A 576,716-nucleotide genomic window follows, 5' to 3' on the forward strand; every position below is an offset into this window, starting at 1 on the left:
GAGAACAGCGTGGGGCCCTTTGCATCTGGAGTGCGTGTGTACGCCAGCATCATTGGTTGTTGCTCTGTGCGTGGACCTCCGCACACTAATGTTGCAGAGAGTGAAAGTGAGAGTGAGACCACAGCACAGTGTGACGATGCTGGCAGCCACACCACAGACGGCATGAGGTTGGGCAGTCTGCCGGGTTCATGCAGCCATGATGCTGCCATACCACTGTTTTACAAACGAGTATGTGAGCTCTCAGTGAGGTGTGCACCCACAAGCTCAGGCTTAGGAAGGCAGAGGCAGGAGGAATGGCCAGCTAGTCCTGCAGAATCAATGAACTCCAGGTTCAGGAAGAGACTCTGCTCCAGAATTAAGGTGGAGAATGATAGAAGGAAGACACCTGACATTGATCTCTGACCACATGCAGGCGTGCTTGCATGCACACATATATACACACATATACACTCATAGATCTCTTTTCTGCCCACCCCCAGAGAGAGAGAGAGAGAGAGAGAGAGAGAGAGAGAGAGGAGAAATCCTAGCAAATGTAACCATGTTTAAGAACATTTGGGATGTTTGTCTTAAGGATGCATTATCATGGGTGTGTGTGGCCAGTGTGTGGTGGCTAAGGACATCTGCTGTGTGCATCTGATTTGGTGGCAGGGAACCAGAACAGGACAAAGGAGCCCTTGGCTTCCATACCTAGGCTGTACACGTCCAAGCTTCTGTCCCTTCTCCTTGGCCAGTAGCTCTGTCCCTAGGCAGATTTAAATTGTAAGAAAAGTAATACCCTGCTGGCTTTTATAAGAAGGCTGAACCCAGAAACTCAATTCTCCCAGGCGGTGGGGTCTCCCTAGTGACACTGTGGCCATGTGCCTATGCCAGCCACTTCCTTGAAGGTTCCCCGAAGGTAGCTGTGGGGTCTCCTTGTCACACATCGATCATTGAGCTCTGCTGATTTGTAGGTGGAATTTTCGAGTGTAAAAGGGCCCCGCACTGTTTGTTTCCCAGGCACGGTTTCAAAAGAAAATAGCATTTTACAGCCTGCATTAATGGGAAATTACTTTCCATTAGGATTCCGAATGATTTGCCTATAATGTTTATAAAGGAAAGGAAAAATGTCAAGCATTGCACTAACAATTTTAAGCAAAGCTCTGAAGACTTGGCCAGAAACAGATTCCAAGAACATTTTCTTCATCATTTCTTCTTTCCAGAGAAGGAAAAAGAGCAGAGCCTGCTGAAAGGATGTAGGTCAATTAGGCAGACTACGGTGGGGCTGCGATGGAGCCCCTGATAATGTCATTGCTAGGTAGTTGAGGGAGCGAAGGAAGTGAGCCAGCTTGGAGGAGGGGACTCGCCACAGAATGAGGGAGTACAGACAGAGGCCAGGAGAAACGAGCGTCTGTCCAAGCAAGCCCCTGTGCACAGGGTCATGAGGCCTCACCAGCTCAAGCTGCCCCTTTGTCCCGAAAGAGGAAAGGAAGCCAAGGAAAGTCCTTGAGATGAACTCTGTGCCTGGGCAGTTCTCAGAAAACAGTGTGGCACTTGAGACCTGTGTCCCCGCCAAACCTTCCTCACCCCTGGGATCTTATGTGAGGCTCTGATCTGTCACTTACTCTACAGTAAAATCTAGGGCAGGCTGTATTTACCTTTTCACTGTCTGTATACTTTAGCAGTGCTGGTGTTCTTGGGGACGGCTTTAATATAGAATCAAGGACAGGCGGGCATTTTGAAGAGTCCACACCCCAGCCCTGGCTCAGGCATCTCTGTCACAGCCTCAGATACCTGTTATTCGGTGGCATCTGTTTGTGAAGCTTTCTTTTTTTTTCTCCACTGAGATTTCTGAAGGTCCTAATTAATATTGTGACAGCTAAGGGTTCACAGGCCCCAGGCTGAGATCCACTTCACTGTGTAGAGAAGAGTGAGGGGGGCCTGTCAGAGCAGGCAAAGTAAATCTCTCCAGTGCCTTGCGTTAAGACAGTCCACCTTTCGCAAGGCATAAAAGAGACTTTATAAACTTCTTGACCCTTTGCAGGCTGCTCAGCAATAGTCCATCCAAGTCCTTCCTCTTGTGGGTGCCAATCTCCAGGGATCACATTGGAAAATAAACACGTGCTCAAGAGGGAAAGGCAGGGCTCACACGTTCTTAAAAGAAAAGACACACTTTGCAATAGGAGTATATACATTTATTGACCTAAGTTTCCGAAGAGGAAATTAAAATTTCACAGAGTCCCGGGGGTGGAGTTGATTCAGTCAGCAGGTTTGTCCTCTCTCCCACCCCCACGTCTTCCTCCCTCCACATACTTTCCTGTAACTTTCAGTAGCAGGTCTGACTTGAATCATTGCAAGGGTGAGGTGACCAGTGGGACAGGAGTCCCGCATCCGTTCAGATGCTGGCAGTCAGGGCTAGCTTCGGGTACATCTCTTAGGCTCTCCAGAGACTGAGTGAAGGCCCTGGGCTCCTGCTCTCAGGTGCTCTGACCTTCCAATGCTGTCTGTCAGGCTTGTGTCTTTGAGTACGTGTCATCCTTAACATCTTAAAAGTGGACAGCATGAGCATTTAATATTTCCTCTACTGAAAGGTCATTATGAGAACAAAGATGGTAAACTGTTTTTTCCCAGTCTGTAGCTGCTGGCATGGGGAGTATCTGAGCCCTTTGCTGTTGTCCAAGCTGAAGGAGGCTTTGGAAGAGAGAGGCTTTTGCACTGTAGGGAATGGTTTCCTGGAATTCATCTACAAGCTTGGCCATGGGAATTTCTGAGAGCCATAAGACATGGCCTCTCACCCAGCTTTGGGAGTCACAATAGAACTTGGTGGAAATGGCCGTGTGATGGATAATATTAGCTCAAATGCAGAATATCTTATATGTGTATGTATTTTATAACAACATGACTAAGCTCTAAGCTAATATTTCAAACATCATAGTCCAAATATTAATATAGATATTAATTTTAAAAAATATTATAGAAGTCCATTGTCTCTGGGGATAATGAACAGGGGGCAGCTGTGTAGCATAGTTCCAGGAAACTGTATGAACACACACACACACACACACACACACACACACACACACACACACACCCCTGAAGCGCTGGTCGATGGCACTTTCCTTTGTTGGGGAATAAGAGTGGGATAGCCAGTAATGATTCTTAGAGGGACTTGAAGCCCTATACTTATGCAGACTCTCTTGATTTTCTGCTGTTAGTGACTAACCCGTGCCATACAAAGCATGGACCGGGTTATACTGGAAGGGGTCACCAGTCAGGGAATTTGGGTAAATAAATGAGCCACAGCTTCTGCAGTGCCTGCATTAGTCATCCTGATAGACAACGCTGAGCATTGTCAGGATAGGGCACAAATTTTATTTGTTAAACCCAAGTGACACACCTGTGTGGATGGTGCAGGGTTGGTATAAGGTTAAAGCAAATCACAGGGCTTATTTCTGTAGATGAGGATCATGAGTAAACCGGATTTCCCTGACAAGTCATTTCAATAAATCACTCAGCAGTTTACAGTGTTACCCATCATGGATGAAGATGTAAAATCTATGTCATATAATCCCAGCACTTGGGAGGAAGAGTCAGTCCAGAGGCACAGCCTAGGAGGCAAGCTGGGGTGGAGACAAGCCAGAAGTGGGGATGGAGGTGGTTCAAGGAAATTGAGATGATGGTGATCTAATCTAGAGCTTGGACCTAGGGACTGCTAGCTTCTGTCTAGTCTAATGGAGGTACACATTGTAATTTAGATATGGTAAAACAAAATTTTGTGAGTATCAGGATTATACAACAGTCTTGTATCTTAGTCTGCAGTGGAGAAAATATTAGCTTCAAAAGAATTTAGAACTAAACCTTGAGATTATAAATTTTGGAGAGGGAGCCTTTCTAAGCACTTTCTAACTCAAAAGAAATAGTTTGGTATAGGTTGAGCGTGGTTCCTGGCCTATAGCGGACACTTGATGGTTGTGCATGCGCCTGAGTTAGAAATGCTCTTGAGCTGGGTGTGTGGCTCAATTGACAGAGTGCATACCTAGCGTGCATGAAGACCTGGGTCAGAGCCCCAGTGCTGCATAGGCGGGGCCTAGTGAAATGCTGCTCTAATCCCAGCATTTGGGAGGTAGAGTCCAGAGGATCAGAAGTTCAAGGTCACCCTCAGCTACATAGGGTGTTTGAGGCCAGCCTGGGCTGGAAACAAAACGGGAGAGGACGTGGGTAAGAAGAATGAGGGGAGACGGTGATGGGAGGAGAGGAGAGAGGAGAAGAAGAAAATGCTGAATGATGTCTGCCCCAACATGTTTAGGAGACAGATTGAGTCAAACTCTTCAGGTGTAGTCAAATCCTAGGGTGACTGTCTTGTGGAAACCAGGTTTCCAGGAAGACACTTGGGATCCATTCCTGACTGGAGTACTGCTCCTCTCTACCTGCCAGGCACCGTCTCCAAGCTTTAGTGACCCTGGGTGTAGCTTAAGCACTAAGGGGCGACTGCTGAGCATTTGGACTTGAGACAAGGAAGCGAGTGGGAAACAGGTCATCCCCACCCCTAGGCTCAGCCAAGAAGGATAAAGGGAGTTTGGGGGTCAGAGGGCACTAAGTCCCATCTCTGTCACTGAGTCCTTCAGGTCCTGAGGAGCAGGGATCATAGCTTCCCACTGGGTAGAACTATTCTAAGGATAAAGGCAAGGCCTGTAAATTAGAGGTGCTGGGCACATGTAAGAGCCCACAACGCAGCCACAGATGATGCTACATAATCGGTTATCTGCTTTCCCATGCCTACTGCAGACTGAGAGCAGCAGATTAGAAGGGCCCGAGGGACTGCTTTGGGAAGGTCCACTGGCAGCAGGAAAAGGGACAGGTCGCAGCCCGGCTACAAGGGAGGCAAGAACAAAGCTATATATGTATATATTTTTAAAAAACAAACATTTTTTCTTTTCAAAAGACACAACACTTTGGGGCGTTTACTAAAAGACAAAGTGTTCTCTGCAGGTCGGTGGCTTCCTGGAGACCCCACCCTTTGTCCTTCCATAGGACTGACAGTAGGCGGTATGAGTTCTCTCTCCATCCCACTGACTTCCAGAAAGTAGGTGTGTGTGTATGTGAAGGGGTTCAAGTGTGCCTTTCATTGGTAGTGCTCAGACTGAGTGTTTTCTGAGTCTTGCAATCCATAGAGTCAAAGCCAGAGGAGGAGAGGAGGAAGCCCCAGGAAGGTAGCTCAAGATCCGGTGTGTTGGAAGATCTTCAACTTTTCACACCTGAGAAGAGAGCTCACCACTTCCCTAATTTCTACCCCTTCTACATCACCCCCTCAGTGTCGAGTGTGCATTCAGAGCATCTGAGAACAGTGCCCAGCCTGAGGGAGGGGAATGAGAAGAGGGAGTCGGGAAAGGAGAACCAGCCAGGTCATGCCATTCCAGCGGTCTCCATGCTGGCGACTAGGGAGAGGATGCTGTTTCCAGACTGCAGGCTCCAGGCACAGGCAGGGAGGGCAGAAGCCCCGTTAGGGAATGCTGTTCCTCAGGGTGGGTAAGATCCAGGCAGAGGATGCTCTCCGCTTTCCTAGGCTGGGGAGCTCAGCTGAAGGACAGGGATTAGCTCAGATACAGAGAGGGCTTGAGGGTGGCTTCGGCATGGAGGGGATAAACCTTACTCAGGGCTGTGCAAGTTAATGTGGTCCACACAGCAGGCTGCACCCAGGCAAGGGTCAGAGCCTTCCCTGTCCCTTACATTGAGGGAAAATGATAGTAACTAATCGTTAAATTAAATCCACTGTCTCTGGGGCTGAGGCATGGCTTGATTCACTAACACCTGAGAGGGTTGGATGGATAAGATGAGAGATTATGGGATGGGACGGCTACTACATGAGAAGGAAAGTGGTCAGAGTTTGGATATGCCAGTGACACTTCAGAAGGAGCTTGGCAAACAGGGTTGAGGTGGAGCGAAGGGCAGTGGAAAGAATTCTCCCGGGGCTGAGATGGGACCTTCTGTTGTTAGAAAGTGGACCACATCACTGCCAAGAGGGAAGTGAAGTTTGTTTTAGGAAGAATATGGTTTCCATCTCTATTGTATGTGACAGAGAAAATACTCCTGCTTCTCTCTCACTCCTAATGGTGTGCAGCCGAACTAGAATAATAAATGTTTAAGAGGGATGCTCTCTTTTTGTCCGCTAAAATAATCTTTGATCCATTACATTCATAAAGACAGATTGTGTTTCCCAGCTCCCCTGCATGCTACATTAAGGCCTGGTCTCAGCAGGAGTCAGAGAAAATAACAGGGGTCTCCAGAGGGTGGGCAGGAGGGTCTGTGGCCCTCCATGGCGTCCTGGGTGTCTGCTTCCTGTTCCATAGAGCACACAGATCCGTGCTCCAGAGACAAACTCCTGTGCACGCTTTCTCCACACTTCTGGGGACCAACAACTGCATGCACATCAGCAGGGGCGGAGGCTGCTCAGGGCTCTAAGACCACAGATGCTGGTTGGGAACCGTGCTTTCTTACCAGTTTTGTAGGGAGGTGTTATGTCTGGCAGTGGGAAACCAGGCACCTTCCATAGGAGAATTTCAAACACTGAGAAAGCAGAGGTCGTCTTCACTGGCTGCATGTTCCATCTTCTGGGGCATGAATTTTGTGTCCTGGAAGGCCCCAGCCTCTGTGTCTTAGGTAGACAGAACTGTTATTCCTCTACTTGGGCTTGCTATGAGTCTCCATTTAGACCAGCAGCGGAAACGGCTTGATCTTTTTTCCGTTTCCACTATTTGCCAAAAATGGAATGAGAAAAAAATTAATCTTTTTTCCATTTCTTTTAATGGAAAAAAATAATCTTGCCATTTCAAGGTAACTCGGTCTCCTCCAATGAAAAGCATAGATGGCCTAGTCATTATTCACTGGATTCAGGAAATCACTGTAGTGGTCAAAGATGAACCCCCTTCTTGGAGCTGGTGGCTTTCCTTAATTGTCCTCTCATCCTCAGTCACCCCGAGGTCCTGTCCAAATGTATGGGGAGCTGATGGAGGTTGGGGGTTGCATATGTGAGGCTCCCGTCCACAGCGAGGTCTCCAGTCACAGAGCTCCATCTGATGTCTCCTGCCCCAGTCCCACCTCTGAGAGGCCAGGTCTGTGTATGTTGAACATCTATCACGCTGTGCTGGCGGCCTGTGGACCCTCAGTGCTGCCACACTCTGGGGAGTAAGCAGTGCTTGCCTCAAGCCCCTCTTTGGTTTCATGACACCACACTTCCCTAGCTCAGAGCACTTCTGGAGCCGCCTTGACCCAGAGTTCCAGTGGGAAGTGGGACAGACATCATCCTCTGGGTGTAAGCGAGGAAACCTTTCCATGCTGTAGGCCACTATCCCCTCTCTCCAGGTCTCCCCCTGTCTAGGAAGAACTTCTCTACCTCTTTTCTAAGTAGCAGGAAACAGCCTCCCCATCTCCACAGGTTGGAATAACATCTCTAGGATCTGAGGTCTTCAAGCTTTGGTTCTTTTGAACCAGAGTCTGCCTCTTTCTTACATCTTACAAAATATGCCCGGCCCCTGGCATGAAACCCTGAATGCCTCGACTCCTGCAGCATTTCACAACTGAACTTTGCAAGCTACCCATGGACTGTGTGGTTCATGCCCAGGCTCTATGCTCTCTTTGTTGAAGGGAGGCTTACTTGGTTGACTGCCCTGGTTAACAAAAATGACCCAGAATGAAAAATGTATCAGGAGGCATTTCAGAATGTTGTGCTGCCTCAGGTGTGGTTCGGGCCAGCTAGCCCAAGTTCTGAGCAGTGTGTAGTACACGTGTCTGTTCACCTGGGGGTTGTGCTGGGTATTGGGGCAGCACAGGAAAGGTGTGGAGGTCCCCAGGTGCATGACTCAGGGAAGTCCCTAGGGAGTCTTTCTTCCCAGTGGTTTCATGAGAGGCACCCTGTCCAGGTTTTATTCGCTGGTACAGTGCCTCTCTTGGCATATCAATGTGGGCAACATGGCGCCGGCCTTTGCCTGTAAGGAATAAATTGAGAAGTGAGCCATGTGTCTGTCTCCTGATTAGTTCAGCGTGTTAAAGTGTGTGTGTGTGTGTGTGTGTGTGTGTGTGTGTAAGAGAGAGAGAGAGAGAGAGAGAGAGAGAGAGAGAGAGAGAGAGAGAGAGAGAGTATGAACTTACAGGTTGGCTTGGACAACTGTCTCCTACTTAGAATGTGTTTTGGTCATCGCAGGTTGCTGATTAAGGAAAACTAGATAGCAAGCCGCACAATCAGTGAGATAGCCCACACAGTGCCTCAGCAGCATCATAGAGTGAGCCTCACAATCAGTGAGATAGCCCACACAGTGCCTTAGTAGCATCTGAGATTGTGTAGAAGGTGGCCTTGAGTGAGGTAGGGTAGGCCATGGTTTGGGGTCTGGAATCCTGGTTTCTTTCTGACTTGATATCAGGCCATTGTGACCTCTTCAAACAGGGGAGGGTTTGTGCAAAACTCCCAGATTGCCTTCTGCCTAAATGGTGTGTGTTAGAGGAGATGCATTTTGAGCCAACCATGGCATAGCTGTTCTGCCTGCTTCCTCTTCAGGTCCATCTGCTTGTGGCAGAAATGTGGCAAGAACCTGATTGTTTCACATGCCACATGGAACACCGTTGTACATCAGCAACACTAATTTTGACCCACAACTCCAGGTTTTCAGGATCCAGTCCTACCCACCGTCATTACACATGGAACACCGTTGTACATCAGCAACACTAATTTTGACCCACAACTCCAGGTTTTCAGGATCCAGTCCTACCCACCGTCATTACGTACTATTTGACCAAAGGGGGAAAAAAAAAGAAAATTCTCTTCTGGAAACTCAGTTTCCTAGTGTTTTGAAATCATTGAATGTTATTCTATCCAAATAGAAAATAGTGGAACTAAGCCCCAGTATTTAAATTTGTCTCCCTGTCCTTCATCATTACAACAAAAGGAGTTTACACTAAGGCTGGGGTAAATTCTCTCCTGGAAGGAGCCGTCCAAATGCCACAAACATCTAGGTGGTCCCCGATCATTGTGTAGATAGATGCAGAGGCTGGTCAGTCTACAGGTGACCTGAAGGGAGGGAGCTGCCTCTCAGAAGGAGAGGCCTTGCTACAACTGCTTCCTCTTTCCTCAGCAGCTCCATACTGTGGATGCAAGAGAGGCCGTGATGCTGAGGGTTCTCAGTCCCCCTCCCCTCGGTTGGAAAGATCTGGGAATTTTAAAAAGATAACTTACATCGTTGGAGCATCTGTCTGCTCCAACAGGTCTGGGAGTCATCCTTGACCAACTGCAGAAATACTCAGATCCAGTCTCAACCTTTCTCTCTTGTTAACCTTGGGTGAGCCCTGAAGCTTTGGTGAGGAAGGGACACAATCTCCTAACTTCATCTCTCACGTGAAGTCTAAAGGTGGGAAGGGAGGCCTTGTCTTAGTACTGTTCTAAATGCTGTGAAAAGACACAACGACCTAAGGCAACGTGTAAAAGCATTTGGGGCCTGCTTACAGTCTCAGAAAGTTAGTTCATGACCATCGTGGCAGGGAACATGGTGACAGGCAAACAGGTATGGCACTGGAGCAGTATCTGAGGGGTTACATCATGACCTGCAGCAGATGACAGAGAGAGCAGAACCAGGCCTGGTGGGCACTTTTGAAACCAGAGTTCACCCTCAGTGACACACTCCCTGTAATAAGGACATAGCCCTTAATCTTTCCTAAACAGTCAACCAACTGGAAACTAAACTTTCAAAAATGTGAGCCTCATTCAAACCACTACTGGCCTAATAGCAATAGAGAAAAAGAAATAAGACAAAATGGAACCCATAAAACTGAGTGGCAGAAGAAAAAGCATGTCAGATATTCAGTTAGAATACTGGAAATTGGTTTTGCTCTGGGAGCCCCCACTCCCTTTCTAGACGTACGGCGGTGGCTCTGGAGCGGGCTAATGACTATGGCCTTCCTCTGTGTGCATAGTCTGGGTTGGGTTTAGCTTTCTTCCATCCCTTCCTTAGAGACAAGCTTGGGCTTACCAGTGGTCCATGCGCCTAGCCTTCCTCTAACGAATGTATCATCACCTTGGCCAAGGTTCCTAAGCTCTTGTCTGTTATTTCAACTTCAGTTGCTTCACAGAGGACTGTGGGAACCTCTGAGCTTCTGAAGAGGCTACTGAGAGCCAGAGCAGGACGCCAGGCCTAACCCCAGGCATGCAAAGTCATTATCTTAAGTTAGCCCGGAGACTGCCCTATATTCATGAGCTTATATGGTCTATATGGTTGGGAAATCTGTGGAAAATCTCCAAAATATCTCAAAAACAAAGAAGAAATATTTACCTTTAAAAAATAAAATCAACTAATTGTGCTTCCGAAGCCTACTTGGGTCATTTCACTTTTAAGTTATAGACATAAAAACTTTAACATAGTAGCCAAGTCAGAGTCAACGCATGGCACTTGAATTACTGTGGCCTTTTCAAATGGTTAGTGATTTGCAAAGTCTCATAAAACTTATTTTCCTAATACTTAGAGGAAAAAAATACCAAGTATAATCTAGTCAAAATGGAAATTCTACAGTGGCTCTCAAGTTTATCCAAACGTTTATGGGAAGGTCCAGGAAATTCTCAACGAAACAGTGTCCAGGAACTTGCCTTACTGGTTATCACCATTTACGTTAAAGCTGTAATATAAAAAGAGATACGGCACTGTTACCAAATGGATCAACTGAACTGAATTGAAAAATCTCGAAATAGACCACAGGGCTCATGGTAATTAAATGGTAAAGCCAGATATGATGGCGCCTGTCATCCTAACCCTTGGGAAGTGGAGGCAGGAGGGGCCCTTTGAGTTCAAGGCCAGCCTGGGCTGTATTGGAAGAGATCCTCAACAAAAAAAAATATAAAAGCAATATTTGAAGTCAGTGAGGAAAAAGGATCATCTTAAAAATGCTTCAGCATCATTAAAACGCAAATTCTTTTTGTCAAAATCTAAATGTGTTAAAAATAAAAATTGTAACCTGAAAAAAGATGTAAAATTCTGAAATAAAATTCTGTATAGTAACCATACATAGCCATGGAGGATAGAGAATGAATAAAAAGCCTCATTTACCCCCTCTACTGTCCCAGAGTTATATATCCCATAGCAAAATAGAACACCTACTATGTGCCCAGTTACCAGCACAAGCTGCAATCAATCAATCAATCAATCAATAAAATATAACATACAAATTAACAGGGAATAGTTTGTACCAAACTTGGTAGATAGAGGTCCGGTGCTTGGAGCGCATAAGGGCTTCTGATTTTTAAATATAAGGGTACAATATTAAATTGATAACATGTTTTAAGCATCTTAGCACACTTCATATTCTATGATGATCGAATCCTGTTCTGGGCAGTTACTATGAGGGGGAAATGCACATATTTGTGTATATGCATGTCAAGAAATGCACACACTGCTTTCTTTAGATTTATCTATGAAAGCTGAGAAAGTCTAAAGGAGAAAGGAAGAGGAAAGAGGGTGTGAGGAAAAAATAAGGGAGGGAACAAGGAAGAGGAGATATGAGAAAAGAGAGGGAGAGACAGGGCAAGGAGACAAGAAGAAGAAGGGAGGGAGGAAGAGGAGATATGAGAAAAGGGGGGAGAGACAGGGCAAGGAGACAAGAGGAAGAAGGGAGGAAGGGAGAGAGGAGGAAGGGATAGAGAAAGGAAGGAAGGAAAGAAGAAAGGAAGAAAAAGGAAAGAAGGGAGAAAGGAAGGGAAGGAAGGAAGGAAAGGAAGGGAGGGAGAGAAGAGAAGAAAGGAAGGGAGGGAGGGAGGAAAGGAAGGAAGAGAGGGAGGGAGGAAGGAAGGGAGGGTTAAAATGTTCAGTTATAGATCTGATAGGTCCAGGAGTGCTCAGAGTGACTGCTGTAAGAGAGGGCAGCGATAAAGGAAATTGGTACAGGTGGCAGCTGGCCAGTGGCTGATAGTTGTGTATGGGGTTAGTTTCACAGTACTAAGTGCAAGAACATTATTTAATGAAAACAAACATATGGAAATATAGTCACAGATATATTCATACAGACACCTGGTCTTCCCAGGCCTCACACGGTTATCTGAGTTAATAAGTTAGAGTTGACATGTCCCAGATCTGCACACACATTTTCTCACAGTGGCATGTTTCAGTCTTTTAGAGGAAACTCATTGTGAGAACTCTAGGCTTGACCCCATTAGCCAGCTCTGTGAACATTTGTGTTCCTGTTGTGGTTCCTCTCTTCTTGTTCTCACGTTACCACCTCAGCACTTCTTGACATGTGTAACCTCAGCTTTGTCCGTTAGCGCTCCCAAGTTCCATCCAGTCACCACGAAGAAAGTCTGAGCATTCATTCTAGTGTCAAGACCGGGGCCTTGTGATTTGCCTTTCTCCTTGAGCTCCTGTGCCCAGGAGAGATGGGTTGGACATATGTCCTCCTCAGAGGGCTTAAAAGACAGGCACTGTGTGCAGGGGTGGGGGTGGGGAAGGGGTGGGGGTTGGCTAAGGCAGCTGGAGAGCTGAGGAGGCTGGAGGCGGCCAGGGACCACAGATCACAATGGAAGCAAATAAGCAGTGGAAGGAAGGCAGCCTTGGGGTAGGCAGGAGCAAGCACAAGCTTGTCCACCATCGTTCCTTTTCTGAGTGATCTGTCTGTTAACTGCTCTTTTTGTCTCCATATCACATGGACAGGTACTGACACTCCCTCGGACCAGCCCTGCTGTCGTGGTCTCTATGACTTTGAGCCAGAAAATGAAGGAGAATTAGGATTTAAAGAAGGGGACATCATTACATTAACCAATCAGATAGATGAAAACTGGTATGAAGGGATGCTTCGTGGGGAATCCGGCTTCTTCCCCATTAATTACGTGGAAGTCATTGTGCCTTTACCTCCGTAAATGTGTCTTTTGGACCTAACTTCAGAACTGAAATGAATTGGCACCAGTGCTCTCTCAGTGTGGTGTTCTGTGACATCCTCGCTCTCTGGCCCACTTAATCACTTTTGTATGTGTGTTTTCTTTATAATGTATTTTGTATCAATTTAATTTGTATAACTGATTTCTTTGTCCTAACTCATAAAAATAGTTTTCTTCTTGTTCTAAAAAGTCATTGGTTAAATGTATTTGCTTCCTGTTGCTAAAACGAGTAAATTGCGCCCATTCGAATGGCCTGGGTAGTCCTTGACTGCAGTGGGAACGCACCCTTTGCAGCCATGAAAGCTAAAGGTTTTGTTTCCTGACATTATTGATGGCCTCTGGTCTTTTCCTGTTTTAAGCTTACCTGTGAACAGCCCAATAAACATGACACACTGTATTCATAAAAGACTGGTTATTTTCAATGTCAAATTTCTTTTTTAAGCTTGGACTTCAGGGCAAATCCTTGGCTGGCCTGGGGTCCCAGCTGTGGTCCTTAGATGATGGCTGCAGATCAATGCCAGCAGGTGGAGTGTGGCCCTTTAGTAGCTACCGATCTACACACAGTACATCCCCTTCTCAGTCCGAGATTAGGAAAGCTTCCTGCCTGCTGGTAAGTTCACTCAACGGCCCAACTCGAGCTTTGCTATCATGATGAGCAGGTAGGTTTTCAAACAGTACCATTGTGGATGCTAAAGGCTGGCATGGTCTGCTGGGCTGAGTGTGCAAGAGCCTACATCTACAGAACTAGCCCTGGCCTTTCCTCGAGAATGACCTTGTCATGTGCTGTGGCTCAGGGGAGTTAAACAGCAATCCCACCACACAGAGAAGGCAGTTAAGTAGAGTCACGAATGTCTTGTCCAGGATCAGACAACCAGGTAGCAGCAGAAACAAGAGTCTGAGCTCTGATAGAGTGACAGACGCTGGCACACAGTGTTCACCAGTCACTGGAACCTGCCCTGTTGATCACTGGCATTTGTAACAAAAGCCCAGAGGCCAGATTGGTCATCAGAAAAGGTGACTGAAGTTGGGTTTTCTAGACATCGGAGCTGGCTTTCTTGTGTGTGTGTGTGTGTGTGTGTGTGTGTGTGTGTGTGTGTGTGTGTGAGATGGTGATTCTTAGCATTTACCAGATATTATGTGCCAGGTACTGCTCTAAGCATCTTCCATGAAACCCTCCAAGACCATCCTGTGCGATGTCCATTCTCCAGACACCAGGATGCTGCCACAGAAATGCCAAGTAACTTTTCCAGTCACAGTTAAATATCAGAGCTGGAATTTTAATCTCCAGCCTTCCCCCAGCCCACGGTGGTCACCTTTCTAGATTAGCTCTTTTCTCCATGTAAATTCACAAACTAGCCTCTGTTTACACCCAGCTTTTATTCTTCATTTGCTGTAGTAGAAAACCCAGGACTCCCGATGCTTATAATTTACTCTGATAACTTGTTTAGGGGAAATATGCAGTAATTGAAGTTGATTGACAGCTACGGATTAACCTCTAACAATATCAAAACATCCAGCAATTTGCATCAGATCACTTGAAAGCAATTAGAAACAGGACTTGGTACAACGCCAGGCAGCTGCTGAGGAGAGAGCATAGCAGCCACGTCCTGCTGATGACTCTGCTTGTGCCACTTTGTGTCTCCCATGGGCTTGTGGCTCAGCTGTCTTGAAGGGTTCCACTTCCACATGATGTTTGTGGAGAAGGCTGTCAGATAACATTTGGCCCCTGGTATAGGCTTGGGACCAACTGCTTCTAACCAGCTGTTGGAGGGAACATTTCATTGTGAGTTCCTGCCTCAAGGCTCTCATAGTTTTTAGAAATTCACGTCTTCTAGGTTTGCTTTCTACTGTTGCAATAAACACAATGAGCAAAAGCAACTTGGGAGGGAAGGGTTTATTTTTTCTTATAGACCACGGTAGTAGTCCGTTGTGGAGAGAAGTCAGAGCAGGAACTCAAGGCAGGAACCTGGGCAGGACCTGAAGCAGAGGTCTGGAGGAGTGCTGCTTGCTGGCTTGCTCAGCTCAGCCTGTTGGATTGTGTATCCCAGGACTGTCAACCCTGCGACATTGCCTGGAGTGGGCTTTAGATGGGCTCTTGAATATCACAAGGCTTGCCTATAGGTTACCTGATGGGTCATTTTCTCAGCTGAGGTTCCCTCTTTCCCGATGGCCGGCCCTAGTTGGTGTCAAGTTGATGAATAACCATGGAACACATCTCCCAGTCTGCGTCGAGTTTGCTTTTTTCATCTTGAAGAAGGTCATGTAAAGTTTCTTTTATTGGAAAAAGTATCCATGACCTTTCAGATGTCAAAACGATTTTTAACTTTTAAATAGCTTTATTTTTCTAATTTTAAAGGTAATACAGATATATAATAGAAAAATTCAGGATGTTTGTGAAGTTGTAAAGGAGATTGGAATTCACCTCTTAGTCCACAACTCCAAAAGAATTACTGTTGTGCCGTTTTCCCCTTCCATCTTGCGAGTGCATACTTGTGTATTCACATGTGAACACCAACAGGAGTGTATATTGTGATCCTGGCTTTACATGCTAGTTACATGCTAATACAGCCTAAGTCCTTGAGCTAACTATGACATACTTTATTGTGGGTGCATAAGTTATAGCCAGGTTTCTTCTCTTATACATTTCCAGTTTTCTGGCCAATAAGTATGATACACATTTTAAAGTTATTTTACATGGAAATGGGTAAAAAATGATAAGCAGATTGGACTTGGGTTTATGCAAATTTGGTGTATTAATTAACCTCCCATAAAGTACCTTGTGTCCTGAAGGTTGCTTATTTGTGCTTTAGGTTGCATTTCCATACTGTTTTCTATGATCTCTATATCGGGTCACACTATCACCAAGAGTTGTAACATCTCTCTTCTCCAAACCCGACTTGTTAGCCTTCTCTGGTGGTATCAGGTGGCACTCATATCTCCTTACTGCAGGGGACCCAGAGTATGTGTGTCTGAGACTAAGTACTCAGTAATTTACACACACACACACACACACACACACACACACACAGACACGAGCCAGAGACATACATACAGAAATATACATTCAGAGAAAGAGACAAACAGATACAAATACACACAGAGACAGAGATACACATGTGCAGAGAGAGAGATGGAGACAGATACACAGACGTGTTTGAGGGAGACAGAGATAGACATAGACAGGGAGAGCAGAGAGACACGCACATATATGCAGAGAGACAGAGGTACACATACTCACATAGAAACATACACATACACACATAGAAACAGAGACTGATACACACATATACAGACACAGATACACAGATTCTGCGTATGTGTGTGTAAACACACTTAACACCTTTCCACTGTAACTAAGCATCTTCCATGGCCTGTGACCCTCACTTCTGTAGTCTGTGGTGGTAAAACTAACACAAGGTGCCTTTTTGTGTTCATAATTTCATAGATATTTTTTACCACACATTTTTATCAACCTTGATTGTTTTGTCTCTTGAGAAGTTCATAATTTTTGCTTACATGAAACATCTTTACAGCATTCCCTTGGCGTATTCCAAGCTGTTCCCATCACCATCCCTGTACTGACCATACTCAATAAAAGAAATATTGCTTACACACAAGTGTTGCCATACCACAGCAGTAGATGTGACAGCAGGCATTCCGCTAAGTGATTGCTGAGCACGTATACAGTGAGGCGATACTGGACAGCGAGGCAGTCCATGTCCTAGGCACGGTGGAGCAAGACACAAGATTTCAGTCCATCACTCAGAGTGGTCTGTAAGTTACAGCAGGGAACTGTTCATCTACGGAATTTTCCATTTAATATTCTCAGATTGCAGTTACTCACTAGAAACTGTGGAGAGTGAAGGATATGCAAAAGCACTATGTCCTCCTGTGCTTTCAATTTGCATTTTCCTAATTAGTGCTATTGATCTCCTTTTTATCACCTGGTCATTATCTGGGCTCCTTGCTAATTTTAATATTAGGTTTTTTCATTTTATTTTTTTTGCCACTGAATTGCAAGAATTCCACATATACTTTATGTATTAACTCCTTGCCAGATGTATGTTTTACAAATATATTGTTGCAATCTAAAGATTGATTTTTTTCCTTTGCTATGCAGAAGACCCTCATTTGATGCTATTCTGCATGGTTCTAGAGAATGATCTATGGTAGCTATACTTTGAGTTTTGAATGAGTGCATTCACTAAATATATAGCAGGTAAAAAAGAAAAAAAAACAAGTAGCAAGTGTCAGAGAGAAGCAGCAGACAGACAGCAAAATATTAAACCAGGAGCTTGGAACCCCCAGTAGAGTTGATTGGTGTTGCCTGACTGAGAGAGCAAAGACCACCACCACCATCTACTCAGGCTCACAAGCATCCCGCAGATGTTGACGGGAGAGGCTGCTTAAGCTTTTTCACCATGAGTGTTTCTGGGTTCTCATTCTAGCTGTAGGCACCTTCACATTGAGTTAAGCAATAGCAATGACTGTTGGAAATGGCTAACTGTGGTGTTCTCAAGGACCGTGTTCATGATACCCTTAGCTGCCTGCTGATTTGTCCTCTCCATTATAGAGTTAGGGGCACAGGCCTGCTATGGAGTAGGGGGCTAGAAGAAGCAGTGGCAGCTCTCTCCATCCCAGGGTGTGTTTTCAAGAAGATTAAGCAGCACCTGACAATTCACCAATATGATTTGGAGGTGATCCTGCCTGCTTGGCTTTTGTAATCTGCATTTTTGGTGTTCGATCAAGAATGTTCTAGTCTTACATTTTGATGTTTGTCTATGGAAAGTAAGATGCTAAACGATGGTTAGGCCTTGAATATGTATGGGCAGATGGGATATAGCTAAAGATGTGTGTGTAGACAGCTGCAAAGCAAGAGCTGAAGCATGCTGTAGCCCACCCTTCCACAGGGATCAACCTTGGATGCAGCGCGAGGTTGTGGGTGGTGGATCTGCTTGTGGTCACATGTCCAGTAGCTGTGCTTCCTGGGTTAAACACTGCAGAGGCAGCAACTAGATAGCTCTTGGGAGTTGGGGGGGGGGGGCTGGATGGAATGATAGTTGAAGGACCTAGAGACTTCCAAGGCTACTAGAATGTGATTGTAGGCTGGGAAGACTGGCAGGGTTAGCTCAGTTTTGCTTTGGACTGTGTTGTAAGACTGGATAACTACGGCTGCACCAGTCTGTGTGGGTGACTGTGTCAAGGCCAGCTCCAGCCACTTCCTGGAGAGGAGCAAGGAAGACTGTTAGGGCTAATTGGCTGAATCTTTTGATTGGAGCGACAGCAGCAATGTATGATATATCATATTTATTTGCATACATTGAACCATCCTCATGTTTCTGGTATAGAATCCTCTGATCATGGTGTGTAGTCCATTTAATACACCATTCAGCTCAGGGAGCGGGGCTTTACTGGAGAGTTCTACATTTATGCACATTAAGGATCCTGGCAAGTAATCTGTTCATATTGTGCCCACATTTGGCTTTAGTATCAAGGCGATGCAAGAGTTGTTAAAGTGAGTTTGCAAGTGTTCCCTGGCCTTCAATTTGGAGGGAAGAAATGGAGAAATATTATCAGTTCTTTCTGTGTGGTGACAGTGAAGTGGTTTGGCCCCAGGTTTTTCTTTTTCAGGAGATTTTTTTTTTGTTCTTTTTAATTACGTTTTTACTGATTCTTTGTGAATTTCACATCATGCACCCCAATCCCGCCCATCTCCCTGACCCTCCATATCCGCCCCCACAGAAGAAAAAACAAACAAGCAAACAAAAAACCAAACCTCATTGTGGAAGCCGTACTGCATGACAGTGCCGCATGCAGTGCACCCTCTGTCCACACATCTTTACTTGCAAATGTTCACTGCCATGAGTCACCAGTCTGGTTTGAGGCCTCTGGCTTCTGCTGCCCTATCAGTAATAGATCCTCATGGGGACTCCTGGGATATCCTGTTGTTGTAAGGTGTCATGAAGATCCTGCAGCTTTGAATCTCTGGGACTGGCCCCTTCACACACTCCAGCAGTTCACAAATAGGGTGGATGTTGGGCTGGGCCAACTCAAAGCCCTGGATCTGGGCTTGGGTGGTAGCTGAGCTGGTCAGCCTACCAGCTTTCACACCCACACCAGAAGGGCAAGCTCCGGCTAACTCATCAAATGCTGCAGCTGGCAAGGAGCAGGGTCAGCTCTTCTGCTCTGCCAGCTCAGTCATGGCTTTGCGCCTGGGCCAGCTCTACTGTGCTTCCTGGCTGAGGTGTAGGGCCCACTCTCCCAAGTGCTGCAGCTGGCGAGGGACAGGGGACCCCTCTCCTGCTAGCACACCTTCCTGACCAGTTCTCCCACACTGCCCAGGTGAGGGGTGGGGCCAGTTCTACATAGCACCCAGACAGCAACATGGCCCCAGGTGCCAGCCCAGCCCAGAGATGCTTGTCTGGCTTTTGGTTGTAACAGGCTCACATTGCTGCAGGGCCATGCACCCAGACATGGCCCTTGGTGGCAGCGTGGGCCAGGACTTCACCATGGCCTTGGGTGATGACATCAAGGGCTACTCACATCAGGCTGTTTCTCACCACCCTCAGTTATCCAGCTCTGCCTCTCTTCATTGTACACACATCCTTCTGCTCCTCTTTCTCATCTATCTCTCTACCACTTTCTTGCTCAGGAGTACTATGCCCCGCCCATGTCTTATGGCACTGAGCAGGGGTCATTTCAGGCATGGTCTGGCCTGTGTTTGTTTTGTGATTGAGTTTAAATACTGGTTATTGATCACTTCAGATTTTTCTCTTGAAGGTTCAGTCTTGATAGGCGTACATTGGAGTATTTCTAGAACTTTAGTTCATTTTCTGTGCAGTTAGTTGGTTAACTATTCATGACAGTCTCTTGCCCTTTTATGTTTCCCTGGTGCCAACTGCATTATGTCCCTTTTTGTTTATAATTATATTTCTGCCTTTTCTTGATCTAGCTAAAGCTAATCGTTTTTTATTTTAAACCAAAACCATAAAACACAAACTCTTGTTTTTTCTACAGTTACACAAAACATTATTGTAGTCCATTACGTTGATGATGTAATTTTTAGTTTTGAGTGCACCCATTCAAAGTCTGTGCAATTCTACACGTCTCCCTCATTTTGTTATTAAAGTCACAATTTCCATGTTCTTATAATGTATATATAGCCACCAGCAAATTCTTCTCTCAATAGCTATTTTTAATTCTTTAGCATTTAACCTTTATTCTAGCATTCAAGATAGTTTACACAGTGTTTTGAATTTGACTAAGTAGCTGCAGCTTCCCAGGTGTTTTAAACTTTCTTACGTGTGTTAATGTTTTAGGTCCATGCCTTTAGTATTCCGTATGGGGCACATCTGTTAACAGCCGGCTCCCTCTGCCTTGGTTTTGGAAAGTGTCTCTTCTCCATTCCTGAAGGACCGCTTTTGCAATCTGGGCAGCTGTATCTTGCATCACTTTGAAAACGTCATCCCATTCCTACCTAGTTTCTGCCAGCGATCTTATCGATTCCTTGGTACATGAGGGGCTTTGGAAATACTTTTTTGAAATGACTTGAATGATGGATTTTTTTTTTTTTTTTTTGGTCACAGACTTCAGGGAAGACATCCTGATGAATTCTCTCACTTGGGAATTTTTCTGACATTATTTTCCTAAGTTGAGCAAGCCTTTTGCACAAAGGCACTGGTTTATTTTCTGCTGTTCCCTGCATCCCATAGCCTCCTCAGTCTTTCACTTCTGATTGGATAATTGCAAATAACTTTCTGTGTTTTCTCAGCCTTTCGTTTGGCTAGGTCTGCTATTGAAGCCATCTACTGAAATGAATTCTTCAGACGTTTTGTTCTTCAGCTGCAGACCTTTCTTCTGTTTTCCACTTCTTTATTTGACATGTCATTTCATTCACATGCTGTTTTCCACCTGTGTACTCTTGTAATGTGCTAGCTAAAGTGATTGCTTTAAATTATTCGTAAGGAAAATACTAGATTTCCATTTCCCCTCATCCACTGGTGTCATATTTTCTTTGATTCTTTGAGTTCTTTTCAGCTCTTGGGGCTGCCTTCATGTTTAAAGAAAAGATCAACTAGTGGTTACTGACTAACTTCAGCAGAGAAGGGCCTTCCCATATAATAATTAAGCCCTGCTAGACATTTTGAAATCTCTCTGGCCTTTGCTACAGAGTTCTCACTTGTTCCATCTTATAGGATAAAGACTGGAATTACAGTGTTTTCTCTTGGCACTTCAGTGCCAGACATGGTATTGATGGTGTCCTACTTGTTTTCCCTAGATAATAACCTGAAATATGTCCTACCTTCTAAATCATCAGTCTAGGCAAGCACTTAAGATCTGTGGTTGCTGCTGAGATCTTGGTGCTGAGCAGGGAGTGTGTTGCAGGCTCTAACTGGGGATGGACATGGTACCATGCACAGGTGGAGGTATATGGTGTTGATGCGTGTGTTGGATGGCTGGAGGTTCTTGCATGGATAGTCCTATAGGTCCCTGATAGGGACTCTTGGTGGAGTCTGTATGCTGTTTAGCAAACTCTGTGGCTTTAGATGGAAAATTCCATGCACATTGTTCTGTGTTCCTTTCCTCTCTTCTTGATCCTGACTGCCATGATGTTTGTGTTAGTTCTATACTGCTGTGACAAATACTCAAGAAAAACAATTCAAAAGAAGGAAATGTTTACTTTGGGATACAAGTTTAGAGGTCTCATTCTGTGGTTACTTTGTCCCCTCTGCTGTGGGCCTGTGGTTGGGCAGATTATCTCACAAGAGAAAGAATGCGTAGATAATATGTTGGCTTTGTGTAATTCAGAAAACAGGGAGAGACAGTGTGTCTGGGGACATGATTAGACATTTGAAGGCATGCCTCCATCAGACTACTTCCTCTAGCTTAGCCCACCTTCTAAAGTTTCTACCTTCTCCCTAAATGGCACCATCACCAGAAGACCCAGTCTTCAGTGTGTGTGTGTGTGTGTGTGTGTGTGTGTGTGTGTGTGTGTGTGTGTGTAGGGGGGCCATTTCATTCCAAGCCATACATTCTGTCCACTGTTCTCCCAAACTTCATAAAAAACTCATAATGCAATGTGCATTTAGTCTATCTCTAGTAGTCATCAATTTTAGCAGTTCCAAGAAAGAATATAATTAGAGCATATTATATGAAAAATTAAATAAATACCCTAAGTCCAAACTCACAAGGCAAACTCTTAGTTATTAGGCCCTGTAAAAATCCACAACTTATTTACTTCCAATGAAAACGGCAAACTATCTTGTTTCATAGGGCTGGGAGTACAGCTCAGTGGCAGAGCGCTTGCTTAGTGTGTTTGACACAATAGGTTTAATCCTCAGTACTGGAATTAGGTACTTATGGATTGTGGGAGAGGACTAGACATTGTCTTCAGTAGGTACCCACGGATGGACCATGGGGCTTCAAAGGGTAGCTCAAATCCATTGAGCCAGATGGCCCTGGTTAAACTCAGCCAAAAAACCAAAACAAAAAGATATGATTTGGAGAAAGAGACTTGTAGGGAGGAGGTAGGTAAGGGCGATTGGGGAAGTGGGGCTGGTCATTTTTGAAGTCTCATATAATCATTTTTTCAAAGAACAAGCTTAGTAAAGTTACTTTTAAAAAAAAAGGAAGAATGGGGCAGAGAAAGAAGGGATAGAATTATAGCAATAACAAAATTCAGCAGGGAAGACATTAAGTTCTGTAGCTACATGCCCAGTAGCATCCAGGGCACATGATGCTCAGGTAAGCAACAGTGGCTTTGCTTCTGCTGCCTTGTTGGCTACAGTCCACATGCCATTCTCTTTGGGTGACCTGATTTTCTGTGGCTTTCCTCAGCATACACCTGATGTTTCTGGCATTCCCCAGAACCCTGGGGTCTGGCATCTCCAGCACCCTGGAGTCCAGCATCTCCAGCATCCTGGGGTTCTTACTGCATCCTTGACTTCCCTTTCATGGTTTCACAAATTACTCTTTTAGGGGCTGGTCACAGGTAGGCCAAATCTGCGCTGCATTGCTTGGCTACAGGCTTTTCAGTAACATCTGGGTAAAAGTTTCCATGACCCCATAATCCTTTCATTTCGCCTGCCTAGAAAACCAAAATAACTTGGATTATACTGAGGTCTGTCACAAGCTTGCGTGGTAGCAAGCTCTCTTGGACCATGGATGAAGTGGCCTCTGAACACCTGGATGACAGCATATGGTGGAATTAATCCTGAAGAAGCAAGTTTGTGTGTGGCCTTGTGACAACAGGAAGCCCCTGCAGTGTGTGTGTCTTAAGGAAAAAAATCTTTGAAATGAGCTTACTTTTACACCCTTGATCCTGCAACACATGGGGGCTTCATGAGTGCCGAGATTAAAGACATCCTTTCTACTGTCCCCATGTGAAATATGTATATGGACGAGACAGCTGGAATCTGCTATCCTTCTATCTCACTGACATCACTCTAAGTCCTTTGAAGACCTCCTTTTTACTCCCCCAAGGCCTTACCAGAGCCACTGTTCACGGAACCTCTTGACCCTTCAAGCTCCCACTCACCCAGCTGCTTTTATCTTTGTCAGTCCCCTGAGTCCTTTCTTCTCTGAGGAGCTCCACACAATGTTGAGTTATGCGTTTCAAATTTTTAGGAATCCTTATTCAGTCTAGGCTCAAGAGAGGAATCACAGCAGACTAAGCATGGGCCATTTGTTTGTTATAGAATTGCATGAATGCTGTAGGGTATCTGTTACTGACAGATACTAGCAGAGCCCTGGATGAGTCTTGATTCTTGTAGTTATGCATGTATATATGGCATAGGCAATGCTGTGTGCGGCTCCTTGCCCTGATGCACCTCCTTCCAGGATCCTCCCAGACTCTGGCAATTCCCAGCTTTTTTGCACTTAGGCAAAGCCTTGGTACTTATTGTTGTCATCGGTAAGAGGGTAAGAATGCAGTGTAACTTCCTGGGGCTGGTGACGAACAGCTCCTGAAGATTTCCCAGTCACACAGTTCTCTGTCCACACTCCCACGGTTAACACAGATGCTGCCTGTTGACGGACAGATCTGCAAGATCAAAGGATGCTGGTTCTCTGAAGTACCCCATTAAAGAAAGTTAGCTTACCCCTGAGAATTATTCAGATTTTGCCAAGTTTGACATGAACAAGAAATAACTTTAGCTGCTAGACAGTGCCGCTATGTGTAGAGCTGGTCTGTGCTGACTCCTATACTTGGACCAAGTGAAAATGAAACTGGCTAGGAAATGAAATTGGTAAATGCATGTCGCTAGCTGGGGAATTAAGACATATAAGCCGTGTGATGGGGTTTTACCCCGAGAGCAATGAATACCTTAATATCTGGCTGAATGATGGCATATGATTGGCTCTTGGGTGTGATTTCTGTGGCTATAGTCCCAGTAACAGAAGAGCTCATGACGGCCTCACTTAGCATAGCTGATCGGAGGGGAGGGAAAGAGACTTGTGATGGGATGGAGCAGTGGAGTTGATGAGATGGGTGAGTGATTTAAGGGCAGTGTCCTGACCTGTGGGTGACAAAGCCTGGTGGCAGTCACGCAAGTGAATGTAGACAGTTTGGCAACAGTTTCTTGGCTATAGAACCACTGAACATTAAAGTCAACTGCACACTGAGCTGAGGTGGTTCTGGCGGTGCTCACTCACGATGCGTCACACAGCTGCACTGAAGCCTTGGATATTAGTTCACGCTACGCACACTTCCTGCTGTAGATCCCACCACACCGTGCACGTGTGCACGCTGCCTGAAGCACCTCCGTTCAGATTGCAGATTGTTTTGCTAAGACTTGCAGTGTGTCTACTGTATGTGCAAAGATTTCTGCTTTCCCAGAAACATGGTGGTTTAATTACAGAAAGCAAACACTTCTCGTGTTTTCCCACCAGCATTGCCCGGCATGTAAATATCAGATTAGCATGTCTCTGGCTTGTATTACGTTACAATGCTTGATTCTTAAAACTGCTGTTTTGAGTTCCTGACCCAAGTTTAATTTTTTTTTAGATGTATTTATTTATTATATGTAAGTACACTGTAGCTGTCTTTAGACACTCCAGAAGAGGGAGTCAGATCTTGTTACAGATGGTTGTGAGCCACCATGTGGTTGCTGGGATTTGAACTCCGGACCTTCGGAAGAGCAGTCGGGTGCTCTTATCCACTGAGCCATCTCACCAGCCCCCTAATTTTTTTTTAAAATAAAATGGTTCAATGAATTTTGACTTGGGAATAGGACCAAATTTCCAACAATTTTTGAAGTGTATCTATATACTTCTGCCATTTTATACTGCATATATGTGCAACGTGTCCCAGCACTGATGATTATAAAATCAAAATATCAACCACCTTTGCAGAATATTGATGGTACTCCATGTCTGGGAATATCAGACTTATAGCCATGTTAATATAAAGCAAGCCCATCTCAAATTTATTTTCACTTCTAACAGTATAGTTACACCTGTGCCAGAGAACTGTTAAGAGTTGTCATTATTATCAATTTGCTCTTGTACACCCATTTTATACACCTGTAGTATACCCAGGGTTACCTAAACATTTCTACATCAAAAGGGGTCTTAGAAGGAAAAGTTTGAGAAACCCTGGTTTAGCATGTGCTATTGGGGAGGGGTGACTCAAAGTGACTCAAGCTTAGGTGACAAGGTTAATGTTGTGTCATCCATTGATGTGGGGCACAAAGGAGAAGAGTGTGCTGAGTGAGAAAGGGTGACAGGGACTAAAGCTTTGTCTGGGAGAACCTACCCTGGAAATGGCACTGGATCCAGAATAAGGTGCACAACCTGGCATGGAGGTTTCTGTTGGGGACAGCAATATATGGCAGATAGTTAAAGACACAGAACCTGATGGGTTAAATACTGTCCCATCATCATCTACCCGTATCTGTTTATCAGGAAAGATATTACTAGTTGTTCCACAATATACATATTGTTAACTCCACGTAACACATATAATTAACTTCAAGCTGTGCAAAGATGAAAACCATTATTTTTTTTTACTGAGCAAGAATTCTGTTTAATTATCTCCTTCAATCCAAATATAAAATAAAAGGTCTATTGCTTACATCTTAGGCAGAAATATTTCCAATAGACAATTGTATGCATTCCTCATATTGGTGGAATAGTTATTATGCTTAACCCAGGGACCAAAATATTACTTGTTTGCATACTATAATATGTATCTTCTTTATATTTAGGCAATTGAAAACCATTTTCTTAAAAAAGATTCATTGTATTTTTAATAATGTGTGTACGTTTGCATGAGGATATGCCCATGTGTGAGAGCAGGTGGCTTCAAAGTACAGAAGAGGGCATTGGATCCCTCTAAGCAGGAGTTACAGGCAGTTGTGAACTCAGGTCCTCTGCAAGAGTCCTATTTTGCTATTATAAAAATTACTCAATTTTTTTTCTCTTCAATTCAACTACTGAGCCATCTGTCCAGCACCAAAAAATTTGTTTCTTATTAAAAATACAATCTGCTCAGACTGTACTTTATTACTGTATGTATGTATGTATGTATGTATGTATGTATGTATGTATGTATGTTTTCAGGACTGACCACTTGGTAATAGATAATCGATTTAGGATTCTTCCCTCGGGAAGACTTCCTCCCACTCCCAGCATTCCTTGGTTACCTACAGTGTGTTTGTCCAGGGTTGAGGGCCCATGGGACTTCCCCCTTCCCTGAGAGCAATCTATTGGCATTGCACTGGTTCATGTCTTGTTTAGGCAGCCATGTTAATGAGACTTGATGGGTTTCCAGTATCAGACATGATTTTCTTCTTGTTGAGAAGATCTTAAGTCCAATTAGTGAGCTGTTGGTTATCACTAAGGTATGTGTGCCACTACTGCACCCTTAGGGTACTGTCCCAGGCTGGTCACTGTGTGGGTCACAGGCATCATGGCCATAGCTGGGCAGGGAGGACTATGGGTAGCTTCCCTCCCTCGGACACTCACGTAGCACCTCCTTGTACCATGAAAGCTAGTTCTCAGGAGGAGCCTTTCAGGTCAGATCCAGTATGAATCTTTCAGGTTCTGTGTCTTCAGCAACAGGGACTTTAACCTCTGGGAGGCACCCGGCAGCAATAGCCTATATTTTTGGAGTCTCTTGGAAAGCCCTGACCAAAACTCGAAAAGAAGTTTTCTCATGCCAGCCAGTGAAGTTTTTGTGTTTAGGGAGCATTGCCAGCCCAGGTGGGAAATTGTTATTTAAGCTACATATGCATATATGAACATAGACTTATGTATTTTAGGCAGATGTTAATACTTAAGACGTTAAAAGACATCCTTGCTGTTATTTTACTCCCCTCCGCCTCTGTATTAGTTTCCATCCCTTCTAATTAAATCCCTCCATATTGTATCCATTTCCCCACTTCAATCCACTTGTGCCCAACTATTCCCTTTTCTATTGCTTCCTCCCTGTGGTCCCTTTTTACTTTCTGGTTTTTGCAGTTACTTTGGGATACATCCTTCCATCTGGAGACTTGGAGCTAGGAACCTCAGATGAGAAAGAACATGTGACATTTGTCTTTCTGGGTCTGGGTTACCTCACTCAATATGATTTTTTTCTGGTTCCATCCATTTACTTCAAAAGTTCATGACTTCCTCTTTCTTTACATCTGAATAGTATTCCACCGTGTATGTGTACCACATTTTCATCCTCACCCTCTGGAGGATATGTAAGTTCCCACTCCCTAGCTATTGCAAACAGAGCAGCGGCGAGCACAGTGAGCATGGATGAGCATGGCGAGCACGCTGAGCAGGTCTGTGGGGTGGAGCTCCAGTCCTTCGGGCACATGCCCAGGAATGCTTTAGCTGGCTGGATTTGTTTGTAGCCTTTTGAGGGTCTTCATACTGATTTTCAGAGTAGGCAGAGTAGCAGCTGAGAGCCCCCTTCTCCCTACACCTGCTCTGACATTTGGTGTTGGTCGTTTTGTAGATCTTTGCCATTCTAACTGGAGTGAATCGCAGAGATGTTTTAATTTGCATTTACCTAACTTCTAGAATGATGAACACCTTTTGAGATATTTCTTAGTTATTTTTATTCCTTTTGAGAACTCTCTTTTCAGATCCCAGGTCCATTTTTATTTCAATTTTCTATTTTTTATTGTTTTCTGGGTTCTTTCTTTCTCTTTCTCCCTTTCTCCCTTTCTCTCTTTCTTTCTTTCTTTCTTTCTTTCTTTCTTTCTCTCTCTTTCTTTCTTTTCTTCCTTTCTTTTTTCCTTTCTCCTTTCTTTCCTTCCTTTCTTCCTTCCTTCCTTCCTTCCTTCCTTCCTTCCTTTCTTTCTTTCTTTCTTTCTTTCTTTCTTTCTTTCTTTCTTTCTTTCTTTCTTTCTCTTTTTTCCTTCCCTTCCTTCTGTCCTTCTTCCTCCATTCCTTTCTCTGTCTCTCTCTCCTTTCAAGATTTATTTTGTGTACAGAGGTTTTACTTTCATATATATTCCTGGTATCTGTTTAAGTCAAAAGTTGGCTTTGGATCCTCTCAGACTGGAGTTACAGATGGTTATTCAGTACCATGTGAGTGCTGGGAATTAAATCACGTGTCCCCACGCAAGAGCAACAAGTGCTCCTAACTGCTGAGCAAACCCTGCAGCCCCTCAAGTTCTTCCTGTATTCTGGATGGCAATCCTCTGCTCTGGGGTGCAGCCGGCAGCGCCCCTCTCCCATTCTGTGGGCTTCCTCCTTACTTGGTTGTTTCATTATCTGTGCAAAGGCTTTTGAGTTCTGTAAGGTCCCATTTTCCAACTGTTGGCCTCAATTCCTGGGCAAATGGGGTCCTATTCAGAAAGCTTACAGCTATATTACATACTGTGCTGCCCGTGCTTCTACAGTTTTAGTGTTTCAGGTTTCACAGTTAGGTCTTTGATCCATTTGCAGTTAGTTTTTGTGTAGGGGGATAGATGTGGATATAATTTTAATTTTCTACAAGTGGACACCCTGTTTTCGCAGCACTATTTGTTGAAAAAAATTAAATGAAAATGTAGTTACATCATTTTCCTCTGTCCTTTTCTTCCTCCAGCCCCCCCCCCCATGCCACCCGTTGCTCCTTCTCGAATTCATGGCCTCTTTGAAAAAAATTATTGTTACACAGTCACACACACATATACACGTATATCTCCTGTTGAGTCCACTTAGTGTTGCTTGTATGTGTATGATTTCAAGGCTGACCTTGGTTCTGTATAACCAGCTAGGAAGCTCTTCCCTGGGGAAGACTAGTTTTCCTTCTCTCAGTCTGTAGTTCTCTGTCTGGGATGAGCCCTGGAGAGATGTCCTCTGTCCACATTGACCGTTATTGGTGTTCTCCTTGTTCATGTAATCCGGTGGTTCCCTGTCATTTCTGGAAGACAAAGCATCATGGCAGATTTCTTGGTCCTTTGGCTGTTACAATCTTCCTCCTCCCTTGTCTACCATGTTCCCTGGGATTAGGTATGGGAGTTATGTTGTGGGTGTACCGATCGGGTCTGGGCATGAGTTATGTTGTAGATATACCAGTAGGGTCTGAGCACCGGTGATCAGTTATTCTCTGCATTTTGGCCAACTGAGATTTTCTTTAGTGGTCTCCATCTTTGGAAAAACAAATTTAAGAGGCAATCATACTAATCCACTTAAGACTTTTATCTGGGGTTTCACTATTGGGTCATGTGGCCCAGTGAGTGTGGCTGGAAAGATGTTTTCTTAGCTCATGAACTTGACAGATACACTCAGAAATGCTGGAGTCCTCCAAGGCAACTTTGATAATTCTTCTTGTAGCCTGATCTCTGGTTAGTCATCAAACGAAGTGTGGGTCTCACTCTGTCATTCACACAAAATCTCTAAATGTCATTCTATTAAGTGTGCACCTGTGCAGTGTATTATTGCTGTTGCTTAACAACCAAAGCGGGGCTAAAGAGACTACATGAAATTAGCATCCCCTGAATGACACACGGATCAAGAAAATTGAGGACAGAGTGTCCAGTGTTCTGTAACACTCAAAAACAGAAAACAGAGAGGAACTTTTGAAAACTGGTATTCATAAGAAATTCCAGATCGGGCAGAAACTTCTTATTTCAAAAGCTGTTTTAAGTTCGGATGTTTTACTCATACTGGCCATTCTCCCCCATGGAGATTATTAAATAGACAGATTACTGATATTATTAATATTCTCTGTCAGCACTGGAAAGTGGGGACAGGAGTCACTGCGTAGCTGAGGCTCCTGGTTTGGTGTCAGCGGCCCTTAGGCTGAGTGAAGAGAGTTGTGGGTTAGGCACATGCTCTTATTGTGCTGGAGAGGTCAGACGACCACCCAGGAAATGATGGATAGAGAGTAGAGAAAGCAGCAAGTGCAACCATGAAACTTTGCTTCCCTCATTTGCTGCCAAAAATAGGCCTTGCTCTAGAACATGCCAGGAAGTTATTCATTGGGACAGATACCCTACAGCCAGTTATATTACTCGTGTTGTAAGTTGTATGGAAGAGTAAAATATAAAAGACAAGCTTCGCTGTGTTGCTCCTACTCCCTTTGACCTGGCCTCCCAGTCCTCCTTCCTCAGTTTTTAGTAGCCAGGACCACAGGTACATGCCACCACGCCCAGCTTATACTGTTATAAAACACACATTTGTTTTGTACTAGAGAATACAGGGTGAGCAAGATATTGAATTGATTTTATTTAGCAAGATCTGGTACTTGCGCTTAAACTTGTTTGCCCAAACTGACCCAAATATAGCTTCTAATAATCCCAAGACTGAATTAGTTACTGTCTGACATGATTATAGTATCCCATTCTTTTACTTCTGGGCATATTTATCACACTGTACCTCACTTGCTTCTGCAAGACATGCGTGGTGAACACTGTGTTCCTAAGTCTGTGTGGGGGTCTGGCAAGAGGTAGTTGTCAATGAGTGTGCATTGCCTACTGCTGCACAGCACTGACCGGACCCTTGCTTCCAAAGCCGACCAGACGCAGAATCTGGGGTCTGAAAGAAACTGGCTCTTCACACAACAACCACACAGCATTTCTGTCCAAGTCTGTGTTAAGAAGGGAAATGTTTAATTGGCTAACAAAGTCCTCCCAAAGTTAATGTGCTCGGCAAACCTTAATACATAGAAATGTTTTTATTGAACTTATTTTTTTTGGGAAAAAAAAGACTTTCAACTAATCCTTTGCTGGGCTTCCAATACAAATATTGCCTCACTGAGAGAGCGAGGAGCATGTAAGGGGCACACAAGGGAGCAGTAAGCAGACAGCCCTGTCTCGGGGTGCACGGCCAGTGGAAGCAACACAGTGTCAGGACTAAGATGGTTTTGTTTGTGACTCTTCATGACCCTCGAGAGTAAAACATCAAGTGCTGTGGGGTGCTGGAGAAATGTGATGTTTTATACTCCTCTCCTTCTAGCTAATCATTCGTGGAGTAAATGTAGGCGTTCCCAAGTTGTCAAGGATGGGGTTCCAGACAGGATTCTTTTAGAAAGCGAAGGATGAATAATGAAGTAATTGAGATGAATAAATAGCTCCCTTTCTTGGGGAGAAAATAGTATTTTAAGTGAGAAAGGTTAAGCAGAGCACAGGATCTTACTGAAAAGATTATTATTATTTTTTTAACCCTCTGTTGTATTCTTCAGTATAAAACAACGTGCATTCTAAAGCAGTGTGAACAGGGGGTGGTGGTGTGTGCCTGTGGCCCCAGGAGAGTCTGAGCAACATAGCAAACCTCATCAAATAAGTTCCTGGATAACCTGGACTTATAAACACAGACACAATATGATACAATGCCCTAATGTTGCTTTCAGGCCCCAGGGAAGTGACTGAAGGGTTTTAAATTTCTCCCGTGACTTTTCCGGCTTTTGAGCATCACTTTTGTGTGGTCAATATGCCTCTTCTAGGATATCCTGTCCCTTCATAACCTCCAATTTGTTCTGTAAATATCAGTCTGACAGGTGCTAGGACTAAGGGCAAAGTTCAGGTAATCTTGAGCAGGACTCGTGTGCTTGCTGATGTGTGATATTTAAGTCTGCTGCCGCTTTGATGCCATGCCTGTTATTGGTTGGGCTGTGGTAGAGTCCTTCCTAAATGGATAACCTTATAAAAATGAGATTTATTTAGACCACAGTTCTGTAGGAACTAGGGCAGGTTCTCAACCTGTGAGTTGCACCCCTTCACGTGAGTCGAATGACCCTTTCACAGGGGTCACCTAAGACCATCCTGCATATCACCTATTTACATCATGATTCATAGCAGTCAGTAGAAAAATTACAGTTATGGAGTAGCGATGAGAATAATTGTATGGTTGGGGATTGCCACAACATGAGGATCTGTATTAAAGGGTCACAGCATTAGGAAGGTTGAGAACCATACCCCTAACATCAGCTCAGCTCAGCTCAGGGTCTCATAGTGAGTCACAATCAGGGGCTAGGGTTGGAATCTCTATTGCCAGGAAGCTAAGGAAAATGATTAAGCCTTGCTAGTTCTTTTTCCTTTTTAAACGAAAACAATTTCATACACTCTATTTTGCTCATGTTTCTCTCCTCAACTAATTCCTCCCGAACTCTCCCCACCTCCCAGACCCTCTCCACCTCTGGATCCTCCCCACTTCCCTAATTACCCCATGGCATGTTCTCTTTAAAAAACAAACAAACAAACAAACAAACAAAAAACAACTAACTAAACAACCACTCTCAGAGAAAACTAAACAAAATGTCCACAAAACAGAGCTTCTTGTCCAGGAGTGAGATCTCATGTCCACTTCCCCCTCTCTGCTCTGGGACCCTGTCTGGCTTGACCCTGTGCAGGTCTTGGGCATGCTGCCACAGTCTCTGTGAGTTCATATGTGCACCAGTCCTGTTGTAGCTAGCAGACACTGTTTCTTTAAAGTCACCACTCATGTCTGTCACTACAATCTCGATGTCTCCTCTTCTGCACAGAGCTGAGCTTTAAGGAGAGGACTTTGATAAAGATACCCCATTCAGGGCTGAGGACCCCAACTGCATATTGTCCAGCTGTGGGCCTCTGTGTTCCTTCCTATCTCCTCTAAGAAGAAGCTTCTGATGGGGGTCAAGTGAGGCAAGGAACTGTGGGTATAGCTCATTCTGACAGTGCAGCAGCCTACAGAAAGGGAATATATATATCCGATAAAGGGTTAGTATCTAGAATATATAAAGAACATCAAGAAAACAACCACATTTAAATGGGGTACAGAATGAAATAGCTCTCAAAAGATGAAGCACAAATCTCTTGAGAAACCCTTAAAACATGTTTACCATTCCTAGCCATTGAGAAATGAACATTAAAACTACTCTGAGATTCCATTTTATACCAGTCAGAATGGCCAGGACCAATAAAACGAACGACAGACGACAGCCTGTGCTGGTGAGGAGGTGGGGGAAGGGGAACACTCATTCACTGCCAGTGGGAGGGCAAACTGGTACAGCCACAATGCAAACCAGTGTGCCAGTTCCCCAGAAAGCTGGGAATAGAGCTACCTCAAAATCCAGCTCTCAAAATCAATCTTGAGCATATACACCGAGGGAGGGCTGTCCATCCCACTACATCCCACTCACTGGACACTGGAAACAACCTAGATGTTTGTCAACTAACAAATGGATAATGAAAATGCGATACACTTACACGATAGGTTATTATTCAGCTGTTAAAAATTATGAAAATATCTGGTAAGTGGATGGAGCACACAAAAAAAAATCATTCCAAGTGAGGTAACCCATAGCTAAAAAGAAAAATATTGTATGTACTCTCTTATATGCGAGTGTTAGCTTTGAAGCTTCTGATGTGGGTAGGCACAATTTTAAAAGCTATTTTATTATGTTCTTATTCCTTTACTTCCCTTCCAACCTTTATTCCTTCCTAATCCCTCCCACTACCTCTCTAACACTAGGTAGGAGAGGAAGAAAGAGGGGAAAGGCGCCATGGATCTCTTTAGGGCTACTTCCTGCTGATTAGGGTCTGTGGGTTCCTTGGGGACAAGTCCAGTCTTCGTCGTCAGGCTATCTCCAGCTTCTTCTCATCTCTTTGCTCTCGATCACTTGGCAACAGAAACAGCAGCAGCCAGGAGCAGCAGTGGGGAGCAGTGGGGAGCAGCTGCTGCTGCCTTCTTTCTGGAACACCCCTCCCAGTCCTTCTCAGGGCTCTGGCATTCATTCCCTCTCAAGAGTCCCCAGAATTAAACAATCTGCAGCTGACAAAGGCCATGGCCTTCCTAGAGCTTGAGACAATCATAGTTAATGGTTGTGGACAAACTGAGGCATCCTCGTGCCCCACACCTGGGATTAAAACAAAGACATATCCACATAACATAACTGGGTTTATAAAAGAAACCAAATTTTTTTTATTATGTATTTTCCTCAATTACATTTCCAATGCTATCCCAAAAATCCCCCATACCCTCCCCCCCACTCCCCTACCCACCCATTCCCAATTTTTGGCCCTGGCGTTCCCCTGTACTGGGGCATATAAAGTTTGCGTGTCCAATGGGCCTCTCAAGAAACCAAATTTAATCACTCTATATAGATGTGTGTGCTACAGTCCAAATAACCACAGAGGTTAGATGCCTAGGTAAGGGAGGAGGAGAGAATACATTGCTATGGATAGACTTGCTATTGTAACAAGTTTTAGTTATGGTCTTAATTGGATCCCACATGAAGTGCCTTAGCCTGTCTGAGGGTAGTGCTCAATGACATGAGAACCTTCTAACAACACTACCACACTGAGGATCAAGCTACCAACATATGGATCCTTCGGGAACAAACTGCACACAAACTGTAGTGACAATTATGGTTTCTTTAAAGGACACACACATAAGAATATGTTTTTGTTTTAATTCTAGGTGTGGAAAATGGCGATGCTTCTTATTGTCCACACCAGATGGCTATGATTTGACTCATGCTTTAGTGGGGGTGTGATTTTGCCAGCTGCAGGTAGTTTCTGTAGTGGTGTGGCATTTGAAATTCATAGGAACTTTTTAGGGAGTATATAAATGCTTGAGCGCCAAGAGGCAGTTGGCTGGTTATTGATGGGTTGTTGGTTGTTGGTTGTTGGTTGTGGTTTGTTAAGCAGCCATGTAAAAAGAAGAAACAACAGCCAGATGGCAAAGATCAAACTTGTCCAAAAGAATTCAATGTCCTCCCGCCCCCCATTAGCAGGAAGTAGTCAATGACAATGTTGCCTTTCCCAACCCTCGACTTACTCAGAGATCTCTTTCCTTTACTCTCCATCCTTTCTTCTTTCTTTTTTTTAACAGTTGAACCATGAAATATATGACCCCACGAATTCTCCTGATAGAATCTTTTTTTTTTGTTTTTTGTTTTTTGTTTTTTGTTTTTTTTCCTTTTTCATTTTTTATTAGGTATTTAGCTCATTTACATTTCCAATGCTATACCAAAAGTCCCCCATACCCACCCACCCCCCTTCCCCTACCCACCCACTCCCCCTTTTTGGCCATGGCGTTCCCCTGTACTGGGGCATATAAAGTTTGCGTGTCCAATGGGCCACTCTTTCCAGTGATGGCCGACTAGGCCATCTTTTGATACATATTCAGCTATTTCTTCTTTCTTATCTAGAGTTAGAGGTTGAAAGGGTGGGAGAATGGTGGAAGAAAGAAGAACCCACAAAGTAGTAAAATGACAACAACCATTGAAATGAGTATTACTCTAGTCCACAAGAAAGGTGAGAAAATTGTTCACAGGCAGGAACTATTTTAACTTTCTAACTTGTGGACTTTGAAGGTTCACCTTCAGATAGTGAAATGACTTTCCTTGAATCTCCCAATCTGTGGCCACGGTCAGATCAGCACTGGATTTCCTGACCAGTACTTCTTGTAGGTAGCCTTGTGCATCCTGGGGGTAGGACAGGATCAGCTCAGGGGCTGTGAGAGTTCTGAGGTGCTGGTGAAGACACTGCCAGGTGCCTGTGCTTTGTTCGCAGGCCACAACAGTCTCTAGGGACTTGTACTGGATACACATAGGATTTTCAAGGTGCAAGGTGCAGATACCCTGAACCAGGCCAGCACCTTCCTAACCCCAGAAGTCAGCAGGAGCCAGCCTTTGGGGGTGTGGCTTGCAGGATCTGCTGGTCGGTTTAGAACTGTCTGGGTAGAGCAGCCACCATCTCCCTCAGCTTCTTGACAGGGGCTCTGATGATCTCATATCTCCCATGCCACCGCCCTGCCTGAGTCCTAAGCTTCTGACTCAGAATTGTGAACGTGGTGCCTTTAAGACCCCAGAGGGGACTCCATCAGGCTAGAGTGCAGGCAGAGGGTAGAGGTTTTTTTTTTTTTTTGCTGTTGTGGTGAACCCCACAACCAAAAAAGTTTTTTTCAGTCTACTATTCCAGAGGGATGGAGTCCGTAATAGTGGGGAAGGCATGACAGAGCTGCAGGAGCAGAAATTTGGCTGATCACATGTTTTTACATACACACAGAAAGGAAAGAGAGGGAGAGGAGGAGGGGGAGAGGGAGAGAGGGAGGGGCGGAGGGAGAGAGAGAGAGAGAGAGAGAGAGAGAGAGAGAGAGAGAGAGAGAGAGACACAGACACAGACAGAGTCAGAGAATGAGAGTCAGCTGAGGTGAAGTTATAGATGCTCAAAGCCAGCTGCCAGTGATGTACTTCTAGCAAGGCTGTATCTCTTACAAGTTCCACAACACCACTCACTAACAGTACCACCAACTGGGGACCAAGTGTTCAAACATAGGAGCCCACGGGGGACATTTCTCATTTAAACTACTGCATTTAGCTCCTTGGCCCCCATAGGCTCATGGCAAGTTCATGATGCTAAACACATTTAATACAATTGCAAAAGTTCCAACAGTCTTATAATCTCAACACTGTTCCAAGGTCCAAAGTCTCTTAAGCAATCTCTTAACTGACCTGATGCAAATGGCACAGAGTATAAATTTCTATTCTAAAAGAAAAGAGCAGAACAAGTCCCACACCCGCAGGTAAATAACCAAACCCTGCAGCTCCACGTCTAGTATCTGAGGCTTCAGCTTTAAATGACTTAGACGGCTCCACCCCTCCAGTTTTGTTGCTCGTAAGCCCTCACTCTATCTGGTTTCACTTCCTGTTTGTAGCTTTCCTTGCCAAATGACTCAAGATCCTGGTGTGTTCAAGATCTTGGGATCACCACATCAACCCAGGATTCACCGTAGCTTGCCATAATGGCTTCTTCATGGGAACTCTGTATTAGGTACTCGATTGCTGTGATAAAACACCATGACCAACAGAAACTTAGAGTCATTTTGGCTTACAGTTCCAGGGGAACAGACCCTACAGTGGCTGGGAAGTCACAGCATGGTGGGAAGAGCAGGAAGCTGCCTGCTCCCTTTATCAGCAAGTGTGGGATGTGGGGAGATGTTACCATCCTGCCCACCTCATGTCTACAGCTCCTAAAGACTTCATCATATTTCCAGACAGGAGGAGTAGGAAAGTATGAAATTCCTGCAGGCAGAAGCAGACCTTGGGACAGGTGGCAGAGACCAGGAAGCTAAGAAGGTGTATTTTAGTAGTAAACAGAGCTTGATTTCCCAGAGCTTTCAGGGAAGTCAGCTTGTAACTCCTTGTCCGCAGGTAGTGTGGCTTCTCAAGAGAAGAAAGTCTAGGAGATAGAAGAAAAAGGCTGACCTAGAAACTAATGATGGATCAGGTGCGGAGTTCACACGATGGTCAGGTCATTCAGATTCCCTCAGGATTCCCTAATTTCTGTCCTTCCCACACTCCTATCTCCCCAACCCATGCCTTTGACAACATCTTCCTTAAACATGTGGGTCAGGTACCAAGGGAGGACTTGAAGCCTGAGAGGGAAGCGTGTGACTGAGGGAAGGTACCGTCTGCATGTGCTCAGAGTAACAAGAAGGGCTAATGAATGGCCCAGCCCATCAATCTGACACAGCAATTCCTTTTATGTAGCTGTGTCCAGATATAGGGACAAGAGTAGAGGAGATTTATTCTGACTCATAGTCTGAGGGATGTCATTCCATCATGGTGGCAAGGGTGTGAGAAAACAGAGCAGTTTCACACCACAGCAGCCAGGAAGCCAAGAAAAGGGGATACAGGAATAGGGCCCAGGGAAAGATATAGCCCAGTAACCTATGTTCTCTAGGTAGGTCCACCTTCTGCCTTTCAACATATCCCAATTATGCCTTTGTGTTATGACTCCATCAAGGGATTAATGCATTCTTCAGGTTAGACTCATCAGAATTTAGCCACCTCTGTAGATACCATGACGGACATTTGCTTGATAATATCCTAGGTGGTTTTGAATCCGGTCAAGTTGACCATTAAGATCATTCCATGGGACATCTCTGAGGTACAGATAGCCTATTGGGGGGGGGGGCACTTGTCCTTTATAATGTATCGCCATTCCCATTCACAGCACCCTAGCCGCCCACATGAGATGGGTCGACATTCCGGAATTCTCAGAGTAGCAGACCTTCCGTAAGAGGGTGGGAGGCATTTCCCTTTCTAATGTCTCACCCTCAGCGAGCTCTTTGTAGGAACAGCCTGACTCTAGATGGAACCTGAAGAAATAAAGACTCTCTTCTGGCCCCTGTTTACAGTGTGAGGCATTCCTTGGAGGCTGGCTCAGGAATCAAAAGTGCCTAAAGGAAAATGAGACAGGAAGTTCTGTGGAGACATTAATACCTAAGAGTAGAGCCACTTAAAAATTCCCAGCAATGTCCCCAACTCCAGAGGCATCTTGCTCAAGGCCTTCCTCTGTTGCACACAGGGGGAGCTGAGGCTGACGCAGCTGCCAAGGCACAAACACAATAGTTCTTTGAATTCTCCATTTCTTCTTGAATATTCATGCAAGTTTTCCAATCGATTTTACGATGCTATAAGGCTAGGTTTAGAATGTGAATGATTTGAGACATCAGTCTAGTGGCTGAGAACATATGGGGCTTAAATCTTTCTACTTATGTGTCTCATTTGTAACACAGGAATATAAAAACACGTACTTGTTATGGTTTGGATGTGAAGTGTCTCCCAGAGCTTCATGCCTGGGGTGCGTGCTGCCCAGCCCACGGTGCTATTTTGGTAGGTGCTAGAAACTTTGGAAAGTGGAATCTACCTGGACGCGGTAGGTCACTGAGGCTGTAACTTTGAGGATTATTTAGCAGGTCTCAGATGCTTTTTCCTTTCTCTGCTTTCCGGCCACCAAGATGTGAACTGCTCTCTGATTTACCATGTCTGCCCTGCTGCAATGAACTGACACACTTGAAATTGTGAGCCAAAAGAAATCTTTTCTCCTCTTAAGTGTTTTATGTCAGGTCAAACCAATATGCCATCCAATAAGCTGTGCTGAAGGCTGAATTAGCAATTCCTAAGAAATGCCTAGAATAGATTCTGGTGCTGTGTCCTAGTTACTGTTTAATTGCTCTGAAGAGACACCAAGGTCAAGGCAACTCTTACAAAGGAAAGCATTGAATTGTGGACTGGCTTACAGTTTCAGAGGGTTAGCTCATTATCATCATGGTGGGTAACATGGCAGTACGCAGGCAGACACAGTGCTAGAGAAAGAGCTGAGAGTTCTACATCTGAATCCACAGGCAGCAGCAGGAGAGAGCCATGGGAGATCACTTGTGTTTTTGAAAACCTCAAACCCCCTTCCAGTGACGCTGTTCCTCCAACATGGCCGCCTCTCCTCGTCCTCAAACAGTTTACCAACTGAGGACTAGGGATTCAACATGACCGTATGGCAACATTCTCGTTCAAAGTACCACATGGTGTGTTCTGAAGTGTTAGCATGGCTGTTTCTCTCCTAATGCACTGATGTAGACACACACACCACGGATCCTTCTCATCTGTCATATCATCATATAATCATCACCTGTCACCATACCATCAAAGCACAGGACGCTTTCGAAGTCATCTGAAGGCCAGTGAACATTTGGAGTCAGTTAGTGCCCACACTCACTGCTAAGGTCCCACAAGACTTCCTTGCTCTTCTTGGGTCTGTTCAGTTCTTATTCGGTAAACCATTATCCTAAATGTCCTCTATGCAACATTTTGTTGTTGATTACATTGTTTGAGGCAACCCTTGAGCACAGTGCTGGCTCTGTCTCCCCAAGGACCAAGAGGCTGGGATGTGTATGTGAACAGCTAGAGAGCAGTCCCTTGTTAGGAGAGTTGACAGGTGCTGGTGCCAGGAGCTCAGGGAGAATGAATGAACATGTGTTAGACAAGGTGCTTTTACACGGAAAGGCATACAAAATAAGGCAGTGTGCCAAGTGGCTGTCAAAACATAACCAGAGGCTCATGGGAACCTAATCCTGCATAATCCCCATCAGAGTAATAGCCCAGTATCCATATGTGTATTATCTGCCCCACTTTCCAGAGCTAAACTAGGGTGAACAGAGAGACTCAGTGGTCTGCAGGTGAGCTAGTCATGGTCTAGCTCTGTCCTCCCTTCTTGGTTCCTCCTGAATCTCTTCCCATGCACCACCTGCTCATTTTCCATAGGTTTCCAGCCGTTTCCCTCTCTGGAGTGGAGAGACAGTCTTGACAAGGCCCTTTTCCTGGTCAGAGGAGGCCATCTGATCAGGGAAGGAGAGAATAGGAAAACACGTGGGGGGAACTCTTGGCAATGCCATAAAAGAATCTGGAACATACCAGCCTTCAGTTCACTAGGCAAGAGAGCAACTTTGGATGCAAATGTTTCAGACTCTAGCGAGAAATAGGTACCTAGGAACCAGTTCCAGACCTGGCCTCTCTGATCATCATGAAAAGCTACTCCCCGAGGACTTAAGATAACTCTAGGAACGACTGCTTTTGGGAAGGCTGGCTACACATACCACTTGACAAAGTGGCATCACTCAAGGGAGCAGCAATACGGGAGGCACAATGGTGCCTTAAATGGAACACCTGGCCCTTGACTCCTATTGCTGAGATGAAGCCAAGCCCCCATGTCTCTTCCATGGCTTTTCTTTCCTTCAGAAGTGCTCAAGGTGCCCTCAACCCTCCTCCATTCATGACTGGGACACCTCTCTTCCAAACCTCTAGGCCCCGGGGCTGTAGCTGTATTTATTTCCTGACAGGTCTGGACTTCTGTGGGACCCAAACCTGTTTCCTACCAGGGACTCTAGGTCTCAGGTTTAGGTGTCCCTGCTGGGTCATCCATGGTCCCCAATTATACCAAGACCGCAGGGGCTGTTTGAATGGGTGATGGTCAAGCTCCTAAGGCTACCAGCAGGAGTGGGTAGACTCTGGGCAGCCTCTGCAGGGTATTACTTAACAGCTGAGGTCCCCGGGGTCTGGCGGTGGTGCTGGGAGAGGGTGGCATCCTCGCACTGGTCTGGCTGGCCTGGCTGGCCCGTGGCGCAGCGGACGCCTCCCCAGAGCGCGCTGCCGCCGGCGGCAGCCGGAGCTCCTGGCACCAGGCCTGGCTGCAGGCCCAGGGCAAGGAGTGGCTTCCAGGAAGCGGGCGGAGAAGCGTTCCAGCGGAGTCTCGCCGTGGCCGCGGCGGCCCCGAGCGCTCCGAGCCGCCTGGCTGCGGCTCGGTGGCCCGCTTGTCCCCGCGTTCCCAGCGCCCCTGGGTTAGGGCAGAGGACGCAGGGCGGGAGGGACTGACGGTACCCTAGACGCGGCGCGCACTTGCGGGACGGGCGGCGCAGGTGGCGGCGCGCGCCCTCCGCCCCTGGGTCGGGGCCAGCACTGCGCTCCGCGCGCCCGGAGGGGCGGGACAGGCGGGGCGGCCGCGTCCCAGCCCCATTTAACTTTGGCGGCGGCGCGAGCTGGAGGCCGGCGTCGGGGACCGTCGGGATCCCGCGCTCCGCACGAGGTGTCGCCGAGTCGGCGCTGCTCGCCACTGTCTCGCAGCGCGCATCCCTCCTTGCACCGTCAGACGCTGCTGCGACTCCGGATTGGAAACACCCGCGGGGGATCCAGGGATTCATCTCTCTGAGGATGGTAAGGTGGAGCAAGTTGATGGGAACGCTACTGGAAAATAAGGTCTTGGTTGAGCACTGCCCTATGGGGCTTAGACAGCTCCAGGCAGGCGCGCTACAGGATCCGGGAATGTTGGACAGAACCTTTCCTGGTCCTCTGCGAGCGAGGGGTGCTCTGGATGATGGGGGATACCCTGCGGGGTCAGCGGACTACGGGCTGATCTTAGCTTGCAGTGTTTGAAGGTCCGGAGGTTTGGCTACTGAGTGAGGTTCGCATGCTTGAAGCGCAGAGAAACGAGAGGAGACGCACGCCAGGGAAAGGAGGCGTGAGGGTGGCGGGCGCTGAAGTGTGCGAGCCAGCGGAGAGGGGCGCGTGGTCCTGGGGCCCAGCCCTGGCCGCCTCCCTTCGTCCCAGAGTCGCCGCCTCAGGTCGGAAACAGCAGCACATTTGCGGATCGCATTAAGCCAGGCCTTAATGCTTTCTCCAGATGGAGAGAAGCCACCGACCCGCCCCCGGACACCGACACCGCCAAGGCGCCCGCGAGGCGAAGCGGGAGTCGAGTGTGACCTCGGCTTTTCCAGTCTCCGCTCAAACTGAGTTCCCTGTAAACTGACAGGAAAACACATTGGGGAAAACGGTCCTCGTAGCCCTCCTGGGCTTACTTCTTCCTCACCTTTAAGAGATTACACTCCGCAAGACTGTGGCCCCCAGAATTCTCTTAAAGGCAGGTCTGGAAGCAGAAGGCATTCTATCATCTAGTGAGAAATTCCTCTAACTATCCAATCTGCGTTCCTATCCTAGACTCTGTTTAGCTGTGTGCCCTTAGGCAGGGTTCTTCCCTCTCTGGTCTAGTTTAATTGGCTTCAGACTCATTTTTGCCTCAAGGAATTAAAGCTGGCAGGTGCCCTAACTCTTGGCTTTAGGCTGGTCCTCCCCACAACCCCCAGCCCCCCCCCCGCCCCCAAAAGCCACACTCTGGTGCTGACAAACAGGCTAGGAGGTGTCTGGGGCAGGGTTGTCCCTACTGCTGGAGCACTGGAGGGATGGGTGAATTGCTGACTGGAGGCAGTCTCCGTTCCCCTTTTTGATCTTGGGGGACTCATCCTAAAGGGAGCCCCATATTGCCTTCATTCTGCAGCAGACAATCCCATCCTGGGCCAACACAAACGTTTCTAAGACACTGCTTGGGCTTCAGGGTCCCTGCCTTCTGATTGGCTCCTTAGCTTACAGATTCTGCCTCTGGAGCCAGAGCTAGTTGCAAACGAGGCATTTTCTTTTTGTCTTTTCTTTCGTAGGCTGTGAGGGAGACTCCTATGATATTGGACCCCATGGCTTCCTGGACAGGATCCTGGTGGCTGCTGACACGAATGATCTTTACGGTCTCTGGTCTTCTGCAGGTAATAGAATGGGCCACCGAGAATGCTGGGTATGCCTGTCTTTGCATAGGAATAGTATTCTAGTCCATGTAAGATGTAGGATCAGTGTTAATGCTGCACTAGAGAATCTTATACAGATGGTATTGTGGTTGGCTTCTCTGTAAGGAAAGCTCAAAGATCTGGGATCCTCTCTGGATCTAGAGCAGGAACTTGATACCGTGTGGGCCCGTTCACTACTGGTGACTTGGGGGCTTGGGTGGACCCTGTCTTTCCCGACTAGAGTGGCTGTCCAGGAGAAGCTATATGTTAGAACTCAGGAAGAGTCTGATTCCCACACTAGCTTAACTAAATAACTATTCTGGATTCACTGTTAACACACCCCGCTATTGTGTGGATCTCTCTCTAGAGAAGTGTCCTGTCCTAATGCTGTGACGCTTTAATACTCTTCCTCATGTTGTGGAGACCCCCAACCATAAAATTATTTCATTGCTATGTCATAACTAAGCTTACTACTGTTATGAATCATGATGTCAATACCTGTGTTTTCTGATGGCCTTAGGAGACCCATGTGACCCAAAGTGATCACAACCCATAGATTGGGAACCATTTCTCTAGGCTCTTGTCTTTTCCATCCAACCTGAGAAGCTGAGCTCATGGATTGCACTCTTACTTGTCTATTGTTTACAGCTAAGGGAGTTTGCTGGGTTTGCCAAGGAAACGATGGGGAGTGGTACAGAGGGCAACAAGGTGGACCCTCGATTTCCCTCCACTAAGAACAGTTCCTGCCTGACTCCAGTTTGTCACTGCTAAATGGAAATGCAAGTCCTGGATTGCTGGGCCTTCTTGTATTTCAAGATAGCTGGGGCGTCCAGATTTCTTCCACAACCCTTTGGTTTATAACAAAGTGAGATCCAGACAAATATGTTTGCGGTTGGATTCAGCCAAGAAGTGTGTGGGCCCCCGACCTAAAAATGCAGGGAACATTTCAGTTAATACCGTGTCCTGAGGGTGGCTGCTAATCCCGTGCAACGTCTTATGTGACTTAGAACAAGACAACACTTCCCTGAGGATTTCACTTCTGGCTGTGGTCTGTGCACCCTCACGATCTTAGCAGACAGCCTAGTACTTAAAGGCTTAAGTCGGTTAAACAAGCATGCAGGCATGGATGAAAATCTATACTCTGGGTAAATGAAGCGGGGGTGTGTGCTCCTCTTGCTGTAGTCTCTTGGATTTACTGCCTTTAAGCCTTTTTCAGTACCCCATCAATTCTGTGGCTCACACACAACTGATTAGTGAGGGACATCATCCCCTTTATCCCGTTTTACAGTGTTCTTCTGTGGCCATATTTTAATGGTTATGTTTTGTTAGAAGAAAGGCTAAAAGGATGGAGAGAAAGAAGTTTAGTGGTTTAAAACATCTGCTGCCTGCACGTGGTGGGTAACAGCCAGCTCCCAAGGATCTGACGCCCTCTGCTGGTGTCCATGGTCAACTGCAGTTATGTGCATACACCCACCCTATAGACACATACAGAAATACTCATAATTTAAAATAAAATATGTCTTCTAAAAAGTTATGGTTGAGGGTGTGGTTTAGGGTTTCTCTGGAGAGCACGGTGCAGTGCTGTGAAAGCAGATGACTTGCTTTTCCATGTCATCAAAGGATCTGAAGTAGGACACACGAAATGTCATTCCTAGTCAGGTGGGACAGAGCCCCTTAGGCAGAGTATTTCCCATTGCCCTGTCCCCTCTGTACCACCTTGGTGTGGTTTAAGTATGTCCCGAGGGGGCATTTACCCGGGTTGAATCATTCAGCGACCTCTTTGGATTTTCCCATATCTGTGCGCCTGTGGCAGTGCGGTTTCCATGCGTTAGGATAATGGTCTAAGTCGTCCGTGCCACCCACTGCTGGGATAGCCAGCAGCACACCGTGTGTATGGCTGGGTCACACATCTGTGCATGGCATCTATTTCCACACTTGTAGAGAGGGACTCAGAATAGTGCACACTCTGTAACATTGTTTGCAAGAGGAAATGCACTGTGAGGTGATAAAAGGTGAAGTAAAACAAGGATGTGGGCAATGAATGTCAACTTCTATTGCTGCGGGAGTTGAGGTTAGCATTGTACCTGCATATTCTGCTATGGAGCTGTAGGGGGCGCTCAAGAGACATGAGCTGAGGAGAGAAGATGCACCTCTTCTAGGTAGGGGCTATCTTCTCAAAGCAGGTTCTTACAGAAGTGGACAGGACTGTCTCTGGTATTCCCCCACCCCCCAGGCTCATTTGAGCGTTGCAAGAAGTTTTCCATCAGTCTTATGATTTTAATGTTGGGATTGTGCTCAAGGTCTTGTTCCCCTTGTCTCCAGATGGGCTATAAGGTACTTAGTTGGTGGAAGACATTCAGGTGTGTGAAGCAGAGCTGTAAGAAGTCTGGGGCATCCTATTTAACTATTTAAAATGAGATTCTTATTACTAAATCTCGGAAAGTGTAAACTCTTGTGATTTCTGGTTACAAGTTGTGACAGGCTCAGGGTTTGACCTGGTGAAGCTGAAGGCTCCTCCCACCCAGGCGTAGGAAAGGTCTCTCTCCTTGCCTACTGGGCCCTGGCAGCTTGCTGTTTGTTGCTTTGGATCTTTCCTTAGGACCTGATGTTCCTAGTGAAGACAGCAGTTGCTCCCCTGCCCTGCCAAGCTTCTATTGTTTTGACCGCTGTGGTATTGACAGAGCCACTGCATCTAAGGAACAGAAGCCTCTGGAAAGTGTGGAAGGCTGAATAATGGCTCCCACATATGTCCATACGTCCTAATCCCTAGAAGACATCCTTGCTCTTTATGTGACAAAAGAGACTTTGGCATGTGAGTGTGGATGCTGGGGTTGGGGAAGTTAGCCCAGCACTTCTCGTAGTGGGTGAGGCTCAGGATGAAGTAGAGGTAGAGGAAGTAGAAGAGGTCGCCAAGGACACTGGAAGAGTAATGCAGCCAGGAGCTAAGGGATGCTGGAAAACTCTAGAAGGTGGGAGGCAAGGAGTGATTTCTCCCATGCAGTCTTCACAGGTATAACTGGCCCTGGTGAACCTGGACTTCAGTTCACAAAACTCATCTAAGATTTCTAATTAATAAAACTATATAAACATATTTATGTATATATACACACATATGTTTTATTTTGATTCTCTCTCTCGATCTGCCTCTCATCCCCATCTCTCTGTAAGTGTTGTGTGTATGTGCATGTGTGTACATGTTCGTGTGTGTGTGCATATGTGTATATGTATGTGCACATGCATATGTTTTGTGTGTGCATGTGTGTATGTGTTTATATAGGTGTGTGTGTGTGTGTGTGTGTGTGTGTGTGTGTGCATCCTGGAGTTTGACATTGTTTGACACTGGGTATCTTCCACTATCCTTCTTCTTTTGTGACAGAGACAGAGTCTTTTACTGAACTCAGAGCTCTCTGATTGGTCAACTGTGTGGCCAGTAAGCTCCAAATGTCTGCATTTCTTCCACAGCACTAGGGTTGTGGACATGAACAGTTGCACCTGCCCTACTGCTCATGGTGTGTAGTGAACATCTATGTAACTCACATCCTTGCTTACTGTTTGGCCATTTCCCTAGAGTCGTTCTTCCTTAGGCTCATGTGCTTCACTGGACATTTAATTTTCTTTCTGCCTTTCCTTCGCTCCATTTTGTTTTGGTTCTAAGTAGTTTTCCCATTACTCCAGGTTTCGTGTCATGAATGTACTTTCTGTGTGATTTTTGAATAAATATTCCAAGCTGTGTTGATGGAGTCTGAGCAGAAAAGACACACACTCATTCTGAATGCAAATTATGGTGTGTGTGTGTGTGTGTCCGTCCAGAGGTTGTATCTTTAACGACTTTACACCTTATTTTCTGAGACAGAGTCTCCCACTGTATCTGGAGTTTGTTGATTGGGTAGACAGGCTGACCAGGGCCCCTCCTGTCTCTACTCCCTCAGGAATGGGGTTATAAGCACACAGTGCTGGGAGCAGCTTCCTTCATGGTGCTAAGGATCTGAAGGCAGATCATGATTGTGCAGGACGCACTTCACTCAGTGAGCTGTCTCCTCAGTCCCAGATTTTCCTACTCTTTCTCTCTCTTCCTGGCTCACTATGGACTAGCCACAGATCCCAGGATATTCAAATGTCCCTCCTGCCGTCTTTGCCCTATACCCTCTTTGTCAGAGTTGCCAGCCCAGAAATGCCTCTCAACTCTGTTTCCTCCTCTGGATTTCCAGACGTCATGCATTTGAAACCAGGCAGGAAGCGTTAGGAGGAGGTAAAGATGAACGGGGTCAGTCTGTGCCTGCCTTGGGGAGGAGCCTGAAGAACATTCTACGAACTCTGTAGGCAGCACAGGGTCTCTGGAGACTCGATCAGGTGGCAGGAAGCATGTCAGGACTGTGCACTCCTGGGAGCTCACTGGAGCAGCTGTTGCTTGGGAGGCTGCTGGCACTAGCCCCACCTGGAAATGGCGAGTCTTGGATTGCAGAGGTAGTGAGAGGCTAATTGTGAACAAGATTCGATGACTGCAGGGGCCCTTAAGAACACACTTAGACGGGGACAGAGCTTGGTAAGGGTTCAGGTGGAAATGAGAAAAAATAAGAAAAACTGTAAAATTCCTTTAGGTTTTGAATTAGGCTTAGGGGAAGAAGTCAACAGTTTCACCTTGATCCTGGGACATGTTTGGTCACTTTGAAGGACTAGGTTTGAGGGGCTTTGGGGGAATCAAAGAAAGTTGAGACACTGAAGAGGGACGTGCATAGCTTTTGGGAGATTAAATGGAATGACAAGATTTTTCTCCATGAACTGCTCGCCAGCATATCTGAGTCTATACAGGCTGCTTCTAAGAGAAAGCAAGAGATTAACACTACAAGGGGAAGAAGTGAGCCACAATGACATGTAACTGTTTCATAAGAGCAGCATTCTCACACTGCATCGCTAATGGTCTGCGAGCCCAAGCGAGCATCCTGGAGGCTACATTTCAGGGTTTACGATTGTGATCCCTCTTGCTTTATTTTTACAAAGATGCTAATTTCCATAAATAGCATGGAAGCATAAAGCAATTTCCTCTCCAAGTATTTTATGCAATTACTTCCTGGAATTTGTCAGTGCTGAAGAGCCCCAGCCAATATATGCTATAAATTACTGTGGCCAAATTCGCAGAAACCCATTGCTCTCCAAGCAGCCATTTAGACACTTAAGAGAATTCTCCTCTGAAAGCACTTTTAGAATTAGGAAGCCTAGCTATCGTAACAATAAAAGTAATTGACAATGTAGTGAAGTCCTCTCTTTTGAATTTAACTTCGAGTTAAAACCAACAGTGGCAGAACTCAGGATGGAAGCGTGAGAAGCCCAGGAAAGGACAAAGGTTTAGCTGAACAATATCATCCCAAATTCTTCCAACCTCTAAGCATCCCTGTACACAGTTCTGACCTTGGAATATTAGCATGCCTGCTTATTTAAAGAAGTAACGGCATGGCTTAGTTGGCAAACTGTTTGATATCCACAGCAAGCATGAGGATCTGAGTGCAGCCATCAGAACCCACATAAACTTGTCAGCCATAATGGCACATGCCTGTGATCCCAGCACTGGGTGTGGGGGGGGGGGCGGGCAGATCTCTTGGGGGTGGGGCCTGCTGCCAGCCTAGACTATTTGGCCAGTCCTAGGTCAATGATAGACCCTTTTTAAAAAAGTAGGCGTGTGAACAATGCCTGAGTAACAATACTCTAGGTTGGCCTCTGGCTTCCACATGCATGAACATGTGTTCATTCACACACACACACACACACGCACACACAAACACATGCGCATGCACGCATGTACAAACATACACATACTTTTAAACACATGAAAAGAGGACATAATACTCACTTTGATAGTTTAAATAATATTAAGCAATGTGAGGAGTATTTGACTCTGATAATATTTATTGTATTTATAACATTGCATCATTTGAATGTATCAGACTTCAATAATTAGTTTTTTGATGCTGAGCATTAATTAGACAATCTCTCAGGTCCTCTTTTCTATTACAAAGGTCTTCTGTAACTACGCCTGGGGACTCATCTTTGTGTATATTTGTGATTACTTGATTGAAAAATGTTCTTGATTGGACATCATTTTGGGGTCAAGTCTATGTTAAAATTTAAGGGTTTTGATTTATATTATCAAATTACCTCCCTAAAAGTATCCAGACTGGCCTTGAATTTTCTGTATAGTGCAGACTGGTCTTGAACATGTATCCATCCTCTTTCTTCAGCTTCCCAAGTGCTGGGATTACAGGCATGAGTCACTCTGCTTGGCTTAGTGAGATATAGACTTCTAGACCACTAATATTACTGCTTTTATGTGTTTTATCCCTAATGCATTAGTGATAAAGGACCAGGGAGATGGCTCAATGGATAAATGGCATAAGAACTGAGTTCAGGTTCCCAGCTCACACATGTAAGGATGAGCACGGAGATGCACATCTGTAATCTCAGCACTGAGGAGGATGAGTAGAGACACAAAGATCCCTGAAATTTGCTGGTTGGTGATTGCAGGATTAGTGAGAGACCCTGTCTCAAACCTTAACGTGAAGAATGACTGAGGAAGACAATAATATTGAGCCCTGGCGCTCTCTCTCTCTCTCTCACACACACACACACACAGATATTTATATACAGTGTACTCACAAGACATTAGAAGTAGAAAAATTTAATCCCCACATTCTCTTTTTCTATTTCTTGTCAACTTGTAAGTATTCGTAATGAATGAAGAACATGAACCCTTTGTTACTGACACATTGCAAATAATTTCCCAATTATTTGTGATTTGTATTATATTTTTATATGTGGATTTGATGTATCAGCATTGAAACTTTTTAAGTAGTCTGCTCCAAGAATCTCTTTTTTTCTATCTGTCTTTGTATCATATTTAGAAATAATATCCTATTGAGAGGAAATACATGCACACCTAAGCTGTCTTCTGGTCTTATTTTTTTTTGAAATATTGAAATATTCCAGAATTTGTGCAACCTATTTAATCTCTCAGCTTCCTTCTGTGCTAACATATACTTAGAAAGTGGTGGCTCCTTTGTAGCATGCTTAGTCTACTGTGGCAAGGGAGTCCCTTCCTTCTTGTAGATTTGATAAATCCAGGTATTTCAGGTATTTGGTGAAATTGGGCACCCAGAGTGGTTTTTGGAAGAAGGCCTCCAGAGAGGCTCCAGACTGAAGGCAAAAAATGACAAGGTTCATGAACCAGGAGGGGACACCTTGGAGCGGTTTCTTTTGGCTAAGAGCACAGTATAGCCTGCCACAGAGGGATACTGCTGGAAGCTAGGAATGGGTGCAAGAAAGAGGGAGAGTCGCCTTTTTATAATAGGTTAGCTTAGGGACTGCTTTTAGGCCATCTTTTTTTGCTGAAAGTGAGGAGAAAATGTAAATGGAGAGAAAAGAAATTCAACTGAAAAGAGGAGTGGCATGTACTGACTCGTGTTCCACTGTCAGAGGCTTTGGTTCAGGGTCAGATGGCTCTGTTGCTCTGAGCCTGAGGTGAAGCAGAATACCCAGTGTGGTGGGAACAGGTGGTGACCAGGAAACTGGGTGGGGTGGGATAAACTGGGTGGGGATGTGCTTCCAGGACATGTCCCCACCTCCCAGTGACCTATGTCCTTCCATTAGGCTCCACTTCCTAGAGATTCATTAACTCCCAATGATGGTACCAAATTACAGATCTATTGATGTATTAACCCGCTGTTGCACTCAGAGACCCCATGATCCAATCACCTTTAGTAAGCCCCACCACCACTGTGTGGCAAACAAAAACTTCAGCACATGAGCCTTAGGGAATGTGTCGTACACAAATCACAATGCTGTTCTTTGACTACGTTTTTCTTTTGTTTCTGTTTTTAAACATCTGTGCATGTTGATTTTGCCAGTGTTCTGTTCTGATAGCTAATGATGATCATCATCTTCTTCTTCCTCTTCCTCCTCCTGTCCTCCTGTTCTTCCTTCTCCTCCTCCTTTTCCTCCCTCTCCTCCTGCTTTTGCTCCTCCTTCTCCTGCTCCTCCTTCTTCCCCTGATTTTGCTCCTCCTTCTGCTCCTCCCTCTTGTTCTCCTGCTCCTCCTTTTCCTAATGGAGCTTTTCCTCTTAGTACTAGGATGCTAACCAGAGAATGTTCACTTCTTGATAACCAGAACACAGGCAGGTCTATTAGGTTTGTGCAAATGCAGTTTCTGCGGATGTCACATAACTGGCAGGAAAGGTGGGACGAGGGAAGTGCCCTGACCTGCTGTCCTAGCTTGCTTTATGTTGCTGTGATGAAACACTGACAAAAACAACTTGGGTGTGAAAGCTTTCACTTCGTTTTCCACTTCTAGATAACAGTAGCTCATCACTGAGGGAGACCAGAGCAGGAACTCAAGGCAGGAATCTAGAAGCCAGACTTGAAGCAGAGACCATAGAGGAACACTGACTACTGGCTGGCTCAGTTACCTTTTTTGTATAACACAGGGCCCACCTGAGCAGGGATGGTGCCTCCCAACAGTAGGCTGGCTCCTACCTCAATTAGCAGTCAAGAAACTGGCTCAGAGATATGGCCACAGGCCAACTGGATATAGATGATTCCTCAATTGAGGGCCCCTCTTCCCAGGTGTGTCAAGCTACAACTGAATCTAGGACACCTTCCTTGAGCTCAGAGCTAGTCCTGTGATCTAGCTTAATTCAGCACGCTCCTCTCTCAACAGTGCAGGAGGCAAAGGGCAGAAGTATATATTAGACTATTTCTGGAGCTAGTCTAATATCGTTCTGTGGCAGGGTGGGATTTTCTCTGAGCTCTAGGGTGCATTGTTTTTTGTTTTGTTTTGTTTTTGTTTTGAGACAGGTTTTCTCTGTGTAGCTCTGGCTGTCTGTGAACTCACTCTATAAACCAGGCTGGCTTCAAACTCACAAAGATCCACCTGCCTCTGCCTCCCAAGTGATGGGATTATAGGTTTCTGCCACCACTGCCCAGCTAGGGAGCATCATTTAATGACTACATTTTCAAGACTATCAGAAATCACTTCTGGGTTTGGAAAGAGTAGACAACAGTTATAGGTAGGGCTCACTTTGTGATCCACCTTAGCTTTAGTTCCTGAGACTGATTGCCATACAATAATGTGGAAGCTTTGGTTCTTTCTCCTGTCTCACATGTGAGCCCAGTGCTGATCTTAAACCAATGTGCTGCTCACTTAGACTGTTCACTATCACCCAGGGCAAGGCAATGCCTGTGACCTCAGGACTAAATAAATAATTTTTCGTATTACTTGAAGTGTTTCAGAAAAAAAGACTATCATTTTTATAAAATTTACCATGATATTTACTGTTCTTTTCAATTCTATTTGGTTCCAGTCCAAATGATTTCATGAAAAAAAAAATGGTTAAGCCCTGACCAGTTAATCAAGGCATGCACTTGGACTCTGTTGTCATTGTGTTCATTAATTGATGCTGTTCTGTGTTTACACATGTATGTGCCATGATCAACAGCTGGTAAGGGGATTCTAGGACAGCTCCTGATTTTGACAGGCCACTACTTGGTTGTAAGAGAACCACCTGTCACTAGCAGTGACTAGGGTTTGGGTTCAGGTTCGGGTTCGGGTTAGGGTATGTGAAGCTGGAATTCCCAGCCTGCCTGCTCAGCAGAGTTCTTCAAGGTTTAGATAACCATGCCCCCTTTGTTGCTGTTTTAAACTCAGAATCATACTAATAGGTTTTAAAACATTTCTTGTGTTCCTGGCATTAGCTGTACTTGGCCATGGGGTATTGTGGGTTTAATGTTTGGCTGGATTTGGTTTGAAAATATTTTATTGGGAATTGCTAAGTGTGAATCCATAAGAGCTGTTAGTTCACACGGCAGCTTTCAGGTTTTACTAACGTCATAAAATGAGCAGGGGCACAGGCCTTATCAGTTTCTCTCATTTTTAGTCAGCTTTAAGATCAGAGAAACAAAAACAAAACAAACAAAAACCAAACAAACAAAGGAGCAGAGAGACAACCAATTACTCATAAGTTTGAAAGTATTTGCCAGTGAAGTAAAAGAAGCACAGAATGTTTCTGGAAAGTATTTCTTTGATGACTGCTTTAATAGTAGTAGTAGTAATAGTAATAATAATAATAATAATAATAATATACTACTAGTAACAACAATAATAATTTACCAACCATCAATAATTATCAATATTAGTAGCAAATATAATTAATAATAAATTAAATAAATTAATATAAAATGATAATAATATTATTATTATTAGCTCTCTATGTGTGTATGCGTGTCCCTGCAGGTCCTCACAGGGCCCAGACGGCAGTGTCAGATCCCCAGGAACTGGAGTTACAGTCAAGTTATGGTTCTCTCAACCTGGGTGCTGGGAACTGATCCTCTGAAAGAGCAGCAACACTCGTAACACAGAGCCATCTCTGCAGCCTTTTGAGAGAGCAAACTATCTTTTTCATAGTTATTAATTTACTTGGGATTTCTTGGGCCTCATAGATCAAGTTGGGCAATTTTTGTGTCCTATAGACTTTCATTGACCAGAAATTAAGCAGCTGACAGGACAGCGGAAAGGAGAATATTTCCTAATTTTTTCAAAACAGTAAGTTATCTTGCTATGGGTTTCTGATTTTTTTCTCTCTTTTGATAATATGATCTTCATGTTTTAATTTTTGGAATGTATGAAAAGGCTTAATTTCATTTGTACCCTGAAGGTATTTGGAAATTTAACATTTTTATAAATTATTGTATTGGACGATTAGTTACATTCCTCTGAATTAGAGAATGGATTTCTCCTCACTGCTTCTTCAAAGTGCCCTCCCTTCCCCTCCCTCCCTCCCTTCTCCTCCCTCCCTCCCTCCCTCCCTCCCTCCCTCCCTCCCTCCCTCCCTCCCTCCCTCCCTCCCTCCTTTTCCCTCCCTCCCTCCTTTTCCCTCCCTCCTTCTTCCTTCCTCCTTCCTTCCTCCTTCCTCCCTCCTTCCCTCCTTCCTTCCCTCCTTCCTTCCCTCCGTGTTCTCTCACACTGAGGAGTGATCTGTCTTCTACTTCCTTGTCTCCTTGTTGGCTCCACCATTTGCTGGCCCAGCTATTGTTACAAAGACAAAAGTCCGCTAAGAGGAATGGTAGTCCTAGCTGTTAGGAAAGACTGAATTCCATTTCCCCTGCTGATCTTGTCGTTGCAATGTTGTTCGTTGTTCCAGCATTTCTAGTAATTGACTATCAGACATCTTTATTCCGGAGAATCTCTTCTCATTACCAGATTGTCCATTAGTAGCTTGGGGAGCCTTATTATCATGTGTCGTGTGTAGCTTTTTCTCTATATGCCTTGGCTCAGGGAAGTGACCACGCTACCAGCCCCCTCCCAGCTTCCCTTGAATCTGAAGATAAATACACACACACACACACACACACACACACACACACACACACACACACACAGAGTTGTTCATTTTCAACTTGCCTTCTTGGCACAATTGCTGGGCGCTACTATCTCCTTGCCTGGAAAAGCGTGCCCTTACGTTTCTTATCTCTGCCTTTCCCACCTGCCTTAAACTTTATTGGCTCAGTCGCATCTAGCCCCTGCTAAATGCCCTGACTACCTGTCTATGGGAGTGGCCTGTGTGTTATGAGATCTCACATGGCTGGTCAACTTCCTTCATCAGATGCATCACGAACCCGTCTCTTCCCTCGAGTCTCAGCTTGCCTCCAGGGACCCGGAAGTCCCGCCTATCTTTTCTGCTACCGACAGATCAAGAACCAATTGGGATACAGGATCTCAGCATCAAAACTGCCCATACAATCTTGCTCTTAGAGCTGTTGTGTGGTGTGGAAATCCAAACAGAATCGACTGCCGTGGTCATCAGAGGAAGGAGGATTTGGTTGTTTTGCATGTGTATGATGCTTATGTGTGTATGCTGGGTGTGTGTTTTGTACATGTATTTGGTGTCTTGTGTTACAATGCATGTGTGGGTGTTAGAGGAGGACAACTTCCCACACAGTTTTCACCTTGTATCTTGTGTGAAGGAGGGTCTCTTTGCTGTTCCCTGTTTTCTCCAGGCAACCTGTCCAGAGATATGTCCTTTCTCTGTGCCTCCTACCTTGCTGTAGGGCCTTTGGAATTACAGACTGTGCACCTGGTTTTGGGTGAGCTCCGGGGGTTCAAATTAAGGGCCCCATGCTTCACCCACTTTCTCCTTCTTAGGGTGTGAAATTCTGAGGGCTGATTCGGCTCACAGAGAAGTGTATATGAAACTGTGTTATACAATGGATCTTCTGAAGCTGTAATTTATGAAAGAGAGACTAATACAAATTCCTTCTTTCTTCTTGGAAACTCGCTTTTCTTTTCCTGGTCAACGGGTGACCCACTCATTTGCTGGGCCTGACAACAGAAGAAGGGGTGGTGGAAAACGTCAGCCTGGGTGAGATCGGCCTGGGCTGTCCTGGAGGAAAGATGGCCTATTTGCTGACTACTGTTTGCTTACATTGAGAGAGATTGAGGCGTATGGGAAGGGCAGAGCAAAGTAAATTCAATACCCTGTGGACACTCAAGCCAAATTCCTTCCAGAGGAAACACTTCACACGGAGAAGGCAGAGGATCCTTCCCATGAAGGCCTGGTTAGGGGCTCAACCAAGTAACCTTCCCTCCAGCCGTGGCTCTGTCATGGTCACAGACCCTCTTGGACCCCGCTGTGTATGTGGGGGTCTGCACAAGTGGCAGCACTTCTCAGGCCAGGTTCTGTGGCCTTTGCCTCTGGTAACAGCCTGATGGCTTTGGGCTGACCCTGGAGCCTCCCTTCGTATTCCCGGCATGTGGCAGACATCACCGTTCACAACCCTGGAGGCAAGCACTTGTGCTGAACGTTCTATAAACACTTTCTGGGATGAATTAACAGCTTTTAGCAGCAGAGCCAGGAGAGCATTTCCATGCCCTGAGCAGGGAAGGGAACCATGGAGTGGCTGGTGGCCACACTCTAGCAGGTTTGGTTCAGTCCTGTCAGGTAGAGGGGCAATTTTCCTTGGTGTTTCCCACTGTGCAACGGGCCTAAGATTGCTGATGTCTGATGGGTCCTTATCAATATACTTAAAACCAAGGCACTTCAAAGATTCCTGAACACTTTTACAAAGAGGACAGCGAGCCCACGCTACACTGTGGGATGGATTCTTCTCGGCTATGTATTATGTAGTTCTAATGATAAACATAGTGAATAGAACTCAAGCTCTTTTGTGCACATGCAGTGTAGCACTGATAATGTGCTAAGACAACCACGAGTTCCTCCCCAGTACATCACTGGGAGTCCCTTGAGTGGAGCAGGCCAGGGAGGTGGCCCTCTTGGCCTCATTTATTGGGTTTTCTCTGTGTTGTCAGATGATCCTCTGTGTTGTCCATCCCAGGACTCAGAGAATATATTGAGTAACCCTTGGCTCCCAAGAAAGTTCTTTAGCCAGCACCAGAGTGATGTCCTAGATAGCTTTAACAGGGTTTTTCCACTCTAGGAATAACTAAGGGAGGCTTGTCCTTCAAAAGACACATGGCATAGAGCGCACAGGCACTTAACAAAAGTGCCATGTGGAAGTACTCATTGTATTTAGACCTCTGTTTTGCTGTATAAGACTGGGATTAGCACGTAATTTTGAAGCTCAATTAGCAAACACATTGTTTGACAATCTCTGATTTAAAAGTTGTGCCACACAGAAGAGCTAACGAGAGAATGAAAATCCAAGCTACAGGCCCAGAGCACATATTTAACACATCCTATAAAGGGAATCCTAGCACACCAAGGAAGCTAAACCTCCTTTGTGCAACCCCACCTTGTGGTCGAGGAGAATTCAGAGAAGAGTCCATGACTTCTAAAGCTAAGCACACAGGAGGACCCCACTGGCTCTGTTTCTGCCAACTCCAGTATCGAATTCACTTCTTTTAAGATCGCTCGCTTCCTTGGCCATGTCAGAGATTGTCAACCAGTTTCTGTGAGAGCCATTGAACTCTCTCATTATGACACTACAGTATAAGTCTGTTTTTTGTTTTTTGTTTTTTGTTTTTTTAAAATATCAACTTCAGCTTTAAGTGTTTTGAGTTCTGCTGCTTGGCACATACATGCTGAATTCTTTCCTGTTCTTGATGGGATTATTCTCCATAACATCCATAATTTTCTTTGCTCTGAAGTTTTTGCTCTGGAGTTTTTGCTGTCAAATATGCTATTATCTTAGTACATGTATTTTATCATGTTGCTTTCATTCTGCCATTATTATTATTATTATTATTATTATTATTATTTGAAGTGAGCTTCCTATAGATAATATATAATTGAGACTTTAATGAACAATCCACCCTGCCAGGTCCTTTGTGTTTGTTGATGTATTTGTTGTATTTCGATTGTGCTAAAGGTAGTTATTGGTATCTTAGGGCTGTAGTTGGACATTTTATTATTTATGTTATTTTCATTTCTGCTGTTTCTTGCCCCATGTTTCTCCTTCCTTCATGTGAGTCGTCAGAATCTTTCCCAGCTTTCCATGTTGGCGTATCTATAGGGTTTGCCTCCCTGTCTTGATCATTCTATTTTATCACTGTCTGTGGATGCTAATATCTTACTCCTTGAAGGGAAATGCATGACGTTATCTCCATTTAGATTTTTTAACCCTTTTCCCTATCTTAAATATATTGAACATCATTATCACATGATTCAGTTTTTATTTTAACCATAGAACATCTATAAAGGATATCATTAGAAGGATATTACTCTCACCCCTATTTTTGTCCACGTGTTATTTTTCCTTCCTTTCTGGAGTTTGAAGCTCTCTTCGGTTACAGTTTCTCCCTTTCCCTTTCCCTTTCCCTTTCCCTTTCCCTTTCCCTTTCCCTTCCCCTTCCCCTTCCCCTTCTTCCCCTTCTTCCCCTTCTTCCCCTTCTTCTTCCCCTTCTTCTTCCCCTTCTTCTTCCCCTTCTTCTTCCCCTTCTTCTTCCCCTTCTTCTTCCCCTTCTTCTTCCCCTTCTTCTTCCCCTTCTTCTTCTTCCCCTTCTTCTTCTTCCCCTTCTTCTTCTTCCCCTTCTTCTTCTTCCCCTTCTTCTTCTTCCCCTTCTTCTTCTTCCCCTTCTTCTTCTTCCCCTTCTTCTTCTTCCCCTTCTTCTTCTTCCCCTCCCCCTCCCCTCCCCTCCCCTCCCCTTCCTCTCCCCTCCCCTCCCCTCCCCTCCCCTTCCCCTCCCCTCCCCTTCCCCTCCCTCCCCTCCCCTTCCCTTCCCTTCCCTTCCCTTCCCTTCCCTTCCCTTCCCTTCCCTTCCCTTCCCCCTCTCCTTTCCTTCCTCCCTTCCTTTCCCTTTCCTTCCCTCCCTCTCTCCCTACCTTCCTTCCTTTTTTATTATACTTATTTTGCCTTTTTTGATGGTAGATTTTTTGGACAAATTGTCTTGGCTCCTGTGAGACTGGCCTGTGCTAAGCAGACACTGTGCTAGTTAGTGGCCCTTCCTTTGGGCATTTGGAGTATTCTGTCCCACTTCCCTCTCTGGCTTCCATGGCTTCAGACAAGAGCTCTATTGCTCACTATCTTCCAAGTTGTTTTCCAAATATGTGGAAGATGATTTCTCTCTTGCTCATTTTTTTGATCTTTCTTAGTCTTTAGATTTCATGTATTTGTCATGTGTCTTCTTGTGTTTCTTTTGTTTTAGACATTTCTCCCCAAACCATAAACATCCAGCATTTAGATTTTTGCTATTCTCATCCCTACACTGCTTCTCTTCCCTCTTTGAACTTTGGGAAGTTCCACTGGTTGTTATGGTCCTGAAGGTCCCTCCATTGTCCCTGGAGTGTCCCATCAATTTTATCTTTCAGTTTGTTTTCTGTTGTTTAGATTGGGTAATCCTTAGAGTTTCCTCATCAGCCAACTCAATGTGACAGAAAGAAAAATCAACCTAGAAGGGTTTTTTTTTAAGTACTATGTTTTCAATTTTATTATTTCCATTTAGTTCACTATGTCTTCTCTTTTTCTTCCTTGTATTTAAAAAATTTTTTTCTTCATTTATTTCAAGAGCAGTTTCTATTGTCATGGTAGTTAATTAAAAATCTTTGTCAGATATTGACACCTGGTAATTAACTTTTTTTCATTTACATTAGGAGTTTCCTTTTTCATCATATAGCAAGTGATTATTTATGCCCAATATATTTTAGGAATTATGTTATGATTCTCTGGCTTCTGTTTGATTGCATTTAAAGTGACCTTCTCTTTTAACAGCCATCAGCTCTGCTTAGATTTAGTATCTGCTAGCTCTGTCTCCATAGCCAGGGACCCCATCTAGATTTAATGTGCAGGCTTTTGCTGCACTGGTGGGTCATAATTATAACCCACACAGTGGATTCCACACAGGACTTTTCTAGTCTGTCCCTCCTTGTGCAGTGCTGTCCCACACTGCAGTTCACTCCAGTGACCTTTGGCCACTGTTTATTCTCCAGCTCCATTGCTAGGAGATCTGTCTGGGAATTTCATGAAAGTTTAAAGATTTCTTTCTGCAGTATCCTCCTAAGCTCCGCCCTTTCCAAATTCTACTTGGAAAGGAAAGGAAAGGCTCACCCACCTCTAGGCAGGGGCAAACCTAGCCATTTAACCGAATCTCTACCAAGCAGATATGTTGCCAGACCAACAGCCATGGAATTGTGCCTTAGGCTGTCCCCTCTCTCTCACTGGGAAACCAAATCCAGGCTTTCTATTCTTTGCTGGTCCTGCTGCTAGTGACAATGGTTTCTCTCTGGCCAGGAAGTTTTGGGCATAAAATATTTCTATTTTGCTGGGCTACCTCTGAGGACTCTTCCACTAGAGAAAGCAGCCTTACCGGTCTCTCCTCTCCTGTCTTGTGCTTGTTTATATCTGTGAGTAGCACTCAGCTCTGAATATAAGGAGTATAAAATTCTTTAATTCCAGAATTTGGGAGGCAGAGTTAGTGTATCTCTTTGAGTTCAAGACCAACCCAAACTACATAATGAGACCCTGTCTCACAAAAAACCCAACCCCAAACAAAACAAAACAAAACAAAACAAAACCAGCAACAAGACAAACAAGCAAACAAAGAACAAAACCAAAACCAACAACCACAAAAAGGAAAACTGAAAGTACCACAACACTATTCCTCCAAAATTTGAGGTTTCTATTAAGTCTGTCCTCTTTCTTCTTCTATTTTTCTGAAAGCCTTCTTGTGACTGCTAGCTGTGCTGCCCTGCCTTGCCCTGCCATGCCTTGCCCTACCCTACCCTGCCCTGCCCTGAGCTGTGCTATGTTGTGTGCTGTGTGCTGTATGCTGTGCTGTTTGCTTTGCTGTGTTGTGCTGTGCTGTGCTGTGTGCTGTGCTGTGTGCTGTATGCTGTGCTGTGCTGTGCTGTATGCTGTTTGCTGTGCTCTGTGCTGTGTGCTATGTGCTGTGCTGTGCTATGGTGTTCAGAGTTGTACTTAGAGAGAAGTTCATTGATTGTGTCCATAACCCAACATACCTTTCCCAATCTCTTGGAGATGTTGTGTACCTTCACCAGGATATGACTAGACTCTGGTTTTGATCTGCATACATAGATAGGTGGTTTGAACAGAAGTTACAGACTTTTCTCTAGATAACATGTGGCATCAGTGCCCGTGTGAGCAGCAGAGTGACTCCCCCTGCCCCTTCCACACCTCTTCTTTTATTCTTGTCTCTCTCTTTCTCACCACCCCATCACACTTTTTTCTCCCTTTCTGCTCTCTTTCACTGATAAATGTCAACTCTGTCAAAGGGCAGTTAAATACTTCATAGGCAACCTCCCCACACCCACAAAGAATTCATCCCAATATGTGATGGATGCCCCAAAACTGTAGACAATGTCAAACACATTGCATACTAAGTTCCCCCATCTCCCATGCAGTGCATGTATGCTGATGATAAGGTTCAACTGGTGGAGTGCACAGTTATAAGGTAACAGTGATCAGTGACAAAGCAGACAGCTTTACCAAGATACGGTTATAAAAGTTATATGAATTTGGCTTTGCCTCTCAAAATAATGGTACTTGTGATGACCTGAGTTGCTACAAAGGCCACATAGATGAAGCAAGAATAGTGACATAGGCTTTGACACAGCACTGGGCTCCTAGAGAAGGGTCAGTTGAGACAGCACAGTTTCTAAAATACTCACCTGATACTGGAGAGGGATGCTACACGACTACTGGGCAGGAAGTGCATACAAATATATGTACTCTGGGCAGGGGGATGACTCATTTGGGGTAATAGAGAGCCGAGGACAGTGTGAGAGTCTATCGGACTTCTCGGAACGGCACAGCGTTTAAACTTAGAGGTCGTTTACTTCTGGAGCTTCACTTTTGAACTTATTCACACTGAATCTGAGCAGAGGTCATGGGAGCCCAGAAGTCCCTGAGAAGTCCCTGAGCCAAGTGACTGGCTACTGAACTGACCGCTATACTGGAAGAAGAAAGAACTTGGTGTGGTTTTTGAGCATCAGTGTTAAATGGGAGAGGGATTTTTGCATTTGTTTATTGTACAGGGGAGTATGGCAGTGTGGTAGTCTAAATAATACTAATTGGTGTTTCCCTTGGCTTGGCCCAAAACATGCCGTTTACCTCAAATTTTCCATAAGTGAACAGATGCCGTCTAATGACTTTTGTACAAATGTTGGCTTTCTTGGAAGTGGTCTATTTTCACTTCTTCAGTTACAAAAACATTGCTTCTAACTAATAAAGAGACGACATTTGCTTCTCATTCACTCTTCCTCCAGGTCACTCTACAGCAGTGGTTCTCAGCCTGTGGGTCTCGACCCCTTTGGTGATCCAAATGACCCTTTCACAGGGGGTCACATATCAGGTATCTTCCATATCAGATGTTTACATTATAATTCATAACAGAAGCAAACTTATAGTTGGGAAGTAGCAACTGAAGTAATTTTATGGATAGAATTGGCACATGAGGAGCTGCTCTAAAGAGCAGTGTTAGAAAGGTCGAGAAATAGTGCTCTACAGTCTGGCGTCAGGTGGGCCCATTGCATCATGGTGGGGGAAAAATGCCTTCAAAACAGGTCTGATCTTTCCTGGGAGTTAACAAGGACTAGGATACTGACTTGGAAATATTCGGAATTTGAACACATACTTGATTTAAGGCTCAGGAATCTAACATTACAGGAAAGACCGAGAGGAGGCACTTCCTCGGACCTGTGTTTGTAACAGTTGGGGGGGCCTCTCCCCAAGTTCCTACTCAGTCCTTGAGCAGGAATTACTCTTTCCTGCCAACAGTGTGGAGGGTAGAGAAACCACACTGGAGTCACAATGAGCTCATGCTCCCCATGGGTCCTTCCCATGCCCTCTTCCTTTGATCCTTGATATTCTTCAAGAATCAAGCCATCTGACAAAGTCTTTCCCGATCTTCTCACTCCCATGAATTTCCCTCTCATTGTATATGCCTTACTTCTTTTCCTGTTATGGTGACTGAACACCCAGATGAAAGCAACTTGCAGAAAGAATGAGTTAATTTTGGCTCACAGTTCAAGGCTGCAGTCCACCATAGTAAGGAAGCCAAGTGACAGGATCTTGAAGGAGCTGGCCACATTGCAGTTGCAGCCAAGAGGTGGAGAGCAATGAATACGTGCTAATGCTCAGCTCATCCTCCCATGTTATACAGCCCAGCATCCCTGCCCACAGTGAAGGCCAAGACGACGGCCCATATCATTTAACCTGGTCTCTAAGACAAGGCATCACAGGCTTTTGTGCCTAGGGATGCAGAGGAATGCTGCGAGGTGAGCCTTCCAGGTGATTCCACATCCTGTCAAGTTGATAACTCTCATCTCACAGTGTGCAACTGAGCTCTTTCTGTACTCAAGATTTTCTTCTCCTCACTGGACTTATCTGACTTTCCTTCTCACTCCTTGGCCTTGCTCTCTCCTCTCAGTCCAGCACGAGTCCTGGGCACAGTAAGGATTCTTCGGTGACACATTGTTTTCTTGGAGGATTTTCAGGTTGAGGTGGCAGTCTGTCCTTGTGTCTTGTTCAGCTGGCCATCTCCTGCTCCTTCCACATCTATGCCATATGTTCAAAACTCAAGACTTCCCTGAGTGGGCAGCTCCATAGGAGATTATGGAGGCAGATCTGGATTTTGACCCAAGGTAGCCCAAAGGCCCGGATTATCCTTTGGCTGCCCAGTTTACTTTGATTTCAGGGCTTCTTACTCTGTTTTTAGGAAAACTACACAAAATTCCTCTATCGTCTAGTAGTATCTCATGGTGTACAAGTTCTGGGCTATAAAGTTCACGTTAATAGTCTACCTCAGAGCTTCATATTATATTTGCAATCCAAAGCAATAATTGCTAAGTTGCGCATTACCAAGGAGGGCATTACTTTATGTTTTGAGAATCATTGCTTATGCTATTCTATATTTTTGAAATATTCCTTTAGTTTACTGAATTTTCTTACTATGGAAATGATGTAAACATCTTATTATGAAGAGAATAATTATGCAATTATTCTAAGAATTAGAGCAGGCCCTGGAGAGAACTCTGAGCTGTTATGAACATCTGCTGCTCTGGCAGAGGACCTGGGTTCAGATTCTCAGTGCCCTTACGGTGAGTTGCAGCCACCCAGTTCCAGGAACTGTGATGCACCCGTATGGCCTGTGTGGGCCCTACACACATGTAGTGTACTCTCTCTCTCTCTTCCTCTCTCTCTCTCTCTCACACACACACTGATTGATCCATCAATTGTCTGTCTGTCTATCTATCTATCTATCTATCTATCTATCTATCTATCTATCTATCTATCCATCCATCCATCCATCCATCCATCCATCCATCCATCTATCTATCTATCTATCTATCTATCTATCTATCTATCTATCTATCTATATCTAAGCTCATATATAGAGAGACCACTGAAGGAGATTAAGTAGCAGTACACATGCCCTGGCTTTCTGCTTCTCAGCCAAGCACTAAAGCACTCTCAGCACAAAGCCCTTCCTCTCCATTGTTTCCTTTTCCTTATCTTGGTCCACAGAGGATTTGATTATCTTAAATTTTGAGTTTCTAATTGTCCTCTTTAATTTTAAACATTTGCTATATGGCCAAGCAAAACATGTACAACTAGTTTGTACTTTAAAAATCTTACAGAAATAGAATATATGTGGAATATAGGTGAATATTCTGCAACTTGATTTCATCTTTGCTCAGCAATAGTGAGATTCACCCATGTTATTATTATTATTATTATTATTTTTTGAGACAAGGTTTCTCTGTGTAGCCCTGGCTGGCCTGGAACTCCCTTTGTAGACTAGGCTGGCCTTGAACTCAGAAATCCTCCTGCCTCTGCCTTCCGAGTGCTGGGATTAAAGGTGTGAGCCACCACGCCCGGCTTCATCCATGTTATTATACATAGCTTTAGTTAATCTCTTTTCATGGCAGCACAATATTTTGCAGCACAAGAACATTTAAACTTACTGGGTTAGATTCTTTGCTATTTACTTTTGCAAACAATTCTGTGCACCTTCCTGTGCTTAATCTCAGATCTATTCCAAGGAGTGGAATTGGCAGGCAAAATGATTCAACGTTACTAGTTATCACAAAAACAAAGACACAATGCTGTGATGCCAGTGTGTGGCCTACGTATAGAATAAAGGGTCCCAATGTCATGGCCATTTGGTCTCTGATGGCACCATCGGATCTCAGGCTCCCATTTCATGGTTCTAAGATGGCATCCTGATGTTATTATCTGTATTTCCAACCACTATTGTAGTTTCGGTCATTCGACATTTCTGCTCTAGGCCTTTTGACTTCTATATTCTATGAAGGCTCTTTTTGCCTTCTTATCCATAGTCAACATTAATAAACTAACATGTTCCTGGTTATTTATCTTTTCTCATATTACAGCCTATATTTGAACATTTTCATGGTCTATAAAAACATCCACTTAGATTTTAGTGCAGTTTCTCTCCACAGTGTTGTCAGAGATTTTGTATCCCCGTTGTCTATTGATGTATCCAAGTGCCTAACGTGTGGTATGTGGCACACATTCAAAAATGTTTGCTGGGTGCATGGATGCCTGAGTCACCCATCTTGTCTTTCATAGTTGGCTCCTCAGTGTGTTGTTTAAAAAAAATCTCTTCTTAACTTATGCCACACCGATTCCCCAATATTTCATTATAAATGTTTAGTCTTTTCTTTTTCCCCAGCAAATCCATTCTGCACCCTGTGCGGCTTTGCGGAAAAAGGAAGTGACTGAGCTTCCCAGCAGCCTCTGTTTCTTATTAGATAGTAGTCAGGTCTCATTACCTCTGGGACCTCACGTTTTCTGCCTTCTTTTTAAAAGTATCAGAGATGGTTTCCAAAACTGTTCAGGGCTGCTGGATCTGTTCAGATGAGCTGCGGTGCCTGTCCAGTTATGAGCCAGGCGTGTGGTGGGCTCTGATAATGTAGGCTTTACCTCCTCTGTTTCCTCACAATGAGCCCCAGGAATAGGACTCCTCTTTTCTCTGTGATCTCTCCAAGTGCGTAGACACACCCCACTGTGGGCTCCTTTCAGCTTCTCTCATTTCCCCTCCCAGTCTGTTTTTTCCTTCATAGTCTGGGTTTCTGGCTAAGCCAGGCAGCAGATGCCTCTTGCACAACCTGTCACAGACCTCTGAGTGGATGCAGGCAAGCCTTCGAGCAGTGAGCAGTGACACTGTTTCTCTTTTGGAACACTTAAAAAATGCTTTCCTTCAGAGCAGATCTGCCTTTAAGTAGGGCCAGGGACTGGTTTCCTCCAAACGAGGCTTGTGATTCGCTCACACTGCAGCTTCTCCTGTCCCCAGCCGATGGCTCTAGTGGCTCTTCACTGTGAGTAGTGGCCTGCTAGGCACAGGGACAGGTTGTGTCATTTAGGCATATAGTTTAGATATAATCACACTGCTTGAATTACACTGGGCTAGCAACTACCAAATGGAGGAACATGCATGTTACAGGCTGCATCCAACATCTTGATCTGACTGCGTGTGCCACCTTCTGACATCCTGTTCAGAGGATGGGAATACTTGTTCAGGTTCGTTGTGAGCTTGGGATGTGCTATTTTTGCAGCGCCATGTCTTGCAGTAAGCCTCCCACGCTGTTTTGTGGTTGACCATCATTATTAATCTGATCTGGTGGTTGCTATGTGGCAGGACCATGCCTTCCTTGGTCAGGGTATCTAAGTCAGGAGCTTGTAGTCAAGCTTGTTCCTGGCCACTTGTTCAGTCTCTCTTCATTAGTTACTTTTTTAAGGTATTTACTTCATTTACATTTCCAATGCTATCCCAAAAGCCCCCCACATGTTCCCCCACCCACCCTCTCCCACTTCTTGACCCTGGCGTTCCCCTGTACTGAGACATATAAAGTTTGCACGAACAATGGGCCTCTCTTTCCACTGATGGCTGACTAGGCTATCTTCTGATACATATGCAGCTAGAGGCATGAGCTCTGGGGGTACTGGTTAGTTCATATTGTTGTTCCACCTATAGGAACTTTAACTTTAGCTCCTTGGGTACTTTCTCTAGCTCCTCCTTTGTGGGCCCTGTGATCCATCCAATAGATGACTGTGAGCATCCATTTCTGTGTTTGCCAGGCCCTGGCATAGTCTCACAAGAGACAGCTATATCAGGGTCCTTTCAGCAAAATCTTACTAGGGTATGCAATGGTGTCAGCGTTTGGAGGCTGATTATGGGATGGATCCCTGGGTATGGCAGTCTCTAGATGGTCCATCCTTTAGTCTCAGCTCCAAACTTTGTCTCTGTAACTCCTTCCATGGGTGTTTTGTTCCCAATTCTAAGAAGGGGCAAAGTGTCCACACTTTGGTCTTCGTTCTTCTTGAGTTTTAAAGTGTTTTTTTTATTGTTTGAAAAATTTATACAGGCATAGCATGTGCTTTTGAATGAAATCTGCCCCATTTCCTCGCCTCTAGTTCTTCCCTGCCCCCTGCCAGTCATTTTTAAACCCACTGCTGTGACTAAATTCATGGCAAGCAACACGTCGGGGGAGAACAGGGTTACTTCGGTTTACAGTTGGAGGAGAAAGTCAGTTGTGGTGGGGTGGCATGGCAGCAGTGGGTAGTGCTGCCCAATCACATCCGGTGTAACAGGAAGCAGAGGAAGGGACATCTGGTATGCAGCTGGCTCCCCCTCCCCTTCATTTGTTCCAGAACCTCTGTCTACAGGATGGTGCCTCTTGGATTCAGGGGAGGTCTTCTCTTAGTGAATGCTCTTTGGAAACACCTTTACTAACACACTCAGAGGTGATTCACTAATGTTTTAAGTGTTTCTTATGAACGGTGTGCGTGTGCATGTGTGTGTGTGTGTATGTACATATACGTGGAGTTTGGAGGTCAATGTAGATGTCTTTTCTATCCATTCTCAGCATCATCATTATCATCATCATCATCATCATTTTAAGATAGCATCTCTCACTGGACTAGAAGCCCACTAATTTTCTAGATTGGCTGGTTCATAAGCCCCAGGAATCCTCCTGCCTCTGCTTCCCTAGAGCTAGGATTACTTCTTACCATGCCAGCATTTACACAGGTCATGTTTGTGTGTCAAGTATGTTACATCCAAATCTATTCCCACCCTCACACTAAGTGCCTTAAGCCAACAAAACTGACAATCCAAATTAATTATCAGTCTTGAACCCCAAACCTCAATTTGCAAAGTGGAGTATTGCAATACTCAAAAGGCTCACTGGGCACACCCACAGCCAGGATTGGAGAGATGTGTATGAGACCCATAGGCAGGAGTGAAGGTCTGTGTACTGAGACACACAGTCAGGAATGAAGAGGTGTGTGCTGAGGCACACAGTCAGGAATGAAGGTCTGTGTACTGAGACACACAGTCAGGAATGAAGAGGTGTGTACTGAGGCACACAGTCAGGAATGAAGAGGTGTGTACTGAGGCACACAGTCAGGAATGAAGAGGTGTGTACTGAGGCACACAGTCAGGAATGAAGAGGGGTGTATTGAGGCACACAGGCTGGATGGAGAGGAGTAAGTGTCTAGAGCTATTGTGCCACATTTTTAAAAATTCTGGATTCAACAAAACCTTATGGGCAGGAGCACACTTCAAAACTGTGGCCCTCACACATGTGAAAAGAAACCATTCAACAGAACCTCTCATTGAGGTTGTCTGGTGTCAGGGTATCAGGTAAATACCTTAAATTAGTGATTACAACTATGTTTAAAAATTCCAGATGAAATTAAAGCAACCTTCCGTAGAAAAACATTTTAGATCAGTGGCAGACTCTTTCTTCACAGTTCTTGATTCTAGAAAATGGTGAAATTATTACATATATATTACATATTCATGTTATACACACACACACACACACACACACACACACACACACACACATTATCCACATGGAATTTATTTTGATGCGTTGATATAGGATGCATCTGTATTTTCCCATTTTCCTCCTGATTTTTTTTTTTTTACCTATTTTGCTAAAGAATTTATTGACTAACCTACCATTTCCTCATAAAGGGCTTTGCTTATATAATATTAAATCTACAGGTACACACATAATACACATATAAAATCTTAGTTAAAACTGATTTTACTAGGCATATGTATATTCACAAAAACATATGTGATATGATGTTTAAGGGAAGACAATGGTTACTACTTTTCTGTTGCTGTGGCAAAACACTTCAGCAAGAGGAGCTTAAGGGAAGAGGGTTTCTTCTGGCTCACAGTTCCAGAGCTGAGATAATTCACGGTGGTGGGGAAGGCGTAGCAGCAGGAGTGTGAGGCTAGCTTGACACATTGCACCCATAGTCTGGAAGTGGAAAGAGACCAACCAGTGGCTGGGACAGGGGCTGGGACCAGGCTATGAGACCTCAAATCCCACCTCCAGTGACATACTTCCTCCATCAAGGCTCCACCTCAAAAGAAGTTTGTAGACAAACTTCCCAAACAGCCCCATTACCTGGGGACGAAGTATTCAAACAAAGGAGCCTATGGGGAACACTGCTTATCGAAAACACAGTACGGTGGCCCGGGAGCCATGATCTAATGCTCACTCATGTACCCACCATTGCTCATTGGTCATTCGATGGAGCTTTGTCAGCCCAGCCGCTTGGTGTGCTGTTTTCTTACCACATCCTTTTCTGTTTTGAAGTTACCATAGCAAAAGCAAAGGCTGGGTCATAGCTCCTTTGCTTGTCGTTAGAGTTTAGCCACTTGTGTGTGTTTATAATAATCTATTATTTGGTGTTATCCTGTTTTGGATTCTATACAAATGAAGTCATACCTTATCCTCCCTGCTCCGTGTCGTGGGTTTAAATTTTATCTTGAGTGACGCGTGAAGCTGAGCTCATCGGCTTACCCTGCTCTGTTGTCCTCTCGTTATGAATACAGCAAGGAACATTGATCTACCCTACTATTGTGGTTTCTTTCTGTACTGTTTGATTCATTTTAGTCAGGAGTTCTTTTTAAGGAAATGATAGATATATGACTTTCATTCTTATGCCACTTGTGTCTGGTTTTGTTAGCAAGATTTTGATAATGTTATAAAATGAATAGCTATGTGTTCTTTGTTTTTCACTCTGATCTGAGAGGATTTATTTTGAAGATGGGAATTACTCATATTTTGGAGGCTTTGTGGTGCTCAACCTAAAATCCTCATGACTGCTATTTTCTTCATGGGAAGAATGTTAGATATTCTTTCCTTCCTTCCTTTCTTCCCTCCCTCCCTCCCTTCCTTTCTTCTCTCCCTTCCTCCCTCCCTCCCTCCCTCCCTCCCTCCCTCCCTCCCTCCCTCCCTCCCTCCCTCGTCAGTTTTTAATGACAGTTTCCCAGTGTTTCCATACCCTGTGTTTGGAGACAGTATTTTGGTTTAGCTCATTTCCCTCTCTCAACGGTTGGCATCATGATTTCACCTCTGAAGTGTTACTGGTCCCTGTGCTGATCTCCCTGCCTCTGTCACTTACCCCTCCTTCCACCTATTCTCCAGAGGAATCCTTTCATCCCTTAATGTCCCCCAGTCTTCTGAAGGAGAACGTGATTTCATGACCTGTCTTCTGCTCCCCTTCTAGATCCTGATGGTTCCTTACGTTCTCTTCTTTCCATTCCTCTTAAACTCTGTGCTCCAGCCATATGTGCCCGTGCTCCAGCTATGTGGGCCCAAGCTCCAGCCATGTGGGCCTGTGCTCCTCCATTCTTCCAGCTTGCCCTAGTCTCTCCAGCCTCCTACCTTTGCCCATGCTTTCTCGAAGGTTCTGTTTCTCCATTTGTCTTGCTTTCCTTAGTGATATCTACTTGCCCTTTACATTCCACTTTGGTGGCCACTGCCTCTGTGACATCCTTATGTGAGGCTGAATTGTCCTGTCTTTACCTCTATGGTTTGACTTGTGTCACATGGCTTCCCAATGTCTTGCTTGCTTGGCTGTCAGTCTACACTCAGATCCAGATGGTGAGCAGTCTGAGCGCATGGTGTGTGATGTTTGGTCTCATGGCTAGCACAGCATCTGTGATGGAAAATACTCGCTGCATGCTTGCATTAACTTGCAAATTAAAAACTTGCTTTTGGAACTCCAGGATCACAACAAGCATAGCATTGATCATCTGTGGGGCCCCACTCAGTTTAAGGAGCTCTCCCATGTGCACTAGAGAGGCCCAGCAACTGTGGGAAGTGAAATGGCTTTCATTCCAGTTTACAAATAAGAGGCCAGCGATCTTAAGAGGCCATGTACCTTTGCAAAACTATGCAAGATGCCTCCTTGGGAACACAGAACCATCCTGGAGACAGTGAGGGCAAGCAACCCAGGAGCTCTTCCACCTCGCCTCCTTGTCTAGAAGTTAACTTTATCTTTTCTGTCTCTGAGCCAGTGTGGCTGTATCACAGGGAAGAGCTTTATGCATTTCTGTCTTGGGCCTGATTTTGGTTAAAGAAAATATAGTAACTCATGACAAAAGACACTATGGGCTTTCCTTCTGTCACTTTTGTTTGTTTTTATCAATTTTTAAAATTGTGGCAACATTATTATTGTAATAACTTAAATAGTAAATAAACAAAAATATTCCACGTCCACTTCTTACCTGGCCGCCTGCCTGCCTGGGTGTTGTTGAGCTTGCCTGGCTTTGTCTTTCTTGTTTAGCCACGTTGGAAAAAGTCCTGGGGCTATTAAGGGATCTAGCAAAACATATGCTCACTTTCTTCTGGAGGTGGATTGGGCTCGAAGGCTCCCAGCTGAAAATCTGGCCCTTTGTGAACCCAAGTTTCCATCACTAATTGCAACAGGTGTCTAGTATCTCCTCACTGGTCTAGTTTATGAATATGGTTTTCCATATATTTGGACAATAGACTGAAATGTACATAATGTTTCTTTGGACTTTAAAACTAAGTGACAATTTCACATCAAACAGATTCAGCACTGTCATAGTATAATTCCATTTATAAGACCCAAAAGAAATTTACTTCTAATTTCATATATTATTAAAAATTATACTTTAAAAGTATAAAAGTATACCAACTTAAATCCATAAATGTATATCACCTTTAACATATGATTTGATCAATAACTATAATTAGAATACTTCATTTTTTTTGTGAAGCAGAATATATAATGTTTGTAACATAGTTCTCTTTTAGCCAAGCATATAATTATAAAACATTGCTGGTTTAGAGCCCCAGTGTGGCTCTGTAGTCATTTGGCTACTGAGGTCGGTGTTATCATGAAAGTATCTCATTTTATCTTTAGGAAGTCCTTTATATTTTATGCTAAACTTCAAGATTTTTGAGGTCTGTGGGAATTAGAGAGCTGTTGTTTATACCTGGAGTACAGAGACCCCTAAGCCAAACCATTATCCCACCCCCACTGTCTTGCTGTCCTAAGAATGCCTGGGAGGCCTGAGCATCCAGTTTTGGCGGTTCCTCTGCACACTTCCTGCCCTGAAAACTTAGACAAACAAACCAGCATGTGATGAATATAAGTGATTCTAAGAGTGTGTGCAAACAGCCGGTTTGTGTCTTCTTCTTGGGGGAGGTGTCTCTTTGAAAGTTTGCATGGTTTCAGCCACACAGGCGTGTTGTTTCCTGAAACCAATAAAGCTGTAAGACTGAGAAAGGCCCAGAATAAACATGAGTACATCCCCAGTGGTTTCTCCATGTTGTCTGGTTAGGTGGTATCTCGCTGCCAAGGACAGCAGCTATAATGCTTTTTTTTTTTTTTTTTTTTTTGCTACTGAATTAACAGATTCATGCATGAGAGTTATGTGCATGTTTGCACGACACTCCGTAACGGTCACCCATGTTGCAACAAAGAACATCATGTGTGGGTGATGACTCAGTTGTCAAGGAACTGGCTGGCATGCCTTGCACACATGTTGTGTCCCATGTGCTCCAATTGTCCCTTGATGGTGTGACCAGCACGAGGTACACTGGGCAGAACAACAGGAGGTGTGGCAGATGGCAGAGGGTAGGAGGCAGGAGGCTTGAAGAACAGGGAACTAAGCCTGGCCAGGATGCCCCAGTGCTTGGACAATGGAGCACAGGGCCCTGCTCCTGTACCTGGTTCGTTTGTGGGATCTATAGGATCCTAGCCAGGTTCCCATAGAGCATAGACATGCTGGGATCTCCTAGGAAAATGGAAAGATTCACTTATTAGTTTAGAGACTCAGAAAAAAATGGTGATTCCCTAGCAAACTTCAACCTCCCTTGGCCTTGACTACTCTACGGACAACTGCCACTGTCTTTCTGACCCCAACACTTCCTTTCCCGTACGACATCACATACATTTGCCTTTTCTGTTCTGGTTACTTCCTGTTCTGTGGAGTTAGACTCTGAAGTCCTTAGGACTCCCATTCTTGTCTGCTTTGCTGATTGCCTAGATGTCAGCGTTAGGAACCCTGCTGGGCACATGGAAGGCACTTGATGAATCTTTATTGACTTATGTCTTTTTGAGAGACAAAGTCTCACTCTGTAGCTCATATTCAGATTCATTCCTATCGTCCTGCCTCAGCCTCCCAAGTGCTGGAATTGCAGGTGTGAGCCACTCACTGCATTGAGGTTATGCTGAAGACATGTCGATTGACTGACATAATGGGACATATAACCCTCAAGATCTATTTAGATGCTCGGGTCATCCCTTTGCCATTTCCCCTCTCATCCCTTTGATAAAACAAAATAGTTATTTGTAATTCATTTAAATGGTGGAGCTGCTTCTCCTCTGCCAGACAGACAGTGGGAGTGTCTGTGGTAAAGAGGCTGTGGGAAAATACAAGTTTCACTTTGGGATCAAAGTGCAGACTCCAAAAGAAGTGTTTTCCCCTCAGCATGGAATTCCAGTCAGGACTTACATACTGTTCTTCCTCAGTCCAGCATGCCTTCCAGGGCCTATCGAGCGTTCCCCTCCAGCATGGGTTTCTTCCAAGACCTATAGGGTGGTCTCCTGACACATACTATCCCTCCCAGGACCTATAGAGTGGTCTCTTTAAACAGAATTCTTGCAGGTCTTGTAGAGTAGTTGCTCTATACATATCACCTGCTGGGGCCTATAGAGTGGTTTCCTTCAGCCTGCACAGGGAATTTCTGCTCAGATCCATATAGTTTTACCTCAGCACAGAATTCTTGTCTCTTGTCAGGATGCTGTAGAGATTCTAGGGCTAGAACAAAAAAGTCCCCCCAACTTCTGCATAGCACCCTTCTCAAGTAGTTTTCTCCTACCAACCCACATCCTTCCTATAAAATAGCATTCCCTTCTCCACTGACTTCCTTGGCAGGGTCTGTTGGCCTAACTCAGGTGACTAGAGCAGGAAGGGGGAGAATAGAGAGAAGAAGAGTGGAGCCATAGGTTTAGGTGTCCAGATCAAGGAGCCCTGTTCAGAGAAGCCCATGTTCAGGGTTTTCCTGAGGTGTTTTAAGGTAGACTCAGTTCCTTGTGGCATTTTGCTAATCACTGCTGTTTCCAATTAACTGTTTATTAAGGTTGTGGAGGGCAGACGTCAGGAAAAGAGGGCTGGTGTCATGTATCCACAGAGAGGCTTACACTCTGCTTTCCTGTTGGAGTAGCAGGCAGGTTTTAAAAGGATCCTCATGCCATTCCAGGCCTCTGCTCAGGCAGAGCCTCCTGTAGCTGAGGGAGTTTGAAGACACTGACTGCCCGAGGAGCTCTGTGCTGGGGCAGCTGCAGCTTGGGTTAACTTCTAAGAAAGATGTGCATTATTAGAGAAGTGTGTGTGAAGCCTTGGTGCTGAGCACTGAAGGCGAGAAGAAGTCGAAGAGTAAGAAGACTCCATTCTCAATGTTTCTCCTCTCAGGAAACCGAGAGCTAGCTGCCAAGTGTTCCAGCAAGATCTTCTCATTGGCTGCTCCAAGCCTTGATTGTCAGGGCTGACAAAGGGTGTGTGTGTGTGTGTGTGTGTGTGTGGGTGTGGGTGAGAGAGAGAGAGAGAGAGAGAGAGAGAGAGAGAGAGAGAGAGAGAAAGAGAGAGAGAGAGAAGGAATGTATGTGTAGAATGTGTGTGTGAGAGAGAATGTATGAGAATGTGTGTATATGTGAGAGAGTGAGTGTGCATTTGTATGAGTATGTATGTATAAGAAAGTATGTATGTTTATGTGTGAATGTGTATGTGTTAGTGTGTGTTAGTATGTGTGAGTATATGAGTGTCAGAAAAAGAGATGGATAAATAGATAGACAAACAGATATAGAGACAGTAGGTGGGTGTGGGGTGGATGATGAGCAATGATCTATATACTGGTTTGCTAGAGTCCTAATGTAAAGTATTTACGTTTCTGGAACCTTCTCTCTGGAACACCTGCCTGGCCCTTCTCTACCTGGTTTGACGTTCACATCTCTTTTAAGCATGTGACCCAGAAAGAAGCTAAAGTATCAAACTAGTATTTTGGCTGAGGTTGGACCTAGAACTAGTTTAAGATCAGGCCCTTATACCGTCTTCTCTGTATCAGGAGACACAATTTCTTGATGGTAAATGGATTAAATAATAAATACATTCCTGATTGATTTTTATTTTGGAGACAGGATTTTGCTGTGTAACCCACGATGGCCTCAGACTCAGGTCCTCCTTCCTCAGCCTCTCCAGTGCTAGGGTATCAGCCCGTGTCACCATGCCTGGCCCTGGGGTTAATTTTTAAAAACTCATGGAAAACATGTAAGAACTCCCTTGTTTCAGCCTCCACATCCTAACCTTGCCAAAGTGAATGTGTTTCATATTTCATCAGGAAGTCCCAGACACCAAATACTCAAATGTCTCAAAATGATGAAATCCTGCTTAGAAATAAAAATTATCTGGAAGGTTTCTTGTTTAACCTTCATTTCAGGTTCCAGAAACAAAACGCACATTGTGGTTTCTGGAGCAGAGGTGTGCTGGTACTGAGTTTAAGTACTATTAGTCATCTTAATTTTTCCTTCTGGGCCTTAAAAGGTATAGACTGTAAAGTCCCATGTGCCATCCCGGCCAGGAAGATTCACGGCCAGGTGTCAACAGAAAGTATGGTGCTTTCTGACTTGGTGCTGGCTATGAGTCTGGGATTCTCTGTGCTGCTCCTAGGAAGCACAGTTCTGGATTTGTGGGACGCCATCCTTTAGGGGACACTGCAGCAATGTCCCCTCTATCTAGACAAAGATGTCTACCCTGGAGAGTGTGGATGCCATGGCTAGGAACTGGCCCGTGTGTGCATACTGTTCCTGACTTTGACAGATCTCCTCAGATCCCGGGCACCACAGGCAGAGTGCAGTAGCCGTGGCTCAGGCTTGGCCTTCTTGGCGTCTAGCCTTGTTCCAGTCATACCCGGGAACGATGGAATCTCAGTTCTTCCACCCAGCATCATACCCACCCACCCCCACCCCTGCCATATCGTTGTCTCCAGATGTGACCACTGGATGGTCAATCTCTCGATACACTGATGACCAGCATAGAGGCATCTGAAATGAGGAGACTATACCGGAGTCGACTCTTTTGTGGGCCTGGAAACAGGCTGCAGCCTGTATCTGCTCAGGGTGTGGATTGCTGACAAGGATGCTGATGGAGACCATGCCTCACATTTGGGCGGAAGGGGAATGAGGAGAAAGCAATGCATATACACAGATGGAGCTGGGATTCAAAACAACCCTGACAGGCTAGAAGGACGAGCCAGATGGAAAGAGGATGCGAACAACAGGAAGTTGGAGAGTCCAGTCTCAGCCCAGAGTGCAGGGACGCGGTTTAACATGGTTGAACAGTATCCCATGGGAAGAGGCTTGGGGGCCTTTCCTGACTGGCCATGGTTCTGTAAGTTTGTGAGGTGGTGCTTGGCTGAGCTCACACTCTGGAGAGAGATGAGTATCCCACCTACAGGGCTCAGACTAAGGCTGCAGTGTTGAAGCTGGCTTGTTACAGCTCAGTGGAAATCACATTGTATTCTCATTGACTGGTAACTGCTTGATTTTTGAGGTGCCTTAGGTCCCGTTTTCTGTGATAGGAATATCCTATTAGTTCTCTCTTCTTAGGATGTCATTTTGAAAGACAGAAAATAAAAATCCACTCAGAGTGATTTTTTTAACCTACTCTACCTTCCAATCAGCACAATATTGCTGGTGTAAAAAGCACTGGGGGTCTAAGTCCTACACACTGGTTGTCCAGCTGGCACCAACTGTTTAATTCTGAAACTGTAATGGGTCTGAAGGTATCATCAGACCCATCAATTTAAAGGTTCAGTTCTACAAGACTGCTCTCCAACTTTAGATTGGATTACCAGTGACTAGTGTCACATGTCCATACTGGTAGTACACCAGGCTCATTCTAATAGAATACTCCTTGTTAATTGGATGGAGTGGACATCGTTAATGACATCTCTGGCATCAGCTCTACCTTCAGGTCCTCCCCATTCCTCAGTGGCTGGATGGAAGGTTCAATCATCCTATCAATGGCTGGCCCTAACCAACTTCCACTTGGGGTTTTCCAAGAGCCCACCTAGAGTGAGGGCATCAGAAGACACAGCCTCTATAACCCAAGAATTTACAACAGTCTTAGGAGCCTTGTGTTAGAAATTCTGGTCAAATACCAAATGCATAGTCTATCACAATTTTACAACAATCAAAACCTATCTTTGTCCTTTTCAGGGTGTCGGTGGAGACCTACAGTGGCAATCTGGTTCTTGTTGGGCTGTATGTGTTCCCTCCTGTAAGAGTTACAGTATTCTGTGGAGGTGGGGTGGAGGACCCAGCTGTATTCCCAAGTCCCACATTTATCGTCCCTGAAGCTCATCTGGATTCCTCCTGCCTCTGTCCCTGGTGACTCGGCAGCTGTGGACAGTGGCTGGTGTGGATGACACATTTTGGCAGCTTCTTTCCCTGGCCCTGGCTCTATGCCCTGGGAAGATCTCACACTTCCTATCTGGCCTCTCTCCCTGGCCTTGCCTCCAGTTCTTGCTGCTTGGATGCCCTGACCTCTTTGGTCACCTCATCCCACAAGAAGCCACATGCTTAGAGTTTCTCTGACAGTTAAGTAGTCACCTCCCTTCTGGGTGGAAATGTTAGGGACACGAGATTTCTGAAGCCATGAGTGAATCAAGACATCTTTCCTAAAAAATGACCCAACTTTTCTGAGAGCCTTATCACATATAGGCAGTGATGCAGCTCTACTGGTGCAGGATGCTGAGCAACCCACTCCTGGATCTCTGGGGCAGAAGCATAGGAACTTTTTGCTGAGGCACGAAGACCTTCTTTTTTGCTGTCACCATGATGTGAATGACAGTGTCCTTACCTCTTCTGGAACCACAATGGAGAAAGTCTTGCAACCTTAGTTTAAAAAACAAGACTTTGTCTCTAGCTGATATTTCAGCAGCAGCTCAGTTCTTGTTAATGAAGTCAATCTAAGCTAGCGAGGAAGCAAGATGAAATAGAGGTGATGTTTCCTGAGGCTCTGGGGTCTTTATGTTCCTTGCTAATGACACTTTTTCCTATGATACACAAGGCAAATGACACCCACTCACAGGGTAGTTTTGAGGACAAAACCAAGACCTTTTGCTTTTTGAAGCTGGAGACAGTGTTTCTCTGTGTAGCTCTGAATGTCCCGGAACTCTGTAGACCAGGCTGGTCTTGAATTCACAGAGATCTGACTGCTTCCCAAGTACTGGGATTAAAGGCATGTGCTGTCATGATGTACAGAACCTTCCTGTATCCACCATAAAACTGACCACTAACTCCCAGACTAACCTGACACAGTAGAGATAATTTTCTGCCATGAACAAGAAAGTAATATACTTGAAAGTCAAAACAGTTGTTGCCTAGATTCTGAAAGTCAATGGAGGTTTGCTGAGTTGATGATGATTGTTGTCTAGAGAATATACTAAGGGTTTGACAATTCAGTTTGAGATTTATGCAGTATAATTTGCTGTATATTAAAATTTTACTCTTTTTAATAAAGTGTATGTGTGTGCATTATGCACACATGCATATATACACATATGTGCATGTATCATGTATGTATGTATGTATGTATGATTATGTATGTGTGCTGGAGAAGAGCTTCAAGTATCATCTTCATGAATGCTTTGGGACATGCTCTGTCCCTGTCCTCAGATCTTAAAGTAGATCTCTAAAACACACCACCAAGATGGGCCTTGGAAGGGAGAGGAAGCCTCAGAAATCTTCCTGATTGGAGTCAAAGAAGACACAGAAAAGGCCTATTGGAGCTTGGAAGGTTTTCTGTTGATTTTCTAATATGATAAGATACAGAGGGCAGATAAATCCTCCGGCTGAAGAAGAGAGTGGGATTAGAGACTGTAGGAGATTTTATTCAGGCTAGGGACAGTCTCTTTCATGGAGCCCAGGAGTGGACCTGTGCTCAGGGGTAAGACAGTTGCACAGGAGGGAGTGGTGGGGACAGATGAATGGCCCTGGAGGCAGGCATCTTTTCGATGTGATGTAGTAGCAAGTGTCTGGTGTCCGAGAAGCTAGTGGGTGTTCCAACTCAAGCCCTGTTTCCTTCTGTGAACTAAAGTTCTTAGAAAAATTAAAGCCCCACATATGCTAAAGTTTCCGCAAGGCTGATTGACTGATTAGAATTTCCTGATTGTGGAGAGCTAGAATGTTGACCATCTAGAGCCAAATTACCTTGGGCTATTGTTAGTCTCTTAACTGTCACTTTGTTGTCTGCCTGCATATGGCCTAACTTCTCTAACATCTAGCATCAAAGGGAGTCATCAGCTGTCTTCATTGTCACTAAGAAGCTGAGAAAGACAAGGTTTACTAGGTAAACCTTCCGCCAGCCCCAAAGCTAGGAATGTCATCAGAATGTTGTCTGAAATATATGGCAGAGATTCCCCATTTTGGGGTACTCTACCCACCTGGTATTCCTATCACCAGTTTGGAAACATGTCTTGATTTGTATATACTTGGGCTGTCATTATATTCAAAATTGGCCTAGAATAAATTATCTCTTATTCTCTTTGAGGTAAACACACATGTTTTTAAAGTGTATCTGTGTGTACACGTGTGTGGTTGTGGAAGTTAGGAAAGCATATTTGGTGTTCTGCCCTATTGTCTCCACTTTATTACTTTGAGACAAGATTTTTCACTAAACCTAGAACCTGGAGCTAGGCTGGGTGGCCACCAACTCTCTACCTGGCTCCACACTAGGCTTATACGCATACATGTGGCTGTGAGTTGATGTGGATTCTGATATCGAAGCTTGGGTACTCCTGCATGCTCAGCAAGTGCTCTGACCAGTGAGCACTCTCTGCAGCCCATCTGTGTATCCATGGGTGGATACTTCCGAATGTCTTCACTTTTGCAATCACCTCTTGTTTCTAGGGTTTCCTTCTTAGTCCTGGTTTATTCCAAAAAGCAAGCAAGCATGCTCCTGAATCTCCAGTCTTTAAAAACTCTGCATGCTATGCCATATTCCCCTCCCTGTGCCCCATCTAAGTCTCTATGGTATCCGTTTCCTCTAATTCAGGTCACTTCTTAAACCCATTGCAAATTTCCCTAGCATGCAATAACTGCTCTTGTCAAGTCAACTGTGACCTCCGTGGTTCCATATCCCTTGGGAATTTCTCCAGGCTTGTCTTTCTCAGCTTCTTAGTGACAATGAAGACAGGTGATGACTCCCTTTGATGCTTAATCCTTCCATGATCCAGAATTGTTTTTTTCTTTTCTACTCTAATTGCTGAATAATTTAAATCTCTCTCTCTCTCTCTCTCTCTCTCTCTCTCTCTCTCTCTGTCTCTCTCTCTCTCTCTCTCTCCCTCCCCCCCTTGCTCTCCATTTTAGCAATGATTTCCAAATTTCTTTCCTGAGTTCCATTTTTGCATATGCAGTAGCTGTCTCAGGCTCTCCTCCTGAGCATTTCAGACTTAACCATGACTCAAAACAGCACTGCCCATGTGTTATTCTTTCTGAAAGATGTTCCTACTTCAGGACCACCCAGCACTGAGTTCCTTTACAGGTAGCTGCTCAAGCCAACCCCCAGAGTAGTGATAAGGGGGAGGGAAAGGGAAAGAGTGGAGATCCTGGGCTAGCTACTCACACCATGATCTCTTTGAAAGGAGATTCCAGCCCAAGGAAACAAAGTTTCTTGCCAGGATTTGTACCCACAGCTTCTAGCTAGTCTTTGTGAGTCTATTTTGCCTCCTCTATCCAAATCTCCAATTTGAACCAGTCAGTGTTCAAATTCTCCCCTATGGTTCCGTATCCCTTTGCCTGTGGCCCTATGAGACTTTGGATGGCCTGCATCTATCTTCCTTCCTTCCTTCCTTCCTTCCTTCCTTCCTTCCTTCCTTCCTTCCTTCCTTCCTTCCTTCCTTCCTTCCTTCCTTCCCCTTCCTTCCCTTTCCTTCCTTCCTTCCTTCCTTCCTTCCTTCCTTCCCCTTCCTTCCCCTCCCTCCCTTCCTTCCTTCCTTCCTTCCTTCCTTCCTTCCTTCCTTCCTTCCTTCCTTCTTCCCCTTCCTTCCCCTCCCTTCCTTCCTTCCTTCCTTCCTTCCTTCCTTCCTTCCTTCCTTCCTTCCTTCCTCCCTTCCTTCCTATCTCCATTGAATGCCCATTTTCTTCTGGTCCACCCTGAGTCTAGCCTCACTCTTCTCTCTGTACCTCAAGCCCACTGACATCCTTTCCAAGTGAGGGCTTTGAGGATTGCTCTTTATCTGACCAAAATACACATCCTTGCCTTTTTGCATGCTGCTCATCTCTCTGCTTTAGGAAGTAGACAAATGCCATCTTTTCAGGCATGCTTAGCTGGACCTCATCTTTATAATCCTGTTCCCTTTTCTTTGCTGTCATATCACCCAGGGCATTTCTTTTATAACATGTATAACTTCAGTTTTTCTTGTTTGCTTACTTAGTTTTTTTTGATGGATCTTCTCCACCACAAAGGTAACTTCCATAATTATAGGGACCTTACTGTTCATGTTTCTCATGGTGTTCATAGCACTGAGACCTGTGCTAGGCATTAAAGGGTCTTTGTATATTGAATCAATGATCAACAAAATGGATTTCTTCATGTTTTGTCCAAGGCTGAGATGTTCCAATGCAAGTATAGGCTTGGGTTGGTAAGGACGTAATGCAAACCCATATTATATCCATTTGTAAAGTAAAGGTTTAGGCCTTGGTGATTTCTAAGGGATCTTCAAACTTTCAGAATTATGCTTTCATGAACTCTGAAGGTAATAGAAACAAATGAGAATACAGGATTGGAGGGAGGGCTCAGTGGTTAGCAATGCTTGTTGTCAAGGCTGACAACCAAGTTAGATTCCTAAGACTCAAGAGAGTCCTGACTCTAAGGTGTTCCACATTTCTGTTATGGCACATGAATGCTCACACATATATGCATATTTAATAATAAAGACTAGTTATTATTGTGTTACTTGATCTTTTGATTTTTGGTCTTTAACTTGACATAAGCTGGAGTTATTCGGGAAAGGGGCCTCAGCTCAGGAATTGGCTCCCGAGTAGGTCTTTGGGAAATTTTCTTGATTGGTTGATTGTGTGCATGCGCATGTGTGTTGGGGGGGGGTGTCAGCCCACTGTGGGTAGTACCATATCTGGGAATGAGTCCTGCGGTGTATAAGAAGGTAAACTGGGCAAGCCATGCAGAACAAGCCAGCAAGGAGCTATGCCCTCTGCTTCAGTTCCTGCCTTCGGGCTTCTGTCTTGACTTCCTTTCATGATAGGCTCTGACTTGGATGTTTAAGCTAATTAAATATTTTCCTCCCCAAATTGATTTTTGTCAGAATGTTTTCTCATGGCAGTAGAAAGTGAACGAGGACTGTGGTGTTAAGTATCTAATAACAGTTTAACTCTAACCTAAAATGAAATTTATAAAGAAAACCTCATAATTCTTTATGTCTGGTGCTATCCAGTTTAGTAGAGTTCGGTATACCTTGAGTGAACTATTGTGTGCTGACTTTTCTATTCAAAGTTTATTATTCAAACAAATGCAATTGATTGATTGATTGATTGATTGATTTAGACAAGATATATAGCCAAGGATGTTCTTGAATTTTGATCCTCATGCCCCCAGTTCCCAAATCCTGGGATTACAGGTATTCGCCACCAAGCCCAGTTTATGCATGGCTGGAGATCAAATCCAGGGTGTTATGCAAAGTAGGCACAATTTTACCAACAGAGCTCAACCCCTAGCTCCTGGTTCTGCTGTAACCAAAGCTTGTGTTACACCATGGGAAGGTGTCTTAGTCAGGGGTTCTAAACCTGGAGAAAACATTATGACCAAGAAGCAAGTTGAAGATGAAAGGGTTTATTCAGCTTACACTTCCATGTTGCTGTTCATCACCAAAGGAAGTCAGGACTGGAACTCAAGCAGGTCAGAAAGCAGGAGCTGATGCAGAGGCCATGGAGGGATGTTACTCTGCTAGATTGCTTCCCCTGGCTTGCTCAGACTGCTCTCTTATAGAACCAAGACTACTAGCCCAGAGATGGCACCACCCACAAGGGGCCTTTCCCTCTTGATCTCTAATTGAGAAAATGCCTTACAGCTGGATCTCGTGAAGGCATTTCCCCAACTGAAGCTCCTTTTTCTGTGATAACTCCAGCTGTGTCAAGTTGACACAAAACTAGCCAGTACAATTGACCCCTTGTCAGCTTGACACACAAACACATAACTAGAAGCCTCAAACCTTAGTTTCTAATTCATCCCCAAGATCTAAACAACTAAGAACATCCCTCCATGGCCTCTACATCAGCTCCTGCTTTTTGACCTGCTTGAGTTCCAGTCCCAACTTCCTTTAGTGATGAACAGCAATGTGGGAATGTAAGCTGAATAAACCCTTTCCTCCCCAACTTGCTTCTTGGTCATGATGTTTGTGCAGGAATAGAAACCCTGGCTAAGACAGAAGGTGACACCTGGGACAACAGAGCTGTCAGGAGTTCTTTGCATCCTACTCTTTTCTGGTCCAGAAGGCAGCTTCCTTGGAGTGATTCTTCTCATCTCCTATTTCTTTTTTTTTTAAGTAATTAAATTTTATTATTAGATATTTTCTTTATTTACAATTCAAATGTTATTCCCTTTCCTGGTTTCCACTCCAAAAACCCCCTATCCTTTTCCTCTCCCCCTGCTCACCAACTCACCCACTCTTGCTTCCTTGACCTGGCAGTCCCCTATACTGGGGCATAGAACCTTCACAGGATCAAGGGCCTCTCCTCCCATTGATGACCGACTAGGCCATCCTCTGCTACATATGCAGCTAGAGCCATGAGTCCCACCATGTTTTGTTTTTTTGTTTTTGTTTTGTTGTTGTTGTTGTTGGTGGTGGTAGTGGTGGTGGTGGTGATTTAGTCCCAGGGAGCTCTGGGGGTACTGGTTAGTTCATATTGTTCCTTCTATGGGGCTGCAAACCCCTTCAGCTCCTTGGGTACTTTCTCTACCTCCTTCATTGGGGACCCTGTGCTCCGGCCAATGGATGACTGTGAGCATCCACTCTGTATTTGTCAGGCACTGGCAGAGCCTCTCAGGCTCCTGTCAGCAAGCTCTTGTTGGCATCTGCAATAGTGTCTGTTTTTGGGATTGTTTATGAGACGGATCTCCAGGTGGGGCAGTCTTTGGATGTCCATTCATTCAGTCTCTGCTTCAGGACCTTTGGAAGAGCAGTCAGTGCTCTTAACCCTTGAGCCATCTCTCCAGCCCCTCATCTCCTATTTCATAGTTACTCCTTCCCAAGCAGGGGGAGGGGTCGCTGTCAGGATATGTACAGCCATTGTTGACCAAATAAGACTAAACTTGTGGGTGTCACTTCCTTTGCCAATTCCCTTCTTGGCAGAATCAAGGCAGAGATTCTGGAAAGCATCCCACACCCTCAGCTTCTCTTGGCCACCTATGACAGGGTCATGCTGGATGGCATATGGGAGTGAATCCAGGCTTGTTTACCTGAGGCATATTCCACAGCCATTGGTGCTTCAGACCAGTGATCTACATGCACATGTTTGAGTTTCCCAAGGACACAATGAAGCCTTTCTGTGAAACAGGCCTATATGAGCACGGGTCTGTATGAAAACATACAAAGTGTTGTGAGGAAAGAAAAAGGAACCTCAAAGGATATTTGATAAAATAATTAAAAGTTGTTATTATGGATTGCAGGGGGTGTGGGGGACTTCTCATTGGCTTTTACAGCAGTCTGCATTTTCTAAAGTTCCTGTAATGAACAGAAATTTTGTTTGCGGTGTGGGAATAAACCTTCCCTAATCTTTCACATAAAGAAGAAAAAGATGGAACAAAGGAAGGCAAGGAAGAAGGAAGGAGTGAGAGAAAATGAATTCTATGGGGTTGGAGAGATGAGCAGCATAGGCTGTTCTCCTAGGGACCAGAGCCCAGCTCCACACGAGGAACAGGACTGAACAACTCCAGGGGATCTGACGCCCTCTTCTGGCCTCCTGGGGCACCAACATATATGTGGCATACAGACAGACAGACAAGAAGCGTGAACATAAAAATAAGACAAATCTTTCTTAAAGAAAAAAAAATCCTAAAAGCAATGGGTTTGCAGCAATGAAAGTTGAGCAAGTAGTTGTTACATGGTTTTAATTGCTGGAAGTTGGAGCAGGGAGGAAGAGAGAAAAAAAAGGGCCAGATGTGCCAGGTTGGGATATCCTGGTCTAAAGTGTCCCTGCATCAATGTCTTATGTGCCTCACCTTGCCCCTGGCTCAGAGGACACTTTTCTCTTTATGTCATGAGAGTGGTCCTAGTGGGATCTTTTGGATTCTGCCTCCTAGAGGGACTTTCCTGGTGTCTTATTTGTGACTATGTGACCTTGCCTTTCAGGCTACAGCAGAGAAGTCTCCTGGAGCCTACTTCCTTCCTGAGTTTGCGCTCTCTCCTCAGGGAAGCTTCCTAGAAGACACCACAGGGGAGCAGTTCCTCACATACCGCTATGATGACCAGGTAGGAGGACTGCAAAGACTCTCATCTCCGGCTTTGCCTTCTCTTCCTCAGAAATGCCGGTAAAGGACTGGGGAGGGTCCCAGTGCTTAAGAATCCTTGCTTGTTCTGCAAGCATAAGAACTCGAGTCTGGATCTGAGGCACCTACAGCAAAAAGCCTTGGGTGGTGACTTGTGTTTGGAAGCCCAGTGCAGGACAGTCAGGTCAGTGAGGCCTGTTGGCTGTCAGCCTAGAAGATAAACACTCAGCTCTAGCTTCAGAGAGAGGCTGTCTCATGGGAATAAGATAGAAAGTGATACAGGGGACAAGCAGTCTCCTCCGGCCTTCCCACGAGCACAGGTGCACACATAGATACACATTTACACATGTGCACTGTGCACGCGCACACACAGAGTCTACACAATAGAACATTGTGTTCCTCTGGCCAGTATTAATATAACAGATCCTTGACACCCCGCAGGAACCTGAAGCTGCTGGCTGCAGTGACTTCCTGCCCTGTAGGCAGTTCGGCTCTGCCTGGAACACTGGCTCAGGAATGACTCTCGTTTCTCTCACAAGAGATGATGTTTTAGATATCACTAAATGTATTCTCCCAGAGAGAGTTATCAGAGGATTCTGACCGGGTAGTCGTTGCTTCTTCGTCCTCTCAACTTTCACTTCACTTCTTGGGGTGGGGGGCGGTGTCTCTGCAAAAGTCAGGGCCAGCAGAGTGATGCTTCACATGTGGCGAGAAGGAAATCCGTTTCAGCACAACTCAACCTATGCTGGTTTAAACTTCTAGAGTCTGACATCAGTAGTTTATTGTAAGGGTATTTGAATACATTACATTTTGTAAAAATAAATAAATAAGTAAATAAAATAAAATAAAAAAGTTTCCTGGCATAACACAATCCTCTGCACACAAGGAGGCATAATTACATCAAAACTTTTCTTAAAGTATGTGTCATTTCTTCTGTGAAGGGGGTTTCTAGAGATAGGCTCATGTGTTATCTTAAGGGCCTAGAGGATGACCTGGTGTGGTCACAGTCATATGGTCAGTGTAGAGGTCATCTGGCTGTTAGCCACCTCTGGTCCTGGCTATGGGAGCTGGGGGAAACCCCTGGCTATACAGATAATGCAAAGGTCACCTAAAGCATTAGCCACCTCCCATCCTGCTTGTGGAAGCTTGGTATGGACTGGCCCTACAAATAAGACATATTTTACCAGGCTTGGACCACCTCCATTTCCAGCCTTCTGGATGGAAACACAGGTTATGCATGTCTTCATTGAAGAGATAATCCTGCATGTTTAACAATCCTGTGTTTAACAGTCCCGGTTTCCCAAGTGCTTATCTATGAGTTCATGGACCTTTGTGCTCCCAACAGCTTCCTTCAGGAGCAACAGCATTTCTAAGGCCATTTCTTAGACTGAAGCAGACTATGTATGCAGGTGTGTGTGTGTGTGTGTGTGTGTGTGTGTGTGTGTGAGAGAGAGAGAGAGAGAGAGAGAGAGACTTCATAAAGGCTAACGATGCTTGCTGTATTGTAGGAATCTGGGCATTTAGAGTGATGGTTCTTTTTTGATCTCAATTCACAGTGTTCACATTTAAGATTAGACAGGCCTTTCACATCACCTCAAATTGTGAACTAGAACACCAGCTCTGCCAAATGTCAGTTTCTAGCTGAATACCTGAAGTCCAGGGCCAGTGGCAGAGAACAGAAAGTAGAGATTTAAACCCATATGGGACCTGTGTGGCCCTGGTACCTAAAGGCCCCAGTAGAGATGAAGAGCCAGGCATGGTCACCTTGTCATGGAACACAGTGGCATTGAGGGGGACTGATGATGATTTGGGACCAGCTGTCTTGTCTTTAGCTGTGTGGTCAAAGGCCAGCATCTTGTGGTTGGTTTAGGTGGACCTAGGAAGACAGCCCTCAGGAGGAGCAACTCTGAGAGGCTTAATCTATTGACGTGTGAGATGAAACTACAGAGAGCAGGATCAGCTCTAACGTTGGCTGGAACTGGCCTGGGCTGTGGGTTAGAATGAGTACTGAAGTCTCACTTAGTGTGAAAGGCTGGTACTGATGAAAACCTGGACCAGAGGCCCAGATGGGGAAGCTTGGTGCCCAGGACTCTATTTCCTCCAGTCCTCGGGGCTATGACTGAATTAGCTACCCTTGGTATGCATAGTTCTACATCTGGGGTTGGTAATGAGGGGCAAGGCTGTGGCCTAGAAAACTTCCTGTTGACACAGAGCTTCACATGATGAGACAAGATTATACTTTTTAACTGTCGAGTTCAACATTCGATCACTTCTCCAAGTTCCTGGAATCAATATAATGATGGAAGCTGGACTGAGTCAGGTTAATTGTCCACATCATTAGCCCAATCATTTGGAGCTGGTCCCCAGTAAGACCCAAAGATCATTAAGCTGTGTTCTCCCTTTCTATTCTATGGGTCTTCAGAAGGTTTGTAACTTATAGCTCTCTCTAAGCCAGAAATCAATGCACCAACAGTTTTCAAATGAGAACTTTAGAGAAACCAAGAAAGAAACTGTAAGGGTGTTATTTACTCCAGACACAAACAGGTTAGAAACATGCCCTGCTCTTGCACAGGGCCTGAGTTTGGTTCTCAGTGTCCACACACAATGGCACACCATCACCTGTAACTACAGCTCCAGGAGGACCGGTGCACTCTTATGGCCTCCAGAGGCACCTACGTGCATAAGCTCATGCTCCTCACCCCACATAGACACAATTAAAACTGAAGAGAAATCTTAAATTAATATTTATTGATATCTAACTGCACGTGGAACAAAGACAGATCTGAATTCTAGGACTTGGTAGATTTCAGTATTTTTTTTCACGCGTGGAACAAGATGAAGAGAGAGAATGTTGAGCTCCGTTGGGGGTCTCTGCAGTCTTTCCTAGTCAGTATCCACTACCCACGAAGGACACATGCCCCTGACTCTGTCCTTGGTACAGGCTGGTTCTGTCTACCCTTCTTCAGTTTTTATACAGGTAGGATATACAGCACGTGCTCATCTGTGTCTGGCTTCTCTCACACATCACTGTGTCTGAAAGTTTTGAACAAGTCTTCGGATCCAATCTCATACAAGATTTAGTGTTTAGCCATCAGTCGAAGTGCTTTAACAGACTGTCTCAGATGAGACAGTCTACAACACTCTGGGTGGCATTCCAACATTTTTGCTTCCCAGGAATTCTCAGAGTGTTCCTAAATGTTTTGCAGGGCAGTTGATGCAAAGATTCCTTACCTGGGGAAGGGGTGGGGCAGTGTTCGTTATATAACAGCCAGAATGTGGTGGCTGTGGCTCTTAACCAGGACAGCTCTGTCCTGCCAGGGGTCTTGGGTACCTACCTGCCAAGTAGGAGTGTTTATACTAGCAGTTGGTGGTTTGTTCTCACAGTGGCCTGGAGCCAGACTCACAAAGTGCTTGTGCAAATGAGGCCACAACCTGGACTGTAAAGTGGTCGGGGCAGAGGTTGGTTTGCTGGGCTCTTCCTCCCTACAAAACACTCATTTTATAAAATAGGAAGCAGGTGGTAGGTGTGTAGACATTGGCTTTTTAGAACAACTCCCACAGGACTCTTGAAAGTATTCTATCCTGGGCACATTTTCACGAAGACCTTTAGGTCACTTTCCAAATGTCTCCTGGATTAGGTGCCTGGAAAACTAATAACCCCTAGGCCTGTAAAGCACAGCTAAGGTGCAGGCTATGCTTAATGAGACACATAAAAGCCACATCGTGGCTTATGTGGGAGTGGAAGCAGCTTCTAGGGAGAGCAGAGCCTGAGGCCAGCCAGCTGCCCACTGGGCTACAAGCAGGACTGGTCAGGCAGTCTTCATGTTACTCCATCTAATGAGCCTCTAACAGTGATGTGACATCTGTGAACCTCAGATCCTTCAACTGATTTCCAAAGCAGAATGGGTGGGTTTCATGACCTTCCCTCATTCCACTGCTTAAAAAAAAGTATAGTTTGAGACCACAGATGGAGTATTCCAGCTGCCGTGTTAATTGGTTCACTCTGATTACCCAGGCAGTCTGGCCAGCAAAGCAATGAACTGTTACTTCGAGATTTAGAGAGTTGTACAGCTGGTGGAGACTTCAGTTCCAACACCTCGTCCTGCAACTCAGGAAAGCAGAGACTCTTAAGTGTGCAAATGACTTAGTCAAGGACATCCAGATGGCTGTTTGAAAACTGAAGACCACTGCCCTCCACACCCCAGACCCTGCTGTCCCAGACCGTCTCCATCTCATTCACTCAGACTTAGGGGCGAGTTTGTTCCTTTGTTCCTTTCCAAAGACCTCGATCCCATGGCTATGGCCATGGAGAGCTTTGGGGACCATAGGAAACCGCAGGGAATGCTTTGATATTAACAGGTCACTTTGCGGATTCAGACTCAGCAAATGCTATCCCCTTTCCTAGTTTCCTCTCCGAAAGTCCCCTATACCCTCCCCCCCCCTTCAACCCTCCCACTCCCGCTTCCTGGCCCCGGGGCATATAATCTTCATAAGACCAAGGGCCTCTCCTCCCATTGATTGCTGACTAGGCCATCCTCTGCTACATATGCATCTAGAGACATGAGCTCTGGGGGTGCTGGTTAGTTCATATTGTTGTTCCTCCTATAGGGTTGCAGACTCCTTCAGTTCCTTAGGTACTTTCTCTAGCTCTTTCATTGGAGGCTCTGTGTTCCATCCAATAGATGACTGTGAGCATCCACTTCTGTATTTTCCAGGCACTAGTATAGCCTCATAAGAGACAGCTATATCAGGGTCCTGTCAGCAAAATCTTGTTGGCATATGCAATAGTGTCTGCATTTGGTGGCTGATTATGGTATGGATTCCTGAGTGAGGCAGTCTCTGGGTGGTCGTTCCTTCAGTCTCAGCTCCAAACTTTGCCTCTGTAACTCCTTCCATGTATATCTTATCTACTTGTACAAAGCTCAAGTCTAAGTGGATCAAGGAACTCCACATAAAACCAGAGACACTGAAACTTATAGAGGAGAAAGTGGAGGAAAGCCTTGAAGATATGGGCACAGGGGAAAAATTCCTGAACAGAACAGCAATGGCTTGTGCTGTAAATTCAAGAATCAACAAATGGGACCTCATAAAAGTACAAAGCTTCTGTAAGACAAAAAACATTGTCAATAAGACAAAAAGACCCCCAACAGATTGGGAAAAGATCTTTACCAAATCCTAAATCCGATAGGGGAATAATATCCAATATAAATAAAGAACTCAAGAAGTTGGACTCCAGAAAACCAAATAACCCTATTAAAAATGGGGTACAGAGCTAAACAAAGAATTCTCAACCGAGGAATACCGAACGGCTGAGAAGCACCTGAAAAAATGTTCAACATCCTTAATCATCAGGGAAATGCAAATCAAAACAACCCTGAGATTCCATCTCACACCAGTCAGAATGGCTAAGATCAAAAATTCAGGTGACAGCAGATGCTGGCGAGGATGTGGAGAAAGAGGGACACTCCTCCATTGCTGGTGGGATTGCAAGCTGGTACAACCACTCTGGAAATCAGTCTGGTGATTCTTCAGAAAATTGGACATAGTACTACCGGAAGATCCAGCAATACCACTCCTGGGCATATACCCAGAAGATGTTCCAACTGGTAATAAGGACACATGCTCCACTATGTTCATAGCAGCCTTATTTATAATAGTCAGCTTTGTTTTTTTTTTAATTAGGTATTTTCCTCGTTTACATTTCCAATGCTATCCCCAAAAGTCCCCCATACCCCCCCACCACTCCCCTACCCACCCACTCCCCCTTTTTGGCCCTGGCGTTCCCCTGTACTGGGGCATATAAAGTTTGCAAGTCCAAAGGGCTTCTCTTTCCAGTGATGGCTGACTAGGCCATCTTTTGATACATATGCAGCTAGAGACAAGAGCTCCGGGGTACTGGTTAGTTCATATTGTTGTTCCACATATAGGGTTGCAGTTCCCTTTAGCTCCTTGGGTACTTTCTCTAGCTCCTCCATTGGGGGCCCTGTGGTCCATCCAATAGCTGACTGTGAGCATCCACTTTCCGGCATAGTCAGAAGCTGGAAAAAACCCAGATGTCCCTCAACAGAGGAATGGATACAGAAAGTGTGGTACATTTACACAATGGAGTACTACTCAGCCATTAAAAACAATGAATTCGTGAAATTCTTAGGCAAATGGATGGATCTGGAGGATGTCATCCTGAGTGAGGTAACCCAATCACAAAAGAACACACACGATATGTACTCACTGATAAGTGGATATTAGCCCAGAAAGTTAGAATACCCAAGATACAGTTTGCAAAACACATGAAACTCAAGAAGAAGGAAGACCAAAGTGTGGATACTTCATTCCTTCTTAGAATCACAGTGTTTTCAAAGTCAAAATCAAATAGTGCTGCCTCCCGTTGGGTAGCTCATCTCCCGAGTGAGAGCCTTTAGACACTTGGATGTAGTAAGCATACAGAGCAATTACATAGAACTTGTCTCTGATACTTGTAAACCTTAAATCTAACTTCTAGAATTGTTGTCAGCCCTTTTTCCATACCACCTTGAATAGCCATCTTTAATTTTAAAATTTCAACAGTTTCCTTGAAGTCACATTGGTTCTTTTGCACATGATTCTACAGTTGGGGGGAAAAAAAACCAGATCTGTGTTTGTGACATCTGTGATGGCTAATCTTGGTTGGCAATTTGACATATCTGGCAAGAGGTATGCTCATTAGAAGAATTTATCGGACTGGCCTACGGGCAGTTCTGTAGGACATTTCTTGACTGATAATTGGTATAGAGGGGCTTAGCCACTGTGGGACATATACCCCTGCACAAATGGTGGCCTAGGCGCTATAAAATAGCTAGCTGAGAAAATCAGAGTGAACAAACCACTAAGTAGTGTTTCTCTGTGGTTCTGCTTTGAGTGCCTGCCTTGTGTTCCTGCCTTGGCTTTCCTAGATGGTGGGATATAAAATATAAGATGAAATGCACTGTTTACTCTCCAAGTTGCTTTAGGTAATAACAACTGAAACACACACACACACACACACACACACACACACACACACCCAGGACAACATCCCCATCCACCACAGTACCTTAGGTACCACCCTAGGTGATTCTTCTCTCTTTCCCTGCGTGCCCCTGACAGCCCACATGTGTGATGTCTTCATTCCTGATGCATGGGCCAGTTTGCATTTCTTATGTTTCCTTTGCTGGGGACCCAGAGGACTGGATGTGTGGCTCTGACAGGCCCTTGGAAAAATGCTTATCAGAGTTGAAAGGAAGCCCAGTGGCCTGGCTCTTCAGGTGAGGAATCCCGAGCTCTAGGGAGAAATGCTGTCCTGTCCATGCTCTTGCAGCCGGGCACAGAAAAGCCAGATGCCTGTTCTCTGCCCTTAAGCACAGTTAGGACTTTTTTTTTCCCTCTCTTACATCTAATCTGTGGGCAGGGAAAGTATGAGAGAAATGTTTGAATGAATTTTTAAAACTAGCAATAACAACAGTATATCAATAATGAAGTCTTTGTGTAGGCTTACCCCTCAACCTCTCTCAAATGACATCTTTCTGATACCATTATGCCAAACCTAAGTTTCCCTTTTCCTTATTTAACTATTGATTTATGCATTCTTTCTCAGGAGAAGAAGTCCTTTTGCTACAAGTACATCTTTCTCAGAGTAACTCCCTCCCAACTTTTCATGGACATCTTGGCCAGGAGCTGTGTTGTGGTTAAGCTGCTGGCAGGCCTCAGGGCCATCACTTGGGATTTTCAAGTTATTTCTGGAATAATTTTTTTTAAGCTTGGAAAGCTTATAGCAACTCCTGAAGTTTCTGGTAAAGGAAGATGAACCCAGCCCTTGGATCTGCGGGGTTCTGTCTGTCGTCTTTTTCGCTGACCAAAGTGAGTCACCTACATGTTCTCCACACAGGAGCCTTTCCGTGTCCTTCCTGGCCATTGAGTGTTAGGTTTTTAAGGACCAAGCCATTAGAGTTTGGATGGCTCATTCTTTTGTTAGTGAGTAATCCTGATTGAATGGAGCCATGCTCCTTAAATATTCTAAAGATTTAGCCACCCAATGTGAAAGCAAGCTTATGGTCTGCTAGGAAATTAGAAGAATATACCAGTTGGGATGATGTTTATTCTGACCTAACTCAGACACACAGCAAACCCACAAACCTTGCATGTGCAGCCTTGCATGTGCAACCTTGTATGTGCAGCCTTGCATGTGCAACCTTGCATGTGCAACCTTGCATGTGCAGCCTTGCATGTGCAGCCTTGCATGTGCTATTGAGGCTGACTTTGGCCCATGTGAACTCCGAATTTCATTCTCTCTGAGGTTTTCACAAATCAGATCATTCTCCAGGATGGAGGAGTTCATCTGTTCTGTTCCTTGAAGTTCAATATCCAGCTCTTGAATTACACAGACATTGTTCTCTTTTTATACTGTTCTTCCTAGACTCATTCAGGGGTCGGGGGGCTGTGCTGTTTTTTTTATATACCTTTGCTGTGCAGATTAAATGGTAGATACAGGAGAGGGGGACATTCAAGACAAATTCAACTGCCCCCCTCCCCACTATAGCTGCAGATGCTGGGAAACATGCTCCCCTCCCCCCATCATCCCTCTTCTCTGAGATCAAGCCACATCTTATTGGAAGATTCACAAAAATTTTCAAACACTTTGAGACTAGGACATTTGGAGCAACATAGGTCCTTCCTTTATAGTCTGATGAATGTGTCCCCTCTTCTCCACTGTCCCCTCTCTTCCACAGTCTTCAGGCCTTGTTCTGAGTTCTCCTGTTTTCTGCTTTGACATTGACTTTGCACTCCCACTACCTCCCACTGTCCTCTCATGACCTAATTTCCTACCTTCTGCTTCAGGTGCTGACAAGGCCCACCTCCTATGACTTCCGTTCCTCAGTCATCAGACATCATGAGGCTGAAATGGGAGTTTGCCCGGCCCCAAGTCCCTGCCACTGCTTCCTGATCAGACTTTTGTCCTCTCAGTGATTTTCTCTCTTGGAGATGGATGCCATCCATCCAGATCACTGAACTGAGCACTCACCAAAGTGTTTACAAAGGGCCATTCCCTCATCTCTTTCCTCCCTGCTATCCTATCATGATACCTATCATGATATCATGGATCATGATATATAGGATATCATGATATCCTATCAGCCTGGTCCAGGATTGTAGACATCCCAAAATTTCATTGACACAGTCATATCTAGTCCTCTCTAGCTCCAGTGGTCCTCATTCACCTTCTATCGTATCTACGCTCCATGTTGCACCTTGTCATGCTTCACACAACCAGCTCTCTAACTTCAATCCCCTCCCTTCAGAGCCTCCAATGGACACTCTTATTACCCACATACTTTTAACATCAAAGAGAGGTCCATGTCTCTTATCCTTCAGTTCGTCTGAGATGGTCAGGGCTCTCCTATTTATCAGTGCCATTTCTGCCCTTATATTCATAGATTTTCTGTTGTGTCGGCTGAGTGGATCAGTACTGTACAGATCCACTTGCTGGACCTATTCTTTTCTTTTATTCAGGTAGCCTACTGAGCTCTGCTGTACAAAGTCGCCCAATGGTGAAGGACAACCTCTATTAGAGGTGGATGCTTTACTATGGCCTTTGATTGTCTCTGGTTCTTTACTTTGGCCCCTTCCGTCATCTCCTAGTAAGCAACATTCCTGCTACTTAGTCTATTAGTGTCTCAAATGAGCGCCAACCTTACATACTGCCGTGCTTTATTCTCAGGCATAGCCAAGCGAGTGGGTTTTAGAGATCAATGGAGACACAAAACAAAGATCTGTTGCTTTGCTGCCCAGGCCAGAGGGAGCCATGCCAGGCAAGAAAAGCCATCTTTGATTCTCTCCAAACTGAACTTGGAAGGACTAGGTGTAGAAGCAATAATGGAATTTTCCCCATCACAAGGGATTTGAGGAATTGTTTTCATTGGCTTATTTGAAGTTTAGAAACATTTCCTTTGCTATGGCCAATTCTGGTCTACATCTCAAAAATACAAGCAGAGTTTGCAAAGAGGCTCCTGGTAGCTAAGTCTCCAGGAGATCAGATCACCCAGTGGGTGCTTCAGTCTGCTCATTCTTTGAGTTTTAACATGCTGGACTGTGTTTCCTTGGATGTGGATTTTAGGGAGCTTTGGAGTATCCTGAGGGCTCCTCCGGTGGTAGGGAAACTGTCTCTACCCACATATGCTGACAGGTCATTGCTTTGCTCTCTGCTTTATTTACCCTTTGGAATGCTCCTAATCTCAGGCTTATGTGAACTGCTAGATGGTGGCCCGTGTCTTGTTTTCCTAGACTAAGACAACCCCAGCTTCTATGCGGCTTTCTGGCCTGGACTTTACTGTCCTCTCTTCAGCTGGGCTCCTTTAGTGGGATAGGTGTTCCGAGGTCTGGCTGTGGAGCTTAGTAGGACATCCCAAGGTCACACACGGCACAGTCGTGTGGCTGTTGAAGACACCTCATTGTCTTCTGTGGTTGGACACTCTCTTTGCAGTGTCAACCAGTCCATTTCTAGGTCAGGTGTGGGCGATTAAGTTGCTGTGTTTTCTCTCTGGTCTGTCCTCTACTGCAGACCCAGCACAACTTGCTTCAGAGACTTTTCTCTTGTCTCTTATACTCAGCTCCAGTCCCTTGAGCAGGATGATATTTGTTTATTTTCCTGATCAATTATTTCTTCTTCAGGGAACTCTGTAGATATAAAATTTTTGCAACCTACTTTTAATAAGGTTTCAACCTCTCCTCTAGACTACCACCCAGCAGAGGTAGTGGAAGAGAAAAGTTATTAGGATGTGGGGGAAGTGGACCTGCTCAGCAATAGTTCTTTGGGGGCAAACTTGATCGTCTTTCTCAGCAGTTCAGTCCTGTAGCAAAAACCAAATACGACTCAGCAGTTGCAGACCAGTCCTCTAGGCGGGCAGATACCACACAGTAACCAGCACCTACAGTCCAGGCCTCTCAGCAGGCAGATACTAGGCAGGAACCTGCAGCTGTAGTTCAATCCTGAAGGAACTGCAAGGCTCACCAACTGGCTTGAGGTGAGTCTTCAGAAGTGGCAAGCTGCTGCAGGAACCTCACGAGCAGTTCTTGGGTGAGTTTCTCTCAATGGTGGGGTTATCACAAGTTGAGCTCAGTAACACTATGTAAGGCGAACCAATACACGTGTGTCATTAGTGAAGGATAGCGAGGCTAAGCAACCCAAACCAATGCTCAGTGCTAGTCTCCCACTGTCTGTGGAGTCATTGATACTCCTTCATCAAGCGTTCTTTCCTGTGTTTGCCAAACACCCTTTCACCTGTGTCTGCTTCAGGAAAACTTTCTTTTACGTGTTTGCATTAGCAAAACTTCCTTTCATCTGTGTGCCCCAGCAAACCATCATTTGACATAACTAACTTTTCCACTTCAGATCTCTTCCCTGACTCTATCCTCACCTTCACTTCCCACCTCTGGAGGTGACTTCTACTCACAAGTGAGTCAAGACCCTTCTTCTCATTTTTTTTCCTCCCTCCTTGTCTCTCCCTCCCTTCTCTTAGCTTTCTTGCCTTAACTCCATCTTCCCTTACTTCTTCTATTCACCCCACCTCATTCTGGGATTTCTTTTTCATACAGCATTTTTACCTCCTGGTCTTATAATTTATGGATAGTGGATGCAGGGAGTGAGAAGAGAGAAAATGAGGTCTTTTGCGTGCCTGGATGAGCCTGGAGGACTTCTTCATCCAAGCTGCAAACTCTGTAGGGATCTTCATCAGGCACTGTCTATCTAGCAAACACAACCAGGCTTTGAGTTTGGATGACTTTCTGTTGAGCTTCCTACACCCAGAGTCAGCAGTGACAGCTCTGGGCAGTGACTGGTGACTCTACATGGGCTCTTCCCTGAGAGCGCTTAGCTTACGCCCATCATTCTGCATAGGCACACACAGACAGTTGTGCTCTACAGGTTTTCATTTTCAGTTCATCATGGGCACTGCTGCATGAACACATTTGAGTGGTGTGGAAATTAGCATCCGTAACCAACACCTCTCTCCCTTGAGCTGCAGTCGTTTGATCAAAAATTTCTCTCCCAAGTTTTCCATTGTTCCCCCCCTCCCCGAAATTCTCATGTTGTGTCCTTCTCCTCTGGTCCCAGCACAGTGGTTATCTCTTCTGCCTCTTTCATTAGGCTTTGAGCCTTGAAGGGAGAGAGGCTGCATTTTCCATGAACGTTTGTTTGTTGATGATTACACCCCTTGTCTACGGGTAAAAACAGGGATCTTATCTGGATCCCATTTCCTCCTCTCAAAGACTGAATCCAAGCCTCAGATGTCTCAGGGTTGGGGTTAGAGTTGCTTTTCTTCATGTCCTCTCTTTTTATCTCCTTCTGCCTAGTGCTGTGTCCAAACTGAGCTTCGCATCTTATGCCTTCCCACCTCGGGTGTACCAGGCCATTGGCTTCCAACACTCTTCTTTGAAAGTCTATGTTTCCTACCGTGCATGGCCGAGGCTCCCTCGTCTCCAGAAGCTGCTTCCCTGGCATTTATTTATGACGACCTTGTTGCTTAGCTACACTACTAGTAGGGTCAGGGCATGAGCTTGCCTGTCTGACTGCTATGATTGTTCCTGAGACTCGGAGTAGCCAGTGATGAGACCAGAAGTCATTCTTAAGACAGAAAACCATTTCTGAGTTCTCTTTAAAGAATAAATACAAATTTCAGAAGTTTTACTCATCTTTGTCATAATAAAGAGGCTTTCTTATGGGCATATATTTGGTTCCACTTCTAAATCTCTGCATGCAAAAGTGAAGAATTTATATCCTTTTCTCCAAACACTTAGCACAGAGGTGTGGCTTTGTCTCAGCATGCTGGCTGCTCTGCCTCCAAGCCTCAACTCTTTTCATGTGAAAAACCTGAAGGAGAGAACCCTCCTCCACTTGGATGAGTCCTCTGATCTCTTCCATCTGGGATTTAATGTAAACTTACTTTTAATTCTACAGAGTTCAAAGTTGCTATATGAACTTTCCCTCCTACGAAGAAAGATAAGATTTTAAAAACTTAGCTTTTGCCTTTTTTTATTAGACCCAGGGTGTACTGAGATATATGTACATTGATTAATATTCTTTTAAACATTTAATTAATTAATTAATTAATTAATTAATATGTGTATGGGTGTCTTGCACACATATGTGTACTATGCACTATGTGTCTGCTGAAGCCAATAGAGGCCAGAATAGAGCATCATATTCCCTGAGCCTGGAGCTGCAGATGATTGTGAGCTAGCGTGGAGGTGCTGAGCATTGACCCTGTGTTGTTTAGAAAAGCAATCAGTGCTCTTAACCATCTATCCAGCCTTGATATTTGTATGTTGAATGGAGCTATGCTGCTCTAAAGGATGCATTAAACGAAACTGTGCTGTATTTGAGAACCAAGTTCTAAGCACACTCCTCAGGAAAGCTCAGAGTATAATGAACCGAGTCCTTTTGTACTTGGGGTCTGTTTGATAGCACAGGAAGTTTGAGGACCAGTCATTTTCCCCATCAATGCCTCAGTAGGTGTTGATAGGATCTTTGTAGGATAGAATCTTTGTAGGATGCTAGATATTGACCTGGATGTGGGCTACAGTGGTGTGCCTTGGTGCTGCCTCAACATCCATTCTTGCAACCAGAGAAGGCCTTTGCTTAGTTAGGACTAAGATCAGGCAATCTTCATGCATGAGGAACATGTGCAATGGTGCCTGTGGATGCTAATTACAGTTTCCTCCTCTGAATGACCTGTGTTTTCTTCAGCAGCACATACACTAAAGTTACTGTTGTAAGCAGATATTAGTATGGCCTGTGTATGAGGGTGGCATGCAGTATGGAGATAATGGAAATCAACAGAAAAGGCTGTCTGTAAAAGGCATGAGACAAGAAGGTGGCGCAGAAGTTAACAGTAGAGCCTGGCTTTTCTGTGTGCACCTGTACACATGTCTTGTACATTTAATTTTGGGGTCATGCAGACTTAAATATTTGTACAACAAGGTTAGGCTTGAAAATCAAAGCTATAGGAACAGAAATGAGAGGCTCATTTGCATTCTACTCTGGCGGCATTAACCACACATAGAGGAGAATCAGTCCAGCTGGCTTTAATGTGGCCATTCGATGGAGATGGTCGTAGTGAAGGAAAGGTGTCAAGTAAAAGACTAGACTTCTTACCAGGATCTTGTCAGAGCTGGCGGCGCTGTCAGGCTGCACTGAGACTGCTGTGTGCATAACGTCAGATAAAAGAACAGCACAGAGGAGATGGATTGCTTCTTCCAATTCCTGGGATGTCTGAGGGCCCATATTCTTAGTGTAGGGGGAAGGCAATGCCAATATAAAACAGGAAATTAAGTAAAATTCTGTGGTGCTCAATTGGATTGTAAGTACCTGTATAGACCCTGCAATGTCTGTCTTATCCAAACAACAAGGCACTCTTTCCAGGGAAGGCCTTAAAATGTGGGTAAACAGAAATCTAAAACCTGGCAACAACCCTGTTCCTGGATCCTGATCTCTTACTACCATGTCTATAGAGTGATTTGGAAGAACCAGGACTCTGCAGAGTAGCATAGTCCAGGTCTAAGGTGGAAGCATGCAAGCCTTACCTGCACCATCATGTAATTACTGAGTAACAAAGAAACGATTAAAACTGCTAGAATCTCATCAGTAGGATTCAGGAGCCAAAGTGTAAGAAGTTAGGAGCACGCTTTAGACAATTTGAGCATCAATACAGTAAACAGCCGGTCCTGGGTTGAAGCATGTATAGTGCGTTAAAATCACTACATTAATAATGACACTAAAGTGAGTTAGTCAGTGCTGGTGGCTGCTTGAGAATCAACTCATTATCTTGAAACCCAAAAGAAAATTCACAAAGATTTATATATCATGGTGGTTAATCTTGCTTGTCAATCTGACATGCCTGGGAAGAGGGAACATCAATTAATGAATTTCATTCATCAGATTAGCCTGTCAGCACGCCTGTGGGTGCATTTTCTTGATTGCTAATTGGAGTCAGGTGGCGGGGCTGGATAAAAAAAGGTAGCTGAATGTGAGCCAGAGAGCAAGCACCACTTCCCCCAGTGATGGACTGTAGCCTGCCATTGTGCAACGATAGAAACCCTTTTCTCTCTAAGTTGTTCTTGTGGTAATTGTGTTTACCAAAACAACAGAGAAAGTAACTAGGATGGGTGTGTGCATACATGCGCCCACAGATGGACAGACAGACAGACAGACAGACACACACACACACACACACACACACACACCACTCACTCCTATCCATGGTTTTGTTAACAAGGGATGGTATGACAGTGTCTTCACTTTGTAGCTCTATGGACTGATGGATGGATTGAGTCATTGACACTCAGCACCTGCTCACGCCACACATTCTGGGTCTCGTGATGGGAGAGAGCAATGATCCATTGTGGTATCTTGCTCTCTATACTGGTGACCCCTCCAAAAGTTGACACATTAGATGACATTCTCATTTCAAAAAAAAAAAAAAAAAAGATTGAACTAAGATGTGTGTTGAGCATCAGTGACATTCATTCAGGGTGGAACTGTACAAACAGGCTGAATCACAGCTCATTAAACTGAAGGTTGCAATTCCATAAGGGATTGTGTCACCAAACATGAGAGTTGTAAAAGAAAAACAAATGACAACAGGTTTCTGAACTCACAGTGACCAAAGTATAATTCAGAAGCAATCCCCTAGTGAACCTGAAGTGTTTCTGAGGGGCGCACCATGTCGCATCATGTGACCTCGCCTTGGGCCTGGACACACAGCATGTGCGCTTGGCACTCGTATGCTATCACGCCATTCAGCACCGACCATCGCTGCCTCAAACGCCTCGGCTCAGAAGTGAAGGTGCTGTGTAGTGAACTGCAGTGCTACCATACCAATTTGTCTGCTCTGATAGAAACGTTCTGGTTTAGTTATAGAAAACAAACTTGAGTGCTTTCTAACGATTTCTCAGCATGTATGGAATCCAAACTAGTGTATCTTCAGATTCTACTGTGTCATAACTCTTGATTTTAGAAACACATATTGGAGTTGCTGTGTTTTTATAAAACAAACAAACAAAAAACAACATTAAGTGAATTTTGGCTTGGGATTAGAACAATTTCAAACAATAGCTAAAGAAAGCTGTAAACCTATATTTTGTACTATGGTTTATGTGAAGCAAAGTTCTGAGCATTCATCACTGTAGAATGAAAATATTAATCAGTTCTGAAAAATGTTGAAAATGATCTGTGTCTCACAGTATCAAACGTTAAGCCAAGACTTAATTCTTTATGATGAATGAATAAACACATTCATTAGCATGCATCTCATTGGTATGCATCTCATTAGCGTGTATCTAATTAGCATGCATCTCATTAGCATGCAAATCTGCTCTGATCTGTAGTAAATGGAAATTTTATGTGTATACTAAGCGATTGTTTTAAAATAAATTTCCTCACAATGCATTATCAATAACTGTTTTATTTATGCATCAATTTTGTATGCCCACACTCTCAGCTGTGTAATCTTTAGAGCGAGGATTCGTGAGTGAAGAAAGCTTGAGATGCTTAGGGCTTAATAACACAGTTTCTTTTTATTGTCCCATTAATTATTTTCTTTTATTTATTTATTCACTTTACATTCTGGTTGTAGTCCTGCTCCCTCCTCTCCTCCTAGTCCCATCTATACACTGAGACCCAACCATGCAGTCCATTTAGGGGAAGGGGAGCCAATGGTGGGAAACAGAGTTAGAGACAGCCCCCTCAAATTGTTAGGGGACCCACATGAAGACCAAGCTGCACATTGCTCCAAATATAACATAACTTCCTGATCACATATGTTGAAAAGCAAAACGTAACAATGAGGAGTTATAACTGCCAAGCCAATAAAATGAGATTTGAAGACGTGCTGTCAATTGCTGTGTTGAGGTCTTGTTTAAATATTGGTTTAAACAAGCAGAGAGAGGGAGGAAAAAAAAATCAACTGCCATGCTGTTACAGTAAAGAAAGCTGAAGAAATGTTGGGTAAGTTGCCTTTAAGCATTGTGAAGGTGTTCAGAAAGTACCTCTTTACACAAGTACAGGTAAATATTTACTGGTGGAATTGTATTTTTTTTCCATTTGCTTCAAAGTAGTGTGGGGAGGTGGGCAATGGACAATGCAAGATGACTCTTGATGGTTGATGGTGGGGCTCGGTCCTGGACACGAGGTTCATTTCACTATTCTGTGTACTTTTGTGTATATTAAAAAAAACCTTATATCAGCAGAAGTAATAAGATTTAAACAGCACTAGCATGGAAACTGAAGAAAAGGCAATGCAAATTTTCCTGTGAAGAGGACTGGGTTCTCCCCGAGGATTCATAAGGAAGCTGCTCCTGGCAGCGGGGGGGGGGGGGCTGAGCTCTCCCAGGACACAAGAGAGGCCAGTGATTAGCCATTCTGTCAGGCTCTGAAAAGCCTGGGGGGCACATCCTACGTTCTGACAGGAGCATTGGTTCAGAGGCTGGTGACAAAGGCTCTTTGCACTTCCAGTGCATACGAAGTTAGAATCTGTCCATGGCCATTGCAATCTGAATAGCCATGTCAAACACCCAAATATTTTTATGACAGAAATATGCCCGAGTGTTGGCAGTGAGAATGTTACCACTAGCATATTTTACAAGTTGGGTCTATTTTGTTCTCTAGCGTGAAGCAGTTTCATTTCCTGCCCTATTATAGGGCACTGGCTCCTAGAATATAACACGTGTGTCCCCGGTTCAACTCACTTTAACACAGAGGTTTATAATGTCATGAGTTTGGTACAAACCTTTAATGGAAATACTTTAAACCAGCATTTTAAAACTTTAACACAGAAACTATTCCACTGATAGTTTTTGAGGTAAAAAAAAAAAATAGCACACAAGCCAGATTTCATTGTAAAATATTATAACAAATCGCAATCAACAATCCCGGGTTCGGACGATGGTGTCGGAAGTCTCTTTTGGTTCCTGTGCAGGTTTAGTTAACCATTTTTATGTTTTCCTTTGTCTCCTTGTATTTTGTTAAGAAGCAGCAGCTATGCTTTCTCAGGGAGTGGGGCTGCCCTTACCTGGGATCAGGGCCGCTTGGCAGAGCTGTAGGAAGTGCCCCGAGTTTCCATGTAGTCTGCCAGGTGTGAGCCTGTCATGGCTGCGTTCCACAGCTCTCCATTAGCCCCAGCCCTTACCACACAGCACAGGAAACCTTGCTGGAAACAGGCGCATTCATCAGCGGTATCATTCAACACCTGGAGTGAGCAGTCGCTGTTGCTGGAGTGTGCAGTGCTGTTGTTCTGGCTCCACCTGGGAAGGGTTCTGACAGTTTCACACTTAGAGGCCCTCGGTGAAGGGTTTGGGTGCATCGGGTATTTTCCCCAAGACCCTTGTTCAGCTCCTACTCAAGAATAATTCTACTCTAGGCATTTTAACTTTATGGAAGTATGAACATCATGGAGCCTATAAAATGTTCTCGAGTTTGAAAACTCCCTAAACACTCTTAGATGTTGCCTCTTTCCAACATAAATTTACACCCAGTAATGTAAGAAACACACAGCAACAGCCGATTACAATTTAAGAGGACACTGGCTTAGCCTCAGGGGGAAGCTCAGGGCAGGTGACCAGCAACTAAAAGACACGAAGCTGCAGATTCCAAGGTAAATCAAGACACAGAAGGTGCTGGAGCACTCTAGATTTCCCTGGGGAACTGAATTAGGCAGAATGTACCTCTGATGGTTTGGGTATAGAGGAAAATGCAGTAAAAATAAAAACGACGAGCAGATGACTGAGGCTGTCTGATAGGTAAATCTCGCAGACCTGACCTGTGTATGTGTGCGAGAGAGGTGAGAGCAGGTGGGAGACAAGTGGAAATTAAATAAGCCTGGAAAGATGGCTTCAGCTTGCTAAAGGCTTCTGCGAAAGAGAGCCTATCACTAAGCATCCATATCAGTTACAAGATTTGGTTTCTCTCCTGATTTCACGATAATTAGAAAGTAGAAGTGGAAACAAGTGAGCTGTATACAGATCTCTATATTCTGAATCTGAGTAACCCAAATAGTCATTAAGAGATCTTAAGCAAAATATTATAAGCCCTTGGAAAATATAGGACATTCTGCAATTTTTGACAGAAGAGGAAGCAAAGGTGCAATTACATCTATGGAAGAAAAAGAAAGATAAGAACACTTATATAAAATTATGTAGCTTAAAATAAAATCATAGTGAGACATGAAACTGTAATTCAGGGCCTGGAGTGATGGCCCAACTGTTGAGAGCATCTTGCTCTTGCTGAGGACCTATGGTGGGTTTCCAGCACTTACGGGGCAGCTCCCATCTGTCTGTAGCTTCAGCCGCCCTGGTTCTGTTGTCTCTTCTGGCCTCCTCAGGCGCATTGTACACCTGGTGCACACATGCAGGCAAAACACTCGTCCACATTAAAAACCAACCCTGCAGCCCCCAATACTTTCAAGAAGCATTTAATAAGCACACTACGTTTCACTTACTATTACTGTAACAAGTCGTTGACTGGTTAGAAAAGTAAATTTAACTCCTTACCAGGTTCCAGAATAAATCCCAGATGAGCTGAAGAGTTAAACAAAAATTAAACTGTTCTTTTTACAAGACCTTAAAAGTGTCTCAAATTTCTAGTGAAGAAGTTTAGAATACGTAGAAAGCATTGATGGCTGTTTCTTCTTATGATACTTAGAATGAGAATTTGTCAAAAGGACATTTACATCAGTGGTTCTCAGCCATCCTAACGCCGTGACCCTTTCATATAGTTTCTCATGTTGTGGTGATTCCCCCCACCACAAAATTATTTTTGTTGCTACTTCATAACTGTAATTTTGCTACTGTTATGAATCATAATGCAAGTATTATTGGAGCTTGAGGTTTGCCAAAGTGCCGAGACCCCAACACACACACACACACACACACACACACACACACACACACACACGTTGAGAGCCACTGATTTAAATAAAAGGCTGAAGCCATAAAGCATACAACCCAAAATGTAGGTTTGGAAACTCAAATTTGCAAACAGACAGAAAATACAAAAATACCTACTTAACGAGTAGGTAAAGGGATGCAATTTAATGTTCCAAGAGGAATTCAAGTGCCTGGTGATCAATCATAGAGGGCACTCAGCTTCCTTTATAACCAATGAAGCCCAAGTCTAAGCAATGGCCAAGAGCATTCTCTGTTATGGTATTGCTCCACAAGAATGAGAGGAACTGCTAATCTAATGTTAGTGATTGTGTTGGGAAAGACCAGGCTTATAAGGAGCTGTGGCTGCCAGGTCTTACTAGGTAGCCTTGGTGGCCTTGGAGTCAGCTGTATAGAGCAGATTGGTCTTGAACTCGCAGAGACCTCCCTCTCTGTGCTGGGATTAAAGGCATGTGCCACCATGACACTGACTAGCCGCATACTTTTTGATCAAATATCTTTACTTTTTGGCCTAGAAAACACCTATTCTGAGAACTCTTAAAAGCAATGGTTTTAAGTAAAACATGCTTATAATTTTTGATATAATTATTTATATTACTCAAATTATATTACTCAGGAACAGTATAAATATTAAATCATGAGAAATAGCTAGTTATGAAATTTCTGCCATGGGATATTACAAACTTTTATATTTATATATTTAAAATAATAGGAGGTGCTAATGTGAAGTCTTTCAGGTTAAGGATCGGTTCACAAAATAATATAACAAATCTCAGTTTCATTCTTATGAAGCTAGAAAGAAAGGCCATGGTGCTAACAATGGGTCACCTCAAGTTGTGTCATTGTTGGTGTTTAGAGATTTCTAAGGCATTTTCCACCCATGGCTTGAATTTTCTTTTATTGATTATAAGTGAGATAGACTCTTTCCATGTAATTATTAAATAAGAGTACTTTTCATTTTAGAGCAAACAGCCATACAATGCTATATTAAGTAAAGCTTGATTAATATTACCTTTAAACAGTGGTGAAGAGCATTCAGGGAGGTGATTAATGATGCTGGGATACTTGGAAAGTTAGAGGTCACTTTAGCAAACAGAAAGAATCAGAGTATAAAGACTCACACTTTGCTTAATATGACCCCACTTGTCCTTACTTTTATTTTTAATTTTTCTTAATTACTTTTTATGAAATAATTTCACTAAGAGATGGGAGAGCTTGTGTTTTCATTTTTAGTCTATAGAGACACTGCATCGCTGTGGTAGTTCTCCTTGTCTGCCTTGAACAGCTCTGAGCTTCTCTTCAGAGCACATACATCCAGAATTCACCCTTGGGAGAAGCCCATGTTTGGTTTCACCTACAGAGACCCACACATATCCATTCTTTATCGACATTTGGTTGAAACTGTATTGTAAGTTGAACAGGAATGTCCATCTATTAATAAAATCCAGGAAGCCATAATAATTGGTTTGAGATAACCATCAACTTTCCTACTTAAAATTGCTGATATCAAATAATTCAATAGAACACTTTCACGAATGGAGATTGTGTAATGTTTTTAAGTTGGATACAGTTGTCCTGGGCAACCTAGAAATGTTCCTTTGCCATGCTGCCCAAGCATGAGAGCTTACACCCCAGTTCCACAATGATGCCATTAAAAAACAAAACACAGTCATGTGCTGAGCCCTCAACACAAATTCAAAGAGAACACGGGACATCATAGTTCATGAGGGGCTAGTGATGGGTGATTGTGCTTGCCAACTCATCTGGATTGGAAGACACTAGGAGATGAGTAACACACAGACAGTGTGCCTGTGCAGGCATTGCCAGAGAGCATGAGGTCATGAGGCTCATACCTAATGGATGGAGTACACATTTGGACAGACTGTAGGCAAGTGGTGGGACTTTGGAAGATGGGTCCTAGTTGGAAGTGTGTCTGGAGACATTCCTGTGAAGGATTTATTTGGCCCTGGCTGCTTTCTGTCACTCCTCTTTGCTTCCTGGTCACCTCGAGGTAAGCAGCTTTCTTCTGCCGTGCCCTTCTGCCATGATGGTCCTCCCTAACATATGCCTAAAAGCAATGGAGCCAGCAGGGCCCGCTTAAATAATGAGACAAAATAAATATTTCTCCCTTTAAATTGTTTCTCTCAGGTATTTGTTATAGAAATAGGAAATACTATATTAATAAGCAATGGTTTTAAGTAAAAAGTGCTTATATTTTTGATATAATTATTTATATTACTCAAATTATATTACTCAGGGATAGTATAAATATTAAATCATGAGAAATAGCTAGTTATGAGATTTCTGCCATGGGATATTACAAGCATTTTATACTTAAAACCATTGCTTATTAATATGATGTCACCACTCAAATAAGTCACAGAATACTTACATGAAAAAGTCAGCATTGAAAATTCCACTCGGAAGCTAGACTTAGTGGCGACTTTAATCCCAGCACTTGTGATGTCGAGGCACAGATCTCTGTGAGTTTGAGGCCAGCATGGTCTATGTGGTGAGTTCCAGGATAGCCAGGGCTGTCCTGTAGAGATACCCCCATCTCTAACTAACTAACTAACTAACTAACTAACTAACTACACAAGTGAATAAATTCTGTATCTTTTTAGACCTCAACTTAAAAAGATTACCAGGAGCTATGTCTTTCTGCTTTAACATCTGAGAGACAGAATAGTCCCTAAATAGATAGTTAAGTGAAATGGCATCTGGCACACAGGCCCTGAGATTTTCTTTCAGAGATGTGTAATGTCTAAATATGATTTAATAAATCAGATGCTTTTGAAAACACACAGAATATAATAAACGATCAGCCCCAGTACTGATGGTCCAGGAACAGTGATACACTAGTGGACAAGAGCTTTTTGTATTTTTCTTTCTGTTTATGTGTGTGTGGACACCTGTGTGAGTGCCTGTCATATATGTGCCAGGGCCCAGGGAGGGCAGAGATAGCATCAGACCTTCTGGAGCTAGAGCTAAGAGGTGCTTGGGAGCTGCCCAGCATGGGTGGTGGGAATGGAACTTGGGTTCGCTGGAAGAGCAGAAAGAGCATTAACTGCTGACCTATCTCTCCAGCCTGGCCAGTGAAGACGACTGGGGGCACTGGCCGTGAGGGTGGACTAAGCCAGTGGATTTTGCAAGCTGGAGTTAATGGAATAAAGGGAGGGAATGAATTTTAACCAAGTTCAAGGCCCGTGATGCTGAACCAAGAAAGTGTGAGTTTAGAGGTTCCTCAGAGTGTGTCCAGTCCCCTCTGTGCACGAAGGGGCAGAGAATAGGGACAAGGGAGGGAGACAGTGGGATGGAGACCTGGGTCAAAGCAGCCACAGCATATCTTATAGCAAAGGAAACCTATCCCAAAAGGGCCTGAAAGCTTAGCAGTTTGAGTATTTAGAATCACAAGAGATGGGTTTTGTGCTAGTGAGCCATTGTCAGCTCCTTATACATTTTGGTTGTCTCCTCCTTACCCCACGTGTAGCTTCCAGATGTTCTCTCTCATCTGAGCTTCCTTTTCAGCTCCCTGACTGTTTTCTCTGCTGGGCAGAGGCTTTTGAGTGTGATGTGACCCACTTGTTTTGCATGCCCAAGATCTTGGTACCATATTTGAAAAATCACCATCAGTGAGTTCTTCCTCACATTTTCTTCTAAGCATCTTTGATGGTTTAAGGCCTTATAGTTATAGATTTTGAGTTGACTTTGGTGACTAGCCTAAGATTTCAATTTTACCCTGTTGTGTTTGGTTATCCAGTTTCTCCACCTTAACCCTTTGTTATTATTATGTATTCTTGGTGCCCTTGTCAAGAGTTAATTGACTATATATTTGAATTTATTTCTGGGCAGTCTGTTCAGTTCTATGGTTTTACATACCTGTTTTCATGCCAGGATCATCATGTTTTGATTAATGTAGGTTTGCCAAAATAATAGGAAACTAGGAAGTGTGATGTTTCCAAGTAATATAATTTTAAAAACTGGGGGAAAGAACATTTCTCAGGAGAAGACATATAAATGGTTAATAGGTATATAAAAATAATAAAAATTGCAAGCTAACTAGAAAATAGTAATAAAGCCATGGTGAGCCATGCCTTATCTGTTCTGGTATCTACCATGCTTATCTGTTATGGTGTCTACCATGCAGATGTCATGAATCAATAAGGACAAAGAGCAAAGAAAATCTTAGCACAACATTGAAGGGAATGCAAATGTGTCTAGCCACCATGAAAATGGTATTGAGCCTCTTGGAAATACTATAATCAGAACTACCATACAATCCAACAATTCTTCTGTGACCCTTGTCTATTGAAGTACTGCCTGAAATAGTTAAGATATAAAATAAAGATAACCTGTGTCTACTGATGGAGACAATACAACATGCATAGTGACAATACAAGGAAACAATATAATCACATAGTGAAATACTATTTAGCCTTGAAAAGGGAAGTTTTGTCATGTGCTGAAATATGGATGTAACTTGAGGGGACTGTCCCAACTGAAGTAAGTCAGATACAAACAAACAAACAAAAAAGTGAATTCATAGCACAAATTCACTTACATGTGGAATCTAAAGAGTGGTCAGTGACATAGGATGAGGTGAAGGGCTGGGGCAGGGGCAGATGCCAGTCAAAGTACAAATGGTCATAGTGGCACAGGACGAAAAGGTCCAATGTTGAGCACACCAAGTTGGTTTGCATTACTGTGGAGATATGCTGTAGACTTCCTGTAGAATGGCTTGCAGCTACTGCCACTGCCTTCCAGCCAGCCAGTGACTGCGTGTGGAGATGGGCGTATTCATTAGCATGATTGTAGTCATCATTTCATGATGTATATGTATGTCAAAGCCTTATGTTCGGCATCTTAAATATATTTAACTTTTGTGTAAAACACAAAAAACAAGACCCACGGTAAACTGGGGCTGAGAGTCCTGATCACTAAATGCCTTGTGAATTGTTGTCAGACTTTCTTCTCTAGAGGCTGATACGTGGGATTCCTATTTTAAAGGAGTCAAACTAAAAATGGTGCTCTGAGAGGCAGCCTTCATCACCTGGAAAATATGAATTTCCATAATAATGTCAGATGGGTGAGTCATCTCTGTTTTCTCATTAACAGAGGTTTCCTTTGTCAGGTCAACAGGCATTTGTAGAGCTGACAGTTGAAGCAACATATTGGGGTGGCTATTTATTTATGACTTTCTAGAGTTTTAATTTTCCTAGAAAAATTATGTTCTGTTGGAATAATGAAGGGTCATAAATTATGCCAGGATTTTGTTGCCACATTTCTTAATGAATTAGGATTATAAGAAGTCTCTACAGCTGTGCCAAGAGCTGCAAGACCACGTTTACCTTGATTAATCAGGTTGCTCTATCCCTCAAAACCATTATTTGTGCTCCTTAAACATTCCGTGGAAATATAATTTATTGAATTTTCTTTGTTTTTGACAGATTAACTTTCTCCTTAGATAGTATTGAATTATTATCAAAATATCCTAAGTGCATGGCCCTGTTTCTCTGCCTTAAAGGGAAGGTTTGTTCAATCTGTCCACTTAGGACAGAGTGTCACTTTGACATCTTTCATGGGTAATGGATATTGTTCTAAAGCACTTGGTTCACAGACTCTGTCAAGATGCAGTGAATTGTGGCCCCTGGAAAGAGCACAGTACTGCGTTGTATTGGACGGACTGACTTTTAAGGAATTCATGCGATGCATTTATTACGACCCACCACCTCATTTCCACTTTCTGTGTTTTATTAAGTTTACCGTCTGGGTGTAATCACAAGAACAAGATGGGAAATGTAATGTAAAACATCATCTCTAGTGTCTAAGCAGAAAGTGAACAGAATCATTCATTCAGTTAGGACAAGTCGAGAGCCTACCACAGAGCAACCCTCAAGGGTGAAGTGAGTAACCAGACAGTTTCAGTTTACAAACTATTCACAGCTTAGCCAGGAAGACAATGGACATAGGGAACCTCAACACGATGCCATCTGATGCCGACCCAGAGGCACTGATGGAGTCAACAGACGCAGAGAGGAGGGCTCTCTCCATGGGGTGAGACTTAGTCATGGGTGTCTACAATTTAGGTACTGAGCCTGCTGAGGGGAGACAGTGACTCATAGTCTTCAAGAGTGACTGGAATTCTGGGGCTAATTGTTCTTGGGCATTTTTGTGGCTGTGCACATTACATGGATGGAACTTAACATCATTTAAATTCACCAGAGAAAGTTTGCGGGTCTAGAGGTTTGGGAAATAGCTCTCTCTGTAATGTGCTCACTACACGGGAGGGCAGCGTTTTCAAGTGATTGCGCCATGCTAGCTAAGCCTTGTCTGATGGAAGAGATTTTGCTGTCTGCAGGAACTAGTGTTGATTAAATTTACAGGGGAAATGACTTTATATTAGAACCTTCTCTAGTTTGTTGACAGCACTCGTACTTCATAAAACAAGGCACACGACCCTGAATTTCAAATGAATAAAAATTATTAATTTTGATGTCTATTTTGAATGCTTTAGTTCATTTTCTTGGCTTAGTTCCCAGTAAAGCATAAAGTGACTTGGATATCAACCACAGAGTGGGCCTGGGACCCCCTTCCCGTTGGGTAGACATCTGGAACGGTACATGAGAAGTAGACATCGCTGGCGGACATTTAATTAAAGGTTGGTCCTTTCACTGGAGGTAAGGGTGGTGAGCCTCTGAGCAAAAGGGGAAGAGAGAGGCTCTGCATCAAAGCTATTACTGCTGTGTGTGTGTGGTGGTTGTTATATGCTGAGGCTTGACAGCTTCAAATATATTAACTGTAAAATATAGACTATGAACTCAGCCCAAAATCCAGATAGAAATTTTTATGACAATAGTTTAAGATGTATCTGTGTGGGTTCTCTAAAAGGGAGAAGTCATTGCACTATTTTTTTTTTAATCTTAAGTCTTTGGCATCTGAATGAATGTAGCAATTGTAAGGATTTTATTGATTTGCCTGTTATGCTCATTGGGATTTGTAGACGCTATTCCACATTTAAAGATGGTGGGAAGAATTTGTGACCAAAAATATTGATTTAAGAAACAGTCATCTGATTTCTGTCCCCAACCTGGTATTGGCTAAACCAGGGAAAGTCAGGCTCCCAGCCAGGGCTACACATCGAGGTTCCTGGTGCCTGGCAAGAGTTCCTTCTCTGAAAGGACAATGCATCCCTTTCAGAAGATGACAGTGCCAGATTCAGGTTCCTAACTCTTCCTTGGTTCTGCTTGCCAGACCTAACCAATGTCAAAAGTTTCTGTGATCAAAGACGAAGGCCACAAGTCTCAGGGATTTGGAGCAACACTTCTCTGTAGATGAAGTAAAGAAGTGGAACCACATCTCAGGCATTTCCAGGAGTGTCGTCGTCTTCCCAAGAAGGTTCTCATTCCTTCTAGAGAAACCCTGGTGTCCTGGGAAAATTACCCAGCTTCTTGATAGAGCTGGAGATTTACAAGGAAATGAAGATATTTTCAGAATCCACTTAAGATTTACCCATGCTCCTCCTCTTCCTGGGACATGCTGACAGTCCTAGGCCTGATACCAGCTTGTGCAAGAAGGGATCTTGAGAAATGCATTGCTGTCCTGACATTTAAGACCAAGACCCCTGGACTTGGTCTAGAGAGACCCTCAAGGCAGGCAGTAATTGTACTGGTGAACCATAGAACCTCTTCTGGAAGAGGCTCAATGTACTTTTCCAATGAGAGTAGTGGTGGTCAAATCCATTATTTCACAGTGTGGTTTAAACCTAGTGGTGTGTAAAATTATTATTTCAGAGTCCTTTCTAAGTCAGAGGCCAACCCTTCCATGCCGTGTCAGTTATTTTGACACGAAATTTGACAACTCACTTATAACATTTTGAGAATGGCTCAAGTATGGCAACATTAAGGCTGACTGGATTTTGACCTACCTTAGACTTCAAGAGACTGAATCTGAAGAGTGCACTAGTCAAGGAGCTGAGCTGCAAAAACCAAGAGTCACTGAGTTCAGTGCTTGTGTTAAGCAGAAGCCAGGCTCCCATTCCTCTCTTCCTAGTGGCTTCACAAGCACTTCAAATACTTCCCTTGACTCCCAGAAAACAAGCAGTGCTATTTTGTTCTAAAGATGACAAACTGTATTTTATCATTTATCATGCTATCGGATATATTTAGCATGAACCTTTGCATGAAAGCCTATGAACTATTTCTGTTGTCCACATATACAATTGCACCTCTCAAAAATATAACAACAATCCACAACATACTCAGGAAAATTCTGTGGTAGGAGCCATGATGAGAAGGAGGAGGTGTGTATTCATCAGGCTCTTTGGAAGAACAGAATCAAGAGAAAGAACACATATAATAAAGAAGGATTCATTAGACTGACTTACAAGATACAATAGGAGGTTCAATAATGACTATCTTCATGTTGGTGAGCCCAAGGACTCAGCTTACAAGGCCAGATGCTTCAGTGAGTACTTCCACCTTGATCCCAAAAGCCTGTAGGATTCCTGGAGGATCACTGTTCTCCAGGCCATGGTGGATGCCTAAAGAGGCTGGGTTCTGGTATGAGCAAAGCAGCAGTGGTTGTGGCCAGTGGTGTGGGCAGCAGCAGCAGGATGGGCGGGTTTTCCAGTGAAATGAAAAGCATTGAGGCAAAGATCTCCCCTCCCCCGCACCGCCTTTGATTTCGTGACACCCACGTTGAGTTTGGTCTTGGCACTTCAAACAGCCTGATCAAGAAAAGCCCTTCTGTTGTGCCCAGAAACTTATCTTTTAGTTGGTTCCAGATTCAGCAAAGTTGACAAGCAAGATTAAACATCACAGATAGGATCTGGGCCAGGGTGAGCTCAGCAGGATGTGGCAGGGTACTTTCTCCCACATAGCAACGGTAAGCAGTGGTGTGACACTGGGACCAAGGAGCTGGACTGGTATTCCAGACACCTAGCCACCTTTAAGAAAGACAGGCAAGCTTCCATCTAGGAGATAAACTACTCACGGCTTCCACTTAACTACATACCTGCTCTCCCTTCCAGACAGCCAGCAGAGGCAGGCTACAAGGTATAAATGCTTTTTCTGTACATTAACCTTTTTCAAAAGTCAATCTTGACAGATATTGTGTATATTTATCAATTAAAATGTTATAAAATATGTAGAGTAAAATGTTATAAAAACTCCTTGTTGGAGTAGGGTATGGCTTTGTTTGAGGAAGTGTGTCACTGTGGCAGTAGGCTTTGAGACTCTTCTCCTAGTCAGGTGGGAGACAGTCTTCTCCTGTTCGCCTTCAGAACAAGATGTAGAACTGTCATCTCCTCCTGCACCATGCCTGCCTGGATACTGCCATGCTTCCTGCCTCGATGATAATGGACTGAACCTCGGAACCTGTAAGCCAGCCCCAATTAAATGTCCTTTATAAGAGTTACCTTGGTCATGGTGTCTCTTCACAGCAATGGGAACCTTAAGCCTAACACACTGGCTTACCTTGACCATAGCTTTAACATTCAATCACTGGTTTGTTAGCAAGACTCTGGTGTTGGAAATTCCCTCCTTTTTACTATAATTCTAAAGCAACGTGTTTATGGTATGAGGCTATCTGCATTAACAATATGAAACAAACCGTGCATAAAGCAATTCTTGAATTAACTAGTGTCACTAGGAAAATAATCTCATTAATAAATACAATCATGTATGCCACTTATTGTCAAGGAAGGAGGGTCAGGCTCAAGAGCCAGATAAAGCTAAGATGTACAAGCCACAAGTGACTTGAGGTCTAAGGAAGGAGAAAAGGGCCCGTGATTGCATACATTCTATTAATCAAGAACTTGATGCTCCGGCCTGGGGAAGTCGTTCTGTAGGTAAAGTACTTAGCATGCAAGCATGAGGCCCTGAGTTCAGCCCTTAGAACCATGTATAAAAGGTGGGTGTTGTGGTTCGTGTTTGCTACTTCAGCACTGCAGGCAGGGAGGGAGAATTCTGGGACTTGGTGGGCAGCCAATCTAGCTACCTTGATGAACTCCCGGCCAGTGAGAGATCCTGCCTCAAAAACACAAGGTGGATGGTTACTGAGTAGCAGCACCCAGGGTTGACCCTACACATGTATACTTGCACATACCTGCGTGCACAAACAGGCACAAGTGGGTGTGGGTGTGTGTGGAGGGGCTGTACTGTTTGCCCAGAAGCAGCCACTGCAGCTGCTCCCTTCTGTGTCACCGAGAACCCTTAAATCATAGGACACTCAGATTGCAAGAAAGGCTGAGGAAGCAAGAATCCTATTGTGTGTTGAATTTCAATTCACTTTCTCAGGGGTTCTGTTATTAAAACAAGGAAAGGGTCAGTCATTGGTGTCTACCACAAACTCAGTGCCAAATTTGCCTTGCCCACCAAAAAATTTCAGATGGAGAAGGGCCATCTAAAAGACCCAAGTCACCAGCTCTTTGGGAGTTGGTAGAGGAGCCGAGATCCACTGCTCATGCTCCTGACTTGTAAGCAGCAAACCCTGACCATTTTATAAGGACGTTGGGCAATGTAGATGATATTTATGACAGTGCCACGCTGAAGCTAGTGTCATATGAAAACAGTGTATTTCAGGTTTGAAGGGAGGTCTGTATTTTTAAAAATACAGCAGAATATGAATGTTCTGTCCTTGTGGAATGAGCTTCTGTCATCCATAATGTAAGGTAAAAGCTTGCTATGGATTGTTATGGGAGGCAGTCAAAGGACTAAGCAGCCTTCCAGCTTCCTTTATGTGGAAACCAAATAAAACAGCGATGCTATCAGAAACTAGAGTAGATGGGGCTGAAGAGGAAGCTACTGAGAACATGTGGTATAGGTGCTTTGGAAAGGAAGCTTTGTCAGGGAAGCACCTGGCTGCTCTCTGGCTGCAAGTCCCTGAACGTCCGTCCCTCAGCTGACAGCCAGTTGGGTTCATTCCTGACATTTCCGGTTTCCTGGGTCCGCTGAGCCCTCTCCTTTCTAATTTGCCTTCCTCTGCTGCTCATCCTGAGATTCTTCCTTCCTTGCTTCAACAAGTGCTGAGGAAACTTCCTGTTATTTGGCATCACAAGAAAGCCATGGTGTCCCTGCTCCTGAATGTTTGCTCCTTGGTGGAGAGATGGCTTCTGTAAGTTTTTTCCATTTCCCATTCATTAGATTTCCTGTCAGGTACCTGGCTGGGTCCGAGACTGCAGGAGGGGAAAGGATGCTATACTTCTTGCCTTTTCAGAAAAGACCCCGGCTGAGGGATGTCCTCCGAGGCTAACTTTTCAGCTCTTTTCCTGGAGCCTGGAAAGACTTCTATTCCTGTTCATAGTGTGTTCACGTGTCACGAAATTTAAAACTTGGCTTACACAGATCATGGTGTATTTTTGTTTGCTTTTTATTGTAAAAGTCAATGTGGCCCTCTTTTGTTTTAATTAAGGTAAACCTAGGTCACCCAAACATGTACTGCTGTCTGTGAGAAAGAAACAAAAGCAGGCAGTTGTGTTCGTTGGCTCTGTGAGGATGGTGAAGGGGCTCTGATTTCAGAACATGGGTCATCCTAGATGGAAGAAGGCAGCTTGGGTGGAGCCATCACCGGATCTGGCAGGTCCAGACTCCCTGGCACCAGTGTGGCTCTCAGCAAGTGTCTACTTGGCGCCTTCTCTAGTCTTTTTGGCATGAAAGAAAGACCTTGTACAGCACTCCTCATATGTCATTCCCCTTAAACAAAACCTTTCTTCTGTTTTCCTTGCTCTCTTTGCTTCCTCTCCTATGTCTGAGCATACAAAAGCAAACATGCTCTCCTTCCTTCTGAAGGCGATAGCACATCAAAGGTGTACCGGCCATTAATCTAATGTCTGCCTTGTGGAACCTTTGAGAGTAGAGTGCTCTGTGCTTAGGGAACAACTGCCTAGCTAGTTGGAGAAAGAGAATGCAGTGTGAGCTGACAGAGAATTGAGTCACAGATTGTTTCCCATTCACTGTCAGTCTTAGTAGAAGTGTGGACACATTGGGTGATGGTAATTTCATGTAACTGAGTAACTGATGTGACAAGGTCATTCATGCTAATAGAACTCGAAGAAATTGATCTATGTGTAATATAGACCTTCCAAACAGGAGTAGCCTGGAGTGAAGACTCTAAAAGACAATGAGAACAGTTCTCTTGTAGGCAGGGAGGATTGTGTATTGGGTTTTTCTGGAAGGATGCTCAGGAATTTAGATGCAAATGCTAGTGTTCCTCTGAAATTGATGTTAGTAGAGAGATGGGAAGGAAGTAGGTTGGGCAGAGGGAGATGTTAAGCCACTGTTCAGAGCCTATGAAGACAGACTTGGCCTATATACAAGGATCTTTAGGCCAGTGGCCAGTAGAGTTGCCCTTACCTAGACCAACATGGCCAGGTACTTAGAGCTCCATGTTGAGTTCTTACTGAACGTAGCTTCAGTATAAGAGAAGGGTCAGTCACTATACATGCTATTGTTTCTTGGTGGTTGCTGAAATGGCACTGAATGGAGGGACATTGAATCTTAGGTTTTCTATTGGACAAGAATGTAATCTTAAGAGAAATGCCTCTAGGGACAGACTTAACCCCAGCAGAGGGAAGACTGCTGAAGGCTTTTGATAGCACACTTTGCAGCCAAGCCAATAAGAATGCTCTTCAAGAGGATTCTAGGCTATGCCACAGGGAGCATAAGATGAGCAAATGCATGCACAGCCATCAGGATGAGCATCAAGGGGCAGGACAGCTGAGATACTATGGCTTCAATGTTTTAGGTACAGCAAGGGTAATGTCAGTGTGGATATAAAGCAGAAGGTAGAGGGTCTTGACTGCCAAGCAAAGGACTTTGAACTTTATCCTGTGGACATTAGAACATACTAAGTAGTTGGAACATCTTGTAGGTGTGATGTGTTTGAATTGTGTTCTATAGGGAAGCACTTGGCTTAGATGTGTGGAACAGGAAGTACAAGAAGTTCAAGAGAAGGCAACTTGTAGAGACTAATAAAACTGAGTATTGGAGCCAGGCCCAGTGAGCAGGCCTGTTAACCCAGCTACTTAGGAGGCCAAGGGAGAAAGATCACAGGTTCAAGACCTGCTTGGACTATAGGTGGGTTGTAGGTCAGCCTGGTGGTCAACTCTGCCTGTAAATGAAAGATGTAAAGTGGCCAGAGATGTAGCATAGTGGCAAGGCCTTTTTTCAATCCCCAGTACTAGGAAAAGGAAAAAAAAAGATGAGAGAGAAGGAAAGAGAGGGAGAGGGAGAGGGAGAGGGAGAGGGAGAGGGAGAGGGAGAGGGAGAGGGAGAGGGAGAGGGGAGAGGGAGAGGGAGGGAAACAGAGGGAGGGAGGTAATTACTTTGGTTTTTTGATAGAAAGAGCCCTGGACTGCATGTTGAAATAACCAAGGTCCACCCAAGCTCTTCTTCTTCTTGGACCTGATTTACCATCTGTAAAAAGGATTAACTAAAAGTCCCTATCCTGTTCTAATAATTTGTGATTTTATGTTAAAGTTATCTGCTCATTTGCATTCCTTGAATTGTGTCCTCAGAAAAGATGTTGAAGGCTAGTTTAGTGTAAAACCAGACTTCTGGAAACTTTGGTTTGGATATTTGTACGTTAATTGATTCCTCCACTCTCATGGTCTTCCAAATTCCCATATTTCCACATAAAGTTTGTAGCCAATGGATTATAGATTCAAGCTGAACGAGAATCATGTATCAGCTATTACAAGCCTGAGGGTTTTGTTTCTTAATCAATTACAACATATCCGGTAACTCAACCCAGCTACAAGGAAGACAAAATTAGCTTTTCTTATTGCTCAAAGATGGAATGTCTTCACCTAAGCTTCTGCTTAAATAGTAATGAAAAGAGGATTAACCCTGGCAATGAAGAAAGGAACCAGTGTGAGGCCAGACTTGGTAAAGACTGAAGTAAGGTACACTTTTTCTCTTACGTGAATTCTGTGCCATCGGGTGATGGCAAACCCATAACCAAAACCTGATATGGGACCAAAAACAAAAGAGGGACAAAAATAAGAGAGATAAGCTGATTTCTCAGAACTCTGGTTATTTTTCTGTTTAAAAATGACTTTATATAATCTCAGGGCTGATGGCTCTGCATTGGATAACCAATAAGGGGCTTACCCTGAGGGGGCTAACTCCCCCCCCCCCCCGCAGTCATTAGTTGGTGGTAGCTCTTTGTTCAGAGTTAGGGTCTAGAGACATTTTCCCTGCTTTACATCGGCATGACTACTGATGCTGCTGTTGTTCCATATGTATCCATTTCTAGGGAAGAGTTTCACAGCAGATTTCCTGGTGTTCTGATTCTCATCTTACAATCTTTCTATCGCCTCTTCCTTGATGTTTTCTGAGTCTTAGATACAGGACTTCTGATGTAGATGTAGTTTTGGGGATATAAACACAAACCACAAAGGACTCAGCAAGTTATATTTATATATTTGTGAATGAACATACATTATGTATGTATATATGTGTATATGTATATGCACATGCTTATATGTATATACACTTATGCATATATAGTGATGTGTGTAAATATTATAAGGAAAAAGAGGCTTGGGGAAAAGGGGCTTGGGAGAGGTTCAAAGTGGGTAGGTGGGGGAAGCTGGAGGAATGAGAGGGAGGAGAGAGAGTGATGTAATTTTATTTCAATTAAAGACATACTAACAAACTAAAATGATTCATAGAGAAATTTTTCTGTATCAGAGAAGTTTTAAATCCTTGTTCCATTGACCATTCTACTTATTTTTGAAAGTGTCTAACTATATTTGTGTTTATTTATTACATAATAGATTCATGTCTCCATTTATAAATATTCTCACCAGATGCTTCCTATGGCAGCCACTGTGGTACATCTTGGAAATGTCCTAGCAAGTAAAACCAGACAAAGCCCAAACTTCATTAAGCTTTTGGGAAGTCAACCGGAAAGACAGGGACCAGATGGTTACGGTTTTGTTGTTGTTGTTGTTTTTCTCTAAAGGAGATGAGGTTTCTCAGAGGAAATGACAATGGAGATGAGACTTTCAGGATGAGGCCTTAGTGGACTGTGTTAGCTAGGTGATCTTGGATTGTAGCTTCAAGGTATTGACGAATAGAATTTTAAAGCTTCTAGAAATTTGATAACTGTTTTATGATGGACAAAGAGAAGCCCAAACACGTGGACTTATCCAAGTGTTGGAGTCATATACAGATTAGAAGCAAGGCCAAACACACTGATCTTGAAATGGGATCTCAGTGACAGAGATGGACATGGTTCAATTTGGAGCGTTGCTGGCTAATGTGAGCTAGAATTGGAAGCCAGTGGTCTAGGTAAATCAGTCATGGGGGACATGATCACACATACCCTGTGGACATTGTGCTTTACTCTTCTGTGGATCTCTGCCAGAGTGCTTGGATTTTTTTCCATGAAGGTGGATGGTTGCTGGGGAAAATGACCATACAAGGTGTGGAGACTTTGGTCAACAGATAGCTATATGCAGAAACCTTGTGTATTAGGGCAGCATTGGCAATAAACATAAAGGAGAATTTGCAGAGGTGATCCATCTCGATTCAACACGTATTCCTGATTAGCCACTCCTCCTGGGTATAAAGAAATTGCTGAGGGTTCCTGGGTGATAGGCTTCCAGCCTCTCAGTAAAAAATACCTGGAGGACAAATAAAATCCCAGAATAGATTTTTCTTTCTGTGGGGGAGTGAAATTCATTAATAATAATAGTAGTAGTAGAACTGTTAAGATATTCTGCATTCTATTAAAAAAAAAAAAAACCATAGCCAAGGAGATAAAGCTTAGGAGGGGATAGAACATTCTAATTGACATTTGTTTGGGCTACCAATGAAATCAGAAACACTGAGTGTCCAAAACAACAAAGTGGGAGAATACATTTCAAAATGACCAGAAGAGTGTAGAATTCATAACCCATAAAAATGATTAATTATTGGAGGGTTGCGGATGTCTCTAGGCTTGATTTGGTCATTCCACGTTGTATGTATATATTGGATTACCATAATGTACCTCATAAAGATGGACCAATAGTATGTCCCAATAAATAAAGGAGATAAAGTTAAGGAGAGGTTGTACACAAACGATGCAGTAAAGGGCTTAGCCCCCACCAGAAGCAAGGCAGAGAATTATGTTGTAGAAAACTGAGCCAGTGGCACGGAGCACAAGGCTATAAAAATTCTGAAAAGAGCCTATGCCCTGTTGTATTTATGTTTCTTTTAATTTTCTTAATTTTTAATCCTTGTTTATTATGTTCATATTTTTTATCTAGCCATATCATTTTATTTATATTTGATACTTTGTTGTATAGAAAACATTGTATCTTAATTTATTCTCTGGTGTCTTTGAAACTGTTAAAGTTCCTTTAAAAAAATCTGTACTGGGTATTTTCAAAGTTTACCAAATGTATAATTTGATTAATTTAATGTACAGTTGTAGTGTATGTCCACGTTTTGTTCTTATGTAAACACGCACATATACATTCATGTAAACCCTCTTTTCTTGACTTTACTTTCAACTTTGTGAAAGTTTTTCATTTTTCCAACAGTGACTTATGCCATTGGTCCAATAGAACTTGCATTAATCATAGATTTGCTTTGCCTACTACAGTGGCCATTGGTACAGTCGCCGTTGGTACAGTGGCCATGACCACAAAGCTTAACAAGTGCTTCAGATGTGGCTAGTGTAACTCCAAATTTTGAAGATAGATACAGTCAACCTTACCAGAGACCAGTGTCCAGTCTATACATTTTTGATGACTATATCCAATCTGTGGATGCTTATACAAACATTTTCTCTTTGCCTTCCTACACTATACACGGTTTGCTCATCTACATCCTGGTTAGCTTTGCCAAAGTTTGACTCATCTATCAAGACTCACAGATCTGCCTTCTTCCCCCAAGTGCCCAGGCTAAGGATGGTTGTCCTTCCCTTTTCTCTAACACTCAGTGCATGATCCCTGCCTTCCAATTATTTAACCAGATATTTGAGGGCGATGACTAGATGGGGTCTGGGGAATGTCACTGAAGGGAACGTGAACTTCAGCTTTGCTTCACTCAAAGGCCCTGGCAGAAGCCTTGATGGTTCTGAATCTCCACCTGGCAGTCATCTACACAGGCTGTTGTCATCTAATCTGGGACACTCATGGGACACTGTTGGTTAAAGAACTGGGGTCTTGCTGTTAGATCTTCCTGTCTTTGCACTCTGGTCTCGGGAATGCAGAATTCCCTGTGCCAGCTTTTCCTCTTCACCTGAAGTCACACTCTGCCCAGCAGTGGCCCGGCATGCTCCGAAGGAGGGAAGGAGGGGCCAGGGATGGAAAGAGCATGCTGGCTTCTTTCATGACTCACTTTAGTAACTGTCAAATAGTATTTCTTGAGGGAATTTGTTTAAAGCCGATGCCCCTCGAATGTGGTCTGGGTAATATTCTTGATGAGTTGTTGGCACGAATCCTGTGTTTTTCTATGTGAAAATGGCTAACCATGAAAAATCATGAAGAAAAATCAAAAAAAAGAATCTTTTTCTAAAAAACTTGGTATCATGAAACTTGAAAGACTATGCCTGTATTTCCACCCCCTTCCTCAACTCCTTGGAAAGAAAAGCCCACTGTGGATTGTCAAATATGAGTGGTTTGAGTGTGGTTTGAGGTATGTTGGAATTAAGAGCTTCGTAAGATGGTTTTGTGGTTGTTAATGGGCAAGAGTGCATAGAAAGAATTCTAAGGAGTCTGCTTAAGAAAGGGAGAAGTGTCCGGTTTCTTTCTGCAGGCATCCTCTTTGCATACGTGGTGACTTGGTGACAAGCAGGGCAAAGCAAAGCAGCTTGCCTTGTCTTAACTCCATCTGAAGGCTGAAATTCTCATGATGTGTGGCTATTATATCGGGTTAGAGAGGAACTGTCTTCACATTAATTGTTATAGATCATTATGAGAGTAGAGTGGATTGGTCATATCCATGCCAGCCTCATTCTAGAATGATTGGCTTTCCTGACCTGGGCACTCTTTGGATTAGATACTTCTTGGCTGCCCAGGCTACTCTGGGAGCTGGACCATGTTAACATTTTAGTAGCAGTCTCCCTTGCCCTCGTTGCAAAGCTCCAAAATCTCTCCAGACATTCCCAAGTACTCCACAAGGGCTGAAATGTCCAGCTGAGAAGCAACGTTCTAGAACATTGTGGATGTGTATCGGCCTGAAGTTAACAATCTGCAACATCTGGCTGAAGACCTTGTCCCACCAGGGTTGAGATGTCCCTAAGGCAGTTTCCATAAATGCTCCTGAGTCCTCCAAACCACCAGGGCCAAATTCTTGACCAATGTTTGCCAGAGAGATCCTGCATTCCTCCGGGGTTTGAAGGCATCATGGGGCTATTTCTTGGCCACAAGCTAGATTGATTTATATGTCAGAATAATTAAGTTTGAAAGTGTCACACTTATTTAATAAATCCAGCAGTTCAGAAAGGGTAAAATAAAAACCACAAGCCCACCCATCATCCAATTCTAGAAAAAAAAAAACAGAATTTATACAGCAACATTATGAACATTTTCATGCATGCTTGTGTATAGGATTTTTAAACAGGATAAGTACACAGACCCAGTGCCATAAAAATGCTTTCAGATTATGTGCACCGTCTTAATGGAAAAGTATTTAATTTTATGTGAATTACGAAGCAATGATGTACATGCATGGTTGTCTGTGTGTGGACATGCACTTGACTGCAGGCATCCTCAGAAGCTAGAAGAGGGCTTTGGATACCCCAGAGCTGGAGTTATAAATGGTTATGAGCCACCTAATAGAGGCGCTAAGAATCAAACCTGCATCTTCTGGAAGAGCAGCCAGTGCTTTTAACCACCGAGCCATCTGTCCAGTCCTAGTTTATGTGACATTAATAAGGAAATAAAGAGAAACTGAGGAGCATGCAGGACTTTAACCACAGCAAAGCATACCATATCCCCAGTGGTATCTCTATATGTATGACTAAAGGCCATACCGCGTTAGTAGTCTGGAGTTATTATGTTCTAAATTTTATGTTTAAATCTTAGTTAATATAGCATGACTTCCTTACAGTTTTTCCATTCTCCATACCATGTTTATCGGTCACACTATCAGAGCTAATTTCATGTAGGGTATATTCTCTTCTACCAACTCACACAGCCCTGTGGTTTTGGGGGGTGGGGTTGGGCTGTACCAGAATGTCACCACCATTACTTCTCCTTGACTTTTATAATCCTGATTGATTTTTTTAAAGTTTTGCTCTTTTCACTCTGCTGTTCACTCTGCTCTCTGGCCTTGCCCATTTCCTACCCACAGTGTGCTGTTCTCCAGTAGTCACCCTGCATAGATGAGAGGTAGTAACTGGTGGTTTTCACTGTACACTGTGTGGCTGGGGAGACCCTGCATTGCCCATTATAATGGAGAGGCCACACTTGAATTTCATTTTGTGTCATGTGATAATGTGAATACTGTTTAGATCTTGTTCTTTCATTTTCAACAGAAGTCAGCAATTTAGATTTATAGATGAAGTCTTTATATGTTTAAATATTGGCCAAATAATTATTTTGTCAAAATTCTCCTGGGGCTGGGGAGATGGCTCAGTCTTGCCTTGCAAACAAATTACCTGCTTGGGGAAAAAAGATATGTCTGTGCCCAACTCCCCTCTGGCTGTAGTTTCTTAACAAAAATACTCAGGTCAGTGAGAGACCCTATCTAAAACAACAGGGTAGACTGTACCTTAAAGAATGACACCTGAAGTTGGCTTTTGACCTCCACATACATTCACCCACACATGCACTTATGCACACATGAACTCCCCACCCCCAACACAAACATATGTACTCAATCATCTTTGATGGAAATTACCATTATAATTAAGTAAAGGGGAGCTGTGAGGCATTGGCCATTTGTGTTCCTTTTAGGCATTATGACATAGGCACTTTCATTTTGTACAGAAGAGCACTAGAATCCTACCACAGGGGTGGGCTTGAGAATGGTTCTGAAGCCTCAATGAGATTGGCATGCACCACGTACCACAGGTACCCAGGGGTCAGTTGGATTGGCACTTCCTTTCCTTGCATATGGAAAGTTGTCAGATCCTGTCGATCCCAGTGCCTTCAGGTGTCACATCTGTGACCTCCTCTTTGGGATAAATGTTTCGATGCACATTGTGGGCTCTGGACTCTTGCATGCATATTTCAACAGAGGTTTGATTTCTTGAGGTCCTTCCTCAATGCTCCTGCTTGCCAGAAGAACTTTTCCAAAACACAGAAATCATGCCTCTGCTTTCAGATTTTCTAGTGAACTGATAAATGAGTATTCTAGAAGCTTCCCTAAGCCCTGCAGATCCATTTTGCACCCTTCCCCATCCAGGATTGCCTCCTACCCTCTGTCTTCTGGTTAGCTTTGGCCAGTGAGGAACACTACAGGAATAGGAGAGAGGGAAAGAGAGGTATGTCTGTGTGGTCCCCACCCCCCAAGGCTGTATTTTCTCACCAAAAGCAGTAGCTTTCACTAGTAGCTCTTAACACAGAAAGAGAAGGATGAAAATCCTGGGATTCATAGGGTCTGGATTAAACCAGTCCGGGGTACTTCCTAATTCTCAGACTTTCCCTGTACCTTGTCCATTCAATGGTGTGCTTTAAACATGTCCCTCAGGGGCTATGGGCATTATTCAGTGGCAAAGCACTTGTCTCCCATGCCCAAGACTGTGAGCCCAATATCTAGAGTTGCAAAAGCAAATCCTAGTGCTCTGAAATAAATTAATAGATAAATATTAAATACCTCTCAAGGGGCTCCAAAGATTCCTCAGTAAATAAAGTGCCTGTCACTCAAGCATGAGGACATCTGCTGGTTCCTTAGTCATGCACATTGGCTCATACTCACAGAACAAGTACACACATGCACACACACACACACACACACACACACACACACACACACACACACACAGACAGGCACATGCACACATACACAGGCAGGCACATGCATGCACACACACACAGGCAGGCACATGCACACATACACAGGCAGGCACATGCATGCACACGTATACACACACACACACACACACACAGAGAGAGAGAGAGAGAGAGAGAGAGAGAGAGGGAGAGGGAGAGGGAGAGGGAGAGGGAGAGGGAGAGGGAGAGGGAGAGAGAGAGAGAGAGAGAGAGAGAGAGAGAGAGAGAGAGAGAGAGAGAATTTGACTGACATGCTATTGGGGAAATAATGAGGAACTCATTTATGTCTGAAGTATGAGATGAAGCACGAACAGGTGCTGTGAGCTGTGGAGCTGCAGTGTGGAGCTGCAGACTAGGGTTGTGTCTGCCAGGGAGATGCTTGTTAGTGTGGAACGAGTAGCAGTAGAATCAGTGAGGCTGACGTTCTCTTATGATGGTAACATGACCAGGGACAACGACTGTCTAGGAAAGGGCCTTCCAAATTCCACAGGCTGTCCATTCTCCAGCCAGTGAACTTTAGCAGAATTTTAGTAGTATGAACCGGAGAAGGAGAGGTGAGTTTCAGAGTCCAGAGTCAGTGGTGCCTGGCACCTGCATTCATGCTTCATACAACCTGGCTGAATGGAATTGTTGATCCATGTGACGACTTGAGTGACATTTTTATGACATCCGCCCAATTCATAATTTAAAAGTTTTGTTGCTTAAGACCTTAAGGTAGTATTAACCTGAAAGAATGTATCTACTGTTAACAGAAACCGAGTGGTTTGAGATCTCCTCAAATAACCTTTGTGGGAACACTGGAATGCACCTTTATTTGATGTCTGGGAAGTAGTATCCCACTGGAACTCAGTTCATTTGGAGTTGTTGTTAATGTGGAGCTGTTAATATGGCATTTCCAATAAGTGACCTTAGATGTGAAATCTGTGTTTAATTACTAATGTTTTAGTAAGGCCAGCAGAGCAGCCCTATTCTGTGTAACTCAGAGATTTAAGAACTTGTCAGGGAAATGGTTTATGATTTGATTTATGCCTGGGGATCCGAGAAGAGCAAGCAAGACTGGAGCCTTTATGAGGCCGTGAACATACTCACTCCTACCCTATTCTGGGCTTTTGCCAAGTGTGATTATATAATGAGTAAACAATATCTTTGGGGGATTTTTTCATCTAATATTTTTCCAAGCTAGAATTTTACTTGGGAAAATATGATTTCCTAAGCAATCATTAAGCCTGATAGACTACAGCAAATGACACAAAACGCACACAGCTTCTTTGGCTGTGTTCTCACAGGTTTCCCTTCGGTGTTTTTCTTTTCTTTTAAAAAATTATGTTTCATTAAATACACACGCACACACATGCTTACATATGTACACACACATACATGGGCACACTCACAAATATACACATACACACAGACACATAAATGAGTGCATGCACACACACACTGAATGATGCAAAATGCAGCAAATTGAAACGTGTTCATAACTCATAACCAGTTAGAAAATAGAGACAAGCAAAATAAGGGCTTACTGAGCCACCAACCAGGCAGCACACAGGAGCTGGTCTGAGGCCCTCGACACATATACGGCAGAGGACTGCCTGGTCTCCCCTCAGTGGGAGAAGACCTGCCTAACCCTTGAGACTTGAGGCTCCAGGGAGTGGGGAGGCCTGGTGGGAGTCACAGGGGACATCTTCTTGGAGACAGGGAGAGGAGGAATGGAATGAGGAACTGTGAGAGGGCAGACCGGGAGGGGGCAATGACTGGATTATAAAAAATAAAAGTCATAAAAAAATAACGGCTTACATGCAACCCAAAGTATTCTATGTGAGGGGCATGTGGTTCCCGCAGAGTTGATTTGTTCTGTGGAAAAGAGCTGACCTTGCTCTGAGCTCTGCTAAGGTGGGCTATGGAAACACAACTTATGTATGTATCTGTTCCTCTTGACAATTGAGGATTAATGTCACCTCACAGTGTCCCTTGACCGCTCTTCCTCCTGGCTCAGTGAAAGCTGCTTGGGGGATTAGGTCCATGCCTGCCTTCTCAGGGTGCCTAGTGCAGAGTCTTGACCATAGGTATCTGTTTGGATAAGGGAACCAGCAGATGCTTGGGAGCCCACAAATGCCAGCCAGGAACGTGCATTCCTCACTAAATACCCCAGATAAAATGGCAGACTGTTGAAAACCAGAAGTGTAGTTCCATTTGCAATAAAGATGGGGGTGGGGTGGAGGATAACGTAAAAGGCTTCATTGAGATATCAGAAGAATGTTGTGGTCAAGTGGATCCCAGCAGCAGTGGAGGGGATCCAAGACTTGGAATGCTAACTGTGAGTGACGATAGCTCAGCTGCCTGCATTTGACTGGATTCCTGGTCACAAAGGAAATGAGTATTAGAGGAGAAATTGCACAGAGGAAAACAGAATTTGCCCAGGGGAAGTGATAAAGGTTTTTTGCCTTGGCCCCATCATTCTCTGGACACATATGGTTGTGAAAGTGTGGCTCACCTGAACATGATAATGGGAGTATCCATCAGAGGTGCTGTGGTGTTTAGAGAGGACATAAGTCAAGCCAAGGACTGGCCCGCAGCACTGTCTGCCTGAACATCAGCTGCCCTAGGAAGGTCATGGTTCTTCAGGTCTTTGTCTAGGTCTTACCACATGGGCACAGATTTGATGTTGGTTGAATTAAACTTTGATTGGGTTCATTTAATAATTTACCTTATAGTGCAGTGTCCACATGGAATATAAATAATCACATAAGGAAGTTTTAAATTGGTGCCCGTAAAGTAAAGAGAATTGGGAAAAGCAGTACTCACTGGTAAGCAGAAGTTGTCTGTTCTGGGTTACCATGAAGCCAGCTCTGTCTTTGTAGCCACTGGGCTTTAGGATTGGGCTGGTCAAAGTGAGGCTACCACATAACTCTTCTCTCAGGAGGCTTGGTAGTTACCACGGCAGAGGAAGGTTTTACCCTGTTCCCAGGATGGCTGTCCCTCCATCCTCCACAACTCTCTTCTGCATCCCAATATTTGATAATGGTGACTGATACCGTTTCCTATTTTTTCGGTAACATTAAGCTCTATTCACAGGCCTTCTCTCTCATCAGTGGGCCACCCTCCTGGCATTGTGGTCTACTTACAACTGTAAAGAAGCAGACACATGCATTAGAGGAATTCTGATTAGGAAGCTATGTCTAGCATGGTTTTTGGTGACTCAGGGGACACATGGAGGCTGCAAAGTCAAGCAGCATGCTTTACAGATGGGTGCTAGGATCAGGGTCCAAGCAGACCTCAGCAGGCTGACTCCCTGAGCCAAAAGCAACAAGGGAGGTTTATTGGTGATTAATTTTAAGTCTTGCATAAGCAGCAACTGGAGAGCTGGCTTTGCTATCATTACTCTGAAGATGTTATTTTTAAGAACAACAACTGCTGGCATTTGTGACGCACTCACCGGCTACATGGAGATGCTGTTTGACTTACTTCTTATGTGTATTTTAAATATTGCATGAGTGATGGTGACCATTGTGGTTTAATGTGAGTTTGATAAGGTTAAAAGCTTATTGTAACAGCTTTAATCATTATATAATACTGCCTCCATACAGAGTTCCAATAGATGATGTTGCCTGAAAATAATAAGAAAGAGAGTGCAGGAGTGGGGAGGGAGGGAAGAAAAAACTAAATGGAAAGAAGGAGAGGGGAGAAAAAGAGAGGGAAACTTTATCAAAAGAGATTTTTCATGGGTTGAGGTGATAGCTTAGTTTAGTCTCTAGAACCTATACAAAAAAAAAAAAAAGCCAGCCATGATAGCATGTTTGTAGTCTCAGGGCTGGGAAGGCTGAGACAGATTTCTTGGACTGGTTAGCCAGCTCACTCAAAGAAGTGAGCCCCAGCCAATAAAAGACCCTGCTTCAGAATAAAATACTCAAGGTGGACTGCCCCTGAGAAATAACACCCAAGGTTAGTCTCTGGTCTCCACACCCATGTGTACACATGCACTATACACACATATGCATATGCACACAGGTGGGAATCTGGGTCATGGGGCAATGCATGGCCTCTTTCTCTTTAGATATAATGCTGTAGTCTAGACACTACATTTTGAGATTTAAAATTTACATCCTTAATTGTGTGCAGAGATTGAACATAGTCACGAAAGGGCAGGGAGAGCAGAAAGTGTTTGGGGTGATAGCCAGACACTAGAGGCTTGGGAAAACTCAGGAAGGTTGTCTTCTTTTTTTTCTTTTTCCAGAGAAAAGGATTGGGGCTCATGGTCAGTTTTTCTGGAGAGATGAGAATTCCAGAAAAGGAAGCACAGGAGAGAGAAGTGGGTAAAATCAGGGACATCGTAGCCAGGGAGAATGCATGACAGGGTCAGGGGCTGGCAGAAAATGGTGCTGGGGTCTAAGGAGCCCAGCCATCCTAAGAGAGAAGAAAAATACCACTGGGCCTCCTTGAGATGCCGTTTGCTTTCTGTTTTCTTAAGGGGAAAAAAATCTGACGTATCCAATCAGAGAAACCAGATGTTTTCATTTTATAATGTGCCCGTTTTAATTATTTTAGAATCAAGATGTTTTCTGTAAGTGAAGGTGGAGGAGTTATGGAAAGAAACCCGATTCTAACTATAAATGGAACAGATGGGACGGTGGGAATAAAAACAAATTAAAACAATATTGCAGGGAGCTCTCAACTTTCGTTTAAAAAATATATGATGATATTTTTCAACTTTTCACATTCGACCAATTCATATATCAAGTGACAAGAAGAAAAACCAATCTCAGCTGTGTACAGTTTAAAATTTGCCTAAACGATCTGGACGCACCCCATCTAAAAGTCTAGATGAGGGCATTAAACTGCTAATTGTATTTTTCTATGAACTGGAATTTTATATTTTACACTATATGATGATAGACAGGGTATAGTTATGTTTGGTGACATTCAGGGCAGAAAATCGAACCGAACAGTGTCTTAATTAGAACAGTAAATAGTATGGGTTTCATTTAGCTCCCATTCCCGATGACAGATTTGATCGGCTGCCAAATATTTATCCTTTCTGTTTCTGCTCAGGCTGAAGCTCTATAAGGCTGTTCGCTGTGCTATAAATAGAAGCTGTCGGACCGACCACTGGTGGAACTTGACTCGACATTATTGGAAAACCTTCATTTTTGCTTCCCGTCACGATTTTTTCCATTTCAGCTTTGAAGGTCTTCCCTACCAATCCCCCTCCCAATTTAACTTTCTGGTGGAGGGGGCGCTGGTGTAATTTGCCCAAAGGCTTAGGGGAACCTGGGCAATAGCTAATGCAGGCACATGCTGTCATTCATTATTGCTTCATGGTTCTCGTCTATCTTTACATTCTCTAACTTACAACTTACCCATTTAATTCTGTCGACTTGAACATTTCTATAGTCCAAGAAGATATAGATTATTTTTTGTTTGTGTGCTTGCTAGATTTAACTGAGACATTGTGTGTTTTAACTTGTAAAATATGGTGCAGGGGTCTGGAGAGATGGGTCAACACTTAAGAGCCCTTCACTGTTTTGTCCGGAGGACTGGAGTTCACTTCTCAGCATCCACTCCGGAGGACCACAGACACCTATAACACTGCTCCAGGGGATCTGAGGACCACTCCTGGCCTCCAAAGTAGCTTACACTCAGTCACATACCACTCCACTCCACACACATGAATACACAGGATTAAACATAACATAAAAATAAGCCCTGTTAAAAAATGCTACAAAGCATGGAGACACCACACAAAATGTTGCTAAAGCCATTCAAAGTCACCTGACCCACCGTAGCATTTTATTTATCTGAGCATGTCTCCCTCTGTTCGTGTGCAGACTTACCTGTGTTAAACAGGATGCAGACTTGTAGCCAGGTAGGGTATTGCCATCCAATGATGATATTTTAGCCTAAAACACTTTAAAAAAAAGAAATTTCAGAATCTACCCAAGTTCAGAAAGTAAGAGAAATATCACCCATGATAACCCACCTGGCTTAAGGCTGATTTTAAAGCTTGTGCATTGGTTGCTGTCGATGTATTTACAAGTGATAAAGAAAAATAAAGTATCCTCATCCTTCCTGTGACTCCTTCCAGGGACAGCGAGGACGAGTCCCACCTCCTCTGCTTAGAACCAACTGGATGTGTGTTCTTATAGCTCAGAGGCTGTGTTTCCTGGGTGTGTTCATTAAGCTGTCTATATGAAGACAGAGAGAAAATGCTTTGTATTTTTATTTTAAAGAAATTAAACTATACCAGCCTCTCCCTCCCTCCCTCCCTCCCTCCCTCCCTCCCTCCCTCCCTCCCTCCCTCTTCCTTCCTTCCTTCCTTCCTTCCTTCCTTCCTTCCTTCCTTCCTTTCTTTCTTTCTTTCTTTCTTTCTTTCTTTCTTTCTTTCTTTCTTTCTTTCTTTCCATTGGTTATTTTATTTATTTACATTTCAAATGTTATCCCCCTTCCTGGTTTCCCTTCCACAAACCCCTATCCCCTGCCTTCCTCCACTCCTATGAGGGAGTTCCCCACCAACCCTGTTAATAACTATGACAGCCTTTCCTAGGTTAACCATATGACTGTCAATGTCTGTATAGCATGTGCTTTTTCTGGTACTTTATGGTTCCAGTACCTTAATATAAATTTCTAATGGATCTGGATTCCATTTTGACATATTTTAAGAATTTATAGATTAAAAACCATTTTTATTACATGTATTCATTTTGTTTTATGTGTGGGCGTTTTACTCTCATGTACGTTTATAGACCGTTTGTGTGCTTGGTGGCTGCTGAGGTCAGAAGAGGGCATTGGGTTCCCTGGAAATGAAGTTATGAACAGTTATGAATCACCACGTGTTTGCTGGAAATCAAACTTGGGTTCTTTTCGAGAGCAACAAGTGCTCCTTGCTGCTGAGCAGTTTCTCCAGACCAAGGATTTATCTATTTTTAAAAGAGTATTAAAATACTAGTATTTAGGAGACTAAGGCAAGAGGGTCATGAGGTAGAAGCCAGGTTTGGGTGCACAGTAAATTCAGTGCTCACTTGAGCTATGCTGTGAGATACTATCTCAAAATTTAAAATATTTAAAAATTATTTTTAGTAGATATGATGAAAGTGCTTCATATGCATCTACAAAATGTCATAATACAACACATTTTGTGCAGTTAATATGCAGTAATAAGGCATCATGAGGAAATTAATATATATGATTGATTATTATAATAATACATATGGTCAATACATATGATTACTTACCGTTATGTCAATTCTATATTTTTCTCATTCTTTCACTTCTATTTTTTGACATTTTATTTTTCAATTTATTTTTATTTTATGTTATTTATTTTTATGTGTATTTTTATTCTGTGGGTGGTTTGCTAGCTTGTATGTCTGTGCACCATGTGTGTTCTAAATTGAACTCCCTGGGACTGGAGTTACATACAGTTGTGGAGTTATGGATAACTGTCTCATGGGTGCTGGGAATCGAGCCTGGTCTTCTGGAAGAGCGACTACTACGCTAACTGCTGAGTCTTCCCTCCAGTTCTACTTTCCCTCTTTGTAAATGGAAACATGGAAGATGATATCTAACTCCCTTACCAGCTTAAGCGTGTGATACAGTACTGCTAACTATAAGCCCAATGTCCTGTGTCACATGCCACGAACTTTTTCACTGTGCATGGCAGGAACTTTACACTCACTGAACAGTCTCTTCCCTTCAGTGTCCTGGGAGTCTTTGGCAGTCAGCACTGCTATCCCATTCATGGAACTGGACTAGTGTGGATATTTCCTGCGTATAGAATTAGGTGACACTTGACCTTCTATAACCGTCTGCATCCCCCCCCCCCATCCAGACTTCAAGAAATGCTCATTCAGAAGAAGACAAGGATGGCAACTGGGACGCCTGGGGAGACTGGAGTGACTGCTCCCGGACCTGTGGCGGAGGAGCCTCCTATTCTTTGCGGAGATGTCTGACTGGAAGGTAAGTGGTGACTTGGCTGCTGTGTGGAGTGTGTCAGTGACTGTGAGTGAGAAGGGGAGAAGGTGTGTCCTGATGTTTTCCATCTGGTGTCTTATGGTCTACCACAACATGAGCTATCTCACGTTAACATGTTTCAATGGGAATGGTGCTTCTTCCAGGTATGTCCATCTCTATCTGTAGATGCATCTATCCTATCTACATGATGGTCACAGGGTTAAAAAAAAAAAAAACAGGCACTTTGGTCCTAAGAAAGTGAAGGCATGTTAAGTTCAGTTGCTGGCTTGATAGTCTCAGGATTTAGGGGAGGGTTATGTTATCTTGGTGGCAGTCCTTGAGAGGCTGTGACTATAATTCCTTCTTGCATTTTTGGTGAACCTAGCATGGATTGAGAAGGTAATGCAAAAACTGGGGAGCTGGCACAGTGGGTGAAATGCTTGATGCACAGGCTTAAGGACCTGATCTCAGATCCTTAGGATCCATATAAAAGCCAGGTGTGGCGGTGCACATCCATAACCCACTATAGGATGGACACAGACAAGTGGGTCACGAGGGCTTGCTGGAGAGCTGGTCCAATCAAAATGGTGAGCCTCCTATATTCAATGAGAGATCCTTCCTTGAAAAATAAGATGGAGAGCTATGAGGAAGAGGCTGGACATTGATATCTAGCCTCCACATACACACACTCAGATGAGTGTACTCGGCTATTCAAAAGCATAACACACACACACACACACACACACACACTCCACATACCTGTGGAGAAGGGAATGGCCATGACTTCTTAGGTAAAGGGTAAGTTCCTCTGCAGTGCTGCTCAGTCACTGGGGCTGGGGGGAAAGCAATCAGCATGAAAATTGAGAGGGGAGGTCATGCCTTTGGATGTCTATGTGTAATCCCCAAAGCTCAAGAATATGAATAACTTGAAATGAACAATAGCTATAATGGCAAAAAGTGACATTTGCTCTATTGTCTTCTTTAAACAATATTCCCTACACTTATGGTTGTTAAAAAGAATTTGGAAGAATACACTAAGACCCACGGATGATAATTTTTTATCTCCTCATCATAGAACCAAAATATTTACAGCTCTCAATTTATTTAAAATTACTTTGATCTTGCTTGGACCGTATCTGGCCTTATGATGCATGTCAGGATGCTGGTGGTTTGTGGCTCCTTTACCCGAAGTGGGTTGTGTGTAGATAAGGAGAGCTTCCGTCTTCCCTGCTCCTGCTCAGGAGGGAAGTGTTGGGCAGGAAAGGAAAGGGTTCCTACTGTTGTGAGCAGAGGATCCTGTTCACTAGCTTGGAGGTGTTTAACACTAGCTCCCAGGGGCACTCTGGAAAACTTTCCTGAGCCACAGCCCAGCTCTGACTCAGTTCCTTGGGCTCTTCTGCCTTTTGTTCCCTTGATTTGTGCTATTCAGGATACCTTGACCCTCATGTAAGTACAGGTGAACAAATGCTCAACGTTGTCTCTAACAGGCTGCTGGTCTCTCAGCCGTTCAGTTCCTTAGCTTTGACTTACACATTAACCGACAGTATTTGACATGATGTACGGGACACGATGCATGGGACAGGGGGTGTCCCGGAGAACTCTCCTGTGGCTCTAAACTCTCTAACCCTATCAAGATCCTGTCCTCCCCGCCACTCCCTTTCTCTGGCTCAAAGCTTTTGGTTTTGTTCTGTGACATGTTTAGTTTAGCAGGACCATCTGTGTGAGCACTGGATCAGAGCTAACACTAGAGTTCACTGGGGTGACCAGTGAGCTTCAAACTGAAGGTGGTAACTCCCTGTCATCCGAATTTCTCAGTAGCAAATATTTGGGCCATGCCAGGTAGGGCTGCTTAGAGTCTCCTCTTCTGGGCCAACTCCTATGCTAGCTCAGTGCCACAGCCATCTCTCTCATTTTTATGGAATACTTTTTCCTTCAAGAGATTCCCAGGTACCTAAAGCTGTCTTTATTTTCAAACTTGAATGATAAGTTTTACCCTGGTATATGACGGTATACACGGAATTTCCCCCAAGAAATTTGTGTTCAGTTATCTCACAGTCCAGGTACTAACTCTGGAGATAAAGACATAATCTTTATTGTGATTATTTATTAAAAATTTAATTTGTTATTAATTTGTGCAATGAGTGTGTGTGTGTGTGTGTCTGTGTGTGTGTACAGATGCCCTCAGAAGACAGACAAGGGTGCCAGATCCCCTAAAGCTAGAGCTATGGGTGGCAGTGAGCTGGGTGCTGGGATTTGAACTCTGGTCCTCTGAAAGAGCAGCAAGTACTCTTAATTACTGAGTCATCTCTCAAGCACCCACAATCATTTTTCATTGTCTGAAAATTTCATCATGAATACAGTATGTTTTAATCAAATGCACTTACACTTCCCCCTTCATCTTCTCCCATTGGTTACTACTTTTACCTCACAACTTAATGAAGTCTCTTTGAGCCCACAAAGTCTACTTAATGCTACTGAACTTTGGGAGTGCGATGGGGGTGGATATGTGCATAGAATGAGCCATCTATGACTTGTCTACTAGAGTGTGGGCCAGCCTATCATGGGCTACATCCATAGAAAACTTATTTCCCAGAGACAAAGTTCGGAGCTGAGACGAAAGGAAGGACCATCCGAGACTGCCCCACTCGGCGATCCATCCCATATACAACCACCAAACCCAGACACTATTGCATATGCTAGAAAGATTTTGCTGGCAGGACCATGATTTAATTCTCTCTTGTGAGGCTGTTCCAGTGCCTAGCAAATACAGAAGTAGATGCTCACAGTCATCTATTGGATGAAACACAGGACCCCTAATGAAGGAGCTAAAGAAAGTACCCAAGCAGCTAAAGGGGTCTGCAACCCTATAGGAAGAACAACAATATAAACTAACCAGTATTCCCCAGAGCTGTGTCTCTAGTTACATATGTAGCAGAAGATGGCCTAGTCAGCCATCAATGGGAGGAGAGGCCCTTCGTCTTGCAAAAATCATATGCCCCAGTACAAGGGAATGCCAGGGCCAGGAAGCAGGAGTGGGTGGGTTGGGGAGCAGGGCAGGGAGAGGGTATGGGGGGCTTTGGGGATAGCATTTGAAATGTAAGTGAAGAAAATATCTAATGAAAAAAAAAGAAAACTTATTTCTGAGGATCTGTGGTCTAGCAGTGGTTTCTGGAGGAGGAAAGACTTTCTCCAGGGTTGCAGCTGCTAGTAAGGGAAGGTAACCATGCTCCTGCAAGCCACACTGACACTCACGTGCCTGTGTGAAATTCCAGAAGTAAGCTCATAGTTATATATGCCTAATAGCTGCCAAAATAAACATTTAGAACAAAGAACAGGGATGTCACACCCTGGAATAGTTAGACTCTTGCCTCTCTTCCTTACTGCAGCCAAAGGCTGTGTTCTTTGAAGGGAGATAACTAACAGGAAAAGGCCTCTGAAAAGGCCGCATGGAAATCTACCATTGAGAAGCTTCCCAACACACACACACACACACACACACACACACACACACACACACACACACACACTAAAGCATATGTGTGTGTTTCAATGGAGTTTCCCTATGGGAGGTGGCAGGGATAACTCTTAGAAAAATAGGGCTAAAAAGGGACTTCCTCAATTTAATAAAGCAAAGCAGAATAGCTATTGTAGACGTAGTGAAGCTGGCTCCTTCCACCTAACATGGGGAATGAGCTAAGTGAGGCTGATCTTCTCACCATCAGGCAGCAGAATGCTGGACTTCCCTGCAGCCACTATAGCAAGGAAAGAAAACAGGCACCTTTGCTTGAAGAGGACATTGCTGTCTACATAGAAAATATCAAGGAATTTATTTATTTATTTTTCCATTTTTTATTAGGTATTTAGCTCATTTACATTTTCAATGTTATACCAAAAGTCCCCCATATCCACCCACCCCCACTCCCCTGCCCACCCACTCCCCCTTTTTGGCCCTGGTGTTCCCCTGTACTGGGGCATATAAAGTTTGCAAGTCCAATGGGCCTCTCTTTCCAGTGATGGCCGACTAGGCCATCTTTTGATATATATGCAGCTAGAGTCAAGAGCTCCGGGGTACTGGTTAGTTCATAATGTTGTTCCACCTATAACTTATACAACTAAAAAGTGACTTTATCAGGGCCCAGGATGCAGAATAAACATATAAAAATCTATAGTATTTTTCTTACTAATGGTAAATGGACAGTCACTGAAATCTAAACCAGAATATCATATAGTCACCCAAAGCTAAGCATAAAATCTCTCTGAACATACAGAGGATGGCAGAACACAGACAGCAGAAGTGAAAATGAGGGTGGGGTGAGGGACGGCCCAGTGGCCAAGAGTATCTGCTTCTTTTTCGGAGCACCCAAGTCCCCAGCGCACATAGCAAAGGGTTTATAATTGCCTGACTTCAGGGGATCCAACAACCTTTCTGACTCCTGCAAGCATTCCTCCTCCCATATACATGAGTAAATAAAATATGTATGTATGTATGTATGTATATATATATGTATATGTATGTATGTGTATGTGTATGTGTATGTGTATGTGTATATGTATGTATGTATGTGTATGTGTATATGTGTATGTGTATGTGTATATGTATATGTATACGTATACGTATACGTATATGTATATGTATGTATGTATGTGTATGTGTATGTGTATGTGTATAGAAACATAGTACTCATTATCTTAACTATTTATCCCAAGAATGAAAAAACCTTGACCAACAAACTGTACATAACTGATTATAGAAGCTTTATTCACCATAATCAAGTGTGGGATAAACCTAGTGCCCTTTGTTGTGTGAATGCAGACTATGGCACATGTAAACCATGGAATACTACACAGAAGTAAGAAGAAATAAACCAACAATAGACAGACAAACTTGGTGACTCTCTGGGAATTCACATGGCATTGTAAAAAGCTATACTCCAACGACCGCCAGTTGCATCATTCCACAGATGCAATGTTTAGAAATGAAGAGCAGATTAGTCATTTCCAAGTGGTGGAATAGAGGGGAGGGAGGGGGCACAACTACCAAGGGAAGCTTGCAGGATCCCTGTGATGACAGAAGTGTCCCATACTTTAGCTGTACAAATGGCAACATCCTGGGTATCCCTCTGTGTGTCCCTAGGTGAGTCCCTGTGCTAGACTTTCTTAAGATATCACCCTTAAGAGAAACATACACTAGCAAGATTTTGCTGAAAGGACCCAGATATAGCTATCTCTTGTGACACTATGCCGGGGCCTAGCAAACACAGAAGTGGATGCTCACAGTCAGCTATTGGATGGATCACAGGGCTCCCAATGGAGGAGCCAGAGAAAGTAACCAAGGAGCTAAAGGGATCTGCAACCCTATAGGTGGAACAACAATATGAACTACCCAGTACTCCCCAGAGCTCGTGTCTCTAGCTGCATATGTATCAGAAGATGGCTTAGTCGGCCATCAGTGGAAAGAGAGGCCCATTGGTCGTGCAAACTTTATCTGCCTCAGTACAGGGGAATGCCAGGGCCAAGAAGTGGGAGTGGGTGGGTGGGGGAGTATGTGGGGGACTTTGGGGATAGCATTGGAAATGTAAATGAAATAAATACCTAATTTTAAAAAAAGAAATAAAAAAAGAGAAACTGAATGAGCAGTAGACAAAATCCCTGAAATATTTCTAAGAAAAGCATGTGATTCACAGAAATTTTATTCTAAGTTTTATTTGACCACTCCCTCAGAAATTCCAGGTAAATTAGACATGCATCCTTTTAAAGTTAAATCTGAACCAATAAGAAATCAAGGGGATTCAGAGGGAAAACTGAAGACCATAACTAAGTGTGTGGCTGATCCTTTGTCTATCCTGGTGGTGGAAGTGGGAACCCAGCTTACAGAAATGAATTCCACAATAAGTAATCCCATGCCAGGAGAATCCTAAAGGAAGAAACTTTATGGTTCATACCCCTCCCAAGCAGGTTTTCTATACCAGCCTAAGGAGTTAAATATATTGGTTTCAATTATGACCGGGAAAAATTTTCCACTGTAGAACATGGCTACTGCTGTTCTCCTACAAGTTTCAGGTGGACATATATTTGTCCACTTACACTGTGTAAAGTAAGGAGGCAGAATGCATACAGCCTGCAGACTGTGGAATCTTGTGATGGAAAGTTAGTACAAACGTGGCCTTGTTATTTAACCATGGTTAAGCTATAAAACCTATTTGTCAAGAGAGGCATGGATAATGTGACACACACACAAACATATGAATGACATACATTTGAGTGATAGAATTTTATTCAGTCCTAAAGAACAAAATTATGTCATATTTCAGGAATATAACTACAATTGGAGTTTATCATATTAATGGAATTAAGTTGGGTTCAAAAGGCAAATATCATGTGTTTCCTCTCATGTGTGTATTCTAGATTTTACACTGATACATGAATCACGTATGCATACATGGCGTGAACGAAACCGTCTAGGGAAATGAAGGACACACGCGGGGCTGTGATGGATGGGGAAAGGAGAGTCTGGAGTATAGGGATGGACATGTTCAAAGTACATTATGTACTTGTATAAAAATGTCCTTTTGGAATCCGGTACCATGCACAGTGAGTACATGCCAACTGGCAGTGTTAAGGGATCTGGAGAGAGATTCCTATCAATAGAGTACTTGTAGCTCAACTTTGCAATGTTAGTACAGAACCCAGGAGGCAGCATTAAGAGCAGCAGGCAGGCACAACAGCCAAGATGTAAGGAGGAAAGCCATGCACTTATTTGGTGCTTGAAGGCCCCCAAATCCTAGGAGAAGTAGACATTCACACCTCAGTACACACACCTCACGCCTCATCCCTAAATGAAGCCGTGTGGTCTTTCAGAATGGGTGTGAGGTAAGACTCTCTGATGACACTGTTTATATTCAGTGTAGTCGAAGTAGTAAGACAAGAATACTCACCGTCTGAGGACTAGAGGTGAAGATGTAACTCTCATGACTCACAGCTCAGATAGAAAATAGATCCCAGAGCACCTATACACAAATAAGGGGACTAATTGTGGGGTTCACTGGAGAATTCTCTGCAAGACTAATGCATAAAAAAACCGGGCTCTTACTCTGTGGAAGAAGCTAGAAAGCAACATTCCAAAAGGCAATATTTGAACTATTAAGAAAATATAAAAATGTTTTGCAATAAACAGGCAGTCTCAATATCATGAAAATGACAATGTCTCCTTAATTTGCAAAATTAAGAAGTGAACAGGCACTAAGCTGTTTGTTTTTGTTTTGAGATAAGAGTTTCTCTGCATATCCCTGGCTGTCCTAGAAGTAGCTCTGTAGACCAGGCTGGCCCCAAACTGAGAGATCTGCTTGACTCTGCCTCCTGAGTGCTGGAATTAAAGGTATATGCCATCACTGCCTAGCAAATTTCCCCCACTTTTAAAAACTTATGTATATGCATCAGCATAACTGTATGCTACGTGTGGGGTGCCCATGAAGGCCAGAAGATGGTGTCAGATCTCCTGGAGCTGGAGTTACACTTGTATGATACCTGATGTGGAAGCTGGGAATCAGACTCTGGCCCTCTGGAAAATAGTGTTGTTCTTCTCTGTTGCTGGGTTTTATCTTACATTGCCAGCTCAGGGTACAACAGTGAGGAAAATGAGGGCAGGAACTCAAACATAAGTAGAGGCAGAAAGAATGTGGGAACACTGCTCACTGGCTCGTTTCCAGACTCACATTCAGTTATCTTTCTTACATCTCTCAGGACCAACTGTCCATGAATGGCACTGGTCAAGTTGGCTGGGTCTTCTCACATCAATCAACAATCAAAAAATAGATAGGTGTATGGTAGCTTGACATATGCTGAATTTACTATGATAAACCAGAAGAGAGAGGCCGATCATCCAGTCACAGGACTCAGCTAATTTTCTGCCTGTTGATGACTGAAGGCTGTGCAGAGCTGGCCTCACCCCTGGCCTAAGCATCTTGCTAGAGCTGGCCCTGCCCCTTGCCATCTGCAGCACTAGGGAAATCAGGCCTTGTACCTAACCCACGAAACACAGTAGAGTTGGGGGCAGAGGGAATAGGTTTGCAGGGGAGCTGGCCTTGACACTTGTCTGCTGTACTGTGAGAGGGAGAGATGTGCTCCTTGCCCCTCACCAACTGTAGCAGTCAGGAGAGCCCTGCTGTCCCTGCTGTCCATGCTGTCTGTGCTGTTCCTGCTAGTCCTGCTGGCCCTGCTAGTAAGCCAGCCATGAGGGCATGAGAGTGGGAGAGCTAGTGGGCTGACAAGCTCAGCTACCACCCAGGCCCAGATCCAAGGGTTTGAGTTGGTCCACCCCAACATCTACCCCATCTATGAACTGCTAGAGGTTGTGAAGGTGCCATTCCTCAAGACCCAAAGTTTCAGGATCTTCATGAAACAGGGCAATAACATGATATCCTAGAGGAGCCCCGGCTAGGATCTGGCATAGCAGAAGCCAGAGTCCTCAAACCAGACCAGTGTCTCATTGCAATGAACATTTGTAAGTAAAGTAAGAAGTGTGCACTGTGGGGCAGACTGACACTGAGTAGCTTCTACAACGAGAGCTTTTCCTTTTTCTTTTGGGGGCAGGGTGCAAGGGTAGAGGGCAGGTATAAAGGGATGGGGAGATGAGTATGATTGGGGCACAAGATTCACAAAGGATCAATAAACAGTTAAATAAGTGGCTCGAGATGAACCATCTCATGTTCTCTAGATTGGGAAATTTTGTAAAGTTTTAAAATGCTGAATTATTTACCTGGATGTCTGAAGATAAGAACCACCCCCTGACATACCCCTCAAACAGTAATGGGGAGATGACATGCCACCCTAGAGGGCAATCTGCTGTATCTGGTAGAAAACGCCCACAGTCCATGCTGATGTCTCTCACAGACACTGAAGGCTAGTCTGTGGTGATAGGATTTCTCACTGAAGGCTACAGATGCTCTTCAAAATTCAGAATCACCTGAGATCATGAATATTAAGGAAAACTAGTTGATTCATATAAAAATAATCCATAAATTGTAGTAAAACTTTTAATTGAGAGGACAGTATTCAATGAAAAAGCATTTGGGTGTATCTATCAGTCCACATGAAAGATAAATTTCAAGTGGAAAACAGTCCATCTATGAAGTGTAAAATTTGAAATAATGTGCATGAATACCATTATGTTTTCTAGGTAGTGGAAATCCTTTAGCAGAGTTATAAAAGCTGGAGCTCTAAAGAAAATGTTGGCATTTATTAATAGTTACAGGTTAAATTACTATCGTGTCATGACAATGGGTTGAACTACATTTATGAACATACAAACTCCAAAATAATGCCCAGGTTCTCTGAAATGGCTTAGTGGTCAAAGTGCTTGCAGAGCAAGTTGGAGGTCAGAAGTTCAGATCACCAGAACTCCTGTAGTGCTGGGTGGCTGTGGTGGTCCACCTTTAATTCCAACTCATTTTTTTAAATTATTCTTTTCTCATACAATACATCCCAACTGCAGTTTCCACTCCTTCTACTGCCCCAAGCCCTCTCCTGCCCCTGGGGGTGTGTGGAAGCCATCCATTGTGTTTTTCTGAAATGTTCTGTGAAACTTATAAACCTCCAGATTTGTGGTCTCCCTGAATTCATCTGACTTAAACAGGTATATGAGCTTACAAAATATCCTAAACTTTGTATACATATGTGTATATATGATATGTGCATACATACATCTACACAGGATTGTGTATTACATATGTGTATTGTATGTAAGGTCAGCTGAGATAACAACTTGCTGTCTGGTGTCGACAATAGATAAATGGATGACGGAATATTTTTGTCCCTCCATCTTGGCTCTAGGCCTGTGACACATCTGCCTAATCCATGCTCAAACAAGGGACAGTAATGTCATCTTCTTCCAACAATTTAGATCAGATTCATGAGAGAAGGGTAGTCGGTTTTTATTTATTTACTTATTTTTATTTATTTAAGGTTTTTATTATTTAAATTTCTTCTTGCATATAATACATCCTGACCGTAGCCTCCCCTCCTTCCACTGCTCCCACACTCATCACCTCCTCTCTCCTCCAGATTTACTGATCCTCCATTTCCCTTCAGAAAAGAGCAGGCCTCCCAGGGATACCAACTGAACACAGCATAACAGGATGCAGTAAGGCACAAATCCTCCTATCAAGAATGAGCGATGCAACCGAGTAGGAGGAAAAGGGTACCAAAAGCAGGTGAAAGAGTCAGAGACACCCCCATTTCCACTGTCAGGAGTCCCACAAAGACTCCAAGCTAAGCAGCCATAGCAAATAAAAAGGACCTTGCAGATGCAAGCCCCTTGCTCCCCGTCACCGGTCCTCACACGCAAGCCCCCTGTTCTCCAGCACCAACGCAATCCCCTTGCTCTCCAGCACCGGTACTCACACGCAAGCCCCCTTGCTCCCCGTCACCGGTCCTCACATGCAAACCCCTTGCTCCCCATCATTGGTCCTCACACACAAGCCCCTTGCTTTCCATCACGGGTCCTCACACGTCTGATTCGTTCTTCACTCGGGATTCCAATCTCTCACAGTGACCCTGGAGTTACTCTGAGATTTTAAGGAGGAAACCGACTTCCCTTGGAAGGCTTGACATCTTGCCTTGAAGTGCCACAGAGACTGATATGACATCATGAATTTTGAGCACTTGTGGTCAGCTTTTCTTGGAAGGGGAGAAAGGAGGTGATTCCACACAAAGCTTTCCCCAGACTTTGAGACCATCTCAGTGGTTTCCCTTGTCAGCGAACTCCTTCAGATGAAGGACCCGAGAAGAGGGGAGTGCTGCCATTCCCCTTATCTGTTTCTCTGAGGATTGAGCTCAGTTCCATTTAAATATTTCAGTTGGTTATTATGCACTACAAACCCAGCACCAGCCAGACCTTCTTTTTTTCTACAGAAACCTGTGACTTGATCCTCTGGCCACGTGCCAGCCACAGGGACCCCAGGTTCAGCTTGACTACCATTTTAAAATTAATATATTTTTATTCTTCAAAACGTATGCTTCTCAGCCTTTATGACACTAGCGTTTGAGTCAATATAATGCCAAGTGAATACAATAAATTATAGTACTATTAACTCCAGGGAAATTTTATTAATGTTTTTAATGTATTCTCATGTGACATCAACATGTTTTCTAGATTTTCATAAATTTCGACTTTAAATATCTTCATTGCTAGGGTGCTGTGAATGTTGTAATGGGTAGAGAATCCATAACTGTGGATTGCATTTTCATATACTCCTGATAACCATCATCTCTTTCATATGCTAATTATAGTGGTATTAAAAACACACAAAGTAATATTTTTTTGCAGCTCTATTGCTTTGGGCCAAAGGAATTATTTCCAGAATAAGCTGGCAGGTTCCTGCTTGGGGAATTAGGACTCTCATGTCCTTAACTTTAAAATAACTTGCATTTCATTTTATGCTTGCTTCATAAAGTAGTCATTCATTTTCTGACTAAATTGTAACCGAAGCAGGCCACATCAATAGAGGCCGGCCTGTGGGCTGAGTGTGTGTTAGGCTGGAGAATGTGAAGTAGAGTGTTAAAAATGGCAGCCAGAGGGCTGATTTATAAAACAAACTGAGCAGCAATGCCCTTGTAGCTTTATATCTATACCCAGGCCCACAGTAAGTTCACCACAGGATTTGTGGAAGAAAGAGGATGTCCAATATCATGATTTATATTTTGAGAATTCATGGGATGAAATGTCTTGTCTTTTGTTGTCACTTTGAAGCCCTTGAAGTGGCATTATTGGGAGGGATGCTCTTGGTTTTTAGGTCTAGAGTTTTGGGTTCAATGCTCACACAGATGACTTCTGGACACCCTGGCTGACAAATGGGTGTGGACTTTGGCTATGGAGCCTACAGAGCAGACTTGAAGCAAAGCCATAAGACAACTCTTTTCTTTTAGTTTAAATTTCTGCTTGAAAATCATTTTTTTTTTACATTCTAAGTAGGTAAAATTAAATAATTATTAAAATTCACGTGAAAAGTATTTTAAAAAATTTAAATCACTTTTAAAGAAACTGCTGTCCCATGTGTGCTTCCAGAGTTTTTATTTCTCAGTATTTCTATCAATTCTATTTTTCTAACAAACCATTTCCCTTTACTTTTTTTCTCCTTGAAACTGGGAAAAAATGATTGAGTAAAATAAAAATGTAGTAAAAATGTTTTTTAAATGAAATAAATAGCCAATGGAAAAATATTAGGATATTATCCATATAGGAAATAAATTCCAAGTGCATTAAAATTCTTAGGTTTATAAATTGGCCTGACACAAAGTGTTCAGATGTTCCTCCCTCGTCTAGTAGTTACCATCTTCCTAAAATTAACAGAGTGATTTTGAAATCGCCCATTCACTCTCTTGTTTGTTTTCCTTTGTCATTCACATAAAAAGAAAAGTGACACATGCCTGGCAGGCAGCTGTGGGTCCCAGGAGAATGTGTCTTCCAGCCCAGCATGGCTCTCCTGCCAGCCTCCCAGCTTGGTGCTTCCTGGGACTTTAAAATGTGGTGCCCTGTTGTCTTAGTAAGGGTTTCTATTGCTGTGAAGAGACACCCTGACCTGAGCAACTCTTATAAATGATGACATTTAATTGGGGCTGGCTTACAGTTCAGAGGTTTAGTCCATTAATGTCTTGGTGAGAAGCATGGGGACGTGTAGGCAGACATAATGCTGGAGAAGGAGCTAAGAGTTCTAAATTTTGACCCACATGCAGCAGAAGTGACTATGTTCTACACTGGGCATAGCTTGAGCATATGAGACCTTAAATCCCACCCCCACAGTGACACACTCCTTCCAATTAGGCCACACCTCCTATGGGCTAAGCACTCACATGCATGGATTCTTGGGAACCATTCCTATTCAAACCACCACACCTCTCATGAAGATTGTAGCAAACCTCAATAGTAGACTCATTACAAGCCACAAGATGAGGAGCTGTAGCCATGGAGCATGAAGACTTAGCCAGCCCACGACTGCAATGTGGGAAGACATTTTGAACCACACATTCAGAAGGAACAACTAGTGGGTTCATGGTCTGTGTTCAAAGCTGAGTATTTAGAAAGATTAGGGGTGACACTTTTGGAGGCAGCCATAACCCTTGTTTTACTCCAAAACTTGGTTTTCACAAAGCCTTCAAAATCCAACCAAGAAAGGCACCTCCCAGAGAAGTGCCATTTCTAAAAGAACTTAGGGGGTCCAGTCAGTAGAGGAACAAAAAGTTTAAAGCTAGCTAGGCATGGCTAATGTAGCCCTGCCGATGACTAACTAACTAAATAAGTGACCAAATGAATAAACAAAGTACGGGTGGTATGGGGTGTGTAAGTGGAAAGGTGTGAGTTTAAGGGGAACAAAGAAGGAAAAGTGAGAATCAGAATTAAAGAGAGCACCAGTGAGCTAGACATGGTGGCACATGCCTCTAATTACAGGACTTGGTGACCTAGAGCATGAACTGGAACCTATAACTAGTTCCAGGCCAGGGCTAAATGGCAAAGACACTTTTCAAAAGACAAAACAAACAAGCAACAACAAAACGCAAGAAGTGTATCAGATCCAATAATATACAAAATAATCATTACAATGGAAACCATGTAGAGAAACATTTGTAGATTTCTTTGGAACACACACACACACACACACACACACACACACACACACACACACACACTCCAACCATACATGCACACCATCTCCCCCCTCAAACACACTACATAATTTCAGAGATTATGTAGAGATTATGCAGGGTAAGAAAAAGCTAGTTGATGTCATTTCCTAAAGAATTGACCCTGGATTTATGGATGCCTTCTTGAGATGTTTTTGGTCTCTTAGGCTTAGAAGTTTGAGTCTTCAGAGTTTAAACCTTTAATCTTTGCAACAGCACATACTACTAAAATTTTTATAGGAAACTAGTACCTCGTCTTTGCATCATCACCTCCATAAAACCTATCATTTTCTTCCTCCTTTAGGAACTGCGAAGGACAGAACATCAGATACAAGACTTGCAGCAATCACGTAAGTCTGAAGAAAATGCAATCCAGTTAAACCCTGGAGTGTTTGGCATGTACCATGAGAAGTGTCTTGAGACTCCCTCTATTGATTTTAAATACTTGTGTGAGTGATGAGAGCCTTTGTGTAGAAGTATCTTCCACTCCACCAGCTTTCATGTTTATGATGGAACTTGTAAATATGTCACTATGCGTCCACTCACAGTAGTGATATACACAATAGCTTCAGGGTCCTTCAAGGCTCCAAGTGCTTCTGTGTCAGCCTCTTTATCCAGTCTCCTCCACAAGATCTGAAAACTCACAGGCATGTGAAGTGGAACTGAGGCTGGGAGGGGGGTAAAATTATTTTCTGAGAGCCTCAAAGGAAGACTACAGATGGGAACGGGTCTAATGGTGTTTTGGCCACTGCAGACTGCCTGTTGTGCCTACTGCAGACAGGGATGAGTGACACAGAAGGTCACGCAAAAGGAAGGACTTATACAAGCCTTACTGTTTGTTTGTTACATTAATCAATGCTAAGAATTAGAATATTTTCTTTTGCAATTATAAAAAGCAAAATTATGAGCTGGGGAAGTATTTCATCTGGTAAAGAGTTTGCCTTGCAAACATGAAGACCTGAGTTCAAGGCCCAGAACCCATGTGAAAATTCCAAACTTGGTGGTGGGCACTAGGGAGGCAGAGACCTGGGCTTACTGGCTAGCCATCTTTGTCTAGCTTGGTGGACTCTAGGCTACTGAGGGACCCCATCTCAAAGGAGTTCGATTGCATTCTTTAGGATGAGGGCTAAGGCTGTCCTTTAGCCTTCAGGCACACATGTGCACACAGGCATGTGCACTTGCTCTTTGGGATGCACATGTGCACGGTATACACATCAAGCGTGAAAAACTGATAAAAAGCATCCAATCATTTTCATTCCAGTCTTTTTCCTCTTTAGCAACATATACTCAAATTGAAATGACAGGGCTCAAGATGAAGTTCTGTGGCATTGGGAAACTTCTGCAAGAGATGCAGTTTTGTTAGGCGATGAAATGAAGCTTGAGACAGCAGGAACGAAGAACACAGTAGCTGGTAACACCCCACGAGCCCAGTGGTTGCTACAGGACAAGCCCTGGGCGAGCTGCACACAACGTGAATATTCAGTGAACCAAGGCCAAGGAAAAACAGGGGAAGAAATGGAGAAACAACTGAAGCCAAGTCAGAGACATGAAGTCCTTTGTGCCCATCTGAATTCTGCTACTTGTTCGAGTGACTGTTGAGGAAGGCATCCCCACAGTTGTGTTTTGTCATTCTGCCCACCACAGAAAAGCTTACCAAACATCACTGGCTAAGGAAACACCAGACAGTCTTTTGTTGAATAGCATGGGGCTGTAGGAAATGCACTGAGAACCCACAGATGAAGAATTCTCCCCTCTCGAGCTGAAAAGCACCCCTGCTTCAAATGGCAGGAGAGGGAGACATGAGCAGGGTATGGACTCACCGTGTTCTCTCCAAGAATTGAGGCTGTGGTTTAGGGGCTCCTGGGTTCTCCCTCAAAAGAGATGGGGCCTTCTTCTGAAAGATTGGGGAACAACAAGACATGTCTGTGGGCAGCATGGTGACTCCTGAGTGACTTCAGGCTTCAGACATAAGATTTCTTTTTTACATCTTACTTAATTCACTTTACATCCTGCTCACTGCCCCCCTCCCACTCACCCCCTCACAATCCTTTTCTCCCTTCCCCCTCCTCTTTTCCTCTGAGCAGGTGAGGGCCCTCTGGGCATCCCCCGACTGACACATCAAGGTTTTCAGACATAATAAGCTTTGATTACCATCCAGCACAGATCCTTACAGCCAGGGCCTAGACTCCTGGACTTGGGGGAGAATTATCTTTATCAGGAGTCTATCAGAGCAAATGTGCAGAAGTCATGCATATCAGTCATGAATCCCAATAGCTGGTTTCATTGACCTCATGTTTTCTTAGTCCAGAGTTTATGGGACTAATGGCAATGCTGGAAGGAGCAAAGGCAGTATCTTCAAAACTGTGCAATGCATTACAACTTGGCAGGAACAGTTTTGCAACATGGACAATTTTTTTTTTTATGAGCACTGTTAGCTCTCCACAGTGGGCTTCCTGATGGCTTCCAGTAAAGGTGCTATTAGACGTGGCCCTTGCAGGGTCCTTCCTTCGCGCCATAGGGCCCACAAGTGGCTAGTTTTTGACAGTGTTTCTCTTGGAGGTGTTCTTTTCTTTCCATTGCTGTTGCTTCTGCTTTGCGTAAGAGCCATGTCCTGGGGCTCAATGGCTCAGTGGCAGAGGAAATGCACTGTTCTTTCAGAGGACTGGAGCATATGTTCCTAGACCTTAGGTTGAGAAGCTCACAATTGCTTGCAACTCTAGCCCCAGGGACTGTAACACCCACCTCTGACCTCTGTGAACACACTTATATACACATACCCCCAAATAAATAATAAACCTTTAAAGAAAGAGGTGTGTCCTTTCATATCTGTCTTGAGACTATAGAGACTAGACTAGGTTATTTCAAGACAATAATCTCTACAGTATCTTGAGCTGCACCTAGCTAAATCAGACAACTCTAAACTGGACAGACTTAGAGTTGATGCTAGAAGACTGTAAAGCAAATAAAAGCAATGAGCTGAGTTGCCACTGGCCCCTCCCTACACTTCTTAGAAAGTGGTAGCCATGAAATAGTTCAGCTACTATTAGAAAAATTGAATGTTCAGAGTGCTTCTAAGTTCCTACTTCTGAGCTCAAGAGAGCACATGTTTACTGAACATACTTTATGAACTCTTTGCCCTGTGTCATATGTTTACTGTCCCTCAATATAAATATGTGGGATGTAATGATATTTAAGCATAAACAGGTTTTGAGATCCTGAGCCCCAAAAGTGAGGAACATGGGTGACTTTCTTCTTCTACTGACGTACATAGCGTGCCAGTTGTTTCTTCTCCTTTAATATCTTAGCCATTCTCTGCTGTAATGAAAACTGCTTGGCTCTGCTTGGGCACACATGTCATAAAAGGGACGGCCAGCCCAGCCCAGCCCTTCATGTGACTTCTCATCTCTGATCCTGTGTGTGTGTGCGTGTGTGCGTGTAATTTCAAATTCCTGGGAAAGTTTGACCTGGCAAAGACCAGTTTGCCTCTGGATAGTCAGTTCTGGCCAAGGATTGCAAATGTGGCCACCCATTGGGTAACGACTAGGCTTAGGCAGACATGCTAAACTTATGCTAACTAGCACTCATTATGATTTTTTTAAACTTTATTGGCTTATAGCAATCAGGCAGGCAGAATATTCAGGCCCTAAAGAGCATTTGCCACACCTGTGAGCTCACTGTAAGGGGCAGAGTGTCTGCTCCCAGCTTTCATACACGATTTTCTTTGGTTTAAAAGAATTTGAAAGAAAACATGACCATGGCTTATGGGGAAGTAGATGATGGCGTTTTGTTATCAGTCACATAGAAGACAAAGACAGAGTCCCCATTTCTTCTCTTCTCTTCTCTTCTCTTCTCTTCTCTTCTCTTCTCTTCTCTTCTCTTCTCTTCTCTTCTCTTCTCTTCTTCCCCTGCCCCTTCCCCTTCCCCTTCCCCTTCCCCTTCCCCTTCCCCTTCCTTTCTCTTTTCTTTTCTTTTCTTTTCTTTTCTTTTCTTTTCTTTTCTTTTCTTTTCTTTTCTTTTCCTTTCCTTTCCTTTCCTTTCTTTTTTCCTTTCCTTTCTTTTCTTTCTTTTGTTCTTCCTTCCTTTCTTCCTTTATTTCTTTTCTCTCTTTCTCTCTCTCTTTCTTTCTTTTTACATATTTTCTTTATTTACATTTCAAATGTTATCTCCTTTCCTAGTTTCCCCTCTGAAAATCCCCTATCCCCTCCCCCCTCCCTTGTGCTTCCCAACCCACCCACTCCTGCTTCCTGGCCCTGGCATTCCCTATATTGGGGCATAGTACCTTCACAGGACCAAGGGCCTCTCCTCCCATTGATGACCGATTAGGCCATCCTCTATTATATATGCATCTAGAGCCATGAGTCCTACTATGTGTTTTCTTTGATTTGTGGTTTAGTCCCAGGGAACTCTGGAGGTACTGGTTAGTTCATATTGTTGTTCTTTCTAGGGGGCTGCAAACCCCTTCAACTCCTTGGGTACTTTCTCCAGCTCTTTCATTGGGGACCCTGTGCTCAGTCCAATGGATGACTGTGAGCATCCACTTCTGTATTTGTCAGGCACTGGCAGAGCCTCTCAGGAGACAGCTATATCAGGCTCCTGTCAGCAAGCTCTTGTTGGCATCTGCAATAGTGTCTGGGTTTGGTGGTTGTTTATGAGATGGATCCCCAGGTAGGGCGAAGTCTCTGGATGGTCATTAGTTAAGTCTCTGTTCTGAACTTTGTCTCTGTAACTCCTTCCATGGGTATTTTGTGGATTTCAAGCTGGTACAACCACTCTGGAAATCAGTTTGGCAGTTCCTCAGAAAATTAGACATAGTACTACCAGAAGATCCAGCAATATCACTCCTGGGCATATACTCAGAAGATGCTCCAACTTGTAATAAGGGCACACGCTCCACTATGTTCATAGCAGTCTTATTTATAAGACCAGAAGCGAATGGATACAGAAAATGTGGTAGATTTACACAATGGAGTACTACACAGCTATTAAAAACAATGAATTTATGAAATTCTTAGACAAATGGATGGATCTGGAGGATATCATCCTAAGTGAGGTAACTCAATCACAAAAGAACACACATGATATATACTCACTGATAAATAGATATTAGCCCAGAAGCTCAGAATACCCAAGATACAATTTGTAAAACACATGAAACTCAAGAAGAAGGAAGACCAAAGTCTGGATAATTCGATCCTTCTTAGAGTCCCCATTTCTACAGAGTTATCCAACTTCAGTCTACTTTTATTGGATTTGCCTCATTTGTCATAAGTAGGGTTCAGATTTTATCTAGCTAAGACAAGAAAAATGAGTGCACTGGATTTTGGACTGCTTTACAAGAACGTGGTACAAATGAGCCCACGGGAAAGTTTGCTAGGTATGGTCTACGCATTCTCTAATTTCAAAGGATTTGAGGATGCTTGCAAAGACTGAAAGCACATGTATAGTTGTTGCATAACATCTGGAGGGGCAGTACAAAGTGAACAGTTGTCCCTAAACTGAGGCAACATCAACAGCCTAAAGACTGACTCATTCGAGTTCAGCGAGTTTAATAGGGGTTACTTACGTATGATTATGGAAAGGGCCATTCTCCTAGAAGTCCCCATGCCTGTCATTTTATGTGGCTCTAAGCTATAGTAGAATTGGTGCAGATCTGGTTAGAGGGCTTCTATTGGGGCAGTGGATGTGATTGCAGACTCACAGACCAAGTGAGGCTCTGGGAAACTTATGTTGATATATGCTCTGTCCTTGTCCTTTCAAAGATTCCAATGGTCTAGACTAATGTAATCCAACTCTGGTAATGAGGGCTTGTTCTTCTGCTGCCTAAATGACAGATTTACCTAATCTACGAGGTCTTTTTAGGACCTGCAGGACTGAGGTCTTATTGTAACAATAAAACACAGGTTTGATATGGGTTAAAAAAACATAGACTATATTTTAGAGACATGAAAGAAACTATATTTTAGAAGCAATGTTGAAAAAACATTCACTATTTTTCAGGAAAAATAGGATGAGGTGAGATTTTTACCTTACAGTATTTATTTGAATAACTCCAGCTATAAGAAAGAGTTAAGCTGGTCACAGTTGCACATGGGTGAGGCAGAGCAAAACCAACTGCAGGTTCAAAGTACAAGTGTAGCCAGTCTGGGCTATGGAGACCCAACCTCCGAAGTAAGATTGGAAAAAGCCAGAACAACAATGACCCACAAAACCCAAAGCCCAAACTCAAAAGAGTCAGATGCCATTGCCAACCTATAAAGTAACAAGACTAATGCATTCAATGTTTATTTGTCCTTGGGGCAGGGTAAGGAAAGAATTTGTAGCCCATTAAAATAGGAAGAAATCTTTCGGGCTAAGAATTGTTAACAGAGAGGCTGCATAATCATTTAAGCCTTCTGGACTTCACAAGGCGTCCAGAGCAAAATTAAATAGTGAAAAGATTTCCAATACAACTGACCATATTTGATGCCTTCACTATAAATTGTAGTAAGTTTATCTGCTAAAAAAATAGTGCAAAGGCAGAATAGAGGACATAAAAAAGGAATTTTCAAAGATTTTGGTATAAAAAGCAAACTTATGAGACTACCTATGAATCCTAAATAATAAGAAGAAAATGGAATTCCATTATACACTTCTGATTAGAAAATTATAATATCCTACTGAGGAAGAAGGATTCAGAAAGGCCGCCTGTGTAGCCCATAGGTAACAATAATACACTTCTGGATGACCGTTTAGCAATGCTGGAGTGGCCCATAAACAGACACACTCTTGCACTCAAAAGTTTATTTCCAGAAACAAACCCTTGGGAAAGAATCAAGATTGGTTTAAATATTTAAGTATCGGGATCTTTGTAACTTACTCATTTTAATAGAAACTTTCTGCAGTGTTCTTAGAACGAACATTAATTATCTTCATAACAGGGAGAGTATAAAGTTATAGAAACAAGAGTATTAGTGTGTGCACACTTGTCTCATCCAGCATCTTGCCTCGGAACTATCTAGAAGGAAGAATTCATAACTTAAAAAGGCTTTCCCAGGTCATCAACACTTGTGTGATTACTGTTAGTACGAGGGTGCCCCAGGGTGTCAGGTTTCATTTGCTTTGTCACGGATACAATTTTGAACTAGCTTGGTGAAGACATGTTTGGTACAAGTGGAGGCACAGCCAGCAAACACAGAGGTTTGGACAAGGCTGCATCTCTTCCTGGAGATTTAGATGCAGTTAATAGTTGCTAGCAGTGGGTGTGGGGTATCTGGGGACACAAAATAAGACATGAAAGTAGAATGACAATTGGGAAGAGGAAGGTGGTCAGTGGGATAGGAACAGGGGAGAGTAATAGGGTGAATATAATCAAAACATCATATACGTTATGAAAATATGTTAATACAGCCCATTATTATATATAATTAAATACTTTAATAAAGAACACAGTGGTTTGGGACTAAAACGGGGCAATGGATTCCCCTGAAATAGCCCCCGAGGGGCAGAACTACTGCTGTTCCTATGAAGACCTTGAATCATCTTGGAAATATAAAGGTCTTTGAGTTCTCCTTGATTCAAATACATTTGGAAGTTTACACACAAGATGGCTAAACTAGGGCAAAATTAGCTCCTACATATCATAGGCCTTAATTAGCTGGGGGAAACACCTGGATGGAAGAGAGACCAGATTAATTACATGATCCCCTAAGTAGGTCCACATTGCAGAGACCCCTGTGGAATCCCACAAGTAGAACTGCAGATTCGGTTTGTAATCTCAGAGGTGGGGGTATGGGGGAAAGACGGAGGGAGAAACTGGGGTGAGGAAGTGAGGTGTGTCTCATTAGAGGCAGTTGGGGTCTGGCTCAACCTTCTGTTGACCCCATGGCTGGTTACCCTGCACATGCACATGGTTCCTTCTGTTTACTTGTAGGACTGCCCAGCAGATGCAGAAGACTTCAGAGCCCAGCAGTGCTCAGCCTACAATGACGTGCAGTACCAGGGTCATTATTATGAATGGATTCCACTATACAATGACCCTGCTGCCCCATGTGCACTCAAGTGTCACGCTCGGGGACAGAGTTTGGTGGTAGAGCTGGCACCCAAAGTGTTGGATGGAACTCGCTGCAATGCTGACTCTCTGGATATGTGCATAAGTGGCATCTGCCAGGTAAGTCACACCTGCCACACTTGTCCTGGGTTTGGGGATGTGCCGTGCCTATTCTCGATAAAGAGGTTTTGACCATTTCAGTGTAAATGTATTCCCCAGTAGAGAATGTGTTGGCTTTAGGGAAATGATAGAATTCTCCCTCTGTTTTGATTGCTGAGAAAGGTTTTTCAAAACCCTGGATATCTGGCATTCCAATCAGGTTTTCTTTATTTAATATGATTTTTGCCTGTGCAGAATCAAAATATACGACTCTTAATAGTTTCCTGGGATCAGGAACTCTCCAAGTAGGATGTGCCAAGCAGACTCCCAGTGAAGGGTTTGAGGTAGTGTAACTTGCTACTCCCTCCCAGAATTTCTGACACAGCGTGGGGAGGAGTGATGCCCAGCTCTCTGCATTTCTCAATAGAAAATGAGGCTACCAAAGCTTTGCTGAGATCTCTCAGACCACGCTCTTTTGAGAGTGCTGCTTTGAAAGAGCAATGTGGATCTCTGGGGTCAAGGGCAGTCCAGCAAATGTGTCAGGTTATTTTGCAAAGACGAAATGAATGAGACCAAGGTGTGAACTCCAGTGTACTGTAATGAGTGAGGATTTAGACAGGTTCCAGAGGCAGCATGAGGACTACAGGGCCATCACAGAATCATTGTCTTCTCTGAAGGATGTTCATTTCCCCCCCCCCGCCCCCCTCCCCCGCCTCTCTCTGTCAGGCTGCGGGTGCAGGTAAATAAAGGGGGTGGGAGAGAACCTTTGTCCCTCCAGAGCTCTAGTGCTCTGGGCAAGCATACACGGGGGACTGCTGTGTGCTCTCTATGTGTCGCCGGTGGGCATCCTGCTGTGGAAAGCCATGGAACCCTAGTCTGTGGTGGTATAGAGGGAGCAGTCCAGGGTCTCTGGGCCTCACAGAGACCAGAGACAACAGGTTCTCAGTCTTGGATATCTCAGATGTCATTGTGTATTGTATGTTGTAGAAGAGCTGAGAACAAAGTGAGGGCCCCAGGGGCAGCTTGGTCAGCCCCAGAGCCGAAGGGGAGAAGGGGTTAGAGGAAGAGGCGCTGGGTGGCTTCCACTCAGGTGAGAGTCTTTGGTCCAGTCCAGCCTGGTGGCTGGAAACAGTGGGAGGCCTTCTCATGGGAGATTAGACATGGCTCTTTAGGGGAAGGCCTATTCCATCGTTCAAGAACGGGGGGTTGTGATGAGCAGAGAAGGTCCATGGTTTTAGAGTTTTATTGTATAAAGGCAGAGAGAAAGAGAGAAGGTAGAAAAGGAGAGGCCAGCCATGGCCATGCGGGGAGAGGGGAAAGGGGTGGGGTAAGAAGAGCTAGAGATGAGAATGATAGGTAAGAGCTTAAGAGAGCCCCTTTTATAGTGGGCTGGGCTATTGGTTAGCTGTGAGGGTGGAGTCTAGCCAGAATGCTAGGAGCTTGGGACATTGTCTGCATTACTGATAGCCACAAGATTATGGAGGTGGGGGCTCCATGGTGTCAGGCGCCTATGTCTGGGATGTGGCTCACTGTTCCAGCCCTTGTAGAGTTTTCTACTGGGTCTCCAGAGTAAGCTTCACTCAACTAAAACATAGGCTGTCTTTCATGGTCCCACATCTCTCCTATCTCTCTCTCTTTCTCCCTCCCTCTCTTCCTCCCTCCCTTCCCCCTCTCTTTCGTGTGTGTGTGTGTGTGTGTGTGTGTGTGTGTGTGTGTGTGTGTGTGTGAGTGTGTGTGTGCGTGTGTGTGTTAGCTCATATGAGAAGGTGTGGAGACTTAGAGGTCGACATTGACATCTTCCTCAATGATTTTTCACCTCACATTTTGAGACAGTCTCTCACTAAACCCAGAGTGTCCTCACCATCACCAGTTCTGGTATTATAGGCATGCGTCACATGTCCAAGATTTCTGAACTGATGTTTATACAATAAACATTTTACCAATGGAGCCATCTCCCAGCCTCTGAAGAATGCCTTTGTAAAGAAGGAAAATGATAGAGTTGATCCCTGAGGTTTGAGGAAGGCTTGGGGGTGGAAACGGGATAGTGCAGGAGGCTAATAGAGCAGCAGGACAAGGTAATAGGGGATTGAAGATGATCAAAGAGTAGTGTATACATGCATGGGATGTCATAATGAAACCCACCAATTTATACAACAAATAAATGTTACTAAAAATAGAAAGGGGGCATTTTTAGCATTCCACCTCCTCTAGGAGGCTTGGGGGGAGAACAGCAAGTGATCCATCTGCACGTGAGAGGAAACTGGATATTTATCTTTCTTTTCCCCATTGTGTTTCATGTCCCTTCTTCCTCCATCCTTCACTTCCCTCCCCTTTACCAAGTAGATCCCTTCTACTTTCAGGTCATTTCCTTTTTAAAATTGTTATTACTTTGTAATCATTGTGTGTGTTTAACATACAAATGCCATCGTTGTGTTAACAGCCTCCTCAATGGTTCGTGATGAGTTGTCAAAAAATTCAGGAGCCCTGCCAGGTTGTCCAGGCTCTTTCTACACATATTTCTGCTACTCCACTTAAGTCTGTTTTTAATATAATATTAAAGGAGGTTTATAGATACCCAGGAAAATTAGTGTGATACATAATTCCCTCTCTTCTTCCTCCTCCTCTTCCTTCTAGTCTTCTTTTTCTTCTTTTTACTCTTTCTTTACTTTCTCTTCTTCCTCTTCCTCTTCTTCCCTTTCTCTTCTCCTCTTCCTCTTCTCGATTTCATTGTCATCATCTTCCTTTTTCTTCTCTACCTCTTCCTCCTCTTCTTCCTCTTCCTCCTCTTCATTGTAATTGTTTTTCTTCTTCCTCTTCCCTCTTCCTCCTCTTCTTCCTCCTCCTCTTCCTTCTCTTTAAACTCCTTTTTCTTTCTTTTTTCTTTTTATTTTTGAGACAGGGCTTCTCTGTGTAGCCCTGGCTATCCTGGAACTCTCTCTGTAGACCAGACTGGCCTCAAGTTCATAGATCCACCTGCCTCTGCCTCCTGAGTGATGGGATTACAGGCATGTGTCACCATGCCCAGCTTTCCATACCTCTTCTGACTCCTATGCACGCCCATCCTCTCAACTCCACAATTTTCCCATCCAAATTCTATAGATTTACAATCAATGAGCCCACATTAAACAGCACACTATTGCCCACATCAGGACTTACAGGTACCATTTGCTCTCCTGGGGATTTATTTTCTTTTTGAGGGAGAGTCTTGTCATATACCTCACACTGTTCTCAAAATAACTATGTAGCTCAGGCTAGCACCAAGCCTGTTGTCCTTCTAGCCTGGACTCTTGAGCGCTAGGATTGCAGACCTATGCCATATCCACCAGCGTCATCCTAAGGCTTCCCACTGACACAGAACTCTCTGAGCTTTGTCTTTGTATTCCTCTGCCAGCCCCTCCTCCCCACCAACCTCTGGTAACCATTGGAAAATTTCAAAATACTTAGAGACCCTGTATTTCTAAATAACACATGGACAAAGGAAAAAAGTCTCACAAGAAAGGAAAAATTATTTTGAGCTTAGTGAACACGGAAATACAACGTGGTAAAAATATGTGCAATACAACAGAAGCTGTGCTCTAAGGAACATTTCCAACCCTGACGACGGCTCTGAGAGGAAGCCTGAGGAACCTGGGAATGCAGCACCATCCCATCCAAGTCAACCCGAAGAAAATAACCAATGCAAGTGAGAGAAAAGTCCCAAGGAAAAGACTTGGAAATAGCTCACTGAGAGTCAGACTAAGAAAATAATGAGGCAGAAACAAAATGGTCCAGCAGTGAGAGTGGAGACATTCCTCTGATCAGAGCCATTTCTTTAATCATTGCATCATTTCCCCCTTCCCCCACCTCCTTTTAGACTTTCCCATAGACTACTTCTTGATCTCTTTGAAATTCATGGCCTCTTTTTTCATTAATTGGTATATAAATACTATATATATACACATACATACATACATGCATCTTTATGTGGACATTAAAGGATGCCAATGAATTAGAGCAGCCCTGTGCCCACAGATCAGACTACATGAGCCACTCCTTCAAAGGCAAGGTCTGCCAAACCTCCTGTAATTAGAAATAGACAGGCCATGTCAATAATGATTAAAGAACTCAAATCATGACCACAAACTTTCCAAAACAGTAAGTCTTCTGCCACAGTTATATTCAAACAAATACTTCAGGAAATAATTTTATCAATTTTTTATTTATAGTTTTACATTTTTCTTTAATTTTTGCATCATTTCTTTAATCATTGCATCATTTCCCCCTTCCCCCACCTCCTTTTAGACTTTCCCATAGACTACTTCTTGATCTCTTTGAAATTCATGGCCTCTTTTTTCATTAATTGGTATATATATATATATATATATATATATATATATATACACACACACATACATACATACATGCATCTTTATACATACATACATACATACATACATACATACATACATACACACACACACACACACACACACACACACACATTTCTAAATGCAACCTTCTCAGTCTGTACAATATTACTTCTATGCATGTTTTTAGGGCTGGCCAGATGGTACCAATGACTAGTTTGTATAATCTTCCCTGGAGAAGACTATGTCTCCAGCTCTGCCATGCCTTAGTGGCCTGTAGCTCTTTGTGTAGGGAGAAGATTTCATGGGATTTTCCTGTCCATGTTAGTATCTCTATTGCTGTTGTCCTTGTTCAGCTCATGTTTAGGCAGTCATGTTAGTGACACTTCATGGGGTAGATCTAACATTGCTAAGAGACACAATGCCACAGCCAACTCTCTCTCTTATACCCATTCTGTATGATCTCTTTCATAGTGGGAGAGATCTAAATTCATTCTTCCAAGAGCACATATACAAAAGTCTCAACAAATATTAGTAAACTAAACTCAACAATGTCCGGAAACTCAGCCAATGACTTTTATCCCAGATATGCAAAGCCAATTCAGCATTCAAAAATCAATTAATATAATCCATCTTATCCACATGCTAGAGAAGAACCATGATAATAAGAGCAGCTGTAGGAAAAAAAATTAATGAAATCTAACACTCATTCATGATGAGAAAGGTTAAAGAAGAACCTTCAAGAAACTAAGAGAATTTCCATCACTTGATAATGTATATTTTAAAAAATTATATTTAAAAAATTATTTAAAAAATTATATTTTAAAAATTATATTTAAAAAAGTACAGCATATTTTAAAGACAGGATATCTCTGTTTGGCCTTGACTAGTTTGGAACTCACTCTGTAGATCAAGATGGCCTTGAACTCATAAAAATTTGCTTGCTTCTGCCTCCTGGGTCCTGGGATTAAAGTGTGTGCCACCACAATTGGCTTAATGTTGTTCTTAATGGTAAGAAACTAGACACTTACTTGATAAGATCAGGAAAAAGGCAAAGATGTCTTTCAACCCTGTCACTGCTTTTCAACATACTGGGAATAAAAGATGAGAAAAGGTATACTTACTGATTGAGAAAAACTAAAATTATCTTTGTTTATACATGATTTGATTGTATATGTCAAATAATAAAGGAAAAAAAACCTCCTGGAACTAATAATTGATTACAAGTAATCCAGTATATTGAACAGGTTTGCTATATACAAGTCAGTGACTTCAGTGATAAATAGCAGAAGGATGGAATTTGATATTGAAAATATAATCCCATTTACATTAACATCCTCAAAATGATATGGAGCTAACAAAGTTGGAGGACTGACGTTATACAATTTGAAGACTCAACATAAAGTGACAGTAATTGAGGCAATAAGTACACGGCTAGACAAATGGACCAGTGGACCAAGTAGAAAGCCTATGAATTAGTCCACAGCAAGCTACGTGATCTCTGAGAAAGGAGCAATGAAGAAAAGACAGCCAACAGATTGTACTAGGAGAACTGGATATTTACATACAAGAATTCTAGGTAAAGATTGGTATCCTTCAAAAACAAATACATCACAAATGTAAATGTAAACTGAAGAATCTTTTTGAAGTCAACACTACGGTATCTAGCATCCCTTCACTGCCTGCCAATCTCTTTGTTCAGTGCCTGCCCTGTTCCATCATATCTAACACTTTCTGTCAACAAATCTTCCCATGGTCAAGGCTTACAGCTTCATTTTTCTGCATCACACACTGGCTATGATTTCCCTCCTTTGCAGCCAGTCCATCCTGGGACTTGTTTGCTGAACCATCATCATTAACACCATCAGTCTGAGGGATTACATTTGCTTTCTTCCAACTTTTGCCAATAGCATGATTACTTTTTTACTCAAAATGAGCTTGTTATTATTAAAGATGACTTAGAGGTCTGGAATTGAGCTCCATAGTATAGCACTTTCCAAATATACAAGACCCTAAGCATAAGCAACAGAATAAAAGATTAGACTGGGCTTCAGGAGAACTCTGTAGGTGAGGTAATATCAGAAACTGAGGTTTTGAAAAGTTGATAACAAGTTAAATAGACAAAGATAAGCAGCGGGCTTATGACATACAGAACAAATATGCAGTATCAGGTTGTATAAAGGATATCTGATTGCTCTACTATAGGGCTGACATTAGGTATTCTATACAATACTGCTAGAAGATGGGGCTGTGAAAGTGTGTGGAAAGAAACCACTTGTTAACCTTTCCTGAGAGCTGTGAGAAGAGCCACTGAGGAATTGTCTTAAGAAATAGTTCAGATAGGCTTGGCTTTAGGGAGGTCACTTCGATGGTAGTGTGCCAGAATATTTGGAGGGCGTGGGATCTGGGAACACAATGGAAGGTCAAGTTTGGACTCAGGAGGGATGCAAAGTCAAACAGTGGGTAGAATGAATGAAGAGGGGGAGGAAACTTCAGAGATGAACAAACATCTTTTAGGATGGATGTTAGAATGGATGTGGGGAGTAAAAGGGGGTCACTGGGTAGACAGTGAGGTCACTGGGGGAAGAGAAAGTATCAGGTGAGAATGAGATATGTAGGTCAAAGATGAGCTGAGCTGGGTACACCTGTGGATATAGAAGTTGGCACAGAATTTGAGGCCTTAGGGGCAATTGTAAGATCATAACATCTGACCTAATGTCTGTGAGTACTGAGAAAGGCAGAGCCACTGACGGGGGAGACACTGGCCTTGTCCCTGAAGGAAACACATAAGAAAAAGCACTCAAATATACTTCTATTTAGTGTAAAGACCACAAGGAAGGGAAGAAAGGGTGGGAGAGTGTTATGCAAGGAGGTTAACAGTGCCAAGTATTTCTGTGGATTCAAGAGGAACAAGGAGAGATATTGATAAAAGATACTTGGTGGTGTTGGTTTGAGTAAAGCCTGTGACATGTTTAGAAAAGGCACTGGTGGATACAGGCTTTGTCAGTTTCTCATGGGTACTATAACAAATTGCTGCAAAGTTGATAGCTTAAAACAATAGAAATGCATTCTCACACAGTCTAGAAGCCAGCAGCCCCAAATCAAGTCATCAACGTTGTTTGCTATTTCCAGAGGGAAAATTCACCACACGCTTTTCTCTCCCTGTGGCTCTATCATGACAGTCCTCGCCTCTGTTTTTCATCTTAGCTTCTCATCTATCTCCCTGTCTTCCCTTAAAATAAGAAACAAAACAAAACCAGGAGATGTACTATTATTCCCAGAATGCTTTAATCCCAGGATTGGTAGTTGAAGTTATATAGACTTTAGGTCACTTTAGATGACTTTAGGTCACTTCTTGTGATGCAGGAAAAGCATCTGTGCTGGCCTAGGACCCTGTGACTGCTCCCTTAGTGACACTGTGATCTGATCTTTTCAGTGGGTAGAAATGAGATGCCACCTTCCTTATCAGCCCCTTTTTAAAAGTTCAGTTCCAAACAACATCCCAGATAGCCTTCACCCAGGGGGCCTTCAGTCAGTCTGACTTCATTTTCCCTGGTCTCTAGTGGTACTTGCTGTCCAAAACCCTCGCCTTTATTACTTAACTCAAGCTTCCTTGTTTGCTTCAGCAACTCAGCATTTGAAGAGGTTTGCAGCATAATAGCGGTCTCCAGTTCTGAATTATCCCATTTTAAATGAGTGCTTCCTGGTTGTGCTTTTGTTAATCCAGGAGAGCAAGCCAGTCTTTTGCTGCACTAAGAGATAATGTCTATTTTTATTTTTCAAGGTGAGTGCAGGCCAGCTAAGTAAAAAGAAAGATGCAGGCGCTTCCCAGTTGAAGTCAGTATCTTTCCTTCCACAGGATAACATTCACATCAATGCCCTTTTTGTTCAGTGTGGTGGTGGATATCAGTCAGCAGTTGTCAGGGGAAGAGAGTGCACTGTATGATTCATTCTGCTGGCCTCAGGACCAGGGAAGTGAGCCCTGATGAGCATTTGGCACAGACGATAACTTTTGCAAGTGTGTTTACAATTTTCTCATTTAAAGGAACTTGTCACAATGCTCTTGGGGACAACTTCCCATTAGCTGGGAAAGCAGACAGCATGAGACAGTCACAGGTCTCACCATGGGTCTTGCTGAATGAAATTTGCTTCTGCTTCTGATATTTGCCAGGCAACTCTGCAGATGAAGTCCTCCTCCTCCTCCTCCTCCTCCTCCTCCTCCTCCTCCTCCTCTTCCTCCTCCTCCTCTTCCTCCTCCTCTTCTTCTCTTCCTCCTCTTTCTCTTTGCGTGTGTGTGTGTGTGTGTGTATGCATGCGCATGCACATGCACATGCACATGCACATGTGCATGCCCTCAAAGGCCTGCACAAGACACTGGACCTTCTGGAACTAGTCTTGCAGGCAGTTGTGAGTGGCCTGCCAATGGTCTGAGTGATCAAATTTGGATCCTTTGAAAAAGCACGCCTGCTTTTACCTGCTGAGGCACCACTTTAGCACCATGCTTGATTTCTTATTTATGTTTAACACATTTGCTGGCACCGAGGTAGATTGAGTCATTTAGAATCTGTGATAAAATAATTTATGAGGGGCTAGAGAGATGGCTCAGCAGTTAAAAGCACTGGCTGCTCTTCCAGAGCATCTGGGTTCAAGTCCCAGCTAACAACTATCTGTAACTCTAGCTTTAGCAGATCTGATACCCTCTTCTAAGCCCCCCCCAGGCATTGTACATGTGTGGTGCACAGATATACATGCAGACAAAACACCCACACAAAATAATTTTTAATTAAAAATTTTGTTCTAAAATGTATAATAAAATTTATGATAAAAATAAAATTGATGCTGGGTGCTTTCTGGAGATTGGGCATTATCTAGGCACCTTGCTCATTAGTTCATCATCATCTGAGGAAGTCATGCAGTGCCCTTCCTATCCAAATGGGGGCCATATACTTTGTTTATAAGGACAATGGGCATTCAGGGGGAGGTGATTTCCCAGAGTGCCTCAGTCTGTGTGATATAACAGTGCTTCAGAGTGGATTTCATAAACAACAGAAATGTCCTTTTCACCATTTGAAAGGCTGGAAGTTCTAAATCGAGCACTGGGAACTCTATTCTTCAATGAGAGACTATTTCCCAGTTTTTGGATAGCTCAGACTTCATGTGTTGTAAGAGACAAGAGGGGTCTCCCAGGCCTGTCTTCTAGGGTCACTAATCCACTCTAGTGTGTTCCTCCCTCATGATTTATTCACTTCCTGGAGGCAACCACCCCAAATGCTATCACTTTGGGGATGGAGGCCCCATCCTAAATGCTATCATTATGGGGATCAAGGCTTCAAAACACTTTCAATTTTAAGGGAATACAAACACTCAGATGAGTGTACAGAGCTAGAAGACGACAGAGCATGCTCAGTGTAAGGTTATATTTCAAGACAGAAAGATGATAGACACATTTCTGGTCATGCTCAGTTTGCAATCATAGCATACATGTCCAGAAAAGATGGCAGACAGGAATGTTTTGAGGCATGGCCAGTTCAGTATTATAATAGGCTGAGTTGACTCTAGGTTGCATGAACAAGTTGGAGTGGCTCGGTGATCTTGCTTCATTCTCTGTGAGTTTTTCTACATTCTGAGATAAAACAAAAAGACAAGAAAGTGGAGGAATTGCTTAATGCAGACTTTTTTTTTTACCCAAAGGTGCCTGCCTGCTCTAGCTCAGCAGCTAATGATATATGTCTCTGACTATTTGTAAAGCTAAGGTTTAATTGAAAATGGAAGGTGATCCAGTCAGTACTTGGCTCAGTAGCATAGATTCAAACTCAAAGACATACACACACACACACACACACACACACACACACACACACACACACACATACACACACACACACACACACACACACACTCCTGTATGGAGACTGTTCAGGTCTGGTCAGAGTGTGCAGTAGGCACTGTTGTGAACTAGAAAATACAAGCTCAGGGTAAAAGGTCACCGAATTCACTGGATTTCAATCCTCCTGCAATAATTTAACACCTACACTTTTCCCACCATGATTTCATTGGCTTTTCAAACTTTTTGGTGTTGAACCTAATTATGCATACATAGCCTTGTAGCTTTTGCCATTTTTGATTACACTGAAAGCAGAAAAAGAAATAGAAGCTTTGTTGAGTTTGTATTCATTTCTTTGTTTTTCTTGAAAAACAAAAAGTTAGAGATCTGGACTTTAACATGAAACTTCCAGCTCTTAAAAATTCTTCTGCCACCAAAGTGGCTTTTGAATATCTGTATTATACTCCCATGTGATATAAGCTAGGTTTTCCTGCAGAAACCAACAACCCTCCCAGGCCAGTGGCTTAAAGTAACATAATGCTGCCGTCTGCTATTGTCACGTGCCAATGTATGTCATCAGGATTTCTGTTCTTGGAATGTTGTAGGGACCTAGGCTGAGAGGGGCTTTATCGTAACGTATACTTGTTCGCTTAACCACAGTAGATAGAGAGACCATGAAACTCTCCTGTTGACACTTAAGCCTTCTTAACAGAACTGACACAGGTCAGTTGGGCTCATATTTCCCTGGTCAAAGACAGTGACAATGGGTCACTTCTAATGAAACTGAGGAACTGAAGTCCTTGTGTGGACTGAGAGGATTGAAGTGCTTTAGAGTGTCTGTCTCCAAAGACCAGCACAACTTGCCTGCTTTTCTTCAGCTTTTTATAATCTTAAAAAAATTCATACATTTTTTATCATATTTCCCCTCCCTTGCCCTTCCCAGATCCTTCCCACCTCCTTACCCAACCCATATTCATGTTCTTTCTCCTCTCTTCCTTCAAATGAAAACAAAATAAACCAAGAAGACAAAAAAGAATGAAACAAAAGGCTCACCACAAACATAGTCCACTTTGTGTTGGCCAACTGAGGGCTGCCCTGGAGTGCTGTTGACATCTGCAGGGACACTCCACTGGAGAAAATGGATTTACCCTTCCCCTGCAAGTATCAATTGCACGTAGCATCTTGGTTAGGGGTGGGACATTGTGTCTACTTTCCCTTCTCCGTGCTGGGATTTTGTCTGATTTGAACCGGTTCAGGACTTACATATGCTACTACAGTCTCTATGAGTTCCTATGTGCGTCAGTCCATTGGTTCTGGGTGATGCTGTTTTCTTGAAGTCATCCAGCAACTCCGGCTCCTACAACCTTTCTCCCTCCTATTCTCCATAGACCCTGGAGCCTTGAGGGAAGGTTTGATGAGGATGTTCCATTTAGGATTGAGGGCTACAAAGTTTGTCATGACAAAGATCCGGGTATGGGTCTCTGTGTTCATTTCCATGCAAGACAAAGCTTCTCTGACAAGGGTTGGGCGAGTCACTGACCTAGGGGTACAGCAGTATGTTATCAGGAGCCATCTTAGTGCCGGGTCTCTTTAGTAGAATAATATTAATAGGTTTTCCACGAGGATCCATGATCTGTCTAGTCCCAGGCTCTTGACCACTTTAGCATTTTTAGATATGGGTTCCACCTCATGGCGCATTTAACTTGAAAAGCTGATTGATTGACATTTGCGACACTATTGTGCCAGTATTTCTTGCAAGCAGGTCACTGTTGCAGGTCACAGGGTTTGTAGCTGCGTGATATTGGTGATTGCTTTTCTTTTCCAATAGTGTGCATACTACATGGAAAGTTTCAGGACCATGAACATTGGTCAGTAGGGGTAAAGCTTCCAGTTAGGTACTAGCTCAATTTCAAAGTTTCTCTAAAGTAAAAAGGTTCATTCAAAATTGCTTTAGTTCTTGAAGGATTAAACTTGATCTGTCTGGAAATTTTATATTTTACTTAATTTGGATTAATGGCACTTATTTAAACTCCATCTGCCTGAACTTTGAAATAATCTCTGCTCAAATTCTGCTTATAAATGATTATGTCTTCCAAAAATCACTGCTCATATATTTAAAGTATGTGTTTATGTTATCCCGTGTCTTATAACTTTTAACTTGTCTCATTAACTACTCTACAAGATAAGAATCTTGTCTTATTGATTTATACTTTTATGCTTGGCATTATATAGAAAAGGATAATTTAATTGGTGCTAATATGCTTGATGCGTTTATCAGTTAGTAGTTTATAAATCATGGTAATTAGGTATCTTGACATTAGGAGATGTCACAGAAGTCCGAGAACACTTCAGATAATATTTTAGAGGTTGCTTAGTGTGCACCGTGGAAGATGTAGCGAGTCAGAGTTCAGTCTGCCTCAGTTTCAGGTCAGCTCTGGCTTGCACTTGATGAATCACAGGACAATCAGACTTTCTTTTCAAATATCATTTTTCTGTGATGTTTTCACATGCTTTGTTTGGCTGTAAGATTTGGATGAATTTTAACTTTAAAAAAAATTAGGAAGCAAATACAAGTGCTTGGGAGGGATTCGATTGCCCAAGATTTTGCAAAGCCCCAAGCACTCTTCAAAATAAGTTCGCCCTAACTCTTCAGCACACACCCTTCCTGGATGAACAGAGAAAGAGTGACTCTCACCCTCACGAAATGCTAAGCGCTCAGGGACAGCGACTTGTGAGGACAGTGCTTGGCCCGGGAAGACGATGTCTATAATTTTATGGCAGAATTATTTCCCCTGGGGAAAGTTTCATGAACACAGTTACTCACTGGTCCAATCCCAACCATGCAAGTATGTTTCCAGAATCAATCGCCCTTAAGCTGTCCCACATGTGCTTGTAAATATTCATATAAAGTCCTCTGTAACAGGGACCCTCCTTGTCTTTCTGCTGAGAGCAAAGGTACATGAAGGAATGGCACCCTGTTGGGTTTCTGCTTAGAGGACCAGGGGTTTAAAACTATTACTGGCACTGTGTGCAGTCTCTGCCATGGGGGCAAGTCATTTTAGCTTCCGCCGTGTGCAGACAGACTCCTGTGTTGTAAGATGTAGATAAAAGGTCTCACCTGTATCATAAGGTTGTTGTGGAGAAGAAATGAAAGACCACAGGCAGCATTTGTGACACAATGCCAGGCATATGGTAAGCATCCAGCAAAAATCACACAGTATTATAAGGCCGCTGGGAGGAGTGGTTGCTGTGTAAGCACAAGGCCCTGAGTTCGAATCCTTAGGGTCCACATAAAGCTGTATACAGGAACATGTATCTATAATCCCAGCTCGGGGGAGGCAGGAATAGGAGGATTCCTGGAAGTTCATGGGCCAGCTGGCCTCTGACCACCACATGTGTTCCCTGATATGTGTGCTCCTGGACTAACACACGAACATACATGTACACATACAAATTAAAAACATGTCACCAATATTATCTTTAAAGTCATACTATCAAAATAAAGGAATATAAATTGCCTCCAGCTGCTCATGCAATAATTTAATACCCATTGCAGTGTTCCCAACAAGAAGTCTGGCTTCTGAGACTTTCTCCCATTGAGCTAAATGCTGAAGGCTGTAGCTTTCACCATTTGTGATTCCACAGAGCAAGTGTAGACCCCTTTACTCCTGGCATCCCGGGGTGAAACTGAGAACATCTCAAAGCACAACTATTCCCTCATTTCCTTGGAACGTATCCCACCTCTCTCTGAAGCCCCCCTTCTATCTTCCCCCTGCCTTTCAACACCGACATTTTGGAAAGACTCCCCCCTATAGATGTGGCTTGAACTGCGTCCAGTTCCTCTTTTCTCTTCAGCACCTGGAGAACACAGTAATTTGACAGCTCTGCCCACTGCAGTGTCCTGGCTCCTGGAGTCCAAAGCTGACAACAGAGAGAAACAGTCAAACTGACCTGCGCCCTTTAGAACTCTGTAGAATTGTCTGATTGTTGTGCCACTTTTTGTTTCCCCTTTAACTCTTGGTAGACCTTTGGTGAAATACACATTGGCATCTTTATCTCTCCTTACTGTTGAGGAAAACGAGTCTCTCTGAGTCTGACTACTTGTCCAGCATCCTGTATTTTAAAGGATGTGGTAGATGAGTCAGGATTTGTCATGACTGTCTTCACAGTCCCTGAATTTCATTGCCAGACTTGTGAATAACATCAGGAAGTAGAGATAAACTATTAGACTAGTAAAGATCACTGGGCACACTTTATATGAAAGTCTCATTTGTGAAAATGAAAAGAAATACAAAACATAGCTATTCTCCTGTCAGGACAGTTTTAATATCACACACACAGGCATAGTGACACAATAAACTGAAAGATAACAGCACTCCATGTTTTGTATGGGACAGAACTCCTAGTTTTCCTCTTTACAAGCATCTGTAGGCACATGGATATAATTATATGGAGGCGGCAACCTAGGGGTAAGAACAGCTAGTGATAAAGAAATGCAGATGTAACCAAGATGGAAGACGTGTCTGTAGATTTTTCTGCATCGAAGCAAATGTATTAACATATTGTGGGCCTGAGGCATAGACATCGGGTGCAAGAAACAAGAATCTGGGGCAAAAGTAGGAGTGGAGAGAAAGAAGGGGCAGGAAGAGGGGCTGGGGATGTAGTCCAGTTGGTACAGTGCTTATCCAGCAACATAGAGTCCCGAGTTTGGTCCTTGCACCACACAAACCAGATGAGATGAGACAAACCTTCACTCTTCCACTCTGAGGTGGAAGTTGATGGATCAGACAATGTTAATGTCATCCCACACTACACAGCAAGTTCAAGACTGTCTGGGCTACAAAAGACCTCATGGGAAGGTGAGGGTGGGTCAGAGAGAAAGGTGGAAAAGAAATATTCTTTTTTAGGCATACGGATAATTGAAATAAATATAGCTAGAGGAGAGTAAGGTTGCAGGGAGATAGCTTCGGTGTTTGCAATTCTGAGGGTCTTGCATAAGAATAACAGAAATTGTCTTAGACGCTGAAATGTCCCATCAGTTCACAAATACAAAATGGTGTCCTCATGAAGACCGCCAGCCCATAAACTAAAGCAAGAGAGCATCCTAAATGAGATGTCTTTTGTTCGTTTTCTGCACAGATTGTGGGCTGTGATAGACAGCTGGGAAGTAATGCCAAGGAGGACAATTGTGGCGTCTGTGCTGGGGACGGCTCCACCTGCAGGCTGGTGCGGGGTCAGACCAAGATGCACCTGTCTCCTGAGAAGAGTAAGTGTTGAACCCTAGCCCTGTAGTACCATAAGCAAGCTGTGTTTTCCACTCTGACCAGAACAATATATTCCTAATGCTGAACTCATCTGAATGGAATTAACATTGGCCAGTTTTCAGAAAGTCATTTCTTTTTTTTAAGTTATTATTTTTCAAAAAAAAAATTTAAAAGAGCACATCAAATCTTGTTCTTCCAACTCTTTGATGGTTCCCCATTTTTTATTTTTTTTTAACAATAGCTAGTACAAAATCTTACTATTTTTTAAAAAATATCTGGTAGTCAAATTTTAAATTGCCTAAAATATTCTTCAGGTAAACTGGGGTTATAATTTCATTTTATTTGTCTTCTTTTCATTGCTGACAAGATGGAAAATGACATCATACTTGTCTTATTTTCAGTTAGTCAGTTGAAGCCATTTTTCTGCTATGCCATTTCTTAACTTTTATTTCTGTAAACTCTGTGTACCAGGAATGCTGGTCTTCAGTCTATCACACCTATTTCAAATGCAGCTTCAGGCTCTTACTTGTCTTTACTTTTGCTTGTATGTTTTTATTTGCCCAGTTCAGCAATGTATCTCTTAATTCAGAGGCTAACTGTATGTGTTAATGGCCAGCTAGTGACTATTTTAAACTTTTCAGGATATAATGTCTGTGTTGGGGCCTCTCAAAATCTTTGTCCTATCAGAGCACCCATGGGCAAGCACATGTAGCTATCCATTTTGTTTTCTTTTGTTCTCTACCATCCTAGTTTTGTAATGTTTACTTACATTTTATGCACATATGTGCCTGTATGTAGATACATTTAACCCGTGTCTATGTATCAGAAGAAGATAGAAGATCGTCTACGTGATAGAAGTCACGGGGGTCGGAGGAGAGAAGAGCATGAGATCCTCTGAAGCTAGAATTACAAACATCCATGGGCTGTTGTGTGGACACTGGGAACTGAGTACAGGTCCACTGTTAGGGCAGTAAGGGATCTTAGCCACCCAGCAACTTCTCTGGCCCCAATTTTCTTGTTTCTTGTTTTCTACCCTTAAATTTTCTATTTAAATTTTCGTTTTCATGCCTGGCTGTTATATGAAGTTAGGATCTTATTTATTCCTAGGTTGAGGAGACCATTATGGGAATGGAAGGGAGGAGGGAATGAAGGGATAAAGGAAGGAGAGACTAGGAAGCAGGGAGGACAGGAAGCAGAAACTACAGGATTCGATCATGCAAGAAGAGGAAACAGAAACGAAGGTGCGATGTAACACTAGAGGGGAACCTGCCATTTTGTGTGTGTGTGTGTGTGTGTGTGTGTGTGTGTGTGTGTGTGCACGTGTGTGCGTGTGCCATACAGCCCAGGCTGACCCATTTGAAGCCTCCTGAGTGCTGGAATTCTAGGCATGCTCCATCACACCAAATAAGCTGGGCTTTATCGGGGTTCTACTCATTTGCTGCTCAAAGCTGAAAAGTCCATTGAAAAGTAGGAGATAAGACAGAATGGTATTCAGTTGTCAACCATAAAAACTGTCACCAGCCTGTTTTATATTCTGGGTTAGATGGAGTCATCAAAACATTTTAGCAGTGGTGTGACATGGGAAAACCTGCAGATCACTGCCAAGAATATTCTGGAAGCAGGGGGTTCAAATAGGAAACTATGTTTACATACCAAATGGCCTTGGTGTGAGGGAATGTGGCAGGAGATGGTGAGGATGGGATACTTGGAAAGGTATTTAGGAGGAAGAATTCCTGAAAAGAGGTTGCAGTCCTTGGAGTAAATACTACAGTGAGAGACATGGGGCAAAGCAACATTTTGAGCTGAAGCAGCTGGCTCTGTTTGTTTTTTTCTTCTGAGATTTGGCATCCACAGAAAGAAGACATCTATCAAAGGTAGGAGCCCACCTCCCTGGACTTTTCTTCTCTCAGGAATACTGGCTCTCTGGATATTCATTCCTTCCCACCATTCTGAAGCTTTCCAACAGCTTCTGAGTGTATGTTGATTGTAGCTGCCTGTTTGTAGGTTAGAAACATACTGGCCCATCATGGCTGATGGAAAGATGTCCTGACTTATAGGATTTAGTCATGGATATAGTAGCCCACCTAAGGGAATAGAACAGGGAGCAGCCATGGGTTGCATCCTGAGGAACGGCAACATTTAATCAGAGAAAAAGAGTAGGTAGGTAAACACAGGATTTAGGGAGAGCAGAGTCATAGAAGCCAACGGAATCAGTCATCTTGAGAAAGTCATGTGAGCTCTGCCAAATGCTCTTGTGAAGACGACTGCAATCCAGGACACACACACACACACACACACACACACACACACACACACACACACATTTAATTTTAGCAGTATGAAGATGATCTGTAATATCATAAGAGTGGCATTGAGTCTGAACAGGTGAGAGGGTGCGCCAGAGAACCTGACAGCTTCTGGAACAGGCAGAAGCACAGAGGCGCTGAGGCAGCACCCTGTGTGGGCCGGGGACAGCCGGCCACCTTCCGGACCGGAGGACAGGTGCCCGCCCGGCTGGGGAGGCGGCCTAAGCCACAGCAGCAGCGGTCGCCATCTTGGTCCCGGGACTCCAAGGAACTTAGGAATTTAGTCTGCTTAGGTGAGAGTCTGTACCACCTGGGAACTGCCAAAGCAACACAGTGTCTGAGAAAGGTCCTGTTTTGGGCCTTCTTCTTCGGCCAGGAGGAGGTCCAAATACAAGATATCTGCGCACCTTCCCTGTAAGAGAGCTTGCCAGCAGAGAGTGCTCTGAGCACTGAAACTCAGAGGAGAGAATCTGTCTCCCAGGTCTGCTGATAGACGGTAACAGAATCACCAGAAGAACAATCTCTAAACAGAGTCAACTATAACTACTAACTCCAGAGATTACCAGATGGCGAAAGGTAAACGGAGGAATCTTACTAACAGGAACCAAGACCACTCACCATCACCAGAACCCAGCACACCCACTTCGCCCAGTCCAGGGAACCCCAACACACCTGAGAACCTAGACCTAGATTTAAAAGCATATCTCATGATGATGGTAGAGGACATCAAGAAGGACTTTAATAAATCACTTAAAGAAATACAGGAGAACACTGCTAAAGAGTTACAAGTCCTTAAAGAAAAACAGGAAAACACAATCAAACAGGTAGAAGTCCTTACAGAAAAAGAGGAAAAAACATACAAACAGGTGATGGAAATGAACAAAACGATACTAGACCTCAAAAGGGAAGTAGACACAATAAAGAAAACTCAAAGCGAGGCAACACTAGAGATAGAAACCCTAGGAAAGAAATCTGGAACCATAGATTTGAGCATCAGCAACAGAATACAAGAGATGGAAGAGAGAATCTCAGGTGCAGAAGATTCCATAGAGAACATCGGCACAACAATCAAAGAAAATGGAAAATGCAAAAAGATCCTAACTCAAAATATCCAGGAAATCCAGGACACAATAAGAAGACCAAACGTACGGATAATAGGAGTGGATGAGAATGAAGATTTTCAACTCAAAGGTCCAGCAAACATCTTCAACAAAATTATTGAAGAAAACTTCCCAAATCTAAAGAATGAGATGCATATGAACATACAAGAAGCCTACAGAACTCCAAATAGACTGGACCAGAAAAGAAATTCCTCCCGACACATAATAATCAGAACATCAAATGCACTAAATAAAGATAGAATACTAAAAGCAGTAAGGGAAAAAGGTCAAGTAACATATAAAGGCAAGCCTATCAGAATTACACCAGATTTTTCACCAGAGACTATGAAAGCCAGAAGAGCCTGGACAGATGTTATACAGACACTAAGAGAACACAAACTGCAGCCCAGGCTACTATACCCAGCCAAACTCTCAATTATCATAGAGGGAGAAACCAAAGTATTCCACGACAAAACCAAATTCACGCATTATCTCTCCACGAATCCAGCCCTTCAAAGGATAATAACAGAAAAAAACCAATACAAGAACGGGAACAACGCCCTAGAAAAAACAAGAAGGTAATCCCTCAACAAACCTAAAAGAAGACAGCCACAAGAACAGAATGCCACCTTTAACAACTAAAATAACAGGAAGCAACAATTACTTTTCCTTAATATCTCTTAACATCAATGGTCTCAACTCGCCAATAAAAAGACATTGACTAACAAACTGGCTACACAAACAAGACCCAACATTTTGCTGCTTACAGGAAACTCATCTCAGAGAAAAAGATAGACACTACCTCAGAATGAAAGGCTGGAAAACAATTTTCCAAGCAAATGGTATGAAGAAACAATCAGGAGTAGCCATCCTAATATCTGATAAGATTGACTTCCAACCCAAAGTCATCAAAAAAGACAAGGAGGGACACTTCATTCTCATCAAAGGTAAAATCCTCCAAGAGGAACTCTCAATTCTGAATATCTATGCTCCAAATACAAGAGCAGCCACATTCACTAAAGAAACTTTAGTAAAGCTCAAAGCACACATTGCGCCTCACACAATAATAGTGGGAGACTTCAACACACCACTTTCACCAATGGACAGATCATGGAAACAGAAACTAAACAGGGACACACTGAAACTAACAGAAGTGATGAAACAAATGGATCTGACAGATATCTACAGAACATTTTATCCTAAAACAAAAGGATATACCTTCTTCTCAGCACCTCATGGTACCTTCTCCAAAATTGACCACATAATAGGTCACAAATCAGGCCTCAACAGATTCAAAAATATTGAAATTGTCCCATGTATCCTATCAGATCACCATGCACTAAGGCTGATCTTCAATAACAAAATAAATAACAGAAAGCCAACATTCACATGGAAACTGAACAACACTCTTCTCAATGATACCTTGGTCAAGGAAGGAATAAAGAAAGAAATTAAAGACTTTTTAGAGTTTAATGAAAATGAAGCCACAACGTACCAAACCTTTGGGACACAATGAAAGCATTTCTAAGAGGGAAACTCATAGCTATGAGTGCCTTCAAGAAAAAACGGGAGAGAGCACATACTAGCAGCTTGACAACACATCTAAAAGCTCTAGAAAAAAAGGAAGCAAATTCACCCAAGAGGAGTAGACGGCAGGAAATAATCAAACTCAGGGGTGAAATCAACCAAGTGGAAACAAGAAGAACTATTCGAAGAATTAACCAAACGAGGAGTTGGTTCTTTGAGAAAATCAACAAGATAGATAAACCCTTAGCTAGACTCACTAAAGGGCACAGGGACAAAATCCTAATTAACAAAATCAGAAATGAAAAGGGAGACATAACAACAGATCCTGAAGAAATCCAAAACACCATCAGATCCTTCTACAAAAGGCTATACTCAACAAAACTGGAAAACCTGGACGAAATGGACAAATTTCTGGACAGATACCAGGTACCAAAGTTGAATCAGGATCAAGTTGACCTTCTAAACAGTCCCATATCCCCTAAAGAAATAGAAGCAGTTATTAATAGTCTCCCAGCCAAAAAAAGCCCAGGACCAGACGGGTTTAGTGCAGAGTTCTATCAGACCTTCAAAGAAGATCTAACTCCAGTTCTGCACAAACTTTTTCACAAGATAGAAGTAGAAGGTATTCTACCCAACTCATTTTATGAAGCCACTATTACTCTGATACCTAAACCACAGAAAGATCCAACAAAGATAGAGAACTTCAGACCAATTTCTCTTATGAACATCGATGCAAAAATCCTTAATAAAATTCTCGCTAACCGAATCCAAGAACACATTAAAGCAATCATCCATCCTGACCAAGTAGGTTTTATTCCAGGGATGCAGGGATGGTTTAATATACGAAAATCCATCAATGTAATCCATTATATAAACAAACTCAAAGACAAAAACCACATGATCATCTCGTTAGATGCAGAAAAAGCATTTGACAAGATCCAACACCCATTCATGATAAAAGTTCTGGAAAGATCAGGAATTCAAGGCCAATACCTAAACATGATAAAAGCAATCTACAGCAAACCAGTAGCCAACATCAAAGTAAATGGAGAGAAGCTGGAAGCAATCCCACTAAAATCAGGGACTAGACAAGGCTGCCCACTTTCTCCCTACCTTTTCAACATAGTACTTGAAGTATTAGCCAGAGCAATTCGACAACAAAAGGAGATCAAGGGGATACAAATTGGAAAAGAGGAAGTCAAAATATCACTTTTTGCAGATGATATGATAGTATATATAAGTGACCCTAAAAATTCCAACAGAGAACTCCTAAACCTGATAAACAGCTTCGGTGAAGTAGCTGGATATAAAATTAACTCAAACAAGTCAATGGCCTTTCTCTACACAAAGAATAAACAGGCTGAGAAAGAAATTAGGGAAACAACACCCTTCTCAATAGCCACAAATAATATAAAATATCTCGGCGTGACTCTAACGAAGGAAGTGAAAGATCTGTATGATAAAAACTTCAAGTCCCTGAAGAAAGAAATTAAAGAAGATCTCAGAAGATGGAAAGATCTCCCATGCTCATGGATTGGCAGGACCAACATTGTAAAAATGGCTATCTTGCCAAAAGCAATCTACAGATTCAATGCAATCCCCATTAAAATTCCAACTCAATTCTTCAACGAATTAGAAGGAGCAATTTGCAAATTCATCTGGAATAACAAAAAACCGAGGATAGCAAAAACTCTTCTCAAGGATAAAAGAACCTCTGGTGGAATCACCATGCCTGACCTAAAGCTTTACTACAGAGCAATTGTGATAAAAACTGCATGGTACTGGTATAGAGACAGACAAGTGGACCAATGGAATAGAATTGAAGACCCAGAAATGAACCCACACACCTATGGTCACTTGATCTTCGACAAGGGAGCCAAAACCATCCAGTGGAAGAAAGACAGCATTTTCAACAATTGGTGCTGGCACAACTGGTTGTTATCATGTAGAAGAATGCGAATCGATCCATACTTATCTCCTTGTACTAAGGTCAAATCTAAGTGGATCAAGGAACTTCACATAAAACCAGAGACACTGAAACTTATAGAGGAGAAAGTGGGGAAAAGCCTTGAAGATATGGGCACAGGGGAAAAATTCCTGAACAGAACAGCAATGGCTTGTGCTGTAAGATCGAGAATTGACAAATGGGACCTAATGAAACTCCAAAGTTTCTGCAAGGCAAAAGACACTGTCTATAAGACAAAAAGACCACCAACAGACTGGGAAAGGATCTTTACCTATCCTAAATCAGATAGGGGACTAATATCCAACATATATAAAGAACTCAAGAAGGTGGACCTCAGAAAATCAAATAACCCCCTTAAAAAATGGGGCTCAGAACTGAACAAAGAATTCTCACCTGAGGAATACCGAATGGCAGAGAAGCACCTGAAAAAATGTTCAACATCCTTAATCATCAGGGAAATGCAAATCAAAACAACCCTGAGATTCCACCTCACACCAGTGAGAATGGCTAAGATCAAAAATTCAGGTGACAGCAGATGCTGGCGAGGATGTGGAGAAAGAGGAACACTCCTCCATTGTTGGTGGGATTGCAGGCTTGTACAACCACTCTGGAAATCAGTCTGGCGGTTCCTCAGAAAATTGGACATAGTACTACCGGAGGATCCAGCAATACCTCTCCTGGGCATATATCCAGAAGAAGCCCCAACTGGTAAGAAGGACACATGCTCCACTATGTTCATAGCAGCCTTATTTATAATAGCCAGAAACTGGAAAGAACCCAGATGCCCCTCAACAGAGGAATGGATACAGAAAATGTGGTACATCTACACAATGGAGTACTACTCAGCTATTAAAAAGAATGAATTTATGAAATTCCTAGCCAAATGGATGGACCTGGAGAGCATCATCCTGAGTGAGGTAACACAATCACAAAGGAACTCACACAATATGTACTCACTGATAAGTGGATACTAGCCCAAAACCTAGGATACCCACGATATAAGATACAATTTCCTAAACACATGAAACTCAAGAAAAATGAAGACTGAAGTGTGGACACTATGCCCCTCCTTAGAAGTGGGAACAAAACACCCATGGAAGGAGTTACAGAAACAAAGTATGGAGCTGAGATGAAAGGATGGACCATGTAGAGACTGCCATATCCAGGGATCCACCCCATAATCAGCTTCCAAATGCTGACACCATTGCATACACTAGCAAGATTTTACTGAAAGGACCCAGATGTAGCTGTCTCTTGTGAGACTATGCTGGGGCCTAGCAAACACAGAAGTGGATGCTCACAGTCAGCTAATGGATGGATCACAGGGCTCCCAATGGAGGAGCTAGAGAAAGTACCCAAGGAGCTAAAGGGATCTTCAACCCTATAGGTGGAACAACATAATGAACTATCCAGTACCCCGGAGCTCTTGACTCTAGCTGCATATGTATCAAAAGATGGCCTAGTCGGCCATCACTGGAAAGAGAGGCCCATAGGACACGCAGACTTTGTGTGCCCCGGTACAGGGGAATGCCAGGGCCAAAGGGGGGGAGTGGGTGGGTAGGGGAGTGGGGGTGGGTGGGTAAGGGGGACTTTTGGTATAGCATTGGAAATGTAAATGAGCTAAATACCTAATAAAAAATGGAAAAAAAAAAAAAAGAGTGGCATTGGTGAATTTCAGATGCATAAGCCTGATCACAGTGAGTCGATGAGGGACGAGAAGATGAGAATGGATGGAGGGATTTTTCAAGAGTAAGGAGGGAATAAATTCAGGGCACAACTGGAGAACCTGGTGGAAAATGACATATGTTCTATCCCTTGGAACTGATGGGCTCTTCTTTGGTGGTCCCAGAGAATAAGGAGAGTGATGTGCTCACTAGGTGGAAAGGAGATGGAACTCACTAATGACAGTAAAAAGACAGAGGGATCATGGGGAGGGGTAGCTAAGACTGGAAACGAATTCATGGAGGTTCCCCTTCATAGACTTCATGAAGTAGGTGACCCTGACGGCTGGTGTGCCAAGAGAAATGCACATATCCCAAATCCACTGAAACCCAGATAATAAACTTTAGAGTTCTACGTGTCCTCTGAGAAGAAGCGCCAACTTCTCGGAGTCTCCAAGGACTTCTCAAGCTGAGGGAGCTTCTGCCCTGCCATGTGCCGTCTTCCAGGACTCCAGCTCTTCTCGCTCCACACCCTGAGACCATGCGTTTATCTTTGTGGCTATAGAGTTGAACAGTTAGACGTCACATCTGCCACCTGGTTCAGAAGAGATGGCACTGAGGACTTTCAATTCTGTGTCCTTTATTCAGAAAGCAAAGTCATCCCCTGGGACTTCTGTGTCACTGAGCCGAACTGTAGCATGTGACACGATTGCTTTCTGAGGAGGTAAACACCAAGTGCTAAGCCTCCCACCCAATGTTATCACTGATACCAAGAGGACATAGTACTTTATTCATATCAGAGTTCTCCTCAGATGTCTGATGTTGTTTCATTCCACTCGATCTCTTGCACTCCAGCTTTGATATTGTCAACCCTATTTTGCAGGGTGTGTGTGTGGGGGGGAGGGGGAGATATTAAACACCCAGAGATGTTAAGAAATGTCTCAAAATTAATTTTAGAAAATAGCTTGAGAAAGGGCTTTAAGAGAGCTGCTGTAAGAGAGCTACTGATGAGTGCAGGGAAAGGATCACAGAACGGACTGAAGGAGAAAGCAAAATTGGAGGAAGAACACGTATCAGGTAGTCTGAAGAGACAGGCGGGACTCTGACAGGTGGCTTCAGGAAGGCACCCGGGGGAGAACACTAACACAACAAAACAAGTAGTTCTCTCACTGTGACAGGAAGCAGCTAGAGGGAGGGTTGGCTTTTAGGTCTGAAGATTCATCAGAGAAGACTTCATTTTTATCAGAGACCAAAAGGAATTAGATACCAAGACCACTCTAATTGTACCAAAACAGAAACCCATGGAACTGTTTCCTAAAGCCATTTATTGGATTTGTGTGTGTTTGTGTGTGCTTAAGGGGCCTGTCTACCAGTGCACCGTTCTTTGTATGAGTATGCAGCAGGGGTACATGTTCCAGTGAGTGTGCATATCCAACTATATGCACATGCATATGGAGGCCACAGGTTGTCATCAAGTGTCTTAACTGCTTTCAGTATTTGAGACAGGGTCTTTCACCGAACCTGGAGCTCACAAATTCATCTAGGCTGGCTGGTCAATGAACCAAGCCCAGAATGTTCCTGTCTGAATCTCCTAAATGCTAAGGTTACTGCCATGGGTCACTATGCCAGGTTTGGATGCTGAGGATCTGAACTAGAGCTCTTTATACTTGTGTGGCAAGTATTTTGCAGACAGCCATCCACAGCCCTAGTTTCCTGCTTGTGATGAAGGCCCTTCCTCCTTTTCTCTCCCTCTATGTCTAGATCTAGATTTTCTTGCATTTCATCCCTCCCTCCCTCCCTCCTTTCCTTCTTTCCTCCCTCCCTTCCTTCTTTCCTCCCTCCCTCCCTCCCTCCCTCCCTCCCTCCCTCCCTCCCTTCCTTCCTTCCTTCCTTCCTTCCTATCTTCTTTCTCTCTCCTCTCCTTTTATCAGCTATCAATCCTTATGAGATTCTATTAAAATATTTAATTGCTTTAAAAGAAATGAGGATACAAATTTGGCTGGGTGTTGAGTATGGATCTGGGAGGAGTTGGTAGAGAACTGAATGTGACCAAAATAGGAGATATGGAATTCTCAGAGTACTAATGAAATGTTTTCTCTAAGTTAAATCTTTTTCTCTAGGGAAATTCATGTGTGTCTATAAAGCCCCAGATTTGTCATTCTGGCTTTCTCTTCTTCTCCTTTTCTTTTGTTTGTGTATGGTATGTACGTGTGCTTGTACATGTATGTGCAGGTACAAACACCCACCTGGACATATGTATGCTGAGGCCAAAGGAAGACTTTAGAAGTCGTGACTTGTCATTATCTACCTCATTCCCTTATGACAGGGTCTCTCACTGTGTTTGGAGCTTGCCATTAGGCTGGCTGACCGGCAAGCCCCAGAGATCTTTCTGTCCACTTGGGATGCTGCTGGTTAATAATCCTGAAAGTATCTAGTGTTTTGGCCTAGTTTCTGTCCAGGAAGGAGATGATCCGGAGTGCTCAGGCAGATCGTTTGCAATAAGGTATGAGTGACGTGGTAAACACTGGCATTTCATAGCTCCCATGCCAAGGTTAAGGCTATGTAGCCTGCGTCCATAAAAGCATGGTGCTTTCCGTTCTTCATTCTTTCTCTTGGTGGCCCTATCCTGTCTGCTGTGGCTCTGAAACTGGCCAGCTGAAGCCAGTTTGGCTGGGAGTTCCCTCAACCATATGGAAACACTTCCCTATAATCATACTTTGTGCGAAAGAAATGTGGGAACTGAAGCCATGGCTCCCCTGAGCGTGTATCACTGAGCCTTACAGGGTCCACGTCGCTCCTAAGCCAGTGTCTTGCCAAGCAATCATTCCTGCGTTCCTCGGGACTCTCCTTGAGTCAAGACATGGTTATGAGAGGCTATTGGCACCGCCTTGCACTGGATAAAGTAGAAGGCTGCATACAGGATATCAGTTCTTTGTGCAGCGAGGCAGATACAAGGTGTAAGAGCCTGGAGCCAAAGCCTTAGCTATGAGAAAAATCAGAAATGAATCCAGATACAACACACCAATTTCCTGTTCAGAGTCAGGCAGAGACTGCACTAACAACCAGCATAAATAGATTTGCATGTTGGAAAAGAAGCTGGAAGCCACTCAAGTTCCAAGGGATAAAACTCTGGTGGTCTTTAGTATAAAACAATAATTATGTACAATATTTTAAATAGTGAGCTTGGAGAGTTGCTCAACGGTTAGAAGCACTTGCCACTCTTGCAGAGGACCTGAGTTTGGTTTCCAGCACCCACATCTGGAAGGTCATAACTGTTTGTAACTCCGGATCCATGGGATCTAAAGCCCTATTCTGGCCTCTGAGGAAGACATTGACATACATACAAGTACACACAAAATAACATAAAATCAACCTTGAAAATACAAATGAGTAGTATTTTAATTGACTTATAATTGTTCAGAGTATAAATGTTCAGAGTAAAATGTAATTTTTTGGTTTTGTTTGTTTTTAAATAATGTGTTATTTTAAAAATTTTAAAAATTTATATATATATGGGATTTAAAAATAATTTTTATTTTGTACTGACTGTCTGAATTACATGTATATCTGTGCATCACATACATGCAGTTCCCACAGAGGCTAGAGAAGAATGTCAGATCCCTTGGACTGGTGTTAGAGGATTGTGAGTGGCCATGTGGGTGCTGGGAATCAAACCCAGTCAACTCACGATGAGCAGCCCGTGCTCCTAATCACTGAGCCATCTTACCAGTCTAGTGTAATGCTTTGACGTATGTATATGATGCAGAATAAGTCAAGGTTATTCACATAAAAACAGCAGTAAAGAAGCAAACACATCTATCAGGAGTCTTGACATGTGCTTAGGGACGGACTTCCACGCTTGCCCCTTACTGTGGTCTCATCGACTGCAGGCACAATGAGGCGAGTAAAGAAGCCCTGCTTGTCTGCTCTGGGATCTTCATCCATTTTGCCTAAGCTTGTTGGTACTGCGGCACCTACGGCCCAGTGGCAATGCCAGTTCCTCACTCAGGCTTGGACACTGTGGTGATAACTATGCTCTCAGCACCATGATGCTCATGGTCTGGGCTGGGTGGACCATGAGGCTGCCTCACAGTGTAATTAATATACATGAGTTTTCCACACCACACACTGCTTATTGCAACTTTGCCAGGCACTCCTGAAGGTAACATACAAATTCAATATGGCCCATGGGAGGGATGACTGAATCTGAGATAAAGAATTTGCTAACAGGTAAACAGATTGGTTTATTCTTGCCTCTTTGTAACACGTTTTTGCCTCCCCATGATAGTCCTCTGACACTGGAATAATCAAACACAAGTGGTTGTTACTTAATTTATTTATTTTATGTGTATGTGTGTTTTTCCTGCCTGCATGTATGTGTGCACCACGTGTGTGCCTAGTGCCTGGGGAGGTCAAGAGAGGGTGTTGGATCTCCTGGAACTAAGTTGTGGGTGGTTTATGGGTGCAGAGAACTGAATCCCAGCTCTCTGGGAAAGCAACAGTGTTTAGGACTGAGTCCTCTCTCCAGCCATTGCTACATTTAATGGATGGCTCCTCCCATTCATAGAACCTACATGTGATACAAAGCAAATAGCTTGGAACTCGCAATTCAGAATTAGTACCTGCCTGGCTCATTTGCATGTTTCTGCATATCTTCTAGCTTTCTGTTGAGAGAAAGTAAAATGGCATGTGGACCTTGTTCAGGAGGATTGTCATAGCTTATGTTTCCACAGCAAAGGAGGTAGACCCTGAACTTCCCACTTCTCTTGTGGAAACAATGTTGTACTTCTGGTAAAATGCACGGCCCTTCTCCAAGCCTGTATCACCAGACCTCCACAGGGTGCCCTGTTGCCATCTGCCCTGTCACATTAAGGTACAACCACACAGGGTTTCTGAACGATTCTAGAAAGCAAAGGGTCCTTTCTATTTTGGTGTGCTCTCTCTTTCACCAGCCCCTTCATGTCCTGGAATATGCTTCTTCAGCCTCTTAGCATGGCCATCAGGTTCTCAGTCTTCCATTCAACCTGCATCTCAGACCATCGTTTAGATATCTGCCTGAAGCCAGCCAGCCCTTTTTCGTTAATTTCTGCTTAGCCTTTGCTGCAGAAAGCACCTGCGTTACCATGGGTTTAGCTTGCATCTCGCACTAGTAAGGCTTTACAAGAGTCAGCGCCACATGTGCTGTGATGTCCATTTTATTCCTAATGCTGGGCCAGTGTCAAGCACACCATCAGAGGTCAATTAACATGGAACTAATGAGTGTACACACTTAGCCAGGCGTGGTGCTGCTTCCTGCTATGATGTCAGTGGTGCTGGATAGAGTTATGCAATAGGCTTTGCCTAGATTCCAAAGGCCATTGTAATAATCCCGGCTTGGCTGCCAGCAGTTACGAGCACAGGCAAGATGCTTCCCTGCCTGAGACCTTGGTTTTTTCATCTTCACAGTCAGAGTGTCAGCACAGGGGAGTTCTGAGACCTTTTCTAGGGCTAGGGCTCTAAAAAAGGTACTTATGCCTTGTTTTTAAAAATAAACTTTGGGATTGAATAGGGGTTGGAAAAATGAGACTTAGAATCTTATATGAAATAGGTTTCCAAATTTTTCCTGAAAAGATTTCAAGAGCCCAGGGAAGGTTATATGCCTCACAAAAACGAGTTGGTGTGGTTACCTTTTTTTTTTTGTCCTGAAATCTCCTTGGTTACTTTTGTACTCTACATGTCACTGCCAGTACCTTTTTATTAATATACTGAGCTCCTGTTTTGGTGTGTCAGGCCGCTTCACACTTAGTTCAGCCCCTGGCACATGGTATGTTCTCTGTGAAATGGTGTCGTCTTGACCTGAAGAGCCCACTTGGTCCAACAACTCCACAGCAGCAATTTGTAGGAACACTGAATAAAGTGAAAACCCACAACAGCTTCCAGTGTCACCCAGGAGACATGACATCCACCACCCAGATGTAAATTCTGAGTCTAATTAGTGTTAATAGTTGTCAGGGCACTGCTGCTGCTGCTGCTGCTACTTTATCCTCCCACTGAATGCATGTTTATTTTGTGCTGGGCACAATTTTTTTCTCTGACTGATCTGACTTACTCCTATCAGGTACATACTTTCTTGCCTCCCCATTTGACAAATGGAGAAATAATCTTAAGAAAATGGAGTACTTTGATTTAGGTTTTACAGCTCATGAGTAGCTAGAATGGTTTGGCTTCAGGTCTGTGTGCTCAGACACCCTCCCAAAGTATCCTGAAAAGACAGCTAAGAAAGCATGAGGTGAAATGTACCCAAGATGTAGAGCGATGGGCTAGAACAGAAACAGAAACAGAGTTTGGTAAGGCTGCCTCAACCAACATGCCCCTATTTCTCCTTGGTGGAACCCAGCTTAATGGTTTCTAATCCAGCATTCAAATCAAGATCACCTAGACAGTTTGTCCCACCTTAGAATCCTGAGCTCTGCCCTACAATTTCCTGGTGGGGGAGGGGTCAAAGGATCTGTGGATCAGGGGATCGGGTATACCATTAGATTTCCCAGGCGATTTTTATACATACTCTGGGCAACACTTACACTTTTCAGCCTCAGTCAAGACAATTGACGAAGTAGCTTTTGCCAGACTCTTAATTTCTTAGATGCCACATTCAGGCAGAAAGGAAGAGGCACCATAGACTTTTATGGACCATCTGAGCAGAACTTTTCTAGCTGAGATTGTGTATCGGACCTCCTTCCTGGTATTCTCCATTGAACAGTGAGCGTGGGGCTAAGCAGCATCGCGTATCTGACTACACACACTACTGGTTGCCTCCATCTTTTGAGGTAAAGGCATTGTAAGCCAGTAAATGAATGTCTCCAGGTTCAGAGCACACAGAGGCCAGGCACTTAGCAGTGCTTGACTTCCATGATGTAGCCTTATGGCTCAGGGTGTGGGCGGGGTGAGGATGTGCTCCTCTAGGCATGGTAGAGAGAGGAATCCATTTCCAGCTTGTAGCATGTTGCTCTCATCAGATCAGATCCTTGCTGTATTCCTACCCGCTTTGATGCTCTCTGCTTCTTGCTATTCCTTTTCCTGCTTTAGCTCCTTGGCTTCTTTCATCTAACCTACCTCCATTTGTGGAATTCAGCCTGGACACCTCCTGCGGCTTTTGAGTCTGGGTGATGACACCCTGACTCTGCACTGCCAGCCACTGCACCATGGAGTGACAGCTGAGCTCAAACAGATTTTATTACTGTAGTTTTAGAAAGCTGTCAGCCTCTGCTTGTCATGATGTGACAGACGGTGCTTCCTTTAGTCTAAGTCATGCCAAATGGTTGCAGTTATGTCAGAGGAGTAACCAGCCACCATGGTCTTCCTGATAACAAACACTTTCATGCCTGTTAGTTCTATGCAGAGGCAAGCATATTGTTTGTGGTTTGGGGTCTATTGTGAACACTAGTTTCTGTGCAGACCCTTTTCTTCAAGAAAATAAACTCATATATTCTGTTGAATGATGCATACATGTGTGTGCAAACTGTATGGATATGTGTGTGTATTTAAATAATAGGAAGAGAGTATAGATGAGGGGTAACTCAGGGTTTCCATTGCTGGGATAAAACACCATTACTTGTGGCAACTCATAGAGGAAAGTGTTTATTTCATCGTACAATGCTCAAATCACACTCCACTGCTGAGGGACGGGAGGGCAGGAACCTGGAGCAGGAGCTTGTACAAAGGCCATGGATGGATGCTTTGTACTGGCCTGATCCTCATGGCTTGCTGGGCCTGCTTTCTTAAACAACACAGGACCATCTGCTCAGCGATGGCACCACACAAAGTGAGCTGGGCCCTCATTAATCATTTAGAAGGAAAATGCCCTATAGATTCTCCTATAGCCAACCTTGTAGAGGCATTTTCTCAATTAAGATTCCCTCTTCCAAGATATGTCTAGGTTTCTATCAAGCTGACAAAACCAACCAGCACAAGGGGTAAAGAAAAGTAACATGAAAGTATCTGAACAAAAGAGCATTTAACAAAAAACAACTCCAACCAACAAAAAAGATCACACAGACACACAAAACATACAAAAACGCATACAAATAAACACATGCAGACACACACACACACACACACAGAGGAAAGTGGAGTTGTTGTTGATATCAGGGTCCCTGGAATACATTTTCCTTGTGTTATCATGAAATATATATTACAAAAACAAAATATTAAAAATATAAACGTTGGCAAACTTCTACTTGGACTTACTAGTAAAAATAAGTATTTTGATATAGATTACAGTTCCTGGGTGGGTCTGCAGTTGATGCTTGTTGAATCCTTACTATTGTGAGAACAACATTTTCCTAGACACCTTTTTATTTGAAATGAGGTCTCACGTAGCTAAGAATGACTGACACTGCTGACCCTATTGCCTCTACCTCCATAATGCTGAGATAGTATGTGTGCACCATCACACCGAGGTCTATTTCCTAGGTATCTTGTGACTTAGCAAAGCCATGATTCATTACATGAAACTAGAGATTGAAATATAATAATAATAAGGAACAGCTGGGTTTGAACAGTGTGTGTGTGTGTGTGTGTGTGTGTGTGTGTGTGTGTGTGCGTGTAAGCCAGTGGCTTCAAACTCAGTCATCTGGTGTGGTGATTGTAAATAGAATAGTGGTGCCATGGAGAACATATATGGTGAACCCACTGAGGTACAAGATAAGCCAGGCTCTCAGAAGGAGAGCTAAGTGTGGAGATTTTTGGTTCAGACCTTGGATGTCTGGCTTAGGAGCTCATGACCCTGGGCAAGTCACTGAAACATGAACAAGTACAGTGTTCCTCATTTCAGAGATGGCTTTCCACTAGTACAAAATGGCAGTTTACCTCAAGTTACTTAGCATCGTGCTCAGCCTCCTCCTAACCTCTAGTGCCACCATGTTTGATTTCCAGTCACCACAGAGAATGATTGAGTTTGTAGCCACTCGTTTACAAGCACACACACACACACACACACACACACACACACACGTTCTTTGATGAGCCTTTTGCAAATATTGCTCACTAAGCCCTGAAGGCAGCTTCTCAGAGCAAATGTTCTCAGTATCATTTCGCAGGCAAGCTTGATGTAGAGAAGGCAAGGAACTTCCCTGGGCCACAGGCTACTTTTAGACCAAGCGCTGATCCAGTCCATATTGCCAGGCTCAGAGTCTGGGATCTTAAACCTCTATTTGACATTGCTCCTCTCTGTTGTAGAGTAAAAATGATAGTTATTCCACCTAATGAGTGAGAAGAAAGGCCTTGGAAGATGGTGCTGCCATTGGCAGGATCAAGGATATCACAGGACAAATTTTCAATGAGAAGGTTTGGGAAGAATTCCAAAACTATCAGTGTCCCGCAGGAACCATTGGCTGCCATCACCACCTCCAAATCTGAGTGTTCCCAGATGTGGGCCTCTTGCCATCAATGGGATGGTGTGGAACACAGAAGAAGCCTCTGATCGGTGGGACACACTGCAGCCACAGGTCGTGGATTCTGCCACAGTGGAATGTGTGAGATCTGAGGGTACCTTAAAAAAGCATGCACCTTCATCTGTGTACCCACAGTGGGAGGTTCCCAGAGGCCTCTCTGAGCCTGCTCTTATTCTAGTCCTTACCCCACCTGATCCACAACTCTAGACGAGCTCCAGACCCAGGGAGAGTTTGCCAGAAGGCCTAGAAGTTACCCATTCTTATAGGAAGGACAAATAAACCAGGGGAAACAAGACTTATACCAGAGGAACAGCATTTGGAGCAAAAACAAATACTTTCTATCAGTGGTATAAAATTTGTGAATCAAGAGCCACCACATCTGTCTGTCTGACCAGCAGTCTACCAAACCTTAGTATTAGGGTTTGAATCTCAACTCCCCCCACCCCTAGGGTACACCTGGCTTAGTCACCAGCCTCTGGGAGATAGTGGCCTCTTTAGGAAGTGGGGCCTAGTGGGAAGAGGTTAGGTGTGAGGTCTTCAGTCTTGCTTTTTTTCCTTTTGTCTTCCTTTCTTGAGACAGGATCTCACTGTGTAGCCTAGGCTGGTCTCAAACTGTTATCAGTCACCCTGCCTTAGATTCTCCAGTGCTGAGATTACAGGGACATACCACCATGCTTCATACTGGGTCCTGCTACTGAAAGGATTACTGAGGCCCTGGGATCTTCTCTCACTTTCTACTTCCCAGCTGCCAGGAGTGAGAAGTCTTATTCCACTGTGTATCCAACCCTCTGACATACCTCCCCACAGATTCAAAAGCAGCATCAGCTGGAACCTCCAAATCCATGAGCCAAAACACAGCTTTTCTGCCTACAGGTATTCCCGGCAGAGACAGAAAGCTAGCATATGCAAGCCTATGTGAAGAACTGCACTTTATGTATGGCATAAGCATAAAAACCCAGTTGGGGAGCTAGACCTGATGACATGGCCCAATAATCTGTGGTATTTAGGAGGCTAAGGCAGGAGGATTGCAAGTTCTAAGCTAGTCCTGGATACAGCATGAGTTCAAAGCCAGCTCTCATATCTTAGTGAGAACTAAGAAAGGAACTGGGGCTATAGCTCAGTGGTAGGCAAGAATGCTTTCCCCAAATGCAGAAGACCCTCGGTTCAATTTACAGTACTGAAAAGAAGATATAAGTAAATAAAATAAGTAAAAAGGGATTATGTTCTAGGTTCCAAAAAGTATTGAAAAAAATCCCAATAAAAACAGAAAGGACCAGAAGAGGCCGCACCCTGCAGCTGCGCCCTCTCCTCCCCCTCCTGCTGCACAGGCACAAGGCTGCCTTGCCTTCCAAAGCTAATTAATCCCTCCATCTGGGCTCTGGACTCCAGCCCCTCTGCTTCCTCAGAGACCTCACTCCGCCCATCAGCCCCTCTCCTTTATCTTCCCTCCCTTTCCCATCAGGGCTTTGTGTGATCAGGTCTCTCCCGTCTTTAAAGTCTAATTTTTAATATGTGTGTGTATATTCATGTCTAAAGGTACATATGTGCATATCAAAATATATGAGCACATAATTTGAGGTTTAAAATAGACGGAACGTGTTTTCATCATTTATTTCTTTTACAACTACATCAAGAAAATTCTCTTAAACACACCGGTCTCTATTCCTGCCCAAATCCTTGCCGACCTCTGCTGCCAAGTGTTTGAGAGATTGTTTACATAGGCTGTCTCTACTTTTTCATCATCCGTCATCCCACGGCTCAGAACCTCTGCTACAGCCTGCTCCTCGGCTTGCAAAGCCTTTTCTGAAACCCATCAACAATCTCCTTGCATCCCCACCGGAAGGCACCTCAACGCTGTCCTCCAGGTGCTCCAGGAATACCTCAGGCTTCTGCCCATCACCTCAATGCTTCCACCTCACAGGGGTCACACTTGGTCACCCCTCAGAGTTAGACTGTGACACTCAGACAAGTCAGTGAAGGCCCACTGCTGAAAAGCATTTGTGATTGTGTCAGGCCTCCCCTTCTGCTCAGTATGACCTTGACTTTGTTCTTGCTATAGGTCCTGTGGGGTCATATGGTACAGCATACTCAGCAGCACTTGGGCTGCCAGATAAGCAGGCACTCTGGTTCCGACCTGCACTGATGGGGCAGGGTCCCTGGGGGTGAGCAGGAATCAGCTGCAGCAGGTTTCCTAGTGATCCATACCTAGGATGGGATGGTGTGTGTGTGTGTGTGTGTGTGTGTGTGTGTGTGTGTGTGTATGCATATGTGGTATGAGAAGGTACATGTCGTCATCCAGTTTTCCCAGAACCATTTCTTGAAGATGCTTTTTACCAATGTATATTTTTGTTAAACAAACAAATAAACAAACAGGAAAACCCAGGCAGCTGTGGCAGTGTGAGTTTAATTCTGATTTTTCTGTTCCCTTAATCCATGTGTCTGTGTGCTTGAATGTATCAGAGACTGAGACAAATCGGTGGCTGAAACAAAGGATTCTGGTGCAGAAGAAGCACTTGGATTGCAGACTGTAAATTACCTTCCCCAGAATCTGAAGACATTAAGCTCTACAGAAGAGCCTCCTTATAGATGACCCCAGTTCCAAACCTCTCCTGTTGGCTTTGCAACCCACTCTAAGAGGAATACAATGGGAGGCCTGGGTTCTGCTTTACTCTGCCAAAGATACAGTGTCAGGGACTCTGGCCTTTGTGGTTTCACATGAAACTGTGGCAGTGGGGAACACACACACACACACACACACACACACACTTCTTAAAGATATACAGTCTACATTTGTAGTGATATTGTTCAGTCCAATTGATCTGCTCAGATAGCTCTTTATTAATTCAAGGAAAGTTTTGCATGTTCAAAAAATACATTTTAAAAATGTTTTTATTCCACCCAATACCAGATAAGGCTCCTCTCTTCCCCCCTCTCCCTTCCCATTCACTTTCCCTCCCAGGTCTCTCCCTCCCTCCCCACTGTGATTGCTTTGAGGGCCTGCAGAAAGAATGAAAACAGGCAACTTCAGGAAATAGGAGGTTGGGAAATAGGAGAATGCACCAGAGACCTGGGAGGTAAGAGACTCTCAGGAATCAAAGGGAGGGACCTTAGATAAAATGCCTAACAGTAGGGAGAGGGAACTTATAGAGCCCACCTCCAGCAGGAAGACAGGGCATCAAATGAGGGAGGGGGTTGCCATCCCAAAGTCACATTTCTGACCCATAATTGTTCCTGTCTGAAAGAATTATAGGGATGGAAATGGAGAGAAGCCTGAGGAAAAGAAGGTCCAGCTATAAGGCCCAAAGTGGGATCCAGCTCAAGGGGAGGTCCCAAGGCCTGACACTATTACTGAGGCTATGGAGCACTCACGAAAAGGGACCTATCATGAATGACCTCAGAAAGACCCAACAAGCAGCTGAAAGAGTCAGAGGCAGATATTTGCACCCAACCAATAGACAGAAGCAGCTGATCCCTATTGTTGAATTAGGGAAAGGTGAAAAGAAGCTGAGGAGAAGGGTGATCCTGTAGGAGGACCAGCAGTCTCAACTAATCTGGACCCCTGAGATCTCTCAAACACTGGACCACCAAACAGACAGCATACACCAACTGTTATGAGGCCCCCAACACACATACAGTAGAGGACTTCCGGGTCTGTATTTATTCAGAGATGATGCACCTAACCCTCAAGAGACTGGAGGCCCCAGGGAGTTTAGAGGTTAGGTAGGGTTGGGGGTGAGGGCATCCACGTGGAGAAAGGGGCGTGGGGAGGAGGTGTGGGATGTGGAGTACCCGGAGGGTGGATGGAGGGGCAGGGAATGGAATAAAGAATGTAAAAAATAAATTAATTAAAAAAATTTAAAAAGAAATGAAAAAAATCTTTTTATTACATATGATTTGCTATATGCTTGTTATAAAAAGTCCAGATTATCCTGGCAAAGAAAACCAAAATGAGCAGCAGGCAATGTGATCAATCATAGTCTAAGCAACTAAGCAGTTATCACATTGGTGGGCCCTTCTTGGCAGAGGTGAAGTGGTTGAGTATGTAGTATATTTTCAATAATTTACATTATAAAGTTGGCATGTTTTCATCCACAAATTCTAACCAGGTCTGTTCTGTAACAGTATAAATACTGTTGATAGTTGCCTATATCCCAGGGGTTACTATGTATGTGTGTTCAACATTTGCATGATATATTGTGAGATTTCCATATAACAAGTACTTCCAAGAAGGGCACACACAATCAGGTGATATAACAATTTTTCTTGGGCTGGGGAGATGGCTCAACACATAAGTGTTTGCCCTGCCTGCAATCAAAAAGACTAGGTCTTGGATCCCCAAACCTCTTGTCAGTATCAAGTTGGTATGGTCACTCATCTATAATTTCATCATCATAGGGCCGGAAAGGGGATCCCTGGAGCAAACTAGCTAGCAAGCTTTGGGCTGGATTGAGAGACCCTGCCTCAAAGAAGAGTCACCTAGGAAGATTCCAGATAACAACCTTGACTCTCCATGTGCACATGCACACATGGGTGTGTCCCTATACCTGCAGAGATGAGTATACACATTCACACATATCACACACACACACATACACACACACACACACGAATAGGAAAAAAATAATCATACCTTGCTTTTATTTGCCAAGTTTTTTTTCCCAATTTTTGTTAGGTATTTTCTTCATTTACATTTCAAATCCTATCCCAAATCCCCTATACCCTCCCCACCCCCGCTCCCCTACCCACCCATTCCCACTTCTTGGCCCTGGTGTTCCCCTGTACTAGGGCATATAAAGTTTGCAAGACCAAGGGGCCTCTCTTCCCAATGATGGCCGACTAGGCCATCTTCTGCTACATATGCAGCTAGAGACACGAGCTCTGGGAGGTACTGGTTAGTTCATATTATTGTTCCACCTATAGGGTTGCAGACCCCATTAGCTCCTTGGGTACTTTCTCCTCCACTGGGGGCCCTGTGTTCTATCCAATAGCTGATTGTGAGCATCCACTTCTGTGTTTGCCAGGCACTGGCATAGCCTCACAAGGGACAGCTATATCAGGGTCCTTTCAGCAAAATCTTGCTGGCGTATGCAATAGTGTCTGGGTTTGGTGGCTGATTATGGGATGGATCCGCAGGTGGGGCAGTCTCTGGATGGTCCATCCTTTCGTCTCAACTCCAAACTTTGTCTCTGTACCTCTTTCCATGGGTGTTTTGTTCCCAATTCTAAGAAGGTATTTGCCGAGTTTTAATGTGTTGATTTTCTTAATTTTTCAGTACAAGTAGACTTTTCTAACTAATATGCTTAGTTCCTATAGATCTTGTACCTGGGTTCAATATTTATGCTGTGTTTGCACTGATGCCTCATTTATCCACTTATTATCCATTTATTTATTATTATTTATTATCCATTTAGATGTACCTACAGACCCTAAGCTGCACACATCACATTTTGACTCATAGACCAGTCTTTTCCTTCACTGTATTTAGTTTTTAAAATCTCTTATTCTTTTTATGTAGAAAACATTTTCTATGGTATTGAAGAGTTCATTTGAGTTGTCTTACAAAATCTTCAATGTTCTAGATGTGTCTGATTATTTTCTCTATTGTGATATACGTTGAAATTGTGTGTACATGTGTACATATTTGTGCTTGTATGTGAGTGTGTGCATGTATTTGTGTATGTATGTGTTAGTGTGTGTATGTGTATGTGCACATGTGTGAATATATGTGTGTTTGGTGTGTGTGTGAGTGTGTGCATGTATGTATGGGTATATGTGTGTTTGAGTGTATATGCCTGTGGTGTATGTGTGTGTGTGTGTGTTGGGATATATTTCCAACAGGCAACCAGGTAGCTGGCAGTTTTGTTCTCACCAACACACTCTACTTCAGCATAAAGAGACGAGAGCTCAAGGTCTTTGTCGGTCTTTCTCCGTAAGCACACAGCCATACATACATACCACCACCAACTCCCAGGAGTGCTCTGCACGTGGTTTCCCAGCTCTTCCATGGAAGGTTTTTGATAGTTGCTGAAGACCTCATGTAGCCTTGACATTAAACAAAGACTTCTGATTGTTTTGGTTAAACTCCCATGAGGAGGCTGTTTTCCCTGGGCAAGCTCAGGGTCAGATTCAGGCAGCTTAGTGAGTGGGCTCTTCCAGGAAACAACCACACAAGCCAAGTAATGCCCACTGGGAATTGGACTTTTGGGTGCTCCAAGCCCATTTCCACTCCTGCAGAGTCTGGCAAGTTGGTGGCCTCCACTAGGGCTATGAGGTTTTTTCTAAGGTTACTATGGGGGTTGAAAACAGGAAGATAGAAGTAAACAAGTTGATATCCTATTGTCTGTCCTTTCTTACCCCATGTTCTCTTAGAGCAATTACTGCCCAGACTTTTGGAAGCCCTGGGTTAATTTCCAGAGTTTTAGAAATGCTGATGGCTACAATTTTTACTCATAATCGCAATTGCTTTCATAAATCCTTACTTGTTGTTTGTTTGCTTTGTTGTTGTTTTATTTCTTCAAATTACTTGTCAAACAAGGCCAGGAGTTTCCTTCAGTCTCTTTGGAACCTTTTTTTGTTTTGTTTTTGTTTTTTGAGACAGGATCTCACTATGTTGGCCTGCCTGTCCTGGACCTTGCTCTGTAGACCAGACTGGCCTTGAGCTCACAGAGATCCACTTGCCTCTTCGTCCCCTAGTGCTGGGATTAAAAGGTGTGCATTACACTGTCTGGCTTCTTTGCAACCTTGTAAGGAGTAAGCACTCGCTCTGTTCTCCTTTCCTCTTGACAGTTGCCTGTTGAAGAAACTCGTCACTTATTGTCTGCTCTCGGTTCTTCACATTGCTTTTCAACCCTGTCTCCAAATAGCCTGTGCTTCCTTTGTTTTGTATCCAATTTGTGTGAAACAGGCGACTCCATCTGAAGATCTATGCTCAGGTCTACCAGAAAGAGTACCTTAGAGCTCACGCCTGTAGTTCCTACTGAATCATGCCAGGAAGGTCGCTGTGAGCATCATCTGTCTTGTCATATCCCACCTACTCTCACTTAGGAGCCCACATACTTCCTGTGAGAAAGGCACCCACTTCCAATCAGGCATCTGGCTCCCCTGCCTGGTGGTTTATATGGAAAGGCCCAACACGTGCGTTGCCCTTTTCTCTGTTTGCCAATGTTAGAACCGTAAACTGCTTCCCAGCATCCTCTACGTGTGGGAACTGGATTTTTCCAGCATTATTTCGCCTTGCTGCTTTCAGTGTATTTTGCATGACTAACTTTACTGTAATTGTCATTCTTCCTAATGTTCAGATTGTCAATGTTATTGCCTACCTGGGAACCCTTCTTGTTAACTCCAATTCCTTTCAACCCAACTCCAGAGCTTGCCTATAAGAGCTTCCTTGGGTTCTCCAAAAGACATTGCTGTGCTGTGATGGCATAGCGTTTATTTTCAGATTCAAACTGTAATTGGTCTTCTAAAAAGCCTCTTTTTCTGTAGTGGGTAGTGGTGTCTTCAGGCACAGCTTGATGGCCAGCAGGCTCACTGCTACTGGGTTAGCTTATGTTAGGTTTGTGTGTACTTATACCAATGCTTAATGCCAGCAATTAACATAATATGTGCTATATTTGCATAATACATGTCAAATAGCATTAAAATACATAAATATATTTAAATATATAATTAGATAACAAAATTCTAAAGCATTTTGTGTACTGTCAAAATACCCCTTGGACATAATTTTTCCTTTTATAACTGCAATATTTAAAGTTTTTTTCCCCAGAATATATTTGCATGTGCTATTATTTTCAAATTCCATGGTCAAGAACCTACAGGGAAAATTATGGTGATGATGATGTTTGCTTTGTCCCAACAGGAACAATTTTAGTGGCTCATCATTGAGCCTGCCCATGGCCTCGAATGCTCTTTATCAAATTAAGGATGATTCTTCTATTCCCGGTGTTAATAAGACTGGAATAAGCACCGTATGCTGAATTTTAGAAAATGCTTTTTATCTATAGGTATGATTAAAACCAAGCCTTTGAACCTCTGGTTTCCCAATTAATACATAAATCTCCCAGTCCTGAATCAACCATTCACTTGAGAACATCATTTCTTTTGTTCTTTTGAGAGAGTTCAGAACCAATTTGTTTTCTATTATTCAGTGTTTTTATCTATAACCTTTATCAAATGGGCTCATAGGCATCTGTTTTCCGGGTTGCCTCTTTTTAGTGAGGGTTTCAGAGTTACGTTGATCCTGAACGCATCCCTGAAAGCCGACATTCTTTCTGTCGTCTGGAACAGAGCTGTTTGCTTATGGGTTTTCAAAAACCTTCATAGCAAAAGTCTTTCACCCTCACTTTTTTTTTTTTTTTTGCTATTAACAGTTATTTCAGCTTTAGTCTTCCCAATTTAAATGTCAAGTTTAAGCAAAAGTGAATATCATACTGTGTATTATTTTAAAAGCACATTTTATTACAGAAAACTCAGAATGTATGAATCACATTCTCTACTCCCTAGCTTTCGGTCTCTCTCTGAGATGACTGTCACCAGTGGCTCAGTGGGAGCTCCCCTTCACATCTGAAGGACAGTGGGACTGAAGGGCCTTGCTGTTACTCACTCGTGAGCAGCCACACAGTCCTCTGCCTCACACTCTTATGGGTACACTCTTTGTCTTCCCATTCATACATAATATAGTGTAGCATATGCATGAAATAGAGTGTTGTATGTATTGCTGTGACTTACACACAATACTGAAAAACATTTCTAGTATAATATTATGAGATTATATCATAAGTAATATATATGCATACACATATATATATATATATATATATATATATATATATATATATATATGGCTACATGTGCATGTGTGCATAGGCATGTAGAGACCAGAGATAACTTCAAGTGCCATATACCTCTTTTGAGGCAGGCTCTCGTTGATCTAGAGCTCACCAATTAGGTTATACTACCTAACCACTGAGCCCCAGGCAGCCTCCCGTTCCTGCCTCCCCAGCTCTGGGATTATGAGCATGTCCTACCATGCCATACCTGGTATTTTTATGTGAGTGTTGAGGATTGAACCTAGGTCCTCATACTTGCAAGACAATCCTTTTCCTATGATTGAACCATTCCTCAAAGCCACCATCACCACTGTTTTAGTCATTTTTAAGCGTGAGGTTCAGGGAAGCCATCATCATTACCTATCTCTAGAACGTCCTATTACGTTTACAACACAAGTTCTCTACCCACTTAGCAAAACCTCTTGATTTCCCTCTTCTCCCAACACCCGAGTGGTAATGGTCCGACTTTGTGTTTGTGTGAACTTGGCTCTGTGTCCTTCTACAGTTGATTTCACTTGGTACAGTTTCCCCCTGGTCGGTCCATGAGAGCTTGTGTCAGAATGCCTTACCTGCAGGGACAGCATAGGTGCGGTTGTGTGGGTGCCACTTGCTGGCTACCGTGACAGTGCTGCTGAGAGTGTGGATGTGTAAATGCCCGTGTGAGTCCCTGCTCCCCGGTCTCGCAGGCATCCACCCAGAAGCAGAACCACTGCTCACCTGGTTGTTTCTAAGAGCAACTGCTGAGGTTTTAACCCGCGTGCTCACATGCCTCCGTCTTTCTTCAGCGCTCCAGCTTTCATTACGTTTGTCTTGCGTTCTTTTCTAGAGGAAGAAAATGTGATTGCCGTTCCCTTGGGAAGTCGAAGTGTGAGGATTACGGTGAAAGGACCTGCCCTGATCTGTAAGTAGAATTTCACCTTAGCATGTTACACAATTCCCTGACAGCAACGTCAGACAAACAAATGAAAATCCCCTTTACTAGTTCATGGTAGGGATTTCTGTCCACCATACTCAGAGTCCAGGAATATACAGTATGCTGTAGGAACTGTTTTTAATTGAAATGGAATTTTATCACTTCATCCCTCCCTCTCTTTTATACATTCAGTCCCTCCCAGATGTTCTCCCTCACCCCCAACTCTTCTTCTTTAATGTGTGTGTGTGTGTGTGAGTCCAGGTGGGCACACGTGCGTGAGCATACATGAATTATGAATTCATGAATTATGAACTATAAATTGTTCTGCTCCCCTAGTTTAGGGTGAAAAGGATACCAATTTGAGTTTAATGTCCTCATTAAAGAGAAAATCAAATTGTATGTCAAATATCTGTACAAGGATTAAAGAATCTTCAGAAGTTTGGGACTAAAAGAAAAAACAAATGAAATATTGACCTTTGACCTGGAAGGATAAGTTTTGCTGCTGATATATTATGGCTTCCAGCCCAGGTGTCAGTGAGAGCTAGTGAAGGTTTTGTGGGCTACAGAGAGTATCTATCAAAGAGCAAGGGAGTTGTTTCTTTGCCAATGTCAGATGACATTACCTTGGAGTTGTTGCTTAGGGTCTACAGAAGCTGGAGGTGTCCTGGTTTTCTTGCTCTGTGCCAAGGTACCCTTGTAGCCTCAGGCATACTTCCTTAGTTGTATACAGAAGACAGTAGGTCTCAGTCAGACTGGGCTGTGAGTTTGAAAAAGCTTACGGGGTTTAGAGGCTTATTTTTATTATTTTACATTCTGTGCATGTGAGGGGGTGTGTGCATGAGTTCCTAGGGGGGGGAGCGGCATCCAAGCCCCTGGAGCAGGACTTGCAGGCAGTTGTGAGCTGCCCAACAGGGCTTCTGGGAATGGAACTCAGGTCCTTAGCAAGAGCAGTACGTTCTCTTAACCACTGAGCCCTCTCTCTACCCTGATTGGTTGAATTTGGTTAGCTCTGCACATCCAGAACAATAGACACTACCAAGAAACCACACACAGTTAAGGTGGCTGAGTCAAATACTCTGCAGTTGAGTTTTTTCTAGGCCACCACTATAGATTTCTTTTTTAAAACCATAAGAATTTCTCAGGGCCAGAAGTGTCTCACATTTTTGATAATGTGTGGGTGGGTGTGTGGGTGTGCACATGTGTGTGTGTATGAATGTGTATGTATATGTTTGTATGTTTGTGTATATGTGTGTATATGCATATGTGTATATTTGTGTGTGGGTGTGTTTGTATGTGTGTGTATGTGTGACTATATGCATATATGTGAGTATGTGTATATGTGTGCATATGTGTGTGTGTATATATATATATATATATATATATATATATATATATGGGCATATGTGCATGTTTGTATGTGGGCATATGTGTATGTTTGTATGTGTGCATATGTGTGTGTGATGTGTATATATGGGTATTTTTGTATGTGTGTATATATATGTATGTGTAATGTATGTATATGTATATGTATATGTATATGTATATGTATATGTATATGTATATGTATATGTATGTGTGCACATGTGCATATTTGTATGTGTGTATATGTGTTTGTACGTGTATGTGTGCATGTGTGTGTGTTTGTGTGTGTGCATGCACACATGTGCACAGGAGTGGAAGTGCATGTTGAATCCAAAGGTGGATATCAGGTATCTTCCTTAATCACTCTGCACCTTACTCCTTGAGACAAGATCCCTCACTAAACCTGAAGATCATCAGATGGCTGCCTGGCTGCCCAGCAAGCCCCACAGATCTGCCTCTGTGCCTTGTCAGTGCTGGGATTGCAGGCACTTGCTGCTGCATCTGTTTTGTTTTTTAATTTTTTTATGGGGTCCAACTCAGGTCCTTATGCTTATGTGACAGGCAGTTTACTGCCTGAGCCACCACACCATACTTAACTCTGGAGGGGGAGAAATTCTCTATCCCTTATGATTTGCTTTAGTGACACAAGACTTTCTTTGAAATGCAGTATCAAAATGTTTTAGAACTCTGTTTTCTAAATGGTTTGAAAATCTTTAGTACTCTGTGGGGTCAGTTTTTCCTCCTTGTAAATTCAAATGTAACATCTAGAAACTAGCAAAAATCATTCTCATTAAATTCCATGACTCATCTCAGTATAAAATTGTGAGATATCATTTGAACTAAAGATCATAAAAGCATCAGGCATGGTGGTGCATGCCTGTAATCCCTAAGCACTTAGGAGATGGAGTCAGGAAGGTTGGGTGTTCAAGCCAGCCTTGCCTTTGCTGCAGGTTCCAGGACAGTTGGGTTATGTGAGACTCTGTCTCAAAAGAATCTCCTTACTTCATATATAGTTACATCAATAAATAACAAATAGGGAAAATGCTAAATATCCTTTATTTATATAAATATATAAGTATATTTATATAAATTTATATAAATATATATACATATCCTTTATCCATTATTCCCGCTAGCCTTCAAATGAAAATAGCAGCGATATCTATCAATAGTTAAACTAACAATAACATAATCAGGACATGTGGGATACTATTGACGCATGCCTTTAATCCCAGCACTCAGGAGGCAGAGGCAGGCAGATTTCTGAGTTCAAGGCCAGCCTGGTCTACAAAGTGAGTTCCAGGACAGCCAGGGCTACACAGAGAAACCCTGTTTCGAAAAACAAAAAAACAAACAAACAAAAAAAAAAAACAAAAAAACAAAAACAAAAAAAAAGGGAAGGAATTCTGATGGGTGCTACATTGTGGATGATCCTTGAAAATATTGACCCAGTGAAAGATGCCAGCTACAAAAAGCCCCATGTTACCTGAAATACCTAGACAAAGACAGCTACAGAGATGAAAAATAGATGGATTATTTCCTGGCAAACAGACCATAAAGAAAGAAACTGGGTGGGCTCTACATGTTAGCTAGAAATTAACAATTGTTTATTATTTATTTATGTAAAATGCATGGTTTGAGGGATTATTTTGAGACAGTCTCACATAGCCCAGACTGGCCCAGAACAATTGGTTTAATGTGTTGCCCTAACGAAACTGAAGGTGGTTCCCCAAGTTCAGTTTTGGAAGGCTGTAGTGTTGTTTTGAGATAAGGTCTTGCTCTGTGGTCCTGGAACTCATCATGTACCTGAGACTGGCTTTGAACTTGTGCTAAACTTCCTGCCTCAGTGTCCTGAGGCCTGGGTTTGCCAGTGTCAGCCACCATGTCCAGATTTAAGGGACTTTTTAAGTTATAAAAACAGAACACACAAGCAGTAAACAGAATAAGTACAGGCAGTGCCCTGGGGAAGCCTCACTTTCACGAGCGTGTGCTGGTGGATGAAGCCTGGCTTTGGGTTGGAAACTGGCACTCTTCTGGAGTTCAGAGTTCAGAAGTTCCCCCACTTCTCCAAGTGACAGATCTATTGCTTGGAGTTTTTCCTCTCTGAACAGCCCCACAGGCGGCTCTGGAAGCCTTTCTGAAAAACCACCCTTCTCTACTGGCTGCCTTGCAAAGGATTTAGTTTACATGTCTGAATTTTACAGTATAGAAGGGGTTTTGTTTTCTTGTTTTATGTAACCATTTTTTATAAAAAGCTTTATTTCTGAAATCAAGCTTATTTTTCACTATTAAATCACGCTTTAAAGGTCCATATTAACTGTAACCTTCCAAGTGGCTGCAGGATTGAAAACTGAGAATGCTTGGTGCTATTAGTTTCAAGTCCCTTTGTTGTGGGACGGAATTTAATTATAGAATGTCCATCTCACAATCTGCCTAGAGCTCTTTAGATCCTGAATTTCTAATATGTTCTAATCCTAGCCACATTACTATAGGGAACACACAGCCCTAGATTTTCCAGTCATGCGTTCCTCCCCAAATGGAAGCAATAAGAAAGTCCCTGCAAAAGCAGTGTAATTGTTTTTGTAATTATAGCAAATGTAATTATAGCAAAACTATGGCTTTAACTAAGTTTGGCTCAGCTGGTGAGGTGACTCGGCAGCTGAAGGCACTTGCTGCCAGGTCTGGCTACCTGAGTTCAATCCCCCAGAGCTATGTGATAGGACAAAAGAGCTACCACTAATGTGGTGGCACACACACACACACAAATAAGTAAATGTAATTTTAAAAAATAGTAAAATCCTGGAAAGATGGCTCAGTGTTCAAGAGTACTGACTGCTTTTGCACGGGAAGTTTGGTTCCGATCACCCACATGGTGGCTCACGTCTACATGTAAGTCCAGCTCCAGGGCATACATATATCCACTGCCCTCCTCTTGCCACTGTGAGAACTGTATTCACGTAGTGGACACACACCTTAAAAAATCTTTAAAATTCAAAGTATTAGTAAACTCTAATAATAATAAAATTATTAATAACCATAAAGTTCTAATAACCATAACCTAAAAGGGCAATTTGTCATAGGCTAGAACCTCCACCAACTGCCAAGATACAATTTTCTTCCATGTTCTGTCTTCTGAGCTCGACTAGACCTATGGCACTATACATAATAGCCCAAGGAAAGCAATGCCGAGCAGGTACCAGCAGCTAACCGACATGCATTTGCTGTGGGCACACATTTAGTGTAAGGGCTAGCTGTAAGTTCTCATGCACAGCCACCTAAGAATGTTTTCCTAACCTCCACAGTCAAAACAGTGGGTCTCAATCTTCCTAATGCTGCCACCTTTTGATACAGTCCCCCATATTGTGGTGACCCCCAACCATGACATTTTTTCATTGCTATTTTATAACTGTAATTGTGTTATGAAGTTTTTTATACTGTTATGAATCATAATGTAAATATCTGAGGTTTTTGGTGGTTTTAGGTGAACCTCGTGAAAAGATCATTTGACCCCCAAAGGGGTTGCAACACACAGGATGAGAAACTCTGTTCTAAACAAATCTCTCGTTCACCTGGGTTTGCCTCTTTCCAAAGGAGCGACAGTGTAAATTCTTTTGTCAGAGACAGCCACAGCATTCATTATCTTTAAAGCCACCTTTTTTTCTTAAGTACACATTAAAATATTTAAAGTTGCCCTTTCAGGGGCTGGAGAGATGGGTCCACAGGTATTCTTTCAGAAGGCCTGAATTCAGTTTAGCACCCTCACTGCATCTCTCACTCACCTGTAACTCCAGTTCCAAGGGAGCTGATGTTCTCTAATTTCATGGACTCCTGCATGCAAGTGTATAATTATAAACAGGTTACAAAGATATGGGTATAGAAGAAGGCATTGGGTCATAATGGCACTTTCCACTGTGAGAGGCTACTGGTCCTACTTGCTCACTTCTCTCTCCTCACTAAGAAGGCAGGAGGGGAGAAACTACTTGGGCAGTAGACAATAGAACACAGATGCATATTCACTTCCTTAATAGTGGTGGGATGATCATAGATGCTTGGGGTCTCCCACCAGCTACCTGCTTTAGATGCCACAGAGGACTCATGGGAACTCAGAACTAAAGCATTCGCTTCTGTAGCTCTTCCAGGTACCCAAATCAAACCAATGGAAATAAACTCTACCCTGTGACTTAGTGGATGAATGTCTTGGCAACTGGTTTTCCTTTGCTCCAGACCACTCTCTAGATTCCCACACACTCCTTGCTGAGGTCCTGGGAAATGTGGAAAGTTATTCTTCGGCATCGTGGCAAAGCAACAGTTGCTTTAATAAAATACACATCTTAGCATCAATTCCCGGTTGGCTCTGGTGCCGTAGATTCACAGCCCATGGACAAGATAAGAGAAGACTGCATAGGGCGTCTCTGTGCTAATTTCTGTGAATTTATACCTACTTAAAAAAAAATAAAATTTTAAATCAAAATTGAGATTCTTTCTTCTGAATGGGTAATAAAAGACTTAGCTTCACTCAGTCTGTGATATTAGGTACATCATGAAAAAGCATAAACTAAGAAAATATTCCTCTTTATTCTGTATTGGAAATGGTTCTGAGAACTTAAGTAGATTTGGAGCAAAAGCTCTTGTTAGCACTGCAAAGCCTCACATGTCTGCTCTGCCAATATCAATCAGTGTCCATCAGGTGAGGAGACAGCACTATATCTGTTGTATTTGTACCTAGTGATGCTGCACTTAGCCATTGTATCGTTTTAAATCAAATGTCTTTAGGGTAGTTCCCATATTTACATTTTATTTTCAAATTTTCAGTTATTGAGTCCAAAACACTTCAAGGAAGCAGAGGAGAGCACAGCTTCAACAGTCCTGGGGTTTTCACTGTAGAAAACACGACGATTGAGTTTCAGAAGGGTGCGGACAGACAAACCTTCAAGATTGCGGGACCCCTGATGGCTGATTTCATCTTCAAGGTAGATGGACCGTCTTCGGAGCATCCTGTTTAGGCATAGCAAGGGAAACACAGTGGGTCTTCCTGGGTTTCCATCTGAACAGGCCATTCCCAAAAACTGTTCCCCTCTCTCAAGTAGAGTCTCTAAGAATTAAGAATTAATTTTCATTCTTCCAGGGGGAGATAACTTCATATTCATCACCCCCACGTGCCATGCTCAGTTTAAGTCCATATGGAGGTTGGTGGAGATGGGGATTAGCTAAGCATGCCATCCTGGGGAAGAAAAGGAGAGGACAGAGGGCTATTCTTTGACTTCCTTTGACAGGAGCTGTCCCTCCCATCCTCAGCCCTGCCAGTGTGTTGTACTGCAGCCGCTGATTCAAAATCAGGGTCACAGGTGATGACAATCTCTGCACTAGCATCTGCTCAAACTGTTTCTTCCTGAGCCCTGAGCCTGCTTCTCTCTCTAGGTAGAGTTGAGCCATCTTTCCTTGTACAAAGGAACGAAGTGTAGATATAGAAGAAAATGAACAAGGAATGAAAAAAAAAAAAAGAAAGATCATTCAGTGAGAGTCTTCCCTCCATTTCCAGAAAAATCATTCAGAATATAGTAGAAGAATGAAAATTACCTTGACAGTCAATTATACCTTTATGAAGGAAAATGATGCTCATTACTCTTCTGGTTGCTATAACAACAAAATCCCGGACACAGAGGAATGTAAGGGAGGGGAGAAGGAAGGCTTTGCTTTGGCTCACAGATGAAGGGTCTAGCCTATCATGGTGGCCAAACCATGGTGGTGGGAGCATGTTGTAGCTGGCCACCTCTGCAGTCAGGAAGTAGAGAGAGAGTCAGGACCCAGAGAGGCTGACATCCAGATGGGTCAACCCAGACTAGACACTCCTTCACAAACACATCCAGAGGCTTTCCTCTGGGATGGTTTTAGAGCTTTTCCATATTAAGCATCACAAAAGACCCCTGAAACCTTAAAAATAAAACCAACTATTTTTTATGTGTTTTTATTTAATATGTGTTTAACATATTAAATTGACAAGGAATGCTCTATTGAGACATTGGTTGTACTTGCTACCAGAGAGACATGGGGCACTTTGACTAAATCTGTGAGCTCATCTGAATCCCTCGGGTCCAACTTCAGCCTGCAGTGTGACCAGGCAAGGCTTTTAACTAGTGTGTGATTGGTTAGTGCTAATTGACAGAATCACTTGGTGGTGGGCTCCTGGGCTGGCCTATGTGAGGTTGCATTGATTATGTTAACTGAGGTAGGAGGACTGACCTACCCACCCAAGGTGTTCCTTGCCTGGGGTCCTGGACTGTGTGCATTGGGGAGTGAGCTGAGCAGACAGGCGCATTCCTTCACCCCTCTGCTTCCTGGCTGCGAATGTGATGCGAGCAAGCTTCGTGAAGCTGCAGCCTCCATGTCTTGCCCACTGTGACAGCTATGACAGACAGGTGGCACTCTGGAAGTGTGAGTCAAAGCAAACCCTTCCTCCCTTAAGTCACCTTTGCCCACGTTTCATCACAGCAGCAGGAACAGAAACGAATCTACAGTGATCAGTGCTGAAGAGACTTTTTAAAATATAAAAATATTACTTGTTGTGGTTTTTTTTTTTCTGCTGTAAAAATGGACGCGATTCGACAAGTAGCTGGCCTGCTCTATGCCAAGGAGGTTGACATCACTCTCTGGTTTGCCGTAGCCCACACCTTCTCCAGTTGCCACCCTCACGTTGCATTAAAGGAACAGGCATCTGCTGCTGTTCGTGCTGCTCCTGGTGTCTGCCATCTGCCTGGCTTCCATAGGCTTCTCTGAGTTCTGTGTGGGATCCAGAAGGAAATATACTTAGCTCTTTGGTCTGTTATTATAGAGTGATTTCTATGTTTCCCTTGCAGGGTTTCTGTGTGATTCTCTCTCATACACATGGACTCTGTATTTCCTCCTTTTAATTGCTAAGAATACCTGTAATCTCCTTTAATCAGTATAGGTATAATATGGGTAAGTATGGGATTGCCTGGAGAAGCGACCTACAAAGATTAGTATTCCAAGATATTGGTTACAGTATCGGCATGACTAGAACTTGAAGAGATCCTGTTGCTTCTCTGAACCAGATCATGCACACTCGGAAACTGTGGATTTCTTAGTGTGTGGGTACACGTGTGTGCTCATGTGTGCTTGGTGGGTCCACATGTGTGCTCAGGCTTGTGGCAGCCAGAAGTCCATGTCAGCCATTACTCCTTAGGAACTGTCTTTGTGTTTTGAAGACAGTCTCTCATTGCAACCCAGGACTCATTGATTAGGCTAGGCTGACTGTCCTGTGAATCTTGAGATTCTCCTGTCTTGTCTCGGGGGTGGGGGGGCTGGAATCACAAGTGTGTGCCAGTAGCCCCAGTTTTGCTTTAAATTCAGTCACTGGATTTCAGACTCGGGTCCATACATGGCAAGCACTCTACCAACTGAGCTGTCTTCCCAGCCAACAAACCAGTTCTGTGAGTTGTCTGTGTGTGTGTGTGTGTGTGTGTGTGTGTGTGTGTGTGTGTGCATTACTGGAGAGTATGTCAGAGAGGGAAACCACAGTCACCATTGCAGAGGAGACATGTGTTTTGGGAAGTGGCCTTAGGTTCATTTATAATATATGATTCTTAAAATAATTTTAATACTATGTATTCACATATCATTTGCACAAATAAAGATTATTTCCAACCTTCTTACCCAAATATGCACTCACCTTTTAGTAGACTGTCATGACAACATACCCCCCCCACACACACTCTGATTTAGCAATCCCCTGTCTCCTGCCTCTGAATCCTGGCTCTCTCAGACTGAATAAATAAACAGCTCTGGACTTCAGCTTCAGTGTCTGGAAAGCTTTCAGGCTCTGGAGACTGAAGGGGTTGTTTAAAAACATATTTATCAAAGAGGGCGTTACACACAACTAACTGTGTATAAACAGAGTGTCATTTCCATGCCTACAGCCGTGTTCCTCTGTGGCTGCGGTGTGCTCGGTAGAAGAGAATCTGGCAAAGTTGGAGACACTTGAAATGAAGCAAGAGTGACTCTGGGGTTGTTTCTCTCTGACTCAGGAGCTTGTCCAGATTATGTGTGTTTCTAGGAAATATTCTTTTCCATCGGTTATTTCTTTTTTTCTTCCAATTCTGGTTCAGAACATTGTAGTGTTGCCCAGCTGTGCTGTGGCTTGAGGTGAAGGATTCTGCTTACAACCGTCTTTTCTGGGATCACTACACAATCAAGCAACACTCCTTTGCTTAGAGGGAGGGGTAATGCTATGTGGGGTGACTGATGACTACCCCTCCCCCATGTCCCTACACCCCTCTAGTCGCTCTCCACAGAGGACATCTGGAATAAAGATGGCTTCCACCTAAGACTGAGCTCTGTGGCAGCAGGGCCCAGGGGCCACCTACTCTATGCTACTGCCAGCACAGTTATGGGGATACTGGGCTGTGCTTGTCTTCATCATTTATGTCATAGCTTTTATAAAGAGCAGGGCTTTTGGTAAGGGAAATGTTGGAAACTACTGTATTCTTACATTCTTACAGAAAAAAATCTGTTTTCTACTCTTTAAGAAACTTTTTCTTCATAGCTAGGTTGGTCCAGGAAGCCTTGCCTTTTTTCTTTCCGTGGGCTTCTTCTCACTCTATAATCTTGTTCTCCTGAATAATAGTTTCTCATGGTGGCTCCTGCCCCATCTCTGTTGCAATAGGGTGGTTTACCCTGGAGTATGAGGATTTTGCTCCTGCAATATGTGTACCTGGCCACCAGGCACAGTAGAGACTCTTGACCAAATCACTGCTGTTTCAGGCAATTGCTGACTGGTGAGCCAGGGCAATCGCTCTCAACCTTCCTAATGCTGTGACCCCTTAATACATGGCGACGCCCCACCATAAAAGTTTTCTCATTCCTACTTTGTAATTATACTTTTACACTGTTATGAATTGTAATGTAAATGTCTGTGTTTTCTGATGGTCTCAGGCAACCCTGTGAAAGGGGTCACAACACACAGGTTGAGAACTGCTGAGCTATAAGCTGAGCTCACTCAGAGGGAATTTACCTACCCTTGGCATCTTGACCTCTGTGCATAAATGTTTAGGACTATCGAGTCGGAGTATATTTCACTGAGATTACCTTATGAAATAAAATTTAACTACTTTAATGAAGATACGTGTTTCTGTGGTAGAAACCTCTCTGGGAGACATACGGAGAGAAAGGCACATTTGTCTTCTTTGTGGCCTGATGTTTTCCCTCTACAACCGGTTGTTGAGGCAGTCACTTTCATTCAGTTTAGATACTTTATGCTCCCGTGGGCGTATGTTTTCTGGTTGCTTTCCCCTAGCTTTCAAGCATGCAACCTGTCTTCAGGTTTCCCTGACCCAGCTCTGATAGTTTGTATGCCCTCTTCCCAGAGTCTTGCTAGAGAATTATGCTAGCTCCTCTGACTGCCTGGATTCCTTTCTGCTAGAGAACATACCATGGTCTCACCACACGGGGGCAGCAGAAGTGAAAGCCACAAATTCCCAAGTGCTTTAGGAACACAGGCAGGAGGCAGGGATGAGGGATGAGAGTTGGGGAGTGGCTTAGAGTCAGGACCTGCCTAGGGTTCCAGAGGTTGTATTAACAGAGTACGCAGAGATAGAATGTGCGGGAAAGAGAGGGACTCTCTTATCATTCTGGAGGCTTAATATGCAAAACTAAGGTGTTAGCGGGATTGGCTCTGTCTGAGGGCTGTGAGGGAGGACCTGCTTTGCGTCCCTCTCTCCTCCTTTATCATAGCTAAAGAATTCCTATTATCTTCCCTTCGTTCATGTCTGCCTCTGTAGCCAACCCTATTTCCATAAGAACACAAGCATATTGGGCCAGGGCCCAGCCAATTACTTTCATCTCAGCAACATGACATTTGCACAGACCCTGTGTCCAAGTCAGACCATATTCTGATGTTCTGCAGGCTAGGGCTTTAGTGTAGTTTCTTTTTCTTTGTTTGTTTCTATTTTATTTATTTGTTGTTGTTTTTCAAGACAGGGTTTCTCTGTTGTAGCTCTGGCTGTCCTAGAACTTGCTCTGTAGATGAGACTGGCCTCAAACTCACAGAGATCAACCTGCCTGTGCCTCTGCCTGTGCCTGTGCCTTGTGTCTCTGCCTCTACCCCTGCCCCTGCCCCTGCCCCTGCCCCTGTCTCCTGAGTGCTGGAGTTAAAGGCATATGTCAGCACTGCAAGGCCCCAGTGTTGTTTCTTATGGGACACAAGTCAATCCGAAATAGTGGTGACAGGAAAGGAATTTCAGTTTTTCTTCACTGCCCTCCATCCAAATCCCGTCCCCTCTTGAGTGTTTTCTGCTGATCATAAAGGTAGAGCTTTGTGAGAATCTGACATGCTCCTGTAATGTGGCCCCTGAGGGCCATTTCTTCATGCATTTCAAGCAGAGAGTGCTAATTCATTTCTGTAATCAGGCAACTGAGGCAGGAAGATAGCAAATTTGAGGCAAGCCTTGGCTATACAGTGAGATTTTTTTCCCCCAAATTAGTAAATCTGGGGCTAGTAAGATGGCTGGGCAGGTGCTTGCTTGCTACCAAGCCTGACAACCTGAATCCAATCTTTGGAACCTGCCATCTCCTTTGATCTTCACACAAGTGCTGTGGAACGAGTGCACACACACACACACACACACACACACACACACACACACGCACACACACAGAGGAGTAAATAGACAAGTGTCAAATAAATCTGCTTGAAAATCTTCTCATTGATATCAAAACTCATAGCTAAGTAATATATGTAAATATACACAACTATGAATGTTTTATATTAATAATTTTAGAAATTATTTCAAAGTGGCCAAGTCAGTAGCTGAACTTGAGTTTATTTCCCTAAAAAGCATGGGACACACTGCTGTAAGTGATCCTGAACCTTGCTCCCTTGTCATTCTCTATGTACTTGATTGTTGAAGTTGTCAGAGGTCATGTCTGCCCCTGGGGACTTGTTCAGGTGAGCGAGTGGCCAGGCTATTGTCGACAGAAGTACAGAGAGAACGCATTAACATTAGAACCATGACTGCTAAAGGTTATTGTTATTAATTTTTGTTAGTTTACTTTGAGCTTTTGTCTTTATAGTTAGGATTGATGGAGAGAGATGGTTCTAAATGGATTTAATTCTCAGAGCATTTCAGCATCAGAGCCAAAGACCATAGCTCTTCCTCTGTGGAATGATGAGAACACATCTTCTGCAGGTTAGGCTTAGATGTGAGCTGTGCAGAGCCTGTTCCCTATGCCTCTATGGGTGTAGGAAGGAGTTTTACAGAGGGTCAGATGGGAGGGGTGGACAGGGAGATTGTGATAACAAGCAGATGACAAGGAGAACCAATGGTGGGAAAAGGACTTTTACTATATTTCCCATGTAGAACCTCAAAATGAAAATGTTCATTTGGGTGGCTGCCTCCATCAGCACCAACCTGGGACTGCCACATCAGAACAAGACATCAGCTCATGAAGTGTTCAGTCTCAGACAGAGCCCAGGTAGAGCCCTGAGTCTCAGTTCACGGTGCTTTGGACAATGTCTAGAAAACGTCTACCCCACCATCCCCTCTTGAGTGTTTGCTGCTGATCATAAAGGCACTCAGCTCCACTAATGTCCAAGTCTTTTCTGTGGCATTTGCAGATTTCTTCTGCATCCCTTCCCAGGTACCTTAACCTATATCTGCAGCATGTATATCACTTCCCAGGTACCTTAACCTATATCTGCAGCATGTATATCCCCTCCCAGGTACCTTAACCTATATCTGAAGCATGTATATCCCCTCCCAGGCACCTTAACCTATATCTGCAGCATGTATATACCTTCCCAGGCACCTTAACCTATATCTGCAGCATGTATAGCCCTTCCCAGGTACCTTAACCTATATCTGCAGCATGTATATCCCTTCCCAGGCACCTTAACCTATATCTGCAGCATGTATATCCCTTCCCAGGCACCTTAACCTATATCTGCAGCATGTATATCCCTTCCCAGGCACCTTAACCTATATCTGCAGCATGTATAGCCCTTCCCAGGTACCTTAACTTATATCTGCAGCATGTATATCCCTTCCCAGGCACCTTAACCTATATCTGCAGCATGTATAGCCCTTCCCAGGCACCTTAACCTATATCTGCAGCATGTATATCCCTTCCCAGGCACCTTAACCTATATCTGCAGCATGTATATCCCTTCCCAGGCACCTTAACCTATATCTGCAGCATGTACCCAAACCTCACACTTGTTGTTGGAAAACAGATGGACTGGGTAATTTATAGGATCTAGTTTACTTAATAGAGTTTTGTCAAAGCTTATTACTAAAACAATTTTTTTAAATGAAGTGTATGTCTACAATGAAACATTGTTCATTTTTATTGTTTCTCTTTGACATATGAAGTAGGTTTTAATAATCACAGTTTATCAAGTTGGTATTTTTTGACTTAGTGATAAATTCATGGGGTCACTTGAGTTTCTTTTTTATCTTTATTACACTTTAATGTATTTATTGTCTGTGAAGAGAGGGCATGGTGGTTACATGTGTGTGCCATAGGGCAAGGGGAGGCCCAAGGACAATGTGCAGGGGTTATTTCTTTCCTTCTACCTGTGAGTCCCAGGGAGAGAACTCAGGCCTCCAGGCTTGCCACTTGCCACTTGCCTGCTGATCCATCGCTTTACCCCCATTTGAACTTCTTAAGTGAAGGGGCATGCTTTTTGTCCACTCTTTGCTTGTTTCTTTTGCTTTTTGTACCTGGGGGTGTTCTCAGGTTTGCTATGTAGCTATGAATAACCTCGACCTCCTCACCCTTCTGTGTCTACCTTTCAGCTGCCACCATAGCCTTTTGAGTCTCAGCCCCAAGAGCTCCTGAGTTCCACAGACACCTAAGAGACTGGCTAATATTTTCTCCCCGGTAGGTTCACGCTTTCAGTTTGAAGTGCAGTGAGGCAGAGGATTGGAATGGAAACCCCAGGGAACCGTATCCCCAAGAGCATTCTTTTATTATTATTATTACAATGCTTCTCAAGATACAAGACTAACCTTCTCTGCTAGTTACAACAATAGCCAAAACAAAATCAAGAAACTAACAGTGTTGCACAAAGTTCATCTTAGGCATGTTAATCTGCTTCTCCTTCAGTGCCACGGGTTAGGCAGATCTAGCTACTTAGAATGGAAGCGGGCATATGACTGTGAACAAGGAAGGTGGCAGCATCAAGTGCATTTGCATATACAGTGCTTGTTAGTTTTGTCCTTGGGCCCAGTTGGCAGTAAGTGATACCTGGTATATTTCTTGGGGCGATCTTCTCACCCCTATGGATGGGAAGAGTTTCTGGATTAAGGAGAAAAGCAGTTTATGAGGAGCAGATTAAAGGGAGGCAGATGGAGAGGTGTCCTTCTGTCCTATATTCATCTTCTCCTGAAACGGGATGCAGGGTATCAGATATGAGTGAATGACCTTGCCAAAAGAGTCGTAAGTCGGTAGACTGAGGAAGAAGCACAAACTGTTTTCTTGGAGAGTTGAAGAGTAACAGGCTATGGAAAAAAATAGTGCGGTTCCTGGCAGCCCTTGGCATCTCTTGGAGGCTACTAGAACTGGATTTTTTAAGTGTGCATGAGCCTACTGCAATCCTACTACTTAAAAGGAGGAGGTAGGAGGATTGTTAATTCGAGACTGACTTGGACCATAGCGTAAGTTCCAGGGGAGTCTGGGCTATAGATAGAATAAGACCTCTCAAAAACAGGATAGAGGAGGGGAGGGGAGGGGAGGGGAGGGGAGGGGAGGGGGAGGGGAGGGGAGGGGAGGAGAGGAGAGGGTTATTTATTGGTTTATTGTCTTGTTTTGGGGGTTTTGTTTCTAATCACCCTAAAAATGTCTCTGACATGTCTAAATACTAAATTTTAGTTGTGTGGATTATTTTTTTCTTAGTTTCACTTTTCTTTCTGTTCATATATGTTTTTACCTTTGTTTCCTTTTCTTCTCTGGGTTTACTTTGATGTTGCATCTTGAGTTTCTAGATTCACTTCAAGTTTTCTCCACTGTCAGTTTTCATATAGAAAGTTTCTCATCTGTTTGCAGTGTGGCTTAGCCTTTTTTACTGTCTGCTTGCAATGTGGGAGATCCATACTTACCAACTGTTTGCAGTGCGGCATGCCATCTCTATTGCCCATTTGAAATGTGGCATGTCCATCTTTATTGCCTGTGGTATGGAATGCCCGTGGTTCTGTCAGTGTCCTGGACAAGAAATGTTTGCCTCATCCAAGTTGTGGGCACACTTCTGTGCTTGTTTCATCTTTCACCTGCCCTTAGTTGTGTATATGTTGTGAAGTTCAGTTAGTATTGCTTTCCACATGGCCACCCCATTGGCAGGAGCCCGCCTAATCAAGTACCCTTGTGGTTTATCTACTGCTGTGTTAAAGTAACGTCTTCACCTTGCCGAGGGCTTTTAGCTGTGTTCTTAAAGAGGATCCTCACTCTCCTGGATTCTGCACTTCTCTGTCAATCTTAAAGTCAGCTTGTCAGTTTTAATAAAACTTCTCAGAGGAGTTGGAGGTAGGGAGTAAGGTGGACATGGCCTAAAATGCATGGTATTCATGTATGAAAGTCTCTAGAATAAATTTTAAGATTGAATATAAGTAAATAAACTCAGGTGATATTTTTCCAAACAAACAGACAGAACTCTTTGAATCTGTTAATCAGGGAAATCAGAAGTTTCCCAGTACCATCCCTGCTAATCTATAAGTTTCCACACATTTGTTTGGATAATTAAAATTACTCTCAGTGTTTGTAATTCCCACATGTGTGTCTTACATGTCATGTATTAGACTCACCTCCAGTGTTTGTTTTTGAATGTTTTTATAATATCTCTTTCCCCATTTTCTGTATACTCATATCTATTGAGTGAAAATCAAATAGGCTTTCATACCTGATTATGCTCCCCCTAGAGTTACACTGCCCTGCTAGCCATTTGTGTCTACATTTTGAAGTGTCCACACATAGTTGGGGTATCTGTATAATGGCTGTTGTAGTTTTCTTTCCTGTCACTTTGTGTTTTCTTCTTATCTTGCACTATATGGGGACCTGTGTTACAACGTTGAGCAGAAATGAAGACAGCAGCCCCCCTTTCTAATGCCTGTCATTTTGGGGCAAAGCTCTCTCATATGCAACCTTTATGTGAAGTTTGTTGTAGAATCTTCTGAAGTTCTCTTACCTGATGGAAGATAATCATTTCATGATTTGAGTTTATCAAGGTGTAGAGTGTAGCAAAGCTTGCTGTGTCTCCTCTTCATCTGGTTCAAATGTTAAACCATTCATGCTTTCTCTTAGAAGCCCCATTTTGGCATCGGTGCTATTATTTTATAATTTATTATTTTATTATCCATAAAACTACATATCATCTTATATCTCACTTGGATAGAACTGTGTATTACTTTAGATTTTGTTTTTATTTCCAGGTCAGTTTTTTTTGAATTAAATTAACTAATGAATTAATTTAACATCCCGAATGCTGCTGCCCCTCCTGGACCCTCCCTCACAGAGTCCCTCCCCCAGACCCCCTCCCCCAGACCCCCTTCTCCTCTGAGAGGGTGGGGGCCCCTGGCTACCCCGCCTCTTGCACATCAAGCCTTTGCCAGATTGGGCATCCTCTTCCACTGAGGCCAGACAAGGCGGGCGGGAAGTCAGAGCTGCTCCTTCCGGTGTTCCTGCCCGTGCATGTCCCGTGGTTGGTGGCCAGACCCTGAGCTCTCCTAGGGATTGAGGATTGTTGACTCTGTTGGTCAACGTTCCCTCATTTCCTTCAGGGCCTTCAGTCCTTCCCCTCATCACTTCCATAAGTCTAATGTTTGGCTGTGGGTATCTGCATCTATTTCGGTCTGTGGCTGTCTCGACTCCTCTCAGAGGACAGTTATGCTAGGCTCCTATGTGCAAGCCTAACAGAGTATCAGTCAGGGACTGGTGCTTGCCCATGGGATGGGATGGTTATTGTTTGGCCTTTCCTTCTGTCTCTGCTCCACCTCTGTATTTCTTTTAGCCAGGATACTGTTTTGGTTTGAAAACTTTGTGGATGGGTTTGTGTCCCTATCCTTCCACTGGGAGTTCTGCCTGGCTACAGGAGGTGTCCTCTTCAGGTTTCACACCCCCACTGTTAGGCATATTAACTCCTGGGAGCCTCCCCTACCCCAGGTCTCTAGGTGTCATGGAGATTCTCCCCTCCCACCTTTCCACCATCTACTCCCCACCCAGGCAACTACAGATTTCCTTTCCTTCTCCAGGCCCTCTGGGCCTCTCTCCTGTCTCTCCCAACACCTGATCCTGCTTCCCAATTTCCTTCCCACTCCCATTTCCCACCCAGTTCCCTCCCTCTGCCTCCTATGACTATTTTTCCCCTTCTAAGTGTGATTCAAACATTCTCCCTTAGGCCTTCCTTCTGGTTTAACTTCATTGGGTCTGTGGGGTATATCATGAATATTCTGTACTTTATGGCTAATATCCACTTATCAGTGAGTGCATAGCATGCATATCCTTTTGGGTTTGGGTTACCACATTCAGGATGATATTTTCTAGTTTTACCCATTTGCCTGAAAAATAATGATATCCTTGTTTTTAATAGCTGAGTAGTATTCCATTGTGTAAAGGAGCCACATTTTCTGTATCCATTCTTTGGTTGAGGAAAATCTGGGTTGTTTCTAGTTTTTGACTATTACAAAAAAAGCTGCTATGAGCATGGTGGAGCACATGCCCTTGTGGTATGATGGGATGTCTTTCAGGTTTATGCCCAGGAGTGGTTATAGATGGGTCTTCAGGTAGACCTATTTCCAGTTTTCTGAGAAACTACCAGAAACTTCCAGAGTCATTGTACAAATTTGAAATCCCACTAGTAATAGAGGAGTATCCTCCCTTCTCCTCATCCTCTCCAGCATTTGCTGTCCCTTGAGTTTTTTCTCTTAACCATGCTGATTGGTGTAAGATGGAATCTCAGGGTCATTTTGATTTGCATTTCCCTGATGACTAAGGAAGGACTTTGAACATTTCTATAGTGCTTCTCAGCCATTCAAGATTCCTCTGTTGAAAATCCTGTTCAGTTCTGTACCCCATTTTTAAATTGTGTTATTTGGTTTTTTGAGTTTAACTTATTGAGTTCTTTATATATTTGGGAAATTAGTCCTCTGTCAGATGTAGGGTTAATAAAGATCTTTTCCCAGTCTTTGCCATTTTGCCCTGTTGAAAGGATCCTTTGCTTTACAGAAGCTTTTCAGTTTTATGAGGTCCTATTTATCTATTGTTGATCTTAGAGCCTGAGCCAAAGGTGTTGTGTCCAGGGAATTGTCTCCTGTACTAATACATTCAAGGCTGTTTTCTACTTTCTCTTATATTATATTTAATATACTGGATTTTATGTTGAAGTCCTTGATCCACTTGGACTTGAGTTTGGTGCAGGGTAATGAATATGGATCTAGTGGCATTCTTCTACATGCAGACATCCAGTTACACCAGCACTATTTTTGGAAGGTGCTTTCTTTTTCCATTGAATGGTTGTAGTAATAGCCAATTAACACTATTCAAATCAACCTGGTGGCAGTAGCACATTCCTTGCTCTGCCCCAATGTTCTGGGCTCCTGAATGAGACACACACGTGCAGCCTTATATTTTAATATGCCTTAAACAGCTCAATGGCTGGGCCACTTCCAAACCTCCACATGGCTGATGTATTTTCAGATAATCCCAACTGATCACTTTCTAAAATAAATATTCCATCTTTGCTGCCTTGGACCCAGACCTTCAGCCTTCCTGGTCCACAATCCCCAACTCTTACATGATGGCCATGCGCTCTCTTCTGCAGCTCTCAGGCTTTGTCTTTATTCCTTTCCAGGCATGGCAGCTCTCTCCTTCCTCCTCCCTGGGTCCCTTGCCTGGGAACCCTAAAAGTTCCAACTCTGTCTCCTTGCCCAGCCTTTAGCCGCTGGCAACTTTATTTACCAATCAAAACCACCTCAGGCCAGGGAACCTCAGTGTTTTACATGTGGATTCTTGTGCAATTTGGGGGACACAATAAACATAATACAAGCATCAGACAAAATCACAGCATATGGTTTTGGCTTCTTTGTCAAAAATCAAGTATCCATAGGTATGTGGATTTATTTCTGGGTCTTTGATTATATTCCATTAATCAACATGTCTCTTTCTGCACCAATACCATGCAGTTTTATCACTATTGCTTTATAGTATAGCTTGAGGTCAGGAATGGTGATTTCTCCAAAAGTCCTTTTATTGGCTCTCTTAGGTTTTGTTTTTTCCATATGAAATCAAGAATTGCTCTTTCAAGATCTGTAAAAAGTTGTGTTGGGATTTTGAGGGAGATTGCATTAAACCTGTAGATTACTTTTGATAAGATAGTCATTTTCACATGTTAAATTCTACCAATTCATGAGCATGGGAGATTTTTCCATCTTCAGATACCCTCTTCAATTCCTTTCTTGGGGGACTTGAAGTTCTTGTCATACAGATCTTTTACTTGTTAGGTTAGAGTTACACCAAGATATTTTATATTATTTATGATTATTGTGAAAGGTGCCATTTCCCTAATTTCTTTCTGTGCTTGCTTATAGTTTTTATAAAGTAGAGCTACTGACTGAGTTAATTTGATATCCAACCACTTCACTAAATTATTTATCAGCTGTAGGAGTTTTTCTGGTAGACTTTTGGGGTTGATAATATATACTTCCATATCTTCCACAAGTAGTGAAATCTTGACTTCTTCCTTTCCAATTTATATCCCCTTTCTCTACTTTTGTTGTCTTATTGCTCCAGCTAGATCTTCCAGTACTATATTGAATAGATACAGAAGAGTTGGCAGCCTTGTCTTGCCCTGATTTTAGTGGAATTGCTTAAATTTCTCTCCATTTAATTTGATGTTGAACATTGGCTTTGTATATATTGTTTTTATTATGTTTAGCTATGTGCCTTGAATCACTGCTCTCTCTCCAAGACTTTTAACATGAAGGGGTGTTGGATTTTGTCAAAGGCTTTTTCAACATCTAATGAGATGATCGTGTGATTTTTGTCTTTCAGTTTGTTTATATGTAGATTACATTGATGAATTTTTGTACACTGAACCATACCTACATCCCTTGGATGAAGACTACCTGATCATGTCGAATGACATTTTTTTTTATGTGTTCTTGGATTCTGTTTGTAAGGATTTTATTTATTTTTTCATTGATGTTCATGAGTGAAATTGAAGTTCTCTTCCTTTGTTGAGTCTTTGTGTGGTTTAGGTGTCAGAGTAACTGTGACCTCATAGAATGAATTATTTCCTTCTCTTTCAGGTATGTGAAATAGTTTGCCAAGTATTGATATAACTCTCTTTAAATGTCTGGTAGAATTCTGCACTAAAACCATCTGGCCCTGGGCTCTTTTTGTTGTTGTTGAGAGACTTTTTTTGACTACTTCAATTTCCTTAGGAGTTATAGAACTGTTTCGATAGTTTACCTGATCTTGATGTAACTTTGGTATATGGTATCTATCTGGAAATTCATCCATTTCATTCAGATTTTCCAGTTTTGTGGAGTACAGGCTATTGAAACAAGACCTAGTTATTTTCTCATTTTTGGTTAAGTCTTCCTTTACAGTTCTGATTTTGTTTATTCAGATACTGTCTCTGTACCTTTTTGCTAGTTTAGCTGAGAGTTTGTCTATTTTGTTGATTTTTCTCAAAGAACCAGCTCTTGGTTTTGTTGATTCTTTGTATTATTTTCTTTGTTTGTAATTGATTGATTTCAGCCCTGGAAAATTAAATACTATTTGTGTAGCATCAAAGCAAAATCAGTAACCTTAGAGTTAGAGTCCCAGTTACATATTATGTTATAAGCAAGCCCAACCCTAATTAAATCTGTTTCTGGTGTCATGGAAATGGGACCTAGCATTTCAGGAAGGAAAAACACCAAATAAGTAAGCAAACAAGTTCACATACTTCTGTGAGTCCATTCACAGGCATAGAGTTATATGGAAATGGGAGACTTGTTAACAATCGCCTGAATCCCCATTTGGGGCAAGTCTGAGTGACAGGCTATCCTATCTAAAGCCCTCATAGTCCTCCTATAGCTTATGGCATTGTCATACTTGTGGGTGTTGCCTAAGTGGGTGAAGAAGGCAGGATCTGAGGCTCACTGTGTGGAATGTGCCAGGCCATCACTGCTCTCTCTGTCCAGACCAGGTACACCGTGGCCAAAGGCAGCGTGGTCCAGTTCTTCTTTTACCAGCCCATCAGCCATCAGTGGAGACAGACTGACTTCTTTCCCTGCACCGTGACATGTGGAGGAGGTGAGGCATAGACTTCATTCTTGGATACCCAGAGCTGTGCATCAGGGTGTACAAACACCTGGTTGAGATGGACTTTAAGACTGGGATAGAAGATAGTGTCTTGTGTGTGCTGAGTTCAAGGTCTTAATAGACAGGTGAAAAAGGTTTGGGGTCAAGTATAATCCAAGTGCAACACATAAGCAAAGTAAAGGACTTCAGTAGGCACTGGTCTGTTTACTGTGGAGACACAATAGCCTGGAGTCCATGGGGAGGCAGCCACAGCCAATGCCAAAGTAATGAGCTCAACTTTTAAGTAAGAGAGTTAGGGATTCTAAGCTAGTGCCAGCCCAAGACACTCAAATTTCCAAGGTTCCCAGAGCACTAGGAGGCGTTTCCCTAGGAGGACCAGGCGGTGATACCTGACCAGCTATGTGCTGAGGGTTGTTTGCCACACCCTCCTTGGCCTCAGAACGTTTGTGCAGTGTTTAATTTATGCAAAGCTGAGATAAAAACTTAGCAAGAGTCCCAGTGCATCAGAAGACAAGGTCAGGCTCTAATTATACTGTCCTTTTATGCCTCATGAATGGTCTTCTGTCCCTGCGAGAGGAATGCATCATGGGCAGGGTTTTGTTTGAAAAGTTAGACTATGTCATCTCAGCCCCAAATAATTTCTTCCTTTAAAGATTACAGAATAACGTCCATTCAGAACATCAGGACAAAAGCAGAGGTTCGGCCTATATCATCCTAACTACAGGGGCATTGAGGAAGACTCCTTGGGCAGTGCCAGGTTCTCATAAACATGCAGGTCAGATCTGGGATTTAAGCTTCCTCTGAAAGATGATGTTGACTCTTCTGTCAGGAAGCCCAGGGTATTCCAGAGCCTGGTGGGAACCTGTGTCCTAGCAAACTAAGAGTAATAACTCGAGGATGGGTCAAGGCTATAGAATGAGGAAAAGGTGAATTTTTCTGAGTACCAGCCAGTTTGTTTAGATGCAGGGTGATGGAGCAGTTAATTATAATCCTATAGGCTTCTGTCTTAGGTAGAGTTAGGTAAGTATTGCTATACTGAAATACCATGACCAAAAGCAACTTGGAGATTAAAGGGTTTATTTTGCTAGTTCTTCCACATCATAGTTCCTCATGGAAGTAGTCTGGGTGGGAACTCAAACAAGGTAGGAACTCAGAGGCAGGAGCTGATGCAGAGGCCGTGGAACAGTGTTGCTTACTGGCTTTCTTCTCATGGCTTGTTCAGCCTGCTTTCTTTTAGAACCCAGGACCACTAACCAAGTAGTATCCTCCCTACTGACAATGGGCTGGGCTCTCTCGTCAATCACTACTTAAGAAAATACCCTACAGGCTTGCCCACAGCCTAGCCTCATGGAGACAGTTTTTCAACTAAGGCCCCCTCCTCTCAGATGACTCCAGCTGGTGTCAAGTTCACATATAACTAGCCAGGAAAGCATCCTTCTGAAACTCCTATATCAGCAATACTAACATGCACATTCATGGCCTCCAACTCCCTGATTCAGAACTCTGAGGATGGGTCTATTGTGTTTCACAGGCATCCCAAGGACTCATGGTACATTCTGTAGTTTGAGGATCACTCTGTAAAGCAACAGCTCTGGCTAACTATTAGAGCCATGGTAACATCACCATGTTTGCCTTGTCTGTGTTACCATCACATTATTAGTGACTCAAGGAGCTTTCTTTAAATGGGTATTTTTTCTAAAAAACAACAACAACAACAACAAAAAAAACTTCAACATGTTTAGGAAAATAACTTAATCACAACACCTGATGTAGGAAATAATTGTCCCTAACCACACAGAACACAACCACAAAGACAAACACAACAAAAACAAAACTGTGATAGAAAACAAAAAACTAACTTCCTGCCAGCTAGAACCTACTCTGGGTTTATTGTTAATTTCTGAATTTTGTCAAACATGATACACAGCTCTTGTCTGGGTAAAGCTCACTTCAAACTTGCTATGTAGCCAGGGACCTTGAACTTCAGGTCTTTCTACCATTACATATCAAGCGCTGGTTTATAGGCATGTACTACAATGACCAAGTTTTGCAGGACTGGGAATTGAACCTAGGTCCTTGTGCATACTATATAAACACCTTACCAATATCTCCTACCCTGAGACAAGCAATTATATGTGACACAAATTCCATTAGATCCTCCAGTTAGTGACTCTGCACCAGGCTTCAAGGAAACCTGAGATCCCCAAAAGCTGACTGGGGAGAAACCACATGTGGAATGGAAACTCTGAGCTGGACAAACCTGGGCCTCAGTGAGCCATTCCTGTTCTCTGACATTTGCATGCCAAGTTCACAGGAAAGGGTCGGCCAGTGTTGGGGCTGGTGATGTGGCTCAGTGGTAGAATATTTGTCCAGTATGAAAGGCTCTAGTCCTATCTCAACCACCACAAAAAGGGCCTCCTGGCCTAGTGGGCTAGGCAGAATGTTGGAATGTGAGGATCAGGGCTCACTCATCTGTCTCGTCTTAGCTAGACCTCTTTGAACCTCAGTTTCTCGTCTATTGGTAGGATGCTTGTCTCCTGATGGCACCCTGTGTAGCATCATGCAATGGTACATGTTGAGGGATGTAGTGTAACACCTAGCACCTAGTTAGCACTTCAAACTTATCTGCTGTGTCCAAAGCTAAAATGATCCTGGGTGCCCCTCTCTTCCCTGCAGTCTTGAGCACACTGGTGCTGGGCTGGGCTTGGCTTAGTGGACACTGATGAGAGCTCTGGAGAGAGTGGGACAGTGTAGCATGCTGAGTCCCACATCCTTAGATAGGTAGTCACAGGTCCAGGGAAGACAACAGTACATCAAAGGTCCCAAAATGATGGATTACAAAGAAATGGTGGGGACTTTTTCTTCTCACTCTGCAGTGAAACAGACTTCCCTTTCTTCTTATTCATTTCTGGCCTCTCACACATAGTTCTTTAGAGAGACCTCTTTGGACTCATACAACCAAAGAGAAGCTCTTCTGTATAGGGAAGGCATTTTACAAGAGGATTCAGTGAAATCCCATTGATTAAGTTCTTGGGAGCCAAAGAGGAGCTTCTCCTCCTCCTCCTCATCCCCCCTCCTCCTTCACCTCCTCCTCCACCTCCTCCTCTTCCTCCTCCTCCTTCTCCTCCCTCTTCTTCTTTTTCTTCTTCCTCTTCTTCTTCTTCCTCTTCTTCCTCCTCCTCCCTCTTCTTCTTCTTTTTCTTCTTCCTCTCCTTCTTCCTCTTCTTCCTCTTCCTCTTCTTCCTCTTCTTCCTCTTCCTCTTCTTCCTCTTTCTCCTTCTTCTTCTTCCTCTTCCTCTTCATCTTCTTCTCCTTCTTCTCCTTCTTCTCCTTCTTCTCCTTCTTCTCCTTCTTCTCCTCCTTCTCCTCCTCCTCCTCCTCCTCCTTCTTCTTCTCCTCACTTTGATATGCACAGAAAGACACTGTGTCCTTCGGAATCATGAGTGTGCACAGTGGCACCTCCCAGTGAGACCAATCCCACAGGGAAGGGAGGACACAATGTGGAAGAACACAGAGAGGCCACAGGGGCTGCCCAGCCTCTCCCACACACTGGCAGGATTTCAATGCATTTGTTCACAATACTGAAAGACAATCTGCCTTCTTTCTTTACTCTTGGTAATCTCTAAACTGCAATAAAATTAAACAAGAAAATGAATTCTCTCTCTCTCAAATTATAAACACCTGTACGTCCCCTATCGAGTCCCTTTATAAGAATGTTTCCACTTAGGACATGGATTTTTCTCGGACTTGAGGAAGGGTAGGTAAACTTAGTCTGTACTTATTCAAGGGAAATAAAATTATACACCTCAGATCCATACAGGACGCACTGCCAAATTTTAATTATATTACTAATCAAACCTATGTAATTGTATGAATGACATGCCAGAGATTTTTGGGTAATGAAGAAGATTAGTTGGTGGGTCTCAGAGGTACCAAGGGCGCTGGAAGGACTGCTTGCTTTCAGCTGTAATTATGTACACGGGGCACTCGAGTTTGTCTGGGGTTGCCGTGGCCATTTGATAGTGTAGCCTTTCTCACTGATGCTGACTGCCAAGCACTATTCTATTGATGCCATCTGTATCTGCAATCTTGCAGTTTCAACCTTGCTTTTGGTAATATGTACCAGTCCATCCTCTGCTCCTCTGAGCTCAGTTTACTTTCAAGCCATGTCTTGTAGAAATCTGCCTGCTGGTTATAAAGCCAGACCCCTCTCAGCAATCAGGACTTGAAATATATTTTTAGACCTTTAGACCGATTGGCAGGCATTGAGAGATTAGCTTCAGTTTTGTTTTGTTTTGTTTTAATTTTGAAAGCTCATTTTTGCTTTGAAAAAATTACCTTATTTTTAAAAACGACAACAGTTAATGTGACATTTATGCAATGGCAGGAAAGCTGGCATCAAAGCTCTCAAGAAAGGAAAGGGTCATGTTGTGAGTTGTTTTTGAAAATTTGCTGTGCTCAGTATCTTGGAATGTTTACTTTCCTCAAAGAAAATGGTCCAAATTGGATTTACTAAAGTCAGGAGTGAGTCTTCCCTCCCCTTTGAAAGCCTGTGTGGTAGAGGAAGTAGAGAGATGGATTTTGCTCCTGCCTCTACTGACTTTGCCAATCCCACAGTCAGTATGGTTATTGACATTGAAGGTGCCCTGGCTACCTCGGGGAGCAGATGAGTAAACAGAGCAGAGGCAAACAGAAGAGTATTGTTAAAGAAATAGTCGGAGCTGGCTCTCAAAGCATACTGTAGAGTAAAAAACCTTAATGAGTGGAAAATAGACCATGATTTAAAACATCAGCACCAGGGTCCAGGTCAAGGGCAGTGAGCTTACTTTGGCATGGCCAAGGCCCCAAGTTTGAGTCCTTGGCCCACAGATATGTTTGCTAACTTAATTGTGTTTACACATTTAATTACACTCATAATATATATGTACATATGTATGTATATGTACACATACAGGTATACACTACACACACACAGGTATATATATAAATTGAGTTCAAAACACTCACCCCAAACAATGTTATACAAGACAGTTTCATACTTAACGATATATAAACAATAAATCTGGATGAGTATGTGGGGAGAGGAAGAAAATTGGAATAGACACTTCCAAAATAAGGGGGAAACAAGGAAACAGGAGGGAAGGATAAAAGGAAGGAGGGGGAGGAAGGGAGGGAAGGCGGGAAGGAGGGAGGGAGGGAGAAAGGGAGGGGCTGCTACAGGGACCTAGAACAGACGGGCAGTAACTAGAAAACAGAGCTAACCTGTACCCACGGTCCAGACAGTCCCTTAAAGGAGTCAATTGTAATGTGTGCCAGTAGACCACAATCAGTTCGAGTATTGTGCTTGGCCCTGGGTTTTAGCCATTTCATAGGAATCTGAGACTCCTTTGCAGAAAGTCCCCATATCCTGGGCTCAGTGGCAGTGCTTCTGGACTAATTACCATGAAGAACCCTGGAACCCATGTTTGGTAATTCTCCTTTGTGCTTCTGTTAGTCTCTGAGCTAAATCCCATAGATAGCTCTGGGCTGGGTTGTCCATAGAGGAAAGCATGAACCATGCACCCTTGCTGTGCAGATGCAGAAATAATTCAGCGTTCCTGCCTCCCTCTCACATACCTTTAGGTTATCAGCTCAACTCTGCTGAGTGCATGGACATCCGCTTGAAAAGGGTAGTGCCTGACCACTATTGCCATTACTACCCAGAAAATGTGAAGCCTAAACCAAAGCTGAAGGAATGCAGTATGGATCCTTGCCCATCCAGGTTGGTCCACCTGCTCATGCTTTTCAAAGAAACAAGTCAAGCCCAATTGGGATACAGCGATACTTTTGGGGCCATATGCTTCCAGTTCCTAACTTTTGAGCCCATCCTGGTGACAGATCACATTTATAACCACAGTTAATAGGAACTAAAAGATATTTACTGATCTGTTCCCTTGGGCTAGCTCTCTCTTGTCATGGAATTGTACATACATAAGATCTTTACAATTAAGCTTTTTGGGCAATTCTTGCACATGCATACATATGTGGATCTGCCAGGATTCCATGCATAGTCTATCAGTCACAAATATCTCCCACTCACTATTTTAGGCTTTAAACTGGGTCACCCATTACTATATATTGGCTTTTGAAGTATCTACATTTAACTCCATATAAATAATGCATTGTGCAAAGAAGCAAGCAGTTTCCATGCCAAAGCTGTGCAGAAATTGCCCTGACACATAATTTAGTACCTGCTGACTTGGATTGTCTGGGTAAGTTTCCTGGCTTGCCTACAGCATCTTAAAATTTCAGCCCAATATCAATTCCCCTGAATCCTCCAGCTGCCTTCCAGCTGGCCACAGCCACAGTGGGCAAGTGTGCCTTGTCCGAAGGTCGCATTTCCTGTCACTATGGTACTCATTTCCTGTAATCCTGGTTGGACATCACTATTCACAGAGACCTTGTAAAGGACAGATTCTGGGAAGCAGAGTAGTTCTCTGAAGAGTGGGCCAACAAAATGGTGTGCTCACGGCACTAATATATTCTATTAGCATAAAGACACTTAAAATGAAATAATAGACTTGTCTAGATGAAGAGAATTTTTCCTTTGATTAATATGCCATTAGTTATCTTCATATTTTTATATTCAACTGGAAATGGCTTGCATGAGTGTTTCTCTTGAAAACTGAAGAGATGCTGTCTGGATTTTGGTTCAGTGGCCTATGAACCACTTGGCATTTTTGATTTTCAATGTGAAAGACTCTTGTCTTCTGAGATATCAAATATGTGTTAGTCAATTGACAAATGTGTTCATTGAGTTAGAAATGATATTTTTATGATAAACCTGTATTAGTGAATGGCCATGCATGTGGACAGATTTAGAAAGTTTTTTTCACTATGGTTTCGTTTGCAGTGATGGATTTAAAGAGATTATGCCCTACGACCACTTCCAACCTCTCCCTCGGTGAGTTAAATATTCTCTCCCTTTTATAAGGGATTCTAAGTATTTTGAAGGAACATTTTTGTTTCCTTTATAAAGTTAAAAGGCAACAGGCTCAGTGATGAGAAAGATGTTTCTAAGAATTAAATGGAACAAGCTAGCATTGGAAGGTTGTATGTAGAGTGCTGTTGCCCATCACCAAAGACTTCAAACTCATCTTGAACATTGGGTATCAAAAAAAGAACTAGAGCAGTGTTCCTCAACCTTCCCAATCCTATGACCCTTTAATATAGTCCATTGGGTTGTGCTGACTCACAACCATAAAATTATTATTGTTGCTACTTAATAACTGATTTTTGCTACTATTATAAATCTAATGTAAATACCTGATATGTGGGATATCTGATATGCTACCTCTGTGAAAAGGGTCTCTATCCACAGGTTGAGAAACACTGATCTAGAGCCATTGATTAGAAATGTGAATCCTTTCTGATAGCTAGATGACTAGTATCCCTTCCCTCCCTCCCTCCCTCCCTTCCCTCCACACTCCCTCCCTCCCTCCCTCTCTCTCTCTCTCTCCCTCCTTCCTCTTCTTCCTTTCTTCCTTGCTATTTCATTTGAAACAGGATCTCCTGTGGTTCAAACTGGCCTCAGACTCTACATAGCTGAGATTTGCCTCAAATTCTTGATCCTCCTGCCTTTACCTCTCAAATACTAAAATTATAAGCATGTGACACCATGCCCAGATAGTGTGGTTCTTATTGACTTTGACTTTCTATGATGCTCAGTAATATAGTCCATTAATTATAGTTGAAGACAGTTTGAAGACCTGTTCACATTCTATATTCTAATTAATTTTATCCTTATAACAGCCCTTTGAAGGCTAACTGAGGTGGGTATATTATTGCTACCATATAGAAAATTCATGTTCGGAGAAGGTGAAGTCTTTGTAACCATAGTTAAGATTAAAGCCCTAGGAGACTCAAGTCTTGTGTTCATTCAATGGAACCACACCTTGATACAAAAACATCACCCTTTTGAAACCCCTTGCATACTTGAAAAAAAACAAGCATACATCAAATAAATAATGTACTTTTCTTTGTTTGCTTTTGAGCTGGGAACATAATCCCTGGACTGCATGTTCGGTGTCCTGTGGAGGAGGGATTCAGAGACGGAGTTTTGTGTGTGTGGAGGAATCTATGCATGCAGAGATTCTACAAGTGGAAGAATGGAAGTGCATGTATGCACCCAAGCCCACGGTGATGCAGGCTTGCAACCTCTTTGATTGCCCCAAGTGGGTTGCCATGGAGTGGTCTCAGGTGAGACTTGAGAATATGACACTTGTATTCAATCTGAGCTTTGCATGACTCACTGAGTAAAATACTTGTCATGCCAGCATGAGGACCAGAATTCAGGTCCCCAGAACCCACTTTTAAAAAGCTAGGCTGTCCTGATGGCCATCTGCAATCTACGCACTTAAGAAGGGAGAGGTAATCCCTGAGCCATGCTAGATAGATAGATTAGCCTGAACCAGTGAGCTCTGGATTCAGTGAGAGGCCCTGCCTCAGTAAATGAAATAGAAAATGCTCAAAGACAATACTCCAGGTAAAACTTCATGTTTCTACAAACATATATGTGTATATGCACACCCATGAGCCTTCACACATGCAAACATGCATGCATACATTTGTATCACACACAGAGAACAAACAAATATATGAATAAACATAGTCCCTACATCCAAAGAGCTCTAGAAGATAGGACAGGAGAAGAGAGGGCACAGGATGAGAAGTCACCTCAATGCAGGTAAGGATTAGGACTATTACAGACTGTAGTACATGTGGAAGGAGCAAATCTCAAAGCCATTAGTCTGGGACTCATTGTTGCTGTTGTAATGCTTAACCCTTTTTGAGGATAATAGATTCTGAGTGGGCGAGAGCTTAGAGAGAATGCAGCAGCGGCAGGTGGCTAAGAAGATAGTGTCAAGCAAAGGCAAGTATGGAACAGAGCAACTAGAAGTTGGAAAGGGCACTTCGGTGTGTGGGAAACACTGGTTGTAATCATCCACCATCTCTAGCATCTTCTGCTCCCTCTTCCACAGTTGATCCCTGAGCCTTGGGGCAAGGGTACGGTATGTTGCAGATGTCTTCTTTGGGCACGGTATGTTGCAGATGTCTTCTTTGGGCTACGCACTCCATAGCGCCTTGTATCTGTGCCTTGGCCAGTTGTGGATGTCTGTGTTAATCATCATATACTATAGAAAGAAGCTCCTCTGATGAGGATAGAGAGATCCACTGATTTATGGGAGCAATGATAAGTCATTAAGCCACAACAGGACTAGCCAGGCAGTGGTAGTTCACGCCTTTAATGCTAGCACTGAGAAGCAGAGGCAGGCTGATCTTTGGGTGTGAGGCCAATGTGGTCTACAGAGTGAGTTCCAGGACAGCCAAGGCTATGCAGAGAAATTTTGTCTCAAAAAACAAAACCAAAATAAAACAAACAGATGCCACAGGGCAGGTGCACATACATATGAACTCATGTGTCACAGCCATATGACAGCATGGACCTTTGTAAGCTCAAGCCAGACAAAATGCCAGTGTAAAGAGAAGAGGTGGTCATGGAGAGTTGTTTATTTTAAGGGTGTGGCTACTGGTAGGACTGACATGCTCCAGGGGATGGTCACACACCCAAGAACAAGGGCAGCACCAATTGTACTTGGTGAGTGTTTTTAAGACACGAGGACACAGAGTTGGGTTGGTATAGAGTGTGGAGAGTGGATTGGGCAGGAGTTGGTGGAAGAGAGAGAATATACTCAAACTGAAATACAAATTTGTTTTAAGTTGGGCATGATTTCTGTGGATTAAAGAGAGAACGTGCTTCTAGGAACTGGTAAATGAAGGTGGAAACACTGACCTGACCAGGAACTGTGTCCTGATCCTGAGAGTTTAAAAGCTGCATGCCTTTTTTTTTTTTTTTTTAGTTTTTATTTTTTTTATTACGTATTTTCCTCAATTACATTTCCAATGCTAGCCCAAAAGTCCCCCATGCCCTCCCCCCCACTCCCCTACCCACCCTTTCCCACTTTTTGGCCCTGGCGTTCCCCTGTACTGGGGCATATAAAGTTTGCAAGTCCAATGGGCCCCTCTTTGCAGTGATGGCCGACTAGGCCATCTTTTGATACATATGCAGCTAGAGACAAGAGCTCCGGGTACTGGTTAGTTCATAATGTTGTTAATACAATTTGCCACATGCCTTTTTAAGGGAAATCATAGAGTTGCAGAGAGCCAGACCGTTAGAGGCAAGTGGCTTCTTAGAAAACATGAAGAGGGCAGGAGGCAGAAAAGAAGAGGGATAACATCCTAGAGGTTTGAAAAGATGTAATGTCTGATTAGCTCTCTGAATCGAGGAGAGAACTGACTTCTAGAACAAATAGCAGATGCTTAGCTGAGGTTAGCTGAGATTAGCTGAGGTTAGCTTAGGTTAGCTGAGGTTAGCTGAGATTAGCTGAGGTTAGCTGAGGTTAGCTGAGGTTAGCTGAGATTAGCTGAGGTTAGCTTAGGTTAGCTGAGGTTAGCTGAGATTAGCTGAGGTTAGCTGAGGTTAGCTGAGGTTAGCTGAGATTAGCTGAGGTTAGCTGAGGTTAGCTTAGGTTAGCTGAGGTTAGATTAGTTCAAGGTAAAGAACCCAGGCATCTGTGCTGAATGTTAATCTTAGTCTCTTACATTTCTAGAGACAAATGGATAATGGATTTAAGTTTCTATAGCTCTTCTAATGGAAACTATGCTATGCATGCCTTGATATAGATACGTGACTGTTTAGTGTGTCAGCTAGCATGCTGGAGATAGAGAAAGTGAGCCTTGGCTTCCTGAAGGCCTAGAACTTAGCTGCAGGGCCATGCATGCAGATAGTTGTAACACAGTGGGCCTCTGTGATTGGGCATAAGTGGTGTGGGTTGTGCATATGGTACTCAGGGCCACAAGATGAAGAGGCACACCTGCCTTGAAGACTCCAGGCATGCTGTGGAAAGGAGGCTGCACTTCCTTGGAATTGGAAGGAATGTGCACTGGCTGGGTAGAGAGCCACTCAGCCTGCTTTGGCTATCACACTAAATGTTAGCCTGGAGAACTTCGTCTGCACACTTAGGGCATTGACTCTGTTTGAATGCATGTTCCCTCTACAAGGAGTTCGAAAATTGACTAACCCCTTCTCCTGTATTTAGGTTGACATACTCATTTTCATGGTAAGCCTAAATGCAAAGAATATCATTTCCAATGTGTGCTGAGTGCTGGCATTTTAAAATAAAACTGTTACAGCATTAAAAAAAAAAAAAAAAACAACTTTGCCCAGTGGAATCTAAATGTCATGACCATTTCTGTCCCTTCCATCTTTTATAAAGAGCAGGAAGGAGGTCCTTACCGACTTGATTTATGTAATTCTTTTGAGTTTGCTTTTCAACCTACTCTCCTACGAATCTCTATCCTACAATAATGTATCTTTTTAAGCCTCTTATAGATCACAGTGTTCTATTCTCCAAGAAAATATGCACAGTAAATAAAACCATTTCTGTTGCTTTGGCCAGAGGGCTCTGAATGTCAGTGTTCTCCAAATTCCAGTTATTGTTAAATTCCAGTCTAGCATCTAATCAAATAGCATAAATATGCTTTAAATTATGGTAGAATATTGTGCATAAGAAGTAAGTTTTCTTTTGAAATCAGCCTTTCTGGAAGGTGGAACGAGGCTCAAAGAGTTGGGCATGTATTCACTGCTGGGATGAGATGCAGGCTCCGCAATTATTTTGCTATTCATTTTATAGGACAGGATATAAAGAGTTTTTCAATATCACGTACATACATATATATTCTATATTGATAAGTTCAAGAGTGAGTGAGTCAGTTTTTCAGAAACAGGATCAACGTCTAATCATTCATTTCATTGTGGCATTCTTTTGGTACTTTCATGAATGGCCTGATGGAGTAAGGATGCAGCTCGGGGCAGAGTGCTTGCCTAGCACGCATGAGGGCCTGGGTTTGATTCTTCATACTGAAAAAGAGAGTGCCATGATATAGTAAGAGATTTCCATAGTACTGGTCTTTATGGTGATGTGCATGTTGTGAAGGGGCTCCAGAGGGATAGCCAGGACTCAGCAGGGCTGGGTGAAAAACTCTGGGAAACAAGAAGAAAATACCTGAGCTCTGGAGCAGTGGCTGGGGCGTGGCAGCAGGGAGTGCTGAGAAGGAATTCTTGGCCTTTTAAAAACTGTGGAACCTGAACAGAGCTTCAAGTAGTCGCCTCACACATATGCTCATGCATGCACACACAGGTATGCACCCCCAAACACATGCATGTGTATGATACACACACATGTATGCACCCACATATAAAGTAGTCAGAGGATTATTTACAAAAAGGAAGGAGTCTAGTGGGTGGGACATTGGGGAGGGTAATGCCAGTGAATGTGGCCCATACATGGTATACTTTGAATGAAGATGTCTTCATGCTCCCTACCACTTTGTACAGTGAGCATGTGCTAGTAAAACACTTTAGAGCATAACCATTTAAAGAGGCACATAGGCTCACATACATGCTATCAAAGAGCCACATAGGCTCATATATATATATATATATATATATATATATATATATGCAAATAAACTCAAAGTCTTTACTAGATTTTCACATGACTTGAAAACACTTGATTTATAGGCCAGAGTACCTATCAAATTATAAATGAGTTTTAATAGTACATTGAATAAAATGCTAACAACACAAACTTCATGGCAAGTCAGGGGAAAAAAATAATGTTTCATGACTTTTAACTGTTCTATACACTTATGCCTGTGTGTGTGTGTGTGTGTGTGTGTGTGTGTGTGTGTGTATGTGTGTGTGTGTGTGTGTGTGTGTGTGTGTGTGTGTGTGTGTTAGGTGTCTTCTTCAGTCACTCTTCGGAGGTCTTATTTTCTGATGGAGTTTCTCTTACTGAACCTGGAACTCACCGATTCAATGAAGCTGTGTGGACAGCAAGCCTCAGGAATCTTCCTGTGTCTGCCTGATTTTACAGATGTGCCCTGATGCCCCAACTATTTACTTGGATGGCGAGGACTCAGAACCTGATCCTAATGCTTACCTGAGGGCTTCACTGCCTGAGCCGTCTCCTCCTCCTCCATTGTAGTTCTGTCATACTGTATGGCTGAACAATCCCAATGGTCTCTTTATATGACAAAAACTAGGCAAGATCACTGTGGACAGACCAGACAATTTAGTCCTCTGGAGTGCTTGATGGACATTAATTTTCTTAGAGTCATTGTTTAGAATTGCTTTCAATTTCACAAATTGCTTTCAGCAATGTCTTATGAGAAGTGTAAGCTTTAGAAAGCCTGCATCAAGTTTCTATCATATTTGATTTGGAACACAGGAAATGTAGAACATTTACTCTTCTTGCACTGTGTGCTCGTCTTAAATGCCTTTGAACTGAAAATTAAGTGAAACTGGACAGATGGCTCAGTGGATAAGAGCACCATTTGCTCTTCCAGAGGACCTGGGTTCAATTCTCAGGACCCACACAGTGACTAGAATCTTTCAGGGGATTGAATACCCTTTTCTGTCCCCCATAGGCACCAGATACATGCAGAAAAAGTATCTATATACATAAAATAAAATGAAAATTAAATTAAATCAAAGAAAGTTAGTACCAGCATCCCAGAAAATCAGTCTTTGTCTTCTTCACACAACATATTATGTGGAGGTCTTTGTGTTTAATAGTCATGTAGTTCCATAGACCCAGGTAAACCTACTCACTGGCTTCTCCCGCCTGTCTGAAAGTGCACAGTGACTTGTGGCCGAGGGTTGCGCTACCGAGTGGTTCTGTGTATCAACCATCGTGGGCAACATGTTGGAGGCTGCAACCCACAGATGAAGCTGCACATCAAAGAGGAGTGTGTCATCCCCATCCCGTGCTATAAGCCCAGAGGTAAGCGCAAGGTGATGTTGTACTGAAGTCAAACAGGGTTTTCCAGGTCTTGTTCAATACTGGGCCACTCCCATCCCCTTATGTAGTCCTTGCCGTCAAGAGAAAGGAAGATGAGGAGGAGGAGAAAAAAGTGAAGAAGGCAAAGAGGATCAATAAAGGAGGAAGAGAGAAGACATCTACTATTCTCATGCCCAGAATAGCTCTTCTTTTCCTTCTTTCTTCCTTCTCAGAATGTGTGGGTACCTGTCCACTGCACTACCCCCTGACAGAGGCATGATGGCTTTATCATGTGTCACAGTGCATGGGATATGCAAAGACGTGGTTGCCACTCTGGGTCTGTGAGTGTCTTTAGAATTTCTCATTGGTCCATGAGGATAAATAGACATTCATGACTAGCAAGTCTTGGGATCACCACTTGAGCTCCCTATGACCATTTCCCTGTGCCTATCCTTGTGACAAGTATATTCTTAACATAGCTGACAAAAAGATAGCTAGAGAACTGGCTCAGCAGGTAAAGGTACATGCTGCCAACCCTGACAACCTGGTTCCAATCTTGGAACCCATGTGGTAGAAGCAGAAACCCATAACTCCTACAAATTGTCCTCTGACCTATGCACGTGTACTGTGACATGATATATGCTCATGCACATGCATGCACACATGCACACACACAGACATATACACACAGACACACACACCATAAACAAACAAACAAACAAACAAACAAATATAAATGTGGTAAAAGCAAATAGGAAAAGATTGTTCTCAACTCTTTCTAGAGACTCTTCCTTAGTATTTTAGTGCCAATGATAAAGTTCTTCCTTATGACTTTTGTTTCTCGTTTATACAGATAGCCCTACGTGCACACATCTTTGTATAGAAAGATCATTGTTGCCATGGCAAACATACATAGTTCTGGATCCTCATTTCAGAGCCTTTGCTTACTGCCTCTGTCTTTGATGGGCTTCCATTGACATTTTCTCTGTGTCTCTAATCTCCCTGGAGCATCTCCAAATTTTCCATTTCACACCTGGATCAGTTCCCTCCTCCTGCCATGGAAGCCTCAAAGGACTGGGTGGGGGGAGTAGCAACTGTCCCTTCTGTGCCCATGTAGATGGTTTTCATTTCCCATGTTAACAGTGGAATTTGAGTAAGCCACACACAGAATCTCATCTTTCCACTTCACTGGCCTCTGCTATATTTGCTTTTCTCTACTAATTTATTAATTCAAGAGACAAGAAGAATTTATGGCAAACCAAAAAGACTCTGATATTGTTGGAATAGTAGTGTCAGTGCACAAAGAGCAGAAAAGGGTGCTGAGTTACGTAAGGCATTTGTGTGTTTAACTTTTGCCTGTTCAGCCACATTCAGCTATACCACGGGGATCGATTTGGTTGCATTTTGTAATGTGCTAATTAAAAAAAATAGCAGGAATTGTATTCATTCCAGAAGCAAATGTACTGTGCATTTGAAATGTATAACCCAATGTCCAGTCAATAGCAAGCACGTATCAAAGTCCTTAATGACTGATAATAATTACATTCACTGTTTATTTTCCATTTTTTCCTCAGAAAAAAGTCCAGTGGAAGCTAAATTACCTTGGCTGAAACAAGCACAAGAGCTAGAAGAGACCAGAATAGCCACAGAAGAACCAAAGTGAGTCCAGGGCCTTTTATGGGTGTAATCGGGGCACAGCCAGTTTACATGATATATGTCATGTTTGTACTCATTGGAGTTCAACGATACATTTAGTATCCAAATGACCTGGATTTACGGACTCTAGAGAGCCTGAGCTGGCTAGGAATTTTCTTTATTTCACAATTCAGCAGTCCTGCTTTGGCAGTGTGTGTGAGAAGCATGGAAAAGATCGTGTTCTCTAACTCAAAGCAGACCCCTGCTCTCTTGCAGGGACAAGTGGGGATAGTTCCTGGATGTGCACATGTGGTTTAACCGAAGACTATCATAGTATTGTACAAATAAACCAATTGTCCTGAGCTTAAATCATGGCCAATCTCAGTAAAACTAATGATGTTGAAACACACCAGGGTGGCCTGAGATGAAGTCCCAGGGCTGGTGGGACACGGAGAAAGAGAATGAGCGTATATTGTGTGGACTAGAGCTATAAACCATCACTATGCACTACGTGACCTCACTGTTTAGTGTTGGCATCTCATTCTCCTTTGTATAAAATGGTCAGGTTAGGCTTCACTCTCGAGAGCCCATCCTAACCCAGAAATCAGCAGCTACTGGCTGCAGGCTATGTGGCGAGGCCCCACTTACAATGGTGTCAACCGACTTACAGAATCAAGAGCAAATCAAAGAAGCATTCTTGAGGCTGAGAGAGAGACCCAAAGAGAAAAAGGGAGCAAAGGGACTCTGAGGTGTCTAGCCCAGGAGTCCATCAGAACAGCAGCACCCGTGGCAGACTGGAGTAATTGAACAGGACAGCTGATCCCACAGTGGGCAGTTGAGTCTGGAGTGCTGACAAGCTAGCTGCAAAGAGAGCAATTCACAGATGGGACAGGAAGGAGGATCTCAACAGCCATCTGGCTCATTTCCCCGAGATGTCAACTCCAACCTGCATCTTTTACAAATAAAGAGAACTGAATAGAGAGGCGAAGTCTTGTGCAAGGCCTGTAGTTCATAATGGTGGTTTTCGCTCCAATTCTCATAGTACCATAGGCCTGTTTCCCATTCCACAGCACCATGGGACTCTGCTTTATAACCACTCAACGCCTTCTGCAGTGGGCGGAGGTCACCGCATTGAGACACAGCTCATTGTGGTTGAACAACACAAGCACTTTGTTGTAGCTCAAGTTGCTTCTAGCTCCATCCCCACTACCACACTTGGGCAGATATTTTCTCCTCTTGATCCAAAATATTTCTCCTTCTAACGTCCACTTTCTGAAACAGACATGCCTGTGCTATATCCCTAGCATCCCTCACTTTGGAGAAAGCTGTCCCAAGTCCTGAGACCTTGGTTTATTTTCTAAGTCCACCATTCTTAGCATCTTACCATTTGTCATTTGCCCTTGTTTTCAGGTCCCTTACCAACCTGTTCCACTTATCTGAACACTCCCATTTGTCACCATCCCTGAGCCCTAGAAGAGTATGGATACCTTAACTTCCTTCAGTGATGCAGGCTAAGAGCCCTGCATGTCATAGCTCAGTCTTGGTTTGATGCTTCTCCCAAAGGCACATTTGACTACCACTGCAGACGAAACCGTGGATGCTTCGGGGTTTCTGAGTTAAAGAGTCGAGTGTCTGCATGGGATCCTCAGCCACAGTGACTCACATACAGCAGCCTGGCACTGCCCTTCACCACGTCTCTCAGCCTCCCTTTCCCAATAGAGCCACACTGCTTGAATCTTTTTTTGAAAGTGTTTTTATTATGGAAAGTTTCAAACTGTTACAGAAGGGCAGCACAGTGAACAAACCCTCGGTGTGTGCACAGTGAGCCCCTCAAGGCTGCACTCGAGTTCACTACACCTCGTACTGTGCCTGCCCCATGAGCACTGCCCCATCCCACCGACTAAACACAGTGCATCACATCAGAGCATGTCTGCATCCTTCAGTTTTTCTCTCTCTAAAAGAGAAACAAACTTTAGTTTTTAAAAATGTGGTCCTCAGATCACTTCGATCAAGCTCATTTGGGTTGTTTCTATCGTGTAATGAACTGGGATCTGGTGCCTCACATCTACAATTGTAGCACTCAAGAAGTTGAAGCAGGAGGATTGCCACAAGTTTAAAGACAGCCTGGGCTACAGAGTGAGTTCCAAGGTCATTCTGAGCTACACTGTGAGACTCAGTTTCAAAAATCTAAAAACAAGCAAAAATGAACCAAAGTTGTAATAAACTCCGAGTCAGGGATATTGGAAGTGGAGTGTTGCCATTTTTTTTTGTTCCTTTTGCAACAGTAATCCAGTTTTTCTACTTCCTGTGGTATTACATTCATAATGCAAGGCTTGGCTCTTTAACCATTTGAAAGCACTCAGCTCATCGGCACTAAGAATATTCACACTCCTGTCTTACCTGTCCAGAGTGTTTCCATCATTCTCAGTGTGAACTGTGTCTATCAAACAGGCCCAGTTCTCTACCTGGCCCCAGACTCCAGTGATTTCCTTCCTGCTTTTTGTCCATGAATTCAGTCAGGAGAATCCTGTTACTCCTGCTGGCCTAGAACTTGTGGTCCTCTGCTTCCCAAGTGTCGCCATAGAACATCACCTGCAGGCTCCTCCAAGGGGGTAGGGGGGAATGTGCTGGTTAGGTTTTTGTCAACTGGACACACATTAGAGCCATCTGGGAAAAAGGAAGGTCGATTGAGAAAATACCCCTATCAGATAAGCATGTGGGCAAGCTTGTGTGACATTTTCTTGATTTTTAATTGATACGGGAGAGCTCAGCCCACTAGAGGGCAGTGCTAACCCTGGACAGGTAGTTCTGGGTTGTATAAAAACACAAGCAGAGTAAACTATGAAGAGCAAGCCAGTAAGCAGCATTCCTTCATGGTCACTGCCACAGCTCCTGACTCCCAAGTTCCTGCCCTGCTTTGTCCCTCAGTGACGAAACATATGAGATACAGAAATATAAACCCTTTCCTTTAGTTGGTTTTCATCTTGGTATGTTGTCACAGCAATGGAAAACAAATTAGGACAGGCTGTGAATACAAATTTTGTGATAGTAGTCCACCGGGTCCCTTGAAAGTTCAGAAAGCACTGTTGTATTAATGAATTAGTAGAGAGCAGTAATGGATAGTCTATAGTGGGTCCCATCCACGTCTTCTCCAAGCCTGAATTTCTGCCAGCCCGATCTGACTTAGATGGGGGTCTCCTTCCCTCAAACACAGAGCAGAGCTAATATGCTCGCTGCACCTGAAGGGCCTCTGTGTTTTCCCCACTGTGTGGAACCCGAGTGCCTGCACCTGTTGCTTGGCCTCTACCCCACCCCTGCCTTCTCCTGTTTGGAGATCTCCATGCAGTCCTCCTGGACGATGCTCATTGCTTGGCATTTGCTGGCCCACTCTGGCTGGCTGGTGTGAAGTTTTTAGTTTCCTGCCACTTTTGATTCTATTCATCCCCTCCACTTCCAAACAAAACCGCAACATATCTCGGCTTCCAGCTCACTCTTTTACGGCCACTGTCTTTTGTGGTCTGGGATGCTTGCTTGTTGACAGTGAAGGAGAGGATGATCCCAGCTGTATTTCACATCCCTCAAGGAAAGTCTGCCAAGCCGGCCAGGAAAAGATAAATACTCCCACCACTGCGGTTTACCAAGGGCGAGCTCTGAATTTACATAGAGAGTGGATGTACAAAGGCTTTTGTTTTAATTAGAAAAAGAAAAAAAAATAGAGTTTATAAAGGGAAGCCAAGGGAACTGCTGATCTGACCTCCCTGGCTGTCAGCCATGGAATGTGTTCTCAGTCAGTATGGCTGTCACTTTGTCATTTGTCATCCCGCTTTTAAGTTCCTCCCTGGAGCCTTCTGTGCTTCTATGGGATTCCCAACATTTCAGTGGTTTTGGTAACCCAGCTCCCATTTTTCATATATGAAAAGGAATGAAATAGCACAGACCGAGTCACAGTGTGCATGTTCTCTTCACTGCTTATTTGGCTTCTGCGTGAGTAGAAATTGTATTTGCTAAAATCCAAGACAGGCTGTGTTTCAGGAGTCTGCTTTTCTAACCACCTCTAACCCCAAGGACTTCTTTTTAAGGGAAGATCACATTCTAAGTGTACTGTGGGGATATTTAATTCTTGCAAATGTCCTAGGAGGGTGCTATTATCCTTATCACTTGGGGAGGACTGTCCCAATATCTCAGGGCTAGTCAGTGGTGGACAGAGAGCAGGGAGGTGGGGGTTGATGGCCTGTCCCATCATCTGGGCAACTCTAGTTCAAATCTACAAATTACAAAATAATCCAAAGTCTGAAAACATATAAGTACCAAGATGACACCTGATGACATACGATGGGCTACAGCTAAAATTCAGACATATTTAATGCTACATAATATTACCTTTGGGTTTCACATAGAAGACATCTAATAAACCAGTGGATTTTGTGTTCAGACTTGAGCCTATCCTCAGGTCTGCATAATATATTCTATGCATAATTGTATCTACATAATATATATACATATATTTGAAATTTAAAAAATATTCAAAATCTGAGTAGCATTTTGGGTAGGGAGGCTCAGCCTGCACTAGAGGAGGTTCAGGTTCCTGTCAGCTGACAATTCAGGTTTCTTCCATTCTAAGCGATTACACTGTGGAACTCAAAGGTATTATGGTCTGTTCGTGTTATCAGATGGCATTAGGGGACTGTTAGATATCAGGGATGACTTCCTGGGAAGGATGGTTTGGTGACTTGAGATCTTGATGTCCCAAAGGTGTCAGAAGCACTTGTGTGACTGGTACATGGGATGTGGATGTGTGTGTCAGTTAAGGTGGAATGCAGCAGATGCTCGTGGTAACCCAGGTTCACAACAGAGCTTGGACTTCATCTGACGGCAGTAGCAGTTGAAGGATATTAACCAGGAAAACAGCATAACCAATATTGTTCTACATTGTAAAGATCTCTAGTTGCCTGCAGTTTGCCTCTAGTTAAATCACCATGGTAAACCAAACTGCAGCCAATCTCAAGTAACACGCCTCTCATTATCCTGTTAGGATATCCCTGCTGGGGTGAGATTTCTGGACCAAAAAGATAGGTTCATTAAAGTCACCATGTGGTTGCTGGGAACTAAACGCAGGTCCTCTGCCTGTAAAGAGCTAGAGATACAATAGGATTAGATAAAGTTGCAGGGCAGAGAGGGACTCAACTGATCAGAGCACTGGCTTCTCTTCTAAATGTTCCAGGTTCAATTCCCAACACCCCCATGCCAGCTCACAACTGTTGGTATCTCCAGTACCAGGGGATTTGATACCTTTTTCTGGCCTCTGTGGGCACTACACATGTATGATACTCAGATATATGTGTCGGCAAAACACCATACTTGTAACATCAAAACAAAGGTAGATTTGGTTTTATAGAGCAGCAAGTGCACTTAACTGTTTAATCACGTCTCCAGTTCCCAATTCTAACCTTTTAGCTCTCGTTTTTCTATCAGGTTAAGCAATTACTCTATAATTGCTCCTTCTTTTTAAGATATTCTTGGTTGTTGTCAATCTCCCATAAATTTTTAGTGTTGTTTTATGTCTTTTTTGGCCCCTAACTCTAATAACCTCAGAAATTTAGATCCAAATTTTACCGATTGGGGGGGAGGGGCGAAATAAGAGTCATTGCAGTTCTGAGTCTTGTGCTCTGGGGGAAAGGGTATCTTTTCAATTTGTTCAGATCACTGGAATTAGAAGCTGTTCAGCATTTCAATTTTTAAAATGTTAAGTAGTATTTGTTTGTTAGTATGCATGCATGGGCATATATGTGCCATAGCATATCATCAGAAGAGAACCCCCAGGAGTCCACCATATGGGTCCTAGGAATTGAGCTTGGGTTGAGTTAGGCTTGGCAGCAAGCATTCTTTACCTGCTATGCCAGCTTACTGACCCTTTGCCCAACATTTCATAGTTTTAGCTATATGAGAATAGCATATTGCACATACAATTTTCATTTATATGCTCACAGAATTATGAATACTTTCTTATATTCCTAAGGCTTGTTTTTTTCTCACTTATAAAATTAAGGAGGTAATTTAACAATTAAGTAATACATGTATATACTTAGTATAGGATCTGTCAGCTAACATTGTGTTAGCTGAATTCTGTAAAAATTGGTCATTATACATGTCCATGTTTCATATTTGTGCATGGATATATTTGTAAATTATCTTATCAAATTACTTTTTCCCCAAAATTTTCAGTTAACTTTATGTTTTGCAGCCATCAGATAAAGTTTAAACCATGATACCTTGTCTATTTGGTTTACTATTTGGAAGGAGAACAGTTTGTTTGTTTGTTGAGGCAAGGTGTCAGCTGGCCAACTAAATGTACTGTAAAGCCCAGGCTGGTGTCAAACTCACCATTTTCCTGTCTCCAACTCTCAAACATTGGTATTACAGATGTGCAACACCATGCCCGCCCGCTGTTGCTTTTTCCTGATAGCTACACCTTCCCTCTTGACCTTCTATACTAAATTACCTTTTCTCCCTTTATTGGCTGCTATTCTTTTATTGTTTAGGTATTTGCATATTTGGATATTTTCCCATATATTAAAATCAGAGTACGTCTCTGAGACAAATCCAGGTATTACTTGTGTTTCAATAATATTGATAAATAATGAAGGCTTGACTTGTTATCATTCCTGTGTGTATGTGTGGGTGGGTAGGTGAGTGTGGGTGTGGGTGTGTTTATGCATGTGCCTGCATGAGTGTGGAGGTCAGAGGACAACTAGCAAGATTGATTCTCTCTTTGCACCACATGGGTCCCAGAGGTTGAACTCAGGTCCTCAAGCTTGGCAGCGGGCACCTTTACCCACAGAACCATCTTGCCAGGGATGCCATCATCCAAGTCGGCGTTATTTTGGAACATAGATCCAGATTTCTGGAGTTTATGAAAATTTTTTCTACTATACTTTTCTTTTTATTCTATTTATTTTCCTTGTTGTACCATAAAGTTGTAGAGTGGAAATTCCCATTTCCTTGTTGCTTGTGGGCAGGGGGAGTATCCTCCACTACTAGAGACCGCCTGCATTCTGTAGTATGTGGCCTCTTCCACCTTTGGGCCAGCAGCAGGAGCTGAGTGCTTCCCAGGTTTTCAGACTGGGCCCCTCAGCTCCGGGCCTGCCACACCTCTGACTTCAACCTGAGACGTTCCTATTTCTGAAGAACCATGTGATGAGGCTGGGTCCAGAATGATAACACAGGGTTATCATTAAATTTATAACTTTAAGAACATTAGGCGGATCCTTCTTGCTGCAGGCTATGACATAGTCATGTACTTCAGGGGTAAAAATATAGGGATATGTGGGGGGTTACCACTCTGCCTAGAAGTTTAGGCTTCAATGTTAGAATTTTTCTCACATTTTTCTGGAAGACAGTATGCTTTCATTATTTTATTTTTGAAAATGTTTTCTGTTTCATGTTTCTGTCTCAATTATCATCAATATCAGGTCACCTAAGTTCCTTTCACTGTGACCCTAAAAATAGCAGTTTTAATGGTCAGTGTTGCAGGCCATAGTATACACACGAGTCTTATCTGTTTAAAGTGCACTACTGATGACTTTCGACAGATGCTCACGTCTGTGCCAGTGGGGTGGGAGGCAGAGGCGGCAACTATCTTTAGGCATGGCTCCTCAAGTGAGGTGAGTTTCTTTATGTCACAGCAGAAAAGAGTTTCAGGACAACCTAGTATGAAGTGGAGTCAGAGATTATTGAGAAGAGCGTTTAAGGTAGATGGAAGCCTGGCGGTTATCAGGCTGAGAGGTTAATCCTCGCAAGGACAGAGCAATTGGCACCCCAGCGTGTGGGTTCCCAGGGAAGAGACCCTCAAGCATCTTAGCCTTACATACAGGATTCGGAAAGCTTTTAGAAGTTCTCTGTTCAGGGGCTTGGTAAGGTCGAAACGTTAATATTGAAACCTGCAACTCCACATCTCAGCATCAGCTCCTGACTTCCCATGCTATCTAGTAGCTGGACACTCTTCTCCTGCCTATAAAGTGATTTACAGTGTGTTGATCTCACTTACTGTAATGAGAAGTTAAATACTCATAGTCTTGGGGGGAGTGTTGCAGTAAATGAACCTGTTGACAGACATCACTTAAACCAGAGTTTTCCAAACATAATCTGTCACTTGATTCTTACACCTTTATTTTATTTCACTTTAGATTTTTTATTAATTTATTTGGGGGTATGTGTGTGTGTGTGTGTGTGTGTGTGTGTGTGTGCGCGCGCGCGCGCGCGCGCGCGCATGTGTGCACACGTGTGTGTATGTGTGGTAAGTATGGGCATTCATGTCACAGAGCACCTGTGAAGCTCAGAGGATAACCTTTAGAGGTCAAGAAGGAGTCACTTCTACCTCGTTTGAGGAAGTCTCTCAGGTCCCTGCCACTGTGCTGCATATTTTAGGTTAGCTGCCCAGTGAGCATCTGGGCGATTCTCCTTTCTCCACTTTGCCATGGGAATGCTGGGATTACAGAAGCCTGCTACCACATCCAGCCTCATACATGGGCTCTGGGAATCAAGCTTGGGTTGTAAGGCTCACACTGGTATCCACTAAGCCATCTCCCTATCTTTATCCTATCAATTTATTAATATCCTGTGATGCACAGTATTGCTTCAGAGCATCTTATAGATAATGTCTCTACTGAACCTGGTTTCATGCTGTCTGAATACATACAAGGCTTAGAAATAATTCTGCAGAAGGCCAGAGGGTAAATATTTCAGGTTATGCAGTATAAACAATCTGTTATAAACACCCAGTTCTACCCAGTAACAGAAAAACATCCATAAATGATAGGTTGTCAAATGAGTGTAGCTGTGCCCTGGGTACAGTTTTTGTCAGGCACTAAGATGTGGATTTTATTTTATTATTGTGTGTCATAAGATAGTATCCTCTTTCGTCACCAACAGTATCAAACTATAAGAATTATTTGTAGCTGGCGGGTGGCGCACGCCTTTAATTCCAGCACTTGGGAGGCAGAGGCAGGCGAATCTCTGAGTTCAAGGCCAGACTGGTCTACAGAGTGATTTCCAGGACAGCCAGGGCTATACAGAGAAACTCTTGTCTCGAAAAACCAAAATATATACATTTTTTTAGCTGATGGGCTCTTACAAGAACAGTTATGGATGAGATTTGGTTTGAGGGGCTCAGTCTAACAACCTTTATGACTTGGGCAATAATTCAAGATAAGGAATAAATGTTTTACTCCAAGATGCACTCCTACCTATGATTGAGAACATTCAAACGCCCAGGAGTTTGTTAAACAGAAAGAACATTACAGCTTCATCCTCTGCAAACATATCTGCCTTATCCTGCAGTTTAGCTGTTAAAGCTAGAGAATGTTCAACACTCTCCCCATTACAAACAAAAAGCCCACCAAGATTGGCTGAATAAAGATTGGCAAAAATATCCATCTGGTAAATAAAAATCACATAGTTATCTTTAAATGATTGTTTATTTATTGTATCTTAAGAAATTCTGGAATGTGTCACACTGGTCTTAGCATGGAACTTTTTGTGTAGAGGCAAAAGAAGCCTGTCTTTAATGAAAAAGTCTCTTTGTTGGTTGTAAGATCTCAAAACATGGTAACTACATAAAAAACAGTTCTCAGAACCATAGAATTCCTCTTACGGCCCACATGTGACCCCTTTTTTTGGCTTCCGGTATCCCTCAGGTTCATCCCAGAGCCCTGGTCAGCCTGCAGCACCACGTGCGGGCCTGGCATTCAGGTTCGTGAGGTGCGGTGTCGGGTGCTCCTCACGTTCACACAGACGGAGGCTGAGCTCCCTGAGGAGGAGTGTGAAGGCCCCAAGCCACCCACTGACCGACCCTGCCTCCGTCAAGCCTGTGACCAGAGCCCTGTGTCTCGAGAACTGGGTGGCCGTCTCCAAGAGAAGGACAGTGAGATGACTTACGACTGGGAGTACGCTGGCTTTACCCCCTGCACTGCAACATGTTTGGGAGGTATTCAGACTCCATCCTAAGGGATAGATATGTGGTCCATTGCTAAGGGTGTGACCTTGATAAGCCAGATATGCAAATTAGCAATAGTCCCAAAAGGGATGAATTCATTCAATAGCAAAATGATGCCTTTTCTTTCTTTTATATTTGGGAGAAATTATTATCGGCTTCCCTGAGAGGGGAAGAGGTCCATCGGTTAATATGGAATAAGTTAGAAAATGCAGAATGGATATATTGAAGCAATCTTATGTAGAAATCAGAGTTACAGAATGAGGCACCCTGGGATTGCATATAGCTGCTGCAATGATCAGTAAGATGCATCCTGAGAAAATGTTTCTTTTCATTCCTGCAGACCAGCCAGCAACCAGTATAGAGCACGCTCACCCTGTCCCCATGATGGATGGCTGTGTGTGTGCATAGGTGATATGCAGTGCAAAACACATTTAATCCAACTTCAGAGTTCTCCATAGTCTATAGCAGTCTAAACAATGTTGAAAGTCCAAAGTTCAAAGTCTCTTCTGAGATTCATCTAATCATTTAGCTGTAATCCCAAAGCAAGACAGAAAACCAGTTGGGCAAACTCCAAACTGCATCTGCATGTCTGATGTCAAAGCGCTCTTCAGATCTCCAACTCTTTTTTTCATCCTTGTTGACTGCAACAAATTTCTTTCTCCTGAGCTGTTTCTACTTCCTGTTAGCAGCTTTCCTCAGTAGATATCCCATGGCTCTGGTATCTCGAACATCTTGAGGTCTCCAAGGCAACTTCAATGTTACAGCTTCTTGCTCCAGTGTCTGGGATCCACACATGATCTTCTGGGCTCCTCCAAAGGGCTTGGGTCACTTCTCCAACTCTGCTCTCTATAGGCTCTGGTTGACTCCATACCACTGCTACTGCTGTTCTTGGTGATTGTACAATAGTACTGGCATCTCCAATACACTGGGGTCTTCCACTGCAACGAGGCTTCACCAATAGTCTCTCATAGGCTCCCTTCATGGTGCCAAGCCTCAACTTCTTTGCGTGACACCTTCAGACCTGAGCTGTCAACTGCAACCAAGGCTGCACCTTCACCAATGGCCTCTCCTGGTCTCACAGAGCTGAGTCTCAGCTGCTTGATTCACCTCAGCTGGGTGACTCTGACCCATTACCAAGTTCAGCTGCAGCATGAGGTACAACCTTGACTACCTCTGGATCACAGCTTCTTGGTGATTTCAGAAAACACTTCCTCAGTGATTTTGGTCTCTTCTTAATCACCACTAATTTCTTAGCTCTAGCTAACCAGATCAGCTGTCCCAGAGTCCCTTCTATTCTTGACCCTAAAGCAAGAGCCACATGCCAAGTTCTGCTGCTTGCTGAGGCTAGAACATGGCCTCACTTATTCTATTACCAACTTTCTATTTTCCAACTGCCTAAGCTTGGCAGTCCTAAAGTGTGCTCTGTAGATTGACCTTGAACTCAGAAGTCTGCACAGCTCTGTCTTCTGAAAGTCTAGATGAATGGTGTGTACCACCATGCCTGAACTTAAGCTTTTCTCTACTTGGAACTTTCTCTGACCTTGAACTCAAAGATCTGCTTGCCACTGTCTCCTGGGATTAGAGGTGAGTAGCACCATGCTTGAACTTGTTTTGAGGTCACCAGCCCTTTAATCTTTATCTCCTTGAAAACAGGATTCAGCTCCATTTTACTTCCTAGAGTCCTTTTATTACTTGAACCATACTATTTATATTTTTCCTTTCTAAGCTTGCTACACTTGCTCAAAATGCTCTTCATGAGACTTAGCCAGAGAACAGAGTCACTGTTGGATTTTCTTGAGACTTCCTTTGTCAATGCAATTAGTATAAATCTCTTTACATTCGCCTCAGATAGACTCCTGAGACAAGGGCAAGAAAGCAGCCACATTCTTCTCCAAAATATTGAAAGAACGGTCTTTTGGCCACATATTAAAATTCTTCTCTGAAACCTCTAGAGCCAGGCTTCCACATTTAAATTCATCCTCGGCAACAAAGTCTTCCATATTCCTCCTAGGATGGGCATTAAAGCCCCCTTAAAAGTATTCCACTGTCTTCCAAATCCAAAGTCCCAAAATCCACATTCTGCCAAACAAGAGCATAGTCAGGCTTTTCACAGCAATGCCCCAGTTTCTGGTACCAACTTCTGTCTTTAATTAGAGTGTTACTGCTGTGAACAGACACCATGACCAAGGTAACTCTTATAAAGACAACATTTAACTAGGGCTTGCTTAAAGTTTGGAGATTCAGTCCATTCTCATCAAGGTGGGAGCAGGGCAGCATCCAGGCAGGCATGGTACAGGAGGAGCTGAGAGTTCTACCTCTTGTTCTGAAGGCAGCTAGAAGACTGGCTTCCATGTAGCTAGTGTAAGGGTCTTATAGCCCACTCCCACAGTGACACAATTCCTCCAACAAGGCCACACCTCCAAATAGTGTCACTTCCTGGGCCAAGCATATTCAAACCACCACAGTGGGTCTTTGGATTATTTAAGGATTATAGAAAACTTTAAAAGGGAAATAGATGAGGAGGTAGAGCTCCTAAGAGCTGCTTTCTAGCTTTCGGCGTAAAGTGGAAAAATGGAAATAAACGGGAAGGGACTGGGAGTATGGCTTAGTCAGTAAAGTACTGGCTACACAAGCATGAGGACCTAAGTTTTTTACCAGTGCTGGTGGAAAAAGCCAGGCATGGTGGTATGGTGGTGAAGACTGGTGGATTCCACCAACTCAGTGACCAAATAACCCAATTAGTGAGTTGTGTTTCAGAAACAAAGTGGATGGCTCCTAAGGGAACACCAAGGTTGATATCTGTCCTTCACAGGCATTTATGTCTACACACACACACACACACACACACACACACACACACACCACATATGCACACACATAATCAATTGGTGTAAAAGAAAGCATAGCCACCAGGAAAGCTAGATCATTACTAACAAGAGAGAGCCCTAGTTTCCCAAATTATCCAGAACCCCTGAATCCTGTCCTTTGACCCTTGACTCATTTGCCTAGCCAGTTACTAGGCAGTGGGCTCACTCCCTGAGCACCCTGCATAGCAAGGTATCAGTTCCTGAAGTAGGTCAGAAAACAAAAGAAGCATCTAGCTAGGTGCCAATAGCTCAGGAGCGTGTTCCACTCTTCCTGGCAGTCTTGAGATGGTTACCTAGAACACCCTAGTAGCTCAGAGAACTTAAGGCCAACCATTGTCCCACAAATCCTCACTCTTGAGAATGAATTGTCAATCCTTGCCCTCTGGTATCCCTGACTGTCTTTCCCTTCCCTGTCTATCAGTCTCTAAACACACCCATCCTTGAGCCCTGCTTTGTAACATTGGCACTGATCCTAGCTAGAGTGGCATATATCTTACTCCAGGCTACAGCAAAGCTACTGTTTTGAGTATGGGGCTGGCCGTGTGTAATTTAGAAAAAGAATCCTTACCTGAGTCGGGTGCAGTGAGGCATGCCTGCAAGCCCAGCACTTGGGAAGTTGAGGCAAGGAGATCAGGAGTTGCAAGATATTCCTCCCTTACTGAGTTTGAACTACATGAGATGTTAGGCCAGTCTGAACTACATGAGAGCCCTTAGCCGCCTCCATTTCTTTCCCTCTCCTGCTTGCTTCTCCCTCATTCCTTGAAGTCCATTTCACCTCACTAGAAAATTATCCTTTCTGGTTTACTTGGGCCTGAAACATAAACCCGCCTCTCTTACTTCCAGATCACGTGGCCTCAATGTCTGCCAAAATGGTCACATGTTTGCCCCGAACTTAACTTCTCTCCCTCTAAGTTCAGGACCCTGGATACCTCTTCTTACGCACCTTGGACACCTAAGCACCGGCTCGCTCTTGGCATATAGAAAGTGGCTCTTTCTCTTGATGAGTCCTGCAAGCAGTTGGAGAGAATAAAAATTGAATCATTTTCACATGCTCCCTGTGGAGATGTGTTCTCGACACGGTACATTAGCTGTCACTGATTTGTTCTCTCCAAATCCCCTTCAAATCTTGACAGGCCTCAAGCTGTAGGTTTTTTCCCAGCTACTCTTGATGTAATTGGTTACTTCCTGTCAGGCTCCAGTGATGTTTATGATGCCCTCCATAAGGCCAAATAGCCTTCAACAGTCCTTAATCCTTACCAGCTGTGTCATCACAGGTTCCTGAGAAGAATTCACTGGTGTGGGACACTGAGCCATGTGCACACTTGCTAAGGAGTGGCACGGCACTGTTCTCTGGAAACATGCCATAGTTTGTTTTCTTCCTTCTCATTACCTGAAAGTTTGTAGTAGTCTGCCCTTAATCACACTAGTTAATCTTTTCAACATGATCCCAGGTGCACGTGTGTGCACACACATATATCACATACAAATATTACATGCATACATGCACATAGAACATAAAGCATATGTCACAATGTAGCATACCACACACATACCCACACACACATAGCACGCACACACACAACCAACACCACCACCACCACCATCACCATCCCCTTATATGTAAGGGTGTGATATGAACTTGTCAATACCCCAACTCAAAGTGATCTAAACTAACAAAAGAAATGTATTTGGTCTTTGTTTTGCTATTTTGAGATGGGGCATTACAATGTAGCTCTGGTTGGTTTTGTACTCACTGTGTAGACCAGACTGGCTTCAAACTCACAAAGAGCTGCCTGCTTCTGCTTCCCAAAACTTGGGATTAAATGAGTGAGCCACCATGCCTGGCTATATCTAATCATCTGTTTATTTCTTGCTAAAGACTTTGAATGTTTATTTGTATACACATGTACACATAGATGTGACCATGCACCATCATATATATGATGAAGGTCCCATACTGTGATATTCTGTAGAACTGTCACTCTGTGTTGTTTGTGCAAAGACACTGTATGTTTGCACAATGAAAGATTATTCAATAACATATTTCTTTAAATGTTTCCTTGACATTAGCATATGATGTGTATGTGTGTGCATGTGTATGCATGTTTTGTGTGTGTGTGTGTGTGTGTGTGTGTGTGTGTATGTGTGTAACTAAGAGATGACACTTTTATTAAAACATTGTGGAAGTCAATTATGAGGGATATAGTCTCATGCAACAAGAAGAATTTATTATAAAAATTTCACTGAACACACTCATTAATGTATTCTAAGTGCATTAATATAGTGACATGCATTTTGTTAGGAATAAGATGAATTTATTTTGATAAAATTTACCTTTTTCTTTCTTAAAAATAACTATTCGATCAAACCTCCTCCAACATAAGAAGGTCAAAATTACATTTTTGGATCGGCATGTGGTCTGTGAAATATTTTGTGGCCACCTTTGGAAAATATATTCTTCATTAATAAGCATTCCACATTATGTAGTAGATTTTAATGTTTTTTCTGTTGATGAAAAAGTATATCATGGGTGCTTTATCCAAATGATTTCAAGTGTATCTCTAAGACCCTTCTGGAGTCAGTCTCCATAAAAGGTTCTAAAATAGTCTGAATACATTCTCTAAAGAATTTATTTGTTACAAATTGAAGTGTATTTGAAATATGACTGCGTTTTCTTAGATTAAAAAAGTGAATAAAATCTATCAGGAAATGAACATCCATTCTCCTATGAGGATGCGAGGAAATTTGATGTTTGAAACAAAAGTCGTATTTCACCTTGATCAGTGCTTGTTTGAAACACTCAAAGAAGATGCCTGCCAGTTGCATCCCGTTGTCTTGGTGAGCATACGATGCAGATGAAGACAGTAGAAGGAGATCTATTACAAAGAATTGCAGAAGAAAAATATCTGTTGGAGAAGTATTTTGGCCTAGACTACATTTTGCAAAATGCTGTAATGGTTGAATTGAAACATGGCATTCAGAAAAAGGGCCACAAGCTTGTAACATAACGGAATGTGCATCTGACATGAAAGCAAATATGTTTGCACATTTCAAATAACAGTCAGACACTTCTGGCGTTTCCGTTAGAAATTTTTCATCAAAAATTTAGAGTTATATTTCACACAATTCCAGTTTCCAATCATTTTTCATTTTTTGTCTCAGCAGACAAAGAATACTGATCGAGAACATAGGCTTTAGGAGCCCCATAGATTGTTAGTCTGGCCTCCACGGGAAACTATGAATGTGAATGTTCACATTTATACAAGGGGGTATTGCTGCATGTGAAGGCCATGTGACATTCTGGGATCCCCAAGCTAGGATACAGATTACTAAAACCAGAGGCAGGGAGCTCATTCTTCAAGGGTTTTTTTTCCCATTTATTTAACTATTTTTATCTTTCTGTTTTCATGTGTGTGCATGTGTGTGTGTGTGTGTGTGTGTGTGTGTATGTGTGTATTCGTGTGTTTCTGTCTGTCTGTCTGTCTGTCTGTCTGTGTTGTGTATATGTATACGTTGTTTGCACATATCTGTGTACACATGGGTGGAAGTGAATGTAGAGCCTCTCTAAGTGATGTCAGGAGTTATCCCTAATCAGACATCCACTTTATCCTCCGAAGCAGAGGCTCTTAATCAAACCCAGAGCTCATGGATATGAATTTGGCTAGTCTTCCCCAGCAGCTTGTGTGAGGATCCCAGCTTGCTGCCTTCTGAGGCTGGAGTTCAGATGAGTGGCCATACCCACTGAGCTTTTACCTGGGCTTGGGGATATAAACTCTGGCTCTCACCCTTGCGCAGCAAGCACATTAGCTAATGAGCCATCTCCTTAGGCCAAATCTTCAGTTTTTAACCTACCCCCATTTCAGTCTTAACTTCTCTCTGAATTTCAAATTCCTTATTGCTAAATAAATAAAACAGAGGTGTGGGTTGCTGTAGACTTAGATGAAGGCGCATCACATACTTGTGCTATGGGAGGCACTTCTGCTAATAAAGGAGGCATCTCTAATTGCAGAAGCAGTGCAGAGGAGCTTCAGTCACAGTGGGACGATTCAGAGCACAACAGATTTATTGATGCGTGGTGATCTAGGAAAAATTGGTATTCTTTAGCAGATGTAGTTTTCCCTTAGGAAACCTTAAAGAAACACTTCAACTGCAGGGACACCCCTAGCTATGAATGCCCTAGGAAGCAGCTGATTCTGAGTGTAGGCTGCTACTAAATGTTTCCAGGTACTAGATTTTGGACGAGAGACTGGTTAGAGGTGAATGAAGTGATACTAAGGGGTAGAGACCTAGGCTTCCGATGCAGTCAAAGGACAATGTGCTGGTGATGTAAAGACCCCAGATTCCAGTTTCTTTGCATGGTAAGTTATTCTGTGCGTGTGCTGTTTCTCTTTTTGCCTTCCAGGCCATCAAGAAGCCATTGCTGTGTGTTTACACACCCAGACTCATCAGACCGTCAATGACAGCCTGTGTGACACAGTTCACCGTCCTCCACCAATGAGTCAGGCCTGTAACATGGAGCCCTGCCCGCCCAGGTATGTGCTGTCTTATACAGCTCAGGAAGAAATGATATCTGCAAGGAGCACCCTCTTTCAAAGAGAAACCCACCATACATAGGACTCACAAACTTATAAAAAAAGGTCAGGCAAACCCATTCAGAATTCCCATCTGCTCTACTTATGCTGGGACCCCAGTTTCTTTGGGGTCCATTCAAGGGCAACTAAACTGGGCAGAATTCCTCTTAAGCCTGACTTTAGTTTGCATTAAACATCAGTGGGCATAAACTGGCCTGCTATTGTGCAAATCAGTCAGGATGTTCCTTTCTTCCTCCTAGTCTCAAAGGAACTTCTCCCTCTGATGACCTGGCATCTGAGGGAGAGGTGGCCTGGACCCACAGCAGGCGCTTCATCATCTGTAATTGTGGAAGGTCAACCTTGTTACCTGAAACTCTCACAATATGCTACTACCTTCCTATGATGGTTAGCCTTTGTCAACTTGACACAAATTCGAGTCTCATGGGAGGAGGGGACCTCAAATTAGGGACTGCCTCCATCAGATTGGCCTGTGAGCATGTTTGTGGTGCATTTCCTTGATTAACAACTAATGTAGCCCACTGTGGGCAGGACAACCCCTGGGCAGATGGTCCTGGCTTGTATAAGAAAGCAGGCTGAGCAAGCTACGGTGGGTAAGCCAGCTCCTCCGTGGCCTCTGCTTCAGTTCATCCTTCAACAATGGGCTTGAAAGAAAAACCAACCAAACAACCCCTCCTCCCCATCACTTTCATTCAATATCCTGTCACAACAACCATGAAGCACACACAGACATCTTTACTTCTAGCTTGCCTTGGGGCTCACATTGTGGGGTATGAAATGCCAGAATCTCCAAAAAACAGGTAAGGGCTCTTTTATTGTAAAATGACTGTAACCTGCTTCCTGCCCAGGTCCTTGTAAGAACCTGGGATTTTGGCCCTCTGTTTCTGGATGTCACTGGCTATCGATGATTATAGCTCAGCATCATTGGCTTGTCACACATGCCTTCCCAGTGTAGCCTCAGCTGGTCTTTTCCTGTGTCTACCTTTATTATGTCAGCCACTGTTCGGCAATAAATTAGATGCCAACAAATTAGAGAACCCATTCCATTACCTCTCTTCTTCTCTGCTGCAATCTTAGCAGTTATGCTGTCCACTTGCTAAACTGCCATCACCCACTAAAGGCAGGTTTTGTGATGTCTAGGAGTCAAAGTGATGGAGAAAGGTTATGGTGTCCTCTGACTGTCATGCCGAGAGAATGTAAGTGTGTTTTATGAGCATCCAGGAAATAAGTTGGAGATGTGCATCTTCCCTTCATGAGCCTTGCCCTCAGAGAGCAGGCTAGCTCAGATGCCTCATGCTTGGTAAAAGCTTACCTGCAATGAGAAGAAACAGTGCTTTTGCCCATCTCTACATTTCTGACCTTGTTACTATCTACCAGAAATACCAGGATCTTCTTGGCTGCTCTCAGAGCCATCTTTCTGGTCTCGGATGGGATAATGCAAGGCCCATGACTTCATGCTGCCAGGCAAGGTGAGGCCCAGAAGTAGCACAGGGAAGTCTCTTCCCATTGCTTTACATTCACATCTCGGTGACTGCAGTCCAAGGTAATCCACACTAGAACGCTCATTCCACAACAGGCAAGAAAAATGAAAGGGAGGGGAAGTTTGGTCTTACTGCCAACCAGGACACCCACTGTGTGAGCGGCATCCAGAGCTTTTCATGAATATCAAGCACAGTCAGTTCTTCATGTCCAAGAGTTCATTGTTCAAAGCAATCGTGATCAAAAGTACTGTTTTAGTGGCCCAGGCGTATGGCTCAGTATAAAGGGTTATGTAGCATCTATGAATATCTAACATATATAAGGCCTTATTTCTGATCTCTAGCCCTGTGGAAATTTGCATTACTTATCCCACACATATCCAAGTGCGTTGGCTAATCTTGGTTGTCATTTAGACCCACCTGGGAAAGGGGGACATGCATTGGGAAGTTGCCTCCATCAGATTAGCCTGGGAGTATGTCTGTGGAGCATTTTCACAATTGCTGACTGAGGTAGGAAGACACTTTCTACTGTGGGCAGCATTATCCCTAGGCAGGCAAGCTTTGACCCTCTAAGAAATGGGTAGCTGATCTAGGTGATCTTGAGCTTGGAAGCAAGCTAGTGAGTAAACAGTACTCCACAGTCTCGGCTTCAGTTTATGCTTCCAGGTTCCTGCCTTGAGCTCCTGCTCTGGCTTCCCTCTATGAGGGACTAAGTGTTAAGACAAAATAAACCCTTTCCTTGCCATGTTGCTATTGGCCATGGTGTTTATCATAGCAACAAATAGCAAATCAAAGCATCAGACTCCTTACTTCTTGTCATTATTTCCCAAGTAATGTAACAGAGCAGCTCTTTACACAGTGTTCACATTGTACCAAGGACTATGGGTAACCTAGAGATAACTTAAAGTACACCATTTTATCTAAGGGACTTGGGAAATCGTGGATTTCAGTGTCTTCTAGGGAAGGAGGTTGTCTTGGAATACTTGTTGCAGATACAAAGGATGACTTGACTTGGGGTATCGTGGAGTGTGGATCAGATGGGAAAAAGCCATTCATGGGAATAGTGCTCGGTACTAAGTGGGCATACCTTAGTGAACCAAGTGAGTGACTTTTCCAGGGCTTTTGCTTTTCTTCTCATTCTAATATTAAAGTCCGAATCAAATATTTTTGAAAAAGCTGTTATTTTCTGTGAACCCACAGGGACATCATTACCCTTTTACTGTGTATAGACAAAAATGTATTCTTCATGAATACAGTTGACTGTGCTTCTGTAACTATAGCCATAAAGATAATTTCATCTCTGTAGTGTTTTCCAGAAATGCTCAGAGCATAGCCCTACTTTCTACAGTGTGTTCACCTGTACATCAGAGCTCAGTAGAGGGGTCCTGGGGGTCTCACAACACATACAGATGTCTTCTATGGGCTTTAGACATACCAAGCAGTGGCATGAATTTGTAGCTACTCTATGTGCTATATCATAAATTTCTCTGCTAGTTTAGTCAATAACTTCACATCCATTTAAAGATGTAGTAAGAATATGTAACATATAAATAACCTTGGTTTCTGAGTATGAGAACAGAATTATGGGTTCCTAAGATGTTGGCAATTTGCCCAAGAACACACAGTAAACAAATTGCATGATACAAAGTCAAACACAGGAATGGAGATTTCCCATTAAGTAGTATCTAGTCCAGACTCTGCCCTTTCCAAACCACAAAAAGGAAGCTGCTCCTAGCAGAATCAATCTCTTGGTTTCCAACCCTCGCTGCCTGCCATTGTTTCTCTCTACATCAGCCAGCGTACAGTTTCTCTCTGTGGAAATATGGCTATAAAGGAAGTGGTCTAGATTTGTGCAGATTTTAAATGGTGACTACAGAATGATGAACCATGAAGTTCTCGTAGCCATTAACTAAGACAAGTCAAAAGAAAAGAAGACAAGACAAGACAACCCAAAAGTACTGGAGTACTTTCTCTCTCTATGTCACTTCATAGTGCCATGAAGCTAGTTTTCACCAGAGCTCTGCTCACTGTTTCTTGTCAATGACACTGAAAGGGAAGAAGTGAGAAAAGTAGCCTAGGCACCAATAAGACCAAGAAAAACAGAATGTCCCATAGCTTGAGACACATCCCACGAGAGCAATTGCATTACCACAGGGTGAAAGGATGCCTCAGAACATTGACAAAAATCTTCACTTTATTCTTAAAAACCGATATGTATGTTTATAGGTATGTAGATTATTGAGTGCAGGTGCCCTGAGAGATCAGAAGAGGGTGTCAGATCCCCTGTAAGTGGAGGGCAGATAGTTATATGGTGACTGATACGCGTTTTAGGAACTAAAGTCAGTGCTGGGAACTGAACTCAGGTCCTCAGCAAGAACAGAAGGGTTGAGAGAGTTCTCTCTTTCTAACTTGTAGGGCGACTACAGTGTGACTTCCTCATATGGAGCTTGCTGGTTGACTTTCTTTTACCTGGGCACTTAAGTCTACTTTCTTTACTTGGCATAGGCTTAGATTCCTGGGGTTGCCTTAACCAAGTGCAGTAGACTAAGTGGCTAGAAGAACAGAAATTTATCATCTCTCAGATCTTGAGACGTGAAGTTCAAAACCACAGAGTCAGCAGGGTTGGGTCCTTCTGAGGACTGGGAAGGAGAATTGTTTCCAGGCCTCTCTCCTTGCTTACAGCCTCCAGCAGTCTGTGGCTCATGAAGAACATTCTTCCTGTGGTTTTGTATCTCCTTTCCTCAGCATGTCTGTGTCCAGAATTCTCCCTCCCAGAAGACACCACTCAGGTTGTTTCAGGCCTACTCTAATGACCACCCCTTACTTAACCATCTGCAAAAACTATTTGCAAATAAATTCTCCATGGCAGATGCTAGAAATTATGTAATTTCAGCATCTTTGGGGGACACAGGGCAACTCGGTACCATAAAAATTTTTGTGACCCTCACTCTAACCCTTGAATCACATCTTCTATGACCACTGTCCTAAACACACACACACATACACACACACACACACACACACACACACACACACACACACTCACTCACATGTACCCTGAGGAATATGCTTTGGAGCTACACTCTGTTATTCACTATATGACCCATGCTAGCTCATGCTCCCTCATGGGTTCTGAACCTTTGTTCATACTAAGTCTTTCTCTACCCAGGACATCAGTTAATTCTCTCCCTAGAAGGAATCACTGACTCATTTCTCATTGGCCAAGAGAAGGTCAACAGAATGTGAATAGGAAACTGACCTCAGACACTTCAGAAAGAGGAGCTATTGATGGTCCCAAGAAAAATGGAAATGGGTGGGTACATAGGGGACAGAGGGTGGATCTTCACACCAGTGTTTCTCCCTCTTAGGGATTTGAATGAAAGAGTCTTTGAAATGAAAACAGTATTAGATTTTGGGATTATCAAAGACTCTTGATCTCCAATATTCTTTTCTTTTCCCTCTGTGTTCCTGGGGATGGAACTTAGAACCTCACAAGTGCTAGGCAAGACTCTTACCCAAAAGTATACCCTCAGTTCCATGCAACCTTTTGAGGGGCTGATGGTTTCAAGTTGCATTTTGCTCACATCTTACACTGATTCGTGACTTCCTATGAGGGGTGTGTTTTTCTTTTCTCCTCAGCTTAAAGTGTGGTTAATTCCTTTGAAACCCTCATTCAATAAGTTAAAAACATCCTAACTGGAAGCTGCTAGACATCAGGACCCATCTGTGATCATGGGACTCAAGGAGCTGCAGCTCAGAATCACCCCACCCCCACACACACACTCATGCACACACATGTACATGTACACACAAACACACACATGCACACACATGCTCAGCATCAAAAGTGTCAGACTGTCTCTCACTGGCCTAAAGAGTCATTCAAATTTGGGAAATACAGGATGTGCTGACTGTGAATCACATTCTCACCATGGTCAAGTAATTCACTGAATTAAGCCATCTGTCTTAGTTAGGGTTTTACTGTTGTGAAGAGACACCTTGACCAAAGCAAGTCTTATAAAAAACAACATTTAATTGGGGCTGGCTTACAGGGTCAGAGGTTCAGTCCATTATCATCAAGGCAGGAACATGGAAGCATCCAGGCAGGCATGGTACAGGAAGAGCTGAGAGTTCTACATCTTCATCTGAAGGCTGCTAGTGGAAGATTAACTTCCAGGCAGCTAGGGTGAGGATTTTAAGCCCACACCCACAGTGACACACCTACTCTAAGTTGGCCACACCTCCTACTGGTGCCACTCCCTGGGCTGAGCACATACAAACCATCACACAATCCAAAGCTGGGCACTGTCTGTGTGGTGACAGAGTCAGATTTGGTAAAGAAGGACAACCTTTGATAGAACCATTCATGAAATGAAAGCAGGATGACTTTAGTTTATGGCATCCTTCTTCATTAGACCATCAAACCACAGAAGACTTGACAGCTAATCTGGAAGATGATTTTTAAGGCTGCTGAGGGATGCTTGCTGGTTTGTTCCTGCATCTGTCCCCCATGCACAGCAGGCCTCACTGTCTTAGCCAGCATTCTTACTCACCCCATCCTCAGCAACACAGGCCACGGAGCTGCCATGCTAGAAAGAATGGAGCATACAATATGCTTTGGCAAACCTGCAAAATTAAGAGTCTGTTTTTATAAAAAGGGAAATATTGTCCCTCACTTCAGAGTTGTGACTTTAATAACCTTTTCAAAGATTGAGAGTTATGTTGGAGAAAGCCCAGGGGAGGCAAAGGTTCTATGCCAAAATAAAGGTAAGTTTACAAAAATGTTTTAGGTTCTAGAAACCAGTGGTGTAGGAATAACAGGAACAGAGGGTTGCATAATATTTTCCATATAAATATTTACAGACTCCAAGGGCAATAGCAGTAAAATATCACCCCAGGGTGAAACTTACCACTGAGATTGGGGCGGACAGTCAGTGGACCTTTATTTACCCAAAGGCAAATGCACTTGATGTATTAGCCAGAGGTGTCCAGGGGGCGGCTGTGGGATGCTTACTTGCTCTTGTGAAGTTGCTTCCCCTGCCCTGTCCTGTAGCTGCTGCATGATTGCTATTTCACAGAGTTTGCTTTTTCCAGGAGAGAGCCAGAAGTTTGTAGCAAAACTCAGGGTCACAGACTGGTTGGAAGACAGCCTTTTCTTCTGACAAGAGTCAGCAACTCAGGAGAGGCCAAAGTGATGTGGTTTTGCACCAATCTGTTACTCATTTCTCACATTAAAATATGCACGAGTGTGCATACACACACACACACACACACAATCCTGTTGCTCCCTTTCTGGATAAAAGCAGTTCCATCTCCTGCCTACTGGGGCTAGGCTATAATTGATTTTTCTAATTGCATACTTTTGAAAGATACTCATACTGAAGTCATCACTTCCTGTCCACCGTGATTGAGCAGCTCCTGCTGCCATAGAGTTCACCAGCCCAGAAACAATGGCACCAAACCCCATGAGCTCAAACCACTGAAACTGTGAGTGAGAATGTACCCTGAAGACTGTGCTCCTGAAGTCTCAGATGGAGGATGTTGGCAACAGAAAGAGAGGATGGGGGCTGAAGTCCCACCACCCCTCTAAAGACCTGTCCCAGTGACTCCATCCCTTAAAGGTTCATGACCTGTTCATAGTGCCAAGCTGGGGACCAAACCTTTAACACACGGGCATTCCAACCTGCTTCTTATTCTACTTCTATGCTTGAATTATTAGTTCTTCACTAACAAACTTCTTTTCATAATAAAACTTTTTGTCCTTTGTATCATGTCACAGATACCATTGTTTTATTTTTCATTCCAACCTCCCCAAAAAGGAAAATGTTTACTATAGAAAATTAGAAATGAAAAAAAATTACTTTTAACTATTTTTTTTGAGTGAACTCCTTTTCCTCTCGTTATAAACACCTATATGATGAATGAGTATAATAAAAGTCAAAAAAAAAAAAACAGAAATATTGTTACTCAGAGCTCAATGGTTGTGTGCTTCTCTGACACATGGGAGATCTTAGGTTCACTGCAATGATTCACACATGTCCTGTGTGTCATTACTGTATGTCCACTTCAGCTGCTGCTGCATTGAGTGGTGAGCAGGCTTGTCCCTCAATGATTAAAACTTTATTATCTTATTTCGCCTCGTGAAATTCATTATTTTTCTTTTTTGCATTGCAAAACACCCTAGAGGGGCATGGTTTTACGGTATGTTTGGAGCATTTTAAAATTTCTCATTCTTGAGTATCTCTGTGGTAACTAGTTAAGAATTCTCGTTCCCTAAAGACAAAAAAAATCAAACACCCACAAGTAAAATAACCATAATGTCCAACATCTCTCTAAGAAGATGGAGCAAAGACTTTTAAAAATGGTATTTTCCAGCACTTCAGGAAATGGGGCGTGTAAGCTTCGGGTGGGGGTGCAAGCAAGCTGCAGGAATCTCCACTGAAGTGACTTGGAAATATGAGTCAAATGCTGCTGCTGCGGTTTTCATTTTTCCAGCTGCTTCCCTAGGAAACTTGATTTTCCTTATTAGAAAGGAATCACATTATATATGTACTGTAAATCCAACCCTACCATAAAGGAATTTTTCTCAAGGATATTACAAATAATGAGTCCAGGTGCCCCGAAGACTTCTTGAAATGTGTTTGTAAGCATTTTAAAAATCTCCTTTTGGTGCCTCTGTAAATTATCTTTGCCGTGAGACTCAAAACCGAGTCAAGATTTTAGTTTTGATGGATGGTGTTAGGGCAGGACGGGGGAAAGCAATCTACTCCCTGTCACTCAGGGTCGCACCAAACAAGTGAGATCTTTAACCTCTTCCCTGGCATGCCTTCCCTTTAAATGTCATGTTTCTCTGGGTTAATCATATATATTCATGGAGATACCATAGTTTGGAGCCTATACACAGTAATAAGGTCGAGAGCGTTGGTTCTCAGCCTTCCCAATGCTGCGATGCTTTAATAAAGTTCCTCATGGTGTAGTGACCTCTCCCCCCACCAAAAATTATTTCGTTGCTACTTCACAGCTGTACTGTTGGTATTATTGTGAATCGTAATGTAACTATCCGATATGTGATCCCAGGGGGGTCGTGACCCACAGGTTGAGAACCATTGGCCGAGGGTCCCGCTAGAAGCTTGGGATCGTTTGTGTTTGTTGTGTTTTGCCTTTTTGGGGATGTTCACCTCTCCTCAGTTGCTTTTTGCCTTTTCCCCACTTGGTTTTTGATACAGATGGCACATGGGCTCTTGGGGAGCCTGTTCAGCTACCTGTGGTGTTGGAATCCAGACACGAGATGTATACTGCCTCCATCCTGAGGAATTCCCAGCCCCTCCGGAGGAATGCAGAGAGGAAAAGCCGCATGCCTTACGAGCGTGCAATCAGTTTGATTGCCCTCCCAGCTGGCACATCGAAGAGTGGCAGCAGGTACAGCAGCGTGGCAAACTATGGCCCGTTCTGCCTGTGATGAAAGTGGTGGCCCCGCTTTGCGTTAACAGAAAGTAAGCCCCCCTGCTTCCCTGTCTCTTAGTGTTCCAGGACATGCGGTGGGGGAACTCAGAACCGGAGAGTCACCTGTCGACAGCTGTTAACTGATGGCAGCTTTTTGAATTTGTCGGATGAGCTGTGCCAAGGACCCAAGGCATCGTCTCATAAGTCCTGTGCCAGGACAGACTGCCCCCCACAGCTGGCTGCCGGAGACTGGTCGAAGGTAAGAGCCACACACGACATCTCTTGCTCTGCTCCTTCTTTGTTTCAGCTGCTAAATATTTCCCGAAGAGCTCAAACCAGCACGTGTGAGAAACGGGCCCAGAGCCAAGGCATGCTCACTCAGAAGCTGTCTGTGAACGTGGGAAGTACATGAAAGGTGTTCACTCCCTCAATCTCAGTCACTCACCCCCACTGTGTGTATGTACGTCTTTGTGTGTGTTGATACTTCTTTCATATGTATATGTATGCAATCTTACGGTAAAAGCCTTCAGCTCATACTTAAAATAGACTTGACCTCAAGAAGTTTCAATTTCAGAATTCTTTTATTATTTCAACATTTTTTCAAAGATTAAATAACAATTTAAGTGTATGTGATGTGTGTGCGCGCGTGCGCACGCGCAGGTACACGTGCAAGTATGTATGAAGCGAGAGATGTCATTATGCCCTGGATTAGAGTTACTGGCATCAGTGAACTACCTAAAATTCGAGCTGGAAATGGAACGTGTGCCCTCAACAAGAGCACTATGCACTCGTAAGCACTGAGCTTTGTCTCGCCCTGCCCCAGACTTCTTGATTCTTTATTACAAAGACTAAAAACCTTGGTTGGGCTTCTCCTTTACATTTTTAATCTTTACCTTTATAATTCGTATTTGGTAGAGCCAGGGAAATACATGATACCTGGATTCAGATCATCCTACCTGTGTTATTCTACGGATATGTTGGCCTTGACCCACATCTGTTAACTATTTATACTATGATAAGTATTAGCTTATAATTGCTCATTCTAAGTTGAATAGTTGCATTCCCATAGCCTTACATGTTTGGTCCCTCAAACAACAGACATTTACTGAATGCTATTGTATTGATCGCTCGAAGCACCCAGAATGAGAGACAACCAAGAACACAGCCTTAAGTGAACTCACTTTAAGAAGGCACATAGATGAAATACTGCCCATAGCCACGTAGGGGGCTCAATATAGTTATCCTATGTATATAACCATGGTGAATGGAAAAAACCTCTCTTCCCACTTCAGCCCTAGGAAAGTATGTAGAAGATATGGCTTTAATATTTAGTTTGAGGAAATGGGGGCAACTCTGTGGAAATGAGACCAAAGGGTATTGTAGGTAGTGTGTGACACTTTCGAGATCATGAGTCTCACGGGGATTGAGAACTGAATGCATTAAGGAAGTGATGAGACATGAGAGGGAAAGTCGAGGCTGTAACAGATAAGAAAGGATTTAGATTATTCATATGTATCCCTGTGGTCCTCTAAAGTTTGGCAGAAGTATTTGAATATTCAGAAGCTAAAATATAACGTGACAGCCTAGATCATGTGTTAGAGCAAGAAGACATGGGAGACAGAGAAGCTATAGAAGCTAGAAGTTGGATCTGGACAACTAGGAAATAGTGAAGCTGTTGGCATAGAGAAGAGTAGCCAGTGCTTTTCTCATTAATAAGAAATGATTTGCTTCTATGTGAATAGCTAATTCTGTGTACAGCTCGAATACACATAAAACTAGTATAACTGGAAATGCCTATGTAAATGCCACAGTAATGTCAAGTGAAATATGAAGTGACAGTTTTAGGCTGGGAGGAGTTAATGGGAAGATTGGGTGTGCACATGGTTAAAATATATTGAATAAAATTATCAACAAATTAATGAAAATATTTTAAGTAGAGTTTTGAAAGGATCTAGGGAAACATAACTGACACATTTGATCATTAACTTGACAGTGAATGAGCAAAAATAGAGAAAAGTTCTATATATCTGTCCTAGGCGAGCTAATGGATAGTGTGGCACTGATCTTAAAGTTAGCTAGAGAAAGAAAAGAAAGACTCAGGGGGTGACATAAAAGTAAGACAAAATAGACCTTATTGAAACACACACAGCTTGAGGGTCCTTAAAGGCCTTGAAAAAAATTGCAGCCTAGAAGGGATTTGTGCCACCGTTGTGACTGTAGGAGTCATCAACCTATAAATGGTAGTTTCAGTCATAGATGGTGGGTACCAAGGTGTCTAAATGTATATTTTTAACAGTTCCTTTAAAGTAATTAATAATAGGCTTCTAAAGAAGCAAGTTTGTGGTGGCAGCACTGATCTTTAATGTCCTCTAATCCCTCATTTTAAAAAAAGAACATGAAATAAAAATAAAACCATTAGGATGGCAAAGGGAAAAGGACAGAGGTAATTTTCACATAAACAGCATAAGGAGCAAAGGCCAAACCAAACTAAATAGCAGAAACTACAAATCCAGGCACCAGGTGGTGAGAAGGAAGAGGTGTAGGGCCAAGAGCCACTGAGCATGGAAACCAAAAACACATACCCAGCCAAAGAAATGATTCTACTCTGATTGGAACCCTGAGTAAAGTGAGCAAAGTGGAGGCCAGTGAACCCAAAAGAAGTGTGTGAATGAAGAATGACCACACAGACCTTCAAAGAATGTGCTAGAAACTGACATCTGGAAGGAGGATGACATGGGGTGAAGGAAAAGTGAATGTTCATTTCCTTGGGAGCATCTAGAGAAAACAACCTCAAAATTGTGGTTAAACTGTGGACTACATTTTAACACCAGAGGCCAGAAGGAGTCCTCACCATAAAGATAACATTCTGAAATACTCTACTGCCTTATACTTGTATTCCCTAAAAGCACAGAGGGCTAGTGATGTATATGGGAGCATCAGAAAATTGCAAGAATCACTAAAAGGCAATTAGCACACCAGCATAATACAATTTTCGTCCTTGAATCATATGAAAATATAACAATGCTACAAAATGAGATGAAAGAAACTAAGAAAACTACAGAAATAAATTAAAATATAAAATTTAATGAAGTATATAAATAGAAATAGAGTAGTATACAAATATAGCAAGCAGGCTTCAGGAAAGAATTAGAAAACTAAAGGTGAGTTTCAAAATTTTTACTTAACTAGAAAGAACTCAGGAATGACTAGATATAGATAATATAATTAACAATATGTGCAAAGACTCAAACAAATAAAAGTGATAAATATGAAAAGTAAATGGAAAATAATCTAATGAATATAAATCACCACCTAAGAAAATCACCTACTAGGATAGAACAGAATAAAAGGCTTAATTGTCACACTGAAGGAGTACTCCCTATACCTGGGAAACCTGGGTGTAATGACAAAAACTGGAAATAATAATTTTTAAAACAGATCTTACTAAAATGACTCCATTTTAAAGATCAAAAAATGATATGTGGGTTTTTTGCACCTGGACAAGAAAACCAAGTTGCTTATTAGAGAAAGAAAACTGTACTAGCATCAGATATCTCAGCATCAGATATCTCAGCAATACTACTCTGTACTGGAAAACAAAAGAGTAGCATAATTAAGATGAATGTGGGTGAACAATTTTATACCCTGCCCAACTGACCTTCAAATTCAAAGACCTTAGACTAACATTTGCAGAGATGCAAGAATTTAGGGCATGTTATTATTGAAAGGTTTTCCTGGGAATCTGCCAAATATCTTCAGTGAGATCATCGATGTTTCATCACAAGGTTAAGGCCTTATCAGTGAAATTGAGGGTCCAAAATATGTCACCTCTCCTACAGTTCTGAACGTTCTGTAAGTCTTCTATCCAATAAAGGGAATTACAAATGATTCTGCCATACAAAAGGGGGGTGTGAGGTGCATCAAAAATACCCCCATCATTAGAGATGCCTAATGAAAAGAAAGTTTGACAGTTGTTTTACCACCATGTTATGTGAACAAAATTGGTTCAGTGGTAATTAAGAAAAAGTTGATGTTTACATTTATTATATGAAAATTTTAGGTGTATATTTTCTGTTAAACATGACAGTAATGGCATTTAAAAAATCACTCCTCTTTGAAATTCAAAAACAACAAATCAGAAGGAGAATAATAAGATAGAATCTCTGTCGTCGATGAACAGTGAAATGGCTGCAATTCTAAACTATACATCCCAAAATACACCTGCAAGACGCCATAAAAATGTGGGTCAAAGTGAGAAGGAAAGTTGAGTGATGACAAATATTTCCTTGGGTACTAAGAGGGATACAGATTTTCACAGGACTAAGTGTGGCAGACCTCGAAGGCCTGTTCTTTAATTACAGAGATAGTGACTTAAGGACCATGTGTTAACCACAGGAGTTGGGACTGTCCCTGAAGAACTATGGAGAATCAAGAGCTGGAGTACAGACCACATTTATATACCTCCTTGTGGAGGAAAGATGCCAAAGATGAAATGGTGTGAAGGGAGAAATGGAAGCAGCAATAGCTGAATTATTACCGCATTACATAATTTAAAACCTCCTTTCCTAGTCCCAGCAACCAATCAAATTCTGTCAACTCAAACAGAGTTGTGGATAAAGGAAATAAATGATTTGATGATAGGGTCTTGATGACAATCCATGGGAAGTGTATTAGCTCATCCTCTATGTATGTCTGTCCATCTATAGATGGATGCTTTCAGAGCAGCAGCATGAATGTGTGCATTAATGCAACCACAAAGATTGGAAGTGGGAAGATTCAGGGTGCAGGGAGCCATCCCAAGCAAAGTCACACAAGCCACTGGATAAGGCACTTTCCAGAGAGAAGGACAAGCAGGTTCTGTATTCCCAAAGAAGTCGCCATCTTTAGGTCCAGGGGAAAATGGCTTAAAAGTGAGGTCTGAGACTTTATGGTGATTAGAAGAGACTAGAAAGAGATGGAAAGACAACAGGAACAGACAAGGAGGAGCCAAGAACAAAAATAAAACCTATTTTGAAAATGCTTGTTAATTTACTTTTTACTTAAAATATTTTATACAACATATTGATTGTATTATTTCCCTCCCCCTTCCCTTCCTAGATCCTACCTCCTCCCTAACATCATATTCTCTCTCTCTCTCTCTCCCTCTCCCTCTCCCCCTCCCCCCTCTCTCCCTCTCTCCCTCTCTCCCTCTCTCTTTCTCTCTCTCTTCCAAAACAAAAACAAAAATCAAAACAACAACACAAAATAAAAAGTTAACAAAACCCATGGAGTTTGTTTTGTGTATGCTATCTAATACATACATGAAAGAAATTAAAGTGAAATCAGCATATCCTGGGTAAGTCAATGCCCAGACTAGAGATCCTGTATCACCACATGAAAACTCCAGTGCCAAAGGGATCTCCAAGACCCCTCCCCAAGCATCACAGGCTATTGCCAAGGCTATTGGCTACTCTCCAAAATCTCATGATAAGTCCTACAGCTGAAGATAAACTTAGTTATGTCATTGAACATGGAGAAATTGAGCTGGTACCCAGCTAGAAGCTTCACCCCTACTGGCTAGCATTCATGATGCTGGAAGGTACATTGTCTGCTACTAAAGAACAACTGTGATCATTGATATCATCCAGCTACAAACCCTGTGACTTACACCAGAGACCTGCTGGCAAGGTATAGTGGTACAAATAGTCGGACAAACCTCTGTTTGGATTTAAGGCCCAGTCCATGAGATGAAGCTCATACTTGTTACTACTAAAGCGGCCAAGAAACTGAGAATAGGTAGTCATGGGCCTTAGTGAAAAACCTACTACTGTTATTCTGCTAAAGAAACATAAGATGGCCTATTGTTATAGCCACAGATCAGCGCCTCCCTCAACCCTTGTTAGAGAAGCTTCTTCCTGCAGTAGATGGAAACTAACACAGAGACTCACAATGTTCAGAGAGACCCTTTGGAGTATTCGGCCCTAAACTCTCTCTCTCTCTCTCTCTCTCTCTCTCTCTCTCTCTCTCTCTCTCTCTCTCTGTGTGTGTGTGTGTGTGTGTTGATGATAAGTATACATAATAAAAATTGTGCCATAACACAAGCAAAGATTGATTCATAAGCAATAACAACAAAATAAGAAGTTGTGATCAGAGAGATGGTACACACAATAGTAGAGATGCAGTGAAATGACTGAAAAAGGAGCCACCAAGCTGGATGGACACTGTTTTTAGAAGCACTAAAGGCTGTGGGAGCAGGCAAGCACACTGCCTCACCAGTGCTTGTTTTAAAGGAACACTCAGTATTGAGATCAAATAGGAACCATTGACCTCCTTTAATAAAAGCTCATGAGCAATTCATGGACTACTATATGCTAAGAAAATACAAACTGGAAGACAGCCTACCTGGGTGTTATCTTAACTAAAGAGCCCACAGGTCTAAGAGCAGAAGAGGTAAACAGAACAATAAGGAAAGGCCCTTTGTTTGCCATGAGTGTTCAACGCAAGGAGACAAAGGAGCAGGATCTGAGTATGGAAGGCTTGGCAGAGTAGTCACTCCAGAACGGTTGCTCTTCATGTGAACAGGCAACAAAAGTAGGTCAGAGAACTGTCTGATATGCCTTCCTGATGAACCCAGAGGACCAAAATATTGTAAAGTTGACTCAAATCACAGACCCTACGAAGTCAATTACATTGTTTGTTTGTTTGTTTGTTTGTTTGTCTTTAAGGAAAATAGGTGGTGAAACATTAAAGTATAAAATTAAAATTAATAAACCAGCAATTGATAGAGCAGAGCAGAATGTAAATACCAGAAGCCTTGACATCACCTGGTTAACATAGTGGACAGACTGGGAATTTGGAAGGAAGTTATGTCATAACCAAAGTGGGCTTACTTCTCTTGCCTTGCTTAGCAGAAGGCCCTTGTTATTCTCTCAAGTCAAAACAATGCCATTAAAATAACTGTCCAAGTTTCATGTTTTTTAAATCTTCTATAGTGACTTCAGAGTATTCCTTTTGAAATTAATTGTGGTTTAAAAAAAATACCAAACCTACAACAGCTTGTTTTGTTGTTTTTTTTTTTTCCCAGTTTCCCCTTATGCACTTAATAAGGCTGCATGAATGCCTTAGATTAAAACTGTGTGTGCCCGAGGTGATTTCTGAGTATTAATGTGATTTTGGGAATCGAAGTTTGGGTCATTCTTGAATGGCGTCTTTCTGTATTGGTCTGCGTTGCATTAACACAGCAATACACCAATTAACTCATGAAGAGAAAAGGTTCATGTAGCTCACACTTTAGTAGCCTTAAAGCCACTAGGGCTTGCATCATTCACCTTTGGAGAGTGTAGTGGACGTAGCAGGTATGAGTGAGTGGTCAGATCTCAATCTAGGAGCTGGAAGCATAGATGAGAAGGGTCTGCAGATCTCTTTTAAGGGTGTACTCCCAGGGGCCTAAGGATCCCTTCAGATCCCATCCCTTTAAGGTACAGCTCTTCCCATTAGCACCACTCTAGGGACCATGTCTCCAGATATGGATCTTAGAAGACTTTCAAAAATACCCAATGATACATTTCCCCCCATTTTATTTTGCTCACCGATATAGAAAATGTGAAGTGTGTATTGGGCTGGGGGAGGACTACTGTTTAAGACAGGGTAAACATGTCTATCTCCTCAAATGTATATCACTTCTTTAAGACAAAAACCAAAAAAAAAAAATCCTTCTAATTTTATTAAATGTACAATCCATTATTGCTGTGTGTAATCATCCTGCTGGATGATAGCACACCAGAATGTCCTGCTCCTACCTACCTGTAACTTCGCACCTAGTTATCAACCTGTCCCCATCCTCTGCCCCCTGCCCTGACTCCCCAGGCTACAGAATTCTTATATTGGCACTTGTCATTCTGTGCTGGTTCATTTTGCTTAACATAATGACCCCCAGTTTCCATCCATGTCGTCACAGGTGACAGGGTTCTGTTCCTGTGTCAGAATATGTATTCCATGATATAAATGCGCCATGGTTTTTTTTTATCTGTTTATTGCTGATGCTCTTCATCTTTCAGCTGCTGTGAAGTGCACACACGTGGGAAGGCAGATTCCTTCTCAGCATACTGATTTCATTTCCTCCAGATAAATATCCACTGGTGGGATTGACCGAACATGTGCTGCTTCTCTTGTAATTTTTTTTTTTTTAGAAAATTCCATACTGTTTCCCATAATGGGTACATTAAGTGACATTCCTGTGGACCAATGGAATGGCAGGGCCCCTTTACTTCACACCCTCACCAGAACTTGTTACCTTTGATCTTTTTGATGAAATTAGTCCTACAAGAGTAAGGTAATATCTCATTGTGGCTCATTGTGGTATAGTGAGATCATTCATGTGCCCCTTGGTCATATGAATGCCTTCTCTTAAAAAGTGTCTATTTAGGTGATTTGCCCATTTATTAATGGTACTGCTTGGATTTGCTCACTGAGATTTATGCATCACACGTATGTTCTGAGTTACACCCTCTTCTCAAAGGCATAGGGTACAAAGCTTTTCTCTCCTTTTGTGGCTCATCTCTTCGTTCTGAAAATCGTTCCCTTTTTTTTTGTGGTGCAGAAGCTTCGTAGTGAGATGAAGTCCCATTTGACTGTGAAGTTGCTTCCTGTACCATTAGGGGCACATCCAAAAGTTCTTGTCTGTTCCACTGCACAAACATGTGTGTTCCTCTGCCTTCTCTGGTCGCTTTCAGGTCTTAGGTTTTCCTCTTTCCCCTGTTTTGAGAAATGGGGATCGATCGTGCATTCCCCTGTATGCCGGTCCCCAACAGTGCTTATTGAAGAAACCATTGTTTCTCTAGTGCACGTCCTTAGCACCTTTACTGAAAATCAGTTGATTACAGATGCACACGGGTTTAGTTCTATTCTGTGCCCTTACTCTAGATGTTTATGTTTATATTAATTCTGCCCTGGTTTGACTAACAAAGCTTTGTGGTTTATATTAAAGCCAGGCTGGGTACTGCAGGGCCTCTTCCCTTCCATTTTCTCAAGATTGATTTGACTATTATTATTTTATTTGTTTGTTTGTTACAAACTTTAGGATTTCTCATAGTCCTGTGAAGGCATTTTGAACGGGGGGGGGGGGGGTTAGGTTTGTATTCTGAAGGGATGACTTCAGCTATGCAGATTGCTTGGGGTGATGTGCATATTCTACAACATTCATTCTTCTGATCTGTCATCATAGGTTCTCTTTCTGGTTTTTGCATAACTATCTCAATGATTACCATCAATGTTTTATAATTTTCATCATGCCAATCTTACCTTTTGGCTAAATGTATTGTTAACTACTTAATTTCTGTAGCTACTATGAACATATGCAGCAATATTGATTTTACATATCTGTTTTACACTTTCCATTTATTACTGTTTTACCTCATCATACAGAGAAAACGGGTATTAGAGGGCTGAGGAGGGCTCAGTAGATAAAGGATTTGCAATGCAAGCATGAAGACCTAGGTTGATCTCCAGAAACTACAAAAGAGCCAAATGTGGTGCATACACGAGTGTACATACACACACACACACACACACACTATACACACACACAAAAAAAAATAAAGTAAGCATCACTTCTAACATCAGAAATGAAATCACAAATTCTACAATAGATTACTGTCAGTTAATCTCAGAAAGAAGGGACTGAAGAAAGAAAGAAAATAAGGACGGGGGAAATTAACAGAGAGAGAGAGAGAGAGAGAGAGAGAGAGAGAGAGAGAGAGAGAGAGAGAGAGAGAGAGAGAGAGAAGGAGAGAAGTTGAGATGAGAAGCTATACAGTGAAAATGGTCCTTGGAGACTGAGCTGCCCTCCGCAGGCTAGCCTATGCTGCCCCACCCCCACCCCCACCCCCGCAGGCTGGCCTGTGCTGCCCCCTGCAGGCTGGTATGTGTGAGCTTTGTCTAACTATCAACTCTAATTGCAGTGCTCTGTCACCTGCGGGGTTGGATTCCAGAGAAGAAAGCAGGTGTGTCAAAAACTGACTGCCAAAGGCCGAAGAGTCTCCGTAGCTGAGACGCTGTGCAGGGACCTGCCAGGGCTCCCCCTCGTGAGACCATGCCAGATGCCTATATGCAGCAGTAAGTGTGCCACGTCATCCATGCTTCAGTTTCTTCATCCTCAGCCTATCTCAACTGTGTGGGTAAAGCAGTCCAAGGAAAACTCCAACTTGCTTTTAGTGGTGAAAGGTAGAATGGGGGAGAGCTAGATTTCAGGACAGTCCGTTATGAGGAATGTCTGCTCATGAGTGTGCCTTGTAGGGATTAAGCTGAATCGCTTCTTGGCTTTCTTTGCCAGGAATGTATCTGTATTCACAATATTAAGAGTAGAAGAGCTGAGTATTTGATAAAAGGCCCTTTTAGGGTTTTTTCCCTGTATAATACAATATCAGCATAAAAACATGCTTTTAATAAATGGCAGTTTGGGTATATTGCCAATTAACTATAAATCCCAAGCTTGCTATGACGTCAATAGCATACTTTCATTCTATTCAAAGTTAATCTGCATGAAGCATATTAGTGTATGTAAGAGGATGCATATCTACGCATTCACATGTATGTGTCATGTAGGAAAGACACAACCACTGAAATTAGGGCTGTCACAGCTTCGTAAGAAGGGAGTGGGGACCTGGAGGTGACAGCTTCTGTTTTATTATTATTATTATTATTATTATTGTCTTCATTACCTATAAAATAGTATATGTTGCATCAGGTAGCCTGTAGTGAGGAAAAATCAGAAATGAACTATTGTTATTTTGCTGTTGGTTGTATGTGTGGCCTTAGTTTATTGACGTCTTTCCTAGAGAAATGAACAAAACAAAGCAATCCAAGCATTAAGTTCAACTGAAAAGTAATGAGACTTGTTGACAGCCTTCAACAGGAAGCACCTTTCCTTTTCATCTCATTAAGTCTCCCTGGCAAAGCTGAGAGTCAGACATTACCCTCATTTAAAGACAAGGCATGCAAGGCTGAAGCAAGACCTGAGTTTTACCCTAGACTCCATGACTGCCAATTGGCCCCTTCGGCCTGTTTGACCACAAGTCTGTCTGACTCTTGAGCCCACGCTCTTAGCTGCTGCTCTCTGCTGATTCATGGATACTAACATTTTTTTTCTGGGAATAGTTTGAGAACATATTTTCAGAATCTTGACATCCTAAAACCCTGAGACTCTGGGCTTTAAAGCCTCTTGGAAATCAGGAATGTCTGCGGCAAATGGCACGGCATGGTGTTTGTTTTAGTCTCTTACCTACCTGATTTTTATCAGGGCGACTAGGCTATAAAGTGCCTTAGAGGAAAGGGAAATCAATGTCATAACCAGCAGACTCCTTAAAAATAGACAAAATACCATGTGGAGAATACATCGTTGTCATTAGGACACACGATAGACAGGATTGGATTTTAAATCATGGCATTTACGGGAGAGAAGAATTTCATAAGCATTCGGGAGGAAAACAAAACAAGAAAAATAAAGCATTTTTCTTTACCCCCAATATAGTCCATAGTCTGTTGACCATATAGGCTGTAGAAGCAACAGGAGACAGGATGCTCCTAACAAGAGCCAGCCAGCCTGAGCCACTCTCTGGTCTCCGGCTACCACCTCTGAAAAATGGCACTTGCTTGGCCATGCTGTGATCAGCTCTCTCTAACGTTTATAGATCATTCTTTCTCTCCAGCACTGCATCTTAGGGCCAGGTGATGAACAGGGTACTTTCCTAACCTCCTGTCTTCATTGCTTCTGTGTTCTCCCTTCCTATGTATGCCATTTTAACCTTTCTTCTTAGACATTATAAGGCTCAATAGGTAAGTCTCCAAGATACTTTCTATTTTACTGGAGGTCACAGCACCAGGCCTATCTTCCTTACCAACATTTGCCAATACATGGGGCAATCGAGTTCCTTATTGATGACCCCGCTGATACCTAATAGCTACACTTCCTAACTCAACAATTCATCACTATGGTGGGGTGACTCCCAAGCTTTCTGTTCTTGTGCCTTTTTTGCTTAATGCCTCACTGTGGCCTCTGGACCTTCTGTATATATCCCTATTACTTCCCAACCTCTGCTCTTGAGCTAGAAAACCAGGCTACTTAGCTGGCTTTTCTGGTGATCCACTTAATCAACCCTGTTTCCAGATGGGCTTGGCTTCTCTTGTCCATAGACCTCAATTATAGAGAGGCTAAGCATATGCAAGACCTTTTTTTTTTTCCAGTTTGAGGAAGGATCAGGGCAGATTTGGCGTGAAAGTCCCTGGTTATCTTTAACCTTAGAGAATTATGTTCAAGTGATTTTCTGGTCTGCTTTTTGTTCTCTGACTTGAGTTACTGGGATTTGTAAGAATAAATAATGTGATCCTGCCAGGGAGACAGGAATGTTTATGCTGTCTAAAATAAGCTGGACAATAGTGTGGTACACCCACTCTTACTAAGAAGTCACACTAAAATTCCCAGAGCAGCTGTTTTCCCATGACCATGCTGCCATTTTATTGTGAGTGATCTCATCTTTTATCTGCTGGTAACAATAAGGCTGTGTTGGCACTATGTCCTTTTGACTTTCCTCTTTCCTCTCACCTCAAATCTGCCCCAATCCTTCCTCAAACCAAAAGATATGGTCTTCCATTCAGTTAGCCTCTCTGTAATTGAAGTCTATGGATGAGGAAGGCCAAGCCCAGCTATGCCATGGCTCCTCATAAGACATCATTTTAGAATAGACACCATGTTTAGGACCTGAACAATGTCCTGGGTGTAGATAAAATGGATGTTCTTGAAGATGCTTTTTCTTGGTCTTTATTTGGATCATTTAGGGGTTTAGTAGAGTTGGAGGCAGGTAGGAAGGATGTCCCATGCTCCACCTAAAGGCCTGTAGCTCCCCATAGAGTCCAGCTGCACTGGAGCTGCTCGCCCGGAAACATTCCCTGCCAGGCACCAGCTCAAGTGTGGCTCTTTAAAAGCTCAAATTCTTCATTCTGTTGTGTCTATCAACTGGTGTTTTTTTTTTTCAGTTTAGGACAACCCAAACCCTTAGATAGTATTTTTGAGTTTGTAGTTTGTGCCTAGCCCTGTCTGTAAACTTATTATAGACAGTCATTCATGATTTTCAGGACAATCTTGTGAGGCAGGTACAACCATTATTTCTTCAAGAAAGAGTAAAATCAGATATCTTATTGGTGTCACGTAGTGAAGCACAAGGAGACCTGGGCTCTGAACTCAAGTGAGTGACTCAGGCCCAATGTAAGACACAAACACAACTGAGAATAGCTTCTTAGGGAAGGAAGGATCTTGGTAAGAATCCAAAAGGGAGAGTAATGAGCTATCACTAGGGGGTCGCTGGTGGCCTGTTCCTGGGAGCCTCAATATGGTGATAGGAGCAGAAGTCAAGCTGAAGTTAATTGAAAAATAAAACAGAAGCAAGTAATTTGAGGCTGTTCTTCCAAGCTGACCTGGGCCACACCATAGTTATGGAGTCTCAGGGGCATCTTAGTACATTCAGCAAGTCCTACTCAAAACATCTTTATGGCCTCTGATCAGTAACCTTCAAAAATCCTGATGAGAATCTAGAAACTAACTCTCCACATTCTTGACATAGCTTCAAATGAACTTGTCTTACTGGATCCCATGTCAACTGAAAGAAGAGGGACCCAGTGCCACCCAAATGGCCAAATGGAGAGCCAGAGTCTGACAGGGTTCCAGCAGGGTAATAGGATGACTTTAAGGGCTGGATCATGGCCAAGCCCATCAAATGCTGGTGGAACCAAATGTAGATTGCAGTTAAGATGGCACAGGGCAGAAGTCTTGTATGCTTCCAGGTCTTAGAGTCATGGAAGGGATACAACAAACAGAGAGACAGGACAGGTGTATGAGGTAGTGGGGAATATGCTGTAAATATCATCCAGCACCTGGATTTGGCCTTATGTCAGGCTCAAAGACCCAAAAGGAAGACATGTAGAAGAAAGGGCTTCACTTTCTAGAAAAGTCATGGATGTTGTACCTCTCATGCCATGCAGTAATAGAAGAGGTATCATGATGTACCATCATCACACAGCCCAGGAGCCCCTCCAAAAAGATGTTGTCTGTGTCTGACCTCTCTATAGAGTGGATGATGATGATGCCCTGGTCTCATCAGGCTTGGCCAGTGTAACAGTGTTGGAATAGTTCCATATGTGAGACAGACAGAAAACCCAAATCAGATCAACTTTTTTCCTCCAAGATCTGGTCCAGTGACATCACACTCTAGGGGCCTCTCTAAAAGGACTCAGGAGAACCAAAGGACTCAGGAGAACCAAAGGGGAAACTGGCTATGGGGTTTCCAAATAAAAGTTTTCATATATGGAACCTGACAGCTTTTCAAGTCTCATGAGTGTCTGCCTCCAGGATAATCTTGCTCTACTCCCTGGGCCTCTGCTACCTAAACTGCTATCTACCCACGGTGTGAGCAACTGCCAAAGCAGGGCTGGAAAGGGGAAAAGTGTGACCATAGCGCTTCTATAAATGGTCACACAACCAGAGGAACATGCAGGTTTCATGCTTCATTGGTCATGTGTCAGGTGTTCTACCCAAAGCTGAGCCCTGCCTACCATATGCAGGCTTCATGGCCTGCCTTAGGAATCAGGTGCTCTCAACTCCAAGATTGCAATAAGGGACATCTTGAAGGCCATTGGTATGTCCATGTCCATGTTGAGTCATTGAGTCCCAGGAATCAAAATACTAGGTGGGCCTCACATCATCCCTGTATTGTCCCCAACCTGAAGCATTCAACTAGATGGTTTCCCTTGAGCAGTTCTGTAGCCATACTAGGCAATATTCACTCTTTATGGAGAGGACTCTACTGTCCTATAAAAAATCTTCTCTGTACTTTGGATCATTACATGAATTCCAGTGTTAGAACTCAGAATTATTCTAGAAGACTGAGTTTCAAAGCTATCCATTGGCCATGTTTCTGAGAAACCTGCTTACACACAAGTATGACTTATATATAATGGTTCATGATGGTAAGACCAGATAGAAGTGCTTCCTCCACCATCTTAGGAAAAGACGTGACTGTGGCAGTGACTTGAGCAGGATGCTCACAGACAATATGATGCTCTTTTTTATCCCCTTCCTGCCTAACTAGTAGCAGCTCATCAACTGTCACTGAATAGAAGAAACTGGGCCAAGAGCACCCTTTTCTCCCATGTTGGTTTAACCAGTGGTACTCCAGGATGGCTGTCCTCAAGCTAGTTGAGCTTTTTAGTGAGCTAAAGAGCTTCGTAAAACCATGATGCCTTAAGTGCACCCCATAAATGAGAATGTCTGGGGGTATCAACAAGAGCATTGTGATGAGTAAATAGCCAGTATCTGTTTATTTATTGGTCCCCTACTGTGCTCACTTTGTCCTTCAATCCATCACTGTCGGTAGTGATGAGGGACTATGAATTCATCAAGGAATGGTCTGTACTTCTGTTTGCTTGCTTGCTTGCTTTTTCTTTCCATCATTGTTAAGTGGCAGTTAGTTAAAAATCTTATGTTGTCAATCAAAAACAAATAAACAAAAACCTATGTTCTTAGTTTGGCAGTGGCCAGGGTGACATCTTCTGTGGACACTGCCTCATCCCTGTGATGAAGCAGATAAGCATGTGTATGTGACATTGTACAAAGATGAGCTGAGGGTACTTGAACAAAACCAAAGGCCATCTTGAGATCAATAGGCCTGAATTCTTAACTGGCTCTGAATGGACTCTAGGTCAGTTCACTGTACTTGTTCCTCACCAACAAGCTTCTTTACTACAAAAATACTGTTTCCAAACCCAATGGCCACCCACAGGACTCTGGAAGTTGTTCTTATGAACCAACATTCCCATACGCACTTTGCAGTTATTTCCAAGGATCTGAGAAGGCCATATGTTTGGGTCTCAATGTGTTTTGGTTTTCTCCCACAGTGACTTTTCCAGGGCTGGTAATAGAGTAAGATCTTTAAGTAAATCAATGTCATGATCTTCTGACTCTAGCAATGCCTCACTTCCATCACTTGCCAGTGCCTACTAGCCTTCAGTCCCACACCCTGTGATCTGCCCAGGGACCAGCACATATTATCAAAGAGTAATCAGACTTCTTCCCACAGCACCCCATGAGCTTCCCTTCAGTAAAACAAGTGTGAAAGCTGTCACCATAGGGGACAGATTGGGCTTGCATTCCCTTTGGTCTCGACCCATTAACTAGAGTCCATGTCTGAGAGCAAATGAGGCTCTGTTCCAACTCTGATTTCCTCTTAGTCTGTCCTGTGGCTTCTGGGCTTCCTTTGCCATCTGGCTGGTGGTTGAAGGCATCAAATATGAGAGCCCCTTGTGTGCCTACTACAGCAAGGGGCATGTGATCTAAGTAAATGGACTTAACTCTCACACTCTTCTGATGAGATTCCTAACATCATTTTCATTTTGCAGACAAGAGCTGGGATTCTTAGCTATTACATACAAGCAACATAAAATAAACACATACAAATAATGTGCTCAAACTTGCATTCATTCTTGCTAAAGTACTAGACAGTTGTGAGGCTACCCCAAGATATGGATGTAAGATATTTTTTGTGTTTTAATTCTCATATTTTTAAAGAATTAGAGAGAGAAAGAGGCATACAGACAGACATTAGTAGGCCTAGCTCAATTGGCCTCAGACATTTTCAGTCAGTAACTTTTACTTGTGAGTGATTTCTTTCCTTTCCTTTTTCCCCTGCAGAAGCGAAACTGGGAACGAAGACAAAACTTGGAGAGAGGGGCCCCCAGATTCTTGGTGTCCGCAGAGTCTATATCCAGACGAGGGAAGAGAAGAGGATCAACCTGACTGTTGGCAGTAGAGCCTACTTGCTGCTCAATACATCTGTGATCATCAAATGCCCAGTGCGACGCTTCCAGAAGTCTCTAATCCAGTGGGAGAAGGATGGCCATTGTCTGAAGAACTCTAAGCAGCTTGGCATCACCAAGTCAGGTTCACTGAAAATCCATAGCCTTGCTGCCCCTGACATTGGTGTATACAGATGCATCGCAGGCTCTGCACAGGAGACGGTCGTTCTCAAGCTCATTGGGACTGACAACCGACTCATCGCACACCCGTCCCTACGAGAGCACGTGAGGGGTCACCCTGGGGTGGACCATAATGAAGCCAATAGTTTGGGAGCCACATGGCATAAAATGCGCCAGATGTGGAATAACAAAAATGATCTTTATCTGCACGGTGGTGAAATGAATAAGCAGCCTTTCTTAAGAGCCCTGTTCGGGCCGTGCCGGACCTCTGAAGGAAATGATAACTCCTGGGAGTTTAAGAACAAGCAGTTTGAAGCAGCCATGAAACAGGGAGCATACAGCATGGACACAGCCCAATTTGATGAGCTTATAAGAAACATGAGCCAGCTTATGGAGATGGGAGAGGCCAGCGACGATCTCGCATCCCAGATGATATATCAGCTGGTAGCTGAGTTGGCCAAGGCTCAGCCAACGCCTGTGCAGTGGAGGGGCATCCGTGAGGAAGTTGCACCTGAGGCTCAGCTCAGAGGGAAGACAGAAAGAGTTCCTAAAAACCCCACCGTGAAAAACTCAGGCAAGCTGACTTTTAAGCCAAAAGGACCTGTTCTCATGAGGCAAATTCTACCCCCTTCGGTTTCATTTAACAAAACAATAAATGCAAGGATTGGGAATACAGTGTACATTACAAAAAGCACGGAGATCATCAATATACTTTGCAGCCTCATTACTCCCAGCAAGGAGGCCACATACACATGGACCAAGGATGGAGCGCTGCTGCAACCCTCTGTCAAGTGAGTACCAAGAGTCCCCTGGTAGGACCGTAGTGATGCCCAGTGTAGTTTTCTTGGAAACATCTTCAAGTCTCCTAAGAAGAAATGCTGTGTGTGTGTGTGTGTGTGTGTGTGTGTGTGTGTGTGCGCGTGTGTGCGTGTGTGCGTGTGTGTGTGATGTTTATGTATCTAGACAAAATCTAGAAACAACAAATGAAAAAAAAAACCCAGGATATTTGGCTTTCTGGGACTGGTTTAATTTGTTTAGTATTGTTAAAGAGTGATTAAGGCCCATTAAGGGAAAATACGTGGTCAAGAGAATAGAGTCACTGGCCTAGGTGGAGACCTGACATTAAAATTGGGCAAGGCAATCACATCATATCACTCAAGGAGGAGACTTGCCCCTAGGAGAGCAGGCCCGCCTTAGGCCATGCTATAGACAGGCAGATGAACTATTGCCTAAGGAAGGTTCTTGACTTTTCTTTCCCAGAAGTCTTGTACTCTAGGCCACTTTCTGCAAATCACAGTGTGGTTGTCCTGGGCTCCTGGGTCTGACTCAGAACCATGGAACTCTTTTTTCTCATCCTGTGTCTATCCAGAACCTAGCTGCTGCTGCTGCTGCTGCTTCTTCTTCTTCTTCTTCTTCTTCTTCTTCTTCTTCTTCTTCTTCTTCTTCTTCTTCTTCTTCTTCTTCTTCTTCTTCTTCTTCATCTCCTCCTCTTCCTCCTTCTCCTCCTTCTCCTCCCTCTCCTCCTTCCTCTTCCCCTTACCCTCCTCCTCCTCCTTCTTCTTTTCTTTGATAGCTTATACTTCTTTACTCTTTCTCTGAATCTGCCTCCTTGCCATGTGACTACATTGTCCACAATGTATCTGACATTTGTATCTGCACAACTTAGATGGCATGGCTTTTTCCTTCTCTCTACCACTCCTTTTCCCGGCAGCTGCTTAGATGTACAGCTTGCCTAATTTTTTTTCCTATAAACTATACTAAAATCAAGATGGAAGAGAGTATGTACGTCCAAACCCATCCTGCTGAAAGCACACTTTAATCTAAGGCAAGAAGGAAGCCTCTCTCTCTTCCAGATACAGTTTCTTCCTCTAGGCTGAGAACTGGACATGATCACCATTAGGACTCCATGCTTCTCTCTAACCTGCAATGGCCCTACAGCAATCATGTATGTTACTTGTATATAGTCTCACTGTAATTCTTTACAGGATCATTTTGGATGAAACTGGGAAGATGCAAATACGAAATCCTACAAGGAAAGAGCAAGGGATATATGAATGTTCTGTAGCCAGTCATCTGGGTTCCGATGTGGAAAGCTCACTAGTGCTATATGCAGGTAATGCCTCTGGGTGATACCTACAGCATTCGGTGGTCTTGTGGTTGCTGTTTCGTCTATGGCCAGAAATGCTAGAACTCTAAAACTTGACTGTGTCACAATAGTGGTAGGACTTGTCTAAACACAGGTTGCTGGATTAACCTAGAATGCTGCCTTAGTAGATTTGGAATGAGTTTGACGCTTGGCCTTTAAACATGTTCCTAGGTCTCTGGAAACAGTATCTGTAAGGCTTAGTTTCAACAAATTTGGGATTAGTGAAATGGAGGTTAATTGGCAACGTGGATGTTATAGACTTTTAAAAGTTCCATCAGGCGAAGAAGGAGAATCATTAAAGCTGGCCCTTTCCTCTCAATGGCACACGGGCTAATCCTTAGCTAGCACTGCATACCCATGGGTTATGACTTTGTACCAGACTATATCTTCACAGGCACTGAGCATTGACATTTTGTATCAAAGTGCATCTTACAAGAGAAGATCACTTTTACCTGTTTGAGTTATAGGCAGCAATTCCTTGTGGCAAGATCCTATTCTGGGGCTGGAGACAGGAAACAGGAGAGCCACTCCCTTGCTCACTACTCTCTCTTCCTCTGTTTTGTCAATTACATGGACCAAGGTTAGAATAGAGACAATATCAGGGGTTAGAATGCAGTTTGGTCACCTAGATGCTGAGCTATGTGGCAGGCCCTTGTCATCCACAAACTGAGAAAGTTGGACCCGTTGGTGTAGAAAGGTTCTTGAGTCTGGACAACCAGAGATGAGCTGTCTTTCCAAGGTAGAACCTACAGGCCTTTAGTTTCTCCTGGAGGCTGTGCCCTGTACTCATTAGCTCCTTTAAAACAAGCACGGCACCATGTAGTTCATGTCGCCAATAGGAGACGCCTCCTCTACCAGTGCTCCTAAGTCCATCCTCAGATAACCTAGACTTCTGATAGAGCTGATTGAGGTCCTTATGAGCCAGAGAATGCCCTGTGACAACCAAAGACCTCTTGCAGCCAAAGAAGTCCCATTATTTTTATTTCAGGATAATCTTCTGCTGCCCCTGGGCATTCTGAGAAAGAATGGAAATTTCCATAGCCCAGGCTTCTTGAGATCAAGAGCACATGTGTTCTTATTTTACATTTTCCTTGTCTGCCTCACATAAATATGCACATAGGTAGACAAAGCATGTGTCCTGACCGAGTTAATGAGTGAGTTCATTAATTAAGTATGGAATTTCAAGGAGTGAAAGTCCTTGAATGAATTCCTGACCCCATGGCTTTCTCTTTATTATGTTTTCTGTGCAGGTTTTATGTGGATATTTTTTCATGTTAATTAAAATGCTAAATTCTGACTTCTCCAAATGGTGCTAACCAACTTGAGATAGCCTTATTTGAGTTCATAAATGAAGAATTTTTGCAGTATAGAGAGGTGTCTTAAAGAGGTACCCCAGCAACTTCCTCTCAATAAAAACAGCAACAAACAAAACAAAACAGAAACCTGTTGTTTTAAGTGTACATGCATTTATTTAGATACTATGAGAAGGAGTGTCTGTCAGCTACATACTGTGAGGTGAATGGCTATGAGACCACTGAGCACTTTTACTGGGACTCCTATGAAATCCCAGAAGGCAGAAAGTTTGCATGTGTACATGGTTAGGAGAAGGTCTACAGGAGTTGTGAGCTCCTGCCTACCTGGTCTTTCCCAGTACAACTTCAAATAAGCCTTGAACATTTATTCTACAATTGGTAACCTGTCTCTGGCCCTAAAAGAAAACCGTATTTTAGGAAGTATATTGTTGCTGAAGTGTCTGCCTGTACCACCTTGTGCACCCGCAAGCTTTGCTTTTATTAAAAAATAGCTCTGCTAACTGAATTTGGCTTACTCTTACCTTAGTGGGAAGGGTCTTGAAGAGCCTTCTCTATCCTGAAAAACAATCACCAAGGGCAACAAGATTGATCAGAATCCACTGCCCTACCCCACATCCCTCCTCCCATAAAGTGTCAGATGGTCACAATCCCTGGTGTTTTGGGCTTGTATCAACTCAACCAAGGCTATATGTGACAGAGTCTAATCTGATCTGCCATGGGATTTTGCATCTTGAGAACTAAGGTTTTTTTGTGAAATTATCAGAGGTGTTAATTTTAATTTTGGTTATGAAGCTAAGACATCTTCACTTTTTACACAATTATTACAAAGTACCTTTGAATGCCCTTATCATCTAACCGTCCGTCTGTCCATCCATCCGTTATTTGCCTATCCATCATCTCTGGACTAAGTACCTGTAGTTCTGTGTGTGCAATCTGTGTGATTCACCACAGAGGATAAAGAAGCCAGCAGTCTTCCCTGCTTTCAAAAAAATCAATGATGCTTGTCATTGAACAAGAGCTTAAACCTAACACAGTTTCTTCTCCTTTTGATTTAAGAGGCACCTGTCATCTTGTCTATTGAAAGAAATGTCACCAAACCAGAACACAATCATCTGTCTGTTGTTGTGGGAGGCACTGTGGAGGCAGCCCTTCAAGCAAATGTGACAATCCACTGTCCTGTAAAAGGTAAGTATTATCATTTCCAATGTGAAGGTATTTGGCCAACCAATCACCAGAAAGCGGCAGCTAGCATTTCAGTGTTCTCCACACCAGCCTGATGGACATGACATTATGATTTCTAATACACTCACAGACATCTAATTCTCAAGAGTGAGCTCATGCCAGGACTGGGGAGATGACTTCGTCAGCAAAATCTTTCTTTGGTCCACAAGCACTCGGGCCTACGTTCAGATCTGAAGCATGCACGGAAAAAAACAGCTGGTCCACAGTAGCTTGTGTCTGTAATCCAAGCTCTGTGGGATAGGATGCAGAGATGGATATATTCCTAGAGTTTGCTAGGCAGTCAGTCCAGCTAGTCAGTGAATTCTAGATGTAGTGAGAGACCCTGTCTCAAAGATAAGGTAAAGAGTGATTGAAGGAAGTAGGCAGTGTTGTCCTTGGGCTTCCACATACTTAACCATGCATACGTACAAAGTATCTCTCTCTCTCGTGTGTGTGTGTGTGTGTGTGTGTGTGTGTGTGTGTGTGTGTGTGTGTTTGTGTGTGTATAAACAAGCTAGGGCTATATTGCCATTCCAATCCAGGCATTCTGAAGTCTTAATCTTCATACTTTAGTCCCCAGAACATAGACAAAACAATATATTCTCCATATGTCTATAGGTGTAGAAGGGGCAGGTTGTTGTGTTAGTAACTTTAGATCACTTCCTTAGAGAGACATAAAACATTGAGACATACTAATTCAGAATAAACTTTCTATATGCCCTTAATTTATGTGCATTGACTTAGTTGTCTGAACAATTATATCCCTCAGTATCCAAGGATTAGCCAGACACCCCGTGTTTGCAGCCATCTTTGATGTTCTCTGATGATGAACAGAGAACCATCCACTGGGGAGTTGTGGAAAAGTGTTTATTCATCCCCTATAGGCCACCAATAGTAACAACAACAACATTATTCCACTCAAATCTAGTGTGAGTTTAAAGCATTGAGTTTACTGGGGTGACTTGCAGGAGCCTGAAAGCTGAAAACATTTGCATCACCTAACAGCCCATCCCAGCATGACTGACGTTCCCCAAAGCTGCAGCTCTGCTGCTCTCTGCACAGGCAGCTCTAGCACAGATTCTCCACTGCTCTAACAGTTTCCTGCTTATGTGACCTGTGTGTTGGGGAAGGGGGGGGGGGCGGGGGACGACTTTGCTTCTTTTAATCTTTTGTGTGTGCAGGAGCTTGTAGGTCTAGTTAACATCCTGAGTTATATAAACCCCCATCCCTCTTCTTTGCCGGAGGTAATGTTTCAATTCAAGAGAACCAATTTTACAATGCAGTGTGACCACAGGGACGTCTCTGAGGCTCCCAGTAGCATGATGGGTGTCATGAAAGAACCTGGGTCACACTCCTCCACCTTCTTTCTCTCCCTTTACTTGCCTGACTCCTAGGCAAGGCATACCTTTGGCTCCATGCACACTGGAAATTTGCTAACCTCTGAGGTATTAGTTTTCAACCCCTGGCAGTCCTTGCAGTGTTTGGCCTATGCAGACTTTTGACAGATCTCCCAGCCTCCCAACTGACTCCACCCACAAATATGTGAATTTTTTCTGGCAAAATGGACCCACCATTACAGAACAGGCCAGCGTTCTCTAGCCAGGGCAAGGAGAAAAGCGGAACAGAACTGTTCAGATGCCAAGCCACAGGCGTCTCCAATTTCTGTAGCCCTCCACCTGCAGAGGATTCTAAAAACTGGATATGACTTCCATTAAGAGAAGCCTCAGCTTTTAGTGTTTCTTTTTAAATTTTAACTTCCTGATCATTTAAAATCAAACTCTGAAGGGGCCATCAAAAGGCTTGTGGCCTGCTATTTGCTGTCCTGAGTCAGGGACTAGATGTAGTAGAAGCTGTTTTCATAAACAAAGTCTCAGAGAACCATTAAACTTAGCTCAGGTCTGATCTCTTATTCACTCAGGCAAAATATGAACTGTCTGATCCTTTCCTGACTCTAGCAGTCCTGTCTGCCCTATTATATGGGTGGTAAGCATTTTCTTCCTGCTCCTTTTTTTCCTCCTCCTCCTCCTCCTCCCCCTCCTCTTCCTCTTCCTCCTCCCCTCCTCTTCCTCTTCCTCCTCCTCCTCCTCCTCCCCCCCCTCCTCCTCCTCCCCCTCCTCTTCCTCTTCCTCTTCTCCAGTGAAGCTCAGAGTTGGGGGTATTCATCTTTTCCTGCCATTTGATCTTTAGTGCCCAGCCTCCACACTCTGTGGACACAGACCCCAGAATTCCCTCAGAGCTTCTTTCCTCTCAAAGTGGACCTGACACTGAAGCTAGCATGATCACTTCAAGTTATGCTCGACTTTAAACAAACCTTGAGTGAGCTTGTGCTTCCTCACAGGCAGAAACTACAGCCAGCTCAGCTCTCTATGGGGAGCCATTATTTTAAAGGCAGATGGTGAAGCTGATAAAAAGTGAGAAAATGTGAATTGACAGACAACTGTGTAACAAGCCAGGGTACAATCATGTATTAGTCATATATCTGCATCAGTCTCATCTCCAAAACAGAACATAGACTCTAGGAGTAGACCGGACTTTGTCATCATCTACTTTAGTCTTTCATTTTATAGATGAGTATATAGCATGATTCGCAAAATCAAACACTTCCTTCTAAATTACATTTTTCACATAACAAACTGAGAAGTTTGTAATTTGGTAGGACATATCCCTTTTTAAAAACATAGTTGCTCTTGAACTGTTTTCTCGTAGGTTTGTTATTGTTGTTATTGTTATTGTTATATTTTTTATCCCAAAGCACATACCTAGAACTTCTAGACAAATTCATAATTTTTGTCATAGACAACTTACATGGTATAGATATCAATAGTATTTATCTCTAACCACCCTTAAAGATTCTTTTTATTAATTCTACTAAATGATAGAATTTAAAAAAAAACAGCATTTCTAAAGGTAAAATGCTTTGTCCTTAAAAGGTTGTTTGTTTTGCTTGTTATTAAAAACTTCCTTGTAAAATGGGGGGGTTGGGGAGTGGGCTTGATCTCCTCTGCCACCTCCTGTTAAGGATCAGAAAGCAAAGGACAGCAAATACCATTGCTATCTAATTGTTTCTTCCATACTAGCACACGCTGTTTACCATATGTTTCTATTGCAGTTTTTGGGGGTGCATGACTTGACACACATGTGGAGGTCAGAAGACAAGTTCAGGAGTCAGCTCTTCCATTCTACAGTGTGGGTCCAGGATAGAATTCAGGGCAAGCATCTTTAGAGACAGAAGCATATCACCAGCCCATCCCCTGTTATTTTCTGTTCTGTGTGTACCCTTGTGTCTGTGAATTGTTCTCTGAGCTCACCAGACGCAGCCGATGAGAGCCCCTGGTGGAGACGTTTCACTGTGTGTCAGTTCCTCTTTGGTTTCTAAGCTCTCTGGATGCGCAGACAAATGGGCTTGAGCTAGGAAAATGATGGTTCCCCGAAAGGATGGAACTCTCAAAGCTCTATGGCCCAGTCACCTAAAGTAGAAAGCCTCTAAAGTAAGAGGCACACTTGACACTTGTTCCTCAGAGAAAGTAAAACCCCACAAATGGTTGGGATTACTGAAGAATACAAACAGCATAGTACACTAGTCAGAACATACAGTATAGACTTCTGCTTCAAAACAGCTCTGAAGCAGGGAGCAGCATCTGGCCTCAGCAGGAAACTCTCCATGTAGGACATAGAGGACTCTAGCAAAGGGCTTAAGAGCAAGTGCGTAGATTTAAGCTGCTTCTAAGCTAAACGCAGTCACGTGTGTAAGTAAGGAGAATTTTCATCAATAATATAAAGGTTTTTGCTACGCTTACAAATAGTTAATTTATTGAAGTTGGATTTCTTTGGTATTGGTTCAGACAAAGTCTCAGTTTGCTCAGGCAGGCCTTGAACTCACTATACAGTCAAGGATGAGCTTTGAACTCTCAATATTACTGTTTCCTCCCCCCAGGAGCCCTAGGGTTACCAGCATGTGCCACCGTGCCTAACTTGCAAGTATCTACTTTAAGTCATGCTGAGTCAGCTTACGATAGTCACGGTATTTACTAGTTGTCATTGCATGTAAGAAGGAAGCAAGCAAGAAAGGACTGGAGACAGAGGGAGACTGGTGTGATGCAGCAAAGCTCTGTGGTTCCCGGAGAGCTTCAAGGTAGAGCTGACTCATCAGGTTGCTGTGCTATGTTCCACAGTGACCAGGGCTTCATTCACCTGCCTCCCTCAGTTACAGAGATTTCTTCTAAAGCCAGAGGACTAAGAGCTGTGTGCTATTGAAAAGGGACAGACAAGAAATGGGACAGAATGTAGATCCCACAGTGGATTCAAGTATACAGAAAAACCCGGGAGCTAGGAGTGGCCGAATGAAAAGGCAAAAGGCAGATTTCTAAGTGGGTGGTGATATGGATAATGGGTTATAAATACAAAAAATAATCTCTACCCAAAATGATCCTGATTAAATGTCTAAAATATAAAGAACTTCATTTTTCAGTTATTAAGAGATACACTTGTTATTTGGGAATGATGGAAATTTGCACTAGAATTGCAAATCATAAATAAAATGTCTAGTGCATCATGCTAATTAGAGAGACCTCTGTGAATGCACTTGAACTGCTGTATCAGATGATCGTAAAGGTTGAGTTTCATAATAGATGAATAATATTTTGATCAGTTTTGCTGTTAGCATTTCAAGACATTGTCAACAGATTTTTAAAAGCTACATTTCTGGGAGAAAATATTCATCACACAGTAACCATGATATATAAATGATTGCTGTGAATCAAATTATGCACACACTGCCAAATGTGACAGTAAGCCAGCCGTAGGAACCAGCAGTTGTTGGAACTGAAGCCCTATGACAGGAAGATCTGCAGTGTTTCTGTTCTCATTGGTAATATGATTATGGTAGAGATGATGCCCCTCTTGGACTGTTATATTGGAGAACTTTGAGAGTTTCGCACTACTAGGGGTTAGCAAGAATGTGGAAAAATACAGTTGCAGGTACAGCCAGCCTGAGTATATGCTGGAAAAACAAATTTAGAGCAACTAGATGATAAGAACCAGAATTTTTTTTTCATGAGATTTGTCACCTTGAGGCCAAGGAGGAACTGTCAGGATGTGCTCCGCCATTCATTTGTGGCCTCGGGAAAGAGTGCAGATTCACCCTTCCTCAGAGAGAGGAGGAGGAAGGTTTGTGGTTAGAACCTTGACTCTAGCTATAATGCTTTCTTATTGTTTGAAAAATGTCCCCTAATCTGGGGTCACCCATGTTTCTCCCAGCTCTGCCTGGCTGTCTCCTGTGTCTCTGCCGCACTGTTTCCCTGGCCATTTGTTTTCTGTTATGGAATGAGTCTGTGGGGTGGGATGTCCTGGAGGAAATTCTACCCTGAGCCTTAGGTCCCTGGCAGGAATGTGGGACAAAATGATAACAAAAGAAAGGAGCGTGCTGAGGGTACCTGGCCAGCTGGAACCTGAAGCTGGGGATCTTTAGTTCTTACCTACTATTGATAATGTCTGAAGAAAGAACCCACAAGTGTGCAGCGAATGCTTACAAAATAGAAGACACAATGTCCTTCACAAAGACAGTGTGTGTGGCCAAACTACTAGCCCATGAAAAACCCAATTATCTGTGTTATGATTTGGAAAACCTGGTTGTAATACAAAGAAAAGAAGCGAATCATGTAAGAATCTGTAATTTAGTGAAGCCAGAATTTGATCTATTTGACAAAGGAGTCTTTCATTTACGTGAATGCTGCTGTTTAAGACAAAGTAACATACGAGAGGGAAATAAGTCAGAGTGAAAGGGGAGGTTTGGGTGGTGTGGCTAGCCCTTGGGAAAAGTGTGTCATGTCTCGGTTATGTTCTCATGTCCTCTGAATGCACAATTCTTTCTACGTGTCCAGATGTCCACATGTAGTAGTGCTGTGTTAAACAGCCTGGATCTGGCCCCATTTTGCCTTATAAATGGATGAAGTCAAAATATGCATATAAACCTCTCTTGAGAAATAGTAAGATGTGATTGATATTTTTTTAAATGTATAGTTAAATATGGCAAGGTCTTGGAGGTCTGTGAGCCCAGCCCTCCTCTCTTGTGAGCCAGGCTTATTAGCTTTATGAAAGTCATGTCTCCAACATTCAATGCGTTTATTTAAAATAGTTATATCTTTTTATGCATTCTTTTTATTGATATGTAGTGGCCTTCTTAATGTCTTCTAATCTGGCTTTGGATTCTATTCCCCAGGGATCAGGATACTGATTCCAGCCTCTCTGGGGTTCCCATTCAATTCATAAGTTGACTTTCATGAGTGAGCTGTTTCTTAGAGGTAACAGATAATTGGGGACGGTAAAATAAATTTATAATCCTAGCGAGTCCATATAAAAGAAACAATCCAGAGATTCTATGTACGGTCTCTAAGCCTAGGTTGGGTAGGTTTGGAGTTATGCTGACTTACTCTCCAGCTATAAAGTCCCCTGTTAATTGCTGTTTCTCCTGGTCACTCACTCATGTCTTCTCTCATGGCTGCCTTCTCCACCTCTGCCTCCTTTCTTCCCCTCCCTTCCTCTACCTGAAACCCCCTCACTTGATCCTCAAGTGCTTCCTTTCTCCTCCACTTCCCAATCACAGGCTCTAGACTTCTATAACCACTTAAGTTGGGGTGCAAGGTTCACGTAGCATCTCTTTCTGTATGAGGTTCTGCTTTAGCATGAGAAAACAAGCAGCATCAGACCAACCCTTTACAGGGGCCAGAGTTGTTGATGTTGTTTTAAGAATTATTTTTCTTGGGTTGGTGAGACGGCTCAGTGGGTAAGAGCACTGACTGTTCTTCCACAGGTCCTGAATTCAAATCCTAGCAACCACATGGTGGCTCACAGCTACTGGTAATGAGATCTGACGCCCGATGCATCTGAAGACAGCTACACAATGTACTTATGTATATAATCAGCCACCAACCCAGACACTATTGCGTATGCCAAAAAGATTTTGCTGAAGGGACCCTGGTATAGCTGTCTCGTGTGAGGCTATGCCAGTGCCTGGCAGATACATAAGTGAATGCTCACAGTCATCTATGAGATGGAACACAGGGCCCCCAATGGAGAAGCTAGAGAAAGCACCCAAGGAGCTAAAGGGGTCTGCAACCCTATAGGTGGAACAACAATATGAACTAACCAGTACCCCAGAGCTCTTGACTCTAGCTGCATATGTATCAAAAGATGGCCTAGTTGGCCATCACTGGAAAGAGAGGCCCATTGGACTTGCAAACTTTATATGCCCCAGTACAGGGGAATGCCAAGGCCAAGAAGCAGGAGTGGGTGGGTAGGGGAGCATGGCAGGGGGAGGGTATAGGGGAGTTTCGGGATAGCATTTGAAATGTATATAAAGAAAATATCTAATATAAATAAATAAATTGTAAAAAGAATTATTTTTCTTTTCTTTTTTTTTTTATGTGAATATGTATGTGTCCATGTGGTTGAGTGCTATGTGTGTGCAGGTCCCCACAAAGACCAGAAGAGGGTGTCTTGTCCTCTGGAGCTAGATATCCTTTGTAAGATACTGAGAACCAAGTTTGGGTTCTCTGAAAGAGCAGCTAGTGCTTTAAACTACAGAGCTATCTCTCCAGCTACAAGGGTCAAGAAATGTTGTCTGCTTGGTTTTTTTGTTGTGGTCTTGTTTTAAATGTAATCAGTTGTCTCTTTCTCTTTACTGGTGAGAGTTGAAGCTTTTACAAGTAAGGTTATTACTGAGAGATGGTTAGAAATTCTTACAGCTTTCCTTGGCTTTTCTGGTTTGTTAATATTTGTTGTCTTCTTTTTCCATGTTAGTCTGAGGAGCTTATACTGGCTTACTGTGTTAGACATGAGAGATTCCCATCTTCTTCTTTGCTCATCTTTTCCTGGACTACATTCATTCCTGTATGCTCAAGACGGTCTTTTTTATTTTAATCTCATTCTGTGTACTAACCCTTTAACTGTCTTCTTCCCGGCTGGCTTGGAAGTCATGAGCCACTTGCCTTGAAGTGCTTTTCTTTCTCCACCAGTTTTCAATGTGTCTTTGCTGGATAAAGCAATAATCTTTGTTGAAAGTTGTTTCCTTTTAGGACTTGAACTGTACAGTCCCATGCCGACCTGGCTTTTGTTAAGAGGTCTAATGCTATTCCGATGTGTTCTCTTTGCTCTTTGTATATACATTGGTATCACCCACCCCACCCACCCTAATATGGACAGGGACACAGATGTGCATGCAACACAAGCATGCATGCACACATGAGCACAGGCAAACACACACACACACACACACACACACAGAGAGAGAGAGAGAGAGAGAGAGAGAGAGAGAGAGAGAGAGAGAGATTGAGAAATGCTTTTCTGTATGTCTGTTTGGGGTTCTAAATGCTTCTGGGTTTAAATGTCTATTTCTTTCTCTAGAAATTTGTGCTATGATTTCACTGAGCAGAATTTCTATGCCTTCATTGCCCCAACTTGTGCTTCTATACTAATTTGGTCTTTGCCTTAGTTAGAGATTCTATTGCTGAGATTAAACACCATAACCAAAAGCAACGTGAAAAAGAAAGAGTTTGTTCTTCTACTTCACATCACTGTTCACCACCAAAGGAAATCAGGGCAGGAACTCAAACATGGCAGGAACCTGACTGTACAAATTGATAGAGAGACTGTGGAGAAACTGCTTACGGGCTTGCTTTCCATGGCTTGCTTAGCCTGCTTTCTTTATAGTACGCAGTACCACCAGTCCAGGGATGCCACTGCCCACAATGGGCTGGGCTCTTTTGAACAATCACTAATTAAGAAAAAGTCTTAGAGAATCACTTCCAGGCAAACTCTTAATTAAGCTTCTTTCTTTTCTGATGGCTTTAGCTTGTGTCAGGTTGATGTAAAACCAGCCAGGACAGTCTCTTGATCTCATTGCAGGGCTCAGGCACAGTGGTTGGTGCTGCTCGTTTCTGAAAATTGATATTTGAACCTTGATCTTGCTCTTCTTCGCTGGTTACTTTATTGATGAGCTTTTCATTCCCAGTTCTTATATGACTTTTTAAAAATATTAATTTCCAGCCTGAGTTTTCCTTCCATGTTGTAGATTTGCCTGTCCATTTTTCTGACATCCTCCCCTTTGTTGTTCTTTCTGCAGACTCTAGACTGATTTCATTTGCTTCTTCAGATATCATCTATTATTACTGACAATTTTCATTAGTGAACTTTTGAAATCTTCATCCAGCACTTTGCCCATTTCAGTAATTTAGTATGCATTAGTTGAGTAGTTTGATTATTTTAAAGGCATGTGGCTTTGGTTTTTTTTCATTATTTTTGTGCTTTGTCTCATTATTTGCATATCTATTGATCTGACTCTCTCTTCTGGATTTAGTTGGAAATCTTACTGACCAGCCTCCTCTTATAGGCTCAGGCTTCAGTGCCATCGCTCCATTAATGTCTGTATGGGTAGTTGCTGTATGAGTGCCTTAGTTAGGGTTTTACTGCTGTGAACAGACACCATGACCAAGGCAACTCTTCTAAGGACAACATTTAATTGGGTCTGGCTTACAAGTTTAGAGGTTCAGTCCCTTATCGTCAAGATGGGAGCATGGAAGCATCCAGGCAGACATGATGCCGGAGGAGTTGAGAGTTCTACATCTTCATCTGAAGGCTACTAGGAGAAGACTGGCTTTCAGGAAGATAGGATAAGGGTCTTAAAGTCCATACCCACAGTGACACTCCTACTCCAAGAAGTCCACACCTCCTAATAGTGCCACTCCCTGGACCAAGCATATACAAACCATCACAGCGAGTATAGATTAAGTAAAACAATCTCTTAATTTTGGAAACCATTTTTGCTTGTTTAACATTATATATAGCAATAAAAGAAACATCTTTTTGCACAGAACTTTCTACATTTTGATGGTATTTTCTTATAAAACACAAGCAAACCACAACAAAACTCAGCCAAATAGGTCATGAGAAAGTCAGTGGTTTTGTAGCTTTATAGGGTGTTAGAATATGTACAATGTTTAATGCAGCACTTCTAAAATGCATGTCTGGAAAGTGTAAGCTTATCGGCGGTGTGGGGTTAAGCCCTATACTTCTATTACCTTTGCTACCTATTTTTTAAAAAGGTTAGAAAAACAGTACATAGAGGTTACATACATACTACTTAACCATCCATCCAGTGTGTGCAAGCAATTGGTAGGAAATGTGGGCCTCATTTGGACTGAATTTCCATGCTTGGTGTCCCGGGTGGTGAGTGAGGATAGGGTGGGCCCTTCATGGATGGGCTCATAGTTCAGAAGATTCATATTATAAAATGAAAAGGTATTTCTTCATTCCAGTCTTTTCTGCCGAGGTTAAAATATTTTGGCATATACTGAGGAATTTTGTTGTTAGCTTGCCAAATTATTAGCTTTCTTTACTGGATTGAATAATGCCTCTTTTAGAAAAGGACCTTGAGAAAATATTTGTGGTGATGCAGGATTATATGGATAAATTCCTAAGATGGTCTCATCACCCCATTGACTCCCATTGTTCCCATTGCCTACTGGATTATATTAAACATGATGATTCTGAGATGTCTCTAAGTTACAGATCACTGTGATCAAAGAAAGAGTTGGGGTGGGGGAGAAAGGAAAGGAAGGAAAGGGAAGGGGGAAAAACCATCTTTACCAAAATAAATTTACCTACACATTTTTATATGTGATTTTCAGAAGATTTAAAAACAAAATTTGGGGGCTGGAGAGATGGCTCAATGGTTAAGAACACTGACTGTTCTTCCAAAGACCCTGAGTTCAAATCCCAGCAACCACATGGTGGCTCACAACCATCCATAATGAGATCTGACACCCTCTTCTGTGGTGTCTGAAGACAGCTACAGTGTACTTATATAATAAATAAATAAATAAATCTAAAAATAATCTTTAAAAACAAAATTTGAGGACTATCTGGTTATTCCTATTTTATGAACAGGATACATTGGTTCAAGATAAGTTAAGGATAATTGCTTTTTCATCACTTATAAATTTGAAATATATACTGTTGTTGTATTTTAGTTATCAATTTAGAAAGCCATTTACAATCCTCAAAATATCTAAAAGTATAGATGCAGGTAAAGTCTGTTTAAAATGACACTTCCACTCAAAAATCTTCCTCCCACTGATTTTTTGTTGTTGTCATTGTTGTTGTTTGTGTTTTGGGTGTTTTGTTTTGCTTTGGCATATTGGCCAGACTCCCCCTGTAGATCATAACATATATCCTCTGGATAAATATTCTTTTTTAAGGCAGCTTCTAAAAACTGGATAATAGTTTGTCTACCTACAGGCCAGTGTTAGGTGAATAAGTTACCACAATGCTGTTCATGTGACTGAGCCTTTGAATACCCACTGTTTTCCGTGTAGGATTCTCCTCCCCATGCTCGACACTTGGAGTCAGTGGACTATGCAGTGTGTGCAGTCGCACATGTTCAATGTCATGTGTGCGCTACAACATGCTCAGCAAGAGCTCACTTAATTGAGTCCTGTTGGCACAAGCCCTGGACTTTGCATGTAATTCTTCAAAGAACTACTGGAGGGATCTAACCTTGAGACCATACATGGAAGAGTTGCCATGAACACATTGTAGCCTGTAGATGAGACCCTGGAGCATAGTATCTAGCAGCTCATAGACTACGCCCAGCGATGCTGGCAGTTGGGAAGAACTGACCAGTCCTTGAAGCAGAAGCCGAGTGTCCCGAGAGGTCAGGGCTGACCATTCCATGCAGAGAACTTGGTGGCATCTTCCTCCATGACACAAGAAAACTTTGGGTAGACTTTTACTTACAGAGTTGGAGGATGGATGCCATGGCCCAAATGATTTCCAAAGCCTCACCAGTCTGTTGGCATCATTTCTAGAAAAGGAATGCTCATCAATAGATATTCAAGAGAGTTCCACAAATGGTGAGAGCCATAGCTTTGTATTTGGAGTTCTGAGTGTAGCCTCCTTGATAACCAGGTCTTTCATTTCCTGAAAGGACAAACAAGCACGCAATTAGCTCTAAAGGATATTCCTCAAACTTCTGTTGCCCGATTGGTCCTGCAATTGAAAACTTCCTCGTTGTAGTCACTTTAATGTCTTGTCTCAGATGCCAATGCTGTGTGTTCTTGTTTATCATTGCATTCGCTGGTGACAGCTCCCTTTGTTGTTGGCTATGCTGTATTCCGTAAATCTCTTACCTTATATATTGACAGTGTCATTTCTTCATGAGTCGCTAGGGCAGACAATATTAGCTTAGGCCTTCATTTGTTCCAGAGGACGGGGGTAAAAAGACTCACAGAATATTGTGAAATCACTGGAAGAAACAACAGATAGCAGAAATGCTCAGCGATGCTATGTGTTTACGTAAAGGGCTGGCATTGTAGAACGGTCTGCTTAAGCCAAGGATTTTATAGTGTGGAGTAGCTCATGACCTTTCAAGGATGGAGGAAATTTGTTTTTTAAACACCGACTACTTTAAAGACACCCTTGAGGTGCAGACTCTGTGCAGTACATGTTTCACAGCCTCTAAAGGGCTGAACTTTTCCCACAACATTCACCTTCCAAAAGCGATTTCAAAGTTATGGAAACAGACTGCCAGATATTTCAGAGCTGTGAGTCTTGTGGGAACGCCTGTCTTGGAGGTTAGACAAGTAAGTTTAAGTCAGTTCTGACATGTCAGAGCTATCTACACAGAGTAGACATTTGTAGTTTTGAAAGCCTGCAAAGTGTGGTAGTGTGAGGAATCCTGCCTGCTTCCTCTGGTCCTTTGAAAACATTGGCAAATATCATGATGTGTTTAGGTGCTAAGTCCCTGTATTGTCTTCTTAGCAATTGGGCTTTTTTTTTAATTAGGTATTTTCCTCATTTACATTTCCAATGCTATCCCAAAAGTCCCCCAGCCCCCCCCCCCCACTTCCCTACTCACCCACTCCCACTTTTTGGCCCTGGCGTTCCCCTGTACTGGGGCATATAAAGTTTGCAAGTCCAATGGGCCTCTCTTTCCAGTGATGGCCGACTAGTCCATCTTTTGGTACATATGCAGCTAGAGTCAAGAGCTCTGGGGTACTGGTTAGTTCATAATGTTGTTCCACCTATAGGGTTGAAGATCCCTTTAGCTCCTTGGGTACTTTCTCTAGCTCCTCCATTGGGGGCCCTGTGATCCATCCAAAAAACTGGAGAGCCTGGATGAAATGGACAAGTTTCTAGACAGATACCAGGTACCAAAGTTAAATCAAGATCAGGTTAATGATCTAAACAGTCCTATATCCCCTAAAGAAATAGAAGCAGTCATTAATAGTCTCCCAACCAAAAAAAAGCCCAGGACCAGATGGGCTTAGTGCAGAGTTCTATCAGACCTTCAAAGAAGATCTAATCCCAGTTCTTCACAAACTATTCCACAAAATAGAAACAGAAGGTACTCTACCCAACTCATTCTATGAAGCCACAATTACTCTGATACCTAAACCACAAAAAGACCCAACAAAGATAGAGAACTTCAGGCCAATTTCCCTTATGAATATCGATGCAAAAATTCTCAATAAAGTTCTTGCTAACCGAATCCAAGAACACATCAAAACAATCATCCATCCTGACCAAGTAGGTTTCATCCCAGGGATGCAGGGATGGTTCAATATACAGAAATCCATCAACGTAATACAGTATATAAACAAACTCAAAGACAAAAACCACATGATCATCTCGTTAGATGCTGAGAAAGCATTTGACAAAATCCAACACCCATTCATGATAAAAGTCTTGGCAAGATCAGGAATTCAAGGCCCATACCTAACCATGATAAAAGCAATCTACAGCAAACCAGTAGCCAACTTCAAAGTAAATGGTGAGAAGCTGGAAGCAATCCCACTAAAATCAGGGACTAGGCAAGGCTATCCACTCTCTCCCTACCTATTCAACATTGTACTTGAAGTCCTAGCCAGAGCAATTAGACAACAAAAGGAGATCAAGGGGATACAAATTGGAAAGGAAGAAGTCAAAATATCACTTTTTGCAGATGGTATGATAGTATATATAAGTGACCCTAAAAATTCCACCAGAGAACTCCTAAGCCTGATAAACAGCTTCAATGAAGTAGCTGGATATAAAATTAAATCAAACAAGTCAATGGCCTTTCTGTACACAAAGGATAAACAGGCTCATAAAGAAATTAGGGAAACAACACCCTTCTCAATAGTCACAAATAATATAAAATACCTAGGTGTGACTCTAACTAAGGAAGTGAAAGATCTGTATGATTGTAACATTTATTGATGTATTGATGAATTGCTGCTACAACAGATTCCTATAAACTAATAAGCTGAAGACAACCCTAATTTATTATTGTGCAGTTCTATAGGTCAGTCAGTGGAGTGTGGCTGAACTGGCTGCACTGCCTAGAGGGGCAAAGGTCAGATGAAGGTGTTGTTGAGGGCTAATTACTATCTTGAGACTCAGAGGATATACCTCCCTCCTTTTGGGCAGAAATTAGCTTCTACTCATTGCCAGACTCAAGAGCCCACTTGCTCATTACTGTCAGTTGGAAGTAACTCCCAGATTTTAGAGGCCACCTGCATTCCTTGGCTCTTGGATCCCTTCATTTCAAAAGCATCAGTGGAGGACCATGCCCCACATACATGTTCGAGTTCCCTGAATGCTTCTTCAGCCTCATCTGTCCTATGCCACCATGTTTCAAATGCTGGCAAAAAGAAACAGACACACACCCGCTCACTGTTAGGAATCCCACAGAAACATTAAGCGAATCCATGCAGGAAACCCAGTGCACACCCTTGCAGACCTTGTGCTCGCCACTCCAGTCTCTGTGAGCCCATGCGTGTCCTGCTCAGTTCATTTGGTGTATTATGTTCTCCTGGTGTCCTGCATGCCCTCTTGTCCCTGCAATCTTTCCACCACCTTGTCCATTGGATTCCCCTATCTCCGAGGGGAGAGACCCCATGGAGAACTCCAACTTAGACTTTCTCTCCACCTAATGTGTGGTGACAACTGAACAAGGCACCAATGCCTCTCAGATGACAACAGAACAAGGCACCAATCTATGAGTATAACAGAATATCATTAGAAATCACTTCATTGTGTTTTTTTGTTTGGTTTGGTTTGGTTTGGTTTGGCCAGTTGTTTTTGGTTCTCTGGACTATCCTGGGTATTCCAGTAGTATAGGGGATGGGTTACCTCTCATAGTGTGGATCTCAAGTTAAACTAAGAGTTGGTTAGCCATTTCTACAAGTTCTGTGCCACCATTACCCCAGCACATCTTGTCAGCAGGACAAACTGTAGGTCAAAGAGCTTGTGGCTGAGTTGGTGACCAGGTTTCTCTTTCAGTAGCCTGCAGAGGACCTTCCCACACCAAAGAGAATAAAACTTAGAGGTGAAAGCCCCATGTAGGCACACCAGCTTGACCTCTCTATGTTCAATGAACTGTATGGATGTTGTCCCTGGCCATGGGGCTCTGATGTCAGTTAGGGAGAACAGCTCCCTGTAGCAAGGACAGGGAGTGGCTTGTTTCTTTTGCTCCTTAACACTATTTAAAAGTTCCTTTAACACCCTGACTATGTGCTGTGTGTATATGTGTGTGCATGTGTGTGGTAAGCACTTGTCTATGGATATCTGTGGACAAAACAGCTAATCCTGAATTCCAAGGTTTAACAGGGTCCTTAGCTGTAAGATGGAGCACGCAATGACCACCTTCTAGGAAGGAAGAGTGTCTATAGGAATTTGAAAATGTCACTAGGGTCATGGGCTGTGCCTTCTGCCTGCTGCAAGGTACTCTGCACATGTCATGGTAATAGTAACGAAATGACATTTTTTTCAGAAAGTCATTGCATGCTCTCCAACCCTGAGCGCTTTAGGAGGAAAGGCTATCCCTTTAACCAGCTAGGAGTTCAGTCCCAGGTACTACCTGAGGCACCCTTCACTCTTAAGTATCAAGTGAAATTGTTCTGAGATTGAATCCCTAGACATAATGCTAAGACTCATCACGATGTAGATGAAGAAATTTTTTCAGCTCTTGCTGAAAATTTTTCAGCCTTTGTATCCAGGCTCCTGTGATATTCCCTAAATCCTCTGCCACAATGACCCAGGCTCAAACTTAGCACTTCCTCTTGTTTTCTAAAATTACACTTTTTAATAAAGCTCATTAATGAAAAAAATATTTTTCTCCAAGGATGATATAAAAAAAGAGAATGAACACACACTCACACACACACACACATATGTATATATATGTGTGTGTGTGTGTGTGTGTGTGTGTGCATATGTGTATGCATATATATATATATATATATATATATATATGTATATATATATATATATATGATGTTTTCCTAAGTCTTCTAGGAACTACATCTATTCCTACAACTCATTAGTAGGAATTCTTAGCTTCATCAACTCATTTTTAACCATTTTCCCACTGATTTGCCCAACTTGGAAGTCGCCTCTGTTCCCAGACTAAAGTAATCCCACTGGCTCCTATCCCCTAATGTAATACATGAACAGATGAGGTACCCTATGGACCAAAGCCTTTGCTGTGCCATGATTCCTCATACACATGCCATAAAAACAGAACCAGCCATTTCCTATTAGCTATGAGATGCCCACTTCTGACTTGTGCTCCAAACATTAAATGGTATTTGTCTCCTAGTTCTGTGGCCCTGTTCTTAAAGGAATTGCCTTTGTCATCTTTGTTTTTGTTCCAAAGGTGTCCCTCAGCCTAATGTAACTTGGTTGAAGACAGGAGGATCTCTGAGTGACAATGTTTCCTTGCTTTTCAATGGATCCCTGTTGTTGCAGAGTGCTTCACTCGAAAATGAAGGAACCTACATTTGCACAGCCACCAATGCTCTTGGGAAAGCAGTGGCAACCTCTGGGCTCCGCTTGCTGGGTAAGTGCCCATCCTAATTGCTCCCAATGGCTCCTGCAATGTGTAAAAAGCAGGACCCAGAGCTGCTGACCCTGGAGTCAAAGTGTAGATGGCACAGGCATTTCAGAGTTCTTACCCCAGCTATCATTACCTACCTAAAGTCACTTCTAACCTGTACCATACTGGTTCTTTCTTCAGAAGTTGGTGACTCCAAAGCTATTCTTCTGCCTAAGTGACATGCAATTTTCTGCCCAGAATTAGGACTTTTCATATTCTGCCTCTATGTCTTAGCTCTCACCCATGATTGTGTACTATACTGAGGTCTGTTTTAGTCAAGATGATTTCTGGTCCTGTGAAACACACATACACGCACACACACTGGAACATACACGCAGACTCTATCTATCTATCTATCTATCTATCTATCTATCTATCTATCATATCTCTTTCTTTCTTCCTCTTTCTTTCTTTCTTTCTTTCTTTCTTTCTTTCCTCCTCTTTCTTTCTTTCTTTCCTCCTCTTTCTTTCTTTCTTTCTTTCTTTCTTTCTTTCTTTCTTTCTTTCTTTCTTTTTTTCTTTCTTTCTTTCTTTCTTTCTTTCTTCCTTCCTTCCTTCCTTCCTTCCTTCCTTCCTTCCTTCCTTCCTTTCTTTCTCTCTCTCCTCTTTGGGGCCTCCAGACATATTTCTCTCTCTACAAGAAACATCCTTCACTGCTTTTCTTACAAACACCAACCAACTTAATCCAGAAAGCCCCTGGAAGGCTTACCTACTACTTGAATACTTTGCCAAATTAAAAAAAAAAAGGAAAGAAAAAGAGAAACTCTATGATCTCTATTTAATACCTGTCAGATCCTGACATATATTGCTTTCCAACAGTTCCTTCCTTTGCATCTAGTTCCTTAACCAAAATTATAGGCCCCTCAGAGGTAGGAAGCATCTGATATTTCCATTGCTTTGCTGAGGAAACAACACAGTATGGAGCATGGCAGTCAACCAAGTATAGAATAACTTTATAATGTTATGATGGGGAAGGCTATGCCAGAGTTTCTCAATGCCTCAACCCCAGTGGCAAACACAGGATGTTAGACTGCTTTCTTTTTCCTCCTGGGTGTGATATTTGGAGTTCATCCATTATTTTCAACAAAATGAGCTGTAAGATTCAACCAGTGACACCTCTGTTTCTCTAGAGCTTGGAATCAGTTGAGAATAAACCACAGAAGTCAATGATGGACTTTGGAGATCATTTATCATCTCTCGTTCTCCAGCACCTAACCCAGGTCTGAGTGTAACATATGTTGGTTACTGAATGCAGTTGGACTACAAAAGGGTCCAGCATGAGATTTAAGAGTCATTGACAGAGCTTTCCCCATGGCCTTCCATGTTAGCAATTAGAAGGCCTATACACACAAAGAGATGCAGGTGCCTCAGCTGGAAGTCAGAATGGCTGTCATGCAACACTGGCACTTATTTATTGTTTGGGATTTGGATGTTGCTAGGTAGCCAAGGCTGGCTCCAAACTCTTCATCTTACTGCCTCAGAACAATAGGAGTGGGCCACCCTTCTCTACTTAGAGTGAATATTTGCCTCTGTTAATTCCTCTGGCATTTAGAATAATGCAGAGTGGAACATGGTTATTAGTGTTTTAATTTAGGAAACTGGAAAGTCACAGAGGAATTAAAGTCAAAATATGTAGCATCCTTTGTCAGTTCTGTTCCTGGTGTCCTCCTGGTCCTGCAGGGAGGATGGGAATCAGGGCAACTTTTATCTTCTCAAAGAACCTCTGCAGGCACCTGAAGGCTTCAAAGTCGATAACTCTGGCAGCTCATCAAAGTGTTCCAGTACTGGAATGAATTCTTCATGTTTTCTTCAAAGGCCCTCAGCTAATTTTTCTTTCCTGCTTATACTGAGGCCTAAATTTGTACAGTCAGCTCAGTTCTTCCCTGTACCTTCCTCTTTTCAAGAATCCCACTGAGCCAAGCAGCTCCCAATGCTAGCCACTTATCTGCGGGATCAGTTACTAGCTTCTCTCCACTATCCATCAACCCTGAAACTCAAACTTTACAACCTTCCTAAAATCCTGTTCTCATCACCAGATGAGTCCCTCTGTGGACTATGACTCCTTCTCCTAGTCCAGAGTTCCTGGAGTAGGGAGGAGCTGAGTCTAACCAACCTGCTTCTCCCAGTTCCTTTTCTATTAGTGATGAATGTATGGTTTTTTCTTTCTTGTAAGGAAAGCTGACCTTATAAGCATGCAGCAATGCCACATTCTAGCAAAATACATAACTCCAAATATAAATACCCTTAACACCTCACTCCGCCATACACACACACACACACACACACACACACACACACACACACAGAGCACCTACTCCCCAGACCTGTGTAAGGGCATCCATAAACACACATAACTCTATTACTACGAAAGGTTCATTTCCTCTTCATAGCTGTCTTCAAGAACACTCAAACTAGAGTGAGATGGCTTTTGTTTGGTAAGATGTGCTACACATTGTTTCCTCAGAACGAAGAGAACCAGGCGGTAAGGCTGCGTTCCCTAAGGTCCAGAAAACGCGAGTTCTCCAGGCACCCAGAAGCAGAATAAACAGCAACAACTTAACAGGAAAGTCCCTGCCTCAAGGTCTGGAGTTTGGGCTTTTTGCATGTTTTCTTTCTGAGCCATGTATTTGTCTGTGAAAAACCTCTATGCTTTTCTTATGGAACCTATACCTGGGCACTTAGGTTTCTTACTTGGCCCTCAGTCTTTGGTAGTTCAATCTGTTCCTTTCACGGTGGGACAGGTTTTTAAATGAGGCCGCTCAGGGAGCTCATATCCCTAATACACATGAGTCTTTGTGATGACAGAGATATTGATTTTCCAGTTTCAAGACTGTTATCACCTACGTAAATATCAACAGGAGGAGGTTTTTCAAAAGTTGTGGGATCAAATCTTTCAGTTTTCTGTTCACACACAAATTTCCCATACATACCTACCTGCTATGCCTTAGTACATGATCAAAATAATGTCACTGGGTGTTCCAAGCTTGTAAACAAGAGACCAAGGGGAGTAAATTAGAGATAAGAAAATCAGGAAGGATTATTAGGAAAACTGGTGATGATCTCAGCTCCTTGTCACTCAAAAGTAGGTTGGGATGGCTAAGAACAAACAAAGAATGCTGTCAGGCCACATATTTTTATTATATAGAACAATGAGATCTATGCCATTCGGGAATTTGAAATTTTGAGGATTTTCTCACAGCAGTACAATGTCATATAGAATATCATCCCACATGTAGGGCACCTAGAAGGTGTAGTTTCTAAGAACCTTACTTCCTGAGATACAAGGGATAGACTTGGAAGGAGAAATGATGTTAGGCCATCCATGAACACTGCCTCACATATTCCTGATACCACTACTTGAGATACGCATGTATTTCTTCTCTTTTAAATATAATGTTACCATTATTACACGGTCAAATATTTATTTGTTGGGCATTTGGTGATATGTGATGAGTATTTGTTCTCCTAGGACTGGGGGTCTACAGATGACTTAGTCTTTGGGAAGCTTACAGTCTCTTAAGGAGAGCACTCATGAACAAGTCTGAGGCAGTGTAACGAGTATCATTAGAAAAACATGGCCAAAGTGCAAGGGCCCTACTGAAGAAGAGCCCAACCTGTTCCTGGAAATGTCACTTGGGTTTTTGTGTCTGCCATGACACTTGTTCTGGGAAAAGAAAGAAGGACACTCCAGTAAGAGAAACTGGAATGAGAGTAGACATTTCAATGTTGTATTGATGTGGGCAAGAAGATTGCAAGAACCCCTGCAACTAATAGTAGATATTCATGAGGCCAGTGCTGCTGTAAGGATAAGCCTTGCTGTAGACAACTCTTGGCTTATTGGGACTATTTTACATCATTTTGGCACCTTGTACCCAGGTTCAGAAACTACCTATGCAGAAGTGTATATAAACACTTAAATGTGCACACTGCAGAGTATGGAAGCCCTTCAGTGACTAATTGGGCTAACATTTTATAGTGAATTATGTGTTAGGCTAACAATTGTCACTTCAGTGATTATATGTGCCATACTCTGTCCCCATGTTGAACAGGACAGTATATAAGGAGTTGACATTCTGGTAGGAAAGATGAAGAGGAAATAAGTAAACAAATAAATGTGTATATTTCTTTGTAGTTAGTCACTAAGAGTGAAATGATCACAGCAATTGGGGTGTATAATATTTGGCAGTGACTAAGTTTGGAGACGTTAGTTGCAATAGGCCCTCTGGGGAGTCCTAGATCTAACAGGTGAGATGGAGCCTCAATGCAACAAGGTGATGAAGGGGTGTCCCCAGATACGATACTCACCATGAATAGACTGACAAGAGACCAAAGGGAGGACACCAACAAAGCCCAACTTGGTGAACCAAAGAGTTAACTTACAGGAGTGTGGGGAGGGCTACATGCAGGAGTGGAGATGCCTCAAAGGCAGCTGTGACACTGAAAACCCACACCAGCATGGTGGCAGTCATGACAGTTGGAACCTTGGAGCTCACTGCAGGACTTTTGGGCAGCCCACCAGGTCTGAGTGTCTCACAGACTGGTGTGAGTCTCCTCAGCAGACCTTAATGTTTACATAGCCTTGGGGAAGGAGGTGTCTTATGCATCTGGTTGTTTTCAGAGACTTAAGTTCCTTTAGAAGTTTCTGGGTCTCACTGAGCCTTGGAGGAAATTGCTACACAAGGAGGAAACAGTGGGAAGATGCAGATCAAAACCAGGAGATTCAAGTTCAGGCCTACTAGAATAGCCAAAGACAGGGACTAAATTCCAGCAAGCAATATTTCAGTTAAAGCCACCATGTGGTGGTAAGCTGAGACCACACTCAAAAACTGTTTGGCAAATTGTTGTTAAACATAGACCTATCCCTGGTCCAGAAATTGTACTCACAGGTTATTCATTCAAACACAATGAAACATGCTCTCCCTCCCTCTCCCTCCACCCTCTCTCTCTCTCACACACACACACACACACACACACAGTTTGTACATGGATGTTCAGTCTTATTCACAATAGCTATTGACAACAGAATGAAAGACTGTGGTATACTCAAACACTGTGCATGATTCAATAGTAAAAGAAAATATAATATTGATATTCCCCAAAACATGAGTTAATCCTGAAAATAATGCACTAAGCAAAAGAAGACACATACACAAGCCCAGAAGGAAATGAAGCTAATGTATACGGAGAGTTAAAAAGCCTGCAGATGCCTGGGAGGAGAAAGGGGCTGACTAGACACTGAAGCTTTAACGGTGTTAAAAATATTCTGCATCTTACTGTGGGCCATAGTTAAAGGAGTTCAGACAATTGTGAAGCTCATAAAATTGAGATCTGAGCATGGTACACAAATTATACTTTATTAAAAGCCCAGCACTTCAGAAGAAAAGCACATGCATGCTGCCTTGCACTGAGACATGGAGTCAGACATGTGTGGGTTCCCGTCTCGCTGACACAAAACAGACATGGGGTAACTTAGTTTCATTCAATCTCTCTGCCTCTGTAAATAAAAATAAAATGAACAGCTTCAGAACAGAACATGGAAGAGTCAATAAAAAAATCTGATTTTTCAAGTGGCTAAGTCATCACCCATCCACTCTGGAGAGTTTCAGTCAATGGCCATCTTGAAGAAACTGTTTTAAGTAAACTTTAATTCTGAAACGACAGCTAGAGACACAATGTATGGCTCTGCTCTGCAAATGATGCCGTTTGCAAGTTAAGGTAAAAACTCAAAACTCAGAATGGAAAACAATAAGTTAAACCATTCCATCCTGCGAGAGCTCGTGTGGACACAGCTGGTAGCTATCAATTATTCATGATTATTGCAGGGAAATTTGGCGCTATTTGTGGCCATGCACAAACCTGTCATCATGGTGTCCTACCTCATCTTTTACCAAGAGTCGGCAGGGAAGGGTAACACAAACGCTGTGATTTCTGGGGCTGCCTGGCTTCTGCTTGTCTAAAGGAGGCCCCCACTCTTACCTTTCCAGATGTCTCCAGAGTGAATTATTTATGCAGTTTTAGGATGGATGTGATGTTTGGGTTAAGAATTCATGGAAAAGTAAGGGTTGGGACTCAAATGCATCTCACCTTACTGCTTAATCCCTGGTCCCTGGTCCCTGGTCCTCCTGCTAAATCATCTTCCATTTCTCTGCCTGACCTGTTTTTGGAAAATGGACCACATTAGGGCATCCCCTTGAGAGGCCTTCCTCCCTGTCCTACTGGCTCTGCTTAGAGAATGCTGGAGAAAGGCTGGCTGCTCGGTGCCTCCTCCCTTTCTCTTGTGTTTTTCTGGTAGATCTAGAGGACCTACAATGGTGGCTCCCCAGGAGATCCTGTTCTGGCCTCCATTTCTGGTCAGTGAGTACTGTAGTTACTCAAAAGACAGTGAGCTTCACACTATGCAATGGCTTTCTCTGCTCGTGCTACAAGAATGCAGGCAGGTAGCTAACCACAGAGCAACTCCTGGTGGCCTTCAGCCCTGTTGCCTCCAGCTCATCATCCTTTCTATTTGGGCATGCTGGTGACATTTCCTTTCCTTTCTGCAGAGCACTTTTGGGAACCTGGCAACTGGACACACTGTTCTGCCACTTGTGGTCCCTTGGGGTTCCGGCTTCAGAGGCCCCGGTGTGTGATGGCCAGTGGTCAGGAAGTGAGTGAAGCCCTGTGTGGTCCCCACAGGAAGCCGCTGGCTGGGTTTCAGTCCTGTAACATCCGGGATTGCCCAGCAAGGTATGTATGTGTAGTCACTTTCTTAACAGTACACTAGTTTTTGCTGGTTTTGAAAGGTACAATAGGGGCTGGCAAAATGGCTCAGTGGTTAAGAGCACCAGCCTTTCTTCCAGAGGACCCAGGTTTGATTTCCAGAACCCATGTAGCAGCTCACAAGCATCTGAAAGTCCAGCCTCAGGGAATCTGATACCCTCTTCCGGCCTCTGAATGCATCATGCACACACATGGTAAACAGACATACATGCAAGCAAAACACCCAGACCATCAAAGAATATAGAAACTTAAAAAAAAAAAAAGACAGCAATTTGGACTGTTTAACAGTTCAGTAGCTGTACTTAGAGAAAGTGTCAATGTAAGGAAATGACCCAGCAGCACATAGCCTAGTAGAAAACTGACCAAGTCTCTCTCTCTCTCTCTCTCTCTCTCTCTCTCTCTCTCTCTCTCACCACACACACACACACACACACACACACACACACACACTCACATATACACTCATGCACACATGCATGCACGCGCCCACGCGTGCACGCACACACACACAAATGAACAGAGATATTTTTGTATTTTTTAGTTCAGATCTGTGAGACAAGCATGATACTTCAGCCCTAATTTTCTGATTTAAACGAAATAAATGGAGAGTTGGGAGCTGGAGATCCGACTCAGCAATGAAGAGACTTGTTGCTCTTACAGAGAACCTCATCTCAGTGTCCAGTACCTCCATCCATGGCCTCACAGCCTGGAGATCCAACATGCTCTTATAGCATGCACACATATGCAAAGACCCTAGGTTCAATCCCCGACAGTGCTACACACACACACACACACACACACACACACACACACACACACACACTGATAAAATAGGAGAATCTTCCTATTACATGGTTCCATTTTCTATACCAAAGTCTACACAGCAGGTGGCTGCCCGTGTCTCAAAAGAGAGTGAGGAACAGAGTCACTGTGCCAGGCTCTGTCACAGCTGCTTTGTGGCTTGTTCTTAAGGCCTGTTGGTGCTGCAGGACTATTAGATGCCATATCTTTTAGTAACTACTGTCATTTCTAAATGGAACATGTCACACTAAGAGTCATCCTTCAGAAAGCCTAAGTCTTATGACAGAGTCCACAGGGAACCTAACCTTTTGGGGTTCACAGTGATAACTCTGCACTAAATCTTGCAGGTGGCACACTCATCATTATATTGGTTCTTTCTACCTAGTGACACTGCTGTCCCTGGGGAGAGGGGAGGACAACGACTGGGAGTCGCCTATGCTGCCCTGTCCTGGGGAGACATGTGACTCCCTGATACCACCATAGTGTTAGGATCAACATATCAGCCCTGACATCACCATAGTGTTGGGATCAACACATCAGCCTTTTCGTGACAGTCTTGACTAAGGTCCTACAGTTTTTGTTCCTAGGTGGTTTACAAGCATGTGGTCAGAGTGCTCCGCGTCTTGTGGTGAAGGATTTCACAGTCGGCAAGTGACATGCAAGCAGACAAAAGCCAATGGGACTGTGCAGGTGGTGTCCCCAAGGGCATGTGCTCCTAAAGACAGGCCTCTAGGGAGAAAACCATGTTCCATTCGTCCATGTGTTCAACAGGCCATCGACCCAGGAAACCAGGTAACCTTATGGTTGGCTGTGTTATCTATAATCAGCAATTTGTTGCTAATGAACTTTAAATGTAAAATTGTTATTAGAATGCTTAACTTAAAGTATTTGTTCAGTATTCAAATGAGAGATATAATATGCTTATATCACATGGATGAGTTTGATGGGCTGTATCATATAAGGTAATCCGGGCCAGAAGACAAAGACTTATATGTGAATCTAATCAACTTCATAAGCAGTGAGTAGAACTTTTAAGTAGCTGAGTGACTAGGGGATAGGAGGTGATTTTAAAGAGTACAAAGTTTTATAAGATAAATATGTTCTGATGAGCCACAATGCTAATAAATATTTATACCTAACAGCGCTGTATTGTATACCTTAAAAATGGTAATGGGCCACAGTTTTTCCCTTTTATTGAAAATAGATTTTTGTCCTCATATAATATATCCTAATTACAGTTTCCTCTCCCTGTATTCTTTCAAGTTCCTTGCCACCTCCCCTCCCATCCGGATCCAACTCATTTCTGTCTCTCATTAGGAATTAAAATGCTTCTAGGGTATAGTACTGTAATACATAAAATATAATATGATAAAACAGAAACTAACATATTGGAATAGGACGAAACAGACAAACAGAAGGAACAGAGCCCAAGTAAAGACACAAGAAATAGATACAGTCTCAGAAACTTGTTCACACACTCAGAAATCCCATTAAAACAAATAAAACAAAAAACATATATACATAATATATACAACAAAGGACTTTCCTTAAGTTGTTCCTGTCAGTGGTTGGTGTCACCAGTAACCACAGGAAACAATCCCCTTTAACAAATGCTGCAGTGTAGCTGTGAACTCACAAAAAGACATGAAGCCATGCTCTCTGCTTACAGGTAATACCAACATCACAAAATTCATCAAGGGCATTTAAGAGTCAATGCTATAAAATGTAGGGGGGGGGAGGAATAGACATGATTCTTCACACTGTAGGAAATGATATTTTACATACAACACCAACTACATAGGCAAAACAAGAATGAATAACTTGAATCATATCAAAACTAAACCATCTATGCTACAATGGGTTACCACTAAGACACTAACAGATACATAGGGTAGGAAAAACAATTAAATGACACATCTCTAGAAAGGAACTTATATCTAAAATACATCTTAAAAGCCACCACTCAATAGTTAACACACACACACAATCTAATTAAAGCATGAATGAGGGGTTTAAATAGCCATCTATTGACAAAGGCAATAGATGGCCAAGGAGGACATCAAAAGATGCTCATTGTTAGTTATTAAAGAAATCAACTTAAGCCATAACGATGTGCCATTTTACAGTAGTTTTTGCAGCACTGGCCTAAAAACAGATAGTTTAACAAGAAAATGCATAAGTGGATCCTGCAGGACTGTAGGTGGGGTGCAGTGGTGCAGTCCCATTGCAAAACAACCCACAGGTTCCTGGGGAGTTGAACATGACTGAGGAGGACCCAGCAGCTTCCTTGCTAGGTGTGTATCCAAGAGCAGTGAAAACACCACACGGACATTTACCGATGAATGTGATGACCTAACTACTCATGATAACCAAACAGTGGAAACAGCACAGGCAACAGTAACACTACCGCCAACATGATGAAGCAAGCGCAGAGGTACCTGAGCTCTGGCATGTTAGTACAACAAATACCATGAAAAGGAATGTGGGACTGCCACATTCTACACCGTGCACAGACCTTGAGAGTCTTGGGACAAATAATGGAAGAGAACTCCACCGTTGTGTCTAGTGTAGGCAAATCAGTCAAACAAAAGGCAGCTTTGTGGCTGCCCAGGACTGGGAATGGAGGGGTGACTGCAGAGGGCTGTTGGGTTTCTGTGAGAGATGATGATAATGTTCCAAACTTGGCTATAGTGTGGCAAACCTGAAAGCCATTACAATGTGTGTTTTAAATGATTAATAATTACATGGCCAGTGAATTAAAGCCCAATGAACTACAGCTATGAGATTAAAAGATTATATGAAATGGGTTAAGAAAGGTAAAAGTAGTAGGCAAAATCAGAATTCACTTAGAACGTACTCCACACACTTCTGCCCTGGCTGGGGAGCTCCTTGTACAGTAATAAAAATGTAAAAGTCTTTTCCATGCATAATATGATTATGAGGAAAATGAATAGGCATTATGGCTATGCAAAACTTCAAGGGCTGCAAATCAGACTTGAATTGCTTCTCCTGTAGCTGAACGTGCCTTAGCACAGGTACCTCCACCTTTGCTCAGAGCAGAAAAAAACCAAACTTGGCCTTCACTTCTTGGTTTAAATATATCCATTTCCATACTTAAGCCTAATAATTCAGAGTTGATCCCACCCTTCTCCCTTCTTCCTGAGCTTCAGGGGATTAAAGAATTGGGGAGAAGCGTAGGTCTGTCTGCAGAGCTATGATCCACTTCTTCTAACTCACAGCTGGTCCCTGGAGCTTGTCCTTGGCTGGTCCACCTCAGCCCAGGTCTCAGTACACACAGTGAGCCTGAGCACTCAGGGCACTTGAGACACTGTTCTGTGCTTCCTTCTGTTCTAGTGTCCTGGACGTTGCATGGGCCATGCCACGAGGATGCAGCACCACCACACTGCTTGTTCCCACAACAGCTCCAGCTCTGACTGTGAGGACGGAAGGAGGTACTGACCCCACCCCAGCGCAGCATGCACCTCCCCTGGAACCTCCAGGGGACAAAACTGCCTGAAATGGAATTATTCTTTGTTTCTGACATAATTGAAAATTCCTATTCAATTATGATTTATTTAGTGCCATTCTCAATAGTATACATTATACTGAAATATGGCCAATAAATACTCTAAAGGGGGAAAATGTAGCACCCAAAATAGATTTTAAAAAATATATATTTATTTACATATGTATATTCTTATATATAAATATATATTTTGAATATATTATGTAGGATATACTTATAATTTATATAAATATATATTATATTATAAATATATTGTATAATATATATTTATAACTTATATAAATAAGAATGATTTATTCCTATTAGAAGCTGTGTTGATTTGGATATTAGCATAATGATATAGCAGAGAATAAAAATAAACATTTTAGTTTTCAAAGGGGATGTTTGTTTTTTCTTTTGCATGAAAATCTGAATGGACAGGTGGTAGATTTGAGCTTGACTCAGGAGAGTATCTGGATGGCCAGCATCCCTCTGCTAGCTGGCTCTACTACCTTAGGTAATAACATCTCAGCCATCAGCAAGTGTGAGGGAACTTGCAAGTTATTCAACACAAGGAAACTTTCATTCCATCATTCTTTATTGTGTGACCTTCGAATACCTAAGTGTCTCAGTCTGCACGTGGAATATTATCATCCATGCAAACTTCAACTTAAATTACAATTAGCGAGCCTAGAGTCAGTCCCTGAGCCGTCCTGGTCATAAAGGACACCCTGTATCTGATTCTTTCTTAATGCCCCCCACACAGAATCCTGCTGAAGGAAGTGGAATGACCTTGACTGTTGGCTTGGTTACTGTTCTGAGCCTTCAGTAAGGTTTGGCAATGTAGATTCAGCAATATTTCCTATTCCCACAAGGTGATTTCAAGCCAGAACCATTCTCAAATGGAAAATGTTTGGAGCAGCTGCCCTCATTCTCAACAGACAACTTAGTTTCCTGCTTTACTGCAAAGATAGAGACCACACACAGATGTGCACCATCCCAGATGTTTTCCTTTGCAGTCATAAAGACTATCTTTACAACACAAATGCTTATATGGATGGAGCCTTTTATTTGAACATAATATACATATTTTTCTGAAACCTGATTTTATATTTAAGAATAGATTATAAACATGTTGTATCTTAGCACATCTTGACTTTATTCTATTTAAGCATGATATTTAATATTCCGCTGTTTCTTTGGTGGTATATTGCTTCAATTTTTTGCTTTTACAAACAGATGTTGCAGTAAACTTCGTAGAATGTATGTCTTTATGCTCAGAGAGTTACATTGTTATGTAGTAGACATTTAGAAATCAAAGTGAATTCATACGTGTGTCCATTTAGATATTTCCAAGTTACCATCAAACTATGTATACAATATGAGAATTATCTCCATTCTCGTTGGCATTGATAGGTTCTTAATCTTTCAATTTTCAGTCAGTGTTATAGAGTTGTTTTCTGTAACATTTTATATACATTTTGATCCCTTGTGGTCCCTTTCTTGAATCCACCTTCCTTTTATTTTTCATTTCACCCACCATCACCCTGACCAAAGCACCATCACCTCTTATGTGGTCTAGCAGCACAGAAATCATGTTGGTCTCCCTCTCTTCATCCTGCCTTTTACCAGCCCAGTCTCCATGCTACATATCAAGGGAGTGGTCCACATGCAAACCTAGTCAACTACTACTGATGAAGGCTCACCAAAACCTTTAATGTGGGCTATGTGCTCAACTCACTTTCTCCTTCTTCATTGCATTCTCTCTCTTTTCTCTCTCTCTCTCTCTCTCTCTCTCTCTCTCTCTCTCTCTTTCTCTCTGTTTCCTTCTCTCCCCCTCTGTCTCTCCCTTCCTTTCTCTCATATATATTGAATATATGATATATTAAATTATTATATTATTATATTTATTATATATTAAATCCTTATGGTCCTTGGATAAACCTTACAAGTTCAATTAAAATCAGCAATCAGCAAAAGCAAGAAGCAGAAAATATAAAAGAAGGAAAAGGAGGCATGGAGGTTCTGACTCTAATCAGTTTGGATCTTACACAAAGGATATGGAAGTAAAATGGAAGAATAGATTTGATTTGAATCATATATGGAAATTTCCAAGGGCTGTGCTTGTGTGTGAGGTGTCATGTGCCTTTTACTTGTATGGTTTTATCTGACAGATTGTCTGACCTATATTATAACCTGCTGTTTTTCGAGTTACGATGTTACTTTGCCTCGTGTGTCTGGTGGTTTGTGAATAGGGAATTAAGTTGGTTAGTAGAGAGAGCTGCTGAGGAGAGTTTCTCTGAAGCTTTATAACCTTGTTTTTTATTTCCAGCCTTGTCTAGGAGTCAGAAAATCCTGGGAAGGCCTAGATCTTTGTCCTCTTGTGTCTATTTCTGATAAATAGCCAGGCTTGGGCACCATTGACAGCCGTTAGAATTGATCTTCCTGGTGGCACAAGGATTATTTGAAGCAGGGATAGAGTGAGAGATGGAGGCAAATGAGTAGATTAGTCACTTCAGGATTCCTACTGCCATCATACATTGGTAAACACATGAGACCCAACTGTATTAAGTGTTATTTGTACAATCTCCATTTGACTTGGATGTCCCCATTCCAAGCCATTTTGTCCCTGCTCTCAAAATAGATGCCCCTCTGCATCTTTTTCAGCCAGTGAGAAGTCCTGGCCTCCTGTTGCTTTAACAGCACCCTGGACCTCTCATCCTTTGTATTTAGAAAGGACTTGCCTTCAACCAAGAGGAAACTCTTGAATTACTTACGTCTCTTTAGATTGGAGACAACAGAAGCCAACTTTGAAGAATTTCTGCAGAGAGAGCAAAGACTTATTAATAAGATGGATCACCTAACACTTTTATATCCTCTGTTTACTACCCTGTTAATTTTATTCTTTGAATGTGTGTTCAATTGGGTTTTTTGTTTGTTTGTTTGTTTTTGTTTGTTTGTTTGTTTGTTTGTTTTTTAGATATCTGACCATTGCAGCAGGAGAAGGCTAGAGAGTATTCAGTCTTCACTGTTGGTCAAAGTGACTCAACTTTTGGGAATTAAGATTTATACCCACTGGGGAAAACAAAAGAAATTAGCAGGACAATCCTCCCTGGCTCCTCTTTTAAAATGTATAACCAGTTTGGTAGAGCATTGTTTCCTAGTTAAACCCTTTGATGGTGTCTCCGCCTACTGGCAAATCCAAGCATCGCTTCCACTTTGTATAACACTCTTCTTCATGAGTAAGGTTGTCACAAGTTTCTCCATTTACTTGCCCTTTCAATGATATTTCAATATCCCTTAGAAGAGATGCTGAATAAACTGTAAAATTAGTTACAGTAATGACCAGAGTGTCCAATAGGCTTTGAGCAGATCCAGCAGGACGATATCTGGAGAATGGGAAGTCATTGGCTTGTTCTCTCAGCTCTGCAGCTTTTTGTATTTGGCTTTGTTCTTGACTTTTTTAAAAACAGCCTTCCACCTCTCTGGTCTATGTGGCAGACACTATTATACAAGTTTCATGCCTGTTCCACATCTTCCAGATTTCAAAGAGAAAGGCAACTACTGAATCACTTCACTTTAGGACCCTTTCCCAGTCATCTTTGGGAACAGAGACTGTCTCCTACCTTCTGCATATACCTTCCATGGCAATATGTCCTAGGGAACAGGAAAAAAAAATCCCTAAAAGTGGATCTGCTGAGATGCTGTCCTCTGAGGTCATGATCTTTCCAAACATCAGCAACCACTAGTTTCTTTGTGTTTTAGACTCCACTTTCCAAATAGATTTGGTCTCTGTACTCACTGGTTACAAATCTACACATGGCCTGGATGTAACTCTGACCACACACCATTGGGCAGGTGAGGTTGCTGGCATATGCATTCTTGTTCATAGTGCAGTATTTTCAGGGCTTAGTAACAGCAACATAAGGCTTGTGAACGATGTTCAAGTGACTTATCATAGTAGTAACTCTCGTTTGCCTAAACTCATCGGCTCTAGATTGCCAGGAGAGTCCACTCTTGGGTTATGCATTAATTTGAAATTGGAAGTCCCTGGGAGCATGCAGCTTGTTGGCTGTGGTTTGTGGGTTTTGTGTTTTGTTTTTGTTTTTGTTTTTTTTTTTGTCATGTTTTGAGGTGAGGGTATGCTCAGCCTCAGGTATTGGACAATGATGTCACTATTACTCTAAACTGTATGGCATAGAAGCAGGGGTTAAATGTGTGTGTGTGTGTGTGTGTGTGTGTGTGTGTGTGTGTGTGTATACCACTGTTGGGAATTGAACCTAGGCCCTTTGTGCTTTCTGTGGCTGAGGTAGAACTTGACCTCTGAGTCCTCCTACTTCAGAATCCCAAGTAGCTGGAGTTAACAGGCATGCTCCCCTCCCCCATGCCCAGTTCAGGCCTCGGTTCTAGATAGAACACACTAAGATGCATAGAACTTGTGCTGGCCATCAGTGGAAGACCAAAGCCTTCCCTGGTGGTCAGGAATCCTTTGCGTTGATTTCACACCCCATTGATTTTCCCTGCATACACCTGCATGCAAGCACTCACCACTGGTATCTCACAGAGCATTGCTCTCTTCCTGCCTCACACGTGGCAGCTCTGCGACTTGCTGGTCCTCTTTGCGGGCTTCAACTTCATTTCATCCATTTCTTCTGTTTTATACCCATGTGGTTGACACTCTAAGCCTTAGATAAGTGTTTGTTGACTATTTTCTAGTAGCTCTTCATTTTTAATCAAATGTCTCTGTCAATTTCCAGAGCCTTCCTAGCATATCTAATGCAGGGAACAGTCTGTATTCTGAAGTATCTAATTATCTTTATTATGGTCAGATTGCCCCACTACTCTGCTTAGCCAGCTATGAACAGTACAAATCAGTTTTCTAAGGACGCCTTTAGTACATTAAATTCAGAGAAGGAGAAAGGGCTTGATCAATGCCAGAAAACAGTGGCATCTTCTCCCATTTTGCACACACACACACACACACACACACACACACACACACATATTTATTTCTTTTCATTTCAGACCTGCCTTTGGAAGGAACTGCACCTTGGGGCCATGTGAAGCATGTTGGCGTGTGGGCCCCTGGAAGCCCTGTACAGCAGTCTGTGGCAGGGGCTTCCAGTCTCGCAAAGTCGACTGCATTCACACAGGGAGCTGCAAAATTGTGGCGGACAGATACTGTGTGCAGGTGAAACCAGCTGCCTGGAGGCACTGTCTCGGGCCTTCCTGTGATAGTACGTACCCCTCTCAGGTATCACCAGTTCCCAAGAAGCCTGGTCAAAACCGGGACACTAATGTGCCTTCCTTGTCCAGGGGAGGGGTTGTGGGCTGCAGCATTGATTCTTAAAGTAGTAGCAGCCATTCCACACACATTTTCCTTTGCAGTCTCCTCTGCTAAGAGCAAGCCAATGGTGCTCATATAGGTGAACAAATGTCCTAACATTACATAGTGAATGTAACTTCCTGTTACTCTTGCATGGGATAAGTATGAGACATTCATAAATTTTCCGAGGAGCCCATGACCCTACAAAAAGTAACCTCTGCCCTCAGCACTGAGAGAAGTCACGTGGGTGAGAGGACCTGTGACCACAGGAGTGCTCAGGGTGTCACAGGAAGCCACTGGCCCTGTGGAGAAGTAAGCCCACTGTGTGCCTAACATTAGTGCAGAGCAGGAGCCCCAGGCATGCCTCTTTACTTGCTCACGCTCTAATGAACCCATGCTATGGATTCTTTTCTCTCTTTGTTCTTTCAGGAAACTGCACGGACACAACTCACTACTGTATGTTCGTAAAGCACCTTAACCTGTGCTCTCTGGCCGTCTACAGACAAAGGTGCTGCCAGTCATGTCAAGAAGGGTAAAGCTTTGGCAAGGTTGTGATGCTGCTGTGCTGAGAAGCTAAAGCTAAAGAGGCTCTTTTCCCAGTATCCCTGGTTCAAAACCACGTACTCTTAAAGTCTCTAGACACGATGATCAAGTGGAGGTTAATGCAGAAACAGTACCCGATACAATTTTATAAGGTTAACTTTTCCAGCGGTTGTTTTTTTTTTTTTTTTTTTCATTCCAGTTCCTATAAAGGATATAGTTTAGGACTAACACAAATGCATCAACAGCAATGTGTTGCTCTCGGGACCTCATCACAAACACATCATCACCTGCTGTGCTTTGTAAACCAGCGAAGAATGGTACATCCTGAAGTCTGCAACTGAGGACTTCGCTCAAGTTGTAGAGTTTCAACACATTTATGCAGTATTTATGTTTTAAAGGTTTTGGCCAGTAGCCTTTCAAATGTTGGCACTAAAGGCATATCTATAGATCCTTATGTTTATTATGTGAAGAGGAGACAACCTCACTGGACAGCTTATAACACCAACCGAGCCAAGGATTCTCCACAGATAACATTGTCTTCACTCTTAAAGCATCTATGGAAGAAAACACAGTAGGTACAGCTGCCACTTTCATAACTACGGAAGCCTATCTGTGGCCAAATAAGGCATCTTGGAAATCAAAGAAGAGGAAAAGCTAACCTTTTCTACTGATGTTGAAGTATATTCAAAGCTTTCTTTTAAGAGCTGTGAATGAAACTTTATCTAAGCACTATTGCACACAGAGATCCAAGCCTTATTAGATGTAATTTATGCATACAGTAATATTCCTGGGGATTTTTATTTTAGAAAGTATATAAGAGATTAATCTAAATAAGAAAATGTAATAGTTGAAAGAATTGTTTATGGTAAATGATTATTTTCATTTGAGCCGATTTTTGTAGATAAGTCCAAAGTCCATTAGAATTATGGTGAAATAACAATTTGGGGGTTAGGAATTAGAGCTGGGATTTGGGTTGTGCTTTGGGAAAGAAGGGCTGAATTCATCTTGGACTAGCACTAGGATTCGGTTAGGTGAGAAAGGAAGGTACATTAGGGCTAAGACCAGGGCTGCCTTTAAAGTTAAGGGCTACCGTTTAGGGTTGGGCCTCTACATCCAAGGCTGCTGTTCGTGACATTGGAGTAAACTTTTGCTCCTTGGGAAGGGTCAGGCTAGCATCCAAGTTCACCTCCTACAACTGATTTGGCTATGGGGACCTTTCCATGATATTTTACCAGTTGTAGCTTTAGATGCTGCACAACCCCAAATAAGTGGTCCTGTTTCTTTACTCGGTGTCCCGGCTGCTTGCACACATAGCACCCACGGCCTCCTGGCACACAACCTTTCCTGAGGCAGGTTGTGTTGGACCTACCTCCTGATCAACATGTGAACGGCACATTGTGGCTTTGGGTTTGTTTGTAGAGAGGCTTGCTGAGCCTCTCTGCCATCTTCTGAGCACAGGTCTCTCTCACATTCCAACTTCAGCCTCACCGACACTGGGATGAACACTACTGTAGGTGGAGGGTTTGGTGGTCTGGAACAGACAGGGACAGGAAGAAGCACACCAGCCCTTGAGTTGTTAGTCAGCAATCACATACGATTGTTGGACTTATTAAATTAAAACAAAGATCATTTGTAAAATACTCCTTGTATATATTTATTCTATGACTCCAAGGTGCAATATTTTATTTTGTACAGTACATAATAAAGACATGGGACATATATTTTTCATACTAACAAAATTTCTTATTAAACTGCTTCACCTTTGTATTTAACATTAAAAAATAACCTATTTTCAGTTGTTATCATACTCTCATTTTGTTAACATTCAAATGGCATTCCTGTGTACTGTATTTTACTACTGTTTTTTTTTTATAACATGAGAGATAATGTTTCCCTTTGATGATCCTTAATTCAAAAATAAATTCACCTTTAGTATCAAATAGAATCCTTGGTGGCTTCTCTGTGTTGTGCTTTTGCTAAACATTGGAGCTGTCTTCTCACCTGTCCCCTTGTTAGCTTCATAGCTCCCTTAATTGAGTTGATATCCCAGATTGTCCTTTGTATGTGTTACAGAAGGAGCAATCACAGAAACTCACTGATTCCACGTCTCAATTCTTTATGTGTTTGTGAATCATACTTTGAAAACTATTTTGACAATAGCAAAATTAAGTAGATGCCTGGGATAGATAACCCACAGGCACAGATGTAGATGCAACATCTACAGAGAGCAGAAAGCACAGATTTTAGTACATGCCTTGTCTCAAAACAGAATGTCCCCTGTTAGCATTATCCCTTTTCTGTATTTTCTGTAAATTCTGTAGTTTCTATTAGGGTTTGTTTTGGCACTGCACATTTTATGGATCTTGGCAAATATAGAACATGTGTCCATTTTATTATACTAAAAATCTCTCTTCTTTTAACTCTATTTTTCCCACTTTAATTTTGTGAAGGATGGCTCTTGTGTGTGTGTCTTTGTTTCGTGCATGTGTATGTCCAGGCATTCCATGCCCAGTACTAACTAGTTCTGATCATTTTTAGAAGATCACTGGATGCTTCCATGTGGGGCTATGTCTGCGTCCAGTATTCTGTTTCGTGGATCTATTGTCTGTTCTTGTATCAGTGCCACATTGTTTGTTATCCTTTTGATAACTCTTGAGGTTGGTCAGTGTCAGTCCACCGATTTTGTTCTTCTCCCTTAATGTTGTTCTGACCAGTAAGGGTCTTTGACTTCTCCATGGTAATGTTCAAATCATTTTTTTTCAGTATCCATTGCAGGGGTGTGCTCTGCAAACACCATGGTGAGCAGTATTGATCTTATCCATGTGAGGCAAGCTGTCATGAGGTCCAGCTCATCATGACTCAGTAGCAGATGTTTTCAAGAGTCTGACACCAGATCATTTATTTCAGGCATACTTAAGCACAGTACAATTTAGAAAAAGGTTTCCGGGTGATAATTCAAAAAAAGTGTACAACAAAGCTCAAGACATTATTGATACTCTTTGTAAAATGCATGCGACCTCTTTCATAAAGATAGGTTCTATAGATTGACTGCATATGACATGCTAAAGGACTGAGGAAGAATCTGGTGTGGCCTCAGTTGTACAGACAGCGGAAAGGTCACCCTATAAACCACATCTGCTCCCATTTGTAAAGTACACAAGACATCTCTCAGAAAGATGCCCTCTAGATTAACGGAGAAAGCAGACTCCATGTAAACAATTCTCAAGCGAAGGATCTGGGGAAGATACACTACAGACTGGCTGAGATAAACGTAAGAGTCTTAGGGAGCCAGGTGTGGCCTGGTCATACAGGTGGCATAGAGGTCACCAAGCTATTAATCACATCTTTTCCTAGAGACAACCCTGCATCAAAATTCCTGGTTTCCCTAACGCTTATCTGTGAGCACACGAACTTAACATCTCCTACAATCCATAAAGTAAACTGCTAAGATTTTGATGGAGACTATTTTGAAGCTACAGATTAAGTAGAAAATTGTCATCTTGATAATAATGGGTCCTCCTATCAGTTAATGGAGAGCATCTATTTAAATGTTCTTTTATCAGAAATCTGTAGGCTTTCTTCCATAGATCTTGAACACATATTTTTCAACTTATGTTACTTAATCTTGAATGATTATAATGTAAATAGAGTTGTTTTTAAAATTCAAATGGCACCTGCTTCCTGTTGGCACGTAGGAAATAAACATTTCCCTCCAGAAGTTCTGGAGATTAAACTCAGAGCCAGGCAAGCACTCTACTGTAAAGCTACATTCACAGGTTAGTAGTTGACTTTTATATGTTAACTGTGTAGGCCACATTATAATTACTTATTCATTCTAGAAAGTGTTGTTTGGTTTGGGGAAATTGTTTTACATAAATTTTGTGTCATGAATGAACAGAGTTCAGTTCCTTTCATGCCCATGTGCTTCTGACTGCTTTTCTTGCCTTACTTCGTTAGCCTAGGCCTCTAGTCTGTTAAAAATAGGTTTGGAGAGAAATCCTTGACTTGATCCTAATCTAGTGGGAATGTTGCAAGTTTTTCATCATTAGGCATGATATTAGCTAAACGGTTCTTGTGTATAGCCTATGCAGCTAAAGAATGTTTTTCTCTATTGCTGAGAGTCTTTATCATAATAAATGTTGAATTTTATCTCAGGATAAGTTGGTCTCATCGGGTGATTGTTTTGGTCTGTTTATGGCATAGATTTTTTTTTTTTTTTTTGCCAAAGAAACAAACTATATTTTACTTAAATCTATTGTTTATGTATTAAATAAAATTGACAGGAAAGAGAGAGCTGTTACTTTCTCACAGGAATCATATAACTAAAAATTTACCCCTTACTTTAAAACATACTAATATGAAGATATAATAATAATAAATTAAAGAATCTTTTTTGTTGCTTTTAAGTGTGTGTGTGTGTGTGTGTGTGTGTGTGTGTGTGTGTGTGTGTGTGTTCATATGGGTGCATTTGGAGGCCAAAGGTATCATAACTCTTTGAAGCTGGAGTTTTAGGCTATCACAGGGCACCAGACACAGACCTTTGGAACCAAACTTGGGTCCTCTGGGGGAAAAAAGAATTAATCTTAGAGAGCCATCATCTCTACAGCTCCCAAAATTTGCAATCTTATTCAGCAGCACTGTAGTTGCTTATAACTTAAAAAGCTAAAAGTTAATTCAGCTATTTAATCTCAATAGCAATGTAATTAAAATATTTCACACTAGTAACATTTCATATGTGAATAGCTGAAGTGATATAAATTTTTAATTAAATTTCTTTTGAAATTTTCATATATGAGTTGTTATAAATTGGTAAAAATTTAAATGCTAAACCAGTCTTATAAGCTGGAATAAATTCTACTTATTCATAGTATTTGATTATTATATAAGTTGTTGGATTCTCTTTTTAATATTTTGTTGAGGATTTTTGTGTTTGTTTTCCTGAGGAGTCCTGATGTGTGGTTTTCCTGTATTATTTGTCTGGTTTTAGTCTTAGGAAGATGCTAGCTTCTTAAAGTGAGTAGATGCATATTACCAAAAGTGTTTGAAAGTGTCCCAGCCTTTGAGAAAGACTGTGTAGAATTGGAATAATCTCCTCCTTTACTTTTTAGTGGAATTGACCTGTGTCTACTGCTCTCTGCTTTTGAAGTTGTTCACTTTTTCTCAACCTTTTAAAGAGATTGGCTTATTCAGATTGTCTATTTCTTCTTGCATAAAATTTTGCTTCTTGCCTGCATGGTTTCTGAAGAAATGTTAAGTGTAATTCTTATCTTTACCCCTCTATAGGTAAGATTTTTTTCTTTCAATATTTTTACCTTTAATTTTTTTTCAAAGCTTAAAAATTATGCATTTGTTGTTTAGGAGGATTTATAAGACTTACTTTTCTGTGTGAGAATGTTTACTTGTATGTATTTGTTCACGTTTGCTTGCATGTATGTATTTGTACCACATGTGTGGTTGTGCCTATGGAGGCTAGAAGAGGGCATTGGAGGCCCTGTTTCTGGAATTAAAGGCCATTATGAGCAGCCATATAGGTGCTGGAAGCCAAACCCAGTTCTTACACAAGAGCAAGAAGTGCTCTTAACCACCAAGCCACCTCTTCAGCCCCATGTTGTAGCCCAGACTAGCCTTGACTTGTGATACTCCTACCTTTGGCTCTTCAGCAAACCCTAACGGATTGCACCATCACAGCTTTAAAGTATTTTAAAGTATTTTTTTCTTTAAAGTTTTTTTTTTAATATTTTTCTTTTTTTCCCCAGTTTTATAATTCTGAAGAGAAGTTGTCAAGCTGAGAAATCCTGGCCCTTCTCACCTTAGATCCTAGCCCTCCTTTTATCTCTTTTCCACCCATATTCCTGCTATACTCACTACACTCATCTATCTATCTATCTATCTATCTATCTATCTATCTATCTATCTATCTATCATCTATCTATCTATCTATCTATCTATCTATCTATCTATCTATCTATCTATCTATCTCATCTCTTGCTATCCTCTTGCTCTCCTGCTATTCTCCCCTCTCTGGCAGATAACCCTGTTCCTGTCCAGTCTGATGGCCATATTCATTGTAGTTTTTTCTCCCTCTGCTCTGGATATTTTCTCTCTTTTACCTAGGATAAAAATCGTTCCACTGTAAGAGCACCCGACTGCTCTTCCGAAGGTCCGGAGTTCAAATCCCAGCAACCACATGGTGGCTCACAACCACCCGTAACGAGATCTGACGCCCTCTTCTGGAGTGTCTGAAGACAGCTACAGTGTACTTACATATAATAAATAAATAAATCTTTAAAAAAAAAATCGTTCCACTAACCATATAATGGAGTATTCCTGTTAGCAGTTCCTTTATTGTGTCCCTCGTGTAAAGTTTCTTTGTGATTCTTTCTTAGAACATTTCTCTCTGCTTAATTGTATACCTGTTCTTGTACCTATTTAATCCATTATAGACCTCATTATAATCATAGGTATTTTAATCTCCCAATGTCAGAATTCTTTCATGCCTTACACTTACATGTGTCATTCTTGCTCTGATTTGTCTTCCCCTTCTTCCCCGCGTTGCTTTGGCTCATGGTATATAGGGAAAAAAATAAACCTGACTAACAGAGGTCCCTAACAGAAAGTTTTACCATACAAGTCTGGCATGAAAATGTTCTGAAAAAGAGAACTGATTCCAACAGCTTTTCTTCCCTGCAGGCAACAACAAACACTAGCCGCTGCCCTCCTCTCATGTAGCAAAGACAGCAAGTATGGCTAAGCCAGTAGGCTTTGCTCCAGGGTGTGGCCAAGGTCTCCATTTTATTAAATTACTTATTTTGTTCTTTGAAATAATCTAATTACATCATTTCCCTTTCCCTTTCCTTTCTTAAAACAATGCCATCTACCCCTCTTTGCTCTCTTTCAAATTCATAGCCTCCTTTTGCATTGTTGTAACATGCGTGTATATAGATCTCTAATAGAACTTGTTCGGCCTGTATACTGTTTCTTCTCCTTTCGTATTGTTGTAACACGCATGTATATAGATCTCTAATGTAACCTGCTCCACGTGTATACTGTACTTCAGTGTATGTTTCCAGGGATGACCATTTGGTGTTGGATAGCTAATGGGTGTATTCTTCCTTAGATAATACTATTTCTCTTGCTTTCTTCGTTCCTTAGTTGCCCGTAGTTCTTTGTGTAGAGCTGAGAGTTCATGAGCGTCCCCCTGCAAATTCTAGCATGTCTATTGTTGTCCTTGTTTACCTCATGTTTAGAGGATCACATTATGGGGAATTCATGGGTATAGCTTCTGACGTACCTAGGAGACACAGTTTCACACCAAACTCTGTTCCTCTGGTTCTTGCATTCTTTACACATCCTGCAATGATCCTCAAGCCTTGGGTGCAGGAGTTGCCTTATAGATCCATTGGAACTGAGCTCCACAAGTCTGCATTTTGATTGGTTGTGATTTTATGTGATGGTGTCTGCCTTTGCAGAGAAGTTTCTTTAATGAGCATTAAGGACTACACTTTCCTGTGGGTCTAAAGACAAATATTTAGTATAAAGAAAGTGTATTGGTTACTTCCTCCAGCTCCTCCATTGTGGACCCTGTGATCCATCCAATAGCTGACTGTGAGCATCCACTTCTGTGTTTGCTAGGCCCCGGCATAGTCTCACAAGAGACAGCTATATCAGGGTCCTTTCAGCAAAACCTTGCTAGTGTATGCAATGGTGTCAACGTTTGGAGGCTGATTATGGGATGGATCCCCGGGTATGGCAGTCTCTAGATGGTCCATCCTTTCGTGTCAGCTCCAAACTCTGTCTCTGTAGCTCCCTTCTTGGGTGCCTTGCTCCCAATTCCAAGAAGGGGCAAAGTATCCACACCTTGGTCTTCGTTCTTCCCGAGCTTCATGTGTTTCAAAAATTGTATCTTATATCTTAGGTATTCTAAGTTTCTGGGCTAATATCCACTTATCAGTGAGGAGCTGGAGGAAGTACCCAGGAATCTGGGGGGATCTGCAACCCTATAGGTGGAACAACAATATGAACTAACCAGTAACCAGTACCCCCCCCCCTCCCCAGAGCGCATGTCTCTAGCTGCATATGTATCAGAAGATGGCCTGGTTAGCCATCAGTGGAAAGAGAGGTCCATTGGTCATGCAGACTTTATATGCCTCAGTACAGGGGAACGCCAGGGCCAAGAGGTAGGAGTGGGTGGGTGGGGGAGTGGATGTGGGAGGGTGGGGGGGACTTTTGGGATAGCATTGTAAATGTAAATGAAATAAATACCCAATAATAAAAAAAGTTTTAAAAATGAAAGTGTATTGGGAAAGGGAGAGGAGTAGGGCCTGGAAAGAAGTGGATGCAGAGAAAGGTGGGGAGGGAAGGAGAGACAGACAGACAGACAGACAGACAGACAGACAGAGGAGAGACAGAGAGGAGAGAGAGAGAGAGAGAGAGAGAGAGAGAGAGAGAGAGAGAGTTGCTGGGAACATATGGGGACAGAGAGAGTGGGAGACAGAGTGAAGAAATGGGGGAGAGAGACCTGGGGTAGCTCCTCTTATATACACCTGGCTCACAGCTGGTAGCAACTAATAATATAAGCTATTGCTAGGTTGCTGTTGGGTGGAGCCTAGTAGAATTGTCTGTAAGCCAACAATGCCACTCCACTATCTGAGGTTTGGCCACAGAGCTGTGGGAGATGGTGGCAGCAATGTTGGGGAGCTGTGCCAGGACTCTCAGTTGTGACTTGGCCTCAGTTTACTATTGGAAGATGTCTCTGTGTAAGCAGAGAGAATAGATGTTGCAGGACCCCTGCTCCTTTGAACAGCCACTGGTCCTTTTGGGGGAACACTGGACTCAGCTTACTTTTGGAAGCTTCCTTTTCTTTTGTTCCCTTTCTTCTGGTTTCTTAATCATGCCCTTTGTCCATATTTAAGCCTGGCTAAGGAGCTCCTCTTGAGGGATGAAACAATGAACAGAGAGCTCAGAAATACTTTAAGATGGACATTTCCCCTACCCTTTGGGAAGCATGTGGGCATTACTTTCTGATATTTACTGCGAGAATCTGGAACCCCTGGAGGCAAGTCTCAAAGCAATTGGGTATCCCTTCTAAGAACTGGGTCCTCTGGAATTTAACTCACGAGTTTCAGCATGGCTGAGCCCCCATGACAATTACATTTCAGGCTTTTCCATCCATTTCCTCTGTGCTTTCCCCTCCACTGAGCTAAGTTCTAGTCCCTGAATTCATCTAACACCCGAGGTCTTCTTGTACCCTGGCCTCTCTTCCAGTTCCAAGAAGGATTGTCCATTTTCAGGGTGTTTAGCTTTGCATTTGTTTGAGTAGAGTAGGGACTTTCAAGTTTGTTACATGCCCCCACATGTAATCTGATCCCACATGAACACTCTTCTTCTGGGTCATGTGAAAGAATTTGGAGAGGAATTTAGACATTTGTCGCTGGAATGAACATATGGCAGAACAACCTCTTTCTTTTTAATCTAACCTTTAATTTAACCCCTTAAACCTAGTCACAAGAAAATCTCAGATAAACCCAGATTAAGGTACATCCTACAAATTCCCGGGACAGCACTTTTCAGAAGTGTCATTGTCAAGAAAGGTCGAGAATGACTCTACATATGTAACTTATTCTAGTTAGTTCACACAGGCAGAAGTAAAATGGTGATTCATCGCAGCTGTGGGGAGGAGGTGTGGTCAAGTTTAATGATCATAGGGGTTCAGCATTATAAGATGGATAGTAGTGGGTTTGGGTAAGTGGGTAGGATCTGGGAGGAGTAGGAGAGGGAACCAGAATCAGAATATATTGTATGAAAAATTATTTTCAATAAAATATACAATAAATTTAAATCTTTTAGTAAAAAAAATCAGTTTTAAAAAGCAAAAGAAAAATGGTCAGTAGTGATGTTGCACGCCATTAAATATTATCACTAAACTACAGACTTAAAATTATAAAGACAAACTATGCACTGAATATATTCCACTTCAGTAAAAAGCATGGGGAAATTCCCACTTTATTTTGTTGCTCAAATTGTCTACCTTTAGCCACCAGGAGCTTTTATGGGCTGTGTATGTTTAACAACCAAGTATGTCCATGAATGTGTCAGCACCCAAAGCTCATGAATGTCATGCTCATAGAAATCTGCTTCTGCTTTCTGAGCCTGTGGTTTGTCTTCCCTCCACTAGAGGATTCCCAGAGACACTGTAGAAATGAGAGCAGGCTGCCCAGGTGGCTCAGCAGGGGAGAGTTCTTGCCCAGCAAGCCTGATGATCTAAAGTCAGTCCAGAGCCCATAGTGGAAGAAAAACACCTGACTCCTGAGAAAGCTCCTTTTGCCTCCGTGTGTGTGTGTGTGTGTGTGTGTGTGTGTGTGAGAGAGAGAGAGAGAGAGAGAGAGAGAGAGAGAGAGAGAGACAGAGACAGAGACAGAGACAGAGACAGAGAGACAGAGAGACAGAGATGAGACGAGAGAGAGGAGAGAGAGAGACACTGAGAGAGATAGAGACAGAGAGAGAGACAGAGAGATTGACACAAGCAAGAGTCATGAAAGAAGCCGGAACTTCATTTCAGAAAACACCTCCATCAAACTGGCCTGTAGGTACATCTGCTAAGCATTTTAAAAGTTACCTTATTTTATGTGTATGTGTTTTTGCCTGTGTGTATGTATGTATGCATGTAGAGCATATGCATGCCTGGTGCAGAGGCCCAGAAGAGATTATTGGATTTCCTGGAAATGGAATTAAGGAATAGTTATGAACCACTATATGGGTTCTAGGTCCTCAGCAAGAACAAGCATTCTAACCACTGAGTAATGTCTCCAGCCTCAGGAGGCATTTTCTTAATTTTAATGATTGATGTGTGAGACACCTTCCCATTGTTGGTGTTGCTACGTCTGGGAAGGGATTCCTCGGTTTTATTTTTAAATGTAGGTTGAACAAGCCAGTAGACAGTGTCCCGCCACAATCTCTGCTTCTGTTCCTGTTTCTAGGTTCCTGCCTTGAATTTCTGAAGGCTTCCCTTCGTGATAGACTATTAGCTGTAACATGAAATAAACACTTTTCTCCTCAATTTTCTTTTGGTCATGGTGTTTATCACAGCAACAGAAAGCAAACTAGAACAGAAATTGGAATTTGAACAATATGGTATTGATGTAACAAACCTGGCCATGTGTTTGGAACTTTGGGCTGGAAAAGCCACTAAGTGTTCAAACTTAATTGGCTGTTCTAAGGAAGCTTGAAAGGTAAGAATTTTAAGTGCAAATGATAGAATTCTGGCTTGTGAAGTTTCAGAGGGAAGTGAAACGTGTCAGAACTATTTGTGTGATATATTTTAATTAAAGATCTGTAACTTCTGGGTCAGGTGGGCTGAAGAATCATCTTTGATTAAAAAGAAACCATCATCACTGAGGTGAAATCTTCAAAGTGTTCTCTTAGAGTCCGCACAATAAGCTGTCATCTGTAACTTTTTGTTGATGTTTCCTTCTGTTCTTTATTTTTTCTTTTATTCTTTAGCTACTTTGTTTGTGGAAGATTCTTCCTGGGTTCTTCTTTTATCTATCTCCTAACAATATCTTCTCTAGTTCAGCTCAGCTTCTCTTGGCTCAACTGTCACCAGCTGTCTTCTCTTCACAGGCTGCTATCCAATTCACTTTCATGTGTCTTATTTTCACTCTTCAGAATCTCTTCTCTTCTCTTCTCTTCTCTTCTCTTCTCTTCTCTTCTCTTCTCTTCTCTTCTCTTCTCTCTCCCTCCCCTCCCCTCCTCTCCCCTCCCCTCCCCTCCTCTCCCCTCCCCTCTCCCCTTCCATCCCCTCCCCTCTCCCCTCTTCTCTTTTCTCTTCTCTTCTCTGGCCCTACTCAGTATTCTTTCTTCCTACATCAACTGTCTTCTCTGACCCTACTCTTCTGCCTCTTGGACACCACTTCTGCCTACTCCCCAGTCCTACTACTCTCTCCCCTACTATTATTCTCTGCAACTCCTTACTCTTTTCAGTCCTAACTCTTAGCCTCTCATGGCTTTTACATCCTCTCCTGTTACCAGAAGTCCAAGAGCCAACTGTCACTAGAGCAAAGGGTCATTTAAAGAGGCAGGCACCTAAAATATTTCATATTACATTTCCCCCCATTTGTTTTAGCCAGTAATTATGCAGTTTTTTTTTTTTAGATTTATTTATTTATTATATGTAAGTACACTGTAGCTGTCTTCAGATACACCAGAAGAGGGAGTCAGATCTCGTTACGGATGGTTGTGAGCCACCATGTGGTTGCTGGGATTTGAACTCTGGACCTTCGGAAGAGCAGTCGGGTGCTCTAACCCACTGAGCCATCTCACCAGCCCCAAAATTATGCAGTTTTGATGTTGCCTCTCAATTCTTTCCACTGTACTTACCAGGGTTCTCGGGTGTCTGATACAATCTTTTTGTTGATCTCTCAGGAGCATATTCACAACTGAGATAACAACGTAAGTGCAACGCTTCTCTTTCCTATAATTTTAGTACTGTTTCTTGAACCTTTTATACTCCCAGATTGTCTTCTGTTCTAGCATCTTGTGTTCTGGAATTCCTCACTAAAGTCTCTTAATTTCCTTCCCCAGATCTGCGAACCTTTGGCTTGTAGTCCCGATTTGGGCTTGCAGGATGTGGTATTCAGCATAGTCTGTCTTAAAGACCAACTCACAGGTCTGTTGTTACTCTGCATTGAGGGTGGAGTTCTGCTTATAGGTCTGTCATTGGTTATGAGCTGAAGGTTTCTTTCTTCTCCTTTTTTTTTTTTAGAATTAATTTTTTTTATTAGGTATTTTCCTCATTTACATTTCCAAGAGGTTCCAACTGGTAAGAAGGACACATGCTCCACTAAGTGGGGACTGGCCCCTCCTTCCTGCCCCAGCCTATGATGGTGGTAAAATACTTCCCCCGCCCCCAAAATGGCAGCTCCTGTCAAAAAGGCAACACCACATCTCCTCAGCCTGCAGCCATCACAGGAGCTGTCTACAGTGGCTCATCTTCTTTCCCTCTTCAGCTGAAAAGGCGCTCGGGCGCTGTCCATGGTTCTGACCGCTTTCCTGCCTCAGCCTGCTGCTGTCATGAGGGGCTATCTATGGTGATGACACCTTCTTTCCGGCCTCAGCCCACAACCTTAGTGAACGACTAGTCAGGAGCTGTCCACTAGTGGCAGCACCTCCTCTCCAGCCTCCCTAAGCAGTTCCATTGAGATGGCAACTCAGCCAAAGTTACCTGTGGCCAGGAAAGACTCCCCATCCCAACCTATGGGCAAGATGCAGGGAAAAGGGAGTGCAAAACAAAACAAACAACAACAAACCACCAAGTCCTGAGCAGGACAACCCACCAATCCCTGAGCTTCCCACAAAATCCCACCAATCCCTGACTGGAAAACTCAACAGTCTCTGAGCTCACCAAGCTCAGGACTTCAAATCCCACTAATCCTCCATCTGTAAATCTCTGCCCTGAAAAGCTCCAACCCCAAAGAAATCCTTTATAAGCGCTGCTCTTTGTCTGATTCCATACAGTCTGCTCCCTGGAGCAGAGGGAAGCCACACCTGGATTCATCCATACACACCCCGAACCCTCCAATATATCCCTTTCATGAGATTTTCTGCCTGCTGTGAGTCATTGGAAGAAGCCAAGAAGCAATGAAGACAAGAAGAGAAGCAGCAAAGGAGGAGTGGGGCTGAGGCTCCTGAGCTCAGCTGGAGGACAACCATTCCCTAGAAGCTGTAATGCCTCTGCTGAGAAGGCTTCCTCTCAGAGCTGTATGGTTCCTGGGATTCCTAGTCCCTGAATACCCTTCCATCTGAGCAGAAACACACCAGCACAATACATTCCTGACTCCCATTCTGGTGTTATACATCCTCATAATATATAGGATGATTTAACTCCACTGTTTTGTTCTGTAGCCCAGTGTCTTTAAGCTGGTGTTGTTCCTTTCCTGTTAATGTTTAGGAAATTTAAAGTTAACAGAGCACTCTTCAGTCTATCCCTGAGGGTCTTTATTCTTTCTTTTTTGTTTTATAATAATTTCTTTTAAGGTATAATTAGATCTTTCTAAAACTGCTTGTCTTGTAGGATTGTGTGGTATACCTGTAATATGCTTAATATTATAATATGCAAAGAACTGCTTCATCTTACAGGGGACCTATGTGGAATCACTGTCAATCTTAATTTGTACAGGTATCCACATAATAGCCATTACTTCCAGTAAATGTGTAACTACAGGGTCAGCCTTTTCATAACTGAAAGTAGTTGCCCAATGAAATCCTGAATATATCTCAAGGGTATGGTGTACAAAGTTTAATTTTCCAAATTCTGCAAAATGAAACACATCCATCTGCCAGGTTTCATTTCCTTTGGTACTCTTAGGGATACTTCCAGCATGTAATAGAATGTGGCTATACAAAGAACAAGTAGGACATTTTCTTATAATTTCCTTGGGTTGTTGCCAGGTGATAGAAATTTTTTCTTTAAACCTATATGGTTAATGTGGCATTTTTCATGAAATTTTGAAGCTTCTAATATATTTCCTGTTAATAGTTGGTCAATTTCTTCATTTCCTTGTGCAAATGGACCTGGCAAGCCTGTGTGAGACCAATATGGTTGATATATAATAAATAATTTGTTTCAAATTGTCTGTTGCAGTTGTATAAATAATGATGTTAATTCTGAATTATCAAGAATAAATTCAAAATTTTCTATGCACAAAACTATTCTCTCTGCATACTGAGAGTCAGTGATTATATTAAGAGATTTGGAAAAATCTAATACCATTAGAATTACATATAACTTTGATTTTTGCACCAAAGTATATGGGCTTTGAACTACTTTGCTTATTTTATCTGACTTATAGCCTGCCACTCCCAACTTATTTGCATGAATATAAAATGAAGGTGCTTCAGGAATTGGCATTCCTTTTATAATGCATGGAGAATCCAATTAGCTATGTTTATAAATTGAAGAAGATATTTACTGTTAATTTTTCCCAAATAGTTGCCACGAGCTCTTTTCATCTCAATATTAGTATACGGCACTACAATTTCTCCTCAGTATATCCCTGACAATTAACATAGTCCTATTTTTCCTCTTATAATTAAATAAGAAACCTTTTCTATATAAGTGTTTAATGTTTTACTTTGTGTGCTAAGAAGATCCATTCTAAAATACTTTCTTCCCTTTGTATAATGAGCCCAGTGGAGAATGAGTCAAAGGCAAAATAACCAAAATAAAGTCCAGTTTGGGATCTATGTGATCCACATATGAGTCTTGCAGTCACTTTTCTAGTAAAGTTAACTCTTTATCTGCATTATTCATTAGTTATCTTGGACAGTCTAAGTCTGAATCTCCTTGTAATGTTTGAAACAAATTACTTAACTCTTGAGTAGTTAATCCAACGATGGGCTGTATCCAATTGTTATCTCCCATTAATTTTTGAAAATCATTAAAATTTCACAACTGTTTTGATCTTTACCTTCTGTGGTTGGGTTTTTGTTGACATATTTTATAACCTAGATAGTGGATAGAATCTCCTCTCTGTATTTTTCAGAAGTAATCTGCAAACTCCAACAGGGCAAAATTCTTTTTGTTTCACCAAACATTTTCTCTAAAGTATCTGCATCTGAATCAGCCAAAGTATCTTCCATATAATGATGAATAATGGGTTGATAAATTTGCTTATGAATTATTTCTAGTGGTTATTACACAAAATATTGACATAAAGCTGGACTATTTAACATTCCTTCTGGAAGAACTTTCCACCAATACATTTTACAGATTGATAATTATAGCATTATAATATGTAGGCACTGTGAAAGGCAAAATTTTCCTTATAATCCACTTGCAAGGGGGTAGTAAAAACGACAAGTCTTTTAAAACAATTAGTACCATAGGCCATGCCATAGGTAATAAAGGTAAAGGAATTCCAGGCTATATCAGGCCATTTGGTTGAATTACTCTACTCACTGCTCGCAAATCTGTTAATATTCTCTATTTCACTGATTTCTTTTTTTATAATAAATACAGGAGAATTCCATGGGCTGATAGGCTCTTCTATGTGTTGAACCTCCAAATGCTCTTGTATCAACTGTTCAAGTTCCTGTATTTTTTCTTTAGTTAAGGGAATTTGCTCTACTCACACAGCTTTGTTAATCAAACATTTTTAAGGGTAAGGATGTTGGTATAATTTCAGTAGTGGTCCCACCCTTATAAATATGGAAACTCACTCAATCCCTGCTGTGTCTTGTTTTGGGGCAATCTGCAGTCTGTGGTTGTTTTGGATGACATTTTTCAATTCTTTCCCTGAAGCATCTTCCATTTCATCCCTTATTTTAGGGATTGTCTGGTATTGAGAAAATATTAACCTGAGTTCCTCACTGCTGTAGTAAATCTCATCCCCATAAATTGATGGCTATGTCAGCCACATAAGGCCTTAATAGTCCTATTTGACCTTTTGGTCCATACATTTAAGTCACTCACACATTTTGTTTTATCAGAGACAACTTCCCAATTCCTAGAAACTGAGTATAAACCTTTTGAAGTGGCCATTCTGAATTCCAAGATTTTTTGTGAATGATAGTTTCTGAATCAGATTCTGTATCCAGAAAACCTTCTGTTTCAATGTCATTCATTTGTAATGTTAATTTTGGCCTCTGATCATTAACAACTGCTTGCCAGAACACATGTTTTCCAATATTTATAAACCACCCTGATCTTTCTGTTGAAGCAGCTTAGCCTTTGATAAAGGGAAACAGTAGCAGCTAAGCAATCCTATCACCTGTGTTAAGTTTCATATATTTTACATAAGCCATTATCTTAATTTCTCCTTTGAAATCTTCATTATAAGATTTCTGGATGCACAATAAATCCTTGGGAAGTCAAACTTCTCAAAATCATTCATTCCTACAACCCTGAGGGCAAAGGACCATAAACTCCATTTTATAACACTGAACTTTTGGGTATAGTGTAAAATGTTTATCTAAGACCAAGTCTAGAGCATCATTGCCTGTAGCTGCATGCATTAGGTCTGCAATACTTAGTTGAGGTTTTCTGCTTGCTTGTTATTTTCTGGCTTACAAGAGGAAAATGGTTCATACATTTTGTTGCAGGGCTTCAAGGTAGCTACCCACCCCCATCATTCTGGACAGCAAGAAATTGCATTAGACCTTTCTCTTGGATCTACATCCATGGGTCCAATGGCAAATCTTGCAACATCATTTGCATATTCTTGAAAGCCTGAGCCTTCTTTATGATTTATATTTAGAAAAACTATTGCCTTTAGATATACCCTGTTCACAATTTTATTTCAAATGTCCATATTTCCCACAATTAAAACACCAGGCATTTTGATATCTGAGAGTTTTACTTTTGCTTGACCTCTTATATTAGAATGTTTTATGGTAGAATCAATATCATTCATACTCTTTATCCATCCATCCATGGGTACTGCCCATTCCTTCAGTGATCTTATGCTGTTTTTACACTGTGCATTCACATTTTCGAATGCTAGGGTCTCTATCAACACCTGTCTTTCGTCGGGGTCCAATATGGTCTTATTTACTGCTGAAATGAATCTTTGTTTAAAAAAAAATCGAAAGCTTCTACAGAGCCTTGTGTAATTTTTGTAAATTATGTGGATTTCTCTCCTGGCCCCCCAACTTTCTCTCAAGCTCTTCAAGCTGCTAAATGACACTTTCCTATGATCATATCTTCAAATTGTACCTGTTCTTGTATATCAGCATAAATTATCTTCCCCTATCAAATGATCCCTCACTATATTAATTCCTCTTATTCTATTGCATTATTACAAATTCCTGGCTTCTCCTCTCTACTATGACAACCATTGTAATTGAGGACAAACCACTAGTACAGCTGTTACCAATTCACTCCAGTCTTGGGGAATCATTCTGAGTTTGTTTCACATAGAGTAAATGCATTTCATAAGACATCACTGCCTCCTTAAAATGCTTTATGCCCTTCATTTCTATAGGATGCCATCCTATTTTGTCATAACTTTGTGGATTATCCCCATTAGCAGACATTTGCTGTATAAGTACTATAAATGCTGCTGATGATTTTTTGACCAAGCAGTGCAGGTCTTCCCAAAGTGCTGTTTAGGTTTAACCCTGTTTCCTAAAGAAAAAGCTGTCTCATCTGACCATCCTTCTGCTTGTTCATTTCTTTGACTTGACTGCACTTTGACACAGTTCCTCTCCCTCTTTCTACCTGAGGAAAACCCCCTCCCTCTGTTTCAGTCATTGAGCAAGAATCTGTTTGTTGTTCTTTTTTATTCCCAAGCTTCTCTATTTCCACCTGTATTTTTTTTCAGTTGTTCGGCAAGTGTTTTCTCTAATTTCACTTGCATTTTTCCAGTTGCTTAGCTTTTATAAACAAAACAGTAAAAAAATGAGGAAATGGAAGGGAAAATGCTGCTAAAAACCATGTAGGGGGTGTCCCAACAACAGCTTCAGCCAACACTTTGTCAGCTTTTTTAAAGTATACACCCTTTCTTTTCCTACTTTTTGCTCTATTGTACTTGAAATAAAGCTTTCCATTCTGCCTAGCTACAATGGTGGCCACATGTCTTTTAATCTTTCTTTTTTCGTCAAACAGTCCCACATTGGGTGCCAATCATAGCTTTTTGTTATTTGTTGTTGTTGTTCCCATGTGGTGCTGGTTTTGGCCAAATAGAAGCTGTATGACAGAAGGGATAATAGAAAACAGCCTCTTGAACAGTGGAAGCTCCAGAATTTAAAAGAGTTCAGGAGAAAGACTAAGGCTTAGCATAAAGCTTGGAGTCCTTGTGTAGAGTCCAGGAAGCCTTTGGTGAAGGTGCAAAAGTATAGAAGACCCCAGCATATTGGAGTTATAAGAACCCAGGTTATAATCAAGGACAACAGCAGGGAAGGACTGGAGCTATCCTGATTTAATGGGACAAGCTGGGTATGGCACAAAGTCAGACAACGTTGGAGCCCAGAAGATCATGAGTGAATCCAAGACATTGGGCACTCAGCTCTTTATACTGATGGATGCTGGTTTTGCTTTGATTCCATTGTAACTGTGCCCTGGGTCTTTCCTCTTGTAATAAAAAGTTTGTTACTCTATTTTAAAGGAGCCCATAGTTAACTTTGGATTTTTAAAGATATGCTGAGTATTTTAAAGAGACTTGTAAAAATTTAAAGACCATGGTACTTTTAAAGTTGCACTATATTTTATATTGTGATATTAATGATATCTTGGTAATAAACAAGAAAGAACAAATTATCGTTTAATGGTAGTGTATTTATTTATCAAATTGACAAGGGTTCAATTTTACTGTTTAGAATTTTTAAAAATTTTATATGGCATATTTTGATCTTTTTTTTCCTCCTGTCCTCAACTTCACCCTGACCCTCCCGACTTCACTAGTCACTCAACTCTATGTTTATGTTCTCCCTTCCCTTTTTCCTAACTCAAAAGAAATCAAGAAAACAATAAAAATCAAAACTTTTTTTTAAAAAGGAAAGGAAAGGAAAGAGAAGGGAAGGGAAGGGAAGGGAAGGGAAGGGAAGGGAAGGGAAGGGAAGGGAAGGGAAGGGAAGGAAACACAATTAGACAAAAATTGTGTGGTTAGTTGTTTTTTTAATCATTTTAACCCAAACTTTTTTATCAGCTTAATATAAACAAAAGTCAGAGGAAGAGGGAATCTCAGTGGAGGAAATGCCTTCATCAGATTGGCCCATAGGTATGTATCTGTGAGCAGTCTTGATTAATGATTGATGTGGGAGGGTCTAGTATAATATGGGAAGTGCCTCTCCTAAGGCTATGGTTCTAGGTTGCATAAAAGAGCATATTGAATAAGCCAATGGGAGCACATAAGTTATGGTCCCCTTGTGGCTTCTGCTTCAATTTCTGTTTCCAAGGTCTCATCTTGAGTTTCTTCTCTGAATTCCTTTCATGATGGACTATAAGCTGTTAGATAAAATAAACCTTTTCCTCTCCAAGTTGTTTTTGGTTCTTCCCACTTTTCTTCACCCTTATGTCCTCCTATTTATCTTTCAGTATTCAGCTCAGCCAACATTCCTTAAGAAAGATGATTCTGAACTCCCAGTTGAATGTCTTATGCTATGCTCTGTTCCAAACCCTATTCTCATACCTATTATATTAGGTTACAGTGAAACAAGACAGTATGTCATGTGTTCTTAGTTTAAGGAAAACTGTTTCAAAAAATGCCAGTAGATGTCTTAAGGGTGACCATTGTTCAGAGAGGAGACCAATCCCATCAGATTATGGGAGATTTGAATATTAAAAATTGTAAAATGGCCAAAACGGTGAGAATGGTGAAGTATGACCAAATTCTTAATTTTGATTATTATAATGGTATTTTCTATTTTTAAAATAGTTTTTAATCTAATCATGTATAGGTATATCTAGATAGGAATTTACTTAGAAGTTATATCTCAAATAAAATGATACAGAAATGAGTTCATGAAAATCAATACATTTTATTAATCAGATTATACATAAAACATAATTTTTCATTTATCTTTTTATAATAAATGCAAATATGGAGAATTGCTTTCAATTAATTAAAATTAGTTATTACATGTTTTTAATTCACTCTTAGTAATATTCTTAAACTGTGAAACATTACAATTCATTTTAAATTGAAGTCAATCTTATTTTCCATACATGATCATTTATTAAAACACTCACTTGAAGCATTCAACATTTGTAAGTATAGTATGCTATTTCTAGGTCCTTTACTGGTATCTCTTCCCCGTCCTTCTTTGCACTTTATACTTTCAGTAATGAACAAGGTAGTTATAGCCCTCATAAATGAACAATGTTTCTGGATGTGGCCACTGAATGAACACATACCTAGGTTTATCCTGAAAATTTTGTCAGAACTGGAAGTCTTCCCTACAACTTTTTAAGCAAATATTTTTCCTTTTGAAAATACAGCCATTTACATCCGAGTATTTAATCTAGGTTCTCTATTTTCTGCTATAACTTATAGGGTGTTTATGAAGCTATAGTGGGCAGATGCCTCTTACAAACACACATTACTCATTTATGACTTTAGTCAAAGCAAATTAGGTTATTTTATAGTCCTTGCTGTATGGAGACCAAGTAATGAGTATTAAGTTTGTAACTATCCTTATTTGAAAATGAAAAAGTTCAAAAAGTTATCCGAGTGTTTAATAGCCCCTTACATTTTTACTTTATGCATTTAAATGTATTATAGAATTTGATACTCCCAACAAACTTTTGTGAGGTAGGCAGAATCAATATTCTTTAACAGATGAACCACAGGCGTGTGTATGCAAGAGGTTGCTTACAGTGGCTCAAATATAAACCGAAGATATCAGTACTTGAACTCTGGTCCTCTGAGTCCCATCCTATAGGACATTTCCTCTTCAAGCCACAATGTCTCTTGCTATTTTGAACAGGGCAAGAAACAGAGCAGTAGTCTCTGACATCACCAACCAAAACTTGACTTGTCCTATTCTCTGTAGATGTACTGAAGATGAATGAATGAATGAATCAATCAATCAATCAATGAGTTAAACCTGGATTTTTTGAAAAGTGTAATTTATAGCTTATCTTCAATTTTTTTCTAGATAGTCCCAATATACTTGATAAATGATGATGAGAGGAGCTGTATAATTGCATAAGTGTAAAATGAGGTGACAACAAACTAAGAGTCAGCATGTATAAATGGGCGTACCTATCATTTAGCCTTCAGATATGCCTGTTAAAGAATAATCTTGGATCAGAAGACTGACACAGGAGGACTGCAAGTTCCAGGGTAGCCTGTGCTAAACAGGATGATCTTGGTTCAAAATATATGGATTTATCAATTCTGATCTTTATGTTCCAACTTGTTCAAAAAGCTAAAAATTGTATAGCTCTCATATTTTTACTATAAAAGTTGGGGTTTCTCTTTAAAAATCAAAATCTCATTAGCTTTCTTTTAAACATTGATTACTAAAAGGCCTTCACTGCAGGAATAATCTTGCGAAAGAATTTATGTCCTTGGGAATTTGTATTTTCAAATATATAACCAGGAGGAGAAGGATAGCTAGCTGGGCAGATTTCCTGTTTCTTCGGTGTGAACTGTATAGAATACATGGTGACATCATCAAGTGGAACTGAACTCTTAAGAGCTTCATTTAAAGGTTTGCAGCTCTCTGTTGGAATCAATTCATGTGGCACAAAGTGAGATCTGAAAGTGCTCAAACCCTCAAATTTTCCAGATGGGTTGGGAATTTGTTGCTGCTGCTTAATAAGTCCTTGGCGACAAATTTCCCATGCTGGAAAATCTTCCTTCGTGGTGCTTTTTCCTTGGAAAGGAAAATTGCTTTGCCTTCTGTGAGAAACTGGTCTAATGGCAACTACGCGGCTGGCCTGATAGGGAACATAGTCGAGGTGGCTGGTGCTGTTTAACTGCATGCTTCCTGAAGGAGGTACATACTCTGCCACTTTCTTGACTTTGGGTGGTGGGATTTCCCATGGTTGGAAACTGTCACGGAATTCAGTACTTCCTTTAAACTGAATGTTTTGGGTCACTCTGGTATAGGCAGGTCTGCAGATTTTTGCAGTTTCACCAGCAAGACCCTGAAAGTCATTCCGGTGAGTGGTGAGATCCTCAAAAGGCTGGTCAGTAGGCTTATAAATTTCTTTTGGCCTTGCAAACTTGACTTCTAGCTGATGAGGTACATAATCTCGACGATGACTTGTATCACCATTAAAAGGGCCTACAGAACACTTGACCACAGAGCAGGGCTTAAAGCTTTGCCTAGGCTTTATCTCCTGGGGAACATAGTCATCCTGAAATGTAGTTGAGTTTCCGAATTTCACATCTGGGGGATGGTAAGCTTGCTCTGGTTTACACAGTTCACATTTCTGAATATCCCAAGATCTATAATCATCTTGAAAATCAGAACAAACAAAATATTTTAAAATACTGAGAAAAAAACTATCTTCAAAATATCCTGACTAATTTCTCGCATTGTCAAGCATCTTCTGATTTCTTTTAGAACCACAAACACTAGGATCAAGTATGAGGTTTTCCTCATATTTGGTTTTCTTTGGTCCATCATTTTCTACTTTCAGATTCATCTGATTACATACAAGGGCATATGGAACATGTGTGCCTGCCTGTGGATAGAAAGCTAGAAAGACTATGTTGTAGGCAAAGACAGTATGAAATGTACTGGCTAGGATTTTGACTGTAACTCACAAAATATTAAGGACAGCTATAAAATTCAGGGCTTACAATAAGAACCCTTGAAGAGGAAGAAGTCAATTGATTAACTTTTTAAGTATCTTACAACTCACAGAGGTGGCCTTTGGAATCTCTTAAAATAAAAAATAAAAGTCCTAAAGACTACTTACACCAGTTGCTCAATTTGAACTTTCAAGTTTCAATGCTATTCTGGTCAAAAATAAAGACTCTGTGGATTATTGGGCTTTAAGGAATTCCTGAGAGATACAGGACCACCTAAAGACCAGGAAGCCAAACAGTGTATTCAAAACTGTATGTGCAATTTAGAAATGAATATTAGAGCCGTGATTTGAGAGTTAGAAGCCCAATACCTGCAGCTTACTTAAGCCATTGATGGAAATTTGAAGTGTTTATATTTCAGTAAGGCTTCTTTATGTAGTCTATTTCTAGACAGAAAAGTAGTAAGCTGAGAATTATGGTAAAATTTACTTCACCACACGACAGTACTTTAAAAACACCAAAAGTGAGTTTATAAAAGACAGTTATTTTACATACTAATGTAGTAAGCTGAGAAATGTAAAATTCACTGCATCTCCAAAAGGATTCTAAATACCAAATATTAGTTTATAAAAAGCAAGTTTGTATATGGTAAGACAATAGAAAGTGAACCAAAGTCAAGGGAATGACAACTGGAATAGCTAAACCTTGAATGTTTACCATGTGGCTACTGGCTGGGAAGAAAAACTGTCCTCATTCTTAGATATTCCTGCTGAGTTTTAGAGTAAATTATTAAGCTACTGATGTTTAGTGTGAGTGGAAACCCAGCCAAGAAGCAGTCAGTCTTTAAGTTATCAGAATCCTATAAGCCACATGGCAAGACGTGATGAACTAGACCAATCTTGTGACTCTAAGGTTGAAAACCAAGTACCAGATGAAGAACATAATAGAATAGCATGAGATAGTATTCAGATTGATGGCCGATGGAAGCTGTATTCGTGCAGACTTGTATAGAAATGAAGAAATAAGGAACTAGAGGAGGCCATTCAGTATGATAGCAACAGAAATGCTATGGTAGCCAGAATAAGTAGTATGAAGAATAGGTAGTATGAGTACGAGTGAAATCATGTGCTCATTAGCTAAAGCACTCCCCTCCAGCTCCCTCAGAACCTGACAACTTTTCATTTCCAATTCTCATGAATCTTTTTCTTGAGCTACCATGAAGGAATCTCTGTTCTTCAGAAACTACAGATTACAATTATAGCACTATTTCATAGTAACTACAAGGAAATGAGAGATGTTAGTGAAGATCTAGAGTTTGACACAGTCATACTAGGAAAGTCTTTGCTGCCAATGTGACTAAGAGACAAACTGCTAATTTTAGGCGAATATGTGGATGAATAGAACAAAGTATTTCTCAATATCAGAGAAACTTGGGCTTTCAAAAATGAAACAAGAATATGGAGGGGGAAAGATAAGGTAGTGTAAAGTACTATGCATACAACTTCTTTTTAAGCTTCCAAACTTGGAATAGAATTGTCACAGAGCAGGTGTTGACAAATGTTTTTCTGTAATAGCCAGATAAGAAATGTCTTAGGCTTTGAAGCTTAAACACAAGTTTCTAAATGTATACTGCCTACTGCAAATGCTAAATTCTATCAGTGTTGCAAGAATGCAGAAGTATGAATAGGTAGCAAGAATAGGTAGTATGAAAAAGAATGGAAGTATAATAGTCATAAGAAGAAAATTGGAGATGGCTTGCAGGTCAGTTTGTTTAATATTTTGTATTACAATACAAAATTTTAACAAATCATAGTCCACTTTTGAGTAATATTGTTCTGAGTTACATAGTTTTGCACCTTAACAATGGGGACATACTGAGAGATGCATCTTTATCGTTCTTTCACTATGGGAACACCAGTGTTCCAGAGTCTGATCTCACTAGATGATATGATTTTAGTGAACAATGGTTGTAAAAGCATTCTACTGTTGACTAAATTATTACACACCACATGGCTGAGGAGTAACAAACAACTAAGGTGCAGCACATTTCCAATTCTAACCTTTTCTACTTTGTACTTTTATAATTGGTTTTTAAAAACAGTCAACGTTGATAGAATTTTTGCTCTAGAAAAATACTATATTGTCATTGCATCTATTTCTGAGGACTCTATTTCATACTCTACTTGCTGAAAATTTTTCTCTTAAAACTTCACATGACATTTACTGATAATTCTTTTCACTTTACTGAAAAAGACTTTTAAGATAGTTTCACTAATGGTTCAATGTGCTTGGTGGATTTCATCTGTGTCCTAGCCTTCAGCATTTTCAAGATGTAACTCCATGATCTTCTGGTTTCAATGGTCCTAGTCCTCACTCTTGTTTTTAATTTGCTTCTTTGTTTAATGTATCTTTTTGTTGTTTTTGAGACAAGGTTTCATGTAGCCCAGGCTGACCTTCAACTCCCTGTATAGATAAAGATGTCTTTACCTTTTGGTTCCTTCTGCTTCTACTTGCCAGTACCAGGATTGTAGGTATATGGCACCATGCCTGGGTTCATAAAGTGTCTTTCACATTAAGCAGTCTGTATATTTCATAATTTTAAATTATAAATGTAACCTGCTTGGGTTTTTAAAGTTTTCCAGGTCCATATTTTGATATCACCCATTTTCGGGGAAAAAAATCCTATTAAATTTTTAGGTAATTCTGTTTTCTTTTTATTTTCTGATATTCTAAGTACATGTATGTTAGGCCCACTTCAAAGTGTTCTATAGCATCTATTTCTGAGGACATTTTTTCTCTTTATAAAGGCCTAGTTTCTGTTGCTTCATAGTACATTTACCTGAAGAATTTCTCTTAAAACTTCATATGATATTTACTGATAATTCTTTTCACTTGTCTGAAAAAGATTTTATGAAGGATATTTTCACTAAGGGTTCAATGTGGTTGGTAGGCTTTGTGCTTCGTGCCTTTTTTGTCTCCATACATTTGCTTTATATTGATGTATCTTAAGCCCGCTGCTCCTCCCCATGCGTGTACTATTATCTATTCAAACACCTACTCAAGGCATTGTCATCTCTGTTATTTTCTGTAGTTATTACATTCTCCTTTTTGTAGCTTCTATCTCTTGGCTAATTTTTCCACTTAATGTTTCTAACCATCAGTCATAAGTTTTTGATTCCTTGGTAGAGCCAATATCTAGCTCCTTTCTGATTGGGTTTTTCCTTTGGTTTCATTGCAAGGCCCCCTCCCTCCTCCCACTTCTTCTTCTTCCCTTCTCATTCCTCCCATTTTTATAATTTGAAAACTAGACATCATATGTACCATAGATACTTATATCAATAATATGTATATTCAGAAATTAATCCATGTTCATTTGCCAGAGTGTGATTTGGTTCAATCCATAGTTAAGTTTGGGTCTCTTTATTGCCATGCTTACTTTTAGTAGACCAGCAACTCCAAATGACTTTGGTATTATTTCTCTGTTCAGGTTGGTGGCTGATTATCTGGGAAGTTTCTTATTATCTCTTCCTTTATAATTCAGGAAATGTGTATCTCCATACCCTGCCCTTCCCCAACAGAGGATTGATGTTATTCCATCTCAAGTGAGATGGTGTTGCCCTGTGTATAGGGGCAGGCATCTGTTGTTTTCTCCAGCTTCATCTACCCTGAGTTGCATGGGCACAGCTTACAATGCTCCTGTCTCTTTATGATAGATCTCTAGTGCTTACTCCCAGTGACAGCTCCTCCTTTCATGGTAAGAAGCTCTGTTTTGCTTCTTGTTTCCTTTCTCCTGTCTCCAAGCTGCAACACTCTGCACTGATGCCTCTCCTGCAGTAATCTCATGCTTTTGTTCTGTTAGTGGACTTTGATCTCAGCTTTCTAAGGGACTTGTGGATATTTTTGATTCTATATATTACCTACCTACCTAGCTTTTCCTTGTTTCGTTGAGAACACTTTCTTCAGTTTTTTGCATCTTATTCACAAGTTGGAAATCCTAGATGATCTTTATCATTTTAAATTATACCTGCAATTCTACAAATTCAGTTTTTCTAGCACATATATATTTGAACTGTATTTGAGTTGATTTTAGTATATTGTTTTTCAAAAAATTTATAATTTTAAAAATTTCAAAGATTTATAATTTTATGTCAAGAATTTATAACTTACACAAATTGTGAATTTTTTGAAAATCTCTTGTTAATATATGAAGAATCACTCTAAATTTTATTTAATGGGCCAGTGATCCAGCTGGGCTTCAGTTGAGTATATCACTATTTGCTTTCCCTCTTACATTCTTTCCCTATTCCATACTACCTAGTCCCTACATCCTTTTGGATTAGTACAGGTTTTTTATTATTCCATTTAATTATAATTAACTAAGTCTTTCTGCATTTTAAAATAAAAATGCTTAATTTCACTTATTATGGGATCTTCCTGGCTCAAGTATGTTGCTGTCTTGAACACTTCTTGAACAACAGTTTTCTTTACTACTACTGTTCTAACATATTTCAATCTCATATTTGTTTGAAAACATACCACGACTTTATAAAATCAATATTAATTTTATTTACACACTTCTTTTATTTGTAATTCATATTTTACATTCCATATTCCATTCCCCACCACTCCCCATATATCCTCTACACCTCTTCCCCACACCATATCTCCATGTGGATGCCCCAACCCCCCCCCCCCATCTGACCTTTAAATTCCCTGGGGCCTCCCGTCTCTTGAGGGTTAGGTGCTTCATCTCTAAATGAACACAGACCTGGAAGTCCTCTACTGTATGTGTGTTAGGGGCCTCATATTAGCTGGTGTATGCTGTCTGTTTGGTGGTACAGTGTTTGAAAGATCTCAGGGGTCCAGATTAAGCAAGACCACTGGTCCTCCTACAGAATCGCCCTTTTCCTCAGCTTCTATTTGTGCATTTTATTTTATTTGTTTCTGAATTCCAATTCCATGCATTCATCTGAATTATTTTCCTCCAACTACAAGACCTTCCTTTAACACAATGTGGTGCTGCTGTGCTGCTAATGAAATATCTCAGTTTTTGTTTGTAACAATCTCTGTCAAATTTTGAAGACCATTTCATTAGTTATAAAAGTTTGAGATTTGGTATCTTTAAATACCTTCTTGTGACATTTTAAAGATTATTTGAAAAACTTACTTTTATACACTATGGTTGATCACATAATTTTCCCTCCCCCAAGTCCTCCCAAATTGTCCCCACCTCCCCACCCATCCAACTATGTGTTCTATCAAAAAAACTGCAAAAACCTACCAAGCCATAATTAGCACACACACACACACACACACACACACACACACACACACACACACACACACACACACACACACTTGATTAATTTCTCCTGAGCCTGAATCTTGCCTGGGAAGATATATCCTGCATCACTCAATTGGAGAAAATTGGTTTTTCTTCTGTAAGCAGGTATCAACTGCAAATAACTTCTCAGTTAAGGGTGGAACTTTTGTTCCCCCTTCCCCTTTACTATGCAGGGATTTGTTGGCCCTGTGCATGCTATCACAGTCTGTTGGTTCATATGTGAACCAGCCTTGTTGTGTCTGAAAGACTTGTTTCCTTGGAGTCATCCACCCTTTTAGCTCTTAAAATCTTTCTGCCTCCTTTTCTGAATAAATTCCTGGAACTTGAGGATAGGAGCTTGATATATACATACTATTTGTGGCTGTGTGCTACAAGATCTCTATTCCATTGGTTCCAACAAAATGTCTGGTTTAATTCTCATTCCAGAGATTTTTTCCCCATCATCTTTAAGAATTCTTTACCTTTTAAAAATGACATTTATCTAGATGCAGTTTCCTTTGTGTTTATCTATTTGGAACTCAAATCTTTGAAATGATTCTATTACAAATTTTGGTAGTTTCTCATCTGTTTATCACTTCAGATTTTCATGATTTTTCCATAGGTCTCATGTTTTACTATTCACTAGACATTGTGTTTGAAAGGAATGGCAGAAACTAAGTCCATTTTTAGGAGGAGAAATGTTGTTCCCTCAGGTATTTGGCAGGTAGGGTGTAGTGGATATGCCCTCAATCCAATTAGGAGCTGAGCTGGTAGACACCGTCATGCCCTGTGTCTGGAGGACATGATTTAGGTGTGGCATATTCTCTTTCATGGGGCTTTAGCTACTAAGCATCTACTCCCAAATAAACTTCTTGGGTGTTTGGTAGGAATATTTGGCTCAGTCTCTCTGCTCACCACATCCATCAAACAGTGCACGTTCACAAAGAAACAAACCATGTACCTGGGGTTTTGTAGACTCCAACCTTTACAGTATTCTATTTCTGTCTCCCTCTCTCCTCTCCTCTTAGACTGTCTAGATACCTGCTCTTATGAAGGTATTCAGACTTATACACACAGAATCATACAAAATTAAGTACAATTGAGGCTGTTGTTTCATGTGTGAAAACCTGGAACATTATAATATGTATCTGTGTGTATTACATATATGCACACAACATCAAGGGACATCAATATTACTGTCTTTAGTATATATTACATGGAAAAATTACAATGGTTGTATAAATGTCAAAGCAAAGTCATGTTTACTATCTTTTATGTCAAGATTATCTTTTATGCACATCAGTATCTCAGTACTTTGTTTTGCTGTATTTGATTATACTTACTTACCATTCATAACCTTTATAATTCGTCAGCTCTATAGCCGTGGATGTACTCAGTTTTTCAAAATCAGAAAAAAATTATTCCTAACTTCCCCAGAAGATCCCAGGATATTGGTACCTTGCACTTTACTTATCTGTTTACTGTTAAAAGTCTTTAGAATAGTCATTAGCTATTACCTAACTAGAGACGCCATTACTTTTGCAAAGGGTTTTATATTTGAAAACACCCATTCAGCTATTTCACATAACCAGTGGAAAGAATATAAGCCTGATGTTCAACTGTGTTACTAAGGGAAGGAAAGAGGATAGTTCATGTCAAGATGGTCTGTTTGTAAATGAAGACTTCCATGAGTAAGCTTTTAAAAAATATTTAAATCATATAGGGATTCAGTGAAAAAATTAAAAGGATAGGCCATGAAATTGACAGTGCTCACGTTTTTAAGTGTGTTGCTAACAAAGGGAAAGTTCTCACTCCTGTCCTGCTGCGAGTAAGGCTTGGAGGAGGAGACCCTGTCAGTTGTCCTGGCCCTGTCTGTCAGGGGATGGGCATGTTTATTTTATTCTGAAGACCTGTTCTGAGAATAATCTGCTCATAGATCAGAGCTTTATCCTCCAATCTGCGACCCCTTTGACAAGCTTCTGTCTCCAAAACTACGTACATCACGATTCATAACAGTAGCAAAATTACAATTATGACATAGCAACAGAAATAAGTTTTTGGTTGGATGTCATGATTTGGTTCCACCACATGAGGACCATTACAGGATGGGAGCACTGTAAGGTTGAGAACCCTGATTCAGAGTATAAAAACAGTATGTCAGTTGACAATCTACTAATTCCATAGTTTTGCAGGTTGATCTGTAATTTGAATCAAGAGGACAGTTGCTGTTTTTTCTTTTCAACAACTCCAACACTCTCAGCTGAGTTTCAACTCATTATAGGAAGGACAGGGTGAAAGGACAATACTAACTGACAAAGTGACAAGTGTAACATATATCTTTGCTCAGTGATGTCCTTTGCTTTTCATATGCTTTGAGATACAGACAACTTAGGGGGCACATTTGGAGAAGAGTCTAGGGCTCCTAACTCCCATGAGCCAGTTTTATTTGTCTGTAACTGGGTTTTGCTAACAATATTGTTTTGATCAACAACAACAACAAAAATGTTCTTTTCTAACCACTGTGGCTAAGTATGACAATACAAGATGACAATTTTGTTGTAAAGGTAAAAGATGGCATTTTTAGGTTTGGAACCCTTTTGTTTTTACAATGACAGGTTACCTTTATAAGTTGGGACAGTGTCCAACTTTCCTTTTTTAACTTGTTGTCTTTCCACAGGCCGGACTTTTATCAAAGGCTGTACTTTGTAAGGATTAAAATCTCGCTTGTAGGTAGTACCAAGATCAATTTTCCCCTGTTTGGGTTTATATTCTTCAGGTATGTGGCGAGGCTGCTTGACTATTTCATAAGGGCGATAATCTGACCTGAAATATATACATGCATATATGTGAAACACAGCCTACTGGTTCTTCTGTTTTGATTATTTCAGCACTGAAATCTTCAATTTTGTCTAAAATGAACAATCTAAGGAGATATTAAAATGATACTAGTTGATTATTTGAAATAAACAATTGAATTCTTTTATAAGGTTCTATTCAATAACAAGTTAAAATGTGAAAATCCTAGTTTTTAAAAACTGAAATAACAGCTCTTCAATTTGATCTTAAGTGAATAAAATTCTCAAGTAGGTGGATTTTTAAATCTAATATAGAAAGAAATCTGAAGTGAAAAATTTTATGAGCTAAAAAAATTTGTCAATATTAGCTTTGTAGTCACTTTTCCAAAAGCCACATTCTCCTACATAGACTGTACTTAGGCATAGTTTCCTCCTATGAAAGTCACAATATCTTCCTGCTTATCGTCTAATTGATCACCAATTATGGCTCAGACAGATGTGAGTCTTTCTAAGATTTTGGATCTCTCAGAAGCCCTGACAATGCATGGGAATGAAATTATAATCTAGCCAGCTTGTATATTATATTCCATTATTATGATGGAGGTGGTACTTCTGGGGCTAAGACAGTCCCATGGAATGGAGAAAACCAGAGATCCAAGGCTAGTCGGATTGCCTAAATCCAAATCTTGGCTTTGTCATTTAGTAGATGCATAACCTTGGGTAACTTAGTTAACCTGTCTATTACCTAGTTTCCTTATAAAGATAGACAATCACACAATGTACATCATAGAGTTAAAGATACATACTGTCAATTTTGACAGTCATCTAACGGAGCTACAATTATTTTATTAAGATAAAGTTTTATACAAGTTCACAAGTTTCTTCCTGTATTATAGAAACATGCAGTATGGAATGATACTTATTCTTTATACTGCAGATAAACCACCCTTCTATTTTCTAGTTAATATGAGTCACCATGAATGACTCATATTAAGTACTAAGCTCCTGCTTTTAGGAATGTTGGGTACCTACTCTAGGTAGTGGATATTGTACAAGCTTTCTGAAAACAGAATGCCGAGAAAACAATGGATTTCCATCCTGCAGGTGGAGAGCACTAAAATGAATCCAATAACACTGGGAAGGTATTTCAGAAGTTATGAGACGGAAGTTTACCTGACCCCAAAAGATAAACAAAAAAGGTGGGATGGCAGAGACGATATTGGCAAAGGAAAATATTTAGATGATATTTATAGATTAGATGAGAAATATCCAGGGAAAGAGGGAGGGAGAATTCCAAACAGGGAAGATAAAGTAGAGAAGCAAGCAGGGTTTGATAATCTATGCAGTAACTATGGAAGGAATTAGGTCTATGCCTAATGATAGTTTAAATTATTTCAAATAGGATTATGATAAAATTAAATCTGTATGCTTTTAAAATTGCCATGGCAAGCAAAGTATTAGATACCAAACAGATGCAAAAACTAGAACACACACATATTTACATGCCCACACACATACACACAGACACACACACACAAATTAGGAAGCAGAGGCATTCTTCTACACAATCGTAATAATGCAAAGTACATAAACATGAGATATTTTAGTTAACTAAAAAAGTCAATACAACTTTTTTTTCTCTTTTCTTCTCTTTGCCAATGTAACTTAATATTTATCTTTCTGCTTTTCTCAAGTTGTGAACTAATTTCTTGTTTCTTAAATTAGTTAAACTTAAGTCAAATAACTAGTTAAATTTAAATAGTAAGAAAACCTTATTAATACCAGAGGAGTTGGACAAAAAATAAGGAAACAGTTTCTCAATATTTACTTAAATGTGGTTATTCCTTCCATTTTACCACGGTATGCTTGAAATCCTTGCTTTGGCTTAAGGCTCTGAGGTGGAAGAACACCGCCATATTTTGGATATTTTTCCAAATACTCCGTCGTGGGGCAAGATACGTCAGAATATTCATAAACCCTTGTGGTTCCATGTGGACAGCGATGCCGTCTGTACAAACAAATAAGCTGAAACATTATTTCCCTTTAAAACATCTTGTGTGGTCATTGCATGTTTAACAGGTCCCCAGTGACTTTAACACACCTTCTGAACCGTAGCGCAGCTTTCCCCCTCTGCACTGGTGTTTATAAAAACGATAAATCATAGTGAAGCCTTGCATAGCAAACTGAGTTGGCTCATAAGAGTTTAGCTACTTCTTATGCTACTGAAGCAGGAAAGCTAGAAAGTGAGCTTCCCAGATGCATGGCAAACAGGTTTTCTGCTTAGGTTTCACCTACAACAGATAGCAACATGTTACTTTGAATCATAGGATAGGTACAAAAGGAAGAAGGCAGAGCAGAGTCCATTTTTATTATTTATTTTTTGTGGGACACAGAATACAGTAGAGGCCAAGAGAGAGTGGAGCTGGGAGTTGTTGTGAAGCATCCTGGTTAGACAGCTCCTCTAGTCCTCCATGTCTAGGAAACTCTAAAGTCAGAAGACTCATGAGACTCAGCAATGTCTGCTGCAAAGGAGGTGCTGGAAAGTGCTGAAGTGATTTTGTCCTATGCAGGGTCCAAGATACTTGGAAAATCCAGGAGCAGAGTGCATAGGTCACGTACATATAAAAGTTCTGATAGAGCTGCGGTGATTAACAAAACACAAGTCAAAACTTTAGAATTTGTCAGTGTTTTTATTGTCCACAAAAGCAATGCATTCACAATATAACTTACCTAAGATTGTGGACAAGTATAAAACATAACAGTGCAGAGAAATTATAAAAGAAAGCAAAATCCTCCTAGTCTAACGTGTGCAATTTCCCTTCCGCTTTATACTTTTGCTGCCAGTTATAGCTGTTTACACTTGTTAAACTTCTCTGTCTTTTTGAAACAAACAAACAAACAACAAACAAACAAACCAACCAGCTCACAGAAATGATGAGATCAGACGTCCCTAATGGAAAATCAAAGGAATTAAATTTTAGTTCCCTAAGAGAGAAAAGATGGCATCATGGTTTGAATCTGAGATGTTCACATATTTTGAACCTTTGCTTTCCAGCTGATGGAAACACTCTGGAAGGCTTTTGGAAGCTGGCCTCTACCTGGAAATAAGTTGTAAACAGCAGCCCTTGGAAGATGAGAGCCTGGGTCTTGATTCCACAGGCTTTCTACCTCCTGGTCTGCCAGCATGTAAAAAGTCTTGCTTCGTGTTACATGAACAAGAACCCCACCATGTTTGACTGCCAGGGACTGCACCCTCTCAAACTGTATGCCCAAACAGACCTCCTCTCCTTCGCTGTTTTTACCACAGTGCTACCACAGTGGTGCAAATGTACCTAACAGATAGTCTTCAACAACAAATGAATATGGACAGATCTTCCATCTTTCCTTCCAACAGGAAAGGAGGCAAAAGATGAGAGGTGGTATGGGGAGGGATGATGGTGAAGAATCTTTGCCCCGTTTTGAGACAATGACTCATGAAGGTAGCCAAAGTTTAAAAACCATTGGCTGAGTGGAACTATGTATGTCATAGTAACTACCCATTTTGTCAAAGATTCTTGTACCTCAGTTATAAAACTGAAAGCAGCTAAGGCAGTGCTCTCGCTGCAACTAAGTGTTTGCAAGGGACATTTCGGCAGAAGTTATTAGCCATGCTTCAAAGCCTAAAGGGGATTCCTCTTACATTGGCAGTCCCCCCAGCTCTGTGGATGGTGATATTATTCTTGAAGAATGTAAAGTCCCTAATATAATGAATTTCCTGATGGGTGGATGGGAAAATAACTTAGTTTGTAGATAAATTCAGATTCAAATACATTTTTTTTCTTACATACAAGATTTTGCAGATTCAAGCCTTAAAAGTTATGTTTGCATCTGTTCAAACATACAAACAATGTTTATTACAAAAGGGGCTGAGAAACTGCTCTCAATCAATATGTGTTGTAGCTGGTTGCCCTTAGAAGGGGATTACAAGTACAAAGGGCTTGGCGTTACTCAGTTACTCTTATTCACTTATCAAAGGTGATCTAACCCCTGGGTAAACAGTAAGCTTGAGGATAGAGAAGAATGTGTTTACTGGTGATGTAAAGTTGTTAGGCAGGACTTACAAACCAAACCTGAGGTTTACGGTGAGGACTATTGCCATTTTTGTCTGTCAGAAAGGCCTCAGGAAAATGTTGCCTTGGCAGGAATAAAAATAGAGTTTAGAGGATGGAAGGTTCTGGGTGGCAAACGAAATACCATGGATACTGTTCTTTTAAGTTAACCAATAGAATCGGTGGGTGACTCCATCACTTACCAGCCATATTTGCTCATACTACTTAGCTGATCTGAACTGTATTTTAGCTTAAATCTCTGGATGGGAAGCCTCAGGGAATGCAAAGAAAATAAGTTTTGCCCAGGAGCTAGCCAAGCAGAGGAAATGGGCAGCATTTAGCAGAGCATAAGGTCGGGGGTGGGGGGTGGGGGGTGGGGGTGGAGTAGGGGTCTCCTCCGGTTCAGGCAAGGGAGTCCTTAGGGGGTGTGCGCGGCGGGGCTCGCGGCTCTGCGGACGCCACACCGGGCGGACGTTTCTTACCCGCAGGTGCAAATCTGGCACAGACACCAGTTCCTCATGCTCTGCGCTCCAGCGTCCCCCTCCGCAGGCTTAGGCTGGCACACTTCAGAGCAGCTACAGCGTCCGCCGTCGTCAAGGCGACCGCGGAACTCCAAGTTGAAGGGAAACGACGTGGCTTCCGGTGATGTTCTAGATGCGCGCGGGTCAGAGGTCACAGGCCCACAGGCCCCGCCCCCAGGCTCCTGCGACTTCCGGTCTGAGCTACCCCTGGAGTCTTAGGTGCGTGGGTGAGGTGCGGCGTGGAGCTGGTGAGTGGGGGGACTTGCTAGGGACGCCGGCGACCAGACGGTGACGGAGACCCGGGGGGGTCATGTCGATTGGGCTGGGCGAGGAGTGTCCCGAGCGGCTGCACTTTATAGGGACCCGGTACTCTCAGCGGCAGCGACTCCAGGAACCCAAGAGGAGGAAGGGCATGCAGACCTCGATTTGCTTCTTTTAATTGGAGAGAGGGGTAGAAGGTGTGTCGTGCACCTGGTGTGTTCCTAGGCACGTGATCCAAAAACTTTTAAGGACACTCAGTGCAGTCACAGGGCCGAAGTTCTCATGTCTGATAAAAGCCAGCAAGCTTGACAGAAAGGCAGACTTTTGGAGGGACTGAAGTAGGGAAGGGTGTGTGTGTGTGTGTGTGTGTGTGTGTGTGTGTGAGAGAGAGAGAGAGAGAGAGAGAGAGACTGACTGTCTGTCTCTGGTGTGTGTGTGTGTGTGTGTGTGTGTGTGTGTGTGTGTATGTATGTATGTATGTATGTATGTGAGTGTGAGTGTGACTTAGCCGGGCGCCTCTGCACCTGGCTCCCAACTGCGTGATTCATCGCATGGCAGATCCGGAAACTCCCAGCTCACCCCACAAGTACTGTCAGCAGGATGTGTGGACTTTACCATGGAACATGGGCCTAAAGGACTATATCCCCTCAGGGCCAGAAGGAAATAGATGTGGCTAAACATTCATTGGGTTCTCAGTTAAGGAATCTGAGGCGACTTGTCAGCATCAGCATCTCCCTCTCAGTTTGTCCATTTGGTTTTCGCTGTTGTGCACACCACCCCCACCCCCACCCCCACTAGATTTTGTACCATTTTTAATTTGCATTTAATGTTTAGTCCCAGGAAATAACCATGGTGCTCAGTGGTGTTGATAAGATGATTCGACTTCAGAAGAACACTGCCAACATTAGGAATATCTGTGTTCTGGCTCATGTTGACCACGGTAAGGCTTTTAGAATTGGGTTTTATTAACAAAGAGGAAATGTCTCTGTTTCATTGGAGCGGTGAGAGTGATGCTTGCTAAGGAGTTGTGTGTTGTGCCATGTCAGAGAAGCATGCTGTAGAACGTTTGAAATAAATGGATTAACGGGTGATTGGTGGTCTGCCCAGTATGTCATACAATGCTTTTGAATTTGGATTTTTGTTAAAATATGGAAAAGTTTCTTGAGATGGTAAAATGTCTGTGGTCTTGGTAGAATATATCTTCTATAAATTCTATTTAATTCATCCTATACTGAGCATTTGCTAAGTTGGCAGTGCTTTTTTAGATTTGTCAGGCCCTAGACATTTATGAGGCCAACCTGTCCAGCCAGAGAAGCTTTAGGGAGGAATCGGGGCTTCGTGGTGAGATGGGCTGGGGGTGGGGTGGGTGAGAGTTTTGAGACCTGGAGGATTGGGTAGCAAAGTGGTTAAAAAGAATTGTTAGACGTGCCCCTTGAGGGGCTGTGGGTGATAGGGGGGGGCAAGCAGTACAAATGGAGGTGTGGAGACAGGCAGAAGGAAGCGCGTGTGTCTAAGGTGGGGTTCAGCTGTCTGCTTTATCCTGAGACTACTCTTCATTTGAAACTCTTTCTTCTCATAGCAGCAGCTCAGCATTTAGAGTCCTGTTGAAGCCAAAGCTCCGTATCATTTTAAAGGCGAGGGAGACACAGGCAGGGTCCTGTCACAGACCTCACCATTCCTGTGTGACTCTAAGACAGGATCAAGCTCTCTAGCTCTGGTTAGACATCCGGAGCTCTGAGGTCTTTTCAAATTACTTTCCGTTTGAGTGTCAGTGTGTAGCCCATGTAAAAGGAGGATAAGGAGAATCTCTGCCAGTGGTGAAATAATAGTGAAATGGTCATTAACAGTTTTATTAGCGTGTTGGGAGTCATTAGGAAAAATATAGCAAGGGCAAAGTCCTCCAATTGTAGATGAGATTAGACTGGGAAAGGTGCTTGGCTGGGTTAAAAGGCAGGAAAGAGGCTTGGTGACTCTTGTCATTAACATGAGCTCTGAAGACAAGGAGAGAGGGTGGGTCACTTGTAGAAGATCCAGCTGACACTGAGTTTATATACAAATAAAGTGACTAGCCTGCCCATGGGTACATGTGTGCATGTTTGGAGGATATAAGATCTAGCCAAAGGTTTTACTTTGTTTCTTTATTAATTCTTTTTTTTTTCCCCTTTGAGAATTAAATAGCAGATTGACTAGTGTGTAATATATCAAGCATCAAACATTGTTGACCAAGGGATTCAGCCTTGCCTAATGATGCAAAGTCTCCCTTTTGGTGGTACATTGTAATGGATGTATGTTTGCCATGCTTAGAATGAATTCTGCTCTGTTGCACAGCAGGAAAGTGACTTTCTAGGATTTTTAACTCATTATTTAAGCTCTTCAGAGGTCCCATTGATTAGTCTCTGGTTTATGCTATTATACAGATTCCACAGATTATGTACATACAGACCACAAAAAGCTGTATTGTAGGGAAAATCCAACACTTGTTAGGCCCACTCAACTGTGGAAATTGCATATGCCCATATCATTCCTTAAACACGAGTACTGTTTATGATGCTTGAAATTGTGTTAACTCTGGCAGTATTCTAATAAAGGGAACTGTAAATGTGTACCTGATTATGCAAAGACTTCTTACAGTAGATTTCAGGTTTAGTTTTTAACTGGATTGCATTGGCTACCGCAGTGTAGCCCTCCACAGGCAACAACAGGAAAACACATTTTCTTATTAAATAAGTGCAACAGTTTAATTTGCTAATGTCAGCCAGGGTCACACACAGGTAAATACGACAGAAGACCACATGTTGTAGTTTCCTGGTGATGGTTTACCCAGAATGCCTTTCTGAGCTAAACACTATTACTGTACTTTTGCTTTCTGAGCTTTTAGAGTCTGTGTGGGATGGTTGGTAAGTTATAATAGTCTTGATTGATTTCTTAAAGCTAGCTAGATTATAGTAACAAATATAAACATTTTAAGAGATGGTTTGTATTTTGATCTCATAGTGGTTTCCCCATCAGTTACAAGTCTTACTAAGTTTTACTCTGTAAAGTCTGTCCCATCTTAAGAAAATTTCTGAGCTTAAAATTAATCAGACAACTTTTCAAGTGAGATTGGTGAGGTCTACAGGGAGATAATACAGCATTATTGAATGCTAACCCCTTTAAAACAAATGTATTGTAATTACTGTTGTTTAACAGGAAAAACTACTCTTGCTGATTGTCTTATATCCAGTAATGGAATCATCTCCAGCCGCCTGGCAGGCAAGGTATGTTGTTGGATTTGGTAAATGCTTATTGCATTTTCATGAGTATTAATTAGCTCTCTATAACATCATGATCCATTTGCTTTGTCCTTTAGTGATGTAAACATGTAGAAGGGACTGACAACCCATTAAGTTAATATAAAATAGATGTTGAGAAAAGCTCACTTCCATATTGCGTTCTGTTGCAGCTGTATTTATCCCATATTGGATAAATGCAGAAGTGACATGTGGCAAGTCAGCTGTTCCATGATCGCAAGTCTTCACGGGTGGATGTGTTTGCTGGTCTGAGAGCAAGGCAGAAAAGGCATTACTGATGGAAAGTGGGAAGAGTAAAGACCAGTTTCTGCGCGTTGTACTTGTTTGAGAGGAGCTTTTGCCTAGAGACCAGCAGAGAGTGTCAGTTACCTAAGATCTTGAAGATTGCCTCAGTAAGCTAAGAACCAAAGAAAGGCCTGCGGATCATGTTGAAGATACTGCTTTAGGGGCTGGTGAGATGGCCTAGTAGGGAAAAGTGCTTGCTGTGGGGCCTTATGTCCTCCTGCATTCGATTCTTGGGATCTACATGGTGGGGGAGACTGAGGCAGACCACTCCTACAAATTCTCCTCTGACCTCTGTGCTAGGTTTGCATGCGTACACACACACACACACACCCCACACCCCCACACACACCCCACACCCCCCTCACCCCCCCACACCCACCCCCCGACACACACCCCACACCCCCCTCACCCCCCCCCACACACCCCACACCCCCCTCACCCTCCATCCCCCCCCCACACACACCCACACACACCCCACATCCCCCCTCACCCCCCCACACCCCTCCACACCCACACACACCCACCCACACACCCACACACACACACCCACATACACACCCACACACACACACACACACACACACACACACCCTCCCCTCCACATACACACACCCACACCCACACACACACTCATAACTTTTAGGAGGAAGAGTATGTGTTCTACCTGTAAGTTTAAAGAGTTTAGAATAATTTTCTTCATAGTAACAAAATAAAGAGATATTTCTTTCTTTAATGGATCTAGTATGTAATCAACAAGATTGATCAGGAATAATGAGATGGGAAAATAGAGAAACAAAATTGAATCAACAAAGTGGACACTGGAGACTTAAAAGATAGGATTGGAAATTTGAGGCCATCTGGCGGGCTGGACTCAGTAATGAAGTGCTCCTGTTCCCGCAGCTTGAGAAGGCAGAATGACAGTAACCAAAGTAAGAGGAAATAAACTGTAATCAGGGGAGGTAGAAACCAGATGTGTTAGAGAAAGCACTAGTGAAGCCAAAGATAACAACTAACAAATTTAAACTTAAAATATCGCCCTAATATGAACTGGACTTTAATAACTATCACTGTTGGTTCATCAGTTGTAAGAATGCAGTATACCACACAGTAATGAAGATGTAAATAATAAGAGAAGCCGTTGGGAGGGTGTTTGTGAGAACTGCTATACTTAATAAATTTTCTATAGACATAAATTGTTTAAACTATAAAGTTTGCTAATTAAAATTAACAGTGTAAACAACTTGTGATCACTATGACTAAAACCTTTTTTCTCTTCTTAATTTCCATTGTTGAGGCATAGTTGGTGCTTAGCCAGCTAATGCCATTTGCTGTGACTCGCTGTACTTAGGAAATAGATGAAGTAGAACATATATAGACCTTTTAACTGAATGGCTTAAAGATGAATAGAACTGATAATATCAGCAAGATAGATCAAGAATGAGAAATAGATCAGAATAGGAACAAGAAATGCTGTAGAGATGTAAGAACTAGGATATAATGATCAACTTCTTCATACCAGTAAACTTAATATTGTAATCATTTAAGAAATTGAATTGGTTGGGAAAATTTTTTCACAGAACAGCCCTGATGGCTTAAATATTTAATTAAGCACGCCTGTTCTAATTTAACTAGATGGTAGCAAAAGAACAAATAATTTTAGTTCTACCTGAGACAGGGCATACCTGACAATCACAGGGCATGCCCACCAAGTCCTGGGAGTAGATGATGAAGTCTTTTTCAGGGTTACCAGGAGAGGAGAATTTCATGTCAACCTTCAGCCTGGGATAAAATAGTTGCTCATACAGCTCAGTTTTTAAGAGTACTTGATGCTCTTGTGAAAACCTGGGTTCTGGGTTCTGTTCCCAGCATCCACATGGTAGGTCACACTTCTGTTCTGTAGATACTATACATGTGGTGTACAAGACATGTATGTAGGCAAAACACATCACAGGGCATGCCCACCAAGTCCTGGGAGTAGATGATGAAGTCTTTTTCAGGGTTACCAGGAGAGGAGAATTTCATGTCAACCTTCAGCCTGGGATAAAATAGTTGCTCATACAGCTCAGTTTTTAAGAGTACTTGATGCTCTTGTGAAAACCTGGGTTCTGGGTTCTGTTCCCAGCATCCACATGGTAGGTCACACTTCTGTTCTGTAGATACTATACATGTGGTGTACAAGACATGTATGTAGGCAAAACACTTACATAAAGTAAATATAAATAAAATCTTTAAAAAGTCTTTACTAAGGCTGGAGAGGTGGCTCAGGAGTTAAGAGCACTGACTGCTCTTCCAGAGGTCCTGAGTTCAATTCCCAGCAACCACATGGTGGCTCACAACCATCTATAATGGGATCTGATGCCCTCTTCTGGTGTGTCTGAAGACAGCTACAGTGTACTCATATATATAAAATGAATAAACTTTTAAAAAAAAGTCTTTACTAGCAAACTGTTGTAAATTAGTATTATTTAAAACAATAGTTCTTTATAACTGAATTGAATATGACTATATGAATGGATTAAAGGACAAATTATTTCAGAGATATAGGAATATTCAATAAGATTTAACACTATTGTGATATTGTAATATGTCCCTTTCTCAAATAGGTTTAGAAGATAATTATACGTTTTATTAGTTTTTTTTTTTTACAAAATCACAATAAAGATTGAATTAATCACGAATATTAAAACTTTTCTATTCAAAATATGTAAGATTCGTTATTGTACCCCTGTGCTGTTTGTATTTTAACTTCTTACAATGTTTTGGAGATTATAGCTATAAAAATAAGGCAAAAAACAATGTGAGTTTGGAAAGGAAATGACCATTGACCATGTCTTAGTCAGGGTCTCTGTTCCTGCACAAACATCATGACCAAGAAGCACTTGAGGAGGAAAGGATTTATTTAGCTTACGCTTCCATGTTGCTGTTCATCACCAAGGAAGTCAGGACTGAAACTCAAGCAGGTCAGGGAGCAGGAGCTGATGCAGAAGCCATGGAGGGATGTTACTTACTGGCTTGCTTCCCCTGGCTTGCTCAGCCTGCTTTCTTATAGAACCAAGACTACCAGCCTAGGGATGGCACCACCCACAAGGGGCCTCTCCCCCTTGATCACTAATTGAGAAAATGCCCCACAGATGGATCTCATGGAGGCATTTCCCCAACTGAAGCTCCTTATTCTGTAATAGCTCCAGCTTGTGTCAAGTTGACACAAAACTAGCCAGTACAGACTAATAGACTGTAGAAAAGTAAAAACTAAGTGGCTGGAGAGCTGGCTCAGTTTGTTGTTGTTTTCTTGTTGTTGTTTTTTGTTTTTGTTTTTTTGTTTGGTTTTTTGAGACAGGGTTTCTCTGTGTAGACCTGGCTGTCCTGGAACTCACTCTGTTGACCAGGCTGGCCTCAAACTCAGAAATCTGCCTGCCTCTGCCTCCCAAGTGCTGGAATTAAAGGCGTGCACCACCACTGCTCAGCTGGCTGAGTGGTTAAGAGTGCTTGTTGCTCTTGCAAAGGGCTTGGATTCAAGTCACAGCACCCACATAGTGGTTTATAACCGTCTGTAACTCCAGTTCCAGGGGATCCAAAAGGTCCAAACTAGTTAATAAACTGTTAGACTATAAGTAAAGAATTTAGCATGATTCAGAATATACAAGTCATTGAAAAGAAATTCACAGCAATAAGTAGACAAAAGATTTATAAATCTACCATATAATTAACCAAAAATTATTTTAAAGAAAACTTAAATAAGAAAGGTATGCTGTGTTCCTGTTTTTGGCAGACTCAATATTTAAAAACTTGTTAGTTGTTTCAGTTGATTTATATATTTAGCAAATTAGGAAAAATTCTTAGTTTTTTTTTCCTAATTAAATTGGATATACCATATGCCATTTTAAAATCCCAAGAGTGGGATGTGGTTTTTGTCTTACAAGATGGTACGGCTTGTGAATGGCCTGTAACGTGGTGGGTTGGAATTGGCTGATGAACTGGAAACACATACATACGTGAGAGCTTGCTTGATTATAGATCTGGCATTTCAGGTCTGTGGAGAAAAGATGACTTCAATAAAGGGTCTTGAGAAGCTAGTTAGTTATGTGAAACTAATACTGGGCCAGCCTGTACTCAATGGCAAACAAAATCCACCTGTGTTTGTTAAATTTTACAAAAGGCTTAAGCTTTCAGAAAATTGTAATAGATGTTACTTCTGCAACCATAAGGGAAGATGTCTTGAGAAGGTAAAAATCTACTATATAAAGGTTGATTAATTCAACTCCATTAAAATAAATAACATTTTAAACCAGGTATGCCATAAAGTGAAACAAAACAAAACAAAACAAAACAAAGAAATGCTTTTAATTAGGGAAAAAACACCAAACATTTATCTGATAAGTAATAATCAGAGACTATTTACAACACCTATCCAAAACAAGCCTGTAATGTAACCAGTAGAAAGATGGGCTTTATATGGGATACTAGTGGTAGAAGAATGTCAAATAGCTAAGTCAGGACAGTAAACGTTGGGAAAGAATATATGTAAAGTGAAATACTGCATCTGATTTAGACAATGCTGAGCTAGATCATGAAGACACCGAGGCAGTATTTCACTGTTGAAGTCCAACTACTTTGAAGGAAAAAAAATATGCAAATATCTGGTAGCATTGAAGATGTGTAAATTTAATGATTCAGTGTGCAAGAGATACAATCCCAAAATCTTTTTAAAATTAATTTATTTTAACTTTATGTATATGGATGTTTTTGCCTGTCAGCATGTCTTTGTACGATCTACACACAGTGCTGGCAGAGGCCAGAAGACAGCACAGATCTCCTGGAACTGGAGTTAATGAGTGGTGTGAGTCACCATGTAGGTGCTAGAAATTGAACCAGACAGTGCTTTTAACCACTGAGCCATCTATCTCTCCAGTCCCAATCCAAAGTTCTTACCAGCTCACTCACATTGTTTTTAAAGAGTGAATTTGCATGTTTCCATCACTGGTGGACTGGATCAGTAAATGTGGTAGGTGTGGTAGGTTTAGGAAGGAGAATCTTATAATAATGAGTGACTCAGAGGTGCATCCATCAAAATGGTTGCCTTAGGAACTTAATATTGAGCACCAAAATGTGACTTGATCCATCTATCATCTGTATATTATCTATTATGTAAGTCTTAAAGCTTGCTATTCAGAATAGCTGTGGGAATGGAAGTGTTTCTGAAAACCAAGGAGTTCATGTGGGATGAGAAAGGATGGCAGTCAGTATTAGCATGTTATTTTCAAGGATTTTGATTGAAAGACATGAGATTACATGAAGTTAAGAGTTTATAATGAGGAGAAATATTGATGTAGTGCCAAGTAGGACTTTTATCTGTAAGTAGTAAAGCTTTGGGAAAGCCATCTGCTGAGTTTTGATATTGTAGATACTTTTTACTCTCTCATTCTTTTAAAAAGGAAAAAAAAATCCATGCACATTTAAAATCTGTTACTTTGGAAAAGAGTTGGGCCTTATGCCTCAAAAGACCCCCTGTTTCTTTTGATCTCATCAAGTACCTCTGGCGAGGAAAACAAGACTGCGTTATGAGGAACAGAACTCCAGCTCTCTGCGGAGTTCCTTGAACTATTGAATCCTTCCTGGCTGAGGTGTAAATGAGCAACAGTCTGGGGATGCAGTGTGTGGGTGCATTTGTGACATCTTACAACTTCAAAAACTGAGAGCGGGATAGCTTGTACGTTGAAATCAAACTAAGCCCATTTTAATGTTGCATTTTAGTAACTGGAAAGTAAAGGTATACGTGTTGTGCTTTTCTAGTTAAGGTATATGGACAGCAGAGAAGATGAACAGGTCAGAGGGATCACCATGAAGTCCAGCGCCATCTCACTACATTATGCAGAAGGTAAGCCATCTGTGTTTTGTTTGTTTGTTCTCATCTTTCGTGCCCTGCCCCTTCTCTTTCTGAATTAATCGCATGCCTCGGTTTCTTTGCTTTGTGTTCCATGCATCTCATTCTGGCCTCTCCAGATGGTCTCTTGTGAGAGTCAGGCTGTCCAGGCTGGGATGCAGATGGGAACCTCTGACTGACTTGAGGGCAGAAGAACTGGCAGTTTTCAGCTGCCTGACTCCAGCAGGTGATTGTGTGGATTTCTTCACAAGGAAAGTCAGGAGCTAGGACCTTTCTGGCTGGTCCTTAGCCTTCTATTTCCTGGCTGGATCCTTCCTCTGTTCCATGGGCTGCATATGACAGTTGGAGTCTTAGTTATGTAACTGTGGGTTGCTCTGACCACTATTACCTGTTACTCTGATCAGTACTATCTTGCTATCCACAAATGCAGATGTCATACTGATAGTAACACATAATACTAGGTCAGAAATGGTCAAACAAATGCCATGAGATGTATGTTCACAAAAGCTTTGTATTAGTGAAACTTAAATGTTAGAGGAAAACAACTAAATGAATTGTTACATCCATGCTGTGGAGTATTATATAGCTGTTGAATGCTTAAATATATTAAATTATAATTATATAGGTCATATGTTTATAATTATATAGACAGTGGAATGTTAAGAGATAGAAAAGCAAAGCATTTCTGTGAAGTATGAATGTGCATGTATGCAAATAAGGAAGGCTTCTGCAAGATACATTTTAAACCTCCCAGCAGATGTCTCCAGAAACTGGATTATAATGAAATTTGTACTTTTCAAAATATTTATTTTTGTACTGTTAGAAAACTTTATGCAAGATGTATATTTTGAAGAAAATAATAAAGAGTTATTTCCCTAATGGAGTGGCCTGTGGCTCATCCTTCACAGTGTAGAATCTCTGGCTCCAAGACAGGCACAGGGTAGTGTGTGGCCATTTTCATTGACATTACTGTCCTCAAACCATTTTTATATCAAACTAGTTTGGGGACTTTTAAGCACACCAATTTACAGTGTGTAGTATTTCAAGTAATGCTCCTATTTGTTTTTAAATGTTATTTCTCTTATTTGAGGGGTCTTTCCCACTCTGTGGCCCAGGGATCCTGCCATGCTATTTTATAGACTCGAGGAGATTATACTTTGTCACCTTCTATTTTTACACTGTCCTTTTAACTTCAAGACCCTCTAGCGTCGGCTTTAGTTGTTGTGCCCCAACTTGTCTCTGTTCACTCTCACCACTGTGAGCTACCTTATTCAGATTTACTTGTATACCATGAAATTCAGCTATTTCCCATCCTTGCTGTCCTTCTGGTAGCGACTGAGAAAATGGCTCATAGAACCCTGGGATTGAGTCATCTATCGTGCTTTCTTAAACTCTGGCCTTTGGGAAGCTTGCTATTAAAATGCTCTAGGTACGTATGTGCTTCTTCGGTTGGAGAGAAGCAGAGATTCGGGCTTGGGATAGGGTGGGGTGGCTTACTGAGTATACATACAGAACTAGAGGTACTTTTAATGAAAATGTTTTTTAAAAAGTTAGACTTTCATTTGAGTGACATTTTGTTTGTTAGTTTCAGGGTCTCATAACCCATGCTGGCTGGAAATTCAGTGTCTAGTGGAGGCTAGACTTGAACTCTTTATCCTCCTCCTTTCTATCTCTTCCTCCCAAATGTAGGGCTTACAGCCAGGCATCACCATGTTGATTGTGTATATAAGACAGACTGACCACATCAGGTCAGTTTTTTGAATGTTCCCTTTGGAACTCTACTCTTGTCTTTAGGTTTGGTTCTCTTTTTCTTACCTATGCTTTTATGCTGTATGTTGTTTATAGGATTGCCCCACTTTTCCAGTCTCCTCCTTCTACTTACCTGTGTCTGACTCCTTGTCCCCACACTCACTGTCCCTGTACCTCCTTTCTGTTGCTTACTACTTTGTTTTCTCGTGTTTCCGAACATTTACAGACTTAAGAGTGATTGAGCTTTTCTTTTTGTGCGAGAGTCCCTTGCAGAGCTTGCACCTGTGGATTGGTTTTCTTCAGTTGGCTGGGCATCTAGTCATACCGATAAGAATTGGAGTCAATAAATATCAAACACGTTTCTCTGTGAGCGTTGACTGATAACCAGAAGGGACTTTAAGCCAGGACTCACCATATTTAATAACACAAAATTTAATTTTCCTAAGCAACCACATTGGTTAGGAATGCTGACTGACATTTTCTCAGAACTGAATGCATTTCCTCCCTGTAGTTGAGAACTGAGTCTCCAGAGTGGTATTTCATGCTATAAAGGTGGGACAGCCTAAAGAAGAACCTAGGTGGAGGGAAACGAGATGCTGTGCTTAAAGAGCCTCCATGGGTTGCTTTTATCACCTTTCCATCCCATTTGATTGCCTTCTTAGTTGAGAAACTTTTATGAAATGCCAGTTCCTTTCTATTGGCCTGACGCTTTATGAAATGTGTTCTGGTTTTTTTTGTTTTATTTTGTTTTTTATACTTTCCTTTGATTGAAATAGAAAGTCTTATTTGAGTTTAAAAGGACAAGCTTACAACATTCTTGGAACAATCTAGAAATGATTGAAAGCCATCAGAGTGATTTCATGTCTTGCATCTTCCAGAGGTCCAGTTATTCTGTGGAAAATGAAGTCTAGTACATAGTTATGCCAGCACTTGTTGTAAATACTGGAATTATATTCTGTTTCTTATCCATCACTCATGTCCCTTATACTAAGATACTATTGATGTATCTTGTCATTTCAAGAATTTGCAAAAACTCTACAGCAGTGGTTCCCAACCTCCCTAATGCAGTGACCTGTAAATATAGTTCTTCATGTTGTGCTGACCCCAACCACAACATTGTTTTTGTTGTTATTTCCATAACTGAAATTTTGCTATGGCTAGGAATTGTAATGTAAACATCTGTGTTTTCCAGTTGTCTTAGACAACTCCTGTGAAAGGATCATTTGACCCCCAAAAGGGTTGTGACCTACAGGCTGAGAACCACTGCTCTTCAACATCCTCATAGACACAGTGCCTGGAAATCTTTTAGAATGCTCATATCATATCCATCTTCAAAATTAAAACAATTTGAAATTCATGGACTAATCTTTGAGTAGCCTTTTAAGGCATATTGTTGACATTTCTATTTTAGAGTCCTTTTGAATATCTGTGAGGAAATATTGCCACTGCAAAACATTTGCATTTCTTACACAGTCTTTTAAAATATTTTAAATAAATTTACAAGTTTGTCTTTTTTTGTAATAATAGATAGTATGTTTTCTTATAGGATATTAGGTAAAATACAAATATGGAATACAAATCACTGTTAATTTTACTTTTTTTTCAGTTTTTATATTTAATCTGCCAGAATTTTATGTGTACCCGTGTGTATACAATGAAGTAAATATATAACTTACTTTCTCCACACACAGTTCATGGCTTCCAACATTAGTCAGGTATCATTGTTACTTATGATTTTATTGGTTCTGGGCTGATATTGGTGTTTACATCACTGACTGAGACAGTCTGGGTGGGGCTGATGGACTAGGGGCCAGTACCATTTCAGCTTCATTGACTGATTACGTATGAGAATATTCATTTACAAGAGTTGGTAATTTTTTATAACGTCTAAAACTCTCTGCAGAATAAATTGCAGTAGAGTTTAATGCATAAGTGTTGTTCTTTGTAAATGCAAGCAACTTGATTATATGGGACACCTGGGGTTCACCCAAGTGGCAGCCATCTGTGCCAGGATTGACTTAGACTGGAGAGATGGGAGACCCAGCAGCGTTCTGCAACAAGGCCCAGGTGCAGGTTGTTTTTTCTGGGTAAGTGTGGTGAGCAGGTTCAGAATTCCCACCCATGATGGCTTCTGTCTTTTGGCTCTTCCTGTCTTCAGAGACTGAACCACAGGGAATCGACACCCCACTCACCTCCATCGACACAAGACCCACAGGCTCCCCTTTCCTCCTGCCTATCAGTTAGTCTAGGAGGGAAGGAGTCCCTTTTTGTGCATTTTGACTGAAAAATCAGATTTAATTCCCCCTCTTAAGACAATGGCTTCTTTTTTCTTTTTCTTTTTTCCATTTTGTGAAGCATGCGGTTGATGCCAGGCTTAAGATAAAACTTGGTGGTTGAACGCCCCATGCATGGCTTTGTTTAATCCTCCCGGCACCCCTGAGACGGTCATCCTTATTTTACTTATGTGCAAACTGGACTTTGGAGGTTAAGGACAGTAGTTTCTAGAATACAGTAGCAGGCCAAATAATTCCATTTCCAGCCTGTTCACTTGGATGGGGAGTCTGTGGGAAGCTGGACCAGGCTCCGACTAATTCTTCCTGAAGCTTCGTTTCTTTCCACCACAGATTTACCGGGATTACTCCTGGACATGTTATGGCCAGTGTTACCCACATCACTGTTGTCTTTGGTCATTGCCCAAGATGTAAGCCACATGGTCTGGCCTCTCCGGGTGGCTTTTCCATATTCCTTTGTGATTCTAACACCTCCCTGAACCTCCTCCAATTCCTTTTTTACCAAAACTTCCTCTGCAGACTTTCCAAGGCAAACATCAGCACACCCTCAACATCACTAATGATCTTCCCTCTTCCTCGTTCTGACCGCACTTCGTTCCTTATGTTTCTTTCGTGTTTCTTATGTCTGAATTAGGACATGGGGTTGCCTTCTTACCCAGAGTCTTAATCCAGTGCTAGTTCTGTCCTATTTTAAATTCCTTCAAGACTCGTGCCATTCAGTTGCTCCTTTTCTTTAGTATTATGAACTCCTGATGAGGCTCCCAGAGGATTTCGACACTTGACTTCTGATTTTCTCTTACATGTGACTTCTCCTGTTGGGTCCAGGAAGGGAGCCAAGAAAACTCACTTGAGAGACAGAAGCTTTAAAACAAAAGTTTTATTTTTTGAGCTTTCAGGGAGGCAGCCATTTCGAGATGTGAACCTTGCCGCCGAGGAGCATCTCTGTTTTATTGCAAAGAATAGGAATACAGAGCAAGGAGGAGCTGACGTTATGGGTGAAGCTAGGGAGTACCCGTTGGAGACTGGGCCATCTCCGGGCCACCTGGCTTAAATCATTCTCCTAGACATTAGGAGTTCAGAGTCATACGGGGACAAAGGAATGAATGAGTCAGCTGCTTGTAGTGGGCATAACAGGCAATTAGTTATATATTTTTATAACTTATGCACCTTGGTTTAGATAACAGCACTTTCTATATTCTTTACCAATTAACGGACAGTTAAAACATTTGGAGAAGTGGGATAGTTGTTCATTCGTAGGCTTGGGAACATGACCAACTTCTTTGGCTCTGCCATCAAGATGAGGAAGTTGTCCCTGAGATGTTTGGACTCACAACTGTCTCCTCATAAGTTGTCCCTGAGATGTTTGGACTCAGACAACTGTTTACAACAGAAGCTGTTCTGCTGTAGGGAAGTCCTCAGCCGACTTAGTGCCTGGGACCTTGGATTTAGTTTCTGAAAACAAAATGGTATACTTAGAATAAGGTTTTGTTTTGTTTTTGTTTGTTTGTTTGTTTGTTTTGCTTGTTCCCAACTCTCCAACATAGCTTTTACCATCCCTAAAATGACTTCTCTTATGGGTTGACCTTTCAGTAACTATGCTATTTAGCATTTCAAATTTAAATACTTGCTGTTGAGCCTGGTAGGATCATGCACTTCTCCCACCTACTCAGGCATCTATAAGGAGGATTGTTTCGGCCTCTGATTCTGAGAGTAGCCTGGATTACATAGATCTCATCTTGGGAACAACAGAAAGTTCCACACGTGACCAGCTGAGGAGTAAAAACGGTAGTAAGAACTCAGTCAGTAGTAAGAACAGTCAGATTTCACTGCGCCCTTCTTTACTGGCTTTGCTTTCCCCTGCTCTTCTGCCCACATGCTGAAATACCACCTCTTTATTTCATAAGAGTCTGAGCTTTCTGGGCCCCATTAGCCTCCTTTACTTGATCTGTGCCTTCTACAGCACAGGGATGTCCCTTGACCATCTGTTTTCCCAACATCTTCGTCCAACATTGTTTATGCTTCCTTGACCCTCTAGCACTTCCTCCAGCAAAACTCCATCCTGATGAAGTTCGTTCCCTACACTTCTCCCTCTTCAGCCTTATATAGGCCAGCTTTCCACTGCTTTCCTATGGACGAGGTTTTGCTCATTCTCCCCAACAGCTATTTGAAACCTCTTGGCAGTCTTTGACATACCCCTCAAACCCCTTTCCAGACTCAGCAGACATTGCTGTTTTCTTTCTTGCAGAAAAGAAGTCTTAGCTGTCTGCCACCGTCCCTTAAACTGTAACTATGACATCTTTGCCTGTCTTCTGTCTTTAGAAAAGACATGTGTTCTGGATTCAGGCCCCACTTAGCATCTTTCCATCTGTGTCTATCTTCCTCCAGCTTTGGCCTCTAAACACAATTATGTATGTACACAGTTCTTTTCAACTTGAGTTCTTGCTGCATTCTTCTCTCTGGCCCAGGTTTCCTACTACGATTATTCTCTCAACTACTCTGATAGGCCCAGCATGTTACAATAATGGCACACACTGGCAAGGTGACGTTTGCAAGAGGATTGGACATTAATGTCCGACTCCCCTTCCAGGGTGGTGTAGCAGAGTTGAGTCATCAGCAAGTAATGACTCATGGTAGTGTGGAAGTACAGCTGCTCTGTTTACTACAGCCACAACAGACCAACAAAGGGAGGGCTGTTCTCTATGATGTGAAAGTCCAGGATGTGGCCACAGTCCTGATAGCTGGTGTGGACTGAAATTATACTGAAAAAAAAAACCAAAAAACAAAACAAAAAGAAAGAAAGTGAATGAAGTAAACCATGGGCAGCATTGCATGGTCCAGTTTGTTTCAGGTTGGAGGCAGATCCAGAGAAAGCTTTTGGATGGGTTGCAGCCAGAGGAAAGCCTACTTTGTTCATTACTCCTAAGTCATTAATCTCTTCCTACCAAACCCTCATTTGAGACTCTGAGTCTACACCATTCCTCTTATGGTGAGCTGCTCATGAGGATGACCCCCATTGTCTTGCTCCATCTTCCCACTCCAGAATGCCTGAGAAAAAAGGGCATAGAACTTACTGACCCTGAGTGCAGCAGCAGGGATGTGTTTCAAACACTACTTGAAGATTTCTGTTACAAATTGGGAAAACCATTCCTATATTTAAGACATTTATACTATATATAAACATATTTAATACAGTATTCCACAGATAGAAGATAGTGTGTCTTATGCCTTATAATCTACCAAATAAGCTGTATTTGCATTCTGTTGTAGTTACCAAATACCTGAAATAATTCACATAAAGAAGAAAGGTTTATTTTGGCTCAGGAATGTGGAGGTTTTGGCCCAGGCTTGTTTGCCTGTGGTTGAGATAGCATACTGTAGATGGACCGTGTAGCAGAGGAAATATCTCACTAGGAAGTGAGAGAGAAAGGAAGAGACTAGAGTCCTGCTCGCCCCTTGGAGGGCACTGGGTGACCTAAGACTTACCACTGGGCCCCACCTCGGAAGGCTTCTGCTATCTCCTATCCAAGCTAAGGATGCGCCCTTAAGAGATCCGCCAGACTCAGACTACAGAGGGCACTCTATTACTTGTATAACCTAGCCTTTCACATTGATTTAAAACACAGACAGGGGTAATATGGAGGAAGACCTGTAGTCAGGCACTCTGCAGGGGCTGCGTAATTTATGTATATAGTTGTGACTCTTCTGTCTTCAGAAGTGTGCGTCAGATAACTCAGTTTCTGCTTGTGTTGCTGCTACTTTTGGTCAGTTAGATTCAGTCTTCCTTTTCTAATACACTGAAATATAAACAAGGTGCTTCCATGAAGTTCAGATCTCTACCTGAAAGGTGAATTTTTCTCTTGCTGAGGGACGTTTTCTCCTGAGCTTTCATGAGCATCTATGGTCACCTGCCATGTTTTGGAAGAGGACTACTTAGTCCACAGAGCAGCCTTTAGCCAGGTACTGGAGACAACTTGGTTCAGACAGTTTCCTCAAACCACCCTAAAGTGAAGGGTATGGCAGAGTGTTTCCCATAACCCCATTAGCAGGAATCGAGAGATTTCTACCATAAAGAATTTCAGATGGACTTTTTTCTCAGTGGCCAGGCACATAAGAAAAAAGATTTTGTTATTTTAATTTGTTGCTTGGCCTACAACGAGAATGCCTAGGAAAGAAGGCAGAGAAATTTCTGTCCCCAAGTGCTACATCAGGGATCCCTGTTACAAACTGGAAAGTTGCTATCACCCTCCCCCATCAGCATCAGAGAGCTGAGGTAGAAGGTTCTGTTACAGATTGGAAAGATCATTTGGCACACTGACAAAACTTTTCACTTATAATTCCCCTACAAATAAGTCATCAGGAGGGGTTGGAAATGTAGCTTTGCCGGCAGAGTGCTTTCAGCCTCACAGAAAGCCTTGGGTCCAATCTACAACACACGTGCTGTTGCTCCTGTGCGTCTGCCTGTAAATCTCAGCACTCAGGAGATGGAGACAAGGTCAGAAGTTCAATGCCATCATTGGCTATCTAGCACGTTCAAGGCCAGCCTGCAATAAATTAGATTTTGTCTTTAATATTTTAAGTCCTATTACATTTTAATGTGATTTTTAAAATTTGATCCTCATCCACATGGTAGTAGAAGACATTTAATAAATAGATTTTTAAAAAGCAGCTCTGATTAGGTCTCAGCAGAGGAAATGCCCTTGTGGGCTTTTCTCTAAAGGATGTTGTAGGACTTCTTTTCCTTCCCCTGCCTTCACAATTCAGTCTGAAGTTACTTTGAAAAGGTTAAGATGGAGAAAGCATTAGAGGGGGAGTTGAAGGCCTGGCTCTCAGCACTGCCTCCTCACCGTGAAATGCATTTGAGCAACGTCAGCTTCAGCAGACGGCTGTTGTCTTCCAGGCTGTCTGTAGATGTCTACCGTGATTGTGTGCTGCATGGCTGGCTGTGCGTGATCATCTACTTTATTTTTCTAAGGAAACGCTTGGTATGTCACTGGTTTTCTGTGCCCCTTTAGAACAGAGTCTGCCCCCACTTGAGTGCATTTCCACAGGTCTGGAATTGGATGTACGATTGGACAGACATAGCTAGGCTCATCTTCATTTCTCTCAGAGTGGCTAGAAGATCGACTTTAGAGTCCCACTAAAGGGTAAGGGAAGAGGTGCTCTGAGGTTGCTGAATAAAGTCATGTTTAGAATCTAAGAAGAACCTGACAGAAGGCTGAGACTCCAAGACTTCTTATCCAAGGATGGGGAAGTGTTTGTTAGGTGACCCTTGAGTCTGGAGACTGACAAATGAACAAGCGATTCTGGTTTCCTATCTACACAGTGCAATCTAAGGCCTGAGAGGTGCAGACGGCTAGGTGCACAGGTGTGTTCCTGACCTCCAATACCTCTTACCTTTTGAGGGCTTTAGGATGTTTATGCAGTAAAGGGTTAGGCTAAGACAGTAGTTTCCAACCTTTGGGTCATGACCCTTTAGGGGATCACATATCAGATATTCTTCCTATCAGACTGGTACATTACAATTATAGCTAGCAAAATTCCAGTTCTGAAGTGACAGTAAGATAATGTTTTTGGTGGGGGTCACCACAGCATGAGGGACTGTATTAAAGGGTCAGCATTTAGGAGGTTGAAAGCCACTGAGCTATGAGAAAGCTGAGGGTCCCAAGTCTCCCAGCTTCTGCTTTGTGTGCAGGGCTTCTGGGCCATGCTCGGTTCTCTTTGGCTTATTTGGTTGAGACCATGATGCTTAATCTAAGATGATGACTGGAACCCGACCTAAAAGCTGGCAGTAAAAGACTTCATTAAGACACAGTGGGCCGTGGGTCCAAGGCCCTGCTTAATAATGATTCCTTGTTTGGTGAGTTCGGCAGAGCTCTGAAAAATTGAAAGCTCTTTGACAGGTTCCCTGAAAAGGCCATGAGGCCTGAAAAAGCAGTCTGCTGCTAACCAGGATCAGGTTTTTCCTACCAAATGCCAGTGTACTTTGGGAGTCTTTCTTGGAGCCTAGCTTTGTAAATTGTGGCTTGTGACCTATACAAGATGATGGAACTAGGTATGGAAGTGTTGAAGAATCTGGTAATAGCAGGAAGACTCCTGAGTGTGCAGCGACCAAGAATTAGTTCAAAGTCAAGGCGTAAGGAACCTGAGGAGGTTGCAGCAGCGCTCACCTTATTCAATGCCACGATGTCATTGCAGCCTTCTATCTGAGCATACAGTGTGCACTGTACTGTCATGCTGTCATGCCACATGCTGCCAGAGGAACACTGAGACACCTCAGTTCTGTACGGGTTCTAGTACCGAACACATGCAGTTGTCTGCTGTAACTTTCATTTTTTTCAAAGCCTTATTTTTAATGATGGTTCTTAAATGCTTTAACTTCCCTTGTAGCCCACCACCCACCAGAGGTAGTGGAAAAGCAAGGATACAGTGGAAGTGGACCTATTTAGGAAAAGTTCTTTGGAGCAACTCCTATCTGCATTGTCAGGAAACGAGCAGTGCAGTTGAACAGGCATCAGCAGCGGCAGCTCGATCACTCACAAACACTTCGTGGATACACCAGCAGTCCGGCTTGATAGAGTCAGGTTAGCAAACACGAGTCAGCAGCGGTGGCACTACCTAGCTGTCTGCTTCAGCCTTAGCACAAATCAGCGGAAGGGACCCAGAGGGATTCAAAGCGAAGATCAGCAAAGACACAACACCAACAAGCTGTCCTGGAACAGCTAGCTCTGTGAGCAAGCCAAGCTCAGCCTATTTATATGCCCTCCAAACATCACTTGTCCTCATGGGTCTTGCCTCAGCATGTGCATCTGCCTCAGCTGACGTCACTACTGATCAGCAAGAAGCTGCAGCACACCAGAAGACTTTTGGTACATTTCTTTCTATGGAGTCCTGACAAATGGAGCTCAACTATGCAACGTAAGGCGGACCAATACATGTGTCATTAGCAAAGAATCCTTCATCATGTGTTCTTTTACATGCTTGCTTTAGAGAACATCCTCTCACTGTGTCTGTTTCCTTCATGAGTCTGCCTTAGCCTCTCACCAACCGACTTTCCGAAGAACCGTTAAGATTGCACTTCACTCTGCGTTTATGGAAACAGCAGATTAATTATGAGAAACAAAGACGATCCCTCCTCAGCATAAATCAGTATAATCTTTGGATTATATTGTGTTAGATTTTTTTTTTTCAAGACAGGTTTTCTCTGTGTAGCCCTGGCTGTCCTGGAACTCACTCTGTAGACCAGGCTGTCCTGGAACTCAGAAATCTGCCTGCCTCTGCCCCCCAAGTGCTGGGATTAAAGGCGTGCGCCACCACCGCCCGGCTTGTGTTAGAATTTTTAATTTTAAGTATTGCTGTTTAAGAAATGACTGAGGTTTCCTAAAAAAAATTCTTAAATTGTGGCTTGGGATTTAGACAGAACTATTCTGATATGGCTTTAAGCATATTTCTGACATATTTCTGGCAATCAATTAAATGAAGTGTTTTTTTTCCAGCATTGGCGATTATGAAATCAAAATACTGATCATTTCTGAAAAACATGAAAGATGCTACGTGTTTTATATTACCAAGTATTCACCCAAAATTTAATTCCTGGTGTAAAAATAAATCACTGCATCTATCTCATTAGTATGCACATTTGTTTTAATTGTTACTAAATAGTAAATGCTATGTGTACTAAAGAGTTGTGTCAAATTTTTGTTTATGTGTTCTTGTCCGTGAATGCTTGATGTGTACATCCCATTTATGTGCCTGTGCACCCGGGGAGGTGTAAACATCCCTTGGTGAAAGGGATGCTGATGGGACTGGTGCTGATGCTGATGCTGAAAGGGATGCTTAGGAATGTGACTGGGAAGCATGCACAGCCAGGTCCTAGCAGCTCAGTGCTCTGAGTTTTACCATGTAGAGGGCAACAGGCTGCCCAGGTGTAGTGGTTAAAGGTGCGGTCTCTGAAAATGAGTGGTTTCTGCAAGTCTCAGCTTTTCTTTATTCATTTAGATGGGATTTGGCCTACAAACCGTGAATTTGAGATCCTCTTGCCTCAGCCTCCCAAGTTACTGGCACGTGCTGGCTGACTCTACCTTTATGAATTATATTTCATGTTGCCAGTGCAGAATGAGATTCTGACTGGATGATAGGTATTTTTATGTGTTCTTGTATCTAGCTCTGTGACAAGGGGGCTGACATTGGCTACTGCTGTGGAGGGCTGCAAGAGAACACAGACTTAGAACAGTGGCAGGCACAAAGGTGAGCCACAGGGTTAGCTCTGGCTGTGTTACTGCTGTCATACTTTCTCTTTGTAAGTTCACCCAGGACTAGTGAAGTTTCTAGAATTAAATTCCAGAGAAGTCTTTCCATAGATTGTCCCATTTAGCTCTCTAGTAATTCGTCAACATGTTGCAGGTAATAAACACCAAGTGAAGGGGAGGAACAAAAGCATTATGTCTGAGCATTCACTAATTAATTTGACTTTGAAATGTTATCACATATGGCAGTAATGGGAGCTAAGTGCAGCATCCTGTAGTATTAGTATTCACATGGCTTAGTGCATTGTGTCAATGTTAAATCTCTATCTGTTGAAGATCAGTTGTCTTGGTGTGCCTGAGGCTTTGATGGGATATGTGCATTTTAGTGCTAACACCAGACAAATAAAGATGAGTGTTCCCGCACTGGAGTTTACCTTTGTTGGGAATGCTAAGGGAGGTGGTGTGAGGCCACTCTGCACGTAGTAACTGCTCCTCATACTTTTTGTGCAGTTTAGATTTGAGTCTCACTGCTGGTTTTACAGATTCACACTGCTCCTTGAGACGTCACAGGAGTCTGAATTTGGTATCTGCTATATAATGTCTTAAATGGGCATTTGAGGCCCCCTTTGAACAGTTTTTACTTCTGAGCTCTCAAGCCAGTGGTTCTTAACCTTCCTATCGCTGTAACTCTTTAGTGTAACTCTTCATGCTGTGGTGACTCTTAACATAAGGTTATTTTCTATAACTGCAATTTAGCTACTGTTATGGATCATGATATACATATCTGATACACAGGGTGTCTGGTATTTTATTCCTGTGCAAGTGTTGTTTGGCCCCCAAAGGAGTCGTGACCCACAGGTTGATAACCACCGCCTTAAGCATTGATTGCTTTCCATTTCAACTAACTAATATATAAAAGGAGAATGAAGATATTTATCTCATAGGGAAAATTTCATAATCCAGCATGTATTTGATGCATTAAAAGTCTTTTCTGCGGTACCAGGCATACTCTAAGCTCTTAATATAATAATGAACTAGATGTTGTCAGATTCTATGGTAACGTTGGAATGATAGCTGTTCGGTCTTGTCTTAGAAGTATCTTTCTTCTTAAGTCCCTGGGTACGATGATTGATTGTCTGCCCAGCTATAAATGTGTCTTCTAATTTTATTTCAGGTCATGAGGAGTACCTGATTAATCTGATAGACTCTCCTGGACACGTGGACTTCTCCTCAGAAGTATCAACAGCGGTTCGCATTTGTGATGGATGCATCATTGTGGTGGATGCTGTGGAGGGGGTCTGTCCACAGGTAAGAGTTATGATCCTCAAACATCTTAAAGAACGTGTAGCAAGTGCAGCCACTGTTGATTGCTCTGTGCTACTGACACACAGTGGGTTTTATATTTCACATCTGTCAGTGTTCCCGAATGGAATGAAGTTTATCATCAGAGTCTTAAAGAGATCATAAGAAATGATGACTGCACTTTGACAAATGTGTCTATGGTATTGTCTTAGAAGAAGACTTGTCAAAAGCTGGAGAATGTTGAATTTGAGAGAGGCCTGGAAGGCTGGTGATAGCACAGTATAGTTTTCTCCAAGACATTGCAATTCTTTTCTACTGGAGTCTCAATATGCACACAAACACACATCCTTCCTACTTAAGGAATTCCTCTACTATTTTACATCCTTAACCCAGTGTTTCTAGTCTCACAAAAGTTGGAAGAATTTTCCATTAAGGCCGGAGTCAATGTGCATGTAGTTCTTGTGGTATCAAAACTCAGAAAGACTAGTCATTCTTTAAACATTAAAAAAAAAGAAAAACTGCATTTCATCTTTAAAAACAAATACCCATCTCCAAAACCAGTTTAGAATCCTCCTTAGTATATATGTTATCTTTTAATACTTCCTTATTCTTTTTAAAAAAGAAAAATAAAAGGCTGAATGTCTTTCAATGGAGGATATTTACTATTACAGGAAGATGTGCTGATGACCCTGTAGTCCTGCACATGTTCCCTGAGGCCACAGGCGTCTCGGTTTGAGAAGCAGAGCTTTATCCTGTGCAGTGTGTAGAGTATCTGACAGAATGGGTGAAGTGAAGACTTCTGACTTTAGGATAGCAGAATAGTGGGCACATGAAAGACCTTATGATCAGGGAGATGAGCAGGGCTTCTGGGACTGTTGTACTTCTGCCCTATATGCTAGAGTTGTAGGTGTTTGTTTTATAATCCTCTCTGTGTGTATGCATATGTCTGTGTGTCTGCATAGTTTAGTCTGGGTTATAATGTAGCCTAGGAATGTATTGTTTATTACTTGAGAATTCCTTATTATGTGCCTTAGTTTCTTTGCAGATCATGCAAGTTTTTTGCTTTGTTTTTATCAGACACAGGCAGTTCTTCGACAAGCCTGGCTTGAAAACATCCGCCCTGTTTTAGTGATCAATAAGATAGACCGCCTGATAGTGGAACTAAAATTCACCCCACAAGAGGCCTATTCTCACCTCAAGAATATTTTAGAACAGGTATTGTATTCTTTAATACTTTAAAAGTGGGCTGAAAAGTTGTAAGAAAGTGTTGAATATGAGGTGGTATTAGGGAAGATACACTTACATGAAAGGTTATGACTTAAGATTCCTGTCTATTAGAGCCACCATACTGTGCAGGGGACAGAAGCAGTGTGCTCTTGGGAACTGCTTCTGCTTTCCAGAACCCATGAAATGTCAGGCTTGGGCAGGAGGAGGCTCTTGTCTTTAAAACTCTGTAGTTTGGTTCTTACGTGAAGTGACATTAAGAGGCTGTATAATATTATGTTGCTTGTTTTTAGATGAAAACCTTTTAGGCATTGATTTCTTTATTGAGCACACATTTGTGTTGATGTGTAGATATATGCAGTAGCAAATTAGGGATGATAAGTGTAAGGTGGACATGCCAGAAGCCTAACTTCTGCCTAACTGACTTCTAAAAAGCTTCCAGTGGAGTGAGTGAGAGAGACAGAAGGTTGAGACATTGAAGATCAACTAGGTACCCATGTGATTTCAGATCCCAGTCTGAGCCAGAAAGGAAAAGACTGTCTCACAGTGAGACCTTGAGATGGAGGAACCTTAGTGTTTGCCAAGGTGAAAGTTAGAGGAGGAATGTTTAAGGAGACAAAACAAATTTGCAAGCCTAGAGGAAGTGTGGTCAGTGTTTCCATCAGGAAATTGGTAATAATCGCTGAAGAATTGAGAGGTCATGATAAGACGTAACAAGAAATGGGACCTGGCAGAAGAAAACAACACAGACCTTGAATTTAGTGAGGCCCGTGTTGGGCACAGGACTTTGAACTTCAGGATCAGCATAGATACATTTCTTTGCTGAAGGGCAGGGAGAGAAATACAGAGCATTGAGAGGGGATGGTCGCCCAGTCCAGCTTCCTGCACAAATAGGACGCGTTGCAGACATCTACCTGAAGAAACACTGAGGGAAGCACTCGCCATACTGAGTGAGAAGAAAAGAGCCAGAGTCTTTGCAGATGTAAGCAGGGCATTAGTTAGGGTATGGGGAACCTGTAGGAATTCTGAATAGCAGGCTTCATTTTTCTCTCTGAGGTAGGAAACAGATTGTTTCTTTGAAGATTAGACACTGGGGACTTAAACAGCTGGGATGGGAAATAGGAGAAGGGCTGATTCAAGTTCGGGGATTTGGATAGGTGCGTTTTTAGTGAAACTCCTCAGGATTAATCCACTCAAATGGCCTTTTAGAAGCCTTACTATAATCCCCAGGTTTGCTGGATTTGAAAGGATAGTTTAATGTGTGTAAATTGTTTGCTGACTGTAGCATCACCGTCAGTGAACTCGAACTCTGACTGTGGTTGCTGGCCGTAGTAAAGGTTAGACAGTGTGCTCCCTCCCGTGTGTGTCCTAGCATATGAATGACGCTTTGCCATTTCGCCATCTCTCCTAGATTAACGCACTTACAGGAACTCTTTTTACTTCTAAAGTCCTAGAAGAAAGAGCAGAGAGAGAGACAGAATCCCAGGCGAAGCCACATTCTGAGCAAGGAGAGCAAGTGTATGACTGGAGCGCGGGCTTGGAGGACGTGGACGACTCGCAGCTGTACTTCTCGCCAGAGCAGGGCAATGTGGTGTTTACCAGTGCGATAGATGGCTGGGGCTTTGGGTAAGTCCTCTGCTTCTCTGTCTCTTTGTAACTATAGACCATTGTGTTTAACTCTGTTTGGTGTAATTGTAATTTTATACCATTATACCGTAATAATAGATATAGTTATCTTGTGTCCTGCCACTCCCCGAGCTTATGTTGTAAAACACGGTAATAGAATGTCACATTCAGGACAGTAACATTGACACTGTCATGCTAGAGGACATTCGTCATAAGAAGCTTCCACGTGATACTCTGTGTAGTCACATCTACTTTCCCCCAAACCCTGGATAACTACTGAAACCATTAATGTCCTTCATTTCTGTAATTTGCTATTTTAAGAATGTTAGAAAAATTAAATCAAAACAGCATACAATAGAAATTGAGCCAAATAACTTGTAACCTTTTAAAATTTATTTTTTCCTCAGCATAACTTTCTAGATGCAAATGTAATTGTTGCACACATTAAAGTTTGAGTCTTCCTTATCTGAAATGCTGAGAACCAGAAGTATTTCGTAGTTCAGTTCTTTTTTTATTTACTTATTTTCATGTATACAAATAATCTTGGAGATGGGACTGAAGCCTTAATCCAGCATTTTAAGTATACCCATTCTTTGACTGAGGCTGAACATAAAAAGTCTTGGGGAAATTTTCTACCTATGTGGTTGTATTAGTACATAAAAAGTTTTAGATTCTAGATTTTTGGATTAGGGGTCCTGCTTGCAGTAGTTGATCTCCTCCTACCCCCAACAGTATTCTATAGTACAAATTTACTACAATTTGTCCATTTACCCATTAAAGAACATTTGGATTTTTTTTTCCAGTTAGGGACCATTATAAGTGTATGTATTTGTCAGCTAAATACTCTACCAACTAAACTACATCCCATGGCAGTAAATTTAATTTTTAAAGAAATTAGCAAACAGTTTTTCACAGGGTTCTCCACTTTACATTCTTGCACAGAGCCTGGGTGGTCTGCCTCCCCTGATGTCATCATGATGTGGCCCCTCCACTGTTCTCTGTTGTTCCTTCTCTGGGCTGTGTACTGAGAATTGTAGTTCGAATCCACATTTCCTGACTGCCAGTGTGGTCTATCTTTCCCTGTGCCGGTACCATCTCTGTGTGCCTAGGTCTCTTCTTGTCTATCTTGTCTGCTGTTTCTGCTCCTGAGTTGAAAACTCTGTGTGAGTTGTAGATGTTGGGTCTGTGTCTTATGCGTGCTTATTCTAGTCTTTCCTGGTCTGTGGTTAGGTTTTGCCTCTCTTGGCCATGTCTTTTACAGAACAAAGATTTTAATTTAGGTGAGTCAGCTTACTATTTTTCTTAGTGTTACATTTCGAAGCAAGTTAATAACTCTCGGCCTACCTCAAGACCCTCAAGGTTTTCTTTCCTTGTTTAATGTTCTTGTTCACATATATTAATTATGCACAGTGGGTTTCACTGTGACATTTCATGCGTAGACATTATGAATTGTGATCAATTCACCCTCCCTTGCCCCCTTCCCTCCCATTTTCCCCTTTCCAACCAGCCTCTCTGCTCTGCTTCCGTTTCTCTTCCCTTTTTACGATGAAGTCTGGTTCGTTGTGAGTTAATAGCTAACTAAAGTGTGTGGCTTGTGTTGAAATTGACTACTTTTTTATATTGTAGTGCCATTGTCTCTCCATTGACTTTCTGTTGTACCTTTGCCAGAGTCATGTGGACTGTCCTCTCTCCCTAACCTCAGCTTAGTTCCTCTCTTGGCCGTTTCTTGTGTGTTACAAAGCTTTTGTTCATCAGTGAGCAGGTAGACTTAAAAGTAATGCTAGTGGAGGTTTATATAGAAAAAAGCTTTATCCATATGCTAGGCGTTTAATCACTTTGAGTTGTTTGATTAAATTCTCACAACCATCTTTGAAACCTGTCCTCGTATCTGAGGCTCAAAAGCACCGAGGATCGTTCAGCTTTTCAGCTGCTAAGGAGCAGAGCTGCCAGTGACCTTAAAGTCAGCCTTACTGGGTCATGTGGATAAGACCTAACCCTGGCTATGTGCATGCAGGGGCTGTTTTTTAGTAAATTACAGATTATAAGTACCTTATTCCATTTGTGCCTAAAAAATTATAGCAAAAACTAAATAAATGTAGGCATAGTGTACAGAGAGAATGACGAATCTGAACCTTTCTTTCCCCATTTGGTCAGTAGTTTAGTGTCACATTCTGAAAAATAAAGACTAAAATGATTTCTCATATTTTTTTCTAATTAAAAAGTACCACAGCTAGTCATAGTGACTCATGCCTATAGTCAGACACTTCTTCAGGCTGAGGCAAGAGGATCAGAAATTTGAGGGGAGCATGAGGTAGCTACATAGTGAGTTCTGGGTCAACATAAACTCTAGCCAAACACTATCTCAAAAAAGACAAGAAGAGACAGTAAAACCGTGCGTTCTGTTGCATGCAAGCTCAGCCCTGTGTGCTAGTTAGTGAGCATTCTGCTGGAGAGCCACAAGGTGGAGGGCTTGTCCATACGAATGATTTCCAGCATTTCATGTTTTATCTTCATTTGGGTCTAAGTCTTACAAGTTGGAGGAAGTTTGCTCTGAGTGGAGAAGGATTAGGGCTAGTAGATAGAACAAGGGTAAATTTTCTATCCCGTTCAGACGTCTCCATTTTTAGGTATGACTAGCCCGTATTCTCTGTGCTAGACAGGGTCAGATGTGTAGATGGATAGAACGCATGCCTCTTCTCAACTGCTGGACTTGGAACGCTTTCAAGATGGCGCCCTGAGCAGCAAGGCAAATATCTTATAATTTGTAGTTCTGATAGGGAGTATTTATGAAAATCTCTACCTCTTTTAGAATTTAAAATGGGGCATTTATATGACATTATTATAAAATAGAACATATGACTTGTTTGGGTAACATAGTTAACATATTTTAAAATCTTGAAAACATGAAGTAAAAACCTTACTGGCTCTCTGCCTATATGCAGCCTGAGGTGACATGTAAAGATGACCCACAAAGCCCTGCAAAACCATGCAAATCCAGAGGTTCAAATCTTCATGTTCACTTTAAAAACCCTGGTGAAACTAGCCAGGCCTTCAAGGGTGTACATATCTGAAAAACCACCAAGTGTCTGACAGATGTCACTTTAAAGAAGCCATGTGTGCCGTGGGCTGTAATGGTGGAATTGATAGGCACGCCCAGGCCAAGCGATGGGACTGGACACGGGTGATGGCCATAGGAGAGTGCTGACTTTTTGCTGCACATGCTTACCAATGCAGAGAGTAATGCTGAGCGTAAGGCTTTAGATGTAGATTCTCTAGTCGTTGAATATATCCACGAACAGAGCACCTAAGATGTGCGGACTGACTACAGGGCGTGTGGCTGGGTTAACCCACGCATGAGCTCCCTGCCACATGGAAGTGATCCTCACTGAAGAGGAGTAGATTATTCCAAAGCCAGAAGAGGAGGCTGCACCGAAGAAAAAGATAGCCCTGAAGAAACTGAAGAAACGAAAACTTACACACAGGAATAAAGTCAGCATAAAATAAATGCAGATAAAAGTTTAAAAAAAAATGACCTGGAAATCTTCCTCATCTAAACAGTTGTGGCAGATACACAAAATTCTTCATTAAGAGAAGGAAAACGCATCCAGAGGCTTGCCACGTGAAGCACAGGGGACAGAGTTCAAATACTGAAGGTTGTACAGAATGTGTCAGTCAGGTGTGCACAGGAAAAGACGGTGCCTAGGAGCTCTCCTGCCTCTTCCTGCAGATGCAGGGTGACCCCCACTGGGAAGCTCTGCTTGGTGTGCCTGCTCAGTGCACTGATAGGTAAAAGGAGCCAGGGCTTCTCTCTGGTGCCCTGGTTATGAGACAAAGCTTTATTTAGACACACACTCGGAGACACTGTCTCTGTAGCTTTATAGTTATATATGCAGGTTGCCAAGCAGGCCGCAGGCCGCAGACCTCCACTGAGACTTGCAGACCCAATCCAGGACCTGTCGGCAGCTTCAGAGTCCATCCTGGAAGCCTCCCTTCCTGAGCACAGTCTCCAACCTGATTTTCCCAGGGAATTCCATCCCTTAGGGGAGAGACAGCAGCACACTGCCAGCAGTTTTCCAATGGAAAGATGCACAACTTCCCAGGACTTTGGGGGGAGGTAAGAACTTGTAGAGAGAAGAAGAGTTTTCTATTTCACAAAGGCAAAATATAATAATAATATAGATGTTATAGAAACTAAAATTTGGGGAAACTAAAAAATATGAGGAAAAACTTCTAAATAGGTAACTATTCGATCAAGTTGAAAATGAAGTTTCTACTGTAGCAAATTACAGAGAAAGTAAGGGTCTTGAGACCAGCTTCAGAACATCAGCAGCTGTAGCTAATTTGAATCTCTACCACCTCTGGGTATCTTTCTCGTCCTTCATCCTCAGTGAGAAGGGTCCATTGCTATTCGTTTTCAGCAGGCTGTAATCTCTGCTTTTTTTTTTTTTTTTTTGAGCCACTGCCTGATGACCTAAGCATTTCTCATTTCTACTGTAATTGTTGACTTCAACTTCTTCAGTTTCTTAGTAATATCACTTAACTTGTTTAACATTAATGAGTAGTTTTCAGGAAAACCACCTCAGCTGACATGTAAAGAAGTGACTGTAGTATGGGTTCCTTCCTCAGTAAGGAAAATGGCAGGTCTGCTCCTCTTCCCTCTCCTCCTCTTCCTCCTCCTCATCATCCTCCTCTTCTTCTTCCTTCTCCTTTTCCCTCTTCTCCTCTTCCTCCCCATCTCCCCTTTCTCCTCTTCCTTCTTCTCCTCTTCCTTCTCTCCTTCCTTCTTCTCTTCCTTTTCTTCTTCCTCTTCCTTTTCTTTCTCTTCCTCTTCTTCCTCCTCTTCATTTTCCTCTTCCTCTTTTTTATTTTCCTCCACTTCCTCTTCTGATTCCTCCTCTCTTTTAAAATATACTTTTAACTGCAGATTTGGGGTTGCAACAAAATTAATAGGAAAGTACAAATTTCACCAATACTCTCATCCATTCATAAATTTACTGTTTGATCAAGTTGAAAATGAAGTTTCTACTGTAGCAAACTGTGACTATTATCCTTCATTGATGTAGTTCATTTGTTGTGATTGCTAAACACACACTGACACATCTTTGGCATCCAAGATCATCATACCATTTAGAATAGTCTGACTTCTCCAGAAATTAATAGTAAACAATAATATAGATTACAGAGAAATTAACCTTTTTGAAAACTTAAACACACACATACATAAACACACATACACACAAGAAAATCTCTGCTAAATAAATAACTGTTGGATCAAATAGAAAATACAGTTTATATAATAGCCCAATCTATTCATTCCTGCCTCTCTCACACCACTGGCAACTTTCAACTTTCACATAATTTAGATTTTTCTAAAATGCCATATAGTAAAGTCAGTGGTATGTAGCTCTTGCAAGTTGGCCTCATTCACTTAGCAAAAAGCACATACGTTGTTTTTATGTATTTTTGCGGTACGCTAGCGCATTTCTGCTTAGTGCTGAGTCATATTCTCTCCTCTGGTTGTTCCACAGTTTGTCTGTTGACTTGCTTAAAGGTCACTTGGCTTGCTTGCTTCAGATTTTGGAAATTGTGAATTGAACTGCTATAAACATCCATGTGCACACTTTCCATGGACATATGCTTTCAGTTTATGTGAATACTTCAATACATTGCTGCATCACATGTCAGTGTGTTAGACATTTAAGAAGCCACCATACCGTCTTCCAAAGTGGCTGTGCTATTTTGCATTCCCACCAGCAATGAATGGAGTTACTATTGTTCTGCATCCATGTCAGCATTTCATGGTGTCATCGTTCTGGAGAGCTTTCTTGCCATCTGTCTGCCGTCTTTGATGAGACTGCTGACAAGTGGGCTGCCTGCAATCTTTCTTTAGTTGCTCCATAGCCCCATTGACAATCATTCTGGTTCTTTTGAATTTTCTACACGGATGATCATGTCACCTTCAAACAAGAATGGTTTTACCTTTGTCATATTTGTGGTTGTAGGCTTTTCCTCCCTGCCTTTGCTTAAGCTCAGTGTCATGTTGAAGAACTGTGCAGGGGAGAGAGGACATTTTGTCTTGTTCCTGAGCGGACATCTTCTAAGATGCTAGCACTTTGAGAGCTCTCAACACAATGAGAAGTACTGGTTCCTACAGGAGCAGCTTCTAAACAAACCTTTAACCACAGAATGACCTATACCTTGGTACTGCTTGGCTCTTCCCCAGTGGGCTGAAACTGTGGTGCTAGCTGGCTTCCCTGGGATTGATAAGATTAGAGTAAATGTGTATGTCTCTGCTGGTCCAGGATGCTGCATCTCTAGTTTTGGCAGATTGGGTCTAGAGTTTATTTCCCTTGTGAATAATGACACTTAAAGCAGTGAAGATCAAAAGTCATCTCTGTAATTAGTGGAGTTATGATGGGCAGCTGGCAGGCACCTCTGCTTCCTTGGCCTCTGCAGTTTTTCTCAAATTTCAAACATGCAAAATTAGGAAATGAGCTGCAGCCTAGATTCTAATTCTTATCTACATATAGAATGTTGGACAGAGACGTGGTGTGGCACTGCTTGTGCTTGAATCCCAGTCTCACTTACTACTGTGCAATGTCTTTGTATCATTATCCTTTTCTAAAGATGAGAAAAGTTTGTAAGACAGTTAAAAATATTTGGTTAGTAGTAGAATAAAGCATTCTGAATGGTATATGGCAAAGAAACAGTGAAGGGTTAGCTGTATTCATTGTTCTTGCTATAACATGTGCTATTGATTTTCTTTCAGAATTGAGCACTTTGCCAGAATCTATAGTCAAAAAATTGGCATCAAGAAGGAAGTTCTTTTGAAAACCTTGTGGGGAGATTATTATATAAATATGAAGGCTAAGAAGATTATGAAAGTTGATCAGGTAGTATGGTCTCTGTTACTCTTGATTGTGGGCCATAGAAAACTTGAACTGTGTCAGCTCAGCAGAAGCAGGTCAGCCCTAGTTTATGCAGGTGAATTCATGGAGGGCTTAATGTGGCACAGGATTGTAAATAGTACATGAGTCTTATGCTCACGCATGATTTCTCTAGACTTTCGCTTTGTAAAGACAGTGAGCAAGCTGTGAGTACAGTTGTGTAAGTATATTGTTCCAGCTCCTTGGGAGGTTCAGTTCCTAGGAGTTTAAGGCCAGTTGAGGAATAGTCGCACTCTGTCTCTAAAAGTAGTTACAGTAAGTGAATGGAAAGCTGTCTGGTTTCTGAGTTTTCTAGATCTTAGATCCTGGGCACTTTAAAGCCACACATTTGCTTTTTATTGGTCTAAGGTTAGACATTGCAAGTATTTTTCATGTTTTCATATAGAAAACTCTATATGAAACTCTTTTAAGACTGCCCTGAGCTGGGCGTGGTGGCGCACGCCTTTAATCCCAGCACTTGAGAGGCAGAGGCAGGCGGATTTCTGAGTTCGAGGCCAGCCTGGTCTACAGAGTTATTAATAGCTTATTAATGCCACATTTGTAAATAAATTTCCTTTGATGACTTTTTTAAAACTGGACATTCAAGGCAATGGCTCTTAACTTTCTGATAATAACGCCCATGGCTCTTCAGGAAGGAGGCATTTGATAAATGCTCCACCTCAGGTTTATGCAGCAGCATTCATACAACCCAAAGTTCTCAGTATTCACACTAGTCATTTTTTATGTAGTTTGTTCTTTTAAAAATAGATGTGTTTAAATTTTTCCCTAAGAAAGTCGCTCTTCCCCTTTCACCATGTAAACTTCAAGGGTTGGACTCGTCAGGCTTGGTGGCAAGAGCTTTTTAATTCCCTGCATTTTAATCGCTGTGAATACTATGTATACTTATTTCAATGGAACAAGTGAAGTCTGTAATTTTAAGACTGCCCTGAGCTGGGCGTGGTGGCGCACGCCTTTAATCCCAGCACTTGAGAGGCAGAGGCAGGCGGATTTCTGAGTTCGAGGCCAGCCTGGTCTACAGAGTGAACTCTAGGACAGCCAGGGCTACACAGAGAAACTCTGTCTCAAAAAACCAAAAAAGAAAAAAGACTGTCCTGTTCTTATGATCAGTTCCTCATGTTTAAGAACACAAGAAACAGGACCATAGAAAACTCAAGCCTTTGAAGAGAGCCCCACACATTTAGTGACGTCAGCTTGCAGCTCAGATGGTGGGGGTGGGGTGTTGTGTTTTGTTTATTTGGTGGTAGATTGGGGCAGTCCCTGAGGTTTGGCCCCCAAATACTCGCACTATTTTAGCACCCTTCTGGCTCCTAGAGGAAGAGAATGATGGCTCATTGCTTATGACTTACTGGCTATTTAGAGTATGACTTTTGTCTTTATCATTGAATAAGTATTCCAAGCAGAAGTAAACCACCCTGACAATGACTGTTGTAAATGTTCAGAAACTAAAGCTGATATTGATATGTTCTTCTGTGCAGGCCAAAGGAAAGAAACCTTTATTTGTACAGTTGATCCTGGAAAATATATGGAGTTTGTATGATGCAGTCTTGAAAAAGTAAGACGGTTGTAAAATTGTTTCTCTTTGGGCCGGGTCATTTACCCATTTCCCAGTCTGATGAGTCTCTTAGATAGCTGGGCTTGACCAGGACAGTGAACAGGGCTTAGAGCTTCCCAGATGTTGTAGGGCTTGGGAACAATGTAAGAGAGCATGTGCACGTTAGTAAGGGAGCTAGGAGGGCTGGAGCAGCAGTGTGCTGTGGCCTGCCGGGTGATCTGAGCAGAGACTGCAAAAGAGCGCTGGGCCTTGGTGTGTATTCAGAGTTTGAAGAAAGTAGTTGTGGTGGGAGAGATCAGGTTGGGAACTTGGGAAAACTTAGCTGGTACAGTGCAAGAGAAAGCTGGCTTCGGAAGTTCATTATCTTATGGGCAGAAACAGAACATTCACATTTATTTGTAAGACTGCCCTGGTAGACATAGCTTGTTTCAGCAAATTGTGACCTGGTCCTCTGCAAGGTTCTGAGGGCATGTTCCAGTAGGGCCTGGGGAGGCCCCTGCTTGCGGGGATCTCATCACTTATTTTTAGCCTCTTCTGAAAAAGCAACATGCAAAGAAAAAAAGAGGTGTCAAATGAAATTGAGCTAATTATTTATGCCTTTTCTCTCTGATCTTTCCCATAGGGACAAAGAAAAAATTGATAAAATTGTGACTTCTTTAGGATTAAAAATTGGAGCCCGGGAGGCACGACATTCAGACCCTAAAGTCCAGATCAATGCCATTTGCAGCCAGTGGCTCCCCATATCCCACGCTGTCCTCGGTATCCTTTATTTTAGTGGTTTTTAATTAGTTGAAGTTTATAAAATAAGAGAAAAATAGTATTTTATTGGCAACCAAATAACCCTCTAGAAATAACCCATTCTGATCCAATGTAGGTCATTTTTGTTTACTGAGTATTGTACCTTGAAGCAGTACTAAATAATTAGAAAACTTAATGTGCTAATATTGGTTAATATTAATTCTAGGAAGTTTTCCTTTTAAAACAATATTTGTTATTGAAAATAAAAATAGAATAATAAAGTAGATTTACTGTAATGAGAATAAAACTTTTCACTGATACTTTTGAAAGTAGCTATCTAGTCATTGGACATTCTGGAAGCATGAGCAGATTTTGAGACGTGAGTCAGAAAGCTGAGTTGTCCTACAGCCTGGACATTTCTGTATAAACGTGCCTGATTGTCTCAATTTCCATAGTCATTCTGCACTGAAAGCATAGACTCCTTAACGCCAGGCCTCAGCTATGGTGTGTCACAAACTGCCCAGTCCCCTTGACATGACGTCGGAGCGAGTAGAGAAACTGCTGTGCACAGGATCCCAGACGTTTGAGTCTCTGCCACCGGAGACCCAAGCCCTGAAAGCAGGTGAGGGAAGATGGACACATTGCCGTGTCCTACACTGATGACTTATTTTACTGAATGTTAATTTACAGACAGGCTGGTTTGTCACCTTGACTTTTAGAACTGACCATGTGACCAACCAGCTTTTGTCCTGCTCCCCAGAGTTTCCCTTTCAGTAGAGCATATTGCTAAGCCCGCTGGGCGGCCACGGACACAGACTCATGGACGCAGACTCGCAGTCGCAGACTCCTACCCTCATGTTCTTCTCACCTCATTAATGCTTCCACTTTACTCCGTCTTCCTAAAGAGCCACACATGTGTTCTCTGCACTGGGAAGAGAACTGCCATGGCTGTCTCCTAGGGACTGGAAGAGTGGTTCCTAGAATTTACACATGCTTAAGAGCTGCTGGCACACATTCCTCATCTGAGGAACAGCAGCATTCCAAGTTCTGTGGGCGCTGTGTGATTTATCATTCTGTGTTCATTGTCCCAGTTCTTCTCGTTACCCTGAAGTGTGTACTCTCTACAGCCCCAATCCACAAACCTCTCTGGTTGGGCCTACTGTGGACTCTTTGTTACTCTGATGGTCCTTTCCCATCCTCAGCCCACCAGCCATGTCACTAGCATTTGACAGAGTTGATTACTTCTTCCTTCTTGGCACATGGGCTTCCCTGACTTCCAGGTGCTGCTGTTTTCTGTCACTTTGTCCCCGGCTTTTTGACTTTGTATGTCACACAGAAGATCCCATCCGCATACCTCATTTTGTCTGTAATCACTCTTGGTGCAGAAGCTCACTTGGCTTCTGAATGACGGCTGTGTGCTCATAGTTCCCATCTGTATCCGCATGCAGAGGTGCCTTGTGAACTCCAGACTCACCAGACTCGCATAGCCTGCCCACCACTGCCTCTGCTCAGCTCTGCTTCCGAAGCACTGCAGACTGGACCTACCCAAGCCTCCCAACCCCGCTTCTCCCAGTTACTCTGTTGTAATTAGAGCTGTGTCCACCCTTTCCCCTACCGAGTCCAAAGACCCTGGAGTCATCGGTGGTTCTTATTGACTTCACACTCCTTTACTCTATTGGCAAATAGTGCGGTCCTCCTTTAACATATATTCAGAACCCACCTACTGCTCAGCAGTTCCACCTGCTTCTCTGGGCCAAGCATCCATTATCTTTCATCTGCTCGCCTGCTGTGTTCTTTAGCTGCAGTGATGAGATTAACATACTCAAAACTCTTCACTTCTTGCTTTCTGTACTTTTCTTGTTTGATTTGTGTTGTTGTTACTGTTTTGAGATGGGCTTTCTCTGTGTGGCCTTGGCTGTCATGGAACTCACTCTGTAGACCAGACTGGCATCAAACTCAGAAATCGCCTCTCTGGTACTTGGATTAAAGACCATCAACCGCCCTGCTTGTTTGAGATTTTTTAATGTTGCATTCTTTGTAGAAATTATTTTGATTTGAAGTAATGTGTTTTCTAAAAACTGATAACCAGTGATTTTATGCCTCTGTTGTAGATTATGAAAAAGATTAGAATCTCTGAGGTGGTGACATACGTTGCTATAGAATTGTGGTAAACTTTATATACTCAGAGAATTGACTTTTTATAGCACTGAATCTTTATTTCTGAGTTTTGTTACTATCTTGATACATTGTTCTTAAATTTTATCATCATCATCATCATTTGCATATGAGAGTTTTGCCTGCATGCATGTCAGTGTACTACATGCTTGCTTGCTGCGTGATGTCAGAAGTGGGAGGCTAGAGACACAGATGGCTTATGTGGGTACTGGGCATTGAACTCGGGTTCTCTGGAAGCGTAGTCAGTGCTCTTAACTGCTGAGCCATCTCTCCATTCCTGATGACACATTATTTTCGTCCAATTTATACATTAACTTGCCATTCTGAGGGCTAGGAAAACATTTATGGAACTCGATTATTGAGGTTTACCTTTGAATGTGGGGGAACAGTGGCTTGGGTGAGTTATGGAGAGCCAAGCCCTGTCACCAGCTGAGCGTCTGGGAAGAGCCTCCCAGTCCCCACCCTTCAGCTCTGCTTCCTTTTCTGCCTTCCAACTCTCTCTCTCTCTTTACTGTTCGTTCCTTGCAAACTCTGAAGTGGAATTTTTTATCACAGTTGTAAAGAGTTACATGTTTAGATGATGCAATATTCTAAATGTAATGGCTGTTCACAAATGTCTAGGTTTTTAATTATGAGAAAAGCAGTGACATTTTGCTTCCTGTTTATTTAGCTTTTATGAAATGTGGAAGTGAGGATACTGCTCCAGTTATTATCTTTGTTTCCAAAATGTTTGCAGTTGATGTGAAAGCCTTGCCTCAGAATAAGCCAAGGTAAGAAGAAGGGGGAGGCTGGGCTGGGCTGGGGGAAAGGCTTACCCTTGCCTGGCTGGTGGGCCTACAGCTGGGGTTTGGGTAGGAGGGCACGTATATTGCCAATCTTCCTCATGCCTGCCTTGGAATTGAGGACTTCCCTGGGCTTACGTAGAATCTGTTTATCACCTGCCTTTTATATCTATCGAAAGCTATTGAAACTAACTCTTGACTATTGAACTGATATCAGTGTAGCTGTAGTAATGACAGTAATGACAGTTGCCTTGCACTGAATATGGCAGGTATGGTGTGGTCTAAGCCAACCCTGTCTCTAGGTATGTCTGCCTCAGTGCAGACGGCATGTCTGGTCATCAGTTCTCTGTACAGCGTGTGTCTGCAGAGGTTGTGGAGAGGATTTCAGAAAGTTCAGAGAACCTATGTACTCTCCATGTGTTCTTCTCCTTCCCAGGGTGCCTGCCTCCCCTTCTATTTAGACTTTGGGGTTCAGATGGGGCAGATGGTTCAAGAGGACAGACACTAAGACACATTATGTCCTTCATGCTGTGCCTCATCTTACAGTCTTCTTTTTCCTTTTCTGTAAGACTCTGCTCATTCTTTAAGAGAGAGATTGTGTACGTGGTTTGGGGTTTTTTGTTTTAGCTTTCTCATAGTGATTTGATCGTAAGAATTGTTGTTCTGAAGAGAAATGAAGGAGTGAATGAGTGTGGATGAGGAATGAATGTCCCCTGAGGAGGGAAAGTGTGGACAGTGAGTGGGCAGAGGAGGAAGATAGGAACCTGGAGGCAGGTGAGCGAGTAGCTGAAGTTGGTGTGTGGCTGTGTGTTCTGACCCTTGCCAGGTGAGACTTCAGTGCTCTGTACAGTGGCAGATGTGATGTGTGGCCACTGAAGGTATTTCAGACTCTAGAGCATGCTGAAGAGTTGAAGGGCACTCCCCAGGCCTCAAGTACATTTATGTACCACTTAAAATTCCTCTGTGACTCATCCTTCATCTTTTTATAGATAATAATGGTAACTTTTCCTATACTACTTTGTTTTGTCTTCTGAGTATTTTTTTTAATAGTCTTCATATATTCATATGTTTTGGTGGAGCAATCAATTCTCTGTAAAATTGTTTTACTGATTTACTTTGTCTTCTCACTCCATTTTAATACTCATTATGAAATTACTATACTTCATAATTACCATTACATTTAATACTTCATGTGTGAAAACACCATACAGTGTTTTCAGATATTCCCGAGTTAAGTCGCCATCCCTACCTCATTCTTTTCTATCTTGTGGGTGCGGTTTTTCATATATGTTGTACTGCCTTTGAGTGAAGACATCTACCATTGGGGGGTGATATGATCTCATTCCCATCTCTGCTATAGTAGATATACTAAGCCAGGGCCAGCAGAATATTCTTGTCCTTTGGTGTAGATTAGCAACCACTACATAATGACAGATGGTGAGGAGAAAATGGAGAAAGACATGCCCGGCACCTGCTGGATGCTGGATCTTTGCTCTCATTTCCCAGCTCCCTCCTTGGTTGGAGATGATGTCTCTGTATTCTCTATGGGATTGTGTCAGGGATTTCTCTTCTCTTCTGCTGGTCTCTTCATCTCTGAGGCACAGACCTGGTAAACCACTTCAGAGGTCAAGCTTTAACTCCACCACCATGAATAAGCAATTGGTTTCAGTTCATTAAGCTCTTAGGATATTCCTGCAACACCACTTAGATCCAACAGCAGCTCTTCTTTCAGTTTGACTTCTGAGGAAGTTATAGCCTTAAGGAAAACAAACAAACAAACAAACAAAACAGTCACATAGCCTGTTGTGTTTTATAAAAATAAAGAGAAGAGGAATATGTTTGGTGGAGCTGCAATAAGGTGTGAGGGAAGGGGTTGCCTCTGGGCAGCCCATGCTGAGGCATCCCTTCCTCCTGAGGGTCCAGCCACACACTGGTGTAGTATAGACTAGAGTTTATTCGGGGCATGGGGAGGGGAGTTGAGAGGGTGGTAGAGACAGAGAAAGGCAGAGAGGGAGAGAGGAGTTGAGGCCAGCCATGAGCACGTGGAGAGAGAAGGAGGAAGGGAATGCAGAGAGAGGAGGAGCAGGAGGGAGAAGACAGAGCAGAGCTAGAGCCAGAAGGCTAGAGAGAGGAGGAGGCAAGTGGGCGGGGCCTAGACAGAATGCTAACATAGCCAGAGGAATTGCACAAGAGTTTGAATGCAGCTGCCTGGCTTAAAAGCTTATGTCTTCCACGGCACTCTGTAGAGCCTGCCTTCCAGGATCCTAGGACACATCAGCACCCCACTAACTCTGAGTAGGCAGCTCTAGCCTTTGTCCCTTTGTATGTTCTGTGCCTTTGCTTTTGCTGTTCTGAATGGTAGTTCATTAGAAATTGGGGTTTTCCAGGAAGACTTGCCCTGCTGTCCCTGGTCTTTTTGTGGCTCTGTGTCCTTGAGAACCAGCTTTTAGTAGACAGACAGGTAGATACCCCTTTTCTTTTGCGTCACCTGCTCTCTGTGACCTGTGTTAGCCTATAGCATGGTTGTCATGGCACTGACTGCAGCAAGCTTCTGTTACCTGTGCTAGCCTATAGATGGTTGTCATGGCACTGACTGCAGCAAGCTTCCCTGCCACCTTACTCTCCCACCAGCATCAGAGCATGCCAGAGCATGGCAGCTGTGCATGGCAGCCTGAAGCCAGCTGAACTTCCTTTGCTGTCTCTTCCTTTCTCATCTATGTGCCAACATGACCTTCATCTCTAGTCAACATTCTCACCTCTGGTCCCTAGTGTTGGTGGCTACCCTCTGTTTAGGAGGTGGTTGGTTATCTGTAACCTAGCTAACTCACCACCCACAGAGCCCTACTTCCATGCAAACAATTCCTCTTTGTTCTGTATAAATACTGGATGTCTAACAGACACTTAAGTGACGGCTATGGATTTCTCTTTGCCTGCTTTGTTCCCTCTTCTAGCATCCCAATGCCTGTACCAGGGCAGGACACAGTAGGTATTAATCAGTGGGCACCTAAATAGCAGGCTTTGATTCATTTTATACTAATTGATCACTATAAATGCCTATTATTTTTGTCTGGTTTACATTTACTTATTTACTTATTCTAGGAAAAAAAATCTTACAGCTCAAGTGTCTTAGTTTCCTCTCTATTGCTATGATAAACACTGTGACCAAGCCCCTGCAGGATGAAAGAATTCCGTGGCTTATAAGAGTGTGCCACAGTTCATTATCGAAGGACTCAGAGCATGGGCTCATGGCAGGAACCTAGAGGCAGAAATTAAAGTGGAAGCCAGGTGGAACTCTGCTTAGTGGCTTGCTTCTCCTGGCTTGCTTTAGCCTTTCTTATACAACCCAAGACCACCATCCCAGAGGTAGCACTATCAGTTACAATCAAGAAGGTGTTCAGAGACTCACCTACAGGCATTTTCTTAATTGGGATTTCCTCTTCACAGATGACCCTGGCTTGTATTAAGTTGTCCAAAACAAACAACAAACAAACAACAAACAAGCAAACAACCTCCTAGCCTCAAACTTGGCAGTCTACTGAGTTCCAAGACTATGGGGGTACAGTACCAATATCAACTTAATGGTGATTCTGTGCCATGCCATGAACTTGGGCTTTAGTATTTAATAAAATTATATTTCTTTTTTTAACCAAAGCTAAAATTAAATTTCTTTTTCTTAAGATGGTGATTTTTAATTTTTACTGACTGGAAGATGGTGACTGTGGAGTTTGGACCCAACAAATTACACTTGAATTGTGGCTCATATAGTATCCATTAAACTTTGAGTCAACTTTCTTAAGCTTCCTAAGTCTCTGTCTTCCTGTGTGTGAAGTGGTGATGTACAGTGTGCGTCCCTTAACTGCTGTGATGGTTACTGTGCTGTACTACATGTACAGTGGTAAGCACGGAGGACAGACCAATGATGAGCCCATTAGGGAGAGCAGTTCTCTCCAGACTCCTCGACTCTTAAGTGATAGTAACAGTGAATACTGTGTTCTGCATTTGTGTTTCAGTTCATACTTTCATATACTTGTGTGTGTGTATGAGTATGAGCGTGTGTGTGTGTGTGTGTGTGTATTTATCAGTTAAGCTTTTATCTGTGTCATTCCTCAGATGTTGTCCACCTTGTTTTTGTTTTAAAGACAGATCTCTCACTGATCTGGAGCTCGGCAATTAGGCTAGGCTGGGATTCCTCTGTCTTCCATTTCCCTGGCATTGGGATTACACATGTGTACTGCCAATCACGGATTTTATTCTTGGGCATTCTTTTAGCAAAAGACTGAGTCAAATAAACTTGCAGAGGAAGTATGTAGCTTGGGCCAGAAGAGCAGGAGTGGAAGATATGGCTGTTGATGATGGCAAAGAAGGAGGCAGGAAGTGGACAAATCAGACACTGCTGCAGAAGGCAGAACAGCATCTGTAGCTTACCGTTGTAAGGAAGCAGTGTGCATCCTGTCTTTACAGGCGTTTAGAGGTTCCCATGAAGAGGAGCCATTTCCTGCAGGGATGGTCAGTCTCTGGCCAGTGATCTGAGGTCTCTCACTTTGACTACCTATAGTGAGCGGGGTCTGGCTCAGAGGCCCAGATCCTGGGTCTGGAAGATAGATAGCACGAGTTTCCATCTAGCTGGCAGGATCCTGAAGAGCACAGCAGTGAACAGTCTGAGGTAGGATATCATTAGCTCCAGGAGCATGTGGCTCCTTAGAAGACAGGCCAACCGTGCCTGTGCCCAGTACCTATCTATGTGCACAGTGTAGCCTATCTGTAGCCTCTGGAGCTGTAAGAGAAAGAGGAAGGAAGCAAGGCAGTGTGGGAGATGAGACTGAGGCTGGTTTCACAGTATGGTTTACAGAGTGAAATAGAAAGTGTAATGTCAAAGGCAAGAGACAGTGTGGAGGGAGGCAGACAGTGTAGTGCAGCTCTGCCCCTGTTGCTCAAGCTTATGCTTGAGCGTCTGGATGTTCAGCCAATACAGTGGTGGGTATGCCACGGTCTACCAACTCCAGGGCCAGGACTGCTGCTACTCAGTGCTGGGGTTAAACGTGCAGGGAGTGGGGAGTATTCATGGGAATGCCTGCTTAAAGGGAGACGACTCCTGGGTCACTTCCCTTGCCTGGTTTCTGCCTTCCAAACCCAGATTCCTAACCAAATGCTCAGTCTCTAAGTACCTTTTCTGTGTCCTGATAGAAATGAGAGTCGCTTTTCATGAAGGAAAAAGAAACAAACCATTATTCCATTATTGCTAATGGAATAATATGACACACTTTTGAACTAAAAAGAAAACCTCATTTCATAGTGGCTGTTTGCATACTCTCCAGGGTGTTTTGAGCCTTGGTGCCTGTTAACCATCCTCTTCCTTCTCCTTGTTGGCCTCTACCAGAAGAAACACTGACTCTGTGGAAGGCTTTGTGTAACTGCACTTGGTGGTACTTGGGGCCATGGGCACTTGTGCACCAGTTCATAAGCTCCAAGCCATTGGGGACGTAGTGGGCCGGAGAGCCTTCTTTCACTACAGTTTTTGCTGGAGAGAAATTGGATAAGCCTCAGTGGGGTACTTGGTACTGGTCATCACTTCTACAGTCATATGAGCACTTGTTTTCAAAAGAGAGATGAGAGGTGTTTGATGCTGCCACATCATAAAATACTGTGATCATCATAATATATTATAACATCATAACATATCCTGTAGGCCTCTCACTCAAGAAGAAATGGCCCAGAGACGGGAACGGGCAAGACAGAGGCACGCAGAGAAGCTTGCAGCAGCCCAGGGGCAAACATCCCAGGGACCCACCCAGGATGGAGGTGCCCTTGAAACAAGTCCCCATGAAGATGAGCCAAGAGGTACAGCATTCCTAAAAGGTCTTAGTGGAAACTATTTGACATTTTTGCTTAACTTGGTACATTGTCCCTCATATTTTCACTTTGTCATTGTTTTTATCAATATTGTTTCTATTATCAGACCAGATATTCATGTTCACTATTTCTTCAGTACATAGGAACAGTTACTTGGTTGAAGTAAGCATTTGTGGCACTGAATATCTTTTTGTGCCTGGCAGGTGATGAACCAGATGTGGCAAGTGTAAGCCGCCAGCCTGTTTCCCAGGAGGAAAGCAGCCAAGAGGCCTTCATCGCATTTGCTCGTGTGTTCAGTGGCATAGCTCGAAGAGGAAAGAAAATTTTCGTCTTAGGACCCAAGTACAGCCCTGTTGATTTTTTACAGCGGGTAAGAGTTAGGAGTAAACTGTGTGGACATTATTTTGAGGATATGGAAACTTGTAGACTGCACAGGTGAGGTAAGCGAATGGGTAAAAGATACCCCAATTCCTGTGTTACCTGTTGCATTGCCTTGGTAACATTTTGTATATATAAATGGCTCCCTTAATAGCATTTGTGAACCAATAGCAAGTGAACAACTTTTCTGGCCTTTTTTTGCATATCAAGCAAGGTAAGAGTCCCGTTGGGCTAGAGGGAAGAAGTAGATGTAGGTGTTATTCTTACAGTTAATCTTCACAATTTTACAGAGCCAAAATCTCAGTGACTCAGGCAAAAGCTATAGTGATAGGCGCAGCCTGCATTGCCTGGAGTCTATTCAGGCTGCTCTGAGAGCAGATAGACGTGCCTGAGCCAGGGCCAAAGAGTCCGTAGGCCAGAATTTTCAGGGAACACATGACAGAGACAGTGGAACGAAACATGGAATAAGAAGGACACCAGAGGGCCTTGCAGGACCAGCAAGAAGCAGCTCTACCGCGAGTGACATGACCCTCAGGGCGTAAGCGTGTAGCCTCGTGGGAGAAGCTTGTCTGTAGGTGACTAGGACAGTGCCTTTTAGATGTAGGTAGGGGATGGAGAGCACAGCTGAAGAAAGCTCTCCCTCAGTTTCTGCTGTTAGCAGTCTGTTCTCTCCAGTGCTGCATGGTAGTTAGGCAGGCCTTGCTAGGCTGTGAGACAAAGCACAGTACTTGATGTGTAGAGACTTGTGATCCATGAGAGGCTAAAAGTGTTATAGCCACCGTATGTGTTGGAGCTTTTTCCTTGGCATTGAGAGTCGATACTCGCCAAACTGACCCAGTGATAAGGATTGTTTTGTGAAGCACTGACTCACCAGGTTACAAATGTCATGAGCACTCCTGTTCACCTCTGAGTATCTATCTCTGACACTACAGGTTGGAATCTGTTGCTTATGTGTCAGGCATCTTAAGTAGGGATAAAAATGTGCCAACAGCACAAAAGACAGTTGGACTCATGGAGTCAGAGTCACAGGAGTCCTATTCTAATGTACTTGTTAAAAAGGATATGTGAGGGCTGGAGGGATGGCTCAGTGCTCAAGAGCACTGACTACTCTTCCAGAGGTCCTGAGTTCAATTCCCAGCAGCCACATGGTGGCTCACAACCAACTGTAATGGGATCCAATGCCCTCTTCTGGTGTGTCTGAAGAGAGCAATGGTGTACTCATATACATAAAATAATCTTTAAAAAAGAAGGGTATGTGAAATAGTTCTGGCTCACTGTAGAAGTTAGCCCTTCTCAGATCCTTCCTGTCCTTTGAGCTGCTTTCTGTTGCTGTTGTTACAGGTTATACCTACCCAGCAACTTAAAGAGTGCAGGTTGTCAGCCCATACTTTCTAAGACTTTGGGGCTGGGGCTGACTTAGTGGGTGTCTATAGGATTCTACACTGCTGAAATCAGGGTGTTGATGAGCTAGTCTCTGAAGGATCAGCTAGGGAACAGTGTTCTTCCAAGAGTATGTATGTATGTATGTGCACACAAAAGCTCTAGGAAGCAAGCAGGTGATAGCTGCAGCCTGCACTGTTTTTTGTTTTAGCTTATTTTGAGACAGTGTCTCACTGAGTTACCTAGGACAGCCTTGAGCTCATTCTGTAGCCAAGGCAAGCCTTGAGCATGTGATCCTTTTGCCCCAGCCTCCACGTACTCCCTATCTTCCTACCACTTACCCCCACTGTCCATGCCTCCTCGTTTCCCTTAAAACAATGGCCATCTTCCCCGGGTTATTAACCAAACATTGCATATCAAGTCGCAGTAGGACTAGACACTTCCCTTCTATCAAGGCTGGATGAGGCAGTAATGTAGGAGGAAAAAGGTCCCACAAGTAGGCAAAAGAGCCAGAGACAGCCCCTGCTCCCACTGTTGGAGTCCCACAAGAACTCCAAGCTACACAGCTGTAACATGCGTGCCTAGGCCTAGGTCAGTCCCATACAGGTTCACGGGTTGTTGGTTGTCTCTTTGGGCCCCTGTGAGCCCAGGTTAGTTGATTCTGAAGGTTTTTCTTTTGATGTCCTTGATCCCTCTGGCTCCTACAATCTTTCGTCCCTCTCTTCAGCAGAATTCCCTGAGCTCCACCTAATGTTTGGCTGTGGGTCTCTGCATCTGTTTCCACTCATTGCTGGATGAAGCCTTTCTGATGACAGTTGGGCTGGACACCAGTCTATGAGTATAGCAGTATATCATCAGGAATCATTTCACTGACTTTTCTTTTTTCTTTTTTGCCAGTCATGTTCATTTCCGTCCTAGGTATCTGGGATATCCAGTCTCAGGATCAATCATTGGTTGGCCACTTACACAATTGCTGCACTACCTTTACCCCAGCACATCTTATAGGCAGGACAAATTGTACGCCATTGGGTAAATGTACTATGTTTTGGTTGAGGGACATATAGGTTGTTCCTAGTGTCTGGCTATTACCAATAAAACTGCTATGAACCTAGCTGAGCGAGCATCCTTATGGTAGAATAGGGTGTCCTCTGGGTATACACCCAGGAATGGTGTATCTGGGTCTTAAGATAAATTGATTCCGAATTCTCTGGGAAACAACCATATTGATTTCCAAAACAGCTGTAAGTTTGCACTCCCACCAGCAATGGAGGGGTATTCCCCTTGCTTCACAGTCTCTCCAGCATGAGCTATAACTTGTGTTTTTTATTTTATTTCTCTGATGGCTAAGGGTGTTGAACATTTCTTTAAGTGCTTCTCATCCATTTGAGATTCTTTTGTTGAGAGTTTTCTGTTTAGATCTGTACCTCATTTTTTAATTGGATTATTTGGGGGTTTTGATGTCTAACTTCTTAAGTTCTTAATATTTTAGATTCTAGGCCTCTGTCAGGTATAGGGTTGGTGAAGATCTTTTCCCAGTCTGTAGGCTGACGTTTTGTTCTATTGACGGTGTCCTTTGTCTTACAGAAGCTTTTCAGTTTCATGAGGTCCTGTTTATTAATCGTCTGTCTTAGTGCCTATGCTATTGAAGTTCTGTTGTTTCCTGTGCCAATGCATTCAAGGCTCTTCCCCACTTTCTCTTCTATGTTAAGGTCTTTGATCCACTTGAACTTGAGTATTGTGCAGGGTGATAGATAAGAATCTATTTGCATTCTTCTACATGCTTATATCCAGTTAGATTAGCAACATTTGTTGAAGATGCTTTCTTTTTTCCATTGTATAATTTTGGCTTCTTTGTCAGAAATCAGGTGTTCATAGGTGTGTGGATTTACATATGGGTTTTGATGCCATTCCGTTGATCAACCTGTCTATTTTTACATGCAGTTTTTATCACTGTTGCTCTATAGTACAGCTTGAGATCCAGAGGTTCTTTTATTGTACAGGTTTGTTTTAGCTATCCTGGGTTCTCTATTTTTCCATATGAAGTTGAGAATTGTTCTTTCAAGGTCTGTAAAGAGTTGTGTTAGAATTTTGATGGGGATTGCATTGAATCTGTGGATTGCTTTTGGTAAGATGGCCATTTTCATTATATTCACCCTACCGCTCTGTGAGTATGGGAGATCTTTCCAACTTCTCATATCTTCCATTTCTTTCTCCAGGTACTTAACATTCTGTCATACAGATCTCTCACTTGCTTGGTTACAGTTGCACCAAGGTATTTTATATTATTTGTGGCTATTGTGAAGGGTGTTGTTTTCCTAATTTCTTTCTCTGCCCATTTAACTTTTGTATATAAGAGGGCTATTGATTTTTTTTTTTTTTAATTAACCTTGTATCCAGCCACTTTGTTGAAAGTGTTTATCAGCTATAGAAGTTCTCTGGTAGAATTTTTGAGGTTGCTAATGTAAGCTATCATCTGTGAATAGCAATACTTTGACTTCTTCCTTTCCAATTTGTATCCCCATGGTCTCCTTTAGTTGTCTTATTACTCTGGCTAGAACCTCAAGTGCTTATATTGAATACGTATGGAGAGAGTGCACAGCCTTGTCTTGTCCTTGATTTTAGTGAAATTGCTTTAAGTTTCTCATCATTTAATATTGGCCATCAGCTTGCTGTATATTGCCCTTAGGTATGTGCCTTGTATCCCTCATTTCTTCAAGGCCTTTATCATGAAGGGATGTTGGATTTTTGACAACATCTGATGAGATGATCATGTGTTAGTTTTCTTTCAGTCTTCAGATCCTGTATGGTAACTCATGACAGTGTCTCCTTAAGAATGAGTAAATCAAATAGGGGGGCTCATAAATCTACCATTCTTGTGTATATTTTTCTGCATGTATGCTCTCTTTCCTCATCAATGTTCCTAGTATTTCAACATATGTTCCCTTTCAGATTAACAACGTGGCATAGCTACTTAGCAGATGCTCGGCTTTGTTGTGGCATTTTTAATGGGTTTTCTCATGTGTTTCAAGGCAGTAGTACAGTTCTTACTGAATGCTTCCAGAACTTTATCAGAAGATCCCAATAATTTTACATTAAAATGGTAATAATGAATGTTGAAATAGAAGCATGGTATCAGTGTGAGAACTGGTGTATGGCATAATGCTCAGACCTATTAGCAATGGACTCTGGACCAACAAAATGGCAGCTACCAGGACACAGGAGACTTTCTTAGCCTCAAAGCTTATAGGTGGGGATTCAGACACATTTTAAACATTTGAGAGATTTTCATATTTCAGAATCAAATACGACTCGTTTCTTATCATAATCCATTAAAATACCATTTCAGCTTCGAGCATTTAGGGAAGAGGCAGAGGTCACTGCACAGTGTCTTGCTGCTCAGTAAACCTTTGAGGGTGCTGCAGTGCCTCGCCTGCTTCCTCACTAGAGGGCGCTATAGTGTCTTACCTCATGGTTTCCATTGTTTTCCCTGGCAGGTTCCACTAGGCTTCTCAGCTCCACTAGAGGACCTCCCTCCTGTGCCCCACATGGCGTGCTGTACTCTGGAGAACCTGTACCTTCTGATGGGAAGGGAGCTGGAAGATCTGGAAGAAGTCCCCCCAGGAAACGTGCTGGGTAGGGCGCTGCTGGGTACTCTGCTCACTCCAGCCTTAAAGGCTGTCCAACATGGCGTGGGGTGCTTAGTGACATTTTTAAAGAGAATGACCTGCCTTTTTTCATAGTTATTTTTTTTTTCTGGAGTCTTTAACTTAGTATAATTGAGTCACCACCTTGTGAGTCAGTAACATGGAGATCTAGTTCAAACCTGTAGGTGCTGTTTAAGTAAACTGTGACGCCTATCTTAAGTGGGGGTTCCATTTGTTTAGAAGCAAAAAAAAAAAAAAAAAAGCTTACTCATATAAAGTCAGTGTAGGTGACCAAATGCTTCTTGTTCTACAGGTTTGATTCTAATTTTTGGAAACTGTTTTGACATGAAGGACTGTTTAAACTTATTTCTTTTCTCCTCATCCCACCCCAAATGCTTCTTCCTATTGAGAATTGCTTCTCTAACAGTAATTGATAGATACTAATTGTCCTGTCAATGTTGTGCCTTTTCCCTTGCCTGATTCCTGCCCCTTAGTGCTGCTCTTGAGACAAGTTCTTCATCAGAACCGGGACATGGAGTGCTCTGTCCCATTGTGTCTTTCAGTTCTGAGCCATGGCATCCTTGTCAGCTGTAAAGCTGTTCATTCAATAACTGCTTAGATGAAAAAGTCTCATTAAATAAAGAATATTGGTCTAGAATAGCTACTGGTTTGCCTGAATTTTGTGGGCCCTGATCCAAGAAATTTGCCAAAACATTTTGTCATGCTTCTGCTGAGATATATTTTTAAAGTTTATAATTATTTTGACATGGAATTAGTAGAATTCCTACCTTCCCTATTCCCTATTTTGTTTCTATTTCTTTGGAAAATGCCACTAAACTTCTGATTTAGCTGGCGATTGATCTGGCTTTGTGAGTAGCCATAGCCAACTTCATTAGAACTGCAGGAGTACGGGAACACCCTGTCTCTGCTCCTACGCCCTCCTTGGGGTTACTATGGCTTGGACCCCTTTGTGTCTTAAATGGCCCTGTAACCTAGAGTTGCTCAGCATATGTCCAGGGAAAGAAAGCCGCTCTGTGGTGTGGACAGCATGGGCGACCTTTTTGAGGCTGCCTTGCCTAAGGCTCGGTGTGTTGTCTTCTCCAGTACAGCTGGTAGGAGCATGGCAGGCAGTGGTTTGTGGTTTTCTTCTGGGTTTCTAGATACTGTCCAAGTCTGTGGTTACATGTCCTTAGAAGGTCTGAAACCATCTCTTTTTCATCCATCTCTCAAGGGAGCCATGGTTCTGCCCTCTGCTATGGGAAGAACTACTCTGAGGTAGAACATTTCATGTCTTCATGAGGAAAATAGACATATACCTCCCTCTTCTAAAGCTTGTGGAGGTGGAAGGCGGGTAAAAGTGAGTTAACATTGTTTGTCATTTACCTATGTATGATTCTGCCGAAGGGACACGTTACTTTAAGGCAGAATACATGGAGTGGGAATGCCAGGTATATCCCTGTATGCCTTAGGGTTGTATTTAGCTGCTTAGATCTCAGTCCACAGTCCTTGACTATTTGGCTCTGGTTCTGTGGTGAGACAGAGCATCATGGTGGCAGGAGCATGCGGTGTGAAGTTAGGGCAGCCTGAGAGTAGAGCAGAGTGCCTTACAGATGGGAAGAAGCATAAGTCACGACAGGAAGGTAGAACTCCATGGTCACTACCATAGGGGCCCATCTCCAACCAGGCCCCACCTTCCAGAATTCTACTTCCCAATAGTGAACTGGTCATTGGGTCAGAACCCTCATGATGTGAGAGTCTCTGGAAATTCAGCCCAGGGTATGCTTTATTAAACCTCCAAGACATTTCGAGAGCCACTTAAACAGATCGACCATCCAGCCTGCTAGCAAGGTTTATTTTTTTATTTGTGTATAAAAGGACCTTGCTGGTGACATGTGTATGTAGTCTTGTTTCTTTAATCTGTCATATGCCCTGGTAACTACAAGGGAGGCCAGGATTGAGTGTAGGGATATTTGGGCTATGAATGGTTTTCAGAGGTTGGACTTACAGGGCCAGCCAAACCATCCCCACCCCTCATCTCTTGTTGCCTAACAATTCCTGAGTCCCCTTTGTTAAAGTTATGTTTCTTCACCTATCATCCCCCAAAGGGTCTATGAGTGTAACGCTGGAGGAATTAAAGCCAGGCTAGCCTCTTTGATTTTCCCTCTAAATTGAGGCAGACAGTAATTGTTTCCAAATATCACTGAGGTCCCTGGGTAACCAGCAAGAACAAAGGCACCACGATTCTGCCCATAGTCCCACAAACTAGTTAGATTGGCTTCTAGCCAGGCATGCAACCTTGCTGGGCCTAAAGATTTTCAGATGATTAGAACTAACTGCCACAGTTACTAACATTACTGACAATTCTGTTTCTTGTAGTAGAAACAGAACAGCTCTACTTGTTTTCCAAGATTGTTATCTATGATTCATTTATTATATGTATCATTTAGCCAAAACTTGAAGCACAGAACATTAACTAGCGATATACAAAGTACGTTTTGTTGTACTAACTATAAAATACTAACAAAACTTTAAAATACCTACAAAGTTGAACTTGACGTTCCTGTTGTATTACAGCAGGCTGATATTCCAAGTCAAAACTCAGTCAGTTTAAAATTCTTCATATTTATATCATGCAAGGTTTTGTTTTGCTTGTTTTAGGTTTTTTTTTTTTTAGGTTTTATAAGACAAGGTTTTACTGTGTATCTCTGGCTATCCTGGAGTTTACTCTGTAGTCCAGGCTAGCCTTATACTCCCAGAGATCTGCCTACTTCTGTCCTTTTTACCTGAATTACCGGTATCTCCATGGTTGGAAAAGAGCAATGCTATATCCAAGTTCCTTCCAAGCCTCTAATTTCTCAGCTCTATGGTTCTTAGAGAGATAAACTTTATTTCAGTAATTAGGACATTCTCTCTCCTAGTATTCATTACACGAAGTAGTAAATGTTTCAGCATGATCTCTTGGGCCTGATGACCCATTTGAATGAGTCCATCAGAACGCTATGACTGATTTGCAGCCTCACAACGTAGAACAACGTCTTCAGACAGATTCCACTGGCTCATTGATTATAACCATACAGCGTATGTTAGCAGTCCCAAGTTCCTAAGGCAGGGGTTTAATAAAAGCAGCGGTTCAAAGCTAACAAGGGTAGAGGCATGGAGGAGACTGAGTTTTCATCTTAGAAGGTAGGTAGCACAGAAGGCTAGCTGGGAGCTAAGGACAGTGAAGGCTTGCTAGGCTACATTGACTAAAACCAGGTATATCCACAGTTTTTCATTGTTTATAGTTTGAAATGAAAAATTAGGCTAGCTGAATCAGGTAGAATAACATGCATGTTCCAATTACATTTGCTGCATTATAAACCATGAGGCCCAGTGGCTTCAAATAAAGGTGGCCTTTTTTTTTTTTTAAATGCATCTGCAGTTTGTACATTTGCTTGGTGTGGATGGTGTGTCTGCTGAGGGAGCTCAAAGCCTGGGGCTAGAGTTGTAGGAAGAGCCTTTCAGCCCATGTGCTGGAGACTGATGCCACCCCTTGGCCTTGATGGGCAAACAGGCTTTATAGGTGAGTGGCTTGTTACACTTTGAATATAAATCATATCAACAGGTTCACTTGTTAGGTGTTTTTCTCCTGTTGGTAGTGCTATTTGAGGAATTAGTAGACACTTGAAGAGAGACTGTGGGTCACCAGGATGTGTCTTTAAAGGCACTATCTTGCTCTGACACCCTTTTTTTAAAAAAATATTTATTTATTTAATGTGTGTGAGTACACTGTAGCTGTCTTCAGACACACCAGAAAAGGGCATCAGATTCCATTACAGATGGTTGTGAGCCACCATGTGGTTGCTGGGAATTGAACTCAGGACCTCTGGAAGAACAGTCAGTGCTCTTAACCACTGAGCCATCTCTCCAGCCCGCTCTGACACCTTTATCCCTTTCTTCGCACTATGAGGAGAGCAGCACCCTGTCTCTACCTCCACTGTCCTGTTCGCTTCCCCATGGGCCTAAAATCAAAGGCTGCCAACACTTGCAGCCAACACTTACAGAATGTGATCTCTAGCACTATGCTTGAATATATCATTCCTCTCATTAAGTTCTATCCATGAGAGAGTCCCAGCATGCCTTCTGTAGCCGTAAGTTTCATGACACCACCTCCTGTGCATTAGAAGTGAATCGAGGCCCATATTCTAAGAAGAACTTTTATATATTTGTTTTTTAGTGGTGTTTTTTTTTTTTTTAAACGAAAACAAAAGCCTCACTTTTAATGAGGGGCCTATTTAGGATTTGTGGTCAGTGCTTTAAAACTACCACACTCTTGATCACAGATAACTTCTTGTTTCCTTTTGCATTTTATACACATCACAAATTAAAATGGAGATATTCATTGTGATCAGGGAATGCCTGTGAGCTCCTTTTGACTTTCTTCACTTAGAGAAAAAGGCATACTTTTTAATAAGAAAATGGTGGCCAGTGCTGTGGCTGATGGCCGTCTGCTTTCCATCAGAAGCCGTGTAGCAGTGGGTTCATTCAGTGCAGACCAAAATTGTTTTGTTGGAAGAGGAAATGAAAACATTATATAGCATTCTTGAACAATCAGTATTAGGTAGTCAGACTCCACAGCAAAGTTCTTTTATTGGAACACTTGAAAATGCAGATTTCACATTTGAACTCAGCTGTAACTCACTTCAAAACTTGTATGTGCTGATAAATATGGAAAAGATTTTTGTAGTCTGGAAATAGTTGATTTCAAGTTTAGAGTCATTTAATTCCAACCTGATGTTTGTATAGTTGGTATAGATGGAACCAAAGAGAACTGTGTGGAGCGCACAATAGTCTTTTGTTCAATTCCCCACTGGAAATACCTCTAAAAATAAATGTTTGCTACAGGCTTGCACTAAAATATGAGGGGAAATTGAATTAGAATTCCAAATCCTTGGCCTTTGCATATACTCTTGTAGATCTCTTCCATATGGTTGAGCCTTTAAAAGTTCAGGGACACATTCTGAAAGGAAACATGATATTCTTCTCTTTACAACATAAGGAAAATAATAAATATTAATTAGCCTTTTTCTGAACACATTTAGTTCTGCCACGGTTGGGTGCTGGGCCAATAGGAAGTCAGTGGCAGTGATCAGTATGAAGTGTGTGTGTGTGTGTGTGTGTGTGTGTGTGTGTGTGGTGGGGGAGTGGGCATTCTGTTTATGTAAAATAACCTAGAAAGAAGAATCACTGTAAGGATTTTACCAGCAAGTTCGACTTGGTTTGTTTCAAAGAAAATCTCAGCAGTATGTAGTTGCAGTCCTTAGGTCTAGGTAATACTCATATAATACTTTAAATTTATTTCTTGAGAATTTTTTACAATGTATATTATCAGCAATGTATATTTTGATTGGAGAGAGTTTATTGTGATCAACAAAAAATTAATAGCTTTAGTGGTCTCTTACATTTAGTAGTGTAACCTGATTTTCATAATTTTCCATTTGCAGATGGTAATGATTTACACATTTTCCTTTTATATAACAGTTATATCTTATTTCTCTATGTTTTCTTTTGCTGATAAAGACTAACAGGTAACCCCGGGTGTAGCTGTTCTTCCTTGCTTTGAGGTTGCTGTGCCCAGTGTTTCAGCTTCGCTTTGATTCAGTGGCTCTTATTTATCAGGATAGGAATGATACTGAGTTGTACTGATGAGTCCTCAGACTCTGAAGAGAGGATTAGAGGCTTTCCTGGTGTAGCTAATATCATGAATTATATTTAATTTTCATAATTGTATTGAGTTGCCTTTGTAATCTTAGAGAGAAGGCCCAGCCATTGATCACTGCGTATTCCTTTACTAGAATGTTAGAGTTGTTGGCATTAGTGTTTTGTCCAGACTTTCATCGTATAATGAGGACAGCAGACCAGTGTTTTCTAAGTGTCATGAAAATACTAAATAGGAAACCTCTGTCTTTTTCCTGTTCAGAACCAAACTGTCTGGTTGGTGGCCACTTAATACCCCCCAGGCATGTACGTTTACATAGTTTGAAACCAAGTGACAGAAAGATTGCCTTCATCAGTTGTACTAACTGTGTTCCCAGTACTCTGTAGCCGTGTTGTAGAAGTGAGGCTGTGTGTGTGTGTGTGTGTGTGTGTGTGTGTGTGTATGTGTGGCTCTCTTACCGGGAGGGCTGCTGTGCCTGGTGCATCATCGTGTCTGCCTGTGGGGTCTGGGATGCTGTGTACTCCTCTCCTCCGTCCTGATTCCACACAGGTCTTCTTACCTGAGTGCTTGATTACAAAACTGCCTTGAAATTTTAATGTTATATATGGTTAATATTTAACAATTAACCATGTTTAATATTTTAAAATATTTAGTATTTTTTAAAAAACAACTTTCTTTTTTTTTCAATTTTTTTTTCCATTTTTTATTAGGTATTTACCTCATTTACATTTCCAATGCTATACCAAAAGTCCCCCATACCCACCCACCCCCACTCCCCTACCCACCCACTCCCCCTTTTTGGCCCTGGCGTTCCCCTGTGCTGGGGCATATAAAGTTTGCGTGTCCAATGGGCCTCTCTTTCCAGTGATGGCCGACTAGGCCATCTTTTGATACATATCTAGCTAGAGTCAAGAGCTCCGGGGTACTGGTTAGTTCATAATGTTGTTCCACCTATAGGGTTGCAGATCCCTTTAGCTCCTTGGGTACTTTCTCTAGCTCCTCCATTGGGAGCCCTGTGATCCATCCATTAGCTGACTGTGAGCATCCACTTCTGTGTTTGCTAGGCCCCGGCATAGTCTCACAAGAGACAGCTACATCTGGGTCCTTTCGATAAAATCTTGCTAGTGTATGCAATGGTGTCAGCGTTTGGATGCTGATTATGGGGTGGATCCCTGGATATGGCAGTCTCTACATGGTCCATCCTTTCATCTCAGCTCCAAACTTTGTCTCTGTAACTCCTTCCAAGGGTGTTTTGTTCCCACTTCTAAGGAGGGGCATAGTGTCCACACTTCAGCCTTCATTTTTCTTGAGTTTCATGTGTTTAGGAAATTGTATCTTATATCTTGGGTATCCTAGGTTTTGGGCTAATATCCACTTATCAGTGAGTACATATTGTGTGAGTTCCTTTGTGAATGTGTTACCTCGCTCAGGATGATGCCCTCCAGGGCTATCCATTTGGCTAGGAATTTCATAAATTCATTCTTTTTAATAGCTGAGTAGTACTCCATTGTGTAGATGTACCACATTTTCTGTATCCATTCCTCTGTTGAGGGGCATCTGGGTTCCTTCCAGCTTCTGGCTATTATAAATAAGGCTGCTATGAACATAGTGGAGCATGTGTCCTTCTTACAGTTGGGGCATCTTCTGGATATATGCCCAGGAGAGGTATTGCTGGATCCTCCAGTAGTACTATGTCCAATTTTCTGAGGAACCGCCAGACTGATTTCCAGAGTGGTTGTACAAGCTTGCAATCCCACCAACAATGGAGGAGTGTTCCTCTTTCTCCACATCCACGCCAGCATCTGCTGTCACCTGAATTTTTGATCTTAGCCATTCTGACTGGTGTGAGGTGGAATCTCAGGGTTGTTTTGATTTGCATTTCCCTGATGATTAAGGATGTTGAACATTTAAAAAACAACTTTCTTAACTAGAGATATAAATAGACTACATGCTTACTTATGTACAAACCCCTGGGCCATATACATTAAAAATAATTTAATTATATGGCACAAGCTCCACACGTAAATTTGAAAATTCACATAAACTAAGCAAAAAACTACTAAGTACTTGTTGGTGGTTGTCTTACTGACTACTTGCCAGTGAGCCAGGACTGTTTCCCAGACGGGGAACTGAGGCTCAGAGTCACTAAGTAACTAACTCCCCACCTGTAACACAGTGACGCACATTGTGAGAGCTGGTGTGTTAACTGCCGCTTTTATCTGTGCCTGTTTATCCTTTTTGTTTCTGTATATTTAGGTTTTCTTCCTTTGCTTCTAATCAGTCTCACTGAGTAATCATTTTTGACATTGCAGTTTACCATATGCCTTGAAAGAATAAGTCTTCATATTAATCTGATTTTTTTTAGATCCTCCTGTTAAATTGTCCTTCCTTCCTTCCTTCCTTCCTTCCTTCCTTCCTTCCTTCCTTCCTTCCTTCCTTCCCTCCCTCCCTTCCTTCCTCCCTCCCTCCCTTCCTATTATTTGTAGGAGTTGTTTCATTTACTGTATTTGAAACTAAAGTATGTATGCCCTGAATCTTAGTATGCCTTTAACTAAATACCTGTAATTTTGTATGTAGCTTTTTTCCATTTTCCTTTGAGACAGGATTACACTCTGTGGCTGTGTAGACCAGGCTGGCCTTTAACTCACAGAGATCTGCCTGCCTGTGCCTCTCCAGTACGGAGACTAAAGCAGTAGCTAGCACACCTAGTCTTACCATTACATTGTTATGTGTACCCTAATTCAGCAGTTTGCAGACATTGGACTATAGTTGGAGGTGGCATTGGAACAGGTTCAGTCACTTTAGCCCTGGAAACCACCAAGCAGGTTCTAGGAAAGGGACATCTCCTTCTCTGTCACCTCAGCTTTGAGTGTTGTTTATGTTTGATACAGTTCTTATCATGTAGACTAATTCTCATAGTCACTGACTGAAGTACTTGGCTGTGAACATGGATCTTTTGAAAAGTTAGATCTGCACTGCTTCCTAATCTCAAAGTTGCTCCTCTAGGCATTATATGAGAACAGAAGCGCATTTAAGTAGACCTCACTCCGTCTTCAATGAGTGTATATGTTCCTTTCTTGTTCTTTTTTGTTTTTTGAGAGTGTCACTATGTGTAGCCCAGTCTGGCCTGAAACTTATGACCCTCCTACATTAGTCTCTCATTGCTGGGATTTCAGGTGTACACTACCACAACCAGCTTCATCTTTTACTCTTTCTTCAATGAAGTTTCAAGAGCAGAGGGCAGATCCTGAGGGAAGATGAAGCAGATAGTGTTTAAAGTTACTGGTTAAAGGAGCAAAGCAGGTTAATGTGTTAAAAGTAGTTGAGTCAATGGGAGAGATCATGGGGAAAGACTATAGAAGGGAAAGGTGCAAGAATCAGTGAAAATGCAAGTGACCAGTGATGGGAAGTGTGTTGTTCCCTCTCAACTGTGCAGAAGACAGGAGCATCTTGTCAGAGAGGAAGGAAGGGAGGGAGTGACATTTTGAATCATAGTAAATAGAAGGAGAAATAACAGCGAGCCCTTGCCAGCAGATTATTACACTATTCTTAGACTAAGCTGGATGAACACTAGACCCCCAGAAGAAGTAGAGATGTGAAACCCAGCAAGCATCACACAGACATGGAAGTAGAAGGTTGGCCTGAGTGTCGCAGAACACAGGGATGGACTGGGGCTGTCACTAGACAACTGGAAGCGTTCCTAGGAGTAAACTTGGAGGAAATGCTACTGACACCTTCAAGGATGGGAGCAGGCCACCATGCCCCTGAGCAGCCTCCTGTAAACTCAGCCTGCAGGCTTCTTGCAGTTTCTTGAGCTGCAGCTATAATTTTGGCCCACATGTGTTGGATGTAGTAGTTAAAGAATGAGTCTTTGTACTCAAAACATGAACACAATGAGTAGACTTCAAGTCTGTTCCATTCCAAGGACTTGTTAGAGGCACACTTGAGAGGTCAATAGTTACTAGTTGACATAATTGGTGAGACAACACTGACCAGGCTATGAAGTTCATAGCCTGGAATTTAGCTAAATTAATAAGATACCAGCAAGTCAGTGTCAGCAATGAGGAAGTAGGAGAGGGATAGCAATGGACCAAGCAAATGCCACTTCAGGAGACAGCTGGTGAGGCATTCAGGCTTGGTTCTTAGTATTTATAGCTCATTTCAAAATGGGGAAATAATTTGTAAATGGCTTGTAAATATTGACAAGATACCACTGATAGTTCATACCATATAATCTTTAGATAAAAACAGATCTTTCTTTCAGTAGTTTCAAATGCATAAATTGATGCATTCATTTGAATTCAGTTTGACATTATCTTAAGGATTTTAAAGATAAGTTTTACAGGAAAGTATAAATCTATTAAGGTTTTTCTTTCTTTGGTTTTGTTTTCGTTTTTAATGTTTTCTGAGATAGAGGTATTTCCTTGGCACCTTGACGCTAGCTTGTAGAAAGGAGACTTTTGAATGATCACCAGAAGGATGAGTTTTGAGTGGTGACAGTTTTTATAAAAACTTTACACAGCTTAATCTTTCAGAAAGTCAGAGTGTGTGGCTTAGAGGAACTGGATGTTAGATGAAGAAGCATGATTCAATTATGATCTAAAACCTGAAGATATATGGCCAACAAGTAGATATGGAGCAACTCAGAAGTGCATTTTAAAATCATAATAGAGTGCTCCTTTATAATCATCAGAAGGGTAAAACTATTGCAATCTGGTAACCCCTTGTGTTGTATTTGTGGAACTGTGGATATGCTTTGAAGGATACATGATACCCAGATACTGCAATTTTAACTCAAAAGAGAAGGTTTAGTAGACTCTTAAACAAAGAACGCACACAAGAATGTTAATAGTGCTCATGTTCATGAGAGAACGGCAAATTAAATGCTTACCAATGCAAATTATATTGTTATGAAATGGAATGTTGTGCATGAGTAAAAATGAATGATGTTAGATTATCAATTTTGGACAGTCTTGCAACTGAATAGAAAACATGCAGTTTGCAGAATTTCTATGTAAAAGTTAAAAGCATGTAAATACTGCAGATTATTTAGAAGCAGGTGTCCAAGGTTTTTTGTTTTTTTGGTTTTTAAAAAAAAAAAAAAAGCAAATTCAAGGTAATTAACTTACAAAAGATGGAACTGCCATGGATGCTGGTAATGGCCTGCAGCTTTGGGCAGTGGGCTTACGTCATTTCTTTTTTTTTTTTTTTTTTTTTTTTTTTTTTTTTTTTTGGCTTTTTGAGACAGGGTTCTCTGTGTAGCCCTGGCTGTCCTGGAACTCACTTTGTAGACTAGGCTGGCCTCGAACTCAGAAATCTGCCTGCCTCTGCCTCCCAAGTGCTGGGATTACAGGCATGCAGCACCATGCATGCCCGGCTTCAGTTTTCTTTTTGCCTTTTATTTAGATACCATTTATTTCCTATGTGTATGCACATGCATATGTGTATATACAAACATACACACATTCATGCATATATACATGTGCGCGTGCACACACACACACATGTTCATAGGTTTTAGTGTGGTTTCTTTACTTTGATGACTCTGTCCCGTACAAGTTTTTCCATAGAACTGAGTGGAGAAATGCAAAGTCTGTGATTTAGAAATGGAATGTTCTGGGTTAAAGTCCAGCTTAGCTTCTGTGACTAGAGTGGTTGAGTAACCAGTTTAGTAACAGGGCAGGCGCTTAACTGGTCCCTCACTTTGTGAGCTGTGGGATGAGGATCCAGCAAGGCTGCTGTGAGGTTCAGTGTGATGGACCTCATTTTATTTCAAAAATACCAAAACATAGATGTTAATGAAGTCTCTTGGCCATTATCATTTATTTTCATAAGGAATGTTATTATTGGTTATTAGACTTCCAAAAATCATACCTACAAAGTAAAAATCATAAGCAAAGTATGACTTACTAACTGTAAATATTAAAAGATTTTTACAGTTCAGAAAACATAGAGCTACATTAAATAGATACACTTAGTATATCCATTTAAAAACTTCAAGTGGGCCATTTACAAAGCATTCTCAGGACAAGTTCTGTTCTAGGGAAATCAGTTAGAAAGCTGTTTTGAAGCAATGCTGAGAAAGGGAGTCAGGTATGCTTGCTGATGCTGCAGTCCTCTGATTCTCCCTCTCAGTCAGAGTCAGTTCTGGTTACAAGGACCCCGACCCTCTGGGGTCGTCTTAGAGAAAGCTTGAGATTGCAGCAAGGACCCCCTTACTTGAGGAGCAGAGCCTAAAGAACCTTGAAGCTCCTGGAAGCAGCACTGGTGTCAGAGCCCAAGTTGGGGCTGGAGCTTAGCTGTGGAAGCAGAGCTATGGGAACTTTGGGCCTCAGAAGCAGTGCCTTGGCAGAGAACCATAGCTTACACACCAGAGGAAGAACGACGCAGGCAGTAGTAACCCTGTAGTCCTAGGGCAGTGGTTCGCAACCTTCCTAATGCTACAACCCTTTAATACAGTTCCTCAGGTTGTGGTGATCCCCAACCCTAAACTTGTTTTCTCTGCTACTTTGTAAGTTTGCTACTGTTGTGAATGGTTCTGTAATGATCCGTGTTTTCAGATGGTCTTAGGCAACTCCTGTGACAGAGTTGTTCACCCTCAAAGGGGTCATAACCCATAGGTTGAGAACACTGCCCTAGAGTCATCTGTGAGCAGCCACACACCTGGTCAGCAAACTGTAGTCTAAATGGGGACAGATTTAAAATAAAGATAGAAACTTGTTCACTACAACTACATAAACCAGCATAGTGTGCACTTCTAAAATGACATTCTGAAGAGAAATCATCTTCATAAGGACAAAGACCATGAAATTTCAGTACGATTTCTTAAAAGGAACCCTTATTGATTAATGTTTGTAAGCTGAGAGGAGCATAGGACATCAGAATCTGTACCTCCAGGATTATATTAAGAGCAGTAGGCGTTAAGAGCATGCAGTTCTTCTGTAGAAGAAAACATACGGTGTTCTTTTAAAAGTAACTTCCTCTTTCCCAGTTTTATGTAGGGGGACAGATCATTCAGTTTATCCTTGACTAGGACAGGCAATCTCCTTTGTGGGTGAGCAGGAAGGCTACGGCTTCCTACTACATCTTGTGGGCTGGATCGAAGAAGGAGGACTAACAGCAAACTTCTTAGGGACTAGGCCTTGTGAGTCTCAATGCCTAATTGCTGTATGTACTCCATGTGTGTTATTGAGTGGATGAGTTCATAAGATGACTGAGCTTTGGCAGCAGGAAGCCTGAGCAGCCAGAAGCTCTTTAGTAGCCGTCATCTGCATTTTTAAAGCTTACAGTGTTCTTAGGCACATAGGGAACGTAGAAAGGATGAAGGCTTAGCTCCTCATTATAAACATACTAGAACTGGGCTGTGGGGTGACTTGCTGCACAGCATGAGGACCAGAGTGAGACCCCCAGAAGCTGCATAAGCCAGGTGGGCAATGCCATCCACCTGTAGTTCCTGCACTTCGGAGGGACTACACAGATGGGATCCCCAAAGCAAGCTGGCTAGCTACACTAGGTTGCTTCAGTTAATAAAGGAGCAGTTTCTTCTGATTTCCACACATCGGTGCACACACATACATGTATACTCACACACATGGGAGCACATCCATGCATACCCCACACAAACATGAAAATAAATGCTAGATGTTGGTGGGTAAGAGCAAAGGCCTCTCTTGTCTGAACATTTCTTCTTGAAGAATATTAAGGCAGTTATACAGCTTTGTTTTGCTTTTTTCTTTCTTCTTTGAGACTGGATTTCTCTGTGTAATCCTGGCTGTCCTGGAACTCACTTTGTAGACCAAGCTGGCCTCGAACTCAGAAATCCACCTGCCTCTGCCTCTGCCTCTGCCTCCCAAGTGCTGGGATTAAAGGCGTGCCCCACCACCGCCCGTGCTTTTTTCTTTTCTCTTATTGAGACTGAGTGGCATGTAGCCAAAGCTGACTTCAAACATGTTTTGTAGCTGAAGGTAGCTTTGAAGTCTTCATTTTCCTACCTCCACCTTTCAAGTGCTGAGATTACATCCACCATCATGCCTGGCCAGTTGTGTTTTAGTAAAGTAAGATTATCTAATCCCAGAGCCATGGGAAGATTATTGGGAATTTTCCAGTTGGACACTGAAACTAACGTGTCTTCCTCCCCTGGTGTCTGGACTGAAAGAGGCAAGGTTGTCGAGCAGGGAAATTCTGAGTCTCTTCTGGCTCTTCCCTCTTTCGCAGTGTCAACAGAAGAGTGTGGTCTTGGGCTTTGGCAGCCTGAGTTGTCCTAGACGCCTTTGGCACACCCTTTGAGTTCCCGAAGCAGAGGACTACCAAGTTAGGCCGGACTCAGCGGTCACAGTCGAGTGCTAGTTGGCCCGTGGTGATTATTTTGTACTGTATCCTCAAAGGGCTGTAAGAGTCACTGTGTTTCCATCCTTAGATTCCCTAGCTCACTACCATGCATTGGAGAGTTGTATTCTTTCTTACATTGCTCTTTTGACATCTTATGCTATATAACTCACATGCTGGTCTCCACTCCTCTAGAATGTGGGCAAGATATCATATAAACTTGGTCAGATTGACGGTTTTCCAGATGCACAACACATTTGAGTCACCTTTCTGCTCCTTTCCCCACTGTTTTAATACCACTTTGGCTATTTGTAAATTTTCAAAATTGCTTGTACTGGACCCTTGACTCATTCTCCAGCACTTTTCAACAGAAAGAAAAAAACAAACAAAACAGAACAAAAAAATCAGTATAGGTGCTGCTGCTGGGCTATATTTTCTATTCTGGTGTGTTTTGCCAGTTTCTTATTTAATTTTGATCATTTTTATTTGTCTCAGTTTTAGGTTTTTGTTGCTGTGTAAAAGACCATGACCAAATGCACCTTGAGGAAGGAAGGGGTAATTTAGCCCATATCCTGACTAGTCAGTACATCCACTAGGGACGCCAAAGCAGAAAGTCAAAGCAGGGCAGGAACCTGGAAGCAGGAGCTGATGCAGAGGCGGTGGACAGGGGTTGCTTATTGCCTTGCGCCCATGCTTGCTCAGCCTGCTGTCTTTCAACAGCTGGGACCACCAGCCCAGGGGTGGCACTGAATGCAGTGCACTGGGCCCTCCCTCCTACATCAGTCATGAATCAGGAAAATACCTGGTAGACATGCCAGATGGGGCGCTTTCTCAATTGAGGTTTCCTCTCCCCAGAGAACTCTAACTTCTCTCAGGCAGACCAGAAACTAACCAAGACATCAGTAATTCATTTCTCCTTAAGATTTACTTTATATCTTTATGTGTATGTGTGTGAGTGCCCTTAAAAGCCAGAAAAGGATATTGGGTTCCCTAGAGCTGGAGTAAACAGGCAGTTGTGAGCTGCCATGGTGGGGGCTGGGCCAAGCTCTAGAAGGGCAGGTAGTGCTGTTAACCATCTAACCATCTTGGTAGCCCCATGAAGTTACTTTTGAATCTGGCTTGTCTCAGCTGGTTGTTGTTTTGGGTCTACACTCCTACATTCATCCTTGCATATGAGTGAGCTTGAAACCCTTTTTGTCTTTTCTAGTTCATATCTGTCTATGTTAAGACATTTTGTTTGGTTTGCAGAACAGACTCAGGATCACATTCTTCTATGAAGCTCAGTATATATAAGAATCTAGAGAGGCCAGGTCTCTGTAAGTGATTACTGCGTGTGCTCTCAGCTTAGTGAGACCCCTTAGACTTTTATATATGCATAAGCACATTATGTGTAGATGTGCATATATACTAGATAATAATTTTTATGAGTGAAGTTATCATTGGTTTGGTAAGATTCAGAGTCTTTACAATATTGAAGCATTTCTAGTGAACACCGGTGTGCAGCTTGAGCCCTGCTTGCGTTGTTCTGGCCTCCTAACTTCATTATTACCAGGACAGTAATTTTAAACAGGCAGCATGGCCCTGGTGTCAGTCTTGGGGAAGAAGCCTTTCCCACTTTATGTAAGACCTTTCTCGTGGCTTCTGGGCCAGCTCTCTGAACCCGAGCCACCCGGCAGCAGCCTAAACTCCCTTCAAGGAGCATCCCTGAGATGTGGTCTCTTCCCTGTCTTACTGCTGGTTATTCCTGAGCCGAGGGCCCCTTATTTTTAACTTCTAGAGAGACCACCTGCTGTGTTAGTGGCATGAATTCATTCTTAAGCACCTGGTGGCCTTTAATGTAGTTGCATTTTTTTCAGACTCTGGCATTTGTGTGAGCCCTTTTCCTGTATTGACAGAGCCTCTCCCTAATCCCTACCTTTCTATAGACTTGAGATTCTACATGGAGAGACTTGGAGGAGGTAGGATATAAACCATCTTTTGTAGGGGGCGAGGGGGATGTATGCACACATGTGGATTGGTGATCCAGTGCACATATACACAGACCAGAGGCTATAGTGTCTCCTGTTCTTTCTTTCTCTCTCCTTATTTATGCCTGACGCTGAGTCTCTCACTGAACCTGGGCTTGGACTGGTAGCCAGCAAGCCTCCTGTCCCCAGCCCACACAGTGCTAGTTACGGGTGCATGTGCCACCATGACCAGCTTTTATGTGGATTCTGAGGTTTTAAACTCAGATCCATAGGTTTGTATATACCTGCTGACATCTCCTCAGTCTTAGATCATTCTTGGCATTTAGTCACTTAAAAAAATATTTTTAAATCCTCTTTTTCAAGTTAAATTCTGAAAACACAAGCATTTGTGACTTACTGTTGGACACCAGTCGTGGGGAAATGAAGGAGATGGGAGAGATGACCCTCATCCCAACAGATGTCCGGGGCTCTGAGTGGGTGGACGGACACAGGGCTCTCCATGCACACGGGTAGGCGTCTTGCTATGGGAAGCCACGGAGCAGTCTGGGGTCCCTGGGCCTTGTGGAGCCCAGGGACAACAGGTTCTAGCTCTTGGGCATTGCAGGAGGTCACTGGACGCTGCTGAAAAGCTAAGAACAGGTGGGAGCCCAGAGCCTCAGTCTGCCCTGGGGCTGAAAGGAAAAGGGGTAGGGGGAGAAGGCAAGAGTCTGGTTAGCTCAGGCTGCTAGTTCTGTGGGCGGCTTCAGTAGAAAAGCAGAGAGAGAGAGAGAGAGAGAGAGAGAGAGAGAGAGAAGAGTAAAGAGGCAGAGAGTGGCCATGGCCACGTGGAGAGAGGGGAGAAGCGGGGAGGAGAAGGAGGGCAAGAGGTGAGAGAAAAGAAACAAGAGAAGCAGTAGAGGGAGGAGGGGCCTTTTATAGTGGGCTAGGCTACTTTGCTGTTGCAGAGTAACTGTGGGAAGGAGCATACCTGGCTCTTGTCAGGTAACTGTGAGGGTAGAGCCTGGACAGCCTATGTCAGGAGCCTTTGCCTGGGAGCATGGCAAATGGGCTTCCATCCCTCAAAGATTAATCTGTTGGGTCTCCGGAGTTTGAACCTAGCCCAAAAAACAGGCTGCCTTTCACGGTCCCACAACTTTTCTAACCTAGTCATCTGCTCACATACATTCATGTTATGCTCACCATACTGTGTGGGTCTACACTGCTCCCTAGAGTGGATTCTTCACTCTGTGTGTTTAGTCTTCCAAATTATTTGTAGGTCCCACCTCAGCAGCTGATAGAGGAACTGCTAAGAGAAACACTGCAGCTTATCCCAGCTGGGGGCCTTCAGCAGGCTAACTGTGAGGGGAAGGGGTCTTGATTCAGAACAGCTGTACTTTGAACTCTGCCTGAATTAGTCGGGGTTCTCTCGAAGCCTCCCACCTTTTCCTGCGCTCCTAGATGGGCTGTCCTATTATTTGGTTGCTCTGTGGTTTTAGTACCTTCTGTGCAGTGTACCCTGTATGCGTGGACTCTTTCAGGTCAGTGTCACACAGACAGACATTTGACAGACAAGAACGGCTGTATCTGGAGCTTTAAGAAGGCAGTCCTTACCCTGATTAGGTACATAAAAACTAGTCGTTTGTGGCTCAGCCTCCAGAGAAATCCAAAACAGCTGTCCCAGTCAGAATTCCTGATTCTTCTCCAAAACCCCCCCAGCAGTGGTCGCATTACAGTGGCTCTGACTAGGACCAAAAAAAAAAAAAAAAAAAAAAAAAGGTCTATGCTTCCAGACCTGGCTGGTAAGGTGCAGCTGCACCAAAAAGAACACAAGGGGGCAGCCTTCTCCAAATTTTCATCAAACCAGAAAAGAACAAAGAACTTGGTTGGCAGGAGTATGTACTATGCAGGTACTCACCAGAGGAAACGTGGTCCCTGTTTGCAAGTGTGCTGTGCTATGATGAATGGCATCGAGTGCTGATAGAGTCGGGTTTTACCAGACACTCCAGAATTCCTCAGTGTCATTTCTATAAACAGTTCCCTCACCTAACCCACAGCCGTACATGGAAAACAAACATTTTATTACTAGAGGCATGGATGACAGTCAAAAAATAAAATTAAATCTTTAAAAGAGGGGGAAAAAAACAACTGTGTCATTTAGAAAAGCTGAGACTAGAGTAGCTTGCTGTCTCAATCTGAAGAATGATTTCAAAGCAGCCACTTAAATCTCTTTGGTGCCATCCCTCCGCCCCTCTCTTGAAGGAATGGTTTTAGTGGTCTGTTCTCTTTCCCTTTGGTTTCCTCTTCATTGAGGGAAATGAATTATGACTCCCTCAGTTGTTTCTGGTAGGAAAGGGCTTTGTAAAACTGTGTGCTGCTCAGGGGGTAGAATGTAACACATTGCTAATTCCCGGTCTCCTGTGCAATTGGGAGCACAGTGTCGCTGGGTTTGTTTTATGCTTTCCAGATGACTGTCTGTTAGTGTGCAGGAGGCCAGCACATAATTGCACTGGTGACCGCATTTCAGAGGATTTGGGTCTGTTGATTCAAGTGCAGAGATGAAGTCAAAGTTGTTCTCCTCCACTGCTGCATCTAAATCCACTTCATTCTTTGCCTCTGTAATGGCTGGAAGAAATCAGATATGCCTTGAAAATCAAAAGTAAACGCTGCTCCCTAGGGCTAGGCCAGGGTGGAAACAGGAACGGCTCCTTTTAGGTCTCCACAGCGGCAACAATTCTAGTTGGTTTATCGCATGATTGTTTCTTATTTTAAAGCCACAAGCCTTGAATTTTTCAAAAATAACTACTAACTTTTCACTAGTGATTTATGTAGTTTCTTATTTACATGTCCTTTGTTAACTGATATTCCGATTGTACTTCAGCCCTATCTCTGACCACATCTCTCCAGCATTTATTTAGCATTCTGTTTTGGGTGTACAGTGAACAACTTTTGTTTCATTTCATTAAGCGTCACAATAAACTTCACTGATGATGCATTAATTATTTGTAAAGAAGAAATGGACAAAAAGGTTTGCTTTCCCCACAAACTTCACTATTATGTCCATCCTTTATCAGCCACCTCCAGGAAAGCAGTGCTGAAGCTCATGTGGGTAGTGAGGCTGGGTGTGTGTTTGTATGTACTGCTTGCATGTATGTTTTACATACACTGAACACATGCATGTACACATGCACAAGTACACATACACAATTTGACTAGGCACAAGGTATCCCAATACTGTTCCCAGCCTTAAACATCTTTGTTTGCAAGTAGTGTAACTTGGACTTCCTCAGTCCTTTCAAAAATTACTCTTTAGAGAAACTGTGTTTTCTAGCTTTGAGTTCTGTATTTTAAAGCCACATTTGTGTATATTTTTGATGCATCTCCAGGTTTGTTTTGGGGTGACAGACTGGAAATACAACCTTTACTCTAAACAGGAGTATAACTGGCATGAAGTATGTTAACTTTACTCCATAATATAAAAGTGTCTTTTAATGCAAACAAGCAGCCAAGCATGGTGGCTCACACCTGTCGTCCCAGCATACAGGAGGCTCAGGCATGAGAACTGCCGCATGTTTGAGGCCAGCCTGGTCTGTATAGTGAGCTGTAGGCCATCCAAGCCAATGCCATGGAATCTTATATATATATAAAAAAAAATCCAAAAGGTAGAAAGTGATTGTAGCAAATTCAGAAGTAATGTGAAGCTGCAGATGTGGAATTCTAAATTATGTAAAAATTATTCTAAGACCCACAGAATCATTGCCAAATTAAAATTTTGACATGTAGCAGATCTGTATAACTGTTCTTTGCATGTATGTGATAATTTTGTGTATCTTGGTTTCCATTTTCTTCAGTGTGCTGTGTTAATTTTTAGATTCTGAAATCAGGGTGTGGGAATTTGCAGAGGAAGCGGAGCATTTGAACCCCCTTCCCCAGCCCTTGATTTTAAAAAGATCAACATGTCCCCTTACCCACTGAGCCATCTTCCTCTTACTTAGTTTTGACGACTCAAGCCCATTTTGTCTTAGTTTTTAGAAGGCATTTTCAATTTTTATTTGTATTCATAGTTATTTTTCTTTTGTATTTCAAACCATCCTTTAAATATAAGCCCATATTAAAATGTTGTCCTTCATGTTTCAATTTAAAATGTCGACTTCATAAATTCTTAGAGACTGACACTTAATTCTTTTTGTCTCTATGCCAAAAGGTACTGATCAAGAACTTACGGAATGGGTCTTAAGAAGTACTTTGGCTTTGAAAGATTGAAGTTTGTTCTCCTATATGAACTGTATAGGAACCTTGCAGGGAAGGGATCTGGACTGAGCTTGGCCTGAGGATCCAGTCTGCCCAGTGCTCCTGACTGAGCCGACACATAGAAAAGAATCCGTTTAGCTTGTTTGCTTCCCTAGCAACCTCACTTGAGCATGCTGGACCCCTAGTTGAAGGTCTACTCTCGGGCCATTCAGCTTCTAAGTGCCAAGCAGAGGAAGGCTGGGGACACCCTGGCTTGGCTGCTGTGGCCACGAGCTGTGAGGTACCAACAGTGTGTCCCAGAGCTAGAAAGAGAAGACCTTGAATTATATGGGAGAGGACAAACTAGATAATAGTTTGAGAGGAGTGCGAAGAGTTGCTGAAGTTGCTGACTTTGTGAGGGTTAGCTGACTGAGGAGTGTGCATTTCTCAACAAGTCTGTGGTCCTTATTTGAAGCGGTATAATTACAGACAGGCAGGTGTATCCGGTAGCCATCAGTCAGGTATGCGCCCAAGGAGCAAAGAGTGACCTTTTGTAGAGTATGAGTTACAGAATCTGGTCTGTACTCTGATAGGCCATTTGCAGTCCCTGATAAAAAGAACTCTTTTTACTTGGCCAGAATTCATACCAGCCAAGTGCCTCCAGGTTAGGGGAAATAAGGACAAGTTAACTGTTGCTAAATGTAATAAAGCGTCAGGCTCTCAGCGGTACACACCTTGATGATGAGAAAATGCCATTTGTTTGGCTGTGTTCAAAGTATGGGATTGCAGTTGAGGTATATAAGGCACACTAGATCCAGAGATCCTGTACATTTTAAACCTCGAGGACACCACTAGGACACCGTTCCGCACTACCTGTCCTCTGACGTCACCTGCTAGGCTGAGTATATAAATATAAAATAGTATATTTTATTATTGAATTCACTACGCTTCCTCTTTAGGAGGATGCTATTGGAGGTCAAGTGTAACCCAACCTCAATACAATCCCCAGCTCTCTTCACTTTTGCTTCCCTTGAAAAATATATCATTTGAGGGTCTTGTTTTTAAATTATTATCAATTATTTGTTAACAGGTTTAGCTAATATACTTTTATTTTTTATTTCACTGGCAAAACAAATAATACATGCTTGTCACACAAATCCCAACAGTAGAAATGTTAAAGTGGTGATGTCAGTGGTGATGTCTCCTTGGGTCAGGTGCTTGCTATGGACACTAGAGGGCTTGCGTTCAGGCTGAGAGCCCATGTGAAGCCGGGTGCAGTTGGTGCATCTGGAAACCCAGCACCAAGTGCTGAGATGAGAACTGGCAACAGGACAATCCCGGAAGCTTGCAGGGAACCTAGCCTAACACACCATACACAGTGGCAATCCTGAGACCCTCTGAAGCAACATGGACTCCAGCATCCGTTCTCTGAATATGCACTGTGACGTGCACATGCCCACACTCACACACAAAGGTTTTTGTTTTTGTTTTTGTTTTTAGATTAGATTCATTAAGTAAAATTAAGTCTCCTCATCTCTGTAGCTACTTCTCTGGCATAAAGTGCGTGGCAGGCCAACACATACTCCCCCGTTTTCCTTTGTTTTATGAAAATGGTGTTCGATGCATTTGGCTCAACTCGATAGCTATGTATTGAGCTCTGGCTCACACAGTGTCAAGAGGCACTAAGCACTGAGTGTATAATCTCTGCCCTTGGGCAATTTATCACATTCTGTTCTGACACATATTCACATTCATTACCGTAGTTAGTCCCCTTATCAGTATGCCAGGGCTTTCCAGTTCATGATGTTGCAAAGCCAAATAAGGTAGTGTTTGTTCCTGCACTGAGATTGATTACCACCCATTGATATCTAGGAACCTAAGTTTGTCACTTCTCTAAAAGGTTTGTCTGACTAGGTTTGAATTATTTCAGCGGCCTTCATAAATCTTTAAACGCTTGGCTTCTGTTACTGTATTTGTTTCTTCCAGATGCAGCAGTCCTAGAGCTCCTTGCCTAAGTGGCGTGGGTTTTAACAGTTGCCATGGATTGAGACTGTAGCTCGGTGGCACTGTAGATCATCTCTACTTGGTTTAGGGGTGGAGAGAACCCTGGTTCTCATCAGTTGACTTTTTGTAAAACCAATACTTCTCTTCCATATTCTTTTCTGCATCTGATCAATGAGAATAAACTATAAATTGCATTCAGTTAGCATATTAACATTTCTTTTGGTTTATGTCCCCTTTTGTTATGGTGACTATTTTATCAATTAATTAGTTACAGGCAAGAGATTTTCAAGCCAGCCCCAAATATAAAGCACCTCTTTGTTAGAAAGACCACACACAACTCTTGAAAAGTTACATTCAGATTTGATCACATAATTTCCAGCCGGCCCCTAAGAAACTGAGCACAGTGGCCTTGGCAGCACATGACCAAACCTCAGTTTATCTCCAGTCCTTGTGGACAGAGCACGGCTTGATTAAAGACGGCTGGCCCGAAATGATCCGAGTAGGAGGCTGAACTGGGTCTGGATTAAAGTCTGCCCAGGTTCTGTTTTCTTCCGCGCATTAGGGAACCATTGAAATGAGTGAGCTTGGAAGAGTTCATGTCCAAATCCATTTTTTAATACCCCCCACCTTATGTTTTCATAGGGCTGTATGCTTTTCAAAATGCTTTTATCTATAGTATTTGATCTGTCCAGTCTGCTTTTAGCTTCTATATTTCAAAGGCCAGTAATGGTTAGGTTGGAAGTGAGACCTATTAGCATGGTGAGTTTGAAATCATTCCCAGGTGGTTTTGACAGGCTGCATCTGCATGTGAAACTTCAAACTTTGTTTCCCATAAAGAAAACCTGCTGCCTGAATCGTCCCAGGAACGAGCAGCCCCCGTGAGCTCGTGAGGTTTTGTTATTGCCCGCCCTTTTCCTCTCCTATTTTTAGTGCGTGGCTGTAACTTACTGCAGAGTGAATGATGTGTAATATGTGGAGGGAAACCTGAGCACGTAGCTGAGGAGGAAGAAAGAGCAAAGAAGAACTCAGTTTTCTTTAAGTAGCCAAGGAGAACAAGCTACAGCAGAAAAGCAAGGGAATCAGGGCAAAAATAACACCCAGGTTGCACGTGTTTGGGAGTAGATATTGAGATTTTACAGTGACCACTCGGAATTTAGAGTTAACTTAGTTTTTGTCGCCGGGGACTAAACCTAGAGCTTTATACATGGTAAATGCATGCTCTACTGCAGAGTTACATCCAAGCCTTTCCAGTGTTAAATGGACATAGAAAATATAATATATACATCTAATACATACATACAACATATTATACATATGTACTATGTATGTATATGTGAGAATAATGTATGCATACATGTAAAATAGATAGGCCTACTGATACTGTTGCTTATGCTACTGAAAATGTGAAGGGAAACACTGTTTGGAACAAGAGTAAAAGTCTCCTGGTTCTGCTTGACAACTCTTTAGTATTTATACCATTCAGTGGTACAAGATCATCTGATAAGTGGCAAAGAATCTACAGATTCTTATAAGAAATGTAAAGCCTTCCCTCCTTTTTTGGTGGGATATAAAAACTTGCACAGTTGTATAGCACCAGTCACAAACTCCTCACCACTCATAAAACTAGCACAGACAGTTAAAGTTCAGAAGAGAGCCAACTTCATCAGCTAAAGCAAGGAGGCTCATGTAAACCAGACTGGTGTGAAGTGAAAGAAGGCTTGGGGAGAGATTATTCAGTCAGTGTAGGAGGACATTGCATCCATCAGAATCACAGTGGATAGCTGAGGATCAAGAAGAGAGCCAGCTACTGGGCCGCAGTCACTGTGCCCACTCTCCTCTGCTGGCATCCTTCATATGATGGATGAAGTAAGAAACTTGCACCGTGCTCTGAGACCAGCAACGCTTGCTGCCTACAAAAAGCTTCAAAGGACATGATTGTTCTATTCAGAGTTCAAGGACTTTAAACAGCAAAGATCAAGAAATTAACCTTCAGGCTGAGATTTTAGAGAAGGAGACTCAGAATCCTCCTTCGGAGCTGCTCCCTAGCTGAGATTATAGTCACAGCCTCGTAAGGCACTTCTCTCATGAAGATGTGATTCCCACAGGACTGTAATGGAGCTGACAAGTTGCTCATCCTACAGATATGGTAGCCATCACAATTCAAGTACAACCCAGCTCTCACGGGTGTGGTAATGCTAGTATGGAGCCCAGTGTGCTTATAAGCGCACTCTGTTGTCTGCATTCTTGAAGAGAAGTGGCTTACGCCAGTCCTGTACTCATAATCTTCATGTTAGCATGTACACCTCCCTAGTTAGAAGCAAGCTATGGAACAATGTGCAGTGTTGTGACACTTCTGTGTCCTCAGGCTTGTGTCCTCTCAGCCCTGTCAGGAGGTCTCTAAGTTCCCTCTGAGGTGATAACAGACCCTTCCCCCCGCCCCCCATGTGGTACACTTCTCAGTACGTGTTACCGAGAAATGATATGGCTGCCCAGCACCGTGAAGCATTCAGGAGACCACTGAAGAGAGCTTGTCTCCGCCATGAGACAGGAGGCAAGGACTGTAAAGATTGTAGATCAGAAACGGATGCCAAAATGGGAGAAAAACCAAGCCACAGACTGCAGCCCTCAAATAGCTGGAGCCACAAGCTCAGCTCTGGAAAATCTGATTGGCCCTGTAGGACAAAACAGGGGGAGCTGTCAGTTCTCAAGAGCCAGTTGTTAAGTTTCACAAATTTTGCCAGCCAGTTGTTAAACTTGGCTATTTTTAAAGACTAAATTATGCACATTTATTTAATTTTTTTCCCCCAGAAACACAGTCTGTCTCAGGCCCAGGCTGGCCTAAACTTAGACAAGTGTAACTTCCTCAGCCTTCTGAGTGCTGAGATTACTGTAAAATTATATTAAAGTCATTACATTGTATTAAAAACAAAGGCATTAAATACCTAACTAGATCAGACATAGGTGGCTGCTTCTGACTGTAGCAAAACTCCATGACACAAGAGCACACGGAATCTGGAAGCAATTTGCTTGGTGAGAGGGGTTTCAGCCCTGGGTATTTGTTGTGCCCTCCTTGCACAGTGAACGCACGCACACCCCTGTGCTTGCACAATGTGCATGAGGAGACAGCAGAGCTGGGCTTTCCTAGAGTCGAGTACTTTGTGCTAAAACATGATGGTGGTGTTTCAATGACCTTTCCCCTGTTGCCCTTTGACCTCTGACCCTTTGTTTTTTAGCTGGCTGTTAGTTAAAAGTAGGAAGGAGAGAGCCTAGAGGAATTTTTAAGTGGGAAATAAGTAAGAATTGCACATAACAAAGCTTCCAGATACAGATGTGCTCCAGAACTGTGAGGGGGAGCCTGTGCATTGCTACTGAGGCAGATAGGAACTGTTTCCCTTGGAAATGAAAGTACAGCTGCCCTCTAAAAAAGAAAAACCGTGAAGGCTGAAGTTCCAACTACAAAATACACTGGAACTAACACACAGCAGATGTGTTGAAGGTGAGTGTTTTTCTTGAAGACAGCATCTCACTGTGTAGCTCTGACTGATCCGGAACTCACTCTATAGACTAGGCCACACTAGATGGAACTCAGTGTACCGTCATACCCAACATGGCCTGTATTCTTTTACTGTTCTCATTTACTGATAAAAAGCTTCTTTTTTTTTTTAATGTGTGTTGAAGATACTCAGCTTTTATTAAGTACTTTGAATTACTTTTTCAGTTTTCTACTCATATTCTTGTGTATTGTAGCTTTTGCCAGAGAGGTTAAAAAAAGAAGAAGAACAATTAATGGATAGACCTAGAGCTAGAGCTGTATGATAGAGCCTTGTCTAGGATGCATAGGAAAGGAGAGAGTGAGAGGAGACAGGGAAAGGCAAGAAAGAAAGGCCCTCCCCTCCCCTCCCCTTCCCTCCCCTCCTCTAGAGAACCATAACTCGCACTGTGAACAGCTCCAGATATATTGCTACTGCTCAGCCTGCCCGAGTGCTTATCTTCATTTATTGTATGAAGTCTAGGTCCATATTTTTTTCTGAAAATGCACTCTAACCAATGATTGGGAAATGGGCACCACTTGTGGCATTGCTGTGAACTGTGTCCTCTAAGGAAGTAAATACCTGCTGTGAGTTCACACATACAGCAAATTCCTCAAGACACAGCCCACCAGAGTGGACATGACAGGCAGATTCCATTTGCTTCCTCATTACCCAGTCTGGGAAAAGAAACTCTCCTTATTTATTAGTTGAACAATAAAGTTCTTATTCATTCCATTCTCTAAGTTCTTTTCTCTAAATGTTGAGGTAAGAAACTGGCAGACTGTTCCTTTCTGAGAACACATGGTTTCACTATACATGGTACAGCCGGATCATGATTGACAGTAAGGAAGAACTGGAGCCTTCTGAAGAAGCCTGGTCATGAGGATTAATCCTCAGCTTTACCAGGAAAGCACGTTTAGGGGTCATCCCTCCTGCTGGGCTTTGCTTCTTTTTTTTTTTTTTCTTCCCCCTCCTCCATGGGTAAAGTGATGGTCTTGAAGCAGATTAGCACTGGTAAGTCACTGAGGGTGAGCTTGTGCGACAGTCTGGTTTGGTCAGCCATCACTATGGTTCTGTGGCTTCCTGTAGGTACCTGAGTACTGTATGCTGATCCTCTGTGTCTTACTACACAGTAGTCTTTCTGAGATGAGAAAGACACTTAGGACTTTTATACTCTTCAGAGGTGAGAAAAAATACTTCAATAAAAAATAATTATGAACCAGTAACTTGTAATGTAGTGTAACGGAGTGAATACTTTCTTTCCACGCTGTTTTAGTATGCTGCCTGCCTTTCCCACCTCTGAAGAGTACCAGAGGCCCACAGAAGGTACCTGGCTGTGGTGTGGACAGGAGCATGGCCAGCCCTGCCAGTGAGCCCTTCACTGATGTTTTGTGTTGCTCGGGTGTTTTGCTCCAGGGCTTACTAGATAACCTGGCAGGTTCAGCTGGGCAGGCTTCCCAGCACTTTGCACTTTTTAGGGAATCCTATGCCTGGTTTTGTTTCATAACTCCCCAAGAAATGTAACAGCTGCCAGCTGACCCTGTTCACAAACTGAGAATACTAGAGCCTATTGTAAACCCAGAAACGGTCCTCTTAAAGGGCTTGACATTCAGCTCTGCAGAGCCGCAGAGCCTCAGGACACCTTCCCCACACACCCTAGAGCCTTTGTCCTTCAGATGGAGGGAGGGTATCACCAACCTTGTACTCAGCCCGCCTCTGCTACTGTGTGGAGCAGGGACAAAGGAGCTGGTGACTCTTAGTAACAAAGTGGTGTCATGACACCACCTGCTAAGAAGACAAGAATTTCCCCAGAAGTAAGACTAACTTTCCAAAAAGGCCAATGAAAGCTGCCTGCCAAGTCTGTTTTTATCCCTTGTACATGAGTAGAAACGTATCCTTGTCCCCACATTTGAGATTCATACTTCTAGATACTTAATGTATATCTAAACAAGTGCTGTCATGAAATTCTCTGGACAAGGCCTCAGTTGGTTTTGCTGTTTCCCTTCCCATGTAACCTTAGAACTAAGTGGCTGTCTGTCCCACTAGCCGGTCCTTTCACCGGTGCCCCGTTTTCTCTGTACCAGGTACCTGCTAAAAATGCCAAGATTCAAAGCACTCAGCCTTTGGCCTCGACGGCCGACCAGGGTTTTCTTCCCTGCAGTTAGCCGTCTGCTGTTGCTTCCACTGGCCAGCTGCTCAGTGATTAACCCTGACTTCATGCCACATTTGCTTCCCTGTCCTTCATACCTATGAAATACGATTTACAAGCAGCCTGCCATCCCTTTCTGCCAAAGCTGTCCTTTCTAATAGAGTAATAACTCAGATTGGGGTGACCGCCCTGGGAACCTCACATTGCTTCAAAAAAGAAAACCTAAGACTGACTTAGCAGCTGCCTCAGACTGCGAGCTCACAGCTAACCTGCTGCCAACCACAAACTGAAGAGGCATTTACACAAACGGCTACCTAGAGATGTACCTGTGATGTAACCGACTTTCTTTTTAACTTAAACATTCTTGGTTCAGTTTATACGAGGCAGGGAGGGAGTTGGACTTGGGGTGGGGCATAAAAACTAAGGTGTTGTGGAATTAGCTTTTAAGTGCTTAGAAGCTAGCTCAATCTAGACGTGCTAGTGGTGCCTTGAGGAGTGCTAGTGGAGGATTCAGATGAAAGTGGGAAGAACCTGGGTAGAGCCTTTGGTAGTTTGTTTGCTTTCCAGCAAACTATGGAGCAGAAGAGCTGTGTAACACCTAAGGAATTCGTATGTGGGCCTGTGGATTACAATTCCTGCCCTTCATCAAGGCTGTGAGCTGCTAGGACCGTCTTAGAACACCTTGAGAGATGCTATATTGCATTGAATAGATTGCTGGGTACCTTCTACTTCTAAGCTTGGCATTCTCTTGATGAATTGTGCTTTTTTCCATTGCCGTGATGCTAGAAGTCTGCTGTGCATTAGGTAACTGTTTTTTGTTTTTTGGGGTTTTTTTCCTTCTTGTGTCCAAGTATAATCGCAATGAAGTTGTTTTCAGTGGTCTCTAAGGCTTTTTAGAAATTGTTTTCCTAGACTTTGTATATAAAATGCAGAAATACAAACTAACTAACCTTGGTTGGTCATTCAGGGGCCTTCCTCACCATCAGTGATGCTGAGGGCAAAACTGTGCAGAGCCTCTATAGTGTGTGCCCTGTATGAGTGGACAGAAACCTGACTGGCAGTTAGAGTTTAAAACTTAAGGGAACTTAGGATGCTACGTTGTTGTTTAGCAAGAGCCTACTTTCAGCTTATAAATTTCTTGTATGTAAAATCCAGTGTATCCTCTTACTGAAAATTTAATTCGATGCATGTTTTAAATAGTTTTAATAAAAGGATCTAGCTGATTCTGTCCTTCAGGCCCCCTTCCCCAGCCTGACTCCTGACTCAGGCTTGGTGTGTTGGGGGAGCACTGCCCGCTGAGCCCTAACCTTTTGTTTGTAATTGCAAGAGCTAAGCTGCCCAGCCTGACCTCAGACTCGTCTTACAGCCTAGGCAGGCCTTAACACTGAGAGCTGGGCTCACCAGCACGTGCCATCAAGACCGGTGTTAGCCAGAATTCTTGATGATTGATCACTTGAGGAAAAACTTTGTTTTTTCTTGCCAAGTAAACAGTGATAAGACTGTCTTTACATCTAAAGGGGAAGAGGAATTTTATTGCTGACATTTTATTCTACCTTGGCTTTTAAAATAAAAATATTTGAGAATATTCTATTAGTATTGTATTGTAGAATGTTTCATCATGGTCAGATGTACCATGTTCCGTGTTGAGGATAACTGAAGTTTAGGCGCTAACAGTTTTCTGGAGCAGACAGCTCTATGTGCCGTTTGCATGTTTCCTGTTTCAGTGGCCATCCTCTACTATGCTGCCTCGGTGCCTTGTTTGGTTTTTCCAGTTTAATGACCATTTCTTCTTCACGTTAATCAACATTTCATACAAATGAGAGCCAACTAGCATTAGTGGCCCATAGATGCCGAGGAGAGCCATTTGGGGAGATAGTGAAGAAGAAAGGTTCCAGGTGGAAGTGGAGCTTCGAGTAGCTGCCTGAGCGAGATAGGTGAGGTGGCAAAATGGTGTCAGCTGCCTGAGGCTCGGCACTGGCAGTGGAGGCTACCCGCTGCAGTGGAAGAATGAGCTGGTGTTGGGGGGCTTCCTTGCCTTGCCTTGCATTTACCTTGTCACAGTGCTTTGTTTGTCTTTTCAAGGTTCCAGTTCATGTTCATGTGCAGGAAGGTATTTGTAGGCAAGGTACCCAAAACTTCTTTACCTGGTCTTTTATGTTCTCTGAAGAGGATGCTGAGCATAGACTTCGGAGCCTTTAGGAGTTACTGCTTCAGAGTCTCCACATGGTACACTTGTCCCTATGTGCTACCTGTGGCCCCTTCATCCCTACCACGCCTCCCCCTCCCTTCCTCTTTTCTGCAGCCACATCAGGCATTCTCCCTTTCAGTGAAGAGAGAGCACATGAGTTCCAGTGACTGAAAGAAGTACCATTGATGACTGCCCTGTTCCTAGAAAACAGCCCTCTCACCAGAAGACACTGAGGGAACAGTAGAGGGCACTAGTTCTGGCCTGGCAGTAAAGAAGGCTCCAAAACCGTCAGGTGCTGTGTAGTGAGGGGCAGCCTGTGTGCACCCTCCCCTCAGATTCCTTCTCTGGAAGATGGATATACTCTGAGAACCTGTGGGTTTATGGTCTGGGTTCTGCGTTTAACTTGGGCACAGTGCTGTTTTACAAGCCAGCTATAAAAATTGTTTCCAACGCTTTAAAAAAAATCCTTTAACTAAAACAAAGAGTGAGAAATGATTTTGTTTCCCTGATATAATATTGGTTGTAGAAACCTGGCTGCTTCCATGGCTCCCTCGAGGTTTTTCCTACTTTCTGAGGATGCTCAGTGCTATTACTGCACTGTCCTCTCTACCTGAGCCAAAAGCTATAGGCCATTTGTGAGGAGTGAAGCCCCAGGGCGATTTCAGCATGGGTTGCATTATCTTCTGGAGTTCAGGGGAGTAGCGTGTCCAGAGGCTTGGTAGAGGAATCTGGGAAGGTAATTCAGGAGCCAAGAAAGAAGAAAGGCATGGTGGGGTAAAGCTGCACTTGGCCGCTAATCTCAAGAGGTCTGGTCTGGTTTGATTTAGTTTTTTGTTTGTTTGTTTGCCTTTTGATCCTATGGATGAAGCCATTGGGAGATAGGAGAAACACCTATAAGAGCTAGCCTCTGGAAGACATTGGACCCCTGCAATGTCCCCTCTGCGCACAGGGAACAGGGAAAACCCAGAATCTTGGGCACCTGTGGGCTCATCGGCTCATGGGAACAGCCCTGGGGATTCCCAGGTTAGCTGATGAACACATTCCAGATTAGACACTGTGAGCACTTCGGTGGTTGTTAAGCTAACGACAGTGCAATAGACAGGCTTGGCAGCCTTGAATAAGTGTCTTTGCACTAATCTCCCTAATGAGAGAGAGAGTGTCTTCAGATACTACCCCAGCACTTTTTTTTTTTTTTTTTTTTTTTTTTCGAGACAGGGTTTCTCTGTATAGCCCTGGCTGTCCTGGAACTCACTTTGTAGACCAGGCTGGCCTCGAACTCAGAAATCCGCCTGCCTCTGCCTCCCGAGTGCTGGGATTAAAGGCGTGCGCCACCACGCCCGGCCTACCCCAGCACTTCTGACTCGTGCTACTTCAGGTTCCCTAGTTTACAGCAGGTTGCACTGGGAACAGTTACCTAATAAATCAGAAATCCTGTAGTTCCAGCAGACACATCCCAGTGCCCAGATGAAGTAAAGGAGCCTCCCTCCACTGACATTCCCTTCTTAGGAGTTCCCAGATTTGGATCAATTAGAAATAACTACCCCATGTATCAGGATGTTGGGAGTCTTTGCCTTGAAAACCACATACATAAGGCTGTTGTGTTACGTCTGTGGAGATTTTTGCATTTAGAATGACCTTCACAGTGTCCTGCTGATCTGTGTTCCCTGTGATGTAGGCTGAGGTTTTTAATCTCTCCATCACTGGATCTTAATCGTGGTAAGTAGTAATATAGATGCAAATTCAGCAGTTCCTTGGTGACACGTTGGATGTTAGCAGTAGAGAAGTAAGTGTATTTGCCGGAACATTGTTTTGTTTTCTCCAAAAATAAAGGCAAAAATCATAGCATAGAATTCTAATTTTTTTTTTTTTTGAACAGCTTCTAATGGGTGTCTTAAAGAATTAGACTATAGATAAACCACAGCATGTCAAAGACCAGGACTGGAAAGTGGAGAGAAAACAGCAGACAGGAGGAGGCAGACTGCTCGTTTCGATTGACAGGAATCTGCTTAAGGCCAGGCATCTTCAGGAGAGTCATCAGTGTAATAAGGACTTAGGAGTCAGGGACATGCTGTGTCACTGGAGAACTTGGAGGGGAACAAAGAGCAGGCCAATCAGGTGCGTCTTTTGTTTTGCTGCATACGGGAGAGAAATTGCTTGGTCATAGAATAGGCATGTGCTTGTGTATAGTCAGTTAAGACTTTAGCTTTCCTAGACTTCCTGCAGCAATGTCTGAGAATCTGGGTGCTTCCTACCCTACCAACGTTTGCTTCTGCCTTTGTTTCCATTTGATCCATTCATGTCTTTATGAGGTAGTTTCTATGTCTGTGTCCCCAGTGACTTGTGAAAAGATATTCCTCTTACTTGTTGACCATTGATTTTTGTTTGTGAAAAAAAACTGTTCGGTGTGTACTTTTTATTCTTGCTCTGTTTTATATTAAGCTATAGGCATCCTTTGTATCTTCTTTCTGCATGGAAGTCCCTGGCTGAGTGGGTAGACTGCAGACACTTCTTCCTCCTCTCTGAGTAACCTTTGGCTCTCCAGTGATATCTTTTAATAAACTGAGGTTCTTAATAGTGATATAATCCAAGACTTTACAGTTCTTCTGTAACTCATGCTTTAGATACCTATTTAAGAAGTCTTTGCTTACTCTAAAGGCAAGGGTTACAGTTTTTTGTATTTATTTAAATGTTTATATTCTATATTTTGATCATGTTTTCACCTCTCATAACTTCTCTCAGAACCTCCCCATATTCCTAACCACAACTTTGTTTTTTTCCCCTCTTTAAAAAATGCAAACAAAATACCAATAAGATAAAGAATGTCAAACAAAGGAACACACACACACAAATTGTCGAGTTCATTTTGTGTTGGTCAACTTCTGAGCACAGGGCCTGCCCTGGATTGTGGTTGATATATGTACCCAGTGACTCTACACTGGAGAAAACGGATTTCCCCTTTGTGAGTGAGTATTAGTTGCCAATAGCTTCTTTGTTGGGGTGGGACATTATTGCTGGTACTCTGTCCAGCTTGAACCTGAGTAGGTTATGTGTGTGCTGCCATAGTCTCTTGAATTCATATGTGCATTAGTCTTGTTGTGTTTGAAAATGGTTTCCTTAGAGTCACCTATCACCTGTGGCTCTTACAATCCTTCTGCTTCCTCTTCTGTATGGATCCTGAGCCTTGATGGGAAGGGTTTGATGAAGACATCCCGTTTAGGATGAGCGCTCTACCTGCCCCCTCTGTGCATTACCCTGAATGCACCAGATCTAGTCTGATCTGGTCTCAGAAGCTAAGCAGGCTCGGGCCTGGTTAGTACTTGGATGCGAGGCTACTCCTTCCTAAACTGTTTTCTTTCACTTAGCAGATTTATATCTGTGTTTTGTTTTGTGAAGCATGAGTGGAAGGGAAAGTGCTGCTGAGTCCAGCAGAGCTGTCCATTTGGCCGAGAGCCTTTGTTGTCCCACACGTCTGTATGGCCACCTTCCCTGGTGTCATTATACGGTTCATAATCACCTGATTCCACAGTACCCACTCTTTAAAAACTACTCACGAGTTCTTATAGCTTATGAATAATAAGTTTTCAGTGTAAAATTGGCAACATTTTTGAAAGATCACAAGATGCTAACAGGATAGTTTGGCTTATAATTGTTTTCCTTCCGTCTTATGTATATAATCTTATTTACATAATGTTGTATATTATTCTACTTTAAATGGTCATCCAAATTCAGTTTATTTAGTGGTTCATAGTATTCTGACAGGCATAGATATTTACTAGGTCTCTAGACATTTAGCCTGGTCCTGTCTAGTTAAAAAACACTGTTGCCTTGCAAAGAATGCATTGTACTGAAAGGAAACAAACAAAATGGCCATATCAGTTTTGAGCCTTCTCATTAGTTATTCTCACTAATTTTTAATTGAGTCATCATTAATCCAGCCCTTATCATACCAGTCCTTTCGTTTTTTTTTAATACTTTGATTGCTTTCATACCAGCATTAGCCGCAATGTTCTTACAGTACATAATTAAAACCCATGGCAACTATAAAATCTTTTTAAAATTCAAGTCGATATTAATATGAAAAACTGAACTGAAATGTTTTTTATCATTTAAAACTTTTAAACACATTTATTTACTTTGAGGCAGGCATTTGTATGTCATAGCACATGCGGCCCTTCCTGTATGGAGGTTGGAGGACAGCTTGTGGGAAGTCCTCTCCTTCCATTCCGTGGGTCCTGGGGGTCAAACTTGTGCCATCTTGCCTCCCCTCATTGATGTTCTAGTAAGAGAGAAAATGTGATGATTCCTTTTATTTTTAGGCCATAATAGCTGAACTGTTGTGCAGGCCGCTGCTGCTTACTGGGAAAGCAATGCGTGGTCTGGAAATGGCTATTAGCATGAATGGAACTGATACATCTTGCTTAAAACTGAGTTAGCAGGGCTAGGCTTGTAGCTCAGCGGCGCCCATGCCACATCAGCTGCAGGCATATGAAGAGCCTGAGAATGCAAAGTCGGGGCTCAGGCTCCAGTAAGCAAGCAGTAGCCAGCTGAGCTCCAGCAGACACCAACAGGGACTATGCCACTGTTCCTGGTATATCCCTGCATGGGAGGGTGACCACAGGTGATGATGATGTCTAGCGGTTTCTGAAATCTAGCAGGGACTTTGGAAGTTTTCACAGTACAAAATGACTTTCATTGCAGGCTTAACACATAAGAAATGCTGGGTAACAGTCTAAAATCGTCACCTTCTGTAACTTTATCTAACCGTTCCTTCCTGACAGCTTGGGATTGGCACATGTCCTGCTTTCCCCAAGTGTAAACAGTGGAACAGGATAGACCATTGGCAGCAGGTGAGCCCATCGAGCAGAGGCTTCCATTGAGCGCCTTGCTTTCTAGTGAAAACTGCCAAAGTCCATGACTGCTGAAGAGACTTTGAGTAAAACAGTGTTCATTAGAAGTGTTCAGTTCTAATGGTAAAGGGTGGTGCAGGCCCACTAGTAACGAAGCGATCCGACCCACGGCCTGGAGGAAGCTTAGCCTGCTGGTGGGGCTGAGAGGCAGCCCAGCCTTCCTCAGTCTCAGGTTCTTTGCACCTCACTCTTAGGAAGGACCTTAGCTAACCTAAGGAACAAGCCATTCCCTATCTGATAGGAACCCGAACCTCCCCCTGGACTCCAGGCACAGAGAGGTCCAAGTCTCACAGTCCAGAGACCAGTTCAGTTTATTGGCTCGGAATGACTAATACTAATGTAATTCACTGAAAGCATAGTCTCGGCTTTATTACTCTGCGGTCACTCACACCGTGGGAGCAGCCATTCAAGCTCCAGAAGCAACAAATGGCTGGCTCTGTTCTGTTGTGTTTTGTTTTGTTTCCTAACTTATGTTTTTAAAAATGTTACTGTGATAAAAGTAGAAATTTTGCTGAGATCATTTGTTTAAATGTGTGGGAACAAAAGGGATAACAGTCCTGACGTTCTGAGCACATCTTCTCCTCTGCATAAACTTATTTCACTATGCACTTAGGGTGGGGACTTTAAAGTGTGTGCGTGTATGATGTGAAGGGTAGAAGGGTCCTGGAATGTGATCCTCAGACCTGACGTTTACCTCCTGTGAGAGGGACTTTTTCCCCGCTTTGGTGGTCATTAACTAGGCGAGCCTGGATGGCCAGCGAGCCCACAGATCTGCTGCCTCTGCTTCCCGGGCTCTGGGCCACACACTTCCACATCCAGCACTTTTACATGCTTTCAGGGCGAGTGCATCCTGAGATGTCTCCCCAGCTCCCAAAAGATATGCTTCTTGGTGAACTCAGGAAAAAAGCAAAATATTACACATTACAAAAATATGAAACTGTAAAAAGGCAGTTAATAGCCTTATCAAGGTTTAACATTTACAGTATTTAAGTGGTGAACAATCTCGGGAACACCCACACATTCATCTGTGTTTCACTGATTTGGAAGTTTTCCTGTCATTGTATCCTCTCCTCTTACAATATTGAGTGGTCACCTAAGGAGCCCTTGTGTCTGTCCCCTCCTCGGGAACCTACTCCAGCGGGAGTCACTCTGTCGAGGCTGCTGTGTGTTTTTCACTTACCATGCTTTGAAAGGTGCTTGCAGCCTGATCACAGCCTCAGTCGGTGTCTGTAAACAGAAGCCTTGTGTAGATACCTCTATACTGGATTGTTACCTTTGAATGGTAGCATCGTATTGTTTGTAACTTGTGTGTTTTCTTATGCTGTTTCATGTTGCTTTAGCTTGGTGGACTTGAGGGAAGTTAGTTTGGTTTCTGAGATAAGAGTCTCACTCTGTAGCCTAGGCTCTTCTATCTATAGTTCATGATCCTCTTTCTGTCTCTAGCTGTGCAGTATTGGTATTATAGGTGGCTGCCGCTATGCTCACCTGCAAGGATTCCCCCCACCCCACGTTGATTCCATTGTTTGAATTTATCATAATGTACTTTTTCTGGTCTTCTGTTCATAGTTATTGAAAGTGGCTTTCAAGTTGTTGGGTGTTTTTTTTTTGTGGGGGGGGGGGGGAGGGGGGGCAGAGGTTGTTGTTGTTTTCACCAGCATGAGGGCTACAGTTTAAGACCTGGCATATGTTAAACAAACACTCTGCCCAAACTAGATCCGTGTTCCTTTTGCTTAAGTATTTAGACCCAGGATATTTTAGTCACTATTCTATTGCTGTGAAGAGACACCATGACCAAGGCAGCTCTTATAAAAGAAAGCATTTGGGGCTTGCTTACAGTTTCAGATGCTAAGTTCATCTCATCCTGGTGAGGAACAGAAAGCAGCAGGCAGCTGTGGTTCTGAGAGCTACATCCTCATCCACAGAGAGGAGGGAGTGAGGGAGAGACAGAGAAAGAGACAGAGCTGGATAGACAGGCAAGCAGGCAGGCAGGCAGGCAGACTGAGCCAGAGCCTGGCTTGGGCTTTTGAAAGCTCAAAGCCCAACCCCCAGTGACACACTTCCTACTACTAGGCCATACTTCCTAATCCTTCCCAAAGAGCACCACTCCCTGGCGACCAAGCATTCAAATAATATGAGTCATTCTTATTCAAAAAGCTCAAAGTCTCTTCTGAGACTCACAGCAATCAAAATAAAAAAGCAGATCACATCCTTCTAACACTGGTATAGAATATACATTAGCATTCCAAAAGGAGCATAGTGAGGAAATAGCGAACTAAAGCAAGACTGAGACTCTGCTGGGAGAACTCCAAACTCTGTATCTCTGTGTCTGATGTCAAAGCTTCTTTACTATCTCCAGCTCCCTTTTGCTTTGTTGGCTGCTTCATGCTTCTCTCTCTTGAGCTGGTTCCACACCCAGTTAGCAGCTGTCCTTAGCATGTACCCCCTGACTCTGGCATCCTCAATATATTCAAGTTTCTAAGGCAAGCTGTGCTTCTCTTTCATAGCTTTATGCAGTGGCGGCTCTTGGCCTCCATGCAGAAACACCCTGAATTCAGGCCTACCCACTCAGTGACTTTCCTTGTTTTCTTAGCAGTGGAGGAAGATTCTGCAAGCCCTTTCTGTATCCCTGACTCTAAAGCCAGAACCATGTGGCCAATGCTACCAAGTTCTGCTGCGTGATGGGGCTGGAACTTGACCCCTTCTTTCAGTTATATTTATGTCAGCTTTCTGTTATTGATGGTCTCCTTAGATGCTTAAGCTTTTCTTTAATTCTTTTCCTCAAGTTGGAAGCTGAGCTGGGTGGGGTCCTGCCCTGAGATCACCACTCCCTTTATTCCACTTAGCATCAGACTTTATTGAACTTTTCAGTTCTGTGAGCACTGGGCTTAGCTTCATTACACTTCCTGGCACTTCTTTATTCCTCAAACTGTATGTTTTGTATTCTTTTTTTGTTCAGCTTCCTTCATTTTATTATAGATCTGCATAAGAGTGATTACTAATAACTGTATGACAGAGTCAGTACTGGACTCTCTTGAAATCTCCTCTGCCAGTGTCATTAACCCAAAACTCTTCAATGTAGCCTCAAGCAGATTTTTAGAACAAGGGCATAAAGCAACCAGTAATCTTTGCTAAAATATCACAAGAATGATCTCTAAGCCACTTACTAATATTCCTTCCCCATGAAATTTCTTCTGTTGAGTCTCCATAGTTCGAATGACCCCATTATAGTCTACCATGCTTGTGTTAGGATAGCCCATTAAGCACGATAAAGTGACTAATGGCTTTTCTAGTCCAAAGTGCCAAAGTCTTCTATATTCTTCCAACAGGCATCATGGTCAGGCCTGTCACAGCAATACCCTGCTCCCTGATACCAGCTTCTGTCCTAGTCACTGCCATTGCTGTGAAGAGATACCATGACCAAGGCAACACTGAAAAGAAAGCATTTGATTGGAGGCTGGCTTACAGTTTCAGAAGCTATGTCCACCTCATCATGGCAGAGAGCAGGTAGCAGGCAGGCAGAGAGAGAGAGAGACCCCATCCTGAGCCATAAGCAGAGGAGGAGGGTCAGGCCGCCACCTTCCATCCCTCTTGCTTTCAGCCTTTTGAAATGTTACAGCAAGCACCTTTGAACATGTGGGTGTTTCCTAGGGCATTGAGTTTTAACCCTATCAACCCAAACCTGGCTTTAATAGCTAATCTGACACCACCTTTCTTCCTAGAAATGAAATTCAAAGATAAAATAATCGGCCTCACTACATAATTTCAGCACAGTATAATAATTTAGCTATCAGGCCAACAAAAGGGAAGTTGTCTGTAATAAAGCACAGCGCCCTTTGGAATGTAAAGATTCTCTGTGACCGTATCCGATTAACTCAATTACTTACACACGTGGTGTTTACAGCACGGTTACAGATGCAGTTTTGTAGACTGTGTGGAACTGGCCGCTGCCCTAAGTGGTTGTTGGTAAAATGGTGGATATCTTGCTTTTGCAACAGATCCATTCTCCCTCTGGTTTATGTCGTGATTCCAGTCTTAAAATTCTAATGTGTGTTTAACTGCAAAAGGAAAGAAGGCAACAACCTTTGCTATTAAAATGGAATTAGATTTAAGCCCAGATCCCCACTGGCTACACAATGTTATTAGACGCGTTCTCACGACCGGCCAGGAAGAACACCACAGACCAGAATCTTCTGCGGCAAAGCTTTATTTCTTACATCTTCAGGAGCCAGGGTGCAGGAAGCAAGAGAGCAAGAAGCAAGAGAGAGAGAAAACGAAACCCCGTCCCTCTTAAGGAGCATTCTCCTTCGCCTCGGACGTGTCACTCCCTGATTGGCTGCAGCCCATCGGCCGAGTTGACGTCACGGGGAAGGCAGAGCACAAGTAGTCATAAGATACCCTTGGCACATGCGCAGATTATTTGTTTACCACTTAGAACACAGGATGTCAGCGCCATCTTGTAACGGCGAATGTGGGGGCGGCTCCCAACATCTCCCCCTTTTTCTTTTAATAAGAGCAAATAGGCCACCCATATTAATGAGAGTGGAGATAGAGGTCAAATCCCCAGTGTGTAGGTAAAGGAGCCATGTACAGGATTAGCTCTTAGGCTTACAGGCTTTTACCCAGAGCAACCCTGACCTGCTCCCGTGTCGTTTTGCCTGGGGGAAGGGAACTAGGACACTGAACCTTCATGAAAGATGACATGTCTCCCTAGAATAGGCTCATATATGCCGCAGAGCCTTTCCATTGCAGTGCTTAGCCTTGCAACTCTCTCGGGCTGCTGAAGCACACTCACTCTATCCCGTGCAATGAGTCTAGCCTCATGGGATATAAGAGCTGAGTGGCCAGCGACCTATTGCCTAAGCATAGATATATCAGGGGAAGCTCCATGTTCTAGTCCTGCAAGCGCCTGGGCAATAACCACCTTGTCTCTCCTAGTTTGGGCCTTAAGCTTACAGACCAATCAAAGAAGCAACACTAATCCACAGCAAAGTGTATCTCCAAATAATATTAATCCCACCCATTTTTTAAAGAAAGAAAATGCTGAGGAGATCCAATTGGGTAATCCTTTGGTCAGGGACAGGTCCAAGCGCGTGGAGTTGACCTGAAGTCTCAATTCCCGAAGGATCTGTTCAAATTCAGCCATCCAATTCTGTAACATATACTGAAAAAGACTTTTTGACAAATTAGCTGTCCTAGTAAATTTAACATACTGAATGGAAGTAACACACAATCCCGGAAACTTTTGTTCACATCCCTGCTGAGTTATTTGTCATAATACATCTAGTTGTATCTGGACAAGATCTATGAGTTGATTAACCAGCATGAGACCTCCCTGTATCTTGACATTAGCTGAGGCCTGTTCATCTATGACTGTAGTCACTGAGGCTGACAAAGTGTTAATGGTGTCAGTTGTCTGGACCTGTCCAGACAGAGCCAAGGCTGTCTGAATTAAGGCCAAACCCAGTTCCTAGTTAGTGGTAAAAAAGCAGGAGAATACTTGAGCATTATACATCACCGTCATTGGGAGTGGAAATGTCGACATTATCCCCCAACGCTGCTCTCTCTTTATTATTGACGCCCTGGACATCACCAAGACGAGGGACATTAGTATTCCCTTGGTCAGTCTGGATTTTTCGGGTGAGTCTTTCTGGTACCCAAAATGGGTTGTCTTCATTCTGTGGGAAAACACAGATAGCTCCCCTGGATCTTATCAAGATAGGATCCGGGCCATACCATTTATTATCAAGGACATTTTTCCATTTAACCATCTCATTGGGCCTATCTGGCTCTGAACAATGACGTTCAGCCGCAGTATGGCCATGAGCATCAATATTTAAAAAATTGAGTGTAAAGAGTGCCAAAGACACCGACACTCTTGGTGCTCGGGGTACAGTCTCCTCAAAAGTTCCCCTCTTCTGTTTTATAAGATAGGCTTTGAGGGTGCGATGCGCACGCTCAACAATACCCTGTCCTTGAGGGTTGTACGGAAGTCCAGTCAGGTGGGTTACGTCCATCTGACGGCAGAACTGCTGGAATTTTTGAGACGTATAAGCTGGTCCATTATCAGTCTTAAGGAGTCTGGGTTTCCCCCAAGCACTCCATGCCTCAAGACAATGTTGAATCACATGTGAGGCTTTTTCTCCGGTTAACGGAGAGGCAAACATGATGCCAGAACATGTGTCAATGGACACATGGAGATATTGAAGTTTTCCAAAGGAAGAAACATGTGTAACATCCATTTGCCAGACCTGTAGAGGTCGAATACCGCGTGGGTTAATTCCCACATGAGGAACTGGCAAGAACTCACAGCAGCTTTGACATTGAGTAACAATGTCACGGGCTTCTTTTCTTGTCAAGGAGAAACGACTGCGTAATGTTTCAGCCGTCACATGAAAATTGTTATGAAAATTTCTTGCAGCCTCTACCGGGGATGATAGGGCAGCAGCCACCACTTTAGTGGCCTTATCTGCCAAATCATTTCCCAGAGCCATGGGGCCAGGTAGGCCTGAATGGGCTCTAACATGAGTAATATAAACAGGAGATCTTCTAGATAACAAAACTAATTGTATCTGCTGAAAAATATTGGCAACTCTACTGGAAGGCTTAATCACTCCAGCCACTTCTAAAAGATTTACTGCATTTACCACATAACAGGAATCTGACACAATATTAAGGGGTTCTAAAAAGGTTTTTAAAACTTCTAAGACCACTAAACATTCTACCACTTGCGGTGAATTTTCATTATATTGTTTGGATACCACTTTACCATTAGCCACATAGGCACCTATGCCAGTTTTTGATCCATCAGTATATACCACAATCCCATTTTTAAGTGGGTTTCTTACTGTTATTTGTGGAAAAACAACAGATTGATTTTGGGCAAACTGTAAGATTGGATGTTTTGGATAATGGTTATCTATTTTTCCTGAAAAGGAGGTAACTAAAACTGCCCAATCATTAGATGTGGCTGCCAAGGTTTGAACCTGTGCAGCGGTATAAGGTACAATTAAAAGATATGGACTTTGCCCAAAGTGGGTGATTGCTGCTTTTAGACCTTTAAGGGCAAGCTGTGCAATTGCATCAGGATACCAATCTATTATTTTAGCTGGGGATACGTTTGGATGGATCCACAACAATGGCCCATTCTGCCACAAAACTGCAGTTGGCAATTGTGCTGTCTTAAAGACACACAAACTGAAAGGCTGCGAATCCTCAATACGTTGTAATTGTGCATTCTGTAAGGCCTTTTCCACTTTTTGTAAGGCCTGGTTAGCAGCTAGAGTAAGAGTCCTAGGGGAGGAGATATGAGGATCTCCTTCTAAAATACTAAACAAAGGCCTTAACTCAGCGGAAGGAATCTTTAAAAAAGGTCTAAGCCAATTAATATCTCCCAACAGCTTTTGAAAATCATTTAAGGTATGGAGGTGATCTCTTCTTATCTCTACCTTTTGGGGCACAATCTTATCTGGGGACACCACAGAGCCCAAGAACTGTCCTGTATCAGAAATTTGGACCTTTTCTGTGGCTATCTGTAAACCCCACTGACTTAAAGTTTTAAGTAGAAAAGGATATGCCTGTTGTATTTTCCTTTGTTCCTCTCTGGGAATGAATGAGTCTGCGCACTGCCTCTCTGCGCACTGCCTCTCTGCGCATCTCTCTGCGCATTGCTGACGCACTACGCAGGGCGGGGACTCCGCATAGGGCGGACCTTGAAGCCGACTGCCCTGAGGCCAATCAGCAAACTGGCCTTCGCCAGCCGCTTTTGGCTTTTTTCTTGACCAATTAGCTGGCTGGTAATGGGCTGCTTCTTCCTCCCAGTCTGTTTCCTCAGAGGAGAATTCTTCACCTGCTTCAGAACTACTAAGAGCTGGCTCCCCGAGCTCATCTAGTGACGAGTATCTCCTAGAGACCTCCGCTAATTGATCTTTCTTCTTTTCCCTTTTTCCTCTTTTTCTTCTAATCTCTCTCCAGGTATTCCTACCTAACCTTAACTTTTCCTCGGGTTCAAGACCCTTGGAAAGGCCTGTATACTTATTTTGTGTACCATATTTCCTCTTTGTTCCTACTCTCTCTCCCCGCTTTACTTCTGATAGCTTGTCCTGAATTTCCTCTAGAATTTTCAGCCCTATCTTAATCACTTGATAACATGTGAAAAGGAACAAAAGGGCTACTAACACCAGAAAAAATTCAAGGCCAAATATACCTTGTAAAGCCATTTCCCACTTTACTTCTGATAGACTGTCTTGAATTTCGTTAGAAAGTTCAAGACCAGGCGTACCTTGTAAAGCTATTCCCCACTTTACTTCTGATAGACTGTCTTGAATTTCGTTAGAAAGTTCAAGGCCAGGCGTACCTCGTAAAGCTATACTTACTGGTATCCACCGTTCCCCAGCTGAAAAGTTCTGAATTCATACAGTTGAATCCTTCTTAACAGTCTGCTTTACGGGAACCTTTATTACCGCGACCCGCAGTTCTGGTTCTGGAATGAGGGATCTTCCTTGCGCCAGTCCCGAGTTTTTTCTCGTCCCGGAATTCGGCACCAATTGTTATTAGACGCGTTCTCACGACCGGCCAGGAAGAACACCACAGACCAGAATCTTCTGCGGCAAAGCTTTATTTCTTACATCTTCAGGAGCCAGGGTGCAGGAAGCAAGAGAGCAAGAAGCAAGAGAGAGAGAAAACGAAACCCCGTCCCTCTTAAGGAGCATTCTCCTTCGCCTCGGACGTGTCACTCCCTGATTGGCTGCAGCCCATCGGCCGAGTTGACGTCACGGGGAAGGCAGAGCACAAGTAGTCATAAGATACCCTTGGCACATGCGCAGATTATTTGTTTACCACTTAGAACACAGGATGTCAGCGCCATCTTGTAACGGCGAATGTGGGGGCGGCTCCCAACAACACAAGCCATGCATAAGAAGGGGATGACTTCTTTGTTCTAGACACTTGCCATTCCCACTAAATGCTCGTAGCAGTTGGAGCAAGCTTTAGTCCCACCTTTAGTTCACAAAGCACCCTTTTTGATGCACATCGCCAGCAAATCCTGGTTCTTCTGCACCACTCATATAGGTAAAAAGATGTCTTGTTTTAATTTGTATCTCTGTTATTGTTTAATGAGATTAAGATGTTGGGATTTTTGTTTTTCGTTTTTTATGATCAAAGCTCTTCCTCTTTTAGAGTCTTTCTGTAGATTTCCTTCTATTCCTCATTTATACTCCTGCTGCTTGATGGAGCTCCTTGGCTGACGCTAATATTTGGCGCTCACAGTGATTCTCTAAAGTGAGCCATTTTCTCACTGTGTTTTCTATCTTTTGTTACAAAGAGTGGTTTTACAGTATAGTGAGGCTTATGAGTCAGTCATAGAATCTTTGGGATTTAAGTGTTCCATCTTGTTGGGGGGTTTTGGTTTTTTGCTTTTGTTTTGTTTTTTGTTTTTTTCTGTTTCATCAGCTAATAGCCTCACTGCTGCTTGCTGAATGGGCCCTCCTGTCTGCCACCTTGGACTTATGATCCACATGCTGTACTTGTTGGTCTCTGTCTGGCTCTTATTCGTTCCCACTGATCTTGCATCTATCTAACCATCGCAGCTATACTTCTGTGTCCCCAGAGCTGTGCCACTTTCTCATGGAAAGGGTCATGAGCTGACCCTTCCTAGTCCTCTTTAATCTGAGCCTCGTGAACAGAAGCAGCTCACAGTTGGAGGCGCCCTTCTCTGGTTCCACCTATTCATTCAGCTTTTCCCTGGCTTTCTGTTTCTTTGATTATTTTGGTCAGGTTCGTTTTTGAACCTGAGATGGAGTTGCCATTTTATCCAGAAGGAACTCATTTCCTCTTTCCTGTCAGAAATATTTGGGTTTTCAAGACAGAAGGAGTCGGAGTATGCTTTCCTGTCTCAAACAGCCCTATGTCTCTTCTCCTTCCTCCTTTTCCCTCCTCTCTTCTCTCCTCCCTTCCCCTCCTCTCTCTTTCCCTCCCTGCTTCTTCCCTTCTAGCCTTAAGTTTTGTCTTTAGACAAATGAACAGCATTATTTTAATCTACTCTAAGCATTTTATGCTTCTTGTGCTGACCTTTGTACATGTCTCCATTTATTTAAATTGTTCCATTTGAAACTCATTTTGAAGACTTATCTGCAATGTATAACCTGTACAATGTAAGCTAGGTCAGTGGGACAAGGTACAGAGCCCATAAAAGGATGGGGTTGTGAATACAAATATGTTATTCTTTGTAGCTCATTCTTTAGTGTATACATGTGATTGATTTATACAGTTCATTTCATACACCAAATATAAGTTCAAAATCTAATGAACATGTCTATTAGCACAACAGCTGCTGCTGTGACCTTTCTAATTATCACTGCTTCATTTATTGCACAAGGTTAGAGCTGTAATTAGTTTCAAATCCCCTGATTCCACATCAAACATAACAAGCACACATGTGGACTAGAGAAAAGAACTGAGAGCATTTGCAAGATCCCAGAGAAGGGGAACGCAGGGTGAAATGTCTCTTCAGTCCTGTTTTCGGCTCCGCACTGGGTCCGTCCGTCCGTCAGTGAGGGCCTTGTGCTCTCCCTTGGGTCTACAATGGCACCGTTTCAGCTCTCCGGCACGCCTCCCACGCGCTCTGCATGGCTGTCTCCTTAGCCCTCTGTTTCAGTTTCTCAAGGAAGCCTGGAACCTTTTGAATTCTCTTTTCTGTAAGCAGAATGAGCTTGCCCTGCTATAACACTGGTCACAGTATACTGTAATTCCTTGTTTCTCTGCATTTGTTCTGTCGTTCTTAAGCTCTGTGGGGACAGGAAGTGCTCACGTTCATTCAGCCCTTGGAGAACCATTATGCAGTGCCTGTTGTGGAGCCCTGCCCTTCAAACTCCTATCATTTACGAGTCAGTTCTTTAAACACAACTTTCCAAACTTTAAAACTTAGACACCAAATATGAAAACTTCAAAAACAAATTATAGAAAAAATATTTAGAGGGGGAAAAAAAGGTAGATCCAAATGTTCATTACACAATGAATAATATAAATAAATAGTAATAAGAAATCACACACCTCAAGAAGAGCTTGGATTGGTGATGCTCCCCTTGCCTGCCCACAGCAGAATCTGAATTTCAACCTTGTTTTTTCCTTTCTGCTTAACAGCCTCTAACAAACCACCACAGGGACAGCCCCGCCTCAGTCCCAATCCAGCTAGTCTGCCCATCCACAGCCTGCACACGGGAGACTAGAGTCCATGCCGTGAAGTTACCACGGAACAGCTAGCTCCACCTGGGTCCCTAATCCTAAGCTGTAGTCTACCGTGCTCAAAGCCTTCACATTAGAGAGCAGAGTCCGTGCTGTGAGGGTCAGCCCTGTGCTCACCTGTCTGCAGGACCTTGAGCCAGGCGCTCTCCCACATCACACTGCTCTGAGCCTTGGGGACTGTTAGGACTAGAGCTTCTCTCTGTTATGACTCGGTCCAGAATCCCCTCCCTCACCTTGCACAACCAGCTGTCTAGTTGTCCACAGCTATTTCTGATCGAGCAGAAAGCACCGCCCCAAGTGTCTCACTGGCAGATGTACTTCCCGCTTTGCTGGGCTGCTTTGTCCTGGCGGAGCACTGAGACAACGGGAAGGCTGCTTTCTTCTCGTCCTGCCTTTGCCGTGTACTAGGCAGCTCTCGGGTGCTGACCGCTCTGTGTGCTTCTTGTTTCAGTCCTCATCTCTCGGGCCTGTTTGTATCAGCCAAACCTCTTGACTGCGTTGTGGACATAAATTGAGACGTTAGGTGATATGGTTTTAACTCTCTTACCTCAATAGGTAATTTGCTCCCCATTCTTAAATACAACAACATTAAAAATGTATAATTCTTTAAGGTGTTAGTTTTTTTCATTAGTCTCTTCTGAGGAAAGGGCTTCCAGTTCTTAATATAACCTGCTTAAAACCTATTTTTAGTTTAGTTGTTCCTATGAGAAGAGGAAAAAATGACATTATGATTTTCTCTGGGGCCAACCCTAACATCAAGAAGCTGACAGTCTGTTGATTTCATGGGCCTGCTTAGTATATCTAACAGGCCAGCCAGTCTTGTGAACACCTTAGCTAGCCTATACCCATCAACCTTGGCACTGCTGGCAAAGCAGACTTGGAAAAGCATGTTTATGTGTCTGGCCTTCCCTCCCTATCTGCCCACCTCCATGGTGAGGGTTGTAAAGTGTGGGTTCACTAGCTCTCTTTGGAGTTGAGTCAAACTGCTGAGTCTGAGAGACAAGGAAGCAGAACTGGAGCGTAACCTGGGGGCCGATGAATTAGGTTCCTTGGGTACCTAATGGCATTGGGCATAGGGCAGAATGTCGCTTTTTCAAGGACTTCCCACATCCTGGGGGATGTACTTAAGCAATAGAGAAGTCCCCACGTTCCTTCCAAAGTGGCTCTCCGCTCAAAAAGAGCTGAGGCTGTGTGCAAATGAGCTTTTCCAGAGTTTAACGGAACCCATCAGTTCTGCCCAGCCAGCTTGGGAAGGGCAGGCTGGGAGTCTTTCACTATGATAATGTTAAACACTGGGGAACATCTGCTAGCTAGAATGTTAGCATATTTTCCAACAAATTGTAAACCCAGTAAAGCTTTTCTTTTAGACCGGGAGGAGTAATTTACAAACCTAAGTTTTCCTTAAGAGAGTAATGTTGCTTTATGTACAGACAACTGACCGGCTTGTCCCCAGGAAGCAGTGTTAGTATTTAGCAGTAGCTTTACCATCTTCCTGAAGCCTTCAGGACAACCTCATGCTAGATTGATTCCACCTATGTAACAAAAAGCCAACCTACTTTTCAATCTCTGTAAAAGTTTTAACCAATATAGATAGATAGATAGATAGATAGATAGATAGATAGATAGATAGAGATATATATTATTGTTTATGTCTGAGCAACTTTTTAGTAGGGATATTAGGGACAGCCTGGGGAAAAATGGCCTGCTAACATTGTGAAATATTAATATTTAATTCAAAATAATCAAATGAATGGTAGTGAGCCTAGCCAGGACCTTTGTACCCTCAGCATTTATTTGGTTCTAATGACTGTCATCCTGTCTATATCCAGCTAGCGTGTAAAGTCATTTACCTTCTGTTAGTTACAAAACAAACAAACAAACAAACAAGCTAGAGTTCTTTTTGTTCCATAAACCACTTTTATCTCCAGATTCCTTAATCTGACTTTTCAACCTTCTATTTGTTTGTTTGTTTTTATAATTCTAAAACTTGGAAATAATATGGAACCTGAAGAGGCCACCACCTCCTGTAGCCCAGCAGGAACCGCAGTGGAGTTATAGAGATACCAACCCACCCATAAAACTTTCAATCCCAAATGTATCCTCTCTACAAGAAATGCAGGCACCGCACCGGGGATGGAACAGAGACTGAGGGAATGGCCAACCAATAACCAGCCCAACTTAAGACCCATGCCATGGGTAAGCACCAGTCCCTGACACTATTAGTGATGCTGTGTTATGCTTGCAGACAGAGGAGTCTAGCATGGCTGTCCTCTGAGAGGCTCTGCCCAGCATCTAACTCAGACAGTTGCAGGTACCCACAGCCCAACAGTAAATGGAACTTGAGGACTCTTATGGAAGAACAGGAGGAAGGATTGCAGGCCCTGAAGGGGATAGGAACTCCACAGGAAGACCAACATTCTCAGCTAACCTGGACCCTTAGGGCTCTCAGAGACTGAACCACCAACCAAAAAGCATACATGGGCTGGACCTAGCCCACCCCCACCCCCACTCCCCACTCCCCATTTGTAGCAGATGTGCAGCTTGGTCTTTGTGGATCCTGAACAACTGGAACAGAGGCTATCCCAAAAGCTGTTGCCAGACCATGGGATATGTGTTCTCTCATCTGGGCTGACTTGTCTTCCATCAGTGGGAGAGGATACACCTAGCCCCAAAGAAACTTAACATGCCAGAGTTGGGGAATACCAAGGTGGGGGCACTCTCTCAGAGAAGATGGGAAAAGGGAATGGGGGGAAGAATTGTGGGAGGGGAGCAGTGAGCAGGATATAAAGTGAATTTTAAAAAACCCTTGGAAATAAATACATGGACTAAAACTGACGGCTACCATCATTAGGGGTTTTTCACATGGAGTCAGTCTCTTTCTAACTCAGAGACTCTGGAATGACTCTTTTGGAGTGCACCCTCCCCTACAAGTCTTAGGTGAAGAGAATAGTGAGGTCTAGCTTTCTGTTTTGAGAAAGGTCTGTATAGCACAAGCTGACTTCAATTCCTAAACATCCTACTTCAGCCTCCTGAGTGTGGGGATCTCATACCTGGCTGATTATTATAATAGTTACTGAAATGATTGAAGTGAAAAAAAATCATGATTTAAGTAAAGAAAAAACACAAGATTATTAAATGTTGTAATAGCATAAAGGTGTCCCTAAGAGGAGAAAATGGGAGGGAGAAGGAAACAGGAACAGTATGGGGGGGGGGGGGGTTAATGTGGTTGCTGTCTTTGTTTTTTTTTCTCAAAACTGAATTTGATGGCATCATTTTTAAGGCAAAAAATTTGTTTCAGACTATATTTGATATGAGAACCAAAGTGCACACTTAATGTTGCCCTATATCTTATCACAGAATTCACAGAGATTTCAGGCTACCGTGATTTGTCCAAATAATCTTAATGGTCCTTTTTCTGTGTCTTTAAATTATATTTTAAAATAAGTAAAATCGGTAACCTGTAATACAGGTGAAGCAGAAACTTGAGGGTTCTTTGGAAAGTTGGTTGGATGGTGTTTTTCTGAGGCAAACACATGAAGGGACGTTTTATTAAAGTGGACACAGGTGTGAAAGGCTAAGGCCGACTCAAGAAGGAACATTGTGCTGAAGCAGACACAGGAGAGAGGATGCTCTGCTAAAGCAAGCACGTGAAAGGACGTAATAAAGGGTTCTTGGCTAACAACACGCATGATTAGCCCACCTACACTGTGTAGTTGAGCAGCATTTGTCAGGACTCCATAGAGAAACTTCTGGTGGTGGTGTGCTGCAGTTTCTTGCCACGTCCTTGGACTCAGGCTGACTGGATGCATGTGCTGAGGCAAGGCTTGTGGAGGACACGTGATGATTAGAGGGTATAAATAGGGATCAGCGGGGCGATGGAGAGCGAGCTTAGCTTGCTGGTACAGCTAGCTGTGCAGCGCTTGTGGGTCTCACTTCTTCGCTGATCTTTGCTTCCCTGAGAGAGGCACAGCGGAGAACTTTTCATGGTGTCCCTCCAGGTCCCTCCTGCTGCTGACTCCAGCAGAGGCTGAGTCCTGGCTGTCTCTGCTAGGTCATGTCACCCTGGTGCTAACTGAACTGGACTGCTGGTGTATCCATGAAGTGTTTGCCAGTGGATCGAGCTCCCGCTACCTGCTAACCTATGAACTGAGCTGCCAATTTCCAGACAACACAGACGGGAGTTGCTCCAAAGAACATTTCTAAATAGGTTCTTCCCCCGTATCCATTGTTTTCACTACCTCTGGTGGGTGGGCTAAAGGGAGGTTAAAGCATTTAAGAACCACCATTTTAAAAAAGGATTTGTCCTGGCGGTGGTGGCTCACGCCTTTAATCCCAGCACTTGGGAGGCAGAAGCAGGTGGATTTCTGAGTTCGAGGCCAGCCTGGTCTACAAAGTGAGCTCCAGGACAGCCAAGGCTACACAGAGAAACCCTGTCTCAAGAAAAAAAAAAAAAAAAGGATTTGAAAAAATTTAAATACACACAGGTATCAAGGGTTTTTACTCTTTGGATCATGTCCTTTGCTATGAATTCTATAGCACTGACTTTTCCCTATTTGGGGGAATTCCCGTCATGCCAGCAGATCTGGGCAGATCTAAATAGCCGGAATAGGTCTGGGCACTGGAACAGCAAAATGTAAACCAGCAGTCAGAGAGCTAGCATTCAGAGTCACTGACCATCTGCAACTCATATCCCTCCTGGTGTAGAGGACAGGGCAGCATTTGTCTGTGTGCTGTGTGCAGGAAGGAAGTGCCACTGTCAGAGGTCAGAAGCAGGATGAAGGAAGTGTGAGAGGGTTCACTTACTATGCGGTTTTCCTGAAGCCTGGCCTCAGGAACAGAGATGAGGCTATTTCTAGTAGCCCTGCCCCAGATGTGTTACACCTTGATACTAGGGAGACAAACAGGAAGAAGCTGCTGCTAGACACACTTCTGGGTTCTGGGCCAATGGGGACAGTAGTAAGGAATTATGATTTCAGTCTAAAGGGTTTGTTGGAGTGTGTAGGCATGTCCATATAGGGCCACCTGTTTGATCACGGAATGAACTCTGACACTTGGAGCTGGCTTCAGGAGATGGTGCGTCTGACTGTGCTCTGGTTGAGGCATCTACAGCAGGCTTCCACGGTGTAGTTGGACAAGGAGACTCCTGTGAACTGCCTTCCCAGTGCGTGGCCGAGCCCTTGCCTCAGGCCTCCAGTCCCAGACTGGCTGTTGCAATGGGTGGAGTGGTCTTCCTTTCCTACCCTGGGGGTTTTTACAGCAGCTTATGTGGTGAACACCGCAGGCTTCCTTCCCTTGGTTGTTTCTGCGCCCTTTTCTTCTCCAGCACCTTTCCAGCAGGCGCCTCTCCTTCCTCTTCACCTTTTCAGTCTTTTATTTAAACACAATAACTCCCAAGTGATCCTCGTGCATGGTTCTTCATGTGTTCTAAAATCCTGTCCACTCTGATGCTGAATGTGAGATCAGAATGTCCTTTCATCTCTCTAGGAAACCCTCTCCACTGCATCTCATTTATCCAGAGACTACATGTACCCTTCAGAGTCTCAAGTATCCATCATCCAGGAGCCCAGAGAGGGAACTGGGATTCTCTTTAAACCTGGAGTAGAATTCAGAATAGCTGGGGGGATGGGGGGGTGGAGTTAATACTCAGTAGCCATGTCACACTGCAGATTTCTAAATGTCCCTTATCTGTATGTAAATATATTTAGCAAGATGATTATATTTAGCAGAGGTTTGTATTCATTAAATTAGTATATATTTTTTAAAGGTGATTACAAACTATAACTTGAAAAAATATCTAGAAGTGGGGCCTGGAGAGATGGCTCAGTCTGGAAAGTGTCTGCTGTACAAGCATGAAGACCTGAGTTCGGATCCCCAGCACCCACATAAGAGCCCCAATGGAGCCCCACTACTGGGACAAGGGAGTCAGGCACATCCCTGGACTCATTGGCCAGCCAGTCTAGCCAGCTGGGGACCTTCAGGTTCAACAAGAGACCCTGCCTCAAAAAAATAAGGCAGAAAGCTATTGAAGAAGATGCCTGACGTCTGCCTCTGACCTCCACACACGTGTGCACACTCATCATGCACACTCACCCCCCCAAACACATATACATGTAGACACATGAACATATACACAAACACGGAGCCTAGAAGTGATCATTTCTATTGTCAAAATAGATATGCTTTCACTAAATTCAGTGCAACTGAATTTGCCCATCTGTAAAACAAAACCTAGCAAATTTCTGAGGGTTGGTGTGTTGTTTGTTTTTTGTTTTTTGGAACAGGATCTCGCTGTATCGCACTGGCTGGCCTGGAATTCACAGAGAACTGCCTGCCTCTGCTCTACAGTGCTGGGACGAAAATTGTGTCCTACCACACCCACACGGAATTTCTGTATTTTTGCAAGAGTAATATTATCTAGGTTAAACACACACACAATGCATGCCTCCCTCATTCAGTCTGGCAGTGTACTGGGTATGTACTAGGTCTGTGCTGTTATTTTCCTAACCTGAGTTCAGAATTGATTGATCCCCTGGGTCTTTTTCTCTCTGCAGGAATTGGAGGCCTCCAGGACTTTGTGCTAAAATCTGCAACTTTGTGCAGCCTGCCGTCCTGCCCACCGTTTATTCCCCTCAACTTTGAAGCCACCCCGATTGTGAGAGTTGCTGTTGAACCAAAGCACCCAAGTAAGATGGCGCTGTTCCTAGAACATGTGATGCTGGCATGGGTTGCTGTGTCCTGCTTTGAGACAGGGTCTCTCTACCTACTCCTGGCTGGCCTGGAACTTCCTATATAGTCCAGGCTGGCCTCCAACTCAGAGATCTGCCTACCTTTGTGTCCTGAGTGCTGAGGTTGAAAGTGTGGACCACCATTCCCAGCTTTCCTGGTACCTCATAATGGTCAGTGAAGAGTCTACAGACCTTCCCTTAAGGGATCATAAAGCAGGTGTTGAAAGGCAGTTTTCTCCTGAAGGATTTAATGGTCTCATTGAAGTGCTAGGTATGTACTAGCTCTGTGCTGTTACTTTCTGTACCTGTATATCCTTCCTCTCCTGAGACCTGAAAAGAATTTTTTTCTCCTTTGAGTTCTTAGGCATAGACTTAGCTGCTCATGGTCCCTGGGTCCCTAGAACAATACTGGGAGACTACCAAGAAGTGGCTCTGCTGATCTTTGATTTAGCTTGGATAATGTAGCACAAAGTAGTACCCCAAACAGCCTTTTAGAAAATTTCTATTAAATTATTAGGGCGTAAATTACCAAATATTTACTAATTTCTATTTTTTTATATTTTTTTATTTGTGTGCGTGCATGCATATGAGGTGCCTGCAGAGGCCAAAAGACAGCATCATCTCCTGGAGTTAGGGTTACGGGTGGCTGTTTGCTGTCTCACATAAAGGAACCTACCCAGTACCTGGCTTCTTTCTTGTTCATAGCATGCTCCAAATGATGTTAATTTTCTTTACTTCGTTCAAAAATAAGGTAGTCAAACAGAGAGTTATTTCATTATCTACCTGGAGGCCAAAGTGCACTTCCTCATATGCCATTGATTGGTTTTTCTTGAGCTTCTAAAATCTAAATTGAAATACTTGAATACCCTTTAAATTTTAAAAGGTTAATGCATTGAACGTCTGTGTTGCTTTTGGCCACACAGTAACTACCAGAAACGTTTTCAAATCCCTGATTTCAATGTTGACTCCAAGTCTCAAATTTCATTCTAAAACTTTCTTCTCTCCTCACTCTTAAACTGTCTCCTTTAGCTAAGAAGTAGATTTAAGTATGCATGAATGGTGACAAATGTATGCAGGTTGGGCTTTGCCATCCAGCCGATGGAGAACTAATAGCGAGCTTAGTCTTCCCGTTATTGCTGTCTTCCTGTATTGCGAGTCTTACCCATGTCTGTGTAGCAAGCCTTTAAGCTAGCTTTCAAATTCTTTGACAGTGAAGCCAGCACCAAAGATCAAATCTACCCACATGAGCCACAGTATGCTGAAAGGGCTCTAAGAGGGTGAAATCCCATCCTGGCTTCCCTTGGGATTCCCTGTACTCCAATGTGGCATGTGGCCATCTGGTCTGTGGGGCAGCGGTGTTTGCAGGCAAAGCCTAGGCTCTAAGCCCGGCCAAGCAGCTTCAGAAACAGGTTCTGCCACATAGTTGCTGTTGACTCTGAACACAAATCCTTTTCACTCTCTCCAGCTGTTTCCTCACCACACAATGAGAACATTAATCTGTACGTTCCTTCTATGTTGTCCACTTCTAAAATGCTTGTCTGCCATTTTAACACTATAAATAGTGTTAGCTATTTTTAGAACTTTAGTTCAAAAATAAATGAGCGTTGAATTTCTTTTAGTCTCCTCCTGTTTATGCCTTGCAGAAAGCTCCTGTGCTTTCACATGTTGGAGTTGAACACCCGAGTGAACACTGTGAAGCACAATGTTGGATCAAAGCAGTATATATAGGAGTGCCCTCAGTCTTCATTCAGCATCAGGAGACTGCTCTGGCCTGGCTAGAGGCCACAGTGGCGATGAGTGTGTAGGAGAGAGGAAGCAAATCCCAGATGCAGACCTCAGACCCATCTCTCCCCCACCCTCTCCCCTCCCCTCCCCCTGCTGTTGGGTTGAAGTAGTTCTATACCAGGCAAGGAAGGGAGCGCAGAGGGTGAGGTAGCTTGTGACTGGGTCCTGAGCCCCACACTTCTGTCAAGTGCTCTCACTCTCACTTTGTCTTGCTCTGTTTTGTTTCTTGCAGTCCTGGGAGTCCAACTCAGTAGACAGGCACTCTGCCAGCAAAATACACCTCTAACAAACCCCGTCACTACTTTTATTTTGAGACAGAATCTCACTAAATTGTTCAGGTTAGCCTGGAATTTATTCTGTAGCCCAAGCAAACCTTGAGATTCTCCTGCCTTAGGCCCCTGAGGAACTGGGATTGCAAGTCTGTGTCACCAAGCCTGTCTTATAAATTATTAATTTAATATAAGTTCTAATACTTTCTCAGATATCATAAATGATTTGTGTGTCTGCTAATTTTATGTACTATTTGAAGAAGTGTTGCTGTATTTCTAGATCTATAGTATATATGTTACTAGTAAGGCAGAAGGGAATTCACAGGCATGGTGATTTTGATCTGCTAAGAATTTGATGAAGAGATGTAAATCAGCCTTGGCATACTAATGATAATCAGCCTCTGCGGCCCGGCCTGGCTGGCTGTAGAAGTCAGCTACAAGAGGGTGGGTTCTTCACACAGCTGGCACCTAAGCACTTATGTTATTGTAATGCCCCCAGCAGAGGTCATGTTGGTTCTTCTGCCATTCTTATTTTGTTTCATTTTGTCATCCAGGTGAAATGCCTCAGCTTGTGAAAGGAATGAAGCTGCTAAACCAGGCTGACCCCTGTGTCCAGGTTTTAATTCAGGAAACAGGAGAGCATGTCCTGGTCACGGCCGGGGAGGTCCACCTTCAGCGATGTTTGGATGACTTACGAGAAAGGTCAGCTTAAAATGCTAGAGATGGAGAAATGATAACTCTAAAATCAGTGAGTTGTTTTAGTGTTTCCCAAACAGATCAACTAAGACTGTGGTTTATTTTGGAAAAGACATGCAGTGCCCTCAATTCAGACATAAAACTGCTATTGGGTCATAAATTTAAATTTTAATAACTGGAAACTGACATAAATTTCATACATTTGAATAATTTTGTGTTTTAGCTTAAGTCATAAAGCATTTAAAAATATATATATGTCAATTTTAAGCATCCACACAGCACATATCAAAGCAACAAAAATCTTGTAAATACAGACTATGATTAGGACAATGTAAACCTGGAAATTTCTCTATAAAGGTCATATGTAAGTCATTATATCTGAGCATACCAGATCACTTTATAAATGATGTTTTTCTTCTTTGTTTTGTTGATAATGTATGTTTCTTTCAAAAATCCGAAAACTATAGAACAGTAAGGATCATGGGGTTATATGCAGAAGTAAGAGTCGTGAGCACTCAGGCCCATACTCCTATTTGGTCCTGTAGGTATGTACGGATGTACAGCTGTGTGTGCTGAGCGCTGCTCATTTGCATGACAGGCTTCTGCAGCTAAGTAAGTGCCCTACCTACTGTAACTACCAATAGTGTTGGAAAGTGCCTGCTCACACTTTTGTAAACCTTACAACATCACAACCTGGAAAACAAAAGATATTTGTCATAATATTTATACATTCATATGTTTACTAATGAAAACAATGAGAATTTTCTTGCAGTAGCCGTTTTCTTTTTAATTTTTCTGGGGAGGTAATAATGATAACCTAGATAATAAGTGGTTGTTCTAATCATATGCTGCTAAATATAGCACGTGGCCCCTATGTTTGTCACCTCACCTGCACAGTGACCCCCACAGACTGGATAGTTCGGCAGCCACAGCAGATAACGTGGACTGTGCAGCAGTGTGCACTGGTGCCTTGTGGGATGAGGCAGGATCGCCTTCCAGATGGAGAGTCTGCCTTGTCTTCCTCACTGGAGAATGCTGCTGTGGCTTTTCCTTTTCCCTGTTTTATGGCTGTGATCCACACAAACTCTAAGATAGATTTCCGTCTCTTGTCACCATTTTCTCTAGTTCTGTTCGGGTAAATCATGAGATACAAATAAGACGGTTCCAGAGGGTTCCTCCCATCTAAGTGCTAACCAGGGCCTACCCTGCTTAGCTTCTGAGATTGTAGTAGATCAGGTGCACTCAGGCTCGTAGGACCCCAGTCTCCAGGTTTCTTACTAAATTCACATGAAATAATCCCAGGTTGCTAGCTTCCTAAAAAATTTGCCCTTGATAATTTAAATTATTTTTAAAAATATTTTCTCCTTAAACTCAAACTGTTTTAATAGCTCTATATTGATATCTTTGCTTAGTGTTTTCAACTCATAATTTTCACTATCGATGCTTTTTTACCTCTGGAGGGAAAATTCTAAATATGTTTAATAAAAGAAATTGGCTTTCTAGAAATATACCATTAACATGGTATGAAATAATTTCAATAAATGTAAATATATTTTTATTTTGGGAACTACCCAAAATAAATGTTCCTAGAAATTTTGATATCTAAAAACTAATCATAATTTATAATTACATTGAATAAAGGCAGTGAGAACTATAACAAGTCTTTTTTAAAAGTATATACTGCTTTATTAAAATATCACGAAAGTTCTCTCCTTTTTTGTTTAAAAAAAAAAAAAGTAGAGTTTCCCTGTATAGAACACAGATTGACCTTGAAATCACAATCCTCCTGCCTCATCCTCTTAGGGAAGATAGTGTCTGGGGTAGTGCCTGGCAATACCGTTTAAATTCCGACGTAGTCCTTAACTGAAAGTACTGCTTACCGCCCACTCCGTCAAGACAAACAAAATAATTCCCTTCATGTAGCCTCTTGTGATAGAGGAAAACCAGCAGGCCCAGTGTTTCCTCTCGGAACTCAGAGGTCACCTGGATTCCAGAAGGAAGGCTATGTAACAGTGGTGAGCCGAGAAGTCAGCTAGGCTCAGTGCAGTAGTGGTGGGGACGGCGGCCAGGCGCATTGGCTCAGTCAGGCAGTGGTTTGTGGTCTGACAAGTACTGCTTTTGAACTCCAAGAAGCAGAACCAAGTGGTGTTAGCAAAGGGCCATTGGCTTCGCAGTAGCCCAGTGTCCTATGATAAGTAAGGGCTTATTTGGGGACCAAGAGTCCTGAGAAGGGATTATACTGAATAGCCTATTAGGTGGGGTTTGATTGAGGGATTATGTCACCAGGGTCATGTCCTTGAAGGATGTGTCCAGTGTATCCTTCTCCCCCCGCCCCCCAGCCCCATGTGTATAAGTCTTTCAAGCTGATTTGAAAATCTGTGTGCAAATTTTCAAAAAAGGGCCAACAATAACCAAAGAACTCCCAGCTGGGTGTAGTCACTGTGCTATAAGATTGGGAATCAGTCTTTCTTTAAAGCAGCAGTAAGACTGCGATGCTGACCACAGAAGTGATGGAGTAAAATAGAGACTCCAAAAACGGGTTGCAGGGTAGAGCAACGAGGAAAGGACAGATTCTCCAGTAAACAGTGCTACCCAGTTTGATATCTGTGTGTGAGGGTGGGGGTGGGGGGAATGGGAGAAGTGGGTCTTATTTCATATCCTACTTGGAAGAGTGTGTGAGGTAGGTTGTAGGTTAAAGTGTAAAGACTGAAAACTGGCTAGTCTAGAAGATGCTGTAAAGTACGGGAATATGTATAAGAAGTGGGTAAGAAGATAGGATTTTAAAGACAAATGACGGTGAAGATTAGTTCATCCTCAAGAAGCCTATAGAGTAAGAAAGCATGTACCAGTGTGCTCTAACCTTTGTAATACCTGCAGCGTGTGAGACTTACGCCCTCGTGTCTAAACAATGCCTAAAAGTACCTGACAACCCAAAAGGATGTGTTATCAGCACTGACAGGCACACCACAACAGGAATCTAAAAGCAAAGGGCATTCCAAAATGTATGATCGTGGTTGGTAAAGCCCTTGCCTTGTACACCTGAAGACCTGAATTTAATCCTTGACCTATATTAGAGAGCCAGAATGTTGGCACTCACTTGTAATCCCATTGTTGGGATGGTGGCAATAGGCTGATCTCTGGGACTTGCTGACCAGATAGCCTAAACTACTTGGTGAATACCATGCAAGTGAGAGATCCTGCCTCAAAAACAAGGAAAGTGGCATCTGAGGCAGAACAGCCAAAGTTGTACCCTGGCCTGCTTATGTGTGCACACACACAGGTAAAATATCTTTATGTACCCCAAGATATTCTCAAGTGATGGAGGAGCTGCAGAGCGATACACTTGCCACACAGCTAGTGGGAGTAGGAATTGGTACACTATTGGAATCTGGTGTGTGTTGTGTCCTAAGAAAACAGCCACTTCCCTCAGCTTGGCAGATCTTCCATTTCTAAGTCTCTGTGTATAACAGAGCTGGGCAAATGTCTGGCAAGGATGAGTGCTCTTGATGCCATTCTTGTTCTAGGATAGGTTCTCACTGCATGGCCTGAGATGGCCTAAAACTCTCGGGCTCCAGTGATTGTCCCTCAGCCTCCTAAGTATCTAGAGCTATGGGAATCTACCACCATAAGTAGGTTGTCACTAATTAAGGTAGAGACTGATTGAGGAAGAGACTGTAGTTGATCTTTAGTGTCCACATGAAAACACGTGTATACTTGTATACACACAACTAAACTGCATAGTTTAGGTGTTTGTATTTAAATAGGAAAAACAGAATGGGGAGGGCAGATTATAATAGAAAGTTATGGTTGCCTGTGAGGGGCTTGGCAAAATGGAGAGGTGCCTTCTTATGGCTAGAGAAACTTGTATTCACTTTGACCTAAATGATTGCAGATCAGTTGATTCTTTGTGACTGCTACATCTCACGGTTATATTAAGAATGTTTATGATTCCTCCTTAGAATAGGGAACAAAATACCCATGAAAGGAGTTACAGAGACGAAGTTTGGAGCTAAGACGAAAGGATGGACTATCCAGAGACTACCCCACCCCGGGATCCATCCCATAATCATCCACCAAACCCAGACACTATTGCATATGCCAAAAAGATTTTGCTGAAGGAACCCTGTTATAGCTGTCTCGTATGAGGCTATGCCGGGGCCTAGCAAACACAGAAGTGGATGCTCACAGTCATCTATAAGATGGAACACGGGGCCCCCAATGTAGAAGCTAGAGAAAGCACCCAAGGAGCTGAAGGGATCTGCAACCCTATAAGTGGAATAACAATATGAACTAACCAGTACCCCCAGAGCTTGTGTCTCTAGCTGCATATGTAGCAGAAGATGGCCTAGTCGGCCATCACTGGGAAGAGAGGCCTCTTGGTATTGCAAATTTTATATGCCCCAGTACAGGGGAACACCAGGGCCAAGAAGCGGGAGTGGGTGGGTAGGGGAGCAGGGTGAAGGGAGAGTATAGGGAACTTTTGGGATAGCATTTGAAATGTATATAAAGAAAATATCAGGGGGCTGGTGAGATGGCTCAGTGGGTAAGAGCACCCGACTGCTCTTCTGAAGGTCCGAAGTTCAAATCCCAGCAACCACATGGTGGCTCACAACCACCCGTAATGAGATCTGATGCCCTCTTCTGGTGCATCTGAAGACAGCTACAGTGTACTTACATATAATAAATAAATAAATCTTTAAAAAAAAAAAAAAAAGAAAATATCAAATAAATAAATAAATAAATAAGGAGAAAAAAAAGAATGTCTATGGCCTTTTAGGACGTAATAGGGCATGCCTCTTATTTCAACTTTTTCACCCATTCGTGGTTTGTATACAAAAGAGGGAGAGATGAAATGTCCGCTGTTGTCTCCAAGCCAGAAGAGCTGTCAGAGTTCTCAGCATGGAGATCTTAGATACAGAGCAGACGGAGCAAGAACCCACATGAAGCACAGTCGCAGCTATATAGAAGCCTACTGCACTTGCCAGTCTGTCTGTCTGTCTTTCTGTCTGTCATCTGTCTACTTATTTATAAGCAACAGCAGGCTCTGCATTGCTATGATTTACAAAGCTTCTGCTCTTGGTACCAGATAGATTTGGCAGCTGCACACTTCCCTCCACAGCATGAAATGACTTTAATTGTTTGAGCAATTTCTATAGCAGACTTCTTGGAACCTCAGACATTCAAAGTAGTGCATAGCTTTTTTTGTTACTTTATAATAAAAGGTAACAATATAATGGTATGGATGTATTTTCTCAGTTTTAATAGCTTTGTAGTTGGCTTCCTTAAAGTACCTAAGCCAATATTCTCTGTAATTTAAAAACTATTTTCCCATTCCTGTGCTGTTCCTATTTATCTGTTTCCTTTAGTGTCCGTGCTTCTGTATTATTATCTTATATGCATATGTGTGTCAGGAGATGCATGTACATATGCTTGTAGGTGTGTGTGGAGGCCTTAGGTAGAGGTCATTCCTCAGATACTGAGCAACCCAGCTAACTAGGCTTACTACAGCGAGCCCCAGGAACCTGGCTGTCTCTTCCCCTCAACACGGAGACTGCTGGCACAAACCAGCACATTGGCTTTTTTCACATGGGCTCTGGGGAACTCGGGCCCTTATGCTTACTGAAGGGATGGCTCAACAGTTACTGCTCTTGCAAAGGACCCAGATTCCAGACCTAGCATCCACCTTAGGCGGCCCATAGCTCCAGGAATCCTGCACTCTCTGGTCTCTGTGGTCACCTTCACATGCATGATGCACATAAACTCATACAGTATACATATATACATACATATAAATAAAAAATAAAAACCTTTTTTAAACCTGCAAATTTAAAAAAAATTAACAGTATAATTAGACAAAGACACATTTAGATTTATGTCCAGCACAGCCTTAGGGACTTATCTGAGATAAGGCTGGAAGACACAGTTTTGTTTTGTTTTGTTTTGTTTTGTTTTGTTTTGTTTTGTTTTTCTTTCTCTTTTGGTAATTTCGTTCTCTTCTGACTCACCTGCCCTCCAACAATTAACTGACAGATTTACCTCTTGGGCCATTTGAAGGTTTCTCTGCTACAAGACATTCGCCTGATCTGCCTCCTTACCTGACGTGTTTATTGAACCTAACAAAAATAAGTCTCTTTACAAAACCTACAAGAATTCTAAAAACAAGGAATTCTATCATGACCCTGTGAGGTTTTGTTGTTTGTTTGTTTGTTTGCCAAAGTGCAGGCCAGTTGTCACCTAGCTACATGAAATTGTAAATTCCAGTAAATGCTTATAAGAAGTCAAGGAGCTCTAATGTGAATCTGGCTTTGTATTTCTAACTGCATGAAATAAGAATACTTTGGGTTTTCAATAGTGCTATTTCAGTAACCCCTAACTATGCATAAAAAAGAAGTCACACTTGTGCCCAGCCAGGTGCCAACTGATAGGATGGGATGCTCAGACCCACATGTCCCTCCTGCCTGAGCCTCTAACATCAAGAGTGGCTCGCTAGGATTGGTAAGGTAGCAAATAGACCCTCAGACTGGGAAGTGGGAAGAATCATGCTTACGAAAAGACTGGGTTAGCTATTGAGGCCAGTTAGTGGCAATTTTTATTCTACCTAAACACTTTTTTTAAAAAAAACAAAGAATAAGTATTGAATGCCAGTTTGGCATTTTAAATAATGATTATATAGATCACTTGATATTTTTAGCATATATTGTTTTATATTATAATTTTAATTATTTTGACAGACTTCATACAAATTAAGTTTACATGATCTATGATAAAAATCAGTTAGCATTGTGGTTTTTTTTTTGTTTGTTTATCATGTTGTTAAAACTTTTCACTGCAGTGTAATGTGTGCAGTGAAACCCAACTTTTCCCTGCAGTGTAATGGTGAAGAGTGTGAACACTGAAGCCAGAGCAGGATTTAGATCCTAGATCGTCCATTCTCCAGCCTCTTGGACAATGTGTATGCTTACCTGGTCCCCTCCTCTACACAAGGAGGATTGTATTAGTGTCTGTTGAGGAAATAGCACATTTGTAAAGCACTCGGCAACTGACCAGCACGAAGCAAAACATACACATGTGTGTATTCTTAATTCTGTTCACTGTTGCGTTATCTCTTCCCATCTGAATTATTGGGTGAGACTGAACTCCAGCTTCATCTGTATATACTCTCGAGTTTGAGTATCAAAGTGATTTTCGATTGGTACAGTGCCAGGTAGTCATCCATCCACCGTGTGCATCCTGGAGCAGACATGGAGACTTGAAGGAAGCTGATCCTTGAAAGAAGAAAACCTTACTGGTAGAGCCATGGCTCTCCGTGGAAGGAAGCTGTTATCATTTTTTTTTTAAGATTTATTTATTTATTATATGTAAGTACACTGTAGCTGTCCTCAGACACTCCAGAAGAGGGCATCAGATTTTGTTACAGATAGTTGTGAGCCACCATGTGGTTGCCGGAATTTGAACTCGGGACCTTCGGAAAAGCAGTCGGCGCTTTTAACCACTGAGCCATCTCACCAGCCGCCATTCTTTTTTTTTTTTTTTTTTTCTTCTGCACATTATCTGTTTCAGGTTCTATGTACTAAAATCCATTTAGATACTATTTCATTTAAAAAAAAAAAAACTATTGAGTTTTCAAATTTACCAAAAGGCATAAAATAAAGTACTTGGGCCATATCTACAACACATTAAAAACAGAAAGAAACCTAGGATGAATTGTCAACACTCAGTTTCCTTAGGGAACAAACTTCCCAGGGACGATACCATTTTGAGAGTCCAAAAATCAGTATAATGTACTTATACATGCACAAGTACACATACACAAAGATGTAGACCACCAAGGGTTCAGTGTGATTTGACAATGGCATAGACAGAAAATTAGACAGAAAGAAAGATTGCCCGGTTCCTCGGCGGCGGCAGCAGCAGCAGAGTCAGTCTCTGCCAGTCTATGCCCTGGCTGAGCTTACAGCCAACAAGAAAGAAACTAAATCCAGTACTGTGTGGAAGGGGAACTTTCTGAACTTTGTGCCAGATTAGGGCTCAAGCCCTGTGCTATACAGTACTGTAGACACTGTGTGAAGGTGTGGGACCATATGAAGTATATAAACAATACTGGTAAAAAAATCAACACCACTAGTCACATTTCCAATGTTCAACCATCGTGTGGATATTTACATTTAAATAAAATTAAAATCTTTTTCTTCTGTTGCACTAGCCACGTTTCCAGTGCTCAGTCATCAAGAGAACATAAAGAGCTTCCATCACTACAGAAAGTTCATGGTGACGTGCTAGTCTAGACAGTCCTGGGCCCTTCTGGCTCACGTGAGCCTCTTTGTCAATACAGAATGTACCATGACTGTCTCTTCAGAGGGTTAATCACTGGGTTCTTCTTCGCCAGACTCAAGTCTGGCAAATTTGATTTTAAAGGAGTCATGTGTCAGATCCTATTACAATATTTGTTTTCCACTCAAAACAATCTTACTTAAATAGATGGTTTAGTTGTCTTGAGAATGAACACAGCAGCAATATCCCAGCACAAGCCTAGAGCTCCGCGGAGCTCCGTTCCCATCAGGGTGTCTCTCAGGCTAAATGAAAGCACCGTGTGAACTGAGACAGAACGTAAAGGACAGGCCTCACAGCAATGATGTTTACCTTTCTGTGTTTTCCTGTTATCTCTGTTGTGATGCAAGGCTAAGATTCTAACCAGCTGCTATTTCTCTTGCTCTCATAGGTTTGCAAAGATCCACATCAGTGTATCTGAACCCATTATTCCATTCAGAGAAACGATCACAAAACCTCCCAAAGTTGACATGGTCAATGAAGAAATAGGCAGGCAGCAAAAAGTTGCTGTCATACACCAAACAAAAGAAGAGCAAAGCAAAATCCCAGAGGGGATCCACGTGGACTCGGATGGGCTTATCACCATACCGACTCCCAACAAACTGGCCACTCTCAGTGTCCGTGCCATACCGCTTCCAGAAGAAGTCACCAGGATTCTGGAAGAAAACAGCGACTTGATTCGTTCCATGGAGCTTTTGACATCCTCCTTGAACGAGGGTAGAAATACCCAAGCCATTCATCAGAAGACCCAAGAGAAAATATGGGAATTCAAAGGAAAGCTAGAGAAACATCTAACAGGGAGGAAATGGAGGAACACTGTTGACCAGATCTGGTCATTTGGCCCAAGGAAATGTGGGCCCAACATCCTAGTCAGTAGAAGTGAAGATTTCCAGAACTCAGTATGGTCTGGCCCAGCTGGCAGAGAATCAAAAGAGGCCAGCAGATTCCGAGACTTTGGCAATAGCATTGTGAGTGGCTTCCAGCTTGCGACCCTCTCTGGCCCCATGTGTGAGGAGCCGCTCATGGGTGTCTGTTTTGTTCTAGAAAAGTGGGAGCTAAATAAATGTGCAGAACAAGGAGCAAGTGATAAACAGCACCAAGGTCAGTGTGATCTGGCAGGAGAGGGACAGGGGGGAGGTAAAACCTGTCACGTTGGAGATGAAAACCAAGAGCAACAAGATGTCTGCTCGGAGCCCTTTGAAGAGACTTCCCAGAAAGGAGACTCTCCGGTTATTGACTGCTATGGACCCTTCTCCGGGCAGCTAATTGCTACCATGAAAGAAGCCTGCCGCTACGCTCTGCAGGTGAAACCTCAACGCCTGATGGCAGCTATGTACACATGTGACATCATGGCCACCAGTGATGTCCTCGGTAAGGAGGGAAGGATGAAGACAGAGAGGTGCCCTGAGCAACAAGGTCTCCTGTATCTTAAACCCCCTTAGTACTTTGCTGAAGCTAGAACATCTAATTTACTAACGAATTAAGAGTTTTTTGAAAGCCAGAGACCTGTATCTTAAATTCTCAGCATGGAAAATACATGGCTACTAAAGGTCTTTTCTTTTGCAAGATCAGGCTAAGATCTTTGATTAAGTTTGAATTGATTTGTGTGTGTAGGGTGGAAGATATAGATCTAATTTCATTCTTCTATAGTAGGATATTCAGTTTTGCCAGTATCATTTATTGAGTAAGCTGTCTGTTTACCAGTTCATGGTTTTGGTCCCTTTATCAAAATTTAGATGTCCTTAGCAGTGTCACTTTTATCTCTAAGGCTTGTTTTATATTCCTTTGGTCTACATGTGAGATGCTGTGCCTGCTGTCATCTATCTTTGTCACCATGACTCTATATAGTTAGATACCGTGTTCTGTGCGGGCCCCAGATGGGTCACTTTGACGTTCTGTGATCTTTTATATTTCCATGCACATTTCAGGATTGTTTTGTGAGGTTGTGTAGGAACATCATTGGGATCTTGACGGGTGTTATTTATTTATTTATTTATTTATTTATTTATTTATTTATTTATTTATTTATTTTTAATAGAAGTCTTTCCCTTTCTTGGTTAAATTTATTCCTAGTCATTATTTTTGGCCTTTATGAATGAAATATTCTCCTTACTTTTCCTTCTTAGCAGTTTTATGATAAAAGGTCTGGCCTGTCAGGATATAATCCCAACTTGGCAGCACTTTTGTCCCAGGTAAATCAGTGTTTCAGCCTGGTAACCGGGCCACCCTAATGGTGGTAAGGAGAAGCCACCATTCTTGTCCTCATAGCACAAAGGACACATTGTAAATTCTCAGTCCTGAAGAAGAATTACTTAGGCTTTCGCAGACCTTTTAGCTGCCAGCTGTTACATCAGATCACTGGCTGGTTCTCCTCCCTGTAAAGGAAGCAGTGCTGGGACCTCTGGGCACATGGAGTCGGGTTCAGGGTGGCCACCTGCTGTTCTATACTGTTTCACTGAGGCATATTTTCTTCTATTAAATGGGGAGGGGTCAAGGAAAATAAGTCTTTGCAAGTTGTGAAAAGTCAGATTAGAACACAAACACCATTCCTCAAAGTGTCCTGACAGTAGATATCTTTGTCTAGAGGAATCTTGGAACTGTAGTGGTGAAGAGAATAAAGGATGAAAGTTAGCCATAGATGGGATTTATTTATTCTCTTTGCTCTTGCCTGAAGGGTCTTTGAGTCAGTACACAGTCAATTATGCTGTAATAAGTTTGCTTCATTGATTAGTTTCCAAAAGAATAATCAGAGATTCATATTCATTCTCTCTCTCTCTCTCTCTCTCTCTCTCTCTCTCTCTCTCTCTCTGTCTCTGTCTCTGTCTCTGTCTCTCTCCCTCCCCTCCTTCCTTCCCCCTCTCTTCCTTCTCCTTTTCTTCCTCCTCCTCCTCTTCTTTCTCCTTCTTCTTACTATTCCTCCTCCTCCTCCTTCTCTTCTCCTCCTCTTCTTTCTTCTTAAAAGAAATCTAGGCTTGTATCATAAAGTTCTTTAGGATAAAGTGAATATCTGTAGCAACATTTCAAAACAGCATGACTAAGCAAGTTAGGTCAATTTAGTCAGAGGCTACTGAACAGCAGCGTGCCCTGTAATGGAAATCTCTAAGTGTGGGCTACACACAGTGACCTCCATCCACTCTTTCTGAATGTTGCAACTCATATAGCTTGTCACCTAAGTAGTCCATTGCCAGACCTTAGTCTGCATTTCCCTTGAGAGCCTCCTTATAGAGACTGAGATGGAACTGAAATCAAGAGACCTTGACTGCTTCACCTGAGAGCTCATCTGCATTCTCTTTTACTTGGCAATCTGTATGCCCCGTCTATTTCTAAACTCCTGGCAGTGGGCAGCTCATGTAATTCCATGATTAGACAGTATCTCCTTTATTAAGCATGGCCAGTTTCCTGCTCATTTCGGCCATGTCTGTACCGCCTCATCTCTGTAGAGTTTGTATTTGTAAATGCTAGGTTCCCAGTCTTCTGCTCAGGAGGAAGCTACCCTGATCCTCCAGCTGTTTCTGTGGGTTGTGGCCTTTCCATTCAGTGCTCCTTCAGACACATTTCACTTCATCAGCATCCTTCCTAAAATAAAGCAGCCATGTCTGAACCCACCACCCAGGAGACCAGCCAGGACACAAATACCTCTCACTCACTCACGTGGGTCAGCATTCTTTTCATGAAGTTTAGGATTGAGTCTCATTGGCCCTATTTTTGTTTTCATAGACATGTCTTCCCCACTGTTTCTCCAGAATCAGTGCTGGGGACTTCATTGTGGGGTGATTGCCTGGACTCCGCAAAAAATTAGGTAGTCTCATGATCTCCTATATTTACGTATCAATAATCCGGGTCTATATAATTAATCCTCTTGTTACATGTTATATATTAAGCAATACAACTATGCAAAGGGGAAAATGGTCAAAAATTTAAATTTATAAGGGGAAAATGGTAAAAAATTTAAATTTATAACATGGATTCCTTACCCATTTTTGTTGTTTTGTTTTGTTTTTCTGCATAAGTAAGCTATTAGTGGACAAAATGTTCTGGTGAGGTTGCAGTCCTTCATGTCAGTGATCTCTGGTTACCAACTTAACCAGTTGTCTGAGAACAGCAGAGGTCTTTTCTCACCTTTCTGAGAGTAGGGTCACGCAGGTGTAGAGAACAATGCTTTCTTGCTGTTACCAGGAGTGTCTCGCTGGCTCTTCCCAGTGTGGAAGCTTGGGAGCAGTGAGAGGCCCCTCTGTGCTGTGTTAGTGCTTTTATTTTGGTAGGCCCAGCCTGATGTAAGCATGCTGGACTTGCTGCTTCAATCACCATCCTCCCCCACCCACTGTGCATACTCACCCACATGGACCGTGGACGCGGGCCCTCAGCTCTTTGTCTCACAAGGATCATCTGGAATTGATCCTTTTTCTTTTTCCCTGTCCTCGGGATCGGTTATCGTGTGACTTGTTGGTTTTTATGTTTGTTTTTTCTTTTCTCTTTCTATGTTGAATGGTCTTTCTAAAGCCTACAGTCTGTGGAGGTCCTCCTTGTGCTGTCACTCAGGATAAGAGCAGCATGTTTCCTCCCCAAGCCATCAGTCCTGCAGTTAGCATTCCAGGTGGCGCTTGCGGGTTTCTTCTACACAAACCCTACACCACGAAGCTGCATTTCTAACTTTTGTCCTTTGTTTCCCCGAAAAGACCAGTTTTCAGCATAACACCGAAGCCAGAGGCAGCTGTCCTGTTACCAGGTTGAAAGTCCCAGCAAACTGGTCACCTGAAACCACACCCAGCCCCTGTGGTGACTCATGCTCCCTGGGGTAATACTTCAAGGTACCAGCTGTCTTCCAGTTCTTTTCTCTTCACATTGGAGCACCTCACCTGGCTACCAGACACAGCCTGTGGCTTCCTGGAGCCAGCTGCTCATCTGGGTCCAGTTGTTAGCATTCTTCTTCCTTTGGAGTGAAGTATGGCTCTCTTTTGTCCGAGTGGCATGGAAGTCCCACTGTGACAGGCCTTCCTTGTGCAGCTTTGTATGTGGTTTGGTTAGAACAGACATTGGTCCCCAAAACCAACTGGCTACCATCACCACCACCATGAGTCTTTTTGGATATCTTTACCTTTTCCTCTCCAGAATTGCTTTGAAGTCCAGTTCCTGGAGCATTCCCCTGAGGCCTGTTTTTCTCCTGGCATTTGTGTCTGTGTTTGGGGGGGGGGGGGGGGCTCTCTTTGGTTTGGACAGCCTAGAGTTCAGAGTCTGTCAGTGAAGTCAGCTGTTGATATGTGCTTTGATTTTGCTTTGTTTTTTTTTTTTGTTGTTTTTGTTTTTTTCTTTGTTTTTTTTTCTTTTCTTTTCTCTCAAACTCCATAACATCAATTGGAAAAAGCAATAGGGAAACTCTCTCTGTTCCTAAAGCCTTTTACTTCTTGCCTAGGCATCTGGAGGTCGTCCAAGATGGCTTCAGACTTTGTTGACTGACTGTTCCTTTTAATTTTCTAAGAATCAATGATTTTAGGTCCTTTTTATTTCGCAAAGATGGATTTCCTTTTACATCTTAATTTTACATCTTAATTGTCCCTATACAGATTATTAAATTATATATATGATCAAAGTGGGAAAGTTTGTAGGAAAATACTCATTTCCAAAGTAGTTTATCTTGGAAAAAGATCCCAACAAAATGTCCTTTTTTACTTTTAAAAACACTTTTCTGCCGGGCAGTGGTGGCACACGCCTTTAATCCCAGCACTCGGGAGGCAGAGGCAGGAGGATTTCTGAGTTCCAGGCCAGCCTGGTCTACAGAGTGAGTTCCAGGACAGCCAGGGCTACACAGAGAAACCCTGTCTCGAAAAAACAAACAAACAAAACAAACAAACAGAAAACACTTTTTAAAAGGTATCGATGGCTCTATTATTATTGTTATTTACATAGCTAAGCTTACCTTCTGTAATGCTATAAAGATGCTGCTCTCTCTCCATGGAGCTGACATGGAGAGGAGGTTCTAGCCTTCAGCATCAGCAGTGCAGGGTGTTCAAGAGTGTCCTTGAATCTGAAGAGAATATTTATGGGTTGGCCTAAGGTGACATAATCTACGCTGAAGGAGCTGTGGCTCTGAGTGGGAGTCCTCCAATGTACACTGGGCTTGGATTGGGAAAGCTCACAGCTGTGGTCTCAGGGCGGGCTCTGTTCACAGGGGCTGAATTCCTCGTAATAACCAGGCCAGGGACAGGCTGAAGCACCAGCAGTGTAGTCATGCTCAGAACCCTTCTAGCTGAGCAGCTCCTGCTGCTGCTGTTTTCCTATAGAACTCGGGTCTGAAGTCACATGAACAAGGGAAGGACTGACTGGTCTGATGCTTCTGTCCCAGTGAAGGGATAACAAAGTATTCACAGTGAGCAGCCTGGGTCAGAAATGCGAGTTGATTCCCCACTGACAGCAGTGGCAGGGTTAGAAGGTGTCTAAAGGTGTCTTCCAAGCTTTGGGCAGAGCTGTCCTGGGAGCCCAGTGACTATGGGAAGCTTTCTTACAGGGTTTCCATCACTAGGCCTCTGTTGTAGGATGTAGTTCTAGTAGATAAAATTGAGTGGCTCAAAAATGTATGGTTAATTACATTCAGTTTCAATTACGAGTATTGATCCCAACTGTTGCTCTGGCCCCTGGAGGAGAAAAATTGGCAGCCTGAGAACCAGCAGTCACCTATTTATGCTCACTAGCCCTTGTCACAACTCGTTTACCCGTTTTCCTAGTCTTTCTTACCCTACTGCTTCCCAGTCACTTTCATAAACTACCTTAGTTTTTTTTTTCTTAGAATGTGGGGCTAGGAAGATAGTTCAGTGGATATAACTGCTTGTCCCAGAAGCCTAAGGACTAAAATTCTAATCTCTAGAGCAAATGCAAAAGCCAGATGTGTGTCGTAAACATCTGGGATCCCAGCACTCCTAAGGGGGAGTGGAGGTGGAGACGCTAGGACCCCCAAAGGTTCATGAACCAGCTACCATGGTGTACACAGCAGAAAAACATCAAAGAGACCCTGTCTTAAACCACACAGAAGGTGAGGACCTTCTCCTGACCACCATGCAAATACTGTGGCTTGTGCACACCAGCATGGACACATATAAACACACACACAATAATAACAAAACGTTTTTCTTAGAATAGAATAAAATAAAGATGACTTACTCACACGTACTGTGTATTTTCATAAGGTGTGTATGTGTGTGTGTGTGTGTGTGTCAGAGAAAAAAACTATGTAGCAGAATGGAGATTATTTAATCAAAGCAATAGTTATGATTTTTTTTTTCACCATTGACAGACTGCTCTTAAAATACTGCATTGTGAGAGGCAGGTAAATAAGTCATATTGACTCATTTAGGGACACAGCTGGGATACAACAGGAAATTCACAGCCTGTCACTGAAAGTTAGGCTTGGTATCTATCTTCAAGTGGCTGAAAGGCTGGCTTATGTAGAACAGGGATCACACGTGTCCCATGTGGTAAATCTAGGACTGGTAAGTGAGAACTTTAGAGGATCTTCAGATTTTAGGCTCAGGACTTGTCTGGCTTTTAAAGATAGAGGGTCTACCCAGGAGCAAGCCAGGTTTAGGTAATACATTTTGAATTTACTTAACTTATCTGGTAATGTTTGCTGACTTTCATGTTCCTTCTAATTTACTGCTTTACGATTTTGTAGCCCACATTCCCGGTACTAATGACAAGGTAGGATCTATCCCTAGAGAGTGCTTTGTCTTTTTGCTTGGATTTGAGTTTAGAAGGCCATTGACTCCACTGCGGAGTGCAGTTAGCATTGTAAAGCTGGGCTGGAAGGCAGGTGAAAAGCCTGGGGTCTTAGGCATCTCCCCTAAAATTCGCTTACCACATAGACAGTGTTTGACTTGGCTCTCTGACAGAGTTTGTTCGAAGGAAGACATGAGGCTTCCCAGAGTGCTCACAGAAAGTTATGTCTTTAGGAGTTACAGAATTAAACATTGGTGGCCCCGGGCTTAGGTGTGTAAGGATGTGCACCCAGCCGAGGTCCCCAGTGCAGCAGACAGGCCATGAGAGTCAGGTTGAGGAGCACACTGGATTGGAGCATGGACATTAGCATGCAGCTCCAAGAAGCAGTTTAGTGGAGCCCTGAGCTGCTCAAAGAACTTGTGTGTCAAAGAGCATTTGAGGAAGAAGTCAGAAGTTGCCTGCTTCAGAAATGTGGGGCAGGGAAAAAGAAATGGTAACAGACAATGGAGAGGCAGTGCCTTCCGTGACTAATAGAAGGGTCCTTGTTTTAGTCCTCAAGGCCATGTGGCACATTTGTCTGCCATGGTCTCCATTGCTCCTTCCCTGTCACTGCCAGCAGAGGGGATCTGCAGAGAGGAGCGTGTGAGACGGTGCTGCTCTGAACCCTCAGTTCCTGGCTTAAGAAACAAAGATGAGTGAGTAGAGGTGGCCACGCGAGACACATTCCCTTACACTGAGTAGAAGTCTGAGCTCACTGTGCTGCCTGGGGAGACTAACTCTGCCCAGCCGCCTCTGTGCACTTAACACACACACAGATCACTTCTGCAGTCACAACCCTTTTTTGAGCTGCAGGTAGAAAGTGAGGCTGTAATGAGCGTGCCTGCTAGCTGCAGTGAGCTCTTCAGGCTTCTCTGTGATTTTTAATTTATCTGTTTCCCTCCATCATCCTGCTTATTAGTTGAAAGGATGCCCTGAGCACACACAGACATCTGTGCAAGGATGCCATGCCCAAGGGGCAGATGTGTCCCTCCTGAGTGTAAGGCTGAATCTTACCTAAGACAAATTGTAAGTGTCAGGCAGGAGAAGCTGCTAAGACTCTTGTGATGTCTTAGAGATTGCTACCAGACAGTAAAGATTCCAAGCATGGTTCATCTCCTGGGGTATAAAATACCTGTTCTCAACACTACTTAAATACTGTCAGTTTAGGAAAAATAGGAGCAAATGCTAACATAGGTATGGGTTTTGATTGGTATAAAAATGCCATTCATAGGGACAGAGCCTCTCTCTGTCTCTCTGTCTCTGTGTCTAAGTCTCTCTCCCTGTCCCTCTGTCTGACTCTAAGTCTCTCTCCTCCTCCTCCTCCTCCTCCTCCTCCCTTCCACCCGGGGCTGCCTGGCGTCGGCGTCCGCCATCGAGGGACCCATCCCGGCTTCCACGAGTCCCGCAGCCCCCGGTTCTCCCTTCTCCTTCCTTCTCCTCCCTTCTCCTGCTTCCTTCTTCCATCCCGGCCTGCCTGGCCTCTGCCGTGGCCCGCGCAGCTCGGGTCTCTGTGTCTGTCTGTCCCCCTGTCCCGGTTCTCCCTTCTTCCCTCTTCCTTCTTCCATCCCGGCCTGCCTGGCCTCTGCCGTGGCCCGTGCAGCTCGGGTCTCTGTGTCTGTCTGTCCCCCCCTGCCTCCCTCCCTTCTCCTTCCTTCTTCCACTTTCTTCCACCCAGGGACCAAGCCCGAGTCCAAGTCCCGCGCAGTCTGGGTCTCTCTGTCCCACTGTCCCCCTGTCCCGGTTCTCCCTTCTTCTTCCATCCCGGCCTGCCTGGTCTCTGCCGTGGCCTGTGCAGCTCGGGTCTCTGTGTCTGTCTGTCCCCCTGTCCCGGTTCTCCCTTCTCCTGCCTTCTTCCACTTTCTCCCACCCGGGGACCAAGCCCGAGTCCGTGTCCCGCGCAGTCTGGGTCTCTCTGTCCCACTGTCCCCCTGTCCCGGTTCTCCCTTCTTCCATCCCGGCCTGCCTGGCCTCTGCCGTGGCCCGCGCAGCTCGGGTCTCTGCGTCTGTCTGTCCCCCTGTCCTGGTTCTCCCTGCTCCTGCCTCCTTCTTCCATCCCGGCCTGCCTGGCCTCTGCCGTGGCCTGCGCAGCTCGGGTCTCTCTGTCCCCCTGTCCCCCTGTCCCCCTGTCCCGGTTCTCCCTGCTCCCTGCTTCCTGCTTCCTTCTTCTCCCCGGGGACCAAGCCCGAGTCTGCATCCGACCGAGACGCACCATCCCGGCTTCCGTGCGTCTCGCTGTCCCCGGGTCTGTGTCTGTCAACCTCCCAAATAAAAAAAAAATAAAAAATAAAAAAAATGCCATTCATTGTCAATTGCTTGGTTTCTGAGCTCAAATGGTCTCTTAACACCATTTTGGTCATCGTATTAAAAATAGTGACTGAAGCATTTAAATAGTTATAGGAATCCAGTCACACTTTTCTCATTGGATTTCATGCCCAGAGATAATTCTGCTTGTAATTCCAGAGGCCATACCTCTCACACTGCATGGTGGGGGTTGTCACTGGGGGGCACATTTTGGACTCTTGTTATCTTTTATATGCATTTTTTTCTAATTTTGTCCTTTTAATTAGCAGTTAAATATTCATGGTATCATTACTAAGCATGCAAATTGTTGTGGCTTTGGGTCAAGTTGTGATCGGTGGGTGAACTTAAGGAGTTTTGGTTTTGTAGGCCGAGTCTATGCCGTGCTGTCAAAGCGAGAAGGTCGAGTGCTTCAGGAAGAGATGAAGGAAGGGACGGACATGTTCATCATCAAGGCTGTGCTGCCTGTAGCGGAAAGCTTTGGCTTTGCGGATGAGATCAGGAAGAGGACCAGCGGACTGGCCAGCCCACAGCTGGTGTTCAGCCACTGGGAGGTGAGATGCAGCCCCACCTTCCCGAGAGCCAGGCAGAGGCTACGTGAAGCTGGCTGTTACTGGCATGGGGCCCAGGCAAGGGGCCTGTGAAAGCCAGCTCACAGCACCAACCCAACGAGCACTCTGTCTATAACGTAAATCGGAGTTACAGGGCATTTAGTCCATTCTTCTCTTGCTGCAGACATACGTTAAGTTAAAGAAAAATGACAGCACTTTTGAATGTGAAACTCGAACGCTTTTCCCTTGGGGGTAGGAGGATGGGGAGAGATTCTTCCAGCATCAAGGGGAGAACTCTTGAAGGGAGATCTGCAGTTTGTCTTTATAAGCTCCTGCTCACCACAGCCTTTCCTTGACCACAGCATGGAGTCAAGCACACAGCAAATTTTTGTGCAGTCACAAAAGGACACTCAGTAGGTGCACTGCAGGGAAGAGAAGGGTGTTGTTAGTACCGTGTTCTGAGTGTGTGGGAGGCATGGGGTAGGCCTTCCTTAAAGGAGACTTAGCCATTAACTAGCAGCGAGAACACTCGGCCAGGAAAACTGAGGAAGGAAAAGCCTAAAGCCCAAGAGAGGCTGTCTCAAAACAGCAGTGCTTTCTTGTTTGTAGGAAACCTCGGTAATTCTAGCTCCCTCCTTCCGCGATAGAGTGTAGCCTGGGAGTGTTACTGTCTGCTGGGCTGGTGGTTACGTGCTGTCTCTGCTGCTTACTGGGACAGTGCAGAGACTTCACTTCTGGGATAATTTATGTGGAGCCACCACCTCGAGCCCTGTGTTGTAGGCTTTGCTGCTGGCCAGGGCTCCTTTCTATGTCTGCACTTCTCTCACTTCCTGCAGCTTGATGGCGTTCTTTCTCTAGAATTCTTTAAACACAGAGCTTACATTTACACGATTAGTGAAAAATGGAAATAATTGAGGCAGACCTTTCTCTTTAAACTGTGATCAGCAAAGTAAGAAGTAAGACTTTGAACAGGCACATCTGCTTTAATTCAGTAGTCCCTGTCACCTGGATAGGTGTATGCAGTTTCCAGCCCAGAGCGCTGGGTGTCTGCTTTCCCCATGAAAGTCCAGTCCATGATGCTTGATAGAACCAAACAGTGCTCACACTTAGCTGCATCTCTTTAGTTAGCATGTTTTACAGTCACTCAAGATTTCTCTTGACTTTTACACTTTTGAATGCTAAATGATGTTCTGATGAGTTCCTTCATTGCCTTTTTACCAAGTAGCCTTCATCTTTGTTTCTCATTGTGTCGAAAACATCTAGGGCACTGTTAACCTTCAGCTTATAGTTAACCATTTCCTGTTTATCCAAAATTCTAGCCTTTGAGCTTGGGTTTGGTTTCTTACATCAAACACGAAGCAGTAAAAGAAAGAAGTAGATTTTAAGTGGCAGTGCCTGGAGGGCAGGAGCTCTGCTGGGGTCCTGGGGTCCTAGTGGCCGGTATGTGGTGACTGGGCTGTGCACCTAGACACTGTCTGTGACTGAGTGAGACGATTCTGCTTCTGGGTAGTGACCTTGAGAGGTGCTGCCCCGGTCTCAGTGGTGCTGCCCTTGCTGAGCGCAGCTGTCAGAACTCAGCCTTCTGACATCATAGATGACAGTCATCCAGCTCACAAGGCTGGCCTTGGTCAACACTGGCACAGGAAAGTGGGTTATAGTGTCTCTGATCTAACAGAGGGTATTGGGTACATAAGGCCTGGGACTTTCTATAAACAGAGCCTTAAGTAAGCCTTCAGAGCTGTTACACTGTCATTGTCATTGGATGAGCAATCTATCATATATTTTATTTTCATTTTAAAAGCTCATGAAAGGACCAAGGTATGAATAAGTTTCTCAGGTTGGCTATGCAGCCACAGCTGGTTTTGGATCCCCGACCCTTCCGCCTTCCCTCCTCAGCTAATAAGGTTATATGTTTACACCACCAGGCCTGACCAGAAAAAAAATATATACTGAGTCTTCCTTTGAAACTTATTTTATTGAGTCTCTTTAAATTTGTATGAATGGGTCTAGAAAGAAGGCTCAGGGGGTGAAAACATGGCTCTGCAAACATGAGAACTTGAGTTCAGATCGCTAGCACCCATGTGAAAAAGCAAGTATGGCTGCAGATGTCTACAGTCCCGGCACTGGGAGGATAAGACAGGCAATTTGTGGCTCACTGACCAGCCAGCCTAGTGAAGACACCAGGCAGCTTCCTCTGGCTTCCATGTACACATTCATGGCCATGCACCCGCACATTCATATGCATGCAGTACACACACACACACACACACACTAAAGGTTGTCCTTCATTTCCTGGTTGGTAAATACGGTATGGAGAAAAGGGATAAGACTGCTCTAACAGAGGCATCCCAAAATACAGTGGGCCACTCAGGCAGAGGGTATTTCTCCTTCCAGTCTGAGAAGGCAGTGCAGAGTTTGCACATGGCTCTGTGACAGCCCAGCTCATTCATGTCTTTCCTTGATGGTCACAGCCATTGGTCTGTCACCCACCACAGCTCCATCCCAGCAGAAGGGCTGGGGCTACCGAAACGGTCCCAATCCAACCCTTAGAATACAGTTTGGATTTTCCTCCTTATCCCATCATCCAGAACCAATCATATGGCCACATCTAACAACGCCCCAACCTGAGGAAGCTGGGAAATGTAGTCTTTAACTAGGAGTCCACAAACTGCTGCCCCTTGTCTGTTATTAGAAGATAGCCTTATCAGCTCACCTGGTATTTTCTGTAGCTGCTTTCAAAAGAGTTAAATTGTTAAGATAGATTTTGGGGTGTGTCTAGCTCTTACAGAACTATCCCTGCTTCCCCAAAATCCATGTGGCCATGTGCCCATCTGAATCAGGAGAGTAGACTCGTGCAAAACAGCAAGGTGTACTGGAGGTGAGCTTGCACAGGAGCCATGGTAAGCTTACTATACTTTGTGTCTCAGAATCTTTTTTTTTTAAGCCTGAGTTGAACTTACACACTAAGTAATGTGTAAAAACCGTAGTGTCTGTTGCATCTGCAGACAGTTATCTAAAAAAAAAAAGACAATAAATAATTTTAGAGGGAATTTTTGTCAAGAAAACTTCTGTCCTGGTTGTAATGCCTTCTTTTTGTCCTTATCTTGCCACCTGCCGTGGTCCTATTTCCAAAAGCTTCAAATCTTTGAAAGTCTTTAAAACTGCATCATAATTAAATGTCACTGATCTGGTACCCCCACCCCCAGTTAGGTTTAGAAATAACATGGTTGTTGAGATCTGCCTTCTCACTCCAAGTATTTTTTTCATTTGTGTTCGGGCATACCATATAATTTTCAATCAAGAGCTTTTGAGAGAAAGTGCTTCAAAAAATAGAGGAAATGAAATTACAGGCATTTTCCACGAGGAAACCTTTGAAGTCAGCGATCTCATAATTTCTTTCTAAGTTTTACCCTTCTTGCAGAAGGGGGAAAACGGAGCTAATAACAGACACGGCAGAGAAAGCGGTCTCAGCCAGCGGTGCTGCACACACATGTCAGCCCAACCCCAGAGCTACCGTTTCATCCCGAAGTGACCTGGGGGAGACTGCTAAGGAAGGGGGAACAGAAGAGCTCCCAAGAGGTTATTTTGGGTGTGGTGGTTCCCACCTGCTGGACCCAAATGAAATGGAACCCCTAAGCCTTCTCCTCTAGAGCTGTGTGTGTGCGTATTATATACATATTTGTACATGTGTGGCTCATGTGCATGTGTTTCCACACACATGTGTCTATGTGGGCAACAGCTTTCTTGGGTGCCCTCCTGTTAGTTAAAAGGTGGTATACTCCTCTAGCTCTTGATTTGGAAAAACTGATCTGAGGAGTGAGCTCTGGGCAGTCAGGTTCAGTGTGAATGAGTGAGGAAGAAGGACCCTTCCATCTACCCTGATGACAGTTCCTGCTCTATGGTGGAGAGAGACCTTTCCATACTTCCAAACTAGACAGCCATAGTGTACTGGGCTTCTCTTACTCCATCTCCCCTGTGTTGGAGTGTCTTTGGTGTATTAATGCAGGCAGCTTCAGGATGACCACACAGGTGTGAGAGTGGTGAAGGTGAAGGCAGAGACCCTAATCAGGTTAGATCTCAGCACACAGCATGAGATCATTACAGCCTAGACCCTCAGGGAGTTTCCAAGGAATATAGTGCATACAAACAGCAGCCCTAGAATTGTCTAAGGAGAAAAACTGAGCCAATCTCAGATGTCTTTAGCAGAGGTCCCAGCAAGATAGGACCCATTACACACAAAGTCCTATGTATGAGTGTGTGTGTGTGTGTGTGTGTGTGTATACATACTTGTGTGTACATGTATGCCTGTGGATGCATGTGTGTGTCGAGTGTATGTGTATGTGTGTGTGTGTACAACAACTCTCTTGGGTGCCTTCAGTGGTCCTCAATACCATAGAAACCAGACATGGTACCACACTGGTAATCAATCACAGCACCTAACAGTAGAGGCAGGAGGGTCAGCATCTTCAGCTACTGAGTGATTGCTGATCCATCATGGGCTACATGAGCTATCACAAAAACAATAAGCAGGACCATGTTTGCATAAGTTGATCATTATTGGAGATAACGGCTAAGTTAGTGAGGACATCAGTCAGATAGCTTTCTCCTTATCATTAAAGATGGAACCATTTCTTTCATGCTTGTGGAGTGTTGCCCTGAGAACTCAGAATGACAGATGTTCCAAATCTATTGAATGGACACCTTTTTTCACAGCCCCCATGAGTCTTCATATTTGTGTATTATTATTCCTAGGAAGATTAAATATTTATTTCTGGACTTGTTCCATTAGCCAAAGGCTGATGAAATTTAACATCCACCTCACCTAGCCCATCCTATTACCCTCTCTTACAAGGTCATTCCCAGCGACCCGTTCTGGGTGCCGACCACGGAGGAGGAGTACCTGCACTTTGGGGAGAAGGCGGATTCCGAGAACCAGGCCCGGAAGTACATGAATGCCGTGCGGAAGCGGAAGGGCCTCTATGTGGAAGAAAAGATTGTGGAACACGCAGAAAAGCAGAGAACCCTCAGCAAAAACAAGTAGCTAAAAAGAAGTCACTACTGCTGGTGGCGGGGCCTTTTCTTTTTAATGAATTAACAAGTATTATCAAGGGTCTAATCCGGGAAAATCTCACTTTGGTAAATTATCTGTGTGGATTCACTTTCAATAATAAACATGGTCTATATATTTTAAAGGCATCAGAGAACATAACTTCCAAACCGTTTGTTTAATTAATTCTGTTTCACGGAGTTGATCACATTATGAAGAGTTATTACCACAACCCTCAGCGGTTAGTCCAGGCTGCCCTTGGTGCTAAGCACTGCTGAGCAGGCACCATAGGCCGGCTTCATCTCTAGGTCCTGAGTGGCTGCTCGACTCCCATTGGCTAGTCGTCGTTTGTCACGTGCAAGGGTGTCCTCCTGTGAACTTCACCTGAGTTCCTGACTTAGTCCTCAGTCAGAGTTTAACATCATTTGGAGAAAACACTTAGAGAGCAGCTGCTTCTTTGGAAGTGCCAGTCAGTTGCAGTGTTAGTAACAGCAGCCCGAGATAGCCTGTGTTCGTGCTCCTTTACAGAGTGCCCGAGCCTTCCTAAATTAGAGTCCTTGAGCATTGTGCCCTTGACCTTTCTATTAAAAACAGAAAGGAGTTTCTGTGGTTGTCTCTGCCATTCCTTCTTAAACACACCGAAGAGCTAAAAGCCAACGTGCCTGGACCACGGCCAGTGTTTTAAATGGTTTTCCTGTTGTCTGAGTTGCCTTGTTAAGATATTCCCATTCAGTGGACAAATGAAATGTGGTCAAAAATCAAGTCTGGAGTTTCTGATACTGCATAATAATGTTTTAGTCACGTGAAGGATTTTTATCATAAAATTGTCACAGTTAACACTTTGAAATATCTTTAATGGGTATTCTTGGGGTTTTTGATTTGGTTTGGTTTGGTTTTTGGTTTTTCAAGACAGGGTTTCTCTGTAACCCTGGCTGTCCTTGAACTCACTTTGTAGACCAGGCTGGCCTTGAACTCAGAAATCCACCTGGCTCTGCCTCCCAAGTGCTGGGATTAAAGGCGTATGCCACCACTGCCCAGCCTATGTCACTCTTAATAGTGGTTGTAGACACTTTATCTTTAATCTTCAGATCCTTGCATAGCTGGTCATGTCTAATTGACCCAGACTTTAGAGAAGCATTCCTAGGTAACTCACTGTCTGCTTAAATTTAACAGATAATGGTATCTGAATTAGGGTAGGAAAGTAGTGTCACGTATGGGTTTATTTAAACACTCGGATGACAAGAAAAGCTAGCACATGACTGATAGCAGAGGTAGATAACATTCAGCAGTGTCATGAAATGTTCCCCTAAAGACTCCACACTTGATCTGTATATGAAAGAGAAGCTGACCCAGAATGCTTTGGGGCTCTCTGCAGTTCCATTGAGCACAGGAGTGGGGCTCTCAGGATGGTAGATGGCTATTTTTCTTTCCCCTTACTAGGGAAGCACACTAATGGGCAACACTGTCACAGAGGGACATGAGCAGGGATGGATCTGAGTTGCCACCTAACTTCCCCAGCTGTATTAACTTCCTTGGGGCCCCCAGTCTTGAAACACTCTCCCCATCTGTGACTGCAGAGCAAGACTATCTTACTGTGTGACCCATATACTATTCCCAGATTCTAGCCTCTACCTGTTAAATTCACTGAAAGCAAACCAAGACGCTTACATGGACATCGGAGTAGTTCTGTTAGCACTATTTTCTCAGAGTCATTTCTGAAGAATCTTCAGTGGCAGCAAGGAAGGCCCACCTGAGAAATCACAAAACCAGGTCTGCTCTTGGTCTGCCTGCCGCGGTTGCTGCAGAACCTCCCCTTTCAAATAGTAAGAGGACCTTAGAGGCAGTTCTGAAGAGTGTCACAGGTCAGAAGCAGTGGTGGAGACGTAAGGCCAGAGATGCTACGCTTTTCCATCTAGTCCCAAGAACAGGCAACAGGAGAGGAGGGCTAGGAGGGACCAGGCTCTGGGACTTCCCTATGGGAGGAGTCGGCAAACCCTCCCAGCTCTACTCTTCCTGGTAGGCCAGAAGGGGCCTGCTCTTTGGATAGAGCCTCCGTGGAGCCTTGGTGAGTGCCCTTCAGCGACCCTAGGAGGGTGCCTAGCACTGAAGAAGAAAGGGTTGGGAAGGCAGCTTCTGTTGTATGTTGGCACATATAATCAGTTGGCCCTCGGAGCTATTAAAATAGGAATAGACATAATTGGGACCTAGTTAGGAGGCAAGGATGTGCTCAGCCAGGCACTCCTTGGCAGCTGTGGGACCTCTGCCACCAGGGTCTGCCTCTCCTTTCTATGAGCAAGAGAGCCTTGGAGAAAGCAGTCCACTGTAAACTGGAGCTACAGTGGCCTGGAATGGTTAGGCACAACCCTGGTCTGGCCAGTGACTACACATAAGTATCCCTGACAATGCAGCCAGACTAGAACCTCCCAGGAACATGACAGTGGCCTTTCAAGCAGAGGAGAATATCTGCTAGCCTGACCTGTTTGCACACTTGGAATTGACAAATACATCACAGATGGCTGAGGTCTGGAAGGGCTAGCCTTGGACTATCCTCTCCCCATCTCGTAGGTCAAGGCAACCAACACTTTTTAAAGGATTCCTGCTAATGTCAAGAAAGTGTGGGTGGAGGTCAGAGTGTGAAGTCAGATTATACCAGAGCCATTAGCAAGGGAGTCAGGGAGACAACTTGTGCATCCCATATTCAAGCTGTATGTATGGTAACTTGTAGTTTCCCCCTCTCCAGTGTCCTAAAGGGGAGTGAGATCTAGAAAACAGCCCTACACTTTCCTCCAAGAAAGAGTTGAGGAACTGCAGTACAGGAAGTAGTGTAGGTGTGTCGTTCCACACTCATTACTCGCAGGTCCTTCAGCCACAGACGATCCCTCACACTGGGGGATCAGGAGAGAACAGTTTCCAAAAGCCTCAAATCACTAAGGCAAAGCTCAGAGGAAGAAACATGACATACTGCGAGTGCCCATTCCAGGGTGCTATACTGAGTGAAAGAAACCCACTTTGTAGTAAGACATATTGCAAGGCAGTGGTCCTCAAAGGGGTGCTGTGGACCAGCGACATCAACTGGCCACCTGAAAGCTGGTCAGGAAAGGCAGATCTTCAACCCCTCCTGGAATCCCCAAATGAAATGGAGCTGTCTAAAGAGTGGCCCTGGGGGTGTTCACACCCATGTTTGAGAGACACGATAGATACAGCATGCGTTTTGTATTTACTTGTGATCTACAGAGGAAAACACGCATTTCTCATCCTACAGTAATCATTGGCAGTGAACATTCTTCAATAATAAGCAAGATTTGGCTAGGCATTATTTGGGTATTCTTCCCCTTTCACTAGATTTTTAAAATGCTTAAGCCTTTCAGATATGTGCTGTTTTTTGTAGGACTAGAATTCCCAAGTTAAAGGTGAAAGGACAAAATTTAACAGCAACAACAAAAAAATTTAATTTGAAAAGTAGCATCCGCCTTCAAATGGCCGCTTCCCGCCTCTGGAGGATGTGCAGGACCCATGTGTGCCAATGAGCAAATGTGTGATGGAAAGCGGAGAAAGCTGGAAGAGTAGAGCAGAGGTGGAGGCATGATGGCGGCGATAGACGTGAGAAACAGCTGAGGCTGACAGTAGGACAGCTCATTACCCAATGTGGCTGGGGGGGTTGGGTGGGGTGGGGTGCAACAGCCTGGAGCTTATGCAGACTCCGCCTCTGAAACATCCTACCTGGCCTTGAGATACCCCTGGCTTTGGGAATGATGGAGGCCAAGATGAGGACTGGACCTCCTTGGAGAACCATTTTGGATCCATGATGTTAACTGAGGGCCCTCTGTGGGTCAGTGGTGCTGATGTGAACAGGAACCTGTGCTGCCCCAGGGGCTTGGGGGGTTGGGGGGATAAGGATGTGAGTAGCCTGTGCTGCCACCTGAAACCCTGGTGATATCAGGGTCCCTGCCGCCACCAAGAGCCAGCCAAGTCTGGGTCTGCGATCCTCAAGCAGCCAGGGTCTGTGTTGTCAGTTGCCAGTGTTAACTTCCCAAGGCCATTCAAGTGTCCATAGTCTATGCTGTAGCCTGAAGCCATGCTGTTGTCCAAGAGCCATGCTGCCACCGGGGACCATACTGATGTGAGTGGTCTGTGGTGCCACCTGAAGCCATGTTGATGACCACAGGCTGGGGCTGCCTCTGAGGACTTTGCCTGGGTCCTTGATCCTACTGCAGGCAGGTGCCATGTTTGTGGTCTGTTCTGTCACCAGAAACCATGAGGAAGCCCATGTTCTGAGCTCCAGCTGACTATAAAGGAAGCCACTTTGGCAGATGCACAATTGAGGAAAAGGGACATGGATGACTTCTGTGACAACCCCTTCCCCCCAACAAAAAGGAAGCCATCAAAGAGAGCTCTTTAAACATTGTGATAAGGATGTTGAAGTATCCTTATCCTGAAGTGTTTAGGGACCTCCACTGGAAATTTAACCGTGCTCCAGTAAATGTATGGACAATACAAATTGCACTTGCTTTTGTTTGTTGGTTTTTATTTTGTTGGAAGCAAAGTCACAGACAGGGCCAGGGAGCTAGATATGGAAGGACTGGGAGGTGAGTGTAACTGATCGGTTGTATGACGTTAAAGAATCAATACAAATATTATTTTGGAAAAAAAAATGAAATTTCTGGATGAAGTGTGGGCAGATGGAGGAAGAGTTCGCCTGTCTTTTAAGTCCAGTAGCCAAGGGAGGAACGGAGTGTCCGCAGCTCTCAGATCTGGGTCGCTTTTTTTTTTAAGGAGAAAAGACTAGATCAAACTGGAAAGGGCTGTTTGAACATCAGATTTAGATACTTCCTTTTTTATTTGCCCTAATTCAAAAAAGAAACAACCTTCTAAGGTGTCTAGTCCTCCCTTCCTTCCCCCCAACTCCTCTTCCCTCCCTGAACCCCTGCTTCTCTTTTCTCCCAGAAAGCTGTTATGTGTATCCCATGAGGTCACTGGAAATGCACGGAATGTTTTATAAGCTGCCCTTATCCAAGATGGTGGCTCTGAAAGCGACTTTCCCATAGATGCAGCCTCGAGGAGAATATATTGCTCTGCTCCCAGAAGCTGTGGACTTTTACTGTCATCCTTTAGCCCTTCAAAATAAATAGGACTTGGCATGTGGGATGGAGTTTGATGCAAAAAAGATGTGCTCCCTGACCAAATATTTCTTTAAAAACGAGAAAAGTAGTAGCCTTGTGTCTGAGACTGCAGACGGTAAGTACCCCAGTTTCTGTTTCAAAGAGTAAGGGTCCACGATTGTGGTCCATGATTCGCGGAAGAATGACAGACACCCCGGACTCAAATAGTATATAAATGCAAAGAGTGTTTTATTCTGCAGAAGTTCAGCATGCTGGGGTCTCACCATTACCAAGATAGACATCCAAGTGAGCTCGCAGGCCTGAGTTAAAGCACATTAGGGAATTCCAGGGCAGGTGACCTCTATGTTAATCTGTTGGGTCCATCTCTATGGACATTCCATTACCAGAGTGTGGGGGCTGAAAACTGGCTGGGGAGGTTTGGTAACTGTTGCTGAGGAAGTAGCTGAGGAAGTCTGGAAACTGCTGTTGACCCATTGTCCTTGCCTCAGGCCAGGTGGTGGGGCGGCTTCTGAGGCCTGGACTTGCCTGGAATTGCCCAGGTCTTGGAAACAGAAATTTAGGCTTAGTCTCCTTGACTGCCAATTTGAAGCTTATCATGGAACCAGCCCAGCCTTCTCAAAAGCTAATTCCCTTGTTCAGAAAAGGTAGGTCTGTAAGGCAGCAACCTCTAGCAAGCCTAGAAAATTCACCTGTCCACTAGCTTCCCACTGCCTCTTTTGCAGCCAAATGTTCCAGAGCTTCTCGGGGAATCCTGCAGAGATACAGTACCAACCTCACCCTGCCACTTGGGTGGGTGGGGGGGCACTGCAGCACACCGCCAACCTGTTGACTTCATCCTCACCTGCACCCCAGCCTTTCACCGGTGCACTGCTGCCAAAACCTGAGATCCTGCCAGCATCTTTAAAAGTCACTGAGACACTAGAATTTCTGACTTAATGAGTTTGAGGTGTGGCTTGGATATCAAGAGAGTAAAAGCCCATAGGTGGCTGCTTTGCAATTCAGATGGACAGCCACTGTCCTACGCACATGTGCCATTAGCTCTCACAGCCACCCTGTCAGCTCCCGATTATGACCTGACCCCTCGGTGGAGGACTCTAAAGCTCCAAGAGACTGTGTATCCCCGCCCCCCCCCCCGGGGGGGGGGGGGGCGGGGGCTCTGCAGCCTGTAAGTGGTGGAGTAGATGCCTTTGTGCTACAGATAACAGAAAACCCAGGTAAGAAGTTTCAAGAAGCCTGGTGTGCTGGTGGTACATGCCTGTGATCTCAGCACTTAGGAGCCTGAGACAAGGGTCCCACAATTTGGAGGCCAAACCCAGATGCTAGAAACTAGCAGCACAACAAATCAGAAAATCCACTTGGAGAGCCTGCTCCCAGCTGATACAATGACACTACAGCCATCAGAGCCCCAGGTTCCCTCTGTCTCCTGAGGAACCTTACCCATAGTCTCTGTGATACAATGACACTACAGCCATCAGAGCCCCAGGTTCCCTCTGTCTCCTGACGAACCTTACCCATAATCTCTGTGATCGGGTTTGCTTTTTTTCTAAGATTTATTTTTAAATTATAAGTATGTGGTTGGGGTGAGTGAGCATGTACATCTAAGTGCATTTGCCTGTGCCAGCCCTATCTTGTTCAACAATATGTACTGGAGTGGAAAATGACCATACACTTTGGCCTGACAATCTGTTTAGCAATTCACAGGAGAGTCAAAGATGCCCTACCAAGGCTACACACAGTTGCCCTAAAGGAACGAATTCTAGCATCTAATGGTGGAACACTACCTCAGTCAACACAGTGAATCGCTGATATTCCTTTGAAAAACTGGAGATTTTTTTCCTTAACTGTGGTATGGTTTGGTTTGGTTTTGGTTTTTTGAGACAGGGTTTCTGTAGACCAGGTTGGCCTTGAACTCAGAAATCCACCTGCCTCTTCTCTGATATTCAGTGAAAAAGCTCTCTTAGACCATCTCAGCTTGTGTACCTAACTTTGATTCAGGGAGGGCTTATTCAAATATACTTTCCTTGGGGTGAACGGGGCATATATGGACCTTGGAGGGTGAGAAGGAGTTTTCAGAGTAAATGGAAATCATTGGTTAGAGGCTTTTTTTTTTATACGTATTTTCCTCAATTACATTTCCAATGCTATCCCAAAAGTGCCCCACACCCTCCCCCCCACACACTCCCCTACCCACCCATTCCCATTTTTTGGCCCTGGCGTTCCCCTGTACTGGGGCATATAAAGTTTGCCTGACCAATGGGCCTCTCTTTCCAGTGATGGCCGACTAGGCCATCTTTTGATACATATGCAGCTAGAGTCAAGAGCTCCGGGGTACTGGTTAGTTCATAATGTTGTTCCACTGATAGGGTTGCAGATCTCTTTAGCTCCTTGGATACTTTCTCTAGCTCCTCCATTGGTGGCCCTGTGATCCATCCAATAGTTGACTGTGAGCATCCACTTCTGTGTTTGCTAGGCCCCGGCCTAGTCTCACAAGGGACAGCTATATCATGGTCCTTGCAACAAAGGCTTGCTAGTGTATGCAAATGGTGTCATCCTTTGGAGAGTTTTAACGGTCTGGTTCTGTGAATACCTTATTTGCATGGAGAAGCATGCCAGGAATCCCAGGTACTTGCTGGGCAGGTTCTTAGAGGGAGGGTGGGGTGGGGAAGAAGAGGAAAAGAGGAAGTTGAACCTGTCTGTCCTGGCAACTCCTTCCCCAGCTAGAGGGTGTGGAGGTTCGGGCTCTCCAGACAAGGTCAGAGAAGGGGAAGCTGCTGGCAAAGGGAGTCCTCCTTTTGTGCTGTGTTCTGAGAAGCTATCTGATCTTGGTAGACTTCGACCTTAATTAGCAAGGTTTCCCCACAGTTAATACTAGAGAATTTGCATATGTATGAGGATCTAAAAAAAAAAAAAAAAAAAAACAAGCCAGACACACCACAGTGTTCTACTGAATTTGCCTGCGTCATGTACTTATATGTACATTAAGAACAAAGCTAAGACCATCTGAAGGCATCCTGAGTCCTTGAATTTATCAGCTCTGTAGGTTTCAGCAATCACTTTCTCTTTTCACATCGTTTGCTGCGAAGTTCTAATTTTTTGTACCCCAAAGTTGTATTACTTTGCATATCAGCAAAAATCATTGTAAGTTAAAATGATGAAATAGTCCTGAGCCTGTAACTGAACAGTGCTGGCTGCTTGGTAAGGACTGGTCACTGACACCTGCACATTAGAATATGACAGATAGGACACTGTTGGTGTGGTGTGCAGAGAAAAGAGGCACAGCTCAGAGCGCCTGGCCAGCAGACACAGGCCAACACAGTGCCAGCCAGCCTTCAGGCAGAGATGTCACAATGTCTGATTGATAACTCTCACAGGCAAGGAAGCCAGGCTGTTTGTGCCAACCCTGGCTTTCCAAAGGAACCCACTGTCCCTCTACAATCTCTGTGACTTAGAGCACCAGTGTACTGGCTCTGGAACACTCATGTTTTTGAGTCATGTGACTGTGTCACAGACCAAACAGCCTGGCAGGATTTCTTAGGAATTAGAGTGGGGAGCACTGGGGATAACCAGTAGCCAGCTAACTGGCAAAGGACTGGAGAGAAAACCACACACACACACACACACACACACACACACACACACACACACACACACCCCTCTGCAGTAGAGGAAAGAGCTATGACATCACTGGCCTGGGTCTTGGCACATGCTGCGGGTCTTCCAGCCTCCTCTAAGTGCATTTTGGTTCAACCTCCTGGCAACTTATCCTGATGCCCTGTAGTGCCTTTATTCCAGGTTTCCCTGAAGATTTACCCAGGGGACTCAGACCTTGTCCTCCTTATATCTGGTATAAATGAAAGCCACCTCCACCCTGTACCATATGTTAACCTAAGGGATGACTTCAGGTGCTAAAATGGGAAAATGGTGGGGTTTATTTCCTCCTGATAGCCTCTGGCCAACTTTCAGCCACCCCATATTTTCTTTAAAAAAAAAAAAAAAAACAAAATATAATGTGGAAGAAAAAGTTTCTGGTGCCAGGAGGGTAAAATAAGAACTTCAGCTCCCACCCAGAGCAGGCAGGAGCTCCTGGGAGAGACTGGAGAAACCCTATGTGCCTGGAGCATATCTGACAGCTGACATCCTGATGGGAAGGTCCCCAAGGTTTCTTTGTCTCTGCCACCCTGTTGGTTACTTTCCAGGAGTACGTACATACAAACCTTGTCCAGTTCAACTGTCACCAGACAGGGATTAGGGGCATTAAATTCAGCAGGCTACCAATGGCTCTCATACACAAATCTACACCTTTAATGATGATAGGGTACCATTATGTGCCTTATATGGTCAGCTGCCTCACATCCAGAGAAAAAGAACACGAACCAGACTAACTCCACAATGAAGTCCTAGCCCTAGCCATTCACATCACCTGAAAGAGACTCGTTCTCAGTTTTGTGTCAGATCTTCTAGATCAGAAGCAGGATATAGATGTTACCATTCTTGTGATGTGGTTGTGACCCATCCCCTGGCCTAAAAAGGAGAGGGAGAGCAAGGAGAATGCACTGGGGTCTGTCTTTCAGATCTGTCTCCCAGGTAGATACTCCTTGGCAGCTGTGTGAGAACCTGGGAGGTGATGCAGGGCAGGCTTCCATGGATACAAAGGGAGAGCAGCAGAAATAGCAAAGGCACCTCCAGCTTCTGCAGAGTGCACCTTCGCTGAGCTCTTAAGGGCCCCCTGCTAACATGCTCAGGGACTGTCCTGGAAAGCACCAGGTGACCTTTGGCAGAGGTGGATGTCATGTGATAGCAGATGCATAGAGTCAGTGGGACAGATGTCACTCTCCTGTGGGAGTGTGTCCTATGCAGCTCTTCTTGCACAGGAAAGGTGCACTTCTCAAATCCTACAGCCCTTGGGAAGCACAGAACACCCCTCCGCTTAGCTTAGCACTGAGTGAGTGTTAATCACTTCCTGCTGGATCATAAGAGAGAGAGGCTGTCTCACAGAGCACTGGAGACAAAGATGATGAGAGCACACTGGTGGTATCCCACACACATTCTAGAGACCCCTTTGGAGGCAGGAACATACATACCCATGCCAAGTGTACTTACTCCTCCAGGTTATGATTTTAGCTTTTAATAATGCTAGCTGTGTCAAGATAATGAGTTCCTACCATCTAAGCACTCCACAGTATATCCCCTACCCCCATTTCTAATGTCACTAAACTTCTCAGATCAGCTGTGCTGACAGCTAGAAGTCCCAAGACACAGACTGGTTAAAGAATGTGTTCAACCTGGTTTCTGTTCTAGGGAGGAAGGCCCCTGTGCGCACCTCACTTGCTCATCCTAACTTGTGAGTCAAAGTCTGCAGTCTTAATGTTCCAAATGGGTAGAAAGAAGATGCAGGATGCATGGTTGGGAGGGGAGCAGCCAAGCACAGCCTCACCCCACACTTTGCCTGGTGACTGGCAAAGTGCAGAATCACATCCAACCACCCTAAGTTCCCAAAGCAGGGCTCCTAGCCCCACCCTCGATGGTAAAGCCCCTCTAGGAGCTGAGGGGAGAGATGTAAAGGCATGAGTGTCTGTGGCAGAGTTATGCTACCTGTGTGCAGCACGGTCGTCAGAACGCTGTGGAGTATGGTGTGTCAGAGATAAGGAAGGAGGCATGCACAGGCAGATGGCATTTCTTGTGGAAGTGGCTCTTCAGTCAGCACTTCCAGGAGGAAATTACCCATACTCCCTGTGGTAGCAGTGCTTCCTACAGACGACGGGCCAAGCTCTGGCCTTGCTACCCCAGCCGCCTGGGCTTTCCTAACACAAACAGAAGGAAACAGAGGGGCTCCAGGAGCTACCAACAAGGCTTGGCTCGAGTGTTTCCAATACTGTTGGGACTCACCTTTGTTCTTTGTCCATCTGACACACTTTTCTCGTGCCCTCTGTGGATGGTGGGGACACGTTCTACCTCACTGTGGCAGGTCCCTGGTTCTCCTGATCCCCTATGTACTGAGGGAGTTCTAACGTGGGCCTTCTCTTCATCCCAGTGATTTGGTCTCTGGGTGGTTCCTCCACAGAATGGCAAAAGGCTCCATATCACTCAGCTCCAACTCTCTAATCTGGGGGGAGAGGGGAAACCGCCCCAACTACTTTGCAGCTCTCCCCCTACTCCTCTGCACACCTACCCCACCACATCCTGCGACTAAGGCTGGGAAAACCAGGCTGGGTATTTCCGATCCATTCTTCTCCAACTCTTCCTTTTCACTGAGGGGAGATAACAAGATTCCCACTTCCTCTTCCTGTTTGGAAGAATAGCCCTTAAAATTCCCCCACCTAGACTGTTCATCTCCATGGCCACTATTGGATTCTATATCCCAGAAAAGCTTCGTAACTGATTCCTGAATTTGACACAAGGCACTACCTGGGATAGAATAGATCTACTTAGGCTTCACCAGATAATGTTCTTTCTGTAGCAACAAATCTTATTCGTACTGGCCATTTCCTGTTAACAATGGCACTCCTGTGTTAGAAGGCCCCTGCCCTCTTTAGAAGGGTACTACTACTTCTAACTTTAACTAGGGGCTCACCATCACCTACCTCTTTGTCTCTGTGGGCCTCAACTGAGTGACAATAGCCCACACCCCTAATCTTAAGCCTCTAACGAGGTGTCCCTTGCCTCTCTGTGGCACCTGAGCCCCACTTCTACTTTGGAACTCATCTATTCCGGCCCAGTTCTGCGGTATCTATGGTTCCTAGTGCTCAGCTCCTCTCTGGTGGAAACTGCCCAGCTGTCCCCCTGCTCCTCCACTCTGTTGTTCCAGAATGAAGACAACTGCCAGTTTGAGCAATTTGACTCAATTCCAGAGGTTCACACCCCATCAGATATCACAGCTTCTTCGACTGTGCATTGAGCATCCATATAGGACACATAACTAAATGTGGGGGTTACAATGTATGGCCAATACCAAAAGCTCCCAACTGCAGAGCAATCAAAAAGTAATGAACCCTACGTGTTCCTGGCAGGACTTACCCACGCTGCCTCTCTCAATGTCACAGCCCTGGTTCTGAACACACACCTGGAACACATTGCACTGGGAATGCCACCATACCACACAACACCAAGAAAGACACCTCAAGCACCTTAGCTCACATAGAAACTGCCGTGTATGTAAAGTATTTTGTTTTAGTCGCACGTATGTTGTACATGTGGGGTTTTCTGATCCTAAGGAAACATAATGTTTTAATTACAAAGAACAAAAGCTTTTAGTATTTTCTAATTGCCATTCCTCTGCATGTATCAAGCATATATATATATATATATATATATATATATATATATCTTTGGGTTGTATCATGATAGAATATTTGATTATAAAAACATGCTATTGGAGTTGTTGACTTGAAATCCATTTTTAAAAAATATTAAGTGAATTCTGTCTTGGGATTAGAACAATTTCCAAAAACTTCTGAGATGGTCCCAAGCATTGTGTTGTACTCTGTTTTTATGCTAATGTGGTTGAGTACATGTCTGATTTGTGTACCTATTTTATATACCTGTATCTCCAGGGCCATGTCTAAATATCTCATGTGAAAAAGTGTCATGAGTGGAAATAGCTTAAGGAGCTTTATGCTGTGACATGAAGACCATGGGGGGGAGGGGGAGGGGGGAAGGGCGGGATTGTCTCTGATTTGTTAGAAAGTTATAAGTAAGGAAAAAGGATTCTCACATTCTCACTACATGTTGTGGTCATTTATTTTCTTGACTGGCTGGTCCTTGGTGAATACTACTTCATAAGTATAACACTTTGTGTGTGCTATGTTGTGAAGAAACTCAAGGTACTGGCAGGTGAACTCAAGGAATTTACAGATGAGGGACATAAGCATTTCTGTGCCTTGCCTGAGATTGAACAGTATTTTTATAGTGTTTAAAACCTGGTGTGGGATTTAAATACAAGAGTGATATGGAACACCGCATGTCCACCAGGATGGGAAAGTGGCCTCAAGCAGAAACCACAAGCAAGAAGCAAATGTACTTAAGGCCTGTCCTATTTCTGGAACTAAGTGTGGAGGCTATCAGGAAGGCCCTGCAAGGTCCAGAGTTCCTATGATGGGCCACAACAAGCTCCTCCATCTAATAAGGTGGCCCCTCCATGCTGGCCATATCACTCTACCTGCTCAATGGTCATCAGTTAGCATTTATCATCTCTAGAATCAACTGTGGCTTGGAAGATCTCTGCTAGTCAAATAGCTCTGAGCAAAGCTGTGCCCATACATCTGGTCCCCTCACCAAGCCTCACAGTCCTAAGTCTTCAGAAAGACTGTATCCTACATAACCACCACCCTGTACACACACACACACACACACACACATGCACACACACATGCATGCACATGCACACACACTCCTGAGTCCTTTGGAGGTAGCCACTTCTAGGCATGTCCAGGTCGTATCTATAAAAGCATAGTCTAATCCATAATTGAAGAAAAATATCTCCCTTCCCACTCAAGAATGCACAGCTTAGGCCCAGAGGTTGGCATAGTGAACCAGAGTCCTGATCATAGAAGGCAGGCATGACACACTTCCCGCTCCTGACTATATTAGTCAACTGATGTCAAAGGGCTCTTCAGATACCCAACTCCTTTCAGCTTTGTTGTCTGCAATACACTTCTTTCTCTTAGGCTTGTTCCACTCCCTGTTAGCAGCTTCCTTGACAAGTATCCCATGGCTCTGGCATCTCTCTCATCTTGGGGTCTCCAAGGCAATCCAGGCATCACCTTCACACAATGACCTCTCTAGGCCTCCGTCCTGGGACAACCCTGCTACACACCTGGCCTCAGTATGTTTCTTTAGTCATGGAGGGAAATTCCATATCATCTTTCTTGTATCTTTGACTCTAAAGCTAGAACCACGTGGCTGAAGCTGCCAAGTTTTGCTGCGTTTTAGGCTGGAATTTGGCTCCCTCGTTCAAATACATTTTTAATAGCTTTCTGTATTTGATGGTTTCCTTCACTGCCAAAGCTTAGCTGTATTGGAATTCACTCTGTAGACCAGACTGGCCTGAAACTCAGGGATCTGCCTGCCCCTGCTTCTGCCCCTCCCTGTCCTGCCCCTGCCCCTGCTTCTGAAGTGCTGGGATTAAAGATGTGCACCATTCATGCCTAGCTCAAAGCTTTTCTTAATTCCTTTTTACAAGTTGGAAGCTCAGCTGAGTGGGGTCTTTTCTTGAGGTCACCACTCCCTTTATTCCACGGAACATCAGGCTTTCCTTTCATCTGTTTATCTCCTTTAACTCAGGATTTAGCTCCTTTCCACTTCCTGGTGCTCTTCTCAAAATGTACATTTTGTATCTTTCCTTGCATAGCTTGCTCCTTCTCATTATAGATCTGCATAAGGGAGAACACTAATAACACAGGACAAGCTGTGGTGAGACTTCTTCTGCCAGTGTAATTAATCCAAAACTCTTCAATTTAGCCTCAGGGAATTTTTTTGGACAAGAGCAAATAGCAGCCATATTCTTTCCAAAATATCACATGAATGGTCTTTAAACCACACACTAAGATTTGTCTTCTCTAAAACTACCTCCTCCCACCCCACCCAGTTCAAATCACCCTCAGCACCACCATCTTCCACGTTCCTACTGATGTGACCCACTAAGCCCCTCTTAAAGTGTTCAGACTGCTTTTCTAATCCAAAATCCCCAAGTCCATATTTCTCCAAACAAAAGCATGGTCCAGCCTATAATAGCAATATCCAACTCCTGGTGACAACTTCTGTCTTAGGGTTTTCTTGCTGTGAAAAGACACTATGATTCTCTTACAAAAGGAAACATTCAATTGTACTGGCTTATAGTTCAGAGTTGTCCAGCACTGTCATAATGGGAAGCATGTTGACATTCAGGTAGACATGGTACTGAGAAGTAGAGAGAAGTAGCTGAGAGTTCTACATCTGGATCTGTAGGCAGCAGAGAGAGAGAGATTCACGGGGGCTATGCAAATTAATGCATTATTTCTATCCCTGGCTAGCTTTCAAATGGATGACACTCACACCCTGATTTATTTATTTAGCTTTGGCATGAATTACTGGGGGAATTACCCCTAGTTTATTTTTCTAGTGCTAGAGTGGCTACTTCCCCAGCTGTGCTCCTCAGCTATGCTCCCCAGATACCTACTGTTTGTGTCCTCCTGGGCCATTGCTGCTCCCTCAGCCTGTCCTCAGGGGTCATTTTGCTCAGGCACGTGCTCCTGGACCATCATATGTAATGGAGACCTTCTGTTCTCTCCATCTTCCTAATGCTTTCCTCTTCCCTCCTCTCTCTCTCTCTCTCTCTCTCTCTCTCTCTCTCTCTCTCTCTCTCTCTCTCTCCTTCTCCTCCTGGTTCCTACCTGTGACTCCCAGCCACATGCAAACTCCGCCTAGTTCTATTCTCCCCAGTGATTGGCTGTAGCCATTTTCCACTTGTACAGGAGGATCTGTTTGTGAAGGGAGGGCAACCAAGTCTTAGAAGCCAGTATTAGCATCTCTAGACCAACCCCAAACTGTGCTAGCTTGAGCTTCTGAAATCTCAAAGCCCTCCCCTTCCCACCTCCAGTGACACACTTCCTCTAACAAGGCACTCCTTCAAAAATGCCACTCCCTATGAATCTCTGGGGGCCATTTTTATTCAAACCACCACAAATTCCTCCTTGGTGTTCTTTGTTCTGAGGGACAAAACCATAAGTGCAGGCAAAAATGACAGTCCATTGGGAAATGGAGTGGTCTGCCTCCTGGTTGCGCTTGCCTATGGTTTTTGTGAACAGTCTTAATATTCTGCATGAATAAATTCCATAAAATATCTAGGAAATAACTGCCAGACATTCATGCCAGTGCCTGAAGTCACCTTCAAAATATTTAACAGACTACCATGTCCCTGATGTGGATCAGGGACAATTAAAATATATATATATATTTGCTTATTTCATCCATTTGGGTGTTTTTCCTATTTGTTTGTCTGTTCCTGGTTCCTGTGGAGTCCAGAAGAAGGCATTAGATTTTTTCCCTGAAACTGGAGTTTCAGTCAGTTATGATCTGTCCATGTAGGTGCTGGGAATTGAACCCAGGTCCTCTGGAAAAGCAGCAATACTCTTAGCCAAGGAGCCCTTCCAGATCTCCTCCCCCCTGGGGGGGGGCAGTTTTGATGTGGCTTCAGTCCTATGGAGTTTCACAGTAGGAAGAGAGGCCTAGCTAGACCCTCCGTTTGCCCTCTTAGATCCTGTGGTCCTTCCTCAGTACTCAGAGCCCCGAGGGTCTGCTCCAGACAGCTGTGACCTCTCCTTGGCTGTCTGTTTTCCCAGCACGGCCAGCAGGAGCATCTCGACAGCTCCAGTCAGATAACCTTCTTCTGAAGCGGGTTATCACCTCTTTATGTTGGCCCTAGCCCTGGGGATGGCCAAAACCTCTGACAGTCACTCCAAGGTGCTTCTCCGCCCAAGTCATTGTCCCTTAACCCTGGCCACATTTTTGTATAAATAGCTACAGTTACTAAGTAAGTTCTCTTTGGCTGTTCCTTTGGAGTGCTTCTGACTGATAAGGCCTGATTTGGGTCATTATTTCTGAAAGAAGAAAAAAAAAGTGGCCAAAGAGAAGCATTCAGTGCTAAGAGAGGGCAGTGGCAGGTCTTTTTCTCCCTTTGGCTTCAGTGATAGTTTGGGTGAGAAAGCAGAAATCAGATGTGAGGAAAGATGAAGAACAAAGTCCTCCTGGGGACCAGATCACAGGCAAGCAGGAATGAGCTGATGCTTGTCAAAGTCTCCCCATACCTAGAGCAATGCCCTCCATATCAGAGAGAGATGAAAGTTCTGCCCCTCAGCTCAGCAACATCCACCCTCCCCCTCCCCAGAGTGATTCTGATGCACATGTTCTTTGGAGAGTGACTCAGGTACAAAGTGCAGTTCTGAGACAGGAGTGGAACCAGGGAACAAAGCTGGAAAGGTATTTGTGTCAGGTTGCAGAGCTGGGGAATTCCAACAATGTCATCTCGAGTGACAGGTGTGAATGGGTGTGTCTTGAACAAACTTGTTATGAGGGAGGCTGGAAGGAGAAGGATCATTTGTGAGTCAAGTTTGATCACCAAAGAGCCAAAGCTGATTGACAGGGGAGTTTCTGCACCAGCACTGTGGATATTTGGGCTGAGCAATTCTGCTTTGGGATTGTTCTGAATTATAAAATACTAAGCAGGATTCCTGGGCTCCACCCACTAGATGCCAGTGGGCTGTGACACTGTGTCTAGATGTTGTCACATATCCTCTAGACAACAGCTACACCACGGCTTCTGTTCACTACCTTGGGATGGAGTGCTTGTGAGCATGATTGTAAGGTCAGCTGTGCCTAGTGACAGACCAGAGCAAAGGTCTGTGGCAGTCACAGACAAAAGATCATACCCCGCCAAATCCAGGATTTCACTGAAAATTACTTGTTAGAAATTAAATATTGATCTTCCTAGGCAATCTGCTTTGAAGAACTTTCCTTAGTGGGAAAGTTTGTCCAGGTGACACTGCAACCTTGGAACTCTGCTGATAGCGAATGAGCCTGAATGACAAGGGACATAATACTGTTTCCTCTACTGTCATGCTGTCTGGCCTCCCATATCTTATCAGGTTTGCCCTGATATGATGACACTTTTGGACAATAAGTCTCCTGTGTCAACTCCCTTCTCTTAGTACTCCCCTCAGGTGCCCAGAGCCTAAGACCATCATTGCTTGCTGCATTAGCTATTTTTCATTGCTGTAATAAAAAGTAATAATCCAAAGCAACCTAAAGATGAAAACTTTTGTTTTGACTTACGGTTCCAGAGAGCTATAGTTCAATGTGGTAGGATAAGAATGAGGACAGGTCAGGATAGACAGCAACAGGAGCAGAATGCAAGCTGGTTACACTTTTATCTGCACACAGAAAGCAAGAGAAGAGAGAACAGGAAGCCAGCCAGGAAAGGCTAAACACCCTCAAAATCCATTCCCAGTGATGGTCTTCAGCAAGGTTCCTTCTCCTAAGGATCCCAGAGTCTCCCTGTCATTGTTAACATTAGCTGACAAACTGACACAGCCCGAGAGTCACCCAGGAAGGAGCCTGAATTGAAGACTTGCCTACATCAGATTGATCTATGGCCATATCTGTGAGGAATGTTCTTAATTTCTAATGGTTGTAGGAGGGATAGCCCACTGTGAGCGGTGTCATCCCTAGGCAGGCAGGCCTGGCCTGTATAAGAAAGCTGAACAAGTCAAGGGAGCAAACCAGGAAGCAATGCTTCTGCATGGTCTCTGTTAAAGCTCCTACCTTGAGTTACTGCTTTGGCTTCCCTGGACAATGGATTGTGACCTGACATGTAAGCCAAATAAACTTTTTTTTTTTTTGTCCCCAAGTTGCTTTTCGTCATGGGGTAAGCAAAACAACCAAAACCAAACAAGGACATTGCCCAAACAGAGCCGGCAACAATGTGTTAAAATACAAGAGCCTATGAAGGACATTTCTCATTCAAACCAGCCAGTTGCTTCAAGAGCTATCTTGGCCTAGTCAGGCTGCTATAAGGGGATAGTATGAGCTGGGTAAAGGATTTATCAAAGTTGAGAAGAGCGAAGAGCTAAATTAACAGGACATCAAGTGTCAGTAGTGCTAGGAGGTTAACCAAGTGCAAGGAGCCTTCTTTCTTTCTGTATTTTTACTCTCTTCACCAGAACCCCACTGTCTTATCACCCTGCTGCCAGTGCAGCCTCGATGTCAAGAGATGGGGTAAGATAACCCAGGCCCGCTGCATCACGTACAGGTGTTTGTTTTCTCAGGAGCTACCGTGGTCTTAGTCCGTGAAATGGGAAGTCCTGGGGATTTGTCCCCTTAGCTCCAAGGATTGTAAAGTCAAGCTGAGGCTCAGCTGACCATTTCCAAAGCAGAAATAGCAATCCCAAGGAGCTATTCTCCCTCATTCCTGAGTGCTCAAGATAATGTAATTATCCTAAATGTCTTCAGAAGGATGGATGAACCCCACAGCCTGGTCCTACTGGAGGTCTCTAGTGACCTCAGGGCTTCAGGTGACACCTGGAAGACATAGAGGGAATCGGAGTCTCAAGAAGCACAAAGGGAAGGAGGATTGGGGGATCTGTGAGAATGCCCTGCACATATAGGCTCTGCGTTTAGCTGTCAGTCAGCAGATGCCCGGTGTCTGGTTTTTTCCTATGGCTAACAGATTTGCATGAGACAGGATGCCAAAGATGGTAGAGGCATTTTACAGTGGGAACTGCCCAATGACAAAGTCCCTTAAAAACAAGCAGAAGGTGAAAGGCAGCTGTTGTGGCTCTCTCCAGGGTCACTGAGGTCCATCAATGGGGACAGACGGACCATGGGATCAGCAGTGGGTCCAGCTCAGCAGTAGCCTGAGCAAAGGCTTCTCCAGTAGCTTCAAGAGCTGTTCTTGGCACTTCTTTCATCAAGATATAAAATGGTGGCAGGATCATCAGGGGAATTTTATGACTATTGGGCAGTTCCAAGTGGTTTTTATTCTCAATGTTGGTAGCTGCTGGTCCTTTTCTCAAGCTATGCATGGTTACATATTTGTCCTTGAGATGACCCCTTGGAGGTGGTGAATATACTCTTTTTCCTGGGAGTCACATGTGATTTTCTACCAATTTACATTAGAAGGTCAGGAAAGATTCAGCGTTTCTCACCACGGTAGGCACAGCCAACCGTGTGAATAGTGGCGCCTGGTAAGAGCCTGGATTCTAGATACTTGGGTCACATTGATGTTTCTATGCAACAGTGTTCCAGGAAAGAAGACTTTGGAGGCTTAGGATAGAGGCTTCCTTTGAAGACCCTCCAGCAGCTATGGCTGCTTTGGGCTGTGGGTACCTCTGTCTTCCAGACTTGATCCTCTATTTTTTCAAATATCTTTACTGTGAGTATTCAAGGATAACCAATCATGCTAAATCTTACACAGCAATATTCTGAATTATTAGAGAGCAATGTGTCCAACATGTCCACCCTCAATCATCTTTTTCAGTTTGTGTCTGTGTGCATATATGCAAGTTCTTATGTGCAAATGCAGGTGTATGCATCCCATGGTATGCATGTGGAGGTTGAAGAAAAGACTGCTATGTTAACCCCCACTTTCTACTGTCATTGAAATATGGTCTGTTACTGTTTGCTGCTGTATATACCAGGCTAGCTTTTCCACAGGCTTTGGTGAACTCTCTTGTGTCTGCCTTCCATCTCTGTAGGAGCACTAGAATTACAGATGCACTAAGTAGGTAGTGGTGATTTGAACTCATGTCCTCACACTTGTGTGGCAATTGCTTGACCACTGAGCTATCTTCTCAGCCCAAATAATGTTTTCTATAGGAGAAAAGTGAAATTCAAAGGGTGTGGAACCTGCCCACCCTCAACACAACAGGTGCCGAGTACTGAGCAGAACTGGATCCAATCATCTGTTGTGTCACTGAGGCAGAGAAGAAGAGACAGAGCTGAGATGAGAGGCAGGAGAGAAAGAGTCTTGCACTAAGTGACAGCCTGCTATGTGCCAAGCAAAGGCCAACTATTTTCAAGTTCATTCCTAACTTTGAAGTTCCTAAGTCTTTATTGTCTTAGTTTAAAACCCCAAGCCCACACCCAACAAATTCACACTCAGGGATTCCAGGAAGCTGTGCATCATTACCAGAGGGCAGATGTCCATGCAGCACAGAAGATGAACCCATCAAAATGACAACTGCCTCTGCATTTAGACAGCCTAAGTCAGCCTGCAAGACTGCAGGGTTCAGAGCCCAGACTTGGGCTGGGACTAAAGCTATCTATCTGTAGTAGTCAAATTACGACTTGAATGGTCCTTTAGCCACCCACTGGTTCCTGGAACCCTCCTTAGTATGGAGGGTTCCGTGGGTCACAGTTGTCCCAAGGGTGCTCTGACAATAGCTTCATACAATCTTGCCTCTACCTGCTCATTGACCAGCCTGGTTATGGTCTAGGCCATTCTCCCCTTCCCCTTCCTTCTTGGGACTCTATTTTCTCGAGCTGTCTTCCTAAGTGAGATGCAGAATACAGCATTTCCTGCTTAGGGTGCCTGTCTTCTGCAGGGAATAGAGTCGAAATTCCTGAAGATGCTGAGAAAATCTTTTTAAAGTCATCCTCTGGCCCACTGACTATGGGCTGTGTCCTCCCCAAATGGAGAGGCTGAGACTCTAATGTCTAATGTGAGGATACTGAGAAATGATGTTTCAGGGTGGTAATAATATAATGAGGGTAGTGTGCTCCTCAGTGGGATCCATGCCATGAATGAGATGAATAAGGCTAGAGGGGACCTCGATGGCCCTATCCACCATTTGAGCACACAGAAAACAATGTACTCTGGGAACCACAGGGCATCCATTGCTAGACACTGGATCTGCTGGTACTTTTGTCTTAAGTTTTGTCTCCAGATTTTTAAGCAACCGTGTTTCTCAGTCCCTCTGTATATGGCCTTTTTGTTCTCAAGGCCCTGATAAGGCACAGGTATCAGCCTCTGTCTCAGTTTCCATCAAAGCCAATTCTTTCTAGAGTCTCTATGCATGATGATCTGCAATTTCAGATCTCTACTGTCCTTCTCTGCCCTCTGAAACACATGTTCCAGATAATGCTCCGAAAATGTCACCAATATTGGGTCAAGTTTATTTCATACATGGGCTGATAGTAACACATCACTTCTGGGGGATTGGCACCCCAAAAATGTATAACCTGGATTTAGTGATGAAGAAACAGCAGACAGCTCTACTTGCGGGGAGTCCCATAGAGTAACTGGCCTACAGATTTTAAAATGCCAAGGTCATAGAGGACAAAGACTGAAAATTGTTAGATAGAGGGTGTTGAAAGAGATATGGGCTGAAGTATGAAGTGTTTGGATTGGAATGGCCCCTTTCAAGGTCCATCCCCTGCCTAGTATCTTCTGAATCCCTTCAGAGAGAGCCCTCGCCCCTGCCACTCCCTGTCCTGGGACTCAGCTTCTTTTAAATGGTGATTGGCCAGCCGAGGTGGATGAATGTGTGTGTCAAGGCAGTAGCTCACACTATTGAGAGAGTCTCTTAAAGAAAAACAGTTATAATCCAAACAAACCCTAGGACCCCATCTTACACCTATTAGAGTGGCTAAAACACTCAAGTGACAGCACATGCTGGCGAGGATGTAGAGCAAGGGGAACGCTCTTCCATTGCTGGTGTGCAAACTTGTTTGACCTCTTTGGAAATCAATTTGGTGGTTTCTCAGAAAACTGAGAATAGTTTTACCTCAAGATCACTCCTGGGCATATACCCAAAAGATGCCCCACTATACCACGGGAACACTTTCTCAACGTGGTTCATAACAGCTTTATTTGTAATAACTAGGAACTAAAAACAATCTAGATGTCCCTCGACTGAAGAATGGATAAAGAAAATGTGGTACATCTACACAAATGAATCCTATTCAGCTATTAAAAAAATAAGAAAAGACAGGCTGGTGAGATGGCTCAGTGGTTAAGAGCACTGACTGCTCTTCGGAAAGTCCTGAGTTCAAATCCCAGCAACCACATGGTGGCTCGCAACCATCCGTAATGAGATATGACTCCCTCTTCTGGTGTGTCTGAAGACAGCCACAGTGTACTTACATATAATAAATAAATAAATCTTTAAAAAAAATAAAAAAGAAATAAAAAAGAAAAGACATCATGAATTTTCAGACAAATGGATGGAACTTGAGAATATCATCCTGAGTGAGGTAATGCAGACCCAGGAAGACATGCATGTTATGTACTCACTTATAAGTGGACATTAGCCATAAAGTGCAAGACAACCACAGGCCTAAAGAAACTGGGTAGTAAGAAGGTCCCAAGGGAGGATGCAAAAATCTCACTCAGAAAGGGAGATTAAACAGTCATCAGAGATGAACTGAGAAAGACGAAGAAGGGACAGGGATGGCAATCAGGTGTGGGGAGAAGAGGGCAGAGGAGGAGAAAGGAGGGGCCAAGGAGGCCAGGGACTGAGTGGGGTGGGGGGCGCATCTCTGGGACCAGCTGGAGGCCTGGGACTGGGAGAACACAGGCAATTTGTGGGGGCGATCCTAGCTGAGATTCCGACCAGAGGGGGATATACAGACTGAAGTGGCCACCTCCTGTAGCCAGGCAGGAATTCAGAGGAGAGAGGGGGACATCAATCCACCCACAAACCTTCAACCCAAAATTTGTCTTGCCTACAAAATAGCGATAAAGATGGGAACAGGCAACCAATGACTGCCCTAACTTAAGACCCATCCCATGTGAGAGAGCCAACCCCTGACACTATTAATGGTATTCTGCTATGCTTGCAGACAGGAACCTAGAATAAATGTCTCCTGAGAGGCTTCATCCAGCAATGGAGGGAGGCAGATGCAGAGACCCACAGCCAGACAATCTGGCAGAGTTTGGGAAGTCTTGTGGAAGAGTGGGGAATAGAATTGAACAAGCCAGAGGGGTCAAGGCACCACAGGAAGACCTACAGAGTCAACTAACAGGGGCCTCTGGGGACATATAGAGACTAGGCTGCCAACCAGGGAGCACCTAAGCCCACAACACATTTGTAGCAAATGTGCAGCTTGGTCTTTATGTGGGACACCTAACAACTCCCACAGCAGAGCCTGTCTCAGTCTTTGTTTCCGTCCATTAGATCCCTTTCCCTCTACCTGGACTGCCTGGTTGGGCCTCAGTGGGAGAGGCGGTGCCTAGTCCTGTTGGGAATAGATGACCCAGAGTGAGATGGTACCCAAGTGGGGGATTCCTCCTTCTCTGAGGAGAAGGGTAGAGGGCAGTGGGGGAGGGATTTGTAAGGGTGGGGACTGAGAGGAAAGGAGGAAGTGGTATTGTGATCAGATATAAGTGAATAAAAACAAAATAAATTATTGGAGAAAAAAAACCCAATAAAGTCTGGGCTAAGTTCAGCCCCGAGGCTTGGTCCATTAACTCCTGGCCATAGGCTCTGGGGACAGCCATGTGTCTCATTTTCATGATGACTCCCGTGTGCTGCTGGAGGTAGGAGCCCAGAGTCTGTCCGGATGCTATCAGGGTCTGGTCTTGTCTCTTCTAGTTATATCACCTCTAGAAGGTGATTTTAACTCATTAAATCTGGAGGTCCTCTCCTGAAGTAAATGGGAATTGCTCCTTTCAGGATTGTGAAGGGTCCCTGCCCAAAGCAGCCTCTGAAATGAGGCACAAGGCGATCTCTGACTGAGCTTGGTCTCCAGCACTGGAAAGGGGGACTGGAGAGGGAGGGAGGGAGGGAGGGAGGGAGGGAGGGAGGGAGGGAGGGAGGGAGGGAGGAAGATGGTTTTGAGGTTTAAGGACCCTCTTCATAAAATGTCATTTAACTTTTATCCCCACACTTGAGGAAAGTACACGTAGCCAGGGGTTGGAAATTTCTTTTCTTGTCTCCAGAGAGTTCTGCGCAGAGTCTGTGTGGTAAGGAAGAGGGTTGGGGCCTACAGAGCTCTGGTAGAAAGAAGCTGAAGGCTCAGAAAAACTCAGGTGGGAGGAAACAAAGAAGAGGGGTCAGTCGTTAGTCCTTTTTCCCTTCTGCTTTCTTGAGGCTTCAGAAAGTGAAATTCTGATGTCAGCAGAGTGAATTATGGTATCTTTTTGTGAGTCGGTGTTTCACTTTCTCTGGGGAGTTCCTTCCTTTTTCCCAGAGGCTTGTCATGTGTCTGACCCCTAGGTCTTCCCTCTCTTCGGGGTCACTCTGACCTTCCTCCCACTAGACAGCTCATCCAACCTATCTGTGTCATTCTGTTTTCCATTACTGTGGCAAAAATACCTTAGATAAACAACTTATGAGGAAGAACAATTTATTTGCCATCAGTTTCAGTCTGTGCTTCGTTGGCTGTGTGGCTTTTGGGCCTGTGGCAGCACAGAATATCTTAATGGGAACATATGGCTGATCACCTCTAACAGCTAAGATGGAGAGAGAGAGAGAGAGCTGGTGCCCTGATATTCCCATCGAGGGTATCTTCTCATCGACCCAACTTACCATCTCTCCCAATAGTACCCCAGGCTGGTGGCCAAGCTCCAACACCTGAGCATTTCAGGGACATTCAGCATCCAGACTACAGCACTACCCAAGCCAGTCCCTAAGCACAAATTACTGCTGCCCAGAGTTCAACGTAAAGAAAACTGATGAGCCAAGGGGTTCATTCTCTGGCACCTTAACCCTTCGGAAAATATTTGCACATCAATATGGACCACTTTATTGATTCTTTTTTATTTTAATTTTATTTTATGTGAGTGGAGTTTTGCCTGTATATATGAGCAGTACTTGTGTGTGCCTGGTGCTAAGGAGGCATCAGATGCCCTAGAACTGGAGCAGGACATGGTTGTGAGCCCACCCACTATGTCTTCCCTTTCTGCAGGGAACATGGGTGCTGGAAACCAAAACCAGGTCTGCTGGAAGAGCAGTGAGTGCTCTTAACCCCTGAGCCACTGCTCTGGCCCTCATACTAGTTCTTAAATAGTGGAACATCAGAGTTCCAAAAACAAATCCAAACCTAGCTGTGTGAGTAAAGGGATCAAAACAGGAGCCCAAACCCTGCTAGAGGTAAAGATCTGCCTCCATAGTGTCTGCCCTGCCTGCCGGCCAGGAGCTTGGGCTCTACAAATGGCAAGTCTAGCCTGGGAGTGGTATCAAAGATGGGTGTCAGGCTCCTTGGCTGTGTGTCTAGCAGTGGGGTTGGTATGGTGAGTGGGGCATTAGAACTGGGAGGCAGAGGGAATTCAGAGGCTGCACACAGTCTGGCCATTGGTGGATGCTGACCTGTTAGAAGCTGGACCTGAAGACCGAGGATGGGCGAAGAATCCAGGGAAAGATGATGCTGATAAGGGGTTCACACAGTTGCTTCTTTATCTCAATCCCGGAAAGCACCCGAATAAAATCATGTCCCTCCTAATCCAGTTGGCATCCTGGGCCTTCACTTCAGGAGAACAGGAATGATGGGTAGACTCCAGGGAAGGTCCCATGGTGTGGTGAGCCAGTTAAAGCCATATCTTTGGTACTCCTGTTGTAAAAACCTTTCAACCAACCTACCAACAAACCAACCAACCTACCTACCTACCCACCAAGAGCTCTCACCAGACAGTCCTCAGCCTTCTGCCATTTTTCTTGGTTTCTCTTTCCTTCCCATCTCTCCCTGACATCTCCTTCTAAGATGAGTGCTGGGCATATATGACTCTACAAAAAGAGCAGCATAGGACAGGATGTACGTTTTCTGAAAGACCATGAGCAGCAAAGACATTTCCCCCCCTTTCCTGGCTTGTGTGTAGTGAAACCTAAACAGCCCGCCCTGTGTGCCAATGTTGAGTCTGTGGAATCAGATGGCTAACGTGGATCCCTCTCCCTTCTCACACAGTTACTCCACTGTCCATACAACCTTGCTGGTGTATCACAACCCTGTATTTTCCCTCACCCGAACGTCCCTCATGAGTGCATTGATCCGCCCTCCCCAGGTAGACTCTCTGAGGCCCTTCCATCTTCTTCTCCTCTCCTTCTGTTGCTCTTCTCCCTTCGTCTTTTCAACAGATTTTATTTTATATTTTACTTTTTGAGAACAGTCTTAGATTTAGGGTGAATTTGTGTGACCAGCACAGAGCTAGCTAGTACTGTCTTTCTCTTTGTCTCCACAAACTTTCCCCTCATGAATGCCATCCGTGTTGTACCTCGTTGTAGTTAGGACAACACAATACTGGTGCATTATTGCCAGTGTCACGGGGCAGTTTGTTCAGTATCTTGGTTTGGTTTGAACCTGGCCTTTTCCTTTTTTGAGCAAGGATCTGGTGTAGACCCCTCCAGTGGTTATCTCTCCGTCCTTCTTAGGCTCCTCTTGCCTGTGGCAGGTTCTCAGACTCCCTATGTTTTTTTGAGTGTGAGACGCACTGCCCAGGTGTTTACAGGGTAGAGGGCTACATGGGTTTTTCTGCTGTTTCACTTGGATCAGTGGGGTTTTAGGCTTCAGTCAATGATTATAGGGGTGTGGCCTTACCTTAATCATGTGACACTGATGGAATTCATGTCATTGATGACTGTAGATGTGGACCTTTCAGCCTGGCTGAAGGGGCATTTGACTTGGGCAGAAGTCCTCCATTGTCTCTTATGGTGTGCACATTTGGTGTATGTGATATGATATGTGTGTGTAATATGTAATGTGTATTTAATACATATGTATGTGATATGTTTATATGTGTACATGTGATGTCTACATGGGATATTTGTGTGTTTGCCATATGTAGCTTGTGAACATGTAATATGTATGTCACACATATGTGACATGAGATGATAAATGGTGTATATATATGTTATGGGTGTATGTGATATATGTGAATTAATATGCATGAGTTGTGCACATGTGATGATGTGTGAGTTGATATGAGTACATGTGACATGTATGTGCTATGTCCATGTGATATGTATGGTGGTATATGTATGTGTGTGCCATGTTCATAAGTCCCTCATCACTTTCTTGATGACAACAGGAGATGCTGTCTTTTCATCCCTGCTCCCAGTTGTTCTTGGTCCTGTTCTGAAATCTCTATTTTTTTTTTTTAAGGAGGGCATAGCACATGGAGTTTTCTCCTGAGGTCACCTAGTGAGAGCCAGTGTTCTCAGCTATAGACGCATGTTTTCATGTGGCCACTTTAGCCTGCCTCTCAAAGGCCACCAAGAGTCTCATTTCAGGCATTAAAGAACTCAAGACATTAAAGAACCAGATGGGAGCCATATAGGAAGTAGATGTAGGACAAGTGCTCAGCCTTTGCCCAGGGGCACCTGGCAGTGTGGCTTTGGAGGAAACCACCCCATGCCTCCCTTAAGGACAGGTCTTTTAAGTCCTAGTTGTTTTAAACCTTCCCCACAGCCTTTAGACACATTTGTTTCCACGGAATTTAGAAACATTGCCTCCCCTAGTGATGGAGAATAGATGACTAGACAACTTTTAAAACACAAATCAGGACTGCAAGCAGCTCTGTCATCCTGACATGATGTAAAAAAACAGAACAAAACAAAAACAAACAAACAACCACTGCTCATCAGCATAGAGTGGTATGAACAGTGTGAGCTCACCCTGCTGGCCTTGGAGAGCCTAGGGTGGAATTAAACGGCATTGAAAAAATGAAGGCCAGTATTCCATTGTGTAAATGAACCACATTTTTTTGATCCATTCTTCAGTTGAGGGCATCTGGGTTGTTTCCAGCTTCTGGCTATTACAAATAAGGCTGCTATGAACATAGTGGAGCACATGCCCTTGTGGGATGGTGAGCATCTTTTGAGTATATATCCAGGAGTGGTATAGTTGGGTCTTTAGGTAGAACTATTCCTAATTTTCTGAGAAACTGCCAAATTGATTTCTATAGTGGTTGTACATGTTTTCACTCACACCAGCACTGGAGGAGTGTTCCCCTTGCCCCACAACCTTGCCAGCATGTGCTGTCCTTTGAATTTTTGGCCATTGTGATGAGTGTAAGGTAGAATCTCAGAGTCATTTTGATTTTCATTTCCCTGATGACTAAGGACATCGAACATTCTTTAGGTACTTTTCAGCCATTCGAGATTCCCCTGTTGAGAATTTTCTGTTTATCTCTGTATCTCATTTTTTTAGTTGGGTTATTTGGTTTGTTGGTGTGTAACTTCTTGATTTCTTTATATACTTTGGATATTAGCCCTCTGTCAGATGTAGGGTTGATGAAGATCTTTTCCCAGCCTGTAGTCTATCGTTTTGTTCTAGTAATGATGTCCTTTAACTTACAAAAGTTTTCAGGTTCATGAGGTCCCATTTATTAATTGTTGACCTTAGTGTCTGAGCCCTTGGTGTTCTGTTCAGGAAGTTGTATCCTGTATGGAAGAGTTCAAGGCTATTCCCCACTTTCAGCTCTATTAAATTTAGTGTATATGGTTTTACGTTGAGGTCTTTTGTCCATTTGGACTTGAGTTTTGTTCAGGGTGATATATATGGATCTATTTCATAATGGGATACTGCTGAGTCATAAAAAAACATTAGGGACATCATGAATTTCAAAGGCAAATGGATGGATCTAGGAGATATCATCCTGGGTGAGGTAACCCAGACCCAAAAGGACATGCATAGTATGTACTCACTTATAAGTAGGTATTAGCCATAAAGTACAAGGTAACCACACTATAATCAACAGACCTGAAGAAGCCAAATAACAAGGAGGGCCCAAGGGAGGATGAATCTTTCCCAGAAGGGGAAACAAAATAGATATTAGAGGTTGATGGAAGGAAAAAACTGGATGGGAAAGGAGATGGAGAGAGGAGGGAGGGAGATCAGAAGTGAGGAGAGCAGGGGAGACAGAAGAGAAATGATTAGTGGGTGAGGGTAATCTCTAGGATGTGCCAAGAGACCTGGGATGGCTGGATGCCCCAGGGGGCAACTCTTAGCAGGCAGGGAGTCTAGCCTGGCAGGACTCCCAGTGGAGGGATAATGATAGTAACCTGCCCATAAAATCTTTGACCCAAATGTTTCTTGCCTACAAGAAGTGCAGGGACAAAGATAAAGCAGAGACTGAGGGACTGACCAACTAATGACTGGCTCAACTTGAGACCCATCCCATGGTCAAGAATCAATCCCTTACACTGTTAATGATACTCTGTTATGCTTGCAGGCAGGAGCCTAGCATAACTATGCTCTGAGAGGTTCTACCCAGTAGCCAATGGGAAGAGATGTAGAGACCCACAGCTAAACATTAGATGGAGCTGGGGGACTCTTTTGGAAGAGTTGGGAGAAGGACTGAGGGACCTCAAGAGGTCAGGGACTCCACAGAAAGACCAACAGAGTCAACTAACCTAGACCCTTGAGGCTTCCCAGAGACCGAATCACCAAGCAAACAAGAAGCAATGGGTGCACCTAGGTCCCTTGCACATATGTAACATGTGAGCAGTTTGGTCTTCATGTGGCTCCCCCAAGAACTAGAGCAGGGGCTGTCCCTGAGCTTGTCTGTCTGCCAGCCTGAGGATCCTGCACCCCTAAATAGACAGCCTTGTCCGGCCTCCGTAGGAGAGGATGTGCCTAATCCCTTAGGGACTTGATGTGCAGCAAGGGGAGGGAGTAGTGTGGAGGGCTAACATCCAAGGGGGCTCCCCCTTTGCAAAGTAGATGGGGAGGGAGGGATGTAGGAAGAATCTGCATGAGGGGGTACTGGGAGGAGGGGGCTGATGTAAAGTGAATAAACAAATTTAATAATAATAAAAAAAAAGAAGTGAAGGGAAAACAAAATAAGTATAAGCCCATGCCATTCTATTTTCAGGAGAGAGAATATCATTTATATATTATGCTCATGTCTAAATGTTTCAATAGGATATCTTTTTTTTCCTTGGGGAACTATCTTTATTTGAAAGTTTTTGTTTTTGTTTTTTTAAATCTGGACCTTAAAACTGAGGAGCTTGGCAACCAAGAGCACAAGTCTTTACAAACTCCTATGAGCAACAGAGATGGCAGCAGAGGCGATAATGGGGCAGAGTTCTTGCTTTTACACTGTTGCCTCTAGATCCATGGTCCAGATCACAAGCATGTGACAAAGGGCATTCCGTTGGCCTTGGCCCCAGCCCTACAGTGTCCAGAGCTGGAGATGACCTCTTCTCTCCCTTGCCATGGTGGGGACCCCTCTGGCTCACTGAGGCCCACACCCTGCCTGAGTCAGGGCTCTGATCTTTTGCCAGGGTCTGCCCAGTCCTGGGCCTGACTCCAAGGAGTCTGACCCTTGAAGGCATGGTTTGCAGCAAAGAGGGAGGGGGAAGAGACGAGCTGCGGAGGATGGGCCAAGGCTCTAAGACCCAGCAGTACAGCTTGTATCTGCCCTAAAAATCTCTGGCAGCTGAGAATGGGCTCCATGTTCTCCTTAGCTTGAGAGGTTGGTCCGGCTCTGGCTTACATTCAGCTCCTGGGGGAAGACAATCTCAGCTCATGGGATGCTCAGACTAATGACGACAGTCTGCTCTGTCATTCCTTGTCTGATGATGGTCCCTGGAACTTCAGACCATGACTTTCTTCTAAGCAGCACATATACCAGCTCTGCCCTCACGCTCTGATAAACAAGAAGTGTTCCTGCAAGATGATCAGTCTGATGCACGCTACAGCCTGGCATTCTCTCGCTGGAGTTCCACTGCATCCCAAACCAGTGCTCCAAGAGGCTTGTAAGCTGTAGAGCCTGGATTCTAGCATTGACTCCAGAGTCTTTGTACTAACTGCTGAGTTTAACTCTCCATTGGGCCCAACTCAGGAATCAGAAGACCTGAAACCTTGCTTAGCTTTCTCATTAACTGGCTCGGTAAACGTGAATAAATCCCTGTTCTTTTGTGATCCTCTGATTCATTTTGAGTCAAATAAAGGTAATGTTAATACTTACCAGGATATGGAGAAGAAATTTAAGTGAGCGGCAGAGGTGCCTATTTAACATATCAAAGCCGACCTGGCTTGCAGGTTCTCCCAGCATCCTTCAGTCCCTGCTTGTTGCAGGGTATGGCTGACATACCCCGCCCTCTACCCTGAACTGTCCAGCCCGAAGGCTGGGCTGCCCTTCCCTGAGAGGCTCTTCCCTATGGAATCCAGACACTTCCTTGTTTTGCTTCTTTTGTACCTTTGGCCTCCTGGCTGCTGCACCTGGTTCCCCTCTCTTCCCCTTCCTTTTCTTTCCCACGTGGCTCAGGGTCATGTCTACTCTGGACTCTCCTAGATGTGTCTGCCTCTGGCTATGTTCTCCCACATATCTATAATAAACTTTCTCTCCCACCATACCTAAGGGCAGTCATGTCAGCTAAGCTGGGTTAACTGCAGAGACCTGTAATACTACCATTTGGGAGGCCTGTGACAAGGGGAATTGCAAGTTCAAAATCAACATGGGCTCTATTACATAGAGACACCTTGTTTCAAAACAAAACAAAGCAAAGCATTTCAAGTGGTCGCTGTGATGCACATGCGGAGAAGTACTTCCAGAGTTAACGCCACCACTCACCTTCCAGGGACAGTCATTCTTTCTTAGGGCACTTGACGTTCATGAGAGGAAGCTTAAATATGTTCATCAGAGATCTCAACCATGTTGATCTTCAAGGTCTGGCAGGAGAACTGGAATTAGGAAGTTCTGCCTCCTCCAGGTCCCTGTGCTCACAGCTGGAGGGAGGCAGGGTCCACAAGCTGTCCTGTTAGATGACTTACCTGTCTCATATCTATTGTTTCTAGATGGAGGCTTACCTGACCCTGAAAGGAAGCTAAGACTTGGGAAACTCATAGCATCAGAAAATGCTGAGATGCAAAAAGGATCCATCCCAAGGCCCTGTAAACCTTCTCTCTGGTGCTAGGGCTGGCTTTGCAGGGATGCGGCTGCCTTTGAGCTGCTTTTGTGCTTTGGTGGAGTTGTGACTTCTGTCTGATCTGTCATGAGTGCTTTACCTCTCCTTTGGAAAAGTCACGCCATGCCCCCATAGGACACCACTCTGCAGTGGTGCACTGTCTTTGCTCTAGTGCCAGGACAAGACTGGGTTTGGACTCTCCTTCCTGCACAACCATGGTCGTGACTCTTCACCTGCTCCCTTTCACCATGCATCCGAGGTGTGGCTCTTCCCTCCTCGTCATCGTTGTTTAATAGACTCAAGGGTTCCACACATCAGAGTGTGTCCTCATTATCTTTAACCCACGGTCACCCCCCAGCTCGCCCAGCTTTACCCTGCACCACGTCTCTCTAGATGAGCTAAGGTTAACATGAAAGATCCCAGTGGCTCTTGCTTCCATCTCTGCTGCCTGACATACTTCAGAACACTAGTTCCAAGATCTCTTTCCGAGGGGTTACTGTACCACACAGACAGTGTGAGTAACCTTGAACTTCTATGAAGCCCAACTACAACTCCCCCGAGCCCAAACAGCCTATGCAGCCTAGTGCCTCATCTCAGGCCCACAGAGGGAATTATTCAAAGAGAGCCAAACAAACAGAGATCCGTTACCACACTTGCAATGGTGGCAGAGCAATCCTCAGAACCAGCTGGGGGTCTGGTTGGACCCTATCCACTATTCCTGTGTGCCACCAAGGTCTGCTTCTCTTCCAGTCATCATGGCAATTTGTGTACCATACCTTCCTGTCACCACTTCCGTCCTGAGTGTGCAGGTGTCCTGAGCATTTGGGGAGAAGATGCATAGGTGGGTGGCAGTGTTAGGAGTTAGGCAGGAGCATGCAGGAGGGCTCTTATTAGGGAGAAGCAAAAACCAATTGCTTCTGTTCTTAATGGGGCTAGGGGGGTTCTCACTGGTTACGACAGAAATAAACCAGCTTAAAATCTCTCCCTCACCCGCAGACAGCGAGCATCGGAGTGACTTACCCTCACATTGGGCAAGAACCCGGCAGCTGTACCTAAATGACAGAGCAAAAGCATCTTTCACGCATCTGCAGTCATAGCCGCAGGCTGCTGGGTCAGAGGGTTTACAGCACCCCAGGGGACTCTTCTCATAATGAAACTGCTTCAAGGAAGAATTCACTCAGTTTCGCCCACAACCTAAACATGACTCGGGTAAGCAAGGGGGCGGGTAAGCAAGGGGGCGATGTGGCGGGTGGGGTGGTGGTGGTGGTCTGCAGGGGGCGGAGGCGGAGTCAGTGGTGGGGTGGCGCAGACAGTAGCACAATGGCCTCAGGCTGGGAAATACCGTGGGTATTTGCTGGTAGTCAAACTTTCTTGTATATTTCACCCTAGAATTATGAGGTGCGTGAGCAGTGGTGAAAGGGAACAGGGCCTGGGCGGACTGTGTAGACAGAAATATGATTCTTACAGAATTAAAACAAACAAACACAACTCAAGAAAAATCTCAGCAGCCAAGAGCCTCCTGGGAAAGTACTGCCCCCAGTGACTGAGTCACTTCGTCGTGATGACACTTCTGCCTCAAGGCATAGCTCTGACTTTAGCCACTTTGGAAGGGAAGAGTCCCTGCTGGAGCCTGAGCCCCGAAGGGCAGCCAGCCGCAGCTTGGTCATTTCTGCAGTGACGGCTGAGCTAGCTGCCTCCCCAAAGCTCCTTCCTTATTAACAGGGCAACTGCATTGTTGGCGGTTTTTCAGTTAAAACCTACACTCCCTTTTCTTTGTGCACATAGAGATGACCAGGGAAATGTAACCAATGGGCAGTTGTGTCATTCAAGCTGTTAAAGGGGTGATGCAGATAAAAAACAAAACAAAACAAAACAACAAAAAAAAAACCCCAACATCTTTGTGTCTTTTCCGTTTCTCTTTGCTGACTGGAACTCAGATCTCGGGTCTTGTGATCACAAGGTGATTGACTTCATGGGTAGAAGCCTGCTACAGTTTAGATCTTAAATTTCCTCCACGGGGTTTGCGTTTTAAGACATCTGGTCTCCAGCTTATGTTGCTTTGGAAAATTGTGGAACTTTTGGGTATATGGTCTAGGGTCCTTGGGAGGGCTTGCCAGTGATAACCAATGCTAGTCCCAGTCCTTAAGCTTTCTGCTTCCTGGCTGTTGGATAAAGAATCCCTGGACAAGGCTCACTAGTACCTGTGGCTCCTCCCACACTTCTCACCCCGACCCTACCTCTTCAGCCCAGGAGCTTCCAGTCCCGCCCTCGAGCTTCTGATTCCTATGTAAACCCGCCATTTCAGCCGTGGGCTCTCTTGGCTTTCTTGGTCCATTTGCCCTCTCTCATCTTCTTTCTCTTCTCTTCCTCTCTCGCTCTTACCCCGCTCTCGTGGCGTTCAGGCTGGACTCTCCCAGATGCCTCTGGCTGTTCTGTCTTTCATATCTACAATAAAATCCTTCTCCTTAACCATATTTAGCAGTGGCCCTGCCCTCATTGTCATTCATATGGTGTGGAAACCAAGGAAGGGTACATAGGAGCCTTCTTTCAAAGGGCGTGGCCTCTCTCTGAACCCAGCCAAGCAGCTGGTTTAACTCTCCCGAGACATGTATGGATCATTTGTTTCTGCCGGCTTCGGCCACCCAACAAATTTGCCTCCGACTTTTCAGCCACTTCTTCCCTTCATCTGTCCTAGCCATCTGTCTCTCCTCACCTACTCAGTTAAGTGTCCCCTCTCTGGCTCCTGGAGCCTACTATGCCCTTCGGGATGCCCACCATATGGGCATCTCTCTACTAAGACACTCCTCTGCCTCTGTTGGAGCCCTCCCTTTTCCCAAAAGCCCCTCCCAGTCCACCTCTTCCGGTTTTTCTCCTCTACCTGCTCTAACCACTTGACTCTCCTCTTTTACTGGTTGTTACCCCAGAGCTGCCCGCTTTGTGCTATTACTACAAAAGCTACACTGGTCTACTAAGGTTCCTCCCGCCCCGTTGGGCCCCTATCATGTGGAAAGGGATGCTTCTCCTCTGTGACTAGGAATATATCTCTCTACCAGGTTTCTCAGCCTGGGGACAGCCCGGATTCAAATTTTCATCCCCTCCACGCTTGGCTTTTTCTGTTCCCTTTGTTCTCAGCTCCTTCCTGAAACTTCCTTGCCTCCCCGCTAGGAGCTGTAGCCCCAGCTTCTCCATGCTCTCCTGGACCTCTAAGATATTGGATCTTCCCATCTGCGGTGTTTATTTTGCGACCCTTTCTCCTTTCCTCCTTGGACTCAGAAATTTCATTAGAGCCTCACCGGCTTACTGCAAACGGCTTGGCCTCAGTAACGCTCAATGGCTAAAGACGGAACACTTGATTTCCAAATTTTCCCATATGGTACCAACTTCTGCCACTGCACAAATGATCCAAAAATGTCTTATATCTAATCTTCCTCTGTCTTACACTCCCAAGGCTTCTTCTAAGCTCTTTCTCCCCTACTTTCTACTCTTCAAAATCTTTTATCTCTGATTTCTCTGTATTTTACTCTCAAAAGATCTTTTAAGATTATTGTGTAAATACTGTTCATCTCAGGATTTGTAAGTTCACTGGGTAAACCGAAGGTTGAGCCTTAATTTGCTATATGTGATTCCACTCTTATTTAGAAAAATAGATCTACTTATTGTATAGGTAGCTTGATCTCTACTTTTGTTTAGGAAAACTGATGCTTTAAATAGCAACCATGTGACTTGCCTCCATCTTGGATGATGATCTCATTAGGAAGGAAGCAACACTGTGGCTGGCAGCCATCTTTAGATGGACTCAAACTTAATAGGGATAAAACTACAAAATCCTAATTTTGTAAAAGCTACTAACTTATAAACTGTTAAAGATAATAAGGTTAGAGATTACATGAAATATTACCTCACTACCATCTTAAGATGACTACGTGGTATAAACCAACTAAAGTAGCAATTACAAAACTTCTCAAACCTATGGAGAGCTCTGCTTATCGCTATCCGTAGGCTAAAGAAGCAACACAGGTCTCCGAAATCTTGGATGAGGATGGGTTTTCAAATGATGATAAATTCCTAAGGTTATAAAGATATATTCATGTTAACCGAACTGACTTAGAGATATTTATCTGACCACTTATGTCTTTGCTAACATATATCTTTGCTTTTCAGCAGCAGGCTTCTGGAAAATAAGTAAGAACATTTTTTTTTTTTTTGATGAATCAGGTATGTTTAATAAATAAGGTTTATACATCCCAATGTTCTACTCAGGTTAACAGTAACTAACTTGAAGGTATATGTCTAGCCTCTTTGTCCTTGCTAACTTTGTTAAGCTTTAGCTATTTGGGCAAACTGAAGCATACAAAGTACTATGGTGTTCTATAATGGCACACTATGAAAGAATCAAAAAGTAGAAGTCCTGGTCTCTCTGTGGACTATATTGGTGGTTTAAAGTTTAATTTTGCTGCTAAGGGATCTGTAATTAATTCCTCTATTCATATATTTAGGACTCAAACTTAACAGGGATAAAACTACAAAATCCTAATTTTATAAAAGCTACTAACTTATAAACTGTTAAAGATAATTAAGACATACAAGTTAATGGTTAGTCACCTTATACAGGATCGAATTCTTTAGTGTGCTCAGAACTGTGCCAATAGTCATGCTAAATACAAATGTAATTTATTTACACAACCAAGGTTATATACCCTCCTATATATGTTTTCAAGGCTAAGCCTAAAACTGGCAATTAAAACAAGTAAAATTTGTTTAAAATCATATATATTTAATAGATAATGGTCCTCAAACTCTTCAGAGATATGTTAAATACAGCATTTAAACACTTTCCATGATAGACAGAAATGCCCCCTCCTAGAAGCCACCCTAAGGTTTTCAAAGGAGATGAAGGGCCACAGATGACTCCACCTGGATTGTGGTAATGCTAGCCCCTGGGCTAAACTGCCCCATGCCTTGCCTGCCAACAGGGCTCTGCCTAAATTGTTGGTGTTGACTGACCTACTCGTCTCATCAAGGTAGGCCAGGTTTCCCACATTACTCCTCCACAGGACAGTCTCTCAGACTTTCTGGGTCTGGCAGCTAAAAGCTGAAGATGTAATGCTATCCTGGGTGACAGCCAAAGACCAACCTTTGCCCCCAATAAAACTGTCTAGGAGCTTGCGGTGACCATTCAGGTAATGGCAAGTCTCTGCCATTTTAACTGATATGCAGGCCATTAGAATTAGAACTTATCCTTCTCAGATCTCTGGTGTTAATGGCTAATTATAGCATTGTTCATTTGCCAGCAGCAAGCAAGGCCCAGTGCCTTCCTCAAGGCTGCAGCTGCCTGGTTTGTTCACTTCATATATAAAACCAGGTGTCACCTTCTCTAGAGCCACTAAGTATAGACTTGAAATTGCTTCTCATTGTGCTAAAAACATCTCTGACCAATCTATATATCAGCCCTCTGGATATATAGAAAAAGTGTTAACGTTTTTTAACCATGAATCATTTTTGTGTGAGTGTGTCCCAAACCTTTTGCTATGATCCAAAATCATGAGCCTACTGTTTTTTTTCTACAATCTGGGTTTTAGTACAGATTACAGTGGTAATACTAATATGTCTGCTGCTTTTATTTTGTTTGTAAACGTAACAAATTCTTGTAAGAGTGAGGGGGTGGTGAGACTAGAATTACCTGTCACAGGTCAAATGGACTCCAGATGAGTACTCCTGTCAATCAACAATCTAAGCTTTTCCCTCTACTACCTAGCTCTAAGCTTAGGCTCCCCCTTCCCTTGGTCTTGGCACTCCTCTCCTCCCCCACCTACCAGAACCTGTGGACCTTGAAGACAAAGCTCCTTGACCTCACCTTCTGTCTCTAGACTACCTTTGTCCCAGCACATTTCAACCAACCACAGAATGCAAACTGCTACCAACCTGCCTACAGCATGCTAGCTCCAGGTGTTCCTTTGGAACCTGCATTCCAGACCCCAGACTCCTCCAAAGTGGCTTGCGTGTCACTAGCCCCAGGTGATCCTCCAGAACCTGGGCAGCAAGAAAAACAGATGTTCCCCCAGCCTCCACTCCTCGCTCCCTTTCTGGCTTTGACGAACATCACGACTTTCCTGGGTTCCGAGATAAGGATGACCCAATTTCAGCTAAGCAATCACAGAAGATATCACATTGCCCTTTATCAACAACAAAAAAGTCTGGAACGTCAGATCCCCAAGAGTCCCCCGGACAAGGCTCAATCAGCACCTGTAACTCCTCTCACACGGCTCACCCCGCCCCCACCCTAAACCTCTACAGCCTAGGAGCTTCCCTTCCCTTTCCCCAACTTCTGCTTCCTATATAATCTTGCCATTTCAGCTGTGGGCTCTCTTGGCTCCTGGCTCCTTCTGGTCCACCTGTTTTTTCTCCTCTCCTCTCTCTTTTCTCCCTATCTTGCTCTTCTTTCTCTTTCTCAACCCATGGCCTGGTTCAGTCTGGACTCTCCCAGATGCTTGCCTCTGGCTATTCTGTCTGAAAACCATCCTCCTATACTCTACGTTGGAGCAGTCACGTCCTCATTTTCATCCTGCTCAGTGTGAAGAGGTTATGCAGGAAGCTCCCAGTACCACGGATTAAGCTGCGGCATCCGCAATGCCTTTCTTGCCTCAGTGAATCCAAACAAAGCTCTCCTCCCTCAGATTGCTTCTGCCTGGTGTTTCATCATAGAAACAAGGAAAGTTAACTATACAGAAAGTCAGTACCATTGTTCATGATGGAGCCAACCCTGAAGCTCACAGACTGTCTTAGTTAGGGTTTTACTGCTGAGAAGAGACACCATGACCTAAGCAACTCTTATAAACTCTTATGCTTAAGTGGAGCTGCCTTACAGTTTCAGAGGTTCAGTCCATTATCATCATGGCAGTAAGCAGGGCAGTGTGCAGACAGACATGGTGCTAGAGAAGGAGCTGAGAGTTCTGCATCTTGATATGACTGGAGACAAGAGAAACTCTCATGGACAGCTAGGAGGAGGGTCTCAAAGCCCATCCCTACAGTGACACACTTCCTCCAACAAGGCCACACTTCCTAGTAGTGCCACTCCCTGGGACAAACATGTTCAAACCACCACACAGACCTTTGGAACAAGATCACAAGAGGTGTTAGACCTAGGAGGCAGAGTCTAAGTAGGTGGACAGAGCTTAACTGACCATCCTGATGGAAAATTGTAAGAGCAGAGTGGTGGTAGAAACGTGAGCAGGGCTGTGCTTGTGAGGTTTCAAGGAGGAACAGAGGCTGTCAGTAACAGAGAAGAGGTCGTCCACGTCACATTCTGGCTTCATTCTGCCTGTGTCCTGAAATTTGAATGAGGTTGGATTCGAAAGTAGTGGGATAATTCAGTAGAAAAAACTTTCTGACAGAGTAACATTCAGGCTGCAGTGTGATTGTTGCTAGCTACTTTTAGTTGAGTTTGCAGTAGGAATTTAAAGCAAGAAATGGAGCAGAAAGATATGAAAGGCATGATTTAAACTGCAGACAAAGCAGCTATGATTGTTAAAGAGGTTAGTACCATTGAATGGAAACTTCCTACTTTGCACTAGGGTGACAGGACCTTGAGGAGAAAAAGAAAAAGAAAAAACAAAAAACAAAACCACCCTCACCTATGAAAGGATTTAAATTCATTTGGGAAACTTCTAAAACAGAGTGTATCTAACTGGGTATGGTGTCATGCACTTTTAATCTTAGCACTAGGGAGTCAGAGGCAAGCAGATCTCTGAGTTTGGGGCCAGCCTAGTCTACAGAGTGAGTTCCAGGACAGCCTGGCCAATGCAGAGAAAGCATTCCTCAAAAAACAAAACAAAACAAAACAAAACAAAACAAATCAAATCAAAAACAAAACAGAAACAAACAATAAATTAAGTAGAAGGAAAAAAACCTGAACTAAGTGCTGCAGCCAGTGTGTGACACTCAGACAGGGCTGCCTAGAGAACTGTTCTCTCAGGTTCAGCCACTGAAACACTAAGAGGACACAGCAGGCTCAAATATAGTTTGAGCTGAAATAGAACTCGGTATACAGGTGATGTTAGCTTTGCAAGCATGCACAATTCAAAAGTTCTGAGTTTACAAAGGCACTCATCAAGGTTCCAGAGGAAAAGCTATTGAGGTCACTCTGTGTGTAACAGATTCAGAGTTCCTGCAGGGAGGCACTGAGTGGCCAGGGCGTGAAACTATGGAAATGACGTCTACATTGCACTGGTGCCTCAAGGATGTTGGAACTGTCAGGAGCATGGGCCATCTCAAGAAAACTGTAAACAGAGTGGTGAACCAAAGAAAGGGTCACGCGTGTTGTGCATGTTAGGACCAGAGGAGTGGCAGTGGTGCAAGCCCAGTGGAGCTCAGGTGATGCCACCATGAGCCCTTGCATGTAAGACATGGAGGAGCTACAAGAATTGATGTCTTCCTTGCTAGGTGCTGGTCTTCTATTGGTTCAATCTTTCCTTGTTGTATCTCTGGTCCACTCTTTTTTTTTTTTTTTTTTTTTTTTTTTTTTTTTTTTGTGGATGGGAGTGTATAATGAGAATTTCTAAGTGTTTTCTGACTGTGTCAGGGTTCACAGTTAAGAGTCTTCCCGGGTCTCAGGTGAGACTTTGGACTTGTGAACAGTGTCGAGACGGTTGAGACTGGATTGTTAGGATTGTGGAGAATACTGAAATTGGCCTGGGTGTAGTTTGCACTGTGAGATGGCCAATTCCATCCGAGCTCTAGCAGAGACTCTCTGGTATTTTGTCACAACAAGGACAGTAACTAGTACAAACCCACCTTCTAAGAACAGGGAGGAAAAAAAAAAAAACCCAGAAGGTTTGTAATAAAATCAGAGACCCACCATAGCACCATGACTTCCTCTGGGTTTAATAATATGTATGAGAAAAATATTCCCACAGCTTCTTATATTTAACCACCAGCCAGAGGTCATAGCTGGCCAATGGACAAGCTGCCGGGCATGCCTAGAGTGTTTTCTTCTCACAGCGGCTCTGACTCCTCCACCAACTTCTCATTTAGTGTTTTCCCTTTGCAGCCCTTCCGGTTCCCAGGGTATCCCTTATCTGGTGCTGCTAGCCTGTTTCTCTAGTCATCTTCAGCTTGCTGATCTGACTGGCATTAGATGAGATACACTCAGCACCCGTGCTTGTAAGAGCTGCAGTTGTGCTCATGCACATGGGCTTATAGTGGGAGTCCAGTAACTTTCCTTTGCGTAGGGTAAGGGGCATCAGGGGTTGAACTTGACCTTGTTTATTTCGATTGTTCAGGGACCTCTTCACCCACTCAGCATTGGTTACATCTTTAAACACATCAGTTTTCTACACAGCCAGTTCTAAACAGATGAAGAGTTTTGATGGTACAGTGTAAGCACCTGTGGGTACAATCGAGGTGTGTCTTTAGGAAAGAAAAGTGTAATGACATTGCAGGAGCCACTGCCTTGGGTGGCCAGCCTGGAGGTCAGTCTGGCAGTCTTCTGTCTACTCCCTAGTTACTCTGTTCTTCTGGGGGCTTTGATTCCAGATGCTTAGGGGCTCCTCGAATGTCTGACCTGCATGCCTCTCCTTCTTCCACTTGCCGTGCTGTGTGCTGTGCCTGCCCAGCTGAATGGCAAAACGTCATTGCTCTCCACAGTTCCAATGCACTGGAGCATGATGGAGTATCTGGTCCCACAAAGGTGGAGCTCTGTGGACACCGTGCGTGAGTACCGTTCAGGTCCTGGGAAGGATGGATTCAGAGCAGCCTCCTGTGGTCAGCATATTGCATGAATGTATGGAGGGTCCATCAGCTGGGATGGTTAGCATGGGCGCACTAAGGCAGTGAGGACTCTGAGGCTCCATTCTTTCATTCACAGGAAGAGAATTAAAAGGAAAGAAAGAAAGATGTCCTGGTTAGTGTTTCCACTGGATACAAATGGGAGCCACCAGGAAGAGGAAGCTCCAGTTGAGAAAATGCCTCCATCAGATTGGCCTGTAGGCATGCCTGGGGCGTCAGTGCATTTTCTTGATGAATGGTTGATGTGAGAGGCCCAGCTCTAAGTGAGTGGTACCACCTCTGAGCAGGGAGGTATAAGACACGAAGCTGAACAGGAGTCTGGAGAGCTACCCAGTAAGCACCACTCCTCCATGGCCCCTGCTTTGGTTCCTGCCTCCAGATTCCTGCCTTAAGTTTGTGCCCTGACTTCCTTCACTGACAAAGTGTGACCTGGGAATTATAAGTGGAAATTAAACACTTTTTGTCCCATGTTGTTTTGGGGCAGTGTTTTATCACAGCACTTGAAAAACAGGAAAGGAAGGAAGAAAGGAAGTGAAGAAAAAAGTAATGCAGGGGCAGAGAAATTCTAGGAGGTGACCAGCACCTTCTAGTGTACGGCAGTACTGATGTAGAGTGGACACGTGGGTGTTCCCCAGTTAGAAGAGCCGATGTCTCATCTCTGTTTTTGTGAGTTTACACCTCATGACTGAGGTTTCTAGTTTAGCCGTAAGGAGGCAGGGAAGGAAGACCAAGGCTTTCGAGTGAGAACAAGGACCACCCAGACAGCAGCCTCTCCTATACGGACTGTGTACATGAACACCCAGGCCTGCTGACCCGTGCTGTCTTCTTTTTGTTTTTCAACAAAGATCTGCAGTGCGACATAAAGGAAGAAGCACATATTTGGGGTGCAGGAAGGAAGTGTGTGCAGTTGCTCCTGGTTGTCATATCCACTACAGACTTGGGGCCCCTGTGTCACATGGCCACACTAACACAGCCTGCAGTTCACAAATAGAGCAGTTGGGAGTCCTGATTGCTCCTGCATGTGCATACGATGTTAGGAGACAACCTCTCAGACCAGAGCAGAAGCCAGGTTTCCAAAAGGACAGAAACCAAAGGGGAAAGACAGATACCTGGCCTGCTCTCTGGGAAGTGTGGTAAGGAGACAGAGCTGTCACAGACCTGGGGCTGAATGGTAAAGGAAGGGTGTGTCTGCTCCTAGGCATCCGATCAGTTTGTGAGCTAGCCTTAGCTCACCTTGGCCCTTCCTGCTGAGCTGAGTACTTACTTTCCCGTAGCCCAGCAGTGAAGAGTTAGGAATGATTTCTCAACGTATTTATAATGGTAAAGTTATGTTCATGAGCCTCCTTGCTGGGACCTGTAGGGTCAATGCTGAATCTCACAGATATTTAGCATAGACTTATGTTTTAATATTATTATAAATACGTTACTGAAAGGAAAAACATTTTAGGAGAAAGATGGATGTTTTCTGAAAGACCCATGGAATCTGATAAATGAAACGTGGAAGCTCACAGATGGAGGGTACGGGGAGGTCTTTTCAGCTTTTTACCATTGGACTAATGATCAATGTAGAATGTCCTGGATTGCAGAGGCCGTTTAGAGGCCTCTAAGTGCTTCTTCTTCATTGCATATAAGTGGCCCCCAGGGCTAAGGTGAGCTTCCCAGAAAGCAGGACTGGCAGGTGGGAAGGTCTTGATTATTTATCTCACATCAGTACACATCCCTTCCAAGATCTCCAGTGGAAAGGGCCCAGCACAAGGTGGTGGCAAAGCGCAGGTAGCTTTGCTAGGCTAAGGGTGCAGGAATCTAATCTCACAGACAGTGCTGGAACACCAGGACAGCCCCTTCCCCACCCCCAGCTCTCCTCCACACAGCAGCCTCTCCTTAACAGAGACCTTACTTTACCTCTGGTTGTACTCCTCTCCCTGAGCTTTAGTTGCTATTCGTTCCCAATGAGCTGAACGTTTGGCTGTGTTGTGTACTAATTGTGTTTTCACTCACTGTGGTGAGTTTTCGGACCATCACTTGCCTCTTAATTAATTCCCAGTGCCTTAGTGCTTTTCAGGACTGCTTTTATGAGGGCTGTATGTGTAAGACATCACTTCTTGGTCTTCCTTATCCACTGCAAATTTTCCCTCCAAGACATTGTTCTTCATTTTTGTTTTCTTTTGTTTTAACATGTGAAAGCTACATATGCATGCACAGGCACATAGGCATAGATACACAGAGGCACAGAGAAGTGACAGGGACACGGAGACATACACACAGAGACATACCACACATACAGAGACACACACCACATACACTCACTCACACACACACACACACACACATCACATGCACACACACACACACACCACATTACACACTCCATTAACACACACATACACACCACACATGCTCCATAAATACACACATATGTGCACACCACACACACTAACACCCACACACAAACACATGCACACCACACACATTACGCACAAACACCATACACACTCCATAAATACACACACATGTGCACACCACACATACACTATAAACACACACACACATGTACACCATACACACTCACACATACATACCACACACACATACAACACACATTCCATAAACACGCACACACACAGAGACACACACACATACACACACACACCTCCCTCTCCTTTTGTGGCTCCCTATCTCCCTACATTTGCTCCTGAGTTTCTCTAGGGATGCTCTGTGTGTGTCACACAAGAAAAATGTCACAGCTGGAGTGAGGAATCTGGGAGTGGTGTGAGAGCCGGAGAGCCTGGATGATGTCATAAGAATTGACCAGAGCAAGAAGAGAAAGAGAGCAGATGAGCTGCCAAGACCCTGAGAATCCCTCCCCTCTTACAGAGCCTGTGGTGGGAGAGAGATGGAAAAGGGGAAGGAAGGGCCAGAGCAGCACAGAGTGCCACCAGCCTGGCTTGAAGTTGAGAAATGCAGCCATGAGGACAGAACCTGGGGGTGGGGGGGGGGGTGTTGCCATGGAGGGGGACAAGTCTTCACTCTTGTTGCACCTTTTCTTCTACTTGGTTTAGTCCTTTAGGGTGTCATCCCTCTAGGGCTCCCTGGGGATCGGTGCCAGGTGTGTCTGACTCTGTCCGAACTCCAGGTGACTGGCACCATTTCAGTCCTTTCTATCTCTCCAGCCCTGCAGACAAGGAGAGCAAGGAGCTAGTTGTTTCCTTGTCACAGTATAGGGTTTTCTGACCCGGCCTGTTGTCTCTGTCTCTTTCACTCCTTTTCTGATTAGACACTTGAAGTTTATTTGGATGCTTAAATAACACAGACATGGAGAGAAAAAGGAGTGTATGATGAGCAACCTTCAAGAAAGGCGGGGAATGGACAGAAGGAAGAGGCAGCAGTTTCAAGCATCCTATAGCTCAAGCATGCTGATGTCATGATCCTATATAGGTTCATAGGTGTGGAAACTGAGTCAGAGGGTCACCCTATGAATTGTTCAAACTGGCATGGTTAAAAACAAACAATGCGAACAGAGCTAAACAGAGAATTCTCAACTGAGGAAACTCAAGTGGCTGAGAAGCACCTAAAGAAATAGTCAACATCCCTAGTCATCAGGGAAATGCAAATCAAAATGACCTTGAGATTCCACCTCACACCAGTGAGAATGTTTAAGATCAAAAACTCAGGCAACAGCAGATGCTGGCGAGGATGTGGAGGAAGAGGAACACTCCTCCATTGCTGGTAGGATTGCAAGCTGGTACAACCACTCTGGTGGCTTCCTCAGAAAATTGGGCATAGTACTACCTGAGGACCCAGCAATACCACTCCTGGGACTATACCCAGAAGATGCTCCAACATGTAACAAGGACACATGCTCTACAATGTTCATAGCAGCCTTATTTATAATAGGCAGAAGCTGAAAAGAACCCAGATGTCCCTCAATAGAGGAATGGATACAGAAAATGTGGTACATTTATACAATGGAGTACTACTTAGCTATTAAAAATGATGAATTCATGAAATTCTTAGGCAAATGGATGGAACTAGAAAATATCCGGAGTAAGGTAACCCAATTGCAAAAGAACACACATGGTATACACTCACTGATAAGTGGACATTAGCCCAACAGCTCCAAATACCCAAGATACAATTCACAGATCACATGAAGCTCAAGAAGAAGGAAGACCAAAGTGTGGGTGCTTCAATCCTTCTTAGAAGGGGAACAGAATACACACAGGAGCAAATATGGAGATAAAGTGTAGAGCAGAGACTGAAGAAAAGGCCATATAGAAACTATCTCACCTGGGGATCCAGTCCATGTTCAGTTACCAAACCTAGACACTATTGTGGATGCCAAGAAGTGCATGCTGAAAGAGTCTGATATGGCTGTCTCCTGAGAGGCCCTGTCAGAGCTTTACAAATACAGAGGTGAACGCTCACAGCCAACCATTGGACTGAGCACCACGTCTCCAATAGAGGAATTAGAGAAAGGACTGAAGGAGTTGGAGGGGTTTGCAACCCCATAGGAAGAACAACAATATCAACCAACCAGACCCCCCACCCCAGAACTCCCAGGGACTAAGCCATCAACCAAGGGGTACACATGGCTCCAGCTGCATATGTAGCAGAGGATGGCCTTGTTAGGCATCAGTGGGAGGAGAGATCCTTGGTCCTACGAAGGCTCGATAGATGCCCCAGTGTAGGGGAACTGAGGGCGGGGAGGTGGGAGTAGGTGGGTGGGTGGAAGAATACTCTCATAGAAGCAGGGGGAGGGAGGATGGGATACAGGGTTTCTGAGAGGGAGGGAAACTGGGAAAGAGGAAAACATTTGAAATGTAAATAAAGAAAATATCCAAGAAAAAATACAAACAGGAAAAAAAAAAAAAGAAAATGAAAAAGAAAATATCATCCTGAGTGAGATAACTCAGTCACAAAAGAACATACATGGTATGTACTCACTGATAAGTGGATATTAGCCCAAAAGTTTGGAATACCCAAGACTCAATTCACAGACCATATGAAGCTCAGGAAGAAGGAAGAACAAAATGTGGATGCTTCTTAGAAGGGTGAACAAAATACTAACAGGAGGAAATATGGAGACAAAGTGTGGAACAGAGACTGAAGGCAAGGCCATCCAGAGACTGTCCCACCTGAGGATCCAGCCCATATGCAGCCACCAAATCTGGACACTATTGTGGATGCTTGGAAGTGCTTGCTGATAGAAACCTGATATGTATGTCTCCTGAGAGGCCCTGTCAAAGCCTGACAAATACAGAAGTAGATGCTTACAGCCAACCGTTGGACTGGGCTCGGGGGTCCCCAGTGGAAGAGTTGGAGAAGAGACTGAAGGAGCTGAAGGGGTTTGCAGCCCCTTGGGGGTGGGGACAACAGTGTTAACAGGCCAGACTCCCTGGAGCTCCTGGGAACTGGACCACCTACCAAAGAATACACATTAAGGGATCCATGGCGCTGTGGTGGAGGATGTGGTAGTGGATGGCCTTGTTGGACATCTGTGGGAGGAGAGGCCCTTGGGCCTGAGGGTGTTCAATGTTCCAGTGTAGGGGAATGCCAGGGTGGGAAGAAAGGAGGAGGTGGGTGGGTGTGGGAGCACCCTTATAGAGGCAAGAGGTGGGGGGGGGGGGTAGAGGGTTTCCGAAGGGGAGAACTGTAAAGGGGAAACCATTTGAAATGTAAATAAAGAAAATATCCAATGAAAACAAACAAACTAACTAATAAAGCAATCCAAGGATACCATAAGAAAATCTATAGAATCAACTAACCTGGACCCATGGGGCTTAGAGACTGAACCACCAACCAAAGAGCATGCATGAGCTGGACCTAGGTCTTCTACATATATGTAGCGGATATGCAGCATGGCTTCCATGTGGGTCCTTGTCTTAGTCAGGGTTTCTATTCCTGCACAAACATCATTACCAAGAAGCAAGTTTGGGAGGAAAAGGGTTTATTGGGCTTACACTTCCATGCTGCTGTTCATCACCAAAGGAAGTCAGGACTGGAACTCAAGCAGGTCAGGAAGCAGGAGCTGATGCAGAGGCCATGGAGGGATGATACTCTCTTATAGAACCAAGACTATCAGCCCAGAGATGGCACCACCCACAAGGAGCCTTTCCCCCTTGATCACTAATTGAGAAAATGCCTTACAGTTAGATCTCATGGAGGCATTTCCTCAACTAAAGCTCCTTTCTCTGTGATAACTCCAGCTGTGTCAAGTTGACACAAAACTAGCCAGTACAATTGACCCCTTGTCAACTTGACACACAAACACATCACTAGTAAGCCTCAACCCTTAATTTCTTATTCATCCCCACAATCTAAGCAACTTTAAAAGTCCCACAGTCTTTACATATTAAAAGTCAATCCCTTTAAAATGTAAAATCCAATGTCTTTTTACAATTAAAAGTCTCTTAACTGTGGGATCCACTAAAATATTTTCTTCCTTCAAGAGGGAAAAAAATATCAGGGCACAGTCACAATCAAAAGCAAAAATTAAACTCCAACTGTCCAATGTCTGGGATCCAACTCACAATCTTCTGGGCTCCTCTAAGGGCTTGGATCACTTCTCCAGCCCTGTCCTTTGTAGCACACAGCTTGTCTTCTAGGCTACAGCTGCCTATACTCCACTGCTGCTGCTCTTGGTGGTCATCTCATGGTACTGGCATCTCCAAAACACTGCATGACCCCTTCAGTCCTGGGCTGTCAATTGTAACTGAGGCTGCACCTTCACCAATGGCCTTCCATAGCCTCTCACAGTGCTGAGCCTCAGCTGCTCTGTGTGACCCCTTCATGCCTTCGAAACCAGTACCACCTGGGTGACTCTTACACATTACCAAGTCCCACTGTAGCAGGAGGTACAACCTTGGTTATCTCTGGAACACAACCTCTGTGCTCTCAAAAAACACTTCCCAGAAGATGTCAACTCAATGATGCTGGTCTCTTCTTAATCACTGCTAATTTCTTAGCTCCAGCTAACCAGCAGCAATAGTCCCAGTAATGCAAAGTTTTTGCTTTAGTAGTTCTGGTATCTTGTTAATCACAGCTGATTCTTCAGCCCCAGCTAACCAGAATCACAGAATCTTCACAATCAACCTAGCAATGGCCCTGAAAAAAGTCTTTAATCTTCCCTCTGAAATTTCACAAGTGAGGCCTCCATCTTCTGCACTGTTCTCAACATTATCTTCCAAGCTCCTACACAACATCTGATAGAGCTCTTAATAACGAATGGATCTTCTAGCCCAAAGTTCCAAAGTTCTTCCATGGTCCTCCCCAAAACATGGTCAGGAATACCTTACTCCTGGTACCAATTTGTCTTAGTCAGGGTTTCTATTCCTGCACAAACATCATTACCAAGAAGCAAGTTTGGGAGGAAAGGGTTTATTGGGCTTACACTTCCATGCTGCTGTTCATCACCAAAGGAAGTCAGGACTGGAACTCAAGCAGGTCAGGAAGCAGGAGCTAATGCAGAGGCTAATGAAGGATGTTCTTTACTGGCTTGCTCAGCCTGCTCTCTTATAGAACCAAGATTACCAGCCCAGAGATGGTCCCACCCACAAGGGGCCTTTCCCCCTTGATCACTAATTGAGAAAATGCCTTACAGTTGGATCTCATGGAGGCATTTCCTCAACTGAAGCTCCTTTCTCTGTGATAACTCCAGCTGTGTCAAGTTGACACAAAACTATCCAGTACAGTCCTCTAAAATTGGAGTGGGGGCTGACTATGACTCTGTTGCCTGCCTTTGGAGCCCTTTCCTGTAGCTGACCTACCTTGTCTGGCATTAGTGGGAGAGGATGCACCTAGTCCTGCAGTGACTTGATGTGCCACAGTGGGTTGGTACTCATGGGGGGCTCATTCCTTTTCAGAGGAGAACAGGAAGTGGGGATGGGGTATGGGGTATGAGGGTAGGACTGGAAGGAGAGGAAAAAGGGGGACTAAGATTGTGATGTAAAGTAGATGAATAAATTAAGGAGAAGAAAATGCAGTTTGAGGAGGGGAGGAAGGGGAAACTGTGGTCACGATGTAAAATTTAAAAACAAACAAACAAAAAAAGCCAAGTGGTGATGGTGCACACATTTAATCCCACTTGGGAGGCAGAAGGAGAGACAGAGACAGGGAAGCAGATCTCTGAGTTTGAGGCCAGCCTTGTCTACAGAGCTGTTCCAGGGCAGAGAAAGCCTGTCTTGAAAAAGAAAACTGCGAGAAAGGACACCCAACTCTGCTGCTCTCCAGTGTGCGAGATGGACTGGGATCTAGACAGAGACTGGGGATGTGGGTTTTCCCCCACTTGCTCTAAGGAATGTCTCTGATCATGACTTGGCCTTGAGAGACACAGAGGCTGGGAAGTCTGACAGGATTTGGGTTTTCAGGTCTTTCAATCTTTCATACATAGGAAAGGACAGCTTGTCCCTGGTCAACAGAGGAAGGCAGCTGTGAGAGATGGGGCTGCCTTGTCTGTCTGCAGGCCACTCTTGGCAAGGTCAAGCATTTTTGAGTTAACCACACAGGAAACAGATTCAGTGGCTAGAGCAGGGACACCCAAATGTCCTCGGGCACTAAGCAGTGCTATTTTAGGAAAGCCTGTCACTTCCTTCTTGGAGGAGATCAGAAGTTAATTGAGCGCCTTCTTACTTGCTTTGTGGAGGGCTTGGTGCTGATTTGAATTTTAAATTATGTAGTGTGGAAGTTGAGGGCAGAACACATACCTTTCCTGGAGTCTTGAAGCCTACTCTTCCTGCCTCGGATAGAGCTCAAAGCTCTGAAGCTCCTTGCCTGCTTCCCTAAAGGGAAGGATGAGGCTGGAGGATCACCAGTAGGCTGCCTTGGGCTACATAATAAGTTCCAGGACAACCTGGGCCACATAGTGAACTCCTGATCACCTCTAAAGTTCTTTAAAGATTTATGTATTTTTATGTATATGCATATTTTGCCTTCATACCAACTTCTGTATTAGTCAGGGTTCTCTAGAGTCACAGAACTTATGAATAGTCTCTAGATAGTAAAGGAATTTATTGATTACTTACAGTCGGCAGCCCAATTCCCAACAATTGTTCAGTCGCAGCTGTGAATGGAAGTCCAAGGATCTAGCAGTTACTCAGTCTCACGCAGCAAGCAGGCGAAGGAGCAAGAGCTCGAGCTAGACTCCCTTCTTCCAATGTCCTTATATGTGTGCGCACCATATGCATGCCTAGGTATCAGACTTCCTGGAAATGCATCCGACCTGTGGGTGCTGGGAACTGAACCCCCAACGCCTTCTCTTCCAAAGCAGCAAGTGTTCATAATCACTGAGCCATCTCTGCAGCAACAGCCACTCCATTTTTTTTTTTAATGAAAAAAAAAAAAAAGAATTTGAGCTCATGTAAGCAACTCTAATGAAATGGGGTGGAACAAAAAAGCCAATAGAAGTAGGAAGGGGGCTTTTTTGAAAGAAGAAATAGTTTGGTGGGAGGGAGAGTGAATAATGGGGCCCTGTGATCAGAATATATTATATGAAACATTGAAAGACAAAATAAAAATTTTAAAAATGAATTTGATCTTAGGGCTTCAGTTTTCTTAGGGAATTAATATTGTGTGGTTTATAGACATTGAAATAATCTATTTAAGGGAGGCTGGACAACAGGCATGGAGAAGATGTTCACAAAATGAGTGCTGGGTTCCATTAATACTAAGTAAGCAGACATGTGGTCTGCCCCTGTATTGGGGACCCATAGCTTCTCTCATTAAATAACTAGAGAGCACGTGCTTCTCCTTTGCCGGCCATGTGGCATCTGTTTCGGCCACCTGCCTTTGCTGTTATGGTGTACAAGTGGCCAGAGACAATTCACACATGAGTGACAATGGTGTGGGCCAAGTGAATTGAATCAGAGACATGACAGTTGGAAGCTCTGCTTGTTCTCACATGTCTCCCTGGCCATTTAAAACTGTCAAAGAGCTTAGACTGTGGGCTATAGGAAAGTGAGCAGCAGCTCTGCTTTGGCTCACAGGCTGAGGTCTACCACCTCCTGTCCCATGTTGCAACTTTCTCTGCCATATGCAGGACCTCTTTCAAATGTCTTCCCACTCTTGTTAATGGAAATTAAGTACTAGTCTGCTGTATCCTCAGTCTTGGGCCCAGAGATGATGTTATTAATTTATTGTAGCACCATTCTCTTACATCTATGGGAATACTGCCTTAATTGGGGTCTTTTGAAGGTGTGGACACTGGAAACAGTCTAGGGACAAAGAGGGATGTATTGGTGGTTGGGTTGTTGGTGAGTGTGCCCGGGTCTCATTTCTCTGCTCATCAACAGCTCCTCAAGGCCTCCCCAGCCAAGCTGCTATCTCCCCACCCACGCAGTGATGAAGGCTTGCTGAAACATTGTATGTAGATGCATACACACCATGCCTGGCCCATCACAGATGCTTAATACAGGCAGCAGAGATATCCAGAGCAACCAAAGCAAGTGCAAACTTATGTAGATCATTACTTAGTCTAACTTGGTTGCCACTGCAGTCCCAAGAAAGACTGGGGAGGAAATTCCTCTTAGCTAGCGCCACCTTCTTGCTTCCCATTCTTCCTCTCACAGTCTGCTATCCAAGTCTCACCTGGAGTGGCTTCACATGGCTATTTTATTTAAGGTTTATATTTAAGTTGTGCCCTTCATAGTGACTAGTGTCAGTGCCTGCACTGCTTTTCTCTGAGTAGCTTGACCATCTTGTCCACACTCATTGGGTTGGTTTTACCAGTATCACACAGAGTGTTGCGATAACTATTTTAGATGCCTAGTCCAACCATTAATGAATAGTTAATAAGTGAATAGCCTCATTTATTCTTTACTTAAGATCATTTACATTGTTATTCCTCTACTGTCATCTGCTTTTCGGGATCTAACTGGAATATACAGCTCTGAGGTGTGGCCACTGTGGAGCATATAGCCTAATGTTTGTGGTACTCCTAAAGAATTCATTTTTATTCCATTCTAAAACACAGTTGTCGTTTTCCAGTGGGTAGAGATCAATTTTACTATTTCTCACTGCTGAAGAGCAATTATACAAGATAATGTGTCCAATGGGGGCATTATTTAACCAGAAGGATGAATCAAATAAAATCAGAAGGATGAATAATGAGAGATGGCTCATCAGGTAGAGAGTCATGCCACCGAGTCTGATGGCCTGGCTTCAATTCCTAGAACGTATGTGGTGGGAGGAGAGAAATAGCTGCAGCAAGTTGTCCTCTGACCTCTACATATGCACACCATTATAGTGTGCCCTCCTTAAATAAATGTTAAATAAATGAGTTTAAATATTGAAAAATAATAGCTTAAAATTTTAATAAGTTTAATTATGACAGTTGTATTTGTATATAAAGTATTTTGATCAGCATCACCATCTCTATTACTTTATCTTGTCTCTTCCTCCTTCTCCTCCTTTTCTTTTCTTCCTCTTCTTCCTGCTCCTCTTCTTCCCCATCCTCCTCTTCTTCTTCCTGTTCCTCTTCCTCCTCCTCTTCTTCTTGATTTTTCTAAGGGACAAAACATGTGCATAGCATGTGTCCTTCTGAGTCTGGCTTCTTTTGTTTAACATGATGATCTTCAGTTCCATCTATTTTTACAAAAATGACAAGATTTGATTCATCCTCCTGGCTAAATAATGCCCCACTGGCCTGGTAGGAAAGCAAATTAGTATAGTCACTATGGAAATTAGTGTGGAGACTCCTCAAAAGACTGCAACTAGAAGAACCATGTGACTGAGCTATGTCACTCCTGGGTATGTTTCTGAAATCAATGTAACCCAGAGACATATAGACATGCCAATATCTATTGCTACATCATTCACAAGAGGTGGGCCATGGGATTAGCCCAAATGTCCATCAAGAGATAAATGGATAAAGGAAATGTGCTGTGAACCAATCCCTGGAGCTGTGTCCCACTGTAGCTCCCTTATTATGCTGACTGACTTCTCTTTAGCCCCTTAGGACAGATTCTAAGGAGGGACTCAGAACAGCAGTGTGGTCACATCAGTCAAGAGGAGCTCATGTGGCCATCCATCCTCAGACTGGATCCCACCTTTCTGATGAGGAACCCCAAGCCAGAGGAACGTGCACGCTCCATATCACAATCCCTCTCCAGACTATTCTGCAGATGCCTCAGACCTCTAGAAGTCCTTGCCCAGGCCTGGATGCTCATCTCCAGTGTGGCACAGCCCTTCTTTCGGGCTCTCCTCTTCTGAGATCCAACTGCACTAGCAGTGGGCACAGAGCTGGATCTGAGGGATGGAAGAGCTGTTCCCTGACCTCCAGTGTTTGAATATATGGGCTGTGGGCTTCTCCCAGTGCCAAGCAGACCTGGGGCCTTTGAAGAGAATGGCCTTGAAGCCAGCAGCTCCAATATAGGAATGTTAAATATGAACCCAACCTCCTATGGGTACATTGGTCAGAATAGGAGGGTAGAGCATATTCTTACTGAACAGGAGGTAGCCTACTGTATAAAGTTTAACTATTTAGACAGTATACAGTAATGATACCCCACTTAAACCTGCGCTTAAACCCCTGGACAACAGGAGGTCCGGGTTAACGAATATGATGTTTCTACAGTCTTCTGCTGCATCTGTGGCTCCTTGTTATCCTTCCAGACACTGCAGCTGGCTTTGTACTGCTGTCCTCACACTCTGGAGCATAAAGGATGACAGTCATTGCTGACTTAGTAGGTGTGAAGTCGCATGCCATCGCCTCCATCTGTGTTTCTTTGATCAACTGCAAGAAAGAAAACATCACCTTCATTGAGCTTTTACTGTGGGCCAAACACTGTGATGAAGCAGTTTGCCTCTATTTACTCTTTGCTCCTCCCACGAGGACCCTGGGAGAAGAAAAAAGGGCTTCTAGCATGGAAGTCAGTGGTCGACACACACAGGGTCAGAAACCAGATTTGTCCAAAATCTGAGATTCTTAATTATACTATATACATGCATACTTTCTAAATGCATCCCCAGTGTGGTGACTGACTTTTTTTTTTTTTCTCGAGACAGGGTTTCTCTGTATAGCCCTGGCTGTCCCGGAACTCACTTTGTAGACCAGGCTGGCCTCGAACTCAGAAATCCACCTGCCTCTGCCTCCCAAGTGCTGGGATTAAAGGCGAGCGCTACCGTGCCCGGCTGGTAGCTGACTTTTTAAATTTAGTATTTTAAACTTTTAATTTGAGGATAATTTGGACTGGAGAGATGGTTCAACGGTTAAAAGCACCAACTGTTCTTCAGAAGGTCCTGGGTTCAAATCCCAGCAACCACATGGTGGCTCACAACCATCCTGAATGAGATCTGACTTCCTCTTCTGGCGAGTCTGAAGACAGCTACAATGTACTTACACAAAATAAATAAATACATCTTTAAAAAAATGGGGGATAATTTAAAATTCATAGCAAAGTTCAGTGATGGACAGGATTCCTATATAGCTTTTGCCTGATGTTGTCTATTAATATTTTAAGAAAACTGTCATCAAAACAATTTACAACTTACAAAAAGAATTAAAATTATACTGTGTCTCTATGTGTGTGCATTTATGTGTGTGTATCTTTGTATATGCATGTGTATCTCTCAGTGTGTATGTCTATGTGTGCATGTGTGTGTGTGCACACACATGTACCTATGTGCATCTGTATGTGTCTGTGCCTGTTTATGTCTGTGTGTATCTGTGTATGCATATGTGTGTGTGCACATGTACTTGTGCATATGTCAGGGTGTATTTATACCACAACACACATGTTGAGTTCAGAGAACAGCATTTAGGAGCTGCCTCTCTTCTTCTACCACATGCATCTCAGGTGCATTTACTGCTGAGCCATCTTGCCCACCCACTTGTCAACATGTTTGCAATATTATCTAGTTTACCTAGTAGACTTATATTTTGGTGAAATATTTTCTACTGTCTTTATCTTTTACCCTTAAGAATTCAATATTCTGCAGGTGAGGGTGTAATTCACATTGCAGAGTACTTGCCTCACATGTATAAAATCCCCAGCAGTGGATAAACCGGGTGTCACGGTGCGCAGCTGTAATCCTCTCCCTCAGGAGATGGAGGGAAGAGGACCAGGAGTTCACAACTAACCCCAGCTATGTAGCAAGTCTGAGGCCAGCTTGGGTCACAGGAAGCTCTGCCTCAATAAAAAAATTTAAAAGAATTTCATATTATTCTAAGCCAAGAGCCATAAGTGACTGACGTGAGCACACTGCTGCTCCGAGTCCCTTCTTAGAATCTGTCCTAAGGGGATAGAGGGAAGTCAGTCAGCATAATAAGGGAGCTACAGTGGGATACAGCTCCAGGGATTGGTACATAGCACATTTCCTTTATCCATTTATCTGTTGATGGACATCTGGGCTAATCCCATGGCCCGCCTACTGTGAGTGTTCTGGCAATAAGCATGGGCATGTGAGTATCTCTGTGTTACACTGACTTAGAGTCTTTCAGATTCATACCCCAGAATGGCATAGTTGGTTGCGTGATACTCCTAGTATCACGTAGAGAACCAAGTAATAAGGTTCTCTCTGACAGTGTCCACTCTGGTCCACATGCGGAGCACAGTGGTAAGTAAGATAGATACTTTATATCTTCTATGTATACAGGAGGGCTTACATATCTCTCCTAAACATTGGCCTGTTCATCTTTCCCCACGGCACCCAATCACAGCTGACTTCAGGTTGCTCAGGAGGCAGACTGTGAATGCTTATCTTGTGTCTTCCTCTTGTTTATTCCACCCAGGCCCCTACAGGATGTTGTGGTCCAAACTCAAGGGAAGTCTTCACCCTCCTTATGTGGAAACACCCTCACAGAGGCAGCTAGAGCCTCGTTCTTCGGATCTGCCAGGTGCTTGTCAGTCCGACCAGGCTACACTCCAGATTAACATTCTCAGCCAGATTTCTCTACATTCTATTGGCACTTCACTCAAAAGTGTATATCCCTTGGAGTCATGAACTCCCCAAATCTGCTGTCAAATGCATCCTAGATTCTGACCCTACTCCCTCTGCTCTCTGTGTCCCCACAAATGCCAACCTAACCAGGACTGAGATCCTGGGAGTGGCTCTCCTTTTTCAGGACTGTGTTTGCTGTCATCCTCAGTTGCTGGTGTCTGAGGGACATGAAGAGTCCAGCTCTTTAAAGATCCTTGCTTGAGACTGGAGGGATGGCTCAGCAGTTAAGAATATTTGCTGCTCTTGCGTAGCATCCTGTTCGGTTTCCAGTCCCCACATGGTGGCTCACAGTCATTTGTAATTCCACTTCCAGGGCAATCAATGCTCTCTTCTGGCCTCAGCAGACACCAGGCATGCAAGTGGTGCACATACATGCAAGCAAAGCACTCAAACACATAAAATAAGTAAACCTTAAAAAAAAATCCAAAACTATATAGTCAAGTATATGGATAATATCAACATTCATTAAAAATGTAGAAAATAGAACTTTGCTGTGAATGAGCAGACAGGATAAGCCTGCTGCCAGCCTAGGGTTCTCCTTCTCAAGAAGTCTTCTCCTCCCCATTGTCCCAGTCTGGGATAAAGCCCTATCCTAAGTGTTCCTAGTGCTCCCACTGCAGAATGCATCTGTCATTCTACACTGTGAATATAGTCCACCCATCTCTCTAATTCAAAATGGTGAACCATGGAAAAGACAAGTGTCCTTTTAAAAACCTGGTGTTTATAGCCCCAGGAAGCAGGCAGAGCATCGCATGAATGGGCTTGTCCACTTTTCCTTTCTAGGTATCCTGGCAACAGTGTATCATGTGAAATAATGGGCTTTATATTTAATTGAGTTTATTTCTGGGCTTTTCTTTGTGTTCCAAAGATCTATACTTATTTGTTTTGAACATTCATAAACAAATTATAGATATTATATTTTAATAGCTTTATTATAAATGCTTCTTTTATTTTTAAGATAAGATGTTGAATTATTTTAAATATTTCAAAAAGATAACTGGTTTTTATTATGATCATAGTAATTCTCTAAAATGGTCCACTCAGACACATTTTTATAACTTATGAGCTGTCTTATACCTTAGCTCTAAAGCAAAGGGCACCAGATGTTTATATTTGTCATAAGATTTTCAACTTGACACAAAGCTGGACATGCAGGGAAAGAGAATCTCAGTTGAAGAATTGCTTGCAGCAGATTGGTCTGTGGGCATGTCCATAGGGCATTTCCTTAACTGTTAATCAATGGAGGAGGGGTCCATCCCTGGGCAAGTGAGCCTGGCCTGTATCACAAAGGCAGCTGAGCAAGCCAAGGGAAACAAGCCAGTAAGCAAGTAAGTGGTGTTGCAGTCTGTGGTCTCTGCGTCAGTTTCTGCCCTGCTTTCCTCTATGATTAACTGCCACCTGAAGTGTACGCTGAAATAAACCCTCTTCTCTCCAAGTTGCTTTTGGTCATAGTGTTTATCCCAGCAAGAGAAGCCAAACCAAAATATAAACTTTTATTTATATTGTTAAAGATTCTGTCTTTTCTTTTTTCTTTTCTTTTCTTTTCTTTTCTTTTCTTTTCTTTTCTTTTCTTTCCTTTCCCTTTCTTTCTTTCTTTCTTTCTTTCTTTCTTTCTTTCTTTCTTTCTTTCTTTCTTTCTTTCTTTCTTCTTTCTTTCTTTCTTTCTTTCTTTCTTTCTTTCTTTCTTTCTTTCTTTCTTTCTTTTTTTTTTTCTGAGACAGGAGGGTTTCTCTGTATAGCCCTGGCTGTCCTGGAACTCACTCTGTAGACCAGGCTGGCCTTGAACTCAGAAGTCTGCCTGCCTCTGCCTCCCGAGTGCTGGGATTAAAGGTGTGCGCCACCACTGCCCAGCTGTATTTCTTTTCTTATATGTTTAGTTGTTTGTTTGTTTATATAGATACACATAAACACACACAGACACATACACACACAGACACACACACACACACACTTAAGACATGGTTTCTTTGTGTAGCCCTGGCTCTTCTGGAACTCCCTATGTAGACCAGGCTGGGTTAAAACTCAGAGATCTGCCTGCCTCTGCTTCAAAAGCAGATTCTGTATTACTTAAGCTGAGTTTTCTCATTATTTTGTTTCGTATCTTCTTAATATATATAGTCAACTGTGTATTTAAAATATTTCATGTAAAACAAACACAAAAGATCCAAGTAATCTCTAAACTATTCCATTCCCTTATATTATTGAATTTTCAGAAACAATATAATACTCATTTCAAAAATTTTCCCCAAGGTTTTCCTTCTAGGATTTGATGACCCTCTTTGGATGTGTTTAACTGGTATCTGAGATTGTGCCCTCTGCCAACGATGGCCTTCCAGGCTTTCTTGCATGGTGTATTCTATCATTGCTTAAATCACTGGAGTTAGATAAGATAAAGCAAATGAGAGAAGAGGTTCTGATGAACATGTGCTCCGGGCTTAGCAAAAGGCACAAAAGGAATGGAGAGTCCATGGCTCCTCAGTTGATGAGGGAACAGAGGGAAGGTGCTCCTGGATGAAGGCTGAGAGATGACAAGATTCCTCTCCTTTGCTCCACCTGAAACAGTTAATATCATTAACTGTTAAGTCCTTGTCAGTTATGGCAACAAAGTTAGTCTTTCCTGGGAAACATGAGCCCCTGGCAGTGTACAAATATAACACCATGTTTAACTTCTGAACCCCCCGCCCAAACTTGTCAGCCCAGATGCTTATTTTTTAAAGTCATGCTTTCTAATTTTAATTCAAATCAAGAAGGAGAGAGACACACACAAAAATTGTCTTGGGGCTGGAGAAATACTTCGGCAATTAAGAATACCAATTACTTGTCTAAAGGACACTGGCTAAATTGTCAGCACCTACTTGGTGGCCCACTACCATCTGCAATTGTAGTTCCAGGGCATCTGACACCCTTTTCTGACATCTGAGGGTGACAGCTATACAGGTGGTGCACATACATGCACACATACATACATACAGGCAAACATTCACACATAAAGTAAACCACGGATAAACCTAATTGAAATTTTTGTTAAAACTGTCTTCAGGCAGTGTATGTTTCCAGTCTGTTCTGACTCTTTCTATCCACATGCTCCCGAAGGGGTCCCACATTGTGTTCCTCTGTGCCTCAGGTTCCTTAAAAAGTCATCTGACTAGATGACTGTCATAGACTTGTGGGAATGCTGATATATCCTTATAAACATACTTACTGTTGGCTTGATTTGATTTGCTGGTGGATTGCCTGGTGATGGGTTGATGAATGGATTTTTAATGATATCAAAACAGAGACAGATCTTTCTTAGGTTGTTGCCAGGGCCTGATGAAAAGCCTTGTCAGTGAAGAAAATTGGGGCTCACTCAAGCTTAAGGCCCAAGGCCAGTCTCTCCTTCTGAAAAATAGATAAAAGTCCAGAATTTCAGAACACATCACTAAATTTCACCTCTTTTTCAAAGTTGTTACATATGCTCCTGGGACATAGTACTTGACCCACTTTCGAGAATATCCCTTCACACAAGCTCATTACTGCACTTTCACACTGTACAAGAACCCTCCTTTGCTCTACAAGGCTGGTAAGCTCTAGGCAGTGTGGCTCTGTAATTTTGGCAACCATAAGCACTTACATGGCACCCTGTGCTGCCTAGGGAACTTTGGTTGAACAGAGTGCATTTGTGGGCCACAGAGTCAGCAAAAGCACAAAGAGCAGAATGGTCTATTGCTGTCCAGACAAGAGCCACTGTCTCGTGGTGCCACTTCTCTTACAACTCAGAGAATTCAATGCAGTTTAAAAGTCACTTCCTCTTCCACCACATGAGCCACATATCAAGGGCTCAAGAGACTAGTGGCTCCAGTACTGGATAGGACATATAGATGGTTTCTGTCATCACAGTTACAAGCTTGGTACATTTGGATAGTGCTAGCTCACAGACAACCTGTCTCTTCATTACACACACACACACACACACACACACACACACACACACACACACACACAGAAAGGGGGGAGGGGAGAGAGGTAGTAGCAGTAGCAGCAACAAGAAGAGTCATGGCACTCCAATAGCTAGAGCTTTACCATTACCCCATAACCATGTACTGAGAACAACACTGCTCTCATCAGTGATAATAAAGGAAGTTGAAGGGAAGGCTTTGTTTCCAGAGACTGCTTGGAGAACAAAGTACAAGAGAGGAGACTCGCTGGTAATGATGGCAGGCAGGACTCTATTCCCTTTCCAGACAATTCCTCCCTCATTGTATTCCCAGTGTGCTAGACTTTCATTTTACAAAGGCAGACTCCCTGGTCTCACATGATAAATCATCTTTATTTATTTAAGGCTGAAAAGAAGCCAAAAGCAGACGGTCGGTGAGGAGCATGCTTGTTAACCACAGATGGCCGACAGGAGAGCTCTTTGCAGAGCATATGTGGATCTGCCCAGTCCAGAACATTCTTTGTAGGACAGTATTTGCCAGATATTTTCTAGTATGTTGTGTTTTTGTCCCCGAGGCTTGATCTTAAACTGTATTCATCTATCACTTCACAGAGTTCGACTGTTCAGAGGAAACGCATGAGCACAGAGTTGACAACCTTTTTAGCCAGTCATAACTCTGCTCGGTCCCTGACAAACCTTACTGGCCCCTTACAGAAACAATGAGCAATGGTTACTCTGTAGAGTGTGTAGGATCGGAATGCCTCCAGGGCAATAGCTGGTTCTTGAATAAAGATTCAAGTTGGCTCGTGATCTTTCAGACAGAGGCTTCTATGAATGGAAAATTTTTACTGGAGAGAGATGTCTGAATTGTATACTCAACAGCAAACATTGTAAGCCCAGAGCGGTCACAGTCTGAGGCCAAAAAATACAAGAGAATACCCACAACAGAAAAGGGGAGCGCAGCACTGGAAAGAAAGGCAACCTCATGGAGATGGGAGCAAAATTCCAGTGAGGTTTGGAGAAAGAACTTGTCCGAAGGGAATTAGAAGACACCATAAAGAGCCATGAACTCCACATTAGCATCTTAGCTGAGCTTGCTCCAGGCAGAATGCAAGATGCAAGGTAAGCCCAATCAAGTGGAAGCTAACAGGTGCATCACAGCCAGGCAGGCAGCTTTGAACACAGAGCCCTGCTCTTGCATTCCAGAAATGGTGTTTGTGAAAGCAAATGCCTGAGTGTTTCAGATGCCCCCATATGTGTCAGAAGGCAAGAGTACCGTTATAACACTGAGAATGTCTGCCCAGGTCTTGTGGCTCAGATGCCTCCATATGTGTCAGAAGGCAAGAGTACCGTTATAACACTGAGAATGCCCAGCTCTTGGGAGCTTGAAGAAAACAAGTCGAAAGTTCAAGGCCAACCTGCCCTACATAGTAAGATCCTATATTGTGAAGTGACGGAAGGAGGATGTGAGGAGAGAGAGAAAAATCAACATGAAAAGTAAGCAAAAATTACCAAGGACCAGTGACTGGATTATCAACACGATTCAGTCCTTTCATGGATGCTCAGCCTCCGGGGAGTGAGAAAACAGACATGCCAGTAAATAATTTTGTATTTTACAATGGGAGCCCTGGAGAGGAAGAGCCAGGATCTATGGAGATGGCAAGGACTGTGTTCTGTAGGACTGGAAGGGAAGGGGATCCGAGAAGGCATCCAAGCAATTCTCTTTGTGAGCAGAGTCCTCAGACTACTGGCATCTATACATCTCACACACCAACACCCATGGGATGTTATCTGGAGTCAGTCATGAAGGTTAACTTAGGTGGCTGAGGCAGGCAAACCTCTTGAGCCTTTGAGTTGAAGGGAGCAGGGCCACATAGGCAGACCTCATCTCAAACAAACAAAATACAGGATTAAGATAATATCCAACACAGCTGAGGAAGGGACAGTGAACATTGATCTCATCACTCATTGTTGCGGCTTGGATGAAAATGACCCCATAGGCTCATATATTTGAATGCTTAGTCCAAACTTGCTGGAACTGTTTAAGAGGGATTAAGAGGTGTGACTTCATTGGAGGAGATGTGTCACTGGGGTGAACTTTGAGGTTTCAAAAGCCCATGCCATTCCCAGTTAGCACTCTCTGCCTCCCGCTTGTGGGTCAAGATGTAAGCTTCCAACTACTGTTCCAGTGTTGTGTCTACGTGTCCAGTGCCACCTACTGCCATGCTCCTCACTAAGACGGTCATGTGGACTCTAGCCCTCTGGAACCATGAGTCCCAAATTAAACACTTTCTTTTATATATTGCCTAGGTCATGATGTCTTATCAAAGCATTAAAAAAATAACTGAGATACTTGTGTTTGTTATTTACCATGCATATTTATTACAAAGAACCCACTGGACTTGGGGGGGCAGTCTTGGTGACAGTGAGCATTGAACAGGTATACATGAGCCATCAAGCCTGGGACTGTTCACGGCCACTCAGCATCATTTCCCATAATCATGAAGACTGATGGCAATGCAAATCTCTCCTGTAAAGAATTAATTGTCAAATTATCAAACACATATGATGACATGTGATGGATGGCATCACAAAAAGAGAGTAAGCTACATATGTGTACATTGGGTGGCCAGATAGCTACATTTTATGTTTTTTTTTAAGTTGTAGATTAGTGCTCTATGTGGTAAGTCTCATGGTGGTTATGTGTTCATTTACACAGAAAAAGATCTCCAAAAGAGCTGAAAGACTATCTGTGGCTGGAGAAAGTTAAGTGTTGGACAAGGGTTCTTGCTTGTGACATGTTCCTCTGCTTCATTAGCTGGGTGACAGACTTTTAAAGAATTATTTCTCTCTCTCTCTCTCTCCCCCCTCCCCCCCTCTTCCTCTGTGTGCATGCCTCAGAAGTCAGAAGAAGTTAAATGATACCCCCTGGAGTTACAGTGATAGGAAGCTGTGATCTGTCCTGTGTAGGTGCTGGGAACCAAACCTGGATTTTCTGGCAGAGCAGCAAGCACTCTTACCTACTGAGCCATCTCCCCAGATGGCTTTTGTAATAACAGTAATAATAATAAAAACTTTAAAGCTAATAAAAAGGAGATACTGAAATTAAATCAAGTAAAACTGTTCCCCACCAACTGGCTGAGCTTCTTGGGCCCTACTTGGATAGAGATCTTGGGACATAAGATACTCTCTAGCACTGGTTTTGGCAGCTTTGGTGTCCCTTGGCATTTGACAGCATCAGGTAGGAGAGGCAGCCACGGGCAGAAGAGAATGCAAGCGAGCCTGTTAGTGTTACAGTTCTCAGGTCTCAGGTCTCAGGCATCCCTGATGCACTAAAGCTGCTTAGCAGGCCTATGTTAAGGTTCCCCAGTCCCTGGCAGCAGCAGACACTTCAGCCTTTGCTTCTGCCTGGGCTACTGTACTGGGATTCCCAGCCCACAGTAGGAACCAGTGTCATGGTTCCCAGGGTTCAGAGAGCTTCATAGCTCTCAGGAACTCTGCCGGTTAAGAGGGCAGCAGTGTCTCTCCCACAGTCCTTTGCAGCCTTCTATCCCTCCTCAGCCTCAGCTCTTTCTTCTCTCTGCTTCTGTCTTCCTTCCGGCATTTGTCCTGGCCATCCCTCTGGTCAGCTGCCACTGCATCTGCAGCAGCTCTGCCCCTTTGTCAGCTGCTGCCTTCCCACTTGTGTAACTTAGCCTGTGGCTGCTCAGCTGTCTCTGCCACGGGGGCTTCACAGGTCCTCCCTGCTGATTATTTTCTTGTTACCAACTCAACTCACTCGCTAAATCCAAGCAAGAAATGACCGACTGGGGAGAAACCTTTTATTGTGTCTAAGAGTGCTCCAGGAGCACTGTCTCCCAGCTAAGGGAAAAATGAATGGTGGCAAGCCAAAAAGAAAGAGTGTTCAAACTGATCACGTGCACCTCACACGCATGCAAATGAAGGTTTGCATCACCGCACTTCTGGCTTACAAATGCAGATTTGTCTTTGCACCAGACACCTTAGGCTTCCTGTAAGCCCGCTGCTGGGGGAAGTGCTTGCCCTGGACTCTGGTCAGTCTGAAATTGTAGCCGCATCAGCTAATGTTCACCAAGACTTGTGATAGCAACAATACCTGTTGCAACTGCTCTGGTCAAGGCTGCACCTACAGGAGCCAAGGCAGTCAGCTGCAATTGTGTAGTTTTCTCAAGGGGACCGTGTATGGTGCTTTGAATGAAACTGTTTCCTGCTCCAGCTGCCATGACTCCCTTGCTGCTATGGACTCTCTGGACCGATTTATCACAGCAACAGAAGGGTAGCTAAGACATCTCGGCATGTTTAGAAAGTGTGTCCAGCCTCCTGTTTGTCCCACAGAACTTTTACTCAAAGCAGCCAGGAGAATAAAGGAGAGTCCAGCACCTACAGATTAGGGAGTTAAAGTACCTAAGCCCCTAAAAAGGCCTTTGCTTATTCACTGTATTGTGCGCAATGATAAAAGTCAACTCATCATTGCCTTAAGGGAAAAAGAAAGAAAGAAAAGAAGGAAGGAAGAAAGAAAGAAAGAGAGAGAAATTGAACTTTTGTACACAATAAAGGAAACAAACTGTTGCTAGCTAGATATCTGATAAAGGATTAATATCCCAAGAATACAAAGAATGCTCAAAAAGATAAAACAACAAATCAAACAGACTAATCAAATAACGGGCTAATGAAAATAACAAAAATTCTCAAAGGATGAAGTACAAATGGTATATACACAGATACACACATACAAACACACACACACACATATAATGTTTAATATTGCTAGTCATCAGGGAAATATAAATTGAAACTACACAGATTTTATATCACCCAGACAGAATAGTGGTCAAGAAAAGTATTATCACTGGCAAAGATGTAGGAAAAAAAAAAAAAAAAAGAGAACCCTTATACATTGTTAGTGGGGTTGCAAACTGGTCCAGCCATTATGGAAGTCAGGATGGTGGTTTAAAACAAACAAACAAACAAAAAATAAATAAAATAAAAACTAGATCTACCACATGGGCCAGCTATACAACTCCCAGGTATTTGCCTGAAGCACTTCAACACATCCCAGAGATAGTTTCACATCAATATTTACTACAGTGCTATTCACAGTAGGTAAGCTGTGGAACTGACCTAGTTATCCATCAACAAAAGAATGTCTACTGTACACAATACAAGCTTTTCAACCACAATGAGTAACAAAGTCACATGGGTACAACTGAGGACAATCACATATGAATTAACCCAGTTTCTTAAACACAAATAGTATATGTTTCCTCTCACTTGTGATTTCTAAATTCATATGAAAAATGACAGTTACTTTTTGTGTGTTGCAGTAGAGGGTGCACACACTTCACAGCATGTGTATGGAAGTCAGAGGACAATTTGTAGGAGTTGGGTGTCTTCTTTCACTGTTGGTTCAGAGATGGAACTCAGGCTGTCAGGCTTAGTGACAAGCATCTTTGCCAGCCAAACCATCTTAATGGCCCCGGATTCTCGTTTTATGTAGATATACAAAATCATGAACACACACACACACACACACACACACACACACACACACAGGACATGAAAGTAGAAGAGAAACTAAGTAGGGAACAAAGGAGACTAAACGTGGCGAGGGAAGTAAGAGAGAAGTTTGGGCATGGGGAAAGAAATGAGCATAGTGTATAATATATCAATATGAATATGCCCTTGTATAACACGATTCCATGTGTGATGGGTAAAAGTGAAAAGGTAAAGGAATAAAAAGATTATTTCAGCACTCACTGAAGATCTTGCCATGTTTAGTTATTCCTTTAGCCATGGGCTCCACCATTTGTTTCTACTTCTTAGCTCTGTCTTCTTTTCACCTAGATTTGGTTTTATGTTAGGGACCACTCAAGACGGTGACCAGCAGCACTTAGCTTAAATTTGGCAACTCCAGCAGAAAGAGAGCATTCCTTTTCAGATAGAACCAGCAAAACTCCTAGCGAAGACTTTCATTGGTTCTGTTTGGTAACTGAGTCAAATTCTAAAAAAAAATCATCGTGACTCTAACCAGGCAGGTGTGAGAGTGAAAGCTTGCCTGGGTCATATGGGTATTATGCAGTGTTTCCAAAAGAAAAAATGGGATTTAAAGCTAGAGGGAGCAATGGACACTGGATAGGCAAAATGAGCAAATGTTTCTCCAGCAATAGTCATCTCAGTGGGCGTGAAGATAAAGGATGCAGCCCGGTAGTGGTGGCGCACGCCTTTAATCCCAGCACTTGGGAGGCAGAGGCAGGCAGATTTCTGAGTTCGAGGCCAGCCTGGTTTACAGAGTGAGTTCCAGAACAGCCAGGGCTACACAGAGAAACTGTCTCAAAACAAACAAATAAAGAAGAAGAGGTGAAATCTTCCGGGAAGTGTTTTCTGAGAGCACAAAGAAGCTGTGTTCCAGAGATAAGCTTGTATCTTGTGCTGCAGCTGTACTTTGTAATGTGTAAGAGTCACCAGGTGTTACTGGTTTTGAAGGTATGAAGGGGCCATGAAGAACAGCTGAGGCTTGGCACTGTGAGAGGCCATGGCATAAGGCCATTGGTGAAGGTGTAGCCTCAGTTGCAGTTGATAGCCCAGGACTGAAGGAGTCATACAAAGGATTTGAGGCTTGGTATCATGAAGAGAGCCTATGAGAGGCTATTGGTGAAGCCTAGTTGCAGTGGAAGACCCTAGCGTTTGGGAGATGCCAGTACCATGGGTTGAGCACCAAGAATCGCAGCAGCAATGAAGTGGATCAACCTGAGCTTAGAGTGCTACAGAGGGCAGAGCTGGAGAAGTGATGCTAACCCTTTGAAGGAGCCCATAAGATCATGTGTGGATCCCAGACATTAAAACAAGAAGCTGTAACATTGAAGTTGCCTTGGAGACCTGAAGATGTTAGAGATGCTAGAGCCATGGGCTATCTCTTGAGGAAAGGGAGTGGAACCAGTCCAGGAGAAGTTTGTTGCAGTCAACAAAGATGAAAAAGGAGTTGGGAGATCTGAAGACTACAGATCATCATTTGTCATCAGCCTTGGAGATGCAGAGTTTGGAGTGTGCCCAGCTGGTTTCCTGTCTTGCTTTGGGGATTACAGTTAAGTGATTGGTGAATCTCAGAAGAGACTTTGAACTTTTTACTTTTAGCATTGTTGAGACTGCTGGACTAAATGTATTTTGCATTATGCTATGTTTAAGTATGCCCCCATAGACTCATGTTTGGACAGCTCTGCCCTCTGTAGCACTCTAAGCTCAGGTTGATCCACTTCATTGCTGCTGCTGTTCTTGGTGATCAACCCATGGAACCGGTATCTCCAATACGCTGGGGTCTTCCACTGCAACTAGGCTTCACCAATAGCCTCTCATGACAAGTAGGATGTCATGGTTTGAATATTCTTGACCCAGGGAGTGGTACTATTTGCAGGTGTGGCCTGGTTGGAGTAAGTGTAGCTTTGTTGGAATAGGTATGTCACTATGGGCATGGGCTTCCACTAGCAGCCTTCAGATAAAGATGTAGAACTCTTAGTTCCTCCTGCACCATGCCTGCCTAGATGCGGCCATGCCTCCACCTTGATGATAAGGGATTGAACCTCTGAACCTGTAGGCCAGCCTCAATTAAATGTTGTCCTTTATAAGTCTTGCCTTGGTCATGGTGTGTGTTCACAGCGGTAAAAACCTAAGTAAGACAGTGGCAAAGACTGAGCCACCATCCTTCTTTCAGCCAGTGCTAAATCTCATGTCAGGACCTTAATTATGGATTTGGGGTTCCTGGACGCCTTTACTTGCACAATGGTCACATTGAATACATCTCCCTCCTCTGCTTTCCTCATGAGTGTCTCTTTTAAAAAGTTTATTTATTTATTTATTTATTTATTTATTTATTGCATGTGTGCATATGCACAGGCATGACACATGTATGAAAGCCAGAGAACAACGTATGGTTCCTGGGGTGGAATTCAGGCCACTGTTTGGTGGCAAGTGTTTTTTTACTTATTGAGTCATCTCCACCCCCCTCCTTGTGTCTTTAATAAGTGTATTGATGATACATGGCAAAGGCTAGGTGTCTTGAGACAACCAGAACCTACACTTGGTCCATTAAACAGAATGGTCACTTTTCTATTCCTCTTAAAACTGATCAGAAGGTGATGAAAGGCCCCTTACTTTCACACAGACATGCAGCAATATCTTAAAAGTCAGAGACAGACACTCCCCCCAAAGACAAATGAGTAAACTGAGGGAGCCCCATTTCTGCTCTGTGAAATCTTCCCTAATGGCCACGGCAGCTGAACTGAACGAAGCCCAACTTTGGAGTTCTGCTTCAGCTCCCTGAACCCATCTGTCACCCGAAGAAAAAAAAAGCCAGCACTTATGGCTGAGAGCAAGGCATCTCCAAAGCACCAGGGGACCAGTCTATTCAAAGAACAATGGGGTGAGTACAGCACTAATTAGGGGATCCCAGCATTGGGGCTTTAGCAGCCATGTTTCCCTCTGGGGCCCCTTCTGCTGAGTGTCAAGTGAGTAAGCAAACCCTGTGACAGAAAGCTTTTCCACCATGGCTCATCAGGCTCACCTGGGTAACTGCAGCCCAGTGTGCACACACTGGACCCAGTCCTGGTGTGACCGATGAGCAAAGCAACCGTGGGCCTGTGAACTAGGAAAGTCCCCTAATGGTGCTTGGTAAGGATAGACACAGGAACCAAACCTGAAGGGTCTTATTTAAAAGCTCTAGACTGCGCATTTTCTCTTGTTGCCTCCCCCATCTCTCTCTCTCCATTTCCCTCTTCCTCCCTCACTCCTCCCCCTCCACTGAGTATTCCTATGTGGTGTCATCGTGGTTGCTAGAGTGCCATAGCACATGAGAAGTCAGCGGACCTTGGGTATCTGTCCTTGCCATCCACATTGTTTGAGGTAGGGTCTCATGTTTGACCAGCAGGCCCCAAAATTTCTGGGGATTCTCCCATCTGCTTCCTACCTAATTTTAAGAGCACCAAGATTACAGATATGCACTAGCATGCCTGACTTTCCACGTTTCCTGAGGATTCAAACTCGTAACCTCATGGTTGTGCAGCAAGTGCTTTACCCGCTGAGCCATCTTCTCCACTCAAAAGTCTGTTTGTTTTTTTTTAAATCATCAACAAGATGTATTACTTCAAAACTAGAGGGAACCGGTAATGTGACACACCACGATGAGTCTTTTCTCTCCTGGAAAGAAAGATCCAGTGAGGATCAAGCCTGAGATGAGGTGCTAGGACCTTTTGCAGGGTGCTGCTTATTCCTCAGTCATGGGATACAAAGTCCAAGGGGAAAGATGGTAGGGAATTAAACAACTTAATGTTCTGCTAACCAGCCCTTCAATTAGCTTGACATACAATATAATGAGGCTATTATGAAGCAAGCCCTTCTTAATTGAAAGTGGAAAAAGTTGTTTTATATTTTCAAAACCATCTGTAATGAGCATTATTAATTTTAGAATCAGAATCTTGCAGAAGCATCTGGCTATTTTGAGCCATGAAAAGAGGTGACTGAGTAGACGTGCTCACAGGAGTTTGGCTGGCTCTGTTACCTCTCTGATAGCCTGGATGTGACAACGCATACCTAGCAGAGGTATTGTAGTTTTGCCTGTTTCTAGCTTCATCCACTACTGATCTGTATTTCAGCTCAGAGCCTAGTTAGAAGCAACTCATGTGCAATCTCTTGGTCGGTCTTGTTTTTACTTGCAACCCCATGCAGTTTTCTTCCTGTGGAATACTGAATACCCTACCTTTTTCTTTCCTTCAGCATCTGGGCTCTGCCCAGTCTGTATGTAATTCACCTTTCACGTCTCCCTTCCAATACCTCCACTGAAGACATCTCAGACTTCACTTGAGAGACTAACCGGCTCCATCTCCGGGGTCCTCTAGCCAGGCACTCTGCACTGCCGTCTCCTTCCGGGATAGCAGCATGAATGTGTCCAATCCAGTTTCAATGTTTCCACTTGGTCCTCAAAGCACCTGGCATGGCAGCTTCTGCATTGCAGCTGGCCCTTTATTTACAATGTTTCCATGATTGCTTGAAGGTGACAAGTGAAAAGTACTGAATCCAAGCCCTCTTTCAAGGTTTAGTCTTGATCTTTCTTCATTTTTTTTTTTTCAATGCTGGGTAGCAGGAAGCTTCAGCCTCCAGTGGCTAGGAGGTCACAAAGGAAAGCAGCTACCATCCCAGAATGTTCTGTGTGCCTAAGTTTCCTGGGTTGTGTAGGTTAGTATGTAACAGGTCAAGCATGTCTAATCAGAAATCTGACTCTGAAGTGCTCTGAACTTGGTAACGTTTTGAGAGCTGAAATGACACTCCAAGTGGAAAATCCCAAACATGACCTCATGTGACAGGTTGCAGTCAAAATGCAGGTGAACTACAATGTTGCATAAAATTACCTTTAGGCTGTGTGTATAAAGTGTGTATGAAACACAAGTGAATTTTATGTTTAAGACTTGTCAGTCCTATCCCCCAGGGTATCTCATTATACATATGCAAATAATTTCAAATCTAGAGAAATCTAAAGCAGTTCTCCACCAGCCATTTCACAGAAAAGATACTCAACTTGCATATTCATTTTGAACTTAGAATATTTTCAACTTAGGGGTTTTGGGGTGATGTAACCCCATCTTAAGACAAGGAGTATCTGCACATGAGGAAACAGACTCAGGCATAATCACTTGGCCAAGAATCCCAGGGAGTAAAGGTGGGTGGAAGTCTGTGGGTTCAGCTGTGTGGTATAATCCACGTTGGGTTTCCTGCTAAGTCTGGGTTCTCAGTTGACACATCAGGAAATCTGTATCAGAGACTTACTTTCTATACTTGTGTATTTGGTGTCTAGCCTAGGGGATGTTACATGGATAACTGTTAGAGGTGTAGACTAACCTGCTATGGACCTGGGCAGATTCCCTCCAGCAAACCATCCCTGAGGCTGCCTTTACATGGTATGATCCATTGTTTAAACACTTGGGGACTCTAGCTTCCAGTTGCAGGGCAGACACTGGACTCTCATGTCATATTTACAACAAGAAGAGGATCATGAAATGACCTAGGGAACATCTAAACATGTACATGTCTTAATTTAGCCATAAAGCTGGGGATTTTTAAATCTATGTGAGCCTTTACAATACAGTAGTTATATTTTTATTTTTTATTTTTCTGAGACAGAGTCTTGCTATGCAGTCTAAGCTGGTCTCAAATTCTCTGCATTCCTGCCTCAGCCTCCCAAGTGTTGAGATTACAAGTGTGAGCTACCAGGTAGGTCCAGTTTAATGTAGTTGAGATTCTCATGTATGTATGCATGTATGCATGTATGCATGTATGTATGTATGTATCTATCTATCTTTCATACATATGTACACACACACACACACACACACACACACACACACACACACACACATACACATTACATGAAAGAGAATTCACAAAGCTTTGACCTTATGGACAGTGTTGGAACTAGACAGTAGATTTTATAGAATTCTGTCAAGGTTGAGTTTACCAAAGTTAATCCATGGAACATGGTTTTGTAAGAGAATACCTCATTCTTAGATACCAAGAGTTCCAAGTTCAAGGGTCATGGTGTGTACCTGGTTCACAGGTATTTCAGGAATTGTGTGTGTGTGTGTGTGTGTGTGTGTGTCTGAGAGAGAGAGAGAGAGAGAGAGAGAGAGAGAGAGAGAGAGAGAGAGAATACATGAGGAGAAGAGCATCAAAGGTGAAGCAGAAAGATACCAATGACAAAGACAGTGGGAGAAATGTGTGACACTAACAACTCTAGCAACAGCGTAAGAATCTGAATGGATGAGGGTTCTTTGTATTATTCTTAGTTTTACAAATTTTCTGAAAGTTTGAATTAAGTCCCAGTTGAAAGTTAAAAGAGCAAAACAACAGAACAAACGAAACAAAACAAACAACCCAAAACCCCTAAAACTTCAGCGTGAACAAAATCATTGACGAGCAGAGGTATAACGGCCTGGAGGCCGTGGAGCCTGGAGGCTGTAGGAGCCTGCAGTTGGACCAACACAGCCTCTGTTCTGGACCTATTCATGAGTCTTGAATGTGCCCACAGTTCAGCTGGCCCAGTTCTACCAGAGGCAGAGCGTTTCCCTGCAGATGTGATGCTAGGCGCACAGGCATGTCTGTGCTTCCAGAAGTCCCCATCACATTCTGGGCCAGAGACACAGATGGTGGCTGGATTCCAGCCACAGATGTAGCTCCCTCCAGAACAGTGAGGCCTACAACTGGAGCATGCTGCTGCTGGGTCACAGGCCTGAGGGCACAGTAGCATCTGTGTGACTGCAGACTTATTCTCTGTGAGAGGAACAGTTAAGGCTATCCATGGCCTCGCATCTGCTGGTCCCATTCACTATGACAAGGCTGTGCAGTCAGCTTCTCACCCTCTCACCCCCATGCCTGAGGTCAGCATGAAAGTGTTAGCCACTAACCCCTGGACTGTCCTTCTGCATACAATTCCCCCACAAACATCTTCAGAACATCTCTGTGAGATTACTTCCTTTATACCAGGATCTTGGGTAGCTATTTCTTCCTAGTGGCTACACTCCTTAGAGATGCTAAACACACGACAAAGTTATGAGAGTTCTTAAGAACATTACAAGACTCGAGACCCAGCCCCCATGAAGCCCATCCCAAAGGTTGCACAAGCCGTCACGGTTACTGGAGAGAGGAGACTCTCTCATGGAATTGCCTGCAAGTTGTGCAGAGAGTGTCAGAGATATTGCTTTTATGAGGTCATCCATGCTGGGATGGGTTTTCAGTGACATAGCTGCCTGAGTCACCTGTGTTCTTATAAGTAACCCCAATAAAATCATTGGTTCACTTTAGCCTATTATTGGTTGTGCTCTACCTGGGCATTTGCTCACATCTCCAACAGGCCCAGGTAGAGAGTTTATATGTAACTTACTATTGTGTTCCAAGGCTAGCTGCATTGAGTGCAGTATAAAAGAGCCTCACATTTCACAAAAGTGGAAACTAAGACACAAAGGTTAAAGAGCTCCCAAAATAACACAGAGAAAGAGAAGTGGAGGTTTCTCAGTTGGCAGGGGAAGGAAGTGGGTGAGTCTGGATCAGGTTAAGGAAAAGGAGTGGACAGAGCCCCAAGATCCTGGTGAGAGATGAAGGAAGTGTGTGTGCATACGCGTAGCGCAGAGGGAGATACATGTCAGGGCAAGCATCATTTCCACCAGTCTTAACCCCATAAAAACTATCAAGTGAAAATAATTTAAAACAAGGACACTCAGGATGGAGTCCCATGTGTGAGCAGTGTGATGTCACTCGAGATGGAGTTCCACTCGTGAGTAGTGTGATATACTGGTGCAAGTTGAGGTCCTCATAATTGGTGTTCGAGTCCTTTCTGGGGGAGCTTGGAGCCTACCGACATTTTAGAAGAATGAAATCACTTGAAACAAGTCCCCTTCAGACTTACCTTCCTGATTCTACAAATGAGTACATGGAGATACCCCTGGAAGGTACTGTGCATCTGGCATAGCAACGGAGTCTGTGAGCTTCAAAAGATTCATGATAGCCAGTAAATGAAAAGGAAGAGGAGGAGGCTGTGGGGGAGGGGGAAGGGAAGCGGGGAGGGGGGGTGAGAGATGGGGTCAGTTCTGGAACATTTCAGGGGCCTTTCATTTCCATCCCACTCTGCCTTAACCTTGACCAAGATGTTAGTACTCATGCCTTGCTTGAAGACATTTGACTTAGTTTTTAAAGAAATCACAAGCTTTTAAGATTTAAAGAAAAATGGTTGGAGATGGTGGTCCTGGATGCTCCCTCAGCCTTTTCCCGGTTCTGATTCTGATGTGTAAAGCTTCCCCAAATCCTGCAAAGAAAGATAAAAGCCTGTATTCAGTGTGTGGGGGTGACTAAAGGAACTGCACCCCAGGAAGCTAAGCAGGCAGGGTGGGGCTGAGGACGATGGGGCTGTAGAGTAGACACCATGTTCCTGAGTGAGGCTAGTTCTTTTCACAGCCCATAGCATAGCCTCAGCTCAACAACTGATCTGCAGCAGGAACCTCTAGCGAAGGGAGGGCACTCAGCCCAGGGCAGGCCAGTTCCCAGTTCCTCCTGTTAAAGGTAGGAATGGGAAGCGTGTGTGTGTGTGTGTGTGTGTGTGTGTGTGTGTGTGTCCGTGTTAGTGTGTAGTGGGAAACATTAACTGGGGGTTTCTACACACCTTAGATCATTTAGTTCCCAAATAAAAGACACAACCCCTTTATAATAAGCTTAAAGCACAAGAACTGGGCTGATATCAGTCTTCTGAACTATGTTGTCTACTTCCCTGTCAGTAACCCGGATATATCACTTGTCATGTTCTGCCTGGGCTGCTCCTACTCCAAGTGGCTGGTCCTCATGGCCATGCTCTCACGACCCACCTCACCATGGTCTCCTCTTCCTTCACCTCTCCTCCCTCTCCTTCCTGTCTCTCCTCAGACCCCAAGCCCAGGAATGGAAGCTCTTCCTACCTCTCTTCTGCCCAGCTATAAACTGTAGGTATCCTTATTAACCAATAGCTTTAAATTAAGGAGCAAGGTTTGCACAACACAAGCTGGTAACTGTGAGAATTCACTCACAGGCAACTAGATCTTCAGGTACAGATTTAGCATTATGATACATAACAACAGATTAAACCTCAACATAGTGAGCATGTGTATGTGTGTGAGAATATGTGAGTATATGTGTGTGTGTTTGAGTGTGTGTATGTGACTATGTGAGTGTATGAGTAAATGTGTGCGAGTGTGTGTATTTGTATCTGTGTGTGTATGTATGTGTAAGTGTATGGATATGTGTGTGAGTGTGTGTGTGTGTGTGTGTGTGTGTGTGAGAGAGAGAGAGAGAGAAGTGTGTGTGTGTGTGTACCAGACAGAACTTTAAAATTAAGAGTTTCTTTTCTGGAATGTTTAGTGCCAGCAGAGACACTCTCCAGGGAATGTTTACATAATTGTAAAGATGTAATCATTCCTTTCTCGGGGCACATTTCCTGGGAATTTAATCCTTACTAGAAACAATGAAAGCTATTAGTGAAAATACATGATCAATCCACAATCAAAATCCAGGTTGGCAACGTTAACAGCATATGTGGATTTTCTTTCTAGGGTTCTGGCCCCTCAAGTGCAAAGCGATTTTAACATGAAATGCTGTCTGTTTTCTCTATGTAGATCTACATGAATTTAATATTAGTAGCTGTCTGATGTTTCATTCAACTGGCTATGGCCGCAAGGAGCTGGAACCAATCCAATTGTTCCTGGCCTTCTGCAGCCTCAGGTACCCCAGGTAATTTTTTTCTCTTGTTCTAAAGTGAACACCGTGCACTAGAAATGGTCTGGGGTCATACAGTCTGGAAACAAAAGCAATGCTACAGGAAGCATTTTCACCACATATGTCTGTCCCACGCCTCCTACTGTAATGCAGTACTGTGGTGCAGGACCATCAGGAGGGACATAGAACAGTTCTCCTCTGCCTGCAGCACATTCTCCACCTTCTCCATCCGCACTGAACCAGGCATTGTGGTCTTGCAGGACAATTGGCTTTGTAACGCTGCAGGAATTTGGGTCACAGAAGGTTTTAGTCAGCTTTTACTGCAGTAATAAAGTAGTAGCATTGATTTAATCACAGGGCCCCTGTGCTTGTAGGAAGCACTCCCCATTTTTGGCTGTCTGGAAGGCATCCATAGACAAGTGTGTGAAAATCTTCAAGGCCCCTGGCTTCAAGAGAAAGGCAGGATTACACCCCTCCCCTTCACAGCAGGAAGCCTGAAATCAAAGGCAACCAACAGATCAACACATGCATATCTGTCCCTGCCCTTACTCCTGGGGTGTGACTGGTGCAATTGTGAGTTCATTTGTGTGTCAGCAAAGCTGGGCTGCTCACTGGTCCCTAAACCCTTCCCCGCCTTTTGCCTTGACTGCTGTGAACTGTGCTGCCTAGAGTGCCTGGCACAAAACTCACTTTCTAAAAGTCTGTGTATGAAAGGAAAGGAGAGAGGGAGAAAGTGCAGAGGAAAAAAAGGATTAAAAAGGAAGGAAGGAGGAAGGAAGGAAGAAGGAAGGAGGGAGAAAGGAGGGAGGAAGGAGGGAGGAGGGAGGGAGAGAGGAGGGAGGAAGGAGGGAGGGAGGAGGGAGGGAGGAGGGAGGGAGGAGGGAGGAGGGAGGGAGGAGGGAGGGAGGGAGGGAGGGGGGAGGAGGAAGGAGGGAGGGAGGGAGGAAGGAGGGAGGAGGGAGGAGGAAGGAGGGAGGAGGGAGGGAGGAGGGAGGAGGGAGGAGGGAGGAAGGAGTCAGTGGAAGATGCTACCTGTGGAATGATTCTCAACAGCTATGGCATCCAGAGCTTCCCAAGTCAACTTACACTTTACTCATTTGTAATATGGAGTGATTGTGATCTCAGGACTACATCATCTGGCCAATTAGGTTGTGTTAGGTAGGAGAGGCCCCTGCCTCAGGCAGGCTCTATGCTTTTAGAGGGTCTTGCTGTCCTTTGGTTTTAGGCCTTCAAGTCATGAAACTCCAGCAGCCCATGAAGTTCTTTTTAGAGACCTCAACTTAGGGGAAGACAGAATTCCTAACTGCATTGCAGGAAAGAATTTGAGGTTGAGCAAGTTTGCAGCAGAATTGGAGTTTATTAACAAGAAATTTTATCATAGACTTAAGCACAGGGGTTAAGAGAAAGAATAAGACACACTCAAGTGTGGGTATAGGCATCTCAGGGAGAGACTCATGCTTAACTGTTTTAGCAGTAGTGTTGCCTTAACAGTAGATATACATACAATTCTGATGCCTTTGGGGTACACTCTAAAAGTTTGGCTAAGGTCCTTTAGAATTAGTCTGTCCTGGAGGTACTGGGCTGGCAATTTAGAATAAGGAGAGATTCAGAGGGACACCTGGACCCTGCCTGCTGTCTAGAAAGGTTGACAACATGAGATTGAGGGCAGTTCTGGGGCCAGGGGTGGCACCTTGAGTAGAATTGTAATAAGATAAAGCCTTGTGTCACAATGGTTACACAAGTTGTTAAGACACACCTTTTACCTTTGATGCGGTTTCTTTTGAGACCCTCAGCTGGTGAGAGGCTTCAACTGGACTCCAGAGTGAATGACCTCTTTCCTTCCCATGTCTCCTCATTTTCTATCCTGCCCCTTACCTTAAGCTGCTATTCCCCTTCCCTGTCCTGATGAATTGGATGTGCGTCCATGTGGCTGGCTGTCTCTGACAGTTCATCTAGAACCTTCACTGCAAGTGTGTATACCCAGGGCTTAGTGGTATCCAAGGGATCGATTGCTTTGGGGAAGCTGCAGTATGCAAATGGAACTGTGTGTGATGTGCACTTGGGACCTATTAGTGCTGTGGGTGTGTCTTGGGGTGGAGGGAACCAAAAGGAGAGAGGTAGGAATTGTGGATCTGAGTTCCCTAAGTGAGCCCAAAGCAGACTCAGCAGAGACCACCAAGAGTTCTAAATTCTAATCCAGAGTTTCAGACCATTGAGTTCTGTTGTCAACCTCCTACAAGAATCCTCTTGAGTTGGTATTAGCTTCATCCATAACTTCTGAGTAATTTAAATGTACAATATGTGGGTTATTGGTGTGTGTGTGTGTGTGAATTAGCCTTATCAGAATGTCATCTTGTTTACAGCTTCTGTGTCAAATCACTGTGTATACTCATTATCTCATCTACCTATCATCTATCTATCCATCCATCCATCCATTCACCCATCCATCCATCCACCTATCTGTCTGTCTATCTATTATCTATCTATCCATCCATCCATACATACATCTGTCTGTCCTCTGTCCATCTATCCATCTATTCATCCGTCCATCTATCATTCCTCTCTCTCCCCATTCATCTATCACCTATCTATCATCTATCTATCTATCTATCTATCTATCTATCTATCTATCTATCTATCTGCTTAATTTGAGAACAAGTTGTAACATTATTTGTTTAATGTTTTAGTTAAAGTTCTTATATTTGAAAAAAAAAGAAAAAAGAAAAACCATGTTACCTTTCTATTTCTTCTGCCCACTCCCCAGTACACCTGGGGTTATGTAGGATATACTTGGGAAGCCTTGCTGTATGGTACAGTTTCTAAGTTTGCTTCTGTAGGTATTTCCCTAAATTGTTTCCACCATTAGAATCATGCTTAGAAAGCCCTTCTCTTACTACAAAATTATAGAAACAGTGGTATTTGTTTCTGTTAGTTCTTTTTACAACTGAATTACTTTAAAATGAACTTCTTAGGCCTCCTGGAATTTATTTGAATACATGCTTTGAGAGCTGAGGAGATAGCCCAGTGATAGTGTGCTTACTGACACATGAGGCCTTAAATTCAATTCCCACCACACACACACACACACACACACACACACACACACACACACACCATAACTACTGTTTGTTAACAAGCCAGTTTGTCTCTGTTATATAGTAAATTCATTTCAGTTAGGCTTTGTTTCTAAAGTTTTATGTCTGCTGTCTGCTTTCAAGGCAAAGTCCCTTTTGAAGTCAATATGTGCTGTTTGATTTTTTTTTTTTTGCAGCCATATAGCATAGTTTTAAATAAACATAACAGAGTGCAGAGGGTTCCCCCATTTCTTCTTTTGCAGGATTCTTATTAGTGATGCATGTCACCACTTGAATCAACAAGTGTCACTTCTGTTATCAGCAAAGCCTATTGCTCCAAGGTCCTGCTTCGCAGAAAGAGAAACCAAACGGTCAAGGCCACAGCTTCTAGGTGTGTGAGGAACTAATTACTAGATCTCTCCAATTCTTTGACTTTAACTTCGCAAAAATACCTTAGAGCCTACCTGACACAATCTCGTTTAAGGATAAGTGAGTTTCCCTATGGCCAGAGTTACTCATTTGTTGGTATTTTATGCTTTTCTTTCTTTTTGTTTTTTAGACATGGACTTTTTACTTTACATTTTACTTTAGTCCTTGCTGTCCTGAAATCCACTCTGTAGACCATGCTGGCCATGAACTCAGAGAGATCCTTCTGTCTGCCTCCCAAGTGCTGGGACTAAAGGCGTGTGCCACTATACCTAGCCCAAGCTAAAATTTCAGTAACACTATTGACCTAATGTTTATTGTTTTAACTTATGTGAAAGAGAAAGAAATATTTTTTTACCTCAGAGTTATTTATGGGAATATCATGGCTACAATACATTAATTAGCATATCAACTGGTAAATATACATTTAATAAAGACAAAACCCATCTTTATAGGTTGTAAGAGTGTTACAAAAAGAGTTGTAAGAGTTTTAAAACGTGTAAGACGATTTTAAGAAGTTAAGAGAAGGCAGGTGCAGTGAGACCTGCCTCTCATGCCTGTGGTGGAAGGTAAAGCAGACTGGAGAATCAGTGCCACTCTGGGCTATGTAGTGAGATCCAGTATCAAGCAAACAAATACATTATGAGAACAAAGGACCCATCATCACATAGTTAAGGCACTAAAATGATGGTGAAAGAATTTTCACATTTCTGTGTATGTGATGCAGAAAGCCCTCATCCCAGCAGCTGTATCTACTACATCCTGCTGATAGAAGGGCCCAAGCGAGTTATCTGCACAGTGAGCACTATGATTCCTGTTTTATAGATGAGACATCTGAAGCCCAGGAACCAAATGAGCCGCTGAGTCAACTCGTGAAAGACACCCCCCTTGTAAGTGGATGAACTTCACCTGTGTACACAATTACCTACAAATCTTTCCTATGTGTATGGGTGTGTGGGCATGCCTGTACATCAGCAGTGAGGTGGGCCACCCACCTGCAGACAGAGCTTGGCTTAAGGAGGTTATCTTATTCCAGTGTTTGCCTTCCAAGACTATCGACCCTTGTTCTGTCCTGTATGGGTCCTAACCGTTCTTCCTGAATAGCTCTTTTTAATTCAAATAGTTGTTTAGCTATGGCAAAGCTCTCAACACCTCCCATTAGTCACTGTCCCTCCCCAGTTTGTTTACACGATCTTTCCTTCAGTTCATTCACTTCTCTTTCCACTTGACATCTCACTGACACAACTCTGAGGAACGTCGTCACATGCCTGACTGCAGAGTGATTGCTATTTCATCATCTCCACTACTGTGGTTTTCTGTCCTCACAATTCACACTGTATTTTCCTGGATGTAGCTTATTTCAGAAGGCCAGCTGGAGTCTAGATGCTGAAGTTCTAGCCCCTAACTCTTCATAGAAATGTGGACTTGGGAAAGTTGGTTTGTAGAATAAAAAAAAAATTATCTCTTATGGATACCCACAAGAGTTATATAAGAAAGTGTTTACTTGGCAGCAAATGCTGATATAAACTACTTATTCTATTTTTTTTTTTTGACCTCCATGGCGAGAACAGCTAGTGCCACCATGATGATGTTTGTGCTACCACTGAGTCTGCAGGCAGGGCACACAATCTCTGGGGACATTTTCCTCACCCAGAGGCAATTGCATGCCACAGATGGGAGGCAGATGGAGACAATGCCTCAGGTGCTGCTTTTACATGTCCTACAAAACCCATCCTTTCCTTATTTTCCACTCCCTAGATTCAGGAGCAACAACCACATCGGTTGGATTCCTTCAGCATTAACTGCAAAGATACCTCAGGGCCAAAGTATGGGACAGGGAAGATGCTCACTAGACTAGATTTCCTTAAAGATGAAGCAAGAGAGTCTCACTGAAAGCCTCCGATCCTGCCTTCATCCTTTGGTCCTATGGTTTACAAGCCTTTGGCTTAAGTTGACAGTGCCCTACACTGGCCCTGGGTATACAGGTATGCTGACTGTCAAGTGAGGACTCTAGATATCCCAAGTCTGGCCTCCTACGTGGTTAGTCAGTTTTACAGCTGATGAAGGTAGGGCTCCAACACTAGACTTTGTATAAGGCAACATTTAACTATTGCAAATGCTGGGATTCTGCAGTCCTGTCTTACCCATGATTAGAAAGAAGAAAGCCTTAGGATTTTGCTAAGGACTGAACTCTCATCCCTGGAATTCTGGTCTCTTTGACAGATTTTCTTTCTTCTTCCTTTCCGGTACTATAGAATGCTGCCACTGTCTTCCAACTAAGTGATATTAAACTTTAGAAGTCGAGCTGCTTTATTACTGGCTGATTTCATAATGTTCTGAAGTTTTGCCCTTTCTACTCTCATTATTCCAATAGCTTAAAGAGATATAAACATGTGTCTGGATGGGCTTTAGATAGTTCCTTTTTTTAAAATTGAAAAGACATTCTTCTCTTATTCAATACATCCCAACCTACTTCCACGCCTTCCAACTCCCTTCATCTCCCCTCTCCCTTGTATCTACTTCCCCTCCCCCTTCATCTCCTGTCAGAAAATAGCAGGCCTCCGAGAGACAACAACCAAACATGGCTATAATGACAAACTATGATGATAAAGCCAAAGCCTTCACTTTGAACCTGGACAGGGCAACCCAGTTGGAGGAAAAGAGTCCCAGGAGCAGGCAAAAGAGTCACGAGACACACCCACTACCTGTTAGGAGTCCCATGAAAATGCCAAGCTAGGCCATCACATACGGATAGAGAGCTGGGTCAGGCCCATGCAGGGCCTGTGCTTCCTGCTTCAGTCTCTCTGAGCATATATGCTCCCTGCCCAGGGACTCAGTGTTCTCTCCTGGTGTCCTTCATCCCCGCTGACTCCTATATTCTTTCCTCTCTCTTCCACTGATTTCCCCAAACTCTAAGGGGGAAGTACCTGATAAAGACCTCTAATTTAGTTTCTCTCTCTCTCCTCTTTCTCTCTCTCTCCTTCTCTCTCTCTCTCTCCCCACCCCCCCTCTCTCTGCCCCCCACCCCTGGGTGTAGGTCTCTGCATATGCTTCCATATGCTGCTGGTGGGAGCCTCTCTGATAATGACTAGACAAGGCATGATCTATGAGTATAGCAGAAGATCATTAGAAATCATTTCACTGATTTTTGTTGTTTTGCCAGTCATGCTTGGCTCTACCCTAGGGCTCTAGGCTATTCATTCTCTACTGGTTCCTGGCCAGTCCAGGCAGCTTTGGGCATTGGCTCACTCTCGTGGAGTGGACCTTAAGTTAAATCAGACATTGGTTGGCCACTCCCACAAGTTCTGAATTGTAGGCCAAAGGTTGGTGCCCAGGTTTCTCTTTCAGTAGCTTGCAGAATACCTTCCCACGTTAAAGATAATAGAACTAGGGGTAAAGGCCCCAGGTAGGCACACCATTTTGACCTCTCTATGTTCAATGAGCTGTATGGATGTTGTCCTTGGTCAGGGGACCCTTGGGTCAGCTTTTGGAGAGCAACCCTCTGTGGTAAGGACAGGCAGTAGTTTGTTCATTTTGCTCCTTAGCACTATTTAAAAGTTAAAACTAAGTACATCTTACACCCTGGGTATTTATTGCATGTACACGTGTGTGCATGTGTGTGGTCGGCACTTGTCTATGGAAGCCTGTGGAAGCCAGAGGCCAACATGAAGTGTCTTCCTCAATCGCTCCACTTTGTATTTTTATCTTTTGAAATAGGGTCTCTTCATTGACACCAGAGGTGGCAGCCGAGAGTTATGAAAATCTCAAGTACACAGTGGCAGCCCCGACCTGTGTGGATCCAGGGCACAGTAGTTAGAATAAGGTTGCTAGACTACCTTACTCTGATTGTGAATGACCCTCCTTGGCCACGAGAGATGGACTGCAATGTCTTGTTTAGTGATTATCGTGGTATGCAAGTGTGGAGCTCATGCTTGCAGCTTCCCTGGAGACACGGTAGAGCATGCTCAGTGGGCAGGCTACTTGTCCTCTGCACCAGCACCTTTTACTGGTTTTGCAGACTTTGAAAGAGAGAAAGAAAGAAAGACAGACAGACAGACAGACAGACAGAAAGAAAGAAAGAAAGAGCCGGGCGTTAGTGGCCTACGACTTTAATCCCAGCACTCGGGAGGCAGAGGCAGGCAGATTTCTGAGTTTGAGGCCAGCCTGGTCTACAGAGTGAGTTCCAGGACAGCCAGGGCTATACAGAGAAACCCTGCCTCAAAAAAACAAAAAAACAAACAAAAAAAAAAAAACAAAAAAAAAAAAAAAAAAAAAAAGAGAGAGAGAGAGAAAAAGAAAGAGAGTAAGACAGACAGACAGATAGCATTGTAGGAACCAAGGAGTCTGGAATCAAGACATCCAAGTCCTGAGGCAGAGGCAGAGCTCAGGTCCAAGGACTATGGGGTTTAGGTCTACTGATTTCTCCCCATTGTTAATGTATTTTTTTTTTTTTTAAAGCTGCTTCACATGTTCGATTCCAAAAGCAACCTGAAAATTAAGGCCATGTTACACTTAAAAAAAAAGAAAAAGAAAGAAAGAAATAGGGTCTCCTGTGGAACCTGAGCTTGCCACTGATGAGTCTGATGGGCTGGCCCATCTCTGCTCTCCAAGTGCTTTTAGCAATGTGCTACTAAGCCAGGTGTGGGTATTAAGGATCTGAACTCCTTGGTCCTCATAGCTCAACCAACAGCACCTTTTCCACTGAGCCTTCTCTCCAGACCCTAGAAAATTAATTGACTAAAAATGTATATGCAGTTCTTTTTTTTTTAATTAGGTATTTTCCTCGTTTACATTTTCAATGCTATCCCAAAGGTCCCCCATACCCACCCCCCCAATCCCCTACCCACCCACTCCCCCTTTTTGGCCCTGGCGTTCCCCTGTACTGGGGCATATAAAGTTTGCAAGTCCAATGGGCCTCTCTTTGCAGTGATGGCCGACTAGGCCATCTTTTGATACATATGCAGCTAAAGACAAGAGCTCACGGGTACTGGTTAGCTCAGTATATGCAGTTCTTAAGGCATACAGAAAATGAAAGAAAAGTTGCTTTCTTTAAAAAGCAGCCATTCAAATTTTGATGCACTTTTACTATTTTTTCACTGTTTTTAATGCTAAGTGCTCTCAAACACAGTTGAATGCATCAGTTTGCACAACACATGTCTATTATAATAGTTCAGTCAGCATAAGGGGAGGGTTTCCTACATTATTCAAATATTTTACCAAATAGATGCGTGTTGCATGAACCATGTCACTGGCATGTTAAGAATACAGAGACAATGGAAAACTATAAGACTAACTAAGAACTTTCATATCCCTTCCCATGTGGGATCATTATAACCCTGTGTAGGCTATAGCGCTATAAATATTTCCAACTTTCAGCTGAAGACTCATGGCTCAGAGACAGGAAGCAACTTGGGCTTGGTTAAGATCACCGTCTCGGATGCCACCTATAAGCATGGGGACAATAGTTTTTCTAAGATTTGTTGTCCTCAAGTATACTTCATCTTAGGAGTTCTCCTTAAGAAAACGAATAAAAACTCCATTGTTGAAAACATTACTGAATGACCTGATGAGGAAATTGTTAGGACTTTCCCCAGTGTCTTGGGGGTACTGTGTTAGGTAAGAGCCCCTGAATTAAAGCTTCCTAGACTTGGAGGTAAATCTGCCTCGGTTGGGATCAGGGACTTAGCTACTTTTCATCTGTAAAGTGGGTACAAGGACAGTCTTTGACTCAAGGCAATTATGAAAATTAAACCTTACATTATGTTGGAAAGCATTTATAAACTGCCTGGCACATCATACGTGTGTAATAAATATTATCTGTGATTACCAACATCGCTCAAAGTCATGTTGTTGTGGCTGGAGTCATTTGAACTGTTTCCTAGAGACTGAATTATTCATGTGTGTACTTAAGGAAATTATGCCTTCAGGGCTATTCTGCCTGGCTCCCTCATTCATCTAATAAGCAGGTATTGAGTTCCTAAGTAGATGCTACATGCTGTAAAGCTCTGATCTGTATAAATTCTTGCACCTCCTTCACTGAAGCACAGCACACTTACCTCGTCTGCGAGGTCCTGCCAGGACGCTGGGTGGATTACCCTTTGCACATTAGCCCCTCTGTGTAACTGGTTTCCATATGAACAATGGCTCGGGGAAGAGTCCTTTCCCTCACCATCTCAATCATTTTTGTACCAATGCTTTACTCGAGCTCAGGCACACGGATTGAAGTGAGCTAGCTTTCTTTCACGTGGAGATTTGAATTCCTCCTGCCATGTATTCAGTCTGCAAGATGTGTGCAAAACAGCTTTGCAGACCTCTGGAAAGGAAAACAGGCTGTGTTACTGTTTGCTTTCAGGAGATAACTTGAACCTTTCATAATTTATAGCAGCTGAAATGCTCCTTGACGGCCCATTTTCTGCACACTCTTCTCTTATAATAATAAACATAATATGGCTGCATGAAAAAGCCCTTGGGGGTATGGGGTCCTGTATCAGGAAAATAGTTAAGCTCTTGGGTCCAATAGGAGCCTGGAACAATCTAAACAAAACAAAACAAAACAAACAAACAAACAGAAACTATGGGATTAGGGTATGTATTTAAAACCAGAAGCAGGCCTTGCAAGTTGTATGGTGTCTTATAAGACATTAATTGAAAATGAAATTATTTCATTTTTTTATTATTAAATTATTTCTAGAAATTATTATTTCTAGAATTATTTCTAGAAATATATTCAAGGGTCTGAAAGCATTCCAGATGCTCCATTGCATGCAAGCAGAGAAGGGTGGTGGCTGGTAGGAAGGCACCAGCCAGCAGCTTGTCATCCACACATACATGAGTTCCCTTTGTCCTGGTCTCCGGTTAAGACAGCCCACCGGAAGATGGGTACTGGCCTTTTCATAGTCGGCACAGACACAAAAAGTCCAGCTGGAAATGGAGTCTGGCGTTGTCAGACATAATTTCTAGCACATCAATCATCGTGCAACGCTCTCAGGGATGTATTCAATACAGTGTCTTCAGAACACTGATTTTCACAGCTTTCACCAAACAGGCTCTTTGTCTGGACCTACCTGGACCTGTCTAGATGGTCATGAATTGCTAAGGTCAGAGTTTCCACCTTTCTTTCATGTGGGGCAAAATGTGTGATTTCATCCACCTTTCATAGTTATAAGCAGGTGCCGTTCCTGCTTTCATCCAGCAGGGAAGAGTGACATTAAACATGTCACCTTGGTGAAGCATTGCATTCACCTTCCTGCTAATGAGACAGGGTCCCCAGGGACTTCCTGAAGAGCCAAATCCTCCAAATTTTCAGGAGCAACTCATCTGAAATCTTATTACAAGCAGGTTCCAGGGGGAATAGAGTTATGGCAGGCTTGCAAAAAATCTATGGGCAAGCTCCCTGCAGCAAGTTTCCTGAGGGACCCTCCATCCCAGTTACACGTACACAATCAGTTTCGTGTTCGTTTTAAAGGAACAGCAGTGGACCCCAAAAGGAAGCTAACATGTTGTGCTTGCAAGGTGAAAACGGGCTTTTCAGAACTGCCTCTTTTGTTAACGTTTAAAAATCAGGATATCACGTTGTAACCCAGACTGGTCCAAAACTCACTATATAGCCCAGGCTGTCCTGGAATTGGTTGAAATCCCTGCCCTCCCTCACCCTCTCAGATGACAGGCAGGGGCCTCGCGGCCAGGCTCTCTTTTGCTTCTTGCCGTCATGAATGCTCTTTCATTACTCTTTCTAGGCAGGGCGCTTTTGCTCCAGTACCTAGTTTAGGGTCCTCAAGTGCACTCCTTCCTCATTCACAAACCAATTTGACTCCGAGTTCATAAGCAGGAATTCTCTACTGGTCAGCGAACTCTCTCTGCACCACCATTTTCTTACCCCCACCCCCACCCCGTCCACTCCCGCCCCTTATAGAACTGATTCTTTGAAGAAAAACACAGCCAGCTTGGGGAAGCTGACGTAAACATCCTGAGGAAATAGCCACAGTAAAGCCGCACCTCAGCCTCATTTCCCTAGGGAAATAATCAGCACCTCTGCCCCGAGACAGCTCCAGGTGAGTTTGGAGCTTGGGATCACCTTCGCACGCTTGGAAGTGCAGGCGCTGGCAGAACAGTCCGCTCCCAAGTGCACTGCCAACCATTGTCACTTTTAACCACCCAGGCATTGGGCAGGGGAGGTATTGTGGATAAAAGCCGAGGTGCGGGGTGATCCCTTTTTTCTGGGTCCCTCAGATCTGCCCCAGGTCCCCAGGGTCGCCCCCAGCGGGGAAGGGGTTCTCCAGTAAACCAGTCTGCGGTGTACACAAGTCGCCTCGGAATCACCAGGAGGCGTCTCTCCCGGCAGACCTTAACAGGATTAGGGAAAGCCTGGACTACTAGCCTGCAGGGCGCAGGGGCGCGGATAAACAGGCGGGCTCCGGGAACAAAGGACGGAGAAGCGGATGCGCTTTGAGCAGGGAAGGGGCGTCCTCCTCTCGCAGGAGGGAGATGCGCCGAGGCCCGAACCCCGCCCCGGCCCGCCCCTCAAAACCTCCTTTCTTTTCGCTTGCGCTCGGAGGCTATCGGTGGAGAAGCCAGGAGGGGGCGCAGTTCGCCTTGGCCGCCCGCTAGTCCTGTCGCACCCTTCCTCCGCCGCCTCCCCCAACCCGAGAAGCGCACAAAGAGCGCCAGGCCCGACCACACACCTCCCGGCGGGGCCGGGCTGGGCGGAGGGCGGGGCCGGCGCGCTCTGGGCTCCTCTCAGGCACTGCGCATGCCTGACCGCAGGGAGGGGCGGGCCTGGGAGCGGCGGGCGCGCACGCCCTCACTGTTCCCGGGCAGTGTAGGGCTGGCGTCCCGGCAGTGGGCGCGCGGCGCTCGTGCGCGTGTGGGAGCCCGCGGGGTCTCAGTCCGCGCGCCAGGCATGTGCGGGACCCTAGAGGTCACCTGCAGCGGTGCGGGTCGGGCCCTTTCTGCAACCGGTTTCTGGTTTTGGCATTCGTTCTTTCAGGGCCACTTGGGCAAAGTGCTACCCAAGGGGACGGAAATGTGAGCGCGCGCGCGAGTGGCAGTGTGGGCGGGCGTGTCTTTTGTGTGGCGTGCGCTCCCGCGCAGGTGGGCAGCTCGCGCCCAGCAGTCACAATACCAATGGGGCCCAGGATCTCGAGCCTTTGGTTCCGCGTCCCAGGGTTGGGCCGCCCTGTGGTACAGATACCTTGTACAGTATACCGTCCACCTAGTGGTCGCGTCGGCTCCAGGGATGCTTTATTTGGGGGCAGTAACGGGACTTTAGAAGGACCGCTCTTTGGAGCTTGGCGGCTGGCATCACAGTTGGGCGCCTTTTCTTCTCAACCTGGAGAGGAAAGAGACTTGAGGACAGTGGTTGTCCTCGGCTGATAGGTACATATAAATGTCCCGAGCCAGCCGGTCCCGCATTAGACAACAAAGAGAGGCGTTCGCGGCGGCGGCGGGGGAGGGGCGCGGCCGGGAGGAGGCCGGGGCGGGCTGCGGCGAGCTCGATGGGGGTGGCGCTGGCTCCGCTCTCTCAGCCCCGGCCTCCGCCCGCCCCCGGCCTGGCGCGCGCCAATCGCCTCCCCCAGCGATAGTGTCAGTAGCATTGTAGTGTCAGCTCCCGCCGGTGACGTTGCGCCTCCCTCGTCCCCCTCCGGAGCCGTCTGGCTGCAGAGGCTCAGTCAAGAGGCGGGTAGGAGAGGAGGAAAAAGCGCTGAGTGAGGGCGGGCGGGAGGGAGGGAGGGAGGGAGTGGAGGAGCCGGGGAGGGGCTCCTTAAAGAAACGCTGCTGTCGCTCGCCTGTTCGCTTTGCGCTCGGCATTGTGGCCAGCCAGCCGGGCACTCGGGGGGCACGCGCGGCCGCCGCTCGAGCTCTGCCCCCACCCCAACCGCCAGCAGATCTGGGGTGGGGACCCAGGCGGGGGCTCTTGCAGCCACTGCCCGGTGCGGATTGCACGCAGAGACCCACTCCTCCGAGCGCCGAAAAACGAGCCACGGAGCCCTCCGCAGCCGACCGGCCTCCCCGCCCCTGACTGCCGGCTTCCCGGCTGCCTTTGTGGCTGCACCTTCTAGCTGCCGAGCAGAGAGCCGGCTGGGGCGCGGCGCGCACGGCGGAGCGATGCCCAGCTCGCTGTTTGCAGACCTGGAGCGCAACGGCAGCGGCGGCGGCGGGGGAGGCGGCGGCGGGGGAGGCGGCGGTGGCAGCGGCGGGGGAGAGACTCTGGATGACCAAAGAGCCCTGCAGCTTGCGCTCGATCAGCTCTCCCTGTTGGGACTGGACAGTGATGAGGGCGCCTCTTTGTACGACAGCGAACCGCGCAAGAAGAGCGTGAACATGACCGAGTGCGTGCCGGTACCCAGTTCCGAACACGTCGCGGAGATCGTAGGGAGGCAAGGTGGGTCCGGCAGGGATGGGGACCGGAGGGGTGTGTAGGATCTCCGCCACCGCCTCACTGTGAGGGCGGGTGCAGGAACGGGAGCTGTGGCGCGGGGGAGCCTTGGGGAGGGAGGAAGAGCCGCGCGATGGGCCGGCGCACTAGACAAAGAAAGTGCAGGCAGGCTGTCTTCCACAGCGGCGCCAGTGCCGCGGCGGGATGCACTTTCTCCTGCTAAAATCACTGCCTTTTCCTCTAGTGCTCCAGACTTAGTCCACTCTAGGAAAGATGTTTAAAATATAATATACTGGGGGAGGGGACCTCTGGTGGTCCTTTGGGAGGGGGCAGTATGGGGGGGGGTCGTCCGAAGGGATGAGGATTCGGGATTTCTGCAAAGCGGAATGGAATAGAGTCCAGGGAAGGAACAATGGGTCCCAGGACTGCCATTCTCTTAACCCCACCCCTAGTCCTCCAGAGTCTAGGGATCGCGGCTTCCCGGGAGCCCCTGGTCTTCAAGGCAATCAGTGTGCTCAGTTGGATACCAGCAGCATCCCCCTAGATGACTTTTCTGGGGTTCTGCGCTTTGCTTGGGACGACTGCAGTTACCGGGGGAGGGCCAGGCAGCCAATGGGCTATTTATTCCTCGAGCGTTTCGAGGACAGAACCGGCGGTCCAGCTCCTAGCGCGGTTCGGGGTCAGCGAGGGAGACGCCCCCTTTCTCTGGTCGCGTGTTCTGCTGCCCAGCTGCCTTGGGCGCGGGCTGTCCCGGGTCTCCGCGGTTATCCTGGGATAATGGGCGTGTCTCTTTCTCTATTTCTCCTACTCCCTCCCTTGAACCCTGGCTTCCAGGTTGTAAAATCAAAGCTTTGAGGGCGAAGACCAACACTTACATCAAGACCCCAGTTCGCGGGGAGGAGCCTGTCTTTGTTGTGACGGGCAGGAAGGAGGATGTGGCTATGGCTCGGAGGGAGATCATCTCTGCCGCAGAGCACTTCTCCATGATCCGAGCCTCTCGTAACAAGAACACGGCTCTCAACGGAGCTGTGCCCGGACCGCCCAACCTGCCGGGACAGACCACTATCCAAGTGAGGGTGCCATACCGCGTGGTAGGGCTCGTGGTGGGTCCAAAGGGCGCCACGATCAAGCGCATTCAACAGCAGACACATACATATATTGTGACACCCAGCCGAGACAAGGAGCCAGTTTTCGAGGTGACTGGCATGCCAGAGAACGTGGATCGCGCTAGAGAGGAGATCGAAGCTCACATCGCGCTGCGCACCGGTGGCATCATCGAGCTGACAGACGAGAACGACTTCCATGCCAATGGCACAGACGTGGGCTTTGATCTGCATCACGGGTCCGGCGGGTCCGGGCCGGGCAGCCTCTGGAGCAAGCCCACCCCAAGCATCACTCCTACACCTGGCCGCAAGCCCTTCTCCAGCTATCGCAACGACAGCTCCAGCTCGCTTGGCAGCGCATCCACAGACTCTTACTTCGGTGGTGGGACCAGCGGCAGCGCAGCTGCTACTTCACGCCTGGCGGACTATAGCCCTCCCAGCCCTGCACTCAGCTTTGCTCACAATGGGAACAACAACAATAACGGCAATGGTTACACCTACACAGCGGGGGAAGCCTCAGTACCTTCCCCAGATGGGGGTCCTGAGCTGCAGCCTACTTTCGACCCAGCTCCCGCCCCACCACCTGGGACACCCCTTCTCTGGGCCCAGTTCGAGCGCTCTCCAGGAGGTGGATCTGCAGCACCAGTATCCTCTTCCTGCTCTTCTTCGGCATCCTCATCTGCCTCGTCGTCCTCTGTGGTCTTTCCCGGGGGTGGCGCCAGCAGCACACCCTCCAATGCCAATCTGGGGCTGCTGGTGCACCGTCGACTGCACCCGGGCACCAGCTGCCCGCGCCTGTCTCCGCCCTTGCACATGGCCACGGGGGCGGGAGAGCACCACCTTGCTCGCCGCGTGCGCAGCGACCCGGGCGGTGGAGGCCTGGCCTACGCTGCCTATGCTAATGGGCTAGGGACGCAGCTCCCTGGCCTGCCCTCGTCGGACACTTCGGGCTCCTCCTCGTCCTCTAGCTCCTCCTCCAGCTCTTCCTCCTCTTCCTCTGGGCTGAGGCGCAAAGGCAGCCGCGACTGCTCTGTGTGCTTCGAGAGTGAAGTGATCGCCGCGCTGGTGCCCTGTGGCCACAACCTCTTCTGCATGGAGTGTGCCAACCGCATTTGTGAGAAGAGCGAGCCCGAGTGTCCCGTCTGCCACACGGCGGTCACTCAGGCCATCCGCATTTTTTCCTGAAGGCAGTGCGCGCGCGCGCACTGCAGGGAAGGAGGGTCCTCTCTCGACCCTCATTCCCTAGGGTCTACCTGCCCAGACGCCTCTGGTGCCCACCTCTTTCCACCCCACCCTCATCACTCTCAGAGATCCCAGAGGAGCTTGGAAAGCTGTAGTATCCGCTCATTTTTAAAATGTCATTTTTAAACAAAGGAACTTGCCAGGATCTCTGCATCAGGAGTACTGTAGCCTCCGAACCACCTGAATTGCATGCTCTATAAATAATAGGAACGGCGACATTCTAGTAACGATAGTTTTTACACTGTACTTAATAGGAAGCTTCCAAAAGAAAACCCCACAAGTTTTCCATTTTCTTGAAGTAGAAAAATGAACAGTAATTATGAAGATGATTAATAATTGTGCTATGGGATGTGTGGACTGTTTTGTGTGTTTCCCTTTGTGGGTGGGTTCCTACAGCGCTCGTTCTAGAACACAAGTGGATCCTTTTTGAATGTTCATGGAAGGGCCAGGAGTTCTGTACAGCCAGGACCCTGCAGCTTTATTAAAGTTAAAACTGTAACATATCTCTTATATATTAAAAAAAAAAACCTTTAAAAGTTTTAAAGAGAAATTGCATTAATACAGATTGAAGTATTTTATTCTTTTTTTG

At 43.3% G+C, this 576,716-nt stretch overlaps 5 protein-coding genes and 5 long non-coding RNA genes across 44 annotated transcripts in view, besides 1 other annotated feature; 6 read left to right on the forward strand and 4 right to left on the reverse strand.

The window, feature by feature from the left end:
- Gm51492 overlaps window positions 1-2,932 on the reverse strand; it is a 6,927-nt gene extending 3,995 nt beyond the window's left edge. For both annotated transcript variants that reach the window (XR_003946817.1, XR_003946816.1), the window contains exon 1: window positions 1-2,932. This exon is cut by the window's left edge and continues 2,965 nt beyond it. This is a non-coding gene — a long non-coding RNA (predicted gene, 51492).
- The window catches only part of Sh3gl3 (SH3-domain GRB2-like 3), a 133,613-nt gene extending 120,332 nt beyond the window's left edge, over window positions 1-13,281 (forward strand). For 8 of the 11 annotated variants that reach the window (XM_030242265.1, XM_030242268.1, XM_030242269.1 and 5 more), the window contains one exon: window positions 12,651-13,271. In XM_030242265.1, the coding sequence (XP_030098125.1) occupies window positions 12,651-12,856 (206 nt within the window). In that variant the 3' untranslated portion in view covers window positions 12,857-13,271. Of the gene's footprint in view, window positions 1-12,650 lie in introns of all 11 variants that reach the window. The other 3 variants (NM_017400.7, NM_001277954.2, NM_001277955.2) reach the window with 1 other exon arrangement.
- A 27,978-nt stretch (window positions 13,282-41,259) lies between these two features.
- Window positions 41,260-320,311, forward strand: Adamtsl3 (ADAMTS-like 3). Of its 4 annotated transcripts, none has more exons than XM_006507893.3 (30): window positions 41,260-41,771; window positions 43,046-43,147; window positions 85,354-85,473; window positions 134,195-134,322; window positions 148,295-148,340; window positions 155,900-156,136; window positions 171,425-171,551; window positions 199,198-199,272; window positions 205,459-205,616; window positions 220,836-220,947; window positions 226,579-226,717; window positions 227,849-227,899; window positions 228,990-229,194; window positions 234,695-234,842; window positions 236,414-236,498; window positions 246,167-246,456; window positions 253,735-253,864; window positions 262,626-262,818; window positions 262,922-263,101; window positions 272,781-272,934; window positions 279,557-280,631; window positions 281,826-281,953; window positions 284,356-284,484; window positions 301,214-301,396; window positions 303,897-304,013; window positions 307,975-308,158; window positions 309,580-309,784; window positions 312,347-312,444; window positions 317,523-317,751; window positions 318,253-320,311. In XM_006507893.3, exons 1-30 carry the CDS (start codon window positions 41,769-41,771, stop codon window positions 318,289-318,291), a joined length of 5,070 nt encoding a protein of 1,689 aa, XP_006507956.1. In that variant the 5' UTR covers window positions 41,260-41,768; the 3' UTR covers window positions 318,292-320,311. The 4 variants fall into 4 exon arrangements, 3 of the variants coding, with proteins under 3 accessions (XP_006507956.1, XP_006507957.1, NP_001177303.1); NM_001190374.1 differs by having other exon boundaries at window positions 41,555-41,771; window positions 317,523-317,734; window positions 318,253-320,309; XR_378247.3 differs by lacking the exons at window positions 307,975-308,158; window positions 309,580-309,784; window positions 312,347-312,444; window positions 317,523-317,751; window positions 318,253-320,311 and having other exon boundaries at window positions 301,306-301,396; window positions 303,897-303,974.
- An 18,509-nt stretch (window positions 320,312-338,820) lies between these two features.
- Saxo2 (stabilizer of axonemal microtubules 2) lies at window positions 338,821-354,422 on the reverse strand. Of its 4 annotated transcripts, XM_011241834.2 has the most exons (5): window positions 354,253-354,422; window positions 351,784-352,321; window positions 351,511-351,690; window positions 349,508-349,710; window positions 338,822-341,268 (listed from the first exon to the last, which is right to left on the reverse strand). In XM_011241834.2, the coding sequence occupies exons 3-5, from the start codon at window positions 351,531-351,533 to the stop codon at window positions 340,325-340,327; spliced, it is 1,170 nt and encodes a 389-aa protein (XP_011240136.1). In that variant the 5' UTR covers window positions 351,534-351,690; window positions 351,784-352,321; window positions 354,253-354,422; the 3' UTR covers window positions 338,822-340,324. The 4 variants fall into 4 exon arrangements, with proteins under 4 accessions (NP_808562.3, XP_011240136.1, XP_030098553.1 ...); XM_030242693.1 differs by having other exon boundaries at window positions 351,511-352,321; NM_177894.4 differs by lacking the exons at window positions 351,511-351,690; window positions 351,784-352,321 and having other exon boundaries at window positions 338,821-341,268; window positions 354,253-354,389.
- A 41-nt stretch (window positions 354,423-354,463) lies between these two features.
- Window positions 354,464-483,713, forward strand: Efl1 (elongation factor like GTPase 1). 7 transcript variants are annotated; one of them, XM_030241945.1, is made up of 20 exons: window positions 354,464-354,539; window positions 355,387-355,492; window positions 357,742-357,809; window positions 363,918-364,002; window positions 377,466-377,599; window positions 378,671-378,808; window positions 380,266-380,443; window positions 387,213-387,336; window positions 388,866-388,942; window positions 389,565-389,701; window positions 390,173-390,302; window positions 392,526-392,625; window positions 398,324-398,475; window positions 398,691-398,857; window positions 403,740-403,878; window positions 456,653-456,784; window positions 459,435-459,582; window positions 468,296-469,275; window positions 478,318-478,502; window positions 483,352-483,708. In XM_030241945.1, the coding sequence occupies exons 10-20, from the start codon at window positions 389,657-389,659 to the stop codon at window positions 483,538-483,540; spliced, it is 2,367 nt and encodes a 788-aa protein (XP_030097805.1). In that variant the 5' UTR covers window positions 354,464-354,539; window positions 355,387-355,492; window positions 357,742-357,809; window positions 363,918-364,002; window positions 377,466-377,599; window positions 378,671-378,808; window positions 380,266-380,443; window positions 387,213-387,336; window positions 388,866-388,942; window positions 389,565-389,656; the 3' UTR covers window positions 483,541-483,708. The 7 variants fall into 7 exon arrangements, with proteins under 7 accessions (XP_030097805.1, XP_030097803.1, XP_030097804.1 ...); XM_030241943.1 differs by having other exon boundaries at window positions 354,472-354,510; window positions 390,180-390,302; XM_030241944.1 differs by having other exon boundaries at window positions 354,473-354,510; window positions 380,229-380,443.
- Window positions 419,729-422,953: an enhancer, noted in NCBI's record as "VISTA enhancer mm1514". NCBI's record gives its function as "enhancer in: limb[6/6]" and the evidence as "EXISTENCE:transgenic organism evidence [ECO:0001131][PMID:17130149]".
- 4933406J10Rik (RIKEN cDNA 4933406J10 gene) lies at window positions 449,207-461,505 on the reverse strand. The gene is made up of 4 exons (NR_046004.1): window positions 461,457-461,505; window positions 460,466-460,703; window positions 450,335-450,594; window positions 449,207-449,644 (listed from the first exon to the last, which is right to left on the reverse strand). It is a non-coding gene; the product is annotated as an RIKEN cDNA 4933406J10 gene (long non-coding RNA).
- A 33,050-nt stretch (window positions 483,714-516,763) lies between the features above and the next one.
- On the forward strand, window positions 516,764-529,281 carry Gm29796. Its single transcript, XR_378297.3, has 3 exons — window positions 516,764-517,192; window positions 525,515-525,691; window positions 529,041-529,281. It is a non-coding gene; the product is annotated as a predicted gene, 29796 (long non-coding RNA).
- A 13,417-nt stretch (window positions 529,282-542,698) lies between these two features.
- On the reverse strand, window positions 542,699-573,157 carry Gm36584. Of its 5 annotated transcripts, XR_001778198.2 has the most exons (6): window positions 572,598-573,157; window positions 569,464-569,720; window positions 560,024-560,186; window positions 558,076-558,471; window positions 543,903-544,081; window positions 542,699-543,253 (listed from the first exon to the last, which is right to left on the reverse strand). It is a non-coding gene; the product is annotated as a predicted gene, 36584 (long non-coding RNA). The 5 variants fall into 5 exon arrangements; XR_001778202.2 differs by lacking the exon at window positions 560,024-560,186; XR_003946820.1 differs by lacking the exon at window positions 560,024-560,186 and having other exon boundaries at window positions 571,403-573,157.
- On the forward strand, window positions 557,460-567,436 carry 1700010L04Rik. Of its 8 annotated transcripts, none has more exons than XR_378283.4 (5): window positions 557,460-558,118; window positions 559,808-559,922; window positions 563,245-563,372; window positions 564,233-564,297; window positions 567,125-567,436. It is a non-coding gene; the product is annotated as an RIKEN cDNA 1700010L04 gene (long non-coding RNA). The 8 variants fall into 8 exon arrangements; XR_105177.5 differs by lacking the exon at window positions 567,125-567,436 and adding an exon at window positions 565,663-565,710; XR_003946818.1 differs by lacking the exons at window positions 557,460-558,118; window positions 559,808-559,922; window positions 567,125-567,436 and adding exons at window positions 560,897-561,065; window positions 561,789-561,877 and having other exon boundaries at window positions 564,233-564,927.
- A 36-nt stretch (window positions 573,158-573,193) lies between the features above and the next one.
- Mex3b (mex3 RNA binding family member B) overlaps window positions 573,194-576,716 on the forward strand; it is a 4,244-nt gene continuing 721 nt past the window's right edge. Inside the window, exons 1-2 of the mRNA NM_175366.3 lie at window positions 573,194-573,788; window positions 574,617-576,716. The exon at window positions 574,617-576,716 is cut by the window's right edge and continues 721 nt beyond it. Coding sequence (NP_780575.2) covers window positions 573,512-573,788; window positions 574,617-576,070 — 1,731 coding nt within the window. The 5' untranslated portion in view covers window positions 573,194-573,511 and the 3' untranslated portion in view covers window positions 576,071-576,716. The remainder of the gene's footprint in view (window positions 573,789-574,616) is intronic.

Source organism: Mus musculus, chromosome 7 (assembly GCF_000001635.26).
Source record: "Mus musculus strain C57BL/6J chromosome 7, GRCm38.p6 C57BL/6J".
In the NCBI taxonomy this organism is placed as follows: domain Eukaryota; kingdom Metazoa; phylum Chordata; class Mammalia; order Rodentia; family Muridae; genus Mus; species Mus musculus.

Excerpts from the sequence above, each read along its gene's own strand:
- Efl1 (NM_175317.3), top strand. The coding sequence starts at position 355,402 with ATGGTGCTCAGTGGTGTTGATAAGATGATTCGACTTCAGAAGAACACT. Across the intron at positions 357,810-363,917 it reads CCAGCCGCCTGGCAGGCAAG|TTAAGGTATATGGACAGCAG; the intron begins GTATGTTGTTGG and ends GTGCTTTTCTAG. Across the intron at positions 389,702-390,179 it reads CATATCCCACGCTGTCCTCG|CTATGGTGTGTCACAAACTG; the intron begins GTATCCTTTATT and ends GCCAGGCCTCAG.
- Adamtsl3 (NM_001190374.1), top strand. Across the intron at positions 156,137-171,424 it reads GCATAAGTGGCATCTGCCAG|ATTGTGGGCTGTGATAGACA; the intron begins GTAAGTCACACC and ends TTTTCTGCACAG. Across the intron at positions 234,843-236,413 it reads CCCGTGCTATAAGCCCAGAG|AAAAAAGTCCAGTGGAAGCT; the intron begins GTAAGCGCAAGG and ends TTTTTTCCTCAG.
- Saxo2 (XM_030242693.1), bottom strand. The coding sequence starts at position 351,716 with ATGTTTCAGCTTATTTGTTTGTACAGACGGCATCGCTGTCCACATGGA. Across the intron at positions 349,711-351,510 it reads GAAGGAATAACCACATTTAA|GTCAGATTATCGCCCTTATG; the intron begins GTAAATATTGAG and ends TATATATTTCAG. Across the intron at positions 341,269-349,507 it reads CACTGTCCCAACTTATAAAG|ATGATTATAGATCTTGGGAT; the intron begins GTAACCTGTCAT and ends CTGATTTTCAAG.